The sequence below is a fragment of the Cataglyphis hispanica genome, chromosome 6 (assembly GCF_021464435.1).
Source record: "Cataglyphis hispanica isolate Lineage 1 chromosome 6, ULB_Chis1_1.0, whole genome shotgun sequence".
NCBI classification, from domain to species: Eukaryota; Metazoa; Arthropoda; class Insecta; order Hymenoptera; family Formicidae; genus Cataglyphis; species Cataglyphis hispanica.
Window position 1 is genome coordinate 3839639 of NC_065959.1, and position 507862 is coordinate 4347500.

At 33.2% G+C, this 507862-nt stretch overlaps 23 protein-coding genes, 3 non-coding genes and 1 pseudogene across 50 annotated transcripts in view; 14 read left to right on the plus strand and 13 right to left on the minus strand.

Moving 5' to 3' along the window:
* Positions 1-186951: 186951 nt before the first annotated feature.
* On the plus strand, positions 186952-266198 carry LOC126850225 (protein artichoke-like). Of its 3 annotated transcripts, none has more exons than XM_050592975.1 (6): positions 186952-187174; positions 216982-217065; positions 256935-257331; positions 258155-261241; positions 262063-262400; positions 263044-266198. In XM_050592975.1, the coding sequence occupies exons 3-6, from the start codon at positions 257028-257030 to the stop codon at positions 263596-263598; spliced, it is 4284 nt and encodes a 1427-aa protein (XP_050448932.1). In that variant the 5' UTR covers positions 186952-187174; positions 216982-217065; positions 256935-257027; the 3' UTR covers positions 263599-266198. The 3 variants fall into 3 exon arrangements, with proteins under 3 accessions (XP_050448932.1, XP_050448934.1, XP_050448933.1); XM_050592977.1 differs by lacking the exons at positions 186952-187174; positions 216982-217065 and adding exons at positions 230072-230596; positions 230687-230899; XM_050592976.1 differs by lacking the exons at positions 186952-187174; positions 216982-217065 and adding an exon at positions 230072-230899.
* On the minus strand, positions 222436-224315 carry LOC126850579 (alpha-glucosidase-like; annotated as a pseudogene).
* On the minus strand, positions 224801-227246 carry LOC126850272 (alpha-glucosidase-like). The gene is made up of 2 exons (XM_050593096.1): positions 225978-227246; positions 224801-225403 (listed from the first exon to the last, which is right to left on the minus strand). Exons 1-2 carry the CDS (start codon positions 227216-227218, stop codon positions 224929-224931), a joined length of 1716 nt encoding a protein of 571 aa, XP_050449053.1. The 5' UTR covers positions 227219-227246; the 3' UTR covers positions 224801-224928.
* Positions 266199-282222: 16024 nt separating the features above from the next.
* LOC126850347 (uncharacterized) lies at positions 282223-305352 on the minus strand. Of its 3 annotated transcripts, XM_050593230.1 has the most exons (8): positions 305338-305352; positions 304183-304344; positions 300860-301046; positions 298613-298747; positions 287551-287653; positions 287283-287469; positions 284205-284286; positions 282223-283468 (listed from the first exon to the last, which is right to left on the minus strand). In XM_050593230.1, exons 3-8 carry the CDS (start codon positions 301013-301015, stop codon positions 283322-283324), a joined length of 810 nt encoding a protein of 269 aa, XP_050449187.1. In that variant the 5' UTR covers positions 301016-301046; positions 304183-304344; positions 305338-305352; the 3' UTR covers positions 282223-283321. The 3 variants fall into 3 exon arrangements, with proteins under 3 accessions (XP_050449187.1, XP_050449189.1, XP_050449188.1); XM_050593232.1 differs by lacking the exon at positions 284205-284286; XM_050593231.1 differs by lacking the exons at positions 304183-304344; positions 305338-305352 and adding an exon at positions 303901-304029.
* Positions 305353-305546: 194 nt separating this feature from the next.
* LOC126850340 (uncharacterized) lies at positions 305547-308251 on the plus strand. The gene is made up of 6 exons (XM_050593223.1): positions 305547-305771; positions 306159-306344; positions 306535-306673; positions 306754-306915; positions 307048-307173; positions 307264-308251. The coding sequence occupies exons 1-6, from the start codon at positions 305648-305650 to the stop codon at positions 307412-307414; spliced, it is 888 nt and encodes a 295-aa protein (XP_050449180.1). The 5' UTR covers positions 305547-305647; the 3' UTR covers positions 307415-308251.
* Positions 308252-308385: 134 nt separating this feature from the next.
* Positions 308386-311236, minus strand: LOC126850333 (ELMO domain-containing protein 2). 2 transcript variants are annotated; one of them, XM_050593212.1, is made up of 2 exons: positions 311215-311236; positions 308386-310638 (listed from the first exon to the last, which is right to left on the minus strand). In XM_050593212.1, exon 2 carries the CDS (start codon positions 310410-310412, stop codon positions 309474-309476), a length of 939 nt encoding a protein of 312 aa, XP_050449169.1. In that variant the 5' UTR covers positions 310413-310638; positions 311215-311236; the 3' UTR covers positions 308386-309473. The 2 variants fall into 2 exon arrangements, with proteins under 2 accessions (XP_050449169.1, XP_050449168.1); XM_050593211.1 differs by lacking the exon at positions 311215-311236 and adding an exon at positions 310719-310816.
* On the plus strand, positions 310889-322266 carry LOC126850218 (uncharacterized). 6 transcript variants are annotated; one of them, XM_050592946.1, is made up of 20 exons: positions 310889-310907; positions 311296-311809; positions 312636-312823; positions 312898-313095; positions 313182-313358; positions 313455-313594; positions 313691-313875; positions 313946-314076; positions 314178-314297; positions 314382-314681; positions 314766-314847; positions 315151-315223; positions 315318-315584; positions 315685-315870; positions 315996-316124; positions 316206-316342; positions 316514-316858; positions 316954-318667; positions 319044-319823; positions 321410-322266. In XM_050592946.1, the coding sequence occupies exons 2-20, from the start codon at positions 311513-311515 to the stop codon at positions 321640-321642; spliced, it is 5682 nt and encodes a 1893-aa protein (XP_050448903.1). In that variant the 5' UTR covers positions 310889-310907; positions 311296-311512; the 3' UTR covers positions 321643-322266. The 6 variants fall into 6 exon arrangements, with proteins under 6 accessions (XP_050448903.1, XP_050448906.1, XP_050448907.1 ...); XM_050592949.1 differs by lacking the exon at positions 310889-310907 and adding an exon at positions 320065-320105 and having other exon boundaries at positions 311269-311809; positions 321410-321555; XM_050592950.1 differs by lacking the exon at positions 310889-310907 and having other exon boundaries at positions 311269-311809; positions 319044-319854; positions 321410-321541.
* Positions 322267-323879: 1613 nt separating this feature from the next.
* LOC126850356 (transcription factor ces-2-like) lies at positions 323880-327069 on the minus strand. The gene is made up of 4 exons (XM_050593256.1): positions 326942-327069; positions 324820-325047; positions 324347-324525; positions 323880-324176 (listed from the first exon to the last, which is right to left on the minus strand). Exons 1-4 carry the CDS (start codon positions 327048-327050, stop codon positions 323973-323975), a joined length of 720 nt encoding a protein of 239 aa, XP_050449213.1. The 5' UTR covers positions 327051-327069; the 3' UTR covers positions 323880-323972.
* Positions 324612-324684, minus strand: Trnam-cau (transfer RNA methionine (anticodon CAU)). The gene has a single exon. It is a non-coding gene; the product is annotated as a tRNA-Met (tRNA).
* Trnar-ccu (transfer RNA arginine (anticodon CCU)) lies at positions 325199-325271 on the plus strand. Its single transcript has one exon. It is a non-coding gene; the product is annotated as a tRNA-Arg (tRNA).
* Trnah-gug (transfer RNA histidin (anticodon GUG)) lies at positions 326313-326384 on the minus strand. Its single transcript has one exon. It is a non-coding gene; the product is annotated as a tRNA-His (tRNA).
* On the plus strand, positions 326954-336153 carry LOC126850349 (arginine/serine-rich protein PNISR-like). Of its 7 annotated transcripts, XM_050593236.1 has the most exons (11): positions 326954-327087; positions 327625-328198; positions 328689-328799; positions 329211-329869; positions 330193-330269; positions 330604-330842; positions 331979-332119; positions 332205-332471; positions 333850-334003; positions 334363-334672; positions 335142-336153. In XM_050593236.1, exon 11 carries the CDS (start codon positions 335236-335238, stop codon positions 336037-336039), a length of 804 nt encoding a protein of 267 aa, XP_050449193.1. In that variant the 5' UTR covers positions 326954-327087; positions 327625-328198; positions 328689-328799; positions 329211-329869; positions 330193-330269; positions 330604-330842; positions 331979-332119; positions 332205-332471; positions 333850-334003; positions 334363-334672; positions 335142-335235; the 3' UTR covers positions 336040-336153. The 7 variants fall into 7 exon arrangements, with proteins under 7 accessions (XP_050449193.1, XP_050449194.1, XP_050449191.1 ...); XM_050593237.1 differs by having other exon boundaries at positions 329211-329555; positions 330193-330842; positions 331979-332133; XM_050593234.1 differs by having other exon boundaries at positions 329211-329555; positions 330193-330842.
* A 573-nt stretch (positions 336154-336726) lies between these two features.
* On the minus strand, positions 336727-342389 carry LOC126850296 (60S ribosomal protein L4). The gene is made up of 8 exons (XM_050593147.1): positions 342280-342389; positions 340695-340872; positions 340371-340616; positions 339858-339982; positions 339313-339411; positions 338880-339151; positions 338480-338639; positions 336727-338303 (listed from the first exon to the last, which is right to left on the minus strand). The coding sequence occupies exons 1-8, from the start codon at positions 342280-342282 to the stop codon at positions 338082-338084; spliced, it is 1305 nt and encodes a 434-aa protein (XP_050449104.1). The 5' UTR covers positions 342283-342389; the 3' UTR covers positions 336727-338081.
* Positions 342390-342772: 383 nt separating this feature from the next.
* On the plus strand, positions 342773-356784 carry LOC126850380 (probable tRNA (guanine(26)-N(2))-dimethyltransferase). The gene is made up of 5 exons (XM_050593299.1): positions 342773-342917; positions 351191-351835; positions 351917-352563; positions 352661-352669; positions 354868-356784. Exons 2-5 carry the CDS (start codon positions 351191-351193, stop codon positions 356453-356455), a joined length of 2889 nt encoding a protein of 962 aa, XP_050449256.1. The 5' UTR covers positions 342773-342917; the 3' UTR covers positions 356456-356784.
* Positions 343550-351161, minus strand: LOC126850322 (uncharacterized). Its single transcript, XM_050593193.1, has 6 exons — positions 351028-351161; positions 349946-350260; positions 349165-349389; positions 347130-347237; positions 346779-346916; positions 343550-346295 (listed from the first exon to the last, which is right to left on the minus strand). The coding sequence occupies exons 1-6, from the start codon at positions 351062-351064 to the stop codon at positions 346036-346038; spliced, it is 1083 nt and encodes a 360-aa protein (XP_050449150.1). The 5' UTR covers positions 351065-351161; the 3' UTR covers positions 343550-346035.
* Positions 356785-358104: 1320 nt separating the features above from the next.
* Positions 358105-362114, plus strand: LOC126850331 (1,5-anhydro-D-fructose reductase-like). Of its 2 annotated transcripts, none has more exons than XM_050593206.1 (8): positions 358105-358245; positions 359075-359168; positions 359423-359590; positions 359778-359894; positions 360050-360244; positions 360643-360840; positions 360915-361063; positions 361289-362114. In XM_050593206.1, exons 2-8 carry the CDS (start codon positions 359097-359099, stop codon positions 361329-361331), a joined length of 942 nt encoding a protein of 313 aa, XP_050449163.1. In that variant the 5' UTR covers positions 358105-358245; positions 359075-359096; the 3' UTR covers positions 361332-362114. The 2 variants fall into 2 exon arrangements, with proteins under 2 accessions (XP_050449163.1, XP_050449164.1); XM_050593207.1 differs by having other exon boundaries at positions 358233-358380.
* A 1325-nt stretch (positions 362115-363439) lies between these two features.
* Positions 363440-366776, plus strand: LOC126850330 (aldo-keto reductase family 1 member B1-like). Of its 2 annotated transcripts, XM_050593205.1 has the most exons (7): positions 363440-363644; positions 364349-364828; positions 365143-365349; positions 365499-365647; positions 365825-366380; positions 366447-366544; positions 366628-366776. In XM_050593205.1, the coding sequence occupies exons 1-5, from the start codon at positions 363570-363572 to the stop codon at positions 365865-365867; spliced, it is 954 nt and encodes a 317-aa protein (XP_050449162.1). In that variant the 5' UTR covers positions 363440-363569; the 3' UTR covers positions 365868-366380; positions 366447-366544; positions 366628-366776. The 2 variants fall into 2 exon arrangements, with proteins under 2 accessions (XP_050449162.1, XP_050449161.1); XM_050593204.1 differs by having other exon boundaries at positions 365825-366544.
* On the minus strand, positions 366177-368939 carry LOC126850381 (uncharacterized). Of its 2 annotated transcripts, XM_050593300.1 has the most exons (5): positions 368125-368939; positions 367669-367970; positions 367020-367430; positions 366669-366927; positions 366177-366530 (listed from the first exon to the last, which is right to left on the minus strand). In XM_050593300.1, exons 1-5 carry the CDS (start codon positions 368138-368140, stop codon positions 366235-366237), a joined length of 1284 nt encoding a protein of 427 aa, XP_050449257.1. In that variant the 5' UTR covers positions 368141-368939; the 3' UTR covers positions 366177-366234. The 2 variants fall into 2 exon arrangements, 1 of the variants encoding a protein (XP_050449257.1); XR_007687533.1 differs by lacking the exons at positions 367669-367970; positions 368125-368939 and having other exon boundaries at positions 366778-367159.
* On the plus strand, positions 368927-369813 carry LOC126850377 (uncharacterized; the record flags this gene model as incomplete). Its single annotated transcript, XM_050593295.1, has 2 exons — positions 368927-369206; positions 369470-369813. Coding segments are annotated over 2 exons (507 nt in total), but the record flags the coding sequence as incomplete, so codon positions are not given.
* A 1582-nt stretch (positions 369814-371395) lies between these two features.
* Positions 371396-376941, plus strand: LOC126850282 (cytochrome P450 4C1-like). The gene is made up of 11 exons (XM_050593119.1): positions 371396-371840; positions 372665-372842; positions 373002-373111; positions 373558-373648; positions 374175-374369; positions 374579-374645; positions 374999-375125; positions 375268-375349; positions 375445-375557; positions 375654-375891; positions 376347-376941. Exons 2-11 carry the CDS (start codon positions 372674-372676, stop codon positions 376685-376687), a joined length of 1533 nt encoding a protein of 510 aa, XP_050449076.1. The 5' UTR covers positions 371396-371840; positions 372665-372673; the 3' UTR covers positions 376688-376941.
* Positions 376942-379721: 2780 nt separating this feature from the next.
* Positions 379722-386673, plus strand: LOC126850281 (cytochrome P450 4C1-like). Its single transcript, XM_050593118.1, has 11 exons — positions 379722-380036; positions 381394-381574; positions 382208-382317; positions 382605-382695; positions 383961-384155; positions 384489-384555; positions 384728-384854; positions 384969-385047; positions 385141-385253; positions 385363-385600; positions 386154-386673. The coding sequence occupies exons 2-11, from the start codon at positions 381403-381405 to the stop codon at positions 386492-386494; spliced, it is 1533 nt and encodes a 510-aa protein (XP_050449075.1). The 5' UTR covers positions 379722-380036; positions 381394-381402; the 3' UTR covers positions 386495-386673.
* Positions 386674-387557: 884 nt separating this feature from the next.
* Positions 387558-395312, plus strand: LOC126850277 (cytochrome P450 4C1-like). Of its 3 annotated transcripts, XM_050593105.1 has the most exons (12): positions 388640-388761; positions 389486-389904; positions 390724-390904; positions 391099-391208; positions 392182-392272; positions 392736-392930; positions 393038-393104; positions 393282-393408; positions 393540-393621; positions 393710-393822; positions 393940-394177; positions 394693-395312. In XM_050593105.1, the coding sequence occupies exons 3-12, from the start codon at positions 390733-390735 to the stop codon at positions 395031-395033; spliced, it is 1536 nt and encodes a 511-aa protein (XP_050449062.1). In that variant the 5' UTR covers positions 388640-388761; positions 389486-389904; positions 390724-390732; the 3' UTR covers positions 395034-395312. The 3 variants fall into 3 exon arrangements, with proteins under 3 accessions (XP_050449063.1, XP_050449060.1, XP_050449062.1); XM_050593106.1 differs by lacking the exons at positions 388640-388761; positions 389486-389904 and adding an exon at positions 387558-387575; XM_050593103.1 differs by lacking the exon at positions 389486-389904 and having other exon boundaries at positions 388631-388761.
* Positions 395313-398357: 3045 nt separating this feature from the next.
* On the plus strand, positions 398358-405161 carry LOC126850266 (cytochrome P450 4C1-like). Of its 2 annotated transcripts, XM_050593089.1 has the most exons (11): positions 398358-398514; positions 399986-400166; positions 400945-401054; positions 401840-401930; positions 402423-402617; positions 403147-403213; positions 403421-403547; positions 403675-403756; positions 403854-403966; positions 404065-404302; positions 404760-405161. In XM_050593089.1, the coding sequence occupies exons 2-11, from the start codon at positions 399995-399997 to the stop codon at positions 405092-405094; spliced, it is 1530 nt and encodes a 509-aa protein (XP_050449046.1). In that variant the 5' UTR covers positions 398358-398514; positions 399986-399994; the 3' UTR covers positions 405095-405161. The 2 variants fall into 2 exon arrangements, with proteins under 2 accessions (XP_050449046.1, XP_050449047.1); XM_050593090.1 differs by lacking the exon at positions 399986-400166 and having other exon boundaries at positions 398410-398514.
* A 1391-nt stretch (positions 405162-406552) lies between these two features.
* LOC126850355 (peptide deformylase, mitochondrial-like) lies at positions 406553-408052 on the plus strand. Its single transcript, XM_050593255.1, has 3 exons — positions 406553-406870; positions 407055-407432; positions 407553-408052. Exons 1-3 carry the CDS (start codon positions 406640-406642, stop codon positions 407661-407663), a joined length of 720 nt encoding a protein of 239 aa, XP_050449212.1. The 5' UTR covers positions 406553-406639; the 3' UTR covers positions 407664-408052.
* A 147-nt stretch (positions 408053-408199) lies between these two features.
* Positions 408200-487235, minus strand: LOC126850298 (tachykinin-like peptides receptor 99D). Its single transcript, XM_050593150.1, has 7 exons — positions 487061-487235; positions 440640-443936; positions 424752-424970; positions 421328-421478; positions 414719-414915; positions 411845-411990; positions 408200-410403 (listed from the first exon to the last, which is right to left on the minus strand). The coding sequence occupies exons 2-7, from the start codon at positions 441104-441106 to the stop codon at positions 410282-410284; spliced, it is 1302 nt and encodes a 433-aa protein (XP_050449107.1). The 5' UTR covers positions 441107-443936; positions 487061-487235; the 3' UTR covers positions 408200-410281.
* A 7348-nt stretch (positions 487236-494583) lies between these two features.
* Positions 494584-497444, minus strand: LOC126850275 (sphingosine-1-phosphate lyase). 2 transcript variants are annotated; one of them, XM_050593101.1, is made up of 9 exons: positions 497321-497444; positions 496865-497011; positions 496518-496733; positions 496198-496406; positions 495853-496089; positions 495571-495780; positions 495238-495476; positions 494876-495143; positions 494584-494793 (listed from the first exon to the last, which is right to left on the minus strand). In XM_050593101.1, the coding sequence occupies exons 2-9, from the start codon at positions 497004-497006 to the stop codon at positions 494683-494685; spliced, it is 1632 nt and encodes a 543-aa protein (XP_050449058.1). In that variant the 5' UTR covers positions 497007-497011; positions 497321-497444; the 3' UTR covers positions 494584-494682. The 2 variants fall into 2 exon arrangements, with proteins under 2 accessions (XP_050449058.1, XP_050449057.1); XM_050593100.1 differs by having other exon boundaries at positions 497249-497425.
* A 1389-nt stretch (positions 497445-498833) lies between these two features.
* The window catches only part of LOC126850227 (tubby-related protein 4), a 23702-nt gene continuing 14673 nt past the window's right edge, over positions 498834-507862 (minus strand). The window contains exons 3-15 of one of the 2 annotated variants that reach the window (XM_050592980.1): positions 507645-507827; positions 506788-506895; positions 506269-506425; positions 505896-506167; positions 505683-505771; positions 505416-505550; positions 504881-505301; positions 504630-504807; positions 502896-504555; positions 502673-502786; positions 502373-502601; positions 502074-502253; positions 498834-501994 (exon numbers count right to left, since the gene is read on the minus strand). In XM_050592980.1, the coding sequence (XP_050448937.1) occupies positions 501878-501994; positions 502074-502253; positions 502373-502601; positions 502673-502786; positions 502896-504555; positions 504630-504807; positions 504881-505301; positions 505416-505550; positions 505683-505771; positions 505896-506167; positions 506269-506425; positions 506788-506895; positions 507645-507827 (3843 nt within the window). In that variant the 3' untranslated portion in view covers positions 498834-501877. Of the gene's footprint in view, positions 501995-502073; positions 502254-502372; positions 502602-502672; positions 502787-502895; positions 504556-504629; positions 504808-504880; positions 505302-505415; positions 505551-505682; positions 505772-505895; positions 506173-506268; positions 506426-506787; positions 506896-507644; positions 507828-507862 lie in introns of those variants that run through there. The other variant, XM_050592981.1, reaches the window with a different exon arrangement.

Below are 507862 nucleotides of genomic sequence, written 5' to 3' on the forward strand. Positions count from 1 at the left end.
TTCCGCGGACATTCAGGTATCAATTGGGAAACTTATTGAAAGTTTTAAGTGAATTTCATAATGCGGTTAAAGTTTGCCGCTTGAACGACGGCGTTTAGTCTGCGGGAGACAAGTAATTTTCTCGAAGATATGGCCTTTAAGCGAGGGGGAAAAAGGGCGCGTGAGTTACAAATAAATATCTTACAGAGAGGAGATCCCGCTAGAAATACGATGTTGTCAGTAATGAGAAAACGTGTAGAAAGTTCGGTCTCTGGAGGGATTAAAGACGACACCAATCGACCGTGGATTTAACTCGGTGCATTTCGATTAAATTATTGGTTCTCCCGCTCACTCTATAAGTACCAATGTGATTATACGTGTAGACGCAACAGGCTACAATGTTGCAAATGTACTCGAGAAAATGTCTCATTTAAACACCAATTAACTTTAACCGATCTTTTGACTTTCTTGAGATACTACTTTCTAATTTGGCGAAGAGACAGTGATTTAAATTAAAGATTAAAAGAGTGATTTTAATCTCTCTCTCGACGTTGTGAAAACTGATCATTATTTCGACGGACAAGAAATTAGGATTTTTTCGTTAATTATGTCCGATTTCCAAGATCTTCTTATCTAGCATTGAATGTCATATACAACGGAGAATGCCATATCATCGTAGTGTTTCGTCGTATCTCGCCAATACGCAGATCTTAGTACGAAGGGTCGACCGTTATCGACGCTCCGTGGCTGCAAACTACCCTGCGGCGCTATTAAGACCAAGACAACAACCCTGAGTTCCGGTTTCTATAGTTCCGAGAGCTTGTACTTGTACTTGGGGTCACAAGCGTTCGTGAAATCGTTTCGGTATTGTACGCGAAATTAATAATCGCGAAGCGGATAATATTGAGATATACAGCAGCACCAAATAGAAGCGCCTCTGGGCCTCGCATAATTGCCCCAGCTAAAGTGCTTCTCTGGTCTCTGTTCATGATCCTACGGATGAGATTCGATGAGATTTTCATCCCAGTGCGCAATATCAGGATATGTTAGAACCGCGTCATGTCCCTCCTCGCAAGTTCCAATATTCTGTACGATGTCGTCTTCATCGATTTAAGATTATTATATCACATTTTTTTACAAGTAACGTTTCGTATATGTAACTATATATTTAAAAACAGTGAGAATATTTCGAAACGATTCTATATATTATATTTTTTAAATTTATTTTGCAGTTTATATTTTTTGATGTTTACAACAATAATGTTTGTTTATCTTTAGACACTATAGTTGTTTTCATAATTTTAAATCACGGCGTATGATTTTATTTGTTGAAATTTATGAACAACAATATATTTTTCCATACTCGCGAATGCTCGATTGTAAATATATATGCAAATATCACAAATATCCATTTTGTCTACAAATGTATTATTTATTGTAACGTTTAGTAAATAATGGTTCTTTGATTGATGCAAATAGATGTGTTTAGATAGTATATATAGTAAAAAAAGCAAAATTGATCTACCGATGCAAAGTTTAATCGGAATAATCAATCATATCTGACATGTTTGCTTTCTACAACAATTGGAGCATGTTGTGATTGTAACCACATTAATGTAGTCTTCCCTCTTCGTATTTTTAAAGAGATAAAAGTAATCAAACACGTATGTGTAATAATATTTAAAACTTTTTCAAGAAATTATTCGCTTTTTTCTAAAAATTTAAATAGAAAGACATACACAACAGATATTGACATAATTCATTCTATTCAATATACTTATCAAATTTTTTTTCTTTCCTTATTTTTTTATTTTTGGCTATTACTTTTTTAATTCTACTTTGAATTAATTCAACGCAAGGATTTTTAAAAAGTGACATGAAATCTAAATATTCGATAAGGATCTGCTTTAGATGAATATACATATAACAGCCATGACAGATGGTCTAGTTAGATTCTGTGCACCAGAGCAGAAAAAGAAGTCAACGCCATTCCACGATTTTATTCTCAACCGCGATGAAAGGGGAACCATCGAGCCTCGAGCCATCTCATTAAGCTCACGGAACGTCCGTTTCTTTTTACGCCTCTTCAAGGATGGCGTCTTTATCTCGCGAGGTTAGTGCGACGATAAAAGCAGCCGCGCAGGACTCGCGCCACCTGATTCGTTGTAAAAGAGTTGTTTAGAAAAGAAAGTACTTCGTTACGCGGACCATTGTAGTCGGACCCTTTCAAGAACAGCGCCGTTAACGACGCCGTTTTTTCGAAAAACCCGATATGGACTTTTAAGAATGACGCTTTCCGAAATGCTTACATAGACGTAGTCCTTGCATACTCGTAAATTTTTAAGTCATTATAAAAATCCCATCGATTTTTATTGAGAACTTAGACAGACAATTATAAAACTCCGAGAGAGTTTGCAACTCACGCATTAAAAGTTTTGTAAAAGTAAAAATTTAAATACGCGGCAGTTTTAATTTCAAAAAAAATTTGAGAAAGGTTCAAAAAAGGATTGAAAAAGTTAGCGCTTTCTAATTTAAATAATTTTACAGATATAAAGAGGACGAAGATTTAAAAATCGAAAGTCATAGTTCAAACTATCTTCTATCAATCATGAGGGAACAGTTTTCAGCATTTTACGTGTCAGAAAAAAGACAGCTAATTTTCAACGTAATAATTTAATATTGGAAAACGATAAATCTTTATGAGGAATAATTTAAAATGTAAATAATGCTTTATTCTCTTCGAGAGATTTCAGGCAAATTTATAAATCCAGAACATATCTTCATTAAAGTAATTTTTAAATTTTGGATATTATGTAGTAATCTTTTTTTACATATTATTTATTAAAACACATTTTACTCTCTTTTTTTTCCTTTTTGTAATAAATCACCGGATGCTGAAAGTATCTCAAACGCAGAAGCGTTATATTTAATGTCGTATCCTGATTTAAGATAGTTATAAATAAATAGATGCATCATTGAGATTTTTATTGTTTACGTTAATGCTACAAATATCTCTTGTACGCTCGATAAGCTCGGAAAAATTGCTTGCAGCCTGCAGTTGCGCTTGGTCTAAACACGCTACATCGCCCGTGGCGGAGCGTACGAAGCGAACTTAAAAATTCTTGCAACGTTTGAGATGCGGGCGCCTAATGGACCGTAATTTCTACTTACTACAGTCGATTACCTTATTGTGCACTTGTTGCTGTAGCCGCGCTATTTGTTCCCGCTGTTAGCATACCCTCGCTAAAATAATCCCGCGATAAAACTCATCGCGATTCTTCGGGGATCGTTCGCCGCTTTTATTCGCTTCGCGCAATGTCCGCGCGCGAATACTAAATTAAACGGTACGGGCTTAATGGTCTGCGACACGTTGTAAAGCGCTTTTAATTCTTTACACCACCGCAGGAACAGTCGGATTACCGTGGGATGCGATCTGACTAACGACGTGGTACGTCCCAACGAATACGAACGATCTAGCCGATGCTCGTTGCGGCGAATTCGGAAAATTCTCGCGGGGCAAAAGACACGGCGCAGCTGATAAATGATTTGCATTAAAAGCAGCAAAACTAAAAATGCACTCGTTACGCAGTTTTTAATTTGCCGGCCGGACGAATAACACGCGGGAAAGAGAAAAAGACATTGTGTGTTCCGAGAAACAATACATTCCGACTCTGTGGACGGATCGGCAAAACGGAGCCAAGCGCCATTTCGCTAGAGAAATAGCAAAAAGAGAAGAAACATCGCTCAGTGAACAGATCAAAGTAAAATATACAACTAGTTGCGCGCCAAAAAATGCAATGTTGCGCGTGACTTTTAATTTTCCACTTCGGATAGCAACCTTCAACGACGGAGTGCAAGTCGCGATCGATATAAAGATATTCTTAGCTTCCTGTAATGTGTATTAAAAAATACAAGAGCAGAAACAATTTCTTGACGTTAAAACGTGTCCTGATTAACGTGTCAGAAAAAGCTGACTACTTTGATACGCAGAATGCAATGTTGTGACATTGTCGATGTAGCTTGCGAGAAATGGAATTTGTTTGATAAAAATATGAATAAGAGCGTGTTTGAATGATATTTTATATGAAAAACGTGATTGGTTTGAAAAAGCATAACATACATTGTACATTGAATATTGAGATATTGCGAGAAAATACCGTATCGATACAAGTAATTGAGGTCGAGCAATAAATCAATTGCATGGCTATATTCACGTAATTTATCGTGGACGCATATCGCATTTTGTAAAAACGAATATATTTTAGATTGATACGTTGGTGATCGATTTCTGTCTGCGACTCATATAATCTATGACAATTATAAAAATTGCAACACAATACTTGAAATTATAATATAAAATTAAAGCTTCATAATGTCTAAATTGTATAATTATATTATATAAATGTGTTTGATTGGTCATTTGTATAATATTGTATAATTGAACAAACAAACAATAACATTTAAATATCATAAAAATTCATTTTTCACATTTTTTTTTCTCGTTTAATAAAATCACAGACAGAGAAAAATGTTTTTGTTATTCCTATCTATTGATGCAGATTTGTTGCGAATCATTTATGAGCGAAAAACCTAGCATACTGTATAAAGCAAGAAAAGAAATTTTCTCTTTTTCAAGTATCGTAGTTGACATTTTAAAGCCCGTCAATCTTCCGCTCCTCGATTCCGATTGTTCTCGCGAGATGTAGACGTTGCAATGTCGCCCGAATAGACAACGATCGAAGGGTTGCCGAGTTCTCGCGTCGTGGAGCGAAAGAATGAAGGGAAGGTCGCGCTTCTTACACGATTTCTTACCGGCCCGGTTCCATTCGTCTTCTCATTTCCCACAGGGCTCGATTTTATGGCCGCTCTTTCTCTCGCAAAGCTCAACCTTTTTCGCTCTCTTTCCCTCCCGATGCACGTCACCCTCGGAAAATTCTTACCGCGGGGAGAACTTTGGATTTGCAGTTCTTTCATTTGTTAAAGTCCGCCGCCGAGAGAAACGGCGCATTTGCATATTTTCTTTTTCCTCTTTAATCCGCGAAATATTAAGATTTTCTCTTCGGAACATCATTCCTTTCCATCTCTTGTCACACAGTTATCGTTGTTACAAGTAAGATCGTTGATCTCGATCTCTAATTATCAAGATTGTTAATTCGCGATTGATGATACACTTGAACGCTTTGCGACGAGAGTAATTAATTTAATATAGTCAAGGAAATTATGAAAGATCGACGTTAACGAAAGTGTTACGAAAAAAAAGGCAGAAATTGATGAATGTCAGGATAAATGTTAGGAACGAGTTGATTGAATAAAGATGATGTTCGATTTTTATTTGCGACTTAATATCAAGGAGGATTGATTTATAATCAACAAATATAATATATTTGACGGTATTATGTGCGCATCAATTTTCTTTATTATATTTTAACAAATGTTTTTAATAAATATTAATCGTAGAGAAAGTAATCAAGAAATTGCTCCTTCTCCTGTATTTCTTAATTATACTGTTCAAAGCAGCAAGAAGCAAAAAACATTTTTAAATTGATCATGATTTGCAGAGACTATAATATTGCTATAAAACGATAAATGTGCTTTTATTTTTCTAATAAAGAAAATATATGCTCGTATGTATTATATATTTGGAATTATAAAAATTATTTTGAAACATCGCGGATTAAAGCTACGTCGACTAATTTATCACCGATCGTTTATATCGTGGGAGCCAATTTGTCGAGCCGTCAATTACGAAATAATTGACGAGCAATTAAGCAATTGTTCCGCATAATCAATTGATAACACATTGGCATAAAAAGCACAAGGATTTTTAAAAAGTCACGATACTTTTTTCCATCTGTCTCTAATTAATTTACTTATTACGTGAATTGATTGTCTGATTGTCTGAACTTAATTACGGTTACATCCAAGCGTGTACTTTTCCGATGTACTCTCCGCTTCGGTAACTTCTTCACCAAAAAGAGAATGCGCGTATTGGTGAACAATTGGATAATCGACTTGTGGAATAACGAGAAATTAATCTGATAAATCGCTAGGAAATAATTGTGATGCAAGAGGAATTATTTTAAAATTACTTACATATTTATTATTATATACATACTTGTGGGTTTATTTAATTGATATTGTAAAACAAGAATACATATACACAAAGTAATTATATTTTTCATGTACGCGTATTATATAGTGCTGATAGTAGAAAAAGAATATTGTGTATTTTTAAATTGATAATTTAGTTAATAATATGCTGATAACATTTCACTGTGCATAATTACATAAAGTAAAATTTTCTATGCAAGTAACTTGAAGATGTGTGTATGTATGTATATGTCTGATTAGTCACATTTATTTCCACGTAATGATTTATGAATTGGTGAGACGGATTTCTCAACTTTGCAAGCTTATCACATTTCACAACTTGCTATGCTGTATTAAAATTTACTAAAACACACATCTATTTCAGTATAAAATAATAAAGTAAAAATTCATAAATTTCTTTGAAAGTTCTTACATTTAAGGGAATATAAAGCTGCATTGTACAGTTGTATGGTAATGTTGTGTTATTGCAAACAATAAAATACGGGAAATTTTATAAGAAATTTCTTACTCGAGTTGATTTATGCTGTTGTAAAGGGAAAAGAAGAGGAATATGTTTAGTGGTTTTATCATTTTTAAGAACAAAATGAATAAGAAATATATATGTATCGCGTTTTTTAATGTTTAAAACAATCGTAATATATATTGTATTTCAATTTTTTAATATTTGTATATGCACATACATAACAAAAGATTTCATACAAATTCTCTATGAGGATGTTGTGGACATCTTTGTTAAATTATCAAAATTATCTTTCTTAATTTGCATATCTTGACCTTTCTCTCTGTACAAGTTATTTTTCTTTGTCAGCTTGATTAAGAATGCCTCGTTCAAGTAGCTAGTAACTTCAGCAAGGCAATAGTGCTGCCGGGTGCAGGTAACGAGTCACCCTGCCCGTCTGGTATTGAAGGAAATAAGATCCTTCTATTTTCCGCGTTTCTCCATTCATGAGTTTATGCTAAGATCGTCAAGATGAACTTTCGTGAAACGAACACTTGGAAGTGATTCTTAGAATTACAAAAAGAAGTTTCCAACACAGATTGATAAAAAGCTATTATATGTTAAGATAGCGTAGAAAAATATACTTGAACAAAAAGAGAGATTTATTTTAATCGTTACAAAAAAAAAAAAAAAAACGGTTATTGAAGTATAAGTATTATGCAAATTATTAATAGATAAATTATTACTGAATCGAGTTTATGATAATATTGTCAAATAAGCTTGCTAATAAAAATAAAAGTTTTAAAATGTGTATGTGTTCAAATATTTAAGATAAAGCTATAAAAAAGAAGGATAAATTTTTTCCCTCCGAAAACATTGCATATCGATGTATTATCCAAATGTCAGTAGTAAAAAGTTTAAACGACAAGGACGTTTTACGGACCGTTGTTGGGGAATTGCAAAAGAACATACAAAATTGTTTTGAAATCCGGGTCACAAGAAAAGTATGCAAATCGGTCCCCGGCTTACGTACCCTCCGAGGGGTATTGAAACATTTTAAGAGCAGATTTTCCCTATCTTGACAGAATATGCCGGATCGAGAGCGATGTATCCATCCATTTGCAAACACATATTTAGTCAAGAATATATTCACTCTCTATTACAAATATATTCTATCTAAAATTATACACCAAGATTGTTATTGATTAAACATAAGGTTGCACTTGATTAAATGCAACACGTTTACATCTCGCCGCACGATAGGGTAATTCTATCGTAAATATGAAACATGACGCATGTCATATTATGCTAAACAGATGCAATTTACATGCCGCACATGTATTATTAAACTCAATAGGGCAAATTTTACAAAGTAACATGTTACTTTGTCATGAATTATGATACGCGTACGAAACCGCATTGTAACTCCCAACATTATTTTAAACGTCAGATACAATAATTCTGAAACTCGTTACTGTAATTAAATGTTTTTTCAGCGCTCTCACGTTCAATCACTATCAAAGCTTTCTCAAAACCTCTTTCCTTCTCTCTCTTTTTCTCGATGCCATAAATATTTAGTCAAGCGTTAATGTCGATTATTTAATTAATTAGGCAACACTTATCAACTGCCATTTGCCGTTTCTTCTTTTCCGCGTTCTCCCGTAATCGTAAATAATTAACTCAATTGAAGAAATCAAAATATTCGTTACAAGATGTATTCGACAATACAAAATTGATTCAAGCAGAATTCATTTTATCGAGCTTGTGCTAATAGTCCACCGATTTCGTGTAATATAAATTAATCCTGCAATTATTAGAATACCTTCGAATGACACTGACATGAGGATATGACATAACATAACGGCATGTCATGATGCACATACCCCATTTGTGCAAATTGAATAAATTGAATAACATATGTCTATCAAAAATTAGATACATTTTCGAGCGCGTTTGAAATTGTGCTACTTTCTCGCAGACACGTATATTATTGATAACTAAACTAAAATAGAACACAGTAAAAATAGTATTTTAGAATTAAGTAATATTTTAATCAAAGATTTTGATCACAAATTGTCTTGCAAAAACTGCACTAATAATTTCGAAAATTGTAAAATTATCGATTATGAAAAAAGTTGAAAAGAAAACCTAACCGATAATACTCTCCTACTATTATTGCTTTTCATATTCAGCACGCGCTACATATTTTTTTTATTGTTAATTCTCACTCTTTTAGTTTTCTTAAAGATAAATTTTATTTTATTATCCCTAAAAGTAATTTCAATTTTATTTTTAAAATTTGTCTGATATACAAATAAATTTAAATTTAATTTTATTTATGTATTATTTTTTGCTTATCTGTCTAAGATTTTAGTTTTAATATTCTTTTAATTTCTAGTAAGCATTTAATTCAAATTCTTAAGAAATTCAATAACTATTTTAAGTTAAGATAATTCTAATAGTCCCAAGAACCCTACTTTTGCTGGCTAAGCCAGCGAGAATCTGAGATCATCAAAATTTTTGAGAGTATGTCCTAATCGCGTGCCCTAACCGCGTGCCCTAACTATGTACCCTACTCGCGTTCCCTAACTGCGTGTTCTACTCGCGTACCATAATCGTACTTTATGTATATCTCGCTACGCATTTTGGCCGCCTATTTTGCGTAGCCTATATCCATTCTTCGAGTCAGTTGGACCTACCTTTCGATGCTCCTGACCACTTTTTGGATTTGATCTCTAAACAGAGATCGAAAAAGGAGATACTCCTTTTACCACTGATTATTTATTATCACCAGCGAATAACCGCAAGATTTTTCTTGCGCTCGTAAGGAGATAAAACTCCTTTTTTGGCCGGATAATTATTGTCGCTGCCAAATGAGCGCAAATATTTCACGCTCGTTGACGATCGTACGATTTTACGATCGTTCGTTGGACATTCATTTTAATATAACTTTATTTTAACTGAGACAAAGCCAAATTATCAATCAACATTTTGATTAAAAAAATTATGATAAATTATGATAAATGTATAAATTAGATTAAAATTTATATATTAATATAAAATTTATATAATAATATAACATATAAAATTAATTTATATAACAATATATAATAATATGTAATTTATAATAAAATAAGATTAATTTATATTTATGTCATTTATTATCAAATTATAGATAATTTAATTGATTGAGCATTTGGTTTTATATCAATTAAACAAAGTTTAAGAACAACCTAGAAATAAATTCTACGATATGGATGAGCTATAAGAAATTAGGATAAGACCGACGCACGTTATAAGAATAAGTTATCATCGTGTACATAATTGAAAAAATTACTAGCGTTCTTCGTTCAATAAATCAGGTAAAAGTCTGACAAAGTAGAAGAAAAAATATTTTCTATAATCTTCCTTTTTTAATTTCGATTTTGATTTACTTTTACAATAGATGTATATGTATGTATATTAAGAAAATTTATTAAAAGTTATTACTTAATCCGTTTTAGCTCATCCATTTAAAAGTAACGGATTTATCTACAATCTATAATCTACAATGTGCATCTACAATCTCTACAAATCCGTTACTTTAAAATTAAATAAAAGTTTGTCACTCACCGGCACTGATGCGCAACAGCGGAGATTTGGTCTTGATGCTACGTTGTCTGCAACACACAAATATAAAATCCAAATTATAGCAACGCTTAAAATAATTAATATTTCAAGAAATTATTATTGTACGCATCCAATTTTATATCCGATGCGTATAATAATAAGAAGATATATAAATATGGAATAATTTTATAAATTCTAAAAAAAAAAACTATTTTTTTTTAATAAAAACTTTTATAGTATGAATCTCTCTTGTTTAAACTATTCAAATAATGATCAAATCGAATTAATGCATGTACAGGATTTATAATAATTAATATACAAATAATAATATTCACCTTTGGGTTGCTCCGCTGGTGCAGGATGTCTCTCCTAGGCCTCCTCCTCCTCTCAGATTGATTCACACGCGCGATACTTTAAACGGCACTCCCGCACTTTTATTAAAAGAAACTTCCGCACTTGTACGCGCGATACTTTCAACGACACTCCCGCACTTTCAAATTTCGGCACGATCGAACCCCGTTTCACACGAGAATCATATTGCGAGTCGACAAGTCGGGAATTCACCGATTACTCCGAGCAAAGGTTAAGCGAGCAAAGGCAGAAGACGAAATCGATTAATGGAATCGACATTCAATTCTTGTCCGCGCTTGTCCTCATCGAGGGCCGACTCGAACTTCATTAGGAACGATTTCATACGAACCACCAAGTTTCTATCATACAGACTGAAACCGGCTTATCATCAAGACTGAGAGACGGGTCGAGAATGAAGATACTCATGTCCTAAGTGCACAATTTAGATCACTTAGAAAATGAGAGATCAGCTTCTTTATGATATATATATATATATATATATATATATATATATATATCATATTTCAAAATTATATACGTATAACGTGAGATTACATTTGTGAATAAGAAATGTAGATAAAAATTATTAAAAAATTTTGTTAATAATTTTCAACTTCTATCGTTTTGATTTCGAATAAATAAATTGCGTGAAATATTTACTTCAACATGTTAGAAAAATAATTATTGTTTGTTAATTTAAAATAAATTATAAAACGTATACATTGTAAAATTGTACAATATAAATGTCATATACATGAAATGATAAGAAGGATTATATTATATATAATTTTATATTATAATTTAAGAGGAAAGATGGGGAGAAGGAAGATGGGAAGATAGAGAGATGAACAAAAAGAGATGTAGATATGTTTTTAAAAAACAAACAATATATGCGTTATATTACACGATAATTTAGATTGGATCTCATACATTATTGAAGAAACCAAAAAAGAATAAGCAATGTGTATATTTTAAAATTTGTGGCAAATAAAAAATAAATTATTTACCGCACATACCTTTGCTCCGTCCATCATCAGATGCTTTTCCGAAGTTCTTTTTTCTTTTTCGTTTCTTTACTGTATCCACGTAGCACTCACACTTATTTGCGAAAACAGGTTAATTAGTCAAATACATGATGATCGCGGGACACTTTGCACGATTCTCCCAACCGCGGAACAATCGCATGCACATCTCTTCGATAAAGATTTATTATCCCGATTTATTATTTTGTGTTGCTTATCAAAGGTCAATTAATCGTGTAATTAATTTTGTAATAATCATAGCGAATTAGGCTTCAATATTAGTTACGATCGCGTTTAGAGAAAGAATTCGATACTATACGAAACATTTCACATCACTTCTTCAGTGCTCGAGTGTCGCTGTGCGAATGATAACGAGACCATAACATGTAAACAATAACACACTACACGTCGCCAAAGCTAAACACTTTGTTATTAATAATACATTACTGAAATATTTTACGTGATATATTGTACGAGATGTTATATATGTACGCGGAATATTAAATTATATAAATATTTTAAATTATAGATTAATTATTTATTAATCGATAGATGTATTACAAAGCCTTTCGTTAAGTTAACTTACTCGATCCTGAGATTTGATTATTTAATTATTTCATCAATTATTCGAGTTCAAAGTAAATTATATAAAGATCATCGAAGAGTCGAACAATAAAGTACTAAAAAATAATAATTTGATAATATTTAATTTAAATATAATTTAAATTTAAATTACATTTAAATGAATATTGAAGAAATATTAAAGAGCAACAAAACGATAACTTAATATTTTTGATTTCTATTATTACGTTTTTCTTATTTAAATAAATCAAATAAAATTTAATTAAAATTAAAAAACTAAATTATGCGAAATACACGCTTCGTTGATATATATATATATATATATATATATATATATATATATATATATATATATCAACAAATTATCATTTTTAGATGCTAATTTTTTAAGAAAGTTTTTAAGAAATTTGTCAACCCGTATTTATAGAAAACTTTTTGTTGAAAATTAATTTTCTATAAAATCTTAAAGTCTGGCCGGAACGTTTTATAAAGTTGCACAGCGCGCCTTTATAGTGGTCTAGTAGTGTAAAACTGCGAATATAAAATATGAAATACGATTCGCTACGCAACTTATTGAACGTTTCACTGTAAAATACTCGTTTGTACAGAAAATATTCAGATCGAAAGCTATCGCTTATCAAAACATCATCAGCGATTGCGCGAGCAATGAGATCAAATACGTTTTGAATATATCGCGAGTTGTGATAACGTCACCAATTAAGAATCATGCATAATGTACCCAACGATGTGCTCGGCAACATATTTTCGACGGAAACCATATCGTTTGTTGATCAAATATTTGTACAGCGCGAAACATCGATCGCGCATACATTTATAATGTATATGACAGCATATAATATACTACCGATACGAATCAAACAATAATATCTTTATGATGAAAAAAGCAATTGATTTTCTTTTTACGATTACATACGTCACGTATGCATGCTTATATATATATATATATATATATATATATATATATATATATATATATACATATATATATATTGCAGCCATAAATATACATTTCAATTTAAATCCACTCTTTGATACTATTACGAGCCATAGTTTTAATACTACAATATTATTTTGACAGTTTTATTTTTTTTTATGCATGCAGAGCATTTAGTCAATTTCAAATAAAAATGTGATGTTTTAAAAAATAAATTATTATATAATTATATATAAAAGAATTTAGGAAAATATTTTAAACATATGTTGTGTGCGTAAAAGTACACGCTATAATTTTCTGTTTGTTTCTCGTCTGGAACTCTTTTAATAAATAAAAGAGATGAGTTTAGTCACAAGAGTCTAGCGGTCAATAAACAATTTAATAACGTTCGTGCTCCTTTAATAACGTGACTCCTCCACGCTCGATTTTTCCCATCAGCGAGACAGGGTTAAGCAGAGAAACGACGCGATGCATCTCGGCCATTGTTTGCCCAAGCCCGACATGAAAAAGAAAGGAAAACGCTCGTGAAAAAGTTTCATGGGCTAAAGGCAAACATAAGCCGCAACTTACGTAGCCGGCAAACAATTCCGAGGGAACTGCCGCCGGTGGGCCGTTTGCATTACTGCTCAATCCCTTTGAATCCGTGGGGGTAAGAGAAGTTCAGCGATATCTCGAAACTCGAGGGAAATATGCTTATAGAGGAGAAATGGTGATCGGGCGACGATGCTAAGGCGAAATAGAGCCCCCTCCCTCGCGTATAGTCGCGATGCTCGTTGTATCCCGTCAACGTTTCATCTACGTTAAAGATCGAGTCGTTCAAACTTCTTATACGTCTCGCGGTTGGACGGCCGTAAATGTCGAAGCTCTTAATCAATTTGGTTCATACGAGGATAAAGCTCTCTCGCCCCGCGTTGTCCCTCCCCAAGACACGTGCACGTCTTCAACTACTAAGTCAAACCCAACTTTTTTACGGCTCTCGTTAAATTGCTTATTGACTCAGCATCTTTTCTGCGGGATCACGGATAGTCAAAACAAACTTGATAAATTCGGTTCGATGGCACATCTCAGCGTCAAACAAAATATTATTGAGTGGTGTGTGGAATATATTCATGACTATATCGGATTTCTTAGTTCTCCAAATATATTTTCATGCAATTGTTTATTGAAAATACATGCAATTTGATATTAATAATGATAGCTAAATTCAGCAAAAAAAAAAAAAAATTGAAGAATATTCTGCAAAAACGTTATAAAAGTTTTTCTAAAAATTTTGCAAAGAGAGAACCGCGTTAGATCCGCGATTAAGTTTGCAAAACAGAATTTTATCAAAAATCACGTGAGAGATAAGCGTAAGATGTGAAAGATTTCTAAAAACTAAATTATGAAAAAGTTTACTTTCGCGAGCAAAGAAAGAAATGTTTATGGCATCGGTTTTCGCGACGGATAAGGCGCGAAATCGCAATCGCACATAAAAAAGAAGACGAGAGGAGGATACATGTGGATAAGAAAATAACGAGAGGGATAGAGCAGTGGCGATGGACGCGTGACCGAACTGGAGGGTTGCCAATTCCATTGCGCATTAGCATGGAAATGGTCCGTGATTTGTGATCGCAGTGCCTTCGATCGCGGACGCGCGTATATTTTTCGATGCACGCGCTAGAGAAACGCGCGTGGATTTTAATGCTCCTGCGTCTGTGCTTCCTGCACTGAACAACAATAACGAAGTTACACTGGCGCGAGAACGGCGGATGAGCGATGCCCGATGTCGAGTTGAAAACTCGACAAACACATCAAGAGTTGTGGGAATTAATCGGGAGAATTTATGAGCTCTCTTTCGTGCGAAACGTATATATCAACTTGCAAAATACCGAGAGTCTGAAAGTTAGCCATGCGCTGAAAAAAATCACTCTCAATACGCTCTCCTGGGAGAGAGTCGAGTGGATGTGTATTATCTTGGATGAAAACGCTTCTCTGACGATTTTCGCAAGCTTTATATTTTTTCATGGATGGACGTAATATAAAAAGGATCATTACCATAATGGAAAGCGTTTCTATGAAATGTTTTCTGAAGACAACTTTTGCTCTAAGTATTTTTGATGTAACAATAAATTTGACTAAATATTATAAAAGCTAAATAATAGTTTTATCGATAAAAAGTGTCAAAAATAAAGAAAAATGTGATATTGATACAATCAAATTTATGTTTATTACGCGATTGAAATAAGAAGCTTATATATTTTATTTCGAAAAATTACTGACGTAAAAGTCTTATTTTTTTCCGAAAAGTCTAGCAAAAAAATCGCCAGGTTGCTTGAAGTACACGTAAGGTGAGGTTTTTAAGACGTGATTAAATATTAAAAAAAAAAACAAAATTTGAAATATTTTTAAAAACTATTAAACTATAAAAATATTCTTTTAAATTTTGATAGTTTGACCAATGATTTAAAAAACAAGAGCAAGTATTCTATAAAATTAATGCGTCTCTAAAACAGCCTGAGCTTTGATTAAGAAATGATTACTGATGCCTTCAAACAGATGTGGCTCCAAGATAATACTTTATCAACACATTCTGTCAAAATGAAAAAAATCAATAACCGATATTTCTCTGCGTGACGAACGTAACTTATGTATACGTGCACCTCTTTTCGGGATATACCTGCATACTGCATTTCACGGATAAGAAACGCGACGCAAACGTAAAAGAGGAACAAGAGAGAGAGAGAGAGAGAGAGAGAGAGAGAGAGAGAGAGAGAGAGAGAGAGAGGGAAAAGACAGGTCGCAAGGGGATAGTTGCGATGGAAACGGAAGACAGCAATGGTAAAAGAGAGAAACTCGCATCTCGTCACGAAGGACCCAAGCGAAAGCGATCGGTATGAATCCTGTATCGTCGAACGTTCTACTACGAAGTCTTGTCATGTTCGGTACGGAGCGTGGGAGATGCTGAGAGAAGAGGAAGGGTGGCATATCAACGAGCTCCCGCGGTAGCTCGTATCATGGACCACACCGGCGTGCCCCATCCTACTCACCCACCGTCGTCTTCCTTTAGGAAGGATATGACGAAGGATTCGCGAGCGAGAAAGGACTGGCCCCGTTGCTGGTCTGCGCTCTCTCGTGCAACTGGCTCTTAATATTAAAACCCTTTATATGTCCGCGAACGTACCGCGTGCTCTACCGACGACATAGATTTACATAATAAAAGAACGCGGTGCAGAGAGAAAGAGAAAAAAAAAAGAAAGAGAACGCCACAAAAGAACCCAGCAAAGCCCACGCGCTGGTACCTGAGAGCTGCCCAGCGCGTCTAAGTATAAAGTTTGCGTTGCAAAGCTGGCCGACTTTTACCATCGGGACCAATCGTACCGAGTTTGTCGCTGACGTTATTGTTGTGGTACTAACAATAAGTCGTGACGTCCGGTTCTCGTAGCATATATGAACGAGCACGCCGATGAAATGCTCGTTCACGCAAATATATTTTCTAAGAAGTTTGATTACAATGTCAAAAATTTCAAAAATCTAAACTCTACAAAAATTAGAAACTAAACTTGAAATATCTTGTGAAATATTGCTTTTTAAAATTCTTGGAAAGAAAAATTTAAAATTTGTTAAAAAAACCTGCAGACAACTACATATGTATAATTCAAAGCAAAAAAAAAAGTACGAAAAATATACATAAATTCGTGCCCAATTAAATTCTCGCCTTTTCTCGAACATTTTGGACTGAATAAAGTTTTTTTTTATTTTTTTAATTTTGTTAATTTTGATTCTTGGCAAGAATAAATTCTAATTGGCAACAATACATTCTAATTGTCAAAAAAATATGATTGCGATACATCGTAATACTTACTTGCGATCAAATAATACGGCACACACACACACGAAGCGGCTCTCTGATGATGCGTACTACTCGAGTCTCGCCGCACGAATGACAACAGTAGACATACAAGTCCGCAGAATGTAAACAACAGCGCGTATACGCCGTATACTCTAATATCTAATAAGTCATCCTTACGAAATATTTAACCCGATATAAAATAAATGTAAAATTCTTTGTTTCTCTAAAATTATAAATTATTAACAAAAGGTTGATCATTTTCAATTCTGCGACGCTATATTTGTTGATAATAAATAATTATTTATTATTAACATTCTTGTTTTAGATCGATTATTATTTTGCATTATAATAAAAATATGAATAGAAATGTATTACATTTAAATTTAAAGAAAGAAATAGGAACTATAGTCAGAAATATGTATAATTTGTCGATTGTTCGTATGGTTTTCATCGAATAAATTTCATGAAATGCAACTAATTACAACGATTTACAAATGCTCGCTGATGCGAAACGTATTAAAATGCAAGCATCGTTAAGAAAGCAATTATATACCTGTAAAAAATGAAACGATAATTTTTTATTTGTTTTTATTCTTTCTCAAAATGAATTGCACTGTACAAGAATCGTTAATCATGAGATAGTTAATTAATCGTGCGGTCTAATAAATTCAAATTGTTAAAAAATAATATTGGATGATGGTGATGATCTATGGTAATAGTTATTGCGAGCACATTATGCTTCAATACAACAAGATGAAACATTTAAAACGAGAGGCAAAATGTAATGGAATCCGATAATTAGAGAAATAAATATCGCCTATAAATATTGCAATAAAATAGTAATTTATAATTTCCATTCTTTATTGCTACAATTCGTACTTCAAAATATATTTCTCGAAATATTAAATTAATCAATCAAATTCATGGAATTGCTGATTGTAAAGATCGTCGAGAAATTTTGATGATTTCTAAATAAAATAATTCGTTCATAAAAGACAGTAAAATCGCGACAATTTATTACTCGCGAAAAATTATTCATGTAATAATAAGCATGTATTTTCTATGATATTTATTTGAAGTATAAATAGAGAATAAAAATTGAAAAATAATTTTTTATTACGATATATTTATGGGCAATAATTATATTATTTTATTAAATATTATAATTATATTCCTTCAAATGCTTGAAAATTTATATTTAATTAATTTACTGTAACTTATTAATATGTACTTGAAAAATAAAAAATTAAAATGAAAGATTTGAAAGAAGATTATTGTAAATAAATTATTTCGATATTCACATAGAAGAATTTCGAAACGAATTTCTTATAAGTAAAGTTTACTTGTAAGAAAAAAATTTTGACGTACTCTGTATATTGTGCTGTTATTTAACTTAATCGTTTGCAATTAATTAATTCCTGCTCTTGCTATTATTATATATATTGTAAATTTTCGTTCTAAAAACTCTACAAAACCTTAATAAAATTTCGAAATTATGTACATGTTATGTGAAAGAATTTTATTAATTTATATTATAGAAGAGGAAATCAATAATATGTTCAAGTGCCATTATGCGCGTTGTAACAATAACACATCCGTGGTACCTATCCATTTAGGGTTCGTGTCATACAAGTAACAAGAGAGAAATGTATAATAATGGAATTCTCGCGGCAAAACAGAAAACGCCGATTGATGGCGACTACGCTCGCTTTATATTTTCTATCTGGAATAGATCGCTTTCGTGTTGAATATTGGAAAATCAACTGATCCGTTTTCATTTAATTTGCTATAAAATATATACGTTAGATACGTAATGAAATATTAGAAAACGAAAGTGCGAGCATACAAATTCGCGAACACGCAAGATTGGAAAAATCATTAAACGAGAAAGCTATAGAATGTTGCGAAAACAATTATATTTCCTAAAAGCAATATTTTTTTTTTTTCACACGATGAAAATACCGTTACCTTGCTTTTAATTTATTACCACTTCTATTTATCAGCAATTTATTTCCAGCTCTATATAAAACAGTAAATGGTTCCAAAACTTCTAATATCGATATTAAAAACTCAATCTAACTCAATTTTATTAATTGCAAAATTAATTTCGATAAAATGCTTATAGTTTGAAGAAAGTCATTTATTCTTTTGAACGTTATAATTTTTATTATAATCGTGTATTTTAGAAATGCAAATTGAAGAACACATAAACGCAACTTTTTTAAATATATTTTCGGTCGTTAATGCGCCTCGGCGTTGAACGTCGAAAAAGACAATCTAAACCGTTTCATTTAATTCATCCCGAGTCAGATCGGCGCGGAGAGCGCGACAGGTGCATCCGTGATGAAATTTCAAGCGACGAAAGCCCGTTTCCCTCCGTGCACAAGCCACGGCAGATGCTGGAATATAAATTCCGCGCGATCGCTCGCGCGCGTCACGTCGTATGTGTGCTAAGCGCGAAAAGTCCGACGTCTGGCCGCCGTTGTCCGATCGCACCAACCTCGGACAGCGCGGATGTACCACGGGCTTCAGTGACTTAAGGGATTACACGACGCGGGATTAGGGGCACATGCAAATAATTCAAAGTGCCGGATAATAAATTCCGACGAGGCTTGTCGCGCAACAAAGCGCCGCGTAAAAGAAATATGATGCGCAGAATATCCGAGGATACATCGAGGTACTTGCGCCCCTCCTTGATAGATTATCAGATTTTCTTTTTCTCTTAACGACGATCTATTAAATGTTATCTTTTTCCATTCTATTTCAATATTTCAAAATTTTTAATGTAACATATTTCATTGATTATTACTGTACTATCAGTACTCGCTTGAAATTAAATCAGATATTATTATTATTATTTTATAAATATCATCCGTATATTTCTGCAATTTTTAGTTCTTTATAATCTTTATTTGTAGCTTAAAAATTCTCAAAAAGATTAAAGCTATTTATAAGGCAGCGGTGATAATCTGTTAGCGAAATTCCTTGAGAGTTAAAATAAAATTTAAAAATGATATTAAATAAATTTAAATCTGTAAAAAAATAAAATGTATTACTATATATATATATATATATATATATATATATATATATATATATATATAGAGAGAGAGAGAGAGAGAGAGAGAGAGAAAGAGAATAATTTCACAGAATGCGTGTTGCAAACGTGGTCTACGAAGAGCAAAATTACGTTATCTCTATGTTTCTTTTTTTCCAGAGATGATATTTGATTTACCGTTCCAAACTCTGTACGTTGCAAATATCAAGCTTTGAGAATTTATTGCGTTAATGCTTGTTACAGAGATTCGTTGCGCGGGTGCGTGCAACCCTCGCGCTCTCACAGGGACATTAACGTGTCGCATTCTCCTGGGAAATTTTTTCAAAGTGCTATATACATCCTCGTACTCCCTGTTTGCCGTTCGTGAACCATTGAGGGTTGTTATGTTTGTTATTAACTTCCAATGCCGACCTTTGAGAGACACCGTCGATGTACTGTGTTTCAATTACGGCGGGAAAGGTTGGACCGTGCATTCTAGCCAAATTATATTATGCATATTTAGGAGTTTCGCCATCAGATACCTAATGTTTATTAAAGATATTTTGCTGGTGTATATGTGCGTTTCGTGACTTTAGCTGATATAATTCAAGTGCGAAATGCAGCATCGTAATAAGTTTAATGTAACTCATGGAAATGATTTGTGTAATTTGCATAAATGTAATTGCACTTCAGAATTAAAATTACACGATCAACTGTTTTTTACCTTCAAAAAAATAAAATTTTGCATTAATTTTATTAAACCAGCTATATTCTTTATTATATTTCTTTATTATATTCTTTTATGGAAAAAAGAGGAATTTTCTTTAAGCTTGTTACACATTAAAGAATATTTAATTAAACTTTATTAAGAAAACGGATATATTTCTAAATTATAATATGCTTTATAATGAGTATATCATACTTTTCTTTAACTTGATTAAAAATTTATTTTCTTGTAAAACCGTATTGCACAATTTTTAATGTCAATATAATATCTCTGTTATATTATGAACATTCCTTTTCCTCTCCTGTTTATATATTATTTATAATATACAAATAGTTTACAAGATTAAAAAACTGCTACGGTCACAAGCTTGAAGAAAATGATTTCCACTGACTTAATTAAACAATATATTTTCTCATGCAAAACAATATTATACGCTATTAAGCACTATTATGGAGTTTATGTATATATGTATATTTTCTCTTCGAAAACTGCTTCTTCCACGCTACTTCTCATAGACTTCCGTCGTTGTCGAAGCTATACTTAAACTACCAAGCAACTGCTCCCAGCACTTATAATTACTTTACGCCAATTAATATCTCCTTGAATTAGTTCCATAACTTGCAAACATTTTGTATATACCACCGCGCTTTCTCCATCGCCCCGTTCTCTCATTTATTCTGTAACAATCGTCTACCGTCCCGCATTCTAGCTTTATTTACCGAAAACTACCATTCACACATTCGCACCAATTTAGCAAAGTGATCAGCAGAAGATAGTTGAAAACCGAGACGATAAATTTATAAGCTTATTTCAAGGAATAATACTAATGTCTCAACAACCATAAAAAATTGTACGCTTCAGCAAAATATTGCTATCAAATTCACAAATGATAATACAAATAACGATTACATTATAGGGATAATTATAATTAATTATTCAGTGTGTTATTATTCCAGTCAATGTAAAGTCGAATACAATCTGCATCAATTATACTGCACCCTTTGCATAATATTAATTTATTGTGTCAATAATTATTCAAACGTGATGTCATTGTTGATTAAAGTTTGGATGAAATAAGCAAAATAGATACAAACACACATATCACATAATAAAGATAAATCAAATCCAAAGTTAAAGCATAGATTGCATACAGTTCAACCGATTACAATTGATCGATTGCACGAATTTCACCGATTATCTATTTATTTCATGTAGTTATAAATTCAATTTTTGTCGAATAACGGTTTCTATCTATTAACCTTGGGTTTGAATTAAATTGCCATTTTCTAAATAAATAAATGACATATTGCGTGGGCATTTAATATAAATGGTTTTCAATAAATTACCAAAATATTCCAAAATATAGTCGATATATATTTTTAAAGCGAGAAAATAAACTATTGTATAAGAGCATTTTTTTTAAATAAAATTTATATTTCTAGAATTATTTATAAATTGATGTTCGTGATATTTGAAGAATCACGATATCTACTGGATGCGTTGTGCGTATATTATTCCATTAAAGGGAGGCAAGCATTTTATACAATTTCTAAATTAATCGACATACGCTGTTATTATTTTGATAATCAAAATTAGCATAGTAAAAAGATGCGCGCACCAAGTGTGTAATAACGCTCCTCTTCTTAATTTTAAATTGCTTTGATGTACGTAGCAAAGCTACTCCGACTTTCTCGCTGCGTTAATATCCAATTATCGCTGCTCGCAAGCTCGCAAGCTCGCAAGCTCGCAGGCTAGGGTCGAACTTATCGTGGAAGACACTTTGCAGAAATTTGGTCTATATACGGAGGCCGCGAGTGCGTGAGAGTTTCCGGCATATATGCCCGTGTAGTGGTAGTCAGCCGCAACCTCCGTCCACGGCATCTAATACCGGAGCCGAAGCTTTCCACGTAGACTTCGTTAATTCAGAATTAATATCTCGGTCGATGCGCCGTATTCCCCGGGCTTGAATTTGAAAACGCGGGGTCAGTAAGATTTGCGAGGGTTTGAATGATCGTTAAAAGCCGGGCTTCATTACGCTATGGCCGCTATTGCAACATCGAGAGCGCGGAAAACATAGATTTTAATTTATGCGTTTTAATATTCGGTCTGACTGCGCTTACTTAGAGCGCGATATTTCGGAATGGCAAATGTTAAATCGTAAAAGATAGTATACCACATAATTTCTGTGTGTAATTCCTCCACATAGCTTCCACATAGTTTCCAAGCTTTGCGTGCGAAATTTCAGGTTGTTAGACGATATTTATTCTCACTTACCTAAGATCGAAAAAACTCGGCTGCGAGAAAAATGATTGTCGTTTGTTTTGAGTTTATATCATATAATTATAACTATAACGATCGATTACACGATTATTAATTATAGAGAGAGATACCGTTCTTTCGCTCGATCGCGATTTTTAAAACTGTACTACAACTACCGCTACACTACAAACACTACGTTCGGATCCGCGCGATATAACGAATGAAATGATCGGCAAACGGAAGAGGACGCTGGCGGTTCGATTTCAAGATTCCTTGCACGCGAACCAAATATAGCTAACGTCACATAACGTCACATCGGAACTTCTGGATCGGACTAGCTTAACGGTATCGCAAGTGCATCTCGCGCGATCGCATCGGGATATTTATGTATTTTAATCGTGATTGTGTCATCGTGAGTGTTTAAAAAATGAAATCAATCATTAATTAATATGATAATCGTTATAATCCTATTTATATTATAATGCAATATATTTATTTTCACTTACCTAAGATCGTAACTTGATTGCAAGCTGCGACGAGAAAAACGACTGTCGAGTTTGTAACATACTATAATTATAATTATAACGATACCGATCATGATATTGATTACACGACTATTAATAACAGAAATACCGTTCGATCGATATATTAAAACTGTATCACAAATATTCCGATGCAGCAGTGTACGATACTTGACAAAACCAATGATTTGGCGCCAAACGGAAGATGCTACGGTTCGATTCCAAGATTCCTTGCACGCAAATTAAACATGAATGCTATGACGTTAGAATCGGACTAGTCTTAACGGTATCTCAAATAAATCATGCATCGCGCGCGATTGCGAAATATTTGTGTATTTAAACGTATTTGTGAGTGTTTAAAAAACAAAATCAATCGCTGTAATTAGTAGCAATCGCTATAATCATAGTTACATTATAATCCGATATAATGAACATAAAAATCAATACCGTTCTGTAAATAAAAGTATATTATCGGGAGTGTCGGGAGAGAGTGAGAAAAAAATATCAGACAATTGGTATTATGTGCAGGTATTATATTATTTTTTAATATATATTTATTGCTTATATATATCTTGCCATATATATTTTATTATAACATAAAATATTTTCTTTTGAATTCATAGAAATATTGCATATGTATAATCCAATGTTGCGTTGGAACATGACGATACATCAAACAAGATGACAATGACAATTTATAGGAAATATTCCATTTCTACGCTTCAAAATACAAGTAAGTTTTAAAAAAAAATCTTTTAGATAAGCTTTATATTAAACATTTATTGATTTTGATGCACAATTCATAGTAAAAAAAATATTTTTTTCAATAACGCATTTTTTTTTACATTTAATAAAGAAAACATTTTTTTTCCCTAAATTATCATACCTATTAAAAAATAATCCTAAGAACAAAAAATTTATGTCAATGCAAAATACATTTGCAAATCATATAAAAATTGTTTCCTCTATAAAGCAGAATATTTATGCATTTGCAAATGCATGTGTTTTGGATTGACATAAATTTATATATATATACACACACATATACACACACATATATTTATTCGTTTATATTCCCGATGGCATATTTTTTTTATCTTCCTTAATACAATTGCTCTAAAAAAATATTTGAAAACGCCGCAAGCAATTTACAGAGGAAAGTCCATCCTTATCCACAGAAAAAGAGTATCTTTTCATTTCACACACACACACACACACACACACACACACACGTACGCATGCACGCACGCACGCACGCACGCACGCACGCACGCACGCACGCACGCACGCACGCACGCACGCACGCACGCACGCACGCGCACACACGCGCACACACGCGCGCACACACACACACACACACACACACACACATATACGTTGTCTAGGAAAATAAAAATCTATTGACTACTTCTTATTTCGTATTCATATTTAAGCTTTACCACAAAATATAGAAAAAAAATGTCTTTTCTTTTTTTTTATTTTTCATTGTGTTTCTCATTTTTTATCCTATAGTATTGTTAATTTCGGTTATTCGCTTATTAAAAAAGACAATTGACAATAATTTTCTGCACACGCACAATGACAAAAATTAATTTACGTTAGCATTTTTCTTGCTATTATTAATATTTAATTGTTAAGTAATATTCACGAGAAATAGTTTTAATTAAAACCGACTTTGCGTTAAACCGAGCTGAGACAAAGTTTAAAGAGTATAGAAATAAAATAAAATATAATAAAATATCAAAAATATATAAATATTATTATAGAAAGAAAAATTTATTGATTACATATATTTATAACTTTGCAATATGATAACTTGCATATATAATAAGAATAAAAATTAAATCGTTAAACGTACGTTATCAAATAATGATTTTTTATTGCAGACGTTTTATTCTTCTAGATTGACAGATTTTTGAATAACCGTATTACAATCTATTTCACTTATTTTGAATTTATGGTTCTTTCTTCCAATTTATTGCAGTTGTAAATTTTGCAAAACATTAGTAATGAACCTAACACTTTGCCATAGCATTAAATGAGATTATATGAGATTGCGGTCTGCAGGCTCGGACAAAATCAAATTTCTGTTGAAAGCACTACTGTGTATACTGATGGCAGCCGTGCGAATCGGAACTAGCTTAAAGCGAACGTTCTGCCTGCGGGTCCAGCTATGTCTGAGCATAGCGCCACACACATGCGATTTTCAAGTCCTCTTTGAGTAAATATTGATTTCTATTCCGTCAGATTTACGTTTTATTATCGAAAACGTGACATATCTATTCTAACGTATACGATGCCAGATCGCGATTTACGCGCTCGATTATGTAGCTTCCTAAAAGCAAGTGGTTAATGCGGTCTACCGAGCTCTTAACTTAGAATTACTATCGATTTTGTTAATTTTATTGATCTTTCAAACAATCCAACTCGCTAAATTTTGCATTATGTGAATTTTGAAATATATCACGCAGAAATAATATTTCTGTAGAAATATATTGAACAGAATAAAAAAATAGTATAAGTATTGAAAAAAATAGCTTTGTCGCTAATATATATTTCTTTCTGTCTCTCATTTTCTTTAAGATATAAAGATATAATAATGAATTACTCTATATTCTAGTAATTGCATTTAGTTATATACTATATTATCGCATTATGTATATAAATTACATTTTCTTTCATTAATTTTAATCAGCAAATAAAGTAATTATTTTTTCTATTACTCAAAATTGCCTAAATAAATGATTAATTACATATGTTAAATAGTTTGGTGAATAATAATAAAAAAAAACGAACTAATACAAAATAGTCACAATATTCTTAAAGAATATAATTCTTATATAGAATTATACAATACTTACTTAATACAACACTTCAAACTATTTAAACTGAATTTTCCACTTTCTGAGTTTCTTAAATTTGGTTACATTAAAACTTCAATGATATTGATGCGTTTATGCGATTTGTATATATGTGCATGTATATATATTATTTTTTAAATGTAAATAATATCGCAAAACTTATCACAAAACTTTCAACAAACATTGTGTTTGTTTCTTTATTCATCATACAGTCTATCGTATCAAACAGCAGCATATTCACATTATAATAGAATTCTCTCAATAATCATTATCAGAACGCACGCTTGTGAATTTATAATCCTCTCATTTACTCTGGGATATATTTCACATTTAATTCCGTACATATTTTTCGACTTGATCATTTGATATGACGTCGCGTTATACTCGAAATGCGAATTTTCAATAAATTGAGCGAATCATATTGCAACGTGATTATGTTATTCCCGTTATTTTGCCGTCATAATTTACTGTTAATGCGGCACATAGCATCGCGATATATAAACATTCGCTCGTCTAGCGATACGTTGGCAATAAATCACCGTTTACATGACATTTTCAGCTTCATTTCTTCAGAATTCTCGGTTGTAGCATCGCGATGTAAACATAGGCGATACAAGGTATGAACGGAGCGCATACCATTGGCCTCGCTATAATAACGAGAAGCAAAGTTACGAAGCAACGCTGTAGAGGTGAGTAGCGCTAAAATATTCCCAGGCCGGATGCGCGCGCGTTGCTTAGTCCACGTGCCTCGGCTCCATTGTTTATTACATCCCGGATGTGTTGTTTGCTGAAAAAGTTCGTCGCCATGAATCAGGGCCCTGCCAGCGACCATTGTACTCTCGTACTTATCCTGCGCGAGAACGGAACGATGCATTTTACCAGCGAGACTCTCTTCGCCTCGTTTTTTTTTCTCTCAGATAACCCGCTTAAAATTTCGAAGATGATGTTTATTAGAATATTTCGCTATTAACCAACGTTAGATTTTTATTATTCGCCAAAAATAATGCACGAAAGCATTGACTATTAATTATTGAAGGTAGATTATCTATGATTACAATTTGCAGTTTACACGATCGTTTTCGTAGAAATTCAAAAGATGCTTCTTCCTTTCATTTCCACTTGCCTACACAAGCGGACTTCAGCGATTACGACAGAAGATCTAGGCCGGAAAATTAATCGTTTTCGCGGCGTAGCCCAACCATAAAATCGAAAAGTCGTTCTATATCCTCGGTATTAGCTCGGTTTGACGTATTATTATGGAATTGCTGTCACGTGCGCGTCGATGGACGATCGAAAACGCATCAGGCGACTTCTCCTTGTCTGCGAGTTAAGTCACTCCGACGACTTGGTAACAGCCTTCTTGATCGAGTCTAATCCTAAAGAGTTTCCAATATCTGATAATCCGAGAAACGTCCGTGATCGGCATTAAGCTTAACTCGTGTTTCTTTTTGTCTGTTTGCAAAAAAAGAGATTCATATTCTTAGTAGCTTGAAACGAAATTTTACGCCCTATAATTACGAATCATATTGCTTTCAATGAAACCAGATTGTTGAGAATAATCGAAAGCTGTCTGCGCAAAGTGATTCTTTTGGTTCGAGTAATAAATTTCCGCGCTTACTATGCATTTTTTTAACAATGAATTTATTTCATGTAAAGTGACATATTTTCTAAAATGCTTTTTTAGAACACTTTTCTAGAATGTTTTATAACTCCATAAATTTTTTTATTACATTTATTATTTTTTATTTATAATATAATAATAATATCACACACACACACACACACACATATATAGTTATATTATTTTAATGCAAAATTATATCCATTTAGCGCAATATTTCTGCTTGTTTTGATTTAAAAACCAAAATAATAATTATCTAATGAATTTAAATGCGTATTTGCGATACGCTATCATGTTAAACTCTTCAATATTCTGATTAACATGTAATAGACTTTGACATAAGCTTAAGCTAATAAGCTTGAAAGCTGTCTTTCTTAGGAAACAACGCAAGTTATATCTACATTCTCTACAACGGAAACTCTTGCTATATATTAGACAAAGCGCTCTACTTAGTACAGACATCTAACATATTATTCCTGACATTTCCAGTAAATGATTTAGACAGTTCATGTTAAGGATCTCGCAGTATCCTCATAATTTAGATCTAATTAACGTCACTCTCTCTTAAAATTACATTCGCGTATATTAATATATTATAGATATGTTTAAAGTATTTTCTTAAATATATAAACGCACATTTGTAATACATAAAAGCAAGTACTTTTGTTCAATGCATCTCGTATGGAGATGATAGATATAAATACAACAAATGATAGAAACATATGATAGATCGTGCTTCAAATCCGAAAGAAGATAGTTATATTAAACGCAAGAAAACGAAGACGATCAGTACTACAGTGCACGCTTTACGAAGTATCCGAGAGATCAACACAGAGAGGATTATCCATGACAGAAGATCGGTCGACATGTCAATATGTAACAATAATCGATAAGATTGATCCCTTTGTCGGATAGAAAGTCCGTCATCTCTCGCATTTCATAAAATTCGATAGGATTTGTTCGTCGCATTCGAAAGCGAAACTCCGTAGAAAATCCGTCAAAAGGATGACAGAGACGAGAGGCTGAGTTGATTTTCTCCACTCGAAGATTTTTTTTCTTGCGCCAGGGGCATCAGTCAACAGTGATTTTCAAGGTGTGTGGTAACCGAGTCCATCAACGTGATGTGTATTCCCATGAGACAAGCAAACGAAATTGGACTTCACGCTTGGCTTCAAAAGTGCGTGGTGGAAATATACGACCGGGTAGTCCGTCAAAATTCGAAAGGCGACAACAAATTCTCATCTCCGAGCTTTTATCTCTTTCAACAATCCTTTCTTTTTGAGCACTCGTTGTAGAGCAAGCTTATCCTTATCCGACAGCTCAATCTTAAGAAAGATTTGTTCCTATAAGATATAAAATAAAATTCTTAACTATTATTTATCCACTTACTCTAACTTTGAATATCGCGCACAATTGATTTATAATTGATGCTGCATTTTCCTTCATCCATGAATCATTTCGTTAATTCAAATTCAATTGTTTTGATAAAAATTTTTTCGCGGATGTTAATTTCTCCAATATAATCTTTTATACATTAAATTAAAATATGTATTCTTATAATTCTACAAATTAAAATATTATAAATTAAATTTTCATACCTGAAGTTTAGTATGCGAGATTTGAGGTACCGAATGTATTCGTAAAGAAGTTTTTTTAGATGCATGTCAATTGCGTTGCGTAGACAGTTTCGATGTTGATGCATATTTTGCGATGCACGGAAAATAAGAAAAATGCAAGAGTCGCTTGTAATATTTGCGAATTCCCTGAGCAATTCCACGTTCGATGAAACTCATTGGTTTTCTCTTCGCGCAATCTTGCGAATCCGAGCATCAGATAGGTAACTTATTTTAATCAAAATTATATTTGAATTTTAATGAACACGTCGTTCTCTTAGCTTTTCGGATCTTTCTTCGTTGCTTATATTTTCCTGGAAAAATCAAGAATATAGATGTATGGTAAAATGTGAAATGTCGAAAAGATCGCGGCATGTATTTATATTTATATTCATTACGATCTATTACAGTAACAACAATTAAAGTAGAGCTTGTCAACAGCAATGACGTATCGATAAATGTTAGGCGACGAAATTTATTATCATCGAAAAAAATGACAATATCGATGAACTGTCATTGTCCGCGCAATCGATATGCGAGGATTAATCGCGATAACGTTCCGCGATACCGAAATAGACAATTGTTCAACTGATGAAAATTACAACTTGGGATCGCTTAAAATACCTAAATTATGCGAATAATTGCGCGAAGTAGACGACAACGGTCGAGATAATTGAATGCCGGCGCATCGTTCGTATCTCGGTGGAATTCGGTGCACAATATTGTAAGCGCATTTAAAGGGACGAGGGAATAACAAGATCTAGGGAAACTCGTTCGCTAATCCAGATATTTACATGTATTTACCTGCAAAATTTTGTATAGCAAGCAAAGCAAGAGAACTCATTACAGCGCTACATGCGTCTTTTTCTTTGGATATATTCAAAAAGCATCGAGCTAGCAGACATGAAATCAAGACGACGCATGCTATCGAACATACAAAGCAATCTCGAAATCTGCTTCGTGAAAATCCCACTCGTCGAGTTTATCTGTAGAATGTCACGTCTATCGGATATGTTTTCTGCCGAGGGATTCAAACTTCGGGATGGGTTGCACTATATGTTTCGGTAATAAAACGTACGTCAAATGTATGCACTAGCAGAGAGAAAGAAAAAGAGAGAATACAAAGTACGCATAAGAGACAAAAATAGAAAGATATTCAATGTTAACAAACTGTATATAATAAGAGAGAGAGAGAGAGAGAGAGAGAGAAAATTATAATATACTAAAAAAATAAACTAACAAAAAGATCATATATATTTTATATTCGATATCATTTGAGAAAATAAAGATATTGATACCTAAATTTAATAAAATTCCTTTATTAAAATTCATCTCAAACTGTGGATTTTATCATTTTACGAATAATAATTATAAAAAAAACAATATTATAAAATTCATGATTTAGGAAAAGTGTAAAAAATTAAAAATTTTTATTTGTGCTTTCAGTGCAATTTTCTTTTTTGATTTCTGCAGAGACAACAATGTTAACTTTATATTTAAGACAAAAAATCATGATATCCTTTAATACAAAATAACAAATAGAAACTTATATGTATCTATATTTTTTATTTGCAATGTACTTGTATCGCGTTTATATAAAGTTTTTGTATAGTGAGAAAAGACAGGAAAAGAGAGAAAGAACTAAAGTGTCGTATGAGACATATATAGTCATAAGAGAAGAAGTATTCGCGTACAATTCGACAAAGGGAAAACTTATCTCGTTTCTGCGTTTCAAAGGAGAGCATTTAATGGAGAGAAGGAGCGATGGAAAATACTCATGATCGTTCCACAAAGATGAGAGCCTCCATATAAACCGGAGGACTGATTCGAAAGTTTCGGGAGCCGCCGGTTGATGGGCCAAACTTCCTCGACCCTTATGTCGCCCTCGTTCCGATAATTAACTTAGAAAAATGTGGTCTGCCATCGTCGAACTCGCATGAAATCTACTCCTAACTTCTACCTAACTTGACCTTTAGCTCTTTCCTGCATCCTCTTTTTCGACCTCTCACCTTACCTTTATGTCCTCATCAAGGACCGTAACTTTCGCAGCTTTAAACTTAAATTTACTTCAGGTGACCCGTACGCCTCGTTGACCGTACTCGCGACTTCTAAGCAAAGTTCTCTCATCAAGCTCTCATTTTAGTCCAGCTTCACGCATATTACCACCGTCTGCCCTCATTTTTCCTCCGTTTTACCGCTTGCGATATAATGCGCGTGTGTATTGACCGTATACAGAAAATTGTTGGCGGAAATAACATGTCGGCATTCGCTTCTTTCTCATGTCCGTTTATTCCTTTTTGGTAGTCTCGTTCGCCTAGAATCCACGAAGAGAGGCAATATAAATTTGCTTCTTGTTTCTCGCTGACTTGCTGACATAAATATAGGTTTCCATAATAGGTGAAACAACGCTCGACGATGTACCGCTTATTATGGTGTCACCAACCGATTAATAGTTGCTATAAAATAATACAGTCGCGGTGAAAACTAAAACAGATAAAATTTCACAATACATACAGATGTTATATTTTATTTACATTATAAAAAGAAATAATAAAAGCAAGAAAAAATATTTTAATTTAAGGAATAAAAATTTAATGAGAGAAATCATGATACTGCAGAAAATTAACTGCCTTTGCAAGTAATAAATATTTGTATACTTTAATATATATATATATATATATATATATATATATATATATATATATATATATATATTAAAGTATACAAATCACAAATTATTACTCACATTATATCTAAACAATTTATATTTTAATAAAATATATAAAATTCAATATAAATACCCCTCTATAAATATGCCTTGATAAATATTTATGCAAAATTTGTTGTAAATTCTTATAAAAATAGATATACTCTTTCTTCCATGGAATACAAAGTTTTATTTATTATTAACGTTTAATTTATTCGTAAACTCAATAATAATTTAAGATTTCTAAACCATAACATTTAATTTATTTGTTTAACAGATAAAGATGTTACAGCAATGCGTTTTTAATACTTATTTTATCATCAAATTATTGTACATGCATACGCAGTGTAAACAAGAAAATTGATATTTTTAACACAATATAAAGTTGTATTTAAACAATTTAAACATGGTTGATACTATGTCATGCTTTGTCGAATAGTTTTTTTTTTGCTCCGCATTGTTCGTACGGAACATATTGTTGCCTTTGCAATTTTTCAATTTCACGGATACCGTCCACCCCTTTTACACCCGCGATGAACGACGTGAAATTTTGTAGCTCCTGCTACCGCTGCTGCTGAAGTAATTGGATATCGTAATCTCGTTATACTTTGCTAGCTGGAAGGATCGTATAAAATGTCGAGGTGAGTTTCTAAACGAGATTAACCCGCAGATCGTACGGATTAGCGTGACGAAGTTCGAGTAGTAGCTCAGTGATATTGGACATCGCATATGTTGTTATATTAAAACCTCGAAAAACATTATTTATAATTTATGATTTATAGATAAAATTAATTACGTATACATTACATTTGTATTTATTAAAATAGATCATTATTAATATTATTAAAATATATTATTATATTTTTCTGTCTTTTTTCTTCTTTCTCTATTTTTTTTTTTTTTAATCATGACATTTTCTAATTTAAAATTTTATATATTACAATTACAATATTTAAATATTGTTTACAAAAAGAATTTTTGCATATAAATTATGAGTAGTTAGTTCAGAAAAATATTATTTTATTACCGATCGACTGCCATTCACTTACTACTACGGTGATATTATTATCTGCATGCATTTCTTGAAAGACAGCTTATTGTCTTGCGAATCGAAGCGAACATTGGCCAATGAAGTGCACGAAAGTACTTGGCAGGAGAAAGAGCGCTCTTCTTTCGGTAGACACACCAATAATTGCCTGCCTGGTGAATCTTCTTCTAGGAGATGTTCCGGACATAATTGGTTGCCTTTGTACTAGATAGGAACGAGCCGTTCTCGCTTTCTTGAAGATTCTCAGTTAAAAAGATTAAAATCGATTCGGCAAGATAGTAGCATATTGGATGTTAAAAGATTTCGCGTAAGAAAAATGTCTCTTTGCTGCTATTTTATTATCGCGTGCGCAAACAATTTTTTCTTGCAATTAATATTAAATATAATATAAACAGACAGCCATAAATTATAAGAGAGAAAAAAATCTGAGAAATTCTTCTCGTGTAAAATAAATGTCATTATACCTGTTAAAAAGTATGATATAATTCTTTATTACCGATTCATATCATTAATGATTCGCATGTTTTACCGAAATTTCAAAATTTCTATAATTTAACAATAAAAAATCTCAACGCAATGTTTCATTTCGAGATATAGTAGCAGGTATAGAAAACAGAGGAACATTCTAAACGCGAATTCTTCTGCGCTCACGAAAGCAGCAACAAAAGAAGGAGAATATAAATGGGCGAGTCGAGCACGTGCGTATGTAACATCTTATACGTATACGTATGCGTCCGTCTGTCCGTGTGGACTGTCTCGAAGAAAGGAGCGTGTAAAATCTCTAAGAGGACCGCGCGTGTACACGGCACACCTTATAGCCTCGTAAGGAACCGACGTCGCAACCTACAAGCCACATGAGAATTCCTCTCCTCGCGTCTGACAGAATTCCTTTCCACTTTTCCACGAGCCATCCGCGTTTCTCCCTATAGCCCGTGTTGGAGAAGCGAAGACGTAACATGAGATGACCCCACCTCATCCACGGAGCTAACGTTCCGGCTGGAATTACCCGGGATTCTCGCTCTCTTCCGCCGTTTGCCTCTACGCTGGTGTAAGATATTCCGGAAGAGACGAAACCGCTTTACGTGAGCGCACGTCTGTATATCTGTGCGAAACCACCAACGAGATTTGGGGACGCAACGGTGGATTAATTGCAAAACCTTTTCGTACGTTATACGGCGCCGGATTTGACGCCAGCCAGGCGTGAGAGCTGGTCTTCCCAGTAGAATGAAATTGGACTGACAACGGTGGAATTGTATCCGCTGGTTTCTGGAAAAGCCGGATAATGACAGCTAACTCTCGGTCCACGACAATCGTCGCGACGGACTCGCGACGATGGAAAGGAAAAACGGATGTTTGATGGAAAGGAGAGATGAGATGAGATTAATGAGCGAACGGGCGAGGCGTCATGACTCTGACATCTCTCAGAAAAATAAAACGACTTTGTGTATTTTTCAAAAGAATGTAACTAATGAACTTGATATACGCATGTCGCATGCAAATTGTCGATCATTAAACTTTAATCGCTATAGAATATTATATCATCGTAAATTGAATATGTTTTTAATTTTTTAGTAATAGAGAAATATTACATATAATTGATGACGTTAACACTTTTTATTATATCGAGTATTAAACTTTTATTTTTTTTTTTTAATTATTTATCAATTTTAATATAGATTAAAAATAAAATTAACGACTATCAGCAGCACGATAATCAGACAGAATTGAAATGGACAAGCGCGTCAAATCACGTAAAGTGGGCACGTAAAAAAAGTTACATAAATTTTTGCTGTCGATATCGAACAGTCGAATAATCTTCGTCGAGCACTTCAGGTGGAAATACATCTTCGTCGAAAATCGTTATTTCAGTGTGTCGTTGCTGGTTCCTTGTCGCAACAAAGATACTCGAGAATGATAGTACATGTTCAAATAGAATACCGGGGAGGCTTAAAAAGCACGAGACATCTTTCCTTCCTTTTGTAAAAATCTAGTCGAACAAAGGGCGAAGAGAGGAGCGCACCTTCTCCTCTTTTCTCTTTTATCCGGTGAAGTAGAGAAGCAGAGCCCATACATACATACACATACATGTACGGACACAAAACGACGACATTCACGCTGACATTGAAAACAAACGATAGAAAAATGAAGCTGCCTACCGCTTTTCCGAATCTCAACCGTATTTCAGACCGCTTGTAGGCAGTTTGACTCGACGATTTGCTTGGACCCTCCGGGTTTCTTCTCCCCTCCCTCCTGCAAGCGACATAAATAATGGACGGTAGGCCTCCGTACACAACGCAAGCAGCCGCGAACATTCTGCGTCTTCGTTTTTTTTTCTCGTCTCGACATCCGCCTGCTCGCGTCCTTTTCGTCCGACTTTACTCCTTCCTTCCTTCCTATCCTCTATACATTCTTTCTTCCGTTCCTGTACCATCTATCACTCTCAGCGCCGTCCCCTTGAAATGCGGGTTACACATTTAACGGGAACCGAAGCCGCGCGGTGTATCTCCCGGAGGGATAGCCGAGAAACGGTCGTCAGCTGGCAAAAATGTAGAAGAAAAGTGGACGGCGCGGCTGGGTCACTTCGGCGTGGCGTCTGGTTAGACGTGTGTCGCCTCCGGGATTTCCTCAGAGAATTATGCCGACACGTTATCGATTGGAGAAATCGCTTGTACATCAAGATGTTAAGTAATATCGTTTGCCCCGGATAAAGTTAACGGTGCGCCTCGATTTAAACGTCAGCGATATCCGTTTGATGTGGTCACTCTTTTTCCAAAAGTACGTTTATTTTCGTTGTACAGTCCGATAATAGAATTCGCAAAAAGTGCATCTTCTTCTCCGCAATGATTATGTGAAGTCCATGTAGAAAAATAAAATTTTACTGCTATTAAAAAGATAAGAACTTCTTTTTATAACATATATTTGTACATTCAAAAAAATTAAAATTATCTTATTCCATATTTCGCCTCTGTCGGTTCTCGATTTCTTCTAATAAGATTGAGAAAAAGAAATTAATGATACCACAGGAAAAATAAATTGAAGATACCACAGAAAAATAGAAATTGTTGTTAAACTTTATATCATATCATATCCTTGCAAGTTGTGTATTAAAAGTGAAGTCAATAGCAAAATTCAATAGCATGCTATCTTCGTAAATATTATTTATCAATGAATTTATAAGAAAAATCCCGTAATCATATTTACTTGGAAATACGAAATACATCGATTCAGTACGATATTGACATCGATTTCAGTCGGTTAGACAATCAATTTATCTATTTTTCTTCCTGCAAAAAGCAGACATATATTTCAAATCTTATGTTGCTCTTGTGCATACAGACCCGATTAAGCTTAAGGATATTCTCGGTGTATCCGGCTGATTTCACCAATCCGTGAACCATAAATCTTATGTACCTCGGCGGATTAAGTAGCTTGCTTTATCGTCGTCTGGCGTGAGATCTCAGAGCTGGAGAGTCGCCGATTTGGGATTAGCCGATGGCATTAAATCAGGAACACTTGAATCGATTCCGTACATCGGACTTTCTAAAGCTCCTCCTGCAATAGAAAATAAAGAATAGCGTCACATTGCTGCGTTCCTTTTCTGTGCATAGCATATAAACACATATCGTTAAAGCTACAAGATTGCGAGAGCGCAAAAAAACACGTTGAAATAAAAATTATTTCGAGCAAATAGAGGTACATTTCTGGGAACGAGAGAGCCGAGATTATATTGCAGAAAAATGCAATTGCAAAACGATGGTAGACAACTGAAAAGAATAGCGGAGATTTACGTGTGGCTCTCATTTTCTTACGATTTTCCTTCTGGCTAATTATCTGCACCGACGTCATTAGTATTGCATTTGCGCGATGGCAGGCAAGCCGGTAATACAATTTACATCAGGATTCGCCGGCACAACGTACTAAACACTAAACAGGAATCTCGACAGTGCTCGACATACCGTGACACGCCGGGGTTTAATATAATGGAGTCTGGAGGAACCAGTAATTACATGGGAATCGAGGTCGAGAAACGATTTACGGCTGAACGAACGGCCAATGGCTTCTTCCGTGGGAATACGAAAAGGGGTGTTGCATTTCCGTCTGGCCACGAAATGAATCCTCGCACCCGACTGCCACAATGGATCGATCTTACGGAACAATTTGAGAATATCTTTGAGGATTTAGGAGACAGCAAAGAGCAGAAGCGACATGCCGTTTATGGAAAGCCGCCGGTTTTATCCCTGATCCGCTTATGTCATTCGCTAAAACTAGCTGTTTGTTTATTATGGATGGATTATGTTAATTTATGTACAATTTTATGGGAGCAAAATGTTAATGTAAATACAAATTTAAAATCTATGTTTCATTATTCAGCTTTTTATCTTATATAAAATTTGAAAATTAAAAATTCGTATTAAAAAAAATTGATACTTTTTAGAAATTAGTAAAATTATTTATATAACCAATAGAAACAGATAATCATTTTATATTTAATTTTTGTGATCTGCAATATAAAAAAAATGTATATATATTTATAATATATATAACTATAATATAAAGGTAATTGATCATTGAAATATGATTTCGTTTGGAAGCAAGACATAGTTGCAATAAAAAAGTGAGATTACAGGTTAGCTGTCTTTAAAATGAAGGAAAAGGCGTTATTTATCATCGTGTAAGTTTCGATGCGAACATCAAACATCGCACACCGGGAAAATCCAGGTCAACCGATGAAAACCATTTCCGCGGGCGCGTATCGATCGACGACGCGCCGTTATGTCGTTATTGTTAATCTCGCTATAATCGTTTTTCGACGCTGTTTCCCGAGAGCAAAGTGAGCTTCCTTCCGCGTACTACGACGGGGTTGAATTTTGACGCCCGACAAACTGGCTACGTGAAGGATTCGCGATGATAAAAGTAAAACAACAAAAATGGATTCGCCATGTCAGCAAATAACGGGTGGATGAAGAGACGGAGAAGAATGGGTGGAAAGAAATAATGAAAGAGAAAAAAATATAGAAAAAAAGTAAGAAAATAAGGATGAAGATAAGAAAGAGACAGAGAGAGAAAATGGATAAATGCATGCAAGAGGCTTGAAACCAATAATTTCGCGTTTCGGACAAATGGGCTGCATACATACGCATGGATTTTGATACCATCGCCGACCGAATCCGAATTTCGAAATCTACGACTGCGACATGCGAGATCGAATTTTGATGGACTATAAAATCGCACTTTTGCTGTCTCCTGATTCGATATGTGCAAAATCTTCAAGATTAACATGTGTGCCTAAAAAAATATATTAATTTAAACTCTATATCTATCGAGAGAACAGATTCATTATTAATCAACCTCAATAATTAATCTAATCATATACAATATGAATATCGCATATTTTTCAATCACTTGATTCATCTGTTTAGCGATTTTTCAAAAACATTTGTAAATATGTTTAAAAGTCAAATACAATTTTTTAATTCGAATATCTCGTTGATGCTACTTGGTTTGATGGAAAATGAAGCAATGAAAATTACGCGCCGTCACAACAAAGATGAAAAATCAAGTGAGATTCTTAGATTCGTGCATCATGCCGTTTTCTTCCCATTCAATGGCAACATTCGAATATACCAGCGACACTCGACGTAAAAACGAAAAGTCGACGAATGACGTCGAGTCGCCAAAATACAACTCGGTCCAGCGCTTGCCCGTCCATCGTTTCCCAAAAGCATCGTTCGATGCTGATTGCTCTGGTGCAATCCATATTTCGACATCGACGTTTTGATGTGACGTATGCGAGCGGCAGAATAACGCTGGAGTTAGCAGGGGAATAGGAAATAGAGAATTTTTTCCATCACCTCTACAATTAAGGAAAATGACATTCATATATATTTGCAAAAAAGATTTCTTTACATTAATCACTGATTATAAATATAAAATTTTCTGATAATTATATTCGTCCGTAAGATTACTTTAAAATATTACACTGACCTATCAGAATTCGTTTTCTAATGGACTTTATTGTCCGTTTCTGTGTTCCTTGAATCACTTATTTATTGTTATTATTATTATTTAAATTGATCATTGAATTTTTTATAAATCCGTACTAAATTATTATTGAAAAAATAATTTTTATATAATATAATAAAATATAATAAACAATTTTTGTATATAACATTATAAAAAAAAAATTTATTTTTTAAACTAAAAATGTCCATTAATCAAAAAACTATAATTTTGAATTTATGCAATGAACATAGTAGTTCCTGCCATTGTGTCAGAAAAAAATTATGCAAAATAATTTTTTTTGAATGCACGTCTGCTGCATATATAAAGAATTTGCATCACCCTTTACACAGTATATTTCTGCAATATAGAGTTTGTTTACGAAAAACTTTATTTTGAATATTGGCAATTTTACGTTGGAATTTATAACGGCCGCGGGCTGATTCATCGAATATAAAATTTTCGTTGAAAAAAAAAGTAAAAAAGTAAAAAATGTACCAGACCACAATGTCTAATTATGGCAGTCTATTTCTCTTATAGAAATTATCTGTCTACTAGTAGGCATTACTCAAATTCGATTGCAAAAACAGTTTTAATATTTTTTAATTAAACAATTTTTTTTCTTTTACATTTTGCAATGCGTTTTCATTTTTCATCGCCATTGAGTAACTTAATGCATCTTTTTCTCTCTTGTACATAAGATAGGGGATATACTTGACGGTCAATAAATTAGAGCAGAGATTGCCGTCGTGGAACAAGCAATTTCCCTTCCTTGCCTTCGCGTCTGACGCTACCATCTTTGCATACCCACCATCATACCCGTCTAACACTTTAGCGAGATAGTTAACGCGAACGTTGCAATACAAGAGGATCATAAAATCTAGTTATTGCACATCGCGCAAAGATTATTACGATCGAGCACCATTTGGCCATATCGTTACTAAGACGATTACATATCTTCAAGTGCTGCTGATGTTTTTCTCGAATGAGATACGCATTCATTTATTTCCTACAAAAATTTCTTGCTTATTAGATTCGTTTTTTGAAAATATAATTGTCTTTTATTTAGCAAAAAATGTTGATATATTTTTACGTAAGTAAAAAAATTCAAAAATTTGGTGTACAATTTAAAAAAAAGAAAAGTTTAAAATATTGTAAAAATATATATTATAATGACATGCAAATCACATGGTATGCATTATTAACAATTACAATATTTTTTTCTCAACATATTTTAAAACATGTATATTGCTTTAAATAATACACATCATTTTGATTATTATTATTTGCAAAATCTGAGAATTTTCATAATTTTATGCAGATTTTGTTAGTGGCAATAACCATCATATGCCAAAAGTAATTCTTACTAAAATGACATTGCACATATTTACAGAACGTCTTCGCAAGCGTGCATCTGTTCAGTTGCTTCGTAATTCGCTGTAATATCCGCACAGGGATTCAAATCCGAACGTAATCGCTACGATTAAACTTGGATGAACACAGAGACTGATATTGGATACCCGCCGTCATTGGACGTAATGAGATGGATTGCGGGGAAACTTAGGAAATAGTTACGCATCTATTACTTCTTAATCGGGGCTTTCCACGTCACGGATCAGTGATATAGAGCAGATTTATCGTTATTATGATAAAGTTCTAGAGTCTAATTGAGATATACCCTATCATATTCTAACGTAGAAAAAAGATACAAGATTACTTATCTAATCATAAAATAAGATTTTTTTCTTATTTAAATGTTTACTTTTTAAGCATTAGAAATTATACAGAAAATATATTGTAAATATATCAAAAATCTTTCTTTGAAAATAAAAAATAATATATTATATCTATTAATCATTCTTATATATAATTTAATTTTTTTCTTTATTAAAAGATTGAAAAAACCTGTTAGAACAGAAAATATATTTTTATCTTGACACCGTTTACTACATATGAGAAATGTGACATAATACGAAACATGTCCGCACATGAATATTCGTAATAAAGTTCCAAAGAAACGGTGTGAATGCCATGAATAATATTGTTGTCGCACCCAATGCACAACGCTAAATTTATATATTTTTACTGTATGTATGTATATATTATATATGCAAGCATATAAATAAAAGAGGGATTGTAATGATGCATGCCTGTTCCTAACGTGTGACAACGCATAGAAAACGTCAACCTATATTATAGAAGAAGTAGAATGTAATATATTGCAGAAGCAACATTACAAGGCAGATTTTTCTCGTCTTTCCTTCACATTTGTGTTTTCGTGATATTTCTTTCTAATCAAAATCTCGCTCTCTGTACAAATAAGGCTGTGTTCCGAAATTCACTAGTACTGGAAATTTATAATACACGTTATGTCAACTATAGATTTCCAGTACTGGCAGTGAATTTCGAAACAAGGCCTAAGTTAGACATAAAAATAATAAATGACGTTATATAACAAATCTCTATTTTATAATTTGGAGTATATTTTTTTACATTATATTTGCAAATGTAGAAAATAAATTTTGTAAATATTTTGAATATATAACATTATATATTCTATTATAATATTAAAATAGTCAAGCTTTTGTTGAATGTCAAAAAATCAATTTCTGCTTTTATATATAAGTATAAAATACATGGGTTTTATATGGAATTTTTATATGGACAATTTTAATGCTTCTCATTTAAAATTGATTACAATAAATGATTTTGCAAAAACGTATTGGAATTCCTTGTTTTATATTATGTATCGTAATTTAAAAAAATATTTGCACAATTTTTCCAATAAATGTAATAAAAAGAAATTAATAAATAAAGAAAAAAAAAATGTAGAAAAAAATAAATCAGAATTTTCTTGTAAAAAATATTTTTATCTTGATTAATACTTCTGATAATGCTTCACGATATATTACAAAATTATACATTGTAAAAAATACTTTAAACTTAAAATCAATATCATTAATGGTTCTCCGAATTAAAATTTTTATTGTAAAAGTAATTAAACGCATTTAAAATACACGGGAAAAAACGAGCAATGTAAAATAATTAGTTAATTAATAATTACTGTGCTTAGATGTTCTCTTATATATTTTGTTTTTTATTATTAAATTATTACTTTTTTTACATTGTTCCTTAATTTTTTTAAATTAGTTAAAAAATATTAGAGATAAAAAAAAATGAATAATTATAAAACCATTTTATAAAACATCAAATCTCTTTCTCTCTCTCTCTCTCTCTCTCTCTCTCTCTCTCTCTCTCTATGATAGATTATTTACTTTAGCAATCATAGCAGCAATATAAAACAGAAAAAGCTAAATCATTTTTTGTAGCAAAAGATATGTAGTACATTTACTGTTGTGTAAATTTACAAAATTGATCTGATGGCTCTATCCAATTTTCTCTGTACACGATTCGATAAAAATTTTCGAGAGTTGTTCGATTTATCTGTAATCTGGCAGAAAAGCTGGCTAGTAAAACTGGCAAAATTGCATTTTTGTTTACCTGTAAGCTTTTCTGTATCGTAAATACATATTGATTATCTTTGTTAACAGTTATTTCGTTTTACACATTTTAGTCAAAATAGAGAAGTGTGAATTAAGAAAGGGAAATTTGTTGATTCTGTGATAATCCTTCGAATTAAAATGTAAAAACACAATGTTAATAGTAATTTCTGTATTTAAAAACATTTTTAATATTTTTACATAATATACAATATTTTTAATATATTTTTATCAAAACATTAGTTAAATATTTACTACATTTGGAAATATCTCTCGCGACTCAAAACAATCCTTGATTATTCAATTATGGAAGCCATTTATTGTTAGATTTTTACGCGCTCAGTCATGTCTTGCGTCGGTTTTCCTATCTAATTTTTTCGCTTTATTTCCGAATAAATTGACGCTTTCATTATTCGCCTTGCAATTAAGCATATTCATCCGATACGATGACAAAATTGTCTCACGGCACTCCCCAAAGGATTAAATGCTCATACAGAAACGTACATACGCAGATTGCCGCGCGCTGGACCACATTAAATCATACCGGATATCGGAAAGGACAGCGAGTTGATCAGATCGGAGAACGCGGCCAGGTAAGGCGAGTTACGTAGGTAGGCAACGGCCGCAAATGCGGCCCATTACGGAATTTATGATTCGTAAGTGCATAACTCTGCCATTAGCCGTGAAATAGTTCCCGGCTATCTAGTCCGTTCCATGCAGCGCGTAGCCACGTGAACGCGCCCGTCGTGCCGACTCTCGCGCGCATACACACTGTCCTCTCGTATTTCCATCCGGTTCATTTATCGGCGTTGGCATTATTCGAATTATTAAGCACCCTACGCCGGACTGGTAATCGACGACGTGCTCTCTCCCATCCCGCTTCGGCGTTTCCATTGTACATTCAACGGGCGTTTTTCGTCGAATCCGTTATTACACGTCGCTTTTCACCAACTCTTAAACATTATACCCTCGTTTCGTTCGTGGCGCCATTGTTATCCCATCGTTTGCCCATTCCCTATTACCATGTAAATCTCGCGGCAATTAAGAGATCGTAAATTGAACAAAATTCGGGATTGTTTGGCGGAATTCGTGGCAATTAGACATTCATAGATTGCAAATTAAATTTTACCGTTCAGAATGAAGTTTAACAAAGGAAGAAGTATGGGGCGCGTATCTATGATAAGAACGTCTTAAAAATAATATGATTATACATCTTTGGAAAACTATTTAAGTTCTATAACGTTATAACGACAGATAAAACAAAGTTATTCTGAAAATTTCTACTTTAATTCAATATTTATCTGTATAAAGAAATCGCCGTGTTTAACTGTCAAATATTGATACAAAAGAGCCTTGTGAAAAGATTATACATTCAGAGAGAGATGTAAAGTATTTGATATGTAAAATACGTGAACCTTATTTACTATCTCACACTTATAATCTAAATCGTTAATAGATAACGGTAAACGTATACGAGATCTATGCATTCCTAATTTTTTTAGAAGGCTGTAATATTTTATGAGACACAGAGAGGCCGAAAGAGAGAGGCGGACGAGGGGACGCGATCGCGGAGGAGGAACGAGGGAAAGGGGTAAGTCGGCGGAAGTGGCGGCGAATGTAGCGTGAAATCGTAACGGAGGCATCGCGCAATAACTCTTCCAAAGCGGTTTAAAGCCGCTCGTCCCCGGGCCCACCACCATCCACGGCTTGCGGCAAAGTCGGCGGCGGAGTCCAGTGTATATCGAATTTTTTTTCTCGCGCTCTCCTTCCCCGCCGTCTTCTTCCCACGTTTTAACCCTTCGTGACCCTCCGTTTTATTTCCCTTTCTCTCTATCATCTCCTCGCTCCTCGTTTCTATGATATTGGCGCAACCCTTGCGCTCAGCGGACGATGGTGTTATTTTTCGGCGAGGATCTCGCGGTCAAGAGAGGATGAAGCAAGTACGTGCGGCAAAAGCATGTCGATGCAAGTGCAAAGGTATCGAAATTGGAAAACCTCGGCAAATTTACCGCGGCAAAAAGCGGGAACGCGGGAATAGAGAAAAGAGCAGAAGAGAGGGGACGTAGAAGGACCGTTTTTTCTTCTCTCATGACCGAGTGCGCGCCGCATCACCGGCGGCGAACGGTGAATCGTAAGGGTAAGACGCGAGGGACGGAGTTTTCACAACCATTAGGTACTGACCATTGAGAATCCTGGTCACGTAAAGCATCTCACGGTCGGGAAAGGTAATCATAAATTCCGAACGGAGATTACGCAGCGACGCAAGCTTGCGACTGACGATGCTTTTCTTCATTTTGCATTAGGAGATTATGTCAAAATTTTTTACACGCTCCGCATGCGGTCCATACGTGCAATAGAGTTACAATATGTTTGTGCACAGTAAATAATAATTTTTCAATAGATAGCCTAGAGAGTGTTTTCATTTAAAGATTTATAATATATATATCTGAATAAATGGAGTAAATATATTTAATATAATTAATTTTTATAAAACTAATGGTTGTTGTAAAATCGATAAGAGATGATTATTAATTCATATATTGCACTGCCTTACTTACTCTTATAACAAAGAAAATAACATCCAACACATTCTTTTATTAAATATTCTTGTGTCAAATAATCTAATAAAAATATGATTTCACGTTGAACAAATTAATTGTTTGATTGTTGTAATTTTGCGAATAAAATATAAATCTAGGAATAACATCTTATTATAAAAATCAAATAATTGAAAGAGATAAATAGAGATAATAGAAATATATTGAAAGATATGAATATTTTATACGAAGTAGAATCGGTAATGTACACATCGTTTATGCATAATATATACATCGATTTGCGCTCCCGCGAAATCACAGCTATTTGCCTGTAAGCGATTCAGGTCAAGTACAAACTAGAGATGCAAACTTGTACCTAAGTGAGATGCTTCGTAAATGCAAATATCCTATAGTCCCGATCGAGCACCACACTAGTTGCCTCTAACAATGGAAACTACTTAAGCGCCCGATTATTGCGATAATGCGATGGAAGAACAAGTTCGCTTAAACTTAACTACAACATTAACGTGTTAGGATTAGCGTCGGGATGTACGTACAGTAAATAATTTAAGGGGAACACATTTTATCACGGATTATATAAAATTGATCTTTTCTGCCGTTTCAAAATATGGAGATGTATAAGATTCTTCAGTGACACGCACGTTTGATTGAAATACGCGTTTCAATCAAAGCGTTTTATCAATCTACGAGCGCGGTCGCATCATAGTAAAAAAATAAAAGGCTCGCAATTTTTGAGCAATTTTTATTTTTAATCTCCTATCATTCGCAACTAGTTCTTTGACAGCTGACAGTTCTGTTTACGTCGCTTCCAAATTTTAGAAAATACTATATTTTAGGACAAATCAGAGCTCTTTGAGTTTTGAAAACAATAGTTTTTATTGCTATACAAATATGCATCTTTACAGTTTCCTCTAGCTAGCTTTTCGTTATTGACTAATATAAAAACTGCTACATATACATATATGTATGGTCAGATGAAAGCATTTAAACACTGAATATTATAAAGTGCATACATAGTACTAAATATTTCCGATATGTATAAATACATATTCCATTCGCTCTCGTTCAAACAGAGGTCTTTATATCTTTCAGATAGAATTCCTGAATCCGCATGGGATCCACACACACACACACGCACACGCACACACACATATACACACACATACACCCACACATATACTTCCGATTTGCGTTTCAGCAATTTTATCATTCTCTTTGATACTTATCCTTCTTTCTTGCTGCATATTTCTCTCTAGTTTCCTTTACTTGTACGCTTTTTTTAGATTATGCTACCGAGATCTGGCTTTTGATCAGTCGAGTACAAGTAAGATATTATTTTCGGGCCATACATATACATGTACATATATACATTTTTGCCGAAAAGAATCAATGAGAGGACGGAATTTTTATGAAATTCCATATGGGCACGTTCGAACAATATTTTCCTAAAAGATTGCATTTTAATCCTTTGAGAGATCAACAACTGCAGATAGCTCTGCCATTCCTTTGTGTTGTTTTCATTATTATGCCAAATATTCTCTTAAGTTTAATATTTTATCAAAAATACTAGAGTCTTTCTTTTCCATGTCATTACTATAAATAAAATTTCCTCTTGAATCTTTAATTTATCAACGTAATTTTGTAACGTTTATCAATGATTCAAGCCAGCTCTGTGTAGAAATTATAATATTTTTCTTATTTTAGGAACAAATCAAACGGTGGGCAGAAGGTATATTATGTATGGTATATTACATATGGGAACTCGCGGTATCAAATAAATGATACTTAGTGTCCGCTGACAAACGGACAACGGCAGACAGTGAATATTTGGTATCCATAACGAGTACTTGTACACCTGAGACCATCGTCTAAACGGAAATTAATCGTTTGTCGATCGATAGCGACTAGTCAGTTTAGCGAACATACTAATCCGATCAAGCAATCTCTGCGATCTCTCCCGTTGTCGGACCCACCAATTGCATCTATACACCTGCCGGCTCTGCTACCTCTTGGTACCACGGACATCCGTTAATCAACGCCTAATTAAGTGCGTCAGCAAAGTCCAGTGGTTCATACTCGAGCCAAATGGAACCGCATGGTTTATACCGATCGATATTGAATCGCTTATAGATCTCACAATGGTTACTGACGCAGTTTCAAGCTTGAAGTTTAATTTACAAACCGCAGTTTATGCGACAATAGAATGCTCACATTCACAGTATAATATAACATGAAATTAATATGATACGAAACAGAATGTTATTAGTTACAGAATCAGTTATTTTATTGTACATTACTTTTAATATAAGCCAATAACTAATAAAAAAATCAAAAAATAATAGAGTTATTAAATGATAATTATACAATATTAAAACGCTCGAAAATTTTCAGATTTAATGTTAATTAAAAGTTCTGATAAAATTTTTCTAACGAAAAAATAAATATTTAATTATTTAATTAAATTATATTTAATTAAATTTATAATTAAATTAATAATATAATTATAATTAAACTTTTTTCTCTGCTTTTAATGCTAATAAAATATTAATAATATATATATATATATATATATATATATATATATATATATATATAATAGTATATTTGGCAAATAAAAAATTAAATAAAAATTTTTTCATTATAATATAAATCTTTAAATAAGTACACGAGTTATTTTTGTTTTTAATTTTCATACATTTAATTTCTCTGAGATATTTGGCTAAACTTGGCATCATAACTTTTAAAATAAAAAAAAAAGAATTTATATAGACTGAATTCCGAAAATACTTATACACTATTCCCGAGTTATATAGTACTTTAAAATTTTATGTTTGCGCATTAGAGGAACTATTTCAAGTGGCCTTCCTTGAACAGCATGAAGCAGCAAGCGAAAATTTTGTTTGCTCGCTTTCTCCATATAAACATATTATGTTGACCGCATTCGTTCATATAGTTACTATATGATGTGTGACATATAACTTGTAATGTATATATTACATTTCAAAGAAACGAGTGTTATAAATCGAATAGAAAACATTTCTGCACGTGTACGTCTATATAAATTTATTTTCTTCTCGAAGTTTTAGCTCAAGTCTGATCAAATCTTTTAAAAACACAGGATATGGATATCTCGAAACTGGGACAATTGAAATGATTTTCTAACTGGGAGAATTCAAGAAAGGAAATGTCATGCACGTTCGTATACGTAATACATATCTCTTTCTAACTGCCACGTAACATTGATTCCTGAGTATTGATATAGATTTGCGAGATTGAAACGTGAAACTTTACTTGAAGCAAATATTATTGATTTTATAACAAAGTTGGAATGCAGAGATGCACCCATTCGCTTAAAAAGGAAAACGGGTTAGCTTTCGTCATGTATCGACCGACGTCGAGACGAGTCTCATTACATACAACGTACCGCTATTACAAACGAGACGACGACATTGCGGCGGCTTCGCCGCGCCACTCTGTTCGTAGGTGGAAGCGAAAATTGTCTTCGCCGACAATCGCAGGATGTGGTCGATTAACTGCACCGTGACGTGCATGTCGTTTTCGTCGCCGACGAGGTACTTCCACCGGCTTCCTCCGGAAGTAGCACTGATGAGAAATGTCGACCGGGCTCAGAAAAGATAGATGCCGGGGATATAAACGAGCGACAAAACAAGGTGAGAGACGGCAAGATGAGAATGGAAATCTTATATTGTCTTATCAATGTCTAACAGCGGCGCACTGACTATTAACATGCAATTTAGGTTGGTGATTACGGTAAAATGTCTCGCGATACATGCAAAAATATCTTTAAAATTGTGAAAAAAATTAAAAAAAAATTTTTTTATTTTGTCACACGTGACGTTCGAAAATAATATTAAGGTACGTCAGAATATTAGACAGCTAACAAATTATAAAATATTTACATCTTTCTTTCTTGTTATATAATATTAATTTTATTATTTACCAAATTATTTCTTCTCGTGTGTTTCTAAACAGAGTTTAATGGAGTTTTCAAAGATATAAATTATTTGCGTTTTTCTTCTTATGTATATATTTTACTTATAAATTTTTATCGTATTTTATGCGCTTCCTCTGCTTCCAAGAAAACTCAGTGTTCGCAAACACAAGATGACGCTACAAAATTTAGCTCCAAAGCGCTCTCTCTTCGTGTCGCATTCGCACGGCTATCAAACACTGCTAACAATGTATTGACTTTGCGACTTTATTGATTTACCAATCTACCCGGTGCCAGCGAAATGATTAAATGTCGCTCCCTCAAAGGGAAAGACGGAACATTCCGTTGTCTATGGCGATCGAGAGACTTAACTGTACGGATATGCGAGGACCGCAACGAGAACGCTACGGAATTCGAAGAAACTTGAGGAGGCTGAAGAGGACAATCGTGCGACATGCAATTTACTTCTTGTGCGACAGTTTAGAGCGAGTGCAATCAATTCAATCGAATTCAATCGTAACGTAGTGTTTCTCGGACTATTAATCCGACACCTCTATTCGAGACTGCCGCAAAGTTTCCGATTGTGACTTCAGTCACTTGATAGTTTATGCGATAATCCACAGTATTCTATCTTGATTGCCCGCGATGCATAATGCCGATATATATATATATATATATATATATATATATATATATATTTGAATTTATGACTGTTGTTCAAGCGAGTTTATACACATTAGATACGAAAAGCCTATGCGAGAACGTATTAAAAATTATATTGTTATGAAACAAATGTAGAATCAACTTCACACTTTTATTTCTCAGCTCCTTGTTTTCTTCGCTGCAAAAGTATGTTTCGATTTTATTTCGAGGATTATTTTTGAACATTTTATAACGTATTCATTCAATCGATAAACATGCATTTTCCAACTCGTGTTGCTAATTTGATACTATTAAATTGTTATTAAATTCTTCAAATAGTTTTAATTAAAACTTGCATAATAATACACATTTTTTATTCGTATATTCATCCGTAATAGCTGTACGTTCCGGATAATAATTCAATCATATTTTACCAATATTATGCAGCTATGTCTGTTATTTAAAGTCAAGTTATTAACAAGAATTTATATATTCATTATTGGATTGATTACGAATTATATTTTATAAAACTCTGCTGTTTTTATTATCACCGTTAATAAAAAATATTTTTTTAAATTCGTAAATATGTCTTACATTAATACGGAAGATGAAATTTTGACTAACTTAAGTCACATAAATTTGAAAAATGGATATTTTATACAAGATGAAACGTCCATATTTAATCATAAAGTATTATACAGGTCATATAGGAGATCAACAATGTCAGATCATAGATTTCCAAATTTCACTATATTTTCTTCCATTCCTGTCAGTCTGCTGTGCATTTGGTGTAAAATCTGGATTTATGATTTGCTAAAAATCCAGATAAACAGACTTATTGTTATCAGTATTATCATGCGCACGAATACTTAGGAAATAAAAACAAAAATCAATATAAGCATTACAGTTGTGAAAAATTTATATGCTTTATTTAATTATTAACAGCAGCCAAGATAAAAGCAGAATAAATTGTAAATCGATAAACGTCGTAAAAAAAAGCTACATAAATAACAATAAATTGTGATTGCAAATTTTTTTATATAGGTAAAGTCTTATCGTGCTCAGAAAATTTTATTTCGTTTTTTCGATGTAAAATTCTTCAAAGGCGCTTGCAGACGCTTTACAGTAGCCATTAGGGCATATTAGGGCATACATAAGATTTCGCTTGTCGACTATTGTCGAGCTTCCATTATCCACAGGTATGCGCGCGCACGCGCACACAATTTGTCTCTTTTCCTCTGTCCGTAATCTGCACATCTCGTACTCCCTCATTCTCTCGGCACCGCGGTATCAGGAAACCAATTATAAGTGTCCCGGAAGTTGGAACGAACTGTGCAAGTTATGTGTAGGAAATTGCGAGATAGGACTAACACCGTCGTCGGGCATCCCCGCAAACGCGGAGTGGGTGTCTTTTCCCACGGGACATGGGTGTGGAGGTCGCGAAAAGAGCGATGCACGTGTACATACACACGCAGCACGGCACACCACATGCAAGCGCAAGTTCGGACGAGTGTAAACTCGGACACTTCGGGCGACCCGGTGTAATTTGCAAGCAGACACCGTCGGCCAAAACCACACGTACAAGATTACACAGCGACGCCATCCCGTCCGGAGATTACTGTTCAATATCTCATTCGATAAATTTTGTCGAGTTATCTGCAGCCTAAAATAAATGATAATTGTCTCCACATGTTCATATCTTTTTTCATTCAAATATTCTTATGCAAAAAATTCCTTTCTGTTATAATATGTAATCTTTTACAATATATATTTCCATATCCAAAATTATATATATATATATATATATATATATATATATTTTATTTAAACTTTTTAATAAAAAATCTTCATTCATATAACAACGTAGAAAAATCTTGAGTTTTTATTATTGAGTTGTTATTATAATTTACTTTGTATTTTTTTATAATTAATATTTTTTATAATTATTATTTTTTGCGTAAAAAAGAACGATTTATGAAAATGTGTTTCGATAAATCAGATTTTTTTCCTTTCTAATTCGAATATGCGATAGATGATTTGAGTGAATGATATTTTTGGTGTCACTATCGTGAAGATGCAAATAAGTATTTTAAAAATGAAAATTAAATATAATATATATAATTTTGCTTTTGTCATAATTGTTACAAAATGGAATTGTTTTTTATAATTTCACAAATTTTTACAAATTTTACGAAACTTTTTTCAAAGTTTTTTTTTTCAAAAGTTCGTTCTACATTGCATAATATTTAAATATTTTATTCATTTGAGTATCTCTCTCTTTAAAATATTTCCTGTTTTATGCGTTTCAATGTTCGGTATAAAAAGATCTTTTTCTGCAAATAAATTGTAACTTCAAAAAGTAGCTAAAATGAAGGATGTAAAAAAGTTATGTAATAAAATTACTGTATTTTCCAAGCAACCGCGCAATATCTTTGGTGGCGGCAATCTTTGAGAGGCTATAACTTAAAGAGTTCATTAAAGCAGTTAGAAATGCTTTTCCTGATATTTCTGGTACGTTGCACAAGTCGAAGCAAAGTTAATACAGAAGCGACATAAAGTTCCCTAGAGAATGTCATGTAGGTAATAATACTTGTCGTAATATAACCACTCCCTCAGGTGCCATTTTGACCCATTTATAGAAACATCTCTTGAATAGAAATATCACGTCTACATATAAGACGGTCTTGAGACATGAAATATTTAATTTTATTTAATTTAACAAATATTCTTCTGAAGAAGTATCATCTAATTCTTGATTTAATTATACATGCACATATATTATTATTTCTTTTATATATCGTCATAATATTTATATATTCGAAATTGTTATGGAGATATATAAATAATTTGTAACTAAAATCGCTGATACAATATCAAAAGATAATATATCAAAAGATAAAATTTACACATCATATTAGTTTTGCTCCGACAAGCAAATCTTGCTAAAAAAAATAAAGACGAATGACATTATGCGTATGGTAATTGAGAACTTTCTCAAGCTTATGAGTATAGTTCTAGCTTTGTGGATAAAGCCGGATTTAATTGCTTTAAGAGGCTACAAGTACGTAATCCTACTATAGAAATAATTATGTTTGTCATGTCTTCTCTCTTTGTATATTTCTCAAATATAATAGCTGCAAATTGCAGAGAAAATTAAATTGCAAATATAAAATCGAATGCTATTCGACCCAATCACAACACATAATGAAACACGTGAATAAAAGAATAATCGTTTACATTAATTGATATTAAAATAAAACATTTTTAATTGATATTTATGCGCGGCACAATATATAAATCTTTTATCTAGTTATTGACAATTTGCGTTTAAATTACAATTATTATAAAAATTTTGCGAATATCGGATAGTTGATGTACGCATGCTACGATAAAATGTGAAATGTAGAGTAATTCTGAAAACAAAAGATCGATAAAAAACTGTTGAATATTTCAATACATGAATTTTATAATAAAATATGATTGAAATATATATTTGCTTTTATACATTTTATCTGATAATACATAAATCTCATATTTTTATTCCATTATCAAATATTCATCTGCCCATTTTTTTTTATTGAATCAGAACATTAGAAACTTGTATAAAAAACTGGCTTTTTACCAAAATTTATTTTATTTTACATTAAAACATCGCGTATTAAAGCAAATATAGCTTTTCTATTTAAAGTCCGGAAAACTGCGATTCGATTAAGTAAAATATTGTCAACCATGATATCTACTGCAAATTATTTTATTCATGTAATTAATCATTGAACAGCTTTATGAAAATAATACTATACTCAGCGTTTTTAGGCGTTACTCTCAAACTAGGAGAGTTATTATTTATATAATGCGAATGTATAGGCTTTTGCGTCAGAGTCGATCGATCGAAGTCGAGCTTTCGGGAAAATTAAGCGGACGCAAATATGCCTCTGGAAGCACTTTCGGAATATCGGGCGCGATCGTTCTGCACGATCCATTTTCTATTTCACCGTACCGCCGAACGACCGCGCGAACAATTACGATAATTAGATAATCAATAACCGCACCAGCCGGATTTCGTCGTTTTCATTCTCCTGCGCCATTCGATGTCGACCGCATCGTCGTCGTTCGAGAGTTACAGACTTTTAATGAATTACAAAACAAAGCCTCTCGCGTTCTCGGAAAGTTTCATTTCGTCTTCGTTTCACTCGCACACCCACCCACCCGCACCGCAATTTCTGCGATTTCGCTTTCGCGAATTACGAGGGCTGCGGTCCACCACTTGCGCCATTCTCAAAGTTACTCGTTGTCGCCGCTTTGAAATTTTGTTTGAAGACAACGTTGGAAAGAATCGACTGCCAGATGCAAGTGAGCTCGATTATAGTAGGAAAAACTGACTATGATGAACGAGCGGTGATATCTTTTTAAAAATTTTCTTCGTATTACCGAACTGTCGTTATTATAGAGAGACTTTTTATATAAAAAATCTATTTTTCATATTATTACAATTTAAAAAAATTACAACAAAAATTTAGATTTTTGTATTTGATTTTTATGCAAAGTATATTTCTAAAAATGTGCGTAATATGAATAATTCTAGAAATCATTCTAATATTTACAGTAAAAATTAATCAGATTTCTATATTTGAGAAAAATTTTCATATTTTTCTCTCTATTGTATTAAAATTAAAAAATAATATATTTGATAATGGAATTAAGATATTCTTTTTCTATTTTAATATAATATTAGCTGTTTTATGTTGCGTATATTAATATGTGACAGAAATGTATATGAAGCGGGGATTAAATGTAATACGATTATAGAGCATAGGGAGAACACTGTCGCGAAAATAGGATGTTGACCATCGTCAGTCTGGGTAATCGGTCCGTAATTAATTAATGCATCGTCCATCAGCTCCTCTCTGAATATTTTAGACTATGTGAGTGCTGCAAACTACTGATAACTAAAACAATTTGCTTCTCCTCATCCTTATGTTATGTGTAAACTATGCGAATTGTGTTTCGCCACCGTTTATTATCCCTTGATCAAATATTTGATTCATTTGAGAAATAGTAGGGCATAATTAAATATTCTTTATTGAGCGTTGTCACGCTCTTAGTCAATCCGACAATTAATATTTCGCATCGACGAGCAATGTATAATTAATATTTGATTTGTTCTCTTTCTCTCATTTGCGAATACCATCGCGTAAAATATTTCATCTTATTCTAGATTCAAAAGATTCTATATTAAAAATGATTTTAAAATAAAAGAGCCAATATTTAAAAGAAAAATTTATTAAGATGCAATTAACTAATCAAATTTTATTTGCAAATAAATATATCCTCGTCTCTCTATGATTAAAAAACTATTTTCTATTATTTTTATAGCATTCTAAAATTGAGGCAAAAAATACATTGGTATACAATTTAAGAAGGCAAAATCACGCGAACCGTAACTTGTTCGGGAAAAGCGTAACTCGCGTGTTTATCTCTCCCCGTTATTATAGGTATATTAAGACTGAAACGCCTACGCATGCAATTAAGCGTGTTGTTTCGAGACGTTCCATCCACCCTTGTGCAAGTACGCCCATTGTATACGTTTAATTAAGCGCAGCTGTTTTGACACCGAAACAGATAGTTTCTGCGGCGTGGCGTTCGAAGGCAGTTGATTTAACTAAAACATCTGCCGCGTATGCTCTATAAGCGTTCGGGATGTACGGGCGCTGTCGGTTTACCGTTTGATTTAAAGTGCACGGGTTAGCGCGCAAATTAAATTTTCGAATTTTTCGTACGGACAGCGCTACGCTCCGCCGTCGTGTCGGTGCATAATTTATGCAGCACCGCGTGCAAACGCCACGAGGCGGATGCCCGCAAAATGCAAAGCGCACACCTTGCCCGCCAGCAACAAGCTGCCGCCGATCGACGCGAAAAATGGAGACATTCGGGACTCAAACGCTACCGTACGTGACAATATATTTGGAATATACTTTAAGTGTGTGTATGCTATGTGAACATATCCAAAACTTAGACATCTACTTGCAGGAAAATGCTTGTATTTCAATATAAGCTCGGAAAAACTTTGCACGAAATTTTCAAGAATAAAAATATCGACTTATCACTACTTGTCATGTTTCAATATTTTTTAGAAAAAAAATATTATTTTTCTAAATTATTTTGTTAGCATATTCTCAGTTACATTAGAAATTAGCATTTATTTTGTATGGAAGATGTGTGTATATGATATCATATGAGAATTAGTTTTTTTATTGATATATTCTATTGATACTAAAATATTTTTTAATTGTGATATATTCTCCTTTGTTTTAATAAGTGGAAGATATAAATATACTGTGTAAAATATCGAGACATTTAAGTGTTTCATTTCAAGTCTGATGTAAATGATAATTTCGAGTGTGATTGCTGTTACGATGATTATGTTACAATACGGCGGTAATTTTAGGGAAATTCGCGCTAACATTACGCGATACCGACAGAAACTAGTTGTGAAATTCGACTACTAGCGATGCATTAGTTACAGCATTTCTACAATTTCCCGACCAGATTCGACGAACTTGCGCTTGAATAGGTTACACGTAGCGACGAATGTACGGATGAGGGAACTTTCAGTTCTAGTGGATTGCTGTGGACTTGAAAATCCGAAAGTTTTCTGTGCGCAGCAAAGTAAAAAGCATTTTTATTATGTTAAGATGGAAACTTTTTATTCATATCCTATTCAGTATATCCATTTCAGCGATCGCACGTTTTAAAAAAAATATAGCTTAGATAAATAAGATGAGTGTGCCTATATTTTTTAAATGCTTCTGTATACAAATTCCATTCACACGTTTTTCACATATAATAACATTCCATATTTTCTTATCCTTTTAATTTTATTTGGAAAATTGTACTATTGTATAATTTTGAATTCAAATATTTAAATAATATGCATATTATCATTAAGAAGATACTTTTCTCCTAAATATTTAATTCGAATTAAATATTGATCATTTTATCAGTGCAAAGTATGATATATTGAAAGATTATAAATATCAAAGTATTTTATTGACATAAAATATTTATAGAAGAAAGCTTTTTATCTCTCTCAGAAATTTAGTTTACAGAATTTTAATCCAATAAATAATAATGTTTATCAATCGACGAAACTTGACTCTGTAATTTGTATTACGCTATCCAAATTTAATTTATATTATGTACACGAATTGTGTCTCTTTTCATCCTCGTTGATACCTTTCAAATACCGAACACAGGTAAGCTAAGGTAAATTTAAAGGAGGCGCGATTCGACAAAGACATCGTTCTTCCAACAAGGTAGAGAAGGAATGAAAGAGAGTAAGGAGGGGAGGAGAGAGGAAAGGAATGTCTTAAATCTTCAAAAAGCTCCTTTTAAGTTTGGCCCCTCAGTTTCCAAGTGAGTATCCGAGTGTGCGTCTGAAGCGAGGTCTGATTAAAAGCCTTGCGCTAAATTAAATACAAGAATTCCCGCCTCGACTCCGCTGCGCGAGACATGTCAAAGGAATACAAGAGATCGATCAAGAGAAAAAGCGAGGAGACGGGCGGAAATTATTTCAGGAGTGAATGAAAGAATGTCTCTGCTTACCTTGGACGAATATCGTCATTAAAACAGAATTCATTTAACAATCAAATCAAAGAAAGCGTTAGTGTAAATTTCAATTCATAAAAATGAGTATAAAACTAAAGTTAGACAACGTCAAATGTGATATTTTATATGCGACACTTGGAACTATCTTTATATCGCCATGTATCAGGAACCTTCGATAAAAAAATTTTATTGAATGAAAGAAAAGCAATAAATAACTCTAATATTATATTTATACGAGCTTTCATCATGATCCTAAGAAAAAAAGAATTTTACTCGATCGTATTTTCCTCTTTACGCCTCTCCCTTTTTTTTTCTCATCGATATATTATTCAGAATAGTATCCATTGCACGTTGCAATACACTCTTGTTGCTACACGTCTCAATAGCTGCTCATAAAACAACTCGCAGACATGATCGAACGACTATAGACGACATGCGGGATATTTTTACGAGCTTTTCAGACGGCCTAGGTGTGTTTCATAGCTGATAGAAATTGACACATCGTAACAGACGGGCTAATTCAATGCAATTTTTTGAAATAAAAATATATTGGAAAAAAAGAGAAATATTTTTCTTCTTGAAATTTTCAGGTTATTATATTCTTAATAACATTTTAAAATATTCTGTAATCTGAACATAATTTTACTACATACATAAAAATTAAAGCTAAAAAGAGATACATTTATGGAATATTGCAAGTATAATTTTATGTAATCAGTGGAAATAATATTAAATGTACATATCTTCAATTTCAAGTTTGTACAAGTTCGAAAACAAGGAGAAAAGAAACATTTGGATATGCGTATATGCTTTGCGGTGATGCTGCATAATCCTATAAAGTGTCAGCAACATGACGCGGAAGTAAAAATTCATGTTCCATCTACGGTGTACACGAGATTTCTGGCGTAAAAATCAAAACAGATGTACTCACCGCAGTTTGCAGTTGCGCTTGCAGTGGTCACATATTGCAAAATACGATACACATACAATGTGCCTTGCGTGAATATCTGAAACAACAGGTATACTTGGGTCAGATAAAATTATATTACATTATACATAATTAGAAATAACTAAACACCAATAAATTACAAATAGGAAAATTATCCAATTTGTTGTGAATTAATCAATTATCTATGTGTAATTAAGCTTGAAATAATATGTTTGAAATCATGAAAATTGTTTATGATCAAAGTTGTAAAAATTGCAACTAATAAAATATTTCGCGCAATTGTACTAATAAATATTAACGATCTGTAATAACGTGAATGATATTATACAGATATAAATTTTGTGCTTGTAAACATTCCCTTTTATTACACTTGGCTTTCAAAAATATTGTGAAAAAGTTCTCGAATGTCAAAATATCAATTCGCGGTAGGGAATTCTTCTTCAAGAAACTGTTTCAATGTAGCGTGCGAAATATACTATATACTTTGATGGTTCAATCGTAATCTCACCGGAAGTGGCACTAAGTTTAATCCCGATTTATGGTCACGGATTACATGAAGCCTCGAATCGCATCACTTGTAAAAGCCATGCAAGAGAGAGAGAGAGAGAGAGAGAGAGAGAGAGAGAGAGTGAGAAACAATGCATTGCCAAATGCCTTGAGAGCTTTTAGCCATATCGTTTTGGAGAAGGATCGTTAATTAACGCGTTAACTATAATTGAATCTATAAAATTTCAAATTTTAAATACGCACATAAAATAAAAATATTTAGATTCTTCGCTAATATAAATTCATTTTATAAATCAGTAATATCTTATAAAAAAAATATATATATATATAATTTCTTTTTTCTGAATATATTTAAATTAATATCCTACTCTTTTTACAAAATTAATTCAAAATCTAGAAATATACACAAATATATTTTCTAACAATCGTAGAAGAAAAAAGACATGCCGCAAACGTAATAGAAGTGCACTCTTGTGAAAGCAACAGCTGTATTAAAGAAGCCGTGTGCTCGTTAAAATATCAGCGTACTTTTCCAAGAAAAGAGGTCTTTCTCGTCGCAGAGGAGCGACCGAGCGAAATTTACAGGTTCGTGCGTTCAAAAGTAAAGGGTTAAAAATGAATGATATAGACTAGAACTCAGAGGCTGCCGGCAACGACTAAATTGCGATGTGCAAACGCACGGAGAAGTAAAAAAATTACGTCGAAAAAAACTGTCTTATTTTTTATCTTAATATATCATGTCAGTAAAGTCACATCACATATTATTGCGATCTAAATTATTTCCCAATGAATTGTACGTTAAAAGATACATTAATATAATCGTAATCTCAAAAAGATCATATGGATGATACTAAACAATTACGATCTGAAGAAAAGATATTGTTGTCCGATAAACACGTTGAGCTGCGTTTTATCCCAGAAGTTATTGTTACATAAGCTGAGAGGATAAGCCTTGTTCCACAGCATATTGTGCTGTAAAGTAAGCACATTTTACGTGAGAAATGGGAATAATGCGCGTTTATTGCGCGCAACTGCAACATGTAGTATATTATATCGAATGTGAAATATTTCTCCGGTTTACGTACCAACAATATGTGTGTACGTAAGTTGAACTTGTCTGCAAAATTTAACAGATAGCTATATTTCCGAAATACAATGTAACCACTCTTATTTCAATATTCATAATGTTTGCGATTATGCATCAATATTTCCTTTGTGCAAAATGTATACTATGCGATATATGTATGCTCAATTTAATATAAAAATTCTAAATTGTAAATTTCATCATTTGCTTCAATTCATATAACGATGAAATTCTTAATTATAAAAGTATATATATCTCACTGTCGTTTATTTTTTATCCTTTATATTATTTTAACAATTCTTTGCTCTAGATTCAAGATTTTATATCGCGAAAATTAATTAAATCTTCCAATTAAAATTAATCGATGTAAAATGGGGCGTTTTATCTATCGCTTTGTAACATATTTGATTTTAAAAGAATTTTCCGTAACATATCGTTTGGAATTTCTATCCTTTTCTATGCTAGTGCATTATTGCGATGTATGATACTGCGTATTTACAAATGGACTTTTCAAAAAGTGGCTCTCGCGATTGTATCATGCGCGACGCTCTAACGGATTTCGAGCAAAAGCTCGAATATTTATCACTGAGAAATTGCTTTCTGGTTTATTCATTGCGATATAAAAGAAAAATGTCGAATTTACGATACGCGACTAGTTTTACCGCGTTGTCCTTTGTCGTTGTTATAAACGATTTCACAATTATTAAATTGTTTGCCTTAACGATTATTAGAGATCTTTCGCTTCATATTTATTATATTTCAACAGATTATATTAATTTATTAAGAAGATATTAATTATACAAAACATTTCTCTCCAAACAAAGTAACTTTCATCTAAAATATTATTTTTCAATAACCACTAGTTCCGGAGATATTTGAAGTGGATACTGCACGCTACGCTGCACATACGTTATTATAATACATATCAGTTACTAAATTCTCGACATACCGTTCACATTTTGTAATGAGAAGAACACGGATATGCCATTTTGCCGAAATATTTTACAATGAAAACCCCAATGATGTAATTTATTTCAAATAGTTCGATAATGATAGATATACATAAAATTTGTAAAATCCCGTTGGAATAAAATCTTCAAAGTTATGAGATAAAATTACTGAACATCCCTTTCTCTCGTGTAATTAGTTCTCTACCGGTATTTCCGTTCTTTTAGATTTTTAGACATCAATGTAAAAAACTTGTCGCGGTATCCATTAGAGAACCTCTAAAATTTTAAAACGGCGCACGGGGCGCACAGATCATACGTCGTCGAATCCATAAGGGAATATCCTCCTTATGTCTGTTTTTTTTTTTTTCCCGTCTGACTTGTTCCTTTACGCGAGTGAGTCTGCGCGCTCTCTAGAGTTTTCTGGATCACTGGGTCTTAGAGAAGCGTGATAGAATATAAAAGCAAAACGTATTTCGATCCTGTGCTCTCTCCTAGATTAAATGTCGAGCCTCCCTTTCCCATCCCCCTCTTTTCTATCGTTCTATTTAACCACCCATCTACCCTACTCACGAGCCAAGAGTTCTCTTATCTGTCTTGTGTAATATGGACTTTACGCTCCGTCGTCCTCTTGGCCGTCCTTCTCTCCGACTCTTTCCACGCCTATCAGAATATACTCTCTTTCTCCTGTATGATATATCGCATAGCGCGTCACATAACATAGCCATATCTCTTTTTAAAGCCTCAATTATCCTTCGAGCTTTCGCATCCTTGTCGTCATTGGAGACGCGTCACGGATCAATAAGGAGAAGAAAAGAGAGAAAAAAAATGCAACGTTATGCGAGATCATCCCTTTGCTCGACGCATTTTCGAGACGCTTAATACTTTTGCGGTAGGGTGATTCGTTTCGACTCAGGATCTTAAAGAACTTCCGACCCGCGTGAAATTACGAGCGACGCGACTCGTAGATTAAATTCACTTCTGAGCAGAAGCAATTTTTCGCTTCGCTCAGTGTCGACGGTTTAATGCAATTTGCACTCTAATTAATATAAAGCGTAGCCTGAATTTACCGATTGTTGGCAGAACTACCGACTGAGACGCGAATTATGTCAATTTTATATAAAAAATTGCTTATTTCGTGCGCAATTAGTTTTACTTTATGCTGCGTAATTAATAAAAATGCACTCCACTTCTGGATGCCACGTTATTCATTCATTTTAGGAGACTTGAAACAATATAGTTTGCAAGAAGTCTCGCATCATGATTTATGTAGCCAGTAAAGAATGGCTGGTTTTCTGTAGTTAAATAGAAATGTTTACTTAAAAAAAAAAAATAACGACCTCTATATGATTTAGTATTCACATAAATTAGAACATTGCGTGATAGTTTTTACTATTTGATAATGATCATTATTTATAAAAATTATTAAAAGCGTAAACGCGATCTCTCTCATCCGAGAAATCCATCGTAGCGATTTCAAAGGTATTTTAATTAGCAGCGCACGCGTCAAACTTAAATCTTTTCTTCTTATATGGAAGTTTTTTTTTTTCTCTCGAGAAGTGGGGTGTGTGAGTTTACGTTTCAGCAAATGCAAAAGGCAGAACCGGAAACGGGCAATGCAGGAAGACGGCGACGCGCGACGACGGTGAAAAATGCGCTGCATCCGAGATTCGCCTTGCCTCCTAGACGAGAGAAATTCTCTCTGCGGAAACTTTAATTACTTCCTAGGGATTCATTACTCGATGCTAATAGACACGTGTTCATTTCTTCCTTTTTAATTTTTAAAGTTTCGCGTCATGAATATTGAACATCACGTGACAGCCGTTTTCCTTTTTCGCGTTTAGAAAAATGTGTTACTGTTCGGAGAGGGGAAGGGGGAAGGAGAATAATTTACAATTTTATTCATTGAATAATTTGCGGGAAAGCCAACACGGTGGGTAGATACCCGAGAATCATCTACAAATTTAATAACGTAATGTTGGGCGCGAATGCAAGGTATGTCCAATAATAAGAAAATCGATACATATCGATTAATGTGCATACTCGGGCTACCTGAAATTTCTAAAAAAGTTCTTCTTATTTTAAAATTATAAAATTAAAAATGAATGTAAAAAAAATATGAAAAAAAAAAAATAAGTATATTTATATTTATAATAAAATAAAAATAAAAATAGCGATTATTTATTTGACGATTCCCATAAGAAAGAATTAACGACGTATAATTGATCAGAAAGTCATATATAGATAGATTGTATGCAAATTTAATTGCTCATATATTCCTGCCTTGACGTCTCGTTAAGCCGACAATCGATATAATTACACAGCGACCGAACTTGTGCGCTTGATATAGATGAATAATACAATCAGATAATTAAGTGGCAGTCGCGTGACGTTGCACAAAGCGTGCTGGTCGTCACGCGTTAATAACGACTGTACGTTTAAATGCGCAGTTGCCATAGTGCAATAAACCGATATGTTTATTGCAATAGATGAATGATGTGTAATCATTAGCCAACAACTCGATATCAGCCTCCGGTCTAATGATTACGCGCCAATGACCATTTGCCAGCACTAATATTAAACGATCTGAGACAACGATAACAGAAGGAGAAGAAACTTGGATATCGTAATCGCGAGGTCAAACGCTCCGAAATGCAATTGCGATTGCGATAGAATATCGTATTTCCAATCAATTCTTTTCGAATTAAAAACAAACTTTTGCAATAATTTGTGGAATTATCATTGTAAATGTACATACGTTGAGTTGTACTACTTGAAGTCGGCGATACTTGATTCATTTGTAAATTGTAACAGTAATTACGAGATAAGATACATAATCAATGACAATCATGAATAAGACATCAACGAGAAGGCTTCTGTTTAAATCATACAACACGTTAAACGCGTAAAAATAAATCGCAGCAGTTTCTTTTTACGCGGGCGTGAAATGCTACAAAGAAAGGGGATAACTAAAATCACGTCGGATGCGTTTATTAATTCTTGATAATTCAGCCGTAAAGTATTGTGCACTTCGCACATTTGCATACTTCGATAATCCGTTATTCAGCGAAGTGCGGCAGTAATAGCGGGGGGCTCGTGGCGATAGTCCGCATACCGCAGATCCGATCGATCGATTTTCAATTAGCTTCAATTAGACCGCCATACCCACTCGGAAATTTCACCTGGTGAAATTCCGCGCGATGTACATCTTCAGCGGAGTCAAAGATTAAATGCGAAAGCGGTATCGTTCGACGAGTAATTAGAAAAGTAAGGCCTCTGTGAAAGAGTCTCGACGATCGATTGATCGCACATAGTCTTTATTTATTTATTTATTTATTTTTTTTTTTTTTACTTTACACCGCGTAACTTCGCTCGTAAACTCGCTCTTGAAAGCGATGAAAATGAGTTTATGCCCGCGATATCTCGACTAAAATATAACCGAGAAGTTTTAGGACGCGCATAATGACAGTTTAATATTTTCAACTAACTGTATAATTTCTTATACTTTCACGAAGTGCGAATTGCAATTCTTATAATATAATTGTCTGAAATTCTCTGAAATTAAACTTATAAAACGTTAGATTTATCCCACTTTTTTCAAATGTTCCACCGTCTGCCACATCGCATTATAGTTAGCGTCTAAATAAAACAATTATCCAAGAAAAAAGTAATTGTGTATGTGTATATGTTGCAAGCTTTTTATAAAATCTTCATTTTTCATAAAATGCCTTAGCTTTCTTGTAAAGCGGCGAATATTTATATAACTCAATATATCAAAAGTTTAAGCTTTTTATAAAAAGCACATGAATAAATTTGCAAAAAATCTGCACACACATTATATAACTACAAATTTGTTCATTGTTTTTTTTTTATTTTTATGCTCGTGATTAGCAAAATAGAAAAGTAATAAACGATTATTGATAAAATTTGATATCATTAAAATTTGTTGTAACACAAAAAAAAACCGTTTTATTTAAAAAAATATAAATTATTAAATTCAGTTTTATACGCAATTTAAAAGGCTAAACTATAGATTGCAGAAAGCAGAATCGCTTGAGCAATCAGTATTACGTTATTAAAGAGCCGATTGAACCGGAAGAGGAACGGAGAGATGGGGGCTAGTTATTCCTAGTTCGACAGAGGGTTGGATGAAGTGGCACACGCTAGCTGCAGTTCAGATAATGGCAGGCCAAGTTCATTAGCATGACCTGGTCGGAAGAGAGTCCTATCACGGTGCGAGCGTAGTCTGCCTGTCCCCAGCTTATGGCGACGCCTCCAGTATATTCGCGGTAATAATGGGTCGCATCCGGGTCGAACACGATTGTATGTCGTTCGCCGGGACTGTACCGGTAAAATATGCACATCTCCTTCCTCCCACGCAAATGCATAGCTTGAAGCACACACATTGTTTCCTAAAATAAATGTTCTTCCCTTATCGAGAGCTCGCATGATATATATAGGTATATACGATCTCTATTCAAATTATAAAAAAAAAAAATCTTTCCCCGAAAATTTAAGGCTTTAAAATACATGCAATAAATATTTTTACAAATACGTAGCTATTAAAAAATTATAAATAATTTCTTTTTATTTGAATAATCAAGTAAATAATGGAATAATTTTCGACGATTCCCCGAGAGCAAACAATTGCAACTTGATTTAGAGGAAGTGATGGTAAACCTAAATCGTCTGCATCTATTTAACTCGTGCTGTTGCAGATACGATGACATACAGTCGTTATTGATTTGCACTCGTCGCACGGTCGATCGCACGAGCACAAGTTGTAAATGGCAGATAGTGACGAGGGGAGCATTGTACATCTCGATTGCTTATCATCTATGAAAATCCGCGTATATATTTTCTACTAATAATATAAAATAATTGTATCATATTTATTACAAAAATTATTAACAGAAATAAATGAAGAGTATCAACCACGTTGTACAAAATTTCCATTTAACATTGTCTTAAAATTGTTTGCATTGCAAAAGCTGTCTCCGCGTACGTGCAAATTTCGAAGTGAGAAAACGCCATTTCAGTTGACGCGCTTAAAATCTTATAAAGTTCTATCCGATTTCCAACACTCTGAATTAAATCGAATCTTTGTAAATGGATTCCGGCATGGGGTTGCAACTCGAGTTGGAAACGTTACTTACTCTCGACTATAATTACCGCCTCTCTACTTTCACCTCCCGTTTCTCACTCATTCCGCGATACCGCCCGGGCAGTAATTCGCGAATTATTATCAGGCATGCTGCACGTGCTTGTCGTTAGACGGAAACTTCTCTCTCTCTCTCACTCTCACTCTCTCTTCATGGATGCAATTAATTAACAAGAAGGATATCTATCCATTACCTACCTACCTACCCACCCACCTACCTACCCACTTACCTACCTACCTATCTACCTACCTACCTACCTACCTACCTACCTATCTATCTATCTACCTCGGATTATGAGCCGCACGCTCACATGTGCTATCGGTTATTGTAACGTACCGCTCTATATACTGTCGTCATGATGTCGGCGGATCCACCCCAGTCATGTACGACGATATATGTATCGCGCTGTGTAACGAGTGATAAATGGTTTTGCCTCGCGTTATAATAGATGCTAAGTTTCATAAAAATTCCATTTTTCATATAAGAAGAGCGAGCATTCTGGTCCGTGGCGAGATTAACGTTCAAAACCAAAGTTAAGCGCAAGTATGAGAAATAAATACACTCTAAATTACATATATCAACTTATATTTAGATCAAAATTATATCATGCTTTCAAATATATTAAAAATATAATTGTATGCTTTAAAAATTAAAAATAGAAACACTATATTATATAGCAATATTCTGTCTTCATCTCCGTAAAATTTGCGTTACATTTTTCGATATAATTGATAAATATTCTCTTTTTCTCTTTTGCTCTCTATCTGATTGTTTTCTTTAAAGAAAATCCTATTCTAAAGTTCCTGACATGTTTCAAGAACAATTCGAATTTTTTCAATTTTTGAATGGAATATTGTTTGCGAATAACTATTGGAGTGAAAGATCACAACAAATAATTGTATATAAAAAGTATACACATAAAGATATTTTCATAATTTTTCGATAATTAAAACGTGAGAATCAATAATGGATAATGTACATCAAAGGACATACTTTATTGAATCAAGTTATACAATAATAGTTAATCCGAATTAGTAACGAAATCTAATTGACGGATATTACTATAAAACCACATGAAATATACATGTATATGGAATACAATAATATAAATTAATAATTCAATTACGTAATACAGACTAATTAGAGATTTTATTTATATAATAATCAATATATATATACATATATATATATATATATATTATATATATATATCATTATATTTTATGAGATGTGCAAAAAAAGAATTTCAAGAAAAATTTATTCATTTTTCATAATTATTTTTTTAAATAAATTGTATCAAAACAAAAAAATATTAAAGTTCAAAATTTTTTACGTTTACAGATATTGTAAAAGAAAAGTATTCTTCCAAGAAAAAGTTATTTATTTTTCATAATTATTTTTTTAAATAAATTGTATCAAAACAAAAAAATAATAAAATTATAAACTTATTGAAATGATATGACTTCGATAAAATTTCTTACGTTTATAGATATTACATTCTGATCGACATAGTTCCTCTGGCAAAGCTACAAACAGGTGCAACTGTGCATAAAAACACTCGGAATTCTCATAAAAACATCTATTATTCTCCGTGTCGAAAGGATTATAACGAAGCATCTGGAAAACCTCTGGTTCAACGAGTTTCTTAATCGTTCACGCGTGCCTTCGCGTCGCAATATTGCCAGTTTCCCTTTTCTGTCCCTCAAGGCAAGGCTCTTCGAGGCGTGCCACCGCACAAAGGGAAACTCCGAACAATACATTCCATGGGGGTTGGGCGAAGAAGGAGGGGGTATGGTTGACACCGTGAATCGTGTCCAGGCGTCTGTTAGACTTTTCCACTTACCGCCGGCGCGTTTCTACCAGGCTCCCACGAGACGCGACAGTGCGAGTGGTTATAGTGGAGTGTGCGCGGACGCTTGCCTATAACATGCTGTCGTTCCTGCAAAACGTCGCGTCGGTCGCTTTGATCTACCGACGTCGATATCACGCGTCACGAAACACTCGCGTTCTATATACGCGCGAGTGCGCTTTTCGGTCGCGAAGACAGGAAATAAACAATCGGCAATGTACAGAAAAAGACGCCACAGGAAGAACGACAATTGGAAAGAAAGAGAGAGGAGAACAAAAAGAAATACCCGAAATGTGTCGTCACGTACACATTACGTGGAAAAAAGAGGCTTTCATGTCGAACACGGTGGCGCCCGAACGTGCTGATTTCATGGACTCATTAAGTTTTCCGAATGCGTCGATGTTTTAGTGTGCAGCCAACGTCATTGATTTATATTTGTCGTGATGTTGCATTCTCTTAGATGTACATTGTACTGTTCTTACCATTGTACCTATCTTACCATTGTGCTGTCTTATCTAAAATTCAACAGTGTCGATTCAGAATTTAAATATGTCACTTGGATTTAGTGAAGGAGCCGTTTAAAGGGTCTGTCGTGATATATAGCTAAATTTTTTAAGAGAATATTATTATAAATATATAATTCACAAAGTAATTTATCTACCATTCGGATTGTTAGATATGTCTCATTTTTCATTGATACTTGTGGTTTCTCTTTTATATTTTATAAAAGATTGTATCGATTGTCGTTGCACAATTTTTTAATGTCAGACAAAAATCAAAATGTTACATTTTATAAGAAACAAGATCAGTTAATTTCAATGTTAATTCCATATCCTATATAGTTCATTCTCTTGTGACGAAGAACAGATCGGAACTTATTTTTCTTCTTACACTACATTTTATTGCATCACAATGACGAGGAGAATGCAATGGAGGGTGCCAGTCGAAGCTCGTGTTGCGAGACTCCACCTGTTTAAAGTTTCCAGGAACGATGGGAGAATCTTCGAAATCTTGATGAAAACTTCTCATCTGGAAACACGCGGAAATATCGCACGCGGCACGCACGAAAATGACACACTGTACTCGACGGAAGTTCCAATTAGCGCACATATCCTCCGCTCGAATGAACAAAACTCCTCAAAACTTTTCGTTCGCTCAGGATAATGTCATATTAATTAGCGCACTTCCATGAAACAGGCATGGCGGCGCAATCATTCGAACAACTCTGCAAAATAACTCGTAGTTATTGCTAATGGTAGAAACGTAAATGCAACTTGGCGGGTGGGGGGGGATATCACCTTGTAGCGCGGAAACTTCCGCTTTGAATTTAAATCATGCAAAATTTAATTTTCCGGATAAACTGGGATGCTAATCTTCCACGTATGGGTTTTGTACTTTGTATGGTACAACATACACGATGTAAGAGTTGAGCTTTCCCATCATTTATGTACAAAGTTATATGTAATTGCTAACAGAATCTCTTTGCTCATTCTAACATTTAAAAAAAAATATGACTAACTATCAAAGATTTATCAGGTAGATGATGCATGCCGAGCGCTCAGAACGATACACAAAGCAGTTTCTCGCGCCATGATACTCGAAATATATGTATAAAGCTTAACGAAGTATTAAGAGCAGAGCACTCTGCGTAAGCCTGGGATATGCGCGATGGCGCATACAGATGCGATGCAAATTAGCGTTTAGTATAAGCTGCGCTAACTTGACGGCAGAGCATAGCTCGCGCTCTTTCTCTCGATAACCTTTGATATCTTCGATAATGTCGGTTATACCGTTAAACCAGCTTTTATGTGGAGTTTTCTGAATATGTTTAATATATTAGGGAATCCGTAATTTTATCGATCTCGCGTACATTAATGTTGGGAAAACAATTTGATGAAGAGATAAAAGTTTTTGAGAAAATTATAAAAAAGAGTAAATACGTTTATGCTATTTTATTCATGCAATTATACAGACAAAAATTTAACAAGTAATTTTTATTTAAAAAAATTCATGCAATGTTCGAAAAAAATATACGAATATTTTAAAACTAACTTTTTCCGAATGCATCAAAATTGCAATACATATAATGTTGCAAGTATGTGTTAGCACGTAATTATTATTATTATGTAATGTTTCGATCATTAAGCGTCCATTTGTCTCATAATATCTGTAATTATATCAAATAATAATTATATTGTAATTTATTACATTGTACATTAATCATCTTCGCATTACAACGGGAAATCCTGAAGTTTATACGGACATTCGACAAGTTTCCGCGAGATATTCAAATTACGGCAAGTCATTAGCGTAGTTTCGCTAATGACACACTTATCATATGAATGCTTGTCACAGAGACTAGGTCAGTCGCGATTTCGGACGTATGCTACATTATACACTACATTATATATGTATTTGCGTATCGCAGACATGTCTCCGAAATGTCATTTCTCGTGTATGTCAATCAGAGAAATATTACATAATGTTAATAGAAATATTTTAATTACTTTAATAATGTGATAAAATCTTTAAAAAACAAACTCACGATTTGCAGTCAAATCATACATTTTGAGCGCGGCTATTTAACTTACGCATTTCGAAATTGTTATTCAAATATAAAAAAAAAAATAAATTTTTAGCCTCTCCAAAATAACTTTAATTTAAAATCGACTACAATTTTGAAATTTATTAAATTACATTTACATTTTCTATAATTTATTTCGTATAAATGATCGAAATTCGAAATTTATTTATCATTTCACTAATAGAGCATCATGCACAAAAAAGGGGTTATTATTTTATAAAATAATTTTAATTGATTTTCTCAATTTGATATTGTACAATTTTCCTGATCATAAAACATAAAAATAGTGTTTCAGTAAAAAATTATGAAATTGAGATGTGAAATTCTACAGAGAGCAAGAAAAAAAAGAAAGAGAGAAAGAGAAAGAGAAAAGAAGCTCACGGATACATTTATACGCTCGAAAAATTGTGCGACACAGAAGCAAACATACGGCATCGATTTAAGTGCGGATTACCGAAATGTGCTCGACTTTGATCTCGCTTGCCTTTGATTTACTTTTGTAAGGCCACGAAGCGATGCGAATAGGCTTATGTACATCTGGAACGTCGAAAATTGTAAGGGAGAAATCAGACGGCTGATTGTGAAAGAGGATATTCGACAGAAAACAGGAATATCACAGAATATCCGACGGAAGTACTATCGCAGCGGAAGAACGATTCCGCAGAAACAAGTGCACCACTATAGACAATGGATTCATCGAATGCGAGATTGCGGAGTTTGCGGATAGTACTTCGAGATTGGCTGCTTAAAAGACAATGCCGAGAGGTGCATTCACCGATACCTTAATACAAAGAAAACAAAATCATCGACGTTAAAAAACATGAATTATCGCGTTGATTCGATATTTCATTGGGGCATATTAAATCACGTAAGCGCGTAATAAAATTTTATATAACGTAGATTTTGAATTCTTTTTAAAGCGCGAATTAATTTTGTAATCTCGCGTGTTGTATAAAAATAAATGAAAAATTCCACATTATATTTTTTTGATATAATATATCGCATACACATTTTTGGAACATGATATTTTTTGCACTAATTAATCATTTGAGAATTATTAGAGATATGCGTGTAAAAATATATAACATTGATTTTAATATATGAGTTGTTGTTTGTTAAAGATTTATGAGCTTGAGATTTTTTTTCGTAGCATTTACGATGTAAATACCAAAGCTCATTCATGAAATTCTGCGTTATCGCATCAATAAAGACAATAAATTAATGTCAAAGGAAACACTGCGCGCATTAATCTGCACAATCAGTTTTCGAGACTAAAAGTTTGGTTAAATTTTTATTATCTACATACCCGTATAAGATATTGCCGTTTAAATAGAGCGAGAACTAATAGGAAAAGTTGTACAATGTATACGTGAATATATCAAACTTTCCAATTAAAAAGTAGGGTTTAAAAAAATTTTTGGACACTACGGGGTTACACCAGCATTTGTATACACCGCAAAAAATTGATCTAGAATGACAAATGATAAAGGACAGATGCACTTCGCGTTCCCGCGTACGTGTAATTTCGCAGCGATATCTCTGTAGACAAGAACGCTCAAACATTTTATAAGATAGTATCCATTCTGTGATTACTATGCCAATGTAATTTAGGATTACATGTGCGATTCCACAATCGAATTTTATTATCGCTCGATTAATCTAAGTCACGTTGTCAAACAGATATCCCATCTCTCTCTCTTTCTCTCTCTCTCTCCTTGGATTTACTGGAACTTTAAAATGGCGGGTTAAAATGAGGAGTTCTCTTAAGATGTAGATAACCCGACCGACTTATTGTTAGTCAAGAGACATTCTTTCCATTCTGAAAACTCGGAAGAATTTACTCGCAATTAAAAAGATCAAGAAGGCTCAGTTTATGTCAATAAATGCCAATAAATGTTGATTTTTCGTGGTTGCTTCATTAAGTTAAATAAATTTTTACGCGAATATTTCTGTCTTATTCTCTAATACAAGATTTCATCTCTTTCCCTCTTTCTCTCAGCAAACTACTATTATAATAAAATATTTAAAATATGCATAAAGAAATATAATTAAGTTTTAAAAAATTGAAACTATAATATATCAATAAATCAATTAGTTGTCCGAAAATTTGGCACCAATTTTTACTTTAATCATCCGCTGTATTTATTTTATTATGTGCATTAGGATAATTAGAACGACTATAATAGCAACTGCATCTTTAGCATTTAATTATTTATTATTACTACATCCGACCAATATTCCCAATTGGGTAATTTTATATTGACGTGAACAATCAGCTGTATCGTTAATAGTCTCTATTTATATGGCGTGTTTAACTCTAAATGTTTGCGTTTAATCTCTTGTTTATTCTACGTATACATGTATATAATATATTATGTAAATAAACTCTTCACACAAGTAGTGTACATATCGTAAATGTTTAACAGTCGAATGGACGATCATAAATTCACAATTTCTCGCGTATTGTGTAATATTTAGCCCACGAACCCCCATCCAATTTTTTCCAACTTCACTTTTATCGCTTACTATTCGCTTTATTTTATTAGTAAACATATCATAGATACAAACGAAAAACTATATACAAAAAGTGCGCGTGCTAGAAATGGATGACGGAAATATCCAATCGAAATGCGAAAGAAGTTTTCTGCTATTTTTCAGGCGCGCAAAGTTTCCTCGGAAAAGTGACGGGCGCAATGTCGACTCATTTTTCGTATATACGCGAATGTAAGGGAGTGACAGCGGCTCAAGCGAGGGGGTGAGTTACAAGTTGGTCGCGCATTCTCCGGCGACACGGCTGCTTGTTTCTGACACTATCCACTGGACAAGGGAGTCGTCGTAGAGAAGCGCCGGAGAGAGACCGGCGCGCTTTGACACCGCCCGGGGGTAACTCCGTAAACAGCGTACGCGGGACTTTTGCGGTGGTGCACTTAGGAGAGTCGCGGCGGAGTTATGCCAGTCGGTCGACGGGGGGTGGGAAAGGCGGTAAGAGGGAAGAGGGGCTGTGGGGGAGACAGAAAAGGGAGAGTCTGGGGCCAACCGACGGAGGAGGAAGAGGATCGCTGAAGTTGAGCAAGGTAATGGATGGCTCATAACCGAGTTACTTACGTATCACGGGCTCTACGTCTTACACAACCGCCGCCAGTGCCGCTGCCATGATCGTCACCGGGGAAAACCGCACCGGTATCCAGTGGCGTCGTCGGAGCGGAAGCAAAAATTCATATTAAAGTTCGTCCTTCTCCGCGAGATAATGCGAGTGTTTCATCTTCGTTCTGCCCGGCGATATCTGAGGAAGAGTGTAATGGTACGCGAGCGCCCTTTATTCCGCGCCCCTGCTTTACTCGACGCGGACAACTTCGAGAGATCCGCCGCGCGATTTGATGGAAGACTTTGGCGGTATCTTCTTTTCTCTCGAGAGAGAGACCGCTTCTTGTATTCGAAGGATGATCGAAATTGTAGCTATATTTCTCAACACGATATTGCGTATCGAAGGACGCTGCTTATGAAACTTTTAAATGTCTTATCGCGTTATGCAAGTTCGCTCGGATCAATAGCTTGCAACGGAGTACGTGTACATTAATTTGGCAATCTTTAATTACGCATCAAGAGAGAATATTTTATTCCTAACTTCTGCAACAGTTAATATACATGTTTTGTGTGTGTTTTTTGCTTATATATTTAATAATTTAATAATTTTTCAGCAACATATATAAATTAATACATAATAATTTCTTAAATTTTACGTACACTTATTAATATATTTGTTCAATCTGTTCATCTCTCATTTATATTCTCTACAATTTATATAATTCTCTATTTCTCGTTCCTATATTTTTATACTATAATTTTATTAAGAACAAAATGATTATTCACAACTAAAAGAAAACAAATCAATTGATAAACTGAAACATGACGCGCATGCGTTTAATTATGTCAAGATAATTCTACGCCCTCGTATCTACATGTTGCATCGCGGATTTTCCATTCTGTTTTGTTAAAGCAGTCAGTACATTAGGAAATTGCCATTTAACTTGCACGGGTGCGGGCAAGATCGTTTCATTAGATGAAAGGCGTCTCTTCATTCTCTGCTATCTTTCCGCGTGCATACGGCAAGTGCCTTATCTACGTAACGCATTCTCTTTCCCAAATCTTCACGGTCGCTGCTTCGCCCAGCCTCGGTTGAAAACTTTATCTTCCCCGTTCAACATTTTTTAGCGGCGCCATGTCAAGTGCGCACGGCAATGCAGTTTATACGTCGCCCTCGGTCTGGGACACGCGATCACTCTCCCGAGAATGTGCAGCTGGCTCTTCTCCATCTGTTGCAACGCGGACGATACTATCTTGGTGGCGTGCGCTGCTCTGCACGCAAGCAACGATACTTCCTCATGACATGTTAAAGGTACACGGTGGCGAGAAACGGAAGGAGAAACCGCGAAAACATGGGAGACGGTCTGACGAATTTCAAGTTTCGTGTACGGCCGGCTTTTCTATATAACACGCTCACGTTCACGACCTGATTAATATAACGAATAATTAATGCAGTGTATGTAATGTAAATTCGGAGATTTTCTCTCTTTTTTTTATATAAAATACACACGTCTTCGCCTAGCGATAATTGTGTGTCGCTCATTCTCTGTTTAATGAATTACGTTTTTGATTTATATTCCGATGACGCTCCGAAAGTAATGCGCTTCATTTTATACAAACTTCCGGCATCGCTATATATTTTCGCAATATATATGGTAATGTTGAATAAACGTCCTATAGAATTTTCCTGTTTCACCGTTGTATTGTGGCAATGCAATTTGCTTTAGAATAATGAACACCAATCAATTTTTATAAAACTGATGTATACTGAAGATGAATGCCATCGATAAATTACTGACTTTCGAAAAAGCAATGCTTTATTTTAAACGGTTATGTAACGTTGATGTTACCCTATATATCACGCGGCGGATGCAGATATTCAACCAATATATATATATGCAATAAATGACACTCTCTTTGAGTACCATAGAATACTAAAATATAGTTATATTTAAAAAAATATAGTTTACAAAAAATATAATATAAGACAACTTTTATTTATATCCTAAAATTTATAAAATTTATTCCTGTAGTTTGAATATTAATATTAATTTTAAGCCTAATAAAAACGATTTATTAACTAAACTTTATCATATCTATTTTTATAACACATATCGCACATATAACACATTTTCTTTAAAAGATTATTTCTCAATTTTTAATTTTTTTATATAAGAACAATGTTTTAAGATTCAAGAATATATTATGCCATTATATCATTATTGTGATCGGCAAAATATCATTATTGTAATGATATGATGGATGCTTTCATCGCTGGCGCAGTTGCCGATGAAGTCATAAAGTATACATAAACCTCGTGCATCGAGACCGTTGCTTAGATATTCAGTACAGCGCCGAGAGAATTGAACGAACGATCTCTAGTCTGAAGTAAACTCGGCGCCAATATAGAAGAGGAAAGTATCTCTCTCTTGCTCGATCGAATCATAAATCAATATAACAAATTGGTTGACATAAGAAGATATAACGCTCCGTTGGGAAAGAAAAAGGAGATTATCTAGGTCGTGGTCGACTTTATGTCTTAATCCAACATTCAAGTATAACATTGTAACAATTGCGGTAAATATGTTACAATAAAAAAAAAAAATATTTACATCAGTTTATATTATTCATATTTAAGATATGTATTCATCAGTTTTATTTCGTCTTTATATTATTGTTTTAGAGTAATTATAGTAATTTATAAAATTATTAAAAGTCAAGAAATAGATTTTGCGATAGAGAAGCCATCGAAAAGTTTATTACGAAATTATTTCGTACACATGGGAAAGTAGATTTATACTTGTCAGAAAAATTTAATAAAAATTACTAAAAAAATAGACAATGGAAAGTAGATGCAAAAAGATTTCTAGGATATTGAATGAAGTATTTGAAGAGAATAGTTGAAAGAGAGTAGCAAAAGCGATGCACGATCGAAATTCGATTTCTTAGCAAACCCACTTTGTCTCGAGCTGGAAAAACTATTAACTGGTTGTTAAAGGGACCACGGCGTATGCACCAACGCGGTGCAATATAATTTATCGCCTACTATCCAAGAGCTACTTTTTCCACCACAGCTACCGCTACTGCCGGCCGCCAAGTTTTTTTTCCAACAGCACAGGCATGGAATATTAAATCCTCAATATTTCTTCATATAACCGCAGCCGTACTCCAATCGCAAGTTTCACCCTTTCCCTTGCCGGCACATGCAATTTGTTGAAGTTACTGTAGCATTTCTCTCGATGAAGAACTTGCGCGATGTTACCAAGTTTCGCGATTTAACGCGATGTTCAAAACGAATAATTAAGAAAATTAAATGTTGAAATATATATGATAAATAGATGATATGATTACATAATTAAAAAGAGGTAAGATGCTTATAATATAAAAAAATATTTGTATTTTTTCAAGTGTTTTTACTCAAATATTTTGGAAATAATGCTTTTGTTATATGATCTATATTAATATTCTATAACTTTGGTTTAAAAAGCAAAATCAAATAATTGATTTTTTTAATCCCTTATTTCCTGGATAGAAATAAAAAAAATAATTATGATTTAATTATTATTTTATTATTTAATATATATTATTGTTAATTATCATTATATTTTTAATACAGTCATAGATTATAATTATAACGTTTTATGTTATCTTTCTTGCGAATAATGCTTATGACAAATGCTTATTGACCTTAACACCGCACCCTCGTCTCGTGCTCTCTGCCCTGTCCTCATTCATCACAAGAAAAGGAGGAAAAATGAGTTTAGCAAGTGTTACCCTTCGTCGCTAGAGGCGATGAAGCAGAGAAAGAGAGAGATCCAACGTTATACGGTGGGCCTGACTTCCATTCTCATATATCAATGGAGGCGCTAGCCAAGTATCGAAGTAGATTCTAATGAAATCAATTTATGCGACAATAGCATTAATTACGGACTGCATAGAGGTAATTATCGATTATTTAATCATTCAATCTTTCATATCGATAATATACGATAGACTTATAACCCCTGCAGCGAAAATAAACGATTAGAAGAGCCGATGTGTCCTATCAGAATATATATTATAATAGTGAGTGATATATATTATTATAATAATGAGTTTAAAAAAAAATGTATAAAACGATTATGAATATTAATTACATTCTACTATATATTATAATTGAGTTTATTAAAAATTAAATAATTTTGAATTAATGCAGATTGAAAAATTATCAATTACAGTCGCACTTTATCCTACTGTTCTACATAAATATTAAGTGTATCAATATTACATAATGCATTTACGTTATTCCATTATGTATAGGGTTTTTTCTCTATCTCTCTCTCTCTCTTTTTTTTAAATTTATTTAAAATAACATTTTTAAAACTTTAAAACATTGTTTTATGTATTTAGCATCTACAATTAATCCTTTTAGTACGCCGTTCCACTAGTATTACGTTAATTATAAGTAACGATGCGCCAAGTGAATATATACGAGCGGTACCATCCTCGTAAAGCAGGAATACGGTATACGGTAAAAAGTACCTCGCGCGAAGAGAATGCAATTAACGAGCTTTAACTTTACGCGTTTTAAGAGTGAGTAAGGGGATCCTAAGACGCGATCGTTCCAATGAAATATTCCTCGTGTGGAAGTATGGCTCGCGGATTCAACCAGCTGGCTTACAGCTAGATGCATCGTTGCATTTGGCGGAGCTGACGCTCGAGATGAACGACAATGTCCTGAGTATTTACTCGAAATAAACGTTGATAATGCTAGGTTTGTTTCTTTTTTTTGTTTTCTTTCTCTCTCCTTTCTTTGTTCGGAGTGGCAAAGCGTGTTACAAGCGATAGCAGAGCTGAGTAACTCGGATAGCGGTAAATCTTTACAATCTTTGCCGGATTTTAATAAGGCAATCCATCGAGGAGTTATGTTGATTACTGTACGCGTGTAGGAAAACGATAGAATAAGACAAGCCATAAAAAAGAAGGCATAAAGTATGAAAGCGAGTAGAATAGCAAGACCATTTTCCAGGCGAAGGAGCAAAAGCTTTTATCCCGTTAATTTTATGCAGACGGAGCCTTTCTCCCTTCGATTCGACAATAGGAGAGGAGAGAAAGAGAGAGAGAGAGAGAGAGAGAGAGAGATGTATGAAAAAGGGGAGCGCTGAAAATGACTCTAACCGTTAATCCAATTGGCCTTTGCGAGAATTAAGGTTGCTCGTTCTCGCTGTCACACATCTCGCACCTACCTATCTACCTACCTGCGCGACGCGATGTTTTTTACCTCGCCAGTAGTGCCGTAATTAGGTGATAATTATGTGAAACATTTACAAAGCTCGACAAAGCAGAGAACATATTTCGCACTGTACATGTTAATGTATATAAGAGACGTTATGCGAAAATAATTATAGCACTCTTAATTTCGTTCGATTATTTTTTTCTAATTTTCTTCTACGTGAATTTTCGTTGTACACACACATGCAATTTTTGCATAAATATATTTTTAAATATCGCAGCGAAATATGTTATGCGTAAACATTATAGTAACAATTTTAATTCTAGCTGAACTATGTTTTTGACTTTCGCGATTATAATTTTATCGGAAATGCTTCGTTCGCGCCGGTAACGAATTCAGGCCGCGTACGTTCGATACGTAAAATTCGGGATGGATCTGTGGGAGTTTCGAGAAATCGCGCGAGATTAAATGACAAACTTTTAATTATTTCGCATTTCACAGCGAAATGTTTAATCAGCAAAAGCTGAACATACTGCCATGTCGCATGACGTATTGCGCTTTTCATCGCGGGTCGCAGCTTGGCGTAATGTGCTCAACTAAACGCAATTAAAAATTGTAACATGTACATTTTAGGAGCGAGAATGTCTTTTTTTTCACACCTGCATTGCACTGACTAAATTCCACTATCGTAAGTGCCAAATGTTTAAAACTGCGAGAATTGTTTTTATCGTATTTTTTTTTTTTATTTTTATTTTTATTTAGTACGCTACAACAAACAAAAATATATTTATTTAATGAGGAAAAAAATGTATGTTGCCACTTTTCTTCGTACAAGAATAGAAGTTTCAATTAACAAATAATCATCAGTTAATAATTATTAAGTTTGAAAAATTATGTATAAAAAATGACACGGATACTTGACAGATTATCAATCTTTCGTCCATTCCTTTCCCAAAAGTTACAAGCTTTTGAAGATGTATAAATGACATTCGTAGAGTTTGCTTCTGAAAACAATGAACTTGCCGATAAATATCTTTTCTCTCCAATAACAAATATTCGACCATCGAATATGCGCGCTATTCCAGACGGAGAAGTTAACATACTTCTTGATAAGATGAAAACTTTCGAACAACTCAATAAGATACGAGAGTGAAACTGCGTTTAGCGGAGAGGAACGCTGAGTTGCTCAATAAAAGCATGACGGAAAAATGTATCGGCAGCTGAAAGTTGGAGCGCACGAACGTTTGGTCGACGAAACTTTTTAAATGCCCATTAAAATCTGTTGTAATTCTCTCATTCTGCGAGAATGTAACCGTAAAATCAGGTGGGCTTACAATTCGCGATATCTCCGCGTGTAATTTGCATTGAACAGTCGCATAAAGAGATCTTATAAAAGCGCATAAAATTATTTCATTCTGTACTTTTTCGAGGACAACTACTCTTTTTATTTATTTATTTTAAAAATTATCGCAATAATGAAAAAAATAATTAAAAAAAAAAAAACAAGATTTTATGCAAAATTCTTAATAGCCCAAAATATCAGAGAGTATATCGCGTCTAAATGCAGAAGAATCGTATAATATCTTGGCGAGAATATATCAGTAACAACGGCATTCTCTCTCCGTGCGTGTGCCGCTATAATTGAGATTTCTTTATCATAGCATGCATTCGCAAGCGAGAATGCTCGTTTCCGGACACCTTTTGTTCGCGCACGATGCAACGGAAGAGTGTTGTTATCTCGCGACTGGGAAATTTTCCTGAGTTACAGCCTCGAATCCAGTTGGACCGACCCGTTAATTAGCGACCGAAAGAAGAATAGCCGTGAGACTCGTAAATTAAGAACAATAGGGAGGAATACGTGGTAGATACGGCTGGGTTACTGGTGGCTGCGAATTTTCATCGACCAACGCTCGGTGCATTCTTCGAACATCGATGGAAATTAAAAAAAAAAGAAAAAGATGTCACAAGGTACGAGAAACCTGTGTATAGCTCGAAAGCGAATAAAAGCGAGGCGAGATAAAAGTAGTCGAGACGAAACAACAGCTTTTTGTGTTTAGTAATGATTGAAGAGGGCAACGACTAATGACAAAAGTATGTAAACTAGACATTGTGATTCACCGTATGTACTACAAAAGCCTGTATATATTTCTCTACTCTATGTTTTTTGTATGTATAAATATTTAATTTTCGTATATATGTAACATTGAAAATTTTAAATTATAAAATAACATGTACATGTTTTTTTGCAAATATTTTATAACATATAGATATATATCTATTTACTATAAATTCTTCGCTCACCTGTCAATTTCGCGAAAATGCAACGCGAGTCGCATCGTTTAAAGCAAGATAAAGAGTTATTTTCGTAACTGCAATCTGTTTGATGTCTATCGATGTTGGAATTTTCTACAAAAGCTTCTACACACGTACACATATACAATGTCTAACCAAATATTTATCACGCGATGGCACTAGCGTCCGGAGCGAAACGAAGCACGCGGATTAGATGGCAGCCGAATCGGTAAGCTCAAAGTGCCAGGTCGTACTTTGCCATACGAAAAGCTCGGGATTACGTGCACCAGAAGCGTGAATCAAACGCGCCGTGCTAACCGAATGCATCCGCAGTATTAAGTTCGAGCGCACAGGGAACGTGCCGAGAGACGAGTTCTGGCTTTTATGTTTGAGGGAACACGCGAATACCCCCTTTTTCTCGCACCTCTGCAATGTAATTCTTTCGGAAGACAAACGTTATGTCATGGAGCGCTCCGCTCAGTCCGGCCGACAGATTGAATAACGTATGAACACACGCGGTGTTGCCTCGATTTACCAACTTGACGGTACATTCGCGATTCTCTTTTTGAATTGCAAACGAAATCCCTCCTCGCATCATCCTCGGACACCGAGATACTTGATTTCACGTGAAAGAAAACGATATGTAATAATGCTTTAAAATTGTCGAACTCTATAAAGCGTATATTATAAGCTGCTATATAAAATATTTTAACAGGACAAAAAATATATATATTCGGGCAAATTGCGGCTTAATAAAAGATTTCAACTTGCGATAGAACAAGCGAAGATTACTTCGATAAATTCTATAACACGCAGAATAGTCTACACTTGATTGAGAGCGATTTCGGATATATGGAGAAACGAGAAAATCGGGTGATTTCACCGTCGAGCAAGTGCGGAAGCGTCGTCCCGGAAGACAAATATTTATCTCCTTTGTAGCTCGCGTTCGTGATATATAGAATGGAACTGCCGCCAAATATTTTCAGTGAGCGTCGAATGACAGGCTTCGTGTGCTTGCGCCGCAATATTAAATAAATCATGGCGGATCGAATTTCCGGAATGTACACGCGTTACATATGACAAGTCTCGTATCGGTGCATATTTATTATTAAAGCTAATTACAGCGCGCCTCGAGAACAAGATAGGCATACATGCCTGCGAGGTACGTGGAGTTAATTACATCTTAACCATATACAGTATTGTAATAATGTGCGGAAACACACCCGGAGGATATTTGCTCGAGTTGCCAAACTGCACGAGCCGGTTAAGTATAATGAAACGCTTTGTACGGTGAGATTAGAATCAAACGGTAAATGCCATTCTCCAGATTATTAAGAGTCCCTGTGCCGTTATTGGCATCGCAACGTATGCACGTACGTACACGCGTGTGCGAATTCAACCGCGTTTATATTCGCGAATAGCGTGGAATATGCGCGCGTTAAAAACAAAACGGTCGGTTAATTATCGAATGCGGAGTACGCGATAATCGTCCGTGGCGTTTGCGATATACGAGTACAAGGTGCCGTTTAATTCAAACAAGATATTAAAGCGATGCATCATCCCCGCATATTCGAACCACTTTATCCGTAGCTTTATCTCAGTTTCCGTAAATTTCCGGGAACGTACGTGCGAATAGATGATACTAGAGAGAATTATTTTTCTTTCTTTATAGAAGAATCGCGAGAGCGACAGAGACGCCGTATCAGAAAGAAAATTCTTCTCAAAAGATGAGAACAACTTACGCTTGTCAATGATTTTTTTTCTCCAGGAATGCATATCTTATAAATGCCATCTTGTATTATTTTTTGCCTGTGTAAAACGCATATGAAAATCAACATTTTCCACATATTGGGTATTTCTTTATTTCTAAGAATAAAATTCAAAAAACTGTTAGCAAGTTCTACACATATTACTTTCTTAAATTATCTACTTTCTTTCCTTTATTATATATAATAAATTATATATAAAATATGCAATACAAAATTTATGCGATATACAAAGTACTTCATAAAACTTGAATTCAACTTTAGGTGCAGTCAGATTACATTTAGAGAGGTAGCGTTTTATTACATAATTCTCGCGCGAGGTGAAAATGCGTTTGACATTTATTATGGAACACTGCAACACTTTGTGAATCCATGAGTATCTTTTACAAGAGCATCAGGTAATATAAGAGTTAATATCTTGATAAGATATCTTACCTAGACGAACGTCTAGACGGACTCTGGGGCATATTTCATCAACGTACTTGGCCTGACCACTCCGGGAATACGAGTAAAAGATCGGGACGCGAAAGGATATCAACCTGATTATCAACCCTTTTCGTGGGATGGATACCTAGCGCTAGCCACTTTTAGCACGCCACGTGTGAACACTCGGTCAGATGTCGCTGCATTATTTGTGCGCTGCAGAAGAAGCGAGAGATGCTGAGGCCGCGGCTGGCCGATCGAGGGAGATGGAACGAGCAACTTCATATATGAGGAGATATACGGGGAGTACATCGATCCGACCGCAGCTCGATTGCCAAACCACCGACTGCAATGCAGCGTCCGCCGCGCCGCGATGCATCGGGATCTCTCTGCAGTTGCATCGACGCCGGGTAGTCGGCCGCGCCGTGGGAAATTTAATTTCGAGCAGGCTTTGCGCTTTACGCTCGAAATGTAACCGCCACCGGCAACGATCGTGTTCCCTGTGCGCGGTTATTTTCGTGAGATACGCGAAGAGTACCAAAAAAAAAAAATAAAAATATATCGCAACGAAGGGAAAATGCGCAGTGCATCGGAAATTCTTTTCGAAGTAGTCACTTTTGTTTCCGTTCATCATCCTTATTCTCCTAATCATCGTTCGAATTTAAACACAAATTTTGATCGATTTTTTCTGCAAATATTCTGATGCCTCCTCTCCTTTGATCGTTGATTAATGCTTGTTTTCCATTTTAATTTTTTAACAACTATTAGTCGTGAAAAAATATGACGTATTCGTCGGAAATTCCGTAAAGCGTCCATAAGCGAAAATTGCTGCTATCTGTTTTGATATTCTAATTTGGTACATATACGATAATTGTATTATCATTTCCAAATTATGATTTGGCTCGACATTCCTGTTAAAAGTTGGCAATAATACAATAATTGCACTTAATAATTGTTCGCGAATTAACATAGATAATTAAAGAGAACAATCAAAATTTAAATTTACAAAAATCACGTGAGGTTTTTTGTCACCTAAAAAAAATGAAGTTGTTATTCAATGGATATTTAAATAATCCTGAAATTTTATCTTGTTCTCTTTTCTAAATTTTGTGTATATCAAGAGTACTTCTATGCCAGCAAGTTGTTATTCCCGCTATTCTTCGCATGCAAATTGGAGATGTATTGCTTTCAATTTGTGACTTTTCAACTAATTACTTTTCTTTTTTGTTTATTGATTTATTTTGTCTCTTTTTCTCTCTTCCTCTCTTTCCTCTCTCCCTCTCTATACATTAATATACCACTTCCAAACATTTTACATTCTTAATAAAACTGCAGAAGAACGTAATTGTATATAATTCTTTAATTTATAATGACTTTGCCATAACTGATTTTAATTTGCATTAAATATCAAACAAAAAAATAATAGATAAAATAATATTGCATATTTATTAATGTGATAATTATGTACTTTTATAAATTATGATAAACATATATAAATATATATGTATACAATATTATATAAATTAAAATATATATTTCTATGTGAAATAATCAAAATGTAGATATGATTTATCTAAATTTATAGAAAGATAAACAATTTTTAGCACTGTATAGAGAAGAAATAAATTGGTAATTCTTCGTAATTATAATTTGTAGGTCGATCAAGAAATTTTCATACAATTAAAAGGATCCACAGGAAACAGATCGCAACGCCATTCAACTTGAAGCATGGGTAACAGGATACCAAGCGCGTAGAGAATATCATGGGGTGAAATTGCAAAATAGCAAGGATATCTAACTGGTTTGTTGTATGAAGGATAACAGAAATTTCACGTGAAGTTTACCTACTACCCCCGACAGAGGGAAGCAAAGGTATGATCGATAGAAGGGATTGTAATATCGCTGCTGCACAGGTAAAGCACTCACGTTCTCAAAAGCGCGAATACTTTGAATTTCAAACAATAGTCGTGCTTTGCCATTGTTTTCGTTAAATATCTCGACATTTTAAAAATTTTTGTATAATTATATGTATAATTATTTGATAAATATAATTATCTCACATACATTATTCAAATGTACATATGTAAAATTATCGATATAAATTACAGCATATTCAAAATGTCACATAAAATTTCATATAAAAAAGCAGCAGAAAAATTCAAGATAAAATTGGAAAGTTAAAAAAAAGTTGGGTTGGAAATATTAAGCAGATGACAAAATGGTTAAAATGATGAAAGAGCATTTCAATTAGTAGCATGCACATCCCTTTTCCTGAGTCGGATAGTCATGTTCTGCAGAAGCGGCTGGCTAATTCGATGAAACCGAAAGGGATCCAAAGGGATTAATGGGCTATCCGAGAGTTTTACGATCATGCTATAGGGCGACCTTACAGCAGCGATTAAATTACAATAAGCTTCGTTCCCTTTCCGATCTCTTAATTGAATTGCGGGGGCGGTGCAGGTGAGAGTCAGTGAACCGGGCCGCATTAAAATAACTACCGCCTCGCGGCTGGTACGTAATTGCCGTCGATAATTACGTTCCACACGGTATATTACATGTCAGCTATGTCGCACTCCTGCGCCATAGAATCCCTAGGTTAACTCGATCTTCGCGATTACCGAGAGAATTTAACCAGAAATGAAATTTTATGAGAGCGCTTTTTGAGGAGAACGAACGTTATCGATACAAGAAAATTGATTGCAATGTCGGTAAACTGTGCGAGAAGATTAACGGATTCGCCATTGCCGTATACTCCTGAAATAGATTCTTGCTAAAAAAGCTATTAGTTGTTTTAGTTATTATTTAAGAAGAAAATATTATATTATAAATTAAATTTTGAGTTACTTCAATGTGACTTTTCAATAAAATTTTCGATACACACATATAATTATATATAAGACTATTGAAATTGTTTATGCATTTAACACGTTGTGTCGAGATTGTTTTCTATATCGCTCTTTTCATTCTATCTATAGTTTCTCAAATTGTAGAGATAATACAATGAGATATAACATCTCCGGGTGGGAATGTGGAAAGAGGATACGGAAGCGGCGATGAATAACATTAAGAAGTTATTAAATTATCTGAAACTCAATTACATACTCCATGGCAGACTCTGCGTCTGTACGCACACTACTGTATCCAAGCCTGCTTTATTTTATGAGCGCTCCGTGCCGTCCAATTATATCAAGGAAAAACTGAGGTGTTATTACCATCAAGACAGCCTCGAGGGATACTCAGGATAGGAACGCGGACTGCAGTGTAGACGTTGCTAACGAGACGTCTGCCGCATTTTCAAGTAACAAGTGCCCGTCTCGCGAGCAATTGGCATCAATTTATAAAGAACTTGGGTGATTGGCGATAGCAATTCAGCCGTTTTTGAGAAATTTCAGATAAATTTCGTCGAGGAAAAATCGGATATACACAGGATGCCTTCTTCACAGAGAGGTTCTCGTTATAGTTTCGACGAATGACAACTCGAGTATCAAGATTGTGCTTCTCGACTTGTCGTCATAATGCTGAACCTAGATTTTCGATATCGGACGAAAGTTGCGAGCCAACTTTCCACGAGCAATAGCAATAGTCGGAATGGCCGAGATACATATATACGAAAATTTAAAGCATCGATCACCGTATGAATTCAACGGACCAAAGTTCTCAACTCTACTCTTTTATTGTAATTCGGGGGTTACATAATCCTCTCGAAAAAGTTTTGGAATTTTGCAGACATGGATATCTTGAAAGAATGTCCGCGATAAATTTCTGAAAATGCACTCTCTCTTCTTCATTGCTTATATATTTTAATAACCTTATCATAAAATTGTACCTTGCTGATATTTTTATACGTGTACATATATATTGCTCTATGCAGATTATGTAAAATTGTATAATTCAAATCATTTTTCTTAATTAGCTTTGAATTTGAACATTTTTTTGAATATTCAATGAATATCTATGTGTGTCTTAATTTTAATTTGTGAGCGATACGAGAAATTAATATATATTTCTTCTATTATATTTATATATTTTTCTTATTACCTTTTGACTATTTCACTTTTGCAACTTTTATGTCAAACAAGACTTTGAAGATGTTACGGACTACTGTCTTTTCAAAAGTTTCTTGTATGAATTGCTTTTGTCTTACGCGTTGCAAGGCTGAAATCTTTTTAGTGAGACGGACGCGGGGTAAAATCCTTATCTTTCAAGATTATGTGATATCTTGAGCGCTCAGTAGGATGGTGGTTCCTTGAAACTCAAGTCACGCCTTTATACTAAACTCCAAACTCTACTAAACTTTTAAACTTTTCTTCATTTTATCATATTATCCCGGATAACGAAATTTTCACTACGCTTTAGTGTTGCTTGCACTTCGTGCCGCAATTGAAGAGCCGTGGAAAGAAAAAAACATTGCTTTTCAAATATTTCATCTCTCTCTCTCTCTCTGTTATCATTTCGTAACAACGCTTGATAATGCAAACTCTATGAAATGTAATCGTTAAATTATTGAGAAATGTGAGACGGAAAATATTGGATGTCGCTATTTGTATATCAGCGATTGATATACATATATGTGTAGCGCAAACCTTAGGAGAACTGCAAATCCAGTAATTAAATACTCGGAAGCAATGCATTGCTCGATTTATGGTATGTGTTCACGTTAGCGAGACCATTCGCTGCTTTCGAGCAGGATGAGAGCGGGAAATGCAAATACCAGATATCTAGCAGACCGGCGATCGAAATGTCAATAGCTCTCGCGCGAAATTAAATGTCAGGCTGACGCACGAAGTAATCGAGAGAATGGCGTCTCTTCAATGTATTCCGCTCCTTATTCGAGTACCACCGTTACTTCAAATGCAAAAAGATAGATTGTCAGCTCGCTTTTTTACTGCGCGACAAATTTTCGCTCTGCGCGTAATCGTACTTTCTTTTTCAATGCCTGTCTATCTGAATGATTCAATGCTCATGAGATATAGACACGCAAAATACGCGATAAATATAAAATTTGATTGTCAACTAAACGATGATTATATTTTCAATCTTTCTTTTATCTCACGACAGTAATTATATTTTATATTTGCCTGACAGTAATTATAACAGTAATATGACACATACATAAAGTAATATTCATATAAAATAACATATAAAATAACATTTAATCTAAAAGACAAAAAAAAAAAAAATTTTAAATAAATAAAAATAAATCAGTAATTCAAAATGGAATTATTACATTTTTGTATTATATTTTACGTTGGATAAATATTATCAATGTGGAAACGATTATAGTTTACTGTAAACTCGGTATTGATTTCACCTGCAAGGAGAACTACTGTACAACGTTCGTCTTTGCTATATTTGTATTCCCGTGAAATGTTTACTCGAAAGATGTACAACCTATCTTTTGAGAGTCATGCTATCGGAAGATGCGTTGAAAAAGTTGTTCGCATCGCCTTGGAAGCATCGAGATGCTGTGCCGCAAAGAACGATGGCTTTGCGGCAAGAAATCACCCTTAAGGCTTTTATATAATCTGCCTGACGATTTATGTCAAAATAAATAAGGAGAGATTTATAGAAGATTTACCATGTTGTAAATATCGTGGCATAACGTCACACGGCCAAAGATTACAGAGAAATGTATATAGTATAATTAACTAAAACACAATTGTGTGTCACGTCGCTCTATATTGATTGCTAATATTTCCATTAGTAAATGATTTCAATAGATATTAATAATAATATAATTATATCAATATAATAATATAATAATTAACCTATACATTAATATAAAATTTGTGTAAAAATATTTCTTTTTACGATACATAAAGAGAAATGAAGACAAATGCGATACAATCATAATTTTTAATTAAATTAAATAGAAAATATTTTTACATAAGACATAAAGATTTTGCAATTTTCCTCATTCTCTAAAATGCATCTCTTTGCGGTTTCACCGTAATCTCTTTTATGTATTGTAGATATACCACACAGTATATGCATTCATATATGCATATATTTGCACAGAATGGAGCGTATGAATAATTCGCGTGAACTGTGAGTACGGAAATAAAGCGCGAAATTGTTTTATTGCCGAAGCAACGACGTGCTATTTCCCAGAAACTGACAAACTAAAGAGAAATGGTATCACATACCCCGATGGAATAACTCCAATTCTAATTCGAAACCTACGGCAACCCTTAACAGCGGTGATAGCTGCCATTTACAAAAGAGCCCCGGACCAACGTCCGAAGTTTGGCACTTTGAATCGAGCCATTTGGCCCATCTTTCCGTACATTTGCAAGTGGCCCTAGCCACGAAGCCGCGATCGATGCTATCATCGTTTCCGAGGATAGGTAACTGCAATCCTATTCATTATACGTGCTATATGTAGTAATGTACATGCTATACATATGGTCGAATCTAGAATCGTATACAGACATTGCATGACGATGAAATTAGCAGTAGTCTCGTAATAATGGTACGGCAAAACTTTCAAATGCAAAAAGTTTAAATCAAAAGAAATAGAACATTTTTTTTTTTCTAGAATTAATATCGTTAAAACAATACTTCGAAATATTCCTTGACTAAGAATCGATAATTTTTTTGAAATTCTATTCGATAAAAAAATTAAAAATTTGATAGTTTCTCTTGAAATTTAATTACTGCCTTTTTATAATTGTATTTATTTTTAAATATATTAATTTATTAAATATTTTGTGGCATCATTAGATCAAATCAAAAGCTCTTTAGAAGAATAATTAACATTATAATGCAAAATCAAGCTGTAGATTTTTATTATTAACAAAATTTTGTTTTTTTTTTTTCGTAAAACGCATTATTCTAGTACAATATTGTAAAGAAATTCAACGATATTAAAACAATTCTGCGAGTTTCTTTGACTTTTTAAAAGATATTTTTGATTTATCTTGGTTTATTTCTCTGTTATTATTATAATCATGCAGTTCCAACGTGAAACGAAGACCAACTGTTTACAGTTTCAGGGAACTGGCAGCAATCATCGACATGCGAGCGATCGTGAGCCACGATTCCTTTGCAACGATGTAACTTAGATGCGGTTTATCTATATTCCTTTTCCTTTTCTATCAAAAAATATTTATATAAGCAAAATTATTCTTATAAATTCTTTTTTTTATTATATTATATTATATAACTCTGTTCGCTCCAATAAACAGAATGTCGATCAATTTAATGTTATATAAATTTTGATTTATAAATTTGGTTTATACATTTTTTCTCTTTTATAATATAATAAATGGTATAATAGTTTTATAATAGATAAAAAAATTTTATTAATACATAAAAAAGCAATATTGATCTACAAAAAACAAAAGATTTTTCAGATTCAATCGTTGTAAAATATGAATAATGTAATAATATAAATGTTGAATAATGTAATAATACAAAGATTCAATTTAAAAAATCTAGGTCGACGAATGAAGAATTAGTTTTGATCAAGATTAATTAAAGATTTCTGAATAAATTCTTGAACTGATGAAATAACGATGGAATACGAACTGATTCATAATCTGACTACACAGCTAAAATAATAAAATAGTAGCTAGTTATATATAGACGGCATTGTAGTGTTTCTTTTTTATGTATTGATTTATATAATTATATATGATTGAAATTATATAAGCTCCATGTTCGGTCTGCGTGCATCTTAAACTTTGCAATTTCGTCGTTTATTCAAATTCTCCAACTTCACAACAAAAGTATCTCCGCCATATGGGATCTCTTTCATTTCCGTAACGTATGCCCTCGTTGCAATCGCGATTATCGCACAGATCCTGCACAACGGCAGAGAGTGGCATTTTTCTTCGATACATTTACAGCGCTCCTGTCTATCTGTTATTTTCCAGAGAGGCACAATAGTGATCGGTTTTAATTTCCTTTGCCTTTCGGTCGCACTGGCACTGCGGAGTTTTCTCATTCCAAAGCTTTACAGCCAGCAGTCGTACACACTGGTTCGTGCTATGGTGCTGTGATTCAAGTACCTTCGTGTCCGGCAATTTGATACCAGTCACGTACCGAATACATTTCGAAAGAATGCAAGAGGCTGCAGGCAAGAATACTCGCACGTGCAAGGAAAGGTGTATGAAAGTAATGAGTCTGCGTTCATCTAAGGTAGATAAAACAAAATAAGTGCAATTTACATGATTTTACGCAACTGATATTTTCAGTATCGCAAGTTTTTATCTGGTATTCCTGCATTAAAAATTCTATACTTCGAGGAAAGTTATAGAATAAAAAAACTGATATATTTTGTGTATCCATATCAAAACTAAATTTTATTGAAACAATTGTATAACTATCAATATATCCCGTTTTCTAATTTTGTTTTTATTTTTCGTTTTTCTTTTTCATCTGCGTCAGTGAAACAATAAAAAGGAAAAAGTGTTTGTCAACATCAAAATTGAAGAACTGCAAAAGCAATTATAAAGCTTAAGCTGAGATAAAATAATATTTTTATAATGAATTTTTATAATGCGTTAAGAGAATTTTAATCATTTATATTGATTATAAATCTTCTTTTATCAGAGCGTAGTCTAGACACAGATGCTTTTATTCAATTGAATTTTCTATTTATTTTTTGGTGGTACAGTCCACAGTGTAATTACAAATAAATTTTTCAATTCGCCAACTTTAACTCCTTATCTATCAATTATTGTGAATTGATGACATGTTTAATTTCAATCCAATTATATACTCCTATTTTTTTTATCCAATTATATATTCCTATTTTCATCTTAAGTGAAATAAACTCAAGTTTATTTGAGAGAAAAAATTCTATATTTTAATGAATAAATAAAAAAAAAATCATAAGTCTAAAGAAATCTTTGAAATCGCTGCAGTTTCGTTGCCATTACTTTGATAAAGTTTATTTGAAATTTTTCTCTATATATTTGTACTTCCTAATCGATATTGTGAAGAGGATAAGCTAAAAAACACAATTTTCTCGCGTTAAATGTATATCGCAAAATATCCTCACGAAGCACACAGACAAGTCTGCGCGTTTCTAAGGAAACGCTATTAGTTTTAACCACAAACGTTCCATAAATCTCGGTTTCTTCGTGATAACAATGTTGGATTAATTTCTTCAATTACTTTTCCACACAACGGTATACATCATCTGTTGTTATCCGTATTTTTACGTTGCATCATCTCTCATGCAACAAAATGGGAAATACGGATAAAAGAAATTAAGCGTTTCCGATTATATCAGAGAGAATATAAATTTATATAAATGACACAGGATATAAAAAAAAAAAATAAAATAATTTATAGCTTCTAAAATATTAAAAAATCGATAGTGTGCACATTTGTATATGTATGTATATTGTATCTCTTTATTATTTTTAAATTTAAAATTAAATGTGAAGAATTGTCGATAGTTAAAAGTGTACACAGTTTTACCAATATATTTGTGTTCCCTTTTAATAATATCGACAATTCTTCAAATTTAATTTTAAATTTAAAAATAATAAAGAAAGAGATATCATATATAATATGTACATAAATGTGCACACTCGGTTTTTTAATATTATAGGATCCATAGATTATATCATTTTTTCTTTATTTAAATATGAATAGAGAACATTTTTTTATGCGAGAGAATGCGAATGCATAATCAAGGAATAAAGAACTTTGTACTCAACAATGAAAAGGAAAAAAGTTTCTGGATCAAAAATTAAGGGGAAGGATAGAGAAAAATATATAACTTTATCTTTTGGAGGCCGCGAGAGTTTCGCAGTTTAGCCTACATTCGTCTATTCTGCGACATTTTCAAACACCGATACGCAACCGACTTTCTCTGTAAAGTAGGTACTTGTAGTTTGGCTTTAAACTCCGCTCCTCGCAAAGCCTGCCCGCAAACTCCTTCATGCAATTAAGCCGATTACGGCAAAGACCCGATTAACTAAGGCCCCACGTTAAAGTTTTGTCCTTTACTTTTCACTTTTTAAATGGAGATTTCCAAAAAAAGTATTTTACGTGCCTCATTAAACGACAATAGCAGCATGATTTTTTCTTTCTGACAAAAAAGTATTATTAGTAAATAATTGCAACAGTTTCAGTTTACGATTTCATTGACATATTTTGTTAATATTTTAATTATGCTAATAGTTTAATTATACTCATTTAAGCCGTTATCAATAATCAACATGTACAAAATATGTATAAAATATAACAAGTAAAAAGCATAGGAATACAAAAGCTGTAGCGTCTTCTCTTCTGATCTTCTCGTCTTCTCTTCTAATCGCGAATGATGGTGGATTAGGTCGTTTCGACTTTTACTTCGACGTAAGCCTCTCAATGTACTTTGGAAGTTCAAATTCTCGTGCTTTTTATGGTAAATGTTCTTTTCTGCCCTAATCCCTTACGACGCGCACCTTTTGATATTCAGCGCTTTTCATTAACAGCAAAAAGAAGCATTCGTAGCTATCGCGCGCCCTGCTACAGAGAGATTCCGCATTACTCTCACTGTAAATGTACGATGCAATAACATGTGCTCATCCTGTGACCACGCATAAAGAGAAAAAAGATACGGTACCGCATAATATTTTAACTATTTTATCATAATATTCACAGCAAAAAGCAGAATCTGGGCAATATCAGTTACTTTCAAAGTGCCAGCATACGACAGAGAGATAAAAAAATCATCAAAATATATGCACACTGGTACTGGCAAAAAAAAAGAGAATCCGAATCATATATCCACGTATTCAAAGGATTAATCAAAAACGCATTAAATTTGCCGATAAATAAATAGCAGTTATCAATTTTCAATGCGATAATTATTTCGAATTACTTGCAATTGTAGCTTTCGTGATTAAAACATTGCACATAAACGTCTTAATTTTAATGACAAAATGCACGCATTTCTCTCTCTCTTTTTCTCTCGCAATAATATAATCATATGCGTAATCTCGCATATACACATAAAAAGTATTTTATTTATTAATTGCGCAAATATAATAAACAGTGCACTATAATTATAGATACACAATAAATCATATTTAGCTGCATTCGCGCAAACATCAGGCACTGCATCCGGCGATGCGTAGAAACAAATCATCTATTGTTTACCAGTACATGGCGCGACGTGTGTTACTATTGTTTATTGAAAAGTAGCGAGTAATAGAACCCGTCGAATAAAACACTTTTATTCGACTCGTTCCATCGACACGTACCGTATAGTAACAAAAAAAAAAACGTGTCTATTTTTTTCTTTTTTACACAATAGAACATGCATGCCTGTGCACTTTTAGCTTTACGTGTCACCTGTCGTCTATATCTTCGAGTGTTTTTAGACATAGAGAACTGAATGCAATTTGTCGTTTATATAAAAAGTACATGAAACTATGCGGTCGATATGTACACAGAAAAACGATGTCTTCGCTCTTGGCGAGATTATTTTTGACAGATGTAGTTTACTCGATAATTTGTCATTGTCTTCGCAGATATGAATATATCATGTCTGTTATAAAATTCGATAATTGTTTAAATTTTTAGTAGAACAAATTATTCTACATTTTGCAGAAATTGTATAATCGAAAACTGGATTTAATAAAACTATACTATATTTATACGCATACACACATTATAACTTTTTTTCTCTAATAATTTTTTATCAATTTCAGTAAACAGTGAAAATTTTTATATTTTCGACAAGATAAAATTCGCTTAATAGTTTTGTGAGATTTTCTCAATATTTTCTATATACTAGTTATTTTTTTCTAAACGTTTTATAAATTTAAAAAAATTTTTTATATAAACAAAAATATATATTTTTTTATATAGATTTATATGTATATCGTATACAAAGCAAACTTTTACCATCGAGAAAATACGTTTCCGGAGAGTATTTCGTAAATGTTCGGCAAAATGACGAAGTTTGACCCTTAAATTTTCTCACTTTTGAGAACGTTTCTAAAGTTTTGGCTTTGCGGAATCTTACGACAATCTACTATGCTCCATTCAAAGTAGTTCAATCGGTTCACTCGGCTTTCAACACTCTCTAAAATAGCTGCTGGCTTATTCCATTCAAAAAGTCAAAATTTCAATTTATTTAAATCAATTTTTACGTTTCAACTACTGTCAATTTTGTAAAATCAAACAATTAACGTGGAGTTTGATATAAAATCCTATATTGCATTTAACACCGGATGTAAAAAGTGAATGACATTATAACGATATGTATTTTAAAATATACTCTGAGAATATAAGGCAATAAAGTTGACACAAACATGATTGAAACGATAATCGTGTTTATAAAGTGACACGTTTGATATATATTAAATGCGTAAATGGCTACCGTTAATGGAGACAAATTAATCGACGCAATTAATACGATCGAAGTATTGTCATAATGAAAAAGACAGACATAAATCGCAGCATGATTTGATTGATGAATCAATCATGCTGATATATTCATAGATTTTGTATTTTAGCTTGCAGAAATTGCAACATGACAAAACAAAACGATCTATTGTGTTCTTGCGCCAGAGAAAACACACCCGTGTGTGCAACTGTACTGACCAATCGTTAGCAGATACCTCGGTGGCTTTGGCTGAAACCATTTTTCACGACAGGACAGCTCATTTATTTACACCCTACTCGTAGCAGCTTTTGTCTCGTAGTGGCGGCGCGATGCTCAGGCATAGGGTTTTTGCGCACAACTGATCGATAGGAAAAAATTCAGCAATTTTAACAGCTGCCGACATCGGATATAAAGAATCCAGCGATGAAGACTGAATTTTTGCTTACTCAAGCAAAAAAGAAGGAACTTGCCTTGAAGAAAAGTGACTCGAAACGTGACTTAAAAGTACGACGAAGAATCTCGCAAAATAATGGAGGAAAATTTTCGCTCTTCAGCGCTTAAGTAAATAATATCTCTGAATATTTTATCGTGCAAAGTAAATCGCAAACTATCACTTGTAAGACTAATTGGTTTCCCTAAGAAGCCATGTTTGAACGCAATGACGACTAGTGTGGCCAGATATCTGGCATCGTTAGAACAATCATACATCCCTTGTGACTTATGCTGCCTGCGTTTCCTGCGAAGGGATGAGTCGTCGGGAGGAATCGAAGCGCCAGTTTCCTCGTCTCTCTCTCTCTCTCTCTCTCTCTCTCTCTCTCTCTCTCTTTCTCTCTCGACACGACCGTCCGTGGTGGTTATCAGCGACTCCTTGCAAACCCAACGCGGCGGATATGCAAAGTTTGACGTTCGTGGATGCGCTAATGGTCGGGCTGAAACGAGTCTCTCAAGATGATAACGCTATTTAACTAGAGGTGTTCCCAGGGATAATATTCCATTGAAGATTCTCTAAGGACACGGCGGCACCTTGCGCGGCTGCCAAGTAAACGCGTCATCGCGAAACTTGCGCGTTACGGAATGATCCTATAACGGTGTTACATTATGCTACAGATGTTACAATATATACGGAAACATTAATTAAGCGGAGCGCGACGACGGCCGAGCGGCTGGAGAGATATCGAAACGAAGCACGGTCGGTGGAGAGTAAAAGAGATTTAATTGGAATGTGCTTAATTTAATGTAAAATCTAAGGAATCTTGCTCCATAGTATTTATTAATGCAAATTGTTTTTAGTACTCTATGCGTTTTAATTAGAAACTCCGCCACGATATTACGCTCGTAAGAACGTACAATTGGACGTTGAACGAATATTCCTTACTTTCCTTACTTTTCAGTTTATTTCTCGACAATTGTAAAACTTTCCACGGAAACGTGGAAACCCCTGAGAGATCTGTCGTGGGCTGAAACGTATCGAACATTCAAATCCCATTCGGATTTCATCGGGCACCATCTTGATTTATTCGCGCTGCAAAGTATGGTTACATTTAAAGCCCCGGCTGCAAAGGCGGGTAAATGACGGTCGATGGTTAAGTTAAGCCTTTCCGGAGCTTTCTTTGAGATGTAAATCACAATGCACCCGCCGACGCCTGAGAATGAAGACGCGCGGCGGCCAAGTTAAATTGCGACGAAGGCCAGCCTCATTGCTAACCACCTCCGTAGCGGGGCTGTCGATTGAAGCTACCGCTTAATGAACTGTAATTGTCGCGGACCGGCTGATCGATCCACGACTGCCCGTAGCCTTTGGAAAATGTAAAGTACTCAATCAACTCATTCGCCGTAACTTAGGTAGCCGGGCATGAGGAATTTTTATGCGTCGCAAACACAAACCTCATCGTTTTTATCGTTCCTTTCAATCATCTTCATTGCATTTCTACGAATTGCATATAGATTGTTTCAGAGGGAAAAAGAGAGAGATAGAGAGTGAGCTTGATCTTATTTTAAAAATAACTTGTTCAACTTTAATTGACATATTTGAACTTTGAATTTTTACAAAGAAAAAGAAGAAAATTGCAAGTTACTCTTATCATTTTTAAAAATAATAATAAATAAGGAAAAATTTCTTACTCGTATCGCATCTGCTTATTTCACCATTTAATAAAGTTTCGCACACTATATGTATAGTTGTATACCAAGCATAAAAAAGGTGGCAACCGCAAGCGTGATGAAAAATTTGAATTTATATTGGATGACGTTGGTCTATGGCCTCGATTTTCAATACGTTCGTATAAGAAGAGCGGTTTTACAGCAATAAAATCTCGGGTGAAAAAAAAAAATCGATAAAAGATATAAAAATAAATTCCATAATAATTTCATATTTTGTCAAGAATTTCTCGCATAATCATGCTTTCGACAAATTTTCTGTATATGCATTTCAACAACTACGAGAAACATCTGTCGTGTCGCGACATTAAATGATCATAGTATCTGTAAACCAGCGACGCACAATGGTTGCATCTGATGCGGAGAAACTCGGCAAACGTTATCGTTGGACACCCCAGTCGCATCCTTTTATGTAAACGGGCATACAAACGCGTTGTGCATACGAGATGTATCAAGAGTCGTGTTGTAGTCGCAATGTGTTTAAAAGTCCAAACTGTCACTGCTATTTGTCGCGCAAATATAATTCCTAAAAGAAGTTTTGATAATTTTATATGAAGTTTTGAATTGAAAAAAAAATCGTTAAATATAATTAAATATATAGTACATATTTTTCATATTGAAAACAAAAAAAAAAAACATTGTAATCAAAAATGGTGATCAAATAGCTTTATAACGTAAACGCTATTTCCTTTTTTCACTTATTTCCTTTTTTGAAATTTACATAAATTTTGATGCAATTATAAATTACCATAATATTTGCACGTAAAACACACACGTTTATGGCACTTTTTGTGTCAAAAACGATCATTTCTGAAAGTAGGCTCGTTCAACATTTATGAGAATATTTACACAAACTTTGAAATTTAAACATAAACGGCAAACAGTTTCATCACATATTCGTGTAAAAATTTAACCGCCATTTATTTAGAGTGATTGCATTCTTTTAACATCTTTTAATAAATACATTTCAAATATTATGTCTGTATATATATCGTATTAGATTATTAATACTTCTATAAAAAAGTTGTTAGTGATAATGATTAATAATGATATGACACGATTGCAAGTGAGAAACATGACATTTTTAATTAATTTTAAAGATTTAACAGAATGTACTTGTTTGTACTGTTAAAAAATAATGACATTCCTTTTAAATGAAGAGAAAATGCGAGAAAAAGATTTATCAAGATTGATATTGTATTGTGGTTTCTTCGTCGCTTGACTAATAGAATGCGCACAGCTCAACTTGTTATATAAAAAGTAAGAAACAGAAATACAAAGCAAAAGACAGAAATTAGAAAAAAAAAAAATACAAAATACGAAATAAGAATGAAATATACGATCGCTGTAAATATAATTTTGAAAATTTAACATTCTATCGTTGTTTAAAAAATTAATACTTTGAACGTAAAAAGAGAATCTTATGAATATAGCATAAACATTTATACCTATGTATTTTTCCTAAGACGAAAATAATTAAATCAAATTTAATATTGGATCGATATACTTTTCTTTGTTTTCGAGAAACATTAAATAATAAATTTAATAAATATTTAATATAAACTATTAACCTCTCCCCTCACAAAAAATAGCATTAACATTACTCTTCTTTTATAAATATTTATACAACGTACGCAAAGAACGATTGCGCATAAAATTATGCGAAAATAATTAAATATCTTGAAATCTAATGTCTGTGTCTTTTATATAAAAGTCAACCAAGCTTTCATCTATCAATGTGTTATATAACAAATTCATATCGCCGGCATTCCAGTGCGGATTTGATCTGTACGAAGCATTAAGTTTTCCGCTTTGACATGATTTGCAGACGAGCTGCAGCACATCAATCGGCCCTCGCGACGTATGCCTATCACGGCATTCTTCATGGGAAACGTCCCAATAATTCACTACGGCAAATCGAACAACAATCCATTTCGCGGCTTCTAGAAATATGAAAGATATAATACATCGTCACTCTTTCCATTTACTCTAATTTCGTAAGCGATACGTGTCGCCATTGACAAAGTATGACAGAGATACCGTGGCATGGCGAAGCGCGTGAACGTTACGTGACGTAGAATGCTTATAAGCGCGTCATAAAGCCGAGACTGTGACGGCGACCCACCACCGATCGCCAAGTCGTAAATATCAATCGGACAAATGCACATAAATTGAATGTATTGATCAATATGTCGATAAGAAAACACGGATTCATCTAAAAGCATGAAGATAGAATCCAATCGTTTCAGGAAACCGATATAAACGCTACCGCGAAATAAAGATCGATGATACCGTTTTAAAGATATCTAATAAACAACGTTTGCATGAAAATTGTACGTTTGAAAAGATTAACCGATCATAAACAAAATATTTTGCATAAAAATTGAAAGGGCAATTGAAAGCTATTTGTAAAAGATAAAAAATGTTAAATCTTGATAAATGTTGTCGCGTAAAAATATTATACAAAATACATTAGTGTGCATCAATGTTCAAAAACAAAAATACTTAACTAATTTGTTTACGATAAGCACAGCATATATGTCTAAAATGCCTAATGAAATTTATGTATATGTAAATTTCAGCAACGTTTCTAGAAAACTTTCAGCTGGCAGTCAGATGTTAGCATCACTTGAATATCGCGTGCACAACAGCCAAGCTTGTAGACTTAATATACGCGGCGCTCACATTTACGATCATGACTTGCTGAAAAATTGCATTTGTTATTATGAAAAATACAAAAGTTGCGCACAAAATTGTACTTGTTTATATTAAAGTTCGTTGTAAATCAACTATTATTCTATAGAATCACATCTTAAATTAAATTCCTATTAGTGTTAAAGACAATTTTTTGTCAAAAATCTATAAAAAGCCAAATTTCATAAATTTTCACAAAAATATGAATTTCACAAGATATAAACGTAAACGATGCGACAAAGCAAGTACTCAGGGATTCAAGAACATGAATGTACAAAGATTCAGAGATCAAAGAACTGAGCTCTGCATAAACATCTCCTCTAGATCTTGAAAAATATTTACATCGTAGAAGTATAAGTAAAAATCAATAATTTCAAAATTCACCTAACAAATCTTAAGATCTAATTTCGAAAATTCTTCAAATATTTCAAATATCTCTTTTGCCTCTCTAACATTTATTAAATAACAAATATGCAATTTAAAAATTTTTTTTTTTTTTGTTTATACGTATATCGCATAATAAGAAATGTATCTTGTACAGAACAATTTATAAGTACTCTCAAAAAAATGTAAATTTTACATTTAATGCGAAATATTTAAGGCGAGAAAGATGCTTAACGCAAGAAACGCTGGCTAAACTGGATCACGAACACTTTTGGTAACCTTCTCTGGCGTGGAAAAAGATTTCCCTCCAAACTCTAACGGTAAAAGATTCTCCCGTACATATACAAACCCAACTCTGAATTTCCCGACATTCTCAAGCTGCAAGACAGCTTCCTAACTCTTTTCTACGGCGAATAAAACAACATGGTTGATGTTCCGTTGTTCATCTAAGATCTGGTAGAATGCACATTGACGGGCAGGACGTGCGCCTCCTTATCCGTGCGTCTTCAAGAATTCCGCTTTACCTGTCAGCTGTGATATCGCTCTGTCTTGGCATCGCTACTAAACGTGACTCGCATTCGCGTCTTTTTCTTCATCGCGCACTTTTGCTTGTCTCGCGACATTATTCAGTATCGTAAAACCGAAAATCCTCACAACTTCGACTAACGGTCTTCCAAGATAAACGAGGCGTCGAAAGCTACCGTAAAAAAAAACGACTTATTTTAAGATGCAGTTTTTTTCAGAAAAAATAAAATAAAAGCGATAATTCGTTATTTATATAAATAAATTATTCAATTGCTGATAATTCATATAATACATATTTACAGTTCAATTAAGCTGCATATTAATACGTTCCATTTTTACCATTAAGTTTTAAAAATCTATACAGAAAAAAAAAGTGTAACGAGAGAAAAAAAGAAAAGTAAATTCTATCAGTTTTAATGCCTCTGACTTTAGAACTCCATCTTCGAATCTTAAAAGTTCTCACAATATCAATTCAAAACAATGACATTTATAAGAATAAATGAAAAGCTTTGGTTTCTCTTTCAATTATCGCGGGAATATCTATCATAAGTTCTAAAAAAAAACCGTACGACTGATTGATAAAGTTTGATAGAGCCGAGAAATTAAGACAATGTGTTCCAATTTCTGTAAACAATTTATTAAAATGTCGAGCGTGTTGAATATAAAGTAAAAATAGGAATAATGAGTTGTCCACGAAGCGAACATCTTAGTTTCAAACTATTTCGCTTCCTATTTTCTTCTTACGATTCACGTAGAGAAAAGTACGAATTTATGTTCCACGTGGATGAAACATGGCAGCTTTAATGCGATTGTATGAAATTTTGTTCCCCTTTGTTTTCGATTCCATTTTCTCCTACTGTTTATTAATCTTGTTGCAACCAAAATAAAAAATAGGATATATTTTCCATTGGAAATATGGGAAAACAAAAACTGATATTCTCAGTTCTTTAGTAAAAATTAAATTAATTATTCTATTACAAATGTGATAACCGCTGATTGAGCACTTAAATAAAGTGAGAGCTTTGAAACTGCGGTTTAATCCATCTATCCGCATTCTAAAATATAACGTGAATTTCACAATACATGACTTTATAAACAATTTAGTCGACGCTATTGTGTTAGGATATACGAATTTTATTTTACCAGATCGATAAATTTTAGTAGGGACATAAAAGATTTATATAACATGTAATAAATAATATGTAACTTTGAAATTATTTTCACTAGAAAAGTAGTACATATATCATTAAAGAATTAATATAGGTCATTTCTACATCGAATGTTATAATATGAATATTATTACCAGAATTAGCCTAATATATGACGAAATAGATAAATCAATATACAAATTATTCCAGACTGTGTGCCAAATTTCAAATAAAAACCATTTGACAGATAAATAAATATCAATATAGAAAAGATTATGTACATATACTAAAAATTGTTTTGCCATTTTTATAAATATGTGTATTTTAATAATAGCAGCTAATTACGTAAGCATATATTATAATACGCAAGTTTATATAGAAAGAAAGAGAGAAAAAGAGAGAGAGAGAGAGAGAGAGAGAGAGAGAATCGCATAAAAATAAACTGTATATATTAGCTGGAATTCCAAGATTATAAACATTTAAATTTTTTACAATTTTTTCTTTTTATTTATTTTTACATAAATTATATATGTAAATATTGTATAAAATGAATATTTTTTTAATTTTAATAAAATAATATAATTGTTAAATTTGCGGAAGTTATGAGATTAGCCAATCATGCTCTTGTAATAGATCTTACAGTCAGAACATCTTTGTGTTCTGACGCAGTCAAAAGACAAAGAGAAAACTAAATAACGTGGTACTCTTTGAACAAAATACGTAGCATGTAATCGTCCGAGAGTATCCTTTGATACCAGCTTAATACCAGTGTATTGTGAAATTTGTTGTGAAATCGATTCAGCATGTGATTACATTCATGGTCAAATCGTTGCAAAAAGATAGTCATAGGAATTTGACGCATTTAAAAGAAGTATTTATTAAAAATACAATCCATTTTATAAAATCTTTTCATCTCCATAATTGTAATAAAATTTCTTTAAGATTTCAAATCATCTAAAAAAAAAAAATAAATGTATCAATATGCATAAATGCTTATCAATGATGCAAATAAATGTGTAATTAAAATGATGTATAGAAATGATGTATAAAAGTGTGATAATAAAATAAAATTTAACATTTAAATTTAATATGAAAATATATTTAAAATTAATTTATCTTTTTTTTAAAGAATTTTCTTTTTTTAAATGAACTTTTTTTTTTTTTAAATTCAATAAGAGAAAGTAATCTTTAGAATATTATTCTAAATTCTAAAGCATCTGTTTTATACTTGATTATTTGTAACGCTTAATATACAGAGGTGACATTTATACATACTTATACAGCTAGAGCTTCAATCAAAACTTGGCAACGAAAGCTTCTAGCCGCAAGACTTCGCAACGTGATCATGACAGCGGCCATATGGAACGTACAATGTCTGAAAGTGTAGTCAACATCCGGCATCTACTTTGAATTTACGGCCGCGTACGTTTAGCGGCCCCGAAAACAATATCGATTTTTCCGTCGATGCGAATTTAAGGGCCCTCCCGCATTGTGTGGCCTTCTCCCAGATAGCAAACTCCCAGGCGGATGGCATTTCAATTCTCCTGGAATCTAGACGCCACGCGTTTCGCTCTATTTGGGGCACCGAGAAACGGCGAAAACTTTTTCCAGAATCAGAAAGTACGGTCCGCGGTAATAAATGCGGCGCAATTTAACGTCTTGGGTTTGCCCATGTTCGCGCTTTCGAGCTTCGAGTTTGTGATATTGTATGAACTAGCATTACCGTATCGAATTGAGAGACGGGAACGTATATACCGTCGCAATAAGGGGTCACGAAGTTTTAACATTACGGTTATGGCATATCAGGCACTTAGCATATTAAAATTGCTGCAGCGAGACGCTTCTTACGACTTTAGGCCGAACGATCGTTGAGAGATATTTTATCCGATATATCTGCGGCTATTTTTACGGACTAGAGATAAATTCCTAAAAAGAAATTGCCGGAAGTGAGTTGGCGGCGGAATTAAAAGCGACGGATAATGATAATTATCTTCGCCGAGCTATCGATTTATTCATCAGCCGATAAAGTTCGGTTTTCGATTTATCGAGTGATGCACGTAATTAATTCGGCCTGCTTTCGCGTTTTCTTCTGCAAATTTTAATGAAACAAGCTTAGAATGCGGCAATAATTCACCTCTCGTATATAAAAAGAAAAGAAAAAAAAATGCGAGATTTCTTTGACCGAATATATTTTATTATTAATGAAACCTATTAGCGATTAACTAATAATCGATACTACTACAATACAAGTACAGTTTTATGCGAGGATAATAATTTAATCAGCATGAATATTCCATATTGTGAAAAAAGCATTTTATGCCTTTCATAAAATATTCATGATGTATGCGGAATACATAAGCCATCTCGTTGTTTATTCCGTATATTTTAAATTAAAAATATTGAATTCTGTTGAATAAATAACGAAATCAAATCTGCAGATTCATTTATAGCTATATACGAACGCCTGAAATTATATAACGTTTCAAAATGCAAAATGCACGATTAGAAATTTTTGCTAATTTATATTTGGATAATCTAATATATTATAATATATTATTATATTTATTAAATCTATTAAATTCTGATGTGTCCGTATTTAACATTGATTCCGCAAATGTCTGCAAATGTGTTCGTTACGACATTTCTTCCCTTTCAAAAGCATTCTTCCGATATTGGATAGAGCACCGCAGGCGGATTTTTATTTTCGAAACTGTCATCCACGCGCGAACAATAGCACTTCCTCCCCTGTCTTTGCCCCTCAGTTTCCAGATGAGCGAATCGCGTCACGATTTATTTCTTCTCTCGCGTGGACGGAGCAAAAAAAAATCGGACACATAGATATCCAGCATCGTGCACGGAGACCGCAAGGTTATACTCTTTTCTATTCTGTGTTTTATCCATCTTTTGTCTAAAGATATGAACTATAAAAAGATAATCGCTAGAGAAAGTTTCATTCGTTGTATAAATCAGAAAAATTTTTATACCAATAAATTGAAATCATGTTGAATGTATAAATTTAATTGACAAGATACATTTTTAAATAATTCTTTACTGCAATTAATACCAGAATTTTATTTGTTCAAAAATTTATATATATATAATTAATAGACAGAGTTGATAATTGTAATCTCTGTGCTTCATTTTACTTAGCGAGTAATGCAATTTTTATAACATAATTATAGTAACACATTGTTATTATGTTAAAAAATATATCAAAATCTTTTCTTTAACGATTTTTTCTTTGTTCGTCTATCATTGCTTTAAATTTAATATTTAAAGCAATTGTAGCCATTTAAGTATATTCTATGTATGTAGTTCTATTGGGACCTAACGAATATTGTAGAAATCCTTGATATAACTTCGTACTATTAAGAGATAGGTACAGCTGGATTATCAAGGTCCATACGATGGTACTGTTGAATCTCGTTGCTATGGAATTCTGGTTCTATATAACCCTCCGGTAAAATTATCGTATCTTACCGTATCTATACCGGAGAGTCTAGGTTTTCGAGATTTCGCCCGATCTAATCTTCGCTGAAAATTGTTTCTACAAATTTCCGAGACCGACGGAATAACGAGTCAGAATAAAAATAACAAATTTTCATTATTTACTCAAGCATCGTCCATTCAATCCAGCTGTCTACCGCTTATCGACGCTATGAGTGGCGATATTCAAATTGACCTGGATATTAAAGAGATTGTGAGATCAAAAAGTATAAACGCATTATAAGGCCGTTAATATAAAGATGAAGTATTCATTAAAATTAGAAATGAAAGGAAAAAATTATAAAATAGATTTTAATTAAACGTTGCCTCTCTTCTTGATTTGAATTGTTTTTTTTTTTTTTTTTCTTTATTTTATTATCAATTAGAGATAAGTGAGGCACATTCTTCCAATAAGTAATAAATAAGAATCAGCAGTTTTTGTATGCCATTTTCTCGACATTACTTTTTCATTATTATTAAATAAATATCGTTCACTCATCGAGCATTGTACAATATTCTTCTATCGGTTTTTTTTAAACATTCAAATTAACATATACTTTTATATACATAATATTATATTATTTACATGCAAACGTATTGAAAATTATTAAATATTTTTTATTGTACAATCATATGCGTGAAAAAAAAAATGTTCAACGGATACTATCCATATCAGATAAATTACAGAGAGATCCCGATATGGAATAGCCAAAGGATTTGTAACGGAGAAACTGTGTACCTTAGCTTGCTCAGGCACTGCGCAAATAGTAAACAATTAGCCATGTTCCAGAACTTTGTATGCGGATTTGGAGTAAGGATACTGGAGGAGGATTTCGCTCGTGTGAGATTTAGCATAGGGTAAATCTGTACGAATTGTGATCCCGCATATCGATACGCTACGTATAGGAGAATACGTATGTGATCAACATTTGATGATCAGTAACAGCGTCTCGAAAACGCGCAGAAAGCTACTGCATAGATGTACTCAAGCGTCTCTGAATATTCATTACGTCTCTAAGATGATATCCTGCATTAAATGCGCAATCTGTATCTACCGGGTGTGTGCAATCGTTTGAATCATAATATTTTAGTTGTATATATAGATAACAAGAGAATAACATCTCAATCTGTAATACGCGGATTGCCATTCGGAAAGTACGACCACCGAATTACACGCTTGTTAACACGAACGTTATGTAGTATCGCGGACGTAATACGTCACCATTTTGCGTTTGAACGTCACGCGGTACGATATAACGCCATATATATTCGAGAGTAAAATATACATACATATATATGTGAGCATATTTGGTATCGATCTCTAACTTTCCATATTCTCTTCCACATTGGATACGCGTGAATATTTCGGATAAAAAAAATATCAGGTATTATCGAGTTTAAACTTATTTCCATCGGAATTGCATCTGGCTAACGGCAGAATTTCACGGAATATGCATTTTTCGCGATTTGACAGCCGCCAGTTTTTGCTGTAACCAAAAAGAAAACTGCGCGAACACGACTGACCCTTTTCTGCGAGAGATATGTCATTTAAAGTTAACGAGTATCGTATGGAGAAAATACGATACTGTATGGCTCTCGAGTCAAACGATTAAACGTTAGCGCAATTCGAATTTTCCATTAAAAGAAAAAATGATTTTTCGAACACGTTTATAACGTAAATATCAAGTCAAATATTCGTTATTCATGGAATGTTGATCACGACTGATTTAATAGGGAAGTGACTTTTAACTTTAAAATAGAAAAAAAAAACAATTTAATGCAACACGAAGCATTATGCAGTCTCACGATTTAAAATGGAACAAGTTTGTGTGGAAATTCTGCCGTTTGATAATCTCACCTGTTGTTTTAACACATGTCCCTATTCAATGATTTTACAAAGAACGTTGCACATTGTAGCAATATTACCTAGTCATGTTGACACGCAATTAACGTCATGCATGTGACTGTGCAAATGTATATCTTAAACACGTGTATATTTATCTTGACGGAAAACTAGGAACGCGAAATCATATTATTGTATTAAGCGATTAGCGGCATGCCGCGTGTAACACAAACACATGCCGTCTCACGATTATGCACGTCCACCGTGTATTCCGAATAGCGCAGGTTGTGATTTATGCCGTATGCAGATGCGACTAAAGTCACTCCTCCCGGATGCAATTGACCAATGGAACACAGTGAGATGATAACAAAGATAACTGTATCAAAATGTATTTCTCGCTAATGAAATTACTACTAGTACTATTGCTAAGAGATTTCCCGAAAATTCCATCGATCGAATCGAGAGTACATTACGAAAGACGTGTTGGAGTTATGCAAATTAAATTGCCAACTCTTTTTATCGATGCGCGTGCAACTTTACATCGTATTACCATTTACATCATTATACCGTTACTTCACTCAAGTAATTGCGATTTTCTTCACAGCCCCCCTGAGATCGCGTCGCGAATATATGAAATAACAGATATGCAACATGGAGACTCGATAATGAAAGAAAGAAGAAAGCGTACAAATGAAATGGAACAAGTCAGAGTACTAAAAACATAAGAGGATTAATTTTACTTTTACGTAATGTGGTAGAATCGAATTAACATTTAGTAACGAAGCTGTGAGATTTGTTTCGTTAAAATAATAGAATGACGTTACCATAATGATTTGCCCGCCGCGTCGTAATCATTTACAAACGTAATCCTTCAAGTAACGGAGACAGTTTACGAAAGAATTCCGGTAATAAATTTACCGAGCGCGGAAACAGCGAACGCGAAGCGAGTTTGTTCAAGCGGTATGTCATTCTGATGAACAGTTAAATTGAAAATTAGTCCCACCTATCTGTTTTCCATGGAGGATTCCTCACGCCTTGCTCCCCGGACAGTTCTCTGCCGTGCAATTCAATTTTCCGAGAACACGCTAGAATCTGGGCCGCGCCACAATAGCAGTTTCAATTTTCATTATAATCATTTTGAACTCTGTTAGAATTCCATCGAATAAAGCTTGGCCCACGTTTGCGAAAAACAAGCGATATATTCGCGATATAAAGAGGGAGCGATGACGAAATTCCGTCGGGCGTGTATCTATATCATTTTTGACGTAGATAAAAGTGACAAACATTGTTTGACCACGGAAAAAGCTTGTTCACAAGCGCGCAATTTAGGTTCGCTGTACATATATCATGTGCTCTCGGATATGTAAAAATAGTAGAGCGATTCTAAATTCGCATTAACGTTGACAAAAATATCGCTAAATAAGATTTGAACGAGGTTAAAAAGACCGTTTAACATTCAAAAAACAAATTGTAAGATAAATATATGAACGTAATTTTACGTGCTGAAAATACGAGGATGTAAATATTTTGTACGCGAACGGTTGTTGTACTGTTTGTATATTGTTAGAAATTGGAAAAAAAATATCTATTACAATAATTTACATAAAGATTACTTTCCTCATCGAATTTATGTGGTTGCCATGTAACTATTCTGCCCAAAATTTCTAAATAGTTTCAAATGTTTAGTCGCTGCACACGTATATCACAGTTAATACAAGGCGGAGAACGGGTTTCCAAATGTAAATTGCTTGAATGCTTCATGAAGTTTGTATTATGCACATTATTATGGCTAAGGATAATCTCAACTGCTTGCTATAAATACTAGAGAGGCACAAGAGATTTCAATATATATGTATATATTATTAAAATCTCTTGTGCCTTTCTAATATTTATAGCATATATATATATATATATGTGCGTGTGTTAAAACAACTGTTGCTTTAAACTATTTTCTCCTTTCATTATTTTATACTATCATTATACGATTGTTATTTGTCATGCCAAAAAAAAAATATACAATATACACACACATACATATTAAAGGATATTAATTTGCATACGTACATGTTGCAAATGTCATATTATCAAATATCGTTAAATTGTAAAATTATTGTCCATATTTTAACATTTCTTTTATGCAATTATGAGCTGTACATTACTGTACTAATAGATTTTCGTGACGTCCCTTAATTTTCATTCCGCGTCCCGAATATTCGGAAGCCAACCTCAAATCGATATACCGTACCTGGTCACGGTACATAAATAATCCTTGCAACATCGATATACCCGTACAGCTATATAAAGAGGAAAGAACAACCAATATACGACAACACACAATCTTTTATAATCTCCGCGCCATATGTAAAAAAATAAATGTGATATTAATATCGAGCGCATAAAGTGCATTCCAACACATATATTTGCGAAAAAGCGAGCTTGCCAGTTTACCGAATTTATTTTTTGTGTAAAATATGAAATTGTAATGCAATAAAAAAATCTCAAAGAAATATTATATCAATTCAGAGTTAATTTATTTTTTTATGAAATTGTCATTATAATTACATTTTTTCCAGATTTAGTTTGCTTATTTCATGTTTATTATGTTGGTTTGTTATCGTATATTGTTATTTATGCAAATTTAAAATTTAATTTACGAGCAAATTTATGATATATCTTGTTATTATGCAAAAACATCACATCATTGTTAAAACATAAAATGATTAGCTTAATTCTCACATTATTCTAGAAATGTTATAACTTTTAGTCGCATATACATGTATATGAGTCTATCTTATATTATTTAGTAATACAACCATTTCGGTTTAGTTATTCTAGTCACACATATCATTATCGCGAGAGGATTCCAATAGAACTTTGAGAGATCTACCGAGAATCTGCTGACTATGGCCGGAATTGTTCTACTTCAACTCAAACTTGTAGAAGACGTCTGCCCTCTATAACCTTCAATCATCGCCGTAGATACAGCTGACCTCTTGGACATCCATTGCGTAAATGCGAGTCTGCGAAAAGCTTTCGTCTTCGTTTTTCGATACTTTTTCAGCTGCTCAACAGCCCTCGGAAAGTACATTTTCTATGTGCTACCTAACGGGGGACGATGCATCCGAAAAAACTTCTGTTCTATTATAGAAAATACAATTTTCTTCCTTTTATCTTCTTTTCTCTCGTCCATATATTATCGTATTTTATTTACGTGACTCACGTAACAAGTAAATATTTTACAGATATTATACAACGAAACTTTATTTCTGTATAATTATAAATATAATTATACCCCGTAACGTGTAATAAAAGGTGTTGCATATATAATATATATCTCACGTCTATCTTAAAATGTAAAAAGAAAACGTCTCTGCTGGGGAGCTTGAAACAGAGACTGCGATAGAAAAATGTCGCGGTCCGCCTTTTCTCGGATTATCATATCACGCTCAAGCATGACTGACATCCACGATTCACGGCATTATGTCCGTCTTGTGTAGGGGATTTTGAAAATGCGCGTTATCACGAGTTCCTTGGCTTAGCAAAAGGTTGAACGCGCGCGCGTTTTACGTACATCGCGGAAGAGAGAGCGCGGAACCATCGCGGGCCGCAGTAATATTTGATGTACGAGACCGGGGCTATACGGTTGCCATATTTCTGCCGACTTTGCGAACCGTTTTAGTTTTTCCGTACCAGTTGGAAGGCTTCCAGTAGGGGTATCCCGTGTGCCATTTCTCTGTGTGTGTATGTGTGTGTGTGTGCGCCTCCTCGGCTAAAATATACTCGCCTCAATATGTGTGAAAACGTACGATCGGGTCATACGTTACCCCGCACCAAGGGTAAAGAGGGTAGACTCGTACAACCTCACACGTATATATATTCAACGCCAATTCCCGTACGTGTATTTGTTTACGTATGGACTTTGTGTATATGAACACGTGCCAAAAACTTCTCTAAAAGTCTGTTTTTCAACCTAACTAAATACTTCGGTTCCGAGACCACTTCCTCTTTTAACCCACAAGTTGCAAATGACTCGAGTTTCGGATGCACTCGCAACTGTGCCGAGCTGTTCATAAGTTTACGCGAATAGCAACCGTAAAGTTTCTTTAACAAGAACTCGAGAGAACGTTCCTCCAAAACTAGCTTTTGAATTAACGAGAAAAGGACATGCAAGATTTAATATGGTTCGACAAAATTCCAATGTAATGTTTGTTGCTCTGTAGTATAAACTCTATCTTTCTTCGTATCTTAAAGTTCTACTTAACGTAATAGCGTGCTAATTAAAACTCGTTGTATTGTCACAAAAACATATAACTTTTTAATAAAAAAAAAATATGAATATATACCATAATTTAAGATAATTTGCCTTGAATGAAACTAAATTGTCTCATGCGTGTGGTTTTATCATTGCCTGACAACGCTATATCGCCTATCGTTGATTTTCCTCACGCAGTTATTCGGCCGAGTTTCCTTCAGTTTTCTCGTGTTACGAGGCAGTTACCGGTGGTTCACTTCCGCAACAGGCTTGCCCGAAGTAATCGTCCCGCGCGGCTCGTTTTTCTCGGCTTAAAGCCATCGATCGTGGCAGTCGTTCTTGCTGTGGTGGCGATCGTGAATGGACGATGAGAGGTGGCACGACACATTTGAGTCGCCAGTATCATAAAGTGAATCAAAAATAACGTCTAATGCACTTCTCGGAGATCCCAGGGGATCGATACGGAATCATGTTATTATGCAACATTAGGCAAATGAATTTTACGAGCTGCGTTGCAAGACGCATTACGCGAATATATACGCACAACTTTTAATGTAGCCTATCTGCTACGTAAAACATAAAAAAAAAAGTATTTCATAAAAATATAGTAATTGCAGTGCTTGAATATTTTACCTCTCTTATATTAAGACAAAGGAAAAGAAACAGGCTTCGTTATTTTTATTACGAATACAAAGCAGAAACAAACGCGCGCGTAAAATATGTTGACGAATGGTCATATTTTCACATGCCGTTTGTAAATTAGCAAAGGGCACCGTGTTTTTCTCGGTTCATCGGCTACAAAGTTGATGAAAAGAGAGCCGTTTGCCGCAGGCGTTGACTTCTCGAGTCACTTTGATTTAGACAATCTTATTTGGTTGGCAAGCTCACTCAGAAATTTAAAGCAGCAGATATGAATAAGATCTCTCCTTGTACGCGCGCGATGATGAAATCGGGTGACAGAGAGCGAAAAAGAAAAATTAAAGGAAAGAGAACACTTTTAATTTAACCGTCTCGAGTACGCACACTTGCCGGATACATATCTCTGCCTACTATCTCGAGCGCGAGGTATTCGTAATTTGTATAACGTAAACTGATTCGGCCAAGTGGTGAAAATATTCGACGTTGAATGCGTCGACTGCGGAAAATGTTAGCAAACTCTTTCCATCAATATTATTTTCAGATAGCTTAATTGATTAACTTGCGGGAAATATTACGAAAAGTTATACTGGTTAATTTCTATCTCGAGCGTGCGAACTTTAAAAAGAGTAAAGTATTCATCAAAATTTTTTGTTTATATAGAATTATTAATGATGTATATATTTTGAATAGAAATAAAATGTGCGCGAGAAAGATAAATTTTTTCATTAAATATTTCTTAAAAATTATTTGTACATTACGTCATTTTAAGATAATTGATATTCTAAAATAAAAGATATATATATATAATTCAATTATTAACAATCCACGTGAGAAGAGATGCATTTTTATATAAATTCAAGATATGATCTTTCTCTCATTTCTCTATTCCATATTTCCGAATTTTATTTTTACATTTTTGCCATAAAAACGTTCCTTCAATAATATTTCGCCGTCGAAATAGAAGACGTTCGCCTGTCGCTGCTGGCCTTCAAAAAGTTTTCGCGAAATGAGTTCGCCGAGATTCCACACGCGAGAAATCTCGATTAGAATTCCATCGAGCCCGCGATTATGTTTTCCCGACACAATGCAAGGCGCGCGCGCGCCCGTCGTCGGTTTCGCTGCGACGGCACGATACCTCGAAATAGAAATTTCTCTCGGGTCGACTCTCTCAATTGCAGGCAACGGACTCAGGTGGATGCACGCTACATCGATTATCGAGGCGGTGTGTGTGCGTTATCCCGCTCAACCGCGACCGGATAAGGTCGCCCTCCTATCGTCGAGACGATGAGGGGAGGAAATTACTCCTATCCTTAAACTTCTCAGAGACGATGATTTGCGTCCCCATACACAACCCATTTTCCCGTAACCTTCCTAGCCCTTTCGCCCCCTCTCCCCTTTCCCAACCATCGCTCTTTTCATCGGTAGCGGTTGCCGCAATCCCGTTAACCTTCGCTCCCGAGATCGCCAATTGTCTATCGGAATTTGATAATAGTTCGTCGCGGCGCAATGTAAAATTCATGAGGCGATCCTAGGTTGCAACAATCGAATATCGCCGCGAGTTATGCGCGCGCGAAGTTACAGATTGTAACGGATTCCAGAGCGAGCGCATAACACGAGCATTTTCGTCTAGCTAGAGGCATCCGGGCATTGGGAATCGGGAATTGAATCGAGCGGTGTAATCGGCATCACCGTCATCTTTTCATGTTCTTTTTTTCGCCCGCGAGGATACATGAAGCGTCGGTGCGTATGGCTTTCGATATTCTACGCGAACGCAGCAAAACCGGCATATCCCGTTGAATTTCAATGCGAATTCTCAAGATGCATTCGTGCTGCAAGTGACTAGCCGTGAATTCGTAGATCCGATAAAAAAAATGTTAAAAATGACGTGAATCCTGCGCGCGTTATATCGAAAGATCACATCTAACGTGACAAAACCAATTTCTGCTACCGTATAAATATACGACAATATTATTGGATAAACGTCATAAACTGTTTAAAAATTGACGATCATTCTAAAATTAAATATTAGAATATCAAAATATAATCATGCATGCATCATATATTGAAGAAACTAAATCTAGATCGATTTATAATCATGCATCTGCAGATAGTCTATATGAAAAGTATTATCTGTTGTGATTTGATAGAAAAGTATTTTGAATAAAATCGAACCGCAGAGCCGCTATCACGTCAATACCTCACAAAACTGCAGATTGAATGGCTCAATGTCTCAAATCAATTTTTCATATAATATTTTTCAAATGTCAATTTCCAAAATTACATCAAACAAATTGTCTTTAAAATACTAACTTTGTTTCATACTTCGGTAAATATTTATTTTATTAAAATATAAGTATTTAAAAGAATATTTAATAACATTATATAATATTATTTTAGAAAAACTGTTTGATATAAATGTAGAGTCAATAATATTTCTTAATAAATGATTTAATCAATATTCTCCAATTATAATTAATAACAATTTGGCAAAGTAAATACTTTTCACACACAAAATATGTGCATACCAATTATACGTATATAATAAACACGAAATGAAAGACTGCTATAAAAGCAAGTAGTAACACGTCGCGTTTGTGGAGCTGCTGGTGCTCTAGTTAACTTTTTAATTCATGAAGGTATCCGACTTTCGTCCCTTACCGCCCCGTAAACGCGAAGAAAAAGCCTCTCGACTGCAGGACCATTCGCTGAACTTCCTGGAAACTGTTCGCGCTATCGCAAAAAAAAAAAAATCGCGGCGATCGCGTGGCGAATACAATTTATGTACAACAAAAAGTACTCACGCGCGCAGGGGGATGACTGCTTAGAGCGGGGTGACGGCGATGGGGAGGATGGGAGAAAAGGACGATCGGGAAAAATACGGGCGAAATTGCGCTCTGGTAGACACAGCGGTCCGCTAAGTTGGGAATACCAATGTGCAAAGCAGCTAAGGCCCGGTCTTACGATCGTATCGCGCCTTTACGTGTGAGTCGCGGAAGGGCCGCGCGGAAAGCATTCGGAACACGTAGCGCGAGCCAGGCGATACTTTACCGTCGACGAAACGAGAAATTCGGCCAGTTTGCAAGGCACTTTATGCGCGATTTCTCCTTCTTCTTCTATCTCGTAAGCAGAACTCTCCTGTCCTTCTAACCATCATTTGTGACTCACGCCGCCGAGGAATGTTTAGCTATTAAACTGATGGCGTATACTTGCGCCTTATCGATGGAACAAGTTTGCAACTAGTTTACCATACGCGTTACGCGAGAAAGCGCATTAATAGTTAATTGTGCTTTCATATAAAATGACGTGATAAAATATTTCGTAAGAATCGTTCAGATAACGTAGAGCAATTTTCAGTCTGTATCCTATATTTATATGTTTACAAATTATGCAGTTTCAATTACGATTTCTTTAACATTAGACGTCAAATTTTGTGCGCGTTTCTATCTTTTTATTTATATAATTTTTTATAAATTATAGAAATTCAAATTTGCATGCAAAATGCAGAAAGCAAAAGTTTATCAAAAATTTAAACATATCTTTTTATTTTATAATAATTAAATATACAATTTTTTTTATCATATCATATATTTTCTAATTCAATGGAAAAAACATTTTTCAAGAAAAGAAAATTTGTTTTTGCGGCACATTTGTAAAAATATATCTCATTTTTTCTTCAATAACTAATTTAAATGAAGAATATCTTATATCGAAATCGATATCTGGTAGCAGATTATTCGCTCTATCAGATTTGTCATACGAAGGGCATCAGTCGGTGCTGAATTTGGTTACACAACATCAAGTTGATTAGCGCATAATGCAATCAACACCCTCATCGGAGCATCATAATTCCCGATATAGGAGCAGCCGAAATCGAGCCGGTCCTATGAAACCAGCTTGCTAACGTTTCATAATACCAGTAATTATAGCCAGGCTAGAGGTCATCGATCATATACAGCCTTACGCGATGAAAGCCGATGTCGCCTGCAAATTCTGTCTCACATGAAAATCATAATAATACAAATGAGTCGACTATATATGTATACATACTATATATATATATATATATATATATATATATATATACATGTGTGTATATATGCATTAATCATAAATGATCAAATCGTGTTATACTGATAGACATGTTAGCTGAATTTAAAACCTTTTAATTTTCCTTAAAAGTCACATTTTTTTTTCCTTAGAATTTAAATTCCATAAAAGATGAAATAATTTTAAAAGATGGGAATGATGATTGAGATTATAATCAAATATATTTCGTCTCTGGAGAAAAATCCCCCTAAAATATTTACAAAATCTTTATTAAGCACACCTAATTTGCGTTAAGTGTATTTACTTGTGAATAATTTAAATGTCGTAACACGTGACAAATTGATCGCGTTATTATTCTTTTATTCGTATAAATTCGCGATCTCGCGGTGCTGTATGAAATAGAATATTATAGTCGGATCGTATATATATATCCCCGCAATGCTGCGCACATGGATAGATCCGAAAATCGCCCTTTCACATAGACGTAAATCATGAAAATGGTAGTCGCGCGCACTTATCTCTCTCCGCGCGCTCTTCCCGTAAGTCAAATCGTCGGTTACAGACGACGCGCGCCATTGTGTTGTCGATCGCATGAAACAAATATTTTTCTACAGACTTCGAGAAGGAATTTCTTTCTCGAAAACGCGCGACGTTTGACGCGGCGTGTGTACGCGCACAATCCCTTTTTCGCCGTTTGCAAATATCGATGGATTTCACGGAAATCGTCGATGAGATTGAATTGCAAAGGGAACCAGTCTTCCTTCGTGACATAGAGCTCTTGGCGCCTCGACGACACGCGCGCGTTTACGCATACGCTCGCGATCGCTATCATCGAGTTTTTACTCGTCACTGATCCCGTGTTCGACAACAAAATCGGTTCCCAAAGGGCTCCCGCTTCCTTGTGCTTTTCTCCATCCTCGTGTCGTTTGTTAGAGCCATTTGGAATTCAATCAGTCTGATATGTCTTTCCCATGAATAATATTGGTGGTGTATCGAAGTCGTGCAGATTGCACGATAGCGATTCGAACGATCGAACAAGAACATTGCGGACTGTTAATACTGTTGTATTAGACCATCGATATGAAATTGATTTATAAAGTTGATGGTATCCAACGAGATCGATTTAATTTTTAACAAGCTGTTTTATAATATACGTTCGTACGACGGTAATAAGGATTAAATCAGCCAATTTATATTTCTTTTTGATATTGCAATTAACTGCTTTTATATAAAAATATAAAAATTATAAAAATATAGAACTTTTATATGTTTATTCGATGAAATAGGAACGAAGAAAAAATATATCCATAATTGGAAAGTTAAAAATAACAAATTGCGAGTTTTCCTCTTTACAATATTTTCTCTCCTTTATATTTAATAATGTATATTATTAAAAAAACATAAACTATTTATGTACGATATTGTTAACAAATTAACAGAGGCAATTTGCAAAATTTCATTAATAATAATTACATTTTATTCTCTCTTAATTATTATACCTAATATATTAATTCGTAAAAGCTGATAACAAGAGCATGAATCAATATATTAATTATACGTTCAAATGAAATTTTGAGCAAAATTTAATGTACCTCTTTAGAAACATTATGACGTAACATAATAGCGAAACCCTAACAAAATTTACGAGAATTTAACTCTATGAATTCAGATTCGCTTCATTTCTCGAATATATGGGCAACGCAGCAATGACAGCCATTAATCAGCAACAGCGGAAGGTCAATTATCCAAACGTCAATAATTATTAAGAATTTTAAATTAATAGGATCGTCCCGGAGCTAACGTTGCATATAATTGCTTTATGCCCTCGGTAATTAATACGCGTGATTGTAGATCGTCCGTACTAAACCGTTAAAAAGAAATTCGCATATAATTACATAGCGCTACAATACATTATTACATTATTATATCTCTAAGAGTACGTGAATTGTGATTTATGAAAATATTACGTATTATCTCTCAAGAAAAAAAATTTAATCAATTATCTCTGAAACGTTTTTGCATAGAAAAACTTTCTGTTCAGACTAATTTACGTTTCTCTCGAGCAAGTTTTTAATCAATTTTTCTTTAAAGATAATAACAACACGATGTATATATCAAGGGATATAGTAACATCTGTGCCACATAATGCCTAACATGTTGCGGAATGCACGCACCGGAAGGATTGTCAGGATTGTTCACGGTACAATAGATTGTACGTAATACAGCCGTTGTGTGTGCGGGTTATGCTCTGCTATATACATTACATTACACCCTGTGGGGGTCCAAGCTTATATTCCCGTCGCGTTCTCGACGGATCGTCAATCTTCTTCGAGTAGACGATAACTACCGCGTCTAATATCCCATCGTTCACAGAGAGTGAAGACCCGCTGCTCTTATCCATTGGAACAGTAGCTATCGTCGTGTTCGCTCTTTCGTAACCGACTGACTGAGTGCAGGAGGGCGTATTCTAGTCGCGGTTCGCGATATCTGACCGATGCACACGCATCTGCACGCAGAGAAGCGTGACGATTAGGTGAGATTAATGGTATGCGTAGTTCTCCAAGCCCCAGTATATACCTTGCTCCATATCCATTGAATCTCTCCTCCATCCTCTTTTCCGTCTTTCATGCCGCATAATCGATTATTCGGAACGATACATAACGATACGTACGATAAAAGAACGCGATGGTTTATGATCTTCGATTGATTGCATCGTGAAATATTACTGCAAGCTACTTGTGTAAAGCGAACGAGATTGATATTCACAAAGCTTTCATATATCGTACTATCTCAGATATACAAACTGTTTGCTTGATGGTGATCTCAATCTCTTTTTTATGTTCTAAACGCACAGTGGAAGATGAAAGTTCCTTTTTTAATTACAGTGATGATGCAAATCCTGATATGAATTTAATATTGCAAACAATTTTAATATGCATTCTATAATCTAAAAATAATCAGAGATTAATTAATTGTTATATATTATTTGCTTATGCAAATATAATATCCCGATTGAGGGACAAAACTTTTCAAGTTTGACTGCAAAAAATATAACTGATGGAAAAAAATTTTACAATTTTACATTTTTGTCTCGGGGGAGACACGCAGAAAATAAAGATAAATTTTTTCTTTATAAATGATGCCACTCAACGTGAAATTATTTTTCCCCTAGCGCAGCAGCGGATTAGTTCGCCGCTATAATTAGTTAGCTAGTCTCTACGAGACACCCGGTCGCGAAAATCTTTAATGCGAGCGTCAGTCATGTTGAAACAAAAACCGCCAATTTGGATGAAAACCGCTGAAAGGGGACCGGCCAAGACCGCGACGTCGCATTAAAGTGGATGTATCGTTGCGACTCGGAAAGATCGGGATGCCGCATCCTTCCCTCTCACTCCGTCGCGACTCGGAGCTAGGCTGGGAGCATGCGACAGCCACGTCGCCCTTTCCACATTCATCCTCTGAAGAGGGAAACCCTGGGCGAAACACTCAACGTGGAAATAATGAAGCAAACGACAACGAGGAGGCGGAAGAGCGCGGCGCTGGCTTGGCAAAGGGAATTCCGGCTATTCCACCACTTTTCGTGTTCGCATTTATTACGGACTACCTCTACCCTTGCCGCTTCCTTTTTCTCGCGATACGATACGATACGTACGTAGATACGTAGAGCGCAAACGTGTGCTTTACGTGCTCATGCATACGTTTGTGCCCGAGCTTACGCGTGTTTCGGCAGACTCGCATGAATACGTTTGTACGAGTAAGCAATATCGTCACTTTATGAAATGAAAATTCCACCCTGTAAGCGTTTAGAATCCATATCAAACAACATTGGATAAGTAGAAATATGCGCATTCTGCCTTTTTACACAGCACTTGACGAGCAAATTTGTTAGGAGAATATTTTTTTATAACAATGTTTTTCTCTTACGAATCTTAAAAGTAGATTTGCAAATATGCCGTGATTAAATTTATTAAATAAAATAGAAAATTTATTACATTGGAATAGAGATTTTTATTTTAAAGAAAGAAACAAACAATATATTACCGTATAAAATGTAAGAATAATTAGTCTGAAACAAGTAAATGTAGTAAGAATATTATATTCACAAGAAATAAAATAATAAAATAATTATTAAAATTATATTTGCATATCAAATATTAAATTATAAAATACAGAAATTATTATACTAGATTTTAAGAGAAAAACAAAGACAGAAAGAAAGAAAGAAAAAGTAATTAATTCTGAATAATTTACATAAATCTTTGCAAAGAATATAAACACTCTTTCTTAATATTAACAGGCTAATAAAATAAGCTTTAGGCGAAAAAGAGGAGTATGCCCATGAAAATCTTAATCCGGAGAAATCTCGGTGAAACTTTACACTGTTACATCGCATAATTGGTGGACAGGCGGTGATTAAAATAACGCCGCATAATTAATGCGGGGCAACTTGAAAGTTTTTCGTTCGAGATGTATTATACTATGCATGTATAATGTGACGGCCAAGTGTCACACGCCGCCGGAAGCGGTGAAATTTTGAGCGCCGTCTATAGACGCGACTTTAAATTTACATTTGAGAAATCCCCGTCGCGAGAAACGGAAGCCAAACGACGGCGCACGTCGGCTAACTTTTCCGCCGCACTGACAGCTCGACGTTCGAATCCCTGAAAATCCTGTGTAAACCCTCCGCCGGAGCCAGCCCTCTCCTTCGAAGAACTCTAATACGCGAGAAGAGCGGGCTACTAGTGTGTGCCGGCAACATTCTATCGCGAGTGTCATACACGAGCATCATACATCGCATTCGAAAAAGTTCCTCCCGCCTTTTCCGGCTAAACGAATATGATTTATAGGATTAAAAAAGATACAAGAGTAAATCTCCGTGAAAGAAGAATCAGGGATCAATTTTTTCAAACTGCTTAACTAAATTTCCACGATTTTTCGAAAGAAGAGCTGCGAGAGTTGCAGGTCACACACTCTTCCATGAATCAATACATTGGACTGTATGAACAAAAGCTAACGAGAGTCTAGCGTAAAGAATGTAAGTTTTCCTCGACCCAACGTAAATCTCTTGCATCGTAAATCCTGTATCTTAACGTTCATAGATTGTATTTATACAGCAGAAAAAAAAACAATTCTATATAATTAATAAATATTAAGCAAAATTTAATAATAAATAAAAAATTTTTGACATATTGAAAATTATATTATATTCGTCTCAGATTTTTGTCATAAAAATTATTGAAGATCAATGATTAAAATGCAATCATCGAAAATTACATCGATATTTCTAAATAATTATTAGGAATCAAAAGTTACGCGATAAGTCGCGGAACATCTGACATGATGCTGGGACGAATGACCGATTTCCGTCACAAGGCATCCAGCAGACAAAATCTCAGCTTCCGCTGGTGCGCGACCCCGGCGTGCTTTCGAATGCGCAAAGCAATTGCGCGTTGTAAGCTCGAGTCGCGTGGTCGAAAACCTTGAGAGAGTGAGTTAGTCGCCGTCACGGCAACGTAACGCGAATCCCGCAATGTTACCATTACACTGACGTGGGTGTCTTGTATAATCTGATTAGCATATCCGATACTTACGACGATCGAGACGCGAGATTAATCCGAGACGTGAAATCCAAATTTGCGCGTAAACGTAATTACGAGAAATCTATTCGTATTCCGATAAACCTGATTTCTGTGTAATATTCTATGTTTAATATAACACAATTTTTGTGAATATTTTCGATCAAGTGACAAGTAATTGATCGAAGAAAAAGACAGTAATGCGATGTAATTGCGAGGAGAACTAGGTAAGTACTCGCATGATCGATTAGCAAGATGCTTTTCGGAGCTGCACGACGCGCGCCGGCCACCTCTTATTTGTCAAGCTCGCGTTTATCCTATCAACTTTCATCGGGGCTTAACGAGAGCATACAGAACGCGGCGGCTATATATATCGATCAGTCACACCTGTCATCCGTAGAAATTCAATTAATATTCACGAGGGCGGCTACAGCACGTCACAGGTGCCTCTCGACAACCGACGAAACTATGCATACAATGTTACAGATTAAAATAAAAAATATTATATGAGTAAGGAAATTTTGTAACGCCGCTATGTGTGCGGGGAACTTTAATTTGTCGCTGCAAAGAAAAAAAAAAAAAAAAAAAACAGACTGCTAACGAGATCATAATCGTATCGAGATGCATTTTCCGCTTTTAGATATAAAAAAGAAACTTCCAAACAATTTACACTCTTCTTCCTGCATCCGTTTATCGCTTTTACACCCGTCTCAAAGCTACTTTCCTTTTCTTTTTCTCCTCTCATACTTTGCAACGCGAAACTTGCCAACGCTTTTATCTTAAAAGTATACTTCAGTTTGCTTCAAAAATACCGGGAACTCCTTATTATATACAGGGTAATCGAAGCGAAGCGCTTCGCGGAATATTCGGTACAAGCTCCAGGTGGGAGAAACAAGCGCTTTCGAAATTTGGTTCGTCCCGATATTCATCGAAAACCGTTGTTTCTGGTACGTCTTTGAGTACACAGTACTCCCCATAACCATTTCTACGAGAGACCAAGTCCTTATAATACCGCGAATCCGTTTTCGTATAACGATCCCCCAGAATATAATTCGGCGCGACGAACGGAACGGGAGGGAGAACGAACGGAGGCAAATCTGTGCGCGAACGCGTTATAAGTCGTCCATTGACTACCGGACGGAATATTCCGCTTCGGCTTCAATTTACGAAAGTTTGGCTCGGTCGGCGACAACTCGCGATTTCAAAGGCGGCCTTCGTGTTAACACAGCTCTCGAGAACAGCAGCATCGCCGCGTATAAATTGCGACAATGTAGGCTGTGGACATTTAATTTTGGAAACAAATAGCCGGGAAACTTTTCGCCGCGAAATTAAGCTTCCATTGTATATCACGTTCTCCATTGGTCAATTAAAGGGTGTCACGGTGCCGCGATATTAAACTTTGTCAGCGGTTGATGTGTATCAAGATCAGTTGGATGTGAATAAACAGTGTTGGTTTTAATTCGACGCAATTATATATCTCCCAAAACGCACGCGCATTTTAAATATGTAAGATCATTATTTGTGTGTGACCAAGATTTATATTTGTACGGTAAAATTTATTAATAAAAATATGTCGCTAATGTATGCAATATCTAAATTTAAAAATGCAAATACACACACAATTCACATTTTCTATTGTACATAGTAATGTATTGAGTAATATAATAACGAAATTAATAGTTCAAAAAATTAAGAATATATTATTCTCTAAGAAAATGACAAAAAAATTCATTACATCAAAAGGTGATGAAAAATTCGATCTTCGACGACTATGGAAATCGCTTTAATTCTCATCTCAGCGAATCGGTACCAGAAGCACGACTGTGTGTCCACCGGTTAAATTGGTTCCGATCCGCCTGAATATAATGCGGTCCTGGAATTCGATATCTGAGGAATCGATTCGCCTGTTTAAAGACTAGTAGGAATGAAATATTAACCCGGAGGGGTTTGAGCGGCTATTTGAAGATCGAATTGTAATTCCGACGATTGAAACTTCTCTTTCGCGAAGAAGAGAGCGGAATTTGTGGGCGAGGGATGGAAGATCAAGACGCGGAAATTCCATTCCCTCCCATCATCGTGCGACGGCTGAGTTTGCATTCGAACTTCGCAGCATTATGTAACATCGAAGCTTTTTACATGAATTCTTTCTAGTTAAAGGATAAGTACTTCTTTTCATGCGACTAATCAGCTGCCGGCCGTTATTCATCAAGTTTTGATCGATCCCTGTGTGTTTGAAAGTTTGTATCGAGTCCCCGCAAAGTTAACCGGTCGTCTGACGTTTCCATGAAATCGTTTACGACCAGCGGCGCACTACTATATGTTGAGGTGTTTACGCATAGTTACTCGGAATGTTAATTTACACGCTGGTAATAACAATGAGCGCGATACATCATGTTCCAGAAATATATATACTTGCGGAAAACGCGAAATGACGCGCGACAAACAGGGAAATTCAATGAAACATACCGATACTTTGCAACCGACGCACGCGTAGCTAATTGTCAACATTAACAATAGTTAAATTAATGACGGCGGCTGCGAAAATGTTTCGCGATTAAAATTCCGGCATGTACATCCGTGTGCGCGTTTACGCTTGGCCGAAAATTCGCGCGGCGAGGGATTGGCAAATATCCGACTTTTCATCTCGGAAAATCGCAAATTGCTATCCCGACAGGCTAGACATTTCATTACCGAATTCCCCGTGCGATACGTGCGCCGCGTAATCCATCCGCGTGTGCGGTTAAACTGGAACCTCACGTGGATAATTCAGTCGTTTGCCGATCAAAAAAAGGGACAAGGACGAATTGCATAGGGAGAGACTGACTGTCCATCCCCGATCGTCACGCTTCGTTTCCGGGATTGGAGGGAGAGAAGGCTAATGGATCTCATTAATCACGCTCGCGATTTATCTCCGCATTTGTTTTGCAATATTTGCAAAACAAGCTTCTACATATAATAACACATTAGAGATTATCGGTATCTATAAAAATCGTGGGTGGAAAAAGGAGATCCAAATAGCAGAAGAAAACATGCTTCTATTACATTATTCGCGCTTTGACAATTATCATAAAGAGATTTTTCATATTTTCTTTATATCCGTACGTCTCAGAGTTCTCTCTTGTACATTTATACTTATTTCTTTCTTTTCCGGAATATGACAACGTAATACCAACTCATTCGGATTCTCTCGCCATTAATATATTATATATTGCCTTTTATATAGAAATCAATGATTTGTAATATAAACGCGAGTCCAGCAATTTCGGTTAGCCCGATAGCTACCTCGGGCCGACCGAAACAGGCACAAAGGAATTGGGTGTGTGCAATTGAATCACACATGGTTAATCATAAAACCGATTGTGTTTGGAGAATAAAACTAAAAAAAAAATGATTAACTCTACAATATATAACATTGTTACAAATTTTATTCATATTGCTTCCCTTTCGTACAGTTATATCGGATTACGCACGCTTGCCGAAACATTTTTCAACCTACGGGCCAGATGTTACTTTTGTTATGTGTACATACAGCATTTTTTGTTTAAATAAAAGCTTAAAATATTTTTAAACAGTTTCTATGCCATTCACGTGAACATTTATATGTAATATATAGAAAAAAATGTACCAAGAGATTCTCTGAAAATGTTTTTGTTTTCCTAGCGCCGCTAAGCTGATTTATAGATTTTAGGCATATTAAAGAGTTAGAAAATATATAATTTTGCTGTTTGGAAGCGCTTCACTGAATTTACACAAAATACGATTGAAATTTGATATTCGATGAAAAATCCAATGTGCGTAACATTCGGAATTATAGAGATGTTTTTATTTATGACAGATTTTGTTGTTATTAAATCAGTCATGAAACCTAAATATATATAATTTTTCTGAAAATGCAAATATTATTTTTATATAATTAAAAAAAAAAAAAAAATTTAATACGAATACTGCAATATATCCCAGATATTTCTAAAAATATTTATCTTAAATTTGTTTCAACTGCATTTTAAAAATAAGACACATTTAAGTCTTATAAAGAAAATATTTCATCACCACTAGAGGTGTGCAACCATCGCATCTTCGTATTTCTACAAAACATTTCCTTCCATATACAGCTTGACGGCTACAGTAACAAGTTTTCTTTCCATTCTTTCGTCTTTCTCGCTCTTATAAAACAAGATGATTTTATTAAATCCCTCTCGGATATCGTGACATTCAATGCAATCTTCCATGTTACGTAACGAGACAGGCATGTTCTTGTATTACTTTGATCTCTTGTACTTCTTTGAAATCAAATATCGTAAAACAATCCATTTCAATTGATTGTATCAAATTTCGTTACTCTTGAAAAAAAAAAAACATTATTAAACAATAATTATAATGATATAACAATATATTTTTATAAAATTAAATAATAAAAAATACACATTTTTATGTCATTAAAATCGTCTTTAAAAATCTTCGTAAACAAATAATTCCTCTTTTGAATCGCAAGATTTTATAAGTAGCCACAAATTTTACTCTCATTGCTCGAAATGAAGAGTATCGAAAGGATACTATTATACGATGAGATACCAGCTCAAAGAATTCGACGACACATCCGCACGTACCTTTTGATCTCTCTTCTGTTCGTTCCTTTTTCGCTCTTTACTTTCTCCCCTTCCTCCTTTCCCTCCTTTAGCCCTACTATGTCTTTCTCGCCTTCGCGATCCGCTACGAGCCTTCTCTCAGGAATGCTATATGAGTTCTCCTCGAAAGGCCGAGGCAATCCGGGCCAAGAGCTAAACCACTCGTCTGATAGGCGTGCTTGCCGAGCAATGGCACAGCATATTCGCAGCAACAGCGCGGTGCTCGAGCGCGATAGTACTGCACCACGGAAATGGGAAAACTTTTCAGGCGGTACCTCGGAGTACACAAAGTGCTCTTATGCGCCCTACCTGCGGGAATCGCGCACCTCGCGTAACCTCGCACCTCGCGTAACACTTCGCGGCATCTCGAGGATATTCCCGCGAATTTTACCAGCGTGCACACGAGACTCTGATGAAAAATGAGGCTCGTCGCTTCATCAGGAGTTTGTTTGCTACGAATCGCACGTGTCGCACGAAGCTGCAGCCAGCCGCGTGATGAATATCCGGAAATCTATCAGAGTAGTGCTACAGATAAATGTATGTCGCGTTGCTGCAACATGTTTTAATATAACGGACTAGATGTAACTTTTGAAAAATTACAATAAAAGATATCAGTATGATTAATCGATGTTATATATAAATCGAATAATGATTGATAATGATATATGTATATATGGATGACACGTGATAAATTGCAATAGTTAAAATATGCGACACAATTCCATAGAAATGCGGACTAATTTGTGACTAAAATGTGATTTAGGATGCACTGAATTCTCTGTGGAAATTTAAACGCTCCGTCGTTCTACTAAAATCCTTTGCATTTCTCTACTTAAAAAAGCAATTTTTCGACACGTCAACTTACGCAGTAACCATGTTGAGGGGAGAAGAGAGAATTATGACATTTACGCAAACTCGAAGCGCGCATTTAAAATATTTTACGGTTTAAGTAGATTCTCCTAAACCCTTTAACTTGTAACTAGAACGGCGAATTCGCGAATGCCGACGTAAACTCTCATGAATTCGCCAACTCCCACTGAGAGCATCCGAAACAAGTTTCACTTCTCCCCTCCTCTCCGTTCCGCAACGTATCTTTTCGTTGCGGTCAAAGAGAGCCATCAGACATTTCGATTCATTTTTGCTATCGCGCTTAATGTTGGAAAAAAGTGCGAGTTACCAGCGGCGAAAAAGTTTTCACGAGTCGCATCGTTTCATTATCTCGTAGTGATACGAACCCTCGTCTCCTCGCGAGTTTACATAAAGACATTATTACGCACTCGCTTGCTCCGAATGGAGTAAAATCCGCCGTGGTCTTTCCTTTGCCTCGGTTACTTCTCACTCCTGCGCGACACGGACGTGATTAAAGCGGGCATATAAGAGAGAGGTTTTTATATAGGAAACGCGTCGCTGTCGCGAGAGGGTAGAACAGAATATCATAAACTTCCCCGTCTACGCTTTTACTAAATCTTATTCTTTTTCCTCTATTCTTGTTCTCTGGTTTCAACTGCCCTATGATGTCTACATTCATCTCGATTCTTTATACAGTTTGCTGTAAAATATGATTTATCAATTACTCACGTGAACGAACGCATCGAATTGAGTCCGGCCTCGTCTTGTCCAAAACTTTTTCTCTCTCACTGAAACAAAAGTATTGATATAAAATATTAAGATCATTTGGTGAGATTCGGTGACGGTGATAAATTTTACCTGCGCATAGAACATTTGACAAATCGTCGAATGTAAACCGGTGGAAAAAAAAAAAACTCTTTACTATGATTAAAAATAGCAATAAAATATAATAATTATTAAAAAATAGAACGTTAGAAGAATTAATGATATTAGCGACATGAAAAATGATATAAATAATTCATAACTTAAAATACTTTATTTAATAATTTTTCTAAGAATAATATATAACTATTATTAAAGAATTATTCTCGTTATTCTTTTGAATAGATATAAATTTAAAATAATAATTTTTTTTTCATAAATAATTTTGACGCAGAAATCCGTTATTCTCTTATATTTATGTTAAATTGTGAAATACACTTATAGTCTCCTTATAGTTCGATGAGTTTGTGATATATCAGAGGCGGCAGTAAAGTGATTTAAATTTGAATAAATTCAAACCGTGCTGTATAAATATGTCTTGCCGCTTGAACGCTCACGTACTATTCGTTGTATGGTGCTCCACATCTACTCAACGGCAAACTATCGGATATTCGATTGAGGTCAATCAAGAGCGGCGCACTCGGACAACGGTTTTCTATTGCAGTTTTCCAATTTTGCGAAAGAAAGAAGAACGATGGTGTTTCAAAAAACGCGAACTTCTTCCTTGCCCCTCCAGGCTCTCTAGTGCAACTTTTGTTTTATATATATTCTTCGAGATTAGTGATTTCCAATATTACTTCGTTCGCTACGAGGAATTTATATTACTTCTCCGCGAAATCGAAATAATGACAAATAAAAATAATAGAGAGAAGAATATGAATTTTATCACAGTCCATTTATATTTAATTATACTAATATTGCATCTTGTGTGTAAATGTCTTAAAAAATATTTTTAACAAAAAATTTATAGTATTTAATATATGTAAAAATTTAATAATTCTAATTTGTAAATATATTGTTATAATTTTTATAATTTGATTTTTCCCACATATATCATTGAAATAAAAATTATTATAATTAATACACGTATCAATTATTACAATGTGAGAGACGTAAAATATTTTATTTGCGTCCACGGTAATCGAACTATTCCACATATGTACATGTATATAGGTATCGAGATATGAGAGCATGCAGGGTGAGAAACGAAATAATCAGATTCACCCTCGGCTGAATCGAGAACAAACGAGATAGGATTTTGTCATCGACGGTGGAAGAAATCGTATGAAATGATCCTGGTGCCCAAAGTTCCGCAATTCGATTCCACATTGAGAGAATACAGTGTTAAAACCACAAGTTGGCATGCAATTTAATACGAGTACGAAATCCTCGAAATTATTCGATTACGTAGTCTACTTTGAAGAAATTTTACGATAAAATGTAGAATTTAACGCATCTTCCGCAAGATGGAATCGCGTTAAAAGAGATATAAATATAAATAATGCTAAAATGTATGTACCAAAAGTGCACGCTTGAAAATAAAATTAGAGCAATGTAAAGCAGCGCATATTCCATTTTTTCTCCCTTCCTTCCTTCCCACAGTTGTGCGAAATAATTACAGACATTGCGAAACAATTCTCCGCAAACGTGTAGATCGGGTGTGCTTCACGACATACCTACTGCGACAATTGTAATAAGGCTATAGAGATAAACGATTATTCGAGGTATGCGGTATGGACTGTGGAACGCGCTTCTAACAGGATCTATATATATATATATATAAACATACACAAACAATTTCAGCAAACGTAAGTGTGTAATGTTATGCGCGCGCCATAAAGCGGTTACATACCGCGCATACGGTAAATCGAAGTGAATATATATATATATATATATATATATATATATATATATATATATATCGACATAAGTGTTGCCATGTGACAAAGCGGTTCCTGTAGCAGCCGATTATTGCAAAGCTGTTTACATCACCTACGACACGTCATTACTTGCGCTACAAACTTCAATAATATCAGTATAATATGTAAGTAACGGTGTAGGTTTCATCTAACTTGACTCTACGTTTAAACGACTGCGGCATTATCAATAAAGTTACTTCAATATCCCTGACTCGCGACATAAGTTGCTTATAACTAGAGAATGAAATGTTTAATAAATCGATATATCGATTATGCAAACTGTGCGACGTACATGTTTTTATTATCGAGCGAAAAATTCTAAAAACATTTTAAATATCATCTCTACTTCAACATTTATGCTTGTTATAATTTTTTCACTGCAAGATAAAAAATATTTATAGCTGTACAAAAAAAAATCTTACGCAATGTTTCTGTGAGGACGAAAGTTTAGCAAATAAAATATACGACTAGATGCTGTTTATTTTCAAATTTTATAAATTATTATTAATGTTAATGTTTGCCGTATTGTATGTAAATTGTATACAAATTTGTCTACGAATTTTTTAATATCTTTTTAGAGAAACGTTTAATATTTTAGGGATTAAAAGGTATATCTTAAATATATTTGTCTTTTGTATATATTATTAAAGTAAATGGTATGGAGATGAGTTCTACGAATCTTCTTGCATTTACAGATCTGTCTGGCATTTGTCTCAAAGTTTTGGTATATCGGCCCTGACATTGAGTCAAATGTACTTTCAACGTGTAGAGTTCGATATCATCTACCTTAGAATGAAATATACCTAATCTGCATGTAAACGAGCAAGAACTCGACCAAGACTGTTTCGTCACGTTAACTTTAGCGTGGCTACAGAGAAACATGATCAAAAAAATTTGTCTGAAACGTTGATTCATATCTCTTCCCATGTGACGTTATTTGATTCAGTATAAAGTCTCTCATAACATTTTGATATAATTCAATTATTATCCACAAAATAACATTTAAAGTAAAAAATCGAAATTAGCTTCTCAAAATATTTATAGATTCTTTGATTAATTTTTCCAATATATTTTTTTTCAACAGATATTTAATCTTGAATTGTAATGTGTGATTGAATATTATAAAAAAGCAATATTAAAAATTAGAAATTTTAGCTACATTAACTTTAAATTGCTCAATTAATTTTAAGTGGAGGAAACAGCAGAGAATAATTCTTGAATATTCTGTTCAAAAGGTATCATATATCAACTCGTCGATATTGCAAAAATAATTTAAAATGTTTTCTCGCACATCTTCCTTCTACAAAGTAATATTAATCTCGACATGACAATCTTCTATTAAAGTCAGTATTAGCGTTATGCAACGATAATTCCATGCATATTACATCCTTATTATATGTAAGACTTTCCGAAACACGACATCAGTAAAACGCTCTGCTACCCGCGATCATGGGAGCACTTGTAGTTAGCGTCAAATTCCTATTCAGAACAGCTAACATAGTTCTAACATCACGTAGAACAAGCCAGAAATGCCAAGGAACCGGTACAAGATCAATATCAAGATGGCGGTCCTCTTATACCTGTTAGCTCGCTTGAAATCCGCCTCTGCTGTATTGTCGAGATAGCCCGGAGCAAATGTTCTGCACAAATCCGGATTTATTGGATACAAATTTCTCGGAAAACGCCAACAGAAAAGACTCATATCGATAAAATTCAGATACGTTTCAAACATGAATCGTTACTAGTAGATATATTCGACATACGTGCACATTGTTCAATTGCACAATTGCAGGCGTGTATAAAGTTTGTACGCAACAAATATAAATTTTATAAAAAAAAAAAAAAAATAATATAATAATTAATAATAGACATATTACAAATAATTTTTTTCTTAATATGTAATTGCTGATTGTATTATAATTGTTAAATATATGTATAATATATATCAGGAATTTTTATATAGTTTTTATAAAATTAATATGTATATATTTAAATGAAAATATCTACATAAATATGTATATTATACATTATATATATATTTCTCCGTCAAGAGACAAACAGTCAGACAAATCAAATTCTTAACGCGCCGTGAGAATATCGCCTACGCGACGTTGCAATCTGTCAATTTGCGCCAAAAACATGCGAGTTTACCTTGTCGCGGGAATTCACGATGCGTATTCCTATGAGAGATAAACAGGAGTTCGTGACAGTACCACCATCGACAAGAGTTGCTTTACAAAGATGAATCGACTGCACTGACCTACAGCGATGATCGACGAGCCCGTCCGCACCCATGCCCCCACGTAGCTTCCGGGATCGAGCTCTCATTCTCACCCGAAACTCACGGAAAAAGGAAAAGGGGACACGCGAGAAAACTGGGTATCGTAAAAAAAAATCGGAAGGTGACAGATGCGCATCTTATGTAAAAGCTTGCTTTTCACCCAGTATATCTTTTCACCCAACTGAAAGGAACACGATCGGTTACTGCGTATCGGTTGCTATTCGAGTGACGAATAGTTTAGCCGATTGCATTGTCAGAAGCTTACTATAAATCTTTATATGTGAAATAGCTTGCATGTCGTGATATCATATTCTCGTCCTAAAATGATACAAAGCATAGTTCAATCGTAATCTTCAATCGTATCTAACATAATTATCTCATTTTAATATTTTTAATTGCAATTAATTATAAACGATAAATAACTTGTAAAGCGAATATACCACAATCATATATTTTTATATAATATTTAAAAATAACTTTACAATATTAATAAAAAGAGAGACAATATTAATAATGAGAGAGAAAAATTTTACATTATAAAAGTATAATATTAGAATGATATTTTACGCTATTCCTTTCTCCTGTATTATATCTTTGACTTGAATTCTAGCTTTAATTTTTTATCACATTTTTTTGCGGATTAAAGTAATTTTATACATACGTGTGAGAGATATTCTTATTAATGTAGAAAAAATTTTCAAGATAATTAATACTCTTACTATGTGATTACAATTCGTCGTATTTTTATTTCCTTCACATTTCGCGGTGTCACATTGCACAAAAGCATCTCTTAAAAGCAACATTAAAACCATTATTATTCAATAATATCAATCAATTTCTTCCTCAGACAGTCCAAAGCTGTTAATGTAATAGTTATTTTTAGAAATGTTACGTTTCGTCTGTGTTTTCTTATATTAGCCCAAATTGAATATCGGTAAAAGTGTCAACGAAAAGTGAAAATATAATTCAAACTGCTTCCCAAATAAGATATTTTAAACTAAGATTTTCATTAAAGCTAAATAAATTTGTTACTTAGACATCTTCAATTCGATAATAAGAAAAATCAACTTTATGTATATAATTAGATAAAATATATTCCACATAAATATTAAATCTACATTAAAATCGTGATATACTCTTCAAAACTTGACAATGGATATAATAATAAAAATTCATAAGTAGAAACTTGGCTAGACGATGGCGGCTGGCGCCAACAAGTACATTTGCAGTTTACAAGCTGGATATACGATGAATAACAAAGTAGCGATTGTTTAGCAAGATAATATAGTACATAGGAATCGCTTTAAATGGTGCGCCGTAGAAAAGTTAACGAGTACCGGTGCCGCGCGCACAAGAGAGAAGAGAGCACATACAATGCGAAACTTTCCACCCTATATTCAAAACCGTCACATTCGGATTCACGCGAACGGCGATGCGACGTTACGAAGTTTACGTAATGAAACTACAAAGTTTCGTAGCCACTCAAGTCACTATCAATAACGACCAAACGCAAGAGACGTTAAATCTATATAATAAATCGTGTATATCTCGCGATCGCGTCACATTTCCATTAGTATAAATAAATCCATTAGTATAAAAAATAGTATAAATAACTCATAAAGTTTAAAATAGGCAAATCTTTGAAATAACGAAACACAAAGTATTTTTGAACGTTACGAGTAATTTACATAAAATTTTTAATTACGAGTAATTTATATAAAATTTTGTACAACAAATATTTTCTTTGGATAAATCAAATGCCTATTAAAGAATTATCATTTTTCTTCTTTCGTCATTTTAAGATATTTTATATATTTAAATTGAATAATATTTTTTGAAAGAGATATCTAAAGATCGTAAATATAAAACGACATGCATATGGAAGAAATTGTGAGTGTAAATACAATTGTTACGGATGTACGTATACGTAATCGATATTATGCAAGTATGTTTTTCTGCTTTATAGAGATTCGCACAAGCGTTAGATGAAAAAACAACAAACGCGTTTATCTTGTTGCGACGCTGTCAATGAGATCGACAAGAGGTTGAAGATATGCAAACGATGACTTATAATCGAGTGACTTGGTCGAGAGAGTATGAAATGTGTTGCGTCACGAGACACATCCTACACCCCTATATATTACATTCCCGGCGCAATAATACGCTCGCGATCTCTCGCGAAAGTTGCATAATGTCGCACGCGAAAATGCTTCCGCGGGAAGATATGCATCAACAAGTCTGTAGAGCGTGCACTCTATCGGTTTGAAAGTGAGCGCCGACGTGAGTAACCCTCTCGACGACGACGACGAGACCAGACCTCCTCTCAAACTTTCGCAAGCACGTACGACACCGTCGGCTCTCCCCCTAACGAGTCGCGGATCTCGTTTCGTTATTTTACACCTCCCTCCTCTCCCCCCGTATATTCTCCTTAGCAAGGGCGGCTGGTCCGCGCGAGCGCGAAAAACGCCGCAATTCCGACCGGCCGAATCCAATTTGGCGCAGGACAATATTCGAGATTACGTCTGCACAAAGCTCGCCGTTACTACTTTGGCGGGGTAAAACTTCGCGGCGTCCCCGTCTTTCTACCGATCGTGATTTCCAAACCAGAACGGGTCTCTGCAACTTTTCGACTAAATACCGCCGCGAAATTTCCTACTTTCATTTCGTGTCTAATCGTTCCGCTGTCACGTTGCTGGAATATTTCCGATTTTGTACTGCGTGCCCCACCAGTCTCAGTACGAATTGTGAGTTTGGATCGTTAATGTTAATTAACCGGGAAATAGGTGTTTTCAAATAAAAATAGATTAATTATCATATACAAATATTTACAGATTCACAGAATCACCATATATAAAAATTAATCTAATAAAAGAAAGAAAACATTGAAAATTATTACGTTTTATTAAAATTTTACATAAGATACGAATATTTGTTATTATTACAATTAGAGTTAAAAAAATAAAATAAAAATAAATATTAATATTTCCTGTATATTAAATATTTGTTTTAATCTTAAGAAAAAAGAAATTAAAAATTGATTAAAACACAAGTTTTAATGTATACCTAATATATTTCAGCGACGATAGTCAATTATATATAAAACATATAAAGAAAGTTTTTAATATACGGCTCGATGCGTTTAATATTCCGCCATGAATTTTTAATATACTTGCACCGTGTGCAATAACACATTACTTAGATGCAAAGGGAGGAATGTCCGGATGATTACGTGCCTCGAATATCAAACTTCTCTCGGGGCGCATTCTACGCACCAAGGTCATACGAAATTCCACTTTATCGGAATTTCCGATAGAAATACCAATGACACCCGCGAAGTAATTCGCGGCTACGAAGAAAAGTGTTTCTGCGGTACGTGATCGTCCATAGATTCGACACTATCGGCTCACACTGACCATTCAGGAAGGATGGAACAGCCGTTTGGTCATTTGCGATAAGTTACGCGAGGATTATTTACGGACAGCAATTATCCGATCTCCGATACCACGTGATGAAGGTGCACGAGGTTTCCTATCAAATGAAGGAGTGAATTATCGCCATCCCTGCATTACACATTCCTTCATTACAACTACGAAACAATCGAGGATATCTTTTGCTCATTAGTCGTAAATATAGATCGCAGGGAATCTCTGTGATAATGCAAGCGTAAGATGTCAGAAATATTATTTTAATATTAAATTATTTTCTAAAAATTTCAAATCTCGTTATATTTTTCACTTATTTCATTTTACGCACTTTTTTATAATATATTACTTTCTAGAAAATAATACATATATTAATATAGATGTGTGTTATACGCTATTATTAAACATGCAAATATAATTAAAAATTACTCTACACGTTATTCTCTTTGTGTGTCGAATTAGAGTCTCAAATTTTAATTAGAAATTTATAATAGCATAATTCTTAATTTGTCATCTTCTACGTAACATGTAGAAATGATGCGCAGCTGCATATTGAACAATCTCGAATGTATTATGAATAATGCTGGGGAAAACAAGATTTTCCTGCACGCTAGCGCTGATGAGGGAAGCTCGACTTTTTCTTACATCAAGTCTGTCGGCGTTTGCTCACGCTACTCCCCGGCATCTTCGTGGCGTAACTCATAAAAAATCGATGCCTCGCTTAAGGTAAAACTTTGCTACTTTGCATTAGGCACGTTCTCGTCAAGTTATCCGTCATCACGTCGCTTCGTGTGACTTTTCGAAAAGTAATGCACTAGTTTTGCAATTTCATCAGCATATCCTAATCTCGGAAGATATCAAGCATTAGAGAACATAAGCTACTTCTCTCGATGACATAACAGAATCGATTCTAACAACAAAACCACTTAACTTACATCATGTAAGATCGGTGTAGTCGGAAGCTGCTGATTCAGCATTACGGAAATCTCCAAAGTAAGCGATCCGTGTATCTTTAGAAAGGACGGAAGAACAGAACAAAACCCAGACAACTATTACAGAAAGTTTTCCAATTAACTTATTTTGAAAGAATTCGGCAACGACACAACGTGTAAAAGCGTTCCCCCAACTTATTCAGCGGATTTAATCGATACGCGCGTCTTAAGTGTCCGTAAATACAGCTGCTCAAATATCTTAAATGAGCTGTTCGGAATTCTAATAAAAAATATATAATTATAGTAGAAAATGTAAAATTTATACACGTAAAAAATATAACAAATTAAAAATTAATTACAAAAATGGTAATTATAATTATGTTTAAATGAGATATTAAAAAAAGTTATTGCAAATTATTTATAACGGCATTGCACATACAAAATTACATAAGCCAAATTGCATTTCTGTGCATACAAAAAATAACTTTTTTCACAAAAATTTTTTAAAGAATGATATATGTATAGAGAGGAGGGAGAGCGGGTGTAACGTCACTCGAGCTTATATTTTTCGCGAAATTGCATTCAGCTGAGCATGGAAGACAGTAATGTAGTTAGTGTAAATTTCATAAAGTGCGTCCGAAGAGTGCACTGTAAACTCCGCGGCGACTTATATCGAATTTTCCTGTCTTAACGGCAACCTGTCTCATCATATAACATAGCTCGCTTTCTTTATGTCGAGCACGGACCTTAAGTACAAATTCTGCAAACATATACATCTTCTATTTCAAGCCATTCTTGTAATGCTACATAGAGTTATTTACATTTGTATAATTCATAGTATGTTTTAAAATAAAAATATACGTAATATATTTTGTATTTATATGTATCCTTTTATAAAACTGAGAAGACGTACATATAATTACATTTACAATATACATAGCGATAATATCTGTCTTATCGTTAGAAGTAAAAACGATCGCAAGATCAATTCCGTTTATAATAATGGAAAAGAATAAAAAATAACGATATACGAATTACGCGTCATTACTTTTAACAAGTTATTGAATACACAAATATATGTAAAAATCACTTTACAAAATTTTACTGTGTAAATCTGCTATAATAGCGACCCGCATCTTGCATCCGCACATTGGAATAATTAATGAATTCTACCATGATAACAAAGCACGCTTTAATAAAATGATGTATTTGTATTGCCAGCATTTTGCACACGAATAATTTTAACAATATTAGCCGCGATATAATTATTACTTTATCATTATTATTACGCATCGTTGATGTAACTTCATACAAACTTCCATTACATACAACTTGATTGAAAAATCATTCATTGTCGATCTGCCAAATGTATTAATTATTTCAAAAAATACTGAAAAAATATATTAATATACTTAATCTTTTTTTTCTATTTTGCAATAAAATTATTTTGCTATGCATGTGATTTATTCGATTTGATGCCAATTGACTTTTATATAATATTCGTTGAAAATATTTTTCGATCGTTGCACCAATACCGCGTTTAACCGGAAAACACTGTAAAAATAATTGAATTCAATTAACGGCAATCATACAATTTGATTGTCTGGGAAATATCGCATTTATGACGCTTCTCTAACTCGTATACAAATGCAAATGGATTCATACAGAAATGAAAATGTTGAACGATAAAGATTAGTATATTTCGTAATCCTCTTAGCTATCGGGCGTATATTTTCGCACAAAGTTTAAACTCAACACCGTCCTATCAGCCTTTTGTTTTGACGCTGTAGATATTTCATGTAGCCTCCATAACGCCATGAATTTTTAAAACGATATTTCGTCGAGCCGTGCACGACGGTCGTACAAATACATTGATATTGCGCGAAGCTCGTCGCGTTTGAACAATTTGAACCGGACAGTAGAGAAGTTTCGACAATTGCTGGACATAGAACGTTTAATCGTTAGATATCAATGCCGGCAAATTGGCCGATAAATTATTGCTACCGTATCGCTGATCCGCCCGCGTGCAACCGCACGTTACTCGATTTTTTTTTTTTTCGCTGCTCGAACTTTATCCTAGGATGCGAAGTCTGAAACAGAACGCTGTTTGCTCCTAGTTTATTCTCATAGTTGTACAAAATATGCAAAATGAAATCTGCTCAACAAAGTACAATGGGACGTGATAAGGCACGTTCTTAAGCGTTTTCGTTAACAACTCGAGAGATTAATAACGCAAGAGTGTATCACATTACCATCGTAATATTGATCTATTTTTAACGACCTATTATGTATTTAACGCGACTTGCAAGGCGGAAAAATGCTAACGCATTTAAAATTTTATCAGTTGGACCAGTAATAAAATTTGAAACGTATCGTAAAAATTCATCAATTTCTCGATTTTTTTGTTTAATATAAATGATTTCTAAAATGACAAAGATTTCGATAAGCAAACGGACATAAAAGTAATTACAAATTAATATAATTGATCTCTCTTTCGAGTTTTACAAATTTTTATATAATATACTAAATTATATAAATAATAAATATAAATATTGCTGTTTTGTATGTACATATTTCATAAAATTCCAATTTCTTAATCATTGTACAATACCCATCAAATGTACTTTAAATCGTCAATAAATATATGGTTTATCGAAAGGATATTTTTTTTTTTGCAGTTTTCTCGTTAATCGAGCTAAATACATATTTGCGAGGAGCAGCTAATCGACGTAGTGCACTCACGAGAATCGCTTAAAAATTTTTAATAACCGAACATCCGCGATTAATATTTCATTAACCAAAGGCGTAAAGTCTCTCATGCATTAACAACATCAGTGTCATTTTGAGTTTACCATACATTATCATCGTTGCACATTATCATTATATTTTCAGCTTGGATGTTGCAATCTATTATAAATGCTAGAAAAAAAATCGAACGCTGCAAAAGAAAAATCATTCTACAATATCAAGTATATCTTCCATAATTTATAATTGCACGATTATAAGCATTTGCATTAATTTTCATCTCGTTTCGTGTGCAATGATAAACATCGTAACTATTACGAGAAAGAATTTAAATTTTTTCTCACAAAGAATGCAATATCTATTATCAGAATATTATATAAGAGAAATTATTTCTCACCAAGTTCAAATATAAATTAAGGAAAGTGTCACAAAAATAAAAAATAAAAAAGATAGAATTATCTGAAAATATTTTTCAAATGATCACTGTTTTGTAGCTGCATCCATTGCTCATCTCTAACGGTAAATAAACTCTATTTCATATTTTTTTCTTCTTTTTTTTTTTAGAGAATAACTTCAATTTCGCGGCAGATGAAATCTCGTGACACGATATTCGAGCACTATATTTAATTTTGCTTGGAATTTGTCTGTCACTGACGCCTGTTTGAATAGCTTTCTGTGGTTCGCATTTGCGCTTTCAGTTTTACTGGAGCTGACGGATCTCAGTGCAGTCAACGATAACAATCTCGCTCTCATAATCGCGAAAAGCTGCACGCTCCCGTGAATATTCCCAACGTTGAATCCGTTCGACTCTCTCGTAACGAGTAGATTAGCTGGGTACCTGAGTTTCACGGTAATCACCGAAAATCCAGCAGCCGAAACGAAACTCACGCGCCTCACGCACGGCGACGCGCTCATGCGATGGGTTGTCACGAAATTGGCGACACGAAGCGCGCAATCATTTTGGCAAATTATAACGATTGCAACGCAACGTCATTTTGGCGAAATATTGCATTTAATATACACAGTGTGATATTCGTTCTATGTAAATAAAAATAAGCAAAATATTGTGTTAAAATATGAAATATAATTAAAATATAAAATATAATTACATTAAATATTATTGACCCACATTTCGCGTATATTAATATGACTAGATTTTTAAAAACTGTCTGTATGTGATTTTTTTTCTCGATTTAAATTAAAGAAAAAAAAGGCATCGTGCAGAAAAACATTGAGAGAGTATTTATACATGTATGTGCACACTGCAATTTTTTATAACGCAAGATCTAGGTCAAACTAAGGAATTACTTTTCTGTGTATGAAAAATATTTCAAGTGCGACATTTTTTTTTTCCCATTTATAAATATTAAACAGCACTTTCACATACGCCAGAAAATGAAAATGTTCCGTGAGCGAGTCGGTCGGGCGAGGCGTCCGACTTTGCTTATCGATAACCATTATCAAAAATATAAAAAGAGAATGTCGTTCGAGTTTCTTATCGGTTCAAGATAATGGATCCCATTTTCCGTTGCAAATTAGATATGAGCACTGGTATAATCCTCCGGCGTCCCTAATCTGTTATTACATATTAAAAACGTGGACCGTGCGCGCTATACCATGTTGGTCTTATCGCGTTAATTCGTGAATCGACCCTTTTTCAGCCTAATTGCAAGAAACGCAGACCGCACGAACGCGCTTAATGCTCGCTCCACGCGCGCACATATGTCGTTAGGGCGCTCCACCCGCACCTCCGCCCTCTTTTCCTCCACCTACCCCCCTGTAATGTAGTACATATTTACGGCGCACTTGTACGTGATATGCTTTATGAAATCCTAGGATTTCACAGTGTCAGACTAAGTGTGCTTTAGTGCGGTGAGGTACGAGCGCGAGAGGCTTACATAGCCGCCCTTACGATGTCGGGCCCCGATGTATCTCGACATAACAGTTGGACGCGATAACGATAGAGAATCGAGAAGAGAGAGGACGTTAAAATGAATCGTTCGTGGATATCGTTCGGCGGCGCCAGAGCCCCCGCTTTACGAGGTTCTGTATAAAAGTACATACCCACCGACGCTGTTTCAATTTCATTTCCGTCGCGCCGACCGACGCGTATAACAACGATTGATTTCTACGACGTCACGTGCGCTTAACAAGTTCAACTTTTCGGCGTGTTTCCGGAAATTGGCCGGACGCGATCGGTAGTAGAAGGCCGGGAGGCATTTTCGCGCGACCGATTATGTGTTGGGTATACGGCGATCGATTATCGCGTCTGATACTCTCTCGTAGAATTTTTTAGAATTTTTTAATCGAAAGAAATTTTGATGAAATCCATCAATGAGATCGTAGAAATCATTCTGCGAGAATTGCCATCGCAAGTGGCGAAATCACATCACGAGGATATTTAAAGAGAGGGTCCAACCAGAGACTTTTGCAACTTAATACTTCATCTAAATGCTGATTCTTTCAAAGGTTCATTATTTGTTGTAATTGTGCGCTTAAATTGTACTTAGAGAGAAGCTGGGAGGCGCACCCAGCCCTCGGGATAGCAACTGCCGGCCCGTTTGTTACTTCATTTTATGTAGTCTACAATGAAGTAGAGTGCGGAGGAAGACGCCAGTTTCATGGAGACTAATCACTTTACCAACAAATTTGCCCGTTTCCCAACTCGCTGTTCCAAAATTGTACCCATTCCACAAAGCAATTATATAATGCGAAAATTCAGCGATAAAGCAAAACATGTAGTTGTAAGCTAATATGTAATATCAAAGTATCATAGGTGAAAAATGTCGGGAAATCGATAAATGATATGAAAAGAAACGGAACATGTATCAAATTGTAATAACGAAAGGCAAACGTGCGTTTTCTTATATTTTTTCTCGCAATGGATCACAATGGAATTGTAAGCGTGGCTTTTAAAATGCAAGAATGAAAGAAAATATCGTGCGTTCACAATGATATAGATCTGCGCTCGTATAATCGTCCTAACATCAATCACACAAATAGCTTCCTAAAAAATATATACTTCATACATCGTGCGAAAAACGCGTCGTATTTGCTTGAAGTCTCTCCTAAATAAACGATCGCAATCGAATAGCCGACATTATCATTTAAAAGTCCACGGCAAACATGGCGACTACAGTGCGAAAATGTGAACAGCGTCGCATAATACAACGCAATCATCGACTGAGAAAGTACTGTACATTCCACTTTCGCTTCCTTTATCTAACATCTACAAGAATTAACAAAAGTTACGCTCGTTTTCGAACAATGCGAGTCTATAAAAAAACATTGTAAAAAAAAAAAACAAGCTCAAAAGACTTATTTCGAAGGCATAATAAGTTTATCTTAGTCAAATTATTATTTTATTATTAATTAATATTATCTCGAATTTTTTTCTTTAAAGCACTTTACTTTTGTAGGATCACTTGCTTGGATCGCGCGAATCGTTTTTAGTCGTTTTTTAAATTTATTTTGCGAGCAAAAAATTCGAGACCTAGATACCTTGAGAGCAAATAATTCAGGAAACATTATAATGCTTCACTGTAAGATATAAAAGAGTTCATTTATTTTGTAAGTATGACGAATACATGCTTGCTCTACGTGACTCTACGTTCGTGGAAAGTTCTTCGAATGAGATCATCGGTCCTTCTGCACAAAGCGCACGAGTTCGATCATCGAGATCCGTTCACCGACAACCTCTACTACATCTCGTCCCGTCCAATCTTTATCCTTCCTTATCCGTCCTATCCGCCATCGTATCCTTTCCGTTCACGATTTAGGACTGCTGATGCATATATGTATCGGGAACAGCAATAAATCAAGAGACACGAAACACGCGTGTGCCCGAACGGCGTGATCGAATGGCTCCGTTCCGAGAGTGACGAGAGTAAAAGCTTGGCCGGTGCTCAATCTTGCGAGCTACGAATGAATTACACGCGAATTAATCGTGGCTCCGCAAAATTCGTTAGCCTCAGCTCCCTAGGTTTAGCAGTTTTCGTTTCTCTCGGAGAGATTTCGTCTCGTCGCAAGATCACGTTCCTCATGATTCCACGACTTATGATCGACTTCTTTCGGGCACTATATCGCAGAATGCGCGCCGCCCGAGGCGGTTGATTTATTGCACGGGAAATATTGGCCACGTCGCGCTCGCCGACAGCGAGGAAATGTATAATACATTTTGAGAAGGCGCGGCCGTTCATTTTCCAGACGAACGGCGTAAAGCACGGCGAATACCGATAGGCAATGATGCATCGAGGAAACAATGCGTATTTATATGTCGATAATGATGATTCATTTAATGACGGTTGCCCCTCGCCCTCCCGTCGCAAATTCGCATTGTTTTATAACGTGGCGTCGCCGTCGAACCACCTGATCCATCGATGTGTTTCTACCGACATAGCTCTCATGGCCTTTATATTCATAGATGTGAAGTAATAAAAGTACGGGCAAGAGTAGAATGTACTACTTTCGTGGCACCCGCGCTCTTCTAAGACTAATCGATACCTTTGGAGGCCGTGACACCCCTTCGCGAAGAATGCAAGCCTCTCTTTTTCCCTCGCTCTCTCTTTACAGGGTCATACAAAAAATATATCGACCCGTTTGTCTGGTACATGCGAGTGGCAAAACAGCGATATTTAAGCAAATCATATTTTGAAACTATAATGCTAAATAATTTATTGGAGTACATTGACGAGACAAAAAAAAAGTAATCCTGTTACGTAATTACTTTTTTTTTTTTTTAATTAAGAAGATAAGGATTAAGCATTTACGGATTAAAAAGAGTAAGACTTAATTTTATCCAAATTAAAAGAATTTGACTTCACGATTTGTTGTCTCTTGCTGAATCAGAATCTTTTTATTCGAATTTAAATTTATCCAATAATAACGTAATCTTAATAAGATTATGAAATAATCAATAAGGTTTTATAAAATAAAAATTTCTATTCAAATCTTTATTATCCTACTTATTCCAATTGCATAAATTGATTAAAATTTATATATATATCACTCAAATATATAGATTATATATAGATTAGAATAATTAGCTCAAAAGCTTAATAAATTTATTGTAAAATAGAAGACCTTAAAAGAATGGTATTAGAGTCGTTAATATCGTTTACATCGCAATACATAAAATAATAATCGATTGGGTAGGGAGTGCGGTTAACGAGGTCTTCCTTCACTTTAACGTAGATTATATCATCAGAATGACCTCGCCAAGCGATCTCACGCAAAACGAAGATTTTAAAACAGAAACTTTATAACGCCATTGTTCAATCTGCAGTGACACTTTGTAGATTTGTACGAGATATAAATCCTACAAAAGTAATTTTTTCTCGGAATATATTATAATAAATTATGCAATCGCTTGCGATATGGTAAATTTTATTGCGCACACGATATAATAAATAGATTTAACAGCCTTGCACTATATGTATATGCGTTCTTCCGATTTCTTTAAATTTTTAGCTAAAATAATAATATAAATATTTAAGCTATCTATATATATATATATATATGTGTAAATTTTAATATCACATTCTCAACAGATATTTTTGAAATACATTATATACTTTTTTCATTCTCAGAAATTTTAAACGCAATTCTTTTACGATAAAGTGTATATTATTATTATTATTATTATTATTATTATTATTATTATTATTATTATTATTAGCCATAAAATGGTAAAGAAAAAAAAAATATTAGCAATGCCACATTCGCTTTTTCAAGCATGTAAACATTCCTTATTCGAGATCGCCTTTTACCATCTCATAAACATTTACGAAAACAGATGGGCATGTGAACAAACTCGTGGATATTTCTTGTAAGTGATGTGTGTATAAAGAGAATACCTGTAAGCCATGTGTAAACGCGTATACGAGTTGGTAAAGGGTACTTGAACGTTTCAGGATCCATTAGATGCCACAAGCAGGCCGTAAACATAAAACACACAGCCCTTTGCAGCGAGGGGTCAGGGCGGAGGGTGGAGAAATGCACTGACGGTTTCTTCAATACGGTAACGTCCCTCGAGAACCGAGATAAGGTTTAGGTTCGGTCTCTCGGTGGCACCGTCGTCATATCGACATTGGAAAGCTACTTTCCTCGCGCAGCCCGGTCAAAGATACCGAGCGCAACAATGGAACGCCCTTGCTTATCGCCCTTCCTTCTCCCCTCTCGACGTCGTCGCCAAGAATCGACTCGGAGAGTTACCCTTCCAGTTTGCGGCGGATCGCGTCATAAACATCAGCAAATCAATTCGAGGCATCGTCTAGGAGATATCGCATTGATGTAACTCACATTCACTTTGCCGATAATGGACCGGAAAACGAAATTATGAGCCGCGCCAGATTTTGCATTTTCGATACGGTTGAAAGTGCATTGTTAAAACGATATAAATTTTCCGTCTTCTCGCGCGGTCATCTCTGCATAAGCCGAATTTATGATGCATAAAATTACGATCGCGGAAACTATCAAGGAGCAGCACAACGGAAACGACTTACGTGCGAAAGTTAACTTCGCGCGAGTAATACTGCAAAGATAATGTAGAATTAACAACGTGACAGATTATATCGCGAGAACATTTACAATCATAGTTTCATATTTTCTACAATAATTAAATCTATATCACGCGAAAAAAAGATTATTGAAATATATAAGTAAAAAAATTGTCTTGATACCATCGCTCGTATCTCTCTTTTATAGAAGTGAGAGATTTTAAAAGCTGAACAGCTATTTTAATTTATACGGGATTTTTCTCTTATTTATAAAATCCATATTACGATAACAAAGGATGAGATATATAAACTGAAGCTAATAAACAAAAACATTTAAAGTGTAAAAAACGTACGGCTAAACAATAATGGCTTTGAAAACGAGCTGTATGATTAACATTGACACTCCTCTGCCGCATAGGAGCGTGTTTCTTTCAATTTGTCAAATACAAAGCGAATGAAGGCCATGTCTCGATAGGGTCAAAGGTAGAATTAATTAATTACGTTTCTTTGTGTCGCACAACAGACACGCAACCGAAAGACTGACGCGTCGCTTTTGACGGGCAAATGAGTCTCTTTGTTTCCTCGGTTATAATTACGTATAACACATAAACAAAGTATGAAACAAATCAAGGGTACAGATGAAATATACTCGATGTGTATTGGAAATTTCATTATGTTACAATTAATTATTTATTATTACAATTAATTAATCATATCTAAACGTATATTAATAAATATAGATTAATTCTTCGGCTATGCATTTCGAATTATAATCTACAGATTTTTCAAAGTCAATAATGATTATTTGCAAAATGAATCATTTCATCATATGTGTTTTATATTTACAAAATAATCATTTATATTTACTATTAGTATTTATATAATTTTTTAATTAACAAATATATTAGATAATAATTAATAAAACACATGTAATTAGAAAAAAAATTAAATGTACAAAACACAATATACGAATAACGAAGCAAAATGTAAAAAAAAAATTTATTGCAACAATTTTAATTGCACTTTGATTGTGTTGAAGCTGACGCGAATATAAAAACCCTGCCGGAGAGCTCTGCCTTCTCTTTTTCTCTTTCATCTCTTCATTTATTCGTAAAAAGTTAGTTAAAAATAAAAAAATAAAAATTAATGAAATTATTCTATTGACGATAATTTTTAAGAATATTATTAAAAATGGTGGATAAATAATATTATTTATTTGTAATGATGCACTGAAATATTTCGCGAGCGGGCGCATTTGCTTCGATCACAATGATAATTAACTTTAACCCCTTTGCGGTAATCTATCGGATAATGTCGCCAACAATTCTATGCATGATACAGAGCGCGTATAAATATTCCACGGTGCTGTGAATAAATTCAACGAGACCTCCGGCTATGTCACACTATCGGTTTCTATTGCCGTGGTCTAACAATATCGCCAGGCATAACGGTTTGTACTACGTACGTACAAGTTCCAATTTCAGGGGTGAAAGCACCGCAATGCGACACTCGCGTACTGTCTTTAACCGCTGAACTGCACGCATTCTCACAAAGAAATGATCACAATTCGAAAGAAATAGAAAATTATTTTTTCTTCTCTCGCCTCTCCGAATATCTATCTTCTTTTATCCTTCTTTTTCAACTTATAAAGGACTTTGTGGTTTCGCAACGAAATGCAATTTCATTCTCTATCCCACAAACGATGATGATAAGGTCATATTCCTCAGCGAATTTTTGCACGATTATTCGTCTAAAAATAAATTGAAATTGAATTGAGAGAAATAGAAAGGATCGAAACTGAATCCTAAGTGCAGAATTATTTATTAGTTAGCATTATGAAACAAGATAACAGGTAATTAAATTCTTATTTAAAATAAACTATTTCAAATTTTAATGTATAAGGTATCGCATATATTTTATATAATATATGAGAAAATCTTTTAAAATAAAATATAAGGATTTATTTATATTAATTTTTTAATAAATCTGTTCAAATTTTCAATATTTTAAAGTTATTGAAAAATTTAAAAATACATTGTAAATTCATAAAAGTTTTTTTTTTTTTTAGAAAAAGGAGTAAAGCTCAAGTATCAATTTCTGAATCATTGACTAGTTAAAGTTGCATTCAATCACCGTAAAATGAAAATTGCCATGCAATTCGTATAATGCATAATAGAATCGAATACGAACCGAATCGTTGATTAAAGTGTAGTAAGAAAGAAAGAGAGAGTGAGAAATAATAACTAATAAATTATTAATATATTAAGTTTTCGATCGTCCCACGATACAGGATAGCACGTAAACCGATAAAGCTATCGCGGAACTGCGCTACGTTGACATTTACATCGAATATCCATTTCCGCTCTCATTGTTGCATCCGTTCGAGTGAAAACGGCTCCGCACGCGTACTAATTTGATGACAGCACCGCGAACTTTATTTCCATCGGCCGCGCGTTAACCGCGAATATACGGAAAAACCGGCGTCATTAATATACCGCGCTGTGAAAATGTTATCTCTCGACGATTTTCCCGCCCATTGTGCATCGCGACTTCAATTTCCATTTCTTCCGCATAATAGCAAGCAACTTCTCATTGTTATATATAGTCTGAGAATAGTAGACAATAGACTTTTAAAATAATATATCTATCCTAAAAATATTGTAATATGGCTAAACTGCAAAAATCTTTATAATTTATTGTCTTATCATACATAATTATACAAAACACGCACTCTATATCTTCTATATATAATTTTCAAAGCTATTCCGACAACTACAAAATATGTACTATAATCTTTAATTGTGCTAATAAATTAATAACACACACATAATTTAAATTTACTGTTTCTAATTTTACTATTACTTACTTTATTACTATTTTTAATTTTGAGAAGTTATTTCTCTTACTTCCTTTATTTTACCGATTAAAATACGTTAAAAGAACACGAGTGTAAGGCACGATATTTTCAAGCGAAGTAAGTCATTTCCTCCAGTTTAAAAAGGGAAGTAAATGCGGTTCCTTTAAATGCCTCTCACGCATGCATCATAAATAATGCAAGCAGCAGGTCGAGCAGTATCGCGCGAATATTAAAGAATTCCCAGGCACATCTCGATGAGAAAACGACCTCTCTCTCTTTTCCACCCTCGGAAAGAATCTACGGCTTCAATTCTCTGACAATACAAAGGAGACTCGGGGGATGTTTATAAAAAAAAAATATATATATAAAAGATCCAATTCTGCGCGTAACGGTTGCAAAGAGATTCGTAAGGATAAAATGTCTTATATTTGATGAACGGCTCTTTCTGTTATATCCGCATCTCGTGTTTCTGCCGATCGATATACCCCCAGCGTTTTCTCTCTCTCTCTTTTTTTTTTCTCGCTCTCAAGATCCGCTGTCATTTCGGACTCCGCCTCTCTTCGTCCCTTTAATGGAATATCCTGACTTTCGAGCGTCAGGACAGACCACGGTATTTCCTTCTCGTTAGCGTCGAACGTGGCGAGCTTAAATCGAGAGCTGGTCGCGGCAGCGAATAGAAGAAAATTGCCAGCGTAGCCTGCGCGGCTTCACGCGATTTGTTTGCCATAACAAAGCCGCGCGCAGCTCCCGACACGTTAATTGTTCATTGCGCCATCGTTTGATTTATTTCCCTCACACGCGCGACACACGCCCGCCCCCCTATAGGCCGCGTATCCTCGCGAGGCAGTCCATCGGCATGCAAATCTTTCGTGGACGAATTACTTTCGCTACAAGTGCAACTAACGGTGATAAATCGTTGGACAAAATGCAATCTATCTGACATTCGAATCTCAGTTTGGGCTTGAACGATGAGGATAGAAACGCCACTTGGGAAGTTTCAGCTTTATAATTGCGACTATATAGCTCGCAGTTCGTAAAAAGAATTATCTGAATTTTTTATGGATGATATTAAAAGATTCTAGATTCTAGACATTTTTAAGATTTATTTGACAATAATATTTTCAATGGAATTAATACTTTCATAGATTCTAAAATAATAATAATAGATTCTAAAATAATATTTTCATAGATTCTAAAATTGAAGTTAATCGCGAATAATTTAATTAGATTTCTTCGATATTATTTTATGAATCTTTAATATTATATTTTTCTTTCTCTTTATAATATTTATAGCAAAACTTATAAATCATCATATAAAGATCATAATGTAAAGATTATAAAGCATATTACGTGTATATCATTTATTTATAATTATATAAATCATAATTTAAAGGTTAAAAATTCGATATTTATATTTTTATATATACATTACCATTTTAATAAGAAGATACTCTATTCTTGGGCAAATTTATTATAAGATATTATTATAAGATTATAATTTTCATGTTTAAAGCAGTAGCAATCGAGACAATGAATAACTAAATTATTATTTTTTATCTTTTATCTTTGTTTAACAATAACATACATATATGTATATATACGAAAAAAGTCTCTTAATTATTTATTAAGTATAAACATTTTACGAATATAAAAAATGCTTTTTAAATTTATTTAGACACGAAAGAGATTAAAAAATGACGGATCTGATATTTTACACAAATTTCAATCTCGCATCATAAGATAATCTGCACGATTGTTGACAGGAAAAGAAACGATTGTCATATATCGAATAGCTGTTTGCACGTCATCAAGTTGTTTCCATATCATATAACGCTGCCATAGTGAGGCAACCATGTAGCTAGTACTCGAGTTACCATCCAATTTCATTGCAGGTCAAATGTCTCTATTATTTACTATGCGATACGTACGTAGCATATGCTTACTTTAAACGATGTATGCAGTTATGATTTATACAGTATGTTCTCCATTTGTGTAACATATTTTCCAAAACACGTTTTATGATTTTATATTTTATTTTACGTTGATAATCCTTGTATTTAAATTTACAAATGTTTCACAACCAATTCGTGAAAAAAATAAATTGTATTAATGTATTTTACAAATAATGAAATGCGTTTGATTCGACGTTTAATTATAAAACATTTAAAATTTGTCATATATATACATTTATTAATTATACTTTTTACATGTTGAAATATTATAAGGCTCAATTTTTTTGATAAGAGAAATGATTTTATAAAGAAGTCGTGCATAGCAAATATATAATAGCATTCAAATCTGTTGTAAAAATATATTAACGAATAAAACGGAATAAAGTTTATATTTAAAATAACACAATTATATGAGCTTATAGAAGTAATAATGATTAGCAACAATTTCATTTGTGTTTAAAATTTAATCGCGCATATATATGACGCAACGATAATATTACGCGATTCCTTTCATGTTCAAGCATAACATTATATTGACAGAACTGTCGTTTACAGTATGCATTCCACACGTATCACAATAAATAACTTGGTATAATCGTTGATGTAATATTATAATCAGTAACACGTACTCACGCATTAATCATTGAATCGATTCTTGCTATTATTAAATTATTTAATTCTATAAATGTGCGTAATCATCAAAATTTAATTTAAGCGCGTTATACGCAAAATAATTATATTTAAATATATGAAATTGATAAAATCCAATTACCATTAATACGTGGATAATTCAATGCAATTATATATACACGACTTAATTTTTACTCAAGTACACGAAAGAATATTTCCGACAATTATTTCCGTAATTTTTCTTTTCTTACTTATAATAATCAGCGCTCTAGATGAGATAACATTGTCATTGTTCGTAACATGTGTAGCCGGCAGTGACAAATTTTCTACTCTTATTTTTTTCTTCTTTTCCTAGAAGTTTTTGCTACGGAGTCGCGATCGATATATGAGAAACATTAGGCAAATTACGTGTTAACAAGGCTTTCTCCCTTTTGTGTGAAAATACCTTTATGATAAATAATTTATGATACGATTGCTTGATATGAACTTCGCTGGCGTCAACTTCACAAAGACTCGAGCTCGAGAAACAATGGACTGACAGCTTGATTGACTCAGATGTGAAAAATGGCAGACACGGAAAATATTTAATTAAATCGAACCGGGGAAGATAGCCTGGCGATATACAAAAATTTGTAATCCAAAAGCGAAACCGAGTGTAGCTGAGATTATAAAAACGCTACAAATATGGATTATCGATTGAGATTGCTTATAAATCGGTTATGCAAAAGCATAACGAAAGCATCTAATTCCTACGTTAGAAGTTTGCAACAAAATTCAATTATCGCCAGGAGATTATCTTACGGAATTGTTACCGACAAGAAAATATGCGAAAGCAATCTCGCTTACGCAGCTCTCTTTGCAGATTGTAAATCCATTCAATCCACGAACGAGTTCTCGACACAGATCAAACCTGAACTCCTTCATAGCAATTTAAAATATCTTTCATCGCGAAGATGTAATAAACTTACGGAAGATTCCGACAAGAAGTGCTGCAACGTATGCCAGTTGACGCATAAATTTCCATTTCTGCAAAATCCTTCAAAAAAATATAGGTAATTTAGAGATGCGGTTGTAGAAAAACTTCTAGGAAATATAAAATATATGACATGTATACATACATACAAAACACTACATCTTTTAATTTTGTAAAACGTATTTTCATCTCGTATAATCATTTAATCCAGTAATTATTACTATTTCTTTGCTATTCAGGTTATCATATCTTCAAGAACACGGGAATATTTGCGATGAAGTAGAAACGGATCTGTTCGATGTCCAGCATATTTTGGATCCTTGGCACGAAATTAAAAGTTCCCAAGATGTCATTAACGACAACAGACTCATGCAGATAAATTTAGTAGTTAACAATTCAATCAAATTATATGACTCATAACCTTTTGATCTTGTTAATGATCTTTTTGCGAAAATGAATATAGTTTGATAACAACAGCATGTAGTTGAATTAATATCGTTATTTGTTTCACGAAGGGAGTATGTATAATTATCATCAACATTTTTGTACAGATCGATTTATACGTTTAACGGCAGCAATCATAGATTATATATATATACTAAAATAACTAAAGTAATTACTTTCAAGCTAAAATAACATCGCTTCGCGTCCATCATACTCTAGATGAAAAATGGCATTGCAACACGCACGTTTCATGCTGCGATATCACTGAATACACGAATTTCAAAATTATACCGATATATGCAAGCTTTAAATTGTGATAACAAAAATTTTTAACAGAAATTCTCTCTCTCGATATATATATATATATATATATATATATATATATATATATAATAAAACAATAATTTATAATTATTTGCTATCGCTATGATTTCAGCTAAAAATATATCATATAAAATACCTATGAATAGCCGTTACTTTGACACATGTATGAGTCGTTAATTGCAGATCAAATTGATTGCACTGATTGATAATCGCTAATAGTAGGAAACAAATCGCGCTTCAAGAAATAATACAACAAAATACGAAGTATATTACGATGTTGCTCGCTCAGTTACTGACGCACAAATAACGGCATGTAAACAATGGCGCGCTACACAGTTCGTCGTCACCAAGGTTGAACACATATATGTATATGTATACAATAGTTATTTTGGTGTTATAAAATGTGTAACATAATACAACTGGAAATATCATGTAAAATATTCTATAATTTTTTTCAACTTAACTCAACTTCTATTAAAATTTTTAATAGACGCGGCTAATTATATCAGACACATACACAAATACATATATATGGTAAGTAAAAAAATAAATACAAATTTATAAGTATTTCATATTTTACAAATTACTATTCAAATAATTAAATTATTATTACATATAAAATAGAAAATCAATGCAAATACTAAGCAAAAAGTTAGTTAAAATTGCAATCAGTTTTAATTCAATCAACAGTTAATAATATCATGAAATTTGAAGATATTGAAACATTAAAACTTTGTATCTCATATTTCTTAGTTATTCCCGCGGCAGACCATTTTATTGTTCTTTTATATCTATAAAATTACCCTTGTATTAGACGATAACATAAAGCACAGCAACATGATCGTTCAAGGATTAAATAGAATTGCAGATAGTTTTGTGTGTGTGTGTGTGTGTGTGTGTGTGTGTGCGCGTGTGTGTGTGTGGGTTTGGAAGGTTTTTTAAACGTTTATGAATATATATTACAGCGGAATACAGTTACACACGTGTCGCTTCTATGATAAGGGTTCCGAATCTCCACGATTTTGCATAATTCTGTTAAGCAAATGACCAGAATAATAACTCGCCGCAAGGCATATGTGACATTCATGCTGCGCTCCGAGCAAGTGCTGAACGAAATTTAGTTTCGTAGTTTACATGGCGATAGTGTGGAATATTTATACGAGTACGCCAAATAAACGTTCGCGCTTTTAACTTTTCACGACGTAGTGTTTTATGATAAGTAAGACGAATCCTTCGTAAAAATAAAAGTTATGATCGATTTATTACAACTAAATTTATAATCACCTATTTTACTTTATATATTTTTTATTTAAATACTTTCTATATATATAATCTTTTAGAGACTATGATATATTGATAGATATATTTGGACCAATCTAAAAATGGACGAAATTGCTCGTTATCGACAGAAAAATAATATAAAGCATTAATATCGATTCTTCGAACTGGAAAAGAATCGACTAACGCTATGAACTGTTTCGAACATTTCAATTTATTGGTCCGGGCATTGGTCAGCTATAAATAGCGTCCTTGTTAAATTTATGTATCCATACGTTCCATAAAAAACAGCTATATTTGTTGATTGGCGATGGAGAAGTTGTAATTTATTGTTACAAAGTATACGTATTAACAAAGATTTATTCACAGTCACGGACTGGTAAACAAATGATATCGTATTATTTATATATCATTGGTTCATATTATTTTAAATAATTTACCAAAACCGTAATAATATTGATTTTTTCAATTCATACAGTTTTATCTTTCCCGAGACATAAAAATTTGAAGAATTCGTCGTATTATTTCTCTCGAAATGCGATTATTTTCTATAATTAGCGATTATAATCGGCGCAAATAATTTAATCTCACAATTAATAATTTGTGAACATGTCGAAGTAACTATCTATTTATCAAAGCGGATGTTCCATATGATATATAATACATTTCTATATTATTGGTTTATTGTGATCTGCACAATTGGTAGTTGTTTATCAATAGCAGATGTCATTACGAGTTTGACCATCCAACGAATCGTAACTTTAACGTAGTTGCCGTGTTCGCATTTTTTCGTTGAAATAAAGCGCGCGTATTGCGTGTGATTAATGTCGGCAAGGTTATGCAAAATGCCACGTGATTCTTCATCGTATTCATATGATTAGTTCTATATGATCATAATTAACCGTATATTCGCGAATGAGTGTGATGTGAATGCTCGTGAAGCAAGAAACAAATGATAGAGGACGAAGAGGAGGAAGAAATCCAGATCGAGCGACGACGGATCATTTATAGAGTGAGTACTTATAACTTATGTAATTATTTATTATTTCTGAAAATAATGATTCAAATATAATTTATCATAATTATAAATCCTATATACATATTATAGTCAATATCGGTTTGAAAGAAAAATGTCTTCACACATTTTTCCAATTGTACATTATTTATCAAACTAGACAATGTTTAAAGAATAAAAATATAAATATGTCACAATCTTCTATAATAGTATACTTAAATTGCGTACATGGTTATATCTTATATGGTGACATGTGAAACAGGGACAATCATTTATAATTTGGCAGATTGAAAGGCATTTGTAAGTAAAATGAATTAATCCAAGCTATATATATATATATATATATATATATATATATATATATATATATATTTTCTGCCCAATTGTAAATGGCTACCTTGGTTTCCTGTCAAAACTCTATTAGCAGTCTAGATATAGAAATCTATGAAATATGTGTAAAAGTGTGAGTGAGGCCAATATGACAGAATTATGAATTTGAAACCATGCTCAATATAGAAGTTTGAATCGACCGACAGTGCATGCTTTACTTGCAAAATTAAACTCCTGGCTTTCTAACAGTGCCCAGCTCAATAACGCGCTTCCGGTATTCAGTTGCGAGCACGCTCCTTTCAAAGAGCTCTTTGAAGCGTTCGCACTTTAACGAGCATGAGGTCTGTCATCCTGCAAAATCGAGCCGATACGCATCATTCATTCATTCTATCGTAATCCGTCTGCGCGAGTTCCACAAGTTCCATTTCGGAACTCTTCTCTCTCCTGCGTCTGCGTCTGCTCCCTAACTTACAGGCTCATTTAAGTGCATGATGATTCGAAGTCTGGTTATGCAACCAGATCTGAAACTAGGTTCGCATCTCGCGCATCTCTGTTCAAAACGAGAAAGATATTCCCATTTCAAGTCCCGATAAATCTCTCGGCGATTATCTCCTTTGAAGTAATATCGGCGAACGCTCGTAGTTTAACGACTAGAAATCGGAATCGTTCAATCATACGCGGCGCTGAATTTATCTTGCCATTAAATTCTCGCGGAGACAGCTGATTTGAAAATTTCAAACTTAATTAATTATAATTTTCATCTAAAAATTTTTTTAACACTACAGGTTGACTACTACAGCTTGTCTCTAATTATTCCTTCTCTATATAAATAAATAAATAATATTTAATTTAATGTTATATAAAAATGGTGCAAATAATATCTAATTATTTTCTACACATATATTATGTACATATATAAATTCTGAAAAAGATTAACTTCTACTCCTCTCTTTTTCGTAAAAAGTATATAATTAACTGAAATTCTAGCTAGAAACGTTTAAGCCAGCTCTGAAGATCTTTATTTTCGGTATGCATTTGTAAGTTTTAATGAAACGTATAATTTAACTTGGCTTCAAAAAGTTAAATAAAGTAGTTTGCATTTAACGTTTTTATGTCTTCCTGTAAAACATACTTTTTGTGTTATTTTCTATTATCTTATCTTTTTTTGCATGTTACACGTCTCTTCAATCTCGTCTCTTCAAAAATTAATTTTTTTTATAATAAACAACGTTGCACATTGTTTTCCTCTAATTGCTTTATTAAGAAAACTGGTTATTTTGAAGATCATCTGCTTGACATCTTGTTTAAATGCACACAGATATGTTGCCAGAGACGGAGCTACAAATTATACAACATAATCAACCTCCTATTAATCCTTGGACTATTTGTCTGTATGAACTAATGACAGAACTAGAATTGCCTTTGCGCATATACGTTGTTCAGTGTTGCTTCTCCCTAATAAATCAATGGCCGCGATACGCTTTGTCGTTAATTAGAGCATTTGTAATCAAACGTGCCTTACCATGTAAGCACTAATAATCTTCCGTTTGTAATTCCATCTGCATGTCGGGCAAACGCACAAATTTAATCAGAAAGTAACTTATTAAAAAAAAAAAAATAAATTTAGGATGTATATATAAGTATAGGGATAAGATAAGATAAGGATGTATATATGTATGTATAACAAATTATAAGGATACAATTATTTCAATTAACAATGCGTGCAAGAATTTCTGTTCTTATGAATGTTGATAATAAAATGAAATATTTCGTACTCTTTAAGCAAAAGAAAATTTAGTAAATATTGACATTGCAAAAAAAAAAATTTAGTTTTCAGTTCGAACAGAATTTACATTATAAAGACAAGATAATTAATAGAGTTAAAATAACAAAAGGCAAATTTTGCAGGAAGGAAGAAAAATTTTATACATGAACAATTTTATTTAACTCCAATTAATCTAAATTAATGTTATAAAATTATTGACAGCAATATAAATATAATAAAGGTAAATTTAAACAAAACTTCAAACTCGAGAGGTATATGTAGTTCAGTTTTTTACATTTATTCTGTTAAAATATTTTATATTTTAACCCCCCTGAAAAATACAATATAATAATAAGAGAAAGACGACGCTGCATTCTTTGAGTCTTATCACTCCTCACGAGAATCTAAATTCCTTTCGCGAGATGTATGCCCAGCGTTACTTCTTCTCAATTGTTTGCGCTTTAATGAGACAAGCTATCGTCGCGTACGGCTTCGTCTACGCAATATGCACGTGATGCAAGTATGTGTCGGTGCTTGGCCTACATGTTGGAGCGCTCATTATTACGGGACCTTTATGTCGCGCCGCCACTACATGCGCACCATAAGTCTGCTATATGATTTCATCGTGTTAAGTACAATGTACATATTTCTGTCGCGTGCTCGTTTCGTTCTATTATGGATGCATGTGCGCATAAAATGTCCTGAACACAGTTCTTGAGCGAAATTTAATAAAGTCATTCGTTTCGGGTCAGCCAGAATAACGCCGAAATGTCTCTTTCGGCACGGTAAAATTACCATTTGCCCTATTAAGCGCCTATTTATGGCAAGCGATTTTACGTAACTTCCAACGGTTGTTGGCCAAGAGGCTACGGTCTCTACGGTAGATTACCGGGAGCGACGAAGGAAACGAGGCGCGATAACTGGCTGTAGTAATGAAAAGTAGGAGGAGAGAGAGGGAGAGGGAATATATTATCGTCGCGGCGCACAATGCCCCCTTCCCCCCCCCCTGCCCCTTGTTTGGGATGGCATCGTTTCCGCGAGAAAAGGATAAGTCGGTCGAGAGAGTGGCATCGCGTCGCTATTAGACCGCGCAAACCGATAATTCATTTCGCAATTAATATCTCGAGAGAACTTAATTAAGTGGCACCCAAAGTGTTTAGAATTGCGAGATTTTTACGATACGAAGTTTGTTAGTACCAAAGTCGCGGGATTACTGCTCATCTCGATCAAGTTGCTCATAATTACAACGTCGACAAAAGATTTATGTCACTCTAGAATTTAACAATCAGATTGCGCAAACAGAATTTTAATTGAAAGTTAAAATTTTTATTTCGCGTCCAGTATCTTTGGGTATCTTTTAAAGTAAAATAAGGTACGGTTGTAAAGAAGTTTTAAAATTTTTAATAAAAAAAAAAAAAAAAAATGTTCAGGTCTTAGAGATGAGAGAATCTAACGGAAAAGAGATCTAATAGATATTTAATATAAAAAGAAATTATGTAAAGATATTTTATATTATATATATATATATATATATACACATAACGCTGATTCGCAATGTCGATACTAGAATGTCGTACTATTATTTGAGAGACATATATACATTACTCTGCTTCCTTTCTCGATGTGGGTAGCAACTGTCGACCCAAATTATCGTAACTCGAATCACAACTGTCCCTTGTTACAATTGACCTTAAGCTCTTCTGCGCATCCAGACATTCGTACCTAAGTTGCAGAGAACCGCAAAGCGTTAATGCACAAATGCTTACGTTTCTACGAAAAGCACGTTTCGTACGAACGTACATGCGCTGTCAAAATACCGAGCATATGCAAAGCATCGCAAAGCGAAAATGCATGTACAATTGCAGGAGAATATATCGTAGAACTAAACGAAAACTGTAATCTTTGACTTATATATGGCAATAAAAGCATATGAGTTATTTAAATAACGCAGAACAAAAATGTCTGTAAATTTAAACACATCGTTCACGTGAATAAAAAAAAAGTCGAAGAACCCTCAAAAATATCCAAATATATACTAATATCTCCGAGGTTTATATGTGACGATAAAATTAGATGGGACGTACGGGGATTATTCTGACCTCGCGAATCGCATCAGAGGGATAAATAACGCGCGATATTTTATTCATGGCCGCGGTAAAGCGATCAGGGAAATTGGAGATAGTGATCGCGCGCGAGCTGCGTCTGACGTGACAACCGGTTGACGTATCGTGCGAGACGAGGATATATGAAAATTCAATTCACGAAATGTGGGGAGAGGGAAGTATGCTCGATGCATTCGGCGGGTGCCGCTGCTGCTGCTGCTGCTTCCGAATGGCATATACGTAAGTGCGGCTTGCACGTGCGAACTAACGTAAATATGTACGATATCAGTTATACGAGCGATATCGAGACGTGTACGATACTGCCTCTCTCTCTGCGATCCTGTATCACGTAGCCCCGCCAGATTTTCCTATCGAGCATACTTTTGCTACGCGAGCGCGTAAGGACCTAGTCGCTCACGTGTAGAATTTTTATACTGCTAGTTGACAGGCTATCGGTGGTTCATCATTATCGTTATTAGTTTTTTCCATCGTTATTCGCGACAGTAAATATAGAGAGTATCAAAAATAGCGTCCTCGAAAATCTCGATTATAAGCGTTTAAAAAAATTTGAAGGCAACTTTTCTCTTTTCTATATATTTATTTATGTGAAAGATTTTAAATAATAATAATATTTGACAGAAGATATCTCTGCTAATATTTTTATTAGTGATTTAATTAAATAAATAGACATAATTTTACTTCAACATTTTCTTATATATAAATATGTATATATAAAAATTATGTAAAATAAATTTTTAGATAACCGAATCTGAACTAATAAAATATCAGACGTTTTCTTTTGTGCATAAATCTCTTATAAATATTGTATAAATATACAGGAAAAAAAATGTCTCTAAACTGCCTTCCGAAATATCTATAACAGAAATTATATAGTAACAAGCTATAATAAGTAGAGCAAAAGATCAATGCAAAAGACGTACGCTATTTCAGTAATTGCGAAACTCGGCACGACTGCTAACTTAAATACTTTCCAAACTAAACCTAATTATTCACAAGCCATGGCAATGTGCTCATTTCCTCTGCCCTATCCGTGGTCTATGTTGTTTCTTCCCTAACCGTTATCGAGACCAGACCGAATTCGCGTTATTGCAAAGTGCAGAATAGCCCGCGCACATAGTACATTCAACTTTTTCGCAACTGGAAACCCAGCTGCACTCGCCAAATTGAGTTCATCCTTTTCGAGGGTGTACCGCAAATTGAGCGGCGCTCTAATGATTTCCCGTTTTCCCTCTACGGTGTTTATAGGGTATTTATGAGTCGTACGTGCCTTCCTGCGGTCGGCGGTATATTCGTGCACGCAACCTGCATATACGTATACTGACGTAAACGGCGAGATTTCGATTATTTTCCTATTCTCGGTACTCAGTATGAAACGCGGCAAAGTGAGGTGTTGTTGGCGGTGGTACGGAATAAAGTAGCAGCGGTGATAAACGAGGTCGATAAACCGGAGGGACAAGCGTGGAAGGAAACTAAACTTCCGACGATGAACTTTATTAGTCTTATGGGACTGAATTATTAATATCGCGCCGCTAAGAAGAAAGCTGACTTACTACTCGACTGCATGAAGGTTTAAAAAAGTCCGCTCTAATGATAATTAAAGGTAATACTAAAATCTATGAATAAATCACGAGAGTTTGATTCATGATATAGAGTTGTGCGAGAATAAATTATAAGACAGAAAGAAAGGAAATTTATATAGATTAAATATTGAACATTGTTTTTTCTTTTTTTTATAATACGATACTTCATTAAAAACGATATTGCCTTATGCTACTTCATTAATTATTTGCTCAAGTTTTTCGCTTCAATTAATTGACATTATATTCCATAAATGGAAAAATTAATTAGTTAGATTTGCGTAAATGTCATGCATGATATAGATGAGACATTCTAACAGATTAACGAAGCAATTATAGAGTTATTTAAAGAGTAAATGTGACCAGCAATCTTTAAATATCTTCGTCCCCTGAAGCTCTCATATAATGAAAAACATATCCGCATAATAAAAATCGATTTTCTATAATGATACGAGATTTCCACAAATCAGCACTCATTGTCAGATATCATTCAATCGAAATGTCAGTGGCATAAAATTACACTTAAAAATGTTTTCGTGGCTAAAGATATAACTTTTTCTAAAGCGTAGCGATACGTGTATATGTACGAAGAAGTAGGACATTTTTTCAAAAGCTTGGTATTCGCGATTGCGAATCCTTTATGTGCAGTTTTGAGCAGTTACGAGCAAGTGTGTTTTCTCCGAAAATGTCTTTTCGCTGCACACATACAGTATGTATGGTTTATAGCAGTAAACTGCTTCTAAGTTGCAACACGTAAGCCGATCCCGCCTTCGAGATGCGACATGTATAGATGTGTGTGTGTGTGTGTGTGTGTGTGTGTGTGTATATATATATATATATATATATATATATATGCACGTATATGTTCCCTCATGCATGTATCTCATCGTGTCTGCGGTAGCTTTGAACGTGACTCGTTACCCGCAAAAGGGATTGACGATGAATGGAAGGAAGTGACACGTCGAGTAGGATTGGGAGAAGCTTAAGCGGGAAAGAACGATAAAAAGAGTTTCTCCTTCGAACGCTTTTCTCCTGCATATTTCAAGCCGAGTATATGTGAACTTTTTATTCGCGTCGCACGTGGCATCGCAGAATTAAAGCTGAATTAGATATTCTACATCTTTCTCAAACGAAGCAATTAGGGGTCGCTCGATATTCATTATATTATATATATAAATATATATATATATATATATTTCCTTTTTTCTATATTTTTTTAAACAATGTCTATTTAATTTTCTCAGGTCGGATTTACAGTAAAATGACTCTTTCATGAATAAAAATATACGAAAAATATGCATGTTTAAAAAGTGGGATATATTTTAAAAATAGGCTACATTTTAAGTCTGGATATATTTTATATCACATTTATACCGGTATATATTTGTTGGCTTGAAAAGTACAGCGCGATAAACTATATGATATTTCTTTTAATAACGAGATGATTTTATTAGAATATTTTTGCATGAAATAATCTTCTTCAAACATTAAATCTCTCCATTGCTGTGTATTTTTCATTAAAGATAAATTCGTTCGCTATAAAAATATATAAAGTACTAAACACATCCCAAGAGTAACGCATTTTCACGATGGCGTACGACTTAAACATTCGTTCTTAAATGGCTTATAAGATATCCGCCTATGTTGGATATACATAAAGCGAGGATACATAAAAGCGAGTGAGAGGATGCCGCCACGTTTCTCTTCCAACTATCAACCTCTTTCTTTCTTTCTCTCTCTCTCTTCTCCCTTGTGGAAAAGGGAGCCAAAGCGCGATTATCCGACCGCGAAATTGTCCTGAATGCCATTTTCTGGCTCCCTTTCCGTCCCTCCTCATTTTACTCGTCTGTCCCCTCTTTACATCATTCCTATCGCCCATCTACCAACGGCATCAAAACACCCTTCCGCTACTCGTCGTCAATCCTCTCCCTCTCCTTACCCCTATTACGTTGTTCAGCTGTAGAATATATATAGTAGCGACAGAGGGAACCGCGACCCAAAAGTAACGGTCACGATATACGAGAAGGGTTGAAAGAGAGTTGCGACCAAGAGAACGAGTCGTTGCAGAGAAGAGTAGCAAGTGCCTCCGCGGAACAGTACAAAGCATCGCAAACAATGCCAGAGGATTTAGACAGTTGGCGCGATCAAAATGGCCGTGCAAACCACCGTACAGCGGCCCAACCCCCATTTCGCCCTCCTGCGTATGCATGCAACACGCTTTTGGTTTTATGGGCGCGAGTGGCCGGAAAAGCGATCTCCTGAAAATAAAAAAAAAAGAAAAAGAGAAAAAGAATAAAAGAAAAAAATAAAACGCGCGGTAACACGCTGGAAGAAAAATTGTTCGCGTGGCCAACGAACGGAAAGGGTCAGGGCGACGAGGGCGGCGACCGTCATACTGTTGCAGCTGCGACACGCCGATAGGAGTTTCGGTTCCTATTTCCGTTTGTCCTGGGATCTCTCCGTAACTTTTCCAGCGTATGTGCTCGCGTCCGTAAGATTTAACAATCCTTAATCGTAGATACTTTATACACGAAATATCGTTGGTAATAAACCCGCAAAAATTCTTTCGCAAAAATTAATTAATTAAAGCAATTAATCAAATCAGCAATGCAATCAGTTATGTAAAAGTTAGTTCTATTATATATTTTTTTTCTAGAACACGAATCAACATGACAAGAGTTTGTGAACATAAAAAAGGCATGACTAGTAACTTTTCCTCTTATCGCGGCTGAGAATTCTCATCGCGCCTTGCTAGAAAAAAGAAGGGAATAAAAGTCCTTCACACTTCGCAGTAATTATCGCGCGGAAGTGCTTGACGTATTAAATCGCGCACGTGTTGACCGTTATAAAAGTTGCACGACAATAATTTTAATTTGAGAAAGTCATATTGATGTTTCCGTCATTTCTCAAATATTGCGTAAAAAATATATTGAGAAAATGTGTTAGAAAAATAATTTATAAAAAGATTAAATAAATGTATTTTCTAAAAATTTGTTTATACAAATCATTTCCGCTTGAATTATTCAAACAGAAAGAAAAGTTGAATTGAATTTACAACGTCGAAAATCTCTTTTAAACGGATAGATTGACGCAAATGCGATTTCAAGCGCTCCAATTATCTGATTATTCGCTTCAATTTGGATCGAAGCTAAATTTTCCTTACGCTGAAATTCATTAAACTTTTCGCGCTATACGGAGTTCAAGCATATCATTGAGACATTGACGAGTCTCAAAGTATAGACAGTAATTTTCGGGATCATAAAGTTTGACGTGCAAATTTACAGGGTTACTATAACTCCTTTACTTACAAAGTTGCAACTCGTAATGAAATGTTTCCTCAATATTGTCCAAGCCGAAAAATATATGATTGAATTTTCAAACCTTGTTTTCTCATCTTTTCTCGTTTTAGACTGCATTGATATTTCTGTTTCGCTATATATAAAATCTTTTATATTATATTTTACGCGGAAGAAATTGTTGCAAATATTTCCGCTGAGAATTCCGCTGAATATTTAGCAAATAACGGGAGTTATCAGATCCAGAAAACAGAGAATCGCGCTCTTGAATTTTATTTCAAGAGAAAAAAAAAAAGGAAGGAGTGCTTCCCCATGAGAGATGGTTAAGAATTTTCAACGACGACGTTGTCTATCATCTACCTGTCCGGTCGATCGATCATTCACGAGGAACGCGACGTTGAGTATCACTCACACACCACGACTATACCTATATTTTATACACGCGCCGATATAATACACGCGGTTCGCGTAGGAGAGGCGCGCGGGTCCTACCATGTATTACACGCGCACGTATAATAATGATCGATAGCGATTAGAGCCGTCTATCAAACGGGCGACCTGGGTGTCGTCGATGCGAGAGGCGCACGAATGCAGAAACGGGATAGTACACGCGCGAGCATATCGAATGGGATGACCCGTGTATACTTATACGAACATCGCTCCGCGCATGATTGATGACGAATCCCTCCGAGCCGGATCGACAGTTCCACGCACGGATCCACTTGCCGTTATTATTGGCGGACGTCTCGGTGTAAGTATACGGATACAGTAGTCTTGGGAGCTTTAGATCCTTTAAAGCTATAGAAGTGCTTAAGAGCTTTTTCACCGATTAAATATTTTTAAGTGTTTATACATATGGATTTGCGGATGTTAGAAGCGACATGCGACACTTGTCTATCATGTCAATATTTTATTACAGTGATCAAGATTAGCTTATAAAATAAGTATTGATGCTCTAATTTTAAGCACGAAAATTTTAGGAATAACGGACGATATGTATTTACACATACAATATATATACATATATATATATATATATATATATATATATATATATATAGCATATTTTAAATATTCTAGTATTTTCTATCAAATTTGAATTGTTAATAAATACATCTGAACGCAAAAATATGAAAAAATAGACTGCATATTTGTATAAAAAAAAAAAGTTTTGTTTTTGTTTTTCAAAAACAATAATATTGATGAAGAAATAAATTCGTATATATTTATCCATCACGTTAGGCAAATGTAATTTTCTAAGATCGAAATTCGCGAACTTTAAAAATAAAATACCTCTAGCTATTTACTTTGTTAACACTTTTCTCTCTTCTAGAGAACAATGCGAAATTAACAAAATCTCTACAAATACAAGTAGAAAATCGTCGGCAGCATTCAATGTGTTAAATAACATCATTTGGTCAAGCGCGTATTTGACAATCATTTAAGACGGTATTCAATCGAATGGTACTTTCACGTGTACGGGTGTTCTACGTACTCCAGTAGTAGTACGAACAGTAATCCAGAAAGGATAAAAGTGGAAGCATCTCTTGCGCACACGAGCAAATATTGAATGCTGTTGGTTTTACCAAAGTAGTGCCGTCGATCAATACGTAGAAAATCGAAGCAGAAAAAGGATCAAAATACAGTTTATTATATCATCCACTCAACTTTGTGCATACAAGATGAATATATAATTTATTGTCAGACGAAATTCTATTTAATAGAATATATTTCTGAAAAAAAAAGAGATACTCTTTTACTTTTATTTCTTTATGCAAATAAAATAAATTTATAGTAGCAGAGCCTTTGCAATTTATTAGCCTAATCTAAGTATGTTAAAGATAACTTTTATTTCTAAGGTTTCCAAAAGACAGAGAGTCAATATAATATTCGTTAAGAATTTAACAAAGATCGATGAAATTTTCTATTTGTCGTCTGTACAAATAAAACAAATATATTTATTCACTAACTTGTGCGCTGCATTTTCGATGCATAATTGCTTCGCGGCGCTCTTCGGTGCAGACACATACGCTTATTTCCAAAAATTTTAATAATTTACGATGGCGCGCGCTAATTAATTAATGGGACACGACGTCCGTCTGTCATTTCATTCCGCACCGGCGACACATATTTACTATACGGCATGATAGCAGGTACATAATACAAAACGTAGCAATTACCTGTCTATTTTCTTAACTCACGCACATGAAAATATAATATGTTTCAAAAAGTTCGTAAAACTTATATAATATATGTTCATATAATTTCTGAGGTGAACCCAATACAAGATTCAACTTAAACTCGATGCTCGTATTGCGGGAGATTGTCGTATTGAAATAGACATCGACGTTTTATAGCCGCTCGAGTCGGTGTCTTAGTAATACAACTGTGAAGTGGCAACAAAGCTGAATGTCTCTCACACAATAGTGCAAATACACCTCGGAGATCTCGGCAAGGATCTTAAAGAAGATGTTTGGCCGCCTTGCAAACTCTTCAGCGATAATCTCCGTCCCGTCAACATCGTTTCTTCTCGTAAGGCAAACGCGCGAAACATTTCCTAAGAGGATTGTCACAGAAGTAGACGCAAATAATGTCCGGACGCATTGTAGTTGCGTTGACAACCATACTTGTTGGAATATATCAACATCCGACAAATACTTTATAACATTGTTATATATCTTTGCAACGTTGCCACAATACAATTTAATACGTTGAAAAAATGCGAATTAAAAACGGTGAATTCTTATTAAAAAAAAAAATAATAATAATAATTTAACGCTATTAAAATGCATTATGTCTCTTTTTTGCTTTCAGATTAATTCATCCGAGAGAACAAACTTCCCCGCGAGCTATTGTATAACATATAATTCGCATCTTAAAAAGTCGCATGAACGAAACATTTTATGTGACAATCATGTCTGTAGGAGAGGAATGCGCAAAGATTTAATTAAATTTTTTATGGAGCCGCTATATATAAATATAACGCACACACACACACACACACATATATATATATATATATATATATATATATATATACATGCAGTATACACGTGGGATTTTAATAGTATTATACCAGCGGGAGGCACAAAATGTAGGTGGAGGAGAAATGGAGATGAAAGCGAATGGAGTGCGCTCGTAGCCCCCGATCGCAAAAACTTTAATCGGTTTACTGGACTACCCAGGCGGACCGATGCGAGATAATTGAAATCCACGTGGAAAGCTAGGAGACCCTCCGGAGATTGCCATTAATTAGAGCTATAGATCACTCGGCGTGCTTTGTGACAACCGGCCAGCTCCTGAACCCTCTCTATGGCAATCCGTTCCCTGATTTGTCTTGCTAGGACGTCGCCCGTCCGACCAGCACCCATAGTAACATTACCGTTATAATTACATGCGCTAAGCAAAAGCGAACCGATAGCGTATCTAGAATCGTGTAACGTACGCGCGATATGATTTCGAGCGCATCACTATAGATATATAAGGAAGTTGAAATAAATCGAATGGTATTGATTTGCACAATCGTATAACGCTTAATACCAGTAAACGTATTCGTTGATCTTAGACAAATATTTTTAATTTTATATGAAAAATATTTTTTAATGACAATTAATAAGTGCTTACAAAATAAATGTAATATAACAAATACAATTTATAAAATTTTAAATATTCACTAATTTTAAATTTTAATATACAACAAATAATAATTTTTAAAATTAAAATTAAAAAATAATAAAAATGAGAAAAATTATTAAAATTTAAATCAAATTTAATTTAAAAAATAATTATAATAATAAACAAGAAAAAAAAATAAAATATATTTATTTGAAATTAATATGTACAAGGAAAACTACTGCGAGATAATGTTATTATTTCTTTGGCGACAAAAGTTTAATGGATAAGATGTAGATCTCAACGATTCTTTGCAAAGATTGTTGTTACTGAATACGACGGCGCTTAAAGGAAGGAGAAAGCCGTTGTAGTTCTCTTCGTGCTTGTTATTACTGTCCGTTTTACCAGAGGTTACAACGCCACGCACTCGTACTAAGAGCTCGATAACGTGCATCTTCCTTCGAGCGTCACGGATGTCTGCCGCTTATTACTACCGCAAGCAACATGGTAAGGACAGGAAACCACTGTGCTCTCATGCCATTAAGACGCGTTTCCCCGATTTTCCTATTCATGACTCACGGCTGAATTGTATCCTTTCATGTGTTTCTCGCAACGGACTAATAACGCTTTCAACTCATTGCGCGAACGAACCGCGTCAGAAATGTGGTAGGATCGTTTGAAATGAGAATCTCTGAGTCGTGGCAAAGCCCTTCTCAAGGTAACATTGATAATATCATTCACACGTGTGTTATTTAATTATATGGCAAATACATTGCAAATAGAATGAGACGTTTACATTCAGCTTATTACTTATCTTCAAATGCGAAGCATTTGAATGCAGTATCATGTATGTAATTTTCATGTAAAATATTTTCACGTTTAATAAAAGAACGATTTAGTACACCAAAACATTCTCGAAAAAGATGATAATTAATCCTGCCGCTGTACGTGCAATGTAATTGGGCATATTAATTAAGAGCACAAATTGCCTGAACAGAAACCAATAACTACAACAACATCTAGATACTACAAAGTCGATTTAATATCGAAGCACTCTACAATGATCGTACGTATTCGTATAAATTAATTAGTGGCTCAAGTAGCTCGGATTCAATAAAATCCTGTTACCAGGAAGAGCCGGGGAGTTCTGTCCATTCTATCTCTTCGTGCCCTCTTGCTCGTCCATGACACAATTACTGTCTAGTCGTTGTTCTCGCGAGAGAACGAGGGAACGTTACATGCATTTTTATTAACTGCCTCGGCACGAGGCTTGTATAGAGAGGGACTCTCGCAAAGATAAAGGATTGTCAAACGAGCCCATAAAAAGAGTGCGCCGGATCGTCGGCGCGCCGACTAGCTCGCTATTACATTATACAATATAGCGCTTGATATAGCTGTAGCGAGCCACTGAATCGATGCACTCGATCTGTACGAAAATCGAAGAAAAAGAAGCAGTGGCGCGAAGGGAAGAGGACGGGATGACAGCTCGCTGTCTCGAGCTACGCCTGCTATGTAAAAAGCTGTTTTTCATTAAAGTGCGGATGCGCGATCTTTTTCGAAGATGCAAAAGACCGACTCGGGAATCCTTTGGTCGACGATGGCGCACACCCGCCATTAAAATTGCACCGGGAGGACGCTATAGAAGAATGCAACGAGCAAAGCGATTCGCTGGTGGGGACCATCACCTCAGCGACCGGATGTTAACTGAGCAGAGAGAGAGGGGAAGGAAGAGACAGAGAGAGAGAGAGAGAGAGAGAGAGAAGAGAACAGGAAGTTGCATCGACCCGATGCGAAATGCCGTGTTAATGTGATTCACGCCGGCTACCGGTTACCCCAGGCACAAAAGAAGCCGCCTCCGCCGCCGACGCATTCGTTTCGAGAAAATTGTACGGTGTACTCCGCTTTGTCCGGCTGTCCGGCCGCATGCCCTATTGCGCCTTCTGAATTGCGGGTGCGAAATAAAAGTTAGTAGCGGTTATTGCTTTCTACGAGATGCGTTCGCGCCGCGAGACTTGTAACGACCACCGCCCTTTACGCATCAATAAACCCAGCATGGACTCTCCGACGAAACCAACTCTTTTCAAACTCTTTTTTTTTTGTGTGGAACGAATACGAATGCGAATCATATCGCGCGAATTGCTCAATCGATTGGAGTTTTCGTTCGTACGCGACCCGCTTACTGTTAATTCCGTATAATCCTTTTTCTTCTTAGTAATCCTGATGAAATAATAACGCAGTGGCGATACGCAGTAATAATGATACTGCTGTTATTCATAGTAAAATATGTTTAATCGCAGATTAATCACATATTTTCAATAATACGTTATAATTAATTAAAATGGAATTCTACATCATAAGAATCATCAATTATAATTTATTATGCAAAAAATCATATTTTCTCCATGTATTGTATCCATATCAGCGTGTATGTGAGCAAAATCAGGTCTTTGTCATATATCACTAGACAGATCTTCATCCGACTTTCCATTTAGCATACCACTACTACATAAATCTAAACTTACGGCCGAATGGATAGGTGGCTATTCAGAGAAAATGTCGGTGCACTGCTCCGCGACGGTGAAACAGCTGCCTCGTATACCTGCCCACGAAATAAGTAATGTCGACTAAATTGCACGTATATCCAAAATAAAGTGCGATTGACAATCCGATTTACAATGAATATCATGCAACAAAGTAGAGTCTAGACGTTTTAAAATAATACAAATAATAAATTTTTCTTAAAAAAAAAAAATATATATATATATATATTCATATTATGATTTATAATTATTTAATATTCAAAATTTAACGCGTTTAATATTTTTATTCTTATTATTAATCTTATTGTATATGTGATATATCAATATGTAATAAATGCATGACTATAATTTTTTTCCGTTATAATACGACTGAATATTTTTTGATAAAAGTAATTAATATAACAGTTATGTTTAAATAATATTAAAAAATATTTTTCATTTATTATTCAAACACTTCCTCCGTCTCATATAAATAAACTTAATATGAAAGTAAACTCTAATCTCGAGAAGTTTCAACGTTGCGAGAAATTAATTAAAATTAGTTTAATCATAATTCTCAGTAACGAATCATGAATTGAACCATCATTTTCAAAGCGTAAACGAAGCACAAAGAGTCCTGCTTTTTCCATCGCCATACTACAAAAAAAAAAAAAAATATAATTCCTTGCACCGACTGTGATTTTTCTGTTAAATCTTTTGTCGCTTGAGTTTTTACGAAAAGTGATTCTTTTGTCTGTAATCATATTTATTTTTCATATATATTTGTTTTCTTATATATCTTATATATTTTCTTATATATATTTGTGAAAAATCAAGTTGCCGTAATTAAAAATTTTCTTGATTAAATTAATAACCCTTTCTATTTAAACTGCATTGACACCCCGGCGCGATGCGATAAAAAAAGGAACAAAGCTTTTGTGACATAATATATAACGCGGCTGATGGCATAATTTACAGTAGATCAGAACACACACTGTTAATATCCTTTTAATTCGCGAAACAGTTCCTATGCGGAACGTCGGTCGACACAGATACTCGAGGGATGAACGCGAGACCGGTAATCATCCTCTATCTCCTGTAAACGTCCTTGCATTCGACAGGCGTCTGCTAATCCGCGGGTCCGGAATCAAATTGGAATTGGCCGTAGTTTAATTTAAAACTGTTTCTTCTCCCCTCGCACACCAACACACGTCTGCGCGAATGCGCTGATACGATCAGGGCCGTCGGGAGTTGCCGACCACAAGGGTGTCTTTGTTGAAACGTTCATAAATGTATAAAAATTATTTATATACAATATACAATTTATATACAATATACATATAATTTATATACACTATACTAATAATATATTATATATTTTATATTGATTATATTTATATTTCTTTCAACTGACATCGAAATTGTATATATTTATATTTCTTTCAACTGACATCGAAATTAATTACTAAATCCTATCACCAAGCTTAACATTAATATTCGATAATACGACCTGATTTTTATACATTTATATTATTTTTAAATATTTTATAATACTTAACAAAGCTATAAATTATAAATATATGTGACCTACGTGCAATTCAATATTCTTAATCAATTTTTAATCTTCTTAATTTAATTTTTTTTTTTAAATTGAAATCTCATTTGAAATTGGATATAACAATTTAAATAATATAACTACTTTAATAAAATCTTATTTTAAATTAAAAAAAATTTTTTTTTAATTCAGAATAGAAAATCAATAAAAGATATATTGTAGCATCATTTCTATATAGTATGTATAATGATATCAATTCGAAAATAGACTGCCTCGTAAATAGAAATAATTATTAATATCATCATAATATTGATGATAATGGATATTAATAATGATTATTAATATCGTTAATCTATCTTCATTGCGTTTATATTTCTAGGGCGAGATGCAAAATAGCGACGGGTTTGAACGCATGTAAAACCTTCACATATACACACATGTACGAGTACTTTTTTCAACTCGCAGCAGAGCATCAATGGTAGACGGCGACGCTATCGTCGAGAAATTGAATCGTTCGGATGGAAATTCGCAGTCATACACATGGCCACTCGCGACATATGTATATGCATACGTGCACCTGACACATTCGTGAATCTGCGCACATATATGTTGTCTTCTATGTATATATCGTATACCTCTCTACCCGAAATACGGTACATACGAAGTCTGATGTCTACTATAGACTAGTTTCAAAGATTTCTATCTTCTCATCAAAATTTATACACCAATTTTTTTTTTTTTTTTGCGAAACACGTATTCTTTCTAAATATTTGAACACGATTTAGGCTGAAAATCTCGATATGTGTTTATACGAATAAGATGGAAAAAGAATATTGATATTTTTTTAGCCTGATAGTACAATATCGGTTATTTGAAATGTCACTTTATATAGTCTGAAAAACATAGAAATTTATTATTACACATATTTCCTGTTTCCTCTCCAATCCCAAAATATGCACTTTTTGTCTATCTATAATATAGGATTGTTTGAATCCTCGCGGGCAGACAGTTTTGTAATTTAAAACAGAAATTGATTCAGGTCATCATCCCCTGGAGTGTCAAAATCTAGATGTGTTTTTTTAATTGCCCGCGAGGTTCCTGCAGTTATACTCATGCAAAATACTATTTTCGCACAATGTACGTGCATACGTACTGTAAAATATCAAGTAACACACATTTCTACAATATCCACGTACAAAATAGAGGTGACGTATATCAAGTCGTAGTTGCATCGTAAACGCGTCACGTTTCGTTACACTCGAGTTTAGCCTACGTTTGCGTAAAATTTTTCCGACATGTTCTACCGCATTTTTTACGGTGCCAGAATTTTCAAATTCGCCTCAGTGCGACGATGTTTACCGAGCTGCATCCAAAATCACGCGCATTCTAACTGTGAGTTTATCCATTACTAAAATTACATTCGCGTCGCACAAATTATTACGCATATATTGCGTGCGTATTTTCTTTACGTCACGCACAGCAAGATAATTTCAAATGTAATTTTACAGTCTCTATACGGATTTACTAGACTTTATAGTTATATACTATGACTGTTAATTTAGCGTGATATTTGCGACGGAGTATTTGATGTTTCGTTAGTTGCTCATTCATTCGAAGATTGAAAATAACCGCACAGTAAACTTGGCGCATTTCACTTTAATATCATTAGTTTTATTATTGATGCGCTTTACTGTATCCGCTTTGCTTTTTCTCTCTTCCAAGTTTTAATTAAATTTTTTATTATTTTTCATACTGAAAGGAAAAATTGATATTTCTCAAATCAATGAAAAATCTTTCTCATATAATATATATAAGCTTTATAAAATTATATAATACACAGTTAATAAAAAAAGGCAAGATTGAAAATCATTTTAGACTCATATTTTTGCAACAAAAAATTTGTTCATATCATTTTTGACAATAGTCTTTGTTATTCATTTCATGAAAAAAAAAAAAGAAGAAAATAATTATTTTAAACTCATACACGCGCATATCGATTTTCTTATTCTTACTGATTGTTCCAAAAAAATAGAAAGTGAAATCAAAAACCGCAAATATTAAGATATTAATATTAACAAAAAGTTATTATGATGCGTTCGTTAAACATCGCGTTGCACTTGATCATTAATTACAATATCCTGCATTATATTTAACATCGTAAACGTCAACATCCGAAAGTTTCTAACGTTCGCGGACAGTTTTACAAGAGTTTGGATGAAGAGTTAGTCTTTTAGAAATATTAATATTGTCGCACGTAAACGTGCACATTAGGCGTGCGTACATATGCGTATTCATGTATATACATGCGGCTGCGTGAGGATACAGTATGTACATATATCAAAGACGGTGGTAGATGTTGAGCTCAGTGGAGCAACCATGTGGTAATGTATCAAGGTCAGTAATTTATGGCAGGACGGTTAAACTCGTGCGCCGCCCCTCTCGGAGAGAAGATCTGAAAGTCAGATCTGGTTTCTCCCCCCTCTCTCTCTCTCTCTCTCTCATGCTCTCGCTTTCTCGTACATGCGCTCTATCCTCTAAGAAACTCGCGACATTACAAAAGGATCATCAAATAGCACGTTAAATTACGACGCTCGCGACGTTGTTACGAAACATTCGGCCATTTTTGCCGGAGGGTAGGCGGAATGCCCAGGGAAGGAACTGACTAATTTGTCATCACGAGCGACGCATCTCGCCGCGCGATGTGCTCTAACGTAACTTTTCAATTATTCATAGCAACTGGCGCATACAGATATGCTGAAGCTCACTTAATATATCGCAACTTCTAATAACGACATTCGCGAGTTATTCTACCTAGATCTTTATTTACTATAGTAAATGCACGGTGATGCATGATGAGACACTATCTCTATTCTACATCTGAATTTACGCAATAAAATTTGAAAACTACACAATAAAATGGCATCAGAACAATGTTAAGCATATTCAGAAATTTCGCCGATTCTAATTACAAATCGTAAAAGATGCAATTAAATCGATATCTTGGTGAATATTTACGAACAGATTACTTGATATGATCATCATTTCTGATGAATCGATACTAAAATTTTTATAGCGTCAAATTATTAAAATCTAATTTGTTATTGAATCATATTTCATACGGATATATTTATAATTTAAATATTAATAATTTATCGATTTCTAATTTGATTCCGTATATATATCGTTAATGAAACACAATACGTATCATATTTTAATTAAAGGTAGACTGTAAATAATAAATTTCATCAATTATTACATATTATAAAATAAATGCATTGTAATGTGTGACTTTATTTCATTAATAAAAATTATGAATTATATGTAATAACGTGCAAATTCTCAAATTATACATTCATCAAAAATTCCAATACGAAGTTGTAATTTCCGCATAATAAATAATGCTGCTCTATAGTATTTCCAAAATAAAATAAAAAATGTCATATACGAATGCACCTTATTAATTTTAATTAAAGAGAGAGAAACATATTTGTAAAATGTTACAAAAGTTATTTCTAATATTGTAAATTATTAATATATATATATATATATATGCATGTGTGTATTTTATTATTAGAAAATCGAAAATAATACTTTATATGACTCTTTATGTGTAAAATGAAAAAAAAAAAAATATGTAGACGCTATTGTTATATATTTAATCGTAATCAATTATTATGAGTTTTATGTGCTATAATGACGCTTTTAACGCATTGTAAAAATCAATAGTAATAGAGGAAATAAAAAGTAATTATAATCTTCTCCTCTTTAGCTTAAAATAGATCTTAGATAACATCAATTACTGCAACCGATAATAAATCTGAGTGTTCTCCGATGTCAATATAAATATCAATATATTATAAATCTCTATTTAATCAAAAGCTCAAATATAGATTTCTTCCACCATTTGACTGATTACAGGTAATCTTAGTTCACCCTAGATTTTTTCCCTCAACATATTTCGTATTCTAAAAGAGATATTTCAATTATAATTTAAGAGTCATTAATATCGCTAAAAAAATCACAGAGATAATCGCAAACCTGAAAGATTAATGAGAAAGATCATTGCAAAAATAAAATTCTATATATGTGCTCTCATACATTACACATTATTTCGTCATGTCTGGGCAAATTGCGGTCTGAAGCTGCCGCCTTGCGGCAACCCCCGTGGAAGACTTAACAACCAGACTATACGTGCATGCATGTATACTTGGCATCACTAAATCTCGCGACTGCATTCCATAATCCCGGCTCCTCTTTGGTGGTAGTGACGTTACCTCGTAAAATTCTCAGGCCCAACAGGCGACGACAAGCGGAGCGCACGAACTACTTGACAGCCGGCCGAAAACCAGGATAATATAAAGGTGAAGGCGACGGCATCCCATCTTACAGAATATGACGCCCGTATCGCGATGCGCACGTAAGCCAAGAGAACGTCTATTCGGAACGACGATAATCCCGTATATCGTATCGTATCACTAAAGCGAGAATTTTTACGGATAGCTTTATGCAACATCATTTATCAGTTGATGAAACTTTCGAATAATAAATTAAAGAAAAAATGTGAAGAAACTCTTTTCTTATAAATAAATTAAGCAAAATAAATTTAATAGATATGATTCTTTACTTAATGTATAATTAATTATGTTATAAATTATATTAATATATAATTGATTCCTATATCATTTTTATTTTTTAACTTTATTGCTTTATTTATTTATCCTTAATTTAATTATCTATTAAAATTTAACAAAAATTAAATCTTTTATATATAAATTTAAATTAAGTACGTAAACGAAAAGATAGATATAGCGCTAGAAAGATGTTTGAAAATTTAATGTAACTAAATCCTTTACTAGTGCGATTTAATATCTAATTTACTGCTTTAATTTGACATTTACATATAAAGTTGGTGACGGTCTCTTATTTTCATAAATAGCACGACGAATTTACTCTTTGGAAATTACTGTTAGCTGACACAGATTTATATATTTATATATAACGAGCGAAGAGATTGAAAACCATTTCAATTTATATATTAATTTTGAATAAAAAAAATACTTTCTTTAAACCATTTTGCCACATGATAATTTGATTCTTTAATCAATTAATCTTACATATCTTTGTTTTATAAATGTGATTACACGAAAGAGAGCAGATAAAAATGATTGTACAGGCAGCATGAAGGAACATATCACAATTTCGCGATGTGTACAATATCAGAATAATAATCTTACGAGAGGATTCTCGCTTCTGACATCATAATCTAATATAAACGCAATAACGGATCAGAGACAGTTAACGATCGACCCACTATCGTGTTTCTCGAGTGTATCTAATAAAACTGCAGGCGCATCGTCATTCGTCACGAATCCTGCCAAGCGAGCAGATCGCTGGTACGGCACAAACTAGTCTATCTTAAACTCGTAAGTGACGGAGTTCTAAGTAAGCGGGTGGACGCGCGAGCGAGAGTGAGTTAGGTCTGCCTTTGAGATGCCATCCACGAACTTGGTCTGACCACGTCGGAAAATCAGATCCCGTTGGAAAGTGCGAGGCTTGTTCGCCGTACGAATTTTCGAAGCAGACACTTTCGCAGACGCGAGCGAAAACTTTTCGCTCCGTTGTAAACGAGTCATTGGAAGTTAGTCGACGTAAACATTATACGAAAGTTCGTTTATCCCGTCATAAAAAAATTGCACCGTCATAGAAAAACATTCGCCCCATTACAGTTTCCAGTGCTTTGTACGCAATAACGTCGCGAGGACTTTAACCTTACTTGTGCAACGGATATCGCTTGAAATATATTTATTTTCCAGTTTTCTTCGTTAATTATATTTAATTATTATTTAATTCATTGCATCCCGTAAATTATTTTATAAAATAAATTAGAGCAAAAGACAGAAAAATGTATTTATCTAAAATACAAAATATCTTAAATGTTTTAAATTTTGATCAAGTCTTTTATAAAAACATTTTTAACGTATAAAAATTTATAAAAATTGATAGATATACAGTAAAATTCGAAATATTAAAAATATTGCTTAATATATATGTTATAATACTTTCATTACGTTCTTACCTAATAATACGTAAACGGCCGTTCGCCGTCCTATTGATTTAAAGAGAGAAGTCTTAATAATCTAAATCCTTTAATGTTATATCATCATTGAAAGTTTACAATATGAAAAGGAAAAGTCAAACTAGCTAATCTGCTAACGGCATCGCTTTTTAATCTCTCACTAAACGGAGACCCACCGCGAACGTTACTTAACCGCTATTAACGGCGACCATTTCGTACCCTAACCGCAGCAAAGTGGTAGAGACGTTTCTCCACCACACGTAGGCACGACGGAAACGTTCAACGATCCCACTCGTAATTTATTTAATCCGGTTCCACGACCAGAGTGGATAACGACGATTCCGTAGCGACCTATTCTCTCGTTCTTACGTTCAAAACGACGGCAAGTTGCGTCATGCGCTATAACAAGCGTCTTTCCTAACGGAATGCACTCGTAACGCTAATTAATAGAAAGCAGCTGACGTAATGCGCCGAATGCGAGTCGTCGTCGTGCGAGACAGGAAATGCATATTTCATTGCTAGAATGCAAATTTAACAGCGCTCGACGTGTCTGTGCGCACATCCCGCATTATCCCGCGATGTAAGAAAGGAGAGACGGAAATGTGGAAACGGCGGATAGGAGGAAAGAGAGGGTAAATGGATGAATAGAAGGAGACGACTGACTCCTAGTGGCGGATGACCTGAAATTAGTGAATTAGGGAGAAAGGGGGGCGCAGGAGGAAACGCGCAGATAGGCGGCAATTATACGTAACCCTCGAGACTGTACAACACAGGGATTGCGCGGCGAGTGTACTTAAGTCTAGCCGAAATTTCACCCCGGATACTCTCGTGCATATCCACAAATCGAGCGGGAAGAACCGGGAACACCGCTCCAAAATGTTGATGTAAACGCGTGCACGTTGGAGATACGCGTACATGTGTTATCGACGCTGAGATTTTAGTCGCTCACTGCCCGCCCCCGGTCATGCCGTGTAACGCATTATACGTTTCGCGCAATTTATTAGAATCATGGAGCATAGTGTGAACAAAAATTGAAACACTATTCTAACAATATATTTTTATAAATAAACCGCATCGAAAAATCCATTATTTTTTTCTGCCAAACAATTATCGAGATATCATAGATTAAAAATTAAAAATCTTCAATTATTAATTTGTGATATTTCGATAATTATTCGTCGGAAAAGAAGGTAAAGAATTTTTCAGCTCGGTTTAATCAAAAAAATATGCTCTAAAAATAGAGTTCTAACTGTTTATTCTCTGCATATGAAATCAACAAGCATCTCTTTCACTGACTAAACATAAGATCACGTTTCTACATTTATAGAAGAAGTCCTTTCCTTTTTTTTTTTTTAGAAACTAATAACAGAGTGTAATAAAGGAGTTATCACCATTTAATTAAGTGGTCTTTACTATCATACACATACGTATAAATAGAATTTCAATTTCAAATAAAATTTTCATTATAAATTTAATAACTTCTATAATTTTCAATAGCTTTCTCATAAAAATCAATATTTCATGTTGCACGACGTGAATAGGAAATAATAATTTAATGTAACCGTCAATTTACTTATCAATTAATTAGAATTAAAATTTAACTGTTTGAACAAATCAATATCATTATCCTTTTAGATTTATAGATGTAAAAAAAAACTCCAATGTTTTAATAAATCCGATAAAATGAAAAAATTTTCCAAGATATTTATTATTTTACAAAAGTTAAAATTATCCATACTTTTATGTTATTTCAAGATTGTGTTATCTCTTTCCATTTTACTATTACTACTATCTATTAAATAATCTTTTATCATATTCAATATTATGTGTTTATTCGCAATACTATTTTCGTAAATATTCTGCAGTTTTCAGTGTGGCGCGTGATCGTAAAATTACACAGTCAGTTGCTTGTAGGAAAGAGAAAAAGAAAAGACGACAACCAAGTTGAAAGAGCAGACAGTATAGTGCTTAAGTACAAGCTTTCCTGTTCCCATGTCCTTTTCTTATTTTCTTCGTACCGTAATATAGTCATAGTTCTATTATTTGCTTCTCTCTTTCGTATTCTAAATATGCAAACCGTCTCATATTCAATATACGCAAAAGACTTAACAGCTCTATATATATATATAAGCATGATAAAAGTAAAAGAGAATAATGTTCATAAAGAACAAATTGAAAAAAAAATTCACACGTCAAACACGAAATTCTTCAATTTAAAGAGATGCCTACAGTGCCATTATATATTCTTTAAGAATTTATAGTTCTGACTTTGCAAATACATATAAATAATAAATTTCTGTTTCTAAAATATTTGTAAAAAAATGGTACACACAAAAACACACACTATGAAATATTCGTCATAATGAATAGACAATTTTGACGAATAGATAATTTATCAATTGACTGCAAGTTTACACATGTAAGGAAAATAAATAGACGATATTGATCGCTGCTGGCATCAAATATTAACGTTGGAACCAAACGGGATACAATTTCCGTTAACGTGCTTAAATGTCAAATATCAATTTGAGTCAAATATCAATTTAAGTTTTGAAGAAAATCTGTTAGTGCTATATGTGGCATCGTACACAACAACAATTAGTATTAATGAAATGTCTATCACATTATGCAACGTATGTTACGTAAAGTTAGCAATTTATAATTATCTTTAGTAACATAATATAGTGTTTGTATTTGCATATATTAATAATATAAAAATTCATAAAAATAATTATTAATTTATTAAATAAAATTTAATAAATAAATATTACACACTAAATAAATATTATAAATTTTAAATAAAAAATATCTAATACACAATAGTCTCTCAATACAATAAGATGCACAATAATATCTCAATATAAAAATTATCATCTGCAATCAAAAATTATTTATTAAAAATGATGAAAAAATATTAATCAATATCCTGCACTCTTGTTACTTACAAAATAACTATTAGATTCAATAATTTTGCAAATAATGTTTTTCATCAAAAATATTTATAACTTGAAATATGAAAAAGATTTAAATATTTTAATGTATGCACAGACACACGCACATTTTTAAATTAATTAATCGATTTTGTAAAAGATTATATAGCCAATCTATTAATCTAATTTAATATAAAGAAAGTAATGAAGGAAAAGAGAGAGAGAGAGAGAGAGAGAAATGTAATTTATGACAAAATTCTAATGTCTAATTATGGCGATATATTCACGCGTTCTGTCTTGATAGCGCACACGGAATATCGCGTTCGCGATTAGCATGCATATTACATTTCGTTGATTTCAACTACCGCTTCAAACAACGTCAGCGAGAAATTCCTGCCGAGTCTTAGGCTAACCCGGTGGAAAGAAAAAAAAACGAGTTTAAAAAATGAATTAATTTTTTTCCATGCATAAGCGTTGTTTTTTGCTCTTTGCAAAAGCGCGCTGTTGAAAATTGCGGTTGACAAAGCTTGCGCACGGCAAATTTCGATCATTTTCGCAAATCGCCGGGTGACAAATAGGCGATCGAGCAGCGTGAGCACGTTCGAATGACGATGATAGCCGGGGCACAATTAATGGAAGTCCTTGCGGATGATATTCGTACGCGTGTGTAACTCGCGCGCGTATGTTACACTCGAAAATATATGGCGGCGGAATGCGAATCGAGCGCGACACATATCCACGTATTCGTGACGTATGAGTGTGTGCGTATCGCAGAAAAATATTGCCACCGCGTTTAGCTTACGGATCTTTCCGTCGCTTAATTTCCAACCAACGTTGACGCACATTTTCACATTCAGCCTCTATATTAATACTTATCTGTCAGATATAAAATGTGATTTTATTTCATTTATCGTTTTATTCAAGTGCTACACCATAATTCGCATTTCCATATAATGTGAACTTTGTTTCACGTATCCATCAGTAATGGCATAAATCATCCAAGTATGGGATTTAATTAATTATACAGATAATTCACGTAGAACAATATTTCATTACTCTCTGTATGCAAGAATTTCTATATGGGAAGCAGCATAAAAGCTATTTTTAATTTTTGCAATATTACAATTATTGATGCGTAATAATCAGGTAAAACTAAAAATCTTTGTTTTTGTGTCCCGATATATTTCGATTCTTTCATATTTTCTAGAACTTGTTTTAATTTACTAGTTTTATTATTATTTTTTTATTGATATGCTCGTAGAGGCACGAGGAAATCACGTTTCAATGAATCGTATTATTTATTTAACCAAATTATTGTTGTGTACTAAAGACAAAGAACAAATTTATATAAGGGCTATTCTTATAGTACTTAAAATGACTAGTTCATAATATTTTTAAGAGAATAAATATTGTGTATACCATACACACTCGTAGATTCGCGTGACGGATAAATCAGAACTACCTTATGTGGAGAGACTCAAGGCAGGTTTAAAAAGCATGTCACAGAGAATACTGACAGTTGCAAAGAACGGATAGCATGCACGTAGCAATTATGTTAAATAAGATGAAAACTGTTAAAGAACTTTTATGTACGTTTTGTGTGAGAGAAAACTTTGTTTTGAAAATCGACAGTATCATACTACGTTTTGTCCGAATACAATTTCGCTGACAGACTTTCACGAATAATTGCAAAGTACAAAATGAAAATTGCATGTCCAATTCAATTTCTATAAAAAAATAAAAAAAAAAAGATTAATAATACGTCACGCGAGCGCATTGTGCAATACATTGTAAACATGATTTTATAGATATATTTTGATGTACAAATAGGAAAATATTTGAATATTTTTCTTGTATATGTCATGCACAAGCTCTAACTTATATAAACAGCTCGCAGTTATGCAGTTGTAAAATAGTTTTAGTTGATTAAAGTTCTGGAGCTCCTAATAATTGGATCAAATTATTAAAGGGCGAAACATTTGTACGGAACTACTTGATTCCTGTTGAAAGCTCATTCAATGTCTCAACAAGCACTGATCTGCTCATCACTTGAATTACCATAACGCCATATTCCGGGTAAATGGCGGCATGTCCGACATAGAATTACGTGATTCACTATTCTACAAGACGTCATATATGCAGAATATGTAAAATATGCTCTTATCAAATATGCAGCACATAACAAAATTTAGAAAGCATTTAATTTCACGATACTCTTTTACATTGTATATAATCTGTTTATCTACACGAGTATGCTTGCAATGCGAAGGCTATGTAACACTTCACTAATATTAGCATAAATGTAAAGATAATTTTAAACATAATCCAACTTATAGTCTACTTTGCCATATTCATATTCTTCTGAACGGCGCGAGTAACTTTGAAAGTGGAATATATTTACATACTTAAGAGCATACTTAAGAACACCTTGTTTCTCTGTTTATTTGAAAAGACTGTCGGATATGTGTCAAACATGCACACATAAAGGATTTAATAAATTTAATAAATCTGTATCTTGATTTAATCCAGTTTTCATTCGAAGAATTTATTATTTAATTTTAAAACATTTTCTAATATAATTGATTTTATAAGATGTACACGGTATAAATAAGTCTTGTTAGAGAAACAGAATTTTTTTCCTCATTCAGTATCATGAATGTAAGAGGATTTGTGCGCGCAAAAAGATATAAATGTAGAAACAGAATCATGGAAGTGTGTGGAATTTGCGTTTTGCTAAAGCATGTCTTAGGACGGTAATGTATTACGCGAAATCGAACTAGAGCAGAACACGAGCAGTCGAAGTGTTCCAAAGCATAGCGGTGCAGCTTCGCTAGTGAAAGGCGGAGCGCGTTCCGGAATGAACAGAACTTGAACACTTTGCACTGATTTGACGATGTAAAGGATGCGATTTACAAGCTCAATCAACTTCTAAAAGACTGTGGATAAAAGAGAAGCTCTAGCTTCTCAGTTCAAAACTACTTAATTAGCATAGATTATGCTATAATTAAAATGTGTATATCATAAAACCTTAAAGAATTTTATGATAATAATTATGACCATATATAATTTATCACATACATACTAATGCAAAAGTTTATTTAGATTAAATTTTACACAATCAGGAAAGTTCTAATTATATAACTTTAAACTATTTATGCAAATATAATAAAAGTAACAAATCAATACAAATTATTTTTATAATATAAAAGTTTAATTACTATTCAGAATTTTATTTGAGTAAAATAAAGTGCATTAAAAAGAGATATTCAACTCTCGTTTGCTACACAAGATTCAATATTAACGGTGAAAGGCTTTAGTATTCACTAGAGTCGAACTTTCTGAATAACACAGTCGTACTTTTCGTCTTGATTACTTTTGAAAGTAATAAAAGCCCTAAGTTCCGTTCAGTAATTCAATTCCTAAATGATTTATTAATATGCCATTAAATTTCCAAAAAGTGCACTTTAAAGTTTAACACGTAAGATTTTATTTATACGCGCGCTTCGAAAATCATATTTGAGAGTTCTCTCCACTTTTATATAACTAACACTCGAAAACTAATTCGATCGTAATCGTTTGATATATTGCTGAAACTTTGATAAATTATTTGATTAAATGCAGGTAAATAAATAAACATCGATAAAATAAAAAAAAATCAAGATATTAATCAAGTAAATTGAAAGCATACATAAGTTTATAAATGTTCAAGTGATAGAAATTATACTGGTTGCGTTGTATTGTAATTAAATTAATTTCATTAAGTAAATAGTTTCTTTTTCCTTTTTTTTTCTTTTCCGTTTTATACCATATATTATAGTTTATATTATAGTTGAGATGAAAATAATGCATATGAAATCATACGATACTGCAATACGATAGCAATTTTTTGTAATCAATACATCATTTTAGTTAATTATACGCTCGACCACTTTTGTCTTAAAGGATAATAATATCCTCGCGAGGTGAAGGCAAAGTATTTCGAAATGATCAAGCACGGACTCCCAACGAAGCTTATCACAGTAATGAAGGCGCAGCTATCAAGGCATAACGGTGTAACGAGAAGTTTGACTGACGCGAGACAGACAGCTAAATATTCTATTCAAGTTGAAAAATTAGCGCGAATCGTGAAGTGAACAACGGAGGTATATATTACGACGAGTTATAATTAACTGCTTTGATTATAATTTCTGATCTTACATACTTACATCTTACAGACTTGATAAATTTAATGTCATAATATATGTATTAGTAAAAATGTGAATCCATCTGATACGATCTATCTTTTTTTTATTTATTTATTTATTTAAAAACCGTGATAAATCAACTATTGATAAAAAGTGAAAAATTTACCTCATTATGCAGCAAACTTCGTCTTTTAATCTGAAATCCAATTCTCGCACCGCGACAGATATACAAATCTCCCAATGCAATTTAAGAAATAAGAAATCAAGTCGCTTTAATATTTCAATCAAACTCTCTTCTATTAAAACTTTTCCATAAAAATCTCATGCTTTGTAATTTTGTTTTGTTAAATCCAATATTTTAAATTAAAAAAAAAATATTTATTTTCTTTCAAAAGAAAGATAATTAGTAGTATTTAAAATATTTTATTAGATTTAAAATAAACTTTAAAAGAGTGTATTTATTGGCAAATTTATAATCTTTCCTTTATCTAAAATTAATTTAATTAAACATCTTTTACAGAGCTAAAGTTAAGGAATATAAATAAATAAAAAAAAAATATGTAATTCATTAATAATTTATTAATTAGAAATGTACTTTTATCTATAAAAAATTAAAAATCATGACTTCATTATTGCGAGAACGTTTTTTAACGCTAAAATCTCGTGAAGGAATGACGTCCAATCTAATTATCTTTTGTTGACGAAAAGTCCTTATGTTCCACGAAAGATACGTAAAAGATCTGAAATGATGTAAATCTTGCGAAACACCCGATATACATAATAAAAACAAATTTCATCGCGAACTCATAAACACTCGCTGCTAAGCATCGCTAAGAAAGGTCACTTGGCACTTAGGCAACCGGCACGCTCGCTGCCACCTAGTCAGCCGCCCCGCCAGGCGCCCCATTCAGGCAGGCAGTAGGGAGAGTCAGGAACGGGCCAGACGAACAAGCGGGCGCCAGTCTACCGTGGGCGCACGTCGTGGCACCACGTGTGCTCCGATTCAATGTTTTCATACGGCATACTCAAGTTCAACCTTTTCTTTTTATTCTGATTATACGCAGTCTCAACGCATAATCATTTCAGTGATTATTTATCGAATGTGATCGGACCGAAAACGCGAGAACGTAGTGGTGACGGACTCTCAGTCAGTAGTAGTGTGTGTGATACAGTGCGACGAACAACACGGAGGGATCTATCGATGATCTATGATCGCATAAGCATGAGGTAACGTCCGTTCGAGTGATCGTATCTACGTGATATTATGTGATTTTGATTTTGATTTATCGTTCCACGCTTGTTCGAGTCTCATCGACTTTCATGACGTTCATAAAGACGGCGATCTTCGCTCTTACTGCATACCGTAATTTATTCCGACACGGCGTCACGAATGTGTGTTACGAATCGATGATCAATGTTTGACGCCACGAGCTTTGGAACAAAGTCAGCTGCGTAGCTCGTGCGTCGAGTTAAACGCGAGTTGAGTGTATCGTGTATGGCAGATATTATTTTTCATGATCCTGCGCGCAGATAAGTTACGTCAGTTTTTCCTTTGCAACACGCATGAAAAATAGAAAATGTCATTAAATAATGCATATCGTTTCGCGAATCGGCAAAGTTAAATTTGATATCCCACAAAGGGTATATTATAATACCGTTCTAATGATATCTTCAAGATAATGTAATCATTTAAAAGCCCCTTGCCAGTGTTTCGTTTAGCATAACGAAGTACTCAGAACAATGTTTTTGCTAATGTGAATCAATTTTCCTTAGATTTCTACATCTAATTATAAAAATATGGAAAAATAAAATTAATCACTTTTTTTATCCATAAACAAATTGTTTCACGTTCTCTTTTGCCTGAAAATTTTAATATTTTATAATACCATCAATAATAAAAACTCCTGAAAAAATTAAAAAAGGAGGTAAAAAAAGAAATTATTTTATTATTATATTCTTTTTCTTTTACATCCGAGATAAACCAACGCATTTCCAGCCATAAAAATAAAAATTTTTAAAGATATAGTCTTGGTTGTTTGTTAAGATTAAATCTGACACTCGCATAGAATTACATTACGATTTCATTAAATTTAAAATGCGCGGCAGATATTAAATAATTTTCTCTAACTAACAAATTGCATCACTAGTTAAGCAGAAATGGTAGACACTTTTTTTTCTTTAGCTATTGTTGATGTTTATAATTTGATATTTGCAATCACATTATTTTTATTAATTATGAATTGAATAAAATCAATTGAATATGTCATTGAATATATCAATTGATTCTAAGATAATCATACAATAAAGATACTATTTCCGAAATTATATTAAACACATCTGTATTATATTAGGTTCATATTGCTTTAACATTCAATACAATTGGTATTCTTTACATGCATTATATAACATGATTTGATTAATAGCTTTTCATATATATTATAATTTGAATTGATTAATCATTTTCTCTCATACGTATTACAGTTTAAAAATTTAATAAATTAAAGTTTTCATTTAAATCTATAATTAAATCGTAATTAAATTATTTATCCAATTTCCGTATTTTTGGAAATTTCATATTTTTTCAAAAACGTTAAACGGTAAACCATTTGATATCAATATAATTCCGAATGCTAATTATATGTAGCTACAGTTGTATGCAACTACAGACAAATTTTTTTTATTTATTTCTGTTCCGTTTTAAAATGATTATGATTTGTATCTGAAAGTATCCGCTTTCATTCCACTACACTGAGAAAAAAGAGTTGTTGATTTGATTAAATGTGTTCAACTGATTATTATTTCTTTAATTGAAATATTTAAATATTTAAGTTAAATACGACATATTAAATTTAACATGACGTATTTGACTTAAATACTTAAATATTTCAATTAGAAAAATAATAATCAGTTGAACACATTTAGTCAAATCAACAACTTTTTTTTCTCACTGTACGTACTTTGAGATGACTTGAAGATGTTCCTATATGTCATAATAACTATAATTTTAAAGGATTTGCATGCCGATATCGCACCGTTTCCTCGAATTCAAATACTTTAAGAGAAATAGTAGAAGCCCACATTTCTACCTTAAATGTTCACCATAAATTCTCGCGCAACTTTCAATTTTTCATCATTCTAGTCAGAGATGGTCCAAGCACTATTACATCTATATTCGGTTTTAAATTCGAGAATGCGAGCACAATTCGGCATAAATGTGCTTTCAAAACTTGGTAGGATTATTTGAAATTTAAACAGTATGTGGATTTTGAGTTTCGTATTCTCCTGCCCGTAGATTAAACAGAAGGGCCAAATTAGTTTGAATCCCCATGAGGTTACTTCTGGCTCGTTATTATACTGACCAAGGCAATCCCAAATACAGGTATTCAAATACGTGCGTGACTTTCGATTTGGTCATTCTGTACGCGTGGCACCGCACACAATGCACGAAGCGTGCTATTAACTATATTTGTCCTCGACAATTGGTTAGCGAAGCGATATTATCGAGAATATCCTTGCACGAGTATTTAGTCACTCGACAGTAGAATATAGATATATATGGAGAAATTGTAATCGGAAATTAAAAGTTTTCCTTTATTTCTTTCTAAGCATCTATTTCTCTCGCGATCCGTCATTTGACGTGACAAAATGAAGTTACGTAACAAAGCCAGCGTGGCAAAACTTTGCCCTCAACTCGAAATCACGACTTGATTTGCCTAACAAAGATATGCGTACAATAACAACGCGCTGTTTTAGTAAAAAAAGAAAGCGAAACTTAGATCTCTTTAAATTCTATTTTAATTACGTCATTGCGATATTTTTCCCTTTAAGAAAATGAAAACAAAAGAAGCTGCCGGAAATCTTTTAGTGCTTCAGCCAGGTCAGCTTTCATTATTACTGATATTAATTTGATCATTATTTACAGCACGGTAAAACTAAAGATTGATTACGGAAAGGTTATTAATATCAATTTATAAAGAAGAAGGAATTTATTATATGGAAACCGAGTTGCAATATCTCTAGCTGCACGTTACAGAAAAAAAAATATAACACAGTTAAACCGTTCCATTTCATATAACGCGCACGGGGATATCGTTTATATTTATTTTCAAAGTATTTTTTGCAAATTTTTGTTGATGACCAAAAATATTTTCCTTACCTATACAATATAAAACTAGGCACTGGTAATATTGAAAGAAATATGATACAAAAATAAATATAAAGATGTAGGTTATGTATATATAATAAAACTATTCGAGATAATAAACGATACAAAACGAATTCCTTAATTGTCGCGAATTGAAAAGATGTTAAATAATTTTTCAGGAATAGCAATTGAGAGTTCGGCGAGATACAATCAGATTCTAGAGAGATACTCTTGCCGCGGGGCATGCCAGAATCCAAGAAACAAACGCGAACTTAGTTAGAACTGCGTGCAAGACATGTCAAACAATTTAGCTGCAACTGCAAGGCTGTGCTCTATATAGATCTTAGTAAGTCTAGTCAAATTGCAAAGCGACAAAAAACGGATGTAACAAAGAGAAGAGAAGCCTTTAACTGATGAAAACGAGGTAAATGGACCGAAATGTACGGAAATGCTCTATAAATCAGCGCGTATCTATTACTATAAAGTTTCTCAAACCATACCAATATTTCTGTACGCGGAACGTTTCCGAATCATTGGAGGTGCTTCCACAGCCGCAGATTTGATTTTAAACCCTCCCGAGAATAGATCCTCGCTAGCCGACTCGTGCCCTTCTTGAACATCCTTTATAGTAGATGTACGGGCAACTGCTCATGAAAATGCATAATCTTGACGACACTGTAGTAACGTCAAACACGGGAAGTTTCAAGTTAAAAACTTCTGTGGAAAGTTTTCCGGACTATCGGCGAGGATAGTATGAACACGACATTTTCTCACTTATTCTCGAGCACGCTGACATAAAAAGGATCTCTGACAAATTAAGCTGGATATATATGTATATACAAATTTCACATGTCCATCAAAACTTTAGTTTATTTTTATGGACATGGCGAGAAGAAGATGACAGAAGAGGAAGAAAAAGGAAAAACGATAAATGGAGAACGCAATCACAATAAAACTCAATGTGAAAGTCGCGAATAGAGGATTAGCATCATAAGTGTGTGTAAGTGCACGCGCTTACAGTTTAAAATGTGGCCATTACAAGTAGTATATCGTGTGAGCCAAAAATAAAAGTAGCGAGGCATGCAACTTTGTGTTCTGATAGCGTTTCTATCCCTGTCGGACACGACGTCTGCACCGAGATCGATACATAGCTATACGACGAAGAGGAAGGTCGTATGTTCTTTCAGGGTCCTCCGACACAGGCGCAACCTTTATATATACCTGACCTCGAGTTTCTGCTGTACACTCTTATAGTCAGTATCGAGTATAGTCTGTAATTTTTGTTCCATCTGTCGACTACAAGTGCTCTATTCATCCTAACAATCGGACGTTTCCGAGAATCAATAGAAAAATGCTGTAAAACAATCTTATATCACATGCAAAACGGAATATTGAAAATACATATAAAACGATAGTACTACCGATTACTCTATCATTTGTTGTACATTGTGTAATATGAAAAGAAAAAAATTTTGAAAGAATTTATAATGTAATTTTTGCAAAAAAGATTAAAATATTTTTGTTCTACATGTTACTTGTAATTCGTATAGTTTAGTGAGCATAATTACAAATAAATGATTTCTAGACGTCACAAAATTTAAATGCAAAGATATTTTCCTTTTTGAATTTGAATTGAAGATGCATGTAAAAATCAAATAGAAAACGAAGAACGTTAAACGTTTTGTAGATTCAATCCTACATATCATGTGGCTTCTGAGGTCAAAAGGATCAAGTTGTAATTAGTCCGATTCAGATTAGATTAAGATCAGATTAAGAGTTACATCAGATAAATCATATAATAATAGTAATAATAATAATAATAATAATAATAATAATAATAATATATATATATATATATATATATATATATATATGACGTTTACAAATTTATTTTCATGATTAAGATAGAAAAGTCTTTTCCAGATGGTTTAATTTATTAAATATATTTTATTATAACTTATTATATAAATTTTATTTGAGCACGCAATATTCTGATATCACGAGTTATCAAAAAAAATGGATAATTTTTGATTCTTTTAAAAAGAGAAATGAATTTAAAATTTAATCGATATTTTCCAATTACATTTGTAACTGATTCCAATTTTTGGTGTAAAATTATGATTTTGCTGATTCAACTGATGCATTTACTAGTAGATAATTTATGTGTAAATGCCGCGGCACCGCATTATCAAGGTGTTACCGCGAAATGTTCTCCAATAATTGCGAATCGGCTAATCGCGAACAGCATGACACTATAAAAGCGGTTTATCCCGCATCGTCGCGTTCAACGCTTAAAGTTGCGCAAGATTTATACTTTTCGCACGGAAAATACAATGGGCAATAAATTCAAGCCAGCAACAATATCTAATCCGACAAGATGAAGAACTATTAGAGCAGCTGTATATAAAGGCAAAAAGAAACGGATACAAATAATGTCAGGAAAAAGTTACACTGAGCAATGCCAATTTAAATGATAATTTCTGAAAGCGAAATTTCTTTTCACAAGGCTAGCCATTATTTGATAATACGTTTAAATAAAAGAAAAAAGATGTTGAATTAACGTATTTGATAATGTCTTACTGGCACGCACTAAACGACATAAATTTAAATTCCGACATTTAACTATTTAATTCATGGAAAAAAAAAACACAATTTTTCGAGCATTTTAATAATGGGAGATAAATTGTATATCTTATACGATATTTTTTGAAGTGTAGCAACAAGTTGTTAAATGCTGTATAATAATCAAAAAGTTCATTGGCCGTTTTTCTAATATAGTTCACACGCAATAGTGATGCCATTACCCAGATTATGTACATCATGGCGTACAATTATTTTAAGCATCCAGTTTCAGGAATAGTTTTACAACATTGACAAATTATGATTTTTCGACTAAAATCTTTTTTTTTTTTTGTGAAATATTTGATACTGAATTTCATACTGAACAAATATAATACATCATTTAATCTGAAAAATATCTAATATTCCCGATTAATTACATCTTTTTCTCCTAGGAATAAAAAAAAGATCGAAAATTATTATTTCCACAATATTTATTGAACTCGTGAGTACATACCTTGTTCGAAGCGAAAAACACAATAAATTTTATTTTGTATAAGATTCCCATGAGAAATTTGAAACGGTGAAAATTGAACAAGCTCTTCGACAAAATTAGATATCGATCAATGCTCGGATTTTTATAAATTCCATAATAATCATCGAAAAAAAAAAAAGAACGAAAGTCAAACAGAAATGTAAATAGACAAATTTTGCAGAGTTGAAATGCGCAGTGCGCTAATGAAAACCTAATAGCATACATCCCAAAAAGCGAGTTTATTACCATATGTGTGATAAAGTAAATAAAAGTCCGTGCAAATTACAGAAGCCATTTGGCCGATGCGAGTGAATTCTGTTTGATAGCCGTCTACTTTACCGCAGCACGACGACTGCTGGCGAATGTAAAAATATGAGGCCGACACGAGCTTACTTTATTCCGTTGCCGATCGAAAGGGGAATATTGGCGTGCATAACCGTGTCACGTGTATGCGCGCGAAACACGCGAGCTTCTATTACGACACACCCGAAAAATTCAAAACCACCTTTCACTCCGACCCGCCCGAAAGAAACCGTAAGGGAGATGTTTTTGCGGAAAGACCTTGAGGTTCTGCTAGCAAAAGAGTATCCAGATAGAATTTCATTTGCAGTACCTTGGAGAATAGTATCCGCACATGCGCGTTATATCGAAGGATAAAGCTTCAACCTTAAAGCGGTTGCCTTCGAATAGTTCGGCGGATTTCGTGAACAATAACACGCGTCGGTCTTCGCATTATATAGCCTTCCATCATGGAGATTTTGCATTGTAACGTAACGTAAAGGTATTAGGAACGCGCGCCGTACTCGAGCATTGTCCAAAAATGGCAATACTGGACTTATCTCCTGAATAAAATCGAATTTTAAATGTGCTATATTTTCGATCCTCGTTTCTGCGATTTGAAATTTTTATTTACGCATTATTAAGCCTCCGCGCATTCGTTTTATACGAACATTTTATATAGCGCATTGAACGCATAAGTAAAGCTAAATCTGAATGTAATCGTAAAATCGCAAAGCCGATTTAGAGCAGTTTAAATTAACTAATGTAGGATCAAAAGTTCCTATATATTATTCCGTTATATTATCGTTCGATAATGTAGGGAATTGGCCGTAATCATGAATTTTCAAATTATTTAAATTCAAATTATATAAATATTTAAATTGCGAGTTACGTAAATAATAACATGGCAATATATACTTTTTGCAACATTAAAAAAATATATAATTCATAAATGTTAGCAAACATTATTAATATCTATAATATATTATAATATATTATAGAATATTATAATATCAAATTAAATGATATGCAAATTGATATTATTGACAGTAACATTATTGATTGTAGAGATTGGTCTTATTTAAAATCGCATTTTGCCGAGACGAGAAAAATGCAAAATTTTAAAAATTTAAAAAGATTTTTCGTATTTACATAGATAGTGCGTGATATTCTCTGTTGTATGACAAGTCTAGTCTAAAGTGAGAAGGTGGTGAGATCCGTTGAATCTCCGGTTGTTCAAGGATTAATAAATAATGAGAAAAATCTCACCGAGATTGCGGCAGTGGCACGCGTTTCTCCGTAATTTAACCAACACACCACTTCGCAAACGTATTTCTCCGTAAGCTCCTCTTTAAGCTGCATCGTACTGTTTATGTGACCTCGCACGCCGACGAAAAAGCTCGACCAAGCTCGATATCGTGTTCCAGGGTCTCACGAAACTTGCCAAGCGTACAATAAAGAGATGCCTTCCTCTCTCGCGGTCCCTTCATCTAGACTTTAAAACTTAGCGAACCAAAGTTTTTTCATCGCGTAATTAATTAGGTCATTAGAGTATTTTTTTAATGTCGCGGAACACAATCGCGCAGCAAAATGCATTTTTGCTGACAGCCACTATTCTTTGACGATAATGTCAAGCGACGTGTCATTGTCCGAACAAAGAGTAATTATTGAGAACATTTAAGCAAAATTAGATTAAGAAATTTTTGTCACGAAATATAATAAGATTATATATTTTTTATAGTTATTTTTTTTTAATTAATTTTTACTTATTTGTGAAAATCAGAAAATATACCGATAATATAATTCCATATGATCCGATTGTACTACGGTATATCGATTACATACACGTTACGTGTAATATTAAAGGATTAAAATTTAAAAGGTAATGATATAACGCAAATATATGAAACATAATTGGAGCATCTCTAAATATATGAAACTATAAATTACTCTGCAATATCGAAATCGCAAATATTCTTTATTGGCGTATTATGTGTAATGATTAACTATTTTACGTCTATTACTTTGTAGTTAAATTGCACATTAGCGCCATATTTCCACTTTGATCTGCAGCAATTTGCCGAATATATAAACGGATTTTGTAATAATGTTTCGCTACTTTTAGAATTAAATGAAATATCACATATGAGAGATAGTCTTTCACTTCAAACGCGCTTTATGCAAAATTCACATGCATTTACAGTTTATTACACATATACATATATCAAAAATTGCATTAGTTCAAAAATCATTAATCAAATTTTTTAATTTTATCTTGAAAGCAAGCACACATACATGTAGTACTAAGTCTTGACTTTTATATAAAATGAAAGAAAGAAAAGAACGAAGATTGTACTTCCCTTATTAAGCTATGCCGGATGTAATAGAAAGGCTAATTTATATACTCTGCACGTATTATATGTTGTTTGTATATATCCACATTCGCTTTTGTGCACGCAAAGTATATAAAATTAACTTCCTTTATCTAAATATCAAGTCCAACTCGTGACCACTATGAATCAACAAGCAGCCCCAGTTGAAGTTATATCACGCATACAATGTGCATTCTACATAAATCATATGATCCTAAAGTTTTATTAGTGTAATATATAACAAGATATTATAGCTCTTCATTTTTTTTTTTTTTTTTCTCCCAAAAAAATAGTATATGATTAATATATTCTCTCTATCTTTGTCTCCCTTTCTCTCATTCTCTCTAAACTCATTTCATAAATTTCAAAAAAAAATTTTCTCTCTAATCTGAAGATGAGTATTATTGACATAATTGATGAGTGTGAACGAATAATTTAAATTTTTTATAGATATATTTATTGCACTATGAAAGCGTTAAATAAGATGTCATTTTTACGTAATGAAGTAATGTAAATGAAATATCATTCTTATTAAGGACAGCTATAAATTTTAATTAGTTTTATAATATTGATTATAGCTGTCGAATTTGAGACGCATAATTTTTTTTAAATCATTCATTTTTTAAACATTGATCCATCTAAAATAAAGACGCAAAAATTATATTCCGACATTTGGCCATTACGACACATCATCTGAAATTCTATATTTGAACACATTATCTGATAATTGTTAACCACAATTAATGTAATTAATAGCTAATTCAAAGGACTGAACCTCACGAATCTTTGTTGCGGTAAATATTTCGTATTATCGATAAATTTAAATCGGGCAATTCGTGATTTAAATCTCGGTCAATAACCATGATGCACGGATATTATGGATAAACATCCGAATTTAACGGGTTTTCAGAATTTTGCCGTTCAATATTGTTCACCTGATTAGATTAGTTCGGGATATAATTAACCGCGAAAATCACGAACGCTTTAGATTGAGTTGAATATTTGACAACGCAATGACGACATATGCAATTCCCTGGGCAGATTTCTGCACCCGGAATATCTGCAGTAACACGATATTACAACGCCTCGTCCCCACTTTCGAGGGGGCATCGATTACACGGGACATTGCGGAGTTGCACGCTGACCTACCTGGGGCCTTTATGACTCGCTTTTATATACGAGTTTGTTTTACGGCATGCATAATAAATTGATGAGATGCTGAAGAAATGTGGACGGTTAATGCTTCAAAGGATTGCAACTGCGCTCGAATAAGTTATCGATTTTTGGTTATAATATATGGCAATAGATGAACAAGAAAATCTCCCTCATTCTCGCCTGCAAGTGAGTGTGTAAGTATGAGTGAGTGAGTGAGAGAGAGAGAGAGAGAGAGAGAAAGACTGATATATAAAAGCTATAATTTTAAATTTAATAGTGATGCAAATAAAATTTTAATGTATGATTGTCTTAAAGTTTTACTAAGCTCTGATTATATTTTTGATTCCAAAATTATTAACATATTAAATATATATTATGCACAATTATAACAATATAAAATAAAAATACAAAATCTGTGAAAATATAGAAGAAAAATAGTGAATCTAAAATTAATATTTGAATTTTCAGAGAGGTTTTTATACTTATTATGTCAATCCATTGAAAGCGCGCTATTCATCTATTATAAATACGGTATATTTTAAAGCAATGATGAAGTAAAGATATAAAAAACTGCAGAAAAATAGAAAAAAAAAACAAAATTAAAATTAATATCTGTTATATTATATGTATGTACAATTGTACGTATCAATGTTATCCCGCTATTATATCCACATCGTCAATTTTTCAATATTTCATATCAGTACATGTTATTTATTCCGATATGAAAAAAATTGGCACTTCTATATCCGCGATGTAGAGTCGGATACGGATGTCACATATATCAAGTTATCTCACTAATTATCACTTTGCTTCCAACTTTCGGATCCAAATAATATTGGTTAATATTGATTGTTTTTAATTAACGAATACAAATCAATAATTTAAAAAGTAAATTTTTCTTGTATTATTCTATTTTGTTCTTGTTGCAAATATTAAGTATTGTATTTCGATTATATTTTTCATTATAGAGAATAGTGTTATCTTAATAATAAAAGTAACTGATGCTTTGATATATACTTTAGTTTCTGTTCCAACAAAGAAATATTTTGCTTGCCACAATATATGTATAGCTTTAAATTTTATGTTGCCATAAAAAATACTTAGGCCATAAAATAACAAAATTTGATCTTGCTATTTTGAAAAAGACTTGGTATACGTATATCAATTTATTTTTTATACATATATATATATATATACAAAATTATTAGTTAAATATAAAAAAAAATTGTGTTGAATATTAATAAAACATGACATAAAATTAATTTTTATACGCGTTATTATCAACAAAAGATTTTTAATTATTTTCAAATTCTTAGTGCGAATAATTTAGTTTCATGTCCACGCATATTTTCGCCATTACGCTGAACGTACAGAGTTTACTGACTCGTTTCTACCATGTTAACCATCAAACACGTGAGCAACATGCACCTCGAATTCGATTTTAATAAAAGTTTATTCATTAAACCTCTTTGTGTGCTAGAATTTTATATATTCTTTTCGATTGATTTTATTGATATATCGGAAACAATTCGGACACGATCGATTCCTAGCACCATACACGGTGGACGTGATACGCATTTCTAAAATTTTTATGAGACTAAAAGTGAGTTAACCAGAAAGAATAATAACACAAATATGTAAATTGCTAAAATATCAAAAAATAAGGTTATTTTCCTTGTAAAATTACGCGATAATAACTAATTTGAATTATTAGTTATTTTAAATTATATTTGAACTTATAAATGTATTTTGACAAAATATAAATTATGCAAATCGGATTTGCCAAATCCCTTACGCATCTGCAATATACATATATCATTCCTTCATGTAATTTTGTTATATATGCGTTCTCCATTTGACAGATAATTAAATGTCAAAGATCGAGAAATCTATTTTCCGATAAATAATATATATATACTTTTGTTCATATGTGTGTCTTCCATAAAATTTAATCATTACATTTCTTAGTAATATCATTTCCTAGTAATATTTTCAAAGAAATACTAAAATTCTACATATCGTACAATGACCTTTTTATTAGGCTATTAATAGTTTGCGCACGCGATCTTAACTCACGCCACGAACATTAAGGCGTTTAACATAACCAGAAAAATATATTCAAAAAATGTCGTGTTATAAAAGCAATTGTTTAAATTATTAATATACGCAAGCATGAATCGATAGCTTCATGTTCTCCTCTTATATCTATATAGATATTTATTGTGTAATATGTGTATTGATGACATCGCGCAGTTTAACTCTATAAGAATATAAAGACATCCTTTATCTTTCAATCGATCATTTGATGCACAAAGAGATTTTAAATTTTAAGATATAAAATACATATTATTTAAATATCCATAATTTTTTTCGATAATTTTCCTCGTGTGTGTGTGTGTAATTTTCCTCGTGTGTGTAAGTTTAATTTTGTCATTGTGATTTGCAAACATGTTTCGAAACGAGTTTTCTCTGAAAATTTGATCAAGAGGCAAGCATGTTTATTTGTAGAATGTTTTAATTGCGAATTTCGATGATATATCATTACATATTTTTATAATACATTCTGATACCAGTACCGTTCATTTCATCGTTTGAAACGGAACAAAACGAATATTTTCAATGATTCATTGGCCAAGTGAAACATTGTTTAAAATAGTAACTTTTGCGCGAAGCGATATTTTTTTTTTTCTATACGCGCGACGAACAGCATAAGAGAATTGCCTGCGGCTATCGCCGACACAAAATGGTCCAAACGAAACTAAAATTAACTGCGCGACCAAAGCGAGACCCAAAGCCCATTTTACCCGGCGGCTAACAGCGTTCTCCTAATTCCGTTCTCCGTGTTTTCAGCGCCAGCGATGAAACCCAGATCACGCCGAAAATTAGTTTTTCTATTGCATCAGGAAAGAAACATTTTCCCATACTCTCTTAAAAAAAAAGGAAGAAGATGAGAATAAAAAATAAGAGCATCAATTTTATTCTTAATAATTTTGATCAAAGATTATATATACCTCCTCTTAAAAAATTTTAGATTAATCAAAACTTTAAATAGTCAATATTTCAAGTTTCGACAAATTATTTAACTCTACGAACGCGAAATATAAAAACAAATTAATATCGAGTTTTCGTTAAATGCTTCACATACGTATTACGATTTTTTCTCTTAATTCATACCACGATGGACGAGATTACCAAGCAGTAAAGACGCCATTTAAGTTCCGAGGCAAAAGGTGAGGGCTACGGAGGAACAGAAGGGAGGGAGGGAGGGGCAATAGACAGGTTTACTTTCAGCCGCCATCTAGAATAGAATTGCAAGATTCGCAAGCTGTGAATAATAATAAAAAAGAAGGAAGAGAGAGAAAGAGGCGACGAAATCGCAGATTTAATAAAGGCCACTTGAAAGCGTGCTAAGCGAAAACCGATTTCATTATAATATCCCCCTTCGTCGATTCGTTCGTGTGTGGCGCGCGTCGGATGCTAAAACTATATCATCAGATCGTACTTTCTTTTATGTTCTTCTTCCTGCACTTTTTATCGTCGTCCGTTTCGTTTTTTCTTTCACGCTCGAGGGAGACGCAAGACAAATCGTACGTAGGAAAAATAGATATCAAAAACAGATAAAGAACGATTGTGTCAATTTTAGTGTCAAAAATATAAATTTCTTTCCTATTTTTCTATCGTCACATATAAAGTTAATTGTGAGATTAAAAAGAAAACAGCAAAGCACGCTTACTTAGATTTAGCTAATCCGCATTATTGATGAGCCTAACAATGTGTGCGAATAGGGCGAATAGGCAGCTGATAACGATTTTGCAATTTTCTAACATATTCCTTCCTCATTTCCTCGGGAACTAACACCATTCGCACAACGCTCGCTATCGATAATTAAGAAAGTTTCATCATAGCTGGAAGGCTTCGATTTTCCATCAGCTTCGTACGCCTTATCGAATCGACGCGGATAAAATCTAAACGCCCACGAGGTGCTGCAAGTAACGTGATAATTTCCCTTTCATGTCTTCCGTGAAACGCTGTCAAGTGTAGCAGTGAGTGTGCGTCAACACCATCTTTGATAGTTGCACCCTCCTGAAGATTTACGGATTGATGATGCAACTTTGTATGCATTTTAAATTTTCTGTAGCGTCATAAAATCGCGCAAATAATCTTTTCATCGTAAATTATCGAAAATTGAAAGAACTTTGCGATTTCAATATAGCAGCGATAAATTTTAAAGATAATATAATATTATTCTTTCTTTAATTTTAAATCGATGTTATTTTAGATTTTAATTTAAAAATGGAAAAGGAATGTTTAAAATTTAACGGTAAAAAGTTGAAAGAAGAGAAAGAATCTTTGTCCAATCAAATTTTTAATTGAAATTGGCCGAAAAACTCGCAGACAAAAAAGTACATTGAATATACAGCACGTTGAGCAGATGTGCTAGATAGCGAATCGATGAATTTAACACTATCATGCGACGCGAATAACTCTGTTAGATCATGAGATCATCTATTAGATTCATGGTAGCAAATATAGAACAACGAATGTTTTATTTAATGTTTCTAGTCGGAAAAATTAAATTTTTATTGAAAATCTTAGAAAAATATTTTATAAGAAAAAATGCAAAGAAAGTCACAGCCGTTGTAGGATTAAAAATCATTATTCTAGAAGATTACAATGAATAATTCTCTCGCATTTTTCTAGCTAAAAGTAACGATCGTGTTGCGTGTAACGTATTGAATTTAAGAGTAACAGAATATGAAAATGACACCGCGAAATTTATGTGTAACATAAACTATATGTATGTATGTTAACGTAACACACTTTTGTACTTATGCTTGAACACTGAGGCGCGATTCTGGTGTATAAATTCTGTCGAGGGAATGAAAACAACACTAGTAAACTATTGCTGCAAAGAGCATTGTCAGACAAGATTGTAAACAAAGACGTAAATTGCGGATCCCAACGGGATTAGAGAAATGTATTCTCATAAACAAGAGAGCAAACTTCAGTTATTAAGGATTAACTTACCTTTGCTGGTATTAACGCATTTATTAAGCATGTTAAATTCATTTTTATGCTGATATGTTACATCTTTAGCGTTTGCGATGTGGAAAAACAAATTAAAATTTTTTTTTGTAAATTAATACGTATAAATATATAATTTTTTTGTGTTTACACAATCAAAATAATATACAAAACGATTAAATAAACAAAAATTCTAGTAACAATAATATAAATTTTATTCTGCCAATCGACGTCATGTCGAATGTATCGATTAATAAACTAAAAAATTAAGATATGAAATGTAATGTGATAATCACATCATGGGATTGCATAACGGTAATGCAAATGACAGCATACATATTAACGCATTTTTATATTAACTCGACGTGTTCGTTACCACTCACGCGCCTTGGCACATCTTATTTGCACGCTAGTACATTAATTCGTTAATATTAATGCACTTTTTTGTTACACGACCTCGTTATTTTACTTACTCCCGTTTATTAAATTTTTCTAATTCTCAACGAGCGAACTCGTTAAAAAAAGAAGGCTATTCAATTTTAATCAACGCTTAGACGCGCGTGACATTTATATACCTGCGGTAATAATATGCCGGCTCATAAATTCGGTATGCGGGTCACATTACTTTCAGGGAGCATCTCTCGTAATCGCATTTTTAAACATATAGCTCTCTCGCTGCACCAAAATTTCTCCGCTGGAAAAAAAAGAGGCGAAAGGGTGCAAAAATATATTTCCACGAGCGTTACGGCTGATCGGATTATAGGAGAGCTTTCCGCTACACGCGCAGATTACGATACGTAGCCGCGTAATATTGATATGCCGTGTTATCGATGGTATCGCACATTCGCGTTGGGCAACCGCGTATTTGCTAAATCACCGAATAAAGCAATGCATTTGCGCTGTTAAAATCAATTAGGGAGACGTAAGCATTCTAATAAATTAATCCCGCAGTTTGTACGCTTATCTTATAATTATTTTCGTAATTAACCGCAATTATTAGCACATAGTATCTTTTTATTAATCCTAACAAAATCACTTCCAATAATTGCGTGTACGAAAAAATCGTACTTGCTGCCTTTTAAATTTTTATCTTGATGGAGTTTATAAGCAAAAATATCACTTTATCAGAGAAATTACTAAATAATCATATTATTCCTATTTCTATCTTTATTCTCATAAAAAAATATATAAATTTCTTTGCAAAAAAGATTGGAATATACAGATAAAAAAATTGAGATTGTGATTTTTATTTTGTTTGAAACATGTAGATATAACTCAGAGCTTTGAAACTTCCGATATATAATATCTGGATGTGTAATGGACAAAATCCTATAAAATATTTAATTTTACGAGCCAGGTGCACATAATAGACAATCTCATATCTCTTTTCTCTGGCTTAATCCCCAATAACATTCAATCGTGAGATATATCAACAGTAATTTGCATCATTTCGCGCAAACTTGTCGGAAAACAGACGAGCTTGAATCCGCGCGACGCATTAATTACTTCGTTTCGCAACTTCTTTGGCCGACACTCAAAGGCGCACGATATTTCGCGATGAAGAAGAGAGAAAATCTCACAAACGTAGCTAACAGACTTTTCTCTCATTCGCTTTCAAACGCTAGAAAAGAAAATTCGAATAAACCAACGAAACGCAGCTTTTGATAAAAACAACGCGAGATCTCTCCATCTTAAGGTATTAAAATGCTATTAATTACGATAAGTCTTCGTCCACACCAGCTATTCTGCGAGAAATAGGCTTAGAAACGATGGATGCATAGAGAGAATATCATTGGCCGAGCGTGGGATATCCGTCAAATCTCATTTCGAAGCCGGCAACGAACTATGCGTGTGGTCGATCGCGCGTTCGCGCGACATAATGAGAGTCGACGCAACTTAAGTTTCGCGCCACGATATCGATGATAACCGACCGATCCGACGACCGTAAAATTAGTTTCCGATTTCATTAAAGCGTTTGACCGAGAAACGAGGAAGGGAAAGGGGAAGAATCGATTCGTACGCTTGCTGTTATCACCGCGTGCGGAAACCAACACACATTTGCTACAGAAACAAAAGCAAGATCACGATCTCGCTTATCATTGCACGGATTGCGAGTAATACGAATTTCTCTCTTCTCTCTCTCTCTCTTTTTCTCTCTCTGTTAACTTCCTGCAATATATTTGCGGTACGTGCGATGCTTGGGTTAAGTCAGAATATAAACGTAAATACAATATCACGTGAATTCATTAATAAATACGTGAACGTCGCGATACTGGATGGGTATATACTGTTATCTCATGGCAACTGTGATATCTATGAATATTTTGTTGAAAGACACAAGAGCCATGTTAGTGAAGGAACGTTGAGATACGTTTATGGAAAGAAATGAACGGAGAAACACAGAGAAAAAGCTATATAATATAATTATATTATATAACTTTCGTCAAATGTCACGAAAATAATATCTTAAAAAAACGATATTACAATAGAAAATTAATACAATATAGTTTTTTCTCCTAATCAAGAATTGTCTGTACATTTTTATTTTATCTACGTATTTTCAGACTATTATATTTTTGACAAATGTCATAAAAATATAGCATGCAAAAAATAATATTACTATTTTTTTTTTTTTTTTTTGTCAGGTCACGTACTTTTTTATTCTATCTACGTGTTTACAAACTGTCCCCCTCTAATGGTACAAAAATATTATAAGAGGCAGTAAATATCATTATATTTCATAAAGATATGATACAATAGAAAATTTATAATATGCAAAGAATGCATTGTTATTATATAATAAAGAAATAAAAAATAAATTTCTAAAATAGAATTTTTTTTTATTTAGAAATTGCATATTTTTATTCCATCTGTGTGCTTGTTTTTTATCAAACGTTCAATTATACTATATATTCTATATTACTATGTTTAATATCGTATCTCAATTTTCATTAGAGAGAAAAGCAGGCAGGCGCTTTACATCAATTACAATGTAGCAGAGTATACGATACGTGTACAAAGTTATCAATAGATATATAATTGAAGAGCTAATGTACTTTCCTTAGTTTGCATGTTAAACTTTATAAAATCTAAAATTTCTTCCCTCTCGCAGAAAGACGTGACTTCATTGTAAAATTATTTGAATGTATTTTAAAATTGTAGGTTCTTAACGATTCTTACATAAAAAGTTTAAGTATTTATATAAAATATTTTTTTTTTTCCATTGTGTTGAAAAAGTTTTTATCTCATCTTAGATCAGAATATTATTTATATATATCTGCTTATATATACATTAAAAATTATATATTTACATTATAAAAAATATATGTAAAAGAATTCATGCGCGCGCATGTTTGGTGGCATCAACAAATATATCTGATTTGAAGACGTGCTATTATTCATATTATTCATACTCGAACAGATCGCAACTCTACATCGCGACGATAGTAGTCGACTCTATGTACCATGCGACGTTATCTCATATTCTGATTAGTACGTCGCGATTTGGGAGGTTTAATTTTCATGCTCGGTGCAACGACATCCGGATTATAGAATTATTTACAAACAGCTCCCTGGAATCTCGGGCAAGTCGAGCGTCTCGCCGCAATTACGACGGAACTGTCAAAAAAGTTAAAAAAAAAAAAAAAAAGTAAAGAGAGAGGACGAGAAAAGAGGAGAATGTAATTGCAACGGTGAATTAATTACGCGCGACATTATCGCGTTTTTCTTCATTTCGAGAGCACGAGATGCAGGCAAGGATTTCGGAGGCTTCGACGAAGGATTTTTTTTCACGCGTAGCCCGAGATTTTTTCCGTTCTCCCCCTTCCTCCACTTCGGACTGCATTCTACTACGTATTTGATTTATCTAGAAAGTTGCCCCAGGAGGAAAGGGCATGTACGCTCTAGAATTGCTTTAGAAATACGCGGCAATCTTTCTCCCATCGTTGCTTTGTTCGCTATCATTTGTTACAGCTGCTGTATCAAACATCTCCGCTTCATCAAACATCGCCGTAATAATGTACGCGAGAGCGCGGATCGGCCAAAGAATATACCGGAATTTCAGTTTTGAAATTACAATTTAATTTTATACGATTGTATAATAATAAATAATTGATACGACAATAATTGATACGAGATTGCGTAATGAATTATTAAATCACAATTTATCAAAATTCATCGCATGGATTAAATGTGATTTAGATATATCTATTTAATTATGATATAAACTCACATAATTATAGACTCACGAACCCGCTATCCACTTCTTTCTCGTCGTTTCCTCATCCATTCGGCTTCTAGTCTGATTGCCAGAAGCTAGTCGTCGATCATCGGTGATCCCTTGATCCATCGCACATGTAATTGAGTCAGTCAATCTATCAATCGCCAACACTCGCGATTTTTTTTTTCCCCAAATTCACTTTCGATCGAACATCAATTATTGGCGATACTGCGTTATTATAATAATTACCCAGTACTTTTATCCGACACGCTATATCGCGTTATTCACTCGCGACCCTTACATTACGACGCAATCGCGATACTTTCGCCCGATACTTTTTGTGTTTCTCGACACTCACAAACTCGCGTGTGCAGAATCGTTTCGATCGGCGACTGACGGAAAACGACACGTAAATACGTCAGTGATCTCGTCTTCATGACACTCACGTAATCGTACGTGATGATCACGATAGCAGAGATGTTGATAGAGAGATAAAGGATACGCATCGATCGTCCGATATGTTCTTCTCGGCACTCCCGAAATCCATGTACGCGCTAACGACGGTTATTCGCCGACTGTACTGAAGGAGCTCGCCACTTGTGACGTCACTCGCGAAATTTCGAAGCGTCCGCTAACCGCGCGCGTTGACGATTCACGTTGCATCGATTAAATATCGATCATTATCACTCGCGAGATACTTTCGAACATGATCACGGTATGTTGCTCGCTAATTATACGTAATAACGGTCACTTGGCGACGAAAAAGGCGAGCAATTGCACTAACGGACTCGCCACTTGTCGTGACGTCACTCGCGAAACTCGAGCAAGCGTCCGTTAACCGCGATTCGCGTCGCATTGATCAGATATCGATCACTAAATCTCGCGAGGATTTTGATGTAAACACGACGATTACTTGGCTCAACACTCCCAAAACTCAGCGACGATCACTACTTGATGATTAACAGAAACCGATGCGATTAACAGGGACCGTAACCGCGGATCTATTGCCAGAGCTTTTGCCGCGAATTCAGCGCGAACGCTATCTCAAGCACAGACGCTAAATGCATAGACGGTTAATGCAGAGACATAGAAAAATCAACCAATCACGCAGCGAGTACGACTAGTAATAGCAACATGGCGGTCCTTACATTAGACACGTGATTGGTCAATTTTTTTGAGCGCATGTATTATGCGATTATGCAATCTATCTGAATACGACTTAATGATTCATGCAGGCAGGACTGGCAGGAGTCTCGGCAAAGTGACGCCACAACCAATCAACTTACCAATTAATTAATCGCGATCGTCCGATCGAGTAATAATTCTCTCAAATTCAAAAGTATCCCATAATCGAAATAAATGCCCGATATTTTATTTGAGCAATATAATTTTATTTAATAATCCCGTTTTTCGCGTCGATTAAGATCGCGTAACTAGAGAACGCGAAAGCGCGGGAAAAAGTTTGAGGTTCATACGTCACTCGGCAGGAATGCGAGTCTCTCACAAGCCCGCCAACTTCTCGCCAAGTTTCTCGTCGATATTCGGTGACGCGACCGTGCGACGATACATTCATCGATCGTGATTTTAATACCAGAATTAATCAAATTCGTTTTTTTCGCGATGTAAATGAAAATGCGCGCAAAAGTAAATGCGTTTCGGATGTGTAATTAAATCGCGTATCGCGAGTGCGTAAATTTGTGCGCGCAATCGAATGCCTTTTTTTTGCAATTTATTCGTGCATGCGAGAAGGAAGCTTCTTTGAAAAATTTTGAAGCAAATACATATTGGCGTCAAGTAAATAACGAATTTTCATGCAACAGGTGCGTAAGATTGCTGCGTAAATTATATTATAATTTCTTTTTTTATTATGAGAAAGCATAACGCGTTCGAAAACAATTTCAAACGTGAAATTTACAGAGGTGCGGAAAATCTCTTTTGGGCGAGATGTACAATGCTTCGTAACATTTTACCATTTTTCCTTTTTTTTCGAACATGCTTGTTACTGTTCTCACTATTACAAAAGATCAATACTCTTTTTTTATTAACTATCAGCTATTTAATAAATTCGAAATGTTTTTTATCCCCAAAAATGTGTATATTTTATACAAAATTTTTTTTATCAAACACCGTCTTCTGCCAAATGCACGATTATATTATCTCGCAATTATAGATGCGATACATAGGAAACGATAATACGATTTAATTCTAAAACCGCACAACACGTCGCACGTGTCATACGGATGATGAGACACATCGCGACAGATCTTCATTGTTACAGAAATATCCGGTGTAGCAACAATGTGTCACTGTCCAGATTCAAGATAGACCACACAAGATAGCAAAATCTACCTAGGGCTGAGCCGTAGCCCTGCAACATACACGTAAACCACAGGCCGCGATTAGCGAGAACAAACTAATTTCCTATCTGTGTCCGGGCAACGCGCAAGTAATTATATCTATGGGCGGCGATCTTATCGTCTCATTTATATTAGAATTTGCGTCGTGCTAATCTTTTACGGAATATCGCAAAAACGCAAACTGCAAAATTGTAACGATACGTACAATTATCCGGACGAGATTTAAAAAAAAAAACAATATATAAATACTTTAGATACACGCATACAGGCATAAAATTGTTAAAAGTTGAACTCATGCAGTACACGGTACAACGATACACATTTGAATTTCGAGGATGGAAGTGTAATGATAGTAAACAATCGGAAGCGTAGAATTACATCATGAAACAAATATTTTATTAAATATAATTGTTAGTTAAAATAAAATATAGGATATTTTTAATTAAGATATTGATATTTAGAAATATCAGAAATATATAGATGGGCAAATTAATATAATCCTGACTCGTTCAATTTTTAGATATGATGATATACGCACAGCTATCATGTAAACATGCAAATTGGAATGATTTGATCTGTATTGTTACATCGTTTCGAGCAGAAATAACTATGATTTTTATTTTTTGAAGCTTTCAATTTATTTGTTACTAAATGAATCGAATGAAATAAATCGGATTGAAGTAATATTGAGATACTACATCGAACTCTATTTCCTCAATCTTCAGTTCTTTCTGTTAATTCAAGTCTGTTGAACTCTCATTCAATATCTGAATCAAATGTCGGGTAACAATTCTGGAATATCTTTCTTCTAGTCTTTGAAGCACAGTTGGAACTCTACTTTCACTGCCCGAAAAGTCGCAAGTAATAAACTTAGCGTCTATCTCAATAAATCTTACTCACACTTCTCCGATCGAATTTGTCCGACTTTTATATCGAGAAGTCGGTAAGCAAAGCGGATTGATTTTGCATTAAGATTTCAAGCCGCATAAAGTTATTAGGTTTAATAGGATTTATATTTCCTAGATTTCTAGATTCAGTCTCAAAGCTATAATGTTGGAGAGAAGAAGATACAGAGTCATTATCTTATGTCTTCTGAAATATTCAAAGAATAGATTACACACATACACATAAATAGAATTTTTATAATTAAATTCCAGCTTTACTTTTATCTTCGTTTTTCAATGCTGTTAATAATTTAATTATAGTATAATTTAATTAAAATATATCACATTTTATCCACTCTCTCTATTATCAGTTAAAAAGTTTAAAAAAGGCTAAATTTGCTTAAAGTAATATTTTATGTAATTAAATGAATTAATGAGATTTATTGAAAAATAACATTAATTATAATTTAACTCTTGAACATTTCCCTCTTAAGCCTTTTATTCTTTCATTTTTACATAATTATTAAAAGATTAAATTAATCCTGTTTCGTGAGCAAAACAAATGCTGAAGACTTGAAAATCATAAATATATTAATGATATAAACTATATTTATTTGGATCATTTTTGTTAATTAAGTAATCACTTATTTAGATATAAAGATAGATTTTGCGATTTTATATATGTACATATATTGCGGGAATAACTATATGACATATAACATAGTATTTAGTAAATTTTTGAAAATTTCATATCGATTAATGTGTTTTACAAGCTTTAAATATACGATATTAAAAATTGAATTAGAAGCAAAAAGCATTTGAATAGCGCAAAATAATTTCAGTTTTAACAGCTACGTTTAAAAACCAATACTATATACGTCAATCTAGTTTATAATCCAAGTTTTTGTTGTTAGTGACAATAATTTTGCAATTTAATGTATGCTTTAGGCAATTGTATGAAATAAAAATACTGCATTTATCGTGGAAAAAAAATATTCTATATGTTCACATACTTTGTTGACTGTAACATTTCCGGTAGATAAAAACTTGTTTATTATCCTATCACAAATTTAACACGAGAGGTAGAAAATCTTTTCTAAAAATCTCATATTTAACATGTTTAATATTTTAATAATATATAACGAGTATAAAAGTTCGTTGTTTTTAAAATCTATTTTGTGTACATATTTTTTTTTTTTTAAATAAAAAAATAAAAATATGAGGCTTACAGACTATAAATCTGGTCCATTTTAATTCTTTTATATAAAATATATATAAAATAATTGTATTTACAAAATTAAATACACATAAACCGATTACACAAAAAACATATTGAATAAAAGAAACGATTGATAAATATTATTACATTAAACATTACATTTTTATTTACGTAATCTTTACGCAGTTAGATAATTGCGTAGCGTTCCTCCAGAACATGTTAACATCTAGCTGGACAAATATTTGTCACCTAGCCTTTTTCCGTAACGAAGCTGCTTTAGTATCATATGTCGTCTTGTATGTACCGAGCACATAAACGATGTGTCATTGGCGCACGTGCTCCAAGTACATTAGTCTCATTTCACCGCCGGACACTTCCTCTCGGTCCATCCGGCAAAAGCGGCCGCGTCCATCCATGCCACTGCATAATCACAGCTCATGAAATACGATGCAAGTCGAGATGCGTGCTATCATCGCGTTAAATCATCTCGACATGTTGGCCAAGCGTAGGATCTCTTTATGTCTCTTTATATATGCGAGCATTATGTGGCATTAAAACTGCTCCGATAATTATTATCTCTGTTATGAACGTAGATTGCGCGCTCGATAAAATAGCCGCGTATTTATTACATATATAGTTGCGCGTGTAACACGTAGCTAAATTTATTATGTAAAGCAACATCCTTGAATTAGAGCGTTGGAGTAATTTGAAGAGAAGAATTCGTGGAACGCGTAAAAACGTTGCTTGTCTCGTTAATCGAGAACCGTGACCATGATCATGCTCCGGTTACTCCTCGTTCAAGAGCACTTTCCGACTATTGAAGAATGGCATCTTTGCTTCGTAAACCAGTCGACATTGCGTTATGATAATAGCAGTATGAATAATAGAATGTATGCGCCGTAGGCGTAGTAAGAGCATATTTGTCATCCAGAGTGCATGCACCCAGCAATAGGAGCTCGCACACCGGATATTGGTTATCAAGGAAGGCCCCATAAATGTAGAAGCTCTCTTCGATGTTGCTATTTTAGTGCGTTGTAGTACGCTTTTCTTTGTTAGCTCTCAAATGTAACGCATACAGTCTGAATATATAAATTTCCTGCGCACATTTCATGAATCTAATATTGTAAAAAAGCGTACGCCTTTGATAAGCAAATCTTTTTTATTTAGTATTCGGGTTATGAGATTTATGTGTGTAATATATATTTCTTCCGATTAAAGGTTCTCAAGAAAATAAAATTAAAACATTAGAGAAAAAAGAAATTTCAAAGATTATATTTGATAAATAATAGTTACAGTGAAATTGTACAATATATGATGAGAGAGAAAATATTCGGTAAAGCGAAATCGATTCTTTGACATACGAATAGTTTGTTTTATGGGGAGAGGAAGAAAGAAAGAGAGGGAATATTCGAATGCCAACCGATAGATCTGAGCTTCGCCTCGAAATATATGAAGCCCGAGATGAAATATCCTTCGAAATATTCGTAGAAAGGCAAGACAAAGCTTATGCTCTGCATCAGTCGATATAAGGCACAGATGTCGGTGACACACAACCGCATCGATCGGCGCCGACTGTAGCGTAGAAAGCTAAGAAGCTTCTGCTTGAGTTATCGATACAATGTACCGTATAAATGTCCTAATGATTTGTTTTTGAACGTAACGAGAAATCCTACAGGCTCTTTGCTGTTTGATCTCAACTCTACAAATATGAATAACAATATTAAATCGACTTTTATGTATCATGTTATTTACTGGGTAAAATCAGATTAACTGTTTATCCATATATATCGTTTATTTACTATTGCTATCTATATACAAATTTCATAACATTTTTTTTCGCATTATTTAACTGACGTTTCATTTATTTGTTCCAAATAAAGAAATGTTTTAAGATCTAATTTTACAAAAATACATTTAATGATACATTTTCAAAGTAGAATATAATAGGTTTTAAAAAAATCAAGAAAAGAAGTAATTGCATACATTATTTGTGAATTATACGTATGTTGCTAATTAAATAATGACTTTGATACATCACATGAGAGATAGAATCCATTTGCTATAACGCTAATAGGACTTCCCTAACAATTCAGAAATTAGCCGTCACAGCCACGCCCGTTTCCCGTCACATACAGTACGGTGACGATTATTATTGTATAGTAACTAGAAATTAACTATACAATGTGCACTGACGGATTATGTATTATAGTAAATACATTTGAAAAATAAGATATTTGAGAATAAAGGAAATTTTTCTGTGGTATAGCTGACGTATTCAATATATTAATTTTTAATCACACTTGTTTAAAATTTTACCATATTAAATATAATAAATTAAATATAAAATGATTAAATTTCCAAGAAATGTTACACGCATAATATTTTTACACGCATGATATTTTGCTTACGTAAATGAAGAATTGATTATGTAACATATCGAAATTGAATAATATCAAATATTTGTTCGAAAATACAAAATGTTTTACAACAATTGGTAGAAACGCGAAAGAAACAATTCTAACTGCAGTATCACTTGCAATCATATCCTTAATAAATAATGAGCTAGCTTCCTATTGTTACGCACCTTTATTAACGCGCCGCGTATAAACGGATACATTTATAGCGAGCTGTTGAAACGTGAATTTATAGATATCCGCATCCGCGTACCTGAATCAGTTGTACAGTCCAGTTCAAAATAGAGTCGAAACAGAATTTCTATCTCGGTACACGGTTTTCCGGAACAAAAGTGGCTTTTCTAACGAAACCCGTAAAACGAACGCGCGGATGTAAATCCTTACGACCGTACGACACGAATAAATCACCGAAAAACTTTCTTAAAAGTTCATTCAACTCTTTTCTCTGACGCTTAGCGAGGATAAAGGCATTTTCCGACTTGCACAAGCGCACGAAATCCGCTTGTCTTCCATGAAATTTGTGTTTCACAGCAACACATATAATATAATTTATTAATTGCAACAAATTTTTTATTACTTTTTCTCTCGATATATTCAACGTTTAAACGCGCGCAATATGTTTTTTTCCGCTTCCTTTGTATACTTCTTTAAATCTGAATTACATCTCGCTCGATAATGCAATCTATCAATCCTTTCATGAATTTTATGGCGTGCTTAGAAGCAAGAATCTGAACGCTAGCGCTGATTGGCAGTGCATCGGAAAGAACTGTCAGCGAATAAGAAGGACTTTGTTTTTTTTCTCACTCTTATGGACGTTCAAGCGAGCCCCGAGGTGCGATTACCATTTTATCGAGTCTGATTTGCGAGCACTTTACACGAACCTTGTTACTGCATGGGCATTGTGAGCGAAGGGCTGCGCTTACTACACATTGTCGTCACTCTCTTCAAGATTTAGTTGGACCTCAGGTGAAAAGATAGAATTTGTACGTATGTTTTATTACGTTCGTGCGCGCACGCACATACATATATACTTGCCATGTGATACATGCGATATCACAGTGTATATTCAAGCGTTATCGTCAAGTTATGACACTGATCAATCATATCTGGGGAGAAAAATACAGGGACTACACATCGAATAGCGGCAGAATACAACGCGAATCTTCCGCAATTGATTATGGAAACTCGAGTACAATGGATAAACAACGATACGCCGTTGAATTTCAATTTCATGAGTCGATCAATGTTTACCGGGTATCTCCCCGTTTCAGTATCACGAATTCGCACGTGGTGTTTGCACGTGACGAATGTGCTCTCGGTAATGCACAAATAAATCGATTTCAATCATAAACAGCGATAGAATCACACGAAGGAAATTTTCGGTAAACAATCGTTTCATTATCATTGCAAATTAATACAAGCATGTCGGTATGCGCATTATTACGCTAGCACCTCTAACGCACACAATTCTATCGGATATAATTTCAACTCATCGGTAAACATCAGATACGTCAAAAACTCATGATTTAACATAAATCATTATTCGATATCTTTGTAATAAAGCTTCGAATGAAATTTTTGTGCTCCATCAATACCGATATAAAAAGAGCACAAATCCTTTTATATATTTATTTAATTTATACGTGATATAATAGAAAGTATTATTTAAGATTATTATATAATTGTAAGTTTCTCTCTTCCTCTTTCTCTCTCTTTTGAAATTAATCTTGAAATAAAATCTTCGTTTTCTATGTCAACACAAAGAAAAAGAGCAAAATGCTTTTTTATATATTCATACAATTGATATGTAATTTTACAATTTATGTATTAGAATATTTCTCTTTAAACAATGCAAATTTACAAATTTATTATTTTACGCGCATGGTAGATATCCTTTGTTAAACAATAGCATTTGACATCCAAATACAGCAAGCGTAACTCTTTTGCATACAACTATGCGTTAATAATAAGTTAGATTGATAATAAGTTTCATCGTGAAAGGGAAAAGAAAGCCACGATACAGTAGCAATTCTATTGCGACTCGCACTGTAAACTGCGAATTTACTCGTGAACTGCATTGCGGCTCTTTCAAAGACGATAGACACTAACGAATGGCAAGGAAACGAACGCGAAGTTTAATTCCGAGGGATCTCCTTTTGTATTACGTCGACTGAGTAATAAAGATACAAGGCTTTAACGTTTCTTCGACCGTCACCGAGACGAACGCGAATGCTTCAACAAAAGAACCGGATGTTTTTTTACGCGATAAACCTTTACGCGCAGCAACCTCCGGTGGCGGCAATCAAGCGTAATTGCATGCGGAAATGCAAAACATAATCACCTGGTGGGTAAGTCCTATTTTTCCGACTGTAGTCGGCCAGTTGGTCATGCAAGGATTCGTAATTACGTCGTGTAATTAGAAGATAACAGATAGGCAGGCGGCTACCATGTTTTTCTTTCACCACATGTCTGGAAAACGTGCCGCGTCATTGGGCGCAAAACCGCATGCCGCTCCTTTAAATCTTCCACGGAGAAAAAGGAGAGCACTCCGCTAAATAAATTTTTAAACGGCCCCGGGAGAAACATTAGCGGAGTAAATTTTGGGCAGCTGATACCGTTGCTTTCTGATTATTTTAAACGATTCATGAAATTTTGATAAAACATTTATGCAAAGGAAGAAATAAAAAATTGTCTGTAACTACAATTATAAAATTAATTAAAATATCAAAATCTATTAAAAAATACGATTAATGTGCCGTTTCAAATATTTAAATAATATCAAAGTATTGTAAATAATTCTTTAAAATGAACATATCGGCAATTTATATACTTGAAGTAATATGTTTTTGTATAAATGTGATTAAAATATTTTACTGTAATTAAAACATTCTAGCTTTCTTTGAAAAGAATATCCCCAATTGTCCGTCCGTGTTTCACTAGTAAATCAAAAATTCTTTTGACGACTCGCATGAGATTCCGATATGTGCATTAATTCGTGTGAATCCATCGATAATTGTCCATGCCTGTCCCGCGCGAAAATCCGATTAGACGGTTTAAAATCGATGGTGATCGGTATGGGGATCTACTCGCGATGGATGCGAGCCGATGGACAATTCAGAGAGGAAAGCGTGTTTGAAATCGGTCGAAGGGCGGATAGCGTGTACTAGGGTGGAGAGACGGAGGGGGACGGTGCGAGGTCGGCGCGGCTTGCAATTACCATTCATTACTTTGTTGGGGCCAATTGACATAACTGATTGGTATTCGGCACCCATGCCACCCTCAAAGGACCCCACCGACCGTCACGAAGGGGACTAATGCAGTTACCTACGTCTGCGTTGCGGGCTACATATACGTCTGATACATCACGACATCGAATACGCAGAGTTAAATCGCGAATGCGAAGCATTTTTTCGTGAATTAATTGCGATTTTAAATATTGAAAATATTTACGTGCGACAACTTGAACGCTGTGCTCTCGATCTACAATTTTTCATCTCGAGAAATATATTCCTCGTTTTTTTCTTTTTTTATCTCCTGTTATCTTTTGGCGTGTAGTCTTCATTTAAATTATTCCGTAATTTTAAAATGTCGAGACCTTTGATCCATCTACTTTTAGCGAACTTCGCCCATTCTGTAATCGCAATTGCATAAATATTAATTTGAGAAAAAAACATACAACTGCGATCTAAATGTAGAGTTAATTTTGAATTATATAAGTTTACTTAATTATTCCGTTAGAAAATTTGTGATATTTATTTTATTATTCTCTTTCTCTCTTTCTTATATGTTATAATAAATAAGAACTATTTTATATTCTTTTGCAAGTGAAAAATAATTGATTAGAAATTAACCTCGTTTCTCTCTTGTTGCAGAATTCTTGCATAGCAAAATGGGGTTGCGATATAAATATCCTGCGTAACGCCGGCAATTTTCGATATAAAGGCGCTCAAAACGAGGTAAGTGAATCTGCCAATGAACAATTTTGTAATAATTGCATGAAAAGCAACATTTGCATCTCTTTTAGTACATACTAAAAATATAACACACACATATGATGAGATATATTGCTCATTTTATATACATTCTCACATCAGTTGCGATTGACTCAACTTTAATCAATTTTTTTCCCTCAAACATAAAGTAACTCGGCAAATTTATAAATAAATTAAGCAAATAAGAAGCTAATTTGTCAGAGTTACAACATTCATTTTGAAATGACAAGCTCTCGTAAATGCAATTCTCACGTAGAATTTTTGATCGAGAATTTCTTTATATAATATTTTTTCTCAAACTTCTTGTTCCGCAAACCTAAACGACTTGTGTGTAACTCGAGGTTTTTTCTTGACCAAGCACTATTTCTTCCCGAAGGGAATACACGAGGAATGGAAAGTCAACTGATAAATAGTTCCTAATGCTTCTCTGCGTCGGTTTCTCCCTTTTGGGGGCACAAGTGCGCCGAGTACACTTACGTTTTCGAGAATTTCGGGCTCGCTTAGTTCCGCGTTCTCGAGAGAAATTCTAACTTACCGTTAAGAGAAGCGAAGCGAAAAATTCTGCTTCATTGCGAACGGATGACATTTTCTTCCGCGGGAACGCTCACGACGGCATTTTCACGTTCCTTATCGCGATGATGTGGGAGCATCATTTCCTTAGAAAAGTCCTTTTAGAATAATCGTGAATGAACGATAGAGAACAAATGAAAACAAATGAAAAAATAATATTTAAAAAAAGTGGGCGAACACAATTGTTAGTTCAAGTGGTATACCGCATTTAAACACTTTGAAAGAGAATACATCAAATTTTATTTAAAAAACATTAATGTTTAATAAATCTCTTATTAAGCTATTAATATTTTTAATGCGTATCATTATTTTTACTATTATATAGATTCTTTTCACACACTTAGAATTTTTTAAACTACCGTTCAAATTTATTTATAATTTAGTTTTATTAAATTATTTGAAATGGCAAGTGCAAATTTTTTCGAAAAATTACCGAAATATAAGTTGAAAGTACTAGAAAGATTACACTTCATGACAAGTGAAGAATGTACACTGAAAAGAAATATATTTCACGTTCAGCGCTATGAAATACTATTACTGCACGTCAGAAATCGACGTTGTAGCACTTTTGAGTACAACTAATGTGTAGATTTGAAAAACATTCTTGCACGCGATCATCATGGCTTTTGTAAAAGCGTGTTACAATCAAAATATTTTATCACAATATCAATAGAATGAAAGATATCAATTATTAATAATTAAATAAATTGTATTTTTCGTTTTCTGGGTTTTTTTTTTCCAATTTCGAGTTTAACATGCTACATGCCATTATATTTATTTTATCGAAACATTTAGATTAATGCTATTCTGTTTGTCACATAAACACACACTGGGACAAATCAAGGCTTTGTCGCGAGACGCAATACGACGTCCAGAGTATTGCACGTCAATGACAACGTTTACACGACCCACTTTACGGCGGCTTACCGTACCAGCTTAGTGTACCTTGACTGTTAAATGTGGTATAGACTGTGATTTTACGCTGCAACTATTGCGACCGTATAATTACACGTTCGTACAAAGAATAGGGATAAAGTCTTGCGAATGCAAGAAATATGAATATTTAAAATTGAACCGCAATATTTTTATTTTGTTGATATAAACATTTTTAGAAAAAATATCTAAAAAAAAAAACATAATATATTTGTATCACTATAGACATTGATGATTTAAGTACATTAAATTCTTCTAGTAAGAGACAGATACGGATAGCATGTGACTTGTCATCGCGTATACGAAATAATACCAAAGCTTACAGCTAAAAGACATCTAACGTCTGAGAGATTAGAGTGTCTTTTAGATCTCGTGACGCCTTATTTCTTAGATATTTATATTGCCCAGATACTTTCGCAAAGTGCAACGAGAATATTGAAGACCGCGAGAATTGTTATTTCAAATTGCGTAACACACAAAATCGGTCGACAATTCAATTGTTCCTTTTTTTTTATCCAATTAATCTGATGTCGAGATAGTTTCTCTTTACACATCACGCCTCTATACAAATCGACCACCAGCCAGATGACTCTTATTGCAAAATTGCGCGATATAGAGATGTGTGTTTCAAAAGAGTATCCGATATGCGCTGCATTGCACGTATCCATTCGACTATCCCTTTTTTCCGCATTTATTTCCGTTCATGTCATCGAACACACGCGTGCCAACGAACATGCTAAAAGATCAAAATAGATATTTATAAATGGAAATGGAAAAAGCGATCGCGTTATCATACGCCAAAAATGCAGTCAATAATGCGTGAGTAACAACGCCAAAAACAATGGAAATAAAATTTAATTGATGTCGCGCACAAATTCATGTATACTTTTTCATAAAAGAGAATTGTATTATCAATAAATATGTCATACTCAGCTCTTCGAAAATCTCGCAAAGAGATAACGCTTTGAAAATCTACAAAATTATTATTTTTTAATATATTTATAAAATTATCTGATTTATTAAATTCTTCTAAAGAAATGCTTTTTAGGCGATCAATATTCTCGCGCTCTTCTTTCCTCTTCTATATATAATTAATAATTCAACTGCATTACATGCTGACGAAAGAACTGTTAGCCTCTCTTCGTTGGATTTAATATATTATTATTTCATGATAAAGCTAATTAATATGTCAAGGAGATACGTAAAACAGAGCCCCATTTTAGCGACCGATCAATGATTCGGGACAATGTAATTATTATCAGCTCCATTTACGCCACTGACAGTGATGATTCATTAACGGGGTAAAAGGTGAGCGGGCCATATGCGCCGCTATTTTTATAGGACCATTATGAAAAGCTTGCCTAATTCAGTCTGATGTCATTAACGTCTACGATTCGGCGATAAATTATTCAGGATAATTGGATTCAGGGCGTGCATAAAATCCACTTAGTATATGGCGCCTATTCAGTAAGCGTAGTCGCGGTACATGCACATAAAAAGGGGTGGGAGGGAAAGGCGGGCTAATGCTCGGACAGAGATTATTTTATGCTCGGCTCTATAGCTCGTGTAAATCGACGCTATATAACGCAAACCAGCCATGGATAGCGTAATATTAATAGTTGTCCACATCGCAAAATAACATTATTATGAAATTATAATCTTTCTCTAAATTCGCAGCTCGCCGAGACCTGCGTAAAGCTGCATAAAAACTGTAATTCAAAATAAAGCATTACTTTATTTACATTATCAGTACATTATAATATATTCAGAATATGTGTGTGTGTGTGTGTGTATTAATATAATTTAGTATTATTACTCTCCAATTTTTATATCGATATAAACCCTTCTATTTTTTCTACACATTTCTATCTAATTGTTTTATGTTTGCACTCTTCTTTTTGTTTAAGGAATATTTAATAATTGCTTTATTTACCATCTGTTAGTCTCTTTGTTGCTCTCGAAAAGGGTCTTACATAAGATATGTTTGCAAAAAAAGCTAATCTTTAACATCGTAGATTGCATAGTACGTACGTCTTGTTGCATTATTAAACGAAATGCGAAACAATTTTCCGTGTCTGCGAGGCACCTAGCTAGCAGTTGCTTTGTACTACAATACGCACGACGTGCAAGCAAACATTTTTCATTTAGTCGAATACTCTTAAATATCAAAGACCGTGCGTATATACAAAGAAAGAGGTAGGAAAGAACGCAATTCTCTACGACTGCTTGGTATCGCGTACCAATTCATGCTAGGACGTCCATTATCTGTACAAAGGTAAAAATGAGAACAGAGAGAAGAGGGACAAGAAGAACGCATAGAAAAGAACGAACGAGTAGAGCTGGAAGAAGGAGAGGAGGAGGAGAGGGGTGGGGGAGGGGGAGGCGCGAATTAATTAAGAGTTTGTGAGTTAGCAGTTGGCAAACAAGATGCGGCAGCCGCCGAGGTTCGAATATGCGGCCGCGCGAACCGGATGGAAAGAACGTCGGAAGAAAAATGGAGCTCGCAGAGTTGAAAATACAAGCCGCTCCGTCGCGAATCGTGACACACGCATATGATATACAAACGAAAACCGCCGTAGTGCGAGAGTGGGTGCATCTCTCCTGGCTGTCTCGGGGACGAGAGAACGGCGGAGAGAGGACCGCGAGACAGAGGAGGTTGAAGAATGTGCACTCAGCGTGATTGGTGCTGCGCGCCGGTGCATAGTGCCTCGGCTGTCGGCATGAAAACTCGAGAATTTTCCCAACTCTACTCATGTGCGCGTAGCCGAAGACGTGCTTATAAACCTGCCTTTCAGGATCTTAGCCACCGCGATCGATACTATCGGCTTTCTTACAGTAGATCTATCTATTCTTTTTTGCATACTTCACTCTTCCATTTCCGGTCTAGTTCAGCAAAAAATATATATAAATTTCAGAATAAACACCCTTATTGTATCAAGTACATCGAAATTTCTCTTTCATGCTTTTCTCGCACAAATATTTTATATATGTAGCTGAAAAAAAGACAAAATAGAAATTTTAGCACAACATATTAATAATATTGATTTATGAGAACATCTTGATTCGCACATGGATTTATCTCGAAAATTAATTTGGAAGATATATTGACAAAGGTTTTTAATTATTTCCTGGTACCTATTGCACGTTTTAATTCTTTTTGTAATGTCCAGTGTGTTATTTCGTTAAGCCGCTTTAAATGAAATCGTAAATCATACAGACGTCCGAATTTTGCTTGTCTTGTTAAATTTGTCGAACAGCGAAAACGAGAATTTGTATTGGGATTTTACAGAGAGATTTTCCAATATAACAAATAATAAAATCGGCGTGTTAAAAGTTATTGGTTTATTCGTGTAGATGTAAACAACAAAACGCTCACAAGTTATAATGTACATCGGAGTGATTAAAGTACGATTAATGTTTATCAAAGATTAATATTTATGGAAAGCTCAATTTCACCTCAGTTACCATTGCAGTCATTACAACGCCACACGTTGTCACAAAACATGCTGTTCAATTGTATATATTATTATTTTGAAAGTTATAAAAAAAGAAGAGGATAATTAATTATTATTATACTACTATACATTTTTTGTATGAATTGATATATACTTAATCTTTTTAAATATTGTTATTATATATTGAATTTCTCGCTAGTGCATTCATAGATAACTCTTTTATAAAGCAAGGTTACGAATATATGTATGTATGTAGATATACATACGTCCATAGCTTATATACGTCCATATAGAAGCTACATATACATATGCATCTAAAACTTTGTTTTACAAGAGATTCATCCATGAGTATTCTATATGTATAAACAGAAATTCACTAAGCCAAATCTGCAGTAGCGAGCACAACCAAGACCGAACCGGGCATAGTGATGCGAATCGTGCAAATTCGATCCTGCCAACAGCTTGGAGTGCACGCTGGACGCATAAACGATCAACACTGCTCTGGAATATTCATCCAAGTCCTAGCATCGGCAGTGACCGACGTGTCAGCGAAGTTAATCATGAGAGCAACGACGGATGCGCTATGTCGTCGTATAATTCCGAGCATGTCCCTCGGTGCAGAGAATCTTGCTCGATAACAGGCTTTCTTTTCAATCACGATAACGATTTAAATACTCTATAATTTAAATACTTTATAGACACGGTCGTGATTCTCTGCCTGCAAATTCAGAGTTTCGTAATTGTTGTTCACTGGAAACCATGTCTGATTGCTAGTGGAGAAGCCGCGCAGGTACTACTGTCCCATTGAAATGACGTTCTTTCTAAATCTCGCGATTTCAAATAATATAATTAAAAACGAGTTAAAGTCAGACTTAATTAAATAATTTAATACTGGTAAAAAATTATATATTAGATATAAATAATAAATTTTTAAATAATAAATTTTGTTTACATAAAAAGTATCATATTTTTTTCAGAAACGTAAACACGCTATAATAATTTGTCAATCACCTCTTTATTAATATTTCTCATTATTATTTAATATTTCTCATTATTTCTTATTATTAATATAAATAATACATATTTCTCTTTATTATTAAAAGAAACAATACATATTAAAAATAATTTAACACATTAAATATATTTTAATAAAAAATAATATAAATTTGATTTAATTATATGAATAATTTATTAAAATAAAAAAAAATAAATCAAAAAGTTTAACTTACATGCTTATGTAATTTTTTCAACAAGGAATATTTTTGTTCCGATATAATGATCATATGAAAAATAAAACATATACGGCTTGCGAATAAAATACTACGTTTATGGATTCTATATTAAATCTACTGTGTTATGAAACGATTTTATTCGAATTTATCTCTCTTGTGTTATGTAACAATTCTATTCGCATTCATCTCTATTTGTGATACCTGTTGGGTCCAGCAATGCATCCGATAGAAGCCTTGGTTTCCTCATACGTAAAATTCCTATCGAGCATACCGATCTCGTCGCTATTATAAATCATGCTTACGCCGGGTAAAACGGTTGCCAGCATGGAAAGTTGATCTACTCGTTTCTCACCGAATCTAGAAACCGCTCGATGATTATCATGATCACTCACCTCCCTCTTTGCGATATACGAATTATCAGGCAAATTGTTCATTCACGATCGATGCGCTTAAAGTCAGCTCGACTTATTGTTTAAATCAAGAATGAACATAAAATTGCACGGCATCAATATGAAAACCATTTACGCCGCGATTCAACCAGAAATTCAGCACATTCTTCATTTCTTGCTGCAATGCGGCGCTACGATAATTGAGATCCGCTTGAGGAATGTTGAATTGATGCAGATAATATTATTTGCTCCTTTCATTCCCAAGTAGAGCCTTGAACAACACTCAACTAGTTATTCGGTGGCTTTCTATCGTCGTTTATTATTTTTTTCGTCATATCAGACATGATACTCATAGGACTTGATGTGTTGGATTGCACTCTTCTTGAATCATTCGTGCGTTAAAATAAAAGTTGTGATTCGGTACGAAATCGATTACTTCAACAAGGATTACTTTCAGAGAAATTTTGCCTTTGCCACGAGCTTGTCAAAATCGATCAAGGTATCGTAATCTTTATCGATATCAGTATAATTAGACAAATTTTTGATAAGCTTATATATTAATTGATCAAGTGTTAAGCTTGTTATATTTAAATTGTAGGAAATGCTTTGAATGATAACGATAAATTTAATTAATTTTTTTTCAAAATGACGTTATTGAGATATTATATATATATAATTTCATATATTATTGTTTTATTATCTTGAAATATTACTGGTGATAATTATCGCGATTATATAAAAACATTTTTGTGTTATCGCCATTTTTGCACACAGTAACAATTAAAAAGTATAGATTACAGCATCAAAAATTGGAAAAAAAATTGATTAAAAAAAGTACTATATCCAACAAAAATAGAACTCAAAGAATAAACTTATACTTCAATTACAACAATCATTAAAATTAAAGAGAAAGAATTAAAAGTATAATAATTTTACTTTAATATGTGAAAATTTATATCTTATATTACATTGCACAATTATCTACTTTAGTTTCGATGAAATTTATTTCGTTGCATAAAAATACATATTTTGTATAAACACAGATGAATGAGCTTATTATTGATTTTACATAATGTTACAATAATTAATAATGAATTAAAATAAATAGTGTAATAATGTCTTAAAGAAATAAGAGATAAAATTTATTTCGAATATCTATTCTCTCAGATTAATACAGGTCAATTTGTTTGAAAACTTCTAGCTTTACTAGAGAGTTGTCCACGAGTATGAGATAAGCAGGGATATTTGCTAAACCAAATCTGCTGTGGTGAGCACGACGGAGGCCGAGCCAGGTACGGTAATGTAAGTCGTGTCAACGCGCGATCCTGCAACTAGCTTGGAGTGTACGCTGGGTGCATAGACGATCAATTGTTCTGGGATATTCATCCAAGTCCTGGCGTCGACGGTGACCGGTGTGTCGGCAAAGTTAACCATTAACGCTACGACGGATCCATTATGTCGTCGTACGACTCCTAGAATTTTCTCAGTTACCAATACGCTCTCCAGGGAGCCTTGCTCAATGACGGGCTTCTTTTTCAATTGCGTTAGGGACTTGAATACTTTGTAGTGAGATACGGTCGCAGTTTTTTGCGCCGCCAAATTGAGAGTTCTGTAATTGCTGTTCACGGGAAGCCATGTTTGATTGCTGGTGGAGAAACCGGCGCTCACGCTGTTGTCCCATTGGAAAGGCGTTCTTTCCGGATCTCGTGACTTCAGATGATACCTAAAAATGTAATAATGTTGAAATCGATTAAATTATTTAATGTTTTTATAAAAGATTATTTTTTATGTTTAACAAATATAGTTTAATAAAAATTTATATTAAATAATATAATATATTTTTTAGAAACGTAAATGAGATTTATTAAGAAATTCTAAATAATATTATTATTGTCAATTATCAAAATAGATAATACATATTTCAATACAAGCGTTTTAAATAGAAGAGTTAATTTAATAATTCCAAAATATTTAATAATCCCCACGTATATGACCAAATTTTAATATAATTAATTTAAATTAATTAAATTAGCTATTAATAACCTAATTTGTGCAAATCTCAATAAAAATTTAAATATACAATATATATAAAAATTAAGAACTTTAAATAATAATCCTTGCAATAGTACTTTTGATTTAATTAATCGATTCTCTATTATATCAAAATGATCATATTCAAAATGATTTTACATCTAAATATATGAATTGTAAATACAAGGATATATTTATGGATTCCATTTCAAATTTACTATGCATCATGTAATAGGATTCAGATACATCTTCGCTCATGTTAGTACCTGTCAGGTCCAGCATTGCATCCCGCGGGATCCTTGGTTTCCTCATACGTAAAATTCCTATCGAGCATGCCGATCTCATCGCCGTTGTAAACTACGCTTACGCCGGGTAAAACGGTCGCCAGCATGGAAAGTTGATCAGCCCGTATTTCACCGAATCTGGAAGCCGCGCGATGATTATCATGATTACCTACCACCCAGTTCGCGACATACGCCGGATTGTTAGGTATATTGTTCATCCAACGATCGATGAGGCGCTTAAAGTCAGCCGCGCTGGATTTGTTGTTTAAATCGGACATAAACATGAAGTTGAAGGGCACAGTCGAGCCCGATGTATAATACAATATGGTGAGATTAACATCCGTGTAGGCTTCTGTCAAGATCATCTTTGTGTCGGCATTCGGCGAGTGATTGTCCAAAACCTGTCTCCAGGACTTTAGAACTTCGTAAGTCTCGAGAAGATTCTTTGTATAAATATGATCCAAGCTGTCGTAGTCATCATTCGGTAATCCGGGTACGTTTGATCGGGGTTCATCCAGGAAACGAGCATCCTCGTACATGTGATTAATGGCATCGATGCGGAAACCTTCCACGCCGCGATTCATCCAGAACTTTAACACGTTTTTCATTTCTTCCTGCAACGCGGCGCTATGATAGTTGAGATCCGGCTGTCCGACGGCGAACTGATGCAGATAATATTGTTTTCGTAAACTGTTCCATTCCCAAGCAGAGCCTTGAAAGACGCTCAACCAGTTGTTCGGCGGATGTCTGATACCGTTTACTATTTTCGCGTCACGCCAGACATAATACTCATCGTAGGGCTTGATCCGTAGGATGCTCTTCTTGAACCATAAGTGTTCGTGAGAGCTGTGATTCGGCACGAAATCGAGAAGTACTTTCAGTCCAAGGGATTTTGCTTTCGCCACGAGTCTGTCAAAGTCGGCCAAGGTACCGTATTCTTCGTTAATATCAGTAAAATTGGCAATATCGTAACCAAAATCTAACTGCGGACTGGTGTAGATCGGTGATAGCCATAACGCGTCGGCACCGATATCCGCAATATGTTCCAATTTACTGGTGATGCCGTTTAAATCGCCTATGCCGTCTCCATTACTATCCTTGAAACTTCTTGGATAAATCTGATATATCAAACTGTTTTTGTACCAATCTTTACCCGGTTTTTGGATCGAGATCGAACCAGTCACAGCGATTAACGCTGCGATGAAAATGTACGAACGAAACATGGTGATCGTTTGTTTCGATGATTTACTCTACACGTTTATATATGTGAGACGAATTTGTAAAAAATTCACCACCATTACAACAACCTTGTCTATTATCGCTTATCACTTTTTGATAAATTTTTACAGTTAGTCTTATTCGAGTCTCATCTTATCGATTGATAACGAAACAAATTTTTTGTTTGATATCAATGTTATCAATGATATCAATGTTAAATAATATTATATAATGCTTTATTTTTATATAATAGCGTAATAATTGCAATAATTATTATAATTTAGGTGAGAGAGACAATTAAAGAGTATGTAAATTTTTAAATCGGGAACTATTACATACATTTGTATCAGAGACAAATGTTCAACAACTTGTTTATCTGTTATTCAAGATATGTAAAATTATTTCTTTTCCATGACGTTTATTTAATCTAAAAATAAAGATAAGTTGATACAAACAACATTTGCTCAAGTAATTATCGCTTGAAGAGTAGTTGAAGAGATAATCGATACATAACATATTTTTCATAAAACATTTCACATCTGCTGCACGATTCGTGATATGCCGTTGATAACACAATTTTGCATTTCAGATTTCAAAATAATCATACGCCACGAGATTTCACCAAAATCCCCGCGGCAAAACGTACTGACATGTGCATCGACATGCGCGAGAATCAATTTCTCTAGGTACTTTAGATGTTTGCGAGACCACACACAACCAAATGCATTATTATAACTCGTTCTTAGACAGGAAGAGATTTGCAGTTTCCTGCGAAAAGTGCCGACCTCGTAACACTGCGCGCCGGTTATAACGTCGACTTGCGGCGGGCGATAAGATTTTTCGACCCTCAACCGTTTGAAAAATGGCGGACATCCAGAAGCCGCACCATCTCGCGTGTGCAAGGCGTTTATGCGTGTTGGTCTCGTAACTGCTATCGCGTCCCATGCCTAATTATACAAGTGGCTCGCCACCCCTTGCATTTCTTACTTTCTTTTACGACACCGTCGCGGGGGTCAATTTAATCTTTGCACGGGCGTCGAGCTTTCTACCAAGAATAAATTTGCTATTACCGCGAAATATCGTGAGCATCGTTGCAAAAATTTTGTTTCCACGTCAAAGATCATTTTTCATTACTCGTACTACATATGTTGAGTATTCAAGAACGGTATGAAAATTGCGCTTCTACCTCTAAAATTCAATGGCGATATCCTTTGAAGTAAACTTCGTTTTCTAATATAATAAAGTGCCATCATTTTTCGAGTAAAGTTGTAATATAAAGGATGCGGTAAAAATCATACCAGCGATACAATCGACAAGAGAATAATTTCCGCGAAAAGAAAAAAAGAGAAATATATCGAGGTTGCGAAGTAATACTTTTTCGTATGTAAATCGATCGCGGTCTCGATCCATAAAATGATATTATTATTTATGACGGTCTTACAATATGCAGTTTTTTTCGCATTCTCATATCGCGAAAAGTACATCAAAATAGAAAGTTTCGACTTCTTTATTTAGAATGTGACACACATTGTTGCATACGAAACTCGAATGATCTTATGACTAAAGTTGCATAATAATTCTTGCTATGAATATATCTGCCATCTGCCTTTTTACATGTCTCTTTGGAAAATTGTCTGATAAATGGAAAAAGTCTTGATAGAAGCAGCCCTTTATATCTCTACTCTCCTTTGCTCTTATTCTCAGCTCTGTCGGATTCCTTGGAAACATTCACTTTGGAAAAGCGGCTTGCACTCTGCGATTCTTTGATATGTTCTATCGTAACGTTCGCGTTTGAAGTAAAATGCTAGTGTCAGATCTCAATGAAAAAAAAAAATGCTTATCTATCTTTTTGACGTAACATAAATATAATTTTATCTATCGATATCAGTGAAACAAAAGATGAAAAGTCATCATTGTATAAAAAAAGTTAAGAAAAGAGACTACTAAATGCTCGGTTCTAAGAATAAATATCTTATCCGCTCAACTATTTCTCTGCATTACGTAAACAGAGACCCTCTTATAGAGTCAATAATACGAGAAGGGAGAATATAAGCTTATCTACGGAATAAATCCGAGTAATCGAGATGCAATTTTACATAATCGCGTCTTGATGTTTTCAGAAAACCTGTATTTTATCCTAATCGTATAAAAATCGGATAACATTGCGACCGAATAAAAATATTAAAACAAAACAAAAAGTTATATATGAATGGAAAAAATAAAGTGACAACGTGTAAATTGACCGCGGATTAAAAGCACACGGACTTTAAAGAACACAGCCCACAAAAACGTTTTGCGTTTTGCGGAATAATTTACGGTTACGAATGCAGCGAGATGGTCGGAAAATATTACCGTCAGCAAAAATTCTCATACGGCTCACCGCGACTGTAAAGTTTTGTCGCCGAGTGTTATTTATACAGGTAATTTTCTTCATGGCTTATGGCCAACTTAATTCATTCATTATCCGGACGGACGATAAAGACTATTTTGCTGAGATGACGCATCATTCTTATTAATGGCGTTATTCCCACTGTTGATTGTCGCTGACTCTTGAATTTATCAAATTTTGTTTTTTGTCTCTCATGATATTATTTAACATTTCCGCCAGCAAATCCTGGTATATCTTAGAAAAATATATTGGCATATACTTTAATTTTATTCGATTAATCTTATTAAATTAATTATGCATAGAATACATTACGTTATTTTTAATAAAAACTAAAGTTACAAAGAAATAGAAATGTAGAGTCACATCAATATTCTATGCAATTTATTTTTTAATAAGATTTAGTTAGTATCATTTTGTGTTGCAAATAAATTTATTTTTTACAATGTAATAAATTTTTAATGGGAACAATATTAACACGCGCAGGTATTTTGGGCGACAATATATTGAAAAATATCCGAAATATTTCAAATTTATAAATATATTAATAATGCATTCCATGAAGAAAAATGCGCACAATTTTCGTTCACATTACAATCCAGAAATAAAGGCACATTACATGTGTATGTGTTAAAGGAATATATTAATAGAGTTTCATGATATAAATTATGAAACGCGTCAAGTACGAATTAATAGAAGGAAATCAGAACACGATCATTTGCTCCGATCTCAAAAATGCTGCCCACTCGCAATCACGTTCTCTCGTGACAAGAGCCAATTTCCGTCGCGCGCTGTTATCATCTAATTAAAGCGGGCTCGTGTTACCGGACGCGTGCTTGATTTTTCGCGTAGTTTTTGGACGCGGTGACATGGCTGTAAGTCAATTTTCGCCGCGGATAAGTTTTTCACGATCGCTTCGATAAACCAACGAATATAAGCGGGAGTTGTGCTTAACGAGGCTACCTTATGTCAGTTACCCTCGATGGGGCACGATGGGGTAAGCAAACAACCCTCCTCGCAGTTTACGGCAGTAATTAACTCCCAGATTATTAACCCTCGTTCGTGGCTGCGGCGTGTGCTACTCCAGGACTCCAGTTCCGACGGTCCTTCTCGCAACTCGACCGAGACCAACCGAGACAGGCTCCGTCCGGCTACATCGGCAAGTTTATCTCGTAAACTTTTGCAAAGAAATGTTTCTAGAAGTTGTTGAAAGTCCGAAGCGCGGAAGTCGTCGTATAATCATTCGACGTTGCGCGAGAAGAGGAAAAAAGAAGCGGGAAAAAATACCAGCGCACTGCAGGTAACAAATAACTCTTGTAATCTTGAAACTCTGGATTATATCGAGATACGCAGGCATCAATTGATAGAATCATATCTAGCGAAAAGTGTTTTCGTGTTATCATTAAAAGATCTTATCTAAAAGTATAACGTCTCGTTTCCGTTGACGATAGACGGCATCTGTTGCGTCTCTCAGACAATCGTCGACACGTAACACATTCTTCTAAAGTTTATGACATGATTCCTTCCATTTGCAGCGTGAACTTTCGCATCTAGTTTTCACCGAAGAATACTTCACCGTCCAACTTTGAATAAACTCGAAGTGAAACTAGCCGAACATTTTAGCATAATTTGAAAGAATATTTTCTCACGTGTCTCTTTTACGTTTTACTGACTTTTCAAAAAATAAATTTAAGGATAATTGCATTATTTTTGATAGATTTGACTGTATTAATTAAACGCATATTCTATTTTCGTAAAATAATATGTATAAATCTGTAAAATATAAACAAATTAATTAATAAATTTATTCGTGTGGAATTTTGATAATATACACATAGTATTTATCAAAGTAAGTATTATGGTCGCGTTACTCAATTAAATAAATGCACATTCTCTTTGAATAATAACGAGAATAAACAAAACTAACATTATTATCTTTTTTAAAATGTGCAAATTATAATTTCATACTAATTAATCAGAAGGTAATATAATATTCCATGAAATATGCCAAATACACTTTTATTTGACAAAAAAAAGTTGTACATTATTATTATTATTATTTAAAGAATTTTATTGCACAGTACAATTACAAAAATTGTTATTACTGAAATTACTGTTATTATAAATATATACATGTAAAAACATGTAAAACGCTTTTACAATCAGTGTTTAAACAGCTTTAATGCAAAGAAAAAAATTGTGCAATCTACTTTATGGTAACAATATTTAAAATCTCTTCAGCTAGATTTTATTTGTAATAACGCAACACATTATTTATTTATTTTAAGTTGTGATTATTTATATTGTTTACTGAAAATTAATCTACTAATTTTATATTTTGTACAAACATTAAAAAATATACAAAAATATACGCTATCGTATTTTTTTACTATTGTATTTTGAAAAAAATAGGTTTCGGAGTATCTTGAAGAATTGCAGAATTTAATTTCGTAATGTAATGCACATCGATATTATGACAGAGAGCTAACATTGAGCGCAAAGGGTTAAAAGAGATAGCGAGAGCTGAAAAGGGATATTTCTGATTTCCGCTCATGTCCGCTATAAAGCCAAACCGTGACTTTGCAATCGGCTCCCACTGTGTATACAACTATATAGATGTATATATACATAGCTCTCTCTCTCTCTCTCTCTCGTAGCTCTCTTTAAAACTTTGCGCAGACGGACGATATCTCGGTAGAAATGCACCGCGACCGTAATTCAAAGCCCGCGGATCAAGTTCGCAAGGGAGAAGGGTGAAAGGGGGTGGGAAAAGGATCTTTCATTCGTTCCTGTTCTTTTTTTATAATTATGCGAACACAAAGAGTGTAGACTGGTCGTCGTCTCTTTCCGGCCGTGAAATCCGGGATGACTCCTTGGTCGGTCGCCGACCTTCCTTTCGGAAACTTTGCCGAGTCTCGATATAAACGACTCCGCGAAGCGCCGTCTGGCACCTCATTACACGACTATTGCACGCGGTCGCCTCGCTGCAAAAGGAAAGCTGGAAACTCGCGCGAAAATGGAGAGGTGAGACGACAGACGGGATAGGCCGCGAAAAGGTTCTTCGAATCGCGCTGCAAAGAAACTTCCGACGAACGGACGGAAAATGATTTCGCGAAACTAAGGTAATACGCGTCGAATTGTAATTTTAAGATAACACTCATCGCGCATAAAGTGCGGAGTTTGAGGGAAAAGGAAAAGAATGATAAAAGGAAAGTCCGCGGAATATTTTCAAGTAGAAAGACACTCTGTTGTCGACAAATTTACGGAAGTAACAGGTAGATGAGCTGAATATGGAGAACAAACAAATTTTGCAGGCAGACAAATAACGCAGGCATTATAAATATAAATCAATATAATTTTATTTGTACTAATTTTTAATAATATTTAATTAATTTTACTGATTATTCCGGACTTGCGTAAAATTTTATAAAAACAGCGATTAAAAAATGATTTTGCTTGATGAATTTTTTAAGTTTTTATTTGCTTTTTTTGCTGCACAAATCTTTTATTTATTACATTTTACCACTTTATATAATGATAGAATTCAGATTTATATCAAATTTTCTTTGTATTCCTACGAATATTTAATTGACGATTATAAATGAGAAAATGCTCTATAAAGTTTCGATCGACTATCAGCTTACTTTGCCAAATAATTGAAAATATTCGATTAATCAGTATAATGAGAATTTCATCAACGTTTCATGAAGTTTATTTCAAGTTACATAGAACACGATACTTTAACCCTCATTAGCAGTGCACGCTTTAGATTATCGCGTGCTTTGCTCGCGGTAGTTACGGCTAACGACACTGCGCAAGAGAGGGTCACTTCGGCGATGGATTTCTCCCGTCCGATAACGATGAACGGAGAGAAAAAACACCTCCCCCCCCACACATATATATATATATATATATATATATATATATATATATATATGTATACACATCTCTAAAATAGAACCTTGAATGGCCGTATATTTATACGTCCGGGGTAATGGGAAAGGTGCCTTTTATTGCGATGATACGTAAGAGAGTCTTAGATCCGTGGATAAGATCACCAAGTTTCATTCCCTCCAAGAGTCGAAACGGACGATCGCAACGAAAAAGTGTTTTAAGTCTCGATACTTTGATGTGTCTGCACTTGGTCCAGGAAGACGAACGACGACGTATGAAAGGAGGGAGGGTAAGAGCGCGAGATGCGCGATATTTATGAGCCGCTGGCGAAAAATATTTCGCCCCCCGAGAAATCGGGCACGCACGCGATCCATTCACACCGACTCGCTTATCCTGCGCATGCAGGGAAACGACGAAAATTTCGCGGGAAAAGAATAGTCGCACGCGCTATTTTCAGTGAGAAGAGACGAGTTCCGGATGCGCGCCTAGAAGCAAGCGTTATTACATCAATCCGAGCGTTTCATTACGCGCGTCGCGTTGCCGTGTAAGGATTGACGGGATGAATAAACTGCTCTCGAGAGGTGGTAGCTTGCGCGATATTCCGCGCGATGCAGCTACGTACAGACGATAAAATACCCGGTCGGACGCGCTCGGAAAGCTAAAGGAAAAATATTTCTCTTGTATTACCGTTGGTTTTTTAAGGCGAGACGCGGGATCGTAAAAGACAACTTCGTGCATCGATACAATTAAAGAGAGAGAAATGTTATCTTTTTTATTATATTAGCGACGCGCATTTTCATTACCGCGAATACTCGAGATGTAGAGGATTTTATTGGCTACCTATCATCTTCGCGATCAATATTACTATCGATAAATTTGATCTTTTTGTACTGAAGTTTGTATTTGCTAGGGAAGCTTTTACATGAATCGATAAACTGCTATTTATCGCGATCTCCAAGGAGTAATGGTAACCTTAGTGGTACATATCTAATTTATTAAAGAGAAGCTTTCTCCCCACGTAGATGTTCATTATTTAAAGAGTAAAACATTGAAATACAACAAACGATATATCCGTGAATATCTATTTTAGGGATAATCATGTTTCTCACCATGCACTTTCGTATCAAATATGATTTGCCTTTAGCAGAGTGTCTCATCAAGCATGAGCAATTAAAATAATTAGGAGGAATAATCTCGAGCGAAATATCGTGTTGCCGTACCCAAATGCTAAAACGTGCGAGACGAACGAACTTGGACGGTCATAATTAAAACGCACGGCAGCAATACAGGCCGCTCGTTTTAATTCTACGCGCGTACTTAGCGCGTTGCACGCACTTTTAGCACTCGGCAAATGCGTCAATAGCGACTCGCAATCGCAACGAAACTTGTTAGTGACCTGTTTTTTTCCATCCGCGTAAACTTTCTTATAATCTTTAGAACGTGCACGATTTTTAATTAAAAAGTTATGCTCGAATAATGTTCGGTGATTTTATTTTGTAATAAAAACGAGAATATTTATCGTGATTTTATCAAACAAACTGATAATTTTAATTTAGAGAAATGATAACGAATGAAATCGATCCGCAATTAAATATATTTATTTTTGAATCGTGAAAAGTTTATAGGCATTATTTGATTAACACATACACTGCGATTTAAAAGATCGATATAAAACACTGAATATTAAATCTTATAGTAAACATGTTATCTCGTTATCTCAATATCCCAGATATAATTTATCTCGATATCCCGATGTGCAATTTAAGAAAAAGAAACGACGTAAAAATCTGACAGGTTACGAATGATCATGCCACGTCTCTACAAGCACATGTTCGGCGACGTAGAGAAATAATTCATCAGTCGCAGCGCGAAACAGCGTGATAAATTGAATTCGGCAGTCGAGTGCATTTAATCGCGTGTCCGTCGATTGACCATCGTCGCTCAAGGGAGAAGAAATAAGCTCCGTAAACACGGAGATAGGCGGGGAGCCGGTATATATACGACACTTTAAATATACGCCGACAGTCGGCCACGCCGCTAATCGTAACGAGCGTGCATTGTGCAAATTGGAGGATCCTTAATGGGTGGCGCAATTAGCGATACCGACGGCATGTGACGCACGCACAGGCCGGGTTTAGTCGGGTCGCAGTCTAGCTGCACATACACACGCACGCAGAGAGATGGGTACGTGACGACCGTACGTGGCGGGGCGATCGCCGGGGATGGGTGAAAAAACCAATGATCGATGTATCGAAAATGTTTGCCCGTAACGGGCGAACCGGGCGCGGATGGTCGGAACCGATACGCTTATGCGCCGACAGAAGCGTTCCCCAATCTGTGTCATCATCGATCGTGGCCTCCCGGTCTCGTTCGCGTGGATGCGCCGATAATTACGCGGATGTGATTCAAATAACCGAGATGATTGGCGAGAGGAAGGATATGTGCAGCGCGCCGTTACTTTTGCTGATCGGCACCGATCGGCGTTTCCAAGTACATATCGGCATCGGGAAACGAGTTTCCACGAGCGCACCAGGGTATATGCACACGATCAGATCATTACGTGTCCGAGCCTCCGCGTCCAACCTTAAGAGGATTATTTCTATTGATCCGAATATGAATAATGATGAATTCTCAAATCACCGCTCCGCGGTGGTCCCGCCGCGAATTTATGCCTCGCTATCGAAAGACGCGTATAATACCTGATTAGTAATTAATTCTGCTTATATTACAATCGGTATCACATTATTGTGACAATTTACTAAATCTCGATGCAAGGCCATTGTTCTCGTACACACTGTCGGAATGTAAAAAATATTATTGTATTAATGAGAGCTTAAAATTATAATTAGATTTGGAAAAAAAACTATACTTTTATATAAAAGTTTGTAATCAAATTACTACAGTTAATCTACAAATTAATTCCGTAAAAGTGTGGCTGAGAGACATGATATTTGTTATTTTATTATCAAGTATTCTTTATCGACAACAGCACACCCGTTGCTATCTACAAATCGAATAATCTCCGTACACAGTCATTAATGCCGGATATTAAGCTTCTTTATCAAACACGCACTGGTATTACGCGCTTATTCGCTTAGATTAAATAATCATAACTGCAATCAAAATTTCATTCACAACTTTTGAAAATGAAAATCTCGCAATTTGAACAATTGTGGTACGAGAATAATATTTATCTCTATCATATTGGTTTATTATTTAATATTAATATAAAGAAGTTTTTAAAACATAAATTATCAACAAGATCAATTTTATATAACTTTATATAACTTTTATATAACTTTCGAAAATGAAAATCTCGTCGCAATTTGAACAATTGTGGTACGAGGATAATATTTATCTCTATCATATTGGTTTATTATTTAATATTAATATAAAGAAGTTTTTAAAGCATAAATTATCAACAAGATCAATTTTATATTATTGATGTATTATTTATATTAATATAATTTAATATTTTCTATATTCCATAGAGATCTTGTATTGTTTAATCAATACCTATTAAACATATAATGTTGACAGCGAACGAGACCGAGACACATTTTTTATTTAAGTTATAGAATTTTTTTTTTAATCTTTATTCTATTATCATGTGATATTTTATCTTTTTTTATATAGTTTGGATTTATATATTATAAATTTGGTTTATCAGCGCCAGATGTATATATTATATAAACATGATAATGCAAACTGCATATCCACTGGTATCGAATGGCTCACATTCCATTAATACGCAAGCATTCAGGTGGTTCCAGTACATACACATTATTAGAGAAGCATGTCGGTCTACAAGCGCAAAGCATATAGGCATATTGCGTTATTGTCAGGCATACGTAAACATGTTGTCGAATTATTAACGTTTAATTGAAGTTCTGCAAGAACAAGACGGTACTCTACTTGTAATTTTAGTACATTGTATAAATTAGAAATACATTCCAATAGATAAGAACAGAATAAAATAAAATGCGAATAAATTAAAACTATAAAATTTAAACATTAATTACAAAGTAAATGCAAATGGAAATAATATAAATTGTAAAATTAGATAAAATTTTAAATAGTACAAATATAAGCTTTCAAATAACTGCTGTTGATAAAATATTCCAACATCGGGAACAAATACATCTCGACTTAAACTAATGACATGTTGGGGAACTGATAACTGAAAATTGCTATAATTAACAACCGAGATGACTTAACCGGATATTACCCCAAGAAAACGGCAAGAAGTTCTCTTAAGAGTTAATCTCTTTAAGATTGATTGGATGGAAAGAATTCCTTTCTCGCAGGATAAGAATAAAACGATCATGAACATTAAGAGCTCATTCAACTTTTAAATTCAACTTATATTGAATGCTACTTATTAAGCTCTGATTGTGAAAGAGAATGTTATAAGTGCAAGCTTCTCTATGATCGATTGCCAATATATATGAAAATTTTAAATTTATTATCGCATACGTAATAAATATGCACGTGAAGTATTCATTCTATATACAGATAAAAAATGCATATTTTTATAAATAAATATATAGTTGCAACCACAACTTTTTTTTACTTATACAGATACATAAATAATTACAATATTTCATATTTTATTTGAAAATATAATGAATACTTTATATAAAATTTTACCCTGTTTTAATGTAATTTCTAATGTTTATGTGACTTTTATATTTAATTGCATTTAGTGAAGAGAGTAATAATTATTATGAAATATACAGGTGCATTATGATAAGAACAAAATTCGTTTTCCCACCTTATCTCGCGGTAATTAACGTGTACCGCAGCGGTGGCTTCTTGTCGAAAAGAAAACGCAATTTTAAATAGCTCTTATAGCTGGTAAGATGCACGAGTTAAAATCTGATTACACTTCTTCTGCTTGGCGAAACTTAAAGTGATGTCGAGTTAAATTACTGCTTAGACGGTGCTTAAAGTATAGCCTATAATCTGATCGACCGTCTCTTTACACTGAGACTTTTAGTAGTAAAGTGGTTTTAATTAGACTTTATAAGAAAGAAGCGTAATATGTACTTTTTGCATTTTATGATTGCAAAATAAATAACAAAATGTACTTATTTCTTATCGATATGTTATTCAATAAATAAATAATGTGTGGATAGTAAAATGTGTGAATGTATATACTTATATACACACACACACACACACACACACACACACACATATATATATATATATATATACATACATATTATAGCTATATTTATAATTGAAATCTCACTGCTTAGCAATGATAATATAATCTATTAATTCTATTTTGAAAGAGTATATTAAAATATATTTTTAATAACATCACAATAAAAATTCCACAATAAAAATTGCGTCTGCTTTAAAGCAGATTCGTGTGACGACTAATGGAATAGCTATAAACTTGTTATTATTACCGCAAATGAAAAGGATACTTAAAAATAATGCGATTATCGTATGAATAAAAAAAAGAAAAGAACACGCACGCGAAACAGTATTATAGAATACGGTTCGCAAATCGAGATAAAAAGGCGATCTGGTATGCGCGAACGTTTGCATTTCCCCGCTTGAATAAAGAATTGATAATACGGCGTAATCTCACTTTAGCGCATTATATGCAAAAAGAAAGGTAAAAATCGCGAAAATGCTGACATCCGTTTCGTTTCGTATGTATCGTTTCTGCGGGATTTTATCCGCATGCGGGGATTACTTTCAGCAGACTGTAAGCTCCAAGTAATACCCAGAAATTGCATTATTTAAATGCCAGAATTGCATGATTTAAACCTGCAACCACCAAATAATTTCTATAAGAACGCGTTGCAATCTCTCCGACGTGTAACGAAGTGAGAGGTAAAAATCTAATCTCTCTAATATCGCGAGCAAAATATCTTCAATCTTTTTCCCGTGTGTTAGCGTAGTGAGAGTTAGTGGTGAAATCTCTGTGTATTCGGGCACAACAGATTGCGGTAAATAAAAACGTTCATGCGGAAAACGCGCGGAAATGTCATAACAGTTTTTCCTTATTTCGATAAACCGCTTTACGTGATAATATGAAGAAAGTGTAATTTCATCCTCCTTTGATAAATCGCACTTATCAGTTTTTAAGAAATACTCTGTATGTGTACAGTATACAGGCGCGTACGAGAGAGGTCAGAGGTATTTAATACATACATCTACGCATACACTCTACATTACATATTCAAAGTTTAAATTATTCGCATATTTTCCATTTATGTGTGCACTCAACAGCCACGCTATCCGCGATGCAACAATCGTTACTTTACTCAACCGCATCGTTAATGCAACGCGGAAGTTACGAGGGAAAATATTGTACGCGCGCACGGTTCAGCAAAAAATCTAATTGATTGATAAAAAAAGAGAACTTTTTTTTAACATTATTATTTTAATTTTTTTTTCAAAAAATGATCGATAATTATTCGATATGTAATGTAGGCAATAATTTATATCCTGAGAAAAATATTTAATATAATAATATGCTAAAAACACTGAAGTATTTGCGGCTTAATGTCATCAATAATTTTGGATTATAGTAGTTAGGTGTTTATGGAGTTACTTTAGGTAGTTTACGCTACCAGCTATAATTCATAGAAGCGCACGCTTATACGTTGGGAAATTCTCGGTATTATCATTTTCGCGAATTAACTTGGAAGTGATTTATATTATATAGAGTCCTCTCCCCTCCTCCTACCTCACACACATTCCAATTGAAAAATACTTTAAGAAAACATTTCTTATTACATATATTTGTTGATATCCATGATTGATATCCATAATTTCAATGTTTAATTTTTTGCGAAAGAAAAAATTAATTACAAGTTTCAATAAGAAATATAAACCATCCTGAATCATGAATTTAATTACACACAACTAAGTACTTACTCAGCGTGTATATGTCTATATAATCTAAACATAAAATTTTACTAATAATAATAATAGGATTAGAATATTACACACTCGCTGCATGAGATCATTCAATTTGAGAGAACCCTTTTGCGGGTTACCGGAGTGTTATTGTATAACTACTATCAATATGTGGCATCTCACAGAGAATCAGTTCCAGTGGATTCAAGAGACGAAGTATATGCAGAACCGAACATAAAAGGTTTCCAAGAGATAGCGAACAAAATTAAAAGAGTTTGCTCGTCGAATCCGCATGCGACGAAGCCTCGCTTTTCCACTAGATACAATCTGCTAGATAATAACGTTAAAAAGATTTCAACAAGTTATCCCGAGCTATTTTCTCAATTTTCTTCATTTTTAACGTTAATACAATCTTTCGGAAGATTTTAAATAATTGATTCTTAAAGTTTTATAAAATTTGCACAATTATATAAACATTTGTGTATTAAACATATAAATTTGAAACATACATACGATATGTGTAAAAAAAATTTTTAATATTTACATTATGTTTCTAATGAAATGATATTTTCGCACATCATAATCGATCATCTATCGATTATGCCTAAAAACAGACTCAGTCATCAGAAACGAAAACGCATTGCAATTGTATTGCTACACAATATCAAGTGTGCCTTACAATGCAATCTAAAGTGTCAGGATTTGGTGAATTGTTTTAGAGCCAGTACCAATACACAATCTGTAATTAGTGGGAAACGAACATCAGCTTTAACGGGACTATTGTTCGTTGGCTAAAGTGACGTTGAGATGTAACAATAGCGCGCATCGTGTACGCGTCGTGCGCAAAGTGCACACGTACAATGACTAAAAGAGGCACAATCAACGCGGCAACACAAGCACAATACGTAAGTTACAATGCTAAGATTGATTCGTCAATATTCGACACGTCATGCGCAATGAAATTATGTGCAGAGAGTATTGCGACATTTGTCTCTCTCATATTCCAGAACGTCAATAGAAACTCGATAGTATTTCTAATTGTAAGTTAAGTTCTGCATTTTTATTCGATTTTTCTTTCACTTGAATAATTAAACTGTGCATATGTGCGTTTTTCCGCGAGATATTTTTTGCGAAAAATTTTATCAAATCCCGATAAAAATCTAAAATATCGTTATCCTCGTGTGCGGATCGATCGCGATTTACCGCAGCATTTCGAGAATCACTCTCTGATGTAGCACTTGCGGAAATGAATCAGGGCATTGATTAAAGGACAGAATCGCGTAATGAATTTATTTAATCATTTAATTTAGCGACACAGTTTTAAACATTCGTTAATGTTTATTCAGTATCGTGTGAGTATTAAACTCCATTGTTCCTTTTATTGAGAAAGTCACTTTTTTGTCAAACTTATCTTCATACAACATTAATTTTTATATATATATATATATATTTTATACATATATTTATATTAATTTTTATATAATTTGTATATATGTGTATAGTGGAGTTGTACGCATTTCTAAATTGATCAGGATGTATCTAAAAAATCCTTAATCGTAAATTTTAAATCTCTCTTTAAAATTTAGCATATTTTCTAAAGTCTAGATTTAAAAAATATTATATGTATGATACATCATAAATAAAAATACAGAAACTTATCATATTAATTTAAACGATATTTTAAAAATAGCTTATTCTGAAGCTGATTTTACTTATAATTATACTTGAAATAAGCATACTTCAGATTGAAAATGCTATTCGAATTGTTATCTGTACAAAATACTATTTAAAGAAACTCTTAATCGATTTGTTTATAATAAACACATTATAAACTCTCTTTCCGTTTTAAAACGTGCAGAGAATCGATAAGAAAGAGGAGAGAGAGAGAGACAGAGAGAGAGAGTGTGTGTACGTTCAGAAAGTTCACGTCAATAGCAATAGATAAGATTCAATTGTCGGATGCGAGAAAGACGAGAGTTGGTCCACGAATTCTATATTTCCAATAAAAGCTGTTGAGTTTAAAACATAGTAGTAATAAACTCTTTCTTCCATACAATCTGTTATTTTATCAGTTCTCTGTTCTAAAAGAATGTAGAAAATAATAAAAAAGAAACAAGATGAAATAACAGAAAATTGACGTAACAACATAAATTGTTTAACACTATGTTGTAGAATTGCCAGCCGTGAAGTTTAACTCTAGCAGGATGTAGTTGTAGATTTTACGAGGTTTTTGATATATTAACCTGCGACAAACTTTAAAATGATCGTTTTCTAGACAGAAAAGAATCTTTTTTTTATAACATAATTTTCCAAATACTTTTTCAGATTATATTATTACTTTATAAATCAAATTTATAAAGTAATAATTAACGATTAATGTATGTATACCAACGTGATAATATTTTAATATTTTGATATATACAATATTTCCATCAAATTGTCCGTTACATCTTGGCACAAAAATAATGACAATGTGTGTTCAGCCTAATAATATGTCAGGCAAAATTAAAATTCAATCTTTTTGAATACAAGTATCATTACATATATATGTAGTTTAATGATACAAGTATCATTAAACCACATATATGTGTAATAAAACATAAACGATATTCTCTCTAACAGAAATGACCAGATCAAATATTTAATTGAAAATCAGCTTATCGCTTTGTAATTGTATTTCCTGTATGATAAGCCTGCTTTTTTTAAATAGAATTAAATATAAAGTAATATAGATATTACGAAATAAAATTTATTAAAAAATGTAAAAATACAAAATAATAATTCTAGCAGATGCATCTTTTTTAAGTAATTTCTCCTTCTGTTATCGAAATTCTCATTAAATTAAACATTTTTAGAATTGCATTCTGAAATAAAAATTTCTATTTTTTCCACATTTTATACAATTTTTTCTTTTTTTTTTGCACATTTTATACGATTTTTATTAACGTTTTATGGAATTAAGACAGCGTTTAATCATCAGCAAAAAATTTTATTTTTGAATAATTTACATAGAGCTTAAAAAAGAGAGTCGTATTCCAGAAATAATCCTTTCGACAGGAATTTAGATGGTATGATAATACGTGGCATCGATGGGAGCTTTAATCTTTCGAAAGTACACGATGCATCTCTGTCGGCATCATATCCGTCGCATTGTTACGACGCCCGCGCGTGCTTCTCCGCGCTAGAATTAATTAATTAATCGACCCGCCGGACCACGTCTCCCGCCGGGGAAGGTGTTCTACCCACAATTTCCCGACTTCGCCACTTTCCAGCGCACCGCGGCACGTATAAATCATAGAGCGCGCACCCCGCGTCGTGACTCGCATATAAATCAAACCTAACGGCGAACGTCGGGAACGTCGGGTACGCACTCTTCGTCGTCGCGGCGGGTGCGTATCTCCGCGACGTCGTTCACGTAGAGCCACGGCGGCCGTGGAAATTTGCATTTTCCGCGAGAAACATATGGCATTGATAGCGGATTGTATTTTTACTCGCTGTCGCAGAAGTGTGTGTTTACACGGTCCGCGCGATAATTTATTTTGTCCATACCGGGAAGTATTACGTATAGAGATGTGAATAGAAAAAAAATAACAAAATATTTTTTTACAAAATACGAATGTTTTTTTGTAGAAAAAAAAAAACAAGCCTTGTTTCTTTTAAATATTGATTTTTTCTTAGATATTTAATATCTTTATATCGATTATTGTAAGTTGATTTTTTATAATTTGTGATTTTTTTCGATTTGAACTAACCACAACTATTTTAAATGTAATGTGCCGCAAAAGGTTTGTTAATTTACATTACTTTCAAAAATAGATAAATTAAAATTATAAGAACTTTAGTTTTTTTTCTTATAATAATAAACAAATATAAAAAATAATATTATATTTAAAAATAATAAAAAAAAACAAATTTTTTTTTTTAACGTTTACTTGCTGTTAGAAAAAAGCGGGTTTTTTTTATATCTCTAGTTATTAGTTACGTGACAAGAAGGTGAACGCGATTCCAGACTTTGTACAGCTGATGTAGCCCGATGCGCATTATCGACCAGTTCATCCGTAGTACAAATTAGCAGTACCGTATTTCTAAACGGATCAATTTACTTATTACGCGAAAGAATTTCCGATAATTCAATAATAAATAATATAAAATATTTGAAATCCTTGAAACTTGATTAATCCTAATATTATATTTTATTCCATAAAACTAAAGTTCAATTTTTGATTATTTATATATATTTTATAAAAAAGAAGAAAATTTTAGAAATGCTGATGTATATATTTCGAGATTGCTCTTAAGTATGTAGATGAAAAAATGTATTGAAAACAATGAATTAAAATTATTTTATAAAAGCGCACACACACACATAAAATCACGGGTAGTTGTAATTCTATTTATTCTGGCATTCACGCTTATTTCGTTTTGCATCGGTTTCACATATTTATTTCGAAATACGTTTTATCGCTCAAGGAAGCTGTATGCTGCACACCAAATAAATAATAACGCGAAATACACCCGTCCCCCAGGGGATTAACCAATCTGCTCCCCGTTTGAAATTACAAACCCCGAGTGAGTTACGGCACAAGGAAAAAAAGCCAATTCCAATATACGAATTTCCAATTCCCAAGGAAACCAAAATATCGTTGAATCTACCTCTTACATTTTAGTTTCTGACATTCGTTAATAAGAAGTGCGAAATATGAGCCATGTAATCGTACACGAGTTACTGAGATTAACTATAAACCGTCTTCATTGCATAATAGATTACTAGCATAATGTCTGTAATGTTTACGAAGATAAGTATAATATATGGGAACTATTCTCGGAGACAATGTGGATAAATTTAAGGTAGTAAAATTAAAATAAAACTTCTTTGAAACAAGATAAGCATTTAAAAAAGAAAATGACATTTTTATTACTTTTTATTTTATTTTTGATTATATCGTTTCGATGGTAAATTCAACAAGTTGAAAAATTTGCAAGAGAGAAAGTAGATAAGTTTCTCGGAACCTCCTTCAAGTGAAATTATTTAAAACTTGGAAGATAAGAGAAGAAAATGAGTGGTTTCACATTATCTTTAGAGTAAAGTCGATATGTTGAGCATTATTATCGTAAATATGATTTTAAAAAAATGCTGATTGAGAAGCTTTTATTTATCATTTTGCGATGATTAATAACAAGGGAATTGAAGTGTTGAACACTTTGAAATTAGTTTATTAAAACTTTATCATTGGGAAACTCGCCAGCGTCTAAAGTACATGTCTCGTGTAATAATAGCAGAAATTATTACCGGTAATATTCTCGAACGCTTTCACAAGTGCACAAGAAATGTACATCGTTAATAAACTCTAATCGCCTAGATACCTATGATCTTATTTGAAATACAGGCCAATTGTATTCCTGATACAGAGTATTATTAAAATTTATTGATAAAGAAATAATAGACGAGATGATATATTCACAAAAGAAAAATTTTTCAATTTTCTTATAATATATAAATACGCATTTAAAAATGTAATGTATAAATTACGTGGAATATCTTGATTATCGATTTTTGAAATTGAAAATTAAATTACTGCCATGATACATAAAGCATAAATATCAAATTATAATCTTCTCGCCATTTTATTCAACTTCCACGTGAAAGTGCATTTTATTCGCGAAAAAATATTTTCTAGATTTAAAAGCTACACACACAATCTGAAATATAAAGCGTTTGAAAAACAACGGAATAGAGAAACAACGTAGATTTTCACTTCAACGAGGCGTCAGGAGCACGCCAGCAAAGGGGAAAGTAATTAATCCTTGTCCTGCCATTTAACAGATACTCGCATCGAAAAGGTCGCAACGAAAATGAAAATCCAGCCGCCTCGGTGCTGAACGGCAGCAAATTGAGTCGAAGTTTGATTATCTCTCTCTTTTTTTTTTGCTCGCCCAGGCGTCCATTTGTTTGTTTGCAAGAGACGGACGAGCACTTCGACCGGTTCGAAATACGGGAACCTCACTTGATGATACTCCACGCTGACGATATTGGCGGGAAAAAAATAAACCAGTATCAGTTGTCGCGAAAAGTCTCATCCATTTCAGATTTAGGTTACGATAAATGCAGCCCGGACTGCGCTCTCTGCCCTGTCTGCCACTGTCGGTTGTTTCCTGCTTCAGTAGTTATCTCGACGACAAGCCATCCCGCGTCAAGCGCTCTGGTGGAAGCTCTTTTAGAAAAACGCTCGCTCAAGGCCGAGTGCTTGGCCTACGGTAATACGGCACCGCGGGTGGCTGGCCTTTAAACTCTCCCTCCCGGAACAGGAGCCACACAGAAAAATCCGTGAACCGTGTGACAGGGCCGCTTTTAACATGCACACGTTTTAAGCGTGTGTCTGCCGCGTGAAACGGCCGATTTCTCTCGCGATAACATGTTTTCATCTTCATGTTTCATCAACGTTGAGCTATGCCGTAAAACGCCGTAGAGATTACCGCTTTTCTACTGCAAATTTTCAAGCGACATCGTCGTGTCTGATCTCGACGATGTGCGAGCCGCTTAAGAGAGATATCGCTTCACGTACGAATGTAATGCAAAATTGCAATTTAGTGAAACTCTAATTTAATTTATAACAATAACATTATACATTAATAATCCATTTCGCTTATTATTAAGTTGAATTAATTAACCAATTAAATATTTTTATGGGGTATTATTGCGATAATGCGTTTCAGAAAACAATTACATCCCTATCGAGAACAAAAAGCAGAATATATTCAAATGTATGAAATTGTGTAGAAATAAATAAATTCAATTATATTAATTCCAAACAAATTCCTCCTTCATGACAGTGCTTAATTAGTTCTTGATTAATACAAATTGAAAAAAGATTATAATAGACAGATAATTTTTAGTATTTAATTTGAACTAATATATTCTATTAAATTATCAAGAAAAAGAGTTTAGAAACTATCGCAACATATAATTGGAAAACAAATGATTACATATAATTGCATTCAATGTTAACTATTTCTAGATAATTATTCAAAAAATATATAGAAAAGGCTTATAATTAAGAAAAAAGATTTTTCTCAATTTATCATATAAATTTTTTTATACATAATTTTAATAAAAGAAATAGATTTTAAGAATTAATTCTAAACGAGATTCTCTGTTGTACCACACATAAATAGGAAGATGCATATTCCTAAGCAATAACAATGGGCTCATGTAGAGCTCTCATTTCACAGACGAACGTTACGCCGCATCACAGACTTTTACTACGACCACTCACACTCGAAACGAGTCCTTTTTCCACGACAAAGCCGAATTTCCCAGGCACAAAGGTAAAAGTTCCGAAACAGAGCGACATTCGGAGTAACATACCGAAAACACGTCGGAAAAGCGAGGCTCTTGCGCTTGCGAGGAGCGTGTTTGTCGTTTCCACATTAACGCGTCTTAACGCTCCGAGCCATTCTATGGCGAAATTCTCGCCCGACACACGGGTTATTATCTCCGACGTCTTATTAACTCCGCGACAACTTTATATCCGCATTACGTGCTCGCTCGTTGGGAAAGCGATCGTCACCGTTACCACGGTTTCGCGGTTTAACGTCGTCGGCTAGCGAGGGAAATATGTTTTCGACGGGCGTCAGGAGGTTTGAAATTTATTGTCACGATGGGGAGACGAAAGCGAAGAAAGGTTCACACGTCCGTGGACTTAGCAAGTCGCAAGGGTATCCCTTTTCGAGTTCACCTCCCTGTCGCATTGTAAAATAGCAGCGGAGTGTACGTAATCCATCGAGATTGCGGCTTCGACTCGGATTTACGAGAGAGGACCGGACCTCACCAAAGGAGCATTTCTGCTTTTACAAGCAGATTGGATCGGCCGGCTTTCATGCCCGATCGAAATCGCGAAATTCGCGCCGAATCTCTTTTCGTATATCGAATTTGCTTATGTGCCTGTACGCTCATATCTGATATATAACGATGAACACGAAAGTTACACCGCTTAATGAAACTTGCCGCGCGCTTGTCGAATTATTGCGCGATCGATGAGTTCGATATGTTCTCTCGATTTAACTCGCGTTCGGCCGAACTTTCCTCAATCAACGGATAGATGCGCTTTCATTTCCTGCTCATGAGAAAATACAGGTAGGTACACGGATAATATTGAAGATAACCGCGTATGATTACACCACGTAGTAATTACTGCATCCGACGAATATGAAGCGAAATGATGCTGCAATTCAAGAAGTCGGTTGCCGCATGTTTAACTTTCGTCCGAATGTATCACGCTCGAAAGCGAAGCTTAGAAATATTGAATCTAAATCCACATGTACAATATATATCTGTATGAATGTAATATTAATATCACTATTTCATGATGTTATTGGCCTTAATGTAGTCATAAATAATAATAATTATGTCCTACAATAATAGGACATAATTATATCTCTTGATAATTGATATCTTATATAATAGTATCACAATATCATGATGTATTAAAATGTATTAAAATATATATTAAAACCATTTAGGATTATTAACGCAGTTTAACTATAATTATAGCAATTTTACACAGATTACACAGCAATATTGTCAGCACGATTATTATGCGATTAATATGCTAGAATAGATTCACGGTCCCAAATAATGATGCATATCGATTGGTATATACAAACAAATAGACAATTCACTATATCGCAGTCGGATAATTATTGATAAGTATCGAGATTTAATAGATGTATGGAGGTGGCAACGAGATATGACAAGATATAGAGATTTTTCTTTCGATGACAATAATCGTACGATGCTATTATCACTTACAATAGCAAATAATGATGCAGGATTAATTTTTAATAAGAAAAAAAAAAACAATTGTATATACATAAAGAGAGAAAGAGGAGCTTACAATACAGTTGTATATGATACTTATAGCATTATTATATCAAATACAAAGAAATCATGAATGCAAAAGTGTTGGATATTTGCATAAATGCATAATGTAATGCGCAATTTATAAAATTTGAGTTATCAAAAATTGCTTTATATGAAAATGTTTAAAACAAAATTTCTGTTTAATATTTTTATAAACATTAAATCAACACTTTTTACATTTTATATTTAACTTGAAGCTTTTTTGAGAAATACATCTTCACCTGTATGTTCAGCATTATAAACAACATGTCTAATGTTCCTTTGTTTTTCCATATATCCTCATTTGTCTTACTCAGACATAAACTCATCCGTTATTTTGATGTAAAAATAAAAATGTAATTCTTGTATAAGAGCAACACATGAAAAAGAATTTCGCTGAAATTTATTTTAGTTGAATGTGATGCGCATTGCAATATAATATTAAAAATATTATCTTTTACTTTAATACTATTCTGAAATTATATTCTATAAACACTAATAGCAAAATTATAATATTTAATAATAGCATTTAATATCGACACTAGAAGAATAAAAGTAATATAAAAAAAAATAAGGTTAATATTTAAAATTAATTATTTATACTTAAAATTATGAAATTATTTACGAGAAATTGATAAAAAGCTCTTTTTCCTTTCCATTTTACGTTATATACAATGATTTAGTGCCTGTATCCTATATGTCTCTACTAGTTTATTTCATGAATATAAATCTCGAAAATGCTATTTACGTATTCGTCGCGGACTATTTCAAAATTCTAACATGACAGTGCATGGCGTTTATACGCCAAGAAGAAGAGTGTGAGGTAAAATGTTCTGATTTAAATTTTCTCATTCGCAAAAGCTAGAGATTTAACTTTATGCTTTTTTATCATATCTCTTTATTACATATGTGAATGCACAAAAATATAATTGCTAATAATCATTTTATAGAAAGTATTCATTTTTTAATCTTTGCAATCATAAAAAAATGATTACATAAAAAAAATCAAATAACGTAATTAAAACATGTATTATAGTAAGTATAAAGGTTTATACAAAATTTAATTTAATATATATATATATATATATATATATATATATTTTTACTATTGGAAAAAAATAAAAAACGTTTTACTTATAAATATAAGAAATAATATACTCGATAGATATTTAAATAAAAATTTATAATATTTGCACAATAAAATATTTATTTTGAATACACTCTCTCTTTCTCTCTCTTTCTTTTTAAAAATATATATAAGCACTTTGATACATTTATATATCGGCGAATAAAAGAAGAAAAGATTTGTCGTTTAATCCCTACAGTAATTAGCCTTTAAAGTCAGTAATTACGGTTAATGAAATCTTATCTGCAGTCTGGATGCTCTCCCAAGCGCTGTTTCACGCGCCATGTACTAATTACTAATTACATCGCCAAGAACTTTTTTGTCAGGTTCAACAAGGTTAAGTTTCCTTTGAGGATGCATCCAACGTTCCATGCTCTTATGCTATATTTTAACTGCATGATCATCTTATCTCAAGTGCGATACCGCGAAAGAGTCTGTTCGAGACGCCTGATGTTTTATACTCCAAACAGGTTTGCACGCCTTAAAACCAGTGGCCTGTAACGGATTACGACGTGTCGCGATTTAACGTTTTCCGCACTTTTATTTCCCACTGAAAGTCCATCTATTGTATTCGTGACCGGACTCGTAGTTGTACTATTGATCTTCAATCTTTTCGCCAATTTCAGAAAAAAGTCAAGACACATATTCTCGAGACTGAACTAATTGTCGCAACTTTTTAAAAACTTCTTTAAGATATTTGCAACATGATATTTGAAACATGATGTGAATTCGATGCATTTATATAATTATGGTATACGTAATTTCTTCTGCGAAGAAAAAACGATGATTGGCAGAGCAAACGATCGATATATCAGCTGCGTGAGGATCATCCAAACTTTAACTCTTACTTACATTAGCCGTAAATTCCTCGAAGTAGATTATTTTCGACGTCATTTATGTTTCCCACTCGAAATAAATTATCTCGTCGGAAATTCATCGTAGACTTCTTAATTGAGTAACGCGGTTTAACCGAAAATTCAAGTTTGAAGTCCAAAATGAAATTTGATTGAAAAAAGGGATTATCGTTTCACGTAATTTTGCATAAAATTTTCTGATTCGTTTAACCAAAGAGCTTAACCCTTAAATCAACAATGGTGTTTTTTGGCTTAAAATCGCTTTCGATATAATGTATGCATTCATATCAAACATGTCAATGCTAGTCTGTATTAAATATTGTACGTTGATTATCTATGAAAAAAATTTATTAAAAGTATGTTATCATAAAAATGCAGAAATGGAAAAATGACATTTTTGTATCATAATGTTATCTCTGCATTTCAGATAAGAGAAATAATATCAAATAATGTTAATAGAGTTAAGATAAGATTTGCATCGATTTGCAATAAAAGCAATAGAAAATTCTCTTGCGTTGCGTAAGATAACAGATGTAAAATACTTGATACCACGATATTTATTTAGTTTGCTATATATTATTTTACGCAGATTAATTTTATATATCACAAGATATTTTACATTTTCTAGTGAACATAAAATACATTTTTTATTTGCAGAAGATGGCATCTTTTCACTTTGCGATATTACATTATGATTTAAGAAGTTTTGATAAAATTAATGTTAAGCTAAAATCGACATGAAACCGATGGAAAAAAAAGTTTGTCTTTACTTGAAGCAATTAGCACTGACACTTGATTTTTCTAAGAGCCAAGTTTATTATAGATTATCGTTCTTCCTAGAAACAGAAGTAGATTGACGTTAAAACGCCTTGCGTTTAAAAAATCTTCTGTTGCTAAAAACTGCTCGACAAAACTTGTTAGATATTTTCGGGCACTCTGTTTGTTATACGGTGACTTTGAGATAAAGTGTAAGTTTATGTGAAGCACGTAAATAGGTCTACATCTCTCTTACGATCCGTGCGCGGCTCAATTTTTAATGTCGTATAGATCGATAAATTAGAGATTTAACGTCGGTCGTTTCGGTAGGATTTCCATCACACAGATTACGGAGCGCGATCGACGCAGAAGCACGATTAAAGCCGGTAAGCTCTTGGAAGGGAAGCGTTTTATTTCCGTGGGCAGAAATTGCACGATATTGCCTCGATGTGCCGGCGGAACAGAACTCGGTGAAGTACAAGTTATTAAACGATCTCAACGATGTTATTTCATGATGACCCTAGAACTCATAAAACGGATTTACTTGGTCGCCCTTCCTTCGGTGTATCACGGCTCCGCGTTTTCACTTACACAAGTTTACCTCCACGCTATCACGTAACATAATTCCCGCTATGCCATCAAAAACATGAATAAAACTGTGATTGTAAATACATCTCCAAAAATAGCGCATTATTTATTAGTCATTTAATTTACAAAAAGTGAAAAAGTCAATATTATAATTGGCACAAATATCGTATAAATTATTATCAATGATCTTTTTTCTTTCTCTTTTTGTAAAGATTTAATGATCTTGGATTGATGTAATGATTGATATTAAAGAGAAAAGACAGAAATAAATTTCAAGATATAAAATAATTAGAAATAGAGCATAATAAATAACGTATCAAACGATATTAGAGAGATCACCTTATTTAGAAAAAAAAATCGAGATCATAAAATCTCTTTTATGATAAAAAATTCAAAATCTGTTCTCCGTTAATATTGATTATAAATGTGCGTGGCACGGCATTTTAAAAAACTTTGAACTTTTCTTGCTTCTCTTTTCGAAGATCTTTCGCGTTGCTATTATGTCAAGTTCTGTATCGTCATAAATCCGCGGTTTCATTCTTTCTTTCGCTTATTTCTTGGTGATGCATTATTCGAACATATTGCACGATATTGTATTTTTACAATCAGAATGAGCAACGTCTAGCTTTGTAATCTCATTCAATATATCCACACAGAAATATATCTCCTAATCTTATTAAATTCTCTATTTTTATACTTTAAATATTCTCAATCTCATCCTAGATTCTAAATTCCTAGGATAGCTCAGCAAGCGAGAAATGCGACGCTCACGATCGCCACAGACGCATCCGTCTACGACCTTATATAAGGCTGGTTGAAGCTCGCGATACAAGTATACTCGCCGCGACGCTTTTTATTATTCTACGGCGTGTGAGACGAAGCTCGCGTAAGGGCGTGTCGCGCTATTTGCATTCTCATTACCATCGGCGGTTCTTATTTAAATAGGTGAACAACTGCAAAGCACTCCCGGTGGTCGGGAAGCTCGTTAGGCGTCCTTTCCTAAGTGGGTGAGAGAGGGGAAACGGAGAGAGATGTATGCATAGGTACATCCGTTGCACCTCCTTTTCTCCTTCCCGTTCTGCCTTTAAGATGTCCAGAAAAGAGAAAAGGAGAGAAAGAAGGGGAGCGAAAAAGGCTCCCCTCTTCGGGTTGACTGCAATTTCGCGCGAGGACGCAAATTCTCGTTGCCCTCGACCTCGCGGTCGAGGGAGGAAGCAAGACGGAGGGAAATCTTTTAAATTCAACGCGGTACGCTTCATTAGTGGCCGCGGTTTGCTCGGCGACCGCAACGATTTAATCCGGGCTTGCGCGCGGCGTCAAGCCGCACCGCCATCCCGAGGAAATTCAATTTCGCTGTGGCGGTAATGGACCAGAACGTTCCGGCCTGGAAAACGTTAGGCCGCGTCGGAAACGCCGGTCGACTCGTAGTCATCTCCCCGATGCGGAATCTGTTCGAACGTAAAGCCGATTCGAAGTGGCAACGAACGCGACGTAACCGCTTCGCAACGCGTGCGAGAAACGACATCGAGAAGCGAACGAATCGAGACAGGAGTACCTAGCCGTGCGTGCGAACGACGTGCGTAAGCGAGAATCTCCGAGGGTAAAAACTTTAAAAGCATCGTGAGAAGTCGAATACAAGCCCTGCAACTTTTGCGAGAACTCTTCGCAAATCTGATTTGAAATTTATAATTATGCAAACACGGATATAAATCGTGGAAAAACTTTTATTCGAATTTAATATTTATAATTTATTTTATTAACAATTTTAACAAGCAATTTATACATCGCAGTAATGTAATATATTTTACCTTTATCATTTTGAAGCTAAATGTGAAAACTTATAGAAAGCCCGATGTATATAAATATGATTAAAATATATAATCGAATGCAAGTAAAAATTTTCATTTAAAGTTAAATTAAAATATAAACAAAAGTTTATTATAGATACATTATATTAAGGATTTATTTTATAAAAGCATATACCACAATGATAGAAGATATAATTTTTAAAATACATTCCTGGCATGTAATGGAAGAAAAGTAGCTGCATCTGTTTCTCCAGTAGATTTTCACAAACCTGCCGAACCATTACGTAACGTTATGCAAATATTGCGCCAGTCCTTCGAGGGTAAAACGTCGAGTACACGAAAGATTTCTTGGTTCGGAAACAAGAGCAACGGCAGAAGGTTCTCGGAGTTATAGCGCGGAACAACTTTCGTGCTTGCAAACGACAAAGTTCGACCTTATCATCCGATCCAATATATTACGCAAAGATATGCTCTTGGAATTTATAATGGCATATAAGCTCACCTAGTTTCAAAGCAATAGCATTTATTTTGTTCCAGCCTCTATTATCACTTGTAAGTTTTTCGTAAATTAAGACTCCACGCGTAATTAAACTCTGCTCTATTTTCGCGGCAAAGCAAATTCGAGCCTTTATCAACCGACTGTGTGTTATTCGCGTTACAAATTGCCACAGGATATAATACCTTAACTTTGAGATCTAATTTCTAAGTAATGGGATCTAATCCCTAAAGTAATTTTCAGTTTAATATATTATATAACGTTTACGACATATATATAACATATACTATGGCTTTGTTCAATTATCAATGATTGTATCTTTCTATGAACATAATTATCTTCTTTTATCTATTTATAGATGAAAAATCTATATTTATATAAAATTATTATTTCTGAGTTATTTTCAAAATTCGATTGCAAGCTTTATATAAAATATACTCTATATATATATATATATAAAATATATTAAAATATATTAACATCAGCGACATTTTGCAACTCGACTGCTTTTTCATAGTTGTTGTTTTTTTCAACAACTAGGAACCAGAGCTTTATATCATTTAACTATGTAATATAAACGGTAATTAGCCTGTCACCTAATTAGTACAGAATTTAATTAACTACCTTAATTTTAGCAGAAATAATGCGTTGCGTATCTGCCGTGAAAATCAGGCGAATTAATTAATGAGGATGCGAACGAGAAAATGTCCAACGATCCCTAGAACGGATGGAATTTTACGAGGGATATCTAAGTAGGAACGACGATAAGCGCAAACAAATTAAAAAATAAAATCCCCCCGACATAGAGGAGTTGCAAGCATATTGATTTTTCTCTACTTCGATGCAGCCAACGACCTAACGTTACCTCGAGCTGCAAGCAAGACTCTAACAAAGTTATTCGAAGAATGACGGGCTGTACACGGCGTAGCACACAGAGGAAATCGACACCCATTTACCACTTCGTATTCTCGATCATGTCCCCTACATACGTGACCTTCCTTCCCTCGTGTCGCAGCTGAGCATCTTAAGACACCATCTGGCAACCGTCCAATCCGGTCATATTTTTCCGATCTCGTAACGGGTCACGCGGGTATGCGACAGCATTCCCGAGCCGTGGAGATTTACTGGAGGCATTAAATTACGACTGTCACGAGATGATCTTCGAAATCGGTATCCTTTGAACGAGACATTGCGACCAGCCCGGTTGACCAACGATCCTGTTGATATTTTTTTTTTTTAAGACGTTACCCATCGGCTTTTCGGTCTCGCGGGATCTGACCTTCCCTTGCTGTAAACTGAGGTTTGTCTGAGAAATATGTGTGCATGTATATATTTCGTTGTTCGTTGAAAATAAGATGACCATATTTTTCCGTAGAACACACAAGTGAAACACAAGTTACGATGTTTGCATTTTTTAAAAGAAGACACGTATGTAAAACTATTTTTAATTTTTTCTTATCATAATTGGATAAAAAATTACATTTTAACAAATAATTTAGTATGACATTACTTCGATACAAGAATCGAAATAATACGTTAAACAAGTTTCAAAATTATAAATTTATAAATAGTTGAATAAATATTAGTATGTATATCTATTAATTAATATAAAAAAATATAATATAAAATAATTATAAATAATTATAAAAATGTAATATAAAAAAAAATTTAATATAAAATAAGATCTTGTTTCTTCATCCATTTTATATACCAAGCCTTTTTCTTTACCAAGTGTATTCTTAGGCATATTCCGATATTCGTAAGATTATTATCGACAGCTGCACAAGATGTCTTGACATTAAATTCGATATAATTTAAATTTAAATCTGTTTTACATCAATAAAAAATCAGATTAAAATTGTACTATCCCAATTGTCAAGCGCATGTCTAGCTACTCTTCTCTCTGAACATTTTATTTTGAGAATATTAATATCTAAATATGAAACGATAAATCGAATTGTATATACGCAAAAACGATAACAAAATTTCCTGTCACGTATCTAATTAAATTTCTTTGCATTGTTCGCAGTGTAACCGCGGCGGTGAAATCCGTGAGTGTTGGTGCGAGAAACGATGAACGAATCGGGACGAGCCGGGAACGAAGCGGCGCGATAATAATAATATGTGGACGACGCGGCCGCGGACCAGACGAAAGTGGCGACAAACGTCGACCTCGTCGTGCAGAGAACGTGACAATTGGCGGAATCGTCGTCGGGACAGTTTCCGCATCATCTACTCGGTGATATTGGCGGCCTGTATGGCGGCACAGGAAGCGAGGGGCGCCAAGTGTCCACCACCGGACACAATACCGGGCTGTCCGTGTTACAACTTCGAGAACGGCGGTCTGTTCCTGGAGTGCGCAGGTGCTACCGAGGAGTCCCTCAGGAATGCTTTGTCCGGCGTGATACATGCCGCCGGCGAGGAAGGTAACCGTCCACGATACAACGCTCAAAAAGCAGGGATCACCGGAGAACATGTATTCCCCTTCCGCATATATAAGTAGAAACAGCTACTGTCCGTAGATTGAAATAACAAGGTGTACTAGCGGAAAACAGCTGTGGTTCTCAAAGTCAAAATAAAAAGAACAAGCCTTGAGAGACCATTCGGTATTCCGTGCAAACAATCAATGAACCGCAATACGTTTTTAACTTTTACTATTTCAATCCTCAAATCACAATAAATAATTTAACTTGACTTTGAATGTATCCACAAATTTTATAGATAATCTAAATACATATCTAAATTGTAATTATATATTTTTAAGAATATTTAAAAATATATAAATATTTTGGAGATTATTTGAATATAGTTTATATATATGTCAATTAGTAGAAAATATTTTTAATTAATCCGACTACATTAATTTCTTAATTTCTATCTTATATATTATCGCATCATATTAATTTTATATATTAATTTTTTCAACATCACATATTGAAATATTGACTTATATATAAATATATTCAATTCGATTGTCTTTTAAATTTTATAGATTTCTTTTTATTTTAATTTCATCATGTAATAACAAAAATTTTCATTGCATAAAATTTTATCAAAAAATGATTTAATTTTTTTTTTATTGATACTCATCGACTGATAAAAAAAAATTGATGAAATATTTCATGTGTCCGATAAAAAAATAAGATGAGTATTAAAAAAGAATGTAGTTTTTTTGTAGTTTTTCTCACGGATGTATAATTTACAAACAATATTAACGGCTTTAAGCGAAATATCATGCGATTGTTTCAGGAGCGCTTGTACAATCATTGAGCGTGTACGAATTGGATCGAAAAGTGGAGGAATTGCGATCCGCCGCTTTCCCGGCTGGCTCGCAAATTAGACATTTGCAAATATCGCATTCCGCGATTCGCGAAGTAAGCGAGGATGCTTTCCAGCGACTGAGCAAAAGCCTGGAATCCTTGGCACTTGTATCTGGCCGACTACCTCACGTACCTCAAAAGGCTATGGCCACGCTGAGCCTACTCAAAGCGTTGGATTTGGAAGCTAACCTCGTTTATGAGCTGCCTAGCTTCAGTTTCTACGGGCTCTCGTTAATTAAACTGAACCTGAAGGGTAATCAAATCGTGAAAATTTCGGAATACGCCTTTGCCGGTCTCGAGACCACTTTAAAGGATTTAGATCTGGCGGAAAACAAGATCAGAGTATTCCCCATGACCTCCTTAAGAAGATTAGAACATCTCACGTCCTTGAGGCTTGCATGGAACGAAGTATCCCAGCTCCCGGAGGATGGCTATTCCAGGCTAATCGCCTTAAACTTCCTCGATCTCAGTAGCAACAATTTCAAGGACATTCCGCTCAATTGCTTTCGCTGTTGTCCGTCCTTAAAGACTCTCTCCCTTTATTACAACGTAGTCGAGGCGGTCGACAAGGATGCTTTTATATCATTGATCGATCTCGAGTCGATAGATCTTAGCCACAACAAGATCGTATTTCTTGATGTGGCTACTTTCCGTGCCAATCAAAAACTAAGATCGATCGATCTCAGCCACAATCACATACACTATATCCGGGGCGTATTCTCAAGACTTCCCGAACTGAAGGAGCTCTTCCTCGCAGAAAACAACATTCTTGAGATACCGGCAGAGACGTTCGCTGGTAGCACAAGTCTTTCGGTCGTTTATCTTGAGCAGAATGCCATCAGAAGGATCGACGCACGTGGTCTGGTAACACTCGGTCAATTGGCGCAGCTACACTTGAGCGGAAATTACATCGAGAAAGTGCCGCGGGACTTTCTCGAACACTGCGAGAATCTCTCGACGCTCTCGTTGGACGGCAACAATATCCGCGAGCTCGAGGTAGGCACATTCGCCAAAGCAAAGCAGTTGCGCGAGTTACGACTGCAAGATAATCAGATCACCGAGGTAAAGCGCGGCGTGTTTGCGCCGTTACCGTCGCTTCTCGAACTGCATCTGCAGAACAACGCCATCACGGATATGGAGACCGGCGCGCTGAGATCCTTGCATAATCTGCAACACGTGAATTTACAAGGTAATCTTCTGGCGGTGCTCGGCGACGTGTTTCAGGTGTCAAACGACGTCGGCGAAAACAGCGGTAGTTCCTTGGTCTCTATTCAACTGGACAACAATGGACTCGGCGTCTTACACAATGACTCGTTACGAGGCCAGGCCTCGGTCAGGATCATGTGGCTCGGACACAATAGGTTGACGCGTCTTCAAGCTCCATTATTCCGGGACCTGTTGCTAGTCGAGCGCCTGTATCTCACAAACAATTCCATCTCGCGAATCGAAGATACCGCCTTCAAACCGATGCAAGCGCTCAAGTTCCTCGAGCTCAGTATGAATCGGCTGAGTCACGTGACCGCAAAGACATTCTCCGAACTTCACGAACTCGAGGAGCTCTATCTACAGGACAACGGTCTACGCCGGCTGGATGCTTACGCCTTGACGGCCCTTAAAAAACTGCGCGTCCTCGATCTAGCTAATAATCACCTGAATGTGCTGCACGACGAGATCTTCCAGGAGGGGCTACCAATCAGAACGCTCAACCTTAAGAATTGCACTGTCAGTATAATCGAGAACGGTGCCTTTCGTGGACTGAATAATCTCTACGAACTGAATCTCGAACACAACCATTTCACTGCCATGGCGTTAGATCGCCTAGATATACCAGGATTAAGAGTTTTAAGAATTTCGTATAACAATTTCAGTCAAATTAACGCGACTTCCTTGGACGGCTTACCGTCTCTTCAGCATTTGGCGATGGAGTCGTCGCAGATACACAGAATATCAGCCGAGATATTCTCGAAAAACAAGAATCTGGGAAAGCTATTGCTCAGCAACAATCTACTCAGGATACTACCAGCGACATTGTTCCTGGGCCTGGAAGCCCTCAAAGAAGTCAAGCTTGACGGCAACAGATTCCAAGAAGTACCGTACGACGTGTTCGCAAACGCTACCACGATAGAATTTCTTTCTCTAGCTAATAACGTTATTTCTCACGTGGATATGTCACGGCTGAATGGACTGATTAGTTTACGGGAGCTTGATCTACGCGGCAACTGTATCACATCTCTCAACGGCTTTGCCGCCGTCAATTTCTCTCGTTTAATATTCGTGGACCTGAGCCATAATCAGTTAAAGGCTCTTCCGGCTAATTTCTTCGCGCGTTCGAATATGCTGCGGACAATCGAGCTGGCGGCTAATAAGTTCCGGCAAATACCCGCGGTAGCACTCACGGCACAAAATATACCCAGTTTAGCCTGGCTAAACGTCACAGCTAATCCTCTTACTAGAATACACGAGATCAGCTCGGAAGCGAAGTATCCGGCTCTACAAGAAATTCATATCTCCGGGACGAATTTAAGTATAGTTACCAGCCAGGATTTCGAGGCATTTCCCGCGTTGATGCATCTTTTTATGGGTAACAATATGATATCCAGAGTATCGCCCAGCGCATTTCGAAATCTTCCGAATTTACTGACGTTGGATCTCAGTATCAACAAGCTGGAGCTATTGCCGCAGGAAAGACTAAAGGGACTGGAACAGCTCAGATTGCTGAATCTCACGCACAATCATTTGAAAGAGCTCGAGGATTTCCCGCCTGACCTGAAGGCTTTGCAAGTGCTCGATCTCTCGTTCAATCAGATAAGCGGAGTGGGAAGGAGCACGTTTCAGCATCTGGAGAGTCTGGCCGAGCTGCACCTCTATGGAAACTGGATATCGTCGATCTCGTCGGACGCGTTCAAGCCGCTGAAAAAGCTCAGGATTTTAGATCTAAGTAGAAACTACTTAGCAAACTTACCGCTGAATGCCTTTCGACCTCTCGAAACGCAAATACGGAGTTTACGGGCCGAGGGTGAGTACGATTTATTACTTTATTTGCACGATTTTAATCCGTTACTTTTGTGAAAATCTACCCTACGCGTTTTAAAAGATAATTAAACAAAAGTTATGTATAATATTTTTAAAATATTTACATTTTGCGTTCTTATATATATAAAATATATATATATATATATATATATATATATATATATATATATATATATATATTTTTATATTTTCTTATTTTTTAAAAGGCAACAAATATTTTTCCATATTTTATAAGATATTTGTATACATTGAAATTGTTATTTCACTGTCTATCTTGAGTTAGCACGGGAAAGTTTCCTTACATTCAACAATATTGTTCGCATAGCATATGTGCCATTCACAGGGATCACGTTACTGTCTGCTCGACAATAGTAATCACAGCCGGTAAGATGATTGGTTGCATGCAAAATTCGCCACCGATGTGTCTTCGCATGCGAACGAGTTTGATTCAGTTGAAAATAGCCGTGCAGGTAGTTATACTCGAAACTCCTCGATGTCGAGTATATATGCGACACGAACGCAGAACATATACACGTACAAAGTTATATGTTACAGAATGTCGCGAAGACAACTAGCATCACGTCTATATCAAGTTATAATAAACGTCACGATATTTATAGCAAATACAAAGGTTCGATCTTTATAACTCTCAATACTCTCGTGACTATCATGACGCAGTAAAAAGCTTTCTTAAAATCTTAGAGATACCCGCGCGAACAATCGCTTATAGACTGTAAGATAACTTATAGAGATCGTAAAATCTCTCTTTCCCGAGATAATTATAGTCATTAAATTCGCGTGTAGAAAATCCGCTGCATTGCAACTGCGACTCTCAAGAGCTCTGGGAATGGCTACGCGATCATCAGAAGCTAGTCGGTGGCGGGATGAGCCGGAATCGCGGTGGTGGACTGAGGATGAACGACATGGACGGCAGTCTGTTGAGATGTGAGCAGCCACCGGAGCTGCGCGGACTTGTATTCCTGGATCTGGACCCACGCGCCTTTTGCTCCGCGCCTTTGGTATTAAAATTGGCGATTCAGGACATCCAGCCTTTCTCCGTGCTGGTGTCGTGGCAGAGCAGGAATCATTCCAGCTTGCGCGGCTATCAGGTGGCCTATCACGCCCTGGACAATGTTGACGAGGTACTAGAATACGCAGACACTCTCTCATTGTGTATCGCGGCAATGCTGTCGCTAAAAAGCGGGCGCGAGATACAAAGCGGAAGAGGGAGGCATAAATCGAGAGGGTGGAGCGGGCGCGTGTAAAGTGTAAAACGGCTTGATTCAATCGATAATAAAAGCCTGGATGCTCTCTCGCTCTCCGTCTCCCTCGACGAGGCTCTAACTCATCCCTTGCAAAAACGTGTCGTCACATCTGACACCATCCCGGCTGATCGATCGCGCGCGAGCGTGCAAAAAACTGTCGCAACGTTCTGGATTAAGTATTTTCGCCATTCCGAAGAAATTCGCGAATTTATCCCGTTTTTAGTAATTGCTGGATAATGGTATATACGTAATTTCTATGCGCTCGTTATTTTGCGTCGCATTATTTTAGCGGGACGAAAATATTATTCGTAAAAATAATTGAAAAATATTAATTTGCTAAACGAGAATATAAAGAGTCGTAACGCTAAAAATTTGTATATATAATTTTTATATATGAATATTATTATTAATATTTATCAATATACTTGAAACTTTTGATGTTAACACATTGCGCTTTTTCCCTACATTTATTCAAAGATCTCAAAGACGCGGGCATCATCTTTACTGCCCTAAATTGCAGGTACGTGCCAAAATACTCGAGCCCAGCGCGCGCTCGGTGAAACTATCGAAGCTGTCGTCGAACACTCGTTACTTGATCTGCGTATTCGGTCTCGGTAATTGGATGACTTCGCGGACGGAGGACGGCCCGATCGAGCAGCTGAATTTCACGCAGATCGAGATACTCGCATCGACGCCGAGTTCGCAGATGAAGGATTCCACAACCAGCCGTTGTACCGAAGTGAAGACGTTGGACGCGCCGGACGCGATAATTAGCAGCGACGGTTCGGCCATGGGCGACGTCGGTAGCGTCAGCAGTTTCCTGACAAGGCGGCTCGGTCTGATAGTCGGCTGCTGCATGGGCTTTGTCGTCTTCCTTCTACTGGTGTCCGTGCTCGGCTATCTCAAGGTTAAAAAGCAGCGGGAAGCGGTCAAGAGAGAACAACAGCCGATACCGCCCGAGTATATATCGTATCGGCACTTCAGTATACAGAGCGGCGAAGCCGGACACACCAGGCAGACCAGCCAGGATGGTCAGCATCCAAACTTCATCAATAATACTACGCTGAACGTATGAGAAAAGTCGCGGAACTCCCGACTCGTGGAGGTTTCGAACGTGTGAACAGAATCGATGGATTCGAGCATGTTTGCCAGTTCGAAAGGCTCCCCGACTCGCGGAAGTTTCGAGTTTACGCGCCAAATGATCTCAAACTGTCTGTCGAATTTTCGACACGAACTGTTTTACGAATTGAGGAACTGTTCGCGATTAGCGGTGTTGTGCGCTCAAGTGATACGCATCCGAGGAGATGCTAGACAGTAGAATGCTTGAGAGAAGCGCGTTCGGCCGTTTTATTCCCGAGAAACATTATTACCTGCAAATCAAGTTAACGGCAACGAAGAGAGTTGAAGCGAATCTACAGCAGTGAGTGAGTATATGCGTGAGAATGCACGCGCGAATGGGATCTTTATTAAGTAAACGGAGCATTTTATAAAGCAATTTTCTACGAGTCCAAATTTCGTTCCAAGTAGCTCTAATCATTTCAAAATATCGAAACGTCATATTGGACGAGCGCGCGCAATCGGACATATAAATGTACATTAAATAGGAAATTGGATTCATTAATGTACAAGCAATATAAATCATACATGCACAATTTTCTATCTCTCTCGAATATACTCTAACAAAAATCTTATAAATTTTGAATAAGACAAGATGTATTAAAATACTCTCCAAATATCCTATACCGAGAATTGAATTACAATAAGCTCAGCCAAGCATTATCGAATTCCGCTTCAGAAAAATTTCTATTTATTAAATTCGTATTTTCAAGAATAATACATGTAGAATGTCAAAATCAATACGCGCGATCGCTGATGCGCGTAGAGAGATGTGGAATAAATAGTATATCGACGTCAAATACAAGAGACTATCTTGAATATGGAAAGACGAATACCATTTTATCTAGCGAAAAATCGATCCAGTTCATGGACGATGAACAGTACATCGAAGTTGAAAGCCCCTCCTCCGCGCATCTTTGTAGAATAATGCTCTGTCTTTTTCAAGAAATATGAAATTTTCAAGAGTGTATGTGAAGCGCACGATTTCGCGTGCTCCCGAACGACTGTAAGCGACGATAGGTAAGAGACTTTCGTTTCCGTGTAATATACGCGCGACGCGCATTTGCCGAACGATTTATGATTAAACGCATTGCGTTATTATATATCGTCCAGTCGTCGGATGGAGGAAAACGATGCGACAGGCAAGGGTATGAAGTGGCTATTGTGTTTTCTTAATGGCTCGGCAAACCGCGCGCGTTTAGAACATCACCACGCGCCGATCTCGCGAAATGGCATGTCATTTCGGCGATAAACGCCCCGCGATGACGGTACCATCAATTTCCGATTTGGGCTGACGCGGATCGTCAGGAAAACGACGCGGGATAGAAAAAATTGTTTATCCCCTGCGTGTGCGATCGATGACGCGACTTCTGGATTCTCCAGCGGTAAGAGAGTAAAAGATGTGTGGACAAAATGTAAATTTTTAAAAAAAGATATTTCCAATTCTTGCGGTTAACATTTTAGCGCACGGTGTGAATTTTAGTTACAGCGGATTGTTAAAGTAATGATTCTTTTATTACTGATTATACACGATATGTAAATGAATTCTTGTATGGTATTTTCAACTCGATGATAACACATTCAGTTAAAAATACAAAGATACGTATTTTTAGTTAATGTCCGCAGAAGATTAAGCGCGAGAAAATAGGTCAGATATAAAATTATACATGAGATTGTATCGAATACGAACTTTTACTTTTATTTTCTGGATCAAATATTTGTCTCTGAATGCTGGCCATCATTGAAGAATTATCGGTAGATGACGTTTAAAGGTGACATTCCATTGACAGGGGATCCATTTAGAATCTATAAATATACGTGAAATACTTGATGATTGTATATAGATACATATGTATCGGGAAACTATGTATTAATCTGTGGTTAAGAATGTCACAGATTTATTATCGTGAAAATTCTGATGATCTCTTAAATAGCGAAACAATAGTAGTTGAATTAGCATCGGCGCGACGATTATCTCTCCCATTTTCCAAGGAGCCCCAACGAGATGGGTCCATCAGAACTTTTATCGCTGTATCGATACGCGAATGGACGATGTAAAACATTTCGCATTAACGATGAATGACGCGTGGATGGAATATTTTTTTCCGGATTCGAGATAGGCCGACACAGATTGATACTCGCTCGATATCGTCAATAGTCGTACGATTATCGAAGCCGCGTTGTCGCAATATCGCGACAAAATATCGCGTTTACTGCCGAAAAATTTTTAACTCGACTCGCGAGAGTTTGACAATTCAACGTGATGCGCTTCGACATGATTATCAAGGCAATGCGATATCCAGCAAGCTCGTTAGGAAAAATCGTTACGCAACAACAAGCTGCGGAAACGTAGCTCGACGTGTGTCCGATGTGATCGTTCATTATCGCATTATCGGAACAACGGTTCTGAGAAAAAGGGACTCCGGTTCCCAGCCAAGGGAAAGAAAGGAGCGAGATCTCTCGAACGCGGTGCGAGGTCTATGTATGCGTTGTCGTTACACACTGTGTACTGTAACATATACGTACGTCACTGTAATAAAAATGCAAATTCTTTTGTAATCAAGTGTTTTTCATCTTTCGCACACTTGCCGGGAATACAGGAACCGTCGCAACGGGATGTATTAATCCGGCCTGATATCGTCGAAGCGACGTGATTGAATCATAACTGGCTAGAGTTTTTCTTGCGTGCCTTACGTATACACGGGAGAGAAGTACGACGAAGTATAGTTCTTGCCGTCGTATAGCAGCCCCTTTATTCCCATTGTCACCGATTTTACAGCAGCGCATATCAAATGCACGTTGGATTACGTTGCATTATAAGTTATATGGCTTCCAACAGAGGTGCGGCTTATATTGAAAGTAGAATTGCAGAATATATATTAATTTCAATCGGGGATATCGCAATTTGACGAGCTCCATCAAATTCGCAATTGCGCACGGACTCACCGATGGATATAAATTGACAGCTTTACGGCAGACGCGGAATATACCAGGCAATCTCTATCACGCTGCAGGGTTGCTATCACAAAGAACAAACAGGATGAGGATAACTTATTAACGGTAAGCTTTGTAGAATTTTTTATTGCTTTTTATATCGACTTTTTTCAATCGATGTATCTTCAAAGGATAAACTGATGAATCAGCGATATAAGAATATCGCAAAATAATACAAAAACATTTTTTTCAAGACAAAAAGATTTATTTGGGCAAGATCTGATTGAGATGAGATTAAAATTGAAAAAAATCAGATTGAAAATAATCTCAATATTTCTTTTTCTTAATTATTTATCTCTTAAAATATGCATATAGCTTTTGTGTGCTAGAGAGCTTAATAAAATTCTAAAGCAAAAAAAAATCATTTTAATTTAAAGGATAAAATTATAGCATTCTTGAGAAACCATCACCAATACCAATATCCGGACAAAAAACTCGAAAAGCGGATGCCTATCGTTCATACGTGTCTCACCAACGAGACCGATTCCAAGAATATCTGGACGTATGGCGAGATGAAATGCCAAGGCATTTCCAAGAATAATGGAGGTCACGGGAGCCACAGGGTTCCCTCCCGAGGGTCGCAATTCGGAATTTGTAAAGTATGCGGCGTGTCCTCGTTTATTTCGGCGTCCGTCCTCCCCGGGCACGAGCGCGCGGTGTCTCTTTAAAGCCGTCCCTACGCCTCGTATAAATTTTCCAGCGTCTCGACGAAACGCTTCCCGTCTGCTTTATCGTATTTCCTTGCAATTAACCCCTCCTCGCCGTTTCCGCGCCCCGCACGCCCTATCATCGTCGTGAGCTGCGGATCGCGAAGTAGAAGCGTTCTGCATATTTCATTTGTTCCTGGATTCGCGCGCACTCCGAGAAGCTGAGCGCGTCCCGGTTTCGTTCTTCCGGAATTGCAAGGGCGGTGACCCGTGGCCAGGAAATTGAAACTCACCGTTAAGAATACGCGCCGTCGACGGGATCGGGAACGGCGGCTGCGCAAGGAACACCAGAACAAACGATCTTGCGCTATTATTTCGCCGAGGAAAAAAAGCAATTATTCTTGTATGACTGTAATTAATGCCGGCTAATTAATTAACTCGACGCGGAAATTCGTAATCAGCCTAGCCGATTACACAAAAGTGATATACCGGAGGTCGATTGATTCGGATCTGACATTATTCGATTGATGAATAGTCAATCAGCAGTTTTCGAACTCAAATAACTCGATTAACTAAAGAGACGATGTTATAGATATCACTATGCCTGGGTTTCTATATTGAATGAAATCTACAAGAAAATATCTTTTCGCAATTCAACGAAACTCTTCTTCGTATCTACGGCAGACGTTCTCATGTTATTTATCGGGGTTACGTATCCAAAAAAGAAGTTTAAATACAGGATGATACAGGATGCTTAAACATTAAGAACCGTGAGTTATTGCACGCTCTCGTGCTATCTGTCTACAAATTACCGACCGTAAAAAGAAAAACATGGGTTCAAAAAAATATTCGCCGCACAGTCGCTAAATTTTTCTATTTGACATTTTCCATTTAATGAGAAGTATCTAATCCGTTTTGCGGGCAGACACATACAAAATCGCTTTCGCAAAGACATCATGTTTATTTATATTATCTTTTTACTTCATCAAAATAACATGTTTTCAAATATAAAATATCTTTTACAATAACAAACTATAAGTACAGGGATTCCGAAGATACTTATGCAAATATTCTATAACTTTTTTATCTGTCAGTTAAATTTGTGAAAAATCGAAAATCTTTCTATTAGTATTAATATATTGGAAAATGAGAGAATATATATAACCAATGGGAAATTCTCTATATTTCGATAGAAATATCGATGGACTATATTGGTAGATATTGCATTTTCTTCTATGGCCAGAAGAAATAATATGATATCGATTGTCTTTCAAGCTTTGCAATTTTGCTTAATCTGGTCATTTTATTTGAACTTTTTATTGAACAATTGATAGACTATATCCGAAATAGATAATTTACGAAATAATAGCAATACATATAGCTTCAGGAATTATATAGCTTATATAATATTTTAATGAGCAATAAAGTGCGAAATCGCCAAAGCTAAAGTGTCAAAAGCTTATTACATTCCAAATTTAACGTAGGATATAATGTACAATATAATTGATGACATTATTATGCTCGTGGCACATTTAACTAAAATTTCGTATCTTTATTGCATTTTTCACTTTACGCTCAATATTCACTCAATGGCCAGGAAAAAAATATATTATTTATTCGTATATTGCTTATCATATTTATTATTCATTCGTCACGCGGTTATATTATACCGTAATTAAAATAATTCATTTGTGTTTACTTTTTCCTGTTTAACGGGGTAAAATGGAAAAGTTAGTTGTCCTGCATTTTTAAGAACATATTCAGTGTACAGCTTTTATTAGACTAGCGCAACTCTGGTGTGCTTTATGGAATAATTACATCCTGATGCCCGCCGCGTAAAATTTTGTTAAATAGAAACGTATAAAATATTAATAATCTTAATTGTTATTAAATATAAATAATAAAAAGAATTAATCCAATTGCAGTTAGATATCTGTGATATTTAAATATGATTTTTGAAACTTGTTTTATCCGTAATTTTTTTCTGCTACGTTTCTACTACGAACAACTCGAGCATATAATTGCATCGATCGTTGCACCAGCCATTTTATACATCCACATGCATACATTCACTTGCATACATACATTCACAAATCTGCAGGAATCTGAAATTTTTCCAGAGCATATCCCGCGCGAAGAAAGAGTGGATGCATCGTTCAGCGATATTCAGGTAATATTATTTCCTATCCACTAAGTGACGCAGTTAATCATTCCATTTATCAAAGAGGAAAAGAAACATTATTCGTAACGGATGTGAAAACAAATGATCCGGAATAAAAACGTACGACCATGCTTGTCGTGTATAACTTGTTATACATAGATTTATAAACTGCTTTAAATATCAACCATTTCTTCGATGCAAAATTAGAAAATTAAATTTAAGTATCTTTCGTTTAAACCGCTCTTTCACTTACTTGCGAACTTAATATTCCATCTGATCGTTCTGACAGGTGACAGGTCGTTCCGTTCGTCCATTTACGACTGCCGTCTAGGTATTTGACATTCCTGTTACCTATTTTTCATGGCCTTGCCTTACTCAATGTTTTTCTTTTTTAAAACATTGAATCAAGCATTGAATTGAAAACAAAAAATATTTTTGCAATTTTACCTTTTATGAATTTAGTACATAATGCATTATTTTCTGAATATTTCAATAAAGTTGATGAATAATTTATTTTTCGAATTTTGAAAGTACAACAGATTTTTAATCATAAACAATTCATATAATAGAAATTTATTCTTAACTTTATATAAGCTTTATTTAAACAAACTTTTAATTAAAACTTCAATTATCAAGATGTTTAATATTCAAATGTAAAAAGCTGCAATAAAACAAAGTTTTCTTTTTATAACCAATCAAAATTTTGTTAACAAGAAATTGATTTACAATTTATTTAGTTAAAAAGAAATGAGATGATAATGTCATAGATGATAATAGTCATTTCTGTGAGAAATACTGTATGATAATATATTAGATGCTATAGAGAAAAACTGTGAAATATTGCGCGTGTGTATAATAAAATCTGTGTATAAAGTGTTAATATAATTTTCCTACTTTGTGTGCGCGATATTGTTATGTGTGTGTTGTTGTTGTTGTTTATGTACCATCTATAATAAGCTCAAGTGAGAATTACTATAATATCTTTATTTTTATCTATGATATGATCGTGCGTGTAACGTGCATATGTACAACAGCAGTTTTTCTGTTTCATATTTGGGATGTAACCGTGTTTGTGATGTGCAATAAAAATATGCGTATATAATAGTATTTGTACGCGTATTTTGTAAATTATTACTTAGCGTGGATTAAAGGCAGTCGTTTCGTATGCAATCGGGATTGTCGGCAAATGCAATGCAGACAAACGACGCCGCTGGCAATCGTATTATAGGCAACCTTCTCACAACACCAATTTTGCCGTGTTTATGATATTATGGAAATAAGTCAAACTAAACGTTTAATAGCAGTAGAATGTGTTTATAAGCCCCAAAGTTTTCCGCTATAAATCAGTGATGCATATAAATTCACATGAAAAAGTTTCGCTAAAACTTGATAAAAACCAAATGAGAAAAAAAAACTGGAAATACAAAAAAATGTACAAAAATTTCGTAATAAAGTTAAGACGGGATCTGTGTCACGAGAAGGATTCTTATATTTTCTACTGCGCGCAAAGTGTAGTCGACAATGTCGAGCACAAGCAAATAGTGCAAACTGGAACAGTTGAGATGTTGACATGACCGTTTTTCTGTTTCCGCTGAAAATCGGGCTCGTCGACTTTATTTGATCACTGGGTCTGTATGCCCAGAAAAACTTTATTTGCTTTAGCAGAACCGAATCAGACACATAAGTAATAATGCCACTTATTTTAACAAAATCTAAAAATTACTATAGAAAATTATTTTTTCTCTATAAACTGAAAATTGATACTCTCCACAAATTGATGCATAAACTTATAAATATTAAATGACTAATCAGAATTCTCTAGCGACTACCATGTTGATATTCGAAATTGAGTTGAGAAAATTTGGTTTTAAATTTCTTTTTGTGTTTAATTTGAAAACTCCAACATCAATATGGAATAATGATGAAAAATTAAATCTTGCAATTGTCGAATATCCCTCTACTAAAGTTACGCCGTGCGCCTTTTTGCGAAACTTCATTCTCGATTCATGCCCCAGAGTCTGCATCCGACTGCGTTTAAATAATTTCGCACGCGTTATTACACAAGCTCCTTTCTTTTCTCTCGCGAGAAAAGCGTCTTATCTTTGTCTATCAATTCCGCGTTGTTTAATCATTCGTTTCGCTTATTTTTACGCCGATCTCTCACAAATATCAACGCAGAAATGAATCAATATGCTCTTGTTGTTTCATGAAGTATGCATATCGCTCGATTTCGCGGCGTATGCTGCGCGAAGAAGCTTTTGTTGAGTAACGCCGAGACTGCAATTCGCGGTAAGCGGTTTTGCGGTGTATACGGTAAAGCTCCCAAGAGAGGATGATTGTTAAAGGAAACGCGCGCGAGCGCGTATACGAAAGAAAGAGAGGGGATCGTGTAACATCGGTAATACATCGCATAAGATAGAAATCCTAAAACAACGGGCACAAGGCGCTTAATTCCGAACGCATCGCCGGAAAGCTAAGAATCGCGCGATCTTGCATTGACCCAAATTCCGATTTGTTCTAACTAAAGTGGTGAATTTGCTCACAGTACAATATCGCGAGAAATATTCCCCAAATAATGTTTTGCTTCATCGATGTATTTATCTCGAAAAAACGATATATGTTGTATTATATTCTCGGCATAAAAGCGACGAGAATTTCCTTCTTTTATCTCGTCGACTTTGTGGCACGTAACGCGTTTCTGTTAACTCGATTTCGGTCAAATTCACAAAGTTTAGTTGCACAAAGTTTATACCCTGAAACCATGGCGCGATATCAATCTCACATTATCACGTTCAAAAATCTCATCCTTTTCCAACACTTTTTCCTATAATTTCTTCTCTTTTCTTCGACTTCCGAAAAATCCGACAAATTATCGGACAAAGAGGAAAATGCGTCCTCTGCCTGCGAGTAACTTCTAAAATTTTTTTAAGAATAATAACGAATATAATTAAAATATGTAATTTTTTTTGCATCCTCTCACCCCGCTGATTTAAGCCGAGTCATTGTACACCACAAACGCCGCATTATCGAAAATAGAAAGCAGTCAAAGATTTTAAAGATCAAAGAGCTTCTGATGCCATCTGAAGCGTTGCTTCAGTGCGGCTGCTGCCTGCATCTCTTTGACTTTTTAGGAAAATAAGATTTAGCATTCCATGAGAGGAAAACTAGTAGAGCATTCGGCGTTGATTTCCTTTCGTGCGACAAAGATTCGAGTAGCTGCTTTCGCGATGCTTAAAAGTATAAAATATCTCCGGAAAGAAATATAGTAGACTTCCAAAACATTCCTTCGAAAAAGATTATCTCATATATTTTAAGTCTGAAACCTGATTACCTACAATTTGTTTTTATTTAATATATATCAGGTAACATTTTTTATGCATTTTCATTATTTAATTGAAAAATTTTGCAATGACTGGCTGGCCCCTTTTTACATTCAAAGATTAGATATGTAATTTAACTTTTGTCATAATAATGTATATTAATGTCATAGTAACGCGATGATGTCAAATAATATAGTAATATTACGAAATGTGTCAATATATAGGTTCATTCAATCTCCGTTCGATTTCCTAACACGTATCCAAGTTCTTATTAATATTCAGCATAATTTCGCAGCCGCATCGAATCGAATCTACGCCCATGCACGTACGACCTTTCTACATAAAATCACACGAATAACATACGAAGATCTGACAGATTCCCTCCGGGGAAATTCGGCAGCATCTTTTGCATCTATTGTTCGCGAAAGAATCGAAAGAAAAGACGAAGGCGTTGAATGGGCGGGAGCTCATCTTCCGAACGGCTTAGCGTTCACCGACAAAAATCTCGTGGTACAGAAGGAGGTCGGATTTCTCTCTGGCCGAAGCGGGATCTAAAATGGGATCGATCTACCGTACAATACCGCGTGATAATGTACGGCGAATGCCCAGGTATTAATGACACGCCTGAGTGAGTTACGAGAGCGGCGGTGCGAGTGCTTCATAATGCAGGCATCTAATGCACGGCGGCGATAGACGGAAAATTACGAACACCGTAGGTAGATTGCTTTAATCGCGATAATAATGATTTTTAAAACTTTTCTATCATGTATTTTGAATATTTCTTTTCAAACGAAACACATTTGTCTAATAATCTCGTCAAATTGTTTACAAATGAAACTTATCAGCGAATCTAATTTGTTTACTATAAGTATCATGCAGTTGTGTATATAGTCGAGAAAATCATCTTAAGATAAAATCTATGTTTTATCTTTCACGTGTATTATAATGCGGATGTAAGTTTATCCCAAGGGTGAAACTATGAAATTGTGAACTATGAACATTTATTGAAAATGGAGCAGAATCATCCACTATATAGTCGATTTGATCTCATCTCTCTCTCTCTCTCTCTCTCTCTCTCTCTCTCTCTCTCTCTCTCTCTCTCTCTCCGCGCTTTAAAGTTTGTAAATAATTCAGCGTCGTCTGCACAACGAGCCATCGTCGTCGCCGTCGATGCCGCGACGACGGGGATGTATACGGACGGGGTGAGAAGAAAAAAAAAAAAGGGAGAGAAACGTAAATAAGGCGGGAGAAAAACGCCAGAGCGAAATACGATAAGAGCGACCACCCTGACTTGGTCCGCAGCCAATTCTACGGAGGCTGCCGTAACGATCACGTGCAGACCTTATTGCGGGAGGAGCGTGAGATTCCTATTTCCATGCATTTCGAAGTGCACGCGATTCTAGCCTAACGCCCGGGGACACCTCGGAAGCGTCCGCGCCGAGATTATTACAGCCGGATTATCGACGAAATGCGAGTCTCGCATCTATAATGCCGTCACCTTAATAAACTGTGAATAATTTGTTATCCTTTCCTTTTAGCAAGTGCAAAATTCTCAGAAAGAGAAAGTCGAAAATTTGATTAAATTTGAAGAATATCAAAATCATTTTTTAATAAAATATATTAAATAAAATATATAAATTTTTTATAAAATTAAATTATTTTTTTTTCATACAATTTTTTACGTACTGTATTAAAGAGGCACGATTTGAATCTGAAAGCCACTTGTTTTACACGTTAAAAAAATTTTAATTTAAGAACATATGCGACAAAAGAGAGAACGCGTTCGATATTGCGATATATTACAATAACGTACGTTTAATCAAAAAAAAAAAATATAAGAAATGTTTATAAAACGAGTTGAAATTGAAGCTAACAATAAGTTAACATATGAGCTGAAACAATGAGATAAAGAAGGATAATCATCGTCTACAATTATGATATTCCATAATATTTTATTGAATATTATATTATTATATGATATTAAAATAATTTTGGAGAAATGACAAAAGTTTCTCACTCGGAGTGACTTTCAGGCTTAAAACAAGCCGCATTCTCTCTAGCATTCAAACATAAAAAATTGTAAAAAAGTTAAATTTGATTTCATAATTCTGTTTGCTCTATTACGTTAAGAACTTACATAAAAGGAAAAAAAAAGCTAAAAAAAAAATTATAAAAATTTTGAAATACGACTGCAATAGCGATGCGATATATATGAGGAGAGAAATAGCACGATATTATATTAGTAAGAAGGGTGATGCAATGATATCGCTAATGATAATGGTTGCAACATCGTGCAGATAATTAATTACCAGAATGAGCAAATTGCGAAATAACGAGCCCGTATCGTAATAATGTATTGTATATTCGATAATCGATTCGAATATTAGATGTATACAGAGTCCGCGCACGGCAAGCTGCATAATTTTCAGACTTACACGACAGCTATATACAATAAACGTTGATCGAATTATCTTTCTCTCTCCCTTTTTCATAGTTGGACGGTGCATTAAATTGTGCAAAATAATCGCGCCCCATTCATTTTTACGTCGTCCCTAGGGAGAAGACTAATCTCTCTCGACGATAATTCCCATGAAGGCTGCTGAAAATATTCGACGATTCCTGGATCACGGACTACAAGCGGATCGCCGATTATACCGTGCGCCCGCGAATGTGTATGGGTGCGCGCGCCTCGCGATAATGCAACCAGGGTATGGCTTATCAAGTATTCACGCGACGATTTTCCAAACTCGCACGGACGATCGAACAAATTTGCGCCGAATCCGGAGAAACGCTATTACCGACGCAATTAGCAGATGTAGCGTTAAAGTGCAGCGATATACGAGAGATACCGATTAAAAGCGGTATTTCCAGGATCGAAGCAGCAGAGGGCTTGGGAGAGAAGGGATGGGAGAGAACGGCCGCGCACGGTCGTTGATTACAGAGAAAGGATCACCGAGCGATCGGGGGGTATAACGAGAAACAAAAAAAAATACACCTCTCTCGCACATTCGCCGCTAATTGCCGAATATTTAATCATTTATAAACGATCGGATCGCCAAAATCTGAAATGTCGGAGGCGTCAGTTATCGAATTCCGTGTTATAATCGACATTTTTTCCTGAGATTCGAATTGACATGAAAATGTATACATCGCACCGAACATGGTTGAAATATTTATAATGTCCCTTTTTTCACAATGCAGCATTCATTAAAACCGACATGCGCGCGAAACGTGCTTGTGTAGCGCGTTCAATAAATCGCGCTGAAAAAAAAAAAAAAATAGAATTTAGAACTTGCGTTTCGTAGCATGAAAAAATTCGCGTATTTTTACCGTCCATTTGTATATTTTACATATCAAACCGGTATATGTTTACGGTATATAATTGACTGTTTGAGTGACAGTTTTTAAATATTTTAAAATATCGAAATTTTTACGTATAAATATGCGCTCATCAATTTATTGCTATCAAAAAGAAAGAAAGGATTCTATCAAGTCTATCTGTTTAGCACAACACGCTTCTATAAAATATAATGTTTTACCTAAACGTTTAAAACAACACACTAATATATGGCAGCATGTAGTTTTATGTTTCATCACATATGTCAAGTCAATTGTACCGATTGTCTTCTTTATTTATTTATTTCATCGTAATATAATTTATCGAATAAAATTTTAAATAAATAAATCCTCGTCGCTTGACATTTTTCTCTGAAATTCATAGATTTTTCGCTGGCCGTAGCTCGTCCCGTTCTTGAAGATGTGCATCGCCTTCGCATCACGTATTTACATCGCGACATGGAACAACAAACAAATATTATTTCTCATGCCAGCAAGAACGTTTCCATCGGAACATTGTGGTGTTTTCTCTTTCTTTCTCTCTTCGATCGTTTGCACATCTTACTTGACCTACGACCCTCGTGTATCTGTTCCAACTTAAGTTGAATCAAAATTTATTGCTCACTGCTATGCCCCTTTCAGCAGGATGCTCGTATATTTTAATACGCGATATCGTGCGATTATATATAATAGTGTTATAAACTTTACATTTTTGTATGCCTGCAAAGTAGACACTCCGTATGTTGAATGATACTTTTACTTTCGGAGAAATGCAAAAATTTGACATATCTATCATATAATACAAATATTGCACGAAATTACACAAGTTGGTTATTATGCTTGCTATTATTATTGATGATTGCACTATTGCACTCTGTATTACACATGCATATCATTTACATTTGTTTTACAATGAATACGTAACGTAGTCACAGCTGTTTAATATCGATATCGAGCTGATATCTTGTAATAATAATGTAATATGTTGTCATGACACGTTTCATGCGTCGATAACTGATATTATATTCACAATATGTGATAACATTATAATATTCGTTTTATTAACATAACCGAGTCATACGTATGAATACGCAATGTGGCATTTTTCTTACATTAAATCTATCATCTAAAAGCTTCAAAATAAAATGCATCAAATATAAAAAAAAGACAGTTCATAAATATATATATATATATATATATATATATATATATATATATATATATATATAAATGTCTGTAAAAATGAAAATGATAAAGAATATGATATAGAATGTCTCAGAGATGTATCAAAATTCGAAGACTTTAAAATATCTAAAACCAATCTTTTCTTTGCAAAAATTTTTACCAAAAAGCTTAATCACTGTTTCATTGAAATAAAGGATTTCTAGAAACCTTGATAATAAAATATAAATATATAACGATATTGTATTTTGACGAAATTCATAGATTAAAAATAACGTCGACGTTTCTTATATTTAAGAGATATGTACACATCTATGTATAAAGCACATGTGTGTATGTACTATAAACTGTAAAAAATAAATTTTGATTTACAAATGTATCGGAAAGTCACAAGCAACAAAGTTGCGAAATAGATTATCGACTTTAACATAGTTTTCGGGTAGGGAAAGCGATCTCGAAAAACTTTGACAAGGGAATGGATGGCTACAAGAATCGATTTATTTGCATTGCTCGCGATACACACAATATGGGATAAATCGGGAATATCTTATCAATGTATTAATTAATATATATATATCTATACACGAACCTCCATTTCGCATCTTATTTATTGGAGACATTATTATGCAATATTATTATGCAATAAATATCTGTCGTATATAATACGGTATATTTATGATGTCTTAATATCATTCATTATTTATTAATATATCATGTACAAAACTTCTCTCGCAATATGTGATAGATAACGTTATATGTCTTTGCTCTGTCATTGGATGTAATAAAAATGTATTACCCCACTAACGAATTATTATTTAACGTACTAAGAAATTTCTTGGAAAAATTAGAAGCAGATATCTTCTAACACGCAAATAACGAAAGTAGAATTTTTAAATGGAAAATATCAACAAAAAGCTGAAATTATATCCAATTATGATAATTATAGATAAAATTAGAATAATTATATATATATATATATATATATATATATATATATGTATATATATATATATAACTGCGTTAATAATATGCGCTTTATAATTACTTTCTATTATTTTTAATGCATAAATTATATAACAAAAACTGATATAAATGAATTAAGGAATTAATATGAAAGTAACAACAATGATTTTTAAATAAATCATCCGCGAACACGCGAGAGAATGGAATAATAATAAAATTCAATAAAAAGTCATTATATTATATTGAGTCGAACAGCGTCTGTACATAACGATACCTTTATCACTGCACAGTAGTAAAGATATAGTGCTAAATCGATAACTCTCTCAATCGCGCAATATTGTAGAAACTATTGCACCAATTTTTTATATTACATTTTTCATTGGCAATTTTTTGGAGAGTATTTCATAAACGAGATACATTTTCTGTTGTATATTATTCAAATATTATAATACATGTATGTCATATATGTATGTATTTATACACGCGATAAAAGATACGTTTAATAAAACTCACTAGATGAAAACCATTGAACTTATCAAGATAAGCTACGTAACATCCTATAGTTTGTTTCATTAAATAAAATCTGATACACTCTGTATCACGATATGCGCACGATTTACATTCTACAGTTTATACTATTAAAGCCCGAAAACACAGCACCGACTGCTGCCGCTGGGGGCCACTTTATCGAGTAAAGTCACTACAGCAGCTTTTACAGGAATTACTCACTGAATCGCAGCGAAGGGCGCTTCAACGTAAGTAAAGTGTACACAATGGATTCATCGCGGTATAGCTAAAATCCTAACACTGTACTCGCGACGCTTCATCGAATTAATCTTAGTCTACGGGCTTTTACCGTGATCATGAGAATCGTGAAAAATGATGCTATTTATTTCATTTAAGACGAGATCTATCAGACGGAACGCCTCGAGTTTAGTTCAAACCGATACATGCAGAGAAGATTTTCATTCATCATCTCATGTCATTGAAGATAATTGACGGAGAGACTTGATTAGAATAACTGAAAACGTTAAATCTTGATTATAACGAAGAGCATTATAAGAAACTTCGTTATTTGTTACCTTTTATAGTGCATACGACATGATTCTTAAATGCAAAGAATTTGATTTTTCTAATAAAGTTGAAATTGCAAATGTAACCAGCAGAAGGAATTAATGCCATAAAAGTATAGAATGTATATATACGTCTTTGTATGTAAAGTGTATAAAAGAGCGCACCATAAGGAAGAAACGATGTCGACTCATATTCCGCACGTTTGCCGAATAAATTACGCGATTTCTAATTAAGTATAACTCAAGTGCCTATTAGAATTGGCTCGTTAATCAACCCCTTGCATAAGTGACATTCTTCCCATGAATCCATTTCATTCATGCATTTTGCTTAACGTACCGTGCACATATATCTCATTTACATAAAATATAATTTTCGCTTCTTCATATAATCAAATATACGCAATTTATTATAATTAACCCGTAGGAATAACGTACAATTGAATATTAATGATCAAACATATATCAAATGTTGCGCAAAAAAATATCAATAAAAAAATCAAATATTGATTGAAAAAATATCGATTTCTTGAGACACACCCGTTCAGATTCCACTCAATTCAGTTTCAGTTTTTAAAAATAAATAATATTTAATATTAGATTATTACATTGCACACGTATAGAGTTTTTTGTATGTTCGTAGACGAACAAAATAGGAAGCATTCTGGTCGCAATAAATATTTCATAAATATTATCCGAATCGATTGCAATCTACAATATTGCAATAATTGTAATATTGTAATAATTGCGACCGATCGGACAATAACAATCTGCGATATTACGAAAAGCAATTATACAGAGTGTTTCTTAATACGTAAAAGATATGAGCTCAATGCGCGCTTCATTCCTGCTCTTCAATTATTTTTAATTTATTATTACAATTCCAACACAGTGTTTGTCAGTATTCAATATCTCATCTTGAACTAAAACTTTCTTCAACATCCCCGGCGCTGCAGGATTACTAGCCTCGATATATTCTCGTAACTTACCCGAGGACTTTCACAGCGAGATAGGAGGGAACGAAGGGGTCGCCGTGCGACCAATTTTCATAGCGCGCGACACCGGGACGAGCCGCGTATCTCATAAGCGGATGACCTAATTTCATAACAATGCATCCCACTAGCGAGCACTGGCGTGCATTTCGCGAGCGAGACGCAAACAAACGCGGGCCGGATTGAGAAAATGGAGATGGAGGAGGCGGGCTGGCGTTTTATCGCCGAGCTGCAGTAGATGCTAGAATACTGAAGGGGAAGAGAGGGAGTTCCGCAATTTAGTGGGGTACATTTATGAGCGCGCCACCGATTATTTATATTTACACGTTAAATGCGAAGGAAAATCGCGATCTGGCTCGCGCATTTTATTTGTAGATTATAATTCACTCCGCTCTTCGTTTGCGTTTTGTCTATTAAAATACGAGCGTTCTCAATCAGCTGATTTTGTCAAACAAGTAGACGCGAAGAAGCCACGAAAATTACGAGCTCGCGAGAGACGATAACAAAGTACCAACGACGTGATTTTAATTTATGAAACTACTCCCGCGGGAATATGCTCGCCCAAAAATAAAGCACTACTCCCAAGTGAAATTGCGTCTCCGGGAGGTGAATATGCATTTATGTTTGCCTAGGAAGGTCCATGGAAGGCTTAATTCGCTCCCGACGACGACAAACGGGAACGAAAAGAAGGGTCAGGGAGAAAGAGCTAGAGGGATATGGGGAGGGCATGAAGGGGAGAACTGGTACACAGAGCGCGCGGTTTTACGCGCTCGCGTGAGTCGAAATTCATGCGGCGCGCAGGAACTGATATTTCCCAGAAAATGAATCACCCTTATACAAGCGGACCGACACACCGCGGTAACAGCGGCACAATAGTCAGACAATAGCAAAAGCGCGAGTGGTTGGTAGCTAGCGAAAAGGGATGGATACAGGACAAAGAGAGAGAGAGAGAGAGGAGAGGAAAGAGAAAGGAGGGGTGGTTGGGGGGATCGAGAGATGCGCGCACGACGAAGATAGGAGATTTCGTGGGTCGTTTCTCTCTCCGTGCGCCAAGAGTGGATAGGTAACGAAGGGAGCGAAGGGACCGTCGGGGATGGTGGAAGGATGGGAAAACTGAAACTACGCTCTCCAGACGGAAACAGGATGAAGGTGCGCCTTTCCGCGTACAAACCGCGCCGAGGCGCACCGCCAAACAGCAGCCGCGCAAATTAAATAACCCACATCCATTAAAGGCGTTGCCGTTACTCTTCCGGCTTTGTACCCCGTTACCCCAAGCACTTAATGTCTAATTAACGTGTTACGCAAATCGGCTGATATAACCACGGGAAACGCGTCGCGTAGTTTGATAATTTACGATTCGCGTCCGAAACGCGGTCCTATATTCGCGTCCAAGTTGGAAAGCAGAAATTTCATTCAGCAATAAAGAAAGAGATTTTACGCGAACTTTTACGCGAACGATAAACTAGATTTGCGCTGACGATTCTCGGATAATTTTTACATGTTGCAAAAGATATTTTTGCCGTTTACCTTTTATGAAAATATTTCAGGTAACAGACTGTTATTCTATCGTCTGCGAATAGATTCGCAGATCCTCTCTTGTAAAAGTAATGCATTTGTAAATAAATAAATATCCTAATGAACGTTGTGTTGAATGAATGATGTGTCAAAAGACAAAAATGAGACATTCTCGATATTGATTTAGGTCACTTATTTAGAAGCAGCGTATAAGATATATGATACTCAAAAGTCTTACAAATATATGAAATCAATACTTCACATTACCTTATGCTAAATTCACAGCGCGAAATATGATATTGCGAATATTTATATTGCCTCATAATAAAATGAGATAATTAAATATTATCAGTTATTTGTATATGTAATTACATTAGCGAGACTTTTTAAATATGTTATTTTAAGTTATCAAAGATAGATAGACTATATATAGTCTTCAGATAATAATAAAAAATGTATATGATAAAACATTTTAGTATCATCTTATAAAAGATAAATATATTTGGCTCTAGAATTAAAAAATTCTGAAGTTTTATTTGTCGTTTCAGAAGCATCCAAAATAAAGTTTAAATTATACATAGATTTTTTATAGAAGCACAAAAGAGTAAAGTATAAAATATTTCGAGACGACACGATGACTGATGAGAAACGTTTCTTTTCACGGTACGGTATGTTATATCATATGCACCTATACATACATATATTCAAATGACCGTTCCTTGGTGTTCATGAAATTTAAAACCTATCGACCCGTATAGCAACTAGATTCTCACGAGATTGCTCCTTTGAGGCCTGGTCAATCGCGGCGTCACTCATGGCCCTGGTTTATCAAGCTGCCCTTCACTCTCTCCTGCAAGGCTTTCATGAAATTTAATGGGTTATCCGATATACTCTTCATTTTTTTCATGTCAAGTCGGTTCACGAGAAACAAAGAGCGCCCACATGCTAACATATTTTTATCCCATAATTCTCCGCTCCATTCTCATATAATCTTTCACTGACTCTTTCATTTAATTTCATTTGAGATTTGATTTTAGCAATGGTGGAAAATACTCCCAATTAAACTCGCAAGCGTTGATAACATTTTTCATTCAATTCAAGAACATATTTTATAACGTTTTATAGCACACATCACTCGTCCATAAATAGCTTATTCCGAGAATGATATAATTTACGTTCGCTAAAATCTTGTTAATACTGTAATAAAAAATCGCATTTATATTTTAAATGCATTATGGATTGCAATACCTGATTGAGATATGACTGCAAAAGCGGCTCGCATACAAAATGATGTTATTAAATGCACGTCACGCACATTTACTTTGAAGAAAATGAAAAACTATTTATGCTTAGCTATTATTCCTTGCGAAAACGACCGATCTTGTGTTCGCGTCATCGGTATCTAATAGCCATCTTATTCATTTTTTATAATAAAATACAATATTATAGAGACGAGAGCTCTTTCGCTTTTGCACTGAAGGCAAAACGCTTTACAAGAAAATTCAATAGATAGCCGAGTGATGGAGGATGTTATAGAGATTGTTCCGTTGGGCGTGATCTATGGGGGCACCGTGACCGGGTCTACCCCATAGCCTTGTCCAAGTATCGATGTGTCTGCGACAACTCTCTTGTTCGATCCGCCGTTCCTCCTGAAACGAGATCGAGGTACGAAATGATTTGTAACTTTAGACGAGATTGAATGAGAAAGAAAAATATTCCATGCAAACGTAACCAAGTATAATCGAACAACAAGAATAATGTCTCATTTTGTAAAATGTAGCGAATCAGTGATAAACTTATTAATAAGCACGAAATAATATTTCAAATATCGCGTGCAAAAAAAATTGATAATATACAAAAATGTATTTATAACAAGATGATTTTCTTAAATATTATTTTTATTATAATATAATTTATTTAGTTTAGTATTTAGAACTATTATCTCAATATTATTTCGTTAATCTATAATTCATATTTTTATTTACACTAAAATAAAATTTTATAATTTAATTGCTAATGGAGTTATCTCAAAAAAATCATCTTTCATATATATCTTATAATTATTGATTTTTGCATATTATATTTGCTACATCTGCTCCCTATAACGAATCTTTCCCGCGAAATAGAGTCAATTTAGAAGAGAAGCAAAGAGCTCTTGGGTCAATTTAATTTCACTTTTATTTTTGATTCACTTTGAAGTTAGCAAATTTGACCCTTACGGATCGTTTGATTTCATTTCATCCGCAGAATTCGTACGCGCTCGCGTAGCCAATTCGATTCAATAACAGACAGTCCGGCGAGATTGGCGAGAGATTGACACAATTAATCCTGTTCTAAATTAGCGTTTCTACGTCGTGCAATCATCATCGATCATACAGCACTTACCAGTGCGCTGTCTCGTTTACGTCGTATCTGCTCGGCAAGATCCGCAATGTATTCTCGGTTGCCGATATCGAGCGCGCGAAGCCTATAAAAGAAAGGGAGACGCTCTCATCAACTTTCATATCCCTTCTTTTATGGACAATACGTCAAAACACAGATTATACGGGAAAATAAAGATTCGAAGGGAGTAACACTATCTGAATATCACGAGCAAATCGTATCGTATTTCCTCGAACGAATTATTTAATATCGTAAAAGGTAAAGATAGAATGACCAAATGAATGAGTGAAAGATGTATTTGTGCATATATAGGCAGATTCAATATTGGATAAAATATAAAATATTTCAGTTTAATTAAAAACATTTTGATAACTCACGATTATGAAAAGAGAAATGTGTAAAGTTTGTAGCAGAAAAATCATATATAAAAAGTTATATAAATTTAAGTATGTTTAAAAATACTTTTATATTTTATGTACAAAGCCATCTAACTTGTCTTTTATTTTCATCAGCATGCTTTTTTTCTCTATATAGTTTCTCTATTTTTTCAAAATTTTTTTATTTTCTTTTAAATTTTATTATTCTTCAATAATATATTGAAAATAATATAAAAATAAAATAAATTGAATAAATTGGCATAAATTGTGTCCTCATATCGTGATCTTTAAATATTACAAGTGATTTAAAACGACGAGAATAAAATATTTGGTTCTACATATTTTAAAATTAAAACACTAAATTAAGTTGACTCGCTAGGAGGTGTGAAAGAACGAGCTTTTCGCCCGAATAGTTCCAGTTATCGATATTTTCGATGCCGCTCTGAATAATCTTTAACAACTCTGTGCTAATAACTGCAAATACCTCGCATAGCGAATTTCGAAAAAAGCAAATGAATGAATCGCTCTATACCGATCCAAATTAAATTGTTCGCGGCGCGTTCTACGTGCTACTCGTAAAAAAGTAAATTAGAATAAAATTGCATAAAAAAAAGGTGAATAATGCACTTCAAACTTATACCGCCGTGTTTTTTTTCCACCGCGGGTTATCACCGCATAATAATCGAGGTGATCAATTACTAGAGACATCGCGCAGTGTTTGGATGCTGACCGACTGCGTTATACAAACAATGCGACACTTCCTTCACAACTTTTATACACTATTCCATTAAAGTTATCAAAGTATCTCGTTACATGACAAATTGATGCTTCTGTTCGTGTTCAACGTTGTGACTGTTTACATGCAGGATATTATTGAACGATTAATCGATATTATGCTATCAAATGCAAAGTCAAAGAAGAGTTATAGTAATTACTTCGTCAACTTAATGACAAGCTTTGAACAAAAATACTTTTACAGAAAAAGGTTATTATTCAAATCGTAGCGTTTCAATAATATCTAATTTAAAACTGCATGACATGGAAATGTATTATTTGTAAATTACGATTCGTTGCTTTAGACTCTTATTCTTTTATATATAATGTGTAATTAATTTCCGGTTAAAATAAAATATTAATATTCTTTACATGATTAAAATTAGTAAACACACACACACACACACACACACACACACACACACACACACACACACACACACACACACATATATACATACATACATACATACATACATACATACATATATATATATATATATATATATATATATATATATGTATGTATATATGTATGTATATATGTATATACTACTCGCAATCATCATAAAAAATATTAATATTTTAAAAGATTAGAATTTTAACTCTTTCTCGGGAAATTCTAGAACAAAAGTATTTGTAAAACGTCGACCTACAATGATATTTATATGTAGGACGTTTATGTAAGAATCCTCTCTCTCAATTGAGCATTTTTTTTAAAAAGAGTATTTTTCATTCTCTACAAGAAAATGTATTCTCTGTTAAAAAAAAAATATTCTTTTATGATGATGATGAGAGAAATTATGCTGATGAATATTTAGAGCGACGTTAGCGCACAAGGGAGGAAAATGAGGGTGAGATTGACCAGAAACGGACAGGTGAAATGGTCGAGGTCGAGTGCATCCAGGTCAATTGGTTGATTACCTGTAATGTAGTTACATCCCTCGAGTGTCGTATCACTACTAACCAATTCTACAGTTGCCGCCGTGTTTCGTCGTGCTAACCGTACTTGTGAGATACAAGTGAAAAATTAATAGTACACACATACACACATGTACAGCAGAATTACAATCAGACATATTGACTGTATTAACAAAAGATGAGTTATAGATCTTTTTTGCGTATTTATATGAATCTGCCAGATTTTTATGTCAGATTGTAAAAATTAAAAGAAAAAGAGAAATACATCAAGAAGAATTGCAAAGAAAAGAAAAAATAAAAAGCAGAAAAAATATCAAGAAAAATCTTAGACAACCATAAATGTTTACTGAAATATAAAGCAGAAAATCAACACCACATAAACATAGTACATAAAAAATATAAGAACACGTAAAATATATAACACAATATACATATAATAATATACAAAACGTATATTTTGTGTGTGTGTATGGTTCATGTGTGTGGAACAGCATTTAGTAAAATTAATTGCAGTTTTAATATTCTGACATAAATATGTCTCCACTGAAGGGACGCGAAACATTAAATGCTTTAAGTTGTTTCAGCTAAATGTGTAATCAATAATGTTTTCATTGCGAAAATTACAGTAAAACAATAGTGAGTGCTTTTAATATCAATTACAGTAATGAGTAAACGTACATGACGTACAACTACTTATATATCTACACCATTTATCGATTATTCTCATCTCAACGCATATCATCTTCAACATTTACAGCTTCATGTTTATGTTTGAATGTGGTTAGAGCATTTTATATAACATATTACAAATATATTAATATCAAAACATATCTAAGCAAATAGTTCACATATTTTACTAATACTACAAATATATTTAAATATCAAACAAGACTATTAAAATTAAATCTTCAATTTTTATGCAAATTTAGAAATGTTATTATTACTTTCATCAATCATTTCAGATAAACATGCTAACATTCAAACAATCATTGCAAATGTTCGTACTTACGATTCTATCATGTATCCCGGACGAGTGGCATCCGTGACAAGGTAACGCGTGGTCTGTGGATGCGATTGATAGCGTCTACTAGTTAACAAAGGTACCAATTCGACACCGCCCGTGAGCTCGTACACCTGAATCTCCTCCTTGTAGAGATTCCTCGAGTCTTGCAACGGCTGTGTTTCCGATGCGATACCTGCGAAGCAAAAGATCGATCTGAAAACGAGATTCCAGCATCAGTATCGAAGAGGAGCAACTAGCAATCTCTAGTATTTACCTGGCGTCGCCTTGTCATCGTAGAATTTATTCATGTCCGCAATAGCCAGAGGATTCATGTTTCTCTTGTATAGCTTGTCGATTATCGAATTGTTCGTCCAACCCTGAAGCAAGTTAAACTATTGATTTTAAACATGTTTCTTTCTCTCTTTTTATTGTTGATTATTTTTGTTTATTATTGTTGTTTAATTTTATTCAACAAGTAAATTTGATATTTACCTTTTATATTACACGATTGTATTCATTCTTTGGGAATTATTCATAAATTTATGTATGTGTTCCATTTTATTGAATTAAAAACATTATTTAATATTGTTTTATATAAATCTCGTAAAATTTAATGTACGTGTTAAATGTCTTTTATATAAATAAATAGACATTAATAGCATTTTATAAAATTATGTGACACGCGCGAACAAGTTCTCTCTATAAATATAATCTTTTGGAAATTAAAAGAGAGAGAGAGAGAGTAACGACTTAAAATTTTATTCTAATCTTGTTCAAGATAACTTTTTTTCTCTAGATTTATTTTTATTCTTCGAAAATCTCTCTCTCTCTCTTATGGATAACCATTTATATTTTACAAACATTTTTATAATCTCAAAATGCTCTTGGCAAAATATAATTGGCATCCCATTTCAATGCGATATATCCGGGAGATGCTGAGTACACAAAGAAAATATAAAATCGAATCAAAACAGGAAGATCAACGCTTTATTCGTACAGATCCGATGTTTCGTAATTAGTAGTATACCAGCGGTTTGATCCGACATGAGTCAAGTCGCGCATTCATTCATCAAAATGTCGGTCTCGTTAGCCGACTATAGGTATAACGAAGCCCTTCGGCTTATTATAAAGAAAAAAAAACCTCGCTATAAATTTGCCCATCATAAATCCATATTCGCGAACAGATACACGACAACGAGACGGAAAGAGAGATAGGAACGCAACGAGAGAAAAGTACGAATGTAGAGACCTGACCTCCCGATCTAATCCCCTGGGATAAACATAGTGTGTGAAGAAACTTGTGCGTAATAAGAAGGTAACTTAGCCGAAGTAGGATATGCTAATAAATTTTAGTTTGAACTTTCCGGTCGTGTGCTTAGGAAGGCGCCCGGAGGATCGTTCAATTAACTGGTAACGCGTCGCGGTTACGTGTGGAGAAGCGGTTAATTAAAAGTTAAGAGTTGCACACTTCTCTAGAGAAGACACATTTAAAAGACGCGTCGGAAACTCTGAAAAATGAAAAAAAAACCTGAAAAAAAAATAGTTTCATTATAACAATAATATTATCATGCCATGAGAGAGTGACCGATTTCTGATATATTTTCGGCATAATGTGCACTTTCGAAGGCAGATTTATATTTGCGTAACGAATAAATTATCGTACAGCCGATTGCATTTAATTGATAACGCCACGCTTTCGTATCAAGTGAAGCATAATCGTGTTCGCGAAATAAATCCAGGGTTGGAAAAGTCATTGCAGTATCGATTGCGCCCCGTCTCGGCGCTTGCACAATTTCTACGAATTACACAACTTTGACTATGCAACGTCATTATTGCAAAAACTTATAACGATTTCTACAAATCACCCGCTAGAGTCCTATGAACAAAGAAACTTCAGATTTATGTGTGCAACGGGGAGCATTTAGCTACTTCGCGCTTCCTATAAAGATACTCGAAATTATATATCAATTTCGGAGCATAAATGTCAGAGCGAGTAGCTTATCCAGGCGCAGTTTCGATTAACTTACTCGATCTTGTGTTTGGGCACGATCGTAATTTCCGTTTCACGCATCATCATGCGCGCTAAGATAGTTAATTAAACTTATATGAGATGTAAATTCACCAATAATATCACGAATAACATTTGATAACATTTCGACAAATACGCGATTACGTAAATTATATATACGACATCGAGTACCAATCGCTTCGATAAATTTATAAGCGGAATTATCAATGCCCCAAACCGACTGGTAATTCCAAAAGCTTCCACACATCTGAAATGCTGTTTATATTATACTAATTACCTGGAGAAATAATCGCCGTCCGCATCAGTGATTAGAATCGCTATCGATATTCCGCGGAATATCACCGCGCGGTCTGTCGAATAATTGAAATATAGAGCATGACGTTTCTACAGTGCCTTTGAAAAAGAGAAGCCGAAAAGCGCAGAACGATAAAATAATCTCCTATGAATTTTATACCCGCGTAAAAACTTTTCCCTCTTCATCCACGCCGAGCTTCACGTAGCCGCATCCGTCATGCGATATATAAATAAATACGTGACTCCTCCCTTTCGGCCAATTTATTGCATTTACCGCCACATGCGTGCAAAAAATTCCATGAACTACGCGATTCGGCGGCACATTCTCCCCGCGAGATTTGAACGTAATTTAATTTCTTAGCAAAAGCGCATCTCCCTTTATTTTACGTATCTTCCTCCGCGATATCTCTTTATGTGGTTGAATTACAGCGCGCAAAAAAAAATTACCAACCGCGATTTACTTGCGCGTTCTGCCTCTGGATTAATTGTGCAGCAATTCAGCGTGAAGGTAGATAACTTTTCCCCTTTAACGGGGGCATACATCGAACAACGAATACACGCGCGCGCTTTGTTCTCTCACATAAATTTATATCGCGCACTCGTTCATGTTTTTCGTGTCTCATATCGCTTTTCTCCCATTACTCACTTCGCCCATTGGATTGATACTTTTTCATTCTCGATGACGTAAAGAATCAATAATTTTCCTGCCACAGATAAAATCATTTACCGGTACGTACGTGACCTAGCGATGGAAACAGATCACGACCGAATGATAGAAATTATTGAAGAGTTTCGTGCAGCAGCACGTGTTAAATTCTCAATTCATAATAGCCATCTATATAAAAATAATAAATAGCAATCTTTTTTCCAGTGTAATCATAAAAAGGTGGATAACAATTATACAAATTTGATACAATAAAGGTATCCGATGTACGTGACCGACAATTTAAATAACTTTTCTTTCTAGGGAAATGTGCGTTGCGACATGAATAATTTTAGAACCAGGAGAAAAAGTAATTTTGGATTTAAGCAAACGAATTAAGCTGCAACGTTCTGCAAATAAACGGTTAAAATTTCCTCCTTCGACTATTTTTAAATGAATTTTAACAGGATCCGAGACCAAAATATTTCTTATATTAATGATACAGAAACTTTCTTGCAAAGAGAGAGAGAGAGAAAGAAAGAGAGAGAGAGAGAGAGAAGTAACTCTAATTAAATTTTGACAATAAAAATATCATTTCAACTTTTAATGAAATAAGATATCATATTATTCAATAAAATACGCTTGTTACTAGATATAACTGTGTAAATATATATTAACAGGAAACTGCGATAAAAGATTTGAACATGCTTAACATAATAAGGAGATTTTTTTTAGAAAAGCTTCTTATAATGTTTGAAAAATGTTAAAATGAACTTATTTCTCTCTAACTCTGTCTCTCTTTCTTTTGCAATGAACCCTTCAATTACCGCGACATCTATAGTTTGCCATCCCTCGGGGCCAATGTTCGTCAATCTAACAGGGTTACTCGAGCAGCGGTGGAAAGTTTTGATGCAAAGTTGCCAGTACAGAGGCTGACGCGGGACTACTCCCATTCGCTGTGACAATGTAATTTCGTTATCGTTCCAATTGGTTTCTCAGCACGAGCTAGTTGCTTAAACGTGCAATTACGTAGGAATCAGTTCGCGGAACTACAATAAACCATCTCTCTTTCCCGCCTCGAAAATTTTATCAATAGAGACGTGAGAGAATAGTACCCCACCAATTAAACTATGCTAAAAAAAGTAATATACGCACAATACGATGTTAACAGTATATTTGTTTTTATAATATTAATTTTTTTAAATATCATCCTATATGGATCTTCTCTCCTTCACAATCAGATTAGTCACATATTTTTTATTTTTTCTCTACATTATTTATCGCATTATTTTAATATATTTTTTACAAATAAAGAAGTTAATTATTTTTAAACAAGATAATTTTGTCGACAGGAAGTTAATATCAATAATGATTAATTTAATAGTTTTCGAAACATCAGATGAATATATTTAGCACGTTGCGCGATGATTCGCTAATTGTGCTGAATTATATATTGCTAATATAAACATCGCAACATATTGTATACTATTAATGCTGAAACGTATTCCTGTCATATTATCGTATGTATCTGACATGAAATTTCCACAAAAGTGATATAGATCTTATTGATCCAATAAAAAAAAATGCAATGATCATAATATATAACAATAGATGTAATCGCAAAATAATTATATAGTATAGTAATAATATATTTGTAATTAAAAAGACAACGTTCTCACAATATAATGCATTTAAATATTTTCTCCTTATATCGTAAAAAATACAGAATATGTTTTAGATAGTATGTTCTTGTCAATTATATAGAAAATCGAATATATAGAAAAAGGATTAGTTCTTCGATAACTAATGCTTGAGTTAATGTTTCGCACCATCGCTGTATAATTAAACCGACTTGACGACATTTCCCTAACAAGCAGTTTCTGAAGTATCGCGCTCACAAAGAACCAGTCGGCGCTTTGAGATCGTGAAGCGGTTCCTCCTCCTCTCACCGATGATTAAGGATTCCCTTTCTGTAATTAGCGGATACGCAACACGAGACACCCGCCATCTAAGCATCCTCGCGTATACGATTAACGCGGATAGATAGATATGTACCATGGATTCGAGGAAGCGCGCACCCAGCAACTTGGGATCCCTCCAAGGAGCTCCGCCAGGACCAGGACGTCCCCACGGCGTAGGATGCGCCAGCTAAGCACACGGCGTCGTCGCATATTAAGCAGTTTCCAAGGCTTGTTTCCTCGATCTACGTATACATGAACTCGCCGTACCCAAACACGTGCCCATTCGCGCCCGCTTATCCCTATACTGTACCCCTGCACTGTCATCATACACGGTATTCAACAAGGATTCTAAGACGCTCGCGGAATTTCACGTTAGAACCTCATATGCATCCGATTAGCGGCATAGTCTAATTTCTACAATCCCGGCACGTAATCTTGAAAATTACACTGCGACGAAGAGCGGCAGCACACGGTGTGTGTTTGTACGCGTTTATATATGTGGTAGCTAATCTCGCAAACTTCTCAATTCATAAAACAAACATGAGATTGATTTTCTTCCGTCCTGTCAGTTTAGATAAAATAATAATGCGAGTAAATATAAATTTGTATCTTTCTAAAATATTTGCTTCAACTATGCTTGCAACTCAGACTAGTGTTGCAATCATAATTGTAATGTTTAATTTGATTTAAAAATAAATCGATAATTCAACCAACTTTTATATTTAATATATCAATTCTATACTTAATAGTCAATTTTCGTTATAATTTCATTATTAAATACGCATTTAATTTCATTTCTTAATAACGATATTTTGAAAATTTGTTATGGTAAAAAAGTTACTTTGTTATGAAAATTTATTATGATAAAAAAGTTACTTTGCGCATTCAAATTTATTTATCGTCTCTATCATAGCTTGAAAAAGACTTGCGTTCTATAATTTTTCATTTAAATAACTAATTTACATTTTTGCACACGATGCTGAGTAGTGTCGTTAAAACATTTCCATTCACAACTACACAGAACAAATTCGCGGCAGTAGATAACGCTATAGGATAACCTGTAGGCGCTATAGGAGAATCGACTTTGTGGAAGTAGCGTTTCTCTCCTCTTTCCTCTAGATCTACGTGATCGGAGAAATCGACTATACGTCTCGAGAGTTCGAGCGGATACGACGTGTTCGGCCCCGGCGGCACAGTCGCTCTCTCAAAATTATTGCCAGGAGAAAAATGCCTCGTGTCCAACATACAAGGAAAGTCCATTACGAGATTTCTCGTATTTGCTGGCATGACGAGTCGATGCCGTGTCCTACAATAAAGCTTAACTCATTTGAATATACCTGTGACTTCAATAAGAGAGAAAGTTGCCGTATCCATTTCTATAAATTTATTCGTTTTGAATATTTTCTGTTTTTTTTTTCTAAACTAATTAAGAAAGAGCTAAAAAAATTCCATATTAGTTTAAGAAATAGTGTTATTTTTAATTAAATTATGAAAGATATTTAAAATAACAATATCACTCGAGATAATGATTTTTGATACATTTTATGGATAAATAGCCTCCAAGTTTTCATACATGTGTATAAAGCAAAACCTGCTAAAAATTTTACACGCATCATCGCGTGTCCGACATTCACGCGATGACATTGCAATACAAACTTCGTGTCTGCGGTATCGGAAAGGTATCGTGTGTACGAGGTCAAAGATGAGATATTAATAAAAACTTCTGGCAGCGATATCGTCACTTTCAACTGACAATCGAAAGGCGACAATAAAATTACGGATCCACTTGCAGATAAAAATCGTATAAAGTACTATCGATTATACCGGTTTATAGTTAATTTTTGCAGTACGCTAATCAATGTAATTGTATTTATTTATGTATTTATTCTTGTTATAAATCTGCAGATAACTTTTCGGAAAACTAAAATTCAAGAAATATTCTCACAAGCTTATAATTAAATTATCCAGACTCTATTACACTTCATCATCATATCGATAAATATAAGCTTTATTCTATTATACATATATATAAATTTATCATAATATTTTTTGCAATTTTTTCAGAAAAACTCTCGGGGTCTCTTTTAATTTTTGCATCAATAATGCAAACTAATAAAACCGCATTATAATTTGACTTGCTTTCTTTCAGATTATAACTCTATTTATCATATAGACAAAAGAAGTCAATTTATTAATCCCAAATTAAAATAAATCTTGTTGGAATTTTTGTCGCAATTTCTCGATCACACTTTGATCCTTAATGTCGATGAGAGAATTGACTTAACATCCGGTGTTCTTCATCTCTTCATCCTTCTCTCTGACATAGAAGCCGGAAACCCCATACGTGCTGCTTTTGCAATATTCAAAGCAATAATACAGGTGACTTCCGGCATCATTATGCTATTCACAATGCAATGTGTTTGCGAGCTAGATTGTGTCATTCGGGAGTATGTAAGTAATTTACTTTTGTACGAAATTTTATGGAAGTATGCCTCTTATGCAGCGATAAATTCGCGTACTAACAATATTACGCGGTTATAATGATGTAAGCGTATAAAAATGTGTAGATCTAATTGGCAATGCATACACAGGCAAACGAAGGCTCTCTCCAGTTATTTGAAAGGAAACATTTGAGGCAAGTTCTATAAAAGCGGACCGATAGAGACTGCTACCGTTCTATTTCCAATTATATGCCTAAAATGAAGCAAGCTTTCTTGCTTTTATTCATCGGAAAAAATACCTCGAGATATGGGCATTAAAACTAACCATTCACATAAGTTTATTTTAGACAATAATTAACAAAAAAATTCAAAACAAAAATATATTTACAAAATAGATTATGTGTGTATGTACCCTGATATATTTATCTTGTACATAGATATATATGTCTTAATTTGTTAAATATTTTTTATATTATACTATTTTATATTATATGCATAAAAATTATAAAATTTCTATCCTGAATGTAGATTGTCTGAAGTAATAATCTCAAAATTGAAGCGGTTACGGCAAATATCGTAGATACATATGAGCACTAAAGTGCACTTCGCTGTCTGCTAAAATAAATATGTTGATAATAATAATTCACTTCAATTCGTGATTTAATTTGAAATATAATGTCAATTTCTAAAATTGGTGACGAGTAAGTGATAAGCCTTAACACATACACATACATACTCAAATGCACACACACACACACACACACACATATGCAGAGATTATATTATTTACTAATATTTTTGCGGTCTTTTAAAATAAGAGATAAATCAGGAAAATGTTATTAAATATAAAAGACAATTAAATTTATTAGAAAAGTATGAAAATATATTTTATGCACTTGGGTGTATATGTGCTTACTCTTATTTAACGTATGCTTAAGAAATCAAGGACATATATAAATGTATCTTTCATCTTTTTGATAAATGTGTATACCGAGCAAAAAAAATTGTGTACGGTCGTACATTCATGTCGCGGTAAAGAAAAGGTATGGAAATTTGCATGGAAATACGTAGCTCGTTTAATCAAAACAACAAGCGAGGTGAATTCCATGGAATTCCATTTGTGCTTTACTCTGTCAGAGATTAATTCTGTCTATATCTATATTGTTCATCCATATACATATATGTAATATATGAGAATAATATATGAATAAGTTGTTAATTTTTAAGATATAGAGATTCAAAAATAGTTCGAGTATAATTGCAGGATACTACATAACTACATTTTTTATTCACGCATGTATAACGCGCAGTTTCATTACGAAACATTTTTAAAACTTTGTCCCTAAAGCAAAAACAAAAAAAATATTTTATATAAGCAATTAAAAGAGAGAAAAGCAGAAAGAGAATAATTTTATGAATGCACTAAAAATAATTAAAAAATATAAGAAAAATTAATAATAATTACTGAAATATGATAATTTCAGAAACAGTTCGCAATATAAAGCAAGAAAGTGAAGTTATTATACATATACATTAGTTAGGAAAATAGCTGATAATGATTACCGATCTAACATAACGGTAATTTCTATCTTTGTTATATTTTATAGTAATAATATTCTTAAGCATTAAGATGACATGATATGAAATAAGATCTTTTCTTCAATGTTTGAAACGGATCCTTCGTCATTATGCCTTTCAGAACAAAATAAACTGCATTTCTATTATTAATAGTAAAAAATAATATCCGGTTTCATTCCGAATCTCTCGTTTTTGCTCTCATTGTTCAATCTTCTTTATGTTTACGTAAAACAAAACAAAAATTGCTCAAACATGATTCATGCAATTTTAATAAATTGTTGTTTGCTAAATTAAAATTAGAGAAATTTAAAAAATTTTTTAATTTAAAACTACAAAAGTGATATCTCTTTGCCAAAATGAAACTCCCGATTTGTATTTCATACCAAAATTATAATGAGATTTATCCAATTTATAAGAAAATTCGTTTTGCAATGGTTTGTATCATATATGATACAGTGGTACAGTGATATGTTACAGAGATAATTTGATTATGAATGTCTGAGTAGTCTATTTCTTATTATGATTTAATATTTTTCTAATTATTATATACGTTAAACACATAATAGAAACGAGAATAGATATCGATTTAATGCAAATATATTGAAAAAATTTGAAAAAAATGTATTGAGTCAAAAATATCAAGTAATAAACAAATATCAAATAGTAAACAAATATTAAATAAAATTTTTAAAAAGTAAAATTCTTTGGAATTTTTTAAGCAAACAATGAAATATATTGTTATCTGATGACACACTCTAAAAACTTATTTCGCGAAAAAATCGGAATGAGAAATCTTGAATCTTAATAATATTATATAGTTAATAAGTTAAATACACAAGAACTGTGAAAAAGATGAATAAAGATTTACACATTATTACATATAAATAAATTTGTAAAGTTTAATTCTGGAAAATGTATCATCATTTGTCTCTAACTGAGAGTAAATAAATTTATAATATAATTCGCGCAAATTTATCATTTGATACATTAAGAATAATCATTCTGAATGTAATTGTATTAAGCTCTTATTCCGATGATGGATATGAACATTGAAAACATCGAGCTGGTAGAAAATCTCGCCGTACTTTCAGAGAGAATGTTGCACAATAATAATCGTTACTTACATAAGTTTGAGATAGATAATGAAGTAGATGAATTATAATTATGAAAACTCTAACAGAGTTCCTCAAAATTCCGTAAATATTTACTAAATCACATTTTGTTTATGGATGCCAAATAATTTTCACAATAAAAATTCAGATTAAACAATTATTATTGAAATAATAATAGAATATCATTCAATTTTATATTCTGATCAATTAAAAGTCTAGTAATTAACAAAAAAAATTATATTTTTTAATAATTACTTATTGTATATGATAATGTATCAATCGCAACGTATATTTGCAGCAATAGAATTTGCCTCGTGTCAAAATATATTATATATATATATATATATATATATATATATATTTGTTATTAAATATTAATTTTTAATAAAAAAAAGACACAGTAAAAAAATCATTAAGAAAAAAATTATTAATATATTTCTGGCGGAAATGAATCAAATAAAGTGGAACTGCGGCTATTTTGCAGCTACTCTTTAAAGCTAAAGTCAGACAAAGAATATTCTAATTTAATATGTATTCCAACGCAATGTTATATCACAATATGTAAGCTGCTTGAAAATTTTGTGCGGTACACAATGTTGCGTGATATTACTTTACAAAGCTTGTGTGTTTTCATACATGATCACACATGTTTATACACATGCACAGATTTTATAACTTGATTTGTATGTAACTCGACTGTGCTCGGCAACCGAGGCGCGTTAGAATTAAAGATGCATAATCTTCGTAGTATCCCGTATAATTTTTATAATAATTTTTCTACAGAAAATAGGTTTATTTTTTTCAAATTTTTTTCGATTAAGGTTAATTATGAGGATTTATCTGCATTAAAATATCCAAAAAAAAATTGGAATTGCAAAATTATACTGTGACTTTTATCCCTTCTATCTCATCTTAATTCGAATTGAAAAAGTCCATGGAGACAAATAAATCTGTTCGCGACACGACTTTAAGTTCAGAATTCTCTCAAACTATTTAATTCTCATTTTGCTTCCAGAAAATTATCGGCTCAAGAGCTGATGCATAGAGCAAAAGCTTTAAAAACGCGGCAATACATTTTACAGCAAGTGTAACGCCGTTTTCACATGCATCAGCACGACGTGCGTAAGCAATAAACCTGAAAGTTCTCAGTAACTTGCATGCGATCGTCACTTATGGCCGAGTCGGACTTTTTACAGGACAAAGTTTCGCGGCAAGATAGTACAAATAAAAAGAAAAATGACGGCTACAGATACAACTGTCTGTCCCGAGCGGTTTTACCTGACCGTAACTGTGACATCTTCTTGGTAACTCAGGCGGATCCAGAGGTATGTTTTTCTTCCTTAGAGTCGCCGCACAGGGCGCGCCGCCACCTGGTTTACCCCACGGCGAGTAACTGGCCAGAATTTTCTGCAACTGCAAGGAAAAAAATTAAAAATATAAAGTCGCTATGTAAGTCGAGCTACATCAGCTGCAGCTGATCCAAGCTGCCATCGCTCTCATGTAAGATACTTTTGTTAAATTTCTCGTTGCATATAATATCGTAATAAAAAATGTCAAATTATTTTTTTAAAATTTAATTTAAGTTTCTACTATAATTTTCACAGAAATTTCATACACAACATTATTGCGTGACTTATGTATATAAAAAAGGAATAAAAAAAGATACGACTTTGTCTGAGATATTTAAATACGATGTCTAATATATAATGCTGCTGCAAATTAGAAATGGCTCTTAAAAGAAAATAATTTAATCCTTTTTCTAGACTAGAGTGTTTAAAACTTACATTGGTATACTTAGTGAACTTCGCGAGTAGAGATGAAATTAACTCTGAACATATCGGTCCTCCTTGATAACATTGCTAACGCACTTATATTCGACCGCATGCACTTGCACCAGACCGCGACTGTACCAAATTCCCGTGTAATAAGAGAGGATAGGACCGCTAATAATCCCGCGCCTGTCATTATTAGCATGCCAATTGCACCAGTAAATCTCCCTATCCGCATGCAGTAAATACAATTTAAATGCGGTCGATATATGTATATTAACGCGATAGGAAATAATCACCGAAGCAATAATTACGCTGGGATTTTCATCGGCATAATTTCGACGTGTATTTTGAATGATTGAGGACGCTGAACAAAATATATGTGTGCAATGTTGCGTTACGCCAAATTGCATCTCGTGTATTTTTACATTGTATTTCATACAAATTATTATTTTCACAAAGGACGGTAATGAATGTAACTAGCGTGCGTTCTACAAATATTTAGGACCACCGCTGCAGTGATTGCACATCATCGTTATGTTGCATCAATATCAAAATAAAATAGGGAATGAAGACTGGATAGTGAGATAAATGTCGAAAATAAAATTAGCGTGAAGCTATATTAAAAAAAAAAAGGATTATAAAAACAATTCAAAAACGTTTTTCGCATTTGCTATAATATTAAAAAACGCTATAATAAGAGTAACATGGAGAAATAATATAATCGAAAAATATAACTCATACAAATCGTTTTGAACTTTAACGGTGGTTGAAAATTTTTTCAAAATTCGTATAAATATTTTCTTTAACAATTCGAAGCAAGCCTCGATCTTATTTTCAATTGCGATTTATATTCGCAATCGCTTTCGGAAATCACATTCAAGACACGACTTCAATGCACACTTTAACAGGCTATACACACACAATGTTTGTTATAACAAGTTTGTAACAAGCATGGAGAGATGAGAGCGTGAAGTTTATATAAAGCGCAACGATAGAGACCGTGATAGATTATTGGGTTATCTTTTGCGGCTTGTTTCTTAGGATAGTTAGGCAAAGATTATGCAAATCCACTTTAATGGGATACTCGTAGCTTTATTACTGTTCGCTTGCACGTAATTTCTCGTTCCAAATTCAACGACACGCCGCGTAAAACACTGAAATAAGTATAACTAGGTCAGTCACGTAGTCAAATAAAAGCCTTATCTTCAAAACACCTAATAGGGATAAGCATGAATATCATCTATATTCTCTTTTTATCATGATTCAATATTCTCAAATAACCTTCATTTCAAAAATATCATTTTAAGATAATCTTTTCTGTTAAGTATTATTAATTACATTTTAAATATTTATTTGCTTCTACAAATTATTTCGTTCGTTCCATTATTACGTTACAAAAGTACAAATTTTGTGATATAAATAAAAATTATGATAAAAATAAAATTCTGGATTTAGCGAGCATTTCCTGAATCAAAACGTTACGTTAACATTACGTAACGTTAAATTTAAATAATCTTTTAAGCTTTTGCCGCTGCAAAAGGATCAATTCCAAAATCTGGGCATCTTTACCTTAATGACATTCCGGTTCACCGAATACATGTTGGGATCATATCTCTCTCACGGTTGACCTTTATCCGATCGGTAACAATGGCAAGCGCGAGACAATGATGTTAAGGGGTGGCTGCCTCTAGGGCAAGTGACATAAACGGCAGCAACGTGGCTAAGTCAGAGAACGCCCATTTATGACACATACCTCACGTTGTTCACGATGCTTTTGACGTTGCAGCTCCTCCTTCCGGCGCTTCCACAACGCCGTACCCTCCTGAACGACTCGACGTTCGCGCTTTCTCCTCGCATCCTCTTCGACTTCCGGCTTGTACGTCGTCTCAGGAATTTCCTGTGCCCACATCTCCCATCATTTACGTACCGCGCCCATCAGTCTGTAAAAAAGAAAAAGAAGAATGGAACAAAAGTGCGGCTGTGCTCTGTCACAATAGCGATTCAAGGCGACCTTCTTACAAAAAAGTCACTTTGAATATTGAATGTTAAAATAGGAACGGGAACGACTTGGTACAAGTCGCATGCCGCAGCACGTGAGTCCTGTCATCATTCGTTATCGATTTAACAGGATATTGCTCTTCTCTCTTGGGAGACGCTGCCGTTGCACGTAGTCGACGGTGTAATAGAAGTGTCAATGCTGGGACACCAATGTTGTAATCGCGAGACATTCGGTTTTATATATCGTTTCCCGATATAGAAATGAATTGCGAACTCACCTCCAGTTCCGTTTTGCCTACTTCGTGCTTTGTTTATTCATTCGATGCTTTCCAGTTTATGATTTAATTTTACATAAGCATAATTATGAAAAGAAGCAAGACATAAATATAATTATAGATTAGAATATCGACAATTGAATTACGAATGTTATACTAGATCTCGTGTTTTTAACAGCATTTTTTTTTTATTCGATAAAGCCGATATATCGAAAAATTATATAATATGTATATATTTTGAAATTTTTATTATTTTGAAAATTTTATTATTATAAAGATAAAGGGGAGAAGAAAAACATAGAGAAAGACACAGAATGTACAACTGAAAAGCACAAGCTTATTGAATTGGACTGTTATAAATAACATTCGACTTTATATTCAAATCACGTTTAATAAATCACTTTTATCTGTCACACGAATACAACCGTTATATAACTTTTATTGTATATTTTATTGCTTCGTCGTGCACATCAGATTGATATCTACGCTGCAATAACCGTAAAACGCATATTTCTTTTTATCTCAATATCGCATTTCTTAATGTGCTATTCTTAAACTTCAGAATGTTAAATTATTCGATATGCCAATGTTTGGTTCGTATAATTATATCTTAATTGAAATTATACACATAAATTATATGTATAATAAAACATTTGCAAAAATACGATTATAAAATTATTAAATTTTGCAAAATTTAATGTATGACCTATAATGTTTATGTTTTATTAAGCAAGCCAATTTATAATTAATAATCTAGGTTACTAAATTAGCGACTAGTTGTTTTTAGACTGTAATATATATAATAATAAAAATATAATACATATAATAATAAAAAAGAGCAATTCTTGATCTCTAATAGGAAAAGTTATGCATGATTTATATGGAAAAATTTATTTATCTTTTACAAAATCTATTATCTATTATTATATATTTATAAAAATCATCATGTTATTATCGAACAGAATATCTCGAAAGAAAATGCATTTTGCCACATAATTACTAAAGCTACAGTCTTACTAACATTACACTAATACATTTAGCATTAATAAATTTTAAAAAAATTTTATAGAATTTTATAGAATTTTTGTTTAATTTAAAGAGATTAATTTAAAGAGAGAATTAATTTAAAGAGAGAAAAGAGAAGATTGTTTATTAAAATGTATATTAAAATGTTATAAAATCTATAGATGGATTAATTTTAAATAAAATAAAATTTGTGTTATTAAAGTAAAATATCAATAAACAAAGTGAAATCTAAAAATTTGTAAACGATGTACAGACTAAATTCCAGTTGGGCTAAATATATTACCATAGCTTAAATTTAATACCTCCAATGATCTACTCGGAAATAGAAGACTTGTATTACAGACTATTAGACTATAGAACAGAATAGCAATGCTTTATTTTGTGATCCGTGTATTTAGATCATGATTTATAAATTCATGAACACAAACGCGATGCGCTATAAACTTCCCACAACTCATAAATAAATCGCGAAAATGCATTCAGAGGTACAATTGACGTGAAGCCAACTCCTAAATGCAAACTTTCAGATACCATTGATTGTATCCGTATACTATATAAAAAAAATTATAAATTTTTTAGAGAAAAAATTGATTATTTCTCTCTGAAAATAGCTGATATACAGATGTACAATACATATTCTCTATATTGTTCAGGTTAATATCCAGTTAAATTAATGTCATAAATCATATAACAATCTTGCAATTTTTCAATTTGTTATTTTGCCTTTTATTTTTAAATTTTTCATTTTACAAGTTTCATTTTATAAAATAGTTCTGTTTTTCAGTAAAAAAGATGAAATCTAAGTATAAGGTTTTATAACAAAACATCAGATCAATTTTAGAATAAAAAAGTCGCAATTATGTTTAAGTACGAGTATGATTATTCGTTTTTTTTATTCACAAACATCCATGCAAAAAGACAGTGTAGAATAAAAAATGCAAGACATCAAGTGAAAAATTACAAGGATGTTAAAATAACATCTGTGATCTAGCTTTTTAGGTCATATGCATTATTAAAAGAACATCAAAGGATGTTTTTTTCCTCAAACAGGATATTCTGTTATTAGAATTCAATTTAAACTCGGCAAGCTACGCAATAATAAAATTTAATCGAGAAAACAGAATCGAGACTCGAGAGGATTTCTCACTAAATGTCACGTAGCGATCAAGTATAAATTTTATATTGGCTCACAAGAGACAAAATTGGAAGATACGAATCACGAGAGAGGTTTTGTTTCGCTGCCGCAATTTGAAATACATATGATGCGTGTCACTCGACGAAGAAGCTTTGACGATCAATACCTTGTCTTACGGTCAATAACGAGCGAAACTGACAAAACAATCGAATCGTAATGCGGCTGGTGTGAGAGGATCGATTCGTGGGTTTTTACGGCGGTGCCGGTCGATCGGCACTGTCATTCTCGACGGCATCGTAAAAGTGCCGGATAAAATAGAGATACTCTACTTGCACGTGTATCTAAAGCTCGTATACGTACTCACGACGTTACGGTTTCTCGCGTGCCATCATCGTGGCGGGAAGTTGATGCGGAGCTATGGAATGTGCGAGCTGATAAATACTTTTCGCGAGCCGCGATTACGTTCCTATAGTTCTTCTCTTACGGCGGCTGGTCTCGTCGTGACAACGGGAGCACGCGACTGTCGACCCTCGTGAACCCGCGCCTTCATCGGGGGCTTCACGGTGGTTGTGGTAGTCGCCGACGTCCCGGCATTCGCCGGCATACCGGCGCACAATTTTCAAGCTACGAATAACTACGTACCTGTGTGTGTACGTGAGTATTATCTACGCCGCTATATGCCTTTCAACCTTCAACTTCCGACCTCCGAATCAGGAACGTAATAGCCACCAGATTGCCCCTGAACAATCGCGATGTTTGCGAATTACAGAAAGTGTTCTTCGATGCGTTAAGGGAAGTAGCGAGCTGTAATCATCGAAATCGTTGTTAAGGATAGATAAACAATGCCGGCAGTTTGAATCATCTAGAATATTTTTACATTTAGATGAATCTTATAAATTTAGTACAGAATATATTATAAATATTGATAAATTTTATGTACACATAGATTTTCTATTGCTATTTTTATACAAAATATTGTATTTTAGTAATTTTTAAAATTTATATTAAAAGCGTAGCAATATTCCAGACAAATCATGTAATCTATTATATGAATGGCTCGAGATAAAACATTATATCGATCTAAATTCTCGTTACTCGAAAACAGTATGAAAATTCCAACGAACGACAAATTATCTGATTTTGCATTTATTACATCAGCAAAACATGTATATCACCATAAAAATTAATTATAAAATATAAAAAAATTAATTAAAAATCTTTTTTACAACCAATATATATAAATGCTTGCTAGTATATAGTTATTATTAAAATAATGATAATTACTCATCTACAGACTCGAGCGATTATTGTTCATTTAGAAAAAAACTTTATGATTTGTAAAATATAAAAAATTTGTAAAATAAAAAATTTTATATTGTAAGGATAAAAAATGGCTGCTACAAACAAGCCATTTTTTATATTTTTATATCCCCAGTAGTCCACAAAATTCTACACGAGATGGTTATCAAAATTTATTGACTATTATACATATCATTGGTACAATGTTTTTTTCGTACCGAAAGTTTAATGGAGTATCGATATAATAATTCATCAACATACAAAATGTAAACATGTTAATATCAAATGCGCGCGCGTTTCTATTCCTCCGTCATCTATTTCCAATTTTATTAATTTTTATTTAGTCTGTGAACGATATTATTAAATCGTGTTTCATCAGCAATTTGTTATAAAATTATGTATATTAAAGTAATTTTATGTTCGAATATACATACACGATTTCATCTTTACATAATTAAATGTATGTTGTAAGAGGATCAAATGTAAAATAATGCTTACCGATTCGCGTCTCAAACGGAAAAGAACAACATATTTCCGGTTGCAACATTAATAATTGAATTGAAGGGCTACCAACTATGCGCATGTAAATATTTAAGTTATACAAACGCGAAAAAAATAAAAGCAACTAGATGTTAAACTAGTTATTTGCAATATGGCCAACTGTCACATGACGATTGTGACAGATGAGAGTTTCCTCTCTAGGTTCTCATTTATTCCGTGAACCAAGCTTGACGTGTACAGAGTACAAGTTGCATGCCGGTACACGAACATTTTTCATGTATAATCAATCTTTTTACGTGAATTAATAATGTTAACGTTCTTAATCGTGATATGTATTTTTTCTGCCGTACACGCTGCAAATCTTGAGATAGTTCACGATGAAGAACTCCTGAATCTCATAAAAACCGAAAAATATGTGATAGTTCTATTTAGTAAGTTTGTTTTTTTTTCTTCGGTTTCTCTGAATGTTTTTCACATGAAAAACGAGAGAATAAAGCGGGATAACATATAAATCAATAAAAGGGCATTAATAAATATATATATATATATATATATATATATATATATATAAATTACATATATGCATAATTTACGCATATGTATATTTTTATATTAAAAATTAATTTATATAATTTTTAGATTATGAGATATTACTTCAACTATTTTTATAGATATGAACCATTTCATGCTAGTTTTCATTTTTCTTTTATTATAACTATAAATTTTTAATAATACAAAACAGCAGAAATCTAACTCATTTTTTATATTAATATTATAATACCTTGTGATTACTAATGGTTTTAATTTTATTTATATAGCAAGAAAAGATTGTCCAGAATGTGAAAAATATGAAAATGAACTGATTCAATTGCGTGAAGATTTAGTCGATGCCTTGTCTGCATGGATTGTTAAGACTGTGGATAGTCAATTACTTCAATTATATAGTACTGATAAAGAACCAGTTCTATTATTCTTCCGACATGGTCTTCCTCTACTGTATGATGGTATGGATTTGACAAGAAATATAAATTATGCATAGACATGTTTTGATTATTTTTAATTGCTCCGTGACAATACATTATGTTTCACTATCCTGTATACATGTGGTATATCACTAAATATATTTCTATTTTTCAAGTGTGTTTATAAATTTATAGTTGTACTATAGATTTACATTGCATTTTTCTTTTCTAGGACGTTTAAACGATGAAGAGATATTAACTATGTTTACGGAAAATAAAGTACCTGCAGTAAAGGAACTTACAGATGATACATTTGAGCATTTAACACAAGCAAGTAGCGGTGCTACAACAGGCGACTGGTTTGTTATGTTGTAAGTCTTAGTTCTACTTGTGATTAACAGTAATTCTTTTATAAATAATAGTAATCCATTATAATTGTATCTGGTATCAGTTATAGTACAGACTGTGTGCAATGCTTGCGTATGGTTGCAAGATGGGAAACAGTCGGTGCAAAGCTTAAGCAGAGAGTAAATGTAGCACTTATTAATAAATCCACAACTGGGGTTTCCACAGCCAGGAGATTCAATGTTTACGATACTCCGCAATTTATATTGTAAGTACATATAAATATAAATCAATATTTTATAAATAATATTTAAACTATTATAAGTGCACATGTGTGTAAGAGAGATAAAAATAGCCCTGATATTAATACATATTACTTTGTACTTTATACACTGTACAGCTTCAGACATGGCAAAATGTACCGTTATGATACAGGAAGATATGATATTAATTCCCTTGTATCATTTGCCAAAGAATGGTACAAAAATGTAAGAGCAGAGAAAGTGCCTGTACCTCAAAGTCCTTTGTAAGTTTGACGATGCATGTAACTATTTTAAGCTTTTAACTTATTTATAAGTTTATAAATTAATGTGCATGTGATTGTATATTTTTTCAGTGATAATTTCACACAAATGATTGCAAACTTGCTCCATGATAATCCATGGATATTGAAGCTAACCAGCATTTGTATTGGAATACTAGTTGTTATTACAGCTGTATCTAAATTTAAACATAAACCTGAAACTCCACAGAAAAAGGAAAAATAAGTCTACTGCATTTGATTTGCCAAAGATATAGTATGGATGTTTCTCTATTCCGATTATCAATTACAATATCAAAAATAGTTTTTGATTGTACATGATTATAACATATATTACGTAAAATGTATAACTTTAAATTTAATAATATGCATATATCTTTACAAATCTCTATATTTTCTTCAAAAGTTTCTCTGCTTTTAAATTACAAGAAATTTGATCAAAATAATTGGGAAGTTTAATTATTTTATCTAAATATATTTAAAATTTAATTGGTGTATGAGTGTGATATTATATTACAAAATTAAGTACATATATTGATAATATTTCTCTAAATATCGTTTTTAATTATTAATAAAAAACAAATATCTAATAATGTGTAACAATCTAATGTACAAGTATTTGTACTAATTCTGGCACGAGAAATTGGATATATTTTTCACTCAAGTTATATCTGAGCAAATACATAGTAAATAGTGATATAAAAAATGTTTATGTAATGATAGAAAAAAAAGACAAAGCAGTATTAAAAAATTAGTTAACAATGCATAAATAATCTGCTTTGTCAAGAAAAGACTTTTATTGTCAAATTATTACACACAATACATTCCATCATTTGTATATATGATGTTATATTACCTCTACTCTGCTCCATATATTATTGTTGCTGTTTTTTATTCAGTTTTTTTTCTATGAGCAGAATTTGTAAATAAATTACATCTTATTAAGAAAATGATAAGAAAAAAAAAAAGGAATATAGAATTGGAATGTAGCAAGTGCGATGTGTTATATGTATAAATTTTTTACAGAAATATATCTTTAATGCATGAAACCTGATGTCAAAAAGATTTCGATCTTTGAATTTAAATATAAGTCACTTAACCAAGTAATTATCAATTCTTCATACAACAACAATAAGTAAATTACACATTTTTATATCGAATACATCTGATAACTATTTGCGCTTCCATAATTATCCAAAACATGCACATTTTCTTTAAAAATTGTCCATACAATGCATATATATGTTCTATATGAATCTAATCGTTGTAGATTTGTAAAATCGAGATTCTTTTAGATCTATTTAGTTTTTAGTTCAATCTGTTTTCATTGGGTATAAGAAATACTCTGAATGTATTAATAAGCCTTTGAATTATTAGTAAATAAAATATATGAGGCACAATGTTGATAATGCCCATAAAATTATCAAGATATTCAGTGGCAGGTCTCTATTTTCAATGGCCTTAAAGCCAATATTTCTGCAAAGCTTTTCTATACAATTTAACTTTCAAATATATAACAAATATTTATTTATATATGTGAATAAGCTAAACGTAAAAGCAAAAAATCATTAGTTAAAATAAATACATGTAGCAATGGCACATAGAGATTAATCAACAAATTTTTAATTATTTTAATTGAAATAATTATTTGAAAAAATAATTACCAAATATTAAAGTAGACAAAAAGTATTGATTTGAGAATATATATATATATGTATATCAGTAGACACATAATATTATGTATATGGAACTTCGTGGCATCTGAGGGCCTTAAAGCTTAAATTTCAATAGCATACATGGATCTACTAAAAATATTAAATATATAAATTTAATTTTAATAAAATTATTTAAATCAATATAAACTAGGTATTGTATACGTAGTAGCTCTCTAAATCTATAATATGCAGTTAAACTAAATAGTGTATTGCAGTCTACTTCTTCACAAATAAAAACTTCTTATATCTTTCTATCTATGTATAAATTACATAAATTTGAGAAAAAAAGTTAAACCTGTAGTCATTTACGAAAAATGCAATAAAATTATAAGACACATGATATCATGACATTCAAGTTTATCACTATATAAAGAAAAAATAGCTTCATAATACAGAAATCTATCTACTCACTTAAATGCCATTTTAATATCACAATAAAGCTGAGATATTGTGAAAAATATAATTAAGTATAAGTTTCATGTATATATATGCCAGTCCAAAAAAATTGTACTTATCATTCATATACCTGTTTTGGTCTTGTCTTACATGTAAAAGGCATTTGTATTTGCATTAAATATTGTCAACTGCCACATTTATCCTAAAAACAGTTGATGGATTCGCTAATGCCATTCTGATACTGTTTTCGAATTTCTCTTGTATTGATGAAAATTCCATCATATTACTAGGTTTAGACTCGATCCAAAATCCATCAAATTGATAAAACAAATAACAGTAAAACTGATGAAAGGCACGAATCATCGGCAGAGTTTTTGAAGAGTTATATATGTGAGTTTTAGCGCTACCATCTCTTAGTAATTTCAGAGCCATGCTCGTGAGATTTATACCAACAATAGCAAATGCATAACCGTAACGTGGATGATTAGAGTGAGACAACACATGTGTGGCTGTGCTAGGATACTCTTGAGCAAAATAAACGAGATTCTCCAGTCCCAAAATTCCCATTCCGCGAAAATCTGTCTTTGGATCATCTCCTTGAAAGCCGATCTTTTGCCATTGTTTAGTCACTCTAGCGTCCAAAGATTCGTATGGCATTAACAAATCCCACAATTTCAGCAACAACTGCTCATGATCTGGATTCTCCGTGTTATACGATGTCTTTCTGAGTTCCTCGCACTCAACGCATAGCTGACGGTAACCCCAGATCAACTCCACGCACTTGCCAAAAGATTTAGCGAAGGTCGGATGCGCCGTGGGATTGATGTTCTTGGTCACTAGCACCGTCTTGATAGCGTCTTCCAAGATCTTGCGCTCCGTTCTTGTGGTTATCCTTCGTTGATCAGCGATGTCGTTCAGGTATGCAACGAGAGTCCTAATATTCGCATTACGGGACTGCATAAGGGATTCCTCGACGGCAAACGTGCGCGGTGCTCCGGACGGCTGCCCATAACAAATCCTCTGGAGTTCGCACATTTGCGTGGTGTGACGCAGAAACCATTTTACGAAAGGCCTAAAGTACCAGCATATCAGAGTCCAGATATATTTGAACATTCTTGCCAACGAACACGCGATCCCGGATGATAACTGTCAAAAGACACAAACGAGAGTCTCTCTAAAACTATGGCAAGTCACACTTTGCTGTCACACCTTGCCTCGCGATCATCTCGTCTCGATGACTGATTTTCATCACTATATAAAATGATAATACGTAAATAATATCCCGGTTGAGTCCGATAATCTCGCCAATATCGCCTCACCGCTTTCTGGTACTCTTCACCTACGAATATAAATATAATTTACATACACTATTCACTACCGAGGCATCTCGTATCTGTATATACTCGGCGTTATCTGTACCTTCGCGTCTAAAGTCGAGCATAAGCAGTAATGTCAGACGGAAGAATTTTCTTAACTTAACCTAACCTAATCTAACTTAACTATACGCAGCGAGCTATTGAGTTCTATAGTATATTGGAGCGAGCATTTCCTATACTCTGTACTATCCTATAGAAAATTAGAGTCAGAGAACACACATTGCATCTGATTGTGAGTTAAAACCATTTCTTTTCAGATATTTAACAATAAAAGCGATATAATGGGTTACGTAGCTTCTAGGAAGGGAGCTGTTTTATTTACTGATTTAAACAATAAAATTAGAAGTTTTTTGGTTGTAAATTATTTATTTTGCTTTCAATTTTCTCTCGTAAACTGCATATAAAATCAATGTATTCTATAATATTAAAAAATTTCTCCCTTCTGATTGGCCGATCAAACTTACTCAAAGAAGTAAATTTCAGAACGTAACCTTGCAGGTTACGTTTTGAAATTATGCAGCTAAAAAGAACAGACCTACCACCAATCGGCTTTGCTGATCAACAACGCGATTTTAACGCTAACTTCAGTACTTCAGTTACGCCACTGTGTTGTCCAATAGAGTCGAGCTATGGTCGTCGGACAGGACGATTGCACGCTAGACGCCATATTGAGGTATTGAGAGAGGAGGTTGCGAGTGTTGATCGAATGCGCGGTCTAATAGGTGTTTACACGATTTCGTGGCAAAAGCCGTGACTGCAAATCGTCTATCCTGCAATTGCTTCCTGGTGATACGAACGATCGCGACAGGTATATGATATTTGACGCGTAGTGCTGACATGAGTGGCAGCGACGGCGAAGAGGATCGACGCGAGAGGAATACCGTCACCAACATTAGTATAGCCGCCACCGCCACCGAGGAAAAAGGCATTGTGATGGATGACGACGGTCCACTGGCGGCAACAGCGGTGAAACAATACGTTGACGACGTACGTTTCCCGCGCTCCGTCAACCGTCGCAGACACGATGACGGTAGACGGGATGAAACCCCGCGGGTCTTCTGCGAAACGAACGAAGCCGGGCAAACGCGCATGTTCGTCGAAGCCGGGAACCCGCACGTCAGAAACTTTGCCAAAGTACGTTTTCCATCTACGTTTTTTATCAACGACATCAGGCTGATCGGTTAAAATTATAATAAAGTAATCATTATAATGAAGGATATTGGAAAGTTCTCTCTGTGACATGAGATCTCTGCAATGTTAAAACGAACGGATTCGCTATTCTTCTGAAGCTAAGAATTCTAGTAGACTAAATATAGTTGTCTAATAATTTTAGTAGACTATATTAATATTTTGTGAAAGACTTCTAATATATGTCTTTCACTGTCTTCATATGTATACTAATAGATAATAGTACTATTATATAGTATCTATTTTAGAATGTGATTATATTTATTCGTATTGTGGAAATATATTCAGAACTATTTATCAGTGTATGACTATTTTGGAAATGTTATTATGGCAGACTGATGTGTTATCTCATTTATTATTATATTAGATAAGATTTAAGTGCTTCAGAAATATTTGAAGAGGAATAAAAAATGAATGACATTTACAGCAATAAGTTTAACTAAAGAGCTATCTTATTTAAATAATAGAAAGATATATATCTATTATGATATTGTTTTCAAATTATTTTTACATACATGTTATAGAAAAAAATAGATCTGGTTTACATCTCTGCAATGACATGAAGAAACATGCATAGATTCAATCTATTCAGTAATCTTTGAATTGAGAAATCTTAATTACCGTTTCCCAAAATTTATATTAGAAACAAGAATCTTAGGCAATTCTTTAGATTAATCAGCTCTCAAATCATTCTTGTATATTTGTGGATGCATAAATTTTGTACAATATGTAAATGAGAGAGAGAAGATTTATTCAGATATTTTGGTTGTAGCGTTGTACATCTGATCGAGGTGTAATCGACGCGTTTATTAGAGGTGCAACAGCAGCTGATGAAGATCGACGTAACTTGCCTAGAACAAACACTGATACGCTCGCCAAATTGTACTCTTCTGCAGTAACTATCAACAGTTTGAAAAATGGAAAAGAATCTTGTTCTTGTGATTCTTATAAAGCTAAACAGTAAGAACAATGATGGCATATCTCAAGCAAGAAACAAAGATACAATATTAATAGGAAATGTTTGGTATATATAGAGACACGTTCAGAACGACAGACCAGGGTCTGATCGATGCGTTTATTAGGGGTGCAAGAGCGGCTGAAGAAGATCGGCGTAACTCGCCTAAAGTAAATACTGATGCACTCACCAAATTGTATTCCTCTGCAGCAAAGGTAGACAGTTTGTCTCATCATGGGAAAGAATCCTGCTCTTGTGATTCTTATAAAGCTAAACGGTAAGGTAAAGATAGCGATTATAAATCTCAAAGAGAAAGAACAAAGATATATAATAGTAACTAATAAATTAATATGGTATGTGTAGAGATATGTTTAGGGAAGAACTACAGAAGGCTATGAAGTTCCAAAACTTATGGACTGAATTACAGCAATATATACATGCTGTCTTTAATATTGCTCTGGAAACAGCTCGTGTGTCCGACTCTTCACAGTCTCAGTGTAGCAGATTACCTTCGATTGATATGCACGATACTGTTATTCAGTAAGAAAAATTGTTATTTATTTAAAATATCACTTTGTGCACCATTTTTATCAAATGATTTGATTATGTACCATGTTTTTTTTTTCTTTACTAAAGATTATGCAAAAGAGATCCTCATCAACTGTTCATGAGATTAGTAAGCCAGGCACAAGAATTTGTGATAGAAGTAAAAGTTCGTTTATTCGTTCTTCTACACGATCATAGTGTAAACAATTTAGCAGAAATTTTTCTTACTGGTTAGTACTGCTTCCCATAAATAAAAAATTTATTTTACAAGAAATATACATAGGGATGTATATAAAATTTATATACCTTGATCTTTTACAATATAGGTCTCTTGGATGACTATGATGCTCTCGTAGCAACAGCAATTCTGATTTCTGAATTAGTGAAACCATTAAAAGAATATCTCTTCAAATTTAATTTGACATGGGACTGTTTTATTAAAAAGTTGTATCAAATTTATGTATATAATGATGCTTTGGTGCAAAATAATTTACCTACGTTTATTGGACAGGTAAAATAATATATTTCATTGAAAACAATTCACAAGGTACTGAATTCAAGTGTATACATTGTATTTGCAGCTGAGAAAACTTCTACCATTAAAAGGCTCCGAATACCAAGATCTTGTTCACAGATATTTATTTTTCGACGACGAGATGACGAGAATTGGTAATTTATGGCCCGAAACAGAACCATGGATGGATAAATATAAGTAAGTTAAAAGACATTTTGTCTTCAATTATTCTATATAATTCAATGGAGTTGAAGTTATGGAAAACTGAAATAGGGTTGTATAAGTAAAGTGTGTTTTAGTGCAGAACAAGCAGTTCGTATGACAAGACTTAGACAAATTAGAGAAGCTTGGGAATTGTTCACAACAACACGCAAACTTATGGAACACAGCATGTTGAGCAAAACACCGGATATTGGAAAGTAAGATATTATATATGTAAAAAATTAATGAAAAAAACATGATAAAAAAATTTTTTATAATTCTCGTTACGATAACTATTTCAGTGATATGCGAGAAATCCATGGGCAATTTTCTTCACTTATTGCACATACATCTGGAAGCGATAGTCGACCTTTAAGTCCAATATTAGATCTTAATTCGGATTCAATAGCTATACCGTCAAGCATAGAGATAGTTCAAATATTGTTAGACGATTGGAATAAGGCCCAGCATCAAAAATTGGCGGACATAGCTGGGGCATTGACTGCTACTGAAATGGACGCGGTTGGACCAGCCGATTCTATCTGTTACGATTACGCCCGTGCAACATGTCGATTGGCGCAATATGCTATCAGATCAGTCAGGTATATTTTGTTTTAGTTACCTGAAAAACAGTATACTTGAATTTTTATTTGCATTTATAATACAATAATTTTAACTTGTTTTAGGAGTCATAGTGATGACAGCGACATTGAGAATGAAACAAAATGTGAATGTAATACTTGCAATGAAATAGGAGTAAACCATATGGTAAAGAGATTATATTTTAAGCATTATAAAAGTTGATGGCCACAATGTTCCATCTTATAAAAGATAAAAATTTCATTACATATAAAATATATATTATTTTAGCAATAAAAAGTAATGTTTCTTTAAACTTTTTAGTATTCAATTTTTAGATACATATATTACAATAAAAATTATCTATTTTAGTCATAGTTTGAAAATATATAAACTTTTAAAGAAATTATATATAACTTACATTTTTTTGTCTGTAAAAAATTAAAATTTTCTTTAAGAATAATTTATATTAATGATATATTTTTCTTATAGAGCACACAACATAAAGTTGAAAATATCGAGAAGAATGATACAAATATATTCTTATCCAATAATGGATTTATGGGTAAGTAATCGAGATGAGTTAGTAATAATTTTTTTTTCTTTTTTTTCATTTTTTTCTTTTTTTTTTAATAAATAAAAGGTAAACACATTTTTAGATGGACCTGCAAATTGTACAGCAATGCAAGTTAAAAAGCAACTTGATAATTCAAATGACGAAGATAAAAGGAAGAAAGATTCAGTTACACATAATGTTCTACGCAAAGATATTATTTCGAAAACATCCGATTTAGAACCTTGTTCATGCGTTTATCAACACGCGCGAGAAATAGCGGAAAGAAAAAAGGAAATTCTAGAAAATCCACCTTGTCCTTGTCTGTTGAATTCAAGACGCAAGTGGGATATGTGTCCTTGCTTGCCTACATGTAAGTATGAGAAAGTTTTTTTTCTATTTTTGGTTATTATATTATTTAACTTAGCCATTACAATAAAATTCTGTATTAAACAATGCACAAATGTCTTCAGCTATACCCGAAACATCAGTAACAAACGGTCGTCCCAAAGCAACGTCGCCGACTTCTGTCACGAAGGATAATCCAGAACCAAGCCAGAAACCCGCTGTAAAGACCGGCTCTACGCAATCCGCCCAGACCCAAACGAGGCATTCTATGACACAAACGCCAAACGCGAATCACAATCACATGTATCGTGGTAAGTGTAAATAGCTAGTCGTTTCTACATTATATTTCTTGTCACATCATATTGATTTTTTTTAACTTTTTTACGTTTATTTTCCTAAGCATGTTTACATATATCTTTTATTCGCACAATAATAGATAATCCTCTATCAGATTTGGCGAGAAACACGGGTCCATCTCATCCCAGACTTCATTCGCTCAATACACCGCACGCATGTCACAAACAAGCCAATGTCGAGCACATCAAGAGAGTATCATGTAATGATTGTCAGTATACATATATGTATATTCTCCCAAAGTTGTGCTGATTATTTGCACACTTCATTATATATTAATCTGGAATTTTAGTGAGTTCTGGAGATGGAGACTGTTCAGATTCGGGAAGCAGTCAGGAGGACTCGTGCTCCACTAGTAGCTCTGCGCAGAGAGATACCAATATGAGACATTGTGATTGTTGCTACTGCGAGGTCTTCGGTCATGGGATGGTGAGTCTATATCTTAATTCTCTATTTAAACAAAAAGAATATATTGCGTTATATATATATATGTGTATATATATATATATATATATATATATATATATATATATATATATATTCATTTGATTTGCATATATTCGATTTAAGAAAATTATAATATAAATGCATCGTTTTTAGCCATCAGTCGCGCCGGTAAGTCGAAATTATAAAGAAATGCGGGAACGATTGCGACAACTCCTGACAAAGAAGAAAGCGAAAAAATGCAAAGCTGTAGCAACTGGCTGCAGTCCGCCGAAAAGTCCATCGGAATCGTCAATTCCCAACACCAATTTCGAATCCAAGACTCTGACGAGTTCGATTCTTAGATCGAACACTCCAATTTCGACGACTTCTACGATTCAGCATGATCAACGAGATCAGCGAGATTTAGAGGAATTGTTAGAATTTATTGAAGGCAATCAAAGCGGAAGAAAAGACAATAACAAGAAAGCTGAGAAGAAAGCGAGGCAAAAACAACGAAAGGTTCGTTAAAATATAAATTACGTTATATATAATTTTATTACTACTATAGAACTCCTACTTTTATGTAGCATTAATTAATATAATTTTTTTGACAGCTTGAGGAAAAGTTAAAGAAAGATAGACAAGAAACAGAGAGACAAAAATTAATAGAGTTGCAGAAAAAAACACCCGAGGTTACGATTACTGTTGTCGATCCTCAAAAGCCTGTATCTCAAAGACCATTACCTCAATGTAATTTACCAGAAGTTTCTATTTTGCCAACATCGCCATCCATATCTTTATCCACAATAAAGCAGTTAAACAATAGGAAAAGGGATAAGCAGGAGGTTTGTAGCAATAATAATAGCAGCGGTAATAATAGTATTACTAATTTGAATAACAAGACAAAAACGTCTGTGAATTTAAATGGTAAAAATAAGAGTATTAATAGCACGGAAAAATGCGAAGTACGAAATGCGGGTTCTAATCAAGGAAATAAGAACGCGAAAAACGATAAAGTCGAAAGCAATAAAGGCAACAAGTCATTAGCAAGTAGTACGAAAAACAATAATTCGATTAATAGTACAGATAAGTTATCCGATATTAACTTAGTTGACAAGAAGTTGACGAAGAAAGAAAAAAAGAAATTGAAGAAGGAAATGAAGAAGTTGGAAGAAGCAAAAACGAAGGAAGCTGAAAATGTGGCACAAATAGAATCTCAACCACAAATAGTTACTATTAGAAGAGAAATAAATTCAAACAGTGCTGAACCTACAGTCACAATCACTCTGAAGGGTCAGACTCCGGCTGAAGATAAAGTTTTATTTACATTAGTAAATGGACAAACTAAAGAGCCTTCTCACAAGATGGAACAAGAACAAAATCCAAGTAATAACGGGAAAAAGAAGAAAGTCAAGACAAATAACAATAATAGTAATCCCCTGCAACAAGGAAATAAGTTGCAGCAGTCGAATAATCCTAAGCAACAGACATCACAGACTCCAGCTAAGGCATGCGACAGTAAGAATTTAAAACAACAAGTAAATAATGACAAGTCGAAAATTGGCAAACAAATGGACGAAAAAAAAGTTCAACAGCAGAATGTCAATGAAGCCAAAAATTCCAAATCGAAAAAGGATAAAAGAAATACAGAGAATAAAGAAAACGTGCTCCAACAGCAAAATACAGTGAATAAGAGTAAGAATCAACAAAATGCAACCAACAAAAAACAGATTAAAACGAACACACCTCCTCAAACGCCAGTATCACAGAAACAGCAACAGCAGAATCAGAATATTACAAACGAATCCACAATTAGTAAGAAAATAAAGAAGCAACAACAACAAGACAAAAACGTACAATCGAATGCCAATAAAAGCAATAAAAATATTAATAATAACAACGCCAACACTAGAAATATATCGAATAAGTGCGAACCTCAAAAGAGTATAAATAAAACGAATCCAACTACCGCAAATAAGCAACAACGTATGCCTACAGAGGTTCAAAATACATGTAATGAACGAGTAAGCTCACCATCGCTCAGTAGCCAATTTAAAGACATTGGACCGAATTCTAAAATCAACATTGAGAACCTCAAGTTACCGCCGGGCATCACGATCACGAAAGTTGACGCGCCGCCAAAACCATTACCGATTAAAACGGCTCCTTTGCCGAAACCAGTGAGTCCGCCCAAACAAACCACTATTATTGCCACGCCGATGAGCGGTGCTCAATCCAGCTATGCAAATCCACAGGCCGGAGGAAACGTCATTGTGGTAGACACGGGCAAGCTTAAGCAAGACCTGCTGCCGAAAGTTAATGAGAAAGGTAAGCAGAAATTAACTGCAAATGCGTCACAAAGTTATATTATATATAAAAAAAAAATATTTTATATAACGTAATTTTAAATATTTAAAGAATTTTTTATTTTATCCTGCAGAATGTAAATAACTACAATTTTATTATAATTTATACCTTATTAATAATAAATAAAGTTTTAATAGTAATGAATAAATAAAATTACAAAAAATTACTTTATTAAAACAATCAATGGGATTATTGTTGTTTTCAAAAAATTTTATAAAATAATATTTCTATTGTATATATGTAGAGTTTTTATTTATATATCTTCTTTCAATCCATCTTATTTTATTATCATTCATATAAAATTCATATAAAAGATTTTTTTAATTTTTCCATATAGACTCATCAAAGGATTCACAGTCTCAAGGTATCACTAGTAAAAAGAAGAAAAAGAAAAATAAAAATTCGGCCAATTCGGGAAACACAGCATCTACGTCGCCACCGTTGCAGAATAGCGACACATTTGTAAGCGATCATGTAATAGACGAACCTGCGAGAATACTGCACAACCCCGGCACGAACATGGTGACTATTAAAAATCCGTCGTTTGGACCAATGAAAGTTCCGCCGACGCAGCAGGCAGCCATCATCAAAGTGTCGGAGAATGGCATGGTGACGATTCGAAGTCCGGCCTTGCAGCAGGCTATCAACGCAGGCTTGACATCACCACCCAAACCTGATTATATTGTGAAGGGTGATCTATCATCATCTTCGGCGTCGACAGGCAGAATGACGACGACATCAATGACAGCCGATTGTAACACGTTGAACATGAAACACGCGAACGGCGTTATTCCGTCGAGTCTAGCGGAATTGCGTAGTCGATTGACTGCGCAACCGATAGACTGCGCGTCATCATTGTCTGGGCTCGCCAACATCCAAATCAGTAAAGTGACAAACGGTCAACCGATACCGGAGAATGGCATCAATCTCAAGGGTACCAGCGTTACTCTGACGAAGGTAAGGCCCGAGACAACAAGTATGGAGGAAACGCGGCAAGCATCGGCGAATAGCGCAGTGAAGGAGGCAGTGATAAACGCCAACGGCAGTGGCAAGAGCAAGAAAAAGAAAAAACGCGGAAATGGCACGAGACAATGCGGAGATGACTGGAACCTCGTTGGTGAGAAACAACAATAATCAGACTTTAACATGTAAATTTGCTTCTTTCATTTTGTTTGTTTTCTCTTTAACACATACATGATACGTGAGCACATTACACACATTCTCGGGTTGTTTCTCACACGCTTTCAGCGATTAAATTTCTTTTTTTTATGAGAGTAACTATTCATACATATTTCTCTTGGTCGTTTATAGGTTCATCATACTGACAATTTATTTTTTTTTCCTTCTATATTATCAAGAGGACACTGCTCTGCATTTAGGACACCGCGTCATCTGCTAGGTCAAAAGATTTTTCGAATCGGATAGAAAAAGAGTGAGAGGAAAAGAGAGAAACAGAGAGATTGAAAAAGAGAAATTCTTTGAGAAATGGCCTTTATAAGTTTCATGGAAATATCTTAAAAGAGAATACAAATGGCCAGTGAGCACATCTTTTTTTTCCCTACGTGAAATTTGTTTCTTTCGGATCGTATTTTTTTTTCTTCTTTCTTTGTAACTACGAACGAGTTAATTCGAAAGTGTAGAATAGCTAGTAATTTTTTAATTTAAACACGCAAATTTTTTCGATCTCGATTTCTTTTACACAAATATAGAATGCGAAACAGTGTCGTCTTGATAAAAGGATACAAATTTACGAACACGAATAGAACGTATGATAAAACATATGATAGGAAGGGAAACTTAGCTCTACATGTATTATATTGGATTATCTAAAACACATTACGATTGATAATCAGTAATAGTAAATGGATAAAACAAAACTAAGTTTACATTGATCATGACAATGAGAAATACAAAACGTTATGTAGGTGTAATTTAATCGTGATAGATGATACACGAATGTGATATTATAGTATACGATATTTTTTAATCTGCTGATAATATTAAATAAAAAAGTAAGTTACTTTTTTCAATGTTATACTCTCTTTTCCCCTTTGTCGGAATGAACGCTTCCCGAGACGCTGCATGAGTAAGGATATATTCGTTTTTTTCTTTCTTCTTTTCTTCCTTTATTCGACAAAAATTGCTATATACTTTACTGTTGACAAACTGTAATAAGTTTAGAGAGGCTAAACGTCATCTTTCCCCTCAGAAATGTTTAAAAAAATGTTTATTTATTTAATTTAATTTATTTTTTTTTTCCAGAAAATGATTAATCAATTGTAATGATAGAAAAATCGAGAAAAATACGATATACAATATTAATAACTGTTTTTATAATAGCATATGACAGTATTGTGTAATACTGACTGTTTATGCAAATTGTTCATATTGAGAAGAATTTGAAAATTGAAGCGTGGGTCGTTTATATTACATTATTTCGAGAAGATCGTGTGTGTATCTTGATTCACGTTTGAACTATATTTGAGCATATAAGTAGCATTTAAACATGGCGTAATTCTTTTTCTCGTTTTTCTATATATACATATGTATATTTAATTTTTTTTTTACCCATACTCATACAGTAGATAAAAGAAAGATAAAAGAAAGAAAAAAGAGAAATGCACAGCAGATTTTGTGCCACTCATTGCTGCGCTCGCAGGCGAATTGTCGGTGTATCCAGTATTTAGAACGTATCTTTTACAGAGAGCGTATTCACGCCCAAAGATATAGACGGGGACATGGACTACTTTGAGCGTGAATTGGAGGACTTCAAGAGATTCTGCCAGCAATCCGTGCCGCCGCCGCACAAGGAGAAGGTCAATCTCAATATCAAGGACATTGTTTTGAAGAAGAAGTCATCGTCGTCGTCGTCATCGTCATCGTCGTCGTCGGCGGCAACCGCCAACGGTCCCGCCACTGTGATAGCGGCTAATTGATTTGTCGATTAATCTCGCGTTATCATCCAAAGTGCGCGATTACTGCCATTGCGATGATTCGATGCGTGGTCTTTTGGACGCGATCGCCTCGTGAACGATTCGCCTCCGATCATCATCGACGATTTTGCGTTTTCAAAGAAAAACGGATGTATAATGCCTTCGTAGATGAATATAATCATTAGCGATTCTAAATGAAAAAAAAAGGAAATTATTACTCGACGGAGTAATAATTGAACAAATGACATTATTATATATGTATATCGTTAAATGTAATTAGAAAACAAATTTTCTCGCGGCGAAATGATGAATTTATCGTGCGAGATATCGCTCTAAAATGTCGTCTCCAGATGATATTAATGACAATTGTAAAAATTTGGCTTTGCCAACACTTATAATAATGAGTGCGATTGTAAAGTTTAACGTAAAAATATCGTAAAAATATCACTAGAAGCCACACATTTGTTTTTGCAGCTTCGAAAGCTCTACATTGGCTACAAAATTAGTAAACTTAATTTACGCTCCAAATACACATATGCATGTGTGATCACGAGCAAATAGACGTAAACACACAGTATCTTTCTCTTTTACTTTTTTTCAATAAATGTAGAAATCTGTTTCTACCTATTTAGAACTGTCTATATCATCTCTACATGTCTCTCTGTCTACATTCTCCTTGTAGGTGTGTAATCTGTACTGATATAAGTATAGTCTAGTGTAATACATATACCAATAAGATTTATATACATATAATTTAACAAATGTACTCGCAATGTTTCTTATTGTATTGTAATTAAAGTACTTTTTATACGGTAAACAAGACTAAAAATGCATGACGCGCGACGGTCTGCTAATTTTTTAGTGTATGTATAAATAACTATCAAACGACGTGATAGCATCGCCAATTACACACACACACACACACACACACATATATATATTTACATATGTGTATGTATGTATGTATATGCATATACATATACACATACACATACACACTATTACTATGTTAGAAAAATATTTATTATGTTTTCATTATGCAGTATCTTGATGGAATTTTTCAATATTTTTTTTTACCACTTAGAAAATAGTACCACTTAGAAACATACAAAATAGTATTTTATTCATCATATATTACTAAAAAATTGTATTATAATTGATTGAGATTGATTCGATATAATGTGTAAATATTCCCTCAATTCTTAATATTTTTTTAATATTAATTTCATCAAACATGTTAAACATAATAGTTAAACGCAATATATTTGATTATTTAAACTAATCGAAATTATTATAATATTTGTATATTTAATATGCCGTATATCCGAAAGGAAAAAGTACTTTTTACAAACGATATGTAATTTTTTCGCGAAATGCATGCGAGTTCTAGATTATTTAGAGCTTATATGGTCACATCTTTTTATTTTTAAACGTGTGTTACATTTTTTTATTTTAAAAGTGGAAGAAAATGTAAAAAAAAGATATTTGAAAGAGGAAGAAGACGCAAAAAAAATATTTGAAAATCTACGGCATTCTACAGTCTCCACAAATCACTTTTATACTTATCGATTGTTGGTTAATAATACTTTCTTTATCAGTTGGTATTTTAACATTTCATTACACCGTTAGATGTCTCGCAAATAGAAAACGAACTTTTAGGACATACAAAAGTATATTGATTTTTCTAAGCGTATATTAGGTACCTCATCTTTATTTTATTAGAATTATTTCTTTTATTAGCATTCAAGCAACAATAATTACACTTATTATGAGTAATAGTAATAATTCTAACAAGAAATAATCTTCGTATCGAAGTCTTAAAGCCACTTCGAGTAACTTTTACGATCAACTTAATCGGCATTTAACCTGTCAAGGCGGGTAATACCCGCGCATTTCGTTAATATTATCTTGTTAGTATGAATAAAATTAATAATTCTTTTATTGTTTGACACACACACATAAAAAAGAAGATTAGACTAAGAACAATGAAATATGGAAATTTTATTGTAGGCAATTAATATATAGTTCTAATTGAATGAAATTTAATTGCCGATTAAGTTAATCAGTATTTGATTCGACTGTGGCTATTAAGATAATATCCTGATCTTTAACACTAATTGGTTCTTATTTATTATATATTCGCATAACAAAAAACATCTAATAACTTTTGACATATTTTTTAAATTGAACGTAATTTCAATATATCTCCTATTGCGTGTCGCGAATAAATATATTAAGGATCATTATTTTTGCGTTTTTAATGAAGTCATACACGGATTTTAATCTTCGTCCCGAATAAAACATCTCTACACGTATTTCTGTTGGAAAAAAGATTAACAATCTAAACTCGCGGTGGTATGTGAAGGAGAGAGTGTCACAGGTGTCATCGAGGAAAGTGATCGTTCGATGGATTGTATCGCCGGGGCATGTTGCTTGATCAACATATGTCGCAACGATTGGGCTTCCTCTCGAAGAGTCACTATCTGCGCCTTGAGAATCGCATTCTCGTGCTCGAGCATCGTCGCCCTTAGAGCAATCTGTGTAAGTATAAAAGCGACAATAATTAAAACTTTATATTTGCATAAACTGAAACTATATCCATCGAAAATATTGAATTTATTACGTCGCGTTCGCTATTCTTAATCTTAAATATATTCTCTCTATCACATCGACATTTGAAAGAAGAATCGTTTTATTTTGTTCTTACGTGATCCTCTCTGATTTTGCGAGCATCTCGCGACTTCTTCGCTGCCTGGTTATTCCGTTTACGTCTCTCGAAATATTTTTCATCTTTTTGATCGTCCGGGATTGGTTTCTTTTCGCTTCTAGGTCTTCTGTGAAGAGTGTTTATGCCGTTTGTAGTGATGAAGTGACGGTTCGTGGCACCTGTTTCGTTATCGGTGATGAGATAATGTGTTTTTAGTATCACTATGTACTCGATACACTTTTTAACGAGGTAAAAGCAAAAAAAATGCCCCGGGTGAGGATCGAACTCACGACCTTAAGATTATGAGACTTACGCGCTGCCTACTGCGCTACCGAGGCTGTTAACTTGACGTGCTTAATCAATAAGTAAATAGTAAATGTCTCTTCATGCAAATATATAATATATTTAATATTTAATATATTGAAAATTTATTTAACAGAAGAACTTCACATGTTAAGGTAAAATTAGCTTACCCGAAGAGGATATCGAGAACGGTTGAGGTACGCTCAGAGATTGCATCAAAGGTGGCATCGCTGCTAGAAAAGGTGGTTGAAGCAAAGTTCCTGGAAGTGAGAATGTTGCCGGCAAAGAAGAGGATGTTAACGGCGAGGATGAAGAGTCCGCTGCCACGGAATTCGTTAAAATATCAGGTTCGACGAAATTATAATCTCGAGATGGGTACGCTTCGTACCTACACAAATCTGTTAATGAAGACGAGAATTTTATCAATTTCATCCAAATATTATGCATTTGATTAATTGTATTCGTCTATTTTGTATTATTAAATGTAAAAAAAAAGAATTGATTCACTGGGAATAAGGACTAGAAAGTTTAGGTAAAGTGCTATCGACCGCCCCTGTGGCCTAATGGATAAGGCATCGGTCTCCTAAACCGGGGATTGTGGGTTCGAGTCCCACCAGGGGTACATTTAATTTTTTTTTTATCGTGATAAAAAAGATATAAATTATTAATACTTATGAGAAACTAAAGATATTGTAAAAATGATAACAAGACCTGTAATAATATCTTTGCTATACGAAATTAATTTTTATATAAAAATATGTATAATAAATATTATACACACACATACTATATATATATATATATATATATATATATATATATACACATCTCATATACAATATCTCTACTTTTCTATATATCTATTAATTTTTTAAATAACATTACTGTGATATTTCATCAAAATTAAATTCCATAAACTAATTATTCATTTATTTCCGCTCTTTATTCCAGGATTAATTATACGAAATATAGTTTGCTTATTCGCTTGATTGATGGAAAATTTATTTGACACTTGGAAATTTCGCCAACAAAAGCTGAAACTTTTACTCCAACCAGTTGTATACATCATGAATGTATGTACTACTATGAAACATGGGAATGCGAATGTCGTGATAATACGACTTGTCGAGGTTCGTGCGAAACAGTGCAAACGTTAACGTCCGTACAAATTGCCGCGGCTTACAGTTACAAGTCGTAAAATTCGCTTAGACGTTAATTGCTCAAGCGGCAGTTACATTTTTAGGGTACGAGATCAATGTAATGGCAATGCTACAAATGAGACAACTCTGCTTGTAATAAAAACAACCTTGCAACCTTGCAAAATCAAATAGATTTGATGCACAATTCATGTATTTCAGTATACAGTATTCAGTATATTTAAATGTAAGTATATACAAAAAATATTATTTATGTGCTGTAATATGAACTATATGACTTATAATGAGAGAGAGAGAATTTTAATACAATTATATGTATATGTATACATGATCTATTGTATATGAAAGAAAGAATTACAAAAGGAGTTATAAATAACATAAAGTTAAATAATACATTTTATTGCAATTGCAGGTATAATAATTATAAATTTTATAAATAATTATAAACACAAATATAGATAAATTGAATTAAAAAAAAACCTCCACCGTGACAATGCTTTTCGCATTGCCGTGACCAGGATTCGAACCTGGGTTACTACGGCCACAACGTAGGGTCCTAACCACTAGACGATCACGGCTACTGGAGGAGTTAAGACAGGATTGGAAAGTATTGTAGATCAAGCCAGATGTCAGTCAACTTGCTCGCTTATCCGTAACGAAAGTAACCAAGCGTATAATACGTGACATTATATATATTATATTTCAAATTTTTTTTTTCTCGTATAAAATAGTAAAACTAAAATAAAACTAGTATAAATCAGAAGATAAAATACAAAATAATTTATTAATACATGTAATACAGGCATAAAATTATAATATTTTTATTAATATTTTACGCAATAAATTAATAATATATAGATAATGCTTATATGCGATTGAAAATGAAATTTTAATGCGTTATATATAGGATTTCTAAAACTATCGACAAGAGCAACGCAAGCAAAGAATATGATCATGTATGCTTAAATAATTTATACATTGTAAATATTTTTTAATTTAATACAATATAAAATTTAAAACATATTTAGTTTGTTCCAGAATCATTTAAAAATCTGCGATAAAGAGGACACTTAGTGATTTTGGACTGCTAATAATCTGTTTTTCAACCAAGAACTTTAACACACGCTTTACGCACCTGAGTTTGGGGCGAAGAGACTGTAACTTCGCAAGAGATGTAACGCAGAGAATGCACCAGAGACTGCGTTTCCGGTGCACATCGTCCTCGCATGAGAGTGTGAACTCATTGCTCGAGAAATATTCTCTTCAATATTCACAATGAAGGTAGACTTCTCACATTTTTCTGATCGAACAATAAATATTTATTTGCTCCGAGAAACGTGTAATATATCCCATTTGCTTAAATCATAAGTAATGTTTCATAGCATATTTTAAGAATCGTTTCAGGCATAATCGTGACATAATCGCATCTTTCATTAAATCAAAAGATTTCGCTTGTCAATAATTGTATCCGTACTCGATCACAGCAAAAGGACCTATTCTCAGCAATTATCTTCCCTCTTTATCTTCTTCTTCACTTTATTTTATAATTTATTTCATTATTTATATACGTTTTATATAAAATATTATATATCGGATTTTAGATTCGATAATTTATATCTTTGATAATTTTTTATCAATGTAAAGTTTCTTCGGCGGCAAACTATATTCCTTGTATACTCTTTCACTCCTATACTCCTCCAATTGCATTATTTCACTATTTATATATACGCATTTCACATACATGATTAAAAATAATTTAATAAATTTATTGATAAAATTTTTAATTCTACATTTTATTTATATTTTCAATGTTCACAGATCACTTATTGCATCGTATCAAAAAATATGAAAATTTATCAGGAGTTGAATATTCATCGATTGATATTACAAATTCTATCTCGCAAAGATTTAGATGAATTTCTTCGAGAAAACTCTGAACTTTTAAAGAATACCATAGATTCGTCGCTGCGGCGATCAGCTAACAACTCGGCCCGACTACTTTGACGCGCCGCATCATGTATCACATGTTGCAGCATCGCGAAAACATATGTGCGAACAACAGTGGATTCGTTGGGGACGACGAATATCCCGCCTCCAGGTACATGCGCACTTACTGCGCCGTAAGTTGATTCGCTGCCGCGTCATTAGCGGCAACCAGCCAGACGCAGCTCTCGATAGTCAAGGAAGAACGCGGGCGCAAACCGTCTGACCAATCGCGATGTGTCATCTCTACGATCCTAAAATGATTGTAGGTATCGCGAGGTCGATCTACAAACCGCAGCATATATATGTAATAGGTCGCATAAATATTCCTGACAATGTGCGAAAAGACGCATTAAATGGAGTCGATGACAAGTTTTATAATGCTTTCTCGTTGCCCGTCTTGATCAATGTAAATATTAACGCGTTTATATTGTTTTTATATTATAATTCACTATTCCTTATCTATTTTGCATATTTCTGAAAGATGTTGAAGCATTTAAAGTCAATCTTTCAAACCTGTAATTCGTAAAACTCAGTTAAACTCAATCGATTTAATATTTGAAAAATAAATTTTATATATAAATATTCATTATTTATAAATATAATTTATTTATGAATATAATAATTTAAATATAAATAGTACTCATTATTTATAAATAATATATAATATAAATTAACATTTATATAACTTTTCTTTTCTATCAGAATGAATCAAATCTATAAGTCTGAATATATATGAATGTCAAATTTATAAGTTGTAGAATCCATTTGAAATATAAAATCATATTTGGACACTTTATGCAGATTATATAAAAATAATCTAATGAAGATAGGGCACTATAGTGCAATGTAAAATATTCATTGCCGCAAAAGAATAACGACCAGTCCCGCAATTTCAGGTAACCGGAGAGATTCTGATCTTCCAATCATTACGCTAGTATTATCTGCGATTCGTGTGGTTCATCGCTCGATGGTCGCGGCCTCGCAATGACTGATCGCCAACACTTATCGTACGTACACATCTGCGGCCTCGATCTGTAATTCTTATGACATGTGTAATTTTTAAAGTCACTTGTCAGTTATTATTTTTATTTTATATCATATCGTACATATGTATATTTCATTGAATGTATATTTAATATGAAAAAGGAGAAAAATGATTTTATTTTTATATTCCTAGAATAAATTTCTTCATACACATACATATACAAGATAATAAAACATAATAACACAAAAGATAAAAAATACGCATATATAATACGCTACATCTTACATTGCGAGCACTATAATGAGCTTATAGATCTAAGAATTATTAATAAGAATTATTAATTATTAATAATTATTAATAATTATTAATAAATTACCGAGAGAAAAACAATGCAATATAAATAATAAAAAAATCTTTTGTTGTACCATTATAGGTGACATGAATTTCTCTTCCTGATCTTTCTCCCTGCCATGAAGAGCTATCTCGAGACCACGCATTGAGAAGAAAGAAAAGTCACGAGGTCGAACCAGCGGCATAAGTTTGATCGAATCAGTATGGAAATTTAGAAACTTTTGCGAGCGAGCAAATTAATGCGATTCTTCGGCCGCTCTATTTTCAGAAATTACGATCTTCTTTCTCCATCCTTCTGGGAGACTTCGGGTGGCGATGCAGGTGCGAGTCTTGCACATGCGAGGAGAACGCGTTTATACGTATATATATGTCTCGCAGTCTCGTAGTCTCGCATAGACCATCACATAGGCATGCCACGTATAGATACGTACGTAGATGCCTTCTAATGTGCCTCTGGGACAGTCAGCACCTGACACTTTCACGTTACCCACCTACGTACAAATGTTTAATGCGCCGTCCGTAATTATTATGAAGCAAATTAGCCGGCGGCGTGCTGTATTAGATCGCTCTTCTTCCTTCTCCCCTTCGCCCTTCTTATTAATGTTGCAACTCATTTGTCCTGTAATTATCCTCTAACCCGCGATTAACGGTCAAGAGATCGATTACCTTTGTGTTTGCGATCGTGTTGCGCGGATATGTTCCAGGTGTTTCGCGTCCTTTGACCTTCGCAAACGCTTTTATGTATGTTATACCTCTTGCATTATCCGGACATGTATAAAAAACATCATATTGCCTAACACTTTAATTCGAATATTTTTTTTATATTTTTAAGTCATTTTTTATTTGTTTATTTTTTTTTAAATGAGAATATTATATATATAAAACATTAATACAATATATTTTAACAATAACAAAAAATATTGAGATTTGCAAGTGACCGGTACACCTGTACGCCGCTCACGCAACAATGTTGTAGATTCACATAAATTTAATTGGCAAGGGTCGGTCACACATGGGTGGATTAAATAACATCATTTAATATTGTAATATCTAATTTATTGCAGAGAGAAAGAAAGAAAGAGAGACAAGGAGCGGTAAGCTTTGACCACGTGGTTGTGATCCCACGACGTCGCAATTACAGGTGCTTTTTGAAACAATACAATATATCCTTTCTTCGTGAGTTCAGCATGTGCGAAAAATTAAATGCGTCCGGGTCATTCTCTCTCTTCGTCTATAAATAATTTGTTACCTAATCTTTCTATTCTTTAGATATAATTTTTTTTAAATACAAATTTTGTTTTATAGAAATTTTCAATTTTTCTGTCATTTTTTTCAGAGATCTAATCAAGTCTCTCTAGAAGGATTTGAGAAAATATATGTACTCATCTTTTTATAAAATTCAACCCTTGCGAAGGGAGATATTGATCGAAACTTACACATTATATGAGCTTGCTTCTTGTCACCCGCCTGTTCAGATCTGCTCGTTATCATTATGTGGCTGGATTTATGCTGATAACATGGGCCGCGCACAGTTCTGGGATCGGACCTGGTCGTGCGAACCCGAACACCTGTCGACGACCATCAGGTAACGTGACATCACGTCACGTGATGAGCCGGCGAGCTGGCAAACGCAGCCCCGGACCCACCCCTGACGACCCCGTGACGCGTCCTGACGGTAATCGGTCTAATCGACGTCCCGGAGACTTGTTCATAGGTACATGCATAAAGGATTCACGTGTGCGATGATTTTTCATTTCGCGAAGACCATTTATTTAAGTATATTCGGGATGTTAATATTTCCTTTCGCTGAAGGATTGTCATTATCATCTGATATATATTGATTGATCGTACGCTTTGAAAAAAATGTTATAATACAAAAATAATATATTTAATTTGTTGTTTTAGCAAACATCAATTAAAATTTGTATATGATCATAACTGAGAGATTATGTCGTGAATATCTCATAGACCGTATTATATCCGAGTAAGAAAGAATTGCATAAATTTTAACATTTTTTACATTAATACTCGATGCGTCAACATTTACAATATAATACTGTCCAAACTTTACGAAAATATAACATAGAGTACTACCAACGTCCTGTATCAATTCTGAAGAGTTAACGAGCATTTTCGCACGCGAAAATGCGGCCGCTTCTTCCTCGCGCGAAAAGAAAGGCGCCTCTCACACATCAAGTTCTTCGTTGTTGTACACCACGGAACAGGATGGTATCCAAGAAGGTCGCGTGTCTGCTCCTTAGTCTCGTTCCACCGCTGCCTTCCTACTTCACCCTCTCCCTCCATAGGAAGTATGAATTCTCCTTTCACCCTCGCGCAAAGTCACGTATCGTGACGCCCGTTGTTTCACAACTTAGACAAAGTTATCTCATCAAGTCGTCAGGAGGACGCCCTTTCCTTCCCTTCCTCTTTTTTACCCCTCTTCTCTCCCGCTCCAAGTCCTGATTAAACTTTTCTTACTTTTGCGGCTCGAGGTATTTATAATCTCGCGCTGCTCCGCGCCCTCTCAGAACCTCAGAATCGTTATCAGGGCTTAACTAATTAGCGGCATTTCGGCGGAAAAATTCATCGCTTTACTCGTTTTACGTTTTTTGACTTAACCAAATAATTACAACACGTTGATCTGATTGCTGTCTAATTCAGCATTTAATTTTCAAAATGATAAATATTTCAGGCAAAAAAAGTAATATATTATCACAGAGAGATCTATAAATATCGGAGCAATCAAAATCTCGCGAAAAGAAATACGATACTATAGACAAAAGATATTTTAATATTACTCTCCCGCTTTCTTTCAAAAAAAAGAAAATTTTTTAAAAATTATAATTTTAGGAATTAGACATGAAGGATGAGATAGAGCTTAACATCGAATAGACTTCAATGCCTGCGTTCAACGTGTCGCAAACACTTTACTTATAATCGAAGAAAGAAATGCGATTATGAAACGGGATGGAATGCGATTCGATTGGTCTGGTAAGAATTTAGAGGTATAAGATTAAAAGGTATAAGATTTACAATTTAGAGTCTCGCATCATTTAAAAAAAAAACTTTTTCCTAGATGAAAGCATCCGTAAAATGAGTCAAGCATGGATCAGCAGATACGAACGAGTACTAATGGATGAGACAGAAATCGCCACTCGCAAGCGAGCGACGTACTCCAAGCAATAGCCACGTCAGATAGAGAAAGGAGGGAAGAGAGTTAATCATTTAGACTATTTGCCCCGTTGGAACCAGACCATCTACAGCCCTTCAGTTCCCAGGCCGTTGGCAAATTGCGGCTTACCGCGCCGGCACCGGTTTTTATCCTCGCGCGCACCTCATCCAGGTAATTCTTGGCGGGCCCCGCTTCTCGTCGTTCTTATCGGAAACGGCGCGAAACAATAAAAACGAAATTGCCCATACCACCGTCGGCCGAACGTGGAAAAAGTGGAACGTGGTGCCTGTTGGAGCGCCATTCGCCGCGATTCGAGTCTTACCTCTTCTTTGATTCGTCTCCACCCGCTAGCCGCGTAATCTTATTTTATCGTATTACTTTTACGAAGCACATTAGTAAATCTCATTAGCAAGGAAACCGTAGTGTATAATTTGTTAACTTTTAGTAATACGTTAATGGAGAATCGGAATAATTTTAGGAACACAAACCAATTTTCTATGAATCAGAAATTTGAATTCTCTCTTTCTCTCTTTCTCTCTTTTCAACCTTTATTTTATTATATTTATTTCCAATAATTTATGCGAGATAAAAAGTTTATAAAAAAATAATATACTATCCATATAATAATGTTAATTATTTCAAATAATTAAATATATAAAAAGTTTTTTTACTCTCGCAAACTTTTTTCTTAATTCTTTCGCTTCTCCAATGCATATTTCATAGAGAAAGATTCGCGGACATCGCGATGATAGTACAACAATGCGCTATGTGGATTGATGGGAAGAATTTTTTTTTTATGAACTCACTGGGGGAATCGCGGTGAGCGTTTTGCAGAATTACCGTTATTATGAAAAAGCGATGTGTGTGTGTGTAATTTTATTATTATCGTATATATTATGGCGCGCTATATCTATTGCGTCTATGCCGTTCGCACATATAGAGCGACAATAATTTTATCATAATTCATACATAATGCGAAAAGCCATGTCTCTAGTCGAGGAAGCCGTCTGAGGTACCGATAATGTAAAAGTACTTCCGTGTATAGCACAGTCACGCGTTCACTGACTGCTCGCCCTATTAATATTTCACGTATGCACTCGTCCCCGCCATCCACGTGCTCCTCCTACTTTTTTCTCTCTACACCTACGCCTATTTACGCCCCTTGACCTCGCAGCACCTTGCGGCGGCAATCCTGTGGCGTTATTTCGATTACAGATCGATACCAGGATTGCGAGTCAGAGAGGACGACTTTCGTCTTTATCGAAATCCTTCAAATTTAAATACATACATAAAACCGTCATTTGTATCGGCATGACATCCTTAACCCTATCATACACGGTTCACATATTCGCGGCGCATGCTAAAAAAACAATGATATCTTACGTTATCTTAAATATTCGCAGATAGTCTTTAAAATTCCCTTTCGACAAACTTTAGAAAAAGTTAAAATTAAGTATTTCTCAACGTTCGCTTATAATAATTTTCAGATATACATATGTACATTTCAACCTGTAAAAATGATATTTTTTATTAATTTTTCAAATAACAGATGATCAATGATGAAAAATACTAAAAGAATGGAAGAAAAAGTCAATGCCATAGTTGATGAAATTCTTGATGAGGATCAAGGAAACGATTTCAATGTGATGCGATCTGAAAGTTGTCCAAGAGATTGTGAGGAACCAGATGATACGCCTAAAGAAGTCAGTTACAAGAAATTTTTTCATTTATATAATAATTATTTAAATCTTAATTTTTTATATATATTTATATATGATTATAATATTCAAGACTTTATTTGTATAAAAATCATGATTTAAGGATTGATAAAACCTTTATTAATCTTTTATATGTTATTAAATATGACATATCAAGCGTTTAGAAAAATTTAATAATCATTAAATAATTTTATCACATTTTTTTAATCATATTGAACAATTAAAAATTGTGTTAATTTATTATTTTCACAATTAAAAAATTTATAAAAATTATAAAACAAGAAAAAGATATTTATGCTGAAATAATGATTTTCAAATGCTAAATAAAATTTTTTTCATTATAGGCACTCCACCAATGTAAGTGCGGTGTAGAAAATTCGACGAGATTCTCACTGCGCGTTTTAGAGGCGATGCGCTCGTTACAGCGTGACTTAAACCAGCCGTCCACTTCCAGCGCCGATGACATCGTCGATTATATCCGAGCGAATTTTCGTCACAATGGCGATCTTTATGCTCAGGTGCGGACTGCGCTGAGGCAGGTCTGTTCTCAAGGGTTAGTTTTCGGCGAGAATTAACTCCGTCAAAGACAGCCGAAGGTCAGAAAGGCGGAGAGGATGCGTCTCTCGCGTGCTGAGGACGCGATCGCGTTTCAAGGCAATTACCCTACTATTGCGCAGTCTATCTTGTTTCCAGGTTATGCATCTATCGACCGATTTCGTTTATGATGTTAATTACATACAGCAAACTCATATCGTGCGATGCAAAATTATTTTAGCAAAATCTAATGCTCGAAAGATACAATCATAGTGAATCGCGATAAAAATCTATCTCATTAAATTGTGGTGCAAAATGCTATAAGAATTATATGCTTTAACAATAACAATTAAAAACGATTATTAAATATTATGTATATTAGATCCGAAATTTTTCTTTTTTTCTTTGTTTATAAAAACAATAACATAGTTTTCTTTTTTACAATATTTAATTCATTTTCAGAAGATCAAAATGATGAAAATTTATATATATAAATATCTTTTCCATCACGTTTTGAAACGTTGCGTAATTAATTTTAATAATATCTTTTTTTGTTTAAAATGAGTTAACAATTATGACTCTGTAACAGATTCGTCATAGAATTATTGAAAGATGAATACCACTTGATTGGTCCTGCGGTGAAATCAAATGGCTGTTCCTTGAATTGCAAAAATCGTATATCAATGGCAATAGACGACACATCAAGAAGACAAAAAAGTCTCAATAATCGCAGAAACGGTGTATGTCGTTGCGAGCGATTTCATAGAAGAAACGGACCTCCGCAAGACGCAAGATCGTTTCACGAGGAATCTCTCGGAAGAACATTTACCGTCGATGAGAATTCGATAGCAGAACCGAGGTTTTATTCAACCAGAATATCAGCCGAGGAAAGAAATAATGCGGATCGAGATACAGAATTTGATGCTGATGAATTATTACCCTCTTGTGATTGCAATGATTCGAATATCCGAGACGATCGTCGACAACGTGATATTACCGGAATACGCAAGATAAAACAACGTGATGAACATGCAGAACCGATTCCTGGACCTTCGAGAGATTTTGTGAGAACTTTTTCACCGATTCCAGACAGAAAGCCGAAAAAAGCGCGATTAGAAGATCGAATAGTACAACGGGCGGATGAAAATGACGAAGAAACTACTACAGAGGAAGATATGGATTGCACTTGCGATACAAACGAAATGACTCGGGTTATCCGAGATGAGCATTCGAGGAGACGACCTTTGGATCGTACTCGCGTAGTCATCAGGAACGGACAGCGGAATGGACAGCGTCGCAAAAGAGATGAAGAAAAAGAAAACGAAGAGGATGAAAAAGTGGAAGAGGAAGATGAAGATACAGAAGATAGTGCGTACAGGGAATTGAGGCCGCGAATTTCTCGGAGGAAGAATGCGGCACGTGAACGAGAATTGAAAAGATGGATCCGACGCTGTCGTCAAGAATGCGAACGACGAAAAGCGCGATAATCGCAAATCAAAGTTGAGTACCAATTAAATGTATTTCTACAAGCTTAAAAAATTTATCTAAACATTATATTCTTGATATATTCGTATGAAAATTATTTCGCATAAATTTTTGAAGACACAATTCAAAAATTATATGTTAATAATTTTTCCGAGTCTGATATTTTCAAATTCTTAAATGAATATGACTATTGTTTGAAAATTTTTAATTTTATATAAATATTGAATATTAATTCACTATATATATAAATGAAAAATGTAAAATATAAATTTTGAATGAATTAGGTATAAAAATTAATTTTTTTTTCTGTTGCATTATATTTAATAATTTATTGAATAATTCACATATATTTAATTTAAAAAAATTTACATTATAAATATTACAACAATCATGCTATGGCTTGGATTTTTGGATAATTAAATTTATTACAATCAAGTTTGCTAATTTTTTGTACAAATTACTCGGTATTACTGATGATGATACAGATCTTTTACATTCTTCGGCGAAAATCCCAACTTTTGCGAAACATATATGTTCCTATGTTGATCAATAGGAATTAATAATCCGGATTGTATACCATATAAAAGCGCTTCTTGGACGTACTGTTTTGCTCGCCTTCGTCCTAAGCAAAGAAATCAATCTGCCAATAATGAAACAATCTAGCAGTTTTTTTCATATATTTCTTTCCCCCCCCCCTATTTTTAATTTTTTGAAATGACGCCACTTTTCTAATCTCAAGAGTGAGAGAGATATAATTGGATTATTATAAACAAATTATATATATTATCTCTCTAATTGCCTATATATATTTAATATAAATTTATTGTTAGATAAAAATGTATACCATCGCAGACAGCTTTCGTATAATCGACAATATATTCTTTTGACGAGCTTCTAGATGTTCTTTTGCGAAGTACAAACTTATCCGACTTAAACTGCTCATTGAAGATTTCTTTTTTAAAATTTGTTCGAGGTATCGGTGGATCTCGTCCGTGAATATTTCTTTTTCTCGCGTGTTGTTTATAAAATCTGTTATATGCGCAATTTCGCTTCAATTTCTTGTCTCTGTTGGCACATTTATGCAAGTATTTATACACTAAATCAAATACCGTCGCTCTCTTAATATCCTGTCGAGGAAAATACTCTTCGTTTTTTTGTGCCGAGACAGCTGACCTATTTGAAAATGATTTAAATTGAGATTATTTATTGATTTATTGTTTAATTTTACAGTTAATCAATGATATGCCAGAAATTACTAAATGATTACTTATTTAGTATGAGTTCTCATTTAATATAAGAGAAAAAAAACATTTTTCGATCTAATATTTTTTATATAGGACGTTTTAACATATGATTAACCTGTACCCATGACAAAATTTAATGCGATTGCTGTGTACACTTTCGGGACGATAAAATTTCCAATCTCCGGTCATGATGAAATAACAAGTGCATAATCGTCATAAATTAAAAATATATATTTTATGTGCAGAACCGAGCAAAAAGAGAACCAAAATTTAGGTCTGCTCAGATTAACGATGTAGATTAACGGTGTCCTGAAATTGTACGCGTTTTTCTCTTTTTTTTTTTCGTTTTCTATTTCCAACTTCCAGTTTCTACCAACATTGTATAGGAATATAATAAAAAAGAAGAGAAAAAATGAAAATGAAATAAGAATATATATCATGAAACTGAAATTCTCTCCACCTGTAAAATCAATAAATATGATTACTTTTGATTGTGCTGTATACACTTCCGAATCTATCGAATTATTTCTCGTCTGAATTCTTTAATTATTTTCATGAATTTAATAAAAAGAAGAGTGTCACTTCCCAATTGCAATTCATATTATTTTAGATATTGTAAATGGAAGGTGTGTTAGATAATATGTACAAACTACTTATTAATAAACATAGATTCCTTGCATGTAACAAAAAAAAGAAAGTTAAAAAAACAACTCTAAATTTTTTCGCCTTTTCTTTTATTTAGAGCCAGAAATAAAAATTATGAGTTAACAACAATATTGTTGTTCATCAATGATTGTTGTTCACTTCTTGGGAGCTGGCTGCTTGGGAGCTGGTTGCTTGGGAGCTGGTTCCTTGGGAGCAATGGTTTTTGCAGTATCTTTCTCTATTTTCTTTGCCGGAGTTTTCTTTGCCACAGTTTTCTTCGCTCGAGGCTTCAATTGCTTAATTTTAGCAAGTTGTTGTTTCCTCCTCTTCTGAAGGATAAGAGCCTTCGATGCCGGTGCGTCCTTCGGCAATTTTATCTGTAGTGGATGGAATCAATCAATTAGTAAATTTTCTGATATATGACTATTATCACATTTTGCAATTGATTATATATATATATATATATATATATATATATATATATATATATATATATATATCAATAATACTAAAATGTATATAAAAAACAAAGACTTAGCAAAGCTGTACTTACGCCTCGTTTTTCAGCGAGAAGAAGATCCTTCTCGTGTTGACGCTTCTGCGCGGTCAAAATGGCAGCACGTTTCAATACAGCTGCATACGGATTAAGACGCAGCATAGCCCGTGTGTTGACCAACGGGTTCAATTTCTTCACTCTACGCACCACCTTCTTCCTATAATTATATTGAATAAATTGTAGACACCAATGAGATGTGTGATTGTGATCATAGGATTCACAATAATACATATCAATTATGATTAATCAATATTCATTTAGCAATATGAATATGAATTAATGTTTTAAATCAGCTTTTAAAATAGTAGTTTTAATATTGCTAGATTAAAAGGAAACAAAAATACGTTCATAAATTTAAAATGTTATTAAAATATGTATAATTTCTTCACATAATTACCTAGGAGCCCTTAGAACTTTACGAATTTCCTCAGACTTCAGAAGCCTGGATAGATCAGTATTGGCCATTTTGGGGAATGGCAAATTATATCCTTTCTTGAGTTGCGACTCCTTACGCCAAGTTCCATAAAGAGCATCTAATTGTTCAAAAGCAGATTTTGTCCAGATAACGAAACGTCCAACATGGCCACCCGGTGCCAATTTCAAAAGGTTCATCTTGTTAATGTTCATCAAACTAACGCCGGGAATGTTACGAAATGCTTTACGGATACCCTATAAGTCAGAAATTATTATAATTATGTGATTTGTAGATGATTTATATGAGATCTTATGACTATAAATTGTAGATAAAATTTTAATTTTAATACAACTTATGTCTATATAAGAAACTTTATATCAAACAATATATTATCTCTTGAAAGAAAGTTACTTACTTGATCTTGACCATAAACAATCAAAGGTCCACGTCGATGGATGCGTCGGCGATTGCGCATTTTACCTTTGCCAGCACGAAAACGTTGAGACTTGTATACCTAATAAAATAAACAATTACGAATAAAATATTAATTACAATATAAATAGTTAAAATTTAAAATTAAAGGAAGGTTTATAACTCAGTAGAATTTAATTAACTAGCTGACTCTCAAAGATTCAATTAATTGATTCTTTAACAAAATAAAATAGTGAATATCTTTGAAGCTCTTATACTATTATAGAAGTTTTTCTAACATATTTTGTAGTATTAAAAATGCATCAGAATAATACAGAAAAAAAGAAGACATTGTTTGGTGGTTCATACCCTTTGCTAGTAAGTGCAAATTTTAACTAGAAAAGAACGCCTGAATACCATACTTTTCTAGCACCTATCAGGAGCATCCAAACTAAATGTGCTTAGCAAAGATGCGGACATTTGTTGGTGCATACACATGTAATATAAAGAAGGTATGATATAAAAAAAGATAAAATTTAAAACTTAAACCTTTTGGATGTCATTCCAAGCTTTGATGCGTCTTAAAAAAATGACAGCTTGCTTGGTTTTTGTATATTCTTGGATTTTATCAGAAACAACCAGTGGAAATTCTGGAACTTCCTCAATCAAGTGTCCTGCATAAAATATATAATGTTATATATCAATTTATTAATCTTCATATAAAATATCAATAAAAATTAGATTAAATTAAATTTATATAAAAAAACTATAATTACTATTATTGATAAACCAATAATACTAATCGTAAATTTTTATCATTTAAACATGAGAAAATTTACATTGAAGCTCAAGAATATATAAAAGAGAATAGTAAGAGAGAGTAAATAATTATTGTAAATATATCCTATAATTCTATAATCTATAATAAATATATTCTATAATAATTTTGTACAATATTTTCTCAATTATTGAAAAAAAGTGCAAAGCAATTTTTAATAAATGTTTTTTTTTAATTATTATTATTTTTTTGGTGAAAATATTACATTAGTAAAAAGTACATACCTTTAGATTGCACAAGTGCAAAAACTCCAGATGCAGCAATTGCAGAAACGAGGGCATAACGTTTCTGATTGACATTGATGCGATGATGCCAGCGTCGCCATGGTTTGGTAGGAGCAAACATACGTCCACCTCGGCACATGTTACCAAACGCACCCTGACCAGAACGATGGGTACCACCACCACGTACACGAGGTATACGTGCCACGGCTCGTCCAGTGCCCCATGATTCAGCAGAGGTTTGATGACCTAGAAAATAAAAGCTATATTTAATAATTTTGCAGATCAAGGTACATATTAAATATCAGATCTCATAAATATATTTACCAGCCTCTTTGGAGACACAGTATGGTTGTCTACTATTCATAGACATTAATCGGTGGATGAAATTTACGATTTCTGGACGAATCGGAGCTTTAAAAACAGCTGGCAGAGAAATTACATCACCTGATACCTCATTCTTGTCGGTATACACCGTAATAATTGGTCGCGCCGTTGATAACGACTAAAAAGATATTGTTTGTAATAATTCAAATATATTAATAAATTAATTACACGAATTAATTAAATGAATAGAATTGTAGTAAGACCAGTTGTGCTAATAGATAATCTGAATGTGATTTTGCCAACAAAATCTCATACAAAGCTTCTTTATCATCTATAACAATTTATGGAATATATGATATAGAAGAAAATAAAATAGAATATAAAAATTCTAAATAAATTAAAATGTTAGATGTGTGTGTGTGTATGAACTTTTTGTATATATTTTATAATTATTTAAAAAATATATTTTATAATTATTATTTTTAAAAAATATAGAATTTTTTCCAATAGAAAATTACTAGTTCTTTAGGAAATTCTTTTATAATTATATGTATGATTTCATAAAAAATTGAGAGATCTCAACCAAATAATTCTCTTATAAAGAAACATATTTTTTAGTATTGTGTACATAAATTATGATATTGTTGATATGAATTAATCTTATATATTCTCAGAAATGTTAAAGAAAAAGATGTTATTTGTCTGCAAAAAGAATTCACATAAATTATTTATATTTTTTCATACGAAATTTTAATGTGATATGTAAACTATAAATCCTTCACTTTAAATATATTATTTTCTATAAACTAAAAAAAAAATCTTTTAAAAATAGACATTAATTTTTCTTTTTCTTTCAAGTATTCAACATTTCTTTCCCCCAAAAAAAAAAACTTATTAACTTGATAATATTTTGATAATGTTTCTTTCAGCCTAAAAATATTATTCAAAATTTAACATAATTCTTATCATTACCTAACAACTAACAACTCATTATCTAACTTTAAATACATTTGAGAGAATTGAGAATTTCATCTACCTTGCATCATTATACGGCATATATCACGAAAAAGTCAAAACCGATTATCACAAATAGAAAGTTCGCGAAAATCATTTTCGTCTATAATAACTTGATTAATCAAATTTCATGCTTGATTTTAATATTCCGACTTTCCTCATTTTATCACTCGACGATTTACAGATCTCGTAGATATTTCTTTTTTACACACACGATATCAATATCACGTAATGGCGGATTAACCAGATGTGCTGCCTCGATCCACGTGCTATTGAAAAGTGTTGCACATATACTAATAACTTCCTCGAAGAAGATCTCACGAACGTTAAATAAAACAAAATATCGTTAAAAGAGAAGAAGTAACACGGGTCGAAACATCGGAATATACTTGTTTTCAAGATATTACAAATGGTATACTGGAGTGTTATATCGCACTCGAACACGTGGGAGGGTGCGATCTTTCGGAACAAAGTAGTTCTCGCAAAACATGCGGGATCTGCGAAAGAGATTGCGAATCTCGATGTAAAGTGCGACATGATGATTTGTGTAACGAGAAATTAAATTCCTTACCATTTTGATAAGTCCTTCCTATAATTTTTCACGCATGAGACGCGGACTAACCCGACTGCGTCTTCACGTCTCGTTCGGTCACAAACAAAAAGGATCAGATAGAAGAGGAGCAACGTAAAGAGACAAGCTTAAAGCTGCGTTTATATCGATCGGGTTAGAAGCGACTTAAAATTCAGAGAAGCAAGACACATAAACACAATGTCGCATAATTGTCAAATAGAAAAGTATTTTTCAAAAACTAAAAATAAAATATTTCTATTAATATTTTTGAGAATATTTTCAAGATTTTGAAAATTCTCGATAGTCAATTGCGTGACAATTGTGTCCACCTGTGTTTTCTTGCTGGAAAGTTTCCGCGATTGGTCGTTCTCTGTACGAAGTGCAGTCAGGATTGGTTCTTAGTACTCGCGATGGTAACGCCTCGTCGCGGTGAAACTTTGTACAATTTCACAAACAGATCGGTAGATCATCTATCTTCGAACATGTTTATTGTCGATGATCGTTGAGTCCTCGTAAAATTTGCCCGCGTGCCGGTTACACAGTTCGCGTGTGCATAACGGAAAATCTTTTGTAGATTCGTGAGATCGAGGACGTCGCGTGTGAAGGAAACAATATCGTTTTTTGAAGGCAAGCAAGAGGTACGTACGTGATAACGTCATATTGTCGTTATAACGATACGCTCAAATCCAAATCCTTTCGCTTATTTCTTTCCGGTGATTTAAACATCTTTTTTTATGGATTTCGCAATGCGAAGGGAATAATTATAAAACGGGGAAAAAAGAAAGAGAAAGATATGTACACATGTACATTTTTCTTATTGAATAATGTAATTTGGTATGAATTGCTTGAATACCGATAATAAATAGGTGCTTCTAAAAAAAAAAAAATTAAGTGCAGGTACTTACACCTTCTACTGCATTGAAAATGAATGAAGCTGAACGGGATAGACAAAGAGAGAAGACGGAAAGAAATAAAATGGAAAATACAGTCAACAATAAACATTGTTTCTTGCGCAGTAAATGAATTTTTTTGTCAATTTGAACGAGATATACTATTAATATTGCACTTTCAAATAGACTACAAATTGGATAATTGAAATTGATGCTTGATCCTGTTAAAATAGTAAGCAACCATCGAAAACATGATATTTAAGGTTAAATTAATCAGTATATGTTGGCATAGAATAAAATCATAATGTATTTTTTTATTTTTTAAATATTAATTTATTAATTAATTATTTAAGTAAATCTTTGGCGAAAATGTTCTTTATAACAATATTACAATTTCAAGTTACATAAATCTTTTTTATTTTTACATTAATATGATAAATGATTATAATATCAGAGTCACTTTGATAAGTCAATGAGTAATTAATTTATCAGTAATGTCTTGCTGTATATTTTATTAATCTAGATAGAATCAATTCGATGAGTTAAAAGAAAGATTAGATTAAGGATAGTGATATGGATGAATTAGGCAAATTTTTCTAATGAATTGACTATCGATTAATTGGTATTTGTTTTGAAGTAGGTTCTAAAAGAAAAGCACGACGCCTTCTATACAAGGTATATATCTGCGTAACAGAAAATATATAAAACATTTTGTTTTATATATGAATTAAGATTTTGTATACAAAACTTTGGGCATCATTATGTGTATCAAAATCTTAAAGATAGAAAATTTGAAATTTAATAAGAATAAAATACAATAGTTTTTAGTTAGGAATTTGCTGTCTTTTATTGTGTTTTTCATCTTATCTTTAATATAACAAACAACAAAGATCGCATAAAAAAATATTGCAATGAAGAATGTATTATTAGAAAAACATGTTTCCTTTAAAAGCGCGTACAATGTATGGAATTTCCTTAAGTTTTAATGGACGAAGTGCAATTCATAATCCCTTCATGCAGGATATATGCACAATTATCTCATCTAATTGCTATAACAAGTAGTAGCAAAAACAAGCTCTTCTTTGCTGCGTGAAAAAATTTATACAGTATACAAGTTGAGGTTCAATTTAAAGCGTGATACAAAACTTGATATCTCAGAATAGAGGGAATAAAATTATATATATTTATTATTGAGAGGGAAAATTATAATTCTTAACAAGAATATTTCATTTTTTGACTATATCATTTTTTGACTGTATCATTTTTTGCTTTATTCTGAGAGAGATTAATGCATCACATTTAAAACGTACCTCATTCTGTATACGACTAATTCCTTTACTTTATGCTTTACAAATATGCTTTACATATGCTTATCATTCTAATTGTAAGGCGTTTGTATTACATTATATGTAATTATATATGAGAGTATCATTATATTCTTAAATAACATTCTTTTTATTAATTCTTGAGACATAAAGCTATGTTCTCATGGTATAGAAAGAGAAAGTATTATATTGAGCATAATAGATGCAATCATAGATTTATGAGATCAATTACGAAAATAATAATGAAAAAAGAAGAATTTGATTGTTTATGGAGAAAGGATAACTAAAATAATAATTTATTAATTAAAATGAATAAATATTTAAAAAATATAAAACTATTTGAATAAAATCGAAGCAACAAGTTTCAAAAATTATGTTATTTAATTCTTTTGTGTAACATTCATAATAATATTAATTGCTATATTACTTTTAACATTTGAGACTAATTCCTGATTGTCCATCCATTGTGCATCCACGGGAATATGTTACATCTTATCTTTTTACACCATGAGCGTGTTATAGATTTATTCGTTCTCTTGTTTCTTGAATCCTCTAGTGAGTTTGTGTAATTACTTGTAGCGAATAAGTCAAATGATTACATTCAGAGATAAAAATATAAATTATGTCAAAATGACGTAATTATTTACTACAAAGCGCCGATCAAATGTCAGAATTATTAGATGCTTTTGAAGGGACGAGAATTGTATATTGATCAGAGATTCTCTGCATCTCTTTTGGTAAACTTATATTCCTTCAATTGGAATAACATTTATGCAAATGAGATATTATAAATGATACAAAGTAACAGTTGTCGCCTTCGAGATGTAGTCATTTCTGGATGCAACTTCCTCAAGAAGTATCTGTAAACGTCCAATCTGCGATTCCTTTCTAAAATTTTTTTCAAATCTTCAATTCTTGAACGCAAAACACTCATAAATTTTAAAAATTTTTATACTCGAATTTTCAGAATTTTGCAATATGAGATAAATATTGTATTCGCAATTTAGATTATTCATCAAGAAAATGATTGATAAAAACAATTATCACATTTATCAAATAAAACGAAGACAGTATCACTTATTTAACATACAATGATTATATAATTGACTACATATTATAGGAGACTCAAAGAATTGTTTACATAGACGGTGATTGAGAATTGCAGTATATGAAGTTCATATATCATTTTAGCTGATAACTTAAACAAATCAAAAATAGAAAATAAATAAAAAATACAACTGAAACTAATCCTAATCATTTATAAGTTTTCAAAATTATACACTTCAGCGTAATATATGTGTTGTAAGATGAATCATTTTTTAATTGTGTAACGAATGACTGTTTGAAATATATTTGTTATAGAAAATCGAAGATCAGAATTCGAAAAACTTATACAAAAGGAAAAATCTCTTGAATCATCGTGATACATATCGATTAGGAAAATAATGAAACATTGAAATTTAATTTCCGTAAGGATCGCAGAAAGGATCGAAATATAGTAATTATCAGAAACGACCTTAAACCTCGAAGGCGTCCCACTGCTACGCGATCATGGCAGCGATCGGGCTGAAACGCATGATTTTACTGAGGAGTATCCAAGCGACCGATGCGAGGGCACAGAGGGTGACTCCACCCCATCCCAGGTCCATGCTCCATGCGGTAGTGAACTTTCTGGCCTTGAGGACACTGCGAGGAACAGGCATGCCGATTACGCCGTCCTCGGGACCACCGTCCACTACTAATTTGGTCCCATGGTCCCTCTTGAAATGAATGATCGTCAGCGTAAACAATGCGAATGTTGCTGAAATAAAAATCAGCGATAATCCTAATTTAATCGCCGTTGTTTTGATTGCTATACGCATGGGGTGTATGATAATACAATAAAGTTCATAGGCATATTTTTTTCTTTTTCTAAAATATATAATTTATCTCTTTGTTAGTATTCTATCCAAGTTTCATTCGAATAAAAAAATTTCATTTCTGATACATATAGTTATTTCAGTACTTATTCATTTAATAAAATATTTCTTTATTATGTCAAAATAAGGTGATATTAAGATATTCATGATATTTTGAGATTCTTGATAAATGGATAAAATGGAACTAAATCTTTTACTGAAAATCTTTTACTTGAAGTCTTAATACATTATTACTCTATCAGAATTATATAAATAGTTATACCTCTTTGCAAGGTATACTTGAAGTTTTGATACATCAATCAAAATTATATAAACAGTTAAATGATAAACAATTAAATTATATAAATACTTAAAATTATATTAACCTGCAAGGAGGTACATTACTCCCGTCACAAGCACGGCCGATATCTGATGCCTGCATAGTCCGAAAAATCCTATAAGTGCGGCGCATCCTAGAATAATTAGGCACACTAAAGAGCATGAGATACTTAGATTCTGCATTCCTGAAACAGATTATGGAGCTTGCGATTATTCAATTCAATTATATCGATTCTTATAATTATGTTATTTCTATATATATTTGTCGATTGATTGCAAAATAGGAGTTGTGTAAAATGAGTAATTATCAATCATGTTGAAACAATATATGTACTAGGATACAAAATCAATATTGCACTATATAGATTAATTTAATTTGTTGTTTAATATTCACTTACGATTTTGCCAAGCTACGCGTATTTCTTCATGCGGTTCATTCGGTGTCAAGTAATTGATGCATCTCTCTTGCGGGAAACCCACCTGACTTAACAGCTGTATCTCTTCCTCTAAAAAAAAAAAAAACACAATTTGTTGATAAACTATAATTTACTTTTTTCCATTTAAATAGATAGAATTTTGCTTATTATAATGCGAATTGGCCAAGGTATTTCTTTCAAGATAAAAAAAAATCAAAATTAAAAATTAAGATTAAAAAAAAATCATTGCGATATAATTTTTTTTATTTCTTACAGATGTGCAAGTTTTCGTGCCGTTCTATCTTTTATCGTTTTTTGGATGAGGATTTATATAAGCTTATAGATATGTGAATTAAATTCGTACACATAAAATATGTTTGAACTCAAATATTTTTTCATTTATCTATTAATGTTATGTTCTTCAAAGTGGTATCCCCTGCGTTTATACATGTAGTCTAGTAATGTTTTCAATTGAGAGAGTAAAAAGTGATTGCGAAAGGAAGCTATATTTATGTATCGTTTCAAGTTTCAAAAAGTTGTCGAATTATAAAAAAGCTATGTAAAATAGTGCGGTATCTTACGATTTTTGACAATTATCGCATCGTCATACAAACAATCATTAACACCTTGGCCACGTGATATAAATGCGCAAAAACGATGCAGTGCTAGGTACTGTACTTGGCGTGTTCAGGCACTATAAAGGTACTTTTCTGATAAAAATAACTAAATGAGACAATTAGGCTTCCAAATTCTTCGAATAATCCAAGGTTGCGCACGTTCGATTAAATGAAAGAAGGTACATCGACTATATTTTTTTATATCAATGCAACTTTTTTCGCAATTGTATCTAGATATTGACATACAAGATGCTCGAAATTTGTGGAATTTTGCATCAATTTTGATTAATTTATGAATATTTACGATTTTTTCTTCAAAAATACATATCGATTTATAGTTTTTAGATTTTAAGCAACTAATAATAAATGAAGGAAAATTTCTATAAGATATATGTTTCAGAGAATTACAAAGGAAGAATAAATTTAAATAAATTTAAGTGAAAGATTGGATTAGCATTGACATCGGCTATAAATTTTATCAGGAAAAGAAGTATTTTGTTTAGAAATTGTTTAGAAAAAAATATTTATTACGATTTTTTTCGAAGATTGACATTATCTAAAAATCATTATGACCGTTAAGAACTTTCTCTAAAATATGATTCTTTTTAAAGTAATCTTGTCTTAAAATTAATATAAAGACTTTATTAAACATTATTAAAGAAGAAAACCATGTTTATATACAAGGGAAATTAATAGAAAAATTAATATTATTTTGTAAAAATACGATAAGTATCTTTTGTAAATTTATTGGAAGGATCATGTGTTTATGTTGCATATATATGTGACTATATTTAGATGCTACCTTGACTTTGTCCGGAGATATCGAACCGCCGAATCGCATAGTTTGAACAGTACATTCATATGATCGCGTGACCGTGAGATTCTCATTTTTTCAGAGGATTTGAGCAAAACGATGATTCTATTAACCTAGACCTAATCTTCGTTCGTTTGCCGATTCATAAAATCGATAATGTTTCTATTGACCGACAAATACGAAAAAAAAAATATATGAACGGTGTCAATATCTGATAAGAATTTTAAATAAGATATCAGAGAAAAATAAAACATGTGATTTTGGCTTTTTATTTAAATGCGAATAATATTTGTTGATAATTTGTTCATTATTTTTATATCTTTGGCAATGTAATAATAATACTTGTAAATAATTAAAATCATAATGTGGAAAACATCTATAACTCGTAGATTACTCTGATGAAATAAATAATAGAATTATGTGTATTTTTTCTACATTTCTAAGATAATATATCAAGAAAACTCTCAAATCGCATTTTTTTGCCGTTATTCTCTAAAACATATTAAAAGGGGAAGGGGAAAGAAAGCTGTTTATGAATAAAAAAAGTTGATTGCAATCTTAGAATAGAAATTATAACGGTTTGTACCTGACAATGTAACACACATAATCCAAATTCCGCCGTGCATAGGAACCAAAAAGGACGAACTTTTAGTAACACGATTAGTTCGATGATTATCGGAAGACTTTAGCATTGCCACCTGACCGTCCAGATACCACGTGAGATTGACGTTTGCATGAGATAGGCCTTCCTTGTCCCAGCTGATCTCTTCCCAATGATCCGACATTATCGCACCGCATAGAAGCCCCGTCGCTGAGAAATGCCAACAAAATGCAATTATTTGACGGTGCAAAAGATTTCTTGTGTTTATCAAGTTTTGTTTTATAATTAGATAAAGTTTCTCTTTTATAATAAGAGATCAGAAAATTTCTGTCCAATGTCGAAATCAGTCATAAATGTTGTGATAAATAATTTGTATAATAATATAGTTTGAGATTGTACAATTTTATTTTCGTTAGACATTTAAACACCTTTACAGCATTTATATTATCAATTGTGAAAGAAAAAATTGTAATAGCGCAATTTAAAATAGAAATTTTTATTTTTATTACACTTTTATCGTTAAATGTTTCAGTAGACACTTCTTCAAGGAGACACGATAAAATGTCAAGATCATGCTCGGGCTTCATTCCGATCAAAGTCTATATACTTATCGATATATATGCAACTCGCATTGTTTCACGAATTTCTTTTCAAGAAAGATACACTGCGCAACAGATCTTCACACATGCTTCTTAGGCAACATAAGAGAGGCTGAAGATGGAATTTATTTTTCGCGGAATGCGAAAGAAAAATATCTTTTCTTTACCTGCGAAAGTCAACACGAGAGTGGCGAAGAGGAAGACGAGGCGCGGACCGGGACCCCGGGGTACGCGGGTCGGCTCCATCTGTTCTCGGACAGCGGCGCCTAGGGCGACGCCTGCAAGCGTCGCTCGCGTCCCCCGACTCGTTACTGGCCGATGTACGCCCTTGGAACTCGCTCTTCCTTTCTCTATCTCTATCTCTCTTTCTCTCCCTGGATATCCTCGCGATGCGGACGCCCTCGTCCTTCCGCGTCGAAGCGCCACGATGAATCGACCCACGCGGAGAGCCACCCTCGTCCGTTCTTCCCCACCCGTGGATGCTGCGGATACCCGTCTTATCACCTACATGCCGTTTCTGCGTCTTGCGAACAATCGAACTTTAGCTTTTGCTAAAGCAATTGAAGAAAGAGAAAATAAGATTGCTTTATAACTGATTATTGACCATTTGTATTTTATTAATTAAATCTGTAGACAAAATATATTTAAATTCCTGGCCCGTTCATTCAGATTAATATTCTCTCTCACGATAGAAATCTTCTACGTTTATATGTATATATATATATATATATATCTAGACAAGAAACTCGAAAACAGCTAGAGAACATTATTTTGCTAAAAGATTTAATTATTGTCTCTTTGCAACTTTGAATATATTTGAAGTTCCTTTCATATTTTTATAATTTGTTTATCAATTTTTTTAAATTTAAATTTCAGATTTGCAAACTTTACCTTACAGTTTTTTTTTCTTTTTAATACAATAAGGGAGATAACATACGTATTTTGACTAGTTTTAAGATCTCTAAAGATTATTTTCAAAAAAAGCATTTAATTTGATTTGTGTGTGTGATATGCGTACACTATCAGGAAAAGATCTATGAATTTTAAAATATGTTTTATGTAGCAATTTTATATCCATTAAATCTCAATAGGGATTGAATATCATACATCTGCATTTACAGTCGTAACACATATATGTTCGTCAACGCTATCAAGCAAGCATGGCAACACGTTTGATTCAGTTTCTGCTTCGCAGTGCAATGCATTTACAAAAGGATGATGTAATGGAATATAGAGACTATTTATTTACTTTTTTTATCTAGAGAACAATGTTCTCTCACGGTCATCGCTTGATTTGACTACCACTTCATCCGCGCGTCGTTAAAATGCAAATTTCTCGCTTGTTGCCACTTCCAAAAATGCAAGTGATAATTCTTTGTGTATACGGGAACTTTCTCGTCTTTCTTCCTTAGATGGCAGATCTATCGGAGGAAGTGCCGATCAAGGATGCCGCGACGGCGATCTCCCAGGGCAAACGTCATCTCCTAGTACGCGATTACAACTTGGCGGTGGTTGTCCTAGCTCAGGCCTGCGAACTCCTTGCCCAAGAACATGGTGAGACGGGCGACGAGATGGGCGAACTCTATCTGCTTTACGGACGAGCCCTTCTGGGTCTAGCACGTGAGGAAGCAGGGGTGTTGGGGGGCGGTGTACCCGGCTCTGAGGAAGTTAGTCAGGATGAGCAAGGTGAAGAGGAAGAAGAGGAGGAAGAGAACGAGGAGACCATTACAGAAAGCAGCAACGGTATGGAAAATAGCCCTTGCACATCGAATGATAAAGAAAATGATAAATCAGAACTGAAAGAGAATGAAGATCCAAAGGATACAAAGAGTGAAAAGGACGAGAAGATGGAGAATTCCAAAGAAGATAAAATAGTCGATAGCAAAATCGAAGAAAAAACACAAAAAGAGGAAACTCCTGGCTGTAGTCGAGATCCTGATGTATACAATGGCGAGGCTTCTGGAAGTAGTATGAAGAGAGAGGAGGATGAGAAGGACGGGGAGGCAGAAGAAGAGGACGTTGAGAAGGAAAACGAGGACGATGTGAATAATTTACAGGTGATTGATCTTTTTGATGAGTTTAAATATCGATATTGTATTGAATCAATTGTTTTTAATATTCAATTTTTTTTCTTTTAGATTGCCTGGGAAGTCTTGGAACTGGCAAAACTGGTACTGCTAAAACGCGGATCCTCAGGTTGGAAATTGCTAGCTGAAGCATATCGTCTTCTAGGCGAGGTGGCAATGGAAGGTGGCAACCACGAGAGTGCGCTGATTGATTTCAAAGCTTGTTTGAATCTGCTGGAGAAAATGACTCCACGCGACCATCGTGCAATTGCCGAGATCCATTATCAACTCGGACTGACTCATGCAATGGCAAATAATTTTGATGCTAGCATCGAGCAATTCAATCAAGCATCTGCGCTGTTGGAGGCGAAGATTGTGCACCTGAAGACAATGCAAAATAATCCACCTCAATCCGAGGATCCCTTTTATACTGTTGAAGGTGAGATCAAGGAATTGCAAGAGCTTCTTCCAGAGATCCAGGAAAAAATTGCAGACATCAAGGACATGAAAAAAGAAGCCGATGTAATCAAAGAAATTAAAGAAGAGAGATTGAATGGATGCTCTAAAGATGGTGAAACGAGCGAAGCTTCCGGAAGTGGTAGTAATATCTCTAAACCTGCTAGCGATATTTCACATCTGGTAAGAAAAAAGCGTAAGGCGGAGGATGAAGAGGATATAGGTTCTGTTTGCAAAAAACCAGCGCAAGAAAAAGATGTGGCGTGAAAGGTGCGAGTATTTGATTTCATGATGATTAGAATAATCTGAACTCTGATAAAAAAATACTAGAAAATGTTGATATTTTTCTCGATGATATAGAGAAATAGTATTTGCTGATGTATAAATAATGGTGTTTTTTACGAAAACAACAGCTTATCAATCAGTAAGAATTCATTCCCAATATAGATATCAATAGAAATAATATTTAATATCCCTTGAAATTAATAAGCATTCAAAATTTTTGTTACTTGAACATTTTATGATACACAAATTAAATGAAACAGTTTTATAATTGCGTAGTCCCATATAAAATACGAACAAAAATATCAACTATATAATTTTATTGATATAGGAAATATTTATCGATATAAGAAAAAATGTTTTTTGAAAAGGATTGTTTTCTAAAAAAACAGATTTAATTATTTGCATAACAATACAAATAGTCAGGATATGCCAAAAGTTACATTTTTGAAATTTATCTTAAAACCTTTTTTATGATATAGTACAATGAATAGGAATCGTTTTATGACTGAAGTTGATAGTTGATGATAATAGAAGTTAAAAGGATAAATCTAGTAGTAGTTTTTATCTTTTATTAAACATGATGTGTATATGTGTGTGTGTGTGTGCGCGCGCGCGCGCGCGCGTGTGTGTGTGCGTGTGTGTCTATATTTGTGTATGTGTGTGCATGTAAGGATACATATTGGGACAACCAATCATTTGTAGCTTATGTTCAATTCAAGTATCTCTTTTTATTTCTATGTTGAATTCAAATATATAATATATTTAGTTCCTATAGTTTGCCTAATGTTAGAAAAAGTATATGTATAATTCTACAAGCATTGAATCTCTGAATAGAATTCAAAATTGAAAAAAACCATTCAGTAATATATGTGCATATATATGAATATATGTTATAAATTGATGTTCTTCATATTTTTTGTGTAAAAGAAACTTTTGTTTTTAAGTAAAGGTGTTTTTCTATTTCTATTTTTCTCCATTAAAAATAAGTTTTTTTTAATCGTTGATTTATACTCCAGCAAATACATTTATAAATCAAAAACACACATACTGAACTATTTTGTATTTGGTTTTACGAAATGATTTGTTATAATCAAGGCTAAGTTTGTGAAAAAATTATATTCGTGTGAAGATAATCATTTATTTGAAGAAGAGGCTATTATAGAATTATTCGGAAAAGTTTTTGATCAAAATAATTCTGTCTCTTGTTGATTATTGTTATAGATATTTGGTTAGTATTTCTAAAATTTTTAACTAAAAAGTTTTTGAAATCTCGCAAATAAGTGAAAAATCGATTTGGCTCTATGAAGATTTCCGGAATAATTGGAAAAAATTACGTTTTTTTGTTATAATATGGTATTTTTATTATAATATGGTGTATCAAAAAAAGATCATAATGATTCAAAGATATTGAGAGAGAAAATTTATGTTATTTCTTTATTAGAAATAACTTGAATATTATAATTTCATAATAGATCTCTAGTGTAAAATGATGTATTTATTATAGTTTAGTGTAAGAGTTGAAGTAGAACAGAGAGATCAACACCCAGTACCATTTTGAATTATAAGACATAAGAATATAGTAGTAGAGGAATAAGAGATTGTCTGTGTACGAATATCATACTAATAAATGTTGGAACAATACTTTTTTTTATATTCGTATGCATCTTTATCATGATATAATTTATTGATATAACTATAATATAACAGAACTATGCGTGAGAAATAAAAGATTTGCAGATTTGTAATTAAAATAAAACGATGTTACATGGAAATACCACATGTCGATATGATATTCTTATCGACAGTTTAAACGTGACTTTTACCATCTGTTGTTTCGATTTATAATTCTTTCCAGTTAATATAATTGCCGAAAAAGCGTTAGTGTATAAACCGTATGTCTGTCTAATATCTAGCAATGTCTAGCAATGCTTGAATGTATGTATGCATATGTATATTTTGTTAGGGATGATTAATGATGAGACCAAATAAAACGTTAATGTGTGTAGAGATTAAAGATAATTAAATTTACAAGAAAAAAAAATCTACAAACATACTAACCGATTATAACAAGAAAATATTTGAGCATTTTTAAACAAAAAATAGTTTATATATATGAAAGATATAGATCAATATAATACAATACTTGTAAGTACTTTAATGACTTTATAAAAATAATAGTAAATTACAATTCTATATTATAATCGTCTCAATATAAAATATATAATGTACTAACATATTTCAGAGTTAATATATATATATATATATATATATATATATATGACAAATATGGATCACGAGAAATGCACAAAGAAACTCAAGCTTGAGGAATTTCCTGTTATAAGTGAAGGGAAAGCACAGATAATAGTGACAAATAAAAAAGTCTTCTATAATCCAGTTCAAGAGTTCAACAGAGATCTTAGTATAGCGGTATTAACAATATTTGCACAAGACAGATGCAACAAAATGGTAGAGAAAAATAATTCAACGGAAGACAATAAAGCTAATATACTATGTGATAATGAGATGAATACAGAGAAGCAGAAGGGAATTACCATATTGGAGGCTTTATCTGCAACAGGTTTGCGTAGCATACGATATGCTAAGGAAGTGAAAGGTGTTCAACAAATTGTGGCCAATGATATTTCTGCAAAGGCAGTGGACAGTATTAAACAAAACATTTTGCATAATGGAGTTGAAAATTTAGTAACGCCTTACCATGAAGATGCAACATTGTTGATGTATCAACGTAGACGAAATCGTTTTGATGCGGTTGATTTGGATCCATATGGCTGTCCTTCGATATATTTGGATGGAGCAGTGCAGTGTGTAGCTGATGGTGGTATACTTTTGGTTACTGCTACTGATATGGCTGTACTAGCTGGCAATACTCCAGAAACTTGTTATTACAAATATGGAGCAATATCGATAAAATCAAAGTCTTGCCATGAGATAGCATTACGGATATTACTCCAATGCATTGCATCTTATGCAGGACGGTATGGACGATATATAGTACCATTATTATCTATAAGCATTGATTTTTATATAAGAGTATTCGTTAAGGTATATACAGGCCACAATAAGTGTAAAGAAAACTCTAGCAAAATAGGGATGCTTTATCAGTGCAATGGATGTGAAAGTATGACCTTTCAATCATTAGCAACAAAAAAACCTTCCAATAATTATAAATTACCGAATGCACCTGCAGTAAATCAGCTCTGTAAACATTGTCAATATCGGCAACATATGGCAGGCCCAATATGGTTAGGATCTTTGCACGATCAAGAGTTTGTATCACGACTGTTATGCAACTTGAATAACATAGAATTAGGTACATCAAAAAGAATGGAAGGTGTCTTGACCATGATACACGAAGAACTGGATATTCCATTATATTATAATCTGGATCGTTTAATGTGCATAGTTAAATGCGATGTTCCATCGATATTGAAATTCAGATCAGCGTTACTGAATGCAGGATACAAAGTATCATACTCGCATGCGAGTAAAACCTCCATTAAAACGGATGCGCCAAATGACGTGATATGGGATATTGTGCGTGCTTGGGAGAAAGAGCATCCTGCAAAACGGGAGAAGCTGGCTGAAGATAGTCCGGCTGCCCGTATACTTAATGCATCGTTTACAAGAGATATTTCTCTCGCAGAACATCCCCTAGCAAATCCAATTTCTCGTCAGAGGCATTTGTCACGCTTTCAACAAAATCCCACTGTAAATTGGGGACCAGGCGTTCGTGCAAGAATCAGAGTAGATCTTGAAGATATGGTGGAAGATTCGAAAAAAGTGAAAAATCAAAATAAAAATAGTAAAAAAAAATTATCTGCTATAGAACAACAAGTAATACAAGAATAAACACAAAAAACTTCTTGTAATTTGTACACTCGAAGTTTACATCTCAATATATATATTTTGGACAAATATTTTAACTCTTTTTTTATTAACATGTCAAATTCAAGAAAACTGCGATATTATGTATACGAATAATTTTTGTAACTAGCTTTGTAGGATTATTTATGTCCTGACAAACAAATGGCGAAAAAATTAAAGTAATTTGTGTCTGTGAAAGAGATATATAAGTGTTACATATCCTTGTGTATAATATAGTTGAATCTTACTTTGTACACTTTTATCAGAGATTGTAGTTTTTGCATTGTTGTATGCAAATAATGTATTTTATTTTATAATAAGATGTTTTTTTTTTATAAATTCTGTAATGTTATTTATGCATACTTCTAATGTTATTTTATGTCAATTACAGTATTCAAACTTTAGTGGAAAAAAAATATTAGAAAGATTTATAGAATTATAAAAGTAAATGTATTTTTCAAATTGCGCAACTATTATATTGATTAATTTTTTTAGATAAAAATTTTTTAAATAAATAAAAATTTAATTTTTGAGAAATATTTGATATGTTCGTACCAGACATGGGAATATAATATCACATTTTATCAATATACTATTTATTTTTTAAATTATTATATATTAATGTCTAAATGAGAATGAAAAATTAATGATCTATTCCCAGATAGCATAATTATATTCTTTGATTATTGTATTTAGCATCAAATATACAATTTTGAGAATATTCTTACAGAATTATCTGTGAAAATTGGTAGAATATTCTCGTGTTAAAGGAATATTTTATAAATCTGCTAGAACATTGTAATTGAGAACGATCGCATTTTGATGTTGCATTTATGCAAATTCATAGATAGTTTTTTTTACTTTATTAGAATATTCAAATATTATAGAATATTTATATATTCATTGAAAAAAAATTTATAGAATGTTTATAGAATAGATTTATGCTGCCTAGGTTATGATGACATCTTAATAAAATTTCCGATTTGTATATAATATATATGTGTGTGTGTGCGTGTGTGTGTCTCGTCAATTAAAATCAAGCATAATAAGAAACCATTACATAATGCAATTTTTCAGTTGGATTTTTGAAATTTGATAATCTTCAAGATATTTTTAAACAGACTATATCTTATGCATATCATACATGACTTGGCACAAATATGTTCTGTAGATACTTTATCATTACTATCTGGCATTATTCGTATATGTTATTCTCGTTAAAAAAACAAAAAACTTAATATTTTTTTAACATTTTTTTAACTTATCTTGTATATTATCGTGTACAGAGATTTATGTGCTAAGACTTTTGATAAATATATATATGGTAAGTAGGAATAAGAACAAAAGTCTGATTATTTACATTGTCTGTTTGCTTCAATAAAAATTTTACATGATGTTAAAAAGTATTTTATTTTCGATTCATTAGATGCCTATATAACATTAAATTGTATGTCACGATATTGCGTGTCTATTTGTAATGCAGCCATTATCTAATCTAACTGATACATGTATAGATACATATGTATCTGTCGCAGCTAATCAATAGAAGAAGATTTAAAGCAACAAGTAATATCTTTATCACATATATTATATCAATGCGATTTTATATTTGTGTAATTTTTTATTTGAGACCGATTGATATAGAAAACAAGATTGGAGGTGGTATTACGTAATGACTCTCCATATTATAAATAGCACAGTGAATTGAGAAACAATCGTTACAATCTACGAGTAGCGTATTCATACAGTCAAGAGTAGACGTTAATATTGTGCCGGTAAATGTAGCCTTTGATGTTTTATTGTAGATATGTCAAGCGAAACGCAAGTTACCCGAAGTGCATAAATAACAATAATAATTGAGTGTATTTTCACACACATTTAATGATATTTCTGGTTTCTAGAATATTTTGGTGAATATTCCTTGAAATTTCAAAATGAAAATAGAAGAGATATTCTAATCTTTATAACATCATAACATAATCATATATAATCACATTTTTTTTTTCATTAATTGTAAGCATCAAATTAAATTGCTGATTAAAATATTTTTTTAATAAAAATAGCAGCATATATCTGACATTATATTTTTTAACTTAATATAATTAATCTATTATGATATAATTTTAATTATAATAATTAATTTGCATTAACAAAAGAAAGATTCTAAAAAGTTTAATTATAAATAAAAGCTAAAGAATTAAAATATGAATTTAAAAAAAATATAAGATTTTTTCTAGTTGTCAGGCGAGAATTGTGAATTCGAACAATTGTCGGTATTTGATTTGATATTTTCTAATATGTCTTTCTTTCTCTTATAAGATCATATATTATTCTCTCAATATACTTGAGATGTGGCATTGTCGAATCTTCTAATTCTTTTATATACTTATACACAGTTAATTAACATACTTCTAAATTTTATAAATATTTATTTAATTATTTGTCATTATTTAATTGTTATGATTGCACAGTGATTTAATTTCATATACGATATCAAGTTACATATTTACATATAACAGTATTATATAAATTTTTCCAAGTAACAAGAGATTCTTTGTGTCACAGTGCTTATTTTCACTAACAATTTTGTTATTCCTATTTCAGACTGTTTCTGCCGACGATCACAATGCCTGACATTCCAACAGTCACGTTCTCTAACGGATATAAAATGCCTATGTTAGGGCTCGGGACTTACAAAGTAAGTTTTTTGTAACATTGTGCACATATGATAGTGATAATATATGTAAAAATCATGTCATAAAAGAAGCACATCATTTATTTGCGCTTGTTTGAAATTTAAATAAATGTACGATAAAATTTAGCAACTAAAATATGTACGTGTGTGTGTGTGTGTGTGTGTATGTTCTACGCATGGTGTGGAAAATCTTTGCACAGAATTAATAAATTTTTTAAGATAAATATAATTATATTCTCTTTTTTCTTAACAAATAGTCCGTGGATAAAAATGCAGGAAGAGCTGTTAAGGAAGCGATAGATCTCGGATATCGCCATATTGATACAGCTTTTTTTTACGGTAACGAGAAAGAGATCGGGGAAGCTATTCGCGAAAAAATCGAAGACGGTACTGTAACCAGGGAAGATTTATTTATTACTACAAAGGTAAGTGTCAATGTACGATTAAATACGGCTTAAATACATTAATTTAAAATCTTTAACGTTTTTGCCATTTATTTGATAAACTCAATCCGTCTTTTTAAATTTCAATAAATATAAACATTTAAATTAACTAAAGCATTTTGCTTTGTAAATTTAATTAACATTTATATTATTTTGTTTTCTTTCAAAGTTGTGGAATAATTGGCACAAAGAAGAGTTGGTTGTTCCGGCTTGTAAAAAATCATTGGCCAATCTTGGTTTAGAGTATATAGATCTCTATTTAGTTCACTGGCCATTTGCTTTCAAGGTAAGTATTAACGTAAAAAAATAAAAATTTATTAAAATCAGGTTTTGAAAAAAGATGAGCGAAATCTAACTTGTAAAACAGCTGAATTCGCTGTTATAATCTTTCAGCAAATATCTTTATAATATTTATCTGAGAAATATCATACGTTTTTCTAGGAAGGAGATAATTTAATGCCTACAGATAAGAATGGAAATTTGATTGAATCGGATGTTGATTACCTGGAAACATGGAGAGGAATGGAAGAATGCGTTCACCAAGGATTAACTCGTAGCATTGGGATCAGTAATTTTAATTCCGAACAGATAAACCGTTTACTTGAATCGGCTAAAATTGCACCGGTTAATAATCAGGTATGGTTAAATATTAATCAATTTTTTATTTTCTAATATTTTTTTAATTATTTGAAGAAAATATTAGTTTCGATAATCCCTTAAAGAATACAAAAAATACTTTACAAAAAATTATCGAATTTTTAATCTTATTAATAATGAGATGTATCGAAAATAATATAAATGCACGAATAATCGAATTTACTGTGGTACAAATTTGCTTTGATTTTTTTCATTCATAAATCACCTTTTCAATTCTATTTATCTTGTTTTACGTGCTTAATGCAGTATTATGTGTTATATTATAGAGAATATATTATATTAATATTTATTATATGTGTTTTCTATATATTATAATACTGTAAGATTTTATTTTAATATTTAAAATTTTTTTTTATTTTAATATTTCAAAATTGTAGATTGAAGTTAATATAAACGTAAATCAAGAGAAATTAGTAGATTTTTGCAAGAAACGCAACATTACGGTAACTGGTTATTCTCCTTTGGGACAACCCGGAAATTCATCAGGTATTGAAAACAAATTAGATAATCCTGTGGTGCTGAAGATCGCAAAAAAATATAATAAGACTCCGGCGCAAGTAGCGCTTCGATATGTGGTATGTATAATAAAAAGAATCGGTAAAATCGTATGTAATTAACAAATTTGAAATGTATTTTATTATTTTTATAGTTTCAACACGAAGTTGCACCAATACCAAAATCTGTAACTAAAAGTCGAATTAAAGAAAATATGGAATTTTTTGATTTTACATTGACATCCGATGAAATGAACGCTATCCGAAAACTCGGCACTGGAGAAAGAGTAGCAGGCTTCGCTATGTAAGTATTATAATGTATTAAGTGTATTATTTAGCTCTTTCCATGAATGAGTACTTTGATCAATTTAGTCAATATTTCAATTAAATAGTATTTATATTTATATTTTTTACCTGTTATACGTTTAAGAATAGTTAAAAATCTGAACTGTGTGATTTATCATAAATTGTTTACAATTTAACATTTTCCTGTTTCTGTAATAACTTCTTTTTTATTTCTGTGTTTCAGAGCGAAAGATTTCAAGTATTTTCCTTTCAACATTCCATTTTAAATGAAATCAGAATGAAAAAGAAAGAAAGAGACATGTATTTTATAAAGGAATAAAAAGGAATATACAAATGAATAAAACAAAAAAAGAATTTATATGAACATAAAGAAAACTTTATCAAATAAATCTCTTATATATACATTTAAGAAAATATACTTTCTAAAATATAATTCAAAGATGTTTTTAAAATAACTTTAATAGTCTCTCTCTTTTTTCTTTCGATAATCTAGCAAATTTAAATGAAAAATGTCCAAAAAAGATATACATATTAATTAAATCATATAAACTTAGAAGATTTTATTTATTAATTAATTTAATAATGTTTTTCGAAATTTCTGATCAAATAATGTCATGAATTTATTAAAGTTAGAAACAGGATAGTTATGATACGTGTACATTACATACATCGTATATAATCATATTAGTATCCCTTTTAAAAGAGCACATGTTCTCACAGTGGTATTTGATGCTCGTTTCGACCCTTGGTCTAGCCAATTACAGCTATCAACTGCTGCGAAAAATTTCAAGGTCTGGGCCAAAATCATTCGTGTGTATTTTTGCATTTGATTCATTCGTCTCTCTTTCCGAATTCCATTTGAAGCTACACGATAAAGCACGTCTTAATCTATATTTGCAAATGTCACGCGTCATAATATTTAATACACATACACATATACACATAAATCGAGATATGGAAATGATGAAAAATGGAATATCTGAAAAACTTTTGTTTCGGTTATATCTGTATCGTCACGTACATGTGTACATTATACATATATGAAATAATTATATATTCTGATTATTTTAGAATATAAGTTATATCCATTAAAAATCATTTTACGCAAAGGCTTTATTTTTATTATCTAATTTTAGCAAAACTTATGGATTTTACATTATACAATTTATCGCATATAGTTATTCATCTATTCATATTTTTTTTTTTCATCGAAATTTGATCTATATTTTTAATTGCTTATTATAATAATTATCAATATATTAGCGATTGATTGTCAATGAATAATATTAAATTGTCATGAAAGTAAAATTTTATTTAATTTAAGTTTTGAATATATATATATATATATATATATATATATATATAAAGTGGATTACAAATTAAAAATTCGATTATTATTAAAATTAAATATTTATCAATTTTTTTCTTCAAGAGCAAGGCTTCTGCAATCATTATTCGAAAATCGCAAGATATATATATATATATATATATATATATATATATATATATATATATATATATTATCCGGAAATAATTATCAATCCCATCGGGATATATAATAAAGATGTAAAATAAGTAAAATAAAAATTATAAATCTCAGAAGGAATAGTAAACGTAATTATTATATAATAATATAATTAAAATAGAAAATATATGTGTACTTCATGCGATGTATATATATATATATATATATATATATATATATATATATATATATATATATATATTATCGTCGAATTATCGCTTTGACTTTATTAGATAATACTGTGTATGAATAACACATTGATCTTCCAAGAAATCGTCAAGGGCTCAATTCATATATTGCTCCAAATGTTTCTGAACGATTGCTGTAATTTTCCACAGCGTTGGTTTGCCATGGTGAATTCAACTATCACTACAAACAGGTCATTTAAATTAGTCCGTTGCTAACCACGCATTACTGATATTACATATTATGTCTGCGAATGTTGCGAATATGCGAGTATTACTTATCAATGCGATATGTCGTTACGCAAGACTTATGACACTTTTTCATAATTTGCAAGAATCGAAGAGTAAAGTAGTCCAAATTACTATTAGATGTTGAAATTTTTTAAATATGAAAATAATAATAGATTCTATAATATATAATATAAACTCCAATATTTATATTTTAATCATCGAATATTAAGATTTATTTAAAAATGAAATAAATAATAATTGCTTCAAAATTATTGATTGTTAAGAATTAAAGTTTGAGCGTAATGGAATAATTTCGAATGAATTTCGCTTATAAAATACAAAGAGATGTCTTTGTGAGAGTAAGATCGATCTTGTCCCTAAATCTGGTTCTCCTTGGTGGGGAGGATGAGTCTTATAACAGGATAATTCTGCGAGCAAAGCCGCAAATATTGCGCAGCACTGCTTCGGATTGGTCGTATTTCGTGACAGCTCTCGGGATTTATTCATACTTGCCTTTGTATAGTGAGCAACAAGCAAGAACCGGCACTTGATATTTATATAAAATGGTTTTGAATGCACCCAAGTTGAAGTTTTACAATGGCAATGAAATACCAGTTTTCGGCTTGGGAACCTGGAAGGCAAGTATTTCTCATCATATATTTGTTATTTCTCCGCGAATCGGAACCCGGAACATCTTTGATATCCGTAATGTCACTGTTAAGTCGAATTTTGTAAAATTCTTTTGTGAAGAATAATTCACAGAGTATATTCGCTATGCAAAGAAGCAAATTTATTTTTTATTTTAACACAACAGCTCTCGTCATCAATATTTATGAAATAGATCATATCTTTGTCCTTGTTAGCAAGATAAGAAACGAGGAAAATATTTATATTAATGTACACTTTGTAGATAGTTATCGATTGCTAATGTGATCTAATAATATACGATTTGCTATTTTTGCACTGGTTATGCTAAGTACTTTTTATTGCATTTTTTTTATTAGCATACAAATGCAAATATGTTATGCAATCAATTGCAACTTAGTCATATAATGTTATAACTTAAGTGTGAATTACAAATATATGTTGCATAATATTATTAAAGTAATATAATTTTAATTGTAATTATAATTTGTATTTTATATTATTCATAAAATTTATATAAAAAGTAAATTAATTTTCTTAATTATAACATGAAAATCTTATCATCGCTACTTATTCTCCTAAAACATAATATACAACAAAAATAATATTAAATATATTCATCTTAGAAATCTTTGTTAAGAAACAGAATTTATTTTCAAGATGACTCTTATTTTAATTTGACTCAATATTATTCTAGTCTAAGCCAGGCGAAGTTACTCAAGCTGTAAAAGATGCTATTGATATCGGCTACAGACATATTGATTGCGCTCATGTTTATGGAAACGAGAAGGAAGTTGGCATTGCTGTCAATGCAAAAATAGCAGAGGGTGTCGTAAAGAGAGAGGATCTGTTTATTACCAGCAAATTGTGGAATACTTTCCACAGACCTGATTTGGTTGAGCCAGCCATCAAGCAATCACTAGCTGATCTTGGTCTTGATTACATAGATCTTTATTTAATTCACTGGCCATTTGGATATAAAGAGGGCGGACCCCTTTTTCCTACAACTCCTGAAGGTGCCGTTTTTCTGAGTGATGTAGATTATGTCGATACTTGGAAGACTATGGAGGATGTGCTAGCTAAGGGTTTGACAAAAAACATTGGAGTCAGTAATTTTAATTCTGAGCAAATTACCAGGCTACTCGAGAATGCATCAGTCAAACCTGTTACAAATCAGGTAAATTAAGGATGATAACAATTGAAAAAAATTCGAAGAGATTATTAATAAAACATAATTTAAAATAATTGCATTAATATTATATTGAACTATAAGTTGTTTTAAAATAGGGTTATATTTTCAAGGAGCAAAAGTTGATCTAACAAGATTTTGTTAATTTGTTTTTAAATTATAAAATTTTATAATTATAATATAATATACATTATATATATTATATTATAATATAATATATATATATACAGATATATGCATTTATATAGAAATAATATATCTTTATTTTTATAGATATCTTAATCATTTTTATATTATTTCAGATTGAATGTCATCCATATCTAACTCAGAAGAAGTTATCAAATTTTTGCAAAGAAAAGGACATTCTTATTACTGCATACAGTCCACTCGGATCACCAGATAGACCATGGGCCAAGCCAGATGATCCAAAATTACTGGAAGATAAGAAATTAAAAGAGCTTGGACAAAAGTACAATAAGACACCTGCACAAATACTTATACGTTATCAAGTATGCTATTAAGACATTTCTGATAAATCACAATACATTAGACACAATTACAAATCTTTAAATTATATTTTAAGATTTATGATATATACAACATAACTGATAACCCAATATATCAATAAAATTCAAATAATTTTAATAATTGTTTGCAGTTGGATCGTGGCCATATTGTGATCCCCAAGTCAGTTAATAAGTCACGTATTGTTCAAAACAGTGAAGTATTTGATTTTCAACTTTCATCTGATGATATTGCATATATTGATAGCTTCGATTGCAATGGACGAATTTGTCCAATATCTGGGTAAAAATTTATTACTACTTTTTATTATTATTATTTATAAAGATATTTTTTTATTTTTATATAGAGTGTATTATTAGAATGTATTTATAATATATGTAGAATGTACCATTAATTAGAATTAGTAATTGTATCTCAAATCGCGATATGTATTTATGTTTTCTTCTTTTTTATTTTCAGCGCGGTCGACAGTCCTTATTATCCTTTTAACATTCCGTTTTAAGAGAGCAAGTAAAAATTAGAAATTGATATATCGATTGTGTTTCATTACATTTTATATATATTGAAATATTTTATATTAGCAATACTATTGTTTTGTATGTGTCACACACATATTTATGATTATTTCACATATATTATTTATAATATGTATTTTTTAAGTGCATATCGAAAACTAACAAATAAATTCAATGTTATTATTTTGCAAAAATTTATACAAGTCTTTTGTATAAATATTATATAATTATTGTGTGCAAAATTTATACATGTAATTATGTGTTAAGATAAAGATATTTTTTCACAGTATATAAAATGATTTTATATAATGAGCATTTTTTATTAAGTGTTTGATATAAATATTTAGATATTAATCATATTGATGAATTTTCGCAACCACAAGAACAACACTCGCAAAACTCATCACTATCACTGTCTTCAACTTCTGATCCCAAATATGATATTCCCGAAATCGTTAATTCACGAGTTTTGTCCAACGGCGTAATGCTGCAATCACAGGGTATAGTCGATGATTTGCGTGCGCTTTGTTCTTCACATTCAGAGATATTAATTTCTTTATATGTAGCAGAAGTTTTGCAATCCTTGCACGTCTTACCAAGAACACACGGTACAGAAGATTGTGTTAATCGTTTGAGCGATTGTGCTACATCTGAAAATTTATATGTATGTACCTTTGCATTTATAAATTTTAACGCGAAAAAAGGATATTCAAATTCTTATGAATAATTTTATGTAAAATATTCCAGATAAAATTTGCGATATAGAAAATAAGCCGGCGAATACATGCCTATTTTCGAGATGACATTTTGTAGAGATTCGCAAGAAGGATTTGTTGAGGATTCGTAAGGAGACTTGGATTTAAATATAGAGATTTGTTGGCAAGATTTGCAACATACTTTGTAATCCCGAGATTTGATTGTGCGATTGTCCAGTGGGATGCAGCACGAAGCTGGCGGGCACATTTTTTTGCGCTCTTTGGATGATCCCTTCGACATTTCCTCATAATTGGTTAATGTCACTGACGTCGCACACGAGCAACAAGTCTTCTAAATCAGAAAAAACATAGAAATGAAAGAAACCTAGAATCATGGAAGAGAATCTATCTTACATGATTTATATATACATTTCTTCTACTCACTCGTCCCTTATCTTTAAGAGTATATTTTTTCTTTGTCACATATGCATCATGTTTGCGATCTTTCAGCGGACATAATCTTTTACTATTTTTTTCTATTTCCGTCTTTCTGTTATCGCGCTGAAATTTTTTGCAGGACAGTAATTTGCTCATTTGACGTCTATACGTGATTTCTTTATTTTCCAGCTCCTTGATGCAGTTTTTCAGCTTCAATTCCTCTTCGGCGAGCTGACGAATTTTTCTCAGACATATCAGATCATCGGAGTGAATGGAATGTAGGCTGGGTGTACTGTGCTTCGCTACTTCATTTTGCAATTCTATTAGTCTTTCCTCCATTTCTTTGTTAGCTAATTCCAAAGATTCTAACTCCATCCCGGTTTCCTCCAATTTTACATCTGCATCTATAATCTTATCCTGTATCGACAAGGAGAGATTGGACTGTAAAATTGTCAAAAAATGGTAAAACAAATTTTTAATAATCACATAAATTTATCATGATTTCTACACAGTTTTTAATTTTATGATTTTTAATGGCTCTTTGTTCGATGATAATGCGTTAATATTGCTTGCGCGGTCAATATCGCGCTAAAAAAAGCACACTGGCAAGATTTACCCAGAATTCTTATCGTCGAATGTGTCAATCGTGCCGTACATGCAACTGTGCCGTTTCTCGATGAAGATCGTCGACCGTGCTCTTCAATTCGGCGAGGAGTTTATCGGCAGGATCCGGCTGCGGCGACAATTTATTCATGATTTCGCGCACTTTCTTGCACGGTGTATCTTGGTCATGGTCTCTTGGTTTGGTCATCCACAGGTTGAACGCCATCAAGGCCGGAATAGAGCGTTCTATCGTAGCAATCTTATCTCGAAGGTCTCTGTGTCGACAAATCAAGTTGCATCGGCGTTCCTCGATTCCTGTTGCGACGTTCGCCAAAGGCAAATCAAGAGTTTTACCTTCGAAAGAAAAATGAAGAATGAAATGCCGGTTTTATTTAAGATAATTAATTGAAATCCTTAACAATTATATATTTTTCTCTCTTTCTATCTTTCTTTCTGTTATTTACTTATTCTTTTAATCAATTAATAGTCAATTAAACAGGTTACTCACTAGTGGTGGCTGACATTTTGATGAATCTGCAAATGTTTCAAAATACAACGATAAATTATTAAGAATTCGCGAGTTGTTTTTACTTGAAACTTTTGAATTGGGATACAAAAGAATGGAAATAGTGAATCCCCGCCGGAGAACGGGTATGACAGTTTTAGATAGAGGTCTACAGCTTTCGCCGATAATATCATTACAGTAGCTAAGTGTCTTTAAAAATTTAATATTTCGATAGTCGCGAGTTGTTGAAATAAATCTGGATCGATCTTTATGTATCGAATAGATCGAAAATATACACACGAAACAAAAGAAATCTGCAACACGTTCGTGCTTTCAATCAAATTCTCTTTCTGGTATTTTTTTCTATTTATCAGTCGTAGTTAATATGCTTCGGATGAAATAAAAAATGATATAAGGGTTCATTAATCATTCAATTATAATTCTACAAGCCAAAGGTCGAAAGATTATCGGGATATTTGAAATCTGGAGAAAACGCAGTGTCAAGCAAATCACGATGTTACTAACCGGCTCAACGAAGAGTATGGATACATAATAGAGGATATTATTTAAAATGACTTGGGATTTTGTGCGATGATAAACTTAATCGCCTAGCAACTGATTTACGCAATATTTAATAATTTAATTCTTTATTATGAATATAAACTTGGCCACTTTTCTTATGAAAAAATTAAAAATTTTTTGACTTATGATTTAGTTGAAACAATTATATAAAAGAACGTCATGTATGGCTTGTTATAAATGTTAAGTGCGCGTAAATATCATTTTAGAAAAAAATTGACATTTGTACAGCAAATTGGACGAGCCGACGCGCCGGGACGTGGACGATGATGGCTTTTCTCTGGTAACCGTGACTAGTATTTCCCTTCAAGAAAGCACTGGCAGTACCTTCACAGGATCCGTTTACACGAATTGGGAAGAGAAATTCGCGTGTCGCGCATTACAGAAGCGAGGTCGCATCTTCAGCTATCGAAGGAGGAAGATATACGTCGACGATGGAATCTTTAGTGCACCACCTGGCGTCTGTCCGCATCGCGTTACGTCATCAATCATTCGTCGTAATACAGGTGAAACGTTTCACCTGTATTACACCGTTTTAGCGTTTAAATCATGAGCGGATAAAAGATGAAAGTTATCTTATAAATCTCGAAATATTAATTTTTTTTCTTTTGTGAATTAGCAGCATTGCGAAAATTTGACATTTAATAATGTTGATGTTTTGTTTACGGAGCTGTTAATTAAACGAAAATAAAAAATGAAATTGCTTGATCCTTTTTTGATATAAATGTACGAGAAGAAAATAAATTATAAGCTTTTATTTCTTTTACAGGAGATTCTCGACTCGTGTTTATCTGGCCGCAAAAAGCCAGCAGAGCGCGGTTATCGAGTGTTCTCGCACCTTTATTGCGCGGAGTCTTGATTGGACTATTGTTTGTAGATGCTCTTCATCTGTGGCCTGGAGAATTTTTACCCACGTCGCTACCATCGAATATGCCGATCTCTTTGCCGCCTGTCAAATGCAACATTATCGAGCCACGTTGGTTCGACAATAACTGAGCCGCAATCGATATTATAATTGTTTGTTATAAATACTTATATTTTCTAACGCAATACGATTTTTATTGTAATATACTATATATGATACTTTTAATAAAGACAAAATTAATTTTACGGTGCACACGTACTTGATTTCTTAAATTGCTTTTATGGCAAAAAAAAAAAGATTTGACAATTAAGAGGAAGCTTCATCAGACAAAAAATTTGACGAAAACAAAGTTCGTATCGCTCAGAATGCGTATTTTATTATATTTTACTATATAATTCGACATTGTGTCCAGCACACACAATCTCATATTGCAGAGAGATACTCGATTTTGTAATTATAACGAAGGCATGGATCAATGGTGTTTCATAATTTAAATAAAACATTAAATGTTATGGTTTCACTGGTATGTAATGTTGCGACAACACAAAAAAATATTTACTTTTATATATAATTAAACTTAATCAGAAACAGATTGTACAATTGTTTTTACATATTTTCTTTTTATACTTTTTTTTTGCATATCCACTTATTTTGCAATAATTTGCATATTTTCTGTTTTTTTATGTTCTATTTTTTTGCATGTTTACTTATTTTGCAATAATTTGCATATTTCTTATTTTTTTATATTCTATTTTTTTGCATATCCACTTATTTTGCAATAATTTGCATATTTTCTGCTTTTTTATGTTCTATTTTTCTGTTTTATATATTCTATTTTTCTATCGTGATAAAACATTTTTTAAACATTATTATTTCGTATACTGTGTATAATAAAAATCGCGCATCTAAACAAATTTAATCGCTCTATATATGTATATGTATAGGCATGCGCGCATGTATAATAAATCTGAAAGTCTATATTGAGATCTAGAGGCATAATTTAATCTAACTGGCTGCAAGTCAGACAGTTAGATTAAATTATGCCTCAGTTATAGATATGCAAGCGTCGTATTTTCTTTACAAAGTAAAAATCTGCTAATTTTGATCATTATTAACTTTTTTGTAAATATTATATAACTGATGTATTATATAACTGATTTATTTATAATATGCGAAAATTATTTATAATGTGCAATAAGTATACTTTGCTGTAGTTTGATTTTTTACCACCAGAGATCGGTGATCAGATCCCAATAATAATATCGGAAAAATTTTTGGATTTTTATATTTATTTCAATACATTGAGAGAAAGATCGTTAACTTGGCTAGGTGCATTTAATTGGTTTTTTTAATTAAAATATTTTAGCATTTAAATCAAAATACGTTGTATTTAAATTAAATATTTAATACTTAAATATTTCAAGTAAAAAAATTAATCAATTAAATGTATTTAGACACAATATAGATTTTTTTCTCAATGTAGAATTACAATACAAATTGTACATTATCTAATGTGTGTGTGTGAGTGTGTGTGTGTGTGTGTGTGTGTGTGTGTGTGTATGCATCACTATTAGAATAATAATTACCGGTTGCAAACAATTTTTTGATGAGAATAAAAACCAAGGATAAAGTCATAAATCATTATCCATAATTGGTTTGATAAGCAATTATAATCAGCAAAATACGCAAGAAGATCTCAATAGTGAAGTTATAAACATGATGCCATTACGTGATAAAAATAGAGATTACATCTTATCTTTCATATGGTCTAAGAAGGTTACTATGTGCATATTGTTACTTAAGTATGCGCTTAAAATTTACTTAGATATTCTACGTATATGCAAACGGAAATTAGATAGTTAATATATCCAATGTATACGCTAACTGCAAATGGATTTTATCTTGTATTTCATTATTATCGCACATCAACTTTGCACATTGCATTGCGCAAGTATTTATATATTGCTGGTTCGAGTAGCGCAAAGCAAGAACGGGACTTGAATAATAAAGATTAAAAATGCGGCATCATTCTGTGGTTGAATCTTGAGAAAAAGTGGAAACTTTACATTATTTTCTGCTTTTAAAAAAATAAGTGTTTTAAAATTTTTTTTTTAATATATTCTCTTTCTCTCTCTTTTTCTCAGTTATCTTATTGTATTTAATTATGCTACATTTATATATAAAGCATGATAATTTGTAATATATAATTAGTAGTAAAGCATAGCGATATCTGCTAAAAGTATCAAATATTTTGGCGAAGCATCGTTAACTAACAGTAAGTACCAAAATTTTGCATTTTTTCACTATCATTTAGTTAAAACTCGTGGTTTGCATTTAATTTTTTTCAAGACACAAAATTAATTGCACAAAGTGAAAATGTGATTTAATAAAATATTATTTAATAAAATATTCATGAAACAAGAATATGGGCGGATATTTTATGATGAAAGACCAATTGTGAATTCTGTTCACTGTCTCGATTCTTAATTATTCGCACTATTAACACTGTATATTAAAAATTTCGCGATTTATAATTCTTTGGTACTCGGCTATATACATATATTTCAATTAAACAGTGATGATAAAGCGTTAATGATAATTACATTGTTGTGCAAACATACATTTAATAAAAAATTTGAAATTTAATATTAGTTTAATATTTTGTAAACACCCGTATACATATATCATAAATTCAAATTAGTGTTTAAAAAAAAATAATTATATATTTTATAAGTCGTAAAAATCTTTTTAAAAATTTCAATGAAATAAAGTAGTAAAATAAAATATAAAGAATTTATTGCAATTTTTATGAATTTTTCGATTAATGAGCTAGATAGATTCCACATTTAAACAAATTACAAAGAAATAATTGATAAATATTTTGCCGATAGAATATTCTCACTGACATTGATTATAAATTTTTTATAAAATTTTCTCAGTTTGTAGAGATAATAATGATATAAACATCGTGTCAATAAAATATTTATAATTGTATGTATAAAATTTTAATGTAATATATATTCTATTTTAAATGTATCTGTATTATTGCATTTTATGCAATTACGTATTTGATAACTTGAGCTGTTTATATGTTTATAGGACACGAGAATGGACTTAATCTCTTTGATACTGTGCATGTTATTCGTTGTTTTACTAATTCCCACAATTATATCGACAGTGTATCATTATTATGTTCTTCGACGAAATCTTAACAATATTCCTGAATATGGATCTCCTTTTACTGTGGCATTTGAATTGATGAAGATGACGGAATATGGTAAAAAAAACTTTATGAATAAGATATTGCTATTATATACTTATATAAATATTATTTATATATGTTTAACAAAGAACTTAAAACAAGGAATTTGTCATTTATTTTAAATAGTATAATAATTATTAAGTACCAAATATTTGATTATTTGCTTATGTACAGAACGCACATTATGGTTTATGCAACGTATGCGTGAATTTAAAGATGGAATTTTTATAAATTGGATTGGCTTGAAACCATTAATTAATATCTATAAACCTGAATTTTTTAAGGTAAGGGTGAAAAGATTCTTGCTAATACAAAGTATCAGTTATTATATTTCTTGTGATGATTTTTTGTAAATGTTTAAATAGTAATTTATTTTTTTATTATAAAACAAAACTTTTTGCAATAGTAATGGAATAGAACAAACTTTAATACATGTATTATTAAAAATTATTTTATTATTATTAAAGAATATAATTATTTATGTAGTTTTTCAATGTAATAATTACATGGAGAAAAAAATTATGTTGTCAGTAATACAATTGTTGTTATTGTATATATAGACAAAGTGATCAAATATTGTTATTATAATGAGTTATAATTTAATAATACAACATATGGTATAAAAACTTATGCATACGAGCGTCTGATTTAAAAAAAAATAAAAATTTGAGAAAATATATCTTGTTTAAAATAAATTATTACACGCATGATTTTTAAATATCTTTTACAGATTATTTTGCCCAGTACTGTAAATATCGAGAAAGGATTTCCCTATGAAATGCTGAATTCTTGGTTAGGCAAAGGACTTCTAACTTCTACAGGTAAAATTCTTTTAAGTCTATTTATAATACCTTATTAAAAATAAAAAGTAAATTACAGCTTAGCATTAGATTCTTTGTTTTTGATATATTTAATTATAGTTATTCGCGAAAATATTTTGAACAAACGATACTGTAAGAAAACGAGAGAATAAAGTTTTATTCTAATATAAATATAAATTTATATGTATACATAACTTGATCAAAAACATGAAAATATATTTTTTTTGTGTTCTTATCATTGTGTGACCAATTACTTATGTATAACTGATTTTATATTAATATTAAGTATTTATATAAATTAGCGCGCTTTAAAACATTATTCAGTTATTCATTAAATTTTTTTTATTTACATTACAAGTATTTAGTGGCGATATGCAAGAAAAGTAAAAGTAAAATACAATAACAAAACTGTGTAAAAAAAAATGTGTTTTTTATTTTTATTTACATTAATTATCTATGCGTACTTATATTCTTTATTTCTTTTACAATATTTTTAACATGTAAATGTATCTAATTGATATTTCAGGAAAACAATGGAATCATGATAGAAAATTAATTGGACCAACGTTCCATTTTAGTATATTGGATCAATTTGCCTTAGTTATGTCCGAAAAAGCAGAGATCTTGACAAAATGTCTTGAGAAAGAAATAGCAAAGAATCCAGGGAAAGCTATCAACATTTTTCCGTTTGCTAACAATGTTGCTCTCGACGTTATATGTGGTAATAAAAATAAAAAAAATACACACACACACACACACACACACACACACACACACACACACACACACACACACACACACACACACACACACACACATATATATATATATATATATATATATTTAACATGTTTTGACAAAAGAGTTATTAAATATTAATTAAATTATGAATTATAGGAATTATTAAATATTAATTAAATTTATTTGCAGAAACGGCAATGGGTGTGGATGTACATGCTCAAGAAATTAAAACCGAGTATACCACAACAATACATAGGTCGGAAAAGTTGATGAATTGTATTATTTTGTTAATGATAAAATAGTTAATGGAATTAATGATTTATATTCTCTCATAATCAAATTTTATTGGCACATCAGATCTTTTTGTTCTGTCGAGCAATTAAATTTTACCTGCATTATCGAATAATTAATTTCTACATAAAATAGTTTTTATTTTTACGAAGTAAAGTTTTTATATATATATATATATATATATATATATATATATATATATATATATGTGTGTGTGTGTGTGTGTGTGTGGTGTGTGTGTGTGTGTGGTGTGTGTGTGTGTGTGTGTTTAATAATATAAATATGCTTATATCAGTAAAGTTTTAATCGTATTTTTAGAGGTACTAAATTAATTGTGGAGCGATTTTTTCAACCATGGCTTTGGTCAGATTGGTTGTATAATTTAATGTCTTCAGGAAAAGAATATAAATCAGTAATCAATATAATACATAAATTTACAAGAAAGGTAAAAATATACTAATAATATATTATAATGTATTAAGATATCGGCAGAATTTTATTAAACTAATTATTTACATTAATTTTTTTAATTGTTTTTTGTTGGCATGAATTCAACAAATTTACAACGGATAAATAATAAATTTCAGGTGATATGTCAAAGAAAGATCGCACGACAATTGAGAAACGGTTCTATCAAATCGAAAAACGTGGATGACGATCTTGATATAGGTGTGACTGTTAAATTATTAATTTATCGTTATACTTATACTTTAATGGCTTGTATAAATATTTTTAAATTATTCTCGTAAAATTTATTTTGTTAGGTAAGCGAAAGAGGAAAGCTTTTCTAGATCTGTTACTAGATCAGAATGAGAAGGACGAAACTCCGTTAACCGATGATGAATTGAGGGCACAAGTCGACACATTTATGTTTGAGGTAAGAAAAAATTTTTGAAATTTGACATATATTTTATTTTATCATCTTAATGTTATTATAACTGAGTGTTTTAAAATTGTAAATGGATATAATAAGGGTCATGACACAACTGCGGTTGCGATAACTTGGTCGCTTTTTCTTTTGGGCAATAATCTTGAGCATCAAGAAAAAGTTCATGAAGAACTCGAGGAAGTTTTCAAAGATTCGAAGACACCAGCCAGCGTAAAGGAGTTGTCACAATTGAAGTATCTCGATAGGATCATAAAAGAATCGCTTAGATTATTCCCAAGTGTACCTGTAATCACAAGGAAATTAACGAAAGATATAAAAATGGGTATGATATAATATAACTTTAATATTAAAATAAAAAAATCTTAAGATATTTACAAATTTGTAGATTTACAAAATTTGCAATGAATAATATTTTTGTTTAACTAATGAAAAGAATGTACTTTAGAGAAATCTTTTTTTTTTTATCTATTAAAGGCTAAATAAAAATGATTTAATAAAAGGCCAATAATTTAAAATCCATTTTAGACAGTTACTGTGACAGAATTTTTAAAAAAATTTTATTCATTGTATTATGCCCTGCATATGTGTATGTATATATGTGTCAATCTTTCTTTTATAATGAATTATACAAATTATCTAAAGTACATCTAATATTATAATGTAAGTTATACAAAAATTTTGTAGATAATCTAAACATCTATATTAAAAAAGTTTATTGATGTAAAATTTTATGTGTGTGTGACAAACTATAATTTATAACAATCTGTTTTATTTTAGATGGTTATACGCTCCCGAAAGGTGTTACAGTTGTATTGGCAATCGGTTTACTGCATAAAAATCCGGAAATTTGGTCACATCCAAATAAGTTCGATCCAGATCGCTTTCTTCCGGATAATTCCAAATATAGGAATCCATATGCTTATGTTCCATTCAGCGCTGGACCAAGAAACTGTATTGGCCAGAAATTTGCTTTACTCGAAGAGAAAACAATATTAACAGCTATTTTGAGAAAATGGAGAGTGAAAAGTGTAGAAACGGCGGATACAGTTCCACACGGAGCCTCTCTCATTTTGCGACCATGCGAAGATATATGCATCTATTTCACGCCAAAGGAATAATAAATTTATTTATCAGTAAAAGTTTATTTTTTTATTGTGCGCAATCTTTATAATCTTTTTCGATTATACTGAAGTCGAATATTTTCATATTGTCATTGTGCATATGCACTATATCTATGTATGCTATATGTATACTATACACTTTTATGCATAGTAATTGAAAGTAATATAAGTTATACATTTAATTATTCAATATCGAGTAAATGTATGCGTTTACTATTGCATAATCAAAAATAAAAAGAACATAAATGATTTATGAAGATTTTTTTTTTACGCAAATGTCTGACGCCATTGACTTGCTTTAAACGAACATATATTTATATAAATTTGTTTATTTGAACTTTTTTGCTTTTTATGCTTTTTTCCTACATATCAATAATATATGTATGTCACAAAAATGAAAGCACATAAGCAATAACAGATTTAAATTGATATGATAACCATAATAAATTTAAATTTAGATGATATGTAAAAACTAGATTAGTTTATCACTTACATTTTCTTCCGCTGTTTGGAAATCTGTCTTGTAATTCATATGTACATTATCTACTAGTGAATCTTTGAAGAAAATATGACTCTTGCATTAATTCTAAATTCCGGAAAGATTTATAATGTAGGAGAATTTCAAGAAAGTCAGACCGGCGTATATCTAGATTTTATATGTATTTTTATATAATCATTATCAAAACAATAATTTAATATGTAATTTATTACTCCGGCTCGGGATAAGTATTGTGTTTTTATTATTTCGAATTAAGATGTACAAAGGTCGGATATTGGTAATATAATTGATAGATAAGATACGGACGGACATTCAATTTAATATAAGAAAAGCATCTATTAATTAAGTTGAGTCACGTATGTTCGTTTATGTATTTTAATTAAATAACAATAATGTAATTTGTAGTATTAATTATCCTACTACATAATATATATGTATAATATGAATGCATTTAACCGAGAATTTTTTTTATCAGAACGCTACAATAATTTTGACATTGCCGATAAAGTATGAATAAATAGACTTTTAAGAAAACTCTGATAACTACAACGACAATATATTTATCGCTGAGAGTAAGTATGAACAAAGTATCTCGACATTATTAATGAATGTTACGTAAACGATAAATATTAAATATAAGAAATGCAAGAAATATAATAAAAAAGATATAAATACAAGAGATAACCACAAGATATAAACCATATCACTTACGTAAAACGTGTTTAAGTTTACAGATTAGCAAGATCTCAAGTCCTTTAAATCTTGCAATAAAGAACAAATTGATATGCAAATATGTTATCTTAACTCTGTTGGAAAATAAAATAAATTGTGTAATCTGGAAACGGAGTCATATCAAATATATCTTTACATAAACATCTTTTCTTATTTTTATGTTCTAAATCCATCTCTGCAATAGTTTCTATTAGTTATTAGGAAACGTATCTTGTACTTATATAAGTACGTATTCAGATGAGATGCAAAATATAATATTTATTGATCGATCTATTATAATTGTCAAGATTGAAAGATTGATAAATAATTACAATCTAGAATGCGCGTCGTGCTAAAAATACAAGATTATCATTTGCCAACTATTGCGACTGATTATAGATACGTCTCACTTCATCAATTACATCGCTCGCAAGCATCATCTGTTTTTGTTTAACTTTTGATGAACAAGAAAGAAAATGATACTGTGAGTATAATTAGTATACACGAACGTTAAGTGGAATGTGTCTTATGAATTGCATGCCGGTTTCATCATCTTTTATTATATAAACACTTATGTTTATTGCAATAAATGTGCTTGAGCAATTTTTATTGTAATATTTCTGTAATTCAAATATTTAAATATTTAGATCAAAAATTCAAATATTTCAACTAAAAAAATGATGACCAATTAAACACATTAGTTCAATAAAGATCTTTTTTTCTCAGTACAGAACTGCAATATATGTATATTATTCAGCACGTGCATACATTACTAGTGAATCGCTGATTAATGATTGTAAAAAATTGAGTTTTTGATGAGAATAAAACAAAGATGAAATATTTATAAAATATTAATAAATCATAACCGATCTGGCAAGAAATAATCGTGACTAGCAAGATATGCAAAAGAGTCACAATAGTGAAGTGATAAATATGTTATTATGAAAAGAGAAATTATATCTCATTGTCTGACAATAAGTGTATATTAGTAGTGTTTTTTCAAGCATTATGTATGCTATAGTATGCTTAAGAAGGAACTGCAAATCAGTTATGTCAAAAGTTAATAAATTCAATATATTTTGAAATTCATTTTGAATTTGACATTAGAAAAAAAAGCAAAGTGCGTATCACACTCTATTCTTCTTTTTTGACCTCTTAAAATATAAAACTGATAATTAATTAATGAGTTAAAGTAAAGATTTGTTAAAAAGCCTTGTAGAATTTTTTTTTATTTTCATAAATTTTTGTATATAATGATTATAAAATTTTTGTGATACAGTCACCATAAAAAAGTTAGTTTAATATAAAACAATATTTACAATTTTGAGATTAAATTATATTCTATAGGGCAAATCTTTACTTTTTAACTCATAAATTAATTATTAACTTTATATTTTGAAAGACTAAAAGTGCTTTTTAACAAATTTATGAATATATTGAAATGTATTAGATTTATTAACTTTTGATATAATTAATCTGTATAGTTTCGCATTAAGAATTAATAGCTCTTTAAAAATTAATAGCTTCTTAAGAATTAATAGCTTAAATTAATATTATGTATATAAATGGCGATTAAATTGTTGTTTGCATGTAACATGTTATTCTATCGTATAAATTTAAATCATAAATAATTAATTTACGATGCAGTATTTTTTTAAACTGAAAACGTTTAAAAAATATTGCATTATAATCCATGTTGGAGAAAAAATCAAGTTCTAAATGAAAAATCAAATAAGATAAGTAATACGGCCTTGTACATTATACATGAGTGTTCATTCTAGATTTGAGTAGTGCAAGGCGAAAGCATGACTTGAGTTGGAAATTGAAAACGCAATATCATTTCGTGATCGAGCCTCGAATCGAGAAGAAGCGGAAACGATTATTCTTTATTTCTAAAAAATTCTTTAAAATTCTTTAAAAGAAATTTTTTTTTTGGAGGAGAAATTCGTTTTTTCTTTCTTTATATCGCTTATCTTATTGTATTTAATTATATTATATTTATATGTATAAAGCATAATTAATTGTAATATATAATTAGTAGTGAAGCAGTGATATCTGTTAAGTGTTAAATATCTTGATAAAACATCATTGTTTGGACATTAAATACTTCGACATAATCGACAGTGAGTACAGACAGTAAGTTGGAATCTTGCATTTTTTTAGTATTTAGTTAAAAGTTGCGGTTTTGTTTTTTATTTTTTTCAAGACGCAGAGTAATTCATACAAAATTAAAATATAATTTAATAAAAAATTCATTAAACAAAGTACGCGGATATTTTATGACAAAACGTCAATTTCTTTCTTTATTTTATGACAAAACGTCAATGTTTCTTTTGAATCTTTAAATCTTATTTATAATATTATGGCAAGTAATTATTCGAAAGCATTAACACTACAGTATTAATATTGAAAATTTTGATTCACAATTCTCCGAAATTCGACTATATATTTAAATATTAATGATGAAACTCTTACATTGTTTCACAAATGTACACACACACACACACACACACACACACACACACACATATGATCAAAGTTTAGAAATACAATATTAATTCAATATTTTGTAAACGCTCTTTATATCTTCGAATTTTTATTTAAATGAAAATAATTATACATTTTAAGCAGTAAATTTTTAAAAATCTCAATAAAAAATATGATAGAAAAATGAAATATAGAAAATTTATTGCGGTTATATGTATCTTTCGCTTAATGAGAATAAATTTCACTTTTGAATGAGTTATGTGGAAATAATCGAGAAATATTATTTTGCCGACGAAATATTCTCACCGATATTGATTATTGTTCGGGGCGTCACAAACTCTGAATTTAACTAATAATATTGCGTTGTTGAGTCGTCATTAATCTTGGTAATCTCTCATACTCTTGTTTCATATGAAAATCTAATATTCCTCGACAGTATCACGTGTATCGCTTGCCTATCGACTCCGTGTTTTTTGCGTTTATTTTTCGACTTTCTAACTAGCCTCGTCGGTATCTATTCTTGTTATTGTATTTTGCCTGGTACGTGTCTTTAAAAGTCAAATAGATTTGAAACGCTTTGATCATCATGGATATAGCAAAAATTCAGAACAGGAGTTTTTTCGTTGCGTCTCAAACGCATCAACATCGTATGCGCGAATTTGAAGCTATTTACCTCGAATTATATCAATCTGTGTATCATTTTTCAATATTAATTATAGATAAGATTATGATTAATTTTTTTCACATCTTTTTTTTCCTTCCGCCCATTCACTGATAAGTATTGAGTTGTATCTCTGCGCTTATGTCATAAGTAATTAAAATGTCTTTACAAAATTTTTTCAAGTAGAGATTTATTAGTAGAGATAATAATGATATAAACATCGTGTCAATAAAATATTTATCAATATGTGTGTGTGTAAAATTCTAATGTAATTCTACATTAAAAAGTATTTATAGTATGTGCATTTACATAGATGGTAACTTGTTCTGTTTAATATGCTTATAGGCTACGAGGATGGATTTAATCTCTTTGATACTATGCGCCTTGTTTATTGTTTTAATAATCCCCTCAATTATATCGACAATATATCATCAATACATTCTTCGACAAAATTTGAAAAATATTCCTCAAGTCGGAAGATTTCCTTTTGGCGTAGCATTTGAATTAGTGAAGCTGACGGATTATGGTAAAGAACTTTATGAATAAAACATTGTCATTATATGCTTTTACCAGGATTGGAAAGTAAAACGTGTTACTCGTAACGTCGTTACTGCATAGTTATATTTTTTTGGTAATTGCAACGGAAAAAAATGCATTTTTTGATAACGAATAACAAATTTAACTGTTACCTTTATTGTTACTTTTTAGAATTTACTAGGCATAATTTTCACACAAAGAAACATATTGATAAAAGTGTTGGAATGTAGCATTATATGAAAACTACTGTAAATTTTTTTTAGTATTTCATTTTTTTCTATTGTGTAAGGCGAGTAGCGCGTATAAAATAATATTAAAAATTTTTTAGTGTTTAATTTGATCTTGTATTAAAAAAAAAATTATATGTAAAATTTGTATTATATATAAAAAGAATATAGAAAATTACTTAACTATTTGTTACTATTTGAGTAACGGTAATGAGTTTTTAGAAAAAGAATAGTAATGGTAACGAGTTATTTTTAAAAAGTAACATTCCCAACTCTGATTTTTACAAATATTATTTTTAGCAAAGAACTTAAAACAAGTCAAAACAATTTTGTTTATTTTAAATTAGTATGATAATTAGTAAATACTGAATATCTGATTATGTGTTTATCCACAGAACGTATATTATGGTTTGCGCAACGTATGACTGATTTTAAAGATGGAATTTATATATATTGGCTTGGCATAAAACCGCTTATTAGTATTTTTAAACCTGAAATTTTGGAGGTAAGAAATTGATCCGCCTTTCGAGACAATCAAATACTTTTCAAATTAATTTAGCAATCTATCAGTCAATTATATTCATGTTTAGAATATTAAATAGAATGTTTCTTTTCTTAATGATGCACTAGGAAAAATATAATTAATCATACATGAAAAAGTAAGTCGTAATTATAAAATAAAATTATTAATTAATTAAAATTTAATTAAAAATAAATTATAAAAATAAATAAATAGAATAAAAATAAATTATTACACTCCCAGTTATATTCTTTTTAAACACATTTTTACAGATTATTTTTCCCAGCACTGTAAATATCAAAAAAGGATTTCCCTATGAAATGTTGGAGCCTTGGTTAGGTAACGGCCTTCTAACTTCTACAGGTAAACGCATAAACTCTTTTACTATTCTATTTTTAATATCTCATTAAAGATGAAAAATAAATTGCAGCTTACATTAAATTATACGTCTTTGTTATATGGTTATTGGCAAAAGAATTTTGAACAAAGAGAAAACGAGAAAACTAAAGAGTAAAGTTTTATTCTAATACAAATATGCATATATATATATATATATATATATATATATATATATAACAGAAATGATATTTTTATTTATTATGTATGTTAATGTTAAATATTTACTTATGGAAATATTGTATATTTGTAATAATTACATTTTACTTATATAAATACAATTTTACATTAATATTAATTATTTAAATATTGACACGCTTTAAAACATTATTCAGTTTTATGTAGAATTTTTTTTATTTACAAGATCTGTTTGGAAGTCAACTCGTACCTAGTCAACTCGTAATCTTCAGTAGGCTTGCAAAATAAAACAAGAAACAACATAAAAGTTATTTACATATATACACTAATTTTTGACATAATCATCATTCGAATTGAGACACTTGTGACAGAAAATTTTGTATGTCCTCAACAAAGTACAGTGCTGCTAAATTGGAAATTTCAACCAACTTCTAACAAAACAAGAAACATAGTCACACTTTCGCACTGCATGTAAATGGATAAAAGTCACTCAAGATCCAGGCTGCAGGATAGCCGCAAATTGAAATTTTTGAATATGAAATTGTAGTTTGATCATCCATTCTACAGTGTGGAATGTGCATGCACCAAGGATATTTATCTATTCGCACGCATGAAAGTGTGACGTGAATGTAAGAATGCAGTGATTCAAGGACAATAAGAAACTGTTGAACAAAGTTACAAGTAAGGTAAGATTCCAATTTAGCGATCCAATTTAACATCATAATTTGGTGAGTACACAAAACCTTGTGCTATACTATAACAAAAGTCTCAATTCGTATGGCAATTATGTCGAAAAATAGTGTATATATATATATGCCAATAACTTTTTTTTTCGTGTATAATATTAATAAAATATATTTTCTGTTTCTTATTTTATTTTGCAAACCTGCCAGAGGTTGATTTCTAAATAGCCCTCGTACATTGCAAATATTCAATGACAACGTGTAAGAAGAACTAAAATGTAATAAGAAACTGTATAATATGTTTTTTTAATATATTTTTATTTACATTAATTATTTATGCACTCTTATAGTCTTTATCTCTTTTAAGGTATTTTTAATATGTAAATGTATCGCTGATTGATATTGCTTCAGGAAAACAGTGGAACCATGATAGAAAATTAATTGGGCCAACATTCCATTTCAGTATATTGGATCAATTTGCTGTAATTATGTCCGAAAAAACAGAGATCTTGACAAAATGTCTCGAGAAGGAAATAGCAAAAAACCCAGGAAAAGCTATTGATATTTATCCGTTTGCTAACAATGTTGCTCTCGACATTATATGTGGTACTAAATAAATAAATTTTTTCTTTTTATGTAATCACAAATTACAATAATAGTATAATTTTAATGAGTTTGATTTCCGATGTTGCTTATGTAAATTGATGCAAAAAAATTGAATTTCACTTCACATTTAATTTAATTGCAAATAAATAATGTCTTATTCTCATAGGTTTTTAATATAAATAAAATTTTATATTGATATTAATTTTTGTATGTAACAAAATTAATTATTTGAGACTCATAAGTATTAATTTTATTTTTTTTATGTAATTTATAAGCAATATAACATACTTTTATAAGAGAGTTATGACGATACTAATTCATTATTTTGCACAGAAACGGCAATGGGTGTGGATGTACATGCTCAAGAAAGTGACACCAAGTACACCATATCAATACATAGGTACAAAAAACTTATGAATTGTTTTATTGCTAATAAAATATTAAATAGCATTAATAATTTATAATTAAAAGATTTTTTTGGAATTAATATAGCAAATTTTATATGATCGAAATAAACTAATAAAGACTCTTATGAATATATCATATATCAATTAATCGTTTCGTATTTTTAGAACATCTAAATTAATATTTAATCGATTTCTTCAACCGTGGTATTGGATAGATTGGTTCTACAACATGATGCCTCCAGGAAAGGAACATAATTCACTGCTTAATACAATACATACGTTTACGAAAGAGGTATACGGAAAAAACCTTAATATATGATACATTATGTATTTAGATATAGATTATTAAATTAATTATTTACGCTACTTTTTAATAAATTTGCAAAGAATAAATGATAATTTTCAGGTGATACATAAGAAAAAGATCGCACGACAATCAGGAAATGATTCTCCCTCGAAAAACGAGGATGACGAGCTTGATATAGGTGTGATTAATAAATTATTAAATTATCGTTTTACATATGCTTTGATGGCTTGTAAATATTAAAAAAATTTTTTTATGAACTTTATTTTGTTAGGTAAGCGAAAGAGGAAAGCTTTTTTGGATCTGTTACTAGATCAGAATGAGAAGGCCGAAACTCCACTAACCGATGATGAATTAAGGGCACAAGTCGACACATTTATGTTCGAAGTAAGAGAAAAGTCTCTAAAATAATACTTAACATAATACTTCTTCTTATTAGGCTTGGTAATATTATTATAACTAAGTGTTATAAAATAGTAAGAATCTAATGATATAGGGTCATGACACAACTGCAGTTGCAATAACCTGGACACTCTTTCTTTTGGGCAATAATCTCGAGCATCAAGAAAAACTTCATGAAGAACTCGAGGAAGTTTTCAAAGATTCGAAGACACCAGCCAGCGTAAAAGAATTGTCGCAATTAAAATATCTCGATAGGGTCATAAAAGAAACGCTCAGACTATTCCCAAGTGTACCCATAATCACAAGAAAATTAGAAGAAGATGTAAAAATAGGTATGACAGAACTTTAATATTAAAATTTAAAAAAGATTAAGGTATTCATATGTATTACGTGTAAATTACGTGTAACTTACATGTTTTACATGTAAATTTAAAAAATACGCAATGAAACGATAATCTTTTTACTTAAATGATGAAAAGAATGTGTTCAAAAAGATATCTTTTTTATTTATTAAAGACTAAATAAAAACATTTTAGCAAAAGATCAATACTTTAAAATCCTTTTTAGATAATCTCTAATTTATGGCAAAATCTAAGATAAAATTTTATTTATTATTTTATTTATTATTTTATTATATTCCATGTGAGTGTAAAGTTTTCAAATGTTTTTATTACAAAAAAAATGTTTTGTTATAATTTTTCATATAAAAATTGTCTAATGTATATTTAAAATTATATTGTAAGTTTGCAAGATTCTTAGATTACAAGAGAGAAACATTCATAAATTTTAAAATAGAACATTTATATGAAAAAATTTTATGAATATAAAATTTTATGTTTGTGTGTGTGAATGACAGAATACAATCTATAACATGTCTGTTTTTAGATAATTATACACTCCCGAAAGATACTACAGTCCTATTGGAAATCGCATTAACGCATAAAAATCCGCAAGTTTGGACAGATCCAAATAAGTTCGATCCAGATCGCTTTCTTCCGGAAAATTCAAAACATAGGCATCCATATGCCTACGTTCCATTCAGCGCTGGACCAAGAAACTGTATCGGCCAGAGATTTGCTTTGCTCGAAGAGAAAACGATATTAACAGCTATTTTGAGAAAATGGAGAGTAAAAAGTGCAAAAACAACAGAAACAATTCAATATGGGCTAAGTCTCATTTACCGACCATGCGAAGAGATATTGATCCATTTCATTCCAAAAAAATAATCAATTTTCATACTGTGTACTCTATATACTTTTATGTATACCTTGAAATATATGGTGATAGTTTTGATGGATGCCGTCACAAAGAACGACATGACATAACGGATTATAAATACCGAAATCGTGATTTGACATATAATAATAAAATTTTATCTATACTTACATTAAAGACAAGCATTTTATGTGATGTGTTATTTTTTGCGAGATAATTATTTTAAAATAATGACAAACACGAAAATTGTAGAGCCATTTGAATTTTTGCAATCCATCGTGGAGCATTTCGACAATAATGGCAGAATATAAAATCAAAGAGTTAAATATCTCAATAATTTGAAACCCGTTTTAAGACAACATACTATTATGCCTTAAAAATTAAGATTGTTCAATAAGAATTGATCAATCAGAAAATCTTTATTTTTTTATAGTAATTAATTAAATCTCAGTATTGAATTTATGTCTGATTCATCTATATTCTCAACACTAAATTGATATTGAAGTGGATATTAAATATTGCTATATATAAAGCATGTAAATGCAAAATTACAATATAAACATTTTGACAAAGTTGCAAAAATCTTCTGTTAAATAAGAATATGTCATTATTAAATTTTAATTTTTTTAAATATTTATATATATATATATATATATATATATATATATATATATATAAACATGATTCAAGATTTTACTTGAAATGACTCGGAATTTTTCGTCGTAATAAACAACTTTGTTGACTTCGCGACTTAATTTATGCAGCGTTTGATATTTTAATTCTATCTTTATTGTAAATGCAAATTTTGCTAATGTATGCATATTTTTTTTATGAACAAATTAAAAAACGTTTCGACTTATATGACTTACTTGAAATGATTATTTAAACGACATCCTGTATGATTTATTACAAACGTGGTGCGTGTAAAAAGAATATAACTTTAGGAAAAAAGAGATGGACTTTGAAAAGCAAATTGAAACTGAAGCATCAACAGATACCAAAAAAAAAGATTTACATTTACGATAGAATCTTTAGCGCACTATATGATGTCAGTCTGCATTGCATCACTTCGTCGATCATTCGTCGTAATAGGTAGAACAAATTTTTATTTTATCTATATTATTTTTTAACTCATAAATTATTAATTTTATATTTTAAAAGGCTGTGCTTTTTGGCAAATTTATGAATATCTCAAAAATGTATTATATTTATTAATATCTACAATATACTTAAAAAATTAAATTCATTGATTAAACGTGGCAAAGATGGATTGCTTATTAGTAATAGCACGAAAGTTGTTTATAGAATAAATTGCAAGAACTGTAGCGCTTCGTATATTGGCCAAACAAAAAGACAGGCATCCGGGTCAAGGAACATTTTAATAATATAAAAATGCAAGCAAGTAATCTTTCCGTAATCAGCAAACACAAATTAGAATTTGATCATGACTTCGATTGGTCAGCGCCTGATATTCTGCATACTGAAAAACATGTAAGAAAGAGAGAAATAGCTGAAATGTTTTTTATTAAAAAATTTGACAACACTATTAACCCATTTGCATCACACAGAAAAATGAAAAATTCGTTCTTATCACCAAAAATTTTTTTGATTGCATTTAAATGAAAATGTTTTTAAATGTTAAAAACAAAAGCAATATTACATAAATAAAGAATTTTTACTTCATTATAGATTCATAATTTAAGAGGAATAAAATCTAATTATTTTGCACAACATGATAATGTTTGAAATGGTCAAGGCATAATGCCACATGGCAGTTATCACATTGATAAAATGTATCTTTTCTTTTTTTTCTAATAAACAAACTACACAGCGTTTGCGAGCTTTCTTTGATGAATTCGTTTCAATAAGGATTGGAAAATGTTGACCCCTAAATCTTCCTGGTAATGATAAACATGGTGAAATTGTTCTTTTTTTTGTTGTTTTTTTTTTTTTTATTTTTCTAAGTTATTTTACCCTGAAACTATTCGCGATCACCTCTTTTCATTGACTGAGAGCCAAATACGCATGGGTATAATATACGCTCTGTTGATAAATGCGCACGTGCAATGAGCGCATATATGCGCGCTCTGGTGATAGTGGCCAGGCAAAATGCGCGCATATATGCACTTATGATGCAAATGGGTTAACTCTCAAAAAGACACAGAGAACTTAAACAACATATACGATAGAGGTCGTTCTCAGTATTCCAAACATAGTGGTTGACACAATGTCAGTTTCATTCCGATTTTTCTCTTTCTACTTTTTAACTATAACGCAGGTACATAATTCCGTTTATTTCATTTGTAACGTGACTATCATTATTTATAATATTGTTATTTTACTTCACTTGATAAGGAAACCATGACAAAACCATATGGTCGAAACGTCGTGATAGAACAATCAAATAATAAATTGCCAGTTTGGTCGTATAAACACTCGTCTATGTATTTATTAACTTATAATATAGATTTTTGTGCAATTTCTTTTTAAGAATTATATATTTTACACATACTATGTATATGCAGGTAGTAATTAGAATATTGTTTGCATTTAATATATTAATATACTACATAAAGCCGAGCTATTTCTGAAAACGTTCATGTCGCGTTTTAAATCAAATTTTGTAAATAGGTTAAATAAATATTTTGCTTATTTATTATTTAATTAAATAAATATATTTATATTGCTATCTATATTCTGTTAATTGTTTGGTATAAATTTCTTTTTAAAGGAATTTATTTGCAAATTGATTTAAATCAGTAGGACACTTTCTTATTTAAATCGGTAGAAAATTGTTTTTTTATTTAAATCAGTAGAAGGACGTTTTTTGAAATTCTACTCGAAACCTGATTTTTGTTTTGTATCATTATAAAAGGAGAATGTTAGATGCAGCAATTATTCAATCGCGTGGAAACGTGATTGTCACATTCATAAAAAGAATGTGATTAAAAAACTTGCTTGATTTTGTTGAATATTTATACACTTATTTTTAATCTTTGCAGCATTAGTTGATGAAAACATCGTCGTAATATAAATACACCTTAGAATGTTATTCCGCGATCAAATCTTGAATAGAGAAGAAGTGGATATCCTATATAATATTTTGCTTTTTAAAAATTCTTTATTGCTCTTTAAAAATTATTCTTTTTTTGAAAAAAGCATCTATTTCTCATCCTTTTTTTCTTACTTATTTTATCTTATTTTGTCTTATCTTATATTACATTTTATTATTACACTTATTTTATCTTATCTTTATCTTATTTTATCTTATATATATAATTATACATTTATAAGTATAAAGCATAATAAATTGTAAGACATAATTAGTGATGAAATAGTGATGAAATATCTGCTAAAAGTGTCACAAATATCTTGGCGAAACATCATTCTTCTTAAACATCAGGTGCTCTGATAACTAACAGTAAGTCAAAATCTTGCAATTTTTTAAATATTATGCAGTTAAAATTCTAGATTTTATTTTTTACTTTTTTCAAGACACAAAGTAATTCGTAAAGTTAAAATGTGATGTAATTAAAAACATATTAAACAAAGTAATACGGACAGGTATTTTATAATAAAACACCAATATTTCTTTTTACTAACTCGATTCTTTAAATCGCATTATATAAAATAATAGCAAGTAATTATTTAGAAGCAGAATTAACACGCTTTAAAAATCTCGCGATTTATTCTTCACAAAGCTCACCTATATAAATATATTTCACTTAAACAATGATGACGGAGTACTTATACTATTGCGTAAATTTGATCAAAAATTGGGAATTTAATATTGATTTAAATTTATAAACATATTTATATATATATATATATATATATATATATATATATTATTATATCAAATTTTATTAAAATAAGAATAATTATAAGCAGTAAATTTTTTTAAAGATTTTAATAAATATATTAGAAAAATGGAAAGTAAGAAATGTATTATGGTTTTTGTTGAATTCCTTGATTAATGAGCAAAGATTCCACTTTTGAATGAGTTACATAAAAAAATAATCGAGAAATATTGAGCCGACGAAATACTCTCACCGACATTGATTATAAAGTATTTTTATGAAATTTTTACGGTTAGTGGGATGATAATGATATTAACATCGTGTCAATGTATTATTTGTCAATATGTGTAAAATTCAATGTAATTCTACTTTAAAAATAATCTGAAGTAATTTGCATTTACATATTTAAATATAATTTAAGTTGTTTAATTTGTTTACAGGCTACGAGAATGGATTTAATCTTTTTGATACTAAGCGTCTTGTTCGTTCTTTTAATAATCTTTGCAATTATATCGACAATATATCATCAATATGTTCTTCGACGAAACCTAAAAAACATTCCTCAAGTTGGTAGATTTCCTTTTGGCGTGGCATTTGAGATATTGAAACTGGCAGATTATGGTGAAAAACTTTATGAATAAAATATTGCTATTATATACTTTTACAAAAATTATTTATATATTTTTGACAAAAAACTTAAAACATGAAATTTCATATTTATTGAAAATCAGTAATTTATTGAAAATAATAATTAATAAATATTGAATATTGAATATTTGATTATGCACTTACCACGTATTATGTAATTACCACAGAACGTGTACAATGGTTTGAGCAACATATGCTTCATTTTAAAGATGGAATTTTCGTTTTATGGATTGGCCTAAAACCAATAATTATGCTCTATAAACCTGAATTTTTTAAGGTAAGAGTGAAAAGAATCTTACTAACAATAAATGCATAAAGTGCTAAATTATTATTTATTTTTTGCAATGTAAATATATAAATTGTAATATAATATCATAAGAAAACAAAACTTCTTTTAATAGTAAAATAGAGCATATTTTTATAAACGTATTATTAAAAATTATTAAAAATTTCTTGATGTAATAAAAAAAATAATTTTGTTGGTAATCATTAATATAATTACTGCTATTGCATATATAAAAAATATGACCATAATTTCTTATTATAACAAATTATTAATTATTATAACAAAACTTCCTCTTTTGATGTAATAGACAAATTTTTGCTGAATAAATTTATTCGTAGAAATAGAAATACAAATAGCAAAAAGATTAATTTTTTAATTAAATCTTGTTTATCTATATTACAATAAATTTGCTATGGTAATGTAAAATATTATCCGCTCTTTTGTTTGCTACATAACATGCAAAAGATCATTAAACGAGTTTTCTTAGATCAACATTTCTAAGATGTCTATCGAGTATAATAAAAAGAAGATATATTTAGATTATATATATATATATATATATATATATATATATATATATATATAAACGCGTCAATTATACATATTATATTTATGTCATAAGAAAAACTGAACTGCTTCTCAAGTGAAATACTTCACGATCAAAAACTATACATTCCAAGTTTATTAAACGATCCAATTAATTATTATATTAATATTTAAAATGTAAATAAAGAATATAAAATAGGATAAAATAGGATGCTTTTTTTCTAATGTTACATAAAAAAAAATGTAACTCACAATACTTGAAAAAGTAAGTCATAAATATGGAACAAAATTTTGGCATATGAAATTCCGTTTTCAAAAAAATTAAAAATGTGTAAAAAGATATTTATGTTTAACATACATTAAAATGATAAATTATTACATCTATAATTATATATTTTTTTTAAATACATTTTTATAGATTATTTTGTCCAGCACTGTAAATATCGACAAAGACATTCCTTATAGTATGATGAAATCTTGGTTAGGCAAAGGACTTCTAACTTCTTCAGGTGAGCACATAAATTCTTTTACATTTATTTTTAATATTTTATTAAAGATAAAACGTATATTGCACCTTATACCAGATTATGCATTTTTTTATATATAGCGAAAGCATTTTGAACAAATCACAAGCAAACGAAACAATAATTTTACTTTAATTTTAAAAAATTAAAAAATATATTGTTTCATGTTCTTATTCTTGTGTGTCCAATTTCTTAAATAACTGATTTTACATTAATATTATTTATATATGTGAATTGGCGCAATTTAAAACATTATTCAGTTATTCATGGAACTTTTCTTATTTATACAAATATTCAGTGACAATATGCAAGAAATACAAAACTAAAATACAATAAAAAATTGTTTCTTCCATTTTTATTTACGTTAATTATCTATGCGCACTCATATACTTTATCTTTTTTACGATATTTTTAACATGTATATATATATCGTTGATTGATACTTTAGGAAAACAATGGAATCATGATAGAAAACTCATCGAACCAACGTTTCACTTTAATATGCTAAATAAATTTGCCGTGGTTATATCCGAAAAAGCAGAGATCTTAACAAAATGTCTCGAGAAGAAAATTGCAAGGAACCCAGGAAAAGCTATCAATATTTTTCCGTTTGCTAACAATGTTGCTCTCGATGTTATATGTGGTAATAAATAAGTAAATAAATAAATAAATAAATATATATATATATATATATATATATATATATATATATATATTTATATATGGCAATAATAAAAAATTATTTTGCAGAAACAGCAATGGATGTAAATATACATGCTCAAGAAATTGAAACCGAATATACCGCAACAATACATAGGTCCGAAAAGTTACAAATTACATTATTTTGTTAATAAAATTATTATTTAATAGCATTAATGATTCACTAAAAAGATTTTTTTGAGAATTAACAACAGAATTTGTTTGTTTAATTATATTTAATATAATAGTATAAAAATGCAATTATATCAGTTTAATATTTTAATCGTATTTTTAGAAGTTCTAAATTAATAGTGGAGCGATTTTTTCAACCGTGGCTTTGGTCAGATTGGTTGTATGATTTAATGCCTTCAGGAAGAAAATACAATTTAGGAATTAATACAATACATACATTTTCGAAAGAGGTATGTAAACGTAAAACGCTAATAATATATTATAATGTAAAAATAAGATATTGGCAGAATTTTATTAAATTAATTATTTACGTTATTTTTTATTCGATTGAATTTAACAACTGATAAATAATAAATTTTAGGTGATTCGTAAGAGAAAGATTGCACGACAATCGGAAAATGGTTCTGTCAAATCGGAAAACGAGGATGACGAATTTGATATAGGTGTGATTATTAAATTATTAATTTATCATTATTCATATGCTTGTATGAATAATTTTTTAAATTATTCTTGTAAAATTTATTTTGTTAGGTAAGCGAAAGAGGAAAGTTTTTGTCGATATGTTACTAGATCAAAATGAGAAGGACGAAACTCCATTAACCGATGATGAATTAAGGGAACAAATCGATACATTCATGTTTGCAGTGAGAGAAAAATTTTTGAAATTTAACACAAAACTTCTAATATTTCTTTTTATCATGCACGTTATAATGTTATTATAAGTGATTGTTATAAAATTGTAAATGTATATAATAATATAGGGTCACGACACAACTGCGGTTGCGATAACTTGGACGCTCTTTCTTTTGGGCAATAATCTGGAGCATCAAGAAAAAGTTCATGAAGAACTCGAGGATGTTTTCAAAGATTCAAAGACACCAGCTAGCGTAAAGGAATTGTTGCAATTAAAATATCTCGACAGGGTCATAAAAGAAACGCTCAGAATATTCCCAAGTGTACCCTTGATCTCAAGACAATTAAAGGAAAATGTAAAGATAGGTATGATAGAACTTTATTTCTATTAATATTAAGATAAAAGAAGGTATTATTTTATCTTAATATTAATAGGCAATGAAAAGGCAATTAATAGGCAATTAATTAATATTTTTATTTACAAATGATGAAAAGAATATGTTTCTGTTCAAGGATCTTTTTCTTAATTATTAAAGACTAAATAAGGATAATTCAAAAAAATAAATAGTTCAAAATTTATTTGAAACGGCTTCTAATTTGTGACAGAGTTCTAAACAAAATTCTATTTATCACTTCATACACTTTGCGCGCACGTGCATGTGTTTATGTATATAGCTATTCTTTAAATATTTTTAATATAAACAGAATTCTATTACAAATTATCTTGTGCAGATTTATCAAAACTATATTTATAAACATTATTTTATCAGTTTTACACAGTAGCTGCATTTTTTAGACTCTAAGAACATTTATATTTAAAAAGTTTATCAATATAAAATTTTATGAATGGCAGAAGTTTATAATAATTTATTTTATTTTAGGTGATTATATGCTTCCGAAAGATACCATAGTCGTATTGGGAATCTCATTAATGCATAGAAATCCGGAAGTTTGGTCAGACCCAAAAAAGTTTGATCCAGATCGCTTTCTTCCGGATAATTTGAAATATAGGAATCCATATGCTTATGTTCCATTCAGTGCTGGACCAAGAAATTGTATCGGCCAAAGATTTGCTTTACTCGAAGAAAAAGCCATATTAACAGCTATTTTGAGAAAGTGGAGAGTGAAAAGTGTAAAAACAATGGATACAGTTCAATATGGGTTTACTGTCATTTACCTACCGTGTGAAGAAATATTCATCCATTTCACGCCAAAAGAATAATCAATTTATTATTTTATCAATTTATATTTTGCCAGGGTTGGCAAAAAAACTTGTTTTTTTTATCATTTTAAACAAAAAACATTGGTTATTTTTGTTTAAAATTCTCTATACAATTTTATGTATATTTTGAAATATAGGTAGATGATGGTTTCGATGGTTGTCCGTCATACGGACAAATGTTATTAACTTTTTAATATTTTAACTTAAGTTTTAACTGTTTAATTAGTTACCTTGATATATGTATAATATCTAAATATAAAACCAGATAGGCAGATTAAACCGGATATCTTTATTTCATAATAAGTGCTACTATTTTTGACTACTCGTTTTATTAGTTGTAGATTGGTGCCATCATTGTTTTGAGTTGAGGCATACTTTCGTGTATATTTCTTTTTTAAAAGAAGTTAAAAAATTTACGGGTTGTGTATATTTTTTTTTTTAAGAAAAGTTAAAAAATTTACGGATCAGAAAAGATTGATATCGTGGTAACAATCGAAGTAAACTTTTTCTACACAAAGCATTTGCTTTGGTAAAAGCAGCATTGCATTCGGTATATATTAGAGAATATATCGTACTAGTTTTGATTGTCACTTTGTACGCCCGAATATAGCAATCGTATTTTTCTCGTGTTGGAGCAAAACGGGGTACCTACACATTTCTTGTAATGAAAAGAGGAAAAACTGTTATCCTGATTTTATTTATCTACAAAAAGCAGTTGAAAACAAAAATTTATCACTCAGAAAATAAAACTTTTAAAAAAATCTTTTTGAGATCCTTAAAATTAAAAAATTGGTAAAACTATACAAAAATTAACATACCTCCGATTTGATTGCACCTCAAGTATGTTGTAGGAGAGGTTCTTCTGACTAATTCCTCGCATGGAATTTGTATGAGACGGCATTGATTTAGGAGATGTAACAAGTTAAAGTTTTACAGTTTTAATGCTTTAAAACATACAAAAGAGCATGTGAAAACGAGTCAACAACCACTGATTTATATAGGAATTGCTCAAAACATCTATTCGATTTTAATATAAACTTTATAAACTTTCATTCGATAATGCATTGATAGTTTTGATATAGGCGTTTCTTAATCGATCATAATTTTACAAGTCTATAAATCAAAGATTATTGAGAAGGATATTTAAAATTTAAAGGACGCATCTGTGTTAAGCGAATCACGATGTTATTCTTCAGTTCGAAGAGACAGAGAGAGAGAGAGAGAGAGAGAGAGAGACAGAGAGAGAGAGAGAGAGAGAGTGCAAACATGATTCAAGGTCTTACTTGAAATGGCTCGAGATTCTGTTTCATGATAAACAAACAAAATCTAGTTGCCTTGCGACTAATTTATACAATGTTTAATATTTTTATTCTTTATTACGAATGCAAACTTCGTCATGTGCATATTTTTTTCTTATGAAAAAAAATTAAAAACATTTCAACACCTATGACTTACTTGAAATGATTATGTAAAACGATGACTTTCTGTATGGATTGTTACGTATATATGCGCATAATAGAATATCATTTAAAAAAAAAAATTAACATATGTAGAGCAAATGGAATCGACCTTCTGGGATGACGTTTTTTTTCTAGTAACCGTGACTAATGTTTTTCTTCAAAAAAGCGAGGCCGCTTTAGCTATTGAAGGAGAAAAATATATGTCGGCGATGGAATTTTTAACACTTTGGCTGGCGTCTGCTTGCATCGCGTCATCGTTGCATCTCGTTGATTATACGTCATAATTCAGGTTAAACATTTCACAAACCGTTTTATTGTTAAATAATAAGCGGAAAGATGAAAGTTGTTATCTGATAAGTCTTGAGATAATATATTAATTATACATTTTTCTTTGTGAATTAAGAGCATTGCAAAAATTTGATGGACATTTTACAATAGTTTTATAATGAGTTTTTCCATCCTTTTCTTATTAAACATATATCATGTATATGTATGTGTATATGTTGATGTTTTGTTTATGAAGTTGCCAAATTGAGCGAAAATAAAGAAATTTAATTATGAATCATTTTTTATTGTATGAATGTACGAGAAATAAATAAATTGTGCGCTTTTATTTTTTTTACATAAAATTTTTTATTTGTGTTTATTTGGCCGCAAGGAGGTCGCTGGCACATCTCTATTGGCTCATTCTAATGAGAGTGTTGTTCGTAGAGGCTTTTATCTATGGCTCGGAAAAATATTTATGTCACTTTCGTTGATAATGTTAATCTCTTGCCGCCTGTTAAATATAACATCATCGAATCATGTTGGTTTGATATAAGTACATAACAAATTGATTTTATTATTATTTATTACAAACATTTATATTCTCTTATTATAATTTGCGTACGATTTTTATTGTAATATATTATATATTTCTTTAGTTCAAATATTTAAGTATTTAAATTAAATACCAAAATATTTTAACCAAAAAGATAATAAATTAAACGCATTTAGGAAAGATTTTTTTTTCTCCGTATATGTCTTATATATTATCTAGCACATGTGTGTGCACACATCACTACTGGAACAGGTTTAGCAATTCATAATCATGATCAGAATACATAAGAAGATCACAGTAAAGTTATGTACATTATGCCTTTATGTAATAAAAATAAAGATTACAACACATTGTCCGAAATCAAGCTTATATATACATATTGTAGCATATTATATACATATTATATACATATTGTTTCTTAAGTATGCGGGTTTAAAAATTATTACTTAAATATACTATATATATGCAAATGATTATCGTATCGGTTTCTGTCTCGTATGTCAGTGATATCAAAGAACAGTTCACTTACCCTTATCTTGTGTAAAAATATTTCAAACCATTGCGAGGATAAATCATATAAGATAAATGATCCATGACATTGTTATGTACATTTCGTTGTTATATACTATAGTAGTTATATACCAGAGTATAGTATTTATACATATAGTTTTTATACATTACATATTTCTGCGTTCGAGCAACGGGAAAATGCAAAGTCAGATAATAATAATAATGTAATTTGCTTGAATAATAAAGATATATAATAATTTTAAGATAGCATAAAGATTAAGGTAGCAGTATCATTTTATGATCAGCAAAATAAACAAAAAAATTGCGTGAAGTTATATTACATTACGTGATAAAAATAGAAATTACAACTTACATATTGACTGAAATCAAGCTTATGTGCATATTGTAGCATTTCTTAAGTATGTGGGCTAAAAATTATTATTTAAATATACTATGTATATGTAGGATATTGAACTTGGTGCGTATATATTATATGTATAACGTCGTGGTACGCGATTTCGAGAGATACAAACATGACGAGCGAGTGACCCGAGGGAGTCGCGAATTAGAAACGAGAGAGTGTAGATGTGTCATCAGAGATCTCTTAATCCGTCGTTTTTTTGTGTTAATCACTTTTTGTATCAGATATTTAACATTAAACGAGTTAAACAAAATTAAGCAAAACCACGAGGTAATATATAAAAGAACGATGACCGGCCCGGTCATCATTCTTTTATAATAACATCTTTATAATAAATATTAAAAGACTACATATATGCAATTGATTATGATTCATATCGGTTTCTATTTCGTATTTCATTGTTATGCAATTGATTATGATTTGTATCGGTTTCTGTCTCATATCGTGTTATCAAAGAACACACAGTTTACTCAATACAGCATTTTTTTTTAATCGTGCAAAAATATTTTAAACAATTGAAGAAAGATCATATCAAAAATAAATGATTCGGTTTTGTTGCATTACATTATGTAATTACATTAGGCATACATTATCTATTTATATATGGGTCGAGAATAATAAAAATTAAGATAGTAGTATCATTTTGTGATCGATTCACAGATCAAGAAGATGTGATTATTTAATATTCTGCTCTTTTTTTAAAAAAAGTGTTTAAAACATTTTTTTTCAAAGTATCTATTTTCTTCTTATCTTTTTTTTTCTATTATTTTTCTGCATTTAATTATACTACATTTATATATAAAGCATGATAAATTGATATTGTATAATTAGTGAAACGCAGCAATATCGTTTCAGTATCATTTAATTAAAACTCATGGTTTCGCTTTTTATTTTTTTCAAGACGCAAATTAATTCACGCGAATTTAATATGTGATTTAATAAAATACTCATGAAACAAAGTGCTGGCAAATACTTTATGATAAAACACCAATATTTCTTTTTACTGTCTCGATTCTTTAAATCGTATTATTTAAAATTAAGATAAATAATTATTTAAAAACAGAATTAACACTGTATATATTGAACATTTTACGAATCATAACTTTTTGCAATTCGATTATATATACATATGTCAATTAATGATGATGAAGCGCTTATATTGTTGCACAAATATATGTTTGATCAAAAATTTTAATTGCAATATTGATTTAATATGTAATTTGTAAACGCTCATGTCACATCTTTAAATTATTGTGAAAAAAAGAATATACGTTTTAAACTGCAAAACTTTTTAAAGATGTCAATGAATTATGATAGAAAATAAAATATAAATAATTTATTGAGATTTTTGTTAATTTTTTGATTAATGAGCACAGATTCTACTTTGAACGATTTACATAGAAATAATCGAGAAATATTTCACTGAAATATTCTCACCAACATTGATTTTAGATTCGATTTTTATCGATGATATATATATATATATATATATATATATATATATATATATATATATACATAATGTGTATACAAATATATATACACATTATATCTAATCTTCTTCAATATCTTTATCTTTATAAAAGTTTTTCAGTTATTAGAGATAATAATATTATAAACTCTGTGTCAATGAAATATTTAGCAATGTGTAAAATTTCAATGTAATTCTACATTAAAAAATATTTATATTAATTTATGCATTTACATATATGATAATTTGAACTGTTTAATATATTTACAGGCTATAAGAATGGACTTAATTTCTTTGATATTGTGCGCCTTGTTTGTTGTTTTAATAATCCCCGCAATTATATCGACAATATATTATCAGTATGTTTTTCGACGAAACTTAAAAAATATTCCTCAAATCGGTAGATTTCCTTTTGGCGTGGCATTTGAATTAATGAATCTGACGGATTATGGTGAAGAACTTTATGAATATTGCTATTATATGCTTTTACAAATATTATTTATATATTTTTAATAAAGAATTTAAAACATGTAATACATAAGAGGAAGAGGCCAATTGGAGCACGCTTTAGTCGCAGCTTTTTTTATCGAATTTTGCAATTATATTATTTTACTTCTTTTATTAATTTTGTTACCCTTTTATAATTTTAATTTTCTCAGCATCTTATGTCGGACACATGTCTTTAGCTATATATGACATTTAGATATTTACTAGCGTATTTTTCATATAGATGAGATCTTTGTTGATTCCTCCACTATTTTTCTAAAAGCAAAACCAAGTGGCTGTGATAAGCCCTGCCAATACGAAATCTGACAAACATATTATCATTTACAAATTATTAGATAATAAGCGTAATGTAATTTTAACATTATTATAAATCTACCATTGTGCTCCGTATTTATTACTCCGCTTTATATTTTTTTATACGTTTAATTTTAATTATTTCCATTGATCAGGATCCGAAATGGGTCAAAACATTTGGTTTTAATTATTTTATATAATTTATTTATTAATTAAAATTATTTTTTAAGAAAGCATACATTTATTGCACACTAAATACCGCGTCTGGGCTTCAATTGGCCTTTCTTTCTTGTATTTATTAACATTTATCGTTTGAGTCTTGTATAAACTTTTATTTTATTATTTTAAAATAAGGAATTTGTTATTTATTTTAATTCAATATAATAATTAATAAATACTGAATATATATGATTATGTGTTATTTACAGATCGGATACAATGGTTAAAGCAACGTATGTTTCAATTTAAAAACGGAATTTTCATATTTTGGATTGGCATAAAACCGTTCATTAATATCTATAAACCTGAATTTTTAGAGGTAAGATTGAAAAAAATCTTGCTAATGGCATAAAATCTTATAGTAAAATATCGATTGTTATTTTTTTTGTGATGTAAATGTATAAATAGTAATTTAATATTATAAGAAAACGAAATTTGTTTCAATAGTAAAGCATACTTTTATAAATACATTATTAAAAAGTTTCTTGATGTAATAGAGAAAAAGAATTTTGTTAGTGATCAGTAATACAATTTTTACTACTATATATATGAAAAATATGACCATATTTTACTATAATAAATTATTTAATATTGCAACAAAATATTTATAATAATAATAAGTGTAATATAATAATAAGTATATATATATATATATATATATATATATATAATAAGTATATATATATATATATATATATATATATATATATATATATATATATATATATATATATATATATATATATATATATATATTTGCGACTACTACATTATATTTGCGTCGAAAAAAAACTCCATCTTTCAAGTGAGATAGTTCATGGTTAAACTATACATTTTAAGTTAATTTAGCGATCTGGTCAATTATCGGTTTCATATTTAGAATATAAATAAAAATAATAAAATACCATATCTTTTCTTAATGCTACATCAGAAAAAATGTATGTAATTAACGAAAAGATAAATCGTAAATATGGAATAAAATTTTGAGCTATAAAACCTTGTTATTAAAAAAATTAAAAATGTGTAAAAAGGTATTTTGTTTTAACATAAATGTGATAAATTATTACATGCATGATTATATTTTTTTAAAATACATTTTTATAGATCATTTTATCCAGCACCGAAAATATTGACAAAGGTTTTCCTTATGATATGATGAAATCTTGGTTAGGCAAAGGGCTTCTAACTTCTACAGGTAACTATAAATTCTTTTACATCTATTTTTAATATTTCATTAAAAAGTATATTACACCTTACACTAGATTATGCATTTTTGATACATCGTTATTCGTGAAAGCATTTTGAACAAATCACAAGGAAACAAAATTTCACTCTAAATACGCAAACTTGTATATATGTGTACCATGATAAAAAATAAAAAAATATATTGGTTCTTATCCTTGTGTGACCAATTAAGTAACTAATTTTACATTAATATTAATTATATATATGTGAATGGCGCACTTTAAAATATTATTCAGTTATTCATGGAACTTTTCTTATTTATACAAATATTCAGTGACAATATGTAAGAAATACAAAACTAAAATACAATAAAAAAATTATATAAAAAATTGGTTTTTTTTTTCATTTTTATTTATATTAATTATTTATGCGCATTCATATTTTTTATCTCTTTTACAATATTTTTAACATATAAATGTATCGCTGATTGATCTTACTTTAGGAAAACAATGGAACCACGATAGAAAACTCATTGGGCCAACGTTCCATTTTGCTATATTGGACCGATTTGCGGTGATTATATCTGAAAAAGCACAGATCTTGACAAAATGTCTCGAAAAAGAAATAGCAATGAACCCAGGAAAACCTATCAATATTTTTCCGTTTGCTAACAATGTTGCGCTTGACGTTATATGTGGTAATAAATAATAAAATAAATAAATAAATAAACATATACATATACATCTATATATATATATATATATATATATATATATATACCGGGTGTAACTGAACGTTCTAACCAGACTTTGAGATCTTATAGGAAATTTAATTCTGAACAAAAAATTTCCTATAAACATGAGTCAAAAATGTTTTCTTAAGAAGTTGTCGCTCAAAAATCGTGATTATATCACATAATCATTACAATATCAGTATAATTTCGATGATTTCGATTTCCGACATTGTATATATAAATCAAACGCAAAAACCAAACCTTACATCACATTTTATATAATTGTGAGAATAAATATGACTTATTCTCATAGATATTTAAATATAAGCAAAATTTTATGTCGGTATTAATTTCGATGTATAACAAAATTAATTATTCGAGTCAATATTATTTTCGGGAGATAGGTATCAATTTTATTCTTTAATAAAATTTGTAAGTAATATAGCATACTTTGACAAAGGAGTTATGGTGATAATAAATAATTATTTTGCAGAAACGGCAATGGGTGTGGATATACATGCTCAAGAAATTGAAACTGAGTATACCACAACAATACATAGGTTCGAGAAGTCACGAGTGACATTATTTTGTTAATAATAAAATTGTTAATAACATTAATGATTTATGAAGAAGATCTTGTTCAGATCTTAAACAGAATATTTGTTTGATTAATTTATATTTAATATATTTAATATCTTATTAATATTAATATACTGTAATATAATATAATATTATATATCAGTTTACCGTTTTAATCGTACTTTTAGAGGTTCTAAATTAATAGCTGACCGAATTTTTCAACCGTGGCTTTGGTCAGATTGGTTGTATAATTTAGTGCCTTCAGGAATAAAATACAATTCAGGACTTAATATAATACATAAATTTACGAAAGAGGTAAAAAAGACGCTAATAGTATATTGTAATATATTAAAATATTGGCAGAATTCTAACAAATTAATTATGCACACTATTTTTTATTTGATTGGATTTAAAAAGTTTAACAATAAATGATAAATTTTAGGTGATTCGTAAGAGAAAGATTGCACGACAATCGGAAAATGGTTTTGTCAAGTCGGAAAACGAGGATGACAAATTTGATATAGGTGTTATTATTAAATTATTAATTTATCATTATACATATGCTTTGATGGCTTGTATGAATAATTTTTTTAATTATTCTTATAAAATTTATTTTGTTAGATAAGCGAAAGAGAAAAGCTTTTCTGGACCTGTTACTAGATCAGAATGAGAAGACCGAAACTCCATTAAACGATGATGAATTAAGGGCACAAGTCGACACATTCATGTTCGAGGTGAGAGAAAAATTTTTTAAATTTAACAAAATTTTTTTTTATCAGGCTTGGTAATGTTATTATAACTGAGTGTTTTAAAATTGTAAATTGTTAATAAGGGTCACGACACAACTGCGGTTGCGATAACTTGGACGCTCTTTCTTTTGGGCAATAATCTCGAGCATCAAGAAAAAGTTCATGAAGAACTTGAGGAAGTTTTCAAAGATTCAAAGACACCAGCTAACTTAAATGAATTGTCACAATTAAAATATCTCGATAGGATCATAAAAGAAACGCTTAGATTATTCCCTAGTGTACCTGTAATAACAAGAAGATTAAAGAAAGATGTAAAAATAGGTATGACAGAACTTTATTTCTATTAATATTAAGATAAAAAAATTTTAAGATATTTACATTAATCTGTAGATTTATAAAATTTGCTATAAAACGATTAAATATTTTTATTTAACTAATAAAGAAAATATGCTTCAGAGAGATATCTCTTTTTCTTATCTATTAAAAGCTTAATAAAAATGTTTCAAATGACCAATAGTTTAAAATATATTTTAGACAGTCTCAGAATTTTAGACAAAATTTTATTTATTATTATTATGTATAGATGTATGTATGTGTGTCCATTCTTCGAATATTATTGTTATAAATTAAATTCTATCACAAATTATTTAAAGTAAATAATATTATATTGTCAGTTCTACACAAAAATTTAATTTTAAGCAATAAAAATATTTTATCGATATAAAATTTTATGCGGATGTGTGACAGAATACATTCTATACAATCTGTTTTATTTTAGATGATTTTACTCTTCCAAAAGGAGCTACAGTCGTATTGCATATCGCATTAACGCACATAAATCCGGAAGTTTGGACAGATCCAAATAAATTCGATCCAGATCGTTTTCTTCCGGATAATTCGAAACATAGAAATCCATATGCTTACGTTCCATTTAGCGCTGGACCAAGAAACTGTATCGGCCAGAGATTTGCTTTACTCGAAGAAAAAACAGTATTAACAGCTATTTTAAGAAAATGGAGAGTGAAAAGTTTAAAAACAACTATTCAATACGGCAATACTCTCATTTATCGACCGTGCGAAGAAATATTCATCCATTTCACATCAAAAAAATAATCAATCTATGATACTACTATGTACTCTTTTATGTATATCTTGAAATATAATTTGAATGTTAGTCATACGGAGGATGATATGATAACGGATCGTAAGTACTAAAATTATGATACTGGCATATAATAATAAAATTTTATATATGCATATTTACGTTGAGTATATTTACGACGAATACTTTATGTGGTATTTGTTGTAATTCTTTTGCAGTAATAAATTAAATGCGAAAATTAGAGCTATTTGAATTTTACGATCCGTTGCAGTGCATTTTGACAATAATCACAAAATACCAAATTGAAGAGTTAATAAGTATCTCGATGATTTTAAACTCGTTTTAAATAATATAAGACTATATATTAAAAACTGAGATTGCATAAGATTTGATCAGTCAGAAAATTTTTATTTTTTTTTTTGTACAAATTAATTAAATCTTAATTTCGGTCTTTCATTTATTGATTTATCTATATTGTCCAATATAAACTGATAGTAAAAAGAATATTAAAGATTGCTGTATATGAAGGATATATTAAAGATTACTATATATAAAGTATAAATATAAATACAGTGGTGTAATGGTTTTAATAAAGTTGCAAAATAATGAAGTCATTCTGCTAAATAACGTAACAATATTATTAAATTTTAATTTTTTAATATATATATATTAAAATATGCATTGAGATATGTGATACGTAAAATTAAGAAAACATTTTTATCTTGCGAGTTGTAAATCGCCTAATTCCTCTCTCTTTATAATTAAAGTATGGATTAAATTACAATATAGATAAAAAACTGAGATTGCATTTAATTAGAACGAAAAGAGTAAGATAAATTTTTTTGTCCTAGTTGGTCTCATGCAATCTTAGTCTTCAATGCAACAGTTTGATATTGGCTTAATGCAAATTTAAAATTATCCAGTGTCACTCTTCGATTTTGTATTCCACGGTTATAGTCACGGGGAACGAGCCGCGGTGGATCGTGGATCGCAGAGTTTTGAAATCGTTCTGTGCGTCCGTCACTGTCGCAGTATGAATTTTACGCGAAAAATTATAAAGCAAGTGTTGCGTAAAGTATTTGTCTTCAACGTAAGTATATATCATTGCTATACATTAATATCGCGATTTCGGTATTTACGATCCGTATCATCGTGTTGTTTTCTGTATCGGGAATCATTCGACACAATCATCCGTTTTCATATATAATATGCTTCAAAGATTATATTTTTTCATCGAGGTGGAGTGAAAATGCCGATTATTAAGTATTATATATAAAAATTTATTGTTATTCTGAAACTTAATAATTTATATTTGGTGTATTAAATTTGTGCTTTATTAAATTTAAATCGATGTAATATCATATTATTGTATTATAATGTATTGATAATCAGTCGTACCATCTTCAATCGCTTGCGTGTAGCGCATGTCTCTTGAATATTTCGTCATCATCAGGGTTAGAAACATAATAGTGAAAATATTCATCATAGACGCGTGATAACCTAAATTTTAGGTTGTCCGGTAGAAAATAAACAAGAAATACGCATAATAGTGTACAATGTTTCGATCATATCATTTCGCTAATATGGCTTCGCGTGTTATTGCCATTAGAAAGAACAATCCACGATTTGTAAGTTTTCATAAGCTGAAAGAAACAGTCAAACATTTGTTGGGCACGAATTCCAGTAGGTTACCGTATGAACACGTTTGTCAAGTTGGCGATCCTGTTTTACGTGGCCACGCCATGAAGATAGCACCAGAAGTCATAAAATTGGCGGACTTTCAAAAGGTATTATTGTAATGTCGGTTTATAAGAGTAAGTAGATATTTTCTTAGTTTTCAAATATAGAATAAAATATTTTTGTAAGGCAATGATGTAAGGAAATTTATTTTGTTATAATAAATTAAAAATCTCATGATTCAATGTAAAATATACAAATAAAAATGCTATTGCATTGCTGTTGATCATTTAGGTAATCACACATTTGATAAACATTATGAGGAGTTATGAAGCATGTGGTATGTCCGGACCTCAAATTGGACTTCCATGGCAAATATTTGCTATAGAATACACTGAGGAACATATGAAAGCGATTCATGAAGTTATCAAGAAAGTCCATGAAGTGGAAATCATTCCAATGACACTTTTTATCAACCCTGAATTAAAAGTTATAGATCATACGCCTATCATTCTTCATGAAGGATGTGAGAGCATTCGTGGATATTCTGCTGCTGTACCCAGAGCTTACGAAGTAGAAATTACAGCTCTGAATGCTTCTGCTGAGCAATTTACATGGAAAGGACGTGGATGGTCTGCTAGAATAGCACAACATGAATATGATCACTTACAAGTAAGATTTAAAGAAGAGAAAAACCTTCATGTATATAATGCTATGTTATTATCTAGAATATTACAAAAAAAATATGTAGAATAAAAATGTACAAAGTAATTTTTTTTTTTTATTTTTTAGGGAAAATTGTACATAGATAAAATGGATATAAACACATTTCATTGCACGGCTTGGGAAAAAATTAACAAAAGCGGCGGCAAAATGCACTTGAGTTATTTGCCGAAAAAATAAAATGTGTATTATTATTTATTTTGACTGAAATAGATGTAGTATTTACATAAACATTAAATTGTGTTTATTTTTTCACAATGTGATGCATATGTATGAAACATGTGAAACTGACATAAATTTAAATTATATAATTTAATTGTTATCTAATTAGTATTATTCTGCAGATTAATCTCTCCTAGCTGTTATTTTTATTTCATATATATGTTCTCATTTGTAGATAAAATAGACGTGAAAGAAAATATAATATCTATATTTTATTTATAAAATATAGAAAATGAATTGATTATATTCTTTGATAATATACTAAATAATATTTCTTGATAATAATCTTAATATTCTTCGATTAGTAAATTAAAAAGTTTGTTTTATTAAACATTTGAACATGTACTTAAAGAAATTGTCTAATAATTTTTCATGTAATGATTTGTCATATAATGATTTATCTTGATAATAAAAATTGTTTATATTTACATGTTTATTGTTTATAGTACATGTATGTGTTTATATTTCATCATATTGATTCGAAATACAATAGCTACATAAAAAATTAGATGTTTTATTTACGCATTTTTTAAGATACAATTATAGCAGACTATTAGACATATGATTACAGGTATGCGGAGCTATATCGAATGAAGAGAATAAATATTTTTTCATATGAACCGTGCTTTTACACGATTTTATAATCTATACGGGCTATTATACCTTTTTACGTTACATTTAGTCGCTATCTTACTAACGCAACTTTGAATATCGTTTAATTATTTTATATTCTATCACCTTGCTTATATTTTTCAATGGTCTTTGAGATACGATATTAAAATAGATACTATATTAATGCAGATGTATAATCTATGATTTTTTTTTATTATATATTTGATTCGATTGCATTTCTCGATAACAAGAAATAATTTTCTAATTTTTCAAATATTTTAAAAATGTATGTGAATAATATATCATCTCATAAATTTTTCTTTCTCAAATTACATAGTGGAATTTATATTTTTCGAAGGAAAGAAATTTTAAATAAAAAAGCCTTACCCGTCTATTTTTATTTAGAATGAACTTCATCTAGATAGAAATTTATGAACAGCTAAAACGAGTTGATAGGTTGATAGAAAAAGCGAGTTATAAATATCACAACAGCAGCGGTATGAAAAGTTTTTTGGTTCCGGGTATACTCTGTTTATTGTTTCAGCGCGTCATTTGTGTATAGAATTGTTTTGGACCATTTAGAGAGATGAAGCATGCTTGCTTGTTTTGATAATCTAATCTTTTAGCTGCGCGATTGTTATCTTCTTATTCGTAAATAATTACTATTTTGAATATTTTCTTAATCATACACTTTTTATTACAATTATGCTAATATGTGACGTGTATATACATCTAAATCGTATCTTAAAAAGCGTTTGTTTTCCCAGAGTATTTCTTGCTCCGACAACATCTGAAATTTTAAACAAAACATATCCGTCATAAAGAGAAGTTACAGACATTTTTCTTGAATCCATATTTAAATTGTCAAATTGAGAATTAATAGAGTAATTATATATCTAAAAGAGACAATGATTAAAGTTTCTTTAAAATACATACTATACAAATTACAGTAGTTGATAAAATAAAGAAAACATTTGTTAACATTTTAATATTAAAATATAACAAGATCTTTTTCTTAAAGTTTATTAAAAACCTCGAACTGGTTTTATGATATCAATATATCTAAAAAAAATGTGTGCTATTTCTAAATTATTATTTCATGAATAAATGAAGCGATTGAAATTGAAACTTTTGCAAATAAGCAGTAATATTGTGTGAGAAAAGTTTGCTGATTATCTACAGATTATCTACGTGTTCACAACCACATTTACTGTGCATATTCACATAATTTACAACGTTTAATTTATTAACGAAAAGCTTATAATCCATTGCAGTTGGTTGTGAAGATAGATGTATAATCTTAAATAAAAGTTTCTACATTTGATTTTTCACTTATTGTTAGTGTAAAATATATAATACATGAGATTTTTATTCTTAAGCTTATTGATTGAAGAGAAGTGTTTTATCTTTCAACAAGATTAAGCCTTACAACATTATCTTGGATTTTATAATTTTTTTAGAAGGATTAACACATAGGAACACGACAATTACGCGATGTACGTTACACATTATTTTTTTATGTAAACATTATACTCTTCTAACACCAATTATTCGCGAATCGTATAATGTTTCCGTTTTTGAAAAACATTATTAATGTTTTGGAAATTGCAATATTGGTCCGTCCATCTTTTTTATATGATTATGAATGATACATCATTAGCGGGATAATTCAATTATGACCAACAGAATTACAATTTTTGAATTATACGTTCTGTACATACAATAATAACACAAATATACAATTAGCATCCAGTTATCAGAAAAACTCAATTAATGTTTTTGAAATAAAATAACAATGTCTTTGGTATGTTACAGAGTGACAAGTTGAGATCGGCAAGAAATGTCACTGTTTCCAGGATGTAATTAAGCACAGCTGCGATGGCGCAGACAGAGAGGAAGAGACTAGGGATAGTTTCTTATATCCAGGTATGTACTCGTTGTTGTTGAGAATTTTCCTCCTCCTGTCAGGATACATGTCCTCTGGTCTGCGAGGTCCTCCACTTTCTGCCGTGACCTCGATGATGAGCCAACAGCCGGTCGTTTCCACTTCTCATTGATTGTAGGTGCAGCGGTATTCGCACCGTGCCTATCGAATTAGAAATAGGGCTTGTTTGCTTCGATACATCGATTGCTACGTGTCGTACTACATCCAATATATTATGATAATTAATAGAATCGTTTCGCCCTGTTGTGTTCAATCGTAAGTTACGATGTAATTTGCCGCGAAATGATCGTTAATTGCTCATAATTAGAGAATCACGCAAAAAATTAAAAGAATATATATATATATATATATATATATGCATTTTATATGCATGTTATATGCATTTATTATATGCCAACATTCTATAATTGCGACATGTTTAAAAAAAGAACTTATAACATAACTAAACTGACAAGAATATTCGAGGGAATGAAATGTATTGTATTTGAAACAAACTTGATAAAGCTTCATGAGATAATATCGAAAATTAATTATAAATTTAATATTAATTATATATATATATATATATATATATATATATATATAATATTATCATGTAACAACAATTACAATTCGCTTTAAATTATTTATTTGCTATTCAAGATAAAATTCAAGATAGAATTCTATTTATTTAATTTTATATAATGTATAATATATAAAAAAATTGTATATAGGAAAAAAAGTAAAATAAATTCATATAAAATATAAACGTACATTATACATAATTATAAATCGATTTCTATCTTGAATTTATAAATATCGCAAATTATAGAATTATCTTCTGAAGCAGTTGCTTTATAGAACAAAAAAACATTTACTTATTAATTAAAAAAAATACTCACTGAAAAATAACGCGTTATAATTATATATTTCTTTCTTAACGTAATTTAATTAAAAAATGAATTGATATGGAATTAGGAATTCAAAGACTAAATTTCTGATTTTGCAAATATATCTCTCGCGAGTTAATGATGTTAACAAATGAAAAACGTGTAATAATTACAGTTTATTCTGCATCACACTTATTGCCTTTCTGGCCTAGGCTACTGAGCCGAGATCGATACGTAACCAAGCGAAACGAATTTAGCCTGCATTGTACAACATTCAGCACTGAATGTATCTTCATTTTTAACGAAACAAAAATCACACATACAAATATAGAGATTCTATATATATATATTAGATATAAATTGTAAAATTAAATATATTAGATATAAATTGTAAAATTAAATATATTAGATATGAAATGTAAAATTAAATATATTAGATATGAAATGTAAAATTAAATGTTCCCTAAATCCGAATGCATCAGTTTACATGGAATAATCGATATATGATGTGCAATTCTTGGATGCGACAACCATGCCGTCGTCGCCGACATTGTCGACGATGACATTGGGAGTTAAATTGCACAAATCTATGGGGGAGGTTTGCACGTTTCTGCGCGCTTGATTAGCGTGCTCGGGATGAGGTTGCGATTCACTTTTAGGTGTCGTGGAGCCGGTGTCACAAGCGTACTCTGAGCTGGTGCACGAAGACGTACCATTCCGCGATATCCTGGTGTGCATATCCGGGCTACCGGTGCAGCTGTAGCGGGATGTCACGGCTTCCGAACGCGATAGGGACGGTTCCGTCGTCACTCGTACCCATGGGCACCAAAAAAAGAATTGAGCGAAGCCACGGCGAAATCTGCGATGCACAAAACACGCAGTGAAATTAGCATATTGGGAGAATTCCGAATTTATTTTCAAGATTAAACCATATCACACGATATAAGAATAATTCTGATTTAAATAATTTTTATTTCTTAAAAAAAGATCTTATGAAGCTTCGAAGAACACCAATAACTATGTATAATTTTTTATATATTGTTAAAATCTTAAGATATAAATATAAAAAATTGACTAGTCTTTTTATAATAAATAAAGATTATTTGATTCAGAGGTTCATATATCGCATAATAACTTCCGCTTTAACATTTTTATTTCATTCACGAAAAAAAGTTGTAAATCGACGAAGATGATAAAATTTTTTTATGTAGGTCTTACGATTCTCACGAGAAACGAATGATCTAAATAACACTATATGTATATAGACATGTATATGTATATATGTGGTGGTGATGGTGGTGGTGGTATTGTGTAGTGTGTGTGGCAGTATAGTGTGAGGTGGTTGTGATAGTAGTGTGTGCATGGTGTGTGTGTGTGTGGGTGTGTGTGTGTGTGTGTGTGTGTGTGTGTGTGTGTGTGTGTGTGTGTGTGTGTGTGCGTGTGCGTGGTGTGTGTAGTGTGTAGTGCGGTGTGTGTGTGCGTGTGTGTGTGTGCAGTGTGTGTGTGCAGTGCGTGCGTGTGTGTGTGTGTGGTGTGTGTGTGCGCGTGTGTGTGTGTGTGTGTGTGTGCGTGTGTGTGTGTGTGTGTGTAAAACGTTTAATTTCCTTGAGGAATATTTCATCATCATTCGATTTATATATCATACAAATCGTATATCACATATAAAGTTAGCTTAACACTTTTATTTCTCTGAAAAAAATTGTAACATATAGTAACCATAATCGCAGTTTTCTTATATTTAGTTTTTTTATAATTTGCCTTTTTTTCATGTTATGAAAAGAAGAAGAATGAAGAAAAATGATTGAAAAGTGTTAAGAAATGCATTAAAATCATTATTTTTTCAAGAAAAAAATTTTTTTAAAATTCTATTTTAGCACTTTAACTTTCTGTAAAAGTAAATTATAATATAGTAGATCGCTAAGTCTTCTTACATGATCCACTTTCTTTTTACACGTTACATTTACAAAAGAAGAAATCTTCTAACAATAAGAAATGCATTTTACAAAAATTGCCTGATTTTTTCTCCCGGGAAATATCCCATGCATGGATTATAGAGCTCAATTATTATATAAAGAACATATCAAATTATTATTATTATTGTTTACTATGAGACCGCGGTCTAAGCGCAGAAATCCAATACATATATTATTTTTTATATGAATATTTATGAAAATCGAAACATATTTTGTCGATAACGATTTAAAAAAATTGAAATTCGCTCTTCATAGCTCACGCGGCGAGATATATATCTTGTCATTCCATTATATTATATTTTTTTAGAGGATTGAAATTTTTTGCAATGTCGATGAAATAAAACATTGTACGCTGCTTGTGTAAAAGAAGAATATTTGGGATCAGAACTACAACCATCTTTATATTTTCATTTGCAGGCAAAGCGAAATGATTTCGATTCCTCGCTGAAGATTCGTGGCTTTTACTTCGGTTAACGATGTCTTTCAAGTATACACGAGTATAGATCGACACATATATGTATGTATGTATACAATATATGTAATAACATTTATGTCGGTTCATTCCATTCGCGAGGACACGAATCGCTTATATTTTCTATCGGAATCTCGGTCTAGTTGACCGCGCGTTTCAATTAACCAGGAGAAAGGAAATATTCGGCATTTAAAGTGGGTCGCGTTTGTGTAAACGGCGTTAATGGCAGCGCAACGATGTTATTTTCTGTGTTCTATAATAACTTCAGTCTCCCATCTACTTTCAATAAGTATCTCTAAAGCCGGATGAGCTTATCTTCTATGCTACGTTGGATTAACTCCCGACAGTTCGTCAAACATTCTCGATGAGATAGCGGCAACAAAATGAATCGCCGACACTCGGGTTTTCCTAATTAACAAATTTAAAATGAAGCTAAATTCAAAGATTGCGATGAATGACTAATATATAACTAATTTTCACTCTATAGTTTTATAAATATATGAACTCATCTCGCTTGATAAGTTTTTTATTTCGATGATTTGAAAGATAGTACGTAATCTGAAGGAATCTGAAAATAAAAGTATGTCTATCACGCTTTAATAAACGCGTCATATAAAAATGATAGTAAACAGCGGAGAGGAGAAGGGAATTCAAACTTTCTCAGAGCGAAGAATTATTTAATTATATACATATAGTTCTAGAATGATTCAAGAACAATATATTTTGTAGATCAGAAATCTGCAGTTAATTTGTATGCGTAAATCCACGCTAATTAGCATAGAATAATTGAAGTTGGCTCTCGATATCGCGATAAAAGCAAACTTACGAAGTGAAGCTCGGTATCTGAAATGGTGAGAGGGAAACTTTCATGAACTCTGTTAATAAATGAGAGGATTTGTCGATACTATGTCTACATACTCGCTTAGCTTACGAAATAGGAGATGGACTTTTAGGAAATAACTCTAGAATTATATAATTGGCGTTACGAAAATTCAATTTTTGTTATAAATATATCGAAATTACGTAATGTACTTTGACATATTCGATAAGACAAAATGTACATCATACATTGGGAGAGTGACGAAGAAACAAGATGATGCACTTTTAATATGATTGAGTAGAAAAGCATAAATATCTCTTACCTGGTATTCATCCAACAATAAATTATCGGGTTGTACATGCTATTGGACATTGCCAACCAATAAATGCCCAGAAAAACCTCCTGGATATACGGTTCGTTTGTAATCTCTGGCAGATAGGATGTCACTATGAAGTACATATGAAACGGAAGCCAGCATACTGCGAATATCACTACTACGACTATCATCATTTTTACAACCTGGAATAAGAAGAGTTTTTTATTAATCGAAAAATTATTAAGAAGTCGTCATTTATCCGCGATAAAATTTTCCAACCTTGAAACCTTTTGTCACAAAGATATCAATATAAGAAGACGAAGACGTGATGTATGAAGTAATTTATATTGCATATATTTGATAACTATAGAGATAAGAGATCTACAAAAATAAGTGAAGTAGATAATACTTGATAAAATTTTCTTTCCATCATATCATAATTTAACATAATTTATATCACAGTATTGCCATAAATTTCAGTTAATCATAAATAATTGGAAATAACTTATCATTGCTTAAATTATAATTATATGTCATTTAAATTGTATTGTTTAATTAATATAACAAGAAACAAGACAAAACAATCAGTTTTACATATCTGATTAAATTGAAGAGATTATAATATAAAAACATTATATTCAACAGTTTATAATATGCAAATGAGCTTAATTACTTGACAAAGCATAATAGAAATGTGCGTGAAATGTATAATTTTATATCGCTAAATTGTTGATGAATTTAATGAAAGTACCTGTTAGATTTAATCGCGTTACACTCGATACCGCGAACGAGGATTTCCCTCAAATATTTAATATTTAAGTATTCTATGAAAAACGTGTCGACAAATAACAAGTGGACTCGCAGATTGAATTAATTATGGTTAGAAAGATATAAGATTTAATTATAGAGCGACAGTAACAAGCGATAATTGATGTATCCACTATTTATCTGCAGAATTTTCTACAGACTCTTTTCTTTCTGGTTTTTTCTTTGATATTTTGTAAATTAATTGTATAGAGAATGATGTTGCGCTTGTTGAAAGTAGCAGCGTTATCGATTCAAGCATTTATAATTTCCCGTTTAACAAAGTGAAACAATTAAGCTCGCGTTAATTATTAGTGCGAGAATCAAACTCGATTGTATGTCGGTAAATTATCTTTATTTCGATTTCGGTAGCTTTGATTCATAATAACACACATTACAATATATATTTTTTTAATTTGCACTTCCCGCACGAAATGTTGCATAGGTAATTAAATTCGCGATAAGTGTTCGAAACATGTTAACACATTCATTACTTTTGTTATTGTGATGTTTTTTTCTTATCCTTTTTTTTTCGCATTACTTATATAAGGCTCTTGACTATTTGGTGAGAGATTATTTCTTTCCTTTTGAAATTAACGATCTATTTTATATTATACAAGGTATAGTTCTTGTAATCAGATGAAGACAGTTTGCAGAAGACAAGTACTTGAGAAATAACTTAAATTGAATTTCTTAGGATAGTTACTTCATTATCTTCTCAGATAATTGAAAGAGAGATTTTTATTTATCTTCTCACGTGTGTGATTTGAATAAGATATACGAGGGGAATTGTGTGATTCATATGATTATAATCTACGTCAAAATCAATATATATACTTCCGTCTCTTCGTCAATGCATCGTCAATTTGCATTGGAAGAGACGACTTTAATATTCCGGTGCAAATACGCTCGAAAAATTGCTACAGCGCAACGGACCGTAATATTCTATCCGAATATTTATGTCGACCTTCGGCAAGTGTCTGGGAGGCTTTGCGATGCGCTCAGCATTCTTGTAGCTTCTATCCCACGTTCTTTACAGAGTCGTAAGAATCTGCATTTTTCTTCCATGCTAGAAAAATCTACGGTAATCGCACCAGCATTTTGTTCGCGGCAAACAATGAATGTTGAATAGCGTTTAAAAACTATCTTGTATAATTTATCTTTTCTCTTTTCTTTGTTTTTTCTCTAATAATTTTACTTACATTTTCTTCAAGTGTGACTAATGGATAAGTACGTAGATGAAAAAAAAAAAAAAAAAAAAAATAGATAAAGATCATATAATTTTGCATTTTATCTGCATAATGTAAAATATTAAAAAATTTTTTATATTGTAAAATCTGTGTAAAATCGAGAAAAGCATGTCAGTTCGGAATTATACAATGATTAATCGTTCGCATATAATTGCGTTTATTTTCAGAAGAAAGAGCCACAATTCAGAAGATCCGAATCGGCGAGGGAAATTAGCGGATTCCTATTAATGCGGATTCTTCCGGCAGTTGAACGAAAAGAATTGATCTCCAGCTCATTGATCAGGATTGCCAAAATTAAAGGAAGACCGACACTATACAATTCGGCTCACGGACCATATCCATTCGCCATATCTTATCCGGAAGGAGAACGGATGCTGGCACGTCGCTGTCGGGTAAGTCTAATTAAGGTCAAGGGAAGTAGTACGTCCCGACATGACTGGTCATATTAACCGACATCTATCCTTTCTTCTGCACACAATGTCAGAGGCTAGCCTCACTATTAGTTTCTCCATTATTCTCACGGGTTTGTAATAGTGCACATTTATACTTAACAAGCCGTTCTTGTATTTCTCTGACGTGAATGCACGTCTGACACGAGAGCTTTGAAGAGTCTATGCTCTTTCGAGACACATAAAAGTTAAAAAAAAATGTAATTGGCGAAGACTATAAATGAAATTTAGTCGACGCTTATTATTATTATTTGAAATATCGAAAAATTTATAAAAATGTTTTGGAAATTGCTTACTTTTTTCTCATTGAAAATTTGATTAAGTACACATAAGATTTAATTGTCTAATCGCCATACATTCAAGGAAATGAATCAAATCCATATTCTTATCATTTTCGTATTTAGCGAAGCATGAAATAAATCATTTTTGTACAGATATGTGAAACAAAAGATGCATAACGTTTTAAAGGCTAATGGAAACATTGCAAATGTACAACGCGCTTAAGTACGTTTTAAACATATTCGCAATTCAAATTTAAGAGCGGCACTCCGAGGAGCTCAAGTACTTTTCTTCTTTCAGCTTATGTTTCGCGCTCACCTTCTCTAAACCACACATATTCCCTGTGCATTTCAAATATCATACGATTGAGAGCTTTTAAATTTTTTAAAAACACCCTTTCCAATAGTTACCTAAGAACTGGAGAGGTAAATATAAACGATACGCAACGAATGAAAAGCTTTATAGCTTTGCTCCATTCGTATGTAAATTTAACAAAAAGTGCGGCTTATATCATTTGACTAAACCGAATTCCGTCGAATGAAGTACTTTTCGTTTTTAAACAAATTATATCTCAAGAGAGAACTTACTTTATTAGATACGAAAAGATCGCGTTAATAATTTTTTTTTTTTTTAGAATGGAAATATATGTAGATGACAAGTACAAAAATTACTTGTGCCTTAAACGATAGAGTAATTATATCGCGGCTATTGTGATACACCGTGGTTTCTACTCTAGGAGATATACAGGCCGTTTGTGTTCACACATATCGTACGGTCTACATAAGGGCTCGGGGTGCCACTTGTAATACATGGACCGACTCTGTGACGGACGTGAAACCCTCACGCCTGTATGTCGGCGATCGGAACATTGCGTCGATACGATATGTGACGGAATGGAGCAGCGATTCCGAATATGGCAGAGCAGACGCCTTTTGTCGTCTAATCGAAATCCAATGGGGCTTCCGTCGCGCTTGAACATGCCGAGAAGGAGGGTAGCTTAAACTAGATTCTCCTTGAACTCACGCGCGCGCGCGGCTGTAATCTCCCTTTTCTCTTTCACGAATTCTCAGTCAAAGTAAAGGGTCTTTTCCTCGACAAACGTAGATGAATAATAATGGATTTATGAATTATTCGAAATGCACAGCCGCCTTTGAACGTTTTATACATAGTACTTATCAGAATTGTTTTTGAAAATATATAAAACATATAAGGTTCCACATTTAATATTCATTTTTTGAGCATTGGGTTTTACAATTTTATTTTTAGATATATTTTAATTGAGAGACATATAAACTGTAGGTTACCATTATCTACGCCGTGTAAGAGCAAAGAAAAAACGTAGTTGTATGCGTGAAATAGAAATTATGATTAAAAACCAAAGCGTAAAAACAGCTAAAATAGCTGATTCTTTTCCACTTCATCAAGTTTTGCGCACCTTTTTTATTTCCATTATCATGCTCGTTCATTATCATGCTTTGCGCATATTCTTATCGAGAGAAAACAAGGTCGCAACAGTGATTAATTATCGATAAGATTTGCAATAGATTTTATTGCATATACAGAAATTAACGTATGATTTCTTTTAAGTATTTTTTGCGAATTTTTAAAAACGTGAGAACGATAAACGTTGTCAACTAATTTTTAACTCAGTGACTAGTCAATAATATTAATTTGACGATTTTCAAATTAAGGCAAATTCTTATAAATAAACTACAGTAATTTTTATCATGGAGATTTCTGAGATTAGTTACAGAAATCATGTACATCGTGTTCGTTTATCGAAATGATGAAGTGTCAGCATTGAATTACGCGAGTGTAACTTCTTGGATGTGTTCGAGAAAATGTGCAGCTGTTGTATTTGCGCTCCCTGTCGCGAATTCATTATACGTCCATTACACAATGGTCACTTTTATATTCGATAATTACGTTTCATTTATTTTCTCGCTCGCGCAATATTGCAGCTCCGTGTAATAAAGGCAAAGGTAAGAAATGTATATTTCCGTAATTTATTTTCCATCGTGATTGCGAAACACAGATCACACAATGGACATATGTCGAGACGATCGATATTCGTCGCTTATATCGCGCGGACGAGTTGAATCGAAGCATGAATATTTCTCTCGAAGACAAAAGAATCGCGTCCCTTGAGGGGACTAGCATTATTCTCTCTTTTCTATCTCTTTTTGTTCCCGTGACCAGAATTAGCTAAGCGCATTTACGTCGTATTATTGCCTGCGGTGAACAGATGAAACTTCCTCCTGCGAACTTTATTGACCGAGAGTAGTCAGGAGTTAAAGTCAAAGCGTCGGAAGTAAAGACCCGCGATGTGACCGGCAGAGATGCAAGTCGGGCAGTCTAATTACAAGTTACGGCTTCAGATTCAAACCCCGTGTCTCTATGGTGTTTTAGCAATTGCACACAGTCGCTTCTCGCGTGTGATCTTCGACCCGCAAGTTAAGCGCGGACATTATTGCAGATTGTACCCAATTAGAAAGAGAGGTCTTAAGTCGTTATGACATTTGCTATTTCATCTCGTATGCAGCAAAATATGAAATATAACCGCTCATATTAAGCTTCGTATAACTAATCTTTTTCAGCTGATAAATGTTTGGGGAAATTAAATATATAAATTCTATTAATTATTGTTTATGAAATGAGATTTGTAAATTCGGACATGCTGTGTGTCTTTTGCATAATTTTTCTACTTGCATTGTAAGTAGATAAGTATTTGTTTTTTAGCTAGATGGCTTTGCCAAAAGAGCCGTTTATATTCGTTCATCCATCATATAAATAGTAAAAATTATCATAAAGTCGTTAAGAGATAAGAAAAGACAAGGACAAATTTCGAAATTCTTACGCGTAACGCATATTATTGGAGAATCGCTAATGTTATTCATAGGGGAAGAAATCACGGAATCCTCCCTTCCTTCCTCTTATCCTTCACAGCTAGTGAAACAGCACCGATAAGCCAAGTTTACGAGGATCGCATAAAGCCAATATCATCAAATTACGGGATATTATCGTTTCGTGTGAATCTTAATGCTGCCCTACATGCGCTTCCGGATCTGATGTTTATTACGCGATTATGTGTGGCATGGCGCGCAATTGGCGATCGATTTGTATGTTATTTATCAATTATTGATGGGTCGCAATTTTTAGAATTGTAGACGATTGCGGATGTTCATTTCCCGAAAACTAACATTAGGCAAACGTAACTTGACGATCATCGATACGTTCGAAGGAAATAAAAGATCGGAGATTTCGATGAAATATCCATTGACGATGACGGAGCGGAACGACTGTGAGCGAAATGCGTCATATGATCGCTATCATATCACCTCGCTCACTGCGCATAGCCCAATAATGGTATTTTTCCCTCAACGTGTGTTGTAATATTATTATAAAGATAAACAACGATATGACGTTGCTGTAATAATCATACGAATTACATTTGGATTACAATAAGGTTCGCGTTATATGAATAACTAGGTATTTATGACTTGTGATTTATTTTGTATTCGGAAAATATTAAGGGAAAAAAGTGACATATGTATATGACACTGAATCTTAATTATTTAAGTATTATTGAGTCTATAATAAATAATAATATTTATCAATATCTATTTTTTCTTCGTTCATATCAATATTAAGAACGAGAATAATTTACTTTTTCTTTAATATTTAATAGAACATTTCATTTATAAAACGGACAGAAAAGAGGAAACTTTTTTACTGCAAATCGCCTTTCGATCAAACGTTCCTTTTGATGAAATGAAAGCAATTTCAACACCTGATTGTATGCGGATATTTTTATTTATATACGCGATACATACCCTTCGTTTGCTTCGAATGTTTTCGAGCTGTCTGGCTGTGGCTTCGCCGATGCTCTGCGAGCCCCACAATTCTAGACCGACTCTGGCGTATGTGAATGTCATGGATCCGATTGGTAAAAAGTACGTCAGTATCATAAAGATAACGTTGTACCTGAAAATCGATTAAAAAGTCATACATTACTCGCAAGAGAAAATATTAATTTTTTGACACTATCAAAATTTTTATTTTCATACTATCAAAATTTCTATTTTACAGAGAGTCCTAAGAAATATATTTTTCTTTCTAATCATCGACTCTAACAGCTGAGATTGCATTATTTTAACTCGACATCAAGAATTAAAGTATCTTGATGCTTTGAAAGCTTCAAGAGCTTAAGCAGAAAAGATTGTGTTTTCCAATTAATTTTGCTTTCCCTTAGCAGGAAAATGTAATTTAACGTTTAATTGCACTGCGGAAGTCTTGAAACGGAAATTAAAAATGTTGCAAAAATAATAGGCCGCAATGAAATTTTCATTAAGGTAATCTCAATCTCAGATTTGTATCATCAGATATTTAACATATTGATCGTATTCAACGGTGTAATTTACGATTCACCCAGTTTAATTTATCCGTGTCGATATTTCGCTGATTCATGTGTTTTATTTCGAGTGCGGTAGTGCATTTTCGACATAATAAATTTACGTTAAATGGAGAGAGGTGAAAAAGAAGCAGAGACACGCGATGCTCAAAGGGAGTAAAAATATCGTGGTATTTTTACATTCGTTTAAAAACATCATTTCTCGTGGCGCGCTTTCGGAGGCGCCGATTTTGATGAAAATAATTCATCAGCCGCGATTATCGATCACCGCGTGACGGAACGGATATTACGGCGAATGTACATATTATTAGACTTAATGAAGTGACAAACGATGTGCGTATATCACCAGATTGTTGTTTACTATCGACCGAAGCGTATCAATAGTATTATCAAGTTACTATTGGTCGAATGATGATTAAGTTGAGATCGCTGCGTTTTCGAAATGTCATGTACATGTCGCGCGGCTAACGATAATCGTATAATTACTGTTAATCTTTAGCGAACGAGACACAAATATCGATTTGCAGCGTTGCTATTGAAATTTATAGTGAGAAAGAGGGCATTTGATGAAATGAAAAGCTATAAAAATAATATTTTTTCGCTAGATACAATTTGCGAGATGATCGCGGGCTGTAAAGTCTAAAGATTCAAGAGGCTCGAATATTTTAAGCGAGCAAGTATTTTAAAAGCAGTAAATATATTTATAAGAGGCGCGTTCATTAAATTATCCATTTTCCTCGATGTTTCTAATCAAAACTAATCCTCTTCTATCTGCGCATGCATTAATTGCATTAATTAAGATGCAAAAGCGACTTTGACAGCTATTAATTGTTAAACCGCGAGCATCTAGCTGAACAAGTACATTAAAACGTATTCAGCGTTAGAATGATTAATAAATGATAATGAGTTCATTAATGGATTACCGCGCCGCAATCAGATTACGAGGTGTCACGAGCCCAACTGACAGTGACTAAAATTTCCAGCACCTACGTGATTTTTCGTTTGCGAACATTAGTGTTGATTCGAATAAAAATCACCGACGCACGAATTCATCGGCTTTCTCGCGTAATCTTGATTTAGAACACGCCGACACGTATTTTATTAAGCCGTAAAAAACTGTAAAGGCGTAAAAAAAAAGCGATCGTAAGCGTGTTGAATCATGAACAAACGGATCCTGGAATATTCAAGAAACGATTGATATGAATGGCGTGTTTCTCATCGCGTTAATATCGACATTTATACAAATCTGTTTCCACTGTGCTTAATGCGAGAATTAGACTGGGAATCTTCATCTAGAAAGAGAAAATGTATTCGGAAAATCAAAAGCAATATTGAGAGTAAGCCAATCCTACGATAATACATGTAGATTATATCGAATGTGTAAATCACATCTTAAAGTTGTATAGAAAGGAAACAAATGAATCATTAATTGTGCTTCGTTGAATAATGATATGCGTTTCGCGTAACAAAAAAATTATTCGTTTTTTAATAACGCTGTTTGTTGCGAGAAATTTTTGATGATTTATTTGAGATGATTGTAAAAAGCGAAAAACATAAGTGGTGTAATTAATGCTTTCGCAAGTTTGATCATGTTGCGATTATGAATTTTTGATTAGTTTTTTACGATTATCTGCATACAACGTAAAATAAAGTTTTATGTCTCGTGTGAATTTTTAGAGCATAAAGTCGCAAAGAGAGGCAGTATATCTATATATTGTTTATAAATATATATATATATATATATATATATATATATATATATATATAAGTATATATAAAAGTATATATAGTTTATAAAATGTGGTTTATGACGAAATTATATACTCGATATATAAATTCTAATATAAATTTAATTTTATGGATTATCTTTTGCCAATGGACGCGCAGCTTAGAGACAAACTTTCATTGACGGAAATAGTGGAAGTGCTCGGGTGAGCTTAAAAAGAGTCTCAATCTCTCGTTGAGTTTCGAGGGGTCAATTTGGACGAACATTTTTGTATCGATCAAACGATAAAACGACGGCGCTGTTACACTTTGGACAATTAAAGATAATCGAGCGAAGAACGAAATGAATGAGCTTTGAGTGGTCGTGTGAGTCTCGCAATTGCTCGGAGAAATTCTTAGAATGGATCGAGATTTAGAACGATGGATATCTAGAATCGCAGAAGCTTTGATTAAGTGACGCAAATTTATTTAGGGAATTATGGGCCGTTCGAAACACCAACTATAGCGGGAATTAGAAATTCTCAGGTCGCGTGCGTGATTTTAACATGACATGCTAAGCACGAATGGGTTCCGAACTATAACGTGTCCGAATCTTTCAATTAGGAAACAGGAAACTCGCCTCGGGTCGAGCGCGTTATCTTGAAACGTTTTCGCGATCCTATCTCCATGTACTATCGTACAGAACACAAATGTGGAACAGATCTTGATCTATAATTACAACCCGATCAAAGCCGATTTGTTCGTACGAATGGAGCACAAGTATTTTGAGGACTCGCAATATTTTGTTCTTCACAACAAAATAGAGGACTCATTATGCTATAGGTACGCGCGTCATTTGGAGCTTATATACTTAAAAATGCGTAAGCTGCAATTACGCAATTAATTGTAATATGCGTAGAATAATGATTTTATACATGATATAAATAATTGCGAGACATATGATTTTAAACAAGTTGTCCGATGAGTATTGTACGAAAAAACTTCTACATCTACATCGATTATAGAGAAATAAGTTTTGTAAAAGCAACTAAATGATTCATAAAATATAAAAATGCTAAAGAATTCATGCAAATATATACTATTATTTATATATATGTCTATTATTAAGATATTCGACTTACAAATATTCGTCGTAACTAAGTCCATTATCGTCTCTATTTGGCCAATCGCTATAGCAGATGACGCGGATCTCACCGTTCATAAAGTTTTGGGTGTAAGTGGTGTAGAAGAGTAGCATCGGTAAAGAAAGTATTGCCCCAACGATCCAAATAACGATTGCAACGCACAGCGTTGCCTTCTTTCCCATACGTGGTCTCAAGGGATTTACAATGGCCATGTACCTAAAACAAAGTTCACATTAAAAATTGTAATCAATAAAGAAAGTTAAAGTTACATATGATCGTGTGATATAATTAAATCATTTTGACACAGATTGATTAAAATATTTTTTTTTTTAATATTATTTATTATATTTCTTATTTAAGATATTTTTTTCCTCCAGATATATACAAGAGCATAAAAAATAATATATTTGTCATAATCAAGAATATATATAATGTTGTGGAACTCAAAATTACGTTATTTTACTAAAACATAAAATTAGACGCCGAATTGTTAAAAAAATGATATTATGCACGATGTATCGGAAAATTTTAGATGAGGTGAATTTTGCAACAAATTTTTCTTGCTAAGGAGGCAGACTATATCGGGAGAGATAATAGATCAGTAGACGGAGCGTCAGTAAGTTTTCTTTTCCAGAGACAAGACGCGTTGCAAAAATGTGTTCTCGAACGAGAAAGATGCGAAAGCGGGATGCAAAAAGAAGAATGGGATGATAATATCATAGATAGAAGAAATCATGTTTACGCAAGTGATGCACCTCGGAAAGCTTTAAACCTTTGCCGTAGGCAAGCGCATTAATATATACATATATACATCTGATTTCTTTTTGAGAAATAGAGAGAGAAAAAGAGAAAAAGAGAGAGAGAGAGAGAGAAAGACAGATCAAATCGTAAATCTCATATTACTGATTGTGAGCGAAGATTACTAGCACTACAAGAAAAAGGAGGATAGAGGTGCAGCGTGTCTTCCTGCAATTTCGACAAATGGAAGTTCGTGTGGTGGATCGGAAAGGTCAGGCAATAAGGCGATGAAAGCGGTCGCGAAATCCATTTTCTAATATCTAGTAGTCAGGCTATTTCATGCGAGATACGATGTATGTAGTAGGATCAAATCCCGGTGGTATGTCAGAATCATGTCTCCCGCGAAATTACAGCGTCCTCGCTTCAAACGCCGTCGAGCGATTCCGTCTTTACGCCTCCGAGAGCGAATGTATTCGTGCAAGTGGTTTTTCTTGAAAAATCTCGGAAAAAACACGTGGACAATATGTGTACTAGTAACAAGACAATATCAACGGAAATTATACGATAATTTAGAATTTTTACGCGTATGTAGGTATAATTTTCTTTAGCAAACAGAAATACCTAATGAACTCAAAATAGATGGATAATGATGCTAATAATGATGAAAACTTCCATGATTATACGAGCCTTCGCATAAACCTTCTAATGACAGTTTAATAGTTATATATTAAACGTTAGAGATGGACTCTTACTAAAAATTTATATAGGAGAGAGAGAGAGAGAGAGAGAGAGAGAGAGAGAGAGAGAGAGAGAGAGAGTATTAAATTGGATCGAGATTCTCGGATTAAATTGCGACAAGACATTTCTGCTCATTCCTAGTGCGCGCTAATGCGATTCACAATGAAGGAGAATAATACATTTATGAGCCGCGCTCGCATGATGTAATAAGTCCAACGGCGGCCGAAAAGAGTTCTGTGTTTAGAGCGACGGGGCTGAAAGAACAAAGAATACCACTTTTTTTCATCCCGTCCATGACCCATTTCAACGAGCTATTCATTAGGGATCGACATGTTCCCAGCGGAAAATATACAAAGACGAATAAGTCTACGACTGAGATAATTCCCGAGTTCACTTGCGACGCATACGAATCGTAAAGATGACAATACTGATAACAAAAATTTGTCTCTTCCCTGTCAAATGACGAATCGTTACGTTCTATCTCGTCGCGCTAGAGAGCCAAACGTGGATTATTTTTTTTTTTTTTACGAATGAGAAATTTTGAGCCTCTTTCTCGAGGAAATCGAATCCGAGTTTGATCTTACTTGAAAAGAACGGCAAGTATTTTTTTTTCATTTTAGTTTATTATGTATCCAAGGTTTCAATTCCGCCATTCTATTCTCAAAGATAAAGTTCAGAACGAAGTTTATCCCGCAGTCTGATCGCATTTCTCTCGCTATGTCTTGTTCCTTTTGTTCCTCCTCTGTCCTCGAGATTTCGTGCGCAATGCTATTCTCTACAAAATTCTACGCGTTGGCAAATAAAAAAATCTAAACTTTGAAATAAAATATATTTCTCTTTTCTCAAGATAGAAATGACAAAAAACAAATGATATATAAAAATTTTTTTTATGCTAAAAATATAATCGATTTAAACTGAACATATCAGATGATTCAAAATTGATTTGTAATTTGTATTTTATTGGGAATTATAATAAAAAATTCTGTATCAACCTTGATGAACCGTCCACGTATATTTAATATGATATCAATCGCGGCAATTTTTATTCTTGCAGAAAATGCATTTGATTTTTTGCTTGTCAATGTAAATTGAATATTCGATCTCTCGAAAATGTCCGAGACAATTAATTCCATCAATTTTTTAAAAATGTAATACTCTCGGCGAAACTGATGTGTCTCGCATATGCGAAGATATTTCACGAACGTTCTACATTGTGTCATATTCGAGATAGGTAGTGCTGCATACGTGCAGCAGGCAGTTGCAACTCGTGAGAATATTGTTATCAACGCAAAGATGAAATAAGGAGAGAGACAGAGAGAAAGAGAGAGCGAGAGAGAGAGAGAGAGAGACCTTTCTCGTAACGGCCGTCACAAGCGAATATCCTTGACGTTTCTCAACGTGCTTTTTGCTCGCTGCTTTGCGAATGTTAATCCAGAGATGAACACTAAGAGAGACACTATATGTAACATACGCATTCCAAATTCTCCAAGTTTCCACGCTCGGTCCTTGTCTGATTATACTGCGAGGATTTCCACTTAATCGGCTTGCGGCTTAATTCCAAGTTGTAATATCAATGTTCTAACATAAGAGCCGAATATAACATTACGCCCAACGTATCAAGCAGATTCTTGAAAGAAAAATGTTATTATTGCAGAGTAATTTTCCGAAAGATGTAAATTGATCCGCTAGGCGAGATGAATTGGGCGACTTAAATTTTGGAAATGAATTGGATGATTCATACGACTCAGTTTTAACTATATAATACATTCAGTTCGATTATTTAAGTTTTTACACGTCGTATGATTACGATTTAAATTCAGATAAAGCATTGAAGTTTTAATGATAACGAAACTAAAAGATTCATAAATATTTAAAAAAATTCATATCTTATAAATATGGATATAAAGATTCATAAATATTATGTTTTTGGACAATATCATTAAACTGAATTTATTAAATATTTTTTAAATTCAACTAATACATTCACTTATAATTAATTTAAAGCGTTTAGTTGGTGTTTATAAGAAAATGAGAGATGAACCATTTTTTAATCTATCGAGAATATGATGTGCATAAATAAAGCTTGCAGATATTTTAGGCATGCAGCTTTCACAAAAAACATTTTGCTAATTAATATTATACATAATATAATATATATTGACACTTATTTGTATATAATAAATTATAATAATCTTCTTTTTTTAATAGAAATTTATTATTTGTATATTCGAAAGGAAATAATTTTTGGATATTATATTTTGAACTCTTTCTTTATTGTTATAAAAATTTTAATGCTTTATTCAAATCTAAACCATAATTATGCGCTGTGCATAAATGATATTGAAACATTTTCTGATACATATTGTTTGCAGGTGCGTTTTAATCATTGATAAATTATTTCAGAGTTTTCAAGAACATTCTATTATCACAATACATAATAAATATAGATTTTCTGAACTGTTAAACTAGAATGCCTGTCTAAAAATTTACCACGGAAACAAACACTTGGAAAAAGTTTTCTATCAGAAAATTGATCTCTCAATTATCCTGTAGACTGTAGAAATTAACTTGTAACGGATGTACATAACATTGAAACTGGTCGGGATTTCGCAAAAGTAGACAGCTGATGTTGGAGAATAGGTCAAGTAAAAGTTATGTAAATGACTTCGATGAGCTTCCATTTCTAAGTTAGATTTTGTTTCATATTCGTCTTCCAAGTTGAGTGGCTTTATACCATTTGCGAAGTCGACCGTATCCAGGCTGATCCAGGCTATATAGCAAATGATAGTAATAGAGAAAGGTCTGCCTGATCACTCGCGCTCGATTTATGCGCTTACTACACTTTCGATGGAAAAATTATTCTTTTCTTATCGTTTGGTTAGGCCTCAAATAAGCGGTCCGTAAAATTGCAAACGAAGAAAATTATCTTGACAATCTTGCCATCTATCATATGTCGAGCATGTAGTTAATTCGCGCACCTGCTCAAGTTCCCATGCGATACAAAGATCCAAAAGCCGTCTTATTTTTCAGACGCCCCCTTAGACGTCTCTTTTGGACATTTTTCGAAGTTTCGTCTTGAATTTTAACAAGGTTCGGCTTATAACGTTTTATTGAATAGCGTCGTGGAAGATAAATGTTCTTCTGGAAAGAGATAGCCTGTCATATGCTGCATATTTTCTGGATACGAATGATGAGGCATTTATAGGAAAGTGGATTTTACGAAAACTCTCAGAAGGTTCATTTGCTGTCAGTGATATAGTCCTTTCGGGAGAAGGAAATGGTCCGAGTTGCACTAGCATATTTTACGGGACCCAAAAATCTCATTTTTGACTACTCAGGATCTTGACCCTTCTAAACCTTCTAAACATTTCTTGCATCATCACGATAATAAATTGCGAAAAATATTAACCTCCGATCTCTTAGAATAAATTTTGAGGATATGTGAAAATTATATTATACGAGCAATATAAATGATTACAAAATTAATGCAATATTCAATTTTTGCATATTGCGCGAATTTATGGGAATTTTTAGACTTCCGCGTTATTCCAGAAAACATTATATTGTTTGCATCTTTTTTTACTTTGCGATATGCGCTTCAAAGAAAGTTCTTTCAGCGCGAGAACGTGAGGATGCTTTCCTAAATATAATTTTAAATGCAAATAAACTGAATGAGCGAGCGCGGTATATGAATTTTCAACTGGATTATCCATGCTTTTTCAAAGCGTATGTAGAATTACATGAACGCATAGGTGTTGATACTGTTATTTATGTTCAAAACACGAACACTTGATGCTAAAATAACAATATAATATGATATTTAATGTTATAATTGTATTCTAAGAGATAATTTTCTCGAAATAAATCTCTTCTTTTTCACATATTAATTCTGTATTATTTCTGTAATTTCTGTATTATTTTTTTATTAATTCAATAGAAAATAACTTTTTTTAAACATAAGAAAAAGATAGTAACTTATGTATTATTTCTGTAATATTTTTGACTTTTGAATACAGTTCTGGCTTTCAAATTTTTCCATAACGTCATACATTGTATATATATTATATATTAAAATACATTAAAGTAGTCTAATTTTCCAACTTTAAGCAAATTTCTCGAAAAACTTATCAGAACTGATTATTCTTTCATATATTCTTTTTTATTGAACTACATTATTATCATGTGTGCGTGAATATTATCGTACAGCTTAAACAAGGTTGTAATTAAACTTACAAACTTGCATTACGTATAGAACTGGATTTAGCTTCATTAGATTCGCGCTTCTTGCTAATCTTGTTATTCTCGTCGGCGGTATGTTTCTTTTTCGCAACAAATTACATTTTACAGCGGCCGGATAACCGCTCGACCGCCTCGCGGATGCAATGCATATTTTATCAGGCTGTAACTCGTCCGACGTGAATCCCTCGTTAACCGTATAATCGGTTTCGATGAACGTTAATCCTGGCCAAACTTGCATGATTGACCGATGCGGAATAACTCGTTGGGAGAACGGGCTAGATTGTCGGATCCTCTGCGGTTATCTGTTCTTATCGGAGCTTCTTATCGTTCCCGCATTCTCATCTAGACGTTCTTATCCTTGTCGTTGTTGTGTTATACAATTTGCGTCAGCCTTTCTTGCCCTTTCCATTTTGATCATGATTGGCGTTGTAATTCCTGTGGAAGTTGTAGCTGCACATTTCGGGAAGTTCATGGTTTAAGCGACTTGTTGGATTATTATTATTCGCGGAGAGAAGGAAAATGTTGATCGATGACACGAATCGATCACGCATCGACGTTGACATTGTAATTGTAGTTTGCGTTAGACATTTGACTCTACCTGACCAACGTTACCTTGGCTCCAAGCCGACGCAATCAATGGCTGTTTCCCTATGCGAACGTTTCCATTCGAAGCTTTGGTCGATTCATCGCAATTTGCTTTGTAATTCGAGTTTAAATTGGACTTTCGCGATTTCAATTATTATTTGTGGTAACGAATGTGCATAGAACGATAGGATTGCGGCGTTCTTACAGAAGATGTCTGTCCAACCAAAGATATTGTCACCATGCATGGAAATACGCGCTCAAATCTCCTAAAGAAATTTAGGTTTGGTCTTCCTCATTTATCATCATTTCGACATGACGATAGTACTAACTTATGATGTTTATTCTAATTTTAAGATCGACTCTCGGTCGAGCGACATTTTCGGCATTTAAGTTTCGAACACGGACTCAATGGATGCGAGTAAATTTGCATCTTCCTATTCGCTGTCGGCGTTCCCAATCAACGAGTCAGTATTGTCTTTAAGATTCGCATTCCATTTTCGTCTTCAATTCTTCGTCGAGAATCGCAATGAACGAGGACATTACTGGCATTGGAATTTTAATCGGTCCTTTAATCGTTGGTGATAACATCATTGGTATTTAGATTGAAATTCGTATTGTTGCTTGCCTCGCCACTTATTCATATTATTTGCGCCCATCGAATGACGTTAATGCTGCATGGAGCAAGTGAAAAATTTAAGAAGCTGCTTCTCCGATCGCACGTCTTGGCACGTTTTTTCTTTCTCACGAATGAACGAGCGACGGAATAAGTTTCAAACAAACGGAACAAATTATTTCGCATTATTTAACCTCCGCAACAGGTTGCGACTCAACAGGTTCGGTCGCTTACACTTGGAGCATCTGTCCAAGTATCGCCGATGCGTAAACGGGTTTCCGCGTGTTTAATCTGATTTTTCGCCTCGGAATGGACGGAATTGCTATTCCCCTTCGTCGTTTGCGGATTCCGCGAGAATCAATCCTCGGCGCACATTCCGGTTTCTCGTGACTTTTGGAAAGGATTGTTATAGTCAACCAGGATTATTGTAGCGTGAGTCCGCATTGTTAACGTTTCTCTTCGTATTTGTTAGTTGTTTGCGAATTTTGATGAAATTTATCTTGTTCAAACGTATCGATGACGTTTTGATTGACAAAACGAATGTTTGCATTGCGTTTCGATCGAAATCGGAGACCATTGTTGCGCCGTGCTGTATCACATCCCCTTTAATAAGCGGAGATCTGTCCGCAGGTTTTGTTTCCGGATTTTGTTCCAGACAGGTTGGATACTGATGGATAGTTGCGCGGCTACACTATTGTTTGCGATTCAAGGTATTGACATATTCACATTGGCATGTTCGATTTTATATAAATTCAACCTCCGTCCGCCCATGTCGATTTCCGCCTCGTCATATTTTGATAATTGATCGTTATCTCTGGCAGGCCGGAATGCGAGTTCGCCGCCGCGAGACGAAGTTACTGACGGCTTAAGAGCGGTTCATTCCGACTCCTGACCGTTTGATTGAATTTCCAGATACTAGTTTCGCGAAAACGCCGATATTCCAGCTACGATCGGCATTAATGTTGGAATTTAAGGCGATATTCATGTTATAACTTGCCGCGATTTGATCCTCTCGCCGGGATCTCAGGAAGATGAGCAATGTCACGTTCAACTTTATCGTCTAACAATTCCGCGTTTTTCGTCGTAGACGGCTAAGCGATTGAATTTTCCATGTTTACGCGCGTGATCGAATCGATATTGTCGTCGAAACTACCGTTTACGTTGTTATATTACTTGTATGTTGTTGCCCGAACGATCCGTTTATATTCAGATTCGACGCTGCTCTGATCGGTACTTTTCACGTTCGACGAGGCAGACTTTACATCGCGTCTTTTTATTCTCGTTCAAGTTTTCCCCGAAAGTGCTTGCGTCGCTTTGTTACCCGGACTCGCAATTTTTCTGGCAGGAAATTTCATATTTTGTTAAAAAATTCAGCATTTTTTTTTCTTTTCGGTTCCGTTGGTTTTAAAATAATTTATTATTGATTTCAACTAATTCTATTTTGTATGCCCTCTCAACGATCCGCGACGATGGAATTAATTCTCGTCTTTTTCACTTGAATCCCTTCGAATTTTCGTTATTTAGCGCGGAATTTCCGAACGAATTCTGCGACTTCCGCGACAAACGCGGCGAATATCCAAGCGGGATTTCGCAGTCTAATCCGAAAAGAACGAAGAAAAAGAATTGCTCTTGCAAAAGAAAAAGCAATCTCCGTCAATATTTACTCACGAATTAACGGATGTGGTGCGTAGCGTGTCGAGAGAGATGGGATTCAATTTGCTCAAACTAGTCGGTATTCTCCTGTGAAACAACGCCCGCGGACAAACCATCTTCTCACCGTAAACAAACGGCAACTGAAGTGCCGGTTTGCATTCTCATGCAAACTGATGACCAGATCGCTCGGCTAACTGCATGTGTGTATCTCATTGTCAATCCTATGATTTCCGGTAATACGAGTAAAATTGACAAGCGTGAGACACAACAACAGATAAGCTTCTCGAGCATCTCGATATGCGAGACGTAATCGTTCGATATCAATACGCGGATACGCGAATCGTGAAGTTTTAATAGCCTGCAACTTGAGGAGAGTTCGCCAGATCCGGCAGTTAGATATCGTTTGTAGTATCTATCAGGATGATGTTTCCGGTAGGACAAACACGATCGGAATAAATCAGGGAGATGTAGATATATTTTATTCTTTGCTCTCCTTCTCTCTCTCTCTCTCTCTCTTTCTCTTTTCGGTAGAAAATCGATGGCGCAAAAACACTACTGATGACTATTTGCAGTAAAAAATGTTTTCGCCATTCCACTCCGTCATTCTGATTAATTTTTCTAATCAAGAGTACTTTCCTCAAGGGACGTTTCTTTCTAGGAAATTCCTTCACTTTGTTAGTCAAGGGTGTCGGATGGTCGTTAGTAATCACCGCTTCTTCGCCGTTATCATCATAGCAATTGTTAAAGATCAAGATGCTCTTGTTAGCTTTCCACGCGATTCAGTCAAATCCTCGTTCTCTTCTTGGGCGAGACACCCGCAAATCTTCGCCTTCGCTTAAAACAACTCGAACCGCCGATCATCGATTGACAATTTTCATGGGATAATCGGCATCTTAAGGAAATTAAATTGCGGGTAGTCGTCGTCATTTTGAGAAAGGAGAAGTCGAAGTTGTATCTGTCGTTGAAGAACTCTCGATCTACGTTGTTCGATAACGATCGCAGAATTTGAACATCGTTTCTGTTTTCGGCGTGAAATCGTTATCAATTCTATGTTTTCGTGTCCGATTTCTCAAATGTGATTTGAAGTGAAAAAGTCAAATCCTCGGTTATTGTATCGTAAACGAACGATGTTCAGTCTGTTTCTATCGCTTTCATGATCTCTGGCCAAGCTTCTGTCAGAAGTGCGTTTTTCGTGATCACCTTCCGCGTAAGTAACAGCTGTTTACGATCGAAAATCGCTCAAGATGAATTATCAATTACTTGTAATCTCCGTCCGTAAATTCTTCATATCTTTAAACGTTGATCAATATCGAGGACCGACATAGAATGTCTCTATCTAATTATCAAAAATGTCGGCGTGCGGAAAACATCGTTAAGCACGTCAAATTCTTTATCGTCTTTATCGATTATTTCGCTCTAAATGAAGAATGAACTTTTTCAAGTATCTATTCCCTTCGTTTCCTTCCCCTAAGCTGTACATTTATCAGAGTTTTTATTGACTAAGATCACTTTTAAATGATAATGTGCAATTAACAGCTCACTGGACGGACAATTAATTGATAGGAACAATAAAGAGAGATAATTGGTAGAATTTTAAGCTTAATGGCAATAATTTATGGCTTTTACTAGAAAATGTATGTCACATATAATTGATAGAATATTAAAGACGACAAGTGCAACAGACACACATTCGAGATCGAAATTACATCGCTTCATCGGAGAATCTTCTTCTCGTCGACGTGAATTTATATTCTCTATCTAGCATAGACCAATACATTATTATTAAGTACTTTTATTGATCACATTGGCGACGGGCATCAGCCTTCATTTTGGCCTCTAATTGAGTTATTTTTTATCGACTCTTAATGTATCCTCAAGCGATATTTCAGATTTTTTTTTTTTCAGATTCTCTTTCTCTCATTTCTCGGAAATAAAAACCAATCTTACTGATTGGTACAATTATTTTTTTTTTTTTACTTTTTCTCATTAAATCGAATTTCTAACGTATCCACAAGTCGGGACATAAGATGCCAGCTTATTTCTGCCGTTGCCTCGGACAAACGTTGTTGTTAAAGACGGAAGAGGAATATTTTTTGGAGAGTTTGTAGTGTGTGCATTTCTCTTCTCTTATTTCGTGCACATGCGACACGCCCTTTGCGGAATTTCGTTTGCGGCGACGAGTGCTCTCTCCAATGCGCGGCATTGTTTCAACGCGCGGCTCTCGTTTGAATCGGTATCGGAAGCATGTACGTGACATACCGCGCAAGGAGGTAACTGCACCGCATCCCCTTCTCCCTTCGCTATCAACGACGTCGCACTGTGTGCATTTCCGTATGGAATAATGGATGCCAAACATACGCGGGGATGTCATAATGACGTCAATATTTAGAAATGCATGTTCTTCAGACGCAAGCGAATTTTTTTCACAGTTTCGCATTACAGTTGCCATATAAATTGCGAAACATCATCGAGTAAAACAATTCTCCGTGTGCGAAATTTACGACACATCCGATATCGTATTTCTTTAAAAATGCGAACTCATCGTACCGTTATACTCGACGCTGCACTCTAAACTGAATCTTGTTACCTAATAATTGGATCGTAATAACAATCTTTGATAGGGAGTCGATCTAATTTTGTAATATCGTTAACAAGTCGCTAAAGAAATCCCAGTGTGTCTTCTGGTTTCTTTTAATATATCAATTTTAAAGATAATATTTTATAAAAATGAATAGACGAGATTTTGTTGCAATACGTTTCTTACTAATTGAAATATTGAATCGGTTCGGTGAAAAATCGCATTAATATGATTACTTTTGTTAATGTAATATATAATAATTTAAATATATTCTTGTCGAGTGGAAGCGCTATAAGCGTGAACTATTTTTATTTGTAGAAAATTCAACGTCCACACATTTTTAAGATATTTTCTTGCGCATATACAAGAGATAGATAGAGAGACAGAAAAAGAGAGAGAGAGAGAGAGAGAGAGAGAGAGAAAGAGAGAGAGAACTCTATGCAGCGATGAAAACCTACAAGTAAGAGAAAATTTTTCTTGAATAAAAATATCTCAGGAGAAAAACTTTAACCTTTTTTTTTCGACAATAATGTTCTCTTAGGGTGAATATCAAGCAGAAAATGTTTGCAACATTTTCACTCGCGTGACTTTTTGAGACTGCATGATAGATTCCAATGATATTTGAAGTGAAAATAACCTGGAAAATTAGCTGTCGACTCGGCATTCATCCTTGCTGTGTATGGGCGGGAAATTATGTATTCTGTTATATAAAATAATGTTAATATTTTTGTGAAAAATATTATATAATGAAATAAAATGAAAAATAATATTTTATAGATAAACGATTCTTGCGTAAGAATAATAACAAATTATTTATGCTACATGCAATGTTGGATATTTGATTGCATATTTTAATTCATCCCTATTGTAGGTCAATTAGGATGCCAGATCTGAATATAAGCAAAAAGAAAAAATATAATGATAAATATTCGCATTTAATATTTCAATCGCTAATGCGATATGTCAGTCGATAAGAATTGCTTTTATATGGTAGAAGGTATACATTAATAAGCAAAAATCAATTCTCATTTATTACATACTTGTCGCGGTTGTATAAGATCAAATATTCTGCAAAATAATTTGCGATTTCTTTTGAAATTATCCTTTTTAAGTGTTTCTCCGTTCCCTCTTATTGGCAGAAGTTTGTGATATCAGCCAATCTCTTTTTTTTTCAAAAAGACATTTCTCTCAAGTTGTTGAAGTGTTTGAAACGAAAATATTTCAAACGACGACGACGAGTGATTCTTTACTTTGCGCACCAGCAATTATTTATCCTCTTTTTCGTGATAAGAAAAAACTTTGCCGAGCCTCTTCTTCTTGCGCTTACGCGGCGTTTGACTTCTCTTCGATCTCTTCGAGAGATCGACCTTTCTCTCACAATACTTCGTATCGATATCCCCATGGTAGATAACAGCAATATCCTATGTGGGCTATCGAACGGAGAAAATTAACCGACGATCCAATCTCTGAGTTTTTCTATATTTACGACAACGTCTGCTGCCGACATACATTTATACATAGAAAGCGATGAAAAAAATTGCGTGAATTGGAAAACGCGTCGGAGAGAACCTGCGCTTGCTCATAGACGCAATATTACTTAACACATGCGATGGGTTTAATCGTAAAGCCCGCTTTACGATTAAAGACAATCTATAATTTGCGACAAAATTCGGGCTGAAATTTTTTATTTACAATTTTATGTTGTATAATAATAAAATAGTAGAAAAAGTAAAATACGTACAAAAATAAAAGATATATCAGACTGAACATATACATCAGGATTTTATATGATAATATAAAATTATAAATAGAATACTATCTCGAGTCTTATCGCAAATTTATAGATTGTTCTAAATTGGGCTTAGGATATAAATTTGGAGCGCGTCGCATTTGCTATTACATCGAGTTGTTTGATTAAGTTTTTTCCCGTTTCGTTCGATTCCATTGCGCGCACAAAAGCTCGTTGCAGCAATGTCGCAACTGTAATACATTTAATAATCTAGATAAAAGCGTTTTCTCATCGTAGTGAAAATCGATCGGAACGCGCGAGCTGTAATGTGCGTGTTATTTCTATCTTTGCAACGGACGCCGATATGTTCCTATGATTCCCTTTCTCCGTCTTTACCCGTCTTCTCCGTACCATGGTGTATTGTGGAAGTCTTGGATCTTCGATGCTCGTGATAACGCACATTATCAGGGGACTGCCGCATCCCCGATTGAATGCGATGCACCATCGACGAGATGTCATTTTGGAAATGCCACGGTACGGATGTCTATTGCGGAATGCCGGGCTTCGTCGTCGTTCAAGCAATACCCTCCGGTATCGCCGAAAATTAGTTCCTGCGCGATAAATCCGTCCGTGCGACATTCGTGGTTGGCGATTGTCACTGGTAACAACGAGTCTGCCTCCTCTGTATTTTACCCTCGGCATAAAAAGCGAATTCCAGGATTTACGAGCGAGTACCTTCCAATATACGTCGCATTTGTCGGCGACACGGGGCGATCGAAATTTTTATCTCCCTATTTATTTTTATTGAGATATTTTTATTGAAAAAAAAAAAATTTCTAAATCTTCGAAAAGCACTTGTTTGTTTTAGGATAACTCTTGTGAATGTATAAAAATATCTATACGCTGCTTCCTGGAATAGACTGGCATTCAGAATCGTTCTATGTTTAACTCTGGATGCTGTTCTTGAATAGCAGCTTTTCTTCTGAAACACATAAAATGAGGAGCTTCTGAAATTTGCGGAGAACAATATTCGACTAGAGGTTTCCAGCGTTGATTCATCTTTTCGAGCTTTGCTTATGTGGTTTCTTGAAGCAATCATTCGCTTGGCTGAATAAGATGCGAACTTAGCATAATCGGCTTTGAGAAATCGGATTGTTTGGTTCGAATAGTAACTGAATCTTTAATCAAGATCACGATCATTTAAGCAATTACGCTCAAAATGTTACGAATTCGTACTTTCCAGCAGAATCTTCAAAGAATTCGTAATTTATATCGCATTAGTTATCGATCACCTTTAATAAGTGATTTCTCCCTTTAATATCGATCGAATTATCCTTTGTTCCAGTCTGATTAAAGAATCGTAATCTAGTTGGATTAAAAAGGAAAGAGAAAGAACTAGATTTACGATAACGATAGAAAAAGAGCGGTGAATTATGTATTCCGTTGAGAGTATAATACCGAATGTTGTTCTTATTCAAGAGGAGAGTTGCTTTGAAAAATTAACTCGACATTTTCTAACTGGCAGATTGAATTGCATTTGTTTCGATATTTTTGCAACAAAAAGCGTCTCTGTTTTATTCGTTTGCTTTTTGCGCGCTTGTATTTCTATTTATTTCTTTCGTTCGTTGTAAAGTAAATTTTGACGTATATGATTGCAGTGTGTACTTTATCCCATAAAAAGCGATCGTGTTAAATATTCTTAAATTCGATATGATGCTGATAATGAACGCGATGGTGGATTTAGAAAACAATACAACTTATCCGGATGCTTTTTCGGCTCTCACATTTTTTTATATATGCATGAAAAAAAATATCTGGTCTGGTGATGATATGCCGATCGAGAGCTGCGAATAAGAAATTGAGATTTGTTGAACTATGTAATTGGATCTTGGCGGCTATGAAGTCTCGTCTAATCGCAAGATAGGTGACGCTAGAGCGAGTGTTTATCTTCCTCGTTTTTCTTAGCCGACTTTCGACTTTCGACGTCAGATTGATCGCCACTGTTAGTCTGAAACTCGTCTCCTCCATTTCGTCGTGAAGCCTTTGTTCTCTTAAGGCTACGTCATGTATGACGCATCCACGCTATATCTAGTAGGTATTACCTACTTCAACACACGCAGCAAACTCATCTAGATAAACAGAAGGAAATGTGTTTTCCCAGGACCGGACATTGATCTAAGTGGGGTTTCAGCACGAAAAGCATTCACGCGCTAAAAGCGAGAGTATCACGATCAAGCGAAGGGAAAAAATAGACAACTCACAGGAATCAGGGACTACGCTATCATCAGGATTATTGATTGTTTGATGTATCTAAGTATCATGACGATCTTAAGGGAAACGATTAGTATTGACAAATAATATCTCTTTATATTTTGTGCAATAGCCGAACAAATCCTAAACGTTACATTATTCTAAATTGATTTTGGATGTCATACTGATATTTTGAAATACTTTGAAATACGTAATTATTCTCAAAATTATATTATTCTAATAACAATAGAAAGGATAAGTATAAAAATCAACGTAGATCTTTTAAATGAATGTATTTTTATTTCTTTTTTTTTTTAGCAGGAAAAATTGATACATAAAGTAATAATTTACTTATCAAGAATTCATACTTTTTATATTAATTTATGTGTTAATTTGAAAATTCTTGAAATTCTAAAGCTATGATTTCTTTAGCGAATTAGATAATTTAAATAGCGCTAAAATAGTGAGTGGCTTTGTATTGATATCACATTCTCTCTACATATTTAAAAATTTCTAAAATATATTTGATTTTTGTTCTTTTTGATCTTTTTTTTACTTATTTATGTGATTTTAGATATGTAGATATGTTAAATTTGATGGCAAATTATTTAAATTTCAATTATTATTCACTTTTATAATAAAAAAGAAGTTTGAATCAATATATTATCGCATAAATTTTCATTCTAAATATTTAACTCGCGCGTGCGCAAATTTCGAATCTAGAAACGAAAAAACTTTTATTACTTTTTCTCCTGTACTTACCGATCGATAGATATCGCCATCAGAGTGAAGACACTGGCGCAAATCGTGAGGACCGCGATGAACTGACAGATCTTGCAGTAGAGCATGCCGAATGGCCAATGGCTGTTCAGCATGTAGGTGTAGTTGAAGGTGACATTCAAAGTGGACACCATCGCGTCCGCGATGCTAAGATTTACCAGGAAATAGTTGGTGACTGTGCGCATCCGTCTATGCGCCAGTACGATCCATATCACTATCAGATTGCCACCGGTCGCTACTACAATCATGCCAACGAACAGGAGCGTCCAGATCATCTGCCGCCACCATGGCAGCACAAATTGATTTCGCGGCTCTAAATACGTGTAGTTGGTAAGATTGTAATAGTAGGTGTCATTGTCATACCATAGTATCGTCGTCGTCGTCGTCGTCACGTTCCAAGGGTGTGATGTGGCATTGTATGTCAAGTACTCATCTGCGAGACTCTGCATAGCGACGGAATCGCGAGAGAATCTCTCTCTCTCCCTCTCTCTCTCTCTTTTTATCTCTCACTTATGTTGAATGCTACCACGAAACTTCTTTTCACTCCTTTTTTCGTTCTTTTACTACAATTTATCTGTCGCCTTCACTCTTCTTTCCGCTTGTAATTTTGGCAATTTCTCTTTATCTCTCTCTTCAAGAATGCTGAGTTTTCTGCCGGATCTAGGCAATCTTTATTTTTTTCCCTCTCTGAATGTCTTTATGCCACTTTTCCTTCCTCGAGATGTGTTGATTTCTCGGTGATTGGGATAACTTCCACAGTAATAGCGTTGTAAAGAGATTCGGTACCGTCGATCGATTGTCATTGAATATATTCGTTTTTTTTTTTTTTTCCAAAACTTGAGTATTGCCGAGATACTTGGACAAGTCTTAAAATTTTCACACTGTTTGATTTAAAGAGTGAAAATTTGTTTGGGACAGAGGAAACTATCGGAGAGGATGCGGTGAACTATCTTTCGGGGCGAATACCTTGCGAATAAATTTTTGGCGACCGTGCATATCAACATCAATCAATCAATTCGGGCGAGTTTTCGATGTAATATCAAGACTCGACGAACACAAATGTGTTCCTTCATAAATTACCAATCGGTGTTTTCGAAGCGAATATCTTCGTTCTTCTAATGTCGTCAGTTCTGTTATCGTTTATTCAAGGTCAATCTTCCGTGAAGGCTGCCGAAAATACGAGCTTTTAATTTCTTGTCAATTTTTCTGTTCAACCAATCGTAATTGGAAATCGTTCAGAGAGCGGCGACGAGTCGAGGGAATTGATTCGAGAGAGAAAGAGAGAGAGAGAGAGACAAGCTCGTATCGCGCGCGGCTTTCGCGGCCGCTCCGGTTACGGAAATCGTTAATTCGAAGCCATTTTCCCGTTTATCGACTTCGTCGTTAATATTCGTACTCTCGTGCGATGGGATCTCGATTAGTTCCGCGGTGATATCGATTGCGATGGTAAGGTCGTCGATAATATTACTGCGATATCACCGTATATGCCTTTGCCTGTATTAGAGACTGTAAGATAACGATAAGTGGCACAATCGGACAATTCCGGATTCCACGTTTGATCTCACTTCCACTCGCGTTTCATGCACAATGGCCGCTCTCCGCAGAATCCGATCATGTCCCGGACCATCGTTGAATGAAACTTCATTGTCCTCGCGACTTATTCGTCGCCGTAGAATAATACATGCACTTTTTTTTTTCGCCGATATCTGTCGTAACTTGTCCTTTGTAATCGTTGATTTTGTATTACCGCGCTGTTTTTTTCTCCGCCATAAGGAGTCAAGTGGTTGTCGTTGATTATTACGCTAATCTCTCATCTAAAAGAAACGTCCGATTATTATCCGGTTTATGGGAAAGTTTCGTTTAATCTTACAGCGCGCAGTTGCTTCAGCCGTGCATTTTAGCGTCATTCGATCTCCTTTTAACGATTACTAAAGTCGTTGATGTTTTGTCGTAAATTCGCTTACCGTTTTACGACGGGATGGTTTTTTGCGCATCAACTTCTCGCCGAAGACGATGAATATCACTCCTCGAAATTCGCGATCGCGGTTTTCGTCGGCGATGTATGTTCCATACGTTTTGTTTTAGAAAGAAAAGTTTTTCGGTCTGTCATACGATACGCACCTAAGGAAGCCGTTGTTTTCGCGGTGATTCCCGTCAAATTTTCGTTCTGCCTCGTTCGATTATAACTCGATGTTTCTTCTCGTTCCTCGACATTGCATTGCGCATCGTGTTAATTGAGCCGAATTAAATATTCTTGTGCCGTTTCACGCAACTTACTTTCTGTATTCCAGCCTCTTTCTCTCAAGTTTGCAATTGTTGTTTACACATCGTTTACTATTAAAATTTTCTTGAGTCTGCGTTATCGTTAATTTCTCTTCAGGAATCACCTCTAACTTTAATTAGATGGCAACTGGAACTAAGTCTTCGTTTAAAAACGTTTTCTCGTTGCTTTCGCGACACTCTCAACTCAAATCCGCCCTTCGGCGTTGCATTACGTCGGTTGCCATTCTCGTCGTCCGACACGCTTGGAATTTTAAGGTACAATAGTCTCGCACATTCTTCTTCACTACGACACTGTTACTCGTAATTCTCTGCTCGACGTTATTAGAATGAACAAGACTCTCTCCCCTCGTCAATTTCGCGCGAACGCTTCCAGGTATCTACTTAATTTTCAATTGACTCGGAGATTTCCTTTTCTTTTTTTGTAGCGCGCTACGTTTATCGCGGGCAAAGTGGAAATTGTTCGTTCATGGCCGAGAGCGTTTTAACGAGGTAAGATAAAGGAGAGAGGAGATGGCGAATCGCGGCGTCGCGTTCTCGAGAAGTTCCCGAAGACTCGTGTCTGGAAGAAAGTTCATCTAGTTCGTTTCACGATCGATGCAAAAGTTTCTCGAGAACGACGCGCGTAACTGGTCCCGGGATATATAATTTGTGAAACTCAGAAGGAGATCCAAGTTTTTGAGGACATCCGATGGAGAGCTTCGCGAGGTCTATGCTTTTCGAAGAAGAGCTTTTCGACGAGAATGATGAGTCCCTCTCTCTTGGTCCACTGATTAACGTCGGAAAAATGCTTCTCGTAGGCCGAACATTCTCGGAGAAATAAGAATTTCTGCCATTATTGCTTATTTTAAGCACGTCCGAGGATCCTCGTTGAATTGCCCCCTGTCGTTTTTCATCTCACCGGGATTCCGCATTCGTTGTCCGTAACGGCGTGTTCTTATGTTCGCGAATTCTTCGCGGGCCACTGCGCGATCATTACGGTTCCATCCACACCATCACCTGGAAAATATATTACGACATCGGGATCACTTCGAATAAAGTGTGGGCGTGCATTCGAATAAATTGCGCGCGACTTTTTCCCTCTCGATTCTCGCGTGTGGTAAAATTGGGTACAAATAATTATAAGAAAGTCTATGAAATTTTATTCTGTTTTCAATGAAATTTTATTTTAATTAAATTTTATTTTATTCTGTTTGAATCAATGACAAAACGAAAACTATGGATGGAGGAAAACGCGGTAGTAGAAAGACGCGTAAAAAAGAGAACAGATGTGTTGATTATAAGCCGTTGAATTTCTCGAAGGAATTCAATTATAAAACTGGGGAACCGCATGGTACATGATCGTCTCGATTAAGACGCTCGAGGATTGCAAAGTGCGGCGAGAAGGTCTCATGTACCTTCGAGTAATCATTCTGCGAGATTAATGCTTCCTTTCCCTCCCTCTTCCTCTTCCTTCCTTCTGTCAATAGTTAAGTTAACGTTTCATTGACGTTCCATCAAAATATAATCATCGACAGACTATTATTTTGTCGAATAATTTGTGTAAAACAATACTTGTTCGTAACAACCATCTCCGTCATGTCACATTTCGTTTTGATAACGTTATTTTACCTTCGCGTGTATATACGTCGTGAATAGTGTCCGTTTTATTTCCCTTTATGTCTACAGTGAGATATCGTTTGCTTAATTGTGCCACAGTTGTATTATTCTTTCCATTATTCGCTTTATCTAAGCTTCTTGCATACAGTAATGTAGGATATTACCGGCAAAGAAAGATAACAACGATCATTCCGTCTTTCTCTTTTGTAAAATAATATGTAATTAATATCTTAGAAAAAAATATATTTTTTATGTACGCGATATGATTTTTGTGCTTTTCTTTTTATTTTCTATCGGGATTGATAGTTTGCTATGATGCATAAATGTGATGAAAAATAAACGGGACGCATAATGTAACAGAATCGAGATAGTTTTCTTTGCCGCTGATGATATTCCGCACAATAGTGTTTCAAATAAATGTTTATTCATATTATTTGCTCACGAAATGTGCTTCTGCATTTTTATACTAGAAGCGTTTTTCTATAAAATAATAAACTTATAATAAAAACATAAACAAACTAAAAAGAAATAAATAATTCACAAGCTAAAAAAATAAGATTTCCAAATTTTTACAAAATTTCAGTATTATGTATTAAAAATAAAAATTATTGTTACATTTCTTAGATATCTTGAGAGAAGAAAGAGATAGCTTAATAAAAGTAAAGAATTTGAAAACAGGAATCATTTTATGCATGAATATATGCGTTAAAAAATTTAATTCTGCATTCATCAAAAAAGGCAAGAATGTATTTATTTGCAGCGCAACTTAATAAAAATTTTTTATTTTTTTACAATATTAATACAATATTATTAAATACTTATATAAAAATTTTCAGTTTGAAAAAAATTTTTTTTTTAAGTCATGCGAATATTTACAGATTTATATTTTTATGTACAATGTGTATAAAAATACGAGTTATCTTCGGCAGATTGACTTCGCATGCGAATTCTTAATAAGATTTCAATTTAACTACCAAAGCCTTTTTTCAATCCAATTTCCTATTTTCTGTTATAAACAAAAAAAGATGGACTTTTTTTTTTAAAAAAAAAAAGGAAACCTTTTTCGTCGCCATTTTTCTAATTTTTAAAATTTTGAGAAATGCTTGGATAACATATAATTATTAATGATTAATAAACAAAAACTTGTATTTTTGATTTCAAATATAATAAACGTTTTCATGCACATTGTAAAATTGGATAAGTTCTGTAAATATTCGCATAATTTTAAAGAAAATTTTTTTTTAGCTGGAAATTTTTATTCGATTAATCATCTTTCGAGGTTTTAAACGAGTATGCCCTCTTAATTGCTTGACCCTTATTGCGATTCATATATTACCTCGCGCTTTTCTAAATATGACGAGCATATACTTAAATCAGCGAAATATTTAAAAAGTGCGATATCAAATTAGATTCAAAATTTTTACTTAAAAAATTTAAAGTATTTAATATAGAAATTATTTTATATAGTTTTTTAAATATTTTGTAACAAAATAACGAGATTGTTATATAGTATTATTACAAAGCATAGCTTTGTACTATTTACATAATATCATGTGCTCGCTATTATTCGGTCTCTCTATTATTCGTGCGGCGCTACTTAAGCAAAACAAATATGATGTATTATTCTTTGAAATGCGATTATTACGTTCAATTAGTTTGTACAATTAATTGATTCTTACGGCAAACAATTTATAAGAGTGGATTATTTGATTCAATAATGAACAATTATGATATGCCGACTGTTCATTATAATATGTGTATTTTACAGGATGTATATCTTGCAAATGAATTACTATATTGTTTACAATATTAAATTTTCCTTGTACATTTTGGATAATATGTCGTCTTACGTAAATGATTATTAATTCGATTTGCATAATATCGCGCGGTATCAGAATATCAGTAACATGTTGATACGCAGAATATTCCTCGAATTCCAAATTATAATATTGTGATTAATCGCTCGATTTTGCGATTTTTATATTACTTTGTCTCTTAATTTAAAAATGACAAACAATTAAATCGGTGAGCGATTAAAATAACGAAGAAACTACAATCATTTAATAATGATTAATTGAACATTCAAGAAGTAGAGTGTTTCTGTTTATTTATTTTATAGTTTGTTAAATATATATTTCGTAACAACAACAAGATGATTGGTATGTGGTGGGAAGCGCTTACGGCGTACAGAGCGCTATTGTTGACATTCCGTGGCCTTGTAATCATTCGTTCGGCGCGACTCAAGCAGGACAATCACGGCGTAAACCATTCCGTATACCTTCGTAATATTCTTTGGAATGAGATTACGTATTTTATATAATCATTAGTTTGTCAATCCACGTAATTAATTATGTAACTCTTACGGCAAAGGACACATAAAAGTGGCCATTATTTGATACAAATAATGAACTATTACGATATACATATATCGATTGCTTACTATAATATATGTATTTCACGGAAATTATGCCTTGGAAATGAATTATAATACTGCTTAATTACAAAAATGCTGAATTTTGCTCGTACATTTCGGATGATTCATCAATAATTATTAACTTCGCGTAATTTCGCACAGTATCAAAGTATCAATTTTGAAATAAATTCACATACAATATATTCTAGAATATATTTCTACAATTTTCAATGAATTATTAAATAGTTAATATTTATAAAATACTTATATATGTACATTGTTTTATACATTTTAATATATTTATTTTAAATCGATTCTGTAATATTTATATACGTATTACTTTGTATTCTCAATCCTTTTCATATCAAATATATATTTAACTGAAATATAAAAATTCTGCGAAATACATGACAAATATCTGTTACTTTTGTAAGCTTACGCGCGTGTCGCGAGAATTAATTAATCACGTGGAGCGCGTTTAGGATCTCTTTATATTTCAAGAGATAATAAAAAAACAATATACTTTTTAAATTAAAGTTTTATATTTATTCATTTATATAATTATATGTAATAAAACTTTTCTAAAACGTTTTTACAATCAAAATATTATTATTTCCGCGAATAACAACATAAACTTATTTATATGAATATTGAGTGGATCGTAACTTTGTAATATAAGTTCCCGCGTCATTGTTTTCCCGCCGTAATATATTAAAATGTGCATCCGATTAATATCGGGAGTGTCGTACAAAGTGTCGTGCAATTTTTGAATTTTATTAGTGTGTGTAAGTATTCGCGTTTTCGCGAGTGAATCCATGGAACAGCAAAGGATGAACAAGAGAAAAGATGACACCACACCAGTTGATGACAGAACCACTAAGGTAACAATTATTATAATTTATTTAATTTATCAAATTTTATGTGTATGTGTGTGAAATTAATAGCTTTATTTTCGCAATAACAATTCCTCTTCCATCATTGTGGAATATAATGCAGATCATATATTTTAGATTTTTTTATTTTGAAATATATTTGTGATATATTTAATACGATTAATATTTTACGTAAATATTTATATATCTTAACATTATTCTATAGAAATTTATTATTATTATTTAAATTATTATAAGAATTACATAAAAATTATATTTTTATTTATATATTTTATAGAAGTTTATTTATCCTAAAATATTTTTTTTTTAAATGATATAATATTTTGATTAAATAGTGATTAAAAAAACGAATAAAAAGTTTAATGATGCAGAAAAATTATTTTTTCGTTTATTAATATTTTTGAACATTGCTTTGTTTACGACAATTTCGTTGTTATGCATCATATCGGTTGTGTTAAATTATATTTTATTTTAATATACGTACATATATGTATGTACATATACATATGTAGTATATGTATTTAGATTAAATCAATTTTTGCTTTTTTAATATCAATTTTTACTTTAAGAACATTCTTAATTCAATTTTAATTGCAGAAAGAAGCCTTTCTGTATGATTTTTTCTTCGATAATTACGTGACCTCGTTTTCCGTGTATATGTCACTAACATATGTAGCAAGTATAAGAACGATTACCGAAACGATAATCTCGAAGAAAAATCATGTGTAATATATTTGAATGTGAGAAAATAACAATTCCTTTTTTTTTCTTACTTTGTAAGGGAATAAAATAATCATAAATTGAGTAAATATATAGTTCCGTTATCAAGTGTGGCACATAACCACGAGATTAACAAGAAAATTATGGTAACACTTTTTTTTATTTATACATATATGCGTACATTTGAATTACAATAGGCGTACTATATCAAGCAAACTGTAACTGACACTGCATCGCGTGGCGTTGACGCCAATTATTATTTTAGGTCGTTACAATGTAGAATTGAAATTTACGCAACCTGTCTGTCGAGTATGAACAATGGATTAAGTAAAGCCGATGCAAGATCGTGCAAACGATTTAAAAAGATCGCATTTTCATACGTCACCCTGTTTTATTTGATCTCTGCCATTAATTTTTATACGATATGTACTTATATATATCAACGCGTTTCTCAAAGATTTATTTACATATCCTTCTGTACACATTTCACAATTGTGTATCTTGATACTTAATATCTTGCGTAATCTCTGATATTAATCGAGATTTATTGTCGAACATGCCAAACGCGTTCTCCATTCGACTGCTATTGCTTTGTTCACGCAATACACATTCAATAACGCGAATAATTCCCCGGAAAGTTCTTAAACTATGCGTATGCACACAACGGTCATATCGCGCTATGTGTGTCGCGCGAGTATCCTCCGATTGTGTATGTATATACACCGCGCTGTTTTGCGGTAAGGGATGAATAGCGGAGCGAAATGGAGCAATTAACGCTCGAATATTGTTCCTGAATCTGAAAATAGCTAACGATCGATATAACGGCGGTGAGGCGGAGAGAGAAAACGTTCGGCTCGCGAAGGGCGTCGTGACGTTTGTGGTATTCGTGACGACGTATGTAATTTACGTTTTCGTAACACATTACTATCCGCAAAGAGAGTCTTCTCTGTCTCTCTCTCTCCCTCTCTCTCTCTCTCTCTCTCTTTGTCTCTCTTTCTCTCTTGGCTTTAGGCGCTTGTGAACTATTAGACCGGATTAAAATAGGATTATGTCGTGGACCGTAAAATTACATAGTTTCCCTAATTTACCTGGCCAAATTGTGCGAAAATGCAGCTAACAGAAGATTATCCTCATTTATGAGGTAGGATTGTCCGCAGTATAGGATATATTTTAAAAAAAAGATCGTTTTTATTATTTCGATGACTCTTTGGAGAATGCATAGTCACACAGCTTAAATTAATGGATTTTTATTAGCGGGTTTCGAGTTTTCGCGCGTTAAAAATTCAGAGCGTTAAATTGATCACTCGAATGAATGATCGGAAACTAATTCGTGCCAGTTTCGCGTTTCCTTGTGCGTCGCAGTTTCTTGCCTCTTACTGTCGATAAAAAATTCATGCATCGAACTTCATTGCAGATGACACATTGTCGAACGTATACATCGTCTGGACATGTCAATTTAGCAAAAGTATTTAACTAGCTGTTGTAGCCTAAAAAGAAAAAAATTTACATATTAACGAGAGACAGCCGAAAGAAAGCCGACGTGAAAATTGCATGTCAATGACTTTTTGTTAAAGTTCTCGTTGATATCAAGGTAGGAAGGATCTGTAGAACACAGATTGCGAACGGAATTGCCGTCCTCTCGATCCTCTGCGGTGCATCGGCAAAGTATGCAAATTGCAAATCACTCTGGACCGCGCACAGGGGCGCATAGGTACCGTCCTTCAGTGTTTTTTTCGCTCTTCTTGTTTCTGAGAAGGAACCAATATTCCGACTGCAATCGGACGAATAAGCGTATTCTGCCACTCGCGTGGAATCGAGTTCGGAGATACGATCTCCGTGGACTTCGATGCTCCCCTGGAGAGAGGAATCTTTATTCTGATCGTAACTTCTTATCGGGTCTTCGCCGCGAGTTACCTTGTTACATGTACGACTTTTTATCGGAAACACTGTTTAAAGATTTCTTTTAATCACCTTCTATAAAAACTAGGATGAAAATAAGATGAAGTAAAAAGGAGAACACAAATATGAGAATTAATATATTTGAAAGGCAAATTTAAATTTTTTCTAAGCTAGCAATCTTTCTTTAATTATAATGAATATATTTACCGAATATATTGGACGAATATATTTATTTATTATAAAAATTCGTAACTCGATTAAATGAAATGAATAATATTTTAAGAAGAATTTTTTTCTCCTTTTTCTAAGTAATCTTTTCCGAATTATAAATATGTGGCTCGTAAAGATATCAGAAACTTTTATCTCTAGAAAAAACATCACAAGCTTTAGGAATGACCGAAATAGTTTTGCTTCAGTCCCTTCGTCGCTTTTTTATCTTCTCATGACTTACAATTAGATATTTTCATTATTTCTGTGAGTCGGACGGAGCCGAAATTTATTTGATATTTTGTGCGAGTTATCGTCGAAAATATTACTGAATCCTTATGACGCAGTCTTTTTGGCGGCACAAATTTCGAGCTGCCTTAAGTTCCACACACACACACACACACGCAACATCTAATAAGCTTTCGCTAAATTTTCAACGAAACATTGTCGTGATTCCTTCCTTTCTTCATCTTGCTCTAAAAATAGAAGAAGAATGTTGCGTATAATCTGATATGTTTGACCCGATTCATCTTATAATCTTCTACATTCTGGCTGGTTCGCAAAAATGCATAAAATCTAATGAATATTGCTCGTTATAACTTGCGAGCCGCACGTTTAATCATCTGCTCCGTAATAGCGAGAATAAAAGGGTTCCGCCGAATACCTGCCTCGGATGATCCATATCGCCATTACCCCATTATTAAAAGTGGAAAAAAGTGCTTTTTCTAAAGAACGAGAGAGATAGAGAGGAAATAATATGATACGCAAAGTACTCTCCTTATATATGCAAAATTGTAGTTGACATCTGTATCTGTGTTAATTCACGATTTTCACGATGAGTTAACGAAAATGGATTGACGTTCACTTTACCTCTCTGACAGACAGAAACCTCAGAATGGTGCAGTGAAATCGTATTCCTCTTATGTGGTGGCGGAACAAAGTCAAGAGCTTGAAAATGCAGTAACTTTCCTCCAAACGGCTCGAGGCACGTGAAATATACGGCTATTCTTGCAATGACAACAGCACTCGGTACCGAGGTTATCAGAAGTCAGCGGACCGTTTGTTAAACTTTACCTACGCGCGCGGTACATTTACTTTCTTTACGTCCTTCTCCCCTTTTTTCTTTACCACTTGCGCCAACTTGACGTTGCATTCAGTATGCGTCCGCCTCGTTACATTCATTCGCATTTACAAGATAAGAGTAACAAATTCGTTAAATTACGAACGCTGTTTCCCTCGTAGAATATATATTTACAAAAAACTCGGCGATTTTTCTTCCGATAAAATAAAATTGTAGTTTACGATATAATAAATTTTTTGAGACTTTTCTTGCGTCGATCGCGTAAATATTATCGAGAACGAGAAATTTTACATTAATTTATATTCAACAATTATTTATATGGATAAAAGTGAAAATCTCTTACTCTCTTATCAAGTTCAAAGACATAAAGATTTGCGCTATACTCGTGAAACACAAGGGACGTTGTTCATGATTTTTCAATCTTTCGAGATAACAGAAGGCAATTCTGTAAAGCTCAGCGAGAGCATTCTGTTTGATGCGATACTCTCGGGCATTACAAAGCATGTGTTATAACAAAACAAGTGTTGTAGCCAAGACAGATATACGCGTTAACAATAGATAGCTACTTCACTTGATGGAAAGACTCGTTGCCCATCCATCCATCCATCTAGATATCATAAAATCCGATTCCGTCCATGGTCACTTCCCTTCCAACGTCACTCTCTCGCTCGCTTGAAAACGAGACTAATAACTCGGGGAGAACCCTCCGGAACCCTTGGAAACTCTTTTCGAGAGAAATCTTGTCTTGAACATGTTCCATATGAATATGATGACGTCTCGCGAACACTTCGAACTATCGAAGCCGTAAGCGGCCGATCGATATGTCACTGCTCGAAACCACGACAAGTTGCCCAGGCATTTGCCAAACCCTCTCCCCCCCCCCTTTCTCCGTTCGCATTCTTCGCCGTAGAATTGAAATTCTCGGGGGTGTCAGAAACATGCGATTAAGCGTCGAACACTTTGGAAATTCAAAAAAGTATTTAAGGATCTGCTCATAATATATGAATGTTTCGCACGCCTTTTATCTTTGAGAACGGATGTGAGAACGAAGAATGTCGTCGAAGAAGAGAGACTGCGCTGTTAAGAAAAAAATATACAATATATATATATATATATATATATATATATATATATATATATATATATATATATCGCAATGTGGATTTATTCTTATTACACACACGGTCGGACTTTAAACTTAGCGTTACTTATTTACCAAGGTGAGAGAAAGACTGGAAAGCACGCAAAGTGAGAATTGTTACGCGAAACGAGAGTAAGAACGCGCCTTCTTACAATTTCCTCATGCTTAATGGAGAAGAAAAAAAACATCTGATACGAAGGAGAAAACGAAAAGAAGAGACGATGAAAAAAAGGAACAATGGGGCCGTAAATCTGCCGACTAATCTTGAAGAATCAGATACATTCCGCGAGATAGAATCGAGGATAGCAGAAAACTCAAAGTCAAAGTCTGATATATCGATGGTATTTTTCCGATAACTCAACGGCTGTTTTGCTTTCTTATATTCGATCTCATAATTCTTTCGTCGTAACAAACAGAATTCTTCGCGGTTCGTCCTCTAAAAAATACATAGTCAAAAGATAGGGCGCCGAACGCTATACGCAATGCAAATTATATATGTATATACGGTCCGACGAATTACGTGTCCTACTTCAATACTTGACTACTTCAACTTGAATTTCCAGTAAGTGCCGTTCTCATTTTGCACTCTATTCCCGTCCGCTCGTTCAATCTTGCTTTTCGACCGCACCTTTTGACCAGCCTCCTCTGTCGTCCTTCCTTAGAAGACCGGCAACAATTCGAGACAAAAATAGTATAATGGTGAATTTATTCCACCATTGAAACTGACTTTTCCGCTTTATTGTTCGCGCATTTTCTTCTCTGCTGAGCGCGTGGGAAGATATTCTTAAGTCATGATATTACAATGACGCGCGGGCTTTAAGCTTTTTAAAGCGGAATAAACGTTTGGCTTGAAAATCTTTTTCGCCTCAAAATCCATTATTAATGTCACATTACGATCTTCATATTTTCACATATTTGATACGCAAGAATTCCTTAGCGTATCTTTTGACTCTTCAGAAGTCGCTAAAAATATTCGATAAAAATCGTGAAAAAGTTGCAGAAAATTACAATTAATGCAGTTTATTGACGAGCGTTTTAAAATACATATTATGCAGGAAAGAAATTTTATTTCATATAAATACAAAATTTTATATATATATTAATTTTCTAAAGAATTGAATGTAGCAACGCGTGTATATTGCATGTAAACTGCGAATAATTTTTCTGCAAAAGTATTTTAATTTTTCTTTCCACAAACATATAATATTAATTTTTTTTTTCAACAATTAATCTTTAAATTATTTTTATTCATGATAAAAAAATTCTTGTATTTTTAAGACATAACGATAACAATAGAGATTACATTTAGATTCTATTTCAGTTATGATTACGACGCCGGGAAAACGTGTAATTTCGTGATTTAACATATAAATTGGCAGGCAGGAATCAAGGCTTTGATATCTCTACCGGATGCGAGATGAGATCGACCGATTGACAATTGGGTTCTCTATGTGTTGATCGAATAATTTAATATAAACTGCTTTATAAGACACGAATTCAATGCATGGTTCTGCAATATTCAATATTGCGGTACATTTAAATAAACCGTATATTTGAAAAATACACTTTGAAGAATTTCTTGAAGCGAAATTAGGTTGCTGTAATGCTGGCGATACTTGAGACAGCGTTCGCTGACTTAATACCGGCAGCATTACGTCGAGAGGAATTTTAAGCGAACCCCAGCTTGCAAAAATTAATATTTTATAGCGCTCTTGTACAAATATCTAGCGCAGAATTCAGGAAGTCGAGAAAAATTTCATTAACCTATAATACTGAGAGTGTTACACAAGTGAGGATGCGAGAAAATTTGAGGAGCGGTATGCTCACCTTTTGGAAAAAGTGGGAGGAAAAATATCGCAAGACCGACATATTATTTGGTTTTTAAATTCTTATCTCAAGGTGTTTAGATTATGAAATTTTGAAAGAAAATTATAAAAGAATAACTTTCGAATTGTAAATACAGCTCGATACGTCAATTTCGTATATAAAAGAGTAACGATTAAATAAACTATACCTCTCCTGAGTAAATTGTCAAGAATCAGATTCATATCAGATCTGATAAAGTGTAGCACTCTCAATTGCTACACTTAGAAAAATAGAAAAGTGCCGATTTTCTTGCTCTTTCTCTCAAACGTCATATTCTTTTCCGAAATTTCTCGTTTCTTCGATGTTTTCGATTTTTATAGGCCGTCTCTTTTTTCGACAAATGGGAAATGCACACAAATCAGGGTCCGGTCGCGTTGTATATCCACACATGTATGTTAATGCGAAACGAGGGATGTGCAACGAGATGCGGCACGCTCTTAATACGATTAGCCCCGCGGTAATGGAGTACGCGAGAGCCGCTGGCTTGTTGGCGGAGTGGCGCCTGATCGTGTTATCAAGACACTGTCAATACTTCCCGAAGCAGTCGAAGTGCCGCGAAAGCCGCTGTGTTACAAAGAAGACGTTTCTCTGGCGCATTGCATCGGCATCAGGAATATACGTAAGCTATTACAGCATGCACAGCAGGACACAATATAATATCCCATGTTGGGATATTATATTTAAATTTTTATCGATATAATCTGTTAAACAAAGGATGATGATTCCGTTAATTTGATTTGATTCCGTTAATTTCCTTGTCATAAGAAATCAAATCCATATGCATAGCATAATTAAATGTTAATTTATTGCTAATTTATTATTTTAATCCCGAATTTGTTGCTCCTATCAATATATATATATATATTATATTTTTTTATATTTATATATAAATTTATATATTAATGTAAATATATATATATATATATATATATATATATATATATAAAATTTTACATTAAAATTAATATTAAAGATAGTGATGTTGATTTGACATTACATTAGCACCCTCCCTTCCGAAAAACACTTATAGCTAATAATAAATAAAAAATTAATCACCACAGATATAATTGCTATTTAATTGCACAGTAATTATCGAATATTATTGCTACTTAATTGCTTAAGGATACTAAAAATAGATTTCAAAAGTATTACATTCTTATATAAACGTAGTACGGTACAATATTATTATGTGCTAATTAAATAAGAAGTTTAATATCTAAGAAAGAGTATAAAAAGTTCAATATCAGATAAAAGTAAGAAGAACCGAGTATCAGCGTGATTAAATAATTTCTCGAACCAACTGCTATCGAAATAGTTTCGAATTTATTGCTCGCGAAATAAGCTTAAAAATTAATTGAGAACATCTAAAAACATTGCTTGAGAATCTTCAAATTATGTGCAATTATTTTGATATTACAATGTTTTACCGAATTACTTCTCTAGATACTAATATCGAATTTATTAATCATTTAACTTAAAAAGTAAAAAAATAGGTTTTTTTAAAAATAAATTTTTGTCTCTTTTAATTACTTTCTTTTAATATTTTTTAAAATGTTTTTTGAATTAATTACTAAAGTAAGTAACTTTCGTAGAGATAAGCGAGTAATTAATTTCACAAATAACATATAATACATTAATGGAATTATAAATTGCTTATTCCATAGTTGTTCCGTCAATGCCTTTCCTAGGCCTTCACCTCCTTTTCTTCCCTTATTTATCTTTTAACACTTTTTTTTCATGGCATTCATTCGCTCACTTAAAAAACACATTTAATTTCAATCGCATGCACACTAATTACCAGAATACGATGGTACTTTACATAGCACTCTCTTTTTCTCTCTGTCCCAACGTATATAAATGTATTTTATATATTACGTATATTAAAATATATAAGATTAATAATGTGATTGATACTTATTAATTTAATGTAGCGATGCTTAAATCATTATATTTCATAACCATACTATTAAATATATTGCGGTGAATATACCTGAAAAATTTGAAACTTTGGCAATTTTATTCGCAATACTATGCGAATAATGACCGAGGCGCGATAATTCTGGAAATTAATTAATTAATCACGCAGATTGATAATTGTTAGTTTTTTATCATCACAGGAAGTGATTTTGTTTTCAAAGATAACATGACGCAATATGGAACATCTCACGACGTTTTTTGTTTGCTAGTCCCGCCGCTTGAATGACAACAATAACGCACTGTTATCATTCACAGCGAGATCTGAACGAGCAGGAAGCGTCGTGAGGTACTCCGTAATATTACCCCTATAATATTTCTCGTGACACGATCATTTTTTGAGATTATTAAAATCAGTGATTATACAGTTCAATAAAAAAAAAATTATAGATAAAAATTCTTTTTTTTTAACACAAGAAAGAAAAATGATTATTTCTTGTAACTTTGTTAACACTGGCGGAGAACACTGACAAAAGCGATAGATTTATCTTTAAATGGGAACTTGCGTTTGAGATTTTTGGATAAACGTTTACGTGTCAATTTTTGAGAATCTTTGAGACTGAAAACTGAAAATTGAGCAACAATAAACCGGAATAATGATGTTAATCAACATTTGCGAAACATTTGTGGAACTGCAACCAGAGATAGAATTAAAAAATTAAATTTTTCCCTTACAGGAGTTTACGCGATTCAATTAAATAATATCACTTGCACGGATGTTGGTTTGAAATTTATTTTGTAACATGAAATATTTTTCAAAAATAGAATTTGCCTGACAATATTTTTTGACGTGAACCGAAAACATTTTTAGCAATCGGTTATTTAATATTATCTTACAAAAATGGTGAAAGAACGCGACTTGTCGTTTACTTACTTATAAGAAATTACTCTAAGAAAAAAAAAGATAAAAAAATTGGCGTTAAAGAGATAGATGCTTTTGCTTTCAATTATACCTCTCGTCATATGTATAATTAACTCGTCTCATTGTCGAATCATACGATTCACTTGAAAATAATTTTGGCTTAAGCTTGCCTCGTTTGTCCGATTAACGTATAATTCTCGAGATACTAGGGAATGTAATAATAGATACAATTGCAATGAATTCTGCATTACCGCTAAAGCTGGTAAAGCGTTATAGCTGAATAATTATACAACACAAATGGGGCGTTTGTCGCGGTTGGCATAAATGAAACAGCGACGCGAAACAATTTCTCTTCTCTCGTGTATTCCAAAGTTGTATTACGTCGATTTCCGAGTTTCGCCATGCTATAGTATCAAGATGCATGTGACCGTTAGTCATTCAGGATCGATCGAATCACCCTAACTCGCGTCCGATGATTAACGAAGAGGGATATAATTGCTTCCTCGATTTGCGCATTTCATTTATGATAAATCTGCATATCGCATGGCGATCGAGAAATCTGAATCTGTCAAATTATGCGTTATATAATAGAACAAAAAGAAAGAAACAAGAATGATTCTGAGCGTAACTAGTTCCTTTTTGAAATTTTCCTCATATGATATATATATATATATGTATATATATATATATATATATATATATATATATATATATCGTAAAATCTCATGGGAAATTTGCGGATTTATGGAGGGCTGTATCATTCATATTCCACGAGAATCTTCTTCCATTCAAAGGGCCTGGTACTAATGGAGCTGGTGCTTGGTAAGCATAATTTCTGCCGCGTAATAATATGCACAAGCGCATACGGAAGTATTATGTTCGGCTGGAATGAAGGGGAGAGCTCTTACGACACAGCGTTTATTCGAAGCAAACCAGATTCGAAATAGCATTTGGCACGAAGCGATTATGATGCGGTAAGCTCTGTGAAACGACGAGTATAATAGCGGATATCCCGATATATCCCATTAAGATCTCTTTCTTAACAATACCGAATTTTTTAAATAAATGTTCCTAATGTTATTATTAAGGTAAATTTGATAGAAAACGATCTTCATCGAAATTGTAAGTAGTTGTCTAATTTTTTTTATTACGTTCTACCCTAAGAATAATTTATTCTATATTGATTCCGGTTCACTTTTACGGGACGCGCAGCAGACCCGGTAATTTATCACGAGAGAAATGTTGACTTCCTTTCGCGCGGCCATAAAAATCCGTTTATTTGCGAGGATGCATATTCATGCTGGCCTACACGCGTTCCAGCAAACGGAAATGACATTTAAATGAGAAGTTACTATGACCCGCTATCGCCCGCAGCTTATGAGTAAATAAGCGAGAATGCGGGAAAAGCTACATGTATGCGTAACTGTAAACTCACGGCATCCAGCGGGAAATGGCAGCTTTGCAATATGAGTAGCGAAACGATTTTGCCGCCGATGGCATAAAGCTTCGATCATCATCGTATAGTGTGCTTCTCGCAAAAACATCTCCCAGTGGAGCTGTAGCTTGCGTATACCCGCACGTAGTGTTCGTCCTTCATGATGGAGCTCTCCTCCCTTTAGAAACTGCGGTCTCTAACGCGCATAGTTACATGGCTATTGTAACGCTGCGTCTCTCCATTGTATTTCTCCTGTGCCTGCGCGCCTCAAAAGCTGCCTTCTCACGATTGCAAATTCTTTGGCACAAGTTTACATCGGCATGCATACACATATGTCTGCCGGATGATAACAACTTCTAAAATTGTGAAATGGTATATGGTATGATAACGTGGTTACTGCTTGTCACACATATGAAAATATTTAATAAAATAGATACGTATATAAAATGTTTGATGTTGAAAAATACTTGATATTTAATATTTGTTCTCGAAAGCAGAAGAAATATTTTTATATTCGCGGATAATATTATATAATGTAGTTATTATATATGCATAGCATATATTATAGTAATTAAAAAATAAAATCAGACTTATATTTTTATTTAATAACTATAATAATTATAAAAAGCTGTTTCTGTGTCTAACTTGTTCCTACAAAATATTAACAAAACTTTCAAATGCGTTATAAAATTGCATTTATACATGCTTTTGCAATACCTAATGCGTCTAATTAATATTACAATTGCTTATAATTCGGATAACATATACTAAGTAAAAGTTTAGTTGCTTATGTATATATACATTTGATATCTTAAGAAAAAGTAATAATATCTAATAAATTTTAATAAATTTATATAATAAATTTATTAGATAAGATATAAATTTTGACATATGCGCAATGCTCGTTGTATTTATTTTTTACGAAACCTTCCCACGGGTACACCTTGACATTGATGGCAGGCCTTAATACCTGAAAGGTTTATCCTGAAGGGGAAGCCAAGTACCTAAGCGATTAATAGTTTTTTAAATTTTACATATAAGACTTATTTTATATTAATATCATCCAAGTGCGGAAGTGTCGTGCAAAGTATCGCGCGTTCAAATGCGGGAATACCTTTTAAAATATCGTGCGTATCAACGAACCCTGACGATCCTGAGAATCTGAGAGGAGGAATAGGGCTGCAAGGCATTGAGTTCCGGCGGGGCTGCCTTAGGGTGAATAATTTATTATTATATTAGATAATTATTAATCACATACTCGCGATTTAAATTACGCGATTAATCGCGAGGAGAATAGGATTTTTATATAAAAGATATAATCTTATAAAAGTTTCTGCATTCAGAGGAGTCCTCACCTCCGCTGTTGCGTATCGATGTTGATAAGTGACAAATATTTATTTTATGATAAAAAATGTCAACTACATATAAATTCAAATATCTTTATTTTTACTTTTTTTTTTAATATTACATACAAGTTGAAAGTTCTTTGCTATGTATACGTTGTTATCTTTTCTCAGAAAAATTATTTTATTAAATTATAATTTTCATGTGAAAACCGTGCGCACAACTGACAATTCTTTTTTTTTTATTGGATTGGCGCAACGATAAACAAAATTTTACGTGCGGTAGAAATTCGATAGATTTAGGCGCATGGATCTTTTCTTTTTGCACGGGCGGCATGAAATAGGATATTTCGTCAGCAATATATACGGAAAGTGATAGCATATTGCACGGGTTCTATGATATCATCTGACTGAAAATGTAGTTCTGTATTTCTTCCACGTCGTGTGAAAGTATCGCTCGGCAACCAGCGGCATCGGAAGGAACAATTCAATATCGATCGCATTCCGGCGACCTGCTTCATTAACAGTACGCACCCATTTTGATCGCGATATAAAACAATTATATTTATCAGAAAATATTTCGCTAATATATCTTTATATCGAATAAAAACACTAGATTATAACGTTACGGATCGCGTGGATGATTAATCGCGGAATAGCCGTGCACGATTTTCGTATAATTCCGCCTTCAGATGACGTAGAATCAAACCGATATTCCGTCGTGATATATGGTGATAAGTAAGGTGACGGCCAAAAAAAAAGTGCCACGGGGAATGAAAACTCCGTAAGTGTACAAGGAGAATCTTAAGTACCTCATCGCTAATAATAATACCTTTACAATAGATAAGAGACGACAATCTCTCCCCTGGAATGTCTACAGGCGAGATCGTTTCATCGCGAACTTTGGCGGAAAGTTTCCAAATAGGAATCTATCTCGCGCGGTTATGGGTCCTCGATAGCAATATGTACTTCATATTTATGGCTCACCTTCGTGATATTACACGTCGGTGACTCATAGTGGAATGGATAAAGTTTATGCTCTTGACGCGATGTTTCGCTTGAAATTTCATAATTTATCGCACAATTGTGGCATTTCTTGCTTAATATTATTGTAATCAGTTTAAGAAGGATTTTTATAGACATATATGAATATGAATATGATTATATGAAATTAAATAATAAACATTTCGCTATAATGTTATAGTAGATATGCGAGATAGTAAAGATATTTTATTATTGGTATATCTCTATTTTTTTTTCTCTTATACTCTCTTCATTTTATACTCTCGTAGTCATACAAATTGTATAACAAGAACATATTAAATTACATTAATTAGACACATATATTAAATAATTAGCAGGAGCTAAAATAAAAAATTGTCCTTAATGTGCGAAAGCATTATTAATGAATGGGCTTTTCTTAGCTGAAATTAATTAAGATGGATGGCCACAGATGTGAATTATCTAGTTATTACCTGCATTTGAAAATATATAATATTTTATAATCGAACACATAAAACGCTTCAAATATTATCCGTGTTGACAATATTATCTCGCGTTCCTCTTAGATCTATTTTAGAGATGTTTTACGAGCAAAGGTAACGAAAAGGAGCGTGTAAATACGTATAATGCGAGAATTACATAGCTCTATACCGATAAATCAACTGTTTACGTCACGAAAGATCTCACCCTGATCTTAAAAACCGATCATTCGAGTTTGCGTCGTGAAAGTAAGATTTATCCGATCCCGATCGCGAGCAAAAGAGTATTCGGCAAAGTGGAAGAAGGGACTCGGGAGAGTCATAAAACGTAAGAATCACCCGATTTTACGAGTCGACTAGTTCGCACATTCTTGCCAAGTCGACATTGACTAGAAATTCACGGCCGATAAATATTCGCTCTAAAATGCATTCATGTATTATAATTTTTACGATAATTTAAAGTCCATTGAATTAAAAACTCCCTAAACGCAATCTCGTTATTAATTTGTTGATTATAAGATAAAAACTATAATTTTGGTATATATAGTAAACTTTAATGTCATTAAAATTTTATATATATAATTTTAATAAATATAATAAACCATCTGAGAACACGTTAAATTGTATCAATTAAAACCACATATCAAAATTAAAGATGTATTCATTTGGAGAGCGTTTCTCTCCTTTTTCGCTTTTTATTATAATACGCTCGAGCGTGGCTATTACACGAGATTTTAGCACAAAAATTAATGAGCAAAAAGTTAAATTTGATGGACCAAAAAATCGGTCTCTGGAACAGAACGGTTCAGCGGATGGAAAGCGGCGAAAAAAGAAGGAAGACGGTCTGTCGTTGAAGAAGTTAAAGCGATCGATTTTTAACTTCCATCCGTGATCGATATAGAGATAAATGTACATTTGTTCTTTATGTCATTTATCCAAGCAGATTTTCGCGTTTGCCGTAAAGTAATCACAGAATTATTTTCTTGATTATACAATTGTATTAAAATTGAATACGTCTGTGAAAAATTTTCGCAATTGTATTTCGATGAAAACTTATTTCTCGTAAGATCATGTAATTCTTTTTTAGAAGTTGAAATATGCAAAATACATATGTTTTGCAATAGTTATTATTTTTTTTTAATTCTTAAGACTATCAAAATCATGAGGAAAGTTGGCAGAATCAACGATTATTAAAGTCACAGCAAGTGTGGAGAGAGTAAATGAAAATCGAGATTGTGCTTACAATCGCGATGCTCGAAAGAAGCTTCTTTGAACGAGCAATTTTTTTTTCACGTGTAAAAAGAAAGTTTTGTAATTGTATCAAAGTGAAAGAGCAGCAGTTTCTAATCAGATCTTCCGCTGCGGTTAAAGCATGTGTCGTTCAATTTCGAAATCTCTCGACAACGAAATTGGTAGGAATTTTAAAGCGAACTCTGCATATTTAAAAAATGGTGTTTTTCTTCTTTTTTTTGTTGGCGCTCGAGCGATTATTTTTACGAGAAGCAATTTTCGTTTATCATATGAAATATATATACAGTCCCCTTTTTGCTAAATCTCCGATTTTCGAGGGGAGAGTATTTCGCTGAGTCATTAATATTCCTAATACATAAACGCGACATTGGATTAATAATTGGAGACTGTCGGCCAAACATGCATTAACAAAATTGATATCTCTAATTAGACAGAGCGAAAGCTAACAAACGGAATACATACTTGCTGTCTGTCCACAAAACGGATCGCTCTTTATGATTGTCTGATCCTTGTGCGCGGTTTGACATATAAATGCGTATCCCGAATACACGTGCCAAATATTATGCGCGCGAATTGTGTTGGTAACGCAAAAAATACCCTTTCGCTGACGTCATACTGGAAGCATTAACGATTTGATATCATTAAAGTACCATGGCACCGCTAATCCATCAGTCAGATCAAAGCACTTGGTCCACGTCACTTGGAAAATGGTTTTAGCTTGTCGCCGGTCCGACCCAAAGAGAGATACGTACATATATGTGGGCGTATTTCAAATTATGATGCGCGAAAGCAAGTCGATGTTATATTTTTTTTTCTCCATTATATTAGGAAAGCTATTGCCTGTCGCGGTAAAAACACGTTAAAAACCGCATCATCGAATTGCATGAGAATACCTGGAAATAAAAATTCGTTTACCCCTCCTTTTGTTTAAAATAAAGTTCGTTAGGGATAGGCGCACGTGCCTCTATGTGATCGTTTAACCTTTCACGGAATACATTTTAAACTTTGACCATAACGCTTTCGAAACTTGCGGCATCGCATCGTGTCGACCTGTTTCATGCCTGTCGACTAAATCGATTCAGCTTTTCGCACGAATCTGACATACGCCCCTTTCTCTCTTAAATGACTTTTTTTTTTAAATTACAGAAAATAATAATTCGTATTATGTGTGTATTATGTGGAGGTGAATATCAATATCAAATCTGCGTATGCTTGTGCAATCTCTCGTTTCCATTATCAGTTTCGCATATTGGTATCGTGATTGCTTCATTGTAACAAGCTTGCGGAGGACATTAGCATCTCACAGGCATGGACCGCCCGTTATGGTATAGTCGTCTCGTTCTATAGATTCATCATTTTGATAATGCCTTGTAGAATTATGGAATGATGACAATTTTGAACGCCAAAAATGATTATAGAAAAGAAAAATATAACAGAATTTTAAAAGAATCGATCAATTCCGTCATCTCGAAAATTATTACACTTTTACTTCCTAGAGGAAGTTTTGTTTTTTACCAGTTATTCGATATACTAGATTTGATTGTTTCACACAATCGTATGTCGATGTAAAATCATTACAGTCATACAAGTTGCATATAATTGATTGTTCGCATCCGTATATATCTATGCGTGTATGTATATATAATTAATAAGTTTTAATTACAAATGCTCAATCTCGATTACAAGCTCTTTTAATGTAATATCGACTTGATGCCGTTATCACAACAAATAAATAACATCGCTGGAATCTCGTATCGTGAAATCGATTTTGCATTTATGTAAATTCGCTTCGCAGTAAAACTCATTATGAATCATTTATTAGAAATGACAAATTTTTTTTCATGGATGAAGTTGACACGTTGCTATAATTACGATTATAAATGACCGTGTGATTCAATCGTGACAGAATTCAATTCGCGAACAGCCAAATATCATTTTGCATCTTTTATCGACACTTGGACATTCGATACAATAGAAATATACACGCATATATTCTTTATTATGTACGAAATATCATACTTCAAATATCCTATGTATATAGTTATTGAATTTGCAAAAGTAGCAATTATTGGAGAATGACTTTTATCGAAATTATGCAGCCTGATATTACCGGACAGAATCGGCAACTTGATATGACAATCTGACAATTAAGCCAGCTCTCCGCCATTGCTTTATTCATACCGTTAAGTTTGATCATTGACGTCACACACACAGACAAAGAACTAATAACAGTACACAACAATGCTTCATATTTATATACCTATGAAATTTTCTATTTATATTTTCTACTACGTGTAAATTTCGACGATCTACGTAAATATTATTAAATTGTGAGTTTTGAACTACCTTTATTTTGACGCTACAAATGTTAGAAATCTTTGATTTACTAAATTTAGCATAAAGAAATTTTTATTTCAATAGTCAGACGTTTCCAGCAATTGTAACGTCAAGACGAACGCAAACTTGATCGATCAAGCGTAACAGATGTGACGTTTATATATGCGCGGGATGTTTCATGGATCGCGAAATCTGTGCGGATAAGATGAAATATGAACGAGTGCTAAATCGGCTTGCAATAAGATCTGCTACGAACGCCGCGAGATTCAATTTACATAAGCTGTTGCGTATGAGAAATAAATTTCCCTGTGCAAATAGATCGTTGAAAAAGCGAAACGTACAGAATACCATTATGCACGCGTGCTTTTGAATCGCCATATTGTTGCGGTCGAAAAGGTAACTGACTAATAGGGAATAGGAATTTGATACACGAAACCCGCATTTACAATCTATGCGAGTGCCTCAAAACGACAATCACTAATACCATTTTATGATTCGGCGGTGAAACATATGTAAATGTATACACGCAAAACACATTTCATTTCATCCGCTTACGAATCGTAGTAATGCTAGATGCTACCCTGCCCTCGTTTCAAGCAACGGAATGGAATAACATACAGCACACAGAGGAGCTATTACTTCTATTCCGCGTAGCTATACTTTTATACGTTATATTATTTAGAGTGTCTTCCTTGCGCAACGCTCGATAATAATCCTACGTATCTCAATCATTACGGTTGCGCAACCAATATTACTGACACTTAATCCGACCGTATGCAATCAATACCTCAAGAACAATTCCAAATTCGATTAATAACGTTTCAATAATGTTATATAACTTTCGGGTATCGCTATACGTTACATATTCTCTATCTCTGCGGTGTCTCAACAAAACTGCTTCATGTATATGTATGTACGCCCTCTCTTTCCCTCTCCGATATTGATTTTCCAACATTTATTTCGTCGCTCGCACCTACGTGCCCATTAATCCTTCATTTTATACGATAGCCCCTGCGCGCTCCATTGACATGTAATATACTTTAACAAAGCAACGGCGACGCGATGCTGCGATCTATCTTTTGTTGATTTTAATAAGGCAACGGAGATCGCGAAGAGAAGCATCAGCTTTATGTAGCGCAAATTATCAAACTGCCGACAATATGGTTAAACTGTTTCTGGCATAATCGGCAATTTTAACCGAAAGTTAAATTGCAGTCAAGTTGGTTAGTTATAACTGAGTTACATATTAATCGTTATTTTACCTTTACACACACACACACACACACACACACACACACACACACACACACACACACACACACACACACACACACACACACACACACATACATACCATACATATACCATACACAAAATACACGAAGGATTGGGCAAGGCATATCGAAGTTTCCAAGGTTTATTGAGTGTCTTGTAAACATGACGCTTGCCAAACTGCTGTAATATTGAATCATAAGCCCTTCACACAGGCGTTTAAAAGGCGAGAGCTTGCGTGAATTTTTCCGACGGGTGAGTTTTTGACCGCGTCAATTTTTGACGTCTGAACGAGATTACAAGAGTTTTTCTCACGCGCCGATAAAAGAATCCGCTGTTGTTCTGAATAAGAGTAATGCGCACTCGAATACATGCACATATTATTGACAATGAATATATTTTAAGTACAGACTATTGAAATATAATTTTCCAATAATTTTATGTGGTAATGATACAAATACATAGGACATTATTTCCAGCGTACAATAATTGAAATTATTATCTGATGATAATTATTTTATAGATATTATTAAAAGTTTTTTTATGTTATTAAAAGTCTTTTTATAAATAATATTTAAAATTTGTGACTTTTCTCTGTTCATCTTTCAACGTTGAGAGATAAATACATATTTGGCATTGTTATTTTTGAATCCTAAAATTAATTAAATATTTTAAATAGTATTTTAATTATTATTTTATATTAATCATGCATAATCTAATAGAAATAAAATATGTAAATATTTTTGTCAGATAATAATATAAAGAAATAAAAAGAAATTTTCCTGGAAATATTGTATAATAACTTTTTTAATAAATATAAATTTAAATATATTAAAATATATTAAAAATAACTAAAAAATTTTTAAATTAAAAATATATAAATAATATTTAAAAATTTTTCAGAAATATTTGAATATTTAATTAAAAATATTGAGATATTTTAGCATACAATTATATGAAACCTCTAATAAGAAACAGGTATTTGAAATATTGATTTTCAATAAAATCGATTTAATACATTTTAAATAAAAATTTAATTAACACAAATTATTATTTTACATCAAGCATTTATAATCTGTTATAGGATAATAGCTTATATACGTGTAAGTATCTTTTTTTAAATATTATTTGTCGACTTTTGATGGCACAAAAATCATTGATACATATATCCATCATAGGCGTGCAAGTCAATGATGTTGAATGTTGTTTAATATCGGAAGAATGCGGTCGATTATGGGAATAACATACCAAAACGAACATGAGCAATAATTATTTAACAAATTAAATTCTGTACGCTTATACATTGAATAAATAAATATCCGAGGAAATTGACGAGTTTAAAACACGATGATTTACATTGTGCGTCATAATAACTACTGATGTTGCAACTGACACACGCAGAGGTGAAGGATATGAAAAATAAAATATATTATGAAAGAACATAATGATCAAATAGCGTAAAAATAGGAGAAATATAATATAAAAAAACTAATCGCGAGAATGACAAATTGTAAAATTTGATATTATATTAAAATTTTATGATTTTTATGAGTTTTATCATAACGCTTTACATACGATAAAATTTTTCAACAAAAATCACTCATCTGTCAATCGTAATGCCTGTCAATTCTCCGGTGCGCGTCTATTTATTCCGATTGAATAATCACATTTATATATGGATAATTGAAGAGTTATGATTATAAATCATGCCAATTTACTATGCACAAATTAGATAGATATAATAGCAGTATGAATATTATGTTAATTACAATAGTGTAACGTTAAAATTATATATACATATATTTGGAATATGATATTTTAGGCAAAATACGCATCGCATAGAATAGTTAATTAGTAAAGATACAATAATATGTGTATTTTAAACAAGTTAAATAAGTTAATTTTAAATATAATTGACATATACTAATTATATTTTGGTACGTATTAATATACATTAAACTAGCTTTTTGAGAGTAACCTTTCAATTTATACGAATGTTAATAGAAATATTAATCCGAAAACACAGCGCGTAATCCGTTCACCAATTTAACTTGGCAAGAGAAACTAGTTTAAATGTTTCAACGTGGATGAACTGTCCTCTCGTTTCGTTCAGCGTCAGTTTGCTCTTTCTTCTTAAAGTTTTAGTATAATTTCCTCGTTGTACCCAGAAGGCACCGTCGGATAATTTATTGTTGATTTGTCGAAGAGAAAGAAGATTATTGAAACTTTTGTATTTATAAAACGGGAATCGCACCATATATAAACAAAATATATTTACGCTTACATTAACATTGATACAAAAATTTTTTTCCATAAAATAACCGAGTATTTGCACGTACAATCTATTAAGTTAGGCGCTCTTAGCAATCATATTTGCTAACCATTAAACTATCTGACTGACACATCGCGATTCCCCAGAGATTCACGCCCTGGTTTTTTTTCTATTTTTTTTTCTCTAATTCTCTCTCTCTCTCTCTCTCTCTCTCTCTTTCTCATACATACACACACTCAGGAAAAAGCATATATTTATTTGCGGAAAACCCGCGGTTGAGCGACATCCATGTGTAAAAACAGATCCTAGGGGAATGCACGAAATGTTTGCGTCATTTTTTTTTCGCTTAAAAATCACCGATGGCGGCGTCGATCCGATTGCTCTCGCGAACGAGGACTCAACGTATGTATGTACATACATGCTACACGTTACATAGATATCTGACAATGTATGTATATATGCAACGATATGTATTGTCCAGATGGATAAAAGCGGGAGAGAGTCACTTGAGCGAAATCGCTCGGCGGTCGCGGCTTGGAAATACCACGACATATTTTTAAAGCTTTCGGTAACGGTTTCGATAACGCTTGTCATCAAACACTCGAGAGGGGAGGGCAAGGTCTGGGCGCAGGGTTATGTTAAAATTTCAGCTATCGGACTAAACAACATGAACCACGGCATCTCTTTGCAATTTTCAACTTCAACGCGTATGTTCTTTCACGTATATGAACCTTTACATATTTAAGAGTCCCATCGGGCGAGAGCAAAGTAGGGCTCATTTTACTCACCAAAGTTTCGACACGCCAGTTCCGCCTTGTTCGGCGAAAATTGATTTTCTAACGAAATGTGTAATCGGGATCGAGATTATTTAATTTTTTTTTTTTTTCTGTTCTCAAAGAACTCGCCAAGTGATGCCGTTTTAAATGGTAATCTGAATTTGAAACCGAGAAGCGCAATGTTATAACGTACACTTGAACGTTCTGATCTCCCGAATAATGAATTGTAAACAACTACGTTTACTTTCGATGAAAAATATTATATTGGAACAAGAGAGAGGAAGTGTGAAAAAAATAAATAATATACATACGGATATTTTTCCAACTACGTGACTTGTGTATAATTTTCTCTCTCATTTGTTCTCTCTCTCTCTCTCTCTCTCTCTCTCTCTCTCTCTCTTTCTGGAATATGCATAGGATGTGAATTAAGGACGTCGCGATGGGTGAATCGATTAGTTCTCAAGAAGAAGGATCATTAAGCATGCCGCGTGGCACGTCCATTTTCAATATTCGTCCTGCTTCAAGATCGCTGGTTTTATTTATTATATTCGAGAGATGAATGATCGTCGTTTTTCTAATATACGATTCCTGATTGAATTCCGCAAGGGACGCGATTTCTTCTGTCGCTAAAAAGCGTGACTCGTGTGTACAACACTTACGTCCTATGGGAGAAACGTTCATCTTGTCCACCGCGTGGAATAAAACCTTCTCCTGAGGGAGAACATTTATCATATATTGCTTTGGAATTCGCGGGATGGAGTTAGGTTACGAACGAACGGAATGTAACGATGCTGAAAATCATATTCGGGTTTGTACGCACGAAAAAATTTAGAAGAAATGACATTCCGTCAAGTTACACGCGCGCGCTCATACAAAGGCAATAAAGTTTCTTCTTTACCTCACATCGAGAACAGAGTTGGCGACTGATTGTGAGAACAATTTATCGTATTCACGCTTCTATTCCTCCTCGAAATTCTGACATTACACCATGTCGTACTGCACTTAGCGTCTTGCTGACAGTTTCGAGATATTCGTTTGACTTTACGTTAGCGATTACTCTGCAATTTACTTTGAAGTAACACGCGATACATATATATATATATATATATATATATATATATATATATATATATATACGTACTTTCGCTCGATAGAATTACAATAAATTTGATCGTGTAAATTAATCACGCTTGAGATTCGCAGAATGATCATATTAATATTTTATAATCGTCTCCTTTACTTTCATCTTTACGAGTGACAGAGTCTTAGAAAATTACATAGAATTCACGAGAGAAAATCGCGAAAGCTCGTCGTCGCGATGTTGAGCCTAGAGTTTGCGAAATCCCGGGCATTCGATGCGATGGGCACGGTGAGCGAGCAAAATTAGCGTAAATTATCGTAGCGAGCAGAATCAGACAAGATGCCCTTAACTGATATCATCACGAGGCTGCTGCTCGAAATTTCGAGATAACTGTTGGCCTTCATTCGTTCCTTGCTTTTACAGAAGGTACGGCATGGCTCTCGCCACCCTCGTAGAAAGCCCAGAATCCAATTACACCGGCTGCGGATGATTTCTTTAATAAGCACCTTCGGCGGGTTGTCGTAAACCGCCGCATCCTTATCCCATCCTCTTTCTTTCTCTCTCTCTCTTCTTGCATATCCAATCTTAAATTCTTATCCTTGTATCGTACAATGTAAGAAAAGTTCTATCTGCTCCTCCTACGTATAATGATTCCTTTAATCCACAATTATGTTTGTTAAATTAGGTACATATTATGACTATATATGATTGCGATTAGCTCTTTGATTATAAATGCAATTGTTTTGTCGATACGATGTAACTATCGTATGTTTGTAAATATGATTGTTGTGGAAAAATTTATATTTATATCGCCATTTAAAGAAAAGGGATCTTCATCGTGATTATTTCTTCGGAAAACAATTGTATGAATTTTATTAATGGTTGCTTCCTGTTTGCAAACTCGGGAAATAGCTTTTTAATAGCGGTACATTCAGCTCACGGGAGATAAAATCCGAGCATTAACACGGTCGCGTGTAAGGAAGTAAATCTCGCACCATTGAATTGGCGCGGTGAGCTCCGATAAACTCGAATTCGAATCCACATCGCTCGTATATACAATAATAAATAAAAGCGGGACATCGTCGCGTCATTCGTTTCGCGTCGTCCGCATCGGATCGCGTGTTCACGCGTTGCAGCACGCACAGGAAACGAATTATGACGTAATCCGACAACAGCGTTGGAAATACTAGGCTTACGTGATCTTCGTTATCGCTAAATATTGCTTTTACAGCTTTCGAATGCCGAGATGCCATTTTTGAACGTTGGCTATTATTGCGGCATTACTATTGCGCGATTTATCGAGGAGAGAGAGAGAGAGAGAGAGAGAGAGAACGTGCGAGAGAGAGGGCGAGAGATTGTATTTGACGGAATTGGCTCCGGGACGATTGATTTGCATAGGCTAAAGTCAACTAAAGCGCAAATCACGTCGGTTCCGTTGTGAGACGATGTATTACGGCGAATACATTGCGCTGTGATTCTGAAAGCACTTATGCATAATGCTGTATCGATGTAGCATGACTCTCGAAGAGAACTAATTGTGGCAGATGTGGGGTATTTAGATGATAAATATATTTCAAATGAAGAATATTAAAAATTATTACATTTAAAGTTGTATATACATATTTGTACATATACTGCTGGCTATTAAAATTGCAACACTGTATATATATTTGAAATTATTCTATGTTTTCTGTAAATATAATATAAACGCAAAAAATATTTATTTAAAGTGCAATAATTGATATTACTTATTACATTAAATATTGTCAGAAATTGTAAATATGTAATTTTTGAATTTTTTGTTGATTATTTTAAATATTATTTCCTGCAGCAAATTTCAAATATTGAATGCTACGTAGTAAGGAAAATAATTTGAAAAATGACAAAATACAAATATATATTTATTTAAAAAATAACTATGATATTTATATAATGTTAATTTGTGTGCATGAAAGCGATTATGATTTAACACGAACAAAAACGAATTGATTATATAAATTTTCATAAAAACAATTATTGGATACTATATTTAAAATCTTCAACAAGAAATGCGTTAAATATCTCAAATAAAATAATTACCATGCACAGATAAATTATAATATATTTCATACTAGGCATTTCTATACTCTTACAGGAGAATCATAGCTTCTTTTTCTTTTTATTTTCTGTTCTTTAGAATATTATTATTATCTCTATAAAAGTTGCAAGCTATAATATGTTATTTTGGAAAGGCGATATGATTCATAGGATCATGTTAATTATGTCATTTCACTAGCATCGATTAATTTCGTTTATTATAATCTAGCACAATTATTCTTCGTTGATTATCCAAGATAAATCTTAATTAAGTTAGTACACGAAACATATTACATCATAAATCGTTGGTGTTAATCATTGGAGTACCATCATTTAATATATTGCACCGAGATATTTTAGAATTAATTACGCGCCAATGATAAAAATGTCCAATTAAAACTACAATTCACAACGTGAAATTATTTCGAGCATTATTTTTCTGATTTCGACAACTATAGATGTACATTGTCAAATAAACTTTCAAGCGACACTAACGTCACAATTGAGCGGATTTTTATTTCTAGAAAAGCGGATGACATATTTTTAGACAAAGATACACATTCTTTTTCTTGGGTCACAATATAATAGATATTGTTTCCAGAAATTTTTCTAGAGAAACTATTGTACGAACATTCCATCTCACCGGCAAAACTATTGCACAGTTTATTAATTATATCTCCGAAAAGATATCAAAATCGGAGAATAGTAGAAATGTGATGGAAATTATTTTTTGACAAACCAAAGTTTTTAGATAACAGTTTTAAAGATAATCATTGTTATATAACATTTACATATTTGCGATGAGATACTTTTGTGCGTTTCCACGTGCAACAAATTCAATTTTCTAAAAAAAAAATTCCGTCTTGGCGAAAAATATATGCTCTTTATCTCCTTCATCTTCTTGAACGTGCAGCCTGTATATTATGACCTGTTGAGAAAAAGGGAGCGAAATGTTCTCTTTATTAAACGATCATCCGTTTAACGACACACTCTTGGCGAGAAAATCATCTTGTCTATATAGCCAAGCTCTGGCCATAGTCGGAGAGATGACCACTCGCGAATTATTTCCAAGGCTGCAACTGACATCTTGTCCGCTAGTCGCGTCGGGTCGGTTGTCAAGTATAAGTTCCGTAACCAGCGGACAAGAAATATCGGCAGCGACGATATTTCAAACCCGCTGCTATTGAGAGGGAGAAAGAGAGAACTTGCACGTGACATCTAAATTATGGTCGATCGAGTGATTCGAGGAGCGTCTTCTCGCCACCTCACGTGAGGCAATGTGGCACTTTATTAGCTCTTATAATCTCCAGGATCCATATATTTAGACAATAAATATATTCTGCGCGCGTATGTGTAAAGGGATATATTTACGATACAAAATCAACCCGGCAAATTTATGACGAGCAACTCCAAAATATTGCAAAATGCAGAATCCTTTGTACGCGATGTCTCACTCTGAGGACTGTAAATTTGGTCATTTGATAAAACAACAGACAAGAATGTGCGATCAGAGAGATATACATGTATGTTTAAACATCACGTTGAACCATACCATCCCGTTCGGAGCATTCAACCAAGACATCACCGGTGTGAATCGAAAAATGAATTGCATTTTTGACTGTTTTCATATCGAGGGAAAAGAGAGAAGAAGAAAAATCTATTCAAATATATTTTTTGTCCGAGAAAGTTGTCATCAAAAAAAGAGAAAAAGAGAGAGAAAGTTGGTCACATATTTACATATTTTCGCAGCCAAATTCTATTTTCGCTACAACACAGATTTTACGATGCCATCTTTCGTAAAATATAAAACGTTATTGCGGACAGAATCTTGATGCTCGGGGACGCAAGTAAAAGAGAAACGTATAGGTGGGATCATAATTAAATTAATAAAACCCTCGCAATGTCATTATAGTGAGCGCCAGTAACGGAGAAAGAAAGAGAGAGGGGTCATTTATTTCGACAGACCTAGAAATAATTAACACGCGAAATTGGAGGGACTGGAAAATGTGGCTTTTTATCGCGAACGTTGCATACGCCAGCGCACTAAAGAAAATAAAAAAAAATGTGAGCACGCTAAAAAAATGCATGTACAATTGAAATATACGCTCGATGAATAAGGAACGGCTGTTTCTCGTTATAACTATATAAATTAGTGAATGAAATTGAATGCGTAATTGTGTCAATTACTACTACGTTAAATTGCGATAAACGCAAATCAAATCTTGAAATAAATTTTCGACGACTGCAAAGACGAGAGTACAAAAGGAAACTCACTCAGATGCATTTTCAATGTAATTTTCACGCTAAAATAGCTACCGTAACAATTCTAACAAGCCGCTATCGATGTTCGACATAAAGTTGCGATACGTGTCTTTGATAAGGATACGCTACAATAATCGAATTCCTATAAGAGCGACAGTTGTGAATGTTCCAAAGTTATCTTTTGGCTTGAATGACAGAGAAAGAGACAGAGAGATACGGAATCTGTGTTTCGGTCAGTTGTGATTCAATCTTACAAAACTTTTATATATGTATATGTATATATATATATATATATTTTTTTTTTCCTTCTTTTTCTCCTTTTCATAAAAATAAAATTTAAATAAATATATATGTATACGTCACATAAATTATACTTGAACATAAATTATCGATTTATTTAAATTTTATTTTTATGAAAGGGAGAAAAAGAAGGAAAATAAATATAGACACTCGTAAGAGACACCAATCTTTTTTATGCGGAGAAGATAATATTTCACCATTACGAGAGACAGCTGGCGATTTCAAGCGTGATCTTTTCGTTTGTCCTTCAGGATGCGAAACGAGCGATTCATACGCACGAAAAATCTGGCGTGGATTCAATGTGTAACGGCCAATTTGTACGACCGTTCACAAGTTTTGTATGCGAAAAAAACTTCACGATTCTGTATATAGGAATGGGTCAAAATTTTTCTCTCACAAACTTCGGAGAAATACTCGGAAGATATCAATTCAAAAGTTTCTATAAAATATTTTTCTTCCCGTCACCATTTGCAGTGCGATGTACACAAATTTTTCATTCATTCTGAACAGAAAGATATATCTATAAACCATGATATCGTGATAGCGTATTATTCATAATCTCTTACGTAGTCCGCTGGAATTATAGAAACATATACTACAACTATGATATTTCAAAACATTTCCGATCTTGTAATCATAGAATGACTGCCGTAGATATTACGTTATTGCTCTTCCAAACATATTTCGAGAGCGTGTAAAGGAAATTTTATCTCATCCTACATATTTATGGTCGAGTAAATTTCATCAGTCGTATATAAATAGTGAATATTTATATATATAAATTTATGAATGATCAAAAGCACATACTCGTGCATTAATTATATATACCTGTAGTTGATGATATGAAAATATCGATATAAATAACTAAGGCAAAATAACAATCGTGATGTAACATATATTTTACGCAGCAAATATTTTTATTCTCACGGAGGACAATATGTTTCGCTAAAGGATATGCAAAAGCAGGATATTAACATCATTGTATATCATTACATAAAATATATATTTTGGACATTATTTAAATATATATTTTGTGTATCGTATCACGCGTTTTGTATATGTTGTGCAAAATGATATAGGAGCCGAGAATATAAATGTATTAAGCTGCCTTAATAAACTTTTACCGTTTAATATTGTGTACGACATTAATGAGAATAAATTTGACTTTAATGGATGTACACTCGATTTGGGCATTTCATTTTTCCGGCCGCGTTCGTGTCACAGCGAGCTATTTGTCATTCCGTCGCGGTGTATCGAATCACGCACGCGTGTTCATCGTTAATCAATCTTTAATTGAATGAATATACCGCAACTGCGGCAATAGTAGCAGATATTCATTTGTGCGTGATTCGATTATTGAAGCGCAATTGATATGGGAACGCGCTCCATTAGCGATACTAACTAAGCTAACGCCTCCGCAATTTTTTTTTTTTTCTTTATTTAGGACACGTATACGTGTAATATCGCGTATTACAGCTTTAGCATGGCCGAAAGTCATTACACGTCGCGGTTATCTCATCCTGATGATATTTACCTGACCTACTGACGTGTCCATTAGATTATTCAATTTACAAAAGGAGAATTAACCGGCCGATTAAGCGCTTGGACGGCTGAATACACCCACTCGTTATACATGGATTATATCGGTTTATCGTTCGGAAAGTTTGACGTGGCAAAAGTAAATAGTTGCGAAGGGTTCATGCCCGTCTATTCGAGACTTGTTGAGTTAGTGAAATTCCCTTATGGCGTTAAAGTTCTTAATAGTTTTGCACGCGAGCTAAGACCGAATCGTCCAAGATGGGGCGAGAAATTGCATCCTTTATACAGAGGCGAGATATAAATTTAAATATATTTATGTATATTTATGTACGCATACATATAGTATATTATGTAGCGCTTGGAACTTTTTATCAAAATTGGCATTTTTTTAGATTTTAGTTTTTAACTAAAAACTGAAAATAAAAATTTATATTCACGAATATTTACTAAAAATTACTTTATAAAAATAAACTACATATATTACAGTTTCAATAATACTATTTCAAACTTTTGAGCAAAAATTGAGATCCGAGATCCTCAAAACTGCCGTGGAGATTACATAAAAATCGTCAAAATCGTGATGAAATTTAGAATATAATTTTTATAATTTTTTATATAGAATTACAATAATGAATTTAATGAGAATATTACGCTATTTAGATTGTGTAATTTGTCAAAAAAATGACAGGAAAAAACTTCCAAAACTCAATACAAACGGATTTATGAACAAATGAAGGTTTTTAATGAGCAAACTAATTAAGTAGACTAACTTCTCATCGGTACACGGATAAAATGTAACGCTGAGAAATATGGTATGTCGGTTTAGGAAACTACATCAATTCTAGTACCTTTACATACCATTAATTCACACATACATACACATATTCTATTTCTATATCGTTTCTCTTGAAGCGAATATATTCACCATATTCGAAAAGATTAAGCAAAGCAGTTATTATCTTAGTCTAATTATTATTATGACAGAAATGAAGAATGCAGTGAAACGTTAATTCTTTTAATAGAGGCATATTTATTATAAGAGCGGTTTTCGCTGATGCTATTACTTGTATTTTCATTCTCGAACAAGCATGGAACGTTATGCATGCACGCGGCGAATACATATTGCGGAAATACGGTCTCGGAAGTATCGTAAATCTGCTTTACATCGGTAAGACGGGATGACAAGTTATTCGCTTTATTCCATAATGCGAATAATGAGATTTAATCATCGTTGTAAATTCCTACTTCGATGGATCAAAACGTTAAGAAAGCTTGATGTAACAGCATCATATTTACCGAATATGACTTTCATAAATCTGTTTTATTGAACGCTCGAATTTTATCGCTTGAAACCACATATTAATTTAGATATGATAAATAATATTCATATTACTTCTAAAATATAGCTCTCGACTTAATCTCTTTTCTCATGATTTATGATTTTATGTTAATTTTTAATAATTTGAAAATAAGCAATCATATACATTCTTGAATTGATGCATCGAAGATAGTATTCTGTAAATTATTGGTAAAACTAAAGCTATCTAATGCTTCAGATTTTCGATAAAGATATATATTTTTATATAATATATCGATGTTAGAGATACACTTTGTAGCAACGAATCATTTAATTAATGACCATAAGGCGAGTAATAATAAGTCAAATAACATGTTACTTCGTTCGTGACTAACTGACTTGCTCGATAGTTACCGTAATTTAAAGCCAATCCTGCATCGCCCGTGATGCGTTAGCCCGGATAGCTAACACACCCATAAATATGTACCTGTCCCTAACGCGTAAATATATACCTTGCGCTTCAGGCAAAGTTCGCGGCGCATGAACTGCACGATATATTATAGCCCGGATTCGCTCGGATAATAAGATTTATTACCGTCCATCGCCCTACCTTCGTCAAACTTCCGTACCTCCGTCCATCCTTGGCGACTCTCTTTCTCTCTCTCTCTCTCTCTATCCGCATATATGTCCGTTACATCGTTCTCGGACGATTTGCCCCTTTTGATCGTGTCGATAAAAAGTCAAGGACTGTCGATGTCTTTTTTGCTAACATTATTCATTGTAGCTGTTTCGCCCACATGTCTTTAGATTCCTATAATTCAATGTGAAACAATGAAATACATATATGTATTAAGATTGATTATGTTCTTCGGATTTAATTTGCTCAGCAGCATTAACTTCTTTTCCGGTGACACTCGTTAAATTTTAAATTTCCACTTTCGGGCTGAATTAAATTTTTCCCTTCCACCACACAGACAAAGTGCTCTGCTTTATTTTTTTCGCGGCGGTTATGAATTTCGGGAAGAATCTAGGCAGGGAGAGAGACTGAGAATACTGTGTGTTCGCTATAAGAAAAAAAGAACGACTAACAAACGAACAAAGTATTACGCGTTCATTGAAAACTGTAATAATTTTTCCTGTACGATATAAAAGATTTTTAATTATTTTTAGTTTAATTATTTTAAGTTCATAAAATATAACACAATGACGTGGGTTTTAAAATATTATTTCTTATATTTAGATGATTAAAATTTGTTAGAGAATTACTATAATTAATTTTTTAATTATAGTAATTAAAAAATTAATTAATTCTTCGAAAAACCTTTGATTTCTTTCAAGAAGCAAGACAGTAAAAATCGCCGGAATTAACACAAAGATCCACACATATTACATCAAAATTATTCCAATATCTTCTCTTCCATTACACGGTGAGGATCTTAATCAATCATCCTGTAAACCGCAATAATTGTACAGGAAATGAACGCAATTGTAACGAACCGTTTGCCTTGTCATTAACCGACGGCGATCAATTAGCCGCAGATTTAGACCATTCATCTCATTAAGTATATATAGCAGGTGAATCATCTCTCGCGCTAAGGGTGAGAGACGTCTTCGCATTTATCAAAAAATCCCTAGATATTAAAGCGAATATGCTTTACGGATTGCCCTTGTTTCAGTCAAGCCTTCCTATCCTTTTCCAGGATAATAAAATCGCGATTAATCATGTCGCGTGATAGTTACTAACAATAAGTCAATGTTAGCACGGAAATGCTAAGAAGTCGGTATATCATTCTTTTGCATTCGGCACGCTATGAAAAGACAGGTGTTGCACGCGGCGCTTGAAGGTACATGAAGAATCGAAATTTTACAATCGATCCTCAACGCACAATCTCTATAAGAGAGTGCGACAAAAAACTTCTTTCCGATAACGGAAATGCCGAAGAGAATTTCTCGCCACTCTCCCTTTAGTATCTTCTATCCTTTCCTCTCTACATCTGGCACACTTTTTATCGCATTTGAATCGACCTTTTACCGATATCGCCTCCGTATGCGCTTCACGAACAATCCTTCTTTTTTCCTTCACTTTGTTCTTTTCTTCTGACTCGTTTTGTTCTTTGCATTTTTTCATTATTTATGCAGGTTATTTCAAATATTATATATATATATATATATATATATATATATATATATATATAAATCTTTTTTCGATATATAAATCACGCAAAATTTATGAGAAGAAAATATTTTTTGTATTATAATGACATTATTCAGACCGCTTTAATTTGATATTGTGAGATATCGTTATAAGAAATAATTGTCAATAGCTATGCATGGTTAATTGTTCCATATACAGGATAAATTGGTAATTATTAATAATTATTAGTATTTTAATTATTTCCGAAACTATAGTGAAAAAAAATTAATTATGAGATTATGCTATATAGAAAAAGTTATTGTATTATCATAATTTTTATATATTTTTCATAAATGATGTTATATACTTAAGAGAAATATGTCACTTTTGTTTCTTTAAGTATATAAAATCATATAAAATTTTTTATATCATCAATTCTCTTTTCTTGTTATGCTACAAGTACAGTGTTAAGTTAAAAATATTTAAACAGGATCATGAAAAAATCAATAGCTTATAAGATATTTCATAATTTAATACGTGACATAAATTAAAATGTTATTTATTTTTCAATAACTTTAGCTTGATACTTTTACAGACTAACGAGTTTAATTGATTAATATAAAAGAATAGATAACTATACATCAAAAATATATTTGCATGATTTAATGTTGTATTTATATAAAGATAGATTCATTAATTGAGTTATTATTTTGTGAAATATTTAAGTGGAATGCATTTTATACGATATTTCAAATTTTATGTGTCAATACAATATGTTGAAATACATCAAATAAATTGATATTTTATTGTTTGATTTTAATATTTTTACATATGCAAATTTAGATTAAGAGAATTGATATTGTATATATATCAAACAAATCATATGATTACATTAAAAAAAAAAAAAAAACTGACATGTCTCCCAAACAGATGTAAATTTTCTTTTGTAGCTTTAAGTCTTACAGCGTAAAATATTTTTATAACATAAGGTATCTTTATATCTTCTTTTGTTCAACTTTTGTTTAAAATTTTTCTATTGTTTCGGAAATAATAAAGGCGTTATTCTAGTTACTAGATTATTTTGTATAATTTTTTATTTCTTATAATTTAGAAAGCAAGCCTTTATAAAAGTACATGTATATGTGCCAGTTATTGAATACTCGGTATCTATACAGCTAGTCAACGACTAGCAGTAGAATTCATATACAAACATTTGATTGAATCGGTCTGCGACTGACCAGACAGCCAATATGTAGATAACACGCGCAAATGTCACTATAATTTATCCGTTTAATATAAAACCATAGATACAAGATAAGAATCCCAAAACTTTATATCGCGGATTTATTTATAGACATTTCGTTATCATGTCGAGTTTCCTTGAACAAGATCATATGTCAATGTCATTTTCTATATAGGTATACGTGCAGTCTAATGTATTGAATTTTGAAACCAGACATAAACTGCAGCACAGCATCCGGTTTACTCGCCGTCTGTATTTAAAAGTAATTCAGCCTCGCTGTTTTGACAGAGTATTGAATTTTCTGACCTATCGTGCTTTTATGGTCTCTGAAATTGTTCAGTCGGTGGAGACCAGCAAAAGGAAAACACTCTCATTTTTAGAGAGATTCTCGCGACATGTATATGTACATTATAAATGCAGCGATGTTTCCGCTGCTCGCGTGACGTTCGTTATGGCTGTCGTTAATGCTGGCATTCGTAACATTTCCGGAACTGAGAATTCTGTATAATTTTTGTGGTCGAAGAGTAAGGTTAATCCGTCAGCGTACCTACGTCAATTGTATTCGGGGAGAGAAAGTCAGACTATCTCGAAAATCCTCCGAACTTTCTGCGAAACAATCCATAAACGACTACTCGACTATTCCATTCTCGTGAATTTTCTTGCAATGTTATATCTGTTTCCGCGCTTCCGCATTTCTCACCCCTTCAGCCTGTCCCAAATGCTCGATGGTACCGCGCTCTTAGTTTGTGCAACAACGTTGTGGTAGTAAGTCTTTGTATATGTGCTCTTCTCTCAAGAGCTTTTTCGTCTCAACTCAGTTCGTCCTTCTATTTTATTTTACAGCGAGCCCAATTGCAGTGTTTACGTTCCTTTTATCTTTAGTAGCTTCTCGTATAAAACGATCTACTCTGTCCGTCCGATCGGAGAAGAGAAGATTTTGAGAGAAAGAGAGGAAGAGGGCACGCGCAGGAATCTTAATAGCAGAAACAAAATTAAAAAAAAAAAGGAAAACAGACTGCTACACTCACACATACCGACAAAGAATAATTTGTCTGTGACTTTTTTTATCGCACTCGCACTTAAATTGCATCGGCTGCCGTCGTTTTTTATTTTCCGTTACTTGTTTGTGCAACAACAAAACGTTTAGCGTTTTTGTTTTGTAAAATGCCATATTCTTAATGAAGTTTTCCCCACTCGCTGCAGCATACTTGTTGCAATCCGATTGCGAAATCTAAAGTTTCACGAAACAAAGTTTTATAATGCGGCAACCTTCCAATTTCTCCTGAGTTTTAAATTCTTAAATAATGGCTTCGCAAGCTGTCGCGATAATATATTTTCGTAAATATATTTCTCGCAAAGTTATTTCAAGTATAATTTATTTTTATACTTACGTTACGAACCAAGATACACACACATACATGCGTGAACTTTTGAAATTCTATTTAAATGGAATAAAACGATATCGATTGGCTTTTTGTACACGATCGTACATACGATGGGCAATGTTTCTTCGACAATTCAATAAAAATGGCTCATTCAAAGAGAAAGAGAGAGAGAGAGAGAAAAAGAGAGAGAGTTTTTCTTTTAACTCAATCAATCGTCAAGCTGAAAATCCTTTTGCAATCGCGATGTACAACATATCGCACAGTTGGAGAGCCGCATATCAGTGCGCGTAGGTGCTACTGATAGATTCGGTGAGTGTAACGGCGCTATTTCCGGGATCACGTCGTGATTGTCGCGTTTATCTCGCCGCGAAGAGCGTCCTTTTTTTTTCCTCGGTTCAACGAGAGTATCGTGTCGAGCGAGCTGCGCTCGTCAACGTCGGCGAACGAGCGGCCGGGCTTACGCCAATCATCGTCTCGTTGTATGATCGCGGTTGAATCGTCGAACAAAAATTTTCATCCCTTTTGATCTCGTCCCGCCCCTGCCCGTCGAGTATTGGAACGGCTCTCGCGTTGACATTAATAAAGGTGCGCGTGCCCGGAAGCAGATCCGCAAGAATTATGTATCACAGATTTATATGTACATATATCTATGAAACCCGCATCGTCAAGTATGCGGATATCGACGGCGATACTCCGCATTCGACGCGCTTAATCACGTCACGTTCTCATTCTCTCGCGCTTTTCTCTTTTATGGTCTCGCGCGTTCGTGCCGATGCATACATCGGGGCGATTATCGGCGACGTTTAACTCTGTATCGCATCGAGAAACTATAATGACTCTGCAGAGAATATGTCAATCAAATCAATAGATGAATTCGTAACACCCGAATCTAATTTCCGATAAGGCTCAGTAATGAAATGATACGCATAATATGTTAATAAAGTAATATTCAATTTATAGTACTATCTATGTTCTCTTACTTTCCCTTTCTTTTTTCATAAATGATGGATCTTTTTAAATAATTCAATTCGATATTTTTAGCGTGTGGAGTTAAATCAGTTAGCTTATTTTCATTGTTAATCTAGAGATTTTGTGGCAGTTATACGTGCGAAAATGATGTTGACAGAACTATATGAGTAATACGCGGCGATCTTTATAGCAGAGCTTCAACAAGTATTTATAAAAGGCTTTTAGAATTTATGGGAACAACCGCTATGAGTATCTTTCTAACGGATATAGTGTGACCTTCCGCAAAGTCACTTGTATTAACGTTAGACCAAGCCGGAAATTGGATATCATCTATGAAAAATTCAGAAAATCCAAGAGAAAATCCAAACGTGAAAAAGTAAAGCTTTACTTAACATAAATGTCGCGTTCCGAAAAATATAATTTTTCTTTTTTGGAACGCAGTGTCACCTTTTTTATATATTTTAGAGATCTTCTGAAAAGACTCTGTTGTTGTTTTTTTTTTTTTCTTCATATATGATTACATTGTGTTAAAGCAACAAAATATCTCAATAATATAAAGTCGAATTATTCTGGTAATAAAATGTTTCAATACAAGATTAATTACATTACATTTTATCAAAAAATGGAAGCGTTGAAAGAAAGAATTTCTCAAAGGAGCGACTTTGTGCTATATATAATAAATGCTATCAAATGTAATAAATGTGAAAAATGTACCTTCAAAAACATAAAATTTAATTACCAAAGTGTCCAAAAATAAATATATAAATAATGACAGATTTGACATTTATTTGTTTGATCAAAATTATTAATACCACATTATACATTTATAATAATTATATGCCGTATTAAATACGCAATTAAATACGATATTGCGTATGGTAATACTGTGAAAGATTTATTTTTATTTATTCGACAAAAATCGTGCATGCAAACCGATGCTTCATTTCTAAAGCTTCTCTCGGTATACACGCGCGTATGATGTAAATAAGGTTTTTACGCTCGAATATCAATGCATGCCGTGCAATTTAAGAGGATGCAATCAAGTAGCGCGATACGCGGTATCTAATCTAGAAGATATTAATTTCCGGAAGTAAAATTCTCTCGTCATGCATTAACAACAATAATACCCTTCCGAACATTGTTCATTTTTTTTCAGAGATCATAGCGTATATAGGAACTTATCACGAAATGTTCGTAACGCTGCGGCGGAATTCTATCTATTCTAAAATTTATCACGCCATCGTTGCCACTGAACGTTATTTCGGATAAAAGCTGTTCACTAGTTCGATTTAACCCGCTTTTACGCACACGTATAAAGTTTCCCTTTTTTATATTCTCATCAGAACAAAATTCCATCAGAACAAATAACAATTGACATAAATCAATATCATTGCACAAAGAGAGTGATGTTACAACAGTATAGGAATAATAATGAAAGCAAATGAATTTCGGCTACACGTGGATTTGCAGAGTTTTTTTAAAATATCAATAATCATCGTAAATTTTTGCAAAGTTTATAAGGGCATATTCTCTCCACACACATTTAGCGACCGATTTAACTCGCTATCCCCGTCAAATGGAATAGCGTTATTAAATACTTGTAACGCGTGCGCTTGAGTGCCGATCATAAATTGCGTAATTATCGGTTGGAGCAATTGCATCGCGCTCGCAAAATTCGCACTCGCGTCACGCGCTGTCAACTTTCATTAGGTATAAAATCGCGCGTCGGCTTTCTCGATCGCGCAATTTCCACAGCGGCTCGGTTTCCGCAAATAACGCAAGCACGAAGAATAGAATTTTTTGTATTAGTCTCATCGTGTTTATTCTCGCTAATCAGAAGGTCGCGTTACGCGATAAAATATGATACATTATATTTTGCATATGATGAGTGTCATGTTCACGAGTAATGTAAGCGCACATCGAGATCTTTACAGTCAGTTCGATAAATTAAAGTGTAAAAAAATTTGCGCGCTGCTTTCTCATAATTACTTCGTTAAAAAGAAAAAAATTCTTTGGGTACTATAATATCTTTTTATGATAATTTGTCATTAGTTCGAGGGCCTGCAAAGTTTTCGAGTTAATAGCCGAGTATGCGGTAACGCATTAAGAACTTTTCGGCGTGCTAATGTAGCATTAACGATCGATCGTCTTTGTTTAAAATATGCGGTGCTTGTCGAGTACTTTGTTTGGAAAAAAAATTTAAAAAGTGCGAGATGTAATTATCCACAAGAAATTACTAAACAAAGTTGAAAGATTGTTTCGAATTCAACTTTAATTTAATTTTATATATTCTATGCTTTTATTTTGTTTCACTTTTTACTCTTTTATTCAGTTAAGAATAAAATTAATTAGCTGAAACTTTTGTTTTTACGATATTTGAATCATAAAATTGTTTGATTCGCGTACAATTGTTTTACTTGTTTAACTTTGCTCATATTTCATGATATAAGACGAACAAATTCCACAGACTTCTCCGACGGGGTGAGTAAATTCCTGTTGTACTTCAAAGTTAGAAACTATCAAAGATATAAACTGAAAGATACTACACCGCGAAAGTGATAACGACCGTTATTTTTCACGATTCGCAATTCTTTGCCAAGAGTAAGTAACAGTGTAAGTTCCGCGCGCGGAATATATCACTTCCGGAAAGACATTTATTGCGAAAAATGTTGCTGGTATTCTCGCTATTAGAGAAGAGAAATAATATATCAAGCGTATAAATATAAAAGTTATTAAAAGGCCTTTTTCCCCCATGCGTTGTTTCCTTATCGCATCATTAAATAGCCCTCGAGTATAGCTTTATGTTAACCGATATTCTCCTCCTTTTTCTTGGAACGATAAAAGCCTCGATTTCGAAAATTAAGTACTTCCTTCAGTCGCTAATGGACGCTGACACTAAGCAAGAGGGGGGTAAGATTTATCCAGCCGCGCCGCCACTCTCGATTGACGTTCTCCACTTTGCACTCTCGCAACGCAAGGGTAAAACGCGACATTCTAAAAAAATGGAAAACTCACCGAGAATCAATCTATCAAGGAAAGGAGGGAGGATTCCCTGTATCCTTGAAAGTATCCCTTGCACGCGTGGTTCGTTTGTGTGAGTTTGGGTGTACGTACACGTCAGTATACACGGACGGTGCGACGTGTGATTTTAAGGGTTGCACGATCGCAACGGGTCGCGCGCCTCCACGATACTGGCCGGCTGTCTCGCGACACTCGCCTCGCGATGCCGGCACAGCCAGAGCGCGTACTCCAGACGCCGACCTATCGCGGCCCATCGCCCGAATCCGGGTCCCACCGCCGAAGATGGTTAGCATCACGACGAGATCTCTCGATATAGAAAAGCGTGCGCACAGTCGAGTACAATCTTATATCAGCGTATCCTTTTAACACTAATTTGATGAAAATGCTATGTCTTTGAAGCTCCGAAACTGAGATATGTCGAAACAAGTTAGTGCGTATAATTGACGAATGAGAAAATTCAGAAAGTTTCTTCTTACGGTTTTATTGAAATATCATTGTTTGCAATGTGACGTAAATTTATGTTACACTAACGTATCGTATCTTAATTTTTGAGATAACTTCCTAGAATTATTTTGAATTTTGTACTCTCCGAGCGACCAATTAAATTGAATATTACCATATTAATAATCCGAAACGTTCGAGTTGACTAATTAAACTGCATATTCAAATATTGAAAATTACGAAATTACGGAAAGATTATATTTGCTTAATAATTTTACGAATTATTAATATTTTAATTATCTTAATTTCGTAGATTTTACGTGAAGTAATGTGAAGATATATTTCTTGATATCTTGACATATGAAAATAATAATTCTAAAACTGGTTATAATGTTTTACATAAAACACATAACCATTTAATATGAGTAAATTTATGCTCGTGTAAATAAATTGCTTTCTGAGATATGTTTAAACAAATTAGTGTGCGCAAAAATATAAATGAGGATGATTTATAAAATTTATAAAGTTTTTTTTTTACGGTTTTAATGAAATATCATTGTTTGCAATGTGACACAAATTTATATCAATTCAATCCATCGCATCTTAATTTTTGAAATAATCTTCTCGAATAAGTAACTTTAAATTTCGCACTCTCTCCGAGCGATCGATTAAAATGAATATTACTATTGCAATAATCCGGAGTGCTCGAGTTGACTAATCAAACTGCACATTCAAATATTGAAGATTGCGAATTACGGAAAGATTATATTTGCTTAATATTTTCACGATCGATTAATACTTTAATTGTACATTTTACATAAGGTAATGTAAAGATATATTTCTCGACATGCTGACATGAAAGTAATATAATTCTGAAATAATGAATATAATGTTTTACATAAAACATGAACATTTGAGAGTAAATTTATATTCGTGAAAATAAATTGCTCTCTTTTTATTACATTTGGACACTTATGAGAGAAATTCCGGCGATTTGCGTTGAAATATATATTATTTTGAAAAAATAATTTTTAAAATGAGATAAAAATATATTATGATTATATGAATAAATAGAATTACTCAGATGCTATTTTCGTATATAAAGTTTAATTCTTATATTTATTTTTATTTATTTATCGCGTTGTACGTTGCATACAACTTTATTCACTTATATTAACATAATAAGATCGACTTAGAAACATAAATGATGCAGATAGATTATAAAATTTGAAGATTTTTTCTCTCATTAGAAAATATTATTATTTACAATGTGGCGCGTAAATCTATCATTATACTTGAGATGGTTTTTTAATTTCTGATAATATTTTAGATTAATTTTTAATTTGATGTTCTGCAAATTATATTTAATGAAATTTAATTTATAAAACACATATTGATAAAAACACTTGTGTTAGCAAATCAAACTGAACATTATATGAATATTATATTAACTGATTATTATATCAAATATTGTATCAACAAATCAAAATGAAATATTGAATAGTGTCAATTAATGAAAAATTATATTTTTATTTAACATTTTTACTGTCGATTAATTAGTCTTATAAAGCAGCCGAGAGTAAATTACTCATTTTTTGACAGATATAAGCATACTGATTCTTTGTGCGTAAGAAATCAAAGGTGCCGATTCGGCAGCGAAAGTGTTAACCTTTAAACTATCTACGATCATTCGCTGCGCAATGTTGATTTTATAACGAGTTGTTTGATTGCTTACGACAATCCCATTCATATGCATTAAAACTATGATGGCTTTATGACTTTTCCCCTCTCCTGCCTACCACTCAATTTTACGATGAAATTCAATCTCGAGTTTGTCGATTGAACATAGGCGTTTCATTCTCTTTTCGGCCACTGTGGGATATCAATCTTTCAGTCAACAGTTTTTATCCGTCAAAGTTGTTTTGCCCGTATATATATATATATATATATATATATATATATATATATATATATATATATGCAATAAAAACTATTCTCCCTATCATACTTTGAGATAAATGATATATTTCTTAATATCCTATTATAACTCATTGTCAATGAAAGAATAACATCTAATTTATAGTCTAGCTGCTTCTTTCCGCCATTTGAATAATGTTTGCTAAACTTTTTACGATTAATATTGTAGAGAACTATTGAAATTACAAACTTTATAAATGTTTGCTTTCTAAATTAATATTTCAAAGTGCAGAACACAGATAAAATATTTAAGAGACGTATTGTAGTATTATTCATAACTTGTATTTTTTGAAAAAAATTGATTGTATATCGAGGAAGTAACATGTCGTCTTCAAACGTTCACGTAATCGGAAGAAGATACAATTCAATACCATGATGCGAGGCAGAAAGTACTTCTGTTCTGTATAAGAAAGGATAGAATTTTTATTTTAGAGAAATGATATTTGTATTTTAATGTAATTCTTTGTGACATATTATTAAATCCCCAAATAGATCTGAAATTTCAAAATAGATTTGGAATTAACAACTTTTTCAATTGACGTTACAATCATTGCATAAGATTCATCACACTGATCGTTTTCCTATACAATGAATTGAAATTCAATCACGATAAAATTCGATGTAGATTTCGGTGAAATAAAAATCGCGATGTGCACGAATCGACGGTAATTGCGCGAGTTTTATGACGATTTATTATTTCACGGAATAGCATTTTTTATGGCTTTGCAATTTCGATGTAGTGCCTGCATAATGGAAACAGAAAACTAAGAATGGAACTATTTATAGTACATTGCAATTATTTTTTTAACAAGGATTAAAAGATACAATACCTTTTTCACTTTCTTTACTTTTGATTAGAAAATACAATATTTTCATATTGCAGAATATTTAACAAATATTATCTTAGAAAATCCTTATAATATTTCATATACATTTTCATATATGCATATATAAATATATAGACATATATGTACATACGTCTATGTATGTGTATATACATCTATGAATTTTTTTAGAATACACTGTAATGAAATTATGCAACTGATTTTATTTCCGTTAAATATTACATTGTCGTCGTACCATGTAACAGAACGTACGACAGTATTTAATGATCCATTATCTAATAGAAACAATAGAGCCGACTATGTGGCTTTTATCTCATCATGTTGCTATAAGCGCAATTTTCGTCACCGGACATTTAATATTAACTAAAGCTTCAAGTATATTTTTAATATAATTTTTAGAGATGCAAATATAATTAGCGACTTGATGTTTCCTTCTTATATTGCAAAGATTTTTGAAAATTTAAAGAACTTTTATTCAGTTTATTTATTTCATCAATCCTATTATATCTTATTAGATGATGTTTTAATTCATTAATTCTATCGGGTAATGAAAGAAGTTTTTCTAATAATAATAACGAGAATAAAAGTAGTACTTCAATAAAAGTATATATATATATATATATATATATATATATATATATATATATATGTCTCTCTGAAATTATTATTGTTGATTTACAAAAAAATGACAAAAATATCCTGAAATGTTAATAAATACAATGAGAAGAAAAAGAGAGAGAAAAATATCACATTTAACGCGTATTATTTAAAATATGGATGAAATGCCACAAATGTGGAAGAAATAAAATAAATATTTATATTTTTAAATATTTATATTTTTTGTTATTCTTTCCCTTTCATTTCCGATTATTTCACGTATTTCACTTTTTTATGTTACATGCCCTATAAATGTGTAATATCTATTTTTTTTATAAATCTTTTTAACTTGACAGATTCACGTGTGTCGAGATATATCTCATGCGCTGTATGTCTGTTATATATTTTTTTTGTAGTTATAGTCGTATGCTCTAATTACACAGATAATCGAATTGGCGCAGAAAAAAAAATACGATCGGAATTAATATCGGTCGCGACGCGTCGCAAACTCAATGATTGGAATATTTTCAATTACTTATGCACACAGCGCTTTCAATCGTCGCTTTGACCGAATGAACGTTCAGCCAATTACGAGCGGGTGCGATATTGAAATGACGCGATGCGCGAGCACACGTCATATACAAGAAAAATGAAAAAAATAAGCATAAGTAGAGATACATAAATAGCCATTTATCCTTTGACTAAATCTGGTTATTAATGTATACAATATATACACCGCTATCATTTAATATTAAAAAAACGTTATTCGATAAAATTAATAGATATTATTTACTGAAACATGCCAGAGAATCTTATTGAGAATTATTGAGTTTTTATCTCGTATTCGAGAATCATTGTAAATTCCGAAATATGTGGTGCAATATACGCTTGGAAATGACTGCAAGCGTGTACGAACACAATTTATTCGATCGACTGTTTACCAGTTGCATTATTTATGCATTTTAGTTGAAAAAACTGCGTTCTTGTTAAGCCGTTAGGATTTAATCTTTCATAATTAATATGATTACGTATATGTACCTATCTACCTTCCTATCTATCTAGAGAGCGCATCTTGTTACTTCCGCATTTAATTTTTGCTTGGGCATTCTTGTTTTTCTAATTGGATCTCTCCATGGAGAGAAGAGAAATGAAACTGAAACTAAACTAAATTTCAACCAATTAATTTTAATTATGGGAACAGCTCTCATTAACGAAGATAAATGGTGCAACAATCATAAGCTAATTTCAAGCTAAGTAGTACGAGATAAGATTCAACATTCAATTTTTTCAGCGATTTTTAAAACGTCAATTGCATTTATCTTATATTTGTGGATGTAGTAATTTTTCAATGTAGGAATTTTTAAATAATCGTCACATTGTAGAAAATTTTTGCACATTTGTGCCGCAATTTCGTGCAAAATTAACGAAAATATAAAAGAAGGTAGAATTGATGCTTCAATAAATTCGCTTATAAATATATAAAAAATAAGACAAAAAAAATCTTTGATAAGTCTTTTTACGTCAAACTCGTTGTAATTGAATCAATTACACGCTCCATTATTCAGGTCATCCGTTTCTGATTCTGCGGCAATCGGACACGCGCGGGAAAAATACTTTATCACCGTCCTCAACTTTATCCTCGATGTGACATACGAATTTCCCATAATATATGAGTTTTCTCTTCTCTTATTTTTGCGTCCGGACATAAAGTTATATATAGATATCGGTATTATTCTAGATTGTTCGGACGTCAAAAAGAGAAGCGTTAGTCCGACTTTACTAAGGGAGAGTCGTTATTTCGTTATAAAATACAGTTCGTGAATATTGCGTATTTGTCACTTCTGTAATATAAGTCATATGTGAAAAATATCATCTCTCAGAAGGATACATATAATATACATCAAAATAACTTGATTCGCTATTTATTACTTTAATTTGCTACATTGGAGAGAATATATCAAAGATCAATAAACAATTCGCTTGCTTATTAGCTTTTGCAATTTTTTTGTTATATGTATAAAATACAAACCGATAGACACATATAATTACTTTTGACAAATTTAAGTTCAAATATGTTATGAATATTGAGGATCACGTCACAATACGATACATCAATTCGGTTTTGAATTATTACAATGGTAATTTTCACGCATATTCACACATTTAGTTTTGCGCTTGACCAATTGCTCCGGAAATATGTAATCAAATTTTATTTCATCTAGAAAACGCGCGAGAACACTCAATATAGATATAAATGATTGCGATCCGGTGAGATCGCGTTGGCATTTGGCCTCATAACTACTTTCATGCATACGATAAAATATTTCTCATACCAAAGCATATATTGATATCTCTCAAGTATGCTTTCGATGGAGAAAACCGGCGTGACGTTCCATTTATCCAAGAGCCCTAACTGATCACGAATAAATATATTAAATTTACAGAAATGCGATATAATCAGGCTTGATAATAATAATAATTGATCCAATATTCTAAAAGTAAAAAATAAACTGGTACATCTGAAAGCGAATAAATAAATAAAATTAAATCTCAATTTTTTTTTATATATTAATTAATTATTGTAAAAAAAATAGCTTTTTAGCAAATTTATTGAATTGAAAAATTAGTAAAAAGAAATATAATTCTAAAATGTCATATATATTTGTGCTATATATTTAATGAATTTTTCAAAGACTCTTATTAAGAATAAGAATGATTTAACTGCTCTCTATTACTATCTTATGTCTTTCACTATTCTCTCAACCTGATTACGCGTAAAACAGTTTTAAAACAGTCGCAATTTTCTTAATGCAGTCGAACTAGAAAAGCAAATCAATAAAAAATACAATTTACATAGAAAAGTAGATTAATAGAGACGTGAAGATATTTTAACGTGAAGATTACAAAGGGATTTGGCGGTAGTAGAGTTTAAGAAAGATTAAAAAAAAAGATTTTAGCTTATATCGAAATACGAGATGTACTTAGCATTGAATGAGAAGAATATAGATCAATACAGGAAAAGAAATAATAACTTAATAACCATTTAAAAAACTACATGTGTTATTTATTTCAGGATAAAAATAGAAAAATAATAATTATATAAAATATTTCTTTCTTTATATAACATACCGACACCAGATTTTATATATATATATATATATATATATATATATATATATATATATCATATATGCAAATATAATATAATAATACAAATTGTATATCTTTATATATATTTCAGTTAAAGTATACATATAAAACGCATAATTTTATCAAATAATAATACATAGTTTCAAATATTTCTGTCATCAGTCTATTCTCTTCCTGTAGAATATCTTTATAGTACTTTTGAGCAATCATACATATACGTTTTCTTACGTGAAATAATTACGAGGTATATGATCAGTCTAATATGTGTAGAATTTAAAATCTATATATAAAAATGAAATCACTCAAGAATAAGAATATTTATTCTTATTTTGAAAGTGATCCTACTGTATTGTATTATATTGTATTTTTTCTGATTTATTATGTAATATATTATACAATATATGTATAAAAAAATATTCTTTCTCTCTCACTCTTTCTTCGTATTGTGATAAAAATATTTGCTTGTGTATTTGCACGAGTTTCCACTGGAAGAATAATTATAGAAAATATTTTTGAAATTTATTTTTTAATTCATAACACAAAAAAAATATGTGTTTTATATTTTCATTGAAATAATGTATAAAAGTTATCAATATTCTTATAAAATTAACATGTTTCGTCTTCTTTGGTATAATACATAGAATCCAAAAAACATCTTGTAAAATCACCAACCACACTTCTATCCGGAATGCTTTGACTCATACCGTACATTGCCAACTGAAAAATATTACATCACACAATCAGCATCTCATAGAAAAAAATCTATTGATAAATTTTATTAAATTTTGTTAAATATTACCTTTCCTTCCACTAAAGTATCTTGGGTTTCCAAAATCGTGTTCAGTTCAGACTTAATGTCCTTTAAGAATTGATCAGCCACTCCTGGTTGAGTGTGCATATGTGTGACACATATGTGTATACCACAAGGGAATTGTAGCGTGTTCAAGTTCCAGCCTTTGGCACTAAGAGCTTCCGATAGTCGGTAAATGTGAAATTTGTGGGAGCCTATTGCAATAACAGATGTGGCTGGTGTACCAAAGACAAAAATTCCATCTATTTCCCTCAAACTATAATTTTTAAAAGAATCGATGTAAATATAACACTGCTATAATATGCCTTGAATTAATCATAGTATAAATCTTGTTCTCTAAATGTGCATACTTTTGTTCAATATATTTTGTAGTTCCTATAATTTTCTTTGTTGATTCCACATAGTCATTGTATCCAAAAAACATTAATGTGGCCCAGCAAGAAGCGATTATGCCACCAGCTCGGGAACCATTTACCGTTGGAGAACCATAAATGCCACCAGGCCAATCTGTGGTTACTGTATATTGGTAGTGACGATACATTTTGTTTCGATATAAAATTATCGAAGATCCTTTTGGTGCATATCCATACTAAAAAATATTATCACATATATTCCTTGTATGCTTTAATTTATGTAGTATTATAAATTTAATTGTCACTCGGTAATATAAAACAGACAAATACTTTGTGGGTATCAGCTGATAAGCTGGTAACACCAGCTAATCTAAAGTCAGATAGCGGAACATCATAGCCAGCATCGGGCATGAAACAAGTGAGAAAACCACCTAGACAGGCATCTACATGAACAGGAATATTATATTTCACACCTAATTCAGAAATTGCTTCAATGTTATCCATTGTTCCATAGGGAAAATTGGGTGCAGATCCTACCAACTATCAAAAATATATAAATTCTAGCAATATGATTTGTAAAATAAGCTTATACGATTATAGCATGTGCCTCACCATTATAGTATTTTTTGTAATTGACTTTCTCATGTGTTGGATAGAAACTGTAAAATTATGCAGATGGACAGGTACAGCACGTATTTTTATGTTTAAAAACTGTGCAGCTTTATCAAATGCTGCATGAGCAGTAACCGGCATCACTATTTCCGGATTTTTGATGCCTTTCACTTCACGAGCATAATCTCTAAATGTTTTACATGCTAATAAAATCGATTCTGTGCCACCTGTAGTCATCTAAAAATGTTGATGAGAGATTATATCTATATTTCTTTTTTTTTATCTTCCTCTTTCTTTCTAATCTGTACAATTTTTATAATTTCAAAAATAATAAAAGCTACTTGCAGTTCCACAAGTTTCTTCGTCTCCATGGAACAAGTGGCAGGCTATTCTAACAACTTCCGCTTCCATTTTACAAACTCCAGGGAAAACATCTGGATGTAACGGGTTAGTGTACGATGCAATTGCATACACGTCTCCCATCAGCTGTTTAAGTTCATTGTTAATTCTATAAACTGCACCAGATACTCGACCTCCTTGCCAATCATAATCACCTAGACAAAAAATTCAGATAAAAATTGAATTAAAGTACATCATCAAGAGAATATATTAAGAGAAAGTTAGTTAAGTTAGTTAAGTTAGTAAAGTTAATGTTTTCATCTTACCTAAATGAATGTACTGGTTCACTAAATTTAATATTTCTTCACTATTTAGTCCTTTTTCAGGAAGATGCACAATAAACAAAGTTTCTTTGAGTCTGCGTACAACATCTTTTTTAAAGTTATTGTTAATATTAACTAATTCTGTATTTATTTTATCACGAACAGAGGGGATATAACGAGCTAATTTGAACAGCTGTTTCTTGCCACGTTCCAAGAGATCTACATTATCAAAATACATAATGAGTTCTGTAAAACTATGATAACACACAAAATATAATTATAAATATACACACATATATATATATATATATATATATTTATTTATTTATTTATTTAACATTTTATAATACTTTTATCTTGGCAGAAGATGAAGTTCCACAACCATACTGTAACAAGTGTAGCTGTACTTGTCATTGTTACTATCTGCCATGGTTCCTTGTTTTGAAATACATTATTTATAACTCCTGGTATAGCATCCACATAGAGACGCATTTTTCCTTAAAAAAAAATAATATATATTCTATTAAAATTATATATATATATATATATATATATATATATATATATATATATAACTGTACATCTCATATATTACACGCATATGCGTTGATTGTACAGTACGAGATCTGTCATTCATTCATTCATTCTTTTATGTGCATTGAAATGAGAGGAGGGAGCACTTCACTTATGATCCGATATCGTTTAAATAATCGTTTAAATAATTTTACGCTTACCTGAATTCACAATCGGCTATTATTAATAGCACAAAGATTTTTAATTAAATAGAATGACTCGGCACTACTCACGTTTTCAGATCACGTACTGACCGATCTTGTTGAATGAGGACAATGCTTATCTAAACTCGACCAATCCAACGTCGATTAGACGACTACGAGATACTGATAGTCTCTCTAACGGAAAGTCTGCACTTGAAAGAGAATTTGGTATCTGCTGCCCTCTCGGCAATATATATATATATATATATATATATATATATATATATATATATATATATATATACATATAGTCAAGAAGAGTATTTTTTTCTTACAGAGAAATATTAAAATATAATATGATAAAAACATGATAATATATATATATATATATATATATATATATATATATATATATATATATGTTTAAGCGAAAAATGGAAAAGTCATTGCAAAATTAATACCGGGCATAAATTTAGTGAATACTTGACAAAGTAATACTTCAAAAGTAAAAAAGATTTATACGATGACGTAGAATATATATATGCGAAATCAGTCTTATCTCGGGTATTTGTTTTTATCTGCAGATCTTTTTGCGAATGCCGATATCTTGTAAATATGTCTTACGAAAAAATATTGCTTTTGTCATTGGAGATAGTACATAACACAGCTCGATAAAAAACTCAAGAGAGAGAAATAAACATTCCTTGTAATTTTTTTTAATAAATACGATTTCAGTTTCATCAAATTAATTATTTTATATTAATTGTTATGCATTTCAACTCTTTCAAAGAGAGAGAGAGAGAGAGAGAGAGAGAGAGAGAGAGAGAATTTGTTATATCAATAATATCATATATATATTTAGTTAATAAAAAAAATTCATGTTATATATAGGGTCTATTGTGGAAAAGTTGCGAATTAGATTATTAAGATTAATCAAATATTTTTTAATTATGTTTATTCAAATTTACAAGGTTTTTTTTTAATCGCTGAATATATATATGATCGTGATGTCACAAAATAAAAAAAATTATAGCTGGCAGAGTCAATGTGACAAATGTCAAAATTAAAAATGTTAAAATTTTTGCAAAAACATATATGTACACGCATCATTTATCTTTTTAAGTATACATTATATATATATATATATATATATATATATATATATATATATATATTTTTTTTTTTTTTTTAAATTTATATTCAGCGATCCGAAACATCCTTATAAGATTCAATAAACATAATCTAATTCTTTTCAGTAATAGACGCTATAACTATGAAAATTCTATTAACCATACTCGACACAACAATTTCTTTTAAAAAGTCCTAACAATATACTTTATCTTGATTATAAGAAAAAAAAGTTCTTTTCATGCATTATACATCATATTTTGCAAACCGCCTTAATCGCAGATTTTCCAATGGAACAACTTGAAAGTCGGAATCGTGTATATAGTGTTCGGCGTTAAAAAATTATAGAAAGTGATCATTTTCTTCTTTTGTGTTTGAACAAAAAGTTATTTTTTGTTGAACTACGCAATGTGTGATGGATAGAGAAATTTAATCATTATTAGAGGAAGCGTAAATCATATATCATATGTACATCTACGTTTTTACGCGTAGTATTTCCTTTTTTATTTACAAATAGTCTCGCGATAATGTATTCAGTAACAAAATTACATTGCACATATACAGAATTATCATTATAGCACTAAGGCAAGAATTAAATTAACAATATACGTCATCCGTACGAGAAAAATCGTGTTTCCGGATACAATGGATAAAATCGTTTTTTTTTTTCTTATGATATATTCAGTCGTAAAATTTACATATAGCATTTCTTTTTCTTTTTCTTTAAGCACGATTCTTTTTATAACACTAGCATTAAGATAAAGAAAAAAAACGAAGCATCAAACGTAAGGAGTTAACGTATCAAGGATTATAATTTTAGCTAGGCCGAACATTTTGGAGCTCAGTCACGTGTTAAGTGTACGCCTGTCGCGAAAGATGAATGAAATAAATTGGGAATCGTAGTAAAGATTCAGATTTTGCGCAGTTACGCGAATTCTGAATCGTTGCGCCTTTTCCTACATTCTTGGAAAATGCGTGGCCTAAATGTGCAAATATATGCGTGAAATATGCGTGAGAATATAATAAGCCTTTTATCCAAGATGCGGGGATTTTCGAGTTATTACGTCGTGTATCTTATGAGGCTCGATGTCGAGTTATTAGTCGAGTATTAATCTCGTTTGTTAAATAGGCGATTTCGATCAAATGCAAATGTAGGCACTCTATTTTTTACAAACCGGCGTTGAAGCGTGACGCGATCTCCTAAGAAATGCGCTCAAAGTTCTCAAAGATTATTACAAAAGAGAAGTATAACGCGTATTTTATTTTACTTTATGTGTACGGATAATCACAGCATCGATTATTTGACTAGAAAATCGTCTTCGCGTTATGCAATATCTTATCCAAGGATCCCAGAATTTACGCGTAGCATCTTTGTTTAAATATTTGATATTGAATGCGGAAAATGCGTAAATGCGCGATTTATTCGCACATTATTCGTAATTCTCGCACAAAATTGCTACTTGCATAAATTCTATACATTCGGGAGGCCTTAAAACACACGATGATGTAACATTATATCCGTTTGCTCCGCGTGACTTAAATCCGCTTTGCTCGGCTGAACGGAAGGATGCAATATTTTTATGCAACAAATGAAATATGTTCGATCGGAATCGGATGACGCGAGATGAGATGTTTAAATGATGTGGTGAGACACGATGAACGGAATACAGAATTATCCTCCAATCGCGTGCACGTTGCAACTTCTGAATACACTTCTGAGATTTCATTTAAACAATCGTCTCTTTTCTCATTCCCTCTTCCCCTTTATTCGAGAAAATATCCATGTACGTGTTGTCAAGCTCTTATTCAATGGTATTCAAAAGTTAGCGGAGTGTGTATATATAAATGCGAGTAACTTTATATCACCCCGTTGTAATTGTATTAAGGAAAACTTTCTATTAAATGCAAAACGCGTGCGCTGAATGAAAGAGAAATCCGCACTCGCGAATATAAAATCCTTCGCTTCATCATTACGAGAAATTCGCAAACTCATATACGATTTAAATATCTGACAAGTATCGGAAAAAAAATTTTCCCCTTTTTCTCCAACAATGTATAAATATATTCGATAGACTTTCGTGATTAAATTTTCCGAATCATCGCTGCACGAGTTCGCGATTCTCGTCGCGATGTCACGTTTAAAATAGCGTTCGACGTTGATTACTTGCTGCGGATTATGAACAAGAGTGTGGAGTAATATGTAGGGACGACTAGAAAACCGATCAATCTATCTTTCAGCATTTCGACGATCAGTGCGAATGTCCGGCGAAAGTTTTTAAAACTATACGCTAATGGATGAGATCCGTCTCGAACGGATACTGGATGCGAATGTAGATTCGAAACATGCGACTCGCGGTGTAAAAAAGGCATCTGAATCCGGATTAACGCCGTTAATTAACGGGATAGCGATGCTCCGAATTACCGTAATGGATGTGAAAAAATATGATCTTATGAGACGTTACATGATTTAAGATCCAGGCGATTAAGAGCAAAGAGGAGCATCAAGAAACAATTCTTCATCGCGCGAATCGAACAGATTGCGAGGAGGAATTTTGACTTCTATAATCGTCATCAAAATATTTGCGTGCTCGGCGAATTTTTTGTCGACGAAGCGAGCACCAGGTGACGGTGCGACTTCGATCGTAGATTTATTTCGCGATGCATAAACACTCGCTCGTGCATATACATTCGGTTCATACTTTCGCTCTGATCTTTCGATATCTCGCTCTCTCCTTAGGATTAGTCTGCCCCGTTATCTTATTAATGGCGAAGACAGGCCGGACGTCAAACGTTACGTTACAATCGTTATTCTTATTGTTATTAATATTAGTGTTATCGTTACAATTATTATCGTTATTTTTACCATACGCGTTAAGAAACATTTAATTGAACAACATGAAACACTCGCCCGTGCGCATGCGAGAATCTGTCAATATATAATATATATTTATATATATTTATATAAAATTCGAATTCACACACTCGGCAAAAATGAACGAGATAAATCGTCAACAGCGTCACTAAACTCCAACGTGTCGCATAAACTATACCAAATGAGCGCTCGAAGTTGGGAGAAACGAAATATTTTGGACGGTACGACGAAGAAGCATTCAACAAAACATAGCTGCCGACACAAAATCTTTGTGTTCCACTCAAATTCAAATCGCTCGCAACTGCACTCGCGAAAATTAGCGTACATTCTTCACTGCGCATCGTCCTTGAAATATGCGATTCGTCCACATCTCGACTGACGATCTTCTCGTCCTGGCTATAGGATCCTTTTCACCGCAATAAAATCGACGCTGCAAGTCAGAAATTACTCGCTTGGCTATTATCGTCTGTCAATACGTTATCTCGGACAATTAGTAAATGGAACTCCATGATCTCGATAATTTTAAAGGCCTCGCGCGAGATCTTTTATTTTTTAAGATCGAACTCTCGCGAATTTTCAGACACACGCTCCCAGACACGTATTTCGCAAATCTTTTTCATCAGTTTAAACGTGTCGTAGAGCGATAGTTACTTAAGTCGTTGCGTGACGTTCGCCAGAGCGACGGCGAATGCTTGCAAAGCACTGAATGGATACTGGAAATCCAACGTGTACGCGTTGCCGTCTATTCTTCCGAACTGCATTACCTAAAAAAAATTAACACACAAAAATATTTTATGATTTAATCTTGTAAGACTAAGACCTCTTGAGAGAATATGTCCTTACCTGTCTACCTCTGAATTCGATTTGAAAATTTTTGGCGCTCTCTTGAGTCACTCTGCCGCCGAAATCAAGCTGATACACTTGACTGGATTCGTTCCACATGGGCGCCTTATTGTGCATCACTAGTTGTGCATCGCGCCTTATCGCTTCCGACTTGGAGATTCCCACTCCTCTTTGCTTGAGCTGTAAATATGACACTTACATCTCTCAATATTGTTTTCGCGCGCGTTTTTTCTGGTCCAATACACTGTGCTCATACGAAACATTCTTTTTCGGAAGTCGAAAATATTTTCAATACAAACCTTCTGACGTAATTGAGCCTTCTGAAATGTTTCTAAATCCCGATAACTCGTCGTCGACGAGGTATCATCCTGAAGAAGGCCTTCTTCGTCCGAGCTTTCGCCGCGACTCTTTCGCATTCTTCTGCTCAGCAATGGACTCGACAAGAGTCTTCTACGGATCGGAGAAGCCGATGCCGGTCTCTTGCCTTTCTTAGACGGTGCTGGACTACTCGGCGAACTCCTCGGCAATCTATGTTCATCGAGTGATTACAAATCAAGTTGTAATGATTCGTATGCGCATATATCAATGATATGAATTACCTCGATGATGGTCGAGGAGAAGGAGGTGGCAAGGAATGACTGTCATCGAAATCTCGAAGTCTCGCGGCGAGACCGTCGAGCGATGAGACGAATGATCCGCTTGGGCTTGATCCTCTAAAATACAATCAGCTTTTTTATTATTTGAATTGCATGTAAAAATGGCAGTTTTGCTTTTTATCGAGATAATAATATGATACAAATTTTCCGAATTGATTATACTCACTTGATGGATGCTGCTGCAGCTTGCGGTCGGCTCGGCTTCTCTTCGATATGAGTCTCCTGAATGACATAACCGTTGCTCTCCTCACATTTATCGACGATCTCGTGCGTCGCATTTTTCGACGATTCCGATTCGTCGCATTTAACCGGGCTATCTTCGATAATCTCGGAATTGTTCACTGTCACCGACGTCTCCTCCACATGTCCCGGCAATTGCGGCGGAGAGGCTATTTGCTCGTTGCTCGGAAAGATATCACTAGAATCTAGACTCTTGGACTTGCCGCAATTGCGTAATCTAGGTGGCTTCGAGTTCGGTTGATTCGCGTCGAGTTGTGGCTGAGGCTTGTTCTTTTTTCGCCGTTTCGTCTTTCGCGATACCAATACCAGTCTCTTGTTTGGCGCGTCTCTCCGCAGCATCCGCAATGCCACGTCGCACGGTACAAGTTGAGCATCCACGAGATCCAGATAACCGACGCTGCAACTCCTGACTATCGAGTCATTGGAGCACATTGGACCGATACTGATTACCGTTGAGGTTCTGTGAACACCTCGCGATATCTCAGTATCGCCGCAACTAATATCCTCGTCGCTGAATCGCATCAGATCCTCGTCGAGTTTAACGACACCCGGCGTTCCGACATTTGTCTTGCTGTAACAAACGTGACATTTGGGATCCTTCTGCTTCGCGAAACACTGCGAGCACGACGATCCGAAGCATTGTTCGATGTTTTCCGGAAACTGATAGGAACACGCGGGTGATACTATCCCGTGTATGCCGTTTTTACTAACGAGTAGACCCGCGGCTTGTCCAATCTGAGAAGAGCCATTGTTATTCGACGATGTCGCATTGAAACTCGCTTCGGTATTTTGATTATTTTTACTATGTACAAAACTGTGAGCGCTCTGCGACATTACGGATTGATGGACGGCATGCGGCGTAACATTGCTCGCGCACGCCATGTTATTTAGGCCGTTCAAATATACAGCCGGGGTGCAATCGACATTCTCAAGGCCGTTCGTAACCGGACTCTGGGAAATCGAGTATCGACTGCTCGACGCTTCCGCAGCCTGGCCGTTTTGGATAGAAATGATACTCGCTGAACAAGTGCTCGATATCAATGACTTGTCATCTGACGCGATCTGATTGAATTTGTTGTTCTCGAGCTCCTTCTTCGTTGTCACGCTGGTCTGTTGAACGTCCGCGAGAACGTTCTTCATTCTCTGAATGCTGTTGGCATAATCGGCGCCTGCATTCGACGTCGCTATTAACGTTTGCGTGGGTGCAACCGCGTTTTTCGGTGATTGTAGAGCCGGTACGTCGCAGCATCGCGGCGGATTGTGTCTCGGTGGCGTACGATACGTGTTGGTGGGAGCATTTCTAATGTTTTCGTACAGATTACCCATGTCCTGCAAATCTACATACGGCACATACTCGCTTTCATAGCTCTCAATTTTTCCCAGCGATGTCGGCAACGTTTCCGTCGCCAGGAACTGATTCGACATCTGTGACTTAGGTCGATTCGGATGATTCAAACGAGCGTTGCGAGGTGTCATTGGCGCGATTGGCGGTGGTTGCGCCTCCGGAGTGGCTCGCGAGCTCGATTCCTGATACGATTCCTCTTCGTCCTCGGAGAATAGATTCGGATTGAACGTCGGATCTGGACCTATCGCGACAATTATATTGTGAGTCTTTATAAAAAGAAAAAAAACCAAAATCGCATAATTAGGTGGAATCTACCTGCAGGTAAATCGTCTCGAAGCTCCGTCATTACGAGCGTCATTTGTCTGGGTTGCAAATGCAGCAACGACGTGCGATAAGTCACTTGACCTAGGTTTGCGGGAATGGAGTCTGCCAGACCATGAAACTTGAATTTCGTACCCCAGATGTTCGATGTTACTTCGACCAGTCTCGCGTGCTGCGAACAGAGATACGCTTATACTCGTGTTTTACATCACTTAATATAAATTTGAGAAGAAATATTGTATTACCTCCGGCAAAGTATCTACGTATGCGAGATCATTTAGCTTCTCCTCTCGTTCTATCGCTTCATCGCTCGGTCTCTCGTCCCGCTTCTTTCTGGTTTTTTTCCGGTACCGAGGCGATCCGCATAAATCCGCGGTGTCCTTCTCGGTATCCGAGCCGTCACTATACGATGGACACTGCGACATGTCATCGAACACTTGCAGGGTCTCCTGACTCTGCGGGTCAAATATCACAAACTCTGGTCGGATCTTGCTAGTCCGTCTACCTTTGAGGAGTGGCACGAGACCACCTAAGTATTCTAGATAAAGTGTGTAATATGGCACGGGCTCGATGGCGTGTCTAAGCATAGTGCAATGCAACCGGCTACCTCCGGGTGGTGGTCTCGATACGAAACGTCGCAGTTCCCTCGGTTCCGGTACTAAACATCTGAAAAAAAAACACCCCAAAGATGTAACATTTATACGTGTAACGTCTCTTTTTCGTCGATGGTTTAGTTCGTTTTCGACAGGCAAAGAATTTTGCGAAAGCTCTTTTTTTTACCGTATTGTGTTAGCGAACAGAGCGGCCACCGAAGCTCTTAATCGCGGCGGTAATGGAAGTTGTTGAACATTGGATTCTCTTGTGAGAGCCGCTCTCACCGCTAGTCTCGACAACAGTTGTAACGAGCCCACTCTCCTGTAAGGAACAATACCCACTTGATTATCAGCCCGTTCATCATCACTCCGGTAAAACATTCGAAGAAGAGTCACTTGAACTATTAAGAATTTGCATTTGCAAAAATATTATTACATCGAAATGAGAGATCACCTGGAAACCCAAGCAGCATGGACACGCGCCCCAGTCGCTACGAAAAGTCGCCTATCGTTGTGTCCCCATGTCAATGCCGACACAGGGCACTTGAAGTTGTGAGAGAAAAATCATAAAGATAAATTATTTAGTGTCGCCTTTAGATAGATAGAAGAGAGCGACTTTAGATAAATAGAAAAAGAGAGAAAGAGACAAGGATTTTTTCAAACATACTTGCGTGTACGGAATCTCAGTCGTGTATACGAGAGTGCCATTGACCGAATAGAACTTGAGCAGATTCGTGTACTCCTGCGAACTTCCCGAATGAAGATGTTCGGACTCCTTCGTGCCCGCGATAGCGAGCAGTTTCCTAGAATTGCTCCATTCGGCGTGCAAAGGCGGCTTCAGATTGCTTCGTATCGTGATGGGCGACACGTCATCGAACGATCGTAACATGATGATGTTGCCATCAGCGAGGCAAACGGCTAGGACGTAATTCCGGTCATCTGCGCTTGCACATACATCACAAACATGTGCGTCAATCTTTCGATCGTTATTTTTTTTTCGACACGAGAATCAGCAAATCGCGAAAAGTCGCGATTAATACCTTTCTGAGATCGGTCACATGTTTCATCCTCCTCCATAGTAAACTTTTCGGCGCTCCACGCCATCGACGTGACACCGGCCGCCAATTGTACCTCCGACACCATAGCCCCGTGAACATCCATAACGATTAACTGGCCCGCGGTGGTCCCGAAGTAGACCTTTTGTTGTACATGACAGAGAAAAGGTAAATAATGTCATCTTATTTTTCTTTTATCAGTATCCTATCTATAGATGAAGACATTCTCATCGATGACAAAGAGAAAGCTTTTAACTCGCTACTGGGCCGCTGTCAAAAATGATTGAGTATAATATTGCACTACAATGCCAAGAATGCTTCTATTGGGGAAGAATATATCGTATTTCGCGAGCGCGATTCAAACCCTCGTGTTACTGTATCCTAATCTTCAATGAAAAACGCGAATATTATGGGCGTCGATTGCTTTTTTTCGTCAATTATAACATTCGTGATAAATGAAAAAAAAATTGCGCAAAAAATGAGATAAATATTTTTTTCTCAAACCTGCTGATCATCCGGAGTCCAAATGCCGCATGTTATCGTCGCTTTGTCGTTGAGCATCGACGACCAATACCTTTGACCGGCGACACTCCCAACTAGTACGAAACCATCCTGCAATAAAACATTGCATTCTTCGCAGCTGATACTCTATAAAAACGTGCACGACGCGTTTACGACGAGAGATCGTAAATAAATACATAAACCTCTAAAGTCTTAAAGAGAGCACAACGAGTCTCGCATTGAATGGATCGCTTTGAACTGAATGCCGATACTCTACATCGAAAATAAAATAAATAACCTTGGATTTATCGGAGTCGATTTATTTAACAAAAACAGAAATTATTTTCTTTTCATTCTTTTGTATGTATATACATGTACGTATGTATATATAAATATACATTTGATATCTTGAAAGAAAGAGAAATATTTTTTATTCAATCTTAATAAATCTCACGGTGAGTAATTTTGGCCGATGCTCGTTGTATAAAGCATCTATTTTTGCCGGTAAAACTTTCCCAACGAATACATCTTGATGTTAGTGGGAGAGCTCAGTATCTGAAAGGTATATCCTGAAGGAGAAACCAAGTATCCAAGGTTAATAGTTTTTTAAAATCTTATTATAAGATTTGTTTTATATTAATATCCTCTAACAATAAACGCGGGAATGTCATATAAAGTGTCGCGCGTACGAGAGTGAATTTACGAAACAATATATTTTAAAAAAGTATATAGAATTGCATTCATATAATTCTGTAATACTTTTTTATAGTATATATTTTCTGTGAAATTATATAACTAATAAAACAAAAATCGCGGTTATTGTGTTTGATAAACTTTACATAACAAATATTATAATTTACCCTGTAACATATAAGAGCCATGCGACCGTCGTGGGACCAAGAAAAATGCGTAACAGGTGTGCTTCTGTCGTTGATTAATTCTATGCTCCATCGTCCGTCGTATTTGATCCAAACGAAGATTACACCCGAACTGTCGCACGAAGCTAGTTTTTGATAGGGTTCGTTCCATTTGACGAGTATCACCTGTAATCAGATAAAGTGATTTGTAAGCTGAAGAA

Coding starts and splice junctions, on each gene's coding strand:
- LOC126850282 (XM_050593119.1), top strand. CDS start 372,674: ATGGACTTAATCTCTTTGATACTGTGCATGTTATTCGTTGTTTTACTA. Junction 373,112..373,557: donor ATAAACCTGAATTTTTTAAG/GTAAGGGTGAAA, acceptor TATCTTTTACAG/ATTATTTTGCCCAGTACTGT. Junction 375,350..375,444: donor GGATGACGATCTTGATATAG/GTGTGACTGTTA, acceptor TTATTTTGTTAG/GTAAGCGAAAGAGGAAAGCT.
- LOC126850275 (XM_050593101.1), bottom strand. CDS start 497,006: ATGCGTCTCTATGTGGATGCTATACCAGGAGTTATAAATAATGTATTT. Junction 496,090..496,197: donor ACGAAGAAACTTGTGGAACT/GCAAGTAGCTTT, acceptor CAACATTTTTAG/ATGACTACAGGTGGCACAGA. Junction 494,794..494,875: donor ATACTTTAGTGGAAGGAAAG/GTAATATTTAAC, acceptor AATATTTTTCAG/TTGGCAATGTACGGTATGAG.
- LOC126850281 (XM_050593118.1), top strand. CDS start 381,403: ATGGATTTAATCTCTTTGATACTATGCGCCTTGTTTATTGTTTTAATA. Junction 385,254..385,362: donor TCGACACATTTATGTTCGAA/GTAAGAGAAAAG, acceptor CTAATGATATAG/GGTCATGACACAACTGCAGT. Junction 385,601..386,153: donor AGAAGAAGATGTAAAAATAG/GTATGACAGAAC, acceptor GTCTGTTTTTAG/ATAATTATACACTCCCGAAA.
- LOC126850225 (XM_050592975.1), top strand. CDS start 257,028: ATGTGGACGACGCGGCCGCGGACCAGACGAAAGTGGCGACAAACGTCG. Junction 257,332..258,154: donor ACATGCCGCCGGCGAGGAAG/GTAACCGTCCAC, acceptor CGATTGTTTCAG/GAGCGCTTGTACAATCATTG. Junction 261,242..262,062: donor ACGGAGTTTACGGGCCGAGG/GTGAGTACGATT, acceptor ATTCGCGTGTAG/AAAATCCGCTGCATTGCAAC.
- LOC126850218 (XM_050592946.1), top strand. CDS start 311,513: ATGAGTGGCAGCGACGGCGAAGAGGATCGACGCGAGAGGAATACCGTC. Junction 311,810..312,635: donor ACGTCAGAAACTTTGCCAAA/GTACGTTTTCCA, acceptor TTTTGGTTGTAG/CGTTGTACATCTGATCGAGG. Junction 314,848..315,150: donor AAATAGGAGTAAACCATATG/GTAAAGAGATTA, acceptor TTTTTCTTATAG/AGCACACAACATAAAGTTGA.
- LOC126850349 (XM_050593242.1), top strand. CDS start 334,478: ATGACATCGTCGATTATATCCGAGCGAATTTTCGTCACAATGGCGATC. Junction 334,537..335,141: donor ATGGCGATCTTTATGCTCAG/GTGCGGACTGCG, acceptor ACTCTGTAACAG/ATTCGTCATAGAATTATTGA.
- LOC126850340 (XM_050593223.1), top strand. CDS start 305,648: ATGTTAACGTTCTTAATCGTGATATGTATTTTTTCTGCCGTACACGCT. Junction 306,345..306,534: donor TCTTCCTCTACTGTATGATG/GTATGGATTTGA, acceptor TTTCTTTTCTAG/GACGTTTAAACGATGAAGAG. Junction 306,674..306,753: donor GGCGACTGGTTTGTTATGTT/GTAAGTCTTAGT, acceptor ATCTGGTATCAG/TTATAGTACAGACTGTGTGC.
- LOC126850347 (XM_050593230.1), bottom strand. CDS start 301,015: ATGTGGGCACAGGAAATTCCTGAGACGACGTACAAGCCGGAAGTCGAA. Junction 298,748..300,859: donor AGCATCGTGAACAACGTGAG/GTATGTGTCATA, acceptor TTTTCCTTGCAG/TTGCAGAAAATTCTGGCCAG. Junction 287,654..298,612: donor GATGTCACAGTTACGGTCAG/GTAAAACCGCTC, acceptor AACTTGCTTCAG/GGTTGGACGAACAATTCGAT.
- LOC126850355 (XM_050593255.1), top strand. CDS start 406,640: ATGTTTCGATCATATCATTTCGCTAATATGGCTTCGCGTGTTATTGCC. Junction 406,871..407,054: donor AATTGGCGGACTTTCAAAAG/GTATTATTGTAA, acceptor TTGATCATTTAG/GTAATCACACATTTGATAAA. Junction 407,433..407,552: donor ATGAATATGATCACTTACAA/GTAAGATTTAAA, acceptor TTTATTTTTTAG/GGAAAATTGTACATAGATAA.
- LOC126850356 (XM_050593256.1), bottom strand. CDS start 327,050: ATGAGTTCACACTCTCATGCGAGGACGATGTGCACCGGAAACGCAGTC. Junction 325,048..326,941: donor TCTCTTCGCCCCAAACTCAG/GTGCGTAAAGCG, acceptor CTTCATTAACAG/ATTTGTGTAGGTACGAAGCG. Junction 324,526..324,819: donor GTTCTCGATATCCTCTTCGG/GTAAGCTAATTT, acceptor ATAACGAAACAG/GTGCCACGAACCGTCACTTC.
- LOC126850322 (XM_050593193.1), bottom strand. CDS start 351,064: ATGACCGTGAGAGAACATTGTTCTCTAGATAAAAAAA. Junction 349,390..349,945: donor TCTCGTGTTGACTTTCGCAG/GTAAAGAAAAGA, acceptor GGCATTTCTCAG/CGACGGGGCTTCTATGCGGT. Junction 346,917..347,129: donor ACGCGTAGCTTGGCAAAATC/GTAAGTGAATAT, acceptor AATCTGTTTCAG/GAATGCAGAATCTAAGTATC.
- LOC126850380 (XM_050593299.1), top strand. CDS start 351,191: ATGGCAGATCTATCGGAGGAAGTGCCGATCAAGGATGCCGCGACGGCG. Junction 351,836..351,916: donor ACGATGTGAATAATTTACAG/GTGATTGATCTT, acceptor TTTTTCTTTTAG/ATTGCCTGGGAAGTCTTGGA.
- LOC126850330 (XM_050593204.1), top strand. CDS start 363,570: ATGGTTTTGAATGCACCCAAGTTGAAGTTTTACAATGGCAATGAAATA. Junction 363,645..364,348: donor TCGGCTTGGGAACCTGGAAG/GCAAGTATTTCT, acceptor ATATTATTCTAG/TCTAAGCCAGGCGAAGTTAC. Junction 365,350..365,498: donor AAATACTTATACGTTATCAA/GTATGCTATTAA, acceptor AATTGTTTGCAG/TTGGATCGTGGCCATATTGT.
- LOC126850266 (XM_050593089.1), top strand. CDS start 399,995: ATGGACTTAATTTCTTTGATATTGTGCGCCTTGTTTGTTGTTTTAATA. Junction 401,931..402,422: donor AGGGCTTCTAACTTCTACAG/GTAACTATAAAT, acceptor ATCTTACTTTAG/GAAAACAATGGAACCACGAT. Junction 404,303..404,759: donor AAAGAAAGATGTAAAAATAG/GTATGACAGAAC, acceptor GTTTTATTTTAG/ATGATTTTACTCTTCCAAAA.
- LOC126850272 (XM_050593096.1), bottom strand. CDS start 227,218: ATGTTTCGTTCGTACATTTTCATCGCAGCGTTAATCGCTGTGACTGGT. Junction 225,404..225,977: donor TGCAATGCTGGACCTGACAG/GTACTAACATGA, acceptor TTACATTTTTAG/GTATCATCTGAAGTCACGAG.
- LOC126850333 (XM_050593212.1), bottom strand. CDS start 310,412: ATGTTCAAATATATCTGGACTCTGATATGCTGGTACTTTAGGCCTTTC.
- LOC126850298 (XM_050593150.1), bottom strand. CDS start 441,106: ATGCAGAGTCTCGCAGATGAGTACTTGACATACAATGCCACATCACAC. Junction 421,479..424,751: donor CTTAGTTACGACGAATATTT/GTAAGTCGAATA, acceptor ATCGATTTTCAG/GTACAACGTTATCTTTATGA. Junction 414,916..421,327: donor ACATTCGAAGCAAACGAAGG/GTATGTATCGCG, acceptor TTCTTATTCCAG/GTTGTAAAAATGATGATAGT.
- LOC126850277 (XM_050593103.1), top strand. CDS start 388,711: ATGTCAGTTTCATTCCGATTTTTCTCTTTCTACTTTTTAACTATAACG. Junction 390,905..391,098: donor ATTGAAACTGGCAGATTATG/GTGAAAAACTTT, acceptor TAATTACCACAG/AACGTGTACAATGGTTTGAG. Junction 393,823..393,939: donor TCGATACATTCATGTTTGCA/GTGAGAGAAAAA, acceptor ATAATAATATAG/GGTCACGACACAACTGCGGT.
- LOC126850381 (XM_050593300.1), bottom strand. Junction 366,928..367,019: donor CTCTTAAAGATAAGGGACGA/GTGAGTAGAAGA, acceptor TTTCTGATTTAG/AAGACTTGTTGCTCGTGTGC. Junction 366,531..366,668: donor AAATGTCATCTCGAAAATAG/GCATGTATTCGC, acceptor ATAAATTTTCAG/ATGTAGCACAATCGCTCAAA.
- LOC126850331 (XM_050593206.1), top strand. CDS start 359,097: ATGCCTGACATTCCAACAGTCACGTTCTCTAACGGATATAAAATGCCT. Junction 360,841..360,914: donor AAGTAGCGCTTCGATATGTG/GTATGTATAATA, acceptor TTATTTTTATAG/TTTCAACACGAAGTTGCACC. Junction 361,064..361,288: donor AGAGTAGCAGGCTTCGCTAT/GTAAGTATTATA, acceptor TCTGTGTTTCAG/AGCGAAAGATTTCAAGTATT.
- LOC126850296 (XM_050593147.1), bottom strand. Junction 339,412..339,857: donor CTTGGAATGACATCCAAAAG/GTTTAAGTTTTA, acceptor TTATTTTATTAG/GTATACAAGTCTCAACGTTT. Junction 338,640..338,879: donor AAAGTTCTAAGGGCTCCTAG/GTAATTATGTGA, acceptor ATATAATTATAG/GAAGAAGGTGGTGCGTAGAG.